Source organism: Aptenodytes patagonicus, chromosome 8 (genome assembly GCF_965638725.1).
Source record: "Aptenodytes patagonicus chromosome 8, bAptPat1.pri.cur, whole genome shotgun sequence".
NCBI classification, from domain to species: domain Eukaryota; kingdom Metazoa; phylum Chordata; class Aves; order Sphenisciformes; family Spheniscidae; genus Aptenodytes; species Aptenodytes patagonicus.
Genome location: NC_134956.1, coordinates 23897253 through 24473968, shown reverse-complemented (window position 1 = coordinate 24473968; position 576716 = coordinate 23897253). Strand labels below are relative to the sequence as shown.

Sequence of the window (576716 nt, the reverse complement as noted above, 5' to 3'; positions counted from 1 at the left end):
GAACAAGCACAGCCACATTCAGATGAGTAATCAACAGTGGGATGATATTTGTTAGACTGCATCAATTTAAGTCCAGAATGACTTTGCTGTCTAGACCACAAATACTAACATTGTCATGGGGAACAGGGCAGTCGATCCCGGTTTCTCTGCTTATGACAGTAAGTAGCAGTACTGAAAAATGTGCTGGCAGGTATGTTCAAAGAGAGTGGTTCCCACACTATTTAGAATGCCCACAGATCTTTTAGCACTGAAGCACAATTTTGCAGGCAGCTCCTAGGATGGGTATGTGAGAATTTAGCTAGGTCTCTGAGTCTATATTTGAGATGAGAATTTCCCTTTTATTTTGTATGGCAGAGGAAACTAAGAAAATCCATCAAGTGCTCAGATGCACCTCCTGATAAGTCTGAGTTCCACTGAAAAGAAACAGAAATTATACTAATCCACAAAATCAGGAAGGCACTCCAGTTGAATGCATGAACTTGGCTTTTTCCTTTTATCTGAAAGGTCTTTGGAAGAACCGAAGTGATCTCCCAAGCCAGCTACAGACGTACTTCCAACATCTCAGTTGTGAACAGATTCATTCCGGAGACGTATGGAAGTAGTACTTCTACTCTACACATACCCAGTTGAGGCAGACGCTGACATATTTGGGCAAAGTTACACAAGACATCTGTAACAGGATTGTGAAGTGAAGCACAATATCCTCAATATTAGACTAATGTTTTCATTCTTTGGTAATCCCTCTCAGTATGATTTCTACAGAAAGAGTAACTGTAAATGGGAGAAAACCTTCTATGAACTGACTTTTCTTGTTGTTGTGTGACCTGGTATTGCACAAAAAAGAATGGAATATATCTGTTTGACGGATGATTTTTCATAGCAAAGCTGAGCGGAACAATATGTCCTGTGAGGCGGGACAAATATATGGAGTTTCCATTATTGAATATGTGACAAAATCATCCTTTCTCCCTCAAAAGCATAGCTGAGAAAATGTAGGCAGTGGGCACTGGCATGCTGCAAATGTACATGTAATGAACCAAGTGTCTTTTGTGATTTACAAGAACAAGCGATGCTATTTGTTTATCATGACACAATACTGGAGTTTGGAAATAGAAAAAGAAGCATTGTTATCTAGATTATTTCTACATTATTAAGTAACGCAGTGCAATAGGGGTTGAACTGCAGATTCAAATGTTGCTGAGGCTGCAACATCCATATTACACATATTTGGGGTTTTTCACTATGGACTACATCTAGTAGATGCTCTATGGACTAACACATTGGCAGCTGGAGCACATAAGGGAAGCTGCTGGAACACATCTTCTGGTTTAGTTTTACTGGAAAGTAATCAACATTGCTTTTCAGAAACCGCTCTGTCATGCAAACTGAAAGGGATTCAGTGAGAATGTCTGGGAGACTCAGTTCAGAGGTGGTCCGATTTGGATGAAACTCCAAACACGGGTGCACTTATTCAGTGGTCAGAAAGGAGAAGCATCCAAGGGCTGAAAACTGAAATCATCGACACCACTGCAGACTTTGCATCCAAACCTCAAGATGAATGAAAGTGAGATTTTGCTCACCTATTACTATTCAGATTTCAGTTGTGCTTTTGAGTTCCAGCTCTGAACCAGGACCAATCCAAACTATTCTCCAGACAGTTTGCAGCCCCATGGGCACTGTATCTGTGGACAGCCTCCTCACACCAAAACCTGAAGGTGGGTACAGAGCATCACAAGTAATAATTTAAACGTGCATGCTTGACTTGTACGTCTGTTAGCACAGTATAAATGTTATGTTTTAAGCACATCTTACTTGAATAGAGATACCATGTTAAGCTGTAGCACTTGCAAATGTTTCTCCATACCTTGTGCATCCTTTCTTTCTCTTTACTTTCCCGTAATTGTTGTACAATATTTTTCCAATATTCCCTGTGCTACCACTGTACTGCTTTCTTTGCAATAATATGTTTACTTTTTCCACATGCTAAGATTGTAGGCAGTATTTAAGAACCAAAATCTCTTCAATTTCTCCATTTCCTCCTCGCCTGGAAGGTAGGGCTTGTATTCCTGTTTTCTCCAAAATGCCTGTTAATGGCCAGCCAGCCCCCCCGTGAAGGGGCTGGCATTTCTAGACACCCACCAGGTGGCACTGTGGTAAAACACTTAATTCAAGCAGGCTGTTAAAATAGTGACCAAGTGGCTGCATAAGCATAAATGCCAAATTTTAAGGGATCTTTAGAGTTAGGAAAATAGGTTGGTTTTATGGGAAGAGTATTGATCTCTAATGGAACCGAGTCTGCTGTAAATGATATTGTAGAGGATTTGCCTGTTACTACAACTCTGAAAAGTGCATTTAGTGCTAACTGACATACATTTTTAAACTATCTGAAGCTTTAGAGCTAATGAAGAAAACCCAAGGTGGCTACAGTATTTATGAATAAAACCTTATTACTCCATGAAAAAGATCGGGACACCACTTTATTTAGAAACACACAGCAGTGCAAGCAATTATCTACAGGCAGGGTTATGTAAACCTTTCATGTTCACAGACACAAGGGAAGGGGTAAATGTGTGAGGATTCGTTCAAAGATTACCCCATGCTGCTTTGTTTCCTGGGACCGACATTTTGGTAGGTCCCCTTTTCAGTTAAGTTATTGTTCTGTACTTCTCAAGACTGAAAGCAAACTGACTTGTTTTTAAATGTAAATCATATTTTAAAAGCCATAATGTTAACATGAGACATCTGAAATTTTAAAACATTGATATGCATTCACAATAGCTGGATAATTAATATCAGTGTTTATATAGTGTCTCTCATTGCACAAGATCCCCAAAGAACTTTTCAGATAATATCCTGCAGAAGCTATTGTAGCTACAACACAAAACATCTGGGCCACGGCAGTTTAAAAATTCCATTTTAATTCCAGCTCTGCTCCCCCCTAAAGTCAACTCTTTTGCCTTCCTGAGTTGAATTAAGCCCTTTGTTTTCTTCTGGTCCTTGAAAATAAAAGAGAAATGAATTACCATAGTTTTGTTTAGCACCTCTTGTGGAGACCACGTTTTAATTGCATATGCCCTGCCCAGAGAGCTGACTGGCACATGCAGTGAATGTGGCTGGGGTTTCCAGATGACATACAACCTGATTAGAAATACGGTTTCAGGGTACTGTGGGACATCTGGAAATTCCAGGTAAGTGCTACAAGGCTTCATAGCCTTGACAAAGATCTGAGCTTCTGAGTAAACCTGAATATATTTGGTAACCTTATGACTGGTAGTAGAAAACAACCCCCAAAACTGTTCACTCTGTATTCACAAATCATGCAAGTCCCCCAGAGTTGATGAGGTTAATGAACTCAAAAAGCAGAATTCTTAAGTACTGCCTCTTGGCCACAAAGGGCACCACCAGTGAAGAACAAGTGCTGGGAATGAACTATGTGTGCATAGAAGGAACATGACTTCTTGGGCTGCTTTTAACCCGTAGGGGATGTACTTTGAACACTGGATCTTGTGCATTTCCAGCTTGCGTTCTGCGCTGGTTTGTGCGGGAGCCAGAGTCCGCGCAGGGCCAGTGCCATCGCTGTGGGCTGGGAGCACTGGGGGGTGCTGGGACCTGCCTCTCCAGGCTCCCCAGAGCTCTTCAGCAGCTGGGCTGCCAGTGAGCAGTGCTCCGGTGCAGCTGGTTTCGGCAGCAGCAGCAGGGGTGGATAACCATCCGAGTCTGGCGGAGGAAGGGTTGGCAGAGCCGGCTGGGCTGTTTCATGTTTCCACCACTTTTCACTCTGTTCAAGGTTCAGAAGACTTCCAGGACGCTTCGTTCCTGACTTGCAGCCTGTGTATGGCTGGGCTGGGGAGGTGGACTTCATCAAGATAAAAAATGCATACGCAGGACCGTGAAAAATTGAAATAGAAAGGTTGCTCTGGCAGCTGCGGTGCAGTTGTTCAAAACCAGAAATACCAGCTGGCTGGAGACCTGCTGATAAAGGTTTTCTTCCTTACGCTGTCTGTGTCATCCCCTCAGACATCCAGCCAGGAGCGTTTTTCAGCAGGAAGATGAGTGGATAGATACTTACGCTATTCCTGCCTTTGCCTGCCTGTTGAATATGGTGGTGTAAATTCAGTCAACAGGAGCTCTGCTTTCAGGCTGCCTGTTCCCTGAAATGCAGAGTGTGGAACTGCAACCCTTGGTAGTCACCCGGGATGCAGAAACAGGAATGTCAATATAAATCGTTTTCTCCCCATCACTACGAGATGTGCAAAGCTTAGGCACTTTATCAGGCGTTTTCTTGGAAGGTGCAAGCCTTCCTACTTCTACAGTCAAAGGATGCAAACAGCTTCTTTGGATAATACAAAGGCAGAAGAAGACAAAATTGTGTCGGAGGCAAAAAATCTCTGAAGTCTTTGAGGAAAACTTCCCTGTTACTCTGTGCTGTAAGTCACTATGTATATGAAAGAAGATGGAGGATAAGGGGGAGAGAGTTGTCTAGGAAGGAATGGGAGCGGGAAGAAAGGAAGCTTGATTGTGAAGAGCAAGATAGAGTACGAATTATGTAAGCAAAACAGGCAGAAAAAGAAAATAATGAACAAAAGCATAGGCTGGCAAACTTTGTCAGAGCTGCAAAGTGTTTCTGTTTAAATCTACTTTTATTTCTGGCGATTCACGAAAGTGAAAGTTAAAATGCACGCTAGATCCCTCCATCTTCCCTGCACGGTTCATGACTACGAAATACAATGTGCAGATCCAGTGGCACCTGACTGCTTTAGCTGAGAATCTGTCCCACGGAAACGAGTGTGACCCCTTCTGCCTTCCAAAGCCGTTTTCAGTCACGCAAACAGACAGGGCTGCTAACTGGGGCAGACAGTGTATGACTTTCAATGATGCCATCTGTATCATCCTCTAGAATTTTTCAGATTGCTGTTAATACCTCAAGCAGTGATGCTATATCCCCACAGACAGTAAACTGAATGAATTTTACTTTTCTGGACATTTTCCTTCACCGTCTTGTTTTTAAAATACTAGAGGCCATTCACAGAATTTGCTGAGGGCAAGTGCTGCTTCAACTGCATTGCCTTTGCTACCAATGATTTTAAGGTAATACAAAAGTCATCTTCCTTGTGTCCTTTTACATCTTGTAGACTGTGAATCTCCACAGAGCACTGATTTGGAGAGCAGAATATTCTTTGTGTTGTCAATGATGAGACGCCTCATTCTGCTTCAGGGGATTTTGCTAGGTGACTCTCGAGGGAGGTATTTCCACTCTTGTTCCTGCAAATCACTCCAGCAACAGCCTGAGAATGTAAGTTAATCAGGGGGAGGACCACTGCAGTAGCAAATTATTAACTTATCCAAATTCCTAGTGAATTATGATCACATAAAGGATCAAACTTCCCTTAATTCTGCTAAAATCTTAGTGGTTACTCAATGACTATCATGAAATTATCTTTAAAATTACTTCAGATTTTATATAAACCATTTTCAACACTTTTCTTGGCAGAGCTGTTCAAATCATGCCGCATATCAGAGGTTGAGTTTAATTCTTTGTGAATTTCTGTGGTATTCATGAAGGGGAGAAAATCTTAGCATGACATTATTTCTAGGAATAAATTAGTCAGCCCCAGTATCTTCAAATGGTTTAAAATGTCTTCCTGTGAATTTCTATCAAATATGTTTCCAGATTTAGATGAACCATGTATCGAAGGAAAACCTTGCAGGAAGCTTTTATGTGAAGATCAGGGATTACAATAGATGCTTGTATTGCAGCAATAATATACAGGAACATATATAGCTACAAAGAGATATTAAAGGCTCGGGAGAAATCCTGCTGCCATTGCAGTGAACGGCAGAACTCACTTCTCCACTTATTTCATTGGTAGCAGCATTTCACCTTGAAGCTGTGGTTCAAGAGCGTTAGAAATACTTGTGTATCCTTCATCACAATTAGCACTGGAAATCCCGGCTGTTGGGAGGAGCTGTGCCTGCAGCGGCAGCCTGCGGATGGGTTCCCGGTGGTTTCCGTGCGGGTGGCAGAGGTCTGCTGTTTAACATAGATAGGGCACAGCTCAGTTAGGGTGCAGGACCAGAGAACTTCTTCCCAAAGATCCTGTTAGATCAGAAATATTAACTCTGCTTTCAGATTCAAGGGATAGAGAATAATAAGATAAGTTTGGTTTTGTTCTGTAATTTTTAATCTTATTTTTTATCTTACACTTGTCAATTCTCTATCAACCTTATATGAACAGGCTCTTAAAATAAGCATGCCATACCCTGAGCTGGTATTCCTGCAAGGAATATGGAAGAGAAACATCTTGGAAAGATTTAAAGAAGACGTCCATGTGATAGCGTTGTACTGCTTCTAATCAAAACACTTCTGTAGCTGCATATTTCAGTTGTGTTCTGAAATCTTCTGTCACTGGACATGTGCCTGCTGAACAGAGCTGAACAGACCTGATTTACAGATATTAAGTAAGTTACATGTATCTCAGCACACTTTGGGGGGGTAGTTATTCCTAAAGCTTTTGAAGGAGTCTAAAGGTTGCAGTCACATAAATCCTGTTGGATTTCACTAGCTGTTGGGTCCTTCTGTGTTTAAATTCAAATACAGTTTGAAATTGCCTTTACGTTTTATCTCCTTTTCCATTTAAAATGTACCTGCTGCATTTGACCTTGTGGATCACAAACCCCCTTGGGTCGATGTGAATTTGTGGCACATCCTTTACTGCCCTCTGAATTTGGTGGTGTTTGCTGGACTCCGGTAGGTTTGTATCCAGGAATGTTTTAATCTCTTCCTCCAAAGCAACTTTTTCATACCCCAGGGGCACCTTTTATTTGGGGCTTTTACGTTATCTGGACTACGTGATGCTACTAGGAGATCTGGAGTGTCAGCACATTGTGAATTTTCTCATGAATGTGCCACTGATACATAGCTATACTTTGCTTTAAAACCTTCTGTCCCCGAGGTGCTGTCTGACTGCCTGTCAGATATCTGCAGCTGGATGAGCGCAATTTTCTGTAGCTAAGTATGGCAAAGATGGAGGGAACTTTGTTTGGCTCCATGGAAGCAATTAGCTGCCACGGCTCTCAGTGCTGGGGGAGGATTTTAGCAACTTGACCTTTTGATGTTTGGACCCAGAAATGATTCAGGTGTATTATGTCATCCAGATGAAATTTAGCTTATCCAGTGCTTTCATCTAGAAGTAGCTGTTCCTGCAGAGGAGGGACAGAAGTCACACTGATCCCGCACCCTTATAATTCACTACTGGTTGAATGTCCTGACTGACATCACGAGGAACTGGCTGCTGTGGAAAAACAACTCAATCCAGATATATGCGGGCTCAGCCAGCCATCTCCCGCTTGCTTACAGGAGATACAAACCTTTTAGTTTCTGCATCAGAAGCAGGACTGAAAATACCCTTTTTATCTTTATTCCACTAAAAAGCAGAGCTTCACTCTGGGATCAGGTGGCCTAGTGCGACTGAAGTAACAAGTTAATTCTAATAGTAAGATATATAGGAGTACTTGTAAGTTCTTGATATATCATTGCCAAAATAAAGCGGATGCACTGATGAGCACATTTCAAGGCCTGGCCCAGAGCCTTTCAGCATCAGTAAGAAAATTTCCATTTATTTCCTTTGGCTTTGGAAAAGGCACCTACAGCAACAAGCCAGAAATTAAAGTGGATGCAATTTGATTTATACCTGAATGACTTAACATCTACAACGGAGAAATCCAATGAAATATCAGCAGCGTGCAGTCCCTAAAAGCATATGATAGCTTTTTAAAGTCATAGCAGGCATACACAGGAGCAGACACCTGAAGCTGCATGGAGGACACTGAAAGTTTGGGTCCTTTCCTGCCTGTTTTTTATCTAAAACAAAGAAATTTGCACAGCTGATTTGTTCACCCAAAATAGGCAAAGGGTGAGAGAAATACCCCAAACTAACAGACAGGAATAACAGGTTGCAGTAATGAACTGTCAGGACGAAATATATAAAAATGATTTTTTTATAACCAGGTCTTTCCACCTTACCAATTCAGGAGGTGAGTACTCATGCAGGTTTTTCTCAACTGTTTTATTTACTTTTGAGATAAAGTTTACTCTGGAGCAAAGAGGCAGGGACAAGGCAGTGTAACCTGAGGAGCACCTGTACATTGTGCTAAGCGTGAGTGGAAGTGGCAAGGAACTGTGACTAGAACTGTCCCATAAACCCCTTGTTCTTCCCTTCCAAGTCTTCTGGACAAAGAACACCATCTCTGGACAAAACCCAACATTGCTTCCTTGTCAGCGCCTAGACAGTGACTGCAGAGCAGTTAGAGATAATGTGAGGTTTTTCGGGCTTCTCCCCCTAATCCAGCTGTGAAAATGCTGCTGTTTAGAACATCTGCCGGGTGGCTGATGCTTTTCACAAAGCTGCTGCTGCAAAGGTGCCGGTCGGCTGGCTCTAACTGAGCTACCATGAAGTTCAGTGACTGGATGAAGAGGAAAGTAGCGTAGCAAAAAAATTAAGATAAGTAAACTGAAAAGGAGTAAGTAACCATATTATAAATGGTTATTAAATAATTTACTTAGCCCCTTTGAGAAAGTGCGTTACTTCTGGGGAGCTGAGCTTAAATGACATCCATTAAAAATGACCTTGTCAAAAAAAAAAACCCGATTAGCTTAATTTCTGTGGTGCTGCTTGTTGATAATAGCGAATTTGTGAGTTTGTTCTCTGTAAGACTCAGAATTTTTTTCACAGTTAATAACTGGTTCACTGTATGGAAGCATTAACATGTTCTCAAGGATGAGGAATAGGTGTATGGAGACATGGTTTGTGACTGCTTTTTTCAAACTGTTTCGTCTTTCTTTTATGCAGCCAACAAAAATATCAGAAACCTTCTGAGCAAAATGTTTAGTCACATAGTTGAATAAAATATGGTAAAAGTACTTCTACTCCATTGTGAAGTATAAATGAATATACTAAAGGAGGGTGTAGATAATTCTAATAATATTGCAAGACTACTGTTTCTTCCCTCATGAAAAACTTATCTCCTCCTCTAGCAGACGGGATTAAAAAAAGGAAGAAGCGTATACTAGTTGTTTTGGAGAACAACAGCTGCATACCATTGGGGGAGTAAGACTTTCAAACCACTGGTTTGGAAAAATAATTTTGCATTTGGCTACATGGGGTTATTTTGCTTCCCTTTAAAATACTATTCCTAGGGGAAAATAGTTTGCCTCTACAATTATTCTGTTGAGTCATTCTATTGTTTTATCTGTGCTTAAGGTGTAAGATTTCAAACACAGGCTTTGGGATGTAGGGATTAATTTATTAGTTTTTTTTAAACTTTAATAGTTGTACTGTGAAGACAAGAACTATTTACCAACTTTAAATTTTCAGTTAGGTTCAGAGCTAAGATACAGCCTCACACCTTTTCCCCGAGGTTAATAGCGCTGGGCTTATGAATTTTGGTTCATTAAGACATTTGCACATTAATATTTTATACCATATAGGTCTACTCTGTGTGAGTCATTGAAGTCTGCACATACACTGGAGATGAGCTGGATTATTAAAATATGCTTGGTACTCAATAATACCTTAGGACCTTTTGAAATTGCAATATTCAGGTGTCTGCATTTTGAGCAATGTTTCAGGGAGAGCCTGCATTATTCCTATCCCTTGCAAACTATGCTGGGTGCCACTTTATTGATGGGAAAAGTTAAGAGTTACTAAATGATTTAGGCGCTCTGCTTTAGAGATGACCTCCCTCCACCTGCCATAGCAGAGAAGTTGTGATTTGGAGTTACCGTGACAAACATCGTTGTCCTGGCATAAAGGGGAAGAAGGGAATGTCAGAGCAGTCAACATCAAACCTACTCTAGAATTCACTTCCCAAAGTGGCCTAATAAAGCACAGATCTGATCACCTGCAAGTCATGCTGCAAGGCCCAGCTGTCCTCCCAGTCTTCTTCTGTGGCACTGAGACCACGGGAAGTGAAGAAATATAAGATCAGGGGCCTGATTATTTGGGGATTTTTTGACATTGATGCAGTGCATTTTGTATATGTTCCTGCAACTTTGCATAGATACTTTTAATGTAAAAATTGACTAAAATAAGTCATTTTTTATCTGTATACACTGCATTTCTTCAGCTTTCAGAAGAAGAAAAGCTAATGAGTAAAATATAATGAACAGGCTTGTCTGGTGAGATTACGTTAGGTGTCATTTGACTCCTAACACCTCTCTCCTTGCAGATACCATTACAGCAGGTACCTCTAAAGTGGACAAAACCATATACTTCTATCCTGCCTCACTAACCTCTTTCCAAACACTATTGTTGTTCTGCCTTCTTCTAGCATACTGGTTCTCCTTTGCCTCTTACAAGTTTAATTAAAGATTAGGATCATAAAGAGATCTCAAAATCAAAGAGATCCCAACTGTCAGGATTCCCAGATAGGAACGTGTTTCCTTTACCATTACAGGACTCATCTGTTTAGACTGCAACTCTGCAAAGTGCAGAGCACGTGAATGTTAAACAGATGTTTGGTGAACACAGGGATGGGCTGTAGATTTGTTTGGAGACTGTCCATAATCTGAAGCATTTATTCACGGAACAAGCATGAAAATGGTCCACATATTAAGTTTTAATACATCTTAATATATGTGAGCTGTGTTGTACAAGTAATTCTGCAGGTGAGAGGGGCAGCCCTTGTAACCTTTCTGCTTAAACTGCCAGTAAATGAGATCATTGGTATGTGATATATCGAGCTGCATGTGAATCTGACTACCAGTAGTTTCATTCAAAGACACATAAAGTAAATGGAAAAGCTCTTACTGACCGTGATGAGATTTGGACAAAGTATTTACTTCCAAAGATCCATCGAATAATCCAGAGATAAAAATAACCTTTAGCTGTTTCTGACTTGAGCCACGTTTCAACCAGAGATGCAGGGAGGGGAGAAGTTCTAAATTCCACCCCGTCCCCTGAGCCATGCTTTTCTTGCCAAGTTTATAGTTTCAGCTCTTGTTTCGTGCAGTATGATTATTGATGTCACAGCTCAGTTTAATTATAGATATTCGGTTATGTAACTCCCCTCTCTGGAAGGACTTACTTTTTTTCTGTTAAGGACTTTATGAGTAGAGACTGTGACCCTGATGGTTGGGAAGTACACATATGTCCAGGGGAAAAAAGTCTGAAAGCTTGTTCTGGAGAAATAAGTCTCCAAGAGACTTGAGTAGAGTAATGGCCTTTATGCATCATGCATGCAGTCATTTCGTACAGAAGCATGAAGCCATTATCCCTTTCCCTTAAGATTTCCTGTTTGCTTCAACTACAACATTGAATTGTAAATTTAATTTTAAAAATCTAAGGTTCTTTTACCTTGATATTAAAAATCAAAACCAAAAAAACCCACTCCATTGCAATTACAGAAGCAATACTGTAGGGGATCCTGCTAGAAAGAGCACATTTGTCTAACTGATAGCCAGGAACCTGTTTTTGCTAATGATGTCCGTGCAGTAAACCTGGTGATTTTATTAAGAGAATTTTCTTTCTCCCTTCTGAAAGGTGAAGAACATGACTGGTTCCTTTATCTACTGGATGTTTCCCTGCCTGCAGCAAAAAAAAACCTTGAAGTTTTTACTGTTTTTAACTGTGAAAAGGCATAACTATTTGATAAAAGATGCATTCATAACTAGAGGGAGGAACTTAGCACAGGGTAGTCTTCATTACTCTACTACACCATTTGCACTACAGCAGTGCTGGGTTAATCTAACCAACAGCAGGACGCTGCTCTGGCAGCCCTGCGCTACGCTCTCCTGCGTGCAAGTGGTGGGACAGCACCTGAAAAATTATGCAACGTCCCTTCACACTCTTGCCATTATCTGCCATCGCGGAGCCTGCACGTCCTGATTCTCAGCCCAGTGAATCATCAGACGATGCTGTCTGTGCTGCTTGTGTCATTTTCTGTTTTATTAATGGCCAATGACTTTCACAGATATATTCCACATAAATAACCAGACTGCAAGAACCAAACTAACACAAGATGTCACAATTCGTTATGCACCAAGTGAGTTTCTAGCTTATCTGAAACCAATGAAAAACCTGCTTTCTTGTTGAAGGCAGTTGATCTGGAATTTTGTCCGAAAGATAATACAACCCAGAACAGTTTCTGCAGTACTGACCTCTATATCCTGTCAAATACTGAGTGCTATTCTGTAACTGCAAGACAAAATAAATCTGGCTTGAACAGCTCTGGTTCTCTCTCTATCCCTGCACAAAGAATTCTCTCCCGATAAAAACTCCAAATACTTCTGGCTTCTAGATTTGCAAAATGCCTTCTGTCATCCCATATGGCTACACACTGTTAGCAGTATGAATTTCTCTAATGACCGACAGGATTTCAAAAGGTATACACAAGAAAAAGCATCCTACCTTTTTCAATGCTTTGATTTATAGAAAACTAAAAAAATTTAGGAAGACCTAGAATACAAATCCTCATCCCTCTACCATAGAAGCAAACCCCATACATCTGAGTTTAGGAAGTACTGCTAGAAATTCTAAACAAATCGCCTATTTTTAATACCTCAGCACTTTACATTATAACCTAGTAGGAACAGCGAACTGTCGTATCCAAATTCTCCTGTCATTTGTATTCTTCAGCACTATTCATGTCTCTTTATGGAATGCCTGGATGGTCTATAGTTCTCTCAGTAACAATGGCTTATTTGTTTCATTTTTGCATGGCAAAGACATGAATAAATACATCTTATACTTCATCACAACCATCCAGAAAACCCTTGTACGAAGGGCATTTTAATTCTCATGATCGGCAGGTTGTGCATGTAGAAAACAATAGGAATGTTCTCCTCTTAATGGTGCAGATGGTGTGTTTTTCTGATGAGGCCTGAGTATGAAAGAAAAAAAACTTTAATTATTAAATTAATTTTAATTTTAATAATCTCAAAAAATTATCCACTTATTTCATTCACAATTTCTATGCTTTGTAATTCAGAACCAGATGGGAAATAACCAGTTTACATTCAATTCAATGCTTATTACAGCTGGTGGCAGATACTTTGCAAAGGTAGAATCAGTTTTTGATGAAAACAGGCTTTTTGCATGCAAATATATTACTTCCACAAAACCCTGGAGTCTAGTAACCGGGTAGGTCCTCAGCACAATCAGCACATGTTGGCAGTGCATTCCGACAAGTTCACAGGTATCAGGCTGTAAAATATGATGAAATTCCTTTATTTGCTGCAGACAACTCGAGATTTGTTTATTTATTTATTTACTGCCTTGCAACTGTGCTGCTTGTGATAATGGCTCATTCTTTTCCAAAGGGAGGTAGATATTTGAAATAAACATTGGAACCAATAACAGTAATATCCTTTCTCCAGAACATATTCTTTATTTGAGTCAATAGGTGATAAAAGATGTAACACTTCACTTGCAGGTCACTGTTTTCAATCTGACCTACGTCAGCAATGACCAAGCGCTATCATCCATCTTCTCCTAGGCAGCCTATGCAATATAAGGAATAGGTGGTGTTTGTGGAGTCCCTGGAAGACATTTTCTACACTAGAGCCGTTACTATCACGGTTGCCACCAATTAACTCTTACTGGCAGTCTCAGAACGGAAGGGAAAAACGGACTGGCATAGCAAATGAAGTGCCTCTTCACCATCGTGACTCAGCTCCTTCGTGTCAGACCTGAGTCATGCTTATAGTACTGCCTTCAAGGATTATATTATGCATGAATTAAAAAGCAAATACTTCTTCCCCAGCAAAAGATGATCTTTGTACTCTTCTACAAATATTTTCATGACTTTTGTACTAATTAAGAGTTCCTAGTCTTTAGATTTCTCAGTGCCATAACAACTTTTGGCTTCACAAAAGTAAACAGAAGAAAGACCCATTATCTAGATGAGTTGCTAAATTATGGAATGATTTTTGGTTTTCTTAGACCAATGATCACTAGTGTGTTGAGGTGTTTGTACTATGTTCAAGATACGCTGCAGTTTGGTTACCATTCCACATACATGTAATGTAGCACATACTGTCATATCCAATATGAAACAGACAAATTCCTGAAGAAAAGATAATCTTTCTGGAGAACTTCCTACGAGTTGTTCAGGGCCCAGAAATGCCACTTGATCACTTGTTATGTGCCGTACTGTAGCTCTCCTCATGCCTGCTTCACATTTTTGTCCTTTTGCAGATTTTTGTGCCAGGCAGGTGTCTAATGATTTCCGTAACAACAGAAGTGATGATACCGAAATGCCTCTCCGTATCACTTTTGAACCCAGAGCTGATTGTCTGGGGTTATTGTTTGTATCAAAAAGTTGCCTGTGCAGTTGTCACTCAGTGGCAAATTTCAAATCTGTCAGATTCTTCTTTTTAAAATTCTTCTCCTTCTCTGAATTCCCTATGTATTGAGAGCAACATATTTCAGAGACACTTCCCTCCTTTACTTACGTACTGAGTATGAAACTTGATTAATTCAAGAGTCAGTCTTTGCATTCAGCCAAAATTCAGTCCCTGTATTTATCAATTCAAATTTTATTTTAATTAGCATGAAGTGTGACACACATGAGCCCTACAGGGAACGGGGAAAGGAACGTTGCCTTTAAAAAGAAGCTTCTTGAACTCCAAATTCCCTGTACTCTTTCTTTCACCTGTGGAAAACCCAGGCTCAGATCCCAAACAACAATCTGAGAACGTTTGCTCTGGTTTACTAAATCCATTCATTTCTTTTTAGTTCTCCAACATTCAAACATATATGCATGAAATATAACGTAGATATACAAATCAAGGAAAACCTGGGTTAATTTGTCTCTGCAGTGTGTGTTGACACTAAAGGGCATATGAACTTCTAAATGTTACTCTGTTCTTTTCATATACCCACAGATTCTTCTCAAATACTCACAACACACCAGCTTCTTGCTCAACATTAGGTCACTAGCCGTGATTATCTCATATTGGAGACTTCCTTGTGTCAGCACAGTAGCTCACTTGCACGCTGGGGTTTAATTTTTTGCTGGCTTAGTGGTGCAGCCTACAAGACCATTTCATAATACATATATGTTAAGATCTGTGTTTACGTGAGGCTTAATGAGCCTCCTTGAGTTCACGATGACAAATCACCCCATGCAGAGAGGCATGCCATAGGAAGAAACTTCCCATCCTGCTAGGGAAGTGCTGGCAGACTTCGGAGATTTCAGGTCTAACTCCCCAGATTACTATTTCATTCCTGTGTTTTCTCTTGCTCATTGTTGATATTTCACTTAAAATGGTAATGTTTGAGGTACAGGCCTTCTGCTTGAAACAGCCACCTAGGAAGAACTGGTGATCTAAAACCCAGAGCCTTAGATTGTCCCATATGGTCATAAATTACTACGCCTCACACCATGAGAAAAATGCTTCATGCTAAGGCTACTATGACATTAGAAGAGTAAAAAAAAAATAAACTTGATCATTTATTGTATTCCTGGATAATCAAATTGTTCTGTGCAGAGCAAGAGCAAAGGAATTAAGCATTATCCATTAGCAAATCAGGTTTCTTGCAGCATTTTTAAAAAATGTTCAGTATTTGCAACAAGAATGGCTTATTTCAATTTTTTTAAAAATTAATTTCAATTTTAATTTTAACTAATTTTTCAGTTAACTCGCTGAACCGTTTCATCAGCCTGCTCTCCAAACGCTCCTCAGGTCCAAGGCGCGGGGAAGGTCGGCGCCCGCCTTTTCTCCAGACAGCACCAAGTTTTCAAGTATAACCACGAGCAGTGATTTTACAGAACCTACCCTGTAAAAAACGGGAGTTTTTACTCTTGCCTGCCAGTGCCTCATGTTTCTAAAAATCAAAAGTACTTTTGTGAAATGTTTAAAGGTAAAATGAGCTTGTGTTAACAGTATAAAGTCCTACATTTGAGAAAGAGAACAGCTAGCTGTGTCTCTGAAAAGTAGCTGAAACGTGAGCTACTATATGACGTAGCAAAATGTGCCTGTTATGGTACGGGTCATTTGCTGAAAATATTAAACACACTTCAGACACTTGTCAGGGCCACCTGCGCCTGCCCAAACCGCTTTCTTTAATATTCAGCACTGTGCTGAGGCGGGGTGTCGTATTTGTTATTTTAAGTGATGCAGTTTCAGGTGACGTCTGCTTACCCCGACAAACCAGCCACAGCCTGGGCAAGGCTTCAGCCTGGAAAATAAATTAATTTTGTGCCTTGTGTTCACCCTCCCCGCTTTCTCCTGCGACGGACACGTGCCCATCCCTCCAAGTGGAACTGCCTTCAACGCCACGGGCAAGGCTGCGGCACAGCTGTGCCGGTAACGCCACGGTGAGATTGTTTTCAGCTGTGCCCAGCAGACCGAGGCGGGGGTGGAGGTTTTCCCCGCCCGGGTCCTGCCGCTTCTCCTCTGAGGGAGCTGCTTGATGGCGGCCGCCTCAGGCGGGGCGCTCCCGCCAGCGGCCGTCGTGCCCCCCCCCCCCGGGGGCAGTGAGGGAGCGCGGCGCCGGGCTCCCCTCAGCGGCACGGCGGGCCTCGCCCTCTCCGCGGCCTGAGGCGGCCACGCCGCCTGAGAGGGCAGCCGGCTGCCCGGGGCGGCCCTGCCCTCCCGGAGAGGACGCGGCCCGCCCCGGTCCGGGCTGAGCGCGGAGGAGCGGAGCGGACCGCCGCCGGCCGGCGGGCGGGCAGCCGGTACGTCTTGCTGTGGTCTTGGGGCGCCCGCGCCGCGGCTGGGGGTCGTGCTGTCCTGGCCCCACGGCCTTTCCTCACCCGGGAACCTCCTCCACCCCGAAAGGGTGTAGAGGGGCCCGTTTATTAACTCATTGGGCCAGTGCGGGGCAACAGCAGCGGCTTTTGAGCAAAAGCATTAACAAACATTTTTCCCGTTGGGATTACTGTGTTCCCGACCAACTAGTTACGGTGATGGTGGAGGGCAGGTAGGGTTTGCTTGCTCTCTGCGCCGGGCACGCTGCCCCTCTTGGGGCGTGCTGATGCGGGGGGTAAAAACCCGGGGTGTAGTGGAGCAGCTACTGCGCTGTGGAGAGGTCGGGTCGTTCCTTATCCCCTTACGGGGTGATAGTAAGAAAATTGCCTCATTCGTATTGTGCCTATTTCCCCATCTGTTGAAATACAGGTTATTATTTTATGCTAATAGGAGAAGAACAAAGTAAATATAAGGCATATTTTTGTTTGTAAAGCTCCATATGCAAATCCCTCAAATCATTTATCCGCTATAAAAATACGAAGAGGCTTTGCCTGGGAAGAGTAAACGGTGAAAGTCTCATCTGTGTGACCTTGCGTGCGTTTTTCAGAGCACCTGAGTGGAAAAGCAGAGCTGTCCCTCCCGCGGTGCCGGTGGTTGGGCAGCCCTGCAGCCGCCATGCCCGTATGCTGCCAGCATGGCCCCAGCCTGCGGCGTCCTCGCTGCAGGGCTCAGCTGGTGGCTGATGGGTTCTGAAAGCTCCCATGCTGGCTAGGTCCCATCGGTTCCCCTCCGTTCCCCTCTCCCACCACGCTGGTTCCTGATGTCCTTCCGTGAAAGCTCGCTGGCGGTGGCAAAATCCTGCGTGGAGTTGTTGGTGTTTTTCTTCTTTCTTTTGGAGGTGGAACAGTCTGATCAGAGTTTTAAAAGGCAGAAGGTATTTCAGAAAGACAGACTGTGAAATCACAAGGCCCGTTTTGCTGATTTGTTAGTTCCGTGTCCCACTGCTTCGCAGGGCAGTTGCTTTTGCTGTCAGATCTACATGACTGACTTATACTTTTATGGCGCAAAATTGATCTCCTCAAAAAAACCCTGTTAAACAGATACAGTTCATAGGAAAAAAAACGTGTTTCAAAGAGGTCAGTGAGTGATGCTTCCTGGTACTTCCATAACCTTTCTTCTCTCTCCTGGCCTTCGGGTATCTGTTCAAGTATTTCGGGATGCTCTTTGAAACATTTTTTTCTCTTTTTCTCACCAGGAAAGTAGCAATGTGATAAGAGAGTGATGCATGCATGGAGATTGATAGCTTTGGGTCACTGTAGTTCTCTAGCCTTCAAAAGATATTGCTACTGTAGAAGGCCTAAATTAGAAGCAAAATACAGATTTCCAGGGCTGATGGTTAAGCAAGTGGTGACAAAGTCTGGCTCATCTCTCTGTAGCATATTTGGTCCTGTATATCCTGACAAGCTTCATTCAATCCGTATTTATTATCTAAGATACAGTGAAATGAGTACCTGAGAGATCTAAAAGATGTGAGTTAGAAGACAAGTAATTTCACCATAGTCTTTTGCGCATCTCATGGTAACCGCTGTTTCTTTTCACAGCAATGCCTAGTAGAGTTCCATAGGAAGGATCTCAATTTTTTTGTCAGCTCCAGAGGCTTTGGATTTGGCTTCACTGAGGTAATTTCAGTAATAGTTTCTGTCTTGTTAGTGTAACTGACAGGGCTAGGTGTGTAACTCTACAGATGCACGGCGTGATAAGGAATGTCATGATATCATTCGTCACTTCTTTTGTCAGATTTGTGGGTGACACTTTGAAGCCACAACAGATTCTGACTTTTAGTAACGGCAGTATGTGCACTTTCACTTTTCTCATCCCAACTCAAGGTTGTAAGATTAAGTTTGAAATGAGTCTTTGTTATCCAGTAAGGAAAGTAGAGCCAAAATCTGCTTATGTTCATCTGGTGAGTTTGGCCTAAGAAATGTGTACTCAAGGAAGGTTGCATCTATGGTTTTCTGGGTGGTACCTGGTCAATGCTTTGCCAACCATCTCTGCAAAGTTCCTACCACTGCCAAGCTTTAGCACTGGCAGACATTGAAGAGTGTATTTCATAGGCATGAGTTTCATCCTAGATGCACACCTTCTCCAAACAACTACATCATGCAGAGTAATAAACTCATATCAGCAAAAGCAAGACCCAAAACAGAGTGCTTTGTATTTTTTGTTCCAACTTAGACTGTATGTCTTCCTTCTTCTGCAGTGCTTAACTGTAGGGCTTCCCTTGAGGTTTATTTGGGCTGCATTTGAAACTAGGGGCAACTTGGGATTTCTTGTAACACACATTTCAGAGGAAGAGGGAAGGTGAATTTCTCAACACTTTAAATTCTATAAGAGGGAATCGATGACTTGGAAGTATAATCTATGCTTCCACCTAGAAAGTCAGAGGACAAAGGCAAGCTACTGTGTGATTTGAATGAAGAACTTGGCAAGCAGCAAAATTTTTCCTGCCACTATCCTGGCCTATAGATGAGCCTTGAAAAAAAATAAAGAAGTGGGAAAAAGTAATAGATATCAGAGTTCTCATTCCCAGTGCTTGAAAGGCCCCAGGCAGAAGTAATTGGAAAATACTTCAGATCTTATTGTTACAAGATAGCCGCATTTTGTTTTAAAATTATAGTGCAATAATCATCTTTACTGATGTGAAGAAGCTTGGTGAATTTAAAAAATACTAATAAAGAGTAGTTAGGGATGGTTCTATTTTCAGTAGAAATAATCACATTACTCTTGCTTGTAATGTAGTATCTAATATTACAGCATGCTGCTGTGGTATTCTTGCCTCTTGGAAAAACAGTGTGGAGCAGTCCCCATCAAGAGTGCAGCGCTTCCATGTTAATAGTCGAGGCGCTGTTATCAGCGGTGAGTCTGAAGGGATTGTAATAAATCCTAGAGACTCACTGCAGGGAAAAAAGCTGCATAACAGCGTGGCTGGGCATGGGAGGAAGGGGTTACAGCACTGTGTCGAGCTGATGTGAACAAACAAACTCTGTAAGGCTGAATTTACTTGAAGAACAAAAAGTAGGCACCGTTCTGACTTCTGCCGTGACTGAGGAACAATGGTACATTGCAGGTGGTAAATGGTATTTAATTCTTCTCTCTTCTTTCATATTGGGGTCTTCTAAATTGGTCCCCAGGAGGAGTTACTTTGGATGTAGTACTCTGAATGGGCTTGCAGTTCCCAGCAGCGTTGTTATATAGGGGAGGAGCACTTGGTTTGATATGCTCCCACGGGGCCCTCCTGGCTTGTTTCAGCATGCTCTCTGCAATGACTTCAGTAGCAGGGTGCTTTTCTAATGGTATTAGGATAGGCTTCCCGTGCCCGCAGAGCCCTCGGCATCTGCCAGAGCTGAACCCCGCAGCTGCAGAGGGATGCTGCAGCACTGCGTGGATCGGGTCTGAGCTGAAAATCCCTGCGGTGCTCTTGGGAGCATCTGAAGCAGTGTTGCCCATGTGATGTCCTGGGGTCCTTTTCAGCTTCGCCTTTCTGTGATTCCACAATGCCACTTGCATGTTTTACCATGTTTCCTTACAAGGGTCTTAAATAGTTCCTTACACTTACCTTTCTATGGCATTTTTTGCTAAGAAGGCGGGAGTTATTCTTTCCTCATGCATCATGATGCATAGTTGGTGTCATGAGATTTTTCATGGAAGGAGACAGAGAAAATTTTTTGTGTAGTTTTTGGCATGTTATTTGATCTCAAACTTCCAAGAGATTCAAAGGAAGGAAGGGGGCTAATTATATACCAAGAGTATGTAGGCTGAGAGCACAAACTTCACGATTTGCACGCTGTTTCATGTGAAAGGGAGGGCAAAATCTGCATCTCCCTACATTGGAGACAGTGATATAACTGTAAAACTTCAGAGACTTTGTGGTGTTCCTTAAAGATATCTTGTGTTCTGATGCAAATTCTTACAGTACTTGAAGCAAATTAGGATCATCTAATTGAATAAATGATGAGAATTTTTACACTTAATTTTTAAATACCTATATCTATGGCTTGGCAAATAACATACATTTCTCAATATTTCCATGAGTGGCATGTTAATGTCAAAGCATATATTGCTTAATTTTCAAAAGTTCTGTCCTTAATCTGTTCATTGCATTTCATTACCACTTCTAGGTCATTAGTGAAGTGACACCCAAGGGGGAAGCAGGAAATCAAATCACAATGTAGGTGATGTCTGACATTAGCCAAATGTCATGCTTTCTGATGGAAGCATCAAAATTAATCTGAAAATGTTATACCAGTTTTAGTCATTTTCCTAAGAGATTGAAAATACAAGAGGCAGGCTGATGACATTTTGATTATAGTCTCAAATTGCAAAGACCTTACAGAACATACCTTCTCCTCTCACATAATTAAAACCTGCTGTCACCTTGATCTTTATTATATTCTTCCATGTCCTGGCAGGTCTTGAGTTTTGCATGCTATTGATCCTCGTTGTTTGAGCAAATTTGGCATGTCAATATCGATCAGATGAGCAAATGGCTCTTTCATTTCGTATTTAAGGGTAAAGATGGGGGAAAAATACATTGTAGAAGCAGCGCTGTAAGATTATCAAGTAACTGGTGAATTCAAGTCATGACTCATCAGAACGCTTAAGCACATGTCTAGCTTTAAGCCCTTGGGTTAATCCCACCAAGTGTGATCCCTGAGGCTATCCCTGAGGCTGTCCTTAGGACCAGATACGCTGTTTGTAAAGACAGAAACCTACAGGTGCAGCCCCAGGTCACCTCCTGGTGTGTGCCAGGCGCTGCAGGGCTTAAGCATGGCTCAGCTGCTCGCTGCATCAGCAGGCAGGTCCAAGAGCCTGCTGCCGGCTGTCTGAGAGCCAGCTGGGTCGGGGAGCAAGTCAGGATCGTAGATGCTTTCAAAACCACTCTCTGAGTGTTATGGATATAGCCATGGGCTACTATGACTGCTCAAGGGTGTCAGTAGACTGCTGAATCCAGACCCAAGAACCATCCGAGCCTGAGAAGTTATTCGTGTTCCTCATACTTGAAATGAGAAAAAAAAACCCTTAACTACCCTATGTAGTTAGTATTTAAGCTACAGTAAATGCATCCTCAGCATCTAAGGAAGTCTATCAAATATATAAGCCTGCTGATCTCAGGACTGGCAATGTCTTAGAACAAAAAAGTAAAATTAATCCTTGCTACAGTGATCCTTGTGTGCTGCTGACTAGTCCAGCTTATGGTTTATTAGCCAGGGAGGGCAGAAGGAAAGCTGGGAGGTGCAGGCTGTTGGGCATCATTGCAGGAACTTGTTGCCTGAGCCCTGCTTCGGAAAGACTGGCTGGTCCTTGTACTGCAAACCTCCCCATTTGGGTGCTTTGTCTGCAGTGGTGTTAGGTCTGCTGCCTTACGAGGACAGCCATGCTGAGCAGCGGCAGCATGTTAAGTTTTGTGAACTGATGTGCAGCACTTCACACTGAAAAGCTTGGCTTTCAACAGATGCCTCATTTTGGAGCTGCTGCTACTGCTTTATCTGCACACTAATCCAAGAAAATGAATTGTGTGATGGCCAGAGAGGAAGATTTTTCCCAATTTAAACCATTTTAAAGCATATTTAGTTCTGCCATCTGTCGTAAACAGTAAAGCATCCTGCCTGCGTGTATTATAAAGTGGCATTTTTATGGTGACAGAGAGTATAATGGGCTCTAATGTAGTTGAAGGATACTGTATACAGCTGTAGTGATAAAATAGCATAGATCTAAATGCAATGCAGTGGAAGGGCTTGGAAACCCAGGTTCAGCAGCTGAACAGGTGAGACGCTTTGCAGAACAACTCTGTGCAGGTCTTTGAGGGAGGGATTCAAAGTATAATTCCAGAAGGCAACTTTCTGGCCCCTGTTGGTGAATGTTTGCCGACCCTTCGGCTCTAGCAAAGTCAGAAGCTAGTCTAGCGGTCCTAAAAATGGGCAGCTGTGGAGGGCAAGAGTTCCTTCTGTGTCACAAAATACCTGACTGCATCTGCTTTTTCTGTACATGCTGCTCTTTGCAATACCTGAGTTTTTAGTTTTTTCCTATCACCCTTTCCGACATACACATATGAGGACTAAAAGGATTAACTTTAAGTTAATCTGACTGCAGGAAGTGCCTAGACCTCTCTCCTGGGGCAGGGTCAGGCCAGCAGACCTGCCTGCAAAAGGTGTGTCCAGGTCGAGGACCTCCTGCAGAGCAGGTGGCTGAGCTGCAGGAGGCGGTGAGAAGGCTGTGTAACATCAGGGAGGCAGAGGAGGAGTTACATAGCTAGCTTCAAGCACAGTCTGCAGTGGACCCACAGCCAAACTGCCAAAATCTCCCCCACCAGCACACACAGAAGGGAGGGGGGCCAACAATGCAGAGGAATGGACAGTTGCAACGGGAAGGACCAGCAGGAGGAAGAGACTTCCCCCGAAGCCTGAGGTGCCCTTGCAGAACTGCTTCACCACTCTGCAGACTGAAGAGGAAAGACCCGTCACACCAGGAGAGACGCTGGAGCTGAGTAATGCAGCCCGATCTGCCCCCCGTATAACAACCAGTGCCACTAAGAAAAGGCGACGGGTGACAGTAGTAGGTGACTCTCCTCTGAGAGGTACGGAGGCACCCGTTTGCCGACCGGACGCACTCTAGAGAGGTGTGCTGCTTACCAGGTGCTCATATCAGGGATGTCACCGAGAGGCTACCAAGCCTCGTACAGTCCACTGACTATTATCTGCTGCTGTTGTTTCACGTGGGCACCAGTGACACAGCCAGGAGCAGCCTGAGGACTATCAAGGACTGCAGAACCCTGGGAGCGGTGGTAAGGGACTCGGGAGCACAGGTAGTTTTTCATCAGTCCTCCCGGTCAAAGGGAATGGGTTTGAAAGGGCCAGTCGAATCTGGAGAATCAAAAATGGTTACAGGACTGGTGCCACAGCCAAGGTTTCAGCTACTTAGGCCACAGGGCTTGCTTTGAGAAACCTGGTCTACTGGGGGCTGATGGGGTCCATCTGTCAGAGAAGGGGAAGAGCATCTTTGGTCATAGGCTTGCCAAGCTGGTGAAGAGGGCTTTAAAACTAGAGATGCCGCGGGAGGGGAACCTCAGTCCATCCCACTCCTACCAGTTTGATACCAGGGCCAGCAATAGATGCCCAGAGCCTGGAGAAGGATCACAGGTCAGCAGGAGAGCGCCTGAAGAGCAGCACAGAGGAACTCCAGCCAGTAAGACAGCTTCATCGGGGGCCCAACTTAAATGCTGCTATGCAAACTCATGTAGTGTGGGGAATAAATAAGAGGAGTTAGAGATGTGCGCACGCCTGCAGGGCTACGACCTTATTGGCATCAGAGATGTAGTGGGATGGCTCCTATGATTGGCATGTTGGAATGGAAGGCTACAGGCTCTTTAGGAAGGACAAGCAGGGGAGATGAGGAGGGGGTGTTGCCCTCTATGTCAATGACCAGCTGGAGTGCATGGAGCTCTGCCTGGGGATGGATGAGGAGCCGACTGAGAGCTTATGGGTCAGGATTAAAGGGAGGGCAGGGACAGGTGACATTACGGTGGGGGTCTGCTACAGGCCACCCGCCCAGGAAGACAGAGTGGATGAGGCCCTCTATAGACAGATAGGAGCAGCCTCACGCTCACAAGCCCTGGTCCTCATGGGGGACTTCAACCACCCAGATACCTGTTGGAGGGACAACATGGCAGGGCATAAGCAATCCGAGAGGTTCCTGGAATGCGTCGACGATAACTTCCTTCTCCAAGTGGTAGAGGAGCCAACGAGGAGGTGCTATGCTGGGCCTTGTTCTCACCAACAAGGAGGGGCTGGTGGGGAATGCAAAGCTCAAGGGCAGCCTTGGTTGCAGCGACCACGAAATGGTGGAGTTCAAGATCCTTAGGGCACCGAGGAGGGTGCACAGCAAGCTCACTCCCCTGGACTTCAGGAGAGCAGACTTTGGCCTCTGCGGGGATCTGCTTGGCAGAGTACCATGGGACAAAGCCCTGGAGGGAAGAAGGGCCCAAGAAAGCTGGGTAATTTTCAAGGATCACCCCGTCCAAGCTCAGGAGCGATGCATCCCAACAAAGAGGACAGACAAAGCTCCTGGACAAACTCCAACACAAAAAGGAAGCCTACAGAGGGTGGAAGCAAGGACAAGTAGCCTGGGAGGAACACAGAGAAATTGTCCGAGCAGCCAGGGATCGGGTTAGGAAAGCTAAAGCCCTGACAGAATTAAATCTGGCCAGGGACATCAAGGGCAAGAAGAAAAGCTTCTATAGGTACGTCAGGGATAAAAGGAACACTAGGGAAAATGTGGTCCCTCTTCGGAAGGAAATGGGAGACCTGGTTACCCGGGACACGGAGAAGGCGGAGGTACTCAATGACTTTTTTGCCTCAGTCTTCACCGGCAAGTGCTCAAGCCTCACCGCCCAAGCTGCAGAAGGCAAAGGCGAGGACTGGGAGAATGAAGAGCTGCCCACTGTGGGAGAAGATCAGGTTCGAGACCATCTGAGGAACCTGAAGGTGCACAAGTCCACGGGACCTGATGAGATGCATCCGTGGGTCCTGAAGGAACTGGCGGATGAAGTTGCTAAGCCACTATCCATCATATTTGAGAAGTCGTGGCAGTCTGGTGAAGTTCCTACTGACTGGAAAAGCGGAAGCATAACCCCCATTTTTAAAAAGGGAAAAAAGGAAGACCCGGGGAACTACAGGCCAGTCAGTCTCACCTCTGTGCCCAGCAAGATCACGGAACAGATCCTCCTGGAAGCTGTGCTAAGGCACATGGAGGACAGGGAGGTGATTCGAGACAGCCAGCATGGCTTCACCAAGGGTGAGTCCTGCCTGACCAACCTAGTGGCCTTCTATGATGGAGTGACAACATCAGTGGACAAGGGAAGGGCTACGGATGTCGTCTATCTGGACCTCTGTAAGGCCTTTGACACAGTCCCCCACAACACCCTTCTCTCTAAACTGGAGAGGTATGGATTTGGTGGGTGGACTGTCCCTGGGTGAGGAATTGGTTAGATGGTCGCAGAGGGTAGTGGTCAACGGCTCAATGTCCAGATGGAGATTGGTGATGAGTGGCGTCCCGCAGGGGTCCGTATTGGGACCGGTACTGTTTAATATCTTCATCAGTGACATAGACAGTGGGATTGAGGGCACCCTCAGCAAGTTTGCAGCTGACACCAAGCTGAGTGGTGTGTTCGACACGCCAGAGGGATGGGATGCCATCCAGAGGGACCTGGACAAGCTGGAGAAGTGGGCCTGTGTGAACCTCATGAGGTTCAACAAGGTCAAGTGCAGGGTCCCGCACCTGGGTCGGGGCAACCCCCGGTCTCGCTACAGGCTGGGGGATGAAGGGATGGAGAGCAGCCCTGCCAAGAAGGACTTGGGGGTACTGGTGGATGAAAAGCTGGACATGAGCCAGCAATGTGCGCTCGCAGCCCAGAAGGCCAATCGTATCCTGGGCTGCATCACAAGAAGCGTGGCCAGCAGGTCGAAGGAGGTGATTCTGCCCCTCTACTCTGCTCTGGTGAGACCCCACCTGGAGTGCTGCGTCCAGCTCTGGAGCCCTCAGCATAAGAAAGACGTGGACCTGTTGGAGCGGGTCCAGAGGAGGGCCATGAAAATGATCAGGGGGATGGAACACCTCTCCTATGGGGAAAGGCTGAGGGAGTTGGGGTTGTTCAGCCTGGAGAGGAAAAGGCTTTGGGGAGACCTTATTGCAGCCTATTAGTACTTAAAGGGGGCTTATAAAAAAGATGGCGGCAAACTTTTTAGCAGGGCCTGTTGCGACAGGACAAGGGGGAATGGCTTTAAACTAAAAGAGGGGAGATTTAGACTAGATATGAGGAAGAAATGTTTTACGCTGAGGGTGGTGAAGCACTGGCCCAGGTTGCCCAGAGAGGTGATGGATGCCCCATCCCTGGACACGTTCCAGGTCAGGTTGGACGGGGCTCTGAGCAACCTGATTTAGTTGAAGATGTCCCTGCCCACGGCAGGGGGGTTGGACTAGATGACCTTTAGAGGTCCCTTCCAACCCAAACTATTCTATCATTCTAAGTTTTGGTTTAAATCTCAGAATCTGGAAGTTGCTGCTTACGTTATTGAGGATGTTTACACCATTTGTATGAAAACAGAAAATGAATTATGTTTGTTGTGTCTAGGTCCTGCACTTAAAATGCTGTATAGGCAGATGCTGTATGGCTGCAAGTGCCAGTAGACTGTTTTAGTTCAACTACTTTCAAGTAAGATCTTTTGCTGTTTCAGATGCGCTTTCCTACTTTATCTGCTGCACAAATACTTCCTCCTTTGGAATTTTTGACACCGAATAAACATTATTGAAGCCTGGCAGGGTTCAGTCCTGCCACTGCATTGCATTTGTGAAGTCTGACATCACCAGCTCTGGCAAGGGACATTCTTGAAAAAGAAATGTTTTATTACTGGATCCTCAGCTGAAACCCCAATTAGTTCTGCCCTTACACTATTTCGTAATACGTCAAATCTTTGTAAGCCTGTGAATGAAAACTTATATAAAATTATTGTGAAGGTTTGGGCTTCTGTTTGAAATCAGCAGTGAATATTTTTCCCCTCTTTCTTCCCTTCTTTTGTAACTACAATCATCTTAGTGAAAACAGCTTCCTTTGCAGGCAATAGCGATCCCATTTCCTACCGTTTTCTCTGCAGTCACACAGCTGAAGCTGCGCGGGCTGCGTTTTACCACAAGGATCGTTCTTGTGAAAGAAGAGATGCCTCTTCCCCTCCAACCTCATCGAAACTGCTGTGCGTGGGTGCTATATAGCTCATCCGATGTTCCTGGAAAGCACTGGATGTATCAGGCGCGGCCAGATCCACTGCACTGTCTTACACATGGGTGTTCTCGTATGAAGAGTAGATACAGTCAGTGCTATTTGTAGCCACGGCATGCTGGGTTTCGGAGCGCTTAGTTCCATCAGTGGGGAACAGAAGTGAATTCTGGCTTGTAGGGCTCAGTCCTTGCCAGCACCGAAGTGACCGCTCGCCATTACAGATGAATTGGATGTCTCTACTTCGGGACCAGTAAAGCACCTCTGTTCCCAGGAGACCTGTCAGATTTCTACCGAGTCATCAGGGTTCCCACACACAGCTCTGGGCAGGTGTGCCCAGGAGAGATGAAGGGAAATCGGGATAGATGCAGTGGAGGACTGTCAGGATGATTGTGGGAATGCAGAGCCTTTTGTCTGTGAAAGAACTAGAAGTTTCATGGAAAATGTCATCCTTCTGACTTTTGGGCGGGGGAACTGGATGATGACACATCCTGATTATTAGGGGCACAGAATTTCTGGCACCACAGATAAGTGGTTTTCTACGCAGCTCTATTTAAAAGGATGAGTAGCTTGATAAAATCAATTAAGATCGATGCCAGTGGAAGTGACTGTAACAGGAGGGCAACTTATACTGCCCAACCAAAGAACTGGAGTACATGCTGAACCTGGTAATAGAACAGGTCGTGGCACCTGCAGGTCCTTACCACTTGTCATCTCTTGAAGTGAATGAAAGTTCTTATTTGGATTGACATGATGGAGAATTTTGTAGCAGGCTTTTCTTGCTTTAAATGAATGGCGGGGCATGTAAAACAAATGTGTGTAATGTAAGATTATTTTAAAAATAGTAGATTGTTTGACCACTGACTGCAAGTATGATTTTTGGTAGTAAATTCTGCTGCAAGGGGAAACAAGGGAGACTGTCCCAAAAGGTTTTTCTGGACTATCTTATCCTAAAGATTTGCACGGGGTTTCCTGTCAATAGCTTTTATTTGCTATTTGTCTCCTAACAAATGCCTTTTGAAAAGTAAGTGGTCTTTAATTCATCTCTGCTCAAATTTGTATTCCCTTAATGCAAAACAGATGCACCGATATCACCAGTGACAATGCGTTAAGCTCAGTTCAGAGTTTTCTCAAGGATATTAAAATGTTGTGGAAGACAAATGCCCAGACAGGAAAAAATCCCACAACAGTCCTAAAGCAATCGTGAAAAAAAATGATGCAGATATTTGGACTTTACATTTTAATGAGATTCTGTGGAAACCTTAAATCCATTTGCTTTTCCTCTTCTAGGCTTACAGAAGGGAGAAGACAATGACTGTAGAGAGAAAATTTGGCAGTAATGTCAGTGAAGAAAAGTGTTATATAAGTATTAAATTCCTTTGCAGATACCCTCTGCATATAGTGAATAAGTAGAAATAGGTTTAAGAAACCCTGTAAAATTAAACTTTATAAGATTACTTTTTTTATGGAATATGCAGTAGCTGCCACATAGAATAAATGTATGTTTTTCATTATATTTTTATTACGCATTTAAAGCACGTTAAGGAGCAAACAACCATCAAAGAAAAAGAAACTTATTAGATTTAGCAAGTAATCATATCAGGTTTATGTATGGTTATATTTCTTGAAAACAGGGAAAGATGCATGTCAGATGTCCTTTCAGGCTATTTAGTAAGCCATTTTTCTTTGGGAGAACAATATTAATGGCTGTTTTGCTATGTTCATGCTGTATTGCATGAGCATTTTGTCTTTTTTATTATAGTTTCTTATAAGTGTGCCATTACAGCTTGAGCAATCCAGTAGAGCATCTGGAAAAATATATTGCTTTGGTTTTTGTCTCTAAATGGGCATTAGTTTGTGTGTGAGCTTCTAAATTGTCTAAACATGTAGGCAAACATTTGAGGTTTTGTGGATGGTGTTGAAGAGTCATTCACATTGGCCTCCAGAAATGAAATTTGTGTGGTTACGTGAGGTATTCAGTGATTGTTTAACACTGTTTCAGGATCTTTAGTGATCTAGGATTGTTTCTGTCTTTCAGTTTCTCTCGTAGATAATGTTATGTCATCTGTTCTTCATCAATATTCAATCTGCCTCAGATTTTGGTCTCTCCCAGGCAAACCTCCGTTGATTTCTTTCCTCCCTGTCCCGCAGCCCCGACTGGGTCTGCCTCCCTCCCATGATCAGTCAGCTCCTTAGCTTCAGGACATCAGCCTGCCTTGGCTGGAATTACTGGTGCTTTGGAAACTGCATGTGGAAGTTGTCCAGGCTATGTGAATTATGCTGTTGGAGGACTGGTGCTTGGTTATCGCTTCTGAATTATTTTATACCTTGAAATTAGGGCGGTTATATTTCTGTTCAGGAGACTCTTGGAGGCGTCTGTGTGTTCAGAAGTCCAGCACATCAGGCTGCCCACGCTTCAGGAAATGTATTGATGAGGGATATTTTATCAGTGCTTGTATATATCTGAGTTTCTCTGATCAGTGTCTCTTTTAAAAGGATAACATTTGCTATTGCTGGTCCAAGATGTTTGAAAATGTCACAAGCAAATTGCCCTTTGGTGATCTTGATTCCAGTCTTGCAGCTCTCGAGTAGGGCTGCCAGATGCACCGGTTTTCTTGTAGAGTCTGTGGTCCCCCCCACCTCCCCAGCCTCCTGGTTCAGATACCCTGACCAGACGGGCAGAGGTGACTTAGGTCATTTTTTGGATGGATAGGTGACCTATCAAGAAGTATGCCCGAGTCTGGGCTTGCTTAATTACTGCTTGTCTAAGGCTTTATGGGCTGGTTACAAGACGGACATTATATTTTGGTGACTTCGTATCAGTGCTAGAAGGAATTAGCATTGTCTAGTAAATTGGATAAAATACCCCTTTGTTGGCCTAAGTAATACCATCATAGTAAAGTTAATGTGGGTATTGAACGGGCACTTTAATGGAAGATGCTGAAGTGCTGAAAGCCAAAAGGGCAATACTTGTTTTCATGCTGAATCACTACGGTAAATTTAGCAATGAGACTGGACATTCTCTGCCTAATAAGAGCAATTTTTATGCTCAGATTGTGACTCTCTTTATATAAAGGAGAAATAATGTTAAGCAGTAGTGTATAGCTTTATCAGCTTCACAGTTTCTACAAAGGTCAAAGTACTTATTTAATTGACAAATGTCACTTCAGAAGTGAATTATTTCTCTTAGTGGCAACCTGATTTATATTTGTGCAATACAATCCATTTTTTGAAAAAGTGATTTCTTTTAAAGAATTACTAATTTAAGATTCATTCCACTGAAAGTAATCTGGGGTTCCATATTTTCATACCACCTATTATTAGAGCAACACGCTTGAATTTCTTCTTCATGGAAGCTCCTTAAGCAACTTTTCCATTGTGTATTAAACGTTATAGGATTATTAATTTCTACATTATTGTAGGAAAATTAATTAAGGATATTCTGCAGTAGTGATCTGGGGAGTCCTATACAAGATGGAGCTCTGTTGCTCTAGGCAATGAGCATAGCTGAAAAGGCCACAGGAATTGCACTTTAAACTGTAACGAGGAGGTGTTTCACCCTTATGCAGAAGGTGGAGGATGAGGTACAGTGATTGACTGCTGTTAGTTTTACTTAGAGCTCTGTGTCGGGTACCTCCGCGAAAGCCAAATCGTTTTTATTAGTTTGATGCAAAAAGCCCTGTGCATCTATCAGTTAAACGATCTCAGAGCTAAACTACATAGTTGGACAGCTTTTTATGACCCACTGTATGCTTTGTGTAGCATTTAATGTGTATGAGCTAAAATTGGTTCACGTCAAAGCATCTTCAGCACTTAAGCAATAAGTTTGTGAATATTTTCAAAACATGAAGGATAGCCCCAAAAGCTGTAAGAAAAACAGTAAAAATTTTGTAATGAATATATCACTTCTTCCTAAAGCACCATTAAGGGTTTTTGGTTTTTTGTATTTGCCTGTATTTTGACTACCATGCTGCTAGAAAAGCATTGCTTCTTTCTCGCTGCTTCCTTCCACGTGACCTTTGTGCTTTTTTTGAAACATTTAATCAAAATCTGTCTAGTGCATTAAGCTGTTTCTAAAAGCGTGCAGAAAAATGACTAGTGCTTTTGCAGCAGGACATCTTTTACTGGGCTCAGTCAGCTGTGGGACTGCATGGCTTGAGTGTTTAAACAAAGATAAAGATACCACATTTCTTCTGATCTTCAGGAACGTACGCTATAAGAGCAAGAAATGCCAGAGAAGGATTTATGAAAATTATGGAAACAGACACACCATTGTTTATAATACTGAATTGTTAACTTGTTTTACAGTTATGTCATTATGAAGCTTAAAGGGATTCCCTGTTTGTTTGAATGAAATGACCAAGAAAGAACAGTAATCACAGGGGAGGAAATTAATTTGCTAATTCAGAGATAAAAGTCTGCTTTGCTTGAATGATAGGAAACACCAGAGTGAATGCAGTAATGTACAGCTGGCTTGTAAAAACAATCATCCAAATGCTGCTTCTCCAGCAGAGTAAGTAATGTTTGCTCGTTACAGTCGCATCCACTTTCAGAATAAGTTATTTATTTTGCTGAAGATTCAGCTGAAGTCTTCTCTGAGACAGGTTAGCCTAGTTTGAGGCAGTGTTATTTCATAGAATTTTGGACTGATGAACAATTGGAAAAGTGTTTTTCTAGATTCTCTCAGCGGTTCATGTAACACAAGCTTTTGCTGTTCTTTGTTTCCAAATTGATATGATCCTCTGATAGGTGCTGTTTATTTGAGCATAATTTCATTTCAAATAGCAGCCACTCCTTGGGAGATCTTGGCCATCAAATAAAGGGATAAAATGTGATCAGCGTTTTTATAAATAATAGCTAGTGTTTATTTTCTGTCCCAAAAGGATGGGATAGTACAGGTATGTGCCTTTGTAGAAATGCTAAAAGATTTATTGAATGATATCTTTAAAATTTAATCTGTGCAGTCAGTTTCATGAAAAAACTTCCTCATACTGTTGAATGGATTCTGTTTCCTTGCCGCTGCTCAGGGATGATCTTTTGCTGTATGTTCAATATGGCTAATGCTAGAGATGTGTGACAAAATGACTCCTGGTCACATTCGTGCCATGCGATGAGTAACTGGCTGCTCCTCCAAAACTGACTGAAGGTGTCATCAGTGAGTCTGGAGTAGTACTTAGTCAATATCTAAATATTGTTTCTTTTATTGTTTTGTTTGGATTCCTATTGTTATTTTCCCATAGTAAGTGTCTGTATTTTTATATATGATATTCTTGAATAATTTAAATTAATTTTTAGACAATTATTATGTTCTTCACGTAGTTAGGGTGCATGTGTAATCATGTCATTAGGACAGTTAATTGCACTGTTTAATGAGGTTATATCAATTTCCTTATTAAGTATAATGAATAAAATGGGATACACATGTGCACAGGCAATTTTGAAGGACCAATTTCTCAGATAATTGCTTTCACACCATTAAGAAAAATGATGGAAATGCATTTGAACTGTATTGCAAGGTGCTTCCAAACTGGCTTTGATCAAAAATGTAAACTGAGTTTTGAAAGAGAAAAGTAAAAGAAAGTCTTCCATTTCAAAATTTTGCATTTTGCCATCTATTTTAAACCTTTAACCCTAAGAGAAGACAGAATAGATTAATTATATAAACAAGATGGTGATAATTCTTGCAGTGAAGCTCCTTCCACAAGTCTTGAGTTCCTGTTCCTCATACAGGGTGATGCTCTTATGTCGGGTGCTGCTGTTGCAGAGGGTGATTGGCTTTTTTGGTTGGTGATCCAGGGTAATGATAACTTTCACAGCAGTGGAAGGCCCTTCTGAACTGGATGAGTGTGAGATTCAGTTGATTGAAGATGTGGCTGCCAGAAAGTTCAACCTAGCATCTGACTTTGATTTTGCCAATGTTGGTGTGTGCTGTTGCCTGGAACTGGGGCAAAAAGTGAGGCTGGCTTCGGCTTAGTGGGTATTGGGTCTTTTTCCTAGGCTAATAGTGGAGCATGTTTAGTGAGTTTAAAGACTCCTGGCAAGTGTGAGCAAGGAGAAGAAACACTGGAGTAATGACTGAAAAGAACTGTAAGCTAAGAAGCTAACTGTCCAGAAGCCAAAGGAAGATGAGATGTTGAGCGGGGAGTGATCAGTAGTGTTGAAAGCAACGGGAAGGTGAGAGGGAGAGACTGGAGGAGTCAGGTGCAGCAGCATTAAGAGGAGGAATGTTTCCTTATTATTCCCTGAAGATTATTAGCTGTAACATTTCCAGAAGGTTAAGTTGAATCCATAGGAATGAAGACTAAGGGTGTTTGCGGTAGGCTTGAAAAGTGAACTGCTCTGATGAAGAATTCAAGTACCATTGTTCTTGATTTGGTGTTTTTATACAGATGATGCACTGTGTAACACTTGCTAATGCTGAAATACTTGATAATTCTGTCATACCCGGTGAGATAACTTCTTTTTTTGGAGGGATGGTAACATTTCATTGTTTTCCAAAATCCTCCCCAGAATGAATTTGTGCTGAATTATAGCAGTTTATGGATGCACATAAAGTAGCCTGGTATGACGCCCGCTTGGAAGCCGGTGGGGATGCATCAGTCGCAGCAAGGAGAGTGCCTCTGAGCAAGGCAAGCGCAGAAGTTACTATTTCCTGTAGCTTGTTTTGTTTCTGATCCTTGTAATCTAGTTTGCTGTTTCTTCAGAGCCAATGCTAATTGAGGGAAGGTGGGCTGTTTTGGGGAATGTTGGGCCTCAGTCCCTTTGGGGTAGTAACTCCTTCCCCACCACGTGGGATGGGTTACTTGCACCTCATTCCAAGAGGGTGGCATGGCCTTCCTCCTGCTGTGTCCCCATCCAGCTCTGCAGGATCTAGTGAATAAAGCTACAAGCCTGTTTCTCAGCTGGTAGGGCAGCTTGGTTGTCTTCAGGTCGCGAGGGGCAAATAGCCCCTTGCATTCTTTGTGTCTGGGAAGTGGCTGTCAGCTCCCACCTCTTGAGTGGTGGCTCCTGGTTAGAGCAGCGTGCTCTGCTGTTGAATCCAATGTGCAAATTCACCTGGGGTGAAATTCTGCCATACACCTCTCTAAAGCCTGTGACCTGAGCAGTGTGCCGCGCTGGTGCTCCAGTAAAGTGCAGGGAAGGGATTTTGTATTGAGCTTGGTGGAGTATGGATTGCTTTTACTCAGCAATTGAGAACAGCTCTGGCCTATATGGGATGGAAAATACTGGTCAAACTCATTCTCATTTGAATGTTGTTTTCTAACTCACTTCTCTAAAGCTGAGTCAAAGGTTTCGTTTTCATTTATTCCTTTTGTCACATAAAATTGGTGGTGTTATTTTAGTGCCTAGCAGCCTCTAATAGCAGGACCTTGGTGTGCCTGGCTGCATGCAGACACAGTAGGAGTAGTCCTTTGCTCCAGACCAAGCCTACAATTTAACGGCAGAGATGGATGTGGGGTAGTGGGAGGAATATAGCACGTAAGCAAGATGAATAATGCGGAGTCAAAATTATCTTACTGTCTTCAAGTACTTAAAGAATCACAGAATTAAACATATGTGCTTCAAAGCTACACGTGTGGGTAAGTGCTGTTCTAAACTGGGCTAAATAATGCACCTGCTTGCTTTCTTGGATTGACACCTCCAGGCATGGACTCACTGGGTATATTTTGAGGTTTCTTATTTTCTTGGCTTTAGTTTGACAGAACGTATTTGAGAAAGTTAACATTGTGTACATGCTGGGCGGGCTTTCTCCCCTTGAAAAGCTACTTTGAATTAATGTCTCCGAAGCGTTAAGAGGGTTATAAAATGTGATGTATGACTAAGATGATGTAGCTAATCCTGTCATCTATGTTAAGCTTCTGTTCCAGACCTAAAAAGGGCATTGTGTGCGCTAAACTGGCCTGATCTCTGGATTTTCAGGGTGGAAAAGGTTTGAAATTACTCATCCAAAGGTTGAGTCTACAGACATCACCCATCCAACTGGTTCTTTATGCATGCAGACTACCAAAGGCATTGGGAACTGTTTCTGTGATTTTTCTAAAGAGAATAACAAAGCAGAAGGAAAAGGAAGTGTTTTGCGTTGCTTTTAGAAGCCAAAATATGAATGAATTTTCTTCTGCCTTAGGATTAATGCACAAACTAGTTACTGGAGACTTCAGTGCAATATTAAAGACACAATCAGATTTGACAAAGTTTTCATTTCCCCATGGAATTTGTAGTAAATAGAGATAAATTATCTCATCTATTTTCTGTTTATTAACCAGGACTGTATCAAATTAAGTTCCTCTAGTATTGCTGCGAGATGGAGATATAATCACTACAGCTCTGCTTAATCATTTCTCTGCCACCATGAGCTAGCAGGCAGTGGGACTTGAAGCATTTACGGGCCCTATGTTTGGCCGTGTGTGTGCATGTGCAGAGACGCTATTTAAAGATTATAGCTTTGAAATATCTGCTAGAACGCTCTTTTATTCTCTCTTGCTTCATTTATTCTTCTTCATCTCTTGATACATCTTGTCTCTCACCTACACCTTTGATGCAACATGATCATTTATGACCAATTGTGTGTTTTCCATAGAGAGAACTGTTTTCTGAAACAAAAATGGATTTTCGTCTAAATGAAACTTTTCAGAGTTGTGGTGTCAGTTGGGTTGGAATGCAGCTCTGGAGGCTGTCTGGATCCATCCCCCCACTCGGAGGTTACACCAGGTTGCTCAGGGTCACATCCAGTTGAGCTTCTCCAGCACTGGAGATCACACAGCTCAGGACAACCTGATATGAAAGCAGCATTTCTTGTTGGAAGTGTCATCCAGAGAATGGAAGAAACCCTGGACAGGTTAAAAATACGCCGCAGCCTCGTGTATTAGTTTAAGTTTGGATAGCATCCCCTCTGCTGTTTTTGCTGAGTCTAAAAACTGTGAATAGTTTTGAATAACCTGTTTCAGAAAACAGTTGGTACTTGGAGAGGTCCATGTCCCAAAACTGGTCAGTTGTTTTTGGCTCGTCTGTAATCACTAACTGTTATTCCAGAGCTGCACACAGGATTCAAATAGTACTTTTGTATTGATGTGGTAGATTTGTTTGATCGAGTTAACTTTTAGTTCTTTGTTAAAAAAAAAAAAAAAACAAACAAAAAAACCAAACCCAAACCACCTCCTTTGTCACTTTTCCCCTATACCCTTTTTGAAGCCTGCATTAGCTTTAAAATACGGCTTTTCATTATTGTGGGCTTTCCATTCATTATCAGCCTTTGCTTGGGAGGCTACCAGGGCAAGGTGTTTGTTATTGCTCAAGAGCAATCTGTTTGGTTACACTTTAATAATATTTCAACAGCTCTCAGTATGCTTGTCAAAACAGTGTAGCAATTCTTAGGTACTTGGGAATATCCGAGGTGTGACAACAGTCCTTTAAACACGGAAGTGCTTTTCTCAAGGTAGATAGAGATCTTTTTCTTTCAGTACCCCATGGTCTTAAATAGAGGACAAAGCATTTCTTGGAGCTGTACTTACAAAAGGTAAGTAGCGTCTGTGTACTGTTATATGCGGAGTTTTGTGTACTTTAACACAGCCATATGGTGGTGACTTGAACGACACTTTCTCATACACGTACTCTTCAGGATTGCTTGCAGTCTGCTGTTCCACTGACAGTCTTTCAAAGATTAGCCAGCTTTCTTCCCTCTTTCGTGGGGGTGAGTGTACAAATCCTGCCCATGATAAACGTTTTGTGATGCCTCTGAATATTTAGGCTGTTCCAACTGCGGAGTAGAAACTGACTTCAGTTTTCCTCTTTTGTTTTAGTTCCCTCTTAAGTGCAGGTAAGTATTCAAGTAGTGGTATCGGTGGGTGACTTTTCAGTGAGGTGTTTTGGGTTTTTTTTGTGGGTTTTTGGGGTTGTTTTTTTTTTTTTCTATTCCCCTATCACTTTGTTCTCTCCTTCTTATAAAACAGCTTTGTAACATTAAATGTAACATACTGGCAGCTTGATGATCCTCATTGTGCTGATTATATTTCCTTTGCTGGAACATCTTTCTCTACCTTCCACAAGCCATATGTTTTTAGTAACTAAACTAGACAACAGTTTCTGAGTCAAGGAATGTAATTTTTTGCAGTATGGGACTCTGACAGTGATCATCTTAGGTATTACTGTGATGATAATGATAGTTCATTGCTAAGTGTCTTCTAGAAACGATTGAAACCAAAGTCTTCATGGAGAGCTTGCAGTCAAAATTAAACCTGATGTTTAGGCGGAGGTCCCATTCAACATGATGTCATCACTGCAAAGGTGATGGCTATATTATACTAATATCATAGAATCATAGAATAGTTTGTGTTGGAAGGGGTCTTAAAGATCATGTAGTTCCAATCCCCCGGCATTGGGCAGGGACATCTTCCACTAGACCAGGTTGCTCAAAGCTCCATCCAACCTGGCCTTGAACACTTCAGGGATGGAGCATCCACAACCTCACTACCCTCATAGTGAAGAATTTCTTCCTTATATCTAATCTAAATCTGCCTTCTTTCAGTTTAAAGCCGTTACCCCTTGTCCTATCGCTACATGCCCTTGTAAAAAATCCCTCTCCAGCTTTCTTGTAGGCCCCCTTCAGGTTCTGGAAGGCTGCTATAAGGTCTCCCCAAAGCCTTCTCTTCTCCAGGCTGAACAACCCCAACTCTCTCAGCCTGTCTTCATAGGAGAGGTGCTCCAGCCCTCTGATCATCTTCGCGGTCCTCCTCTGGACTCGCTCCAACAGGGCCATGTCCTTCTTATGTTGGGGGCCCCAGAACTGGATGCAGTATTCCAGGTAGTGTCTCACGAGAGCGGAGCAGAAGGGGAGAAGCCCCTCCCTTGATGTGCTGGTCACGCTTCTTTTGATGCAGCCCAGGATACGGTTGGCTTTCTGGGCTGCGAGTGCACATTGCCGGGTCATGTAGGGCTTCTCATTGACCAACACCAAACACCACACAGCCCTTTGCTCACTCCCCACTAAAGTGGGATGGGGGAGAGAATCGGGGGGGGGGGAAGTAAAATCTGTGGGTTGAGATAAAGACAGTTTAATAGGACAGAAAAGGAAGGGAAAATAATAATGCTAATGATAAAAGAATATACAAAATAAGTGATGCACAATGCAATTGTGCAGTGGTTGCCACCCCCTGGCCAACTCCCCCCAGTTTATATGCTGAGCATGATGTCACATGGTATGGAATGTCCCTTTGGCCAGTTTGGGTCAGCTGTCCTGGCTGTGCCCCCTCCCAGCTTCTTGCTGGCAGGTGATGAGAAGCTGAAAAGTCCTTGACTAGTGTAAGCACTGCTCAGCAACAGCTAAAACATCGGTGTGTTATCAACGTTCTTCTCGTGCTAAATCCAAAACACAGCACTGTACCAGCTACTAGGAAGAAAATCAACTCTGTCCCAGCTGAAACCAGGACAACCCCCAAGTCCTTCTCCTCAGGGCTGCTCTCAATTCATTCTCCGTCCAGCCTGTATTTGTGCTTGGGATTGCCCTGACCCATGTGCAGGACCTTGCACTTGGCCTTGTTGAACTTCATGAAGTTCACACGGGCCCACCTCTCAAGCCTGTCAAGGTCCCTCTGGATGGCATCCCTTCCTTCCAGTGTGTTGACCGCACCACACAGCTTGGTGTCGTCGGCAAACTTGCTGAGGGTGCACTCAATCCCACTGTCCATGATGCCGACATGTTAAGATGTTAAACAGTGCCAGTCCCAATACCGACCCCTGAGGAACGCCACTTGTCACTGGTCTCCACTTGGACATCGAGCCGTTGACTGCAACTCTTTGACTGTGACCATCCAGCCAATTCCCTATCCACCGAGTGGTCCATCCATCAGATCCATTTGTCTCCAATTCAGAGACAAGGATGTTGTGTGGGACAGTGTCAAATGCCTTGCACAAGTCCAGGTTGATGACATCAGTTGTTCTTCCCTTATCCACCAATGCTGTAACCCCTTTGTAGAAGGCCACCAAATTTGTCAGGCACGATTTGTTCTTAGTGAAGCCCTGTTGGCTGTCACCAATCACCTCCTTATTTTCCATATGCCTTAGCATAGCTTCCAGGAGGATCTGTTCCGTGATCTTGCTGGGCACAGAGGTGAGACTGACTGGCCTGTAGTTCCCCGGGTCTTCCTTTTTTCCCTTTTTAAAAATAGGGGTTATGCTTCCGCTTTTCCAGTCAGTAGGAACTTCACCAGACTGCCACGACTTCTCAAATATGATGGATAGTGGCTTAGCAACTTCATCCGCCAGTTCCTTCAGGACCCACGGATGCATCTCATCAGGTCCCGTGGACTTGTGCACCTTCAGGTTCCTCAGATGGTCTCGAACCTGATCTTCTTCCACAGTGGGCAGCTCTTCATTCTCCCAGCCCTCGCCTTTGCCTTCTGCGGCTTGGGCGGTGAGGCTTGAGCACTTGCCGGTGAAGACTGAGGCAAAAAAGTTAGAGTACCTCTGCCTTCTCCGTGTCCCGGGTAACCAGGTCTCCCATTTCCTTCCGAAGAGGGACCACATTTTCCCTAGTGTTCCTTTTATCCCTGACGTACCTATAGAAGCTTTTCTTCTTGCCCTTGATGTCCCTGGCCAGATTTAATTCTGTCAGGGCTTTAGCTTTCCTAACCCGATCCCTGGCTGCTCGGACAATTTCTCTGTGTTCCTCCCAGGCTACTTGTCCTTGCTTCCACCCTCTGTACGCTTCCTTATCTGTTGTTTTCTGTAATTCACTTTGTTAAGGCAATTTGCAGAACTACAGAAATAAGTGATTTTAAGTGAGATTGAGGCTGTGGTTTGATGGACCAGTGTGGAGAATACATGCTATGTAACGTACATAGTAATCCCCAGGGATCCTATTGACTTGAAAGATTCAAGTAGTTTATATTGCAAGTAAACATTACATAGCCTGGTCCTTTGTAGTTTACAACTTATATTAAATATTGCACATGCAGAATTTAAATCAGCTATTCATTGTTTCTCACGTTTGTGTGCATACTTGTGTGGCAATAAGGATGGTAATTGAGTATTTGTTATGTACCCTGGGAATAGAACAGAACATAAGCATATGTTGCAAGAAGGAATTTTATATCAGCTAATAACCTAAACTTTTTAAGTAGGAGGAGGGTTAAATACTGAAATAGATAGTCACTGAATTTTGTAGAATCCCTATCCCTCCCTATCCCTAATTTTTTGGGGGGTGATGATGGTGTGGTTTTTTTTTTCTTTCATTTTAAGAACAGGTTGTGCTGGCATGCCTTAAGTATAGCTGATTCTGCTTTGTGTCAGTATGATGGACTGATGAAATATTTTAGACCTATTTTTTATGATGATATGACAATTCTATGCATATAAGCCCAATAGGAAGTCTTTATGGGAAGTGACTTAAAATGTTTCCATTTTTTAATACCTATCACGTGATTAATAAGTATCCAGAGTGCTTCTTTCACATATGCTATGTTTAAATAAAATGTTCTTGTGGTGTTGACCCATTTTAAATGGTTCCATTCAATATTTGTATTGTTACTGATATTGGATTTTTTTTGCATATGTTTTTTGTCAGCTACTGGAATGTGATTTAGAAATCCAATAATACTAATGTGCTGAAGAAATATGGCTATATTCACTGAACAGGAATAACCCAGTAAAAGTATTGCTTTAATTTTAAAGCTGACCTTTTCTGTTATTTAGTAGAAAAATCCACGATTCCAAAAGGAAATAGATCTTTTTGCTGGAGAGGATATATAACCTACAGGAATAAAAGCTTGAGGGACCTTAATACTTTCACTGTGCTAATCCAATAATAATAAGGATATTTTTGATTAAATGACTTATGATTATGTTAATACCAACACATAGGTAAAAGTTGCCTCTGCAGTAAATACCTGGTATAGTTTTCTCCCAGCAACTTTTATCGGAAATGTCGATTGCATTTGACACATCACCTGAACAGGACCTCCAAACAATGCAATCTTTCCTATTATATAAATTAGAAGTTGGAGCCCTTGGGACTAAACCTTATGTTTACATTTCTGTGGCAGAGCTGAAGCAACTCAGGATGTCCACAGCTGCTGTTGTCCTTATTTCGGATGATGGCATGTGGTTCTGTACCCCTTAGGGACACTAAGAACATACTGTGAAGAGCAGACCCACCTTGCTGTGATCCATGCAGAGTGGAGCTACCCTGAACCAAGGGTGCAGTGAAGGCCGACTTGTGAAGTGATTGTGGTATTCAAAACATAGTGGGTTTAGGCTGTATAAAAATTACTGGCATCAGCATCACTGCAGTGGATGTAGTAGGGGACAAAGAGCAGTGTAGGTACTGCCCAGGTGAGAAGGGAGCTCTGGAAGCTGTGGCACACGCTGTGCATTATCTGCACTGCCTTGCACTTCGTTCAGCAGCCTTTAGACATTAAAGCTGGATATTGAGACCATAGATTTTTTTCCTGCCAGTACTTCCTTTTTGAACGGGATATCTGGGATTCGATGAACAGTTTTAAACTGTTGTATAAAATTGTAAATGTTTCTGATGAAACTTTATTTATGAGAAAATAAAATAAATCATTTTCTAATAGGTTTATAAGAAGAGATGTGCCCCTGTTCTCTGTTGTGAAAAAGCTCTGTTAATTTTAGTATGATTTTATAACCATTGGGAAGCTTTTTGAAATCATCTAATAAAATTTAATAAAAAACTTAACATGTCAATGAAATTATACAAGGATGCAAAGTACTCCAAAGCAGAGGTTCACTTTTTCTGTTAAATCCAGTATTGAGAATTTCCAAGCTGTCCATAAAAAATATGCTTACTTCCTTTTATAAATATCGTGTACCACTTTATAGATACTTTATGAAAAATATTAACACTTTGCTTCAAGGCAAAGCTTTTGAAGCTTTTCTTAACAGGCATGTAAGAATTGCTTTTTTCAGTCCTTTTACACTGTGTAAATTTTCCCTACTAGTTTTGTCGTTATGTATGTGTATTTGGAGTTCCTGCTGAAACAGAGGTACCTTAAAGTTTCTCAATGAAATCAAGCTAAAGCTGAGGATGTGCTTTACTATATTGCTGTATTAAGGCCTGAAGGACTGTTCTGGAATAATGGAAGATATTATTTGGGAATAGTATGGTCAGACAGCAAACTATGTTCCTAGAAAACAGGAGGTCTTAGTGAGGGCAGGCCATAGTTTCTCCAGGTAGAGCAGTAAGTACGTTCCTCTTCAACTGATCTATTTTAGTTTAAGATTAATCCTCTGCCCCCAACGGCAAAAATAAATAAATAAAAACTTCTTTTAAAGACTTCCAGCCTTAGAGGTGAATCGGGGAGAGGGCTGTATTAGTGGCATCCTATACTGAGTGCAGGTCTCCTGGTCTCTGCCCAGTCCCACTCTGTGCTGTTGCTCCCTGCTTTGAGATGCAGGGAAGGAAAAGAAAACCAGACTCTTCGGCTCTTGTTTTAAAACTTCTTCAAAGAAGAGGAAAAAAGAAAGCCAATTGTATTGAATGTTGTCTTACGTATTTTCACGAAGGAACGTATCTCCTGAGGAGACTTTTCCTTAGCTGTTCACTTACTGATATTCTATTCTATTTCTGATCAGGTGGCTTTAAGGACACTGAATTATGTCTCTGTCACTGATTCTGGAAATGTTTGTTCAACTCTAGCTTAAATCAACACAGACCAAACACTGGTATGTACCCTTTACTGAAAATTCAATTACCTCTGGTCTCTCAAGCACAGCTGTCAATGTAACTTGAGTCTACCGGTATCCTGAGAACACTGCTTTATGTTCATGTTCCTCCAGGTGCACTGTATTGCTGCATACCTACTCACAGGTCTGGAGACAGGATCCAATTTGGTTTAGGGTTTTTAAATTATTCATTGGTTATGCAGTAGTGATGCTTTAGAAGAAGGATGTAAAGTAAGACTTGAGTGTATAGAAAGACATGAACATGAACAAACGTGTAGGGCGCTTTTGTTGCTAAGGCTACTACAAGTTATTAAATGAAGCATTCATTTCCAGACTTTTTTCTTTTTTTCTTTTTTTTTTTTTTTGGAATAAGAGCACTTTCTCTTTTGTAACTGAATTGTTTTAAATCCCTAACCCAAAAACCCCACAGAAATGAAATGCTGTAAATTGGCCAAGGCCAGAAAATACGCCATTGTCAGCAGATCTTCAAAGTATTACTCCGGTGCACCCGATCATTTCATAAATAAGCCATTCATCCCGTTTCACTTGCTTATCCTGTAGCTGTGAAATGGGTAGTTTAAACGCAAAAATCAGTAGAAAACAAACCCTTAGTTGCCTGGTCTCTGTGGCTGTTTCTTCTTTCTATTTTGGGTAAGGATAGCCTGTGGAAGTATTAATCAGTAGAAACTTGTTAATTCAATATAAACACAAATACACCAATCAAACATTTATTTTCTAATCTTTTATATTACTCACACCATTAGCATTAGGCTCCATTATCATTAACTAGTTAGCAATTAACTGCAAATGGCTTGCATGAAATACCATAGGCTATTTTACTATGACTACTTCTCTCTGTGTACTACTTGCCAAGTACCAAGTGGGCAATGAACTAGTTAGGTTAGATTCTTTTTTTTGTAGTTATGTGTAAGATTAAGACAAAAAGGCCTGATCCATCTTCTGGTGATATCAGTGCTGATGAGTACTTCTGCTTGGCCTGTGAATACATACAATAGATAAACACGGTAAATATGAAGCGTGACACGTGCAGGCATGTATGGATGGTGGTAATATGGAGCATCTTGCCTGGAGGGGAGATTTCTTTCTCTGCTGGCTCTGTGCTAAACAAAATCTTTCAGAGGTGAAGGTTTGGAGCTATTTCTCCCTGTTTGCTGAAGATCACACAGTTTGTGCCAGGTAAAGAACTAAACTCAAATCCCTATCTGATACCAATTCCAGCATCTGATAGAAGTAACAACACAATTTTCTTCCACATATTCAGTTGAAGGAAGTCAATTAGATGTGGTAGTTTATACCAGATGGACATCTGTCCCATAGAATGCCACATCATCCTATACTTTTGTGCCTTTACGTACCTCTCAAATACGTGTTAGCAAATATTTGTTTGAAAATAAGTCATTATTCAGAATTTGTCTGCTGAAAACGTAAAGGCTTATGCTTTAAGCTTAAGTGTCAAGCTTATCATAGTGGTAAATACTTCCCCTTTCATGTATATAATAAGGGGAAATGTGCGTGCAGATTCAAACCGCTGCTCCTTTTGGAAGTAGTTGTGCAACCGAGACTTTAAATCTCAAAGGGGCATAATAACCAACAGTGAGATAATTCATTTCATATGGAATATAGTACCCATTTCAAATAAGGGTGTCTCTGATGAATTTAGAGCTGTAAAATTGGCACCTAAAATACAAAATAGGTGCTTACACATGCGTGTTTTCTTTCCAGCTAATGTAGCTCAGTAATTAGATTTGTCAGTAGGTCTTTTTCTGGACAAATGGAAATAAAAAATTGCAACTACAAAGAATAACTTGATGACTTGCCTTTTTTAATCTGTAAAGCTTGAGACCGCTACTAATCTGTGAAAATATTAATGTCCACAGATAATTGCTGTTATAGTGTTGACCTCCGAGGAGACTAGCAGGTCTAGCAGGTTCTTCATGATCTGTATTTATTGCTGTATTTCTAATGCACTTACTGGGACCCGTTTTATTACCTGCTGTTGATGGGGAGGTAAAAGATATATGGTTTTCAAAAGTGGTTGTATTGGTTGACTTCAGGTACTAAACTGGCAGGCAGTGGAGAGCAATAAAGGCTGAAAAACTTTATATTGTTCTGAATCCCCCTGTTGTATTGAATGACAGTGAGACCTTTCCATAGCAAAGTATTTTTTTTATGATGGTGATGATGACCATCATGGGGTAGTAGAAGATCACTGATACTTTGGATCCTGGCCTTCACTGTAATCCCAGTTGGCTTCTCCAACTCTGAATTCGTATTTATTGCAAAGTTGCATTTTGGCAGATTTAAAGGTACAATGGCAGTGATGTAGACTGGGTTGATTTCGTAGAGCTAGATCAGAGGAAGCCATTATGATTGTTACAGTTTTCTCCTATGCAGTGTAAGTTATGTGAATTCACCTGGTGAATTCTGTACCTGGCCCAGCAAATTGTGGATGGTCAAATCTTTTAAAAATCAGTGTGGTTTATTTTTAAATGGTAAAATGGCTGAGAATCTTTCCCTGGTAATTTCTTTAACCTCAAAGACAAGAAACCTCTAAAATCTTGATTTGCGATCATATTTTTAGTGAGATTATCAACTACTGGTACAGAAATTAGGATATGACCCATTGTGTTCTTCTCCCATGCATATAGCTTCCATACACGTACCTTTATGGTATGTGCCTTAGTTTGACGGAGCACAGGATAATTCAGGTTGAAAAGCATGTTGGGATGTCTCTAATCCAATGCCCTGCTCAAATCAAGGTCAGCTATGAGATCAGGCTAGGTTGCTCAGGGCATTATTCAGTCTGGTTTTGAAAATCTGCAAGGATGGAGATAATCCTGTTTTTATATCTATGTATACGTATATGTTAGAGAAGGTATTTGATTGCACTGTGTGTCTGTAATGCACTTCGTTCCACCATATACGAACGTGTTTATGATCTGATGTCATTTCTATCCGTGCATATTAGCAGCAAGTTAAACAGCGCATGTTTTGCTCTCTGTCCCTCTCCCCTCCTTCCATCAGTATGCTAAATTGTTCGACTGTCTGACCCATCATGAAAAGAGTTGCTGTACAGAATCACCTACATTAAAGTGTTGAGGAATCAATACAGCCAGTGACCTTTAGTGAAGCTGACATTTACCGGGGTGGATCAGCTGCACACACAGTACATGACTGCTCGCTTGCTTGATATCTCTCCCCAGAGTTCTGCTATGTGATTTTTCTCCTTTTGATGTCTTGCTCTACCTAACTTTTATCTAGAGGTTTTTTGCCTTTTTTTTTTTTTTTTGGGCGTATGATTGAAGGGAGGACAACTGAGTCTGTCTTTGAACTAACAGACCCTTTAAAGGAGACCATGCAGGCAGAATAAAATGAGCTAGGGTTAGACTTCTAAAACTGAGGAACGTGAAAGAAATCAGATTTCCCAGGTAGGGTTTGTCCTGTGCTGTCATTTCCCCCTCCCTGTGTGTGCCTACTCCTGGTTGTTTTCAATTACACCATTGTCTGTTCCCCCCCGCCATGTTTTTGCCTGGTGTGAAGTCTGTAAGGAGTAAACATCCTTCAGTGTCGTATATTCCTGTTCTCAGCTGGATGCTGGAAATTTTCATTTTCGTCCAGCTCAGCTTACCGTCTGATACTTATGTGAAATTTTGACATGGGTTTGACCTGTGGAGGTTGGAGGATAAGCCACCATGCAGTAAGAGGAAGCATGGTTGTATTTGCTTAAAAATCTTAAGACATAACAGAGGAGTGCAGCACCAGTGAGAAATGTGAGCGTGGCTGTTAACTCCAAGGCTCGGACTGCAGCGCTGGTCATCTGAACTGCCTTCCTGCTGTGAGGAGGAGATTTGAGAGACCCCGGAATCCAGGAACTGCCTCTGGCTCTTACCCTGGGAGCAGCTCCCTCACAGGAGCAAATGCTCCTCTTGGTCCCCAATTAAGGTCCTAGCGATGGGTGAGACTTTGGTGCCGTCTCTCCCAGCAACCAAGCAGTGTTTTGTTTGGGGCATTATGTGAAAGGAGTGTTGCTTATGTTTCCCCCCATAAAATACAGAGACAGGCAAGCAGTCTCCTCTGTCTTTGTTCATCCTGGGGCACAAAGGCAGTCCGAGGAAAGAGGACAATAAAAGTACCAAACAGCATGGCATGATTGCCAGCTTGTGCTCTGGGGAGGCTGGAGGAAATGCACTAGGTCACGGTAGATGTGCTTCAGCAGATAGTACAGGGTAGTTGTCTTGAGTTATAAAAAGACCTGTCTTGAGGTGAGGCAGTGCTATTCAAACAATCATATCAGTAAGTTTCTGCGTTACACACTGATTGCCAGTAAAATAATAGGAGTTCATTTCACTGTTCTTGTGGTGTTAGATATTCTATTTGAGTTTCTATGAGTAGCAGAAGGAATACTCTAAATAGAATATTACTTAGTGTGTATATATATTATCTTAGTGTATATATATACACTAAGATACACTTTGTGTATATATATACACTAAGAAACAGTATTTTCTTAAGAGTTTGACCTTTTTTGTTGTAAAGTTTGACAATGTAACCTTGCTAATTTGAAAATAAATGTTTTGTAATTTTTTACTAAGTAAACTTACAGTTTACTTAATTGGGGGTTCCTGATGCATAGCCTCACTAGACATGAAGTATTGTCTGCTCCTTCTCTCTTGCCTTCCCTCTTTTCTTCCTTCCCACGGCCATACCTCACCCCCCCGCCAAAAGCAAAAGCACAGCCGCCCTTTCTTTGGATAGGAGTTTCTTCGTCTCACTTGCTGCTCTGTAGGAGAACTTGTACCTGACACGTTCCTTCTGCTCATAATGAGCTTTCACTCAAGTTGCTGATCAATAGCAGAAACCAGCAGGTCTGTGTCTATTGCTTGTTTTCTCTATCTTGAATCTGCCAAGATAGATTAGACTATTGCCAAGGTCACTCAATACGTTGCAAGTGAATGAAAAGATCTCTAGTTGACTTTTTTAGGACAGGACTGCAAAAAGGCAAGACTGGAGCTAAACTGAGTGTACAATGACAGATTAAATCTGCATTAGGGTCACAGAGGGTATTTTTAAGTGAACCTTTGACACAGCTGAGCAAGATACACATCCTCTGTCAGTGGAGAGGTTATTACACTGCTTGCTAAGGCGAAGTATCTTAGCAGTACACGTATGGGAAGGAACAAACAAGAAATTCAGGAATTGCAATGAGAGACAAACTCAGGTGTAGCTCTCTCGAAATCAATAGGGTATTTACATTTTTTTTTTCTCGTGGCAGAGACTGAGCTGTGGGGAGTCACAGGAATAAGAGCAGCCTTGTGCTAATCGCTCCACCCTAGAGGCAATGGCATCCTCCCGCTGATGCGGCTGGAGGCAGCAGTGATAATGTGAACAGTGAGTGCTAGCACCAGTGCCAGGCTTAAGTGACTGATGTGCTCCAGAAGCCTCCTGTGTACTGGGGTTCTTCTATAGCTGAGGTGTAACTTCTCCTGTGGTCAACACAAAAAGAAGAAAATTTTTTAAAAAAAAGAAAGCATGAGTCACTTAAAGAAGAAGTTTTTGCATTAACAATGACTAAAATAAGAGAAGGAAGGTTTATAGTAGGAGGTAATATATTTTATTAGACTGACTGCTGTAATGGGGACAACTGTCTTCATGTTGTATGTCTGAGAGCTCGTCTGTTGCGGATTTTTTTCCCCAGTTCCAGCAGTTGATCTAATAAAATATACTGTCTGTATAAATCTTCTAGCCTCAGATCACCATGTCTGCCTCAGAACAGCTAATAAAATTGCAGACATATTTTCCTAATATAGTTGCTTCATTTAATGGATTGTCATGGCCACCCAACACAGAATAGTGCTTGTCCTTAGACTACAGTACCTATGTATGTTAAGAAGTCTTCCAGTAGAAAAGTCTGAGTTTGGGTTTAGCCAGTTTTACAAATAAAACTGAGAGAATTGCTGTTCACTCCTAGATTTGGACTTCAGACTTTTGCAGAGTTCGAAGCTATTTGATCTGTAGGAAATGAAAATCAGTTTCTCTGCACTGAGGTGAAATGCAGCTGTGTACAAGATACGGCTCTGCTTTTATGCTTGCTAGATTACTTGTTTTGTTTAATTTCAGTTGGGTTATTCCTATGCTTTTAAATAGCAGCGTGGACTTAATTGCTGTCTTGGCCTGGAACCAAAGCAGTTAGGAAGACAGTGATGAAAGTAACAGGAGTCTTAGAGATTTTGCAAGGCATTTAAAAGATAATAGGACCCTTCTGATTTCCTCTACTTCTCCATGTCCATGAGGACACCCTTGCAGGGCTGAGACCAGAGTATCAGTGACATTAATGGATGAAGGAGGTTCTGTTAATTAGTTGAACTGTAAAAGCGAATCTCGTATAATTATCTGTAAGAGAAACCCCAACAGACAATTATAAACTGCCAAAACTTTCAGTCTGCTACAGTTGTTCTCTGTGTGACCTGAAGTCTTCAAAGGCCTGCAAGATTTAAAACCTATTTAAGTAGTCTGACTCTAGTGACCAAACTGTTAGCTGAAAAAAAGCAAATAGAAAAGACTGCAGCTTTGAGTATGTCTGTACTTATCTTACAGCTTTATCTTCGTTTCTAATTGAATTTTAAAGATGCTGATCACGAGTCATTGGATGAGGCCAGACTAAAGCTCCAGTCCAGATGAAAATGGAACAGTGGGACTGAACTTGCCTTAGAGCTGCCTTTTGGCTTTGAAACACATGGCGTTCTCCTTACTGAAGCTTATCAAGTCAATGGTTTCAATTTGCCCACCTTCACGTGTGCCGAGGTTTGATTCATCAGAGACTCAACCATCAGAGCCTGACAGCAGTCACCAAGCATGTCCTTGAGCTGGAGAAACTATTCTGCTGAGAGTTCAAGGCAGACTGATGATTTTCCAGTAGTGCAAGTTCTTGCCCGACTGTGTCATCCTTTCTCTTCCTGCTTTTGCTTCCAAGCCACTGAGGAGTTGGATTTTGAATTTCAATCCGAGTTTGGCGTGGAGTGAGGTAAGTGCCAAAAGCTGCTGGTGTGCAAGTCCTGCTCACAGCTGGGGTGGAGAGTGCTTGTCTTTCTCCTCTCTCATCTGAGAGACTAGATTTGCTGTGGGGGGTAACAGCTTCTCATGGGTTTGCCAGAAGGATCTCACTTGAAATAATTTTAATAATTTGAGGAGAATCTTTTCTGTTCTCAAAACACTGTTTGAGATAACAGCCACCCATGGATTTTAAATGCAGCTTCAAGCACTTGTTTTGGCCTTCTGCAGCATGGCGTTCTTCCAGTTTGGGGAGACTGCTTTTCTTTTTAATCTATTTTTTTTCCTCGTTATTGGGCTCTAAGTCTCCCTACCTGGCTTCTAGTGGGAATTATGGTGATTTGCCTTTGTCTCCTTATCCTGCATACTGATTTAACTCCTCTGACTTTCTCCACAGAAAATGGAGATGGAAGCAGTGGATCAGTCTGTCAAAATACTGCTGCACTACCACTCAGCCCTGCATTCTAGGAGTCAAAGGTGAGTCTATGCCACACAGAGGCCTGCGTGTTATTTTCTACCCATAATCAGATTAAGGTACAGCAGCCTTCAGCCTGATTGTAGCAGCGTCTGCCAACTTGGTCCTCTGCTTCACCTCGGAGCCCTGCCAGGTCTGTGTAATACAGAGGCAGGGATGTGAGGATGTTCAAATACAGTGCAAAAACTTGTTTCCGGGAGGGAGCGTATCCCACTCTGGGTTTTCCAGTGAGTTTTCAGAGCATCTCTGCTGTGTTCTTGGAACACTAAGGAAGAGGATTTGGCAGTTATCTGTTTCCTTGTTCGTTACCCCTTTGGGAAAACCTGTGTGCTGGAATGCTTTGAGGGTCACTGTCAGTTGGGATTGAGTTTGGGCTCTTGTGGATATTGAACCGCAGCGTTCTGCTGTGGTCGCACTGCATGTGCCGGCTGAGAGGAGGTCCCTGACACAGATCTGCCAGAGGACCAGGGGCAGTGAGCACCAGTGGTTTATTACCAAGCTTTTAGTGTCTGTTTTACCACCATGAATTTACTGTCACTGTGACACTCATGTTTTACCAAGTATGCCACTGTCTCCACTTCCAAGCATCAGTTATTCCCTGTCGTTAGATTTAATGTTTGTCTTCTGAAGCTCTTTCTCTGGATCTTAGGAATAGCTGTGTTGGATCAAGCCAAAGGTCTGTCTGTTAGTCTGCAGTCCTTTTTCTGTTCTTTTTTTATAGACGGTGTCTAGTACCGTAAATTATAAATAATAAAGAAGGGTATATGTATGGAAGAAGTATATACCGATACCTTCCCTAAATAGTCTCCAGCATCTGGTGGTCTTGGCCCATGTCGCTGGATACCTCGTCTCCTGCGTGCAGCTGCCTGGCTTGGATGGGAAGCGTGAGGTTGGCTGCCCATGAGACCAAGGACACGTGTGCATAACTGGGTGGCATGTGCAATAAGGCAACTATTGCATCCTTGATGCTTTCGTTCTTTTGAGTAAATTTTCCTACTGTAACTTCTGATTTTTGCAATCTTAAGACTTAATACAGGATTGTCCTGTGGTTAAAGGCTTGGCCAGAGGCTGGGAAAACAATATTCACAAAGACTTTTTGTTTGACTTTGGATATATCTTTTAGGCTTTCCTTGTTGCTTAACCTCTTGTCTATGAAATGGGAAATGATTCTACTTGCCTTACAGGGCTGCTATAGGAATATATACTTAGAAGGTCATGAGAGATGCAAATGCTAGGGCAATACCTTGGCCAGGTATACAGAAAAGCACTCTTAAACAGTCAGTAAAGAGGGAAGGTGTTTCCTTCTATATACAATGATCTTAATTTGCAAACTAACTTGACATCAGGTAGACAGGCTTGTTATCCTTTGTTTACTAATTTGTCATGTTGTATTACACAATATTAAATCAGTTTAAGATGCAATGTAATGGAATGACACTATACAACTTCAGATCTGTTAACATAATATGGCAGCATGTTTTAATGCATTTGTTTCACTTCAGGTAATCACAATGAAGTTTGACAATGGTATATCTAGCATAAGGGCTGAGACAGACCAATAACATTTAACATACTGTCAGTGATCTTTGAATGAACCTCCCGTAGTTGTAGGCATCATCTACAACTGATCATGTTTTTAAAAAAAAAATCTAAATTTATCTTTTAGCGTGCTTGAGGTGAAAAATCGTGAAGTCCAACTTGAGTATCATCTTTTTTCCATTTTCTCACCTGTACCAACAAAATCTGGGTTTTACTTTAATATACTTTTCTATCACTACTGTCAAAACTTTGGTACAGGAAGTAGATTGAGATGATTTTGGTACTTCATATGGTGATTTATCTTTGTTTTCTATTGTCTGTGCTTTGTTTGATGTTCTAAGTGTATTTCAAATGGATCTCTCTCTTACAGGAGAATAAACATTGCATTAAATAAGCCTTTATCAGTATTTAGACAGGTGTCGCAACAGTGTTGAAGATTTGTTTGGATAACTACATCCATAATATTGGGGAATCTGCAGAAAATCTACTCCCGTTATATTTTGGAAGAGAAGACTAGGAAATGTGTTAAAGCCTGTTGTTCTGCAAAATTTCTTCAAATATACGATTCAAGGTACTGCTTGTTTCGTAACCTGCATGAGATTACCAGAGCACATCTGCTGGGTAGTGTTTGTGCAAGACTCAGAAGGCTCTATAAATGGGTGAATGGATATTTACTGAAATCAACTATTTTCTGCTATAACCCAACCAGCCAAACAAACACTCTTAATGCACAGTTTCTTTTTCCTTTGTCCAGTCTAGACAAACTCTATATAGGCCTGGTTTCAAAAGGTCAGCAATTAAACCTTAATTTAAAAAATACTTTGCTGATTTTTTGAGCATTAATTTAAACATACAATTTTCATTTTTAAATGATCGCTCACTGTGATGGCTACTCTAATAGTCAAGCCAAGTACCATAGCTGATTTTTGCTTTCAATTGGTTGAAGATGTCACTTCTTTAAAAAAAAAAAAAAAAAAAAAAAAAGTTGTTACTCATGACATTTCTGTGATCGTGACACATGCTGAAATGCAGGGAGAGGATGGCTGCGGGTGAACAGTGCTGCTGTTTCAGCTGTCTGGGCTTATTTCTGCTTACTCAGTGTGACTAAAAAGCCATCAAAATAAGAAACTGCTCTGGAACCATCTCCCAGTCTTTGCAGCAAAGGCTGATGACACAAGTAACTGTGGCTGGTATTGGTCTTTTTTTTTTTTTTTTTCCATTTGCCCAACCGAGATGTTATTAACTCTGTCAGCTGTCTGTAGATTAATTGAATACTGTAAACATTGTATTTACCTCTGAATCACAAAAGTGAGATTATTTAGACCTTGAGAAGGAGTTGGGAGCTGTTTGAATACTTTATTAGCTTGGACACAAAAACCTTTGGATCTTTGCAGATGGAAAAAATGATTTAGGCAAATGGAAAATGTTTACCTTTCCTTTCAGAATGTGTCACCAAGTTGTTGGATTTGGTTTTATTTTAAGGGGAGACAGTAATTCCTTCCTCTTGATGACCTTGTGTTATGGATTTTTTAAAATTTATCTTGTATATCCCATATAATTGAATTTCCAGTATCTTTTCCAGAGCAATTTAATACTAATAAATTAAGAGCGTGTTGCCTTCTTATTAATGTCAGAAGTCTCTTACGCAAATAGATCTGCATAGCTAAAGGTTTCCAAACACATTCAAACAATTCTGAATTCCAATTTCTGTTTTGCAAAGTACAGCTCATGAAGGCTACTGAAAGGAAATAAAACAATCTATGGAAGCCTGATAGGTAGGAGTTAATGTATTTTTATTCATACTTAATTCTTTAATGAGGAAAATGCGACTTGGTTTGCATATTTTGCATAATCACACTAAGGCAGGCTAGAGAGAAAGCTAGCCTAGGGAGACAGATGCTGTGCGAGGTACAGGCTGACTTCTCTGAGAGACGGAAACCTTTGATGAAGGATGGCGCGGGTCGGGAGTTGCACTGCGTCTTGCTGTTCTTGGGAGCAGAGCCTCTTAAGTGGAGTGAGGGAAAAACAGGACGGGCTCAGATAAGAACAAAACCATTTCTGAGTTTCAGGATCAAGTTATTTGGTTTTCCTATTTGTTTCTGTCCCTGATTTTCTGGGTTAATTCTGTTTATCCTGGTTTTCTTGTCTTTCATTGGGTGTTTTTCAGGCTTCTGTGGTACATTGCTGTCTTTTGGGGCAGGGACTGTCTAATATAGCTTGTATCTTTTTAGCCTCTGATCCCAATTCTGACACCTTTATCACTATCACTGTGCAAGAATTTATTAATTGTATGAGTAGATATTAATTATAGTAATTAAGCATAAAGATTACTAAGAGAGAAAGTAACATCAAGCTCCAGAAAAGCTTTTTGTCAGCTTAAAATGGTTGACAAAGCATCGGAGTTTGAGAAAACCTGCTCTCCTGAGTTCTGCAGCCAACACTCCTTATGTCCAGTTAATAATTGAGGGGAAAATAGGTTTTGTCTCATTTCTAATCCAAACGTTGGAGGCTTAAAAATACAAATGTGAGTCTAGGGTTATGTAAACTGTTAAATTCTGATGGAAGAGGGAAGATTCTTGTCTCTAATATGAAAATAAAGTATTAGACATGCAAACTATACCTTTTCAATGTTTCCAGTTTTATCATTGCTCTTACAAATTTTAGTGTTTCTCCTTGTAACCAGATAATATGAAAAGCTTTAAATATGTCCTAAAGGCACTTTAGGAGCTCACAAAGCAATTAAAATGTAATTCAAATGCCATGATCCTCACAGAGAATGACTGATGATTTTTCAGGGTTCAGGGCTGTCAATATTACTATCCATCTGCTGATATTTTTTTTTTTTGCCCCTAGTCTTCTATTTTGCTGTGATAACCAAAGACAAAGCTCTGAAAAGCTTTGTCCGTTGTCAAAACAGAGTAGGGATAATTATATCCAAATACCAGAGATTAAATACTCTTTCACATTATGCGTAGTACACAGTTTTGCTAAAGAGAGTAGGATAAGGCAAGGACAACAGCTTTAAGTTTGAAGAGACGAGAAGTAAGTCTCCATCTACTAAGCAGTCTCAAAATTCGTGATAAGGCAGAATTTGGCCCTGTTTCTCAGAGGGAAGCAGTGCTTCACTGAGGGACATGCTTTGGCACACTTCACAGATCGAGGAGGAGCGCTAAATACATATGCACGGCTGATATTTGTTCCCTTCTTTAATGTGATTAGCTGCTTCTGTCTTCTCTCGCGCATTACGAAGGCTGTGGCTTTGACCTGGCAGGATTTCATATCAGAAATGCAGAAGGAAAGCAAGCAGAGATGCTTCCTCTGATGCAAAGAGGTCAATGGTTTCTCTGCAGTGAGGCACCCTCTCCCTCCTCCCCGCTGCATGCATGCAACGGCAGATGTCTTCTCCTTGGAAATCTCATTTTTCCTTTGGCTTTTTGACTCTGTTGAATTTCCAAGGTGTGTGGTGTCTTCTTTCAAGCTGTTCCTTTTACTGGTAAATGTCTTATTTATTCTTTCTTGAGACCTTCCATTAACCTTTCCTTCATCAGTAGTGAAACAGCTGGTGTTTTGAGATCAGTGCCTCTCATGGTAACTAATCTTCCCTTTGTATAGATCTGTCTCTGTCCGTTTACCCGTATACTGTTTTACCTATCGACCCCAAAGGTACAGAAGTCTGTAAATCTGCTGGGGAAGCCACTACCTTTTGTTTTCTATTTGTATGGCGCTTGCTTACCTCCATCATGAGAATTTACGGGTACAGTAGTAATTTAGAATAATTTATGAAAAAATGATTTCATCGAACATCATTTTCAAGAGTTACTATTAGTTAATTTAAGTAAGTGTTGACATAATTGAAATTTGGGGAAAAATAAAGCACAAAATTACTTTTTATTTTTTAACGTAGCAATAGAAGAGTGGTTACAATGAAGAAGAGATGACTTATGCAATGAATTATCTAAATTGTGAAGAAGAGTATAGCTGAACACATCTTTCACTGCAAAGTTACATAGCTGGGAATGGAAAACAGAGGCCATGCTTGTAGAGAAGAACTTACTGAAGTGGTTGCGAGAGCTCAGCATGAGCTCTCAGTGTGATATTGTGGCTAAAACTGCCTTTAAATTTGAAACAAGTGTATATTGAGTAGAGGCCCGATATACATGAAAACCGTGTATTAAATCCTGGTGAGTCTGGGACAGGAATGCTATATCTGTTTCTCTTTCCTTGAGAAACAATGATGAAAAAGTGTATTTAGAGAATAGTTACACAAATGATTTAAAAAATGGAAAATGTGGTATACTGAGAAACTCAGTAAGTCTAATCCGTACAGTTTGTCAGAGAAGGTATGGGACAACTTGATAACAGTTTGTGCTTACGTAGATGAGAACAGGATTTCTCCAGTCAGTCGGAAACGGTTCGTCAGTCCCCTGTGAAACTCTGGTCAACGGAAGCTGAACTTAGTTGACTTCCGATTCAGAATCTCTTGCAGTTGAAATGTTAGTCATGGTCAATAACCACAGGGGTAGTTCATGAGGACTTTTCTGTAGCTTTATCATTTGCAACTTTAAAATCACATTTAGTTGGAATTTTTCTTTCCTCTCTTCCCTCCTTGTTGCCCCCTCTCTAAAATGCTTGATCTAATTCAATCAGAATTACTGCATTTACAGCAGGAACTGAATTTGTGGGGCCTGCATTATGCATAAGACCCAACCAAGTTCTTACTGCTTAGAACTAGGTGGGATAAATTGTTCCTATGGACATTTCAGACAAAATACTTTTTCTGAATGCTTCACCCCCCACCCCCACCAAGCCAGGATCAGTAACTGTTGTGGATCAAAAATGTTGTTGAAAATTGCTGAAAACTATCTTTTTAAAAAAATAGTTATTTTCTGAGAAATATTGGGGTATTTAATTTCTTTGCCACAGTGCACACAAATGGACAAAACTTTTGAAATAAGAAAAATGATTCAAGGAAAGCAGAGATTTTTCTTCAAAGAGAAAAAAAAAAGATAAATGGATTGTGTAATTTTAAGGACGACTTTCCTGTGACTTGCTTTATTTGTCACAACAGAACCTGTTGAGCATCTCCATAGCAAGTGCTGGGTTGGGCACCAGCTCTGTTACTTAAACCCTGCATTCAGTTTGGATAAAGTCCACCTTTGTGGTAGCAGCAGCAGCTCTGCTGGTCGTCTGGAAAAGAGCCAACGTTGTCGGAGCAATCTACAGACTGCAATTTGAGAATCACCGCATTAATTGTGCACCGTTTCATCATGCAATCAGGAACAGCCAGTTCTGAACTTTGACATGAAACTTCAAATAAAAAAAAAGAAGAAAAAAAGACAAAAATCCCAACGAATGAGCTTTGATTTCAACAGGGGGAGCTGCGTAGCTTTGGCAGAGCCTGTGGCTGGGAAGAAAAAGGCTCTTGTGCTACCGCCTGTGCTCCTGCAGCAGATACGGGGCTTCCTCTGTGCCGGTGCCGTGCTGTTCCACACCAGGGAGGTGCTGGGTGGGCTTGCAGCTGGTGGATCTGTCCCCCGTGGAAGAGCGGCTGTAATCCGCCCGCCCCTGCCAGGAGTCCTGGCCATCCCGGGTCTTCACCCCGAGTCTCTCCAGCCCTTCGGGAGGAACTGTCTGAGCCGCTGCTCGTCTTGAGCGTCGGAGCTGCAGTTCCCACCAGCTCCTTCCCAGGCGGCAGGACGGAGACCTCGCTCCCTCCGGTGTCTCTGTGGGGCCGCCTAAGAGCAGCTCCCCCCTGTAGCTCTTGTTTATGATGGCATGGCGATGTGAGGCACAGGGTTCCTTTTCCCATAAATGTGCCACCTGCAAAAAATGTATTATATGTATAGTGTGAAGGTTTTTAATGCTGTTGCATGCTATTCCCAAACAATAACTCCTGGGCCTTGGACCCTCAAGTTTTAAAGTCACATTGAGTGGCCTAGAGTTCTAGGTGCTTTCAGAAAAGGTCGGTTTTAATATATTTGCTCCTTTGTGTCCCAGGATACCCACTGAGCAAGCTCTCCCCTCTGCTCACAGACTGTGCCGGAAGGGTAATGCTGTTTTTCCAATGATTCACAAATCTTCAGTAATGTGTTTCTTCTGTTCCCAGGAAGAAGGTAATCACCAGACTCATATGGAATTACAGAGACAAATTAATCCTTGGTACAACTTGATTGAAAGGAAACATTTGGGATGAAATTGGCCCTTAGAAATCACAAAGCACGGAAAGATGTATTTGGTCAATCAGTGTGTCTCTATGTCTTAGCCAATTATTTAATTACTGTACATTTGCTAGTGTTTTGACTAGTTGTGTTTTAAATTACAGGTCTTGTCATGATGTCAGCAAACATTTTCTAGCTCTTAATCTCACTAGTCCCTTCTCCTCCTCCATATTATCTGTTAATTTCTTTATATCCTTCTACAGATTTTTCCTCTATTGACTTCTCGGGTGTCGCTGTAGTTCTCTCTCAGGTCTATAATTTCTGTTGCTGGTGTCTGAAATTACTGTGATCTCTTGTCATGTGTAGCAAAGAGCTTTTCCAGTATTTTAGATGTGGACCTGGAAATTAATTTTAGAGACTTGCTAACTCTTCTGTTCAAAGATCAGAATTCTCTATTATACCTCTAAGTTTCCTTAGCCTTTTCACTTCCATGTCATTTCTAAATTAATGCCAGGCTTGTAATCTTCTAACAGATGTATTACATTTCCTCCTGATTTTACATTAACTGTATTTCAGACTGGTTATTCCATAGTATGCTTGCCTACGTTTTCCAGCTCAGTGAACGTGCTGTGAACCCCCTGCCCCAGGGCCTCTGAGCGTGATTGTTGGTGAGTGGTTGGAGCTTGGTGGCGTTGGCGTTCTTGGCTTCGGTTTTGTTTCCAGGTCTCTGGCTTAGCCATGGAGCATGCAGATACCTCGGTAAATGAAAGCAAGTTTCCTAACCATTCCACCTCATTTCTTAAAATGTAAGACTTCTCGCTTCACTTTCAGTTTGACATCTGCAAAGCAGGGATAATTCTTCCTTCCCCTACATCAGTTTAAACAGTAAGGGGTGTGGGAAAGGGGTGGCTCTGTGCAGAGGGTCGTTACTGCTGCATTAAAACTTTCAGATGCCACTGAGTAGAGCTATGAGGGAATAGGTTAGAACAGAAAACTTAAACCTTCTGAGATGCGTGCTGTAAGATAGGCAGTTTCTCAACAGTGAAGCTACAAAATTAAATAAAAACAGAAGAGGAAGCAAAAGGGTCATGTTGTAGCAGTAAAGATCCTGGAGTTTGTTTTGAATTACGCTGGGCATGTGAAGTGCTGAATAGTTGTAAGATTCTCTATAAAGTGTGTTAATTAACTGATTGGAGATGGTTTTTACAGGGCTGTGGTTTTCTACACCAGATTCTGGGAAAGGAGTGAGGCAGTCTCCGAGACTGTGCTCATGTGTCGATGAGCAGCGGTATAGGGTTATAACCTTCACCAAGTGCCCAGGTGGTCTTCACTGATGGGATATGGATCTTGATCTTGTCCATTGCAATGGATTCTGGAATGAATTGCTATAAAACAAGCATGTGCTTAGTTTTATAGGACAGTTTCCTACCCCTGAATTTCTTTTTGCTTGTAACTTACTTCAGCGTGTCTTTGAAAATGTGGTATTTTTCTTCTAAAGAGCTTTGCATGTTTATGGAACTATTGAAAGATTTAAATATAACTGATCGTAGGAGTAATCAGATGATAATACAAATGGAAGCTGAGGCTAGAGGCAAATTGTGAGAACTGGGACCTGTTGCAGACTTTTAATAGCTAATTATTGAACTATTTATTTCATTAGAACAAAACTCAGTGGTGTCTGAATAATAAAGAATTTGCTTTGCTCATGGCATGCTTTCTGTCTCTCAATAGATTTACTCTCTGGAAGGATTTGGGTGCCTTCAGTTCTCTTGGGGAATGGTAGGAAAATCTTCAGCCTGTAGAAGATACTATAACCTGGTTGGCTTTATTGGTGTGATGAAATGTGATGCAAACAGACGATTCAAATTTCCTAGGTTTTGTTAAAGACGACTCTCAGCCTGGGCTTTTTTCTTGTTCCTCTTCAACTTCTGCATGTGGGATTTCAGACCTGTGGCATTAGTGTGAAATAGAGAGAGATTTTATTCCTTTCTTTTTCTTCCCGTTATCATGTTCATGCCCCCTTGCACGTTTTGCTGAGGCTGTTACTTTCAGCCTCCTTAAACAGCAAGGAAGCCTTTTCCAGCTGACAGCAGTGGAGGCGTGGAGATCCTCCATCAGAGCGGAGCAGAGCAGTGCTGCAGAGATGTTTATCACTGAGATGCTCAACCTCTCTCTGACTTCTCATGTCAGAATTTGGTTCTCCCCTGTCTGGCCTTATTTTGAGTTCTGTCTAGACTCTGCCTCGCTGCATAGAAATTGTCATTATTGCTCTGGGAACAAGAAATACACTTTTCCTGAGCAGAGAGTGGAAATCCTGACTGGGATGAGAAAGAGGGAGAAGAATCAATGCTTCTGACACAAAAGTCAATGTGCACTTGGGTGTGTTTGCAGCCTCCATTCCCTAGCAGTTTGCTTTGATAACTGGCAGTAAAACACTTTTCCTCGGCTAAACTGGTGTAAACAGATGCTCTCACAACAGGAAGGACTGTCTCCCCTTTCTTAAGGGAGGTGTTAGAGGTACTGCATGGTTAGATGTTAATAGGTGGCTCATAATATTTGCGCTTGTGTTCTCTGGCATGTGTTTAATTACAGAAATCAGAGGCAGAACATATGACCAATAGGTACAGCGTGATCTAGTGGATTCCCCGCTAGGAACAAAGAATAATGTTCTCGGTTTCACCTTACACGTTTGTTTTCTTTCAGGCAGATCATGTCTTCCTTTTCCTTGTGTGCCCATATGTAACAGATGAGATGAGCAAAAGAGTGCAGTGCCCACATAGCCTGCCCGGGCTTTAATATCCCTAAGAACTTGAAGAATCTTTCCCTTTATGCATTAATATAAAATAATGTCAAATAAAAATGGGGAGGATATTTTTTAAGAATATAAAAGTTTCCAATAATTTAGACACGTGCATTTTTATTGGGTTTCGTAGTGTTATGATAATAGTCATCACTTTCTTTGATGCATTTTCTTGTAGTGAGAAGAAATTGTAACACTGACTCCTCTGATTTTTAGACTGATTACGTATAGCAGACTGTGAATTAACAGGAGTTGCAACAGGAAGATTTATGTGTTTGTAAACGCTGTGGGAAGGTTCCTGAAGTCTGCTCATTTCCTTCTCCTAAAGGATGGGTCTTTCTTGCCCACTGGTGCCTGGGGCTGTATTCCATCATGAGCGCTGTATCCTCATTAATGATCTTATGTTTTCTTGGAATGGAAAGTGAAGTAGTAGTTTGTTTTAGTCAGAGCAAAATGAAGATGATGGGAGGATGAGATTATGTAAAGTTAAACAAACACACACATATATCTGCATATTAAATTTGGAAGTGTCTTAGTTTCTTGTTTTCATGGCAAATGAAAATTGTGAAGTGAGAAAAAAGAATCACAAAAGCTACATCAAAACATTGTAGAATTACATTGTGAAACAGTTTGTGGTTTTTTGGTAGAAAGGAACAATTTGAAAATACTTATCTTTCAAAACTAGTTGCTTGGGAGAACAGAGAGAAGTACAAAGCTGAAACAACACTAAATTGTAACCTTTAAAAAAGATACATTTTTCCTAACAAACCTGGCATCTTTTCGTTATCACAGACACGTTCATTAACTGAAATATTTATTTGTGATTATGGGAAGTTTAAAAATGCAACAGCTGCTTCACTTGTTTTTTCCTTTCTGAAGATGTGATTTATTTAATGTTAGCTTCTGATGCCTGTTACTGCTGCAGTTGATAACAGTTCAACATAAAGATAAGGTAGCAGAGTTCTGCTTACTGGGTAAGGACATGAGCTGCTGAATGCTGGAATGAACATGGTTTCTGAGGGTAGAAATGAAAGATGTGACTTGTGCATTAGGAGCGTGGCCTGTGTGTGTTGCACAGCCACTTCAGATCTGTGCTGTTCAGCAGCAGTCCGCAGACAGCTTTGAGGATATCTGCAGAAAATAGCTAAGAGGAATACACCTATGGGATCTTGTATCCAACTAGAAAAATCTTAAGAACTATGAACTTGTGAGATTAGGGGCATGCTTTTTAGCAGGGCCTGTTGTGACAGGACAAGGGGGAATGGCTTTAAACTAAAGGGGGGTAGATTTAGACTAGATATAAGGAAGAAATTTTTTATGCTGAGGGTGGTGAAGCACTGGCACAGGTTGCCCAGAGAGGTGGTGGATGCCCCATCCCTGGAAACATTCAAGGTCAGGTTGGACGGGGCTGTGAGCAACCTGATCTAGTTGCAGATGTCCCTGCCCATGGCAGGGCGGTTGGACTAGATGACCTTTAGAGGTCCCTTCCAACCCAAACTATTCTATGAGATTAAAACTGTTATTTTACTATTATGATAATTTGGACATGTGTATTTACCAGAGAAATATGCAATCTGCCAGTTATGATAGCATGAAAGTATTTTTTTCTCTAAAGTTGGATGCAACTTGTGTGAACAACTGATGTTGGGCAGAGCAGGTCAGAACAGGATGGATTCTGGAGTCCTCCTGCAGTTCAGAGTAAGGCAACTTTCCTAGGGATCAGGGCACTGTGAAAAGCCTCCTAACAAACTCCCCTTTCTTCCTTTTTTCCAGCAACAGCTCTTTTATTTAAGAGATCCTGGTTTGTTTTGCAGTGCTGCTCCCTTTGCAAACGATTACTGGTATAAGCTCGTGATTGAATGCGGCGCAATAAACAGTTTAGTGTGTTACTGTTTGTCAGCTCATTTGGGGTAACTAGCCAAGTGTGCCCGCTTGGCACAGCTGAAATGCAAAGCAAAGCGCACTTGCTAAGCAGAGAGGGGAAAAGCAATTGAGATGCTGCTGCTTCCAGCTTTGCGCATTGTGCAAACAGCTGTGTTTGAAATGACCTGCCAGTGTGCTCTAGCTGCACACCTGGGCTGCTGCCCCTCCTCCTGCAAAGACAGCATCGAAGTCTGCTTGAATCACAGCCTCACGGCTGGGAAGCAAAAGGAGGATCTGTTTACTTTAACAACATGAGTGTGGTAGGGGAGGTCAGACCTCATCCCTTGCTGGAAAGCCCGGGGCGGCTCTTGGTGATGTAGGATCTTTACAGGGGATGGGAATTGGGTGAGTCATGAGGGGATGCTGTGGAAGATTTTCTTTCAACCCAACCATATGAATTAGTTTTCAGCTCTCTGGGTTCTTCATTTGGTGTGTTGGGCTCCTTGAAAATGCTGCGAGCTGGGAGACTGAGCATTAAATCCTGTTTCTGTAAGGTGCAAGGCAAGATGGCTTGTTACTTCAGTATGGGTAGAGTATTAAGGTCCTCCTTCCTGAGGCCTGCCGTGGGGATATGCATAGGGTCTACACCTCGATGAGGCTGCCATGCACAAGAGAAGCCAGTTCTTTCCGAGTTCATCCAAGTCCTGCTCCTTCACTGGTGTGCTGAGGCTGATACATCTAGAATACTCAATGGTTGCCAGAAAACTGGGATTTCTGCCATAGAAATCTAACAATGTATAGAAAATAAATGTAATTAAGTGAAGTTATGATTAGTGGTCCGTGTTCTCAGGTGGTGTAGCTTCATTTCCATCAGAGAGGCAGAGCTTAGCTGAAATTCAACTCCCTGCATTTTATTTTATTATTTTAAATAGGAGTGGGAACCTGATTTTCTTCCCAAACGGAGAGATGCCTTTTGATCAGAAAGGTAGACGTTCACAGAAAAGCACTGCAATTTTTTGGCATCTTGATAAACACTATCTGAAGCTTTTGAAAGATCCCCTTGAATTAAAAAAAAAAAAAAGCAGCATGCAATTAATTTCAAAGTACTCTGAGCACTTTATGAAATCCAGCTGGTTATATCTTCCTCTTCCATAGACTAAGAGATGACTGTAACCTGTTAAAACTACAGGTCTTGGAAGCTCATACTGAAGAGATGTACTGAACTAGGAAAAAGAAAAATTAATGGGATGTCTCCTTAGATGAGAGAGAAGCAAAAGGCACCTAGTAAAGTGATTGGTGAAGTTCTTGTATAATGGCCAGTAAAAGTCTCTACTTGTTTTGCATACTCCACTTGAAGAGTAACAGGCTTTTTTAGCTCAATACAAAATTTTCCTGTTGGCATGTTTTTATGTTGTACAAGCTTGCAGACTGTAGCTGACAAGCATCAATATTGTCATCGTCGTCATCGTTACCTTCTGCAGCAGCTGAGACCTGGCCATCTCGGGGGTCGTCGTTTGGCTGGCATCTTATTTCTCTTGTCTGCAATAAGCCTCCCACTGGGCCCCATCCATAATATTCAAAGACATCAAAATAGTCTCTTGCTGCCTTAGGGACCTTTTTATGTCTCCGGCATATAGAACACATATAGTGTTTGGAAGAGGGTGGCATAGAAAAATGATAATTTATTAACTCTACAAAAGGAATGTATAGTATGGTTGATGAGTGACAATGCCAAGGAGTAAAAGCAAGAAGATGATCTAAGACATCAGAGCTAGTAATATTTTTTACATGTTTAGTAGCTTTGGAGCTTTGATCTGAAACTAATGTACACTTTTTTTGAGCACTACAGGCATGGTAGGGCAAGTGTTATACCAAAGGGACGTCCATTTATCTTACAGAACACTTCTTTCTTTTCTCTCTAAGCAGTTTCCTCTGTTTAGATTACTACCGGAAATTGCTACTTCAAAACTTACTTGTGATTAATGGGTTAACTGAAATTATACTGTTGTACTTAAAAGCCCCGAATCTGGCTATTTTTGAAGTGTTCTTACTACAGTGCCTGGTCTCAGAGTCTTTGTTGGATGATGCTCGTTTTGCGGTCGGTGGGAGAGCTGCCTGGCGGGACAGCCGCAGCACCGCGGGTTTGGAAGCAGAAGCCTGTTGGTACAGGACCATACCCCGCGCTTCTTCCCATCATCGTGGCTGCAGTCAGTACGTGCCACTGCTATACGCAGTGTTTTTTCTGACAAGCAAGAATTTAGCAACAGAAGAGACGGAGCTATTGTGCAGGTTGTGGAAGGTGGTGGGAGAGGAAGCTTAGCTGAGCAGCAGGGGAATCTATTGTCTCTTCTACTGCCTGATTAAAATAAGGTTTTTACAGCAGAAATACTCCCCGGAGGCTGAGCTGTCAGAAAGGATTTCTGTGTGCTCCACAATATTCTGTAGTCATGTTGTGTACCTATTGGTAAAACTTAGGTTGTGTCTAGCATCGGTGTTGTCTTTGCTGGAAAACCTTTTGCGACCCTTCAGGGTAGCTCCTAAAGGAAGAAAAAAATTGTCAGGACTTATTTAGGCGATAATTTTCAAGCAGGTTTGATGTAGGTAGTTATACAAATCTGAGAGAATGCTGGTAAGAGTTTGATTCTCAGTTTCCAATTTAATTGCAACAATAGTGCACGAAACAAATAATATCATTGCTGTGTACAGAATTAAGTATTACATTAAAAAGCATAGCAGGGGATAACTTGCTTTGTACCTACTATCTGTAATATTATAAAATACTTGCTGAATGCTATTTAAAGTTCTATTGTATTTCTATTAGGATAGAAGAGCGGAAGGATAATCTGGAGACAGGGGAAAATGTAAGGTTTTAAAAAACAAAACAAAAACTGCAAGCTGACTTCTCAGTTTGTATTGACAAAACTTCAGAGAATCAACTAAGGGGAATTTATAAACTGTAAAATGTTTGTGGGGGTATTGTACCAAATAAACTGTAAGAGTTTACAGTAGTCATAATTGTTGACACCAGCAGGTTTGTGTACTTGTCTGTCCTTTATGGAAATAAAGAAAAGAAAATGTAAATGAAGTTTTGATGGTGTTGGAAGAGCTGGAAAAGGCGAAAGATGAACTGCTGTAAACAAACTTCTATCTCAAGCTGAGGAAGCAAGCTAGAAATGCTGAGGTGACCTTGGTGTTGACTACAGAGGGATACATCTAGAAGTAAAATATAATATCTGATGTATGCACAGAGCAGGGAAAAATCAGTTCTTTTCACTAGTGTGTCAGAGCTGCAGAGCTGTTTTGCTGGTAGGCACGGGCATGAGTAAGACTTGAGGAGTGTGTTCACTGCTCACGTGTATATCTGACTCAGATCCCTCTCTGGTGCAGAGGCAGAGTGTTGCCTTTTACATAAATTAGGGTAATTCCCATATCAGCACCGCAGTTGTAACTGGCCAGACAGGAGATGGACTCTGTTCGCTTACCTGTGTAATTTAGTGTGCTGATGCAGGGGCCAGGGATAGGCTGGGGAGGAAAGGAAGGTGCATTCCCAGGTGGGTCAGTCTAGCTTGTGAGAAACCTGAGAAATCAGGGCTCTTGACAAGCTATACATCCATAGCTTTCACATAAGCTGAGCATGAATATTAGCCTGTCAAAAACCACAGAAGAAAGAAATTGACCTCATTTGCAGGTAGCTAAAAAGAAATTTCTTCTCAGACTCACAATATTATAAACATCTATTGTTCACAGAAGCCATCCAGTGTGGCACAAACTTTATATACATAGGAAAAATCACTTCTTTTTCATTTTTCTCACGTAATTCTTGCATTTTCACTATATCAAAACATGAGCGGAACAGACAAATCCTGCCTGCCGGCCTTCATGGTTCGATTCGGGGTATTTTGTAAGTTGAGAGGTCCGGATGGGACTTACTCTGTGTTTGGGGCATTGCATAGGTGGACCCTCAGATACCTAACAGGAAGCCCTTACAGTGTGGCATTTAATTCAGTGAGAGCACTAATTCAGGCTCCTTCTCCCAGCTGGCTGATGTTTATATCAAACCTATCCAAACCTAATAACAGACTGTAATAACGTTACCTCTGCTGTGTTTGACAGAAATTGGCCTGCAAATAGGCAGAAAAGTCGAGAATGCCTGTGGACATATGCGTGTGCAGAGAGGTGGCATCACCTGCATTTCCATAGGAAACAGGCAAAATAGTTCTCTGGTGTCTGGATCGTCAGAGGATCAGTGAAGACTACAGGCAAGGTTTGAATGGGTCACTGAGGTTAACCTGTTTTCTCAATTACAAGAGATTCTTCCCCCAGACCAGGAGTGTATTTGGGATCTAGGGGATGCTGCTGTTTCCAGAGTGCCATAAATAAGCCCAAATAGGTTGGTGCCTGTGGGACCTGTTGCTACGGTGATATAGAAGGTCTTTTGCTTCAGCTGCTGAAGAGGACAATTTAGCAGAAGATGTTCAAATGGAGCTGAATTCAAACCTTTTTACATTCTTTCACCCTGAAAGAGAAGACAAACAATTTTGTGTCATGTTGAATAAAATGTTTCATAAACACTGATGTGTGAGAAAGCAGTAGGCATGAAAGTTCACTTTTCTGTCATTGCACTTTTTATCCATTAGCTTAGCGGATAGGACACCTGGCAGAAGAACCTGGAGGAACAATTCTGAAAATAGTTAAATCCTCTCAAGATTTTTTTGAGGATGGATCACCCTGGGGATCCTTTAGTTTAACCATTTACTGGGAGTTGGGCTCGATGATCCTTAAGGGTCCCTTCCAACTTGAGGTATTCTATGATTTACTTCTTGAAATACTGATACATAACCTAAACTCTCACGTTTCTCCTGATGTTATGCTGATTAACATGAGGCAAACTCAGAGGCAGGAGGGCTACCTTTGGATAGACAGCTCTGGCTATGTGGAATTAACAGAAGGGGAGAAGATGGTCAAGTTGAGATCTATAGCGTAAATTCCCTCTATATTTCCCATATGTCTATAACTTACATAACAGCTAAACTTTTTTCCCCAGATAACTTGTGGGTTATGGTCATTGAAAATATTATAAATAGCAATTGGAACATCTGAAAATCAAGATAACTCTGTAGCCAGTTGGTTAGGACTTTGATGTGATATGCGAAATATGAAGATTAGCAGAATTAAATAATCAAATTTGCCATTAAAATATTGTTTCTAAAAAGCCTATGATATGAACAGGTGCTTAATTGCAGATAAAAAAGCATTTTTTACTTCTTGAATGGAGGTGGCAAGTTTGAATCTTTCTGACTTAGAGGGAGCAAAGTAATTTAAAACAGAAGAGTGAAATTTAGTTGCTATGGGTTAAGTATAAATGGATCTAGTTTCTGTAAATAAGTCAGTATTGAAAGAGCTTAAAAAAATCTCTTGATAGCAAATGTTTCAGAAGCCAACATCAAATCATTTAAAATATTGAAAGTCTTTTGTGATTAGTACTGTAACCTCTAGGCACTGAGCATGTTCGGCCACAACAACCCCATGCTCGGCCACAACAACCCCATGCAGCGCTACAGGCTTGGGGAAGAGTGGCTGGAAAGCTGCCCAGCAGAGAAGGACCTGGGGGTGTTGGTTGACAGCCGGCTGAACATGAGCCAGCAGTGTGCCCAGGCGGCCAAGAAGGCCAATGGCATCCTGGCCTGTATCAGAAATAGTGTGGCCAGCAGGAGTAGGGAAGTGATCGTGCCCCTGTACTCGGCGCTGGTGAGGCCGCACCTCGAATACTGTGTTCAGTTTTGGGCCCCTCACTACAAGAAGGATGTTGAGGTGCTGGAGCGTGTCCAGAGAAGGGCAACGAGGCTGGTGAGGGGTCTGGAGCACAAGTCTTATGAGGAGCGGCTGAGGGAACTGGGACTGTTCAGCCTGGAGAAAAGGAGGCTGAGGGGAGACCTCATCGCTCTCTACAACTCCCTGAAAGGAGGTTGTAGTGAGGTGGGGGTCGGTCTCTTCTCCCAAGTAACAAGCGATAGGACGAGAGGAAATGGCCTCAAGTTGCGGCAGGGGAGGTTTAGATTGGATGTAAGGAAAAATTTCTTTACTGAAAGAGTGGTTAAACATTGGAAGAGGCTGCCCAGGGAAGTGGTGGAGTCCCCATCCCTGGAGGTATTTAAAAGACGTGTAGATGAGGCGCTTAGGGACATGGTTTAGTGGGCATGGTGGTGTTGGGTTGACGGTTGGACTCGATGATCTTAGAGGTCTTTTCCAACCTCAATGATTCTATGATTCTATGATTTGTAAGACTGATCCCAAAATGGCATAGAAGAACAAAAAAAAAAAAAAAGAATTAGACATCATAAGGTGCCAGAACAAAACATTGCAGCCTTGTATCTTGGTCTTGTGCTGCTGTTAATTAAAAGTGTGTAGATGCTTTTAATGTTGGTACCACCCTCATCCTGTGTCCATTGAAGGTAACAGTGAAACTCTCTTTGACTATAAATCTAGAGGAACAGACTAGAAAAATGTGTTTTGATGTGTATAACCCTAGCGAGATTTAAGATAATAAAGTAGAATTAGTCAATTCTGAATCATCCATATAGCAAATGATATATTTCTAAATGTAGAAATAGCAGCTGAAGGCACCCCCTGAGCTGGGGTCCCTTCTAGTTCAAACAAAAGCATGATTCTGTGCATCTGCAAAAACGTCTTTTAAAATAAGGTGGTGCTTGAGAGAGGAAAAGTAAGTCTTACACAGTGTATTTCCTTTGTAATCTGTTCTGTTTTGTGCTTAATGTGCGGTTGCACATGAAAGCGCTGAGATGGAAGATTTCTAATGGTTGAGTTTATCATATATCTCAAGAGTAAATCTTTGATGATTCCTTTGCACTGTGTTACCACTCAGCTCTGTCATGTTTGCCTATTTGAGCTACCCCGCTGGAAATGATTGTTCTTTCAGTACTTGAATGAATAAATAGCTATAAAGGTTTGCCAGTAGATTTACTTTGTTTGTGCCATTGCACTTGACACTAGCTAAGAAATCAGCTTCCTCTTAGCAAATATCTGTTTAGTTTTGCTTATTTTAATGCTAGGCAGAACTGGAGGAAAAGGTAGTATCTTTATCTTTAATTAGGTGGAACCAACATAGTAGGAAAAACAGATGCACTTTCAGGCTGAGGTCTGATGATACTATAAGCCTTAAAGCTTGTCCTTTTTCTCCGACTGTCTCAGCAGTTTTGCTATCATCTCTCATTTCTCCTTCCCAAGCCTTACTGCTCTTTTAGGTTGTTTCAGATGCAGTAACCTGGTTATTACTTTTTATATGCATGCCTAAGTAAGAACCCAGAACTTTTTAAGGGGTTGCAAGGCTCTGGACACATACTGCTGGTTCTGCAGTGCTTGTACACTAAGACTGATGCACCTCGCGTTGAGCCTTCTGCATCCTGGCTGAGAAGCCCCTGGATGCAGATTGTTCGTAGGTTCCAGCGCTCAAGACTTGATGCCGTACCGATATGCACTGTTGTCATTCTGACTCTAATTCTCCAGATAGGATCCAAAACTGGTGTAAATTAGTGCAGCTGCAATGATGCTACCTCAGTTGAAACTCTGATTTTATTTTTTTTTTTAAGATAATTACTGTCATTACTTATCTTTAGATGCCACAGGGCTCCTGTTGTACTGTACTTAGAAATATAAGATACATCCACATAGTGCAGTCAGACACAAGCTCTTTTTCTAAGCTCCAGGTAGGCCAATGTGATCCATGCTGCCATGAAAAAGCAATGCTGGCTTCTTTCTTTGCTGGTAATAATCTCCATTTCTCAGCAGGACCTATTAGGTCAAGCACAGAGCTATGGTAGCATGGCGCTATATTGTTTCAGGATCTACACTGGCTTGCCCAGAGGGTTTGGAGTATGGCCAGAATGAACCCCTTACTTACAGACCTACCCATTTTCACTGATATCTTCATTTTCTGCAGAAGCACCACAGGCTCACATACTGGCTCCATTGTCATGAGATAAAATTTGCTTTTAGTTATATCTTAACTGCATGACCCAGTGAGTCTGTTGGTGTAGTGTCTGTCACACATAATTCAAAGTAAATAAATCTCATGATAGTTAATCATATATTGGACACAAATCGTTTAGAAATTCAAACAGAATGTTCCTTTTTTTGAAGATTTAGCAATGGGGAAATTTAAAACCAGAATATTTGAGCTGAATGTCAGGTTTAATTTTCAGTTACTAAGAATATTAGTTAAGATGATATTTATTTAAGAAATTTGACATTAAGAATTTTTTCATAGCAAATGCAAGTACTATTGAAACCTTTGTTCTCAGTTGAAACAAAATGTTTTGTAGGATTATTAAATGCTACTCTCTGAGCTTTGAATTCAAATAAGAGTTGGGTTCAAAAGCATCCCAATGGATTGAAGAGTAGATGGAAGAGAGCGACTACAGACCTGCTGTCTGACCTTGAACAAGTCGCTTCAGTGCTTAATGCTTCAACTTGCACCTTGATCTGTGCAGTAGAGATAATTACACTTACCCTACTTTGTAAAAATGGAACCATAATGAATTTTTATTCTCGGCAGCATAACTTCAGAATACTTTTTTTTCTTATCAGAAGTAGTATATAAGACCACTTGCAGTTAGTGTTGTGTGTTGAAAACTGGGGAGTCTGGATTTGATCCTTGGTTCTGCCACAATTTTCCTGCGTGACTTTGAAAGATGCCCGATCTTGTCATATCTTGATGCCCATTGGTGTTTTTTTTCCTCTTAATCTTCCCCTTTCTTGTTTCTGGAAATTGTAAGTTCACGACGTCTCTCTGTGGGTGTGAATACCAGTGACACAACCAGGTTCAGAATTAGGAGGGGAAGAAGAGAATTTGGTTTATATCATGGATGAATGGACATTCACCACCAGAAGAGAAAGGCTGTCCACTGCGATCTCTGTTTGCCAAACAGATCCATCCCATCTTGATGTTTTGAGAATAATGAGGCCTTTTTAAAACTAGAAGAGAGTGACATAAAACAAGGCTCACTTGTTTTCCTGAATATATCAAATACAGAAGAAATTACTTTAGCTAAATCAAAACTGAGAATGGGTGACATATTCCCCTTGGTCTTTAAAACTGCAGACATAATTTTACACCTAGATTTACTGATACTAAAAATCAGTGGTTTGTGTACTGAAAATTCACTTGCATGTAGTTAAGCTCTTGTGTGTGTCTTTTTTGTTTTCATTAATTTTAATGAATATATCACCTTGGATGTGGATAGTGGTAGTCATAGTTCTGGGGTGCTTTGGATTAGGTTACAAGTAGGTTTCAAACACTTCCATGTTTCTGTAGGTTTCCTGTAGGAACAGGGTGATTAAAGTGCTCAACGCTGTAGCAGCGTATGGTGCAACTGGATGTGGCAGAGCAGATGGCAGGAAGAGAGTATGCCCTCACATTTTTTGTAATCTCTGTGAAACCTGGGGGAAGGATTTTGTTTTCAATACAGGAATGATGGGCTCGATGCAGTACTGAGGAGAGCAGCTCAGGTGGTCATTCTGGATTAGTGCTATGTCAAACTTGGAAAGGTATTTGGGATAGGTGGATGATTATAAAGGGGTTTAAAATATTTGGGATAGGTGGATGATTATAAAGGGTTTTAAAATATTTTTCTGTTGGGTTGTTTGTTTTCAGCTGCTGCACAGAAACTGATTCCACCTTTATTACAGGGGAAAATCCCAGCACTGAAAGAAGCTCAGAACAAGCAAACCTCTGGGAGGAATCTGGAAGACTATCTCCTAATGCAGTCTCTGAGCTATTGGTCATGTCTGCATTGCAAAACCATGCAAGCCTGAGCCTGCTTTTAGGAGCAAAGTTGCCCTCCATCTATAGTGTAAGCCCTCAGGGTGCGATCTGATGCTGTCGTTCGTTGTACAGCCCATTACTGGTGAGAGGAGGAAAGGGTGCCTGGCAGCGGTGTCAGTGGCCTGTGTGCTCATTCGTGCAATTGCTTTGGACGGGGTTTGTGCAAGGCTGTGTGCACTACAGTCACATTGACGGCTGTTTGTAAGCGCAGTGTGGAATCCCTTTAGCCTACACTGCAGCTGGAAAGCTGGTCCAGCAGGATGCAGGTCGCAGAGTGCACCGCGCTTCACTTGCTTTCCAGTTTCTCCAGCTTACAGGAATAGTGAGCTGGGTTAATCCTGGGATCCAAGGGAGCCGGAGTCCTCTGTACACAAAACCCCTGTCATGCCAGTGTCGCTAACCTCAGCGTGGCTGTGGTTCCTTGTACTGCCCTGAGTATCGCTTCCAAAGCTCCTGTGCAAGTGCAGGCGATAGATCTTATAATTAGCACTTTGGCTGAGAAAAGCTGTGAGCCTCAGCAGCAGAGTTGCAGCTGTCGGGCTGCTGTTAGCTCCACACAGGAGAGGTGCTCTTTGATTGTGAGAAGGTTTCGTTTTCCCCGTTGTTCTTGGAAAAGGGGATAGCTTGCAGAGGCCGTCGGTAGAAATGCCAGACACTGTGAGAGTGGGCCATGGGTATGATGGCGGTAGGCCACGCCAGGCGCTCAGGACTTCAGCCTCTTTTCACGGGCAGACAACCTTTTTTTCCCTGTATTTTTTTTCTTCTTTCTTTTTTTTAAAGTTGGCTTAGTACAAAGAATTAATTCCAAATGACTGTTTCTACAAAATGTAATAGCTTTCATTTCTGGCCAAAATTGCCTCCGTCTGGTAAATATTTTCATTACATGTTGTCAGATCTTTCAGGCACTCAGACGCAGCAGTGCAGGTATCTTCCAAACACCATTTTGCGACATTGGGATTGTCTTGTCGAGAAAGCCAGTCACAGTTTAATTGTTTATTATCACCTAGGCAGAAACAGTAGTTCCCTGTTTAGGCATTGCTGATGGTGTGCTATAGAATATATAGTTCATCTATAATACGAACTATAGATGTGGGAGACTGTGCCTCTGGAGACCTGGCTGTGCTCTTTAGATTATATTCTCTGTGTGCAGAGAAGGCTTTCTCCACGAGCCGTGGCTCTGCAGGGAGGGAACCAGTAATGACTTACCGGCACTGCGGTCAGGGATCGTTACAGCCGGCAGCACCTAAAGTGGTACAGCTCTGCTGGGAGCATGGGGTGGAGGAACAGCTGCCACGAGGGGCACGAGCCGTCCACCCAGCTCACCCTGCCCTCGCGCTTTCTTCCGCAGGGTGTTAGCCGTGTCTCTCCAAAAGCAAAATGCAGACACTGTTTCTCCATCACAGAATTTCTGCCTTCTTCCATCAGTGATGAGTGTCTGCCTTTGACACTGTGATACAAAAGAGTGGGCTTAGTATATAGCTAGAGGGCTTGTCCATTAATTTTCTATTAATTCATTTGCAATACGTCAGTGTTCAGTACAACTTTAGACCCCACATGGGGAATAATTTCCTGGTGAAACACAGGTAGGTTTTTTATATTTTAACTTGCACCTTACCGTCCCTTGCGGTAACAAACCAGACCCCACAACACACACACTTCGGAAATTAAATTGCAGACCAGATCTGGCCTTGAAGCTCCGATTTATTTCTCTTTTCAGTAGGTGGTTGAGCAGGTCTGCCATTGACTCTTTGGATGATGTTGGGCAAGCCCTGAAAACCCTGATCCCACAAGGTGTGCACAAACATTTCCACCTTTAATGCTGTTTTAATATATTTCCTTCCTGTATCTTTTGCCCTGCCCTGGGAAAGGTTTCCTGCTGTGTTGAATGGTGACTGTAAGTAGCCTCTGGGGTCTTCTGCACTAAGCAGCAATCCTTCTAATGCCTTTAAAGGATCCAACCCAGTACTCTCGCAGAGGCATACTGGTATTCTGTCTCGCTGCCAGCTGTGTGGCTTGTCACCAATCTTCAATGTCAGTGACTTTCTCAGAACCCGTGTGCTGAAACCATTATGTGTGAATCTCAGCTTTCATTTGAGGGAGGGGAAAAGTAAGTTTCTAATTCTTATGTTAACAGGGAAAAGCTTTAAGACAGATGCTGAGTATTCCTTACAGACCTTAAAGCTGGAGGGCAAGTGAAGGCAACATTTGTCACCTAAAAGAAGAAATAAGTTGTCAGGAGATGGAGGGCAATCTCATGACTGAGGGTAGAGTAGGGGAGGTGGTTGGACATGATTTGTGAGAGCTAAGTTGATGGTACCATATGTTTTGAGATCCAAGCATGTTATTAGTGTTGAATCCAGTTCACCTTACAGTTTTGCACTTCAGTGACCTCCTTTGTGTTATTACAGTACAATTAAAAATGAATAGAGTTCTCTTCCCTCTTCAGTATTAGTTAAATTCTCCATTTGCTGGTAGGCTAAATGGGTATTGAACTGTTTAACTTTAATTAAACAGCAAAGTCTGGGGAGAAGCCAGGAGCACGCTGTCAAATTAAAGCAGTTGCCTGTGTAAACAGCTGCCCATAAATCAGGTTCTCTTGTATACATAACAATTGTTAATTGAATAATTACCTAAATTTCATCTCTTAATTTTTTCCTCAGGAAATGCATTACATGTACTTGGAAGTATTGGATTTTTTTAGCATGTTTTGATTTAACGAAGCTGAAGGTGCAATATACGTGCTAGCAGGTATGCAGAAACTTTCAGGAGCTTGTGGTTGAGGCTTAGATGGAGAAGTAGACAGGAGGGTGATATATGCATAAAGGAGTGCCAAAACCTCTTGAGAGCTGTTTCATGTGACAGTGGTTAAGGCAGTGTTATGGTTGTGGGTTGTGTTGACCAGAGGCTAGCTTTGGTTTGGCAAGTCAAAAACAGGACCCATTGAAATCTCCGGAAGTCTCCCACTGATTTCAGCAGTGGTTGTGTCCTGCCTGTCATCCTGCAATGGCCTCCACAGCGCAGCCCACATCGTGCTTGGCTCCCTTGGCAATCCTGGCAGGATACCAGTAATAAATCTGTGGGATTCCTTCTCTGTTAGACAGAATGGGTCATTCGGAAAGGTCTGTGCGGTATGGCACCTGATGAAACTCGGAGCCAAATGGAGTCTGACGTTACTTCAAGTGAGGTAAATCATGAAGAAATGCATTGGAAATGGTATTGTCTGTCTGGTAATGGGAAAGGGGCTCGATGCAGCTTTCCAGGTGGAATGAGGAAACGTGCGCTAGTTTGCAGTTCAGAACAGGTTTCTCTTGGGCTGCAGTGTCCCTGCCTTGTGGCAGACTTATGGGTGTTTTCTGTAGTCAAACATACCTTGAGTGCAGAAATGCTCAAAGATATCTTTTCGTAAAAATAGGAACTGCTTAACAATTCCATTTGAAGAGTGGAGTTAGACAACATTCACAAACCAGCGCTAGTATGGGAAACGTTTGCTTTATATTTTCTGCACTAAAAATAAAAGGGAGATGAAAATATTTGCCTTGCTCTATTGGTACCCTTTCATGAACTCTTCCTGGGATGAGTAAGACCATATCTTCCTGCAGACCTGTTTTAAGCAAGTTGCTACTCATGGGAGGCTGTTTCCAACATGGAAATCATCTCGCATCCCTGTATACATCTTCAGATATATACATAGGAAGCAGCAGGCACTTCTGTAGCACAGTTCAGCTCGATCCCAGCCAAAACCAATACAGCAATGAACTCCCATAAAAGGAGTCTGGCTCATCATTAGCGTGACTGCTGGAGAAATGTCTGTCTGGTCAGATGAATCCCATACCCAGTGATTTTTGGGAAGTGATTCAAAGCAATCCATCATGCTGCAGACCATGGCAGCCCAACATGGGCGTCAGGCCTGATGTTTTCCGATCAGTAGCAGGCAATTCTCAGTGTGCACAGAAATATAAAACCTGGTCTTTATTGAGCTGTTCATGTTTGCTGTTTTACCCTGGGCAGGGCAACAAACCTGCTGCTCTCCTTCTGTTCAAGAGGAGAGAATACATGGCTTTGCAAAAGCTCCTTGCCTTCTCCAAGGCTCTGTCTCTATCCTGTGGCTTTATAAATACAAAGTTATTATGAAATATCTCTCTCTGGGGAGATATTCTTTTCTTTGCTTGTGTCTGTATGCGCTGTGTGTCAGTCCTTTGCAGGGATGTAGTTTGGACGTGAAAGCCACAGCCTTGGGGACAAGATTTAGTATATAGCTCTGCCAGTGGTTTCCCCAAGTCCTGCTGGCTCACAGGATGCCATCTGCCCCTCCTGCCTTAGGGAACAGACTGGAGGATCACCACTGGTTTCCTTCCCCGCAAGCCCCACAGGTACATTTCAGGCTAAACCATCTACAAAGCGTCAAGGGGAATTTTGAAGTTAGGAGCGTGTAGCCCAGCACGTTGTGTTTGTGAGAGGTCCTCACTGTGTAGTTGTGAAACCCATGCATGAGGAGCTGCAGCCTGAATACAGCTAGCGTTGCTGCTGAAAGCACGCCTTATGGCTGTGAAGGTGTGTGAGTAAATGAGAGACAGAGATCTGAGTGGCTGTGAGGGAAATCAATAGGGAAGCACTACTCAAAGCATCAGGCACGCAGGGTAGCATGGCCTTGGGAAACTAGCGGAGGAGAGACGCTTGAATCTGCAAGTGAAGTAACACTCTTTTTCCATTGTTTTGGGCACCAAAAGAAAAGCAACAGGAGGGAGTATAAGCTTAGGAAAAATGACCTGTGAAGAAGATTAAACAAACTCAAGTTCTTTATAAAAAGTGAAGACAAGTCTGAGCAAAGTGAGGAGGGTGATCAGATGCCTAAATACTTCAAGAAGGAAAGCAACAACCTATCCACGCCCCTGGTGAGTAGGGCAAGGAGTAATACGCTTCACAGGAGACAGCGGTAAAGAGAGGACTAGGCTGAATGAAGACATTTCTTAGTCTCCAGCCCTAGAGCTCCTTGAGCACAGATTAGGCAGGCGTCTATCAGGAGTGACAAAGGTATGCTCTGACTGGCCTGGGGGTGGAGGAGAGGATTTCCAGCCCCGCTTTGCTACAGCTGTGTAAGTCTCTTGTATTCAGGTTGGCAGAAGTTCCTTCCAGTTTTCAGTTCTGTATGGTCAGTGTGCAGATGAAATCATAAACCTAAATTGGCACATCTTTTGTGGGTGCACAGCAGAAATCTCATTAGCTAACCTAAAAGCAGCTCTCTGAAGCACAAATACCAGAATGCTTTTAACGTATGATGGAAATGGTGCTCTCATGGAGCATAATTGTGCTCCTAGCATGATTCTTTCTTCAGGGACAATGCGGCATCTTTGTAGCATGAAACTGCAGCAATCGATCTCACTGTTGTATTCCTGGTTGCCTCTTCACATAGCCAGCACCTTCTCCTTTTGGGCTGGATTTGTGGTTCAGTACTTACACTTAAGATAGTGTAAGTACTTGCATAGCAACAGAGAATAATAACTCTTATTTCAATATATTCACATGTCTGCCAGTATTAACCTTTCCTTAGCCAACCCAGGTAAGATTTGACATTAAGGAAGTATCTCAGCTCCTGCTATTCAAACGTGTATTTTTTCTCTGTCACTGTTAAAAAATTCTGAGTTCCTTTAAGGTCAGATTCAAAACAAGGACTTACCATGTATTTCCAATCTTTTATGTGATCTGGGAGAAAAGCATCAACTTCTGTTTACTCTTGGTGTGCTGGATATAGCTCCCTTATGCATGTCAGTGAGCCTTTGGCACTGTGTGGAAGAGCACCCCAAGGTTAGTAAAGCTTTTATCTGTCCTATTCATTTTATAATATCAAAGAAAAATCTGAGTCTGCATCTTTAGCTGCTGTAAGTTTGTGGAATTCCTTTGAAGTTTGCTCTCTAGTATGCATATATAAAGAATCATGATAATTTTAGTGAAAATCTGCTAATACTGATGTTTTCTTCTTTATAACAATAATGATGAATTTTGATTACTCCTAAACAAGATCAAAAGACGTCAGACTCTCCTCTTTGTTTTATCGGTATAATGAAAACACAAATATACTTAAAACACTTCAAATGGTTGAGCATGCGGTAGCTGAAAGAAACCTCAACTGTCTGAATTATACATTAGTATCAGACCGTAACAACCCAGATTATCTGTGGTGTATGTATTTTGCTGAAAGGGAAAGTACTAACGGATGAGTACAGTAAATTCAGTAATGTTTTCTGCAGCGCTTGAAATAATTGATGTGCATTGGTGTACACAGCAAGCAAAGGTCTCTTTCTTGAAATCAACCAGCAATGGCAAATAAGAGGGATTTTTCACTTCTAATGGGGGCAGCAAAAATATGCACTACTGGTAATGATGGGCTTAGAGTATTGGGCCGGCATGGCGATGGCATGGATGCCGTTCATGCTCACAGCCCCGGACAGTGATGGTGGGTGGGGAAGAGCCGGGAGGGAACACCTTTGGAGCAGGTTCACTTCTGAGCACGGCTCCTTCCCCAGCAGCAAGCACTGCTCAAAGTAGTCTTGGTGGAGTCTGGCTCGGCTGACTTAACACACAGCCCATTATAAATATTTTGAGCCGGGGGGGCAGCTAAGCTTGATCACTGTGTCTTTTCCATTAGGTGCCCGTGGTGCCTTTGGTGATGGGAGAGGATTCTGGATGGTGAGGTTTGGATCAGGTTCTGAAACATCCCGTGTTGTTTGTCACCTACTGGGAAATCATGGAGTAGAAGAGTGATTAGAAGTAGTAAAGTATGAGAAGAACATACACTCAGGCCTTTTAACACTAATCTTACCACTCTAGAGGAAAGTAGGTATTTATAGATGTAGCCCAGTAGTATGCAGTAAATTTTACTCCGATATTCAGGACAAATTTTGAAAGGATAAGGTGTGTTCTTCTTGTAAAAATTTGGAGCAAAACTGTACACTTTCACTCTTGAACATCAGATTTCCTTTTTCATTTTTGAATAATTATTCTACAGTCAAGAAGAGCTGTGGAAAACAATCTGCACGTGTTTATTTTTTGTGTTAACATTTTTATGAACAGCTGAGAGCAGTGAAAGGTAAGCCATACTTAAACTCATGAACCAAGATTGTAACAATTTTACACAATTTATAGGGTTTGTTTAATGAGCTTGGATAATATGGAATGAAAATTGTTCCTAAAGGTCCCCAATCAACTAGAATATTGAACTGGAAAGCAGTCTGTAAATTGTGTTTTAACTAATGTCACATGGCTATATACTTCTTATGGAAAACAGTTTCTTTCGTGGAGGAGGAGCACAGCAAAGTGCCATTGTGCACATACCTCGAGGGGTATTTTGGTTTGGCTGAATCCGTTCGGGATGGTGTGAGGCCATGACTGCATACACAGTAAGCGATGGGCTTAAAAGAATAATGTGTCTTCTGAGATCTCTTGACTTTACCTTTCCTGGTGTGGTTACACCTGTCTGTTTAGATTTTGCGCAGTGAGACAAGGGGAGGCGGGAGCCTGCCAGGGTGTCGCTGGTCCTTGCAGAGGAGCTGCTACCCTGGCCGCTGCCTGCTCTCCCCATGGACAGCAAAAAAGGCATTTTAGTTACCCAGCTGACACCTCTTCCAGAGCAGACTTCACCTGAAAATTGGACAGAGAGGAGAAAGGAACTGTGAATACAAATCACAAAGCATTTGTCTCAGCAAACACAGAGTGCAGTTGACTTTGGTGGGCTTTTTGAAGTGTGACTTCGTTGTTTTTTTTTTTTTGCTAATGCTGGAAAGACACAGTAGCTGCACTAATGACGTTTTATGCCTGAGAACATGACTAGGACAGTATACAAACAAGGGTAGCTCTCTGGGCTTTTTACTGTGATAAATATGAGTATTTTACTGAGGAAGGCATTTTTTTCAGCAGTGAAACCATAGCCTCTCTTTGTTCTGGTCTTCTCCCAAGTCTCTCACTTCGCAGACTTGTATCAACAGGGAACACTTCACTGTTAAAAAGTGCAGGAACGGTATCAATATTACACATGTTAGTATGTGTTTAATGTTTAAGTGTAAAATCAAATAATCATGAGGGCACAATTTGAGGGATTTACCAATCTAAAACTCTTTTCAGATCAGTTTTCCTCAGTGGTGGTGGTTATTTATTTATTCATTTATTAATTTTTAATCTGACTTTTGAGTTCAGCCATGAGATGTGAATGTGAATCTTTGGGAGATAGTGTAATTCTAGTGATGTTGCTTTGTGCTTGAATTTTTCTGACAACTTACTCTTTGTATTTGTTGCCTTAACTGGTGGCAAATACTGAGTAACAAATTGAGTAAAATGAACTTGTATGAGAATTTGAATGAAAGAAGATTATGCATTATTTAGGTCTGCTGATACTTGGGGACTCATTGTTAACACTTTGAAATGAGTAAACATAATCTAAATAATCAAGTGTGCGATTCGGGTCTATTTGAAATCAAATGAAACTGAAATCCCATTGGCTTCAATGAATAGAAGCAACAGGGCACGTCCATGCAAACGAAAGGAGAAGAGTAAGTGGTTTCCCAAGGGTAAGGTGAGCAATGGGAGTAACTGCGCTACCATTCAAATAGCGGTAGTACAGCAGAAGCATGGCTCTGTCTTATTTTCCCTGGAGAAACTGAAGTCTTCCGAGTACTGCCCTCTCGCCCATTCCAGTCTTGTTCTGTTCCCAGTGGGTCTGCAGCCAAGGGAACAGAGTAGTATCTAGGACTGCAGTATTTTTCACTTTCCTAGCCAGGTCCAGGTGCCTTCGCAGAACAGAGAGGACACCACAGTCCAAAGCTCATGCATTTTGCTACTTGAAGGCTGTCCAGCCCCAAGGGAAAGTGTTGGGAATGAAGCAAACCACCAGCACTGCTTTGCTTTGCCACAGCCCACCTCTGTTTTGAATGTTGATGAATCGATCCGACGCGATCCCAGACAAACCTACGCTGGCTAAATGGAGCTCTGGTTGGTGGCTAGGCGAGATAGCAGCATGATGGGCCTCTGCACTATTTCCTCTGAAATTCCATTAGGAGGGATGTCATGGCATTTATATTTAATATAGACACGCTGGACTATGCTGGCAACAGTGAACTGAATGTGGTGAAGGAAATTAGCACAGTGACAGCTGCATGCCAAGTATCCGCTGCAAATGCATCTCTGTCAGAGAGACAAGGCAACTCTTTCACCCTTTCATCAGATGTAATTGAATGCCTACAGAGGTGGTAATTACAAATACCATCCAGGCTGCACAGACTCATTTGTCTTTGTTTATCATCAGAGCAAGTATATTGATCATTACTAAAGCATTAAATATCTTTGGAGAGGAACAGGAAAATCAGATTAATAAAGCCTGACGTGCATTGTAAAAAGCACTTCTCCATGAAAGTCAGGTTTGGTAAGTACAGAAATGACAAATGAAATTACGCTTTTAGCACTCCGTTGACCTAGTAGTGTTATCCTGGGAGAAATGGCATCTCAGAGAAAGCCACTTTGGATTTTATTACTCAGGTCTTTCTTTATATTTTGGAGCCAACTGAGTCACTTTGTGTTTAACTATGTATGTACAGCTTTGAGATTTAATATACTCTCTGGATTATGAACCTGACTGCAGTGGAGTTAGTGGTATGAAACTAGTGTGTTGTAATTGTAATGAAAATCTGGTGAATAATACTCTACAGTAGAGATTATGGTTCAAAGCTTGTTTAAGGAAAAGGCAAGATAGTACATGCTTGAAGTGTGCCAGTGCCAGTCAGGAATTCAACGGGTGGAATTACTGGAATGATTGCCTATTTGCATTGGTGTAAGCAAACAGAATTTGATCTTTTGCACATTGTTCTGGTATCCGATGTTGTATTTTTGTCTCAGGCAGCAGAACATGGGTATTTTTAGCCCAAACTGGTATTTCCCTTACTGTGCCCTTAGAAACAATTAATTTTGCCAGTAGTTTCGCTAGTCCCTTTTAGCTAACAGCTAGTGGTTACCCATTTTCCTTTTAAGCTCCCTATTATCTAATAACAGTTTTTAAGAGTAATGGCCAGGAATATACCATGCAGGCTCAGTTTATCTCACACTGAATTTTGTGAACTGTTGATGTGCTACAGCAAGGAACAAAGTTTCTCATATACAGTTCCACTGAGCCTTCATCAGTACTATATGTACAGAAGAATTCATTTACAGTATGTCAAAATGCTTTGAACTCTGGCTTAGCTCAAATACTCCTCCTTAAAAAAAAAAAATTGGATGGTTATTAGATGCTTAGCAAGTCCTCCCTCTCCCAAAATTAAGACCTATTCTCACTAACACCTACTGCATCTGGATAAAGTTACTCATGCAGATATTCCCATTTGATAGATCAAATTTCTTTTAAATTATTTGTTTGGCATGCAGATGAATCCAGCAAATGAAAATAAAGATATCCACTTGCTATTAAACTGGCATTTTCATAAGCTTTTTCTTATGTTACAAAGTAGGAAATCTTAAGAGACATGCTCAGCTGGTAGGTAGTTAACATCATCTCTAAATTGTCTTCAGTGGGTCTGTGTTACTTTACGCTTGGCTGAAGATTTGGTACATTAGTTTTCCCCCGTGGGCTGTTTTTTAAGCACAGTATATCCAGTTTGTCTTCCTTCTCAGCTATATTTTAAGAATTTGAGTGTTGATTTAGAAATGGACCCAAGTTAGTGCTCTTTCTTCAAATGAGTAGTGGGATTGCATGATAGGCTTGTATCGCTTCCAAAGACACCCCTTATTAAAGGAAATAAATTCAGATATTAACTCTCATATTTAGCATATTCCAAGCTGATTTATAAATTACTTCTCTGAATTAGTGATATGAAAATGTTACAGGTGTTCAGTTAGCACTCAGCATCTTTTGGAGCCCAGTCGTGCAGTGATGGTGGTTTATCTGGGTGACTATGTGAAGATCAGACGGGTTCCCGCAGCTCTATAACACGTCCCTACCTACCATCGTTGTCAGAGTTGGAGAGACAGCTGACCTGCGCATCCTTTTTTTAGTATGGGTAGCTTCTTTTAAAACTCTGCTAAAATCTCGATTAGTTTGATAGGATATTTCTATCTCTTACCTATGTAAAAATGTGTACAAAGCAAGGGACACCACCAAAGAGCTAATGGGAACTTGACCAGCCGCTGAAGCCATCTTTTTGGTTTTGATTTGAAGCGTGGGCTTTGTTGTCTCAAAAATATGCGGAGCATCTCTAGTGGACTCAAGTATTCCCTAACAGATTGGTAATTATAAGATATTAGAATCATTTAGTCGGGTAAAAACAACACAAAACCCCAGCCCTCCCTGGCCTAAATGCTAATCTTCAGGTGTGGCTGCTGTAAGTGCCCGTGCAGTCAGAGGAATAGTCAGAATTGGCTGTCTCCCAGAATGGGAGACCCAACTTTACAGATGGAGTTGCTTTCAAATATCCGTAATCAGAAAAAGCCTTTAATCACTGAGTTTTAGCCTCAATTTAGATTTTCATGCATGCCAATTAGTAGAACCTTGTTTTCTAAAGATACAATCTTCCCTATTTTGAAAGCTTGACAGTTCTAATGCTTTAAAATTATTGAAGTTGACATGTCTTCTCAAGAACTGTTTAATCTGTCAGATTCTTCATTCTTTTATCGTCTCAATCATTTAATGACTAAAAAAAAAAAGAAAAACCTCCCAATGAGTTATTTTTTACCTTTCTTTAACTCGCCAATAATCATAAAGATTTTTACTTGTGGTAGGAATTTCTCTTTAGAAACAGAGAAGAGCTAATTAAAAATGTCCAATATCCTAAATTATGAATTATGATGGAGTGCAGAGTAGTTTGCAGGTGGTAATGTCAGCGTGGGTTGGAGATACGATTTGCGTGTCATACTGGATGCTGAAAAGATATTAAGCTTCACAGAAACCAGCCGACCTCTCACGACAACACGCTGGCTGCACTGGATTCACTGCTGTGTACCGCAGCAGCCCAGCACTGGCAGGTTTGTTGTCCGTGCCTCCAGCTGCCAGCAGCCCCCTATTTACCGCCTTACTGATTTTACAGCTTCTTACATCGGCCCCTTCTTGGGTACAGGGGACTTGTTCAGACGGACCGCTTGTCTTAGCCAGTCTGGAAATCCTAGAAGTGGTGGATTTTAACTTGTGCCATAAAGTGTTGTCTTTGGAAGCAGGAATATGTTGTTAAAAGGTGGTAGTACACTGAGGGGAAATTAGGCAAAGAAGAAACAGAGCAAAGAAATAATTACGATGAAAAAGAGTTGCTGTAGGCGTGGGCATCATCTGCCTGTTGGGTGCACGTGGAGGGACAGGAGAGTGGCAGTCAGTGCTGAGCCCTTGCTGGCGGGGACCAGCATCTTCCTGGGGAGAGCTGGACTCGGCAGCTTCTGCCTCTGTCCCAGTCCACGCACGCAGGGAGTAAGTGATGGGGAGCAGGGACAGGTCTGCTCCCTTACGCTGTGCCTGTCCTCCGCTGTTAAATGTCCAACCTCAGTGGCACGGCTGCTCTGGTGGGACTGTGGTTGGTGTGCTGTGGGCCCACGAGAGGAGAAAGGCCAGGCGTGGCAGAAAGCTGGGTGGCACCTCCTGGCCTTGCTGTTCTGAGATTGATACTTGTTTTGAAGAAAGCAAAGGGTTTCTATGAGATTCAGTTAAAATTAGTCAGGTGACACTTCTGAAATTGTATTTAACCAGCTGTGTTCAGAAATGTGTGTGTATCACGATGCGTATGCATGCTGCCAGCGTCGGTACCCCACCTGCTGTGCTGCTCCTCATGGGCCATTATCAGGTTGTTGCAGACCTGCACGGACTCTTCTGGAGGAAGAGCATTTCTGGTTAAAACACAGTTGTCTTTTCTTTCCAGAGATATCCAGATCCAATGCACTGAAATTCTGATTTGCATGCTCAAAGACGGCGTTCTGAAGGACGTCTAAAGTACTTTCCAATAATTGTTCATTGATTGAATAAATAAATAAAATCCCTCATACTGACAAAGTTTAATTTATAAACTGGATTTTTTTTATTTTTTATTAGTGTTTTCCTTCATGTTCTTACAGGTAAATCCCATTTTTCCTGGTACGTGAATGCTGGTAATTGTGTTGAATAGGGTTTTTTTGGTTGAGGTCCCGGTCAGTTTGTTTGAATGAATTGGCAGATTTAGCACAAACTGGCAATCTCTTCTCTGGGGAGCACTGAAGCTGGACTAGCAGAAATGTCTTAGATGAGCATCCCTTGGGAACATGTACTGGACAGCTCATGCAGTGTGGGGTGAGAGCAGCACCTTGCCCACCTCCTCACTTTGTGAACGTTGTATTGTCTCCGTCGGAGCTAGACGTTTTCTTTGGTATGGGATGAGTCACATCTTCCTCACGAAGCTATCCCAAGAGCAGTGGGATCTCAGCTGAGCGGGAGCCCGGAGCTCGTTGCGGGGCAGGGGTGATGCGGGTTTGACTTGTTTCCTGCATTGCTCCCTGAGCTGGTGGTGGACGGAGCGACAGCGGGGCATACAGCAGCTGAATTTTGACATCAGCTCTGCAGAGTTTTACTAAAGTCAGTAAACCATGCAGATAATTACCTTAACTTCATCGTAAGTTCAGTTCTTCACCATTCAAAGCAAGGCTAGAATAGTAGCCTTTGAGTTTAATCGTGCTTTGTAGTCAACTTTTGCAGTCCTTCCTGACTGGTGTAAATTGCTACAGGAGCATCAGCACAGTAGTGGGAAGAAAGTAAAATTTAGTGGGATCTGCTGAGATCAAAGAAAATACATGAATGGATGATAGCAGCACTATTAGTTTTCTTTCACTCCTTAAGTGAAACCAATTATTGATTGCAGTGGGAGTTTGAATGAATAATAGATGATGTGATCTGAGTGAGAGTAAGAACATCCGGATTTGATTTTAGCATGCTCAGGTAGCGAACTGTAGTCTATGTGGTGTTTCACATGCTTAGTCATAGCAAGAAGACTGTATTTATTATTCTGTGGAGGGATAGCAACAGGATGTTATGCATTAATGATCTAGATGCCTAATTACAAACAAATGAGAGATGCAAACTCTCACAATGAAAAGCGTTTAATCTGTGGAGGTTTAATCTTTCTGATGCTCTTAATCCTCTACATCTGCATATATAATGGCAGGTAAATATTCCATTGTAAATGATTGATGTGAAAATACAAACAAAAGCAACTTTGATATATGACTTAAAATGCCTTTCGAGTGCTTTTAAAAACAGACTTTCCAGTTGTCTTCTGTCATTGCAAAGGCACCGGTGTAGAGTGCAAGATTTCACTGTAGTTTCTCATTGCTGTTTACAAAAATAAATAATTTGACACTGTTTGCCCTTATTCCATTCATTTAATTTTAGTGTTCTCCACAGAAACAGAGGCTCTTGCAGATCGGGTTGTGAGAGGATGGGCAGTTGTGCCCACCTTCTTTTTAGTCCTCTGAGAAGATGCAGAGGTAGTTGGTAGCTACCTGAAATGCACACTTTTCCAATGGGAAGAATCTGGAGAAACGTCAAATTTTATTATATGCTCCCTGGGAAAGGCACTGGGTGTCTGAGTTGTGTTTGTGTGTCCCTGAGCTAGAACCTGAAGCAGGCAAAACTTGGTGCTATTCAGAGAAGAGAATAAAAGGCGGACATTGGAGGAAAGCATGGCTACCTGGTTCTTCTCTGGTATGAACTGGCAGGAATGAGGCACAGCTGTAGCAGATCAGCGAGTCGCAGAAGTTTAATGCTTTGGTTGGAGAGCACAGCTGTGGGAGTGAGAAACTGGTGTGTTTGAGCTAAATTGCTTGTATACAGGTGCTGGTATCTTTCCATCATAATATTTATGGTATGTCAAGTTAAATAAAGCTTGTCAAGTCTTTTTTTGGTATTGTTTTTAAAATAGAAACAGTATTTAATAGAAACAGCTTAGGGGGCAGGGTGTGCTGGCAGAGGATGGGCGTTACTGAAGAAACAGAAAAGCAGGGTGCAGTGGCTTCAGGAATGAGATGGTCTGTGGCATCTTGTTTTGTTTCAGTGGTGCTGGACAAGGGCAGGGGTCTCTGTCTTGGGGTGTCTTGCCGGCTGCACCACTGCCGTCTGACACAAGCCTACTTTTTCCATCTGAGCTTTCTTTTCTGTGAGAAAATTGGGGGAGGAATCCTTGCTTTTCAATTTCGTTCCATCAAAACCAAAAGAATCAACGTGCTTTTGTTTTCATTAGGCTTTGTCTGAAAAAGATGATGATTTTTACCAGACTGGTGTTTGGTGTGGCAGTGGATTTATTTGCATGTTTAATCAGTGGAGGTTTCCTAGCACTGGCCAACCTCTTGCTGTCACTTGTGTGTGCTTGCTGTCCCTGGTGTTGGTCTCACGAGGCTGCTCAGAGAGGGACTGTGTTCTTACTTGCAGCTGGGCAGCTCTTGCTCCTTTGAGCATGTTTCTCCAGCATTGTGTTTCAGAGGCTGGGGCAGTTGGCAGGTGCCCCCGCGGGTCCGGTACCCATAATGTGCCGGTAGAAACTTCCTCATGTTCCCCTCCAGCCCTTTCCTCCCAGCGGCCGCCTTCCCCACTGCTTATGGCCTTCCCCCCACGGGCGACGAGGAGTTGGCTGCCGGTGCTGCTCACTGGCCTTCCCAATCAATGCGCCTGGCCTCGCAAGTCTGTCACGTTGTCACTGTGCAAGTTTGAAAATTAACATTTTACTTTCAACTCCCAGTTTCAGTCTGAACTGAGCCTCACCGTATAGGGTTACCAGTGTTTTCCAGCTCATCTGTCTTTGCTTAGTAGACCCCAGCGCTTTGGTGGGAATGGGGTTGGGGATGGAGGGGTGCTGGAGATGTGACTGCATGTTTGCAGACTCGTAGCCCACCGGCCCAGCCGTGCTGTGGATTACCTGCCAATTTTATTTTCAATTAAACTTTTCTCTGGATCTTGCGTTGTCTAATACAAAAGATGTTATCAAGCTTTATGCTGTCCCAGGCAGCTCCCCGATTACTTTTCCACTCTCCTGAGCCTTCTACTGGAACCGTAACTAGTAGATAATGCATCCTTTAAATACTCAAGAGACTTTCACCATCAACTCGATGGTTTCCGAATCACCCCCAAGATGAATAAGGCATTGCAGCATTATCTGCTAGATTGTCAGTGGATATAAATGGGTGTAGTCAGTGAATTTAGCCTCACATCACCTGAGGATCAGCCCTTATTTGTTCTACAAGAAGCTGTATTCCATATTTACTCATTAGAAACAACAAGAAATGTGTATTGTGGGACAAAATATAATGGTACAAAAGTTCAGAGCGGAATAAACAACGCAGAGCTGTGTGATGAGCATGTACTCAGCTGGGAAATGCAAAATGATAAAGACATTTATGCTAGGGAAGAATCCTAATTGCTAAGAGGAGCTGAGCCGAGAGCATAAATAACCAGGTCTTGCCATCTCAGAGCTAATAAAATCTTCATCCTCACTCAGGGAAGCCCATGTGCCATGTGCTCACCGCTGCTTAGCGGCTTCTAAATTTTCACCATTGAGAATAAGGGCCAAGAATGTGTTCTTTGAAGTAAGCAAGAAAGTTATGGTCACTTAATGATCCAAGGTGGACGAGGGAAGGTAAGCTTGGTGTTTTTAATCAGCAGTAATAGAACGTGGGCATGGAGATCTCCTTTGCGTGCATGCCTTTTGTTTTCGTGTGGCACCAGCGCAGTGAAAGTGATGTTTAAATATTTTATGAACATGGACATTAGACTATGAAAGTCTATTAAAACAGAAATTCACACTACTCTGTGTATGTCACTTAATTGTGTAATGGGAGTCATTCTAGGTAGTAATATGCCATCACTGTGCAAAGTGTACATACTCATTTTGCATATTGGGGCCCAGGGGTAAGAGGACTGATTCTACTAAAAGTATATAAAAGGGATTTAGGATAGGATCCAGGAGAAGCGTCTTAGAAATAACCTGCAGGACAGAAGCTGTCACAATCCAGCAACTGTGCTGTTTTTGGCTGGGATAGAGTTAATTTTCTTCACAGTAGCTAGTATGGGGCTTTGTTTTGGATTTGTGCTGTTTCCGTTGTTGCTGAGCAGTGTTTACGCAGAGTCAAGGCCTTTTCTGCTTCTCACCCCACCAGTGAGCAGGCTGGGGGGGCACAAGAAGTTGGGAGGGGACACGGCCGGGACAGCTGACCCCAACTGACCACAGGGATATCCCACACCATATGGCGTCATGCTCAGCATATAAAGCTGGGGGAAGAAGGAGGACGGGGGGGACGTTGGGAGTGATGGCGTTTGTCTTCCCAAGTCACTGTTACGCGTGATGGAGCCCTGCTTTCCTGGAGATGGCTGAACACCTGCCTGCCCATGGGAAGCAGTGAATGAATTCCTTGTTCTGCTTTGCTTGTGTGCGCAGCTTTTGCTTTACTATTAAACTGTCTTTATCTCAACCCACGAGTTTTCTCTCTTTTACCCTTCCGATTCTCTCCCCCATCCCACCGGGGGGGAGCGAGCGAGCGGCTGGGTGGGGCTTAGTTGCTGGCTGGGGTTAAACCACAACAGCAACCTAACAGTAGTAGGAATCAAAGATCTGTATTTTCTTCCGAAGTAGATTACCGGTTGCTTATTCTTTACAGTTATTAATCATGCTTACAATAATATGACAAGGCAAAACCAGCACTCTACAACTGTAAGCAAATAGGTTAAGTCCCACTACTCCCAAGGCTGAATATCTCGTTGCAGGGTATAATCTCAAAGTACCAGGAAGCCATTTTTCAGTGGCTACCTCTTTGGTTTTTCACCGACATGTTGTGTGAAGCTCCTACTGGGAGAGCAGCATTATACTTAGGCACATTTAGGCTATCTCTGTACTTCACTGGAAGAGCAAAGATCACAATGTGTTCTCCTGCCTACCTCCTGCTGACCTTATCACCCTGTGGACAGCCTGTGTCTGACCATGCATGCTTGGTTTTGGGAGTGATCTCAGTCCTGTCTTTGTATATGGAAGATCTCTATGGGATATAAAGAAGCTGGTGTGTGACGAAATGTACAATAGTGGGCAAGAAATCGGTCATTAAGTAGCTTGGAAAGCCTGCTTAGTTTTCTGCAGGGAAATTCTGTTTGAGGTTCAACTATAGCATGGAGATGGTCTTCCAAGAACTCTCTTCACCATTTGGCCGCTAGTCTGGAAACAAAAGGGGAGCACAGGAGGGAGCATGTCAAAACCTGATGTTTCCTGGAAGCGTGGCAGTGATAGACCAAGCACTGCTTCAGTCATTGCTCAGGGGCAGCCACATGGACAAGCATGCCTGTGTCCTACCAGATTGTGCTTCAGCTATCATCCAGGACCAGTCTCAGCAGCGATGACCAACCTTTGAATCTGTTTCCTATCTTCACTGTTTCCTTTCCCTAATTTCCTCAGCACCTCCTTCCCCAGGCTGCGGTGCTGGATGGAGTACGTGGCCTGCTTGGCATAACCTAAAGTTTTTTTTCTACTCGACTCATCTTCGTTTCTTGCAAGATGAGAGCACTCATCATATTTCTAAAGCTAGAGGAAGTATATGCTTCTGCTATGGCAATTACTCTTAGAACAATTTAAAAAGGACTGGTTTGTCTTAGGTTGGATAGGCCTTGTGCTTTAAGATAATTCAATGTAAAAAATAATTGGGTTTATGTTTGAAAAACCCAGAGCAATTGTGCTAAAGCTAGTAGAGCATGCTTGGGTTTTTCAGGGGTCAGAGTGCGGGGCCACAACTCGTGTGAATTGGGCAGCTGCCGCCAGCGAAACTCTGCAGTCACGTGGCAGTGGATTATCCGGTCCTGGTGCCTGTTGGTTTTAAGTAGTTATGCAGCACAGCTCTTATTTCCTCTTGTTGTCAGTTGTATTGCAGAACCTCTGAATATCTGGAAGTGTTTATCTTGTACATCTGAGCTTAGCTTTTATCTTGCAAATTTTCTGCGTGCTTGTGGGACCAGCTATGTTTTTCTGCAGCTGCTGATTTTCAAGAAAACTAGTAGAGGTGTGTCCTGTCAGGTATCGGTAAGTTTTGCTTGAGCCTGCTGCACTGAGCAGTGTCAACAGGCGCAGGTAATGATATGTTAGCTCCTCCGCGGTGCATGTCTTCCCTTGCATGCTTCAGCCTTCCTTCCCTAGGCCACCGTGCCTCGGAGAGCCGTTCTCCTTCCTGATCTGCTGGCCACGAACTGCACAGGTGACACGGGCTGCTGCACAGCACTGGTGACAGCATGTAATAACAGGTAGTGACAAGTGTGCGTTTTAATGGATATCTTAGAAAAAATAATTGTTAATAAAAATTAATTTAGTCTGCTTATTACTATTTAACATCAGAAGGGCAATCAGTCTCTGAAAAGCTACAGCTTCCTTGGAAGTCGGGTATAAAAGCAACCTGAAATAAAAAAGGGGAAACTATCAGTTGCTGGGTTCCATTGCATAATTAGGAGAAGAGGGAAGTTGGTGATATTTTAGGGTTTTTTTTTCCCTGCCAATATTCATGCTTAATACGATTGCTGACAAACTCTACTAATATGACATGACTCATGTGACTGAAACCAAAAAAAGATGTGGAGTCCAGGTAGCACCAGAGCGGGAGCATCCAGACAGCATGACTTGGTGCTAGATTCTAGTTTGTAGTGATGGGATCCCTGCAGCATCTTCATATAATATTCCGACTGTCCCCTTTCAGTTACCGTGTTTTATCTCCTCCCGAGTGTGAATCATTATGGTGGTGTGTGATAGCCAACTGCTGAAAATACGATACTTGTGAGGAATTCAGTACAAGCTCAAAAGTAAAAACAATGGAAAGATTTGGAATAATGCAGCTGTGAATCATTTAAGGAAAAAAAGGAAAAGAAAATGATGCCTTGCTTTCCATAACAGTCTGTGACAGGAGGTAGTTTTTACTATTCTTGTATTATGAGGAGAACGTGGTTCAAGGTCTGCTAATGGAGTTTTATTTGTGCTGTCTCTTCCACAGAGGTGCTTTTCAGAATAATTTGCTAGATTTTGCTCCTGTTATTTGCAAGTAGAGAAAAACAAGATTCTGAGGCTTACTTTGAGTCTTATGCTGCAGGGAAAAGGAACACTAATAGCATATGAATAATTAGTGTGTTGTTCTGAGTTCATATTCTAGGTTAATGCAGTCATTGCACGTCTGTGTTATCATAGAGATTATATGGCAGCTCTGATAGCATTACCTCTTGCTAAGGTTGCCTGAGACTGCTCATTAGAAGAATACCTTTTCAGAAATAAAACTTAGTGATATGAGTTGCATGCCAAATGTAGGCATATGTGATATTTTCAAAATGCCACGATCCTCCCAACAAAAATGCATTTCCTGTATAGAGTTTTTTTCCCCACAGTACATCTTTCAGCTTGCACTTCAGTTGTAAGCTGCTTTTGAAGAGTGGTTTGGTCAGCTGTAGAAGGGTTCGTTTGCATAAGTGGATATCACAAATACTCATGTCAGGTGACAACACCAAGGCAGACAGTATAAAAATGTGTTTTAACCAGTTTTTCAACCTGTTGTTATGGATTGCATTAGACTGTACTAGGACTGACAGCTTCTCTGGTGGAAAAACGTGAAGATCAGGTAAACGTTCACCAAAATACATTCCGCTCTCAAGAAAGAATACAGTGCCCACTGGGGCTAAGGGGCTTTGCTGGTTAATGGGTCAGTGAAAGTGAGTGGAACAGAAAAGCTTCAGGAGAAAACAGCAGAAAGAAAGTGAGAAAGGATCCAAAAATGGCCACACGGCCTGAGCGAGTGGCAGGAGCGTGGTCCCAATGGTAGCCTGGAGACCAGGGTCTGCAGAATGTCCATGGGGAAAGAACTTTGTACGCATCTTGTATTCAGACGTTCCGGCCACCTCACCCGTGGGTGTTTTCATAGAATCATAGAATCATTGAGGTTGGAAAAGACCTCTAAGATCATCGAGTCCAACCGTTGAAGTCCAGTTTTGTACTGGACTTCTGCAGAGACAGAGTTTCTCTTCTTGGCCTTTCCCTATAAATGGGTAGTTTAGTTAGATGCACAACTCAAAGCACAGTGAAGGTCCAAAAGGGATGTGATAGAAAGTGTCCTAGTTTAGTTTGATTATATTTCCTTAATTGCCATGGGCCAGATTGTGTCCTGAATCTGTACCTCAGTGCATCTCTACTTGTTCCCTTTCCTGATGCAGCTACAACCCCTCTCCGTGCAGGCTCCTGCTGCTTTGGTCAGGCCTTTTGGCTGTGTTTCCTTGTTCCTAGTGCTGAGCATGTGTGGCCAGGCTACTCGTATCCTCCAGTCATCTCCAGGTACTGTCAGCAGCTGGTGTGAAATTACTCCTTCACCTTTCCTAATTCATCCTCGCCCCAGTGTAATGAAGATCATCTCAAGGCCAGGTTGGTGCAAATGATGGCTCCGAGCAGCTTTGCACCACCTCCTCTGAAGCTGCGCAGTGTTTCTTAGTATGAGCGAAAAGACTGGCTGATGCTATTTGGCATTTTTGCAATGACTGCAGGGTGACATATGGAAGCGACTATACTGAAAGAAGCTTATGTGCTGGACCGTAACGATCAAGCTGACTCTGGTGTTTGGATTCTGTAACCCTACTGAAAATTAATTGTGCAGCAGCTATCATCTTTTAAAGGCAGAAGTTACTTGTCAGGGTCATCGTCTTTTCAGTGACACAGCCTGCCAGTTTTGGGTTATGTCTGTGAAGCCCTCTGAGTCACGGTCAAATGATTGTGTTTGTGACGCTTTACAACACATGTGGTATAAAGGGTTAATAGTCACATTAGAGCAAATCAGTCCAATCTGTCTTAATCGTGCTTGATCAAGCAATTATGAATGCAGATGCCTGGCCCTCATGGTTATGGGACACAGCTGCAAGCTCTGTAGTGAACAAAGCATTTCAAGTTTGACAAAATAGATACCTCAGAAAAGCAGTAGCAGGTAGATGTAAGAAAATAGCTGTACAAGGGACTTAAAGGCTACTTGATTTTTTTTTTTTTACCTTTTTAAAAATTTTAACCTGAAATGTGATGTGTTGCTTAAAATTGGTTCTAGAATCACTGAATTTCAAGCTGTAAGTTATGACCAAATACACCATTGTTGTAGCACCTGCAACCTACGTGCACCAGCCTTCTTAAAAGAGTGACAAGGTTGCAAGCAGAGCTGGATTGGGGTGTCTGTGCAGCATCCACTTAGACCTCTGATGTGCTGTATACATCATACTGTAGTTTTTCATTTCCAGGCTTCTCTGAGCCATTCATCCTTATGATCATCTTCATCTTCTGCAGCTCAGCCTCGTGTCCTATTTTAATCTCAGACACTCATGGCTGCACAATTCAGGAAAGGGGAATGCAGAATGAGGTGAACATCGAATGAACAGACAAGTCTGCTTCTCTGTTGAGAAGGTGTCCTTGGCCACCTGTTCCTCTGGTTGTGTTAGGAGGCAGACAGGCCTTCCTTTCCTTTGAATCACTATCGAGTGATGAAGGTAACTCCTAAGGGTCTTTGGTGTAATGCTACTTTACCACCTCGACATTCAGTAGCTGTACTATTGCTTTAATTCCTATTTGTGCTTTAGTTTCCCAAGACCCCTTACTCATCCTAGCTCCTAAACTCATTTTTCAATTTGCCCTCTTTTCCATCCTCATTTTGTATTTTCATGCTGATGGAAGGCAGGTGGTTCTTTGACAGTCTCCAACTATTTAGCTTTGAGGTCCAGACTGAGAGCAGTTCACCCTGCCACTCCTAGTCGTCCCTCCTTGCCATCTAGCCCCAAGCTTCTGGTTTTGCTCTATGATCCTTATTTTGAAAGGATATCATTGACACAAAGATCATCTGTCAGTCCTTTACTTAGGGAAGAATCCAAGTTTGCACTGGGACACTGAATTGTTTAGTATTTGGTTACACTGATTGTTCTCATCAAATTTATTTATTTATACTGAACAGTGTAGACAAAAGAAAATGAAACTGTTATAATTATGTTGTTATTCTATTTAAATAGGAGTTGTTACACAGTGCAGGCATAGCCAGGGGAAGTCCATGTTATACAATCATTACTTTGCCTTAGGCTGGTTCACTGCCCCAGCCCCATCATATTGTACGCACTCAGTAGCTACATGGCTGTGCGAGCCATGTTTGTGCGAGTGGAACAAATAGTTATGGTTCTGCACACGGAAAGAAACTTTACAGTGGGGAGAAGACAGCAGATATAAAGATCAGCCATTGGGTACTGCCTGTCTTACAAATAACGAGCTATCACTTTCATCGGTTTGAGAAGAAAAACAGCAGCAGTGATTAAATGTACTTGTAAAATCAGAGAAGGTTATGTGTCTAGGTAAAAGAAGCAGGGTGAGCAAGCCCCATCAAAAGGGATAGAGATGAGGAGGTAATGCAACGTGTAAAAGCTGATTTACATTATCTTGCCAGATAAAGAACCAGATCATCTGCAATTTGTTATTTACAGTTCAGCACTGTGAAATCAATTACTGAGATGCAATTTAATTAAGACAGGTTAATGCTTAATCTAAGGCACTAAACCCATAACACGTAATTTCACTTTACTAATCATTGTAATGTTAATGGCTATTTGACATCTGTTTGGTTAAATTGGGCGATACGTTTTGGTGCCAATTTACTCAGTAATTTTTTTTTCCCCCCCAGTTCACTAAGAACAGTGCTCTTAATCAGAGTGAAGGATTGGATACTAGTAATGGAGAGTACGGTCCTTGTTTAATTCTTGCTGCTGCTAATGTTCGGATAAATCTGGTCTGGGATATAGTTAACCTTTTTATATACTTACATTAAGTAATTTTTCTTACCAGAGAGTTGAGTGCTTTTCCCAGTTGTGTCATTGACCTGCTGGGTGACTTTTGGCAAGTTTTTGGCTTGTAAGTTATTCAGTAAAGACTTTCAGCTTTGAACCCAGTTGTGTCTTTGTTCTTTACATAATATTAACTACGTGAAGGACCTCCTGGATCTAGCGGGAGCCTGAGAAAACTGCTCTCCACTTCATTGTTTTTCTGCTTTTGTTTCTCATCATCCTGAGGTAGCTGTGCTTTAATAGAAACAGGACTGAGGAAGAAGGTGGGAAGTCTAAGTATAGCAATGCTATGGTTGGGAGAGCTGAAGAGAGAACAAGCTGTCACCTAAAGGGCACTTTAGTGGAAGGACGTGATGATTGTCTCTGCACTGTTGTGTTCAGTCTCAAGGGCCCACTCTGAGAACGTACATCCGCAGGAAATACCCGAAAAGCTGCTTGAGCGAGGCCAAGGCTCACCCCGGCTGCATGGAGCACTTGGGGCAGAGCATCAGCCCATCTAGCACCAGCTCCACCAATCCCACCAACATAGCACACCCACTCAATCGACCGTACAGCCCATGTCAGTGCCATACCTTGGTCTCACTGTTACTCATTACTACCTCGTAGCAAAAAGGAGGGAGGTATAAACCTTAAATAGGCGGAAGACTGTATATATCGGAAATCTTTATCAGCCAGGTCGAGCACTCTGAAGCAGATGCTTTCAAAGTCTCTAGACACTTAAAAAGATACGGGCTTCTTAAAGCTCAGATAAGCCCAGACAATTCATGCTGGGGTGATTGCAGCTGTCTGCCACATCTCTCTGTCAGCCAGGTATTGTTGTGCAAATAGCACAACTTGAATTGTGCCCACTCCTCCTATTTTGCCACCCCATAGATGAATTTGAACTGGGATGGGCATGTGGGGACTGTGCCCTCTCGGATCACCATGGCACAACTCACTGGCACTCATGAGTCAGAGTCTTTGGATCGTGAGCGATTGTGCCTGCTCCAGCACAGGTTCATATCCAAAATCTGAGTTATATCTCACTTGTGAAAAGAAATGATCTGCGGGTTTTATCTTTTCTGAGCACTTGGTTCTATGGATTTTAAAGGCACTTACTTGCTATTGAAATAGAAGACTCCACAGTGTCTTGAGTTGTTCTCTTCTAAGGGCAAGGAATGTTTATTGAATTTCTTCTTAAGTCTGCTCAAATATTTTGCTGCAAAGAGCAAATTGAGCTTGAGCACTTCCCTAGACTTTCTCCTTTCTTCCCCTTGGGACACTACCGAAAAGACACTCAAACGTGGTCCTCAAGTATTTTTTGTGTGTGTAGGCCAGTTATTTCTGAATCAAGCAGTGTGTAAAACCTTTTGTGTAAAGAAACCCATGAACTATACTTTCCTTTTCATTTTGAAAAAAAATGGGCAAAAGTATTAAGAGAGATTTGAATGTTGAGAGCTGAATTTAAGGCGATGATTTAAGGAAACCACAGAATGACTGCGTTTGTTTCCTAGCATATCAATTCTAAGATGAAAACCTGAATGTGACTGGTGGAGGTAGAGCCCCTGTACCAGGCGGTGAGGCTTTGAGCATCAGCCTGCTGCTCCCCGGGAAGGATGAGCCGTGCTGGAGTTCTGTGGGTGCTCACGCCCAGTGTTGTTACCTTTCACAGGATGGATGGAGACACGTGTGTTTTAACCTTATTCTTAGATTGTGCCGGAACTGTAGAGTTAATGAAGACTATACATGACTTAAAAATTTCTTACATCAAATGGCATTTCAATGAAAAGTTAAATGTTTAACATGCAGTAGCAGAATGTTCACTAGAACATGCTTGCAATTTGTTGGCTCTAGCAGTGATGTGGCACAGTTAGAAATACTGATAAAATATCAATGCACGAGTATCTATTTTTCCAGATACTTAGGGTGGATCTTTCAACAGGGCCGACTAACAAAATCTTACCTCTGTGAGAAAACGGACAAGATCAGCATCATCCAAAGGTGTTTTTATTTTTGTCTTGCTTGTTCAGATAACTTCTTCAAAGCTAGAAAGATCTCATTGTCTTTCCCCACTACTAATATGATTTAATATATGTAAGAGTGGCTGTTCATTCAAATGTAAGAATAATTAAATGTCTTTAAGGTAGAAAGATAACAGAGCTTAGATTTGGGAAGCATTTGCCTGCTTCTGTGTGTAAGGGTTTTGCATAATCCTAATAATGTTTTCTTTGTTCGGTGAAATTTTTCTTCAAAGTCTTCAAAGATGTTCTTGTAGATTTTCTGCAGAGCTGCCTCTCTAGGTGAACCACATAGAAAACTTGGTGTTAGCTAGTTTTTACTCCCATGGAAATCTGATGGGCAGTCAGTACTTTCATAAGTATCTTGTGCTGAACAATGATCCAAACTATTGCTGTTATTTTAGGGTCTCAGATTACAAAAATGAATTCTTCATTTATAAACATGTTATGTGTATGCTTAACTCTAAGTGTGATTTTTACAGTTAAAAATCTAGCTCTATCACTCTGCAGAGCCACAGGAGTCAGGCTGACAAACCTTACTGAGGGTAACCATGTGAATATCTCCCTTTACTAATGCCAGGGTAACTTGTTCATCATCTTAGACCCAACAGAATTATCTTTTATTCATGTTAATGGAACCATCACTGTCGACTGTGATGTTTGTGTGAGGGGGGACTTAGAATTGGATCTCCTCCTAGCTTCAGAAAGTTTTTATACTATAATTTCAGAACTGGCATTTGTAATTGCACCATAAAAGAAGGTAATATGTGAAAAGAGTTCAACTGCTCTTTCCAGGATAGAAAATATATATTGTAATGCATTCAGAAAACATTCCAAGGGTAGAGGATCAAGTTGTATTTGATTTTCTCATTCTCTATAATAATAATTTTTGTTGTCTTGCAAAGCTCCAGCTTTGAAGTGCAATGCATAAAAATTCTGCAATACCAGCAACTGTTTCTCTTTAGTTATTTTCCAAGTGATTTGATTTCCTCAATAGCATTAACTATATGGAGGTCTAACAAGTTGTAATTAATGTATTCAGACATTTTTCTTTTGTGACAGGCTAGAATGTGAGTGACAGCATGAAGGGAAAAAGCAGAACAAAATTGGATGCTTGAGAAGATTATCATAACATAAAAACTGACAACTCTTTGGGTCTTGAATAACATATTGTATTACATTGAAAAGGAAGGAAAAAGCTATTTCATAAAAAAACCTCCGTGGCTTAGAAATTTTTTGAGGAGGGGAAAGATTTTCAAAAGCCTTTTTTAATGTTAGAGAGATTTGAATATTAAAGTTCACGAATAGTTTATCGCATGCCACAGTGTGTGTAAAGTGGAGTACATGTGTACATGATAGAATAAAATCTCCTAGAACCAGTTGTGGTTTCGCTGTGTGCCCTTTGCTGAGCGTGGGAGTGTTTCCTGTGCAGACTGCCGTAGGTGGTGGCAGCCCGCACCTGAAGAAGGGCAGGAGGCATGAAAGCAGGTATGGAGCATCAGTGGAAAACAGACTCCCCAGTTCATATGTCGGCAAGGAGTTTTGACTACAACTTTGCACCCTTGAAACTGGCTTCAGGGGAAGTGAGAGCAGGGAAGAGAGGAAGGAGGTTTATATATAATTATGTATGCATATTTATGAGTGTTCAGACATACTGTGGTACAGTCTTACAGCACCAGTATCCCTCCTGACCCTGTGGGTGAGTGGGGAAAACCAGAGAAGGTGATGATAGCCTGCTTGCCTGGAGTGGTGGTCAGCCTCCGAGCTGCTTTGAGAAGGGCATCTCACAAAGCAACCGAGAAAGGTGCCCTGGGTGTTGTGCATTGATGGCACATTAGTTTGGGGACGTTAGTCCTACTTCTGTCATGTACTTGCATGGTGTTCTTCACAGTAGGATCTTTCACTTGGTCATTCTTGTGTGAATGTTTTCAGTGCAGTAAGAATCAATTGTATAGAATCATAGAATGGTTTAGGTTGGAAAAGACCTTTAAGATCATCAAGTCCAACCGTTAACCCAGCACTGCCAAGTCCAACCCTAAACCATGTCCCTAAGCACCACATCTACACGTCTTTTAAATACCCCCAGGGATGGTGACTCCACCACTTCCCTGGGCAGCCTGTTCCAACCTTTTTGGTGAAGAAATTTTTCCATAATTTCCCTAAGAAATTAGGGAAGGCCTAATTCCTACATGACCATTCTCAGGCGCTTCTGTGGTTTCTAACACATCCATAACCCTTGTGTATTTACTGCCACATGGATCTCCATCCCCTGCCTCCACTGAGATGGCAGTCTGAAGGACCTCGCTAGCACACCATCCCTCAAACATTTGCATGCCGCCCCCAGGCTTATCTCTAGCAAGCCTGGTTTTATCCCTTTTGGGACCTTGTCACAGTTTGTTGAAGGGCAGCAGCAACATCAGAACCACCCTGAATAAATACCGGGTATGCAGTTCCCTGTTTTGCGTTTTGTTCAGGCTGCGTTTCACAAGGTCTGGTTTGAGTGGGCATTGCTTTCGTATGTAAGATGTTTTCTGAAACTTTATGTGGAAGGTCAGACATTCTGGTGATGAACTTGGCCGAACTATCTACGTGGAACGGGGGGGGGGGGGGAAGGAGATTTCTATCCAGGTCACCTGGATCTGAAGATAAAGTTGGAAAGTCAAGAGCAGAATTAGAGAAGAGTTTTATTTCCTTTTCATTTGAAGAACTGTTTTTGTCTGCGTGAGCTGCTAGTCTGAACTCAGAATGGGACATGCATAGGCAAAGTCATGTTCTTTTATGAGGAAAGGGTATGTTAGGAAGGAGGAATGATTGAAGGAAAGCAGCAGGAAGATCTTGCCTCGCAGCTATCCACGAGGTATGTGCTCCACAGGTGAATGGAGGAGGGCTCCTGTCCCTGGGGCTGTCAGCCAGGCAGTGGCCAACACCAACTTCAGAGAAATGGCTCAAGTGTTGTGAATTTTTGAAGGGGTTCTGCTTCCAATTTCAGGGCAAAAGAGTTTGGATTATTTTTATTTAGTTTGAAGTTGCTTGTTTGGCCCTAGAGTAGTAAAATGTTAACAAAACCAAAGCCTCTACTACTTGGCTTTTATTTTTTAGGGGTGTTGGTGGAAGAAACCATCCTAACCCTTATTTGCCTGGGTTTATAGGTAGCTTCTAGGAGAGGAAGATGAGTTGAGCAGTGTGAATCTGAATCTGGTCTGAGTGCTGTGACAGAGCATTATTCCTGTATCACTTACAGGAAAACACAGTGTCAGCAAGCCTTCCTACGCAGGTGGAGAACCACTGCTCCTGTGCTTTCCTCTATGCCCTTCCCAGGCGGTACGTAGTTGTCTCCTGGCAGTGGCCACCAGCTGCTCTTTTCTCGGCAGCCTCAGCCCATCCCCTTGGGTTCAGCACCAGAGGTGGCTGGTTTGTATTTTGGAAGCTGGGATTCCTCCTTGAGAAGATGCACTGGAGAATTAAAGAGCAGCGCCGGCTGCCTGCCTTCCGTCATTGCCATCCATCCCCCGCAAGGTCATCTGTACGCTTGCCCCTTCATGTTTATTTCTGAGCCAATAAAATTCCCATTTGCTCTGGTACATTTCGTAATCCACAGCTTTCAGACCAGAAATTGATTATCTGTATTCCTAGATCAAATCAAAGCGCAGTACTTAAAACAGATTTCCACTCAGTTATTTCCCCCAGACAGCTTAAATGGTGCTTTGAAACCCAAGATTAACTCATTAGCGGCTGAGAGATACATATCGTCATTTTCCTTCTGGCCTTGCTAAATTTCATTTTTAAAGCAATTTTAATGCTGGTTCTTTAATGTGCATGAAATAGTGGACTAATATTTGACATTCAGACTGGAGTCTGTGCGTGATATCTGAACCAGGTGAACTTACGTCAATCAAAAGTAACTCTTGAATTCAGAACCTGGCCCTGTACTTGCAGAAGTCAGTGCAGAGATCCTAGACCGGAGTCTAGGTGGGTGCAAGTTAATAGCTTCGTTTTCCAGGGAGGTCGGCCAGTTCCCAATGAATTTCATAAGCTGTTTAATAACAATTTGCAATTGCTGCAGCGATGGGGATGAACGTGTGTTTTCTGGCACACTAGAGCTGCCTTCTCTCCATTTCACTTAAGCAAGAACCAAATCAAATACATTTTATTTGAGCTTCTCTCAGGTTTGTATTTCCTGCAGTTGTTGGGCACATTTGGGTTTCCTTTTTTCCGAAGTAACCACTTCACTTGGTTTTGTAAACTGAGCATATACTGATCTCTTTGGAAACAACTCGCCAGGAACAAAAGAGGAGTAGACTCCAGCAAGCACAGTGCCCGTCTTCTTGTTCCTGCTGCTGCATGCTCATGCATTTCCCTGGTGTTAAACCAAACAGGGAGAAACACAATGAGTATTATTTTATTGCAGCTTGTCTCTGTGGGATGTCCCAACACAGCCTGGCTAATAACTGTGTTCTTGACTTGCCTTATGTCTGTCTCATTTTCCAAATTTCCTATGCTCTTTCCACAGGCTGCTGTAGACCTAAAGCACAACGCTATCATAGGTTACCTGGCTTTTGTCTTAGTAAGATCCTACCAAGCTATTCATATCCCGCAGGAGATATGCTGGCTAGCAAACCAAATTCTTGATAAACAATCCTAAAATACGTTGGCTGAAAAGTAAAGTAAGAGTTCTTCGTGGGAGCTGTACTTCTTCTGGTACAGCATGACTTTCAGCTTGGATCAAGACCGTATTCAAGGAGCCTCAATTCAGCCATTTAAATGTGTGGAAGTGAAATTCCTAAGGAAATCAGGAAGGAAAAAATGAACTTAAAGGAGGATGTTAGAAACTAGGATTGGAGGAGAACTTCTTGTTAGTATTTGTTCTGATATTTCAAGTTGGGACAGGATAACATTTTTGTGCAAAACTTTTTCAAGAGAAATATAAATTGAATCCCAGCACAATTTGAAAAATACATTCATTTTGAGTTATACAGCAGATGGAAGCTTTAAAAATGTATTACTTTGCTTAGGTTTATTGATGTCTTGTTTAGAAATGTCTTTTAATTGCCATTTTCTTCTGAAAACATTCAGTGTTACATTGATAGGTGTAAGGTTGAACATTGCCAAGATAAAAAAAAAAATATATTTAGCCCAAACCAGATATTTGAACTTTTTGATTCATCAGTATGTTAACATTTATTTTAGTTAGGCTTTTTTTTTTTCTTTTTCTTTTTTTAACACTTCTCGGAATGATCAGTGATTCTAAAATATCTCTTCCTTGCCCAGTTCTACTTGAAACCGGGGCAATATAAGTGAGTTCTTCAGTTCTATGGAGACAGTTTCAAAATCCAGAAAATTGAGATGCTGGTCAGGGAAGAAGACATCCTTGATCTCTTTCTTGCTGATATCGAAGTGTAAATTGAAACTGTGACAACAAAGTCCAGTATATATATATATAACAAACTGCAGTTCTGTGTAGTGTGGGATGAGTTCATGGCTCACGAACAGATCACAGGTAGTAGATTAGACAAATAATCGGAAAAGAAATCTACAGCTGCAATTGGTTAGATACAGTTATACTGTAATTTCAGTGAAGTTATTCTAGCTATTCTGATTTACAAGTACAATTGAGGTTAGAAGACTTGGAAAATGAATATGATGGAATCAAAAGATCTGCTAAAATGTGTGAGTCATCAAGGAGACCAGAATACCCTAAAAGGCATTATACTATAGGATGATGACGTCTCCTTTAGTGATGTTTTCATCTTGAATTTTGGTCCATTTTCTTTTTTCCTTGGAGTGCCATAGTACATGTTAAAGTGCATGTTAAAAAGCAGCATGTGGAATAACTGCATAATTTTGCAATCTCACGTTAAAGCAGCTGCATCTGCAACTCATTTAATGGAAGCTTTACCACTTTTTTTCCTTTTACCATATCATATTTGAAACTCAAAAAAGATAAACTTCAAATAATGTCTGTATATCATGGAAGATTCAAACCCCTGCAACTGAACCCATATTCCCTAAAGTGCTGTTTATGAGCGGTGTTGTGTTAATCGACTGGTAGACGTAAAAACAAACATTTGGCAGTGTTTGTATTTGCACCCTTGGGACAAATGATGAAGGAGTTATTTGCTCCAGTCTTTAATCAATTTTGGGTAAACAGCACTAGTATACCTTGAACATCCACATTTTCTAATTGGCTCTTTTAAATGTGAAGTCTCCCATAATTCACAAAAGAGATTTACAACTGAGGGAGAGAGGGGAGCAACCAGCATTTACCAGTTGTTCCTTTGATGGATCTGATTCAGCAGTGAAAATGGCAGAGCAGAGTCGTGAGCTACAGCTTGTTTGCAGATCAAAATGCAGAACGCAGGCGATTTCCCCGGCTTCATTTGATTCACTGCTCTGCAAATCTGTATCTGCACTAACAGCAGAGATGCACAAGCAATGCTAATACTTGATTTAGCACAACCAAATCTGTTTATTTTATGTGTGGTAAATTCTTTGGGCCGAGTCAGTTTGTGTTACTCATACGGGACTTCTCGTAGGGTTCAAAGAGTTTGATGAATCTATTTTTTGCACTTACTGCAGTTGGTGAAGTGCTGTGTTTGTGCCAGCATCTACAGAGAGCACTCATGGTGAGTTACAAGATGAGTCAAAGGTGGAGATGAATCTTATTGTAGGACTGCATCCAAAATGATACAGGACATGGCAGACAGTACTGAGTAGAGGAAAAGCATGAGAAGAAAAGATTGATGGTAAAAAATGGCTTGTGCTTTTTTAATGCATTTGATCCTGTTTGGCTTCACCTGGAGTCTCCCACAAAGCTCCGTAGACCTCAGACTGGATCGAAGTCCTGTGTTCATGTGCATAAGTAAGGTGTAGTGACAGAGCATTAAGAACAAAGGGCAAGTAACTGATGGAAGTTTGGAGAGTGATACTAGGTACGTAGGATTTGGGGTTGAGACGATAAACTAGGATTTAATTAGACCTTGCCTGTTGACCAAAGGTTTGTCCTGAGAGTTTGACCCATATAAAACTGGTTCAGTCAAACCAAAGCATTTTGAACTATTGTCCCCTGAAAACATACAGGTATTGATTCCAGTGCATAAAACATGGTCAGATGTCTGGAGGGGAATCTGGCAAGGTTCCTGTGGATTGAGTACTGAGGTCATTTGGAAAAAATTAAAACTGAGCATACTGCAATTGCATTTTGCATTTATTTTCAGTGAATCAGTAAGTTTTACTGCGATATCAAATTAACCAGCTGGCTAACCATCAGGGGACATATGACATCTTGTGAAAGACATTATAATATCAGAGAACACTTGAACAGCACCCTTTTGTTTAGATGATGTCCTTACGTTGGACATTTCTGGGTAGTTTATTTTTATTGTAGTAAGCCATTTGATTATTTTTTTTTTACATCTTTCTCATTTTCTGATTTATGACTAGGCTGGATTATTTTTCCCCCCAGTAGGAAACTGTCTAATAATTTGACAGCAAATGCCTCTAACCATTAATCAAAATAATGTATTTGTGCTTATTAATATTGATTAAAAGTCTAGCACTGTCTTGTTTATTATCCAGTGAGGAGGGGGGCTGCCTTTGTCTTTTTTACTCATGGTTTACTTCAAATTAGTGTATGTGCATGCTGTGATTCTGAAAGCTGGATAATGATTCCTTACATATGTGCTTGTGTATTTTTCCATATTTGAAATATGTAAATACAACATTCTGTTTATAAAGTGCACAGTTTAGTGATGTACCTTTTCATTTGGTCTCCAAATGTGCTCAAATTCATTTGCTAATAATAAATAATACAGTTTTATAAGAACAAAGAATTATATGTTGTTATTTGTTCAGATACAGTTCAATTCTGTGTAAAGTAAGCACAGTGTAAAAACTGACACAAGTATGATTTTTAGTTGACTTTGATCTCTCGTATGGTGATAAAATGAGGAATAACTCTTTAAGTGTCATGAGGTCATGGTTGACTGTTGTGCTGGAGTCACTACATGATCCCCTGTCCCCGGCAGGGAAGGAGTTAATATTAGCTGCTGCCAGGGGAATCTGCAGCTGGTAGGTATCTCTAATTGTAGGACCAAAGTCTGGGCTCTGTGCTCATTTTTGACTAGTCACTGGTTGGGGGAGGGAGGTAGCTGAAGGGGACATCAAGTCAACAAACTTGGGAATTTAAATTTTTCCTTAAAAAAACCAGGAGTTTGTTAACAACAGTGTTTTTAAATGATGGGTGTGTTTGCTTGTCCTGGCACTAAATCCAGGAGCTGTCGGATGAGCTGGTAGAGGTGGCAGCTTTGTCCATATTCAGGTCATTTGGAGACAGAGGAGGCCCTGGGCGATTGTTGCCGGTGGGTGAAGAGCACTGTTTGCTGCTGCTAAGTGCGTTTTCTTTCCTGTTCAAATGCTGAAGGGTTGTTCTGTTATCACGGGTTCACGCACTGCCAGTTGCAGCATAAATTACAATGTACAAAGCAACACTTATTATTCCAATGTTATAGGCTCTGTTACTACCAATTACAATTTTTTAAAGGTTTTTCGAGTGCAGTCCCAGCCCATGAGCAGTTTAAATGCTGAGCTATCCAGTCTTCAGAGCCAAGGACCTAAGCATTGGCGAAATTCAACTCCCAGTGCAATGGTAACCACAACCATCTAGTATTACCTCAGTATTCCTTTGCAATCCCTTACCTGTGTGTTGTCTGTATGTGTTACCCGTCATGTCAGGTTTCAGGTTTAAGGGTTTTGGATGGTAGTTATTTCTTTGTGCCTCTTCAGTCCTGGCCACAAGGTGCTACCATGCCATCAATGTGTCTCAGTGTGGTGGAGAGGGGCTTATTGGCCATCTCCATCGCCTTGCAGCAGTTTAGATCGCCTTCTCCGTCCTCACACGGGTGGAATAACACGTTCCTGCAATGGGAACACGTTCATTTTGGGTTATTCTCATCTGGGAGCAGCAGAACAAAATGATTTGTTCTGGAGGAAGATTCTTTTTCTGTCAACAATTAAAAATGATAATGATGATATGAAGAGTTAAACACTCAATGTACATATACTTCTCTGTATCTTTAGTGTAGAAAATAGCACAGTAAATGTTGTAATCTGACAAATGTTAAGTATTTGATGTGCATCCATGTAAATTTAGGTGCAGGATGTGTAAAGTAGCTATCAACTTAATAACTGCAATGAAGCTTAATGATGTTTGAGGCTGAAATAATTGCATTAAGGCAAGTAGTATGAAAGATCTGTGAAGTCAAGTACAATACCTTTGTATAGCTGGAGGAAACAATGTTTAAGTGTAGCTGCTGTATTAGTGTAGTGCCTAGTATTTATTGGTTATTGTGAACGGGGTCTTTATCTTCTCCCTGCTGAAAAATAAATAATCTGGGAGATAAAAAAGTAAAATTTTAATTCTGTTTCTCTTTTAATCTCTGTATTACCTAAATATAATAGGGTCTGGAGTGGGCAACATCTGGAGCCCTAATTCCAGTTGTGATTCCATGTCTTTGCTCTCCCAGCCTTGACCTTACCTCTAGTCTTTTGATGCCAAACAGTGACCACCATGGTCATGGTTCCTGTCTGCACCAGCTGTCAGTTCCGATGCTTCAAAACCAAACACACTTGTATTTTCCTAATTTTATACTTTATGTATTCGTATGGGTCCTGGGAGCCTGGAAAAACTTGATAACTTATAGATGAGCTTTTTTAAGAGTCGGATTTCTGAAGTGCAAGTGAGTCTTATCCAGCTCTTTCACCTGTGACAGCATACACAGATAGCCGTGTTTGAGGCAACCTCTTTAGCACATCTTTCTTCACAATATTCTGCATTTTCAGCAAGCTAGGACACACTTTCTTAAGATTCAAACTTCATGCACTGATTACTTCTTCTCTGCTACGGCTTAACTTCTCTGGCATGGCTTATCTTTGAAACCAAATGAAAGAAAGTCCAACAAAGATAAATGAGATGTCTTTAAAGGATCCAAAAGGAAATACAGTAGAGTCAGCAATGAATTTGAAAATACAGTGTGTTGAGGAACTTGAGGATAATGGTTTCTTTATGAGGTTAGATCTGTTCACAAAGGCTTGGAAGCATTTAGGATAATGAATTGCTTTAGGAGCAACACTTTTTCAAACTATCATGGCTGTGATTCTCTACGTGTTCCTGTCTAGCCACAGAAGTGTTCTGGACTGGATGCATAAAATAGTACTTTGAAAATTATGCCAAGCAGTGTGCAGTAAGCATTGAGAAAGAACAATTCAGCTTCCTGTAGAATTCCTCGTGGAAAACATGTTTAATATGCTCTCTCAACAACTGAATCTGTTTACCTCTTTTAGGTCTTCTGCTGCCAGTGATGACCAGAAGTTTCTACTGCTCCTGAGAGACAGGTAAGTCGTTTGAACTATTTATTCAAAATACGTTGCTAATGGTTGGATCAGCCAGTTGTACATTACCCAGTAGTGGTCATCTTCAGATGTATTCCCTGTGTTTTAAAGGATTTAATTCCTTCCAGAATGTGGGTTGTCAGTGTTGGCTTCAGTTTGACTGCTTAGGGTCTGTTATGGTAAGGGTGTATACAAGTGGAGAACCAAAGAGCTGTTTTTTCTTCCTTACTGGATAATTGAAGCTCTGTAAACAAATGTCTAATGGATCACAAGTACAGAAAACAATACAGAGAAACAGACATTTGAATGAATATTTGTGGTTGAGTGGTGGTTTACCTATGAGTTAAAGCAAACAGGTTTTGTATACTAAGATCATTCATATTCCCATTTGTTGCATTTTTTTTTCCTGCTAGAAACATAGTCATGTTCCATTCACCGGGCGGGGTGAATGACCTGAGCCCCAGCTGCACAGTGGGGTCTGCGGGTGCCTGACTGTGAGCTCCTGCTGATGGTGTGGGACTGTGCTCGTGGGGCTCTGCGTTACGGCAGACAGCCCGGGTGCTTCTCCTGTGCTAGTGCGACTCTGCTGGGTTAATGGCACTCTGCTCGTTTCGCAGCTTTATTGCCCTCAGAGCAGCACATACAGAAAAGGACAATATTTCCTATCATTTGCTTAGGAATCAGAGCTGCAATTTTTAGAGAGCTGCTGCTTCCGTAGAAAAACAAAGCAATAGTTTAAAACAATCTTAAGCGTGGGTGGTCTGTAAAATGTCAGAGGAGTTCAGCTGGTGTTAAGGGGGAGTTAACCTGGGCGGTCAGTTCCCCGAAGCCATGCTGTCGGAATCAGAGCATACCTGATGCGGTCAACGTAAATGACTGACGACCGTCCGCCCTCTGTAAGCACAAAACATCTGTATTCACATCTGAACAAGTCTGGAGGAAGGGGCTGTTTTACAATTACGGCAGGGCAATGGGCACACATGAATTTGCGCAGAATTTTTTTAAATATCCATGTACAACATTGCAGAGTACGCGATCACTTCTTTTACGTTCGGTTCTGCTGAAGTGATGTGAGTGCTGTAGTTTTTGGTGCGGAGTCAGACTTCCAGCTGGAGACGGGTGAGACATTGAGAATCTGTTTCACCCCAACTTCACTAAGTATCAAGCTCTTCTGAGCTGTGTATGCAAGGTCAGATTTTTTTGTTGGGCGTTTTGTGATTGTTTTAAGGAAAAGCAGTCTGTACTTAGATAATGCTTACTCAAAGAGAAATATTTCAGATTTCAAGGTCAACTGCTCTCGGTGCAGCCTGTGTGTGACACTTCAGCAATGAGTCACAACACTTAGGATTTCGACATGTTTACTCTCATACAGCATGTGGCTTGAACAGCTTGCTCCCTGCATGCTATTTTATAATTCTCTGTCCAAACTTCATATAAATATCCCAAATACGTCTTTGTAAGCCTGTTTTACAATATCTGTTTAATAAGATTTGTGCTTGAGCTGTCATTTCTGATTACACGTTACCCTTAGTTTATATTGCTTCCTTCCCAGTGGTCAACAGTACGAATGTCTGTGTGAATCTTAATGCAATTCCTTTTTCTTCTAATGTGTAAATGTCTGAAAACTGATCAAAACAACCATCCTACTTTGATTGTATATTTTATTTCTGCTGAAAGGTTCAAATGTAATGAAAATAAAATGTTCAATGAGCATAACACAGATTTTCCAGAAGAAACGGGCACATTTAACTTGTTTTGAAAGATGGATGAACACTATTAATTTTGATATAGTCTATATGTGTCTTCTGTCTTGACAATTGTTATTTAAAGATTTTGTTCTAGGTTATTGCTGCACTTATGTTGTAGAGTCATTTTACACCAACGCATGGATCAGTAACTTAATTATAAATAAGTGGGTTTAAGACAAATGTAATGGAAATAATGTTTTCTTACCCAGAGTCTGCTTAGTCTCAGATACGGTAATGATCTGGTGGCGTGGTGTGTGCTCCACTTCCATTTGCCACAGTGAAGCAGAATATCCTGAGCTGTTGAACTTGTGAGAGTTTTGCTTTAGGTCGTGTTGCGGAAGCCGTGCGGTTTGGTGCAACACAGTTTGAAAGTCATGACAGGCAGTGCCTCTGCCAGCCGTGACGTTTTCAGAAGCTGTGGCTCTGCCACAGAAGTTATAATGTACATCTGCCTCAATCTGAGCAAAAATTTAGTTCAAAATTAGAGGGAAATTATAAACAAGGCTGTATACGGAACCGTTCACTTATACCGATGAAAACTTTGTTACTCATATCTCTAACCAGTATCAAGAGTATCTGCATTTAATACTCATTTTTGATCGATTATAAGACCATGTTTGTAACTTCTTAGCCACTCATGCCCGTTGAAATTCACCTCTGTGCGAAGGGTTGGCTGTATTTATTAACATTGCAAAAAAGGGGCCCAAACAGCAGTTGAAGAGCCTGAGGCGGTTGTGCTGACTACATCCACAGACCTCGGCTGCACTCCCCGAGTAGATCTGCACCCAGGAAGAACATTCACTGCCTCACTAGGACTGCTTCTGGAGTAATGCTCAATCCAGTGCGAGTAAGGAGTCATAACTTCGGGTTTACAGTCGTAAAGCAGGGCCTCAGGCTTCTTGCTGAAACTCTTCTCCTTTGAAATCCAATGAAAATCCACAATATAAATCCAAACTTCCCTGTGGTCACATGCCAGAGGCAGCACATAAGGTGCTGAGAATGATGCATAGTGCTCGGATTGTCTTTGATCCTTGTGCTTTACCTCCGTCTGTCTTTGGTTCTCTGTCTAATTGCCAGCTTATTAAATCAAAAATGAGTTGGGAGTGCCGTGTTGGGAGGACGCAAAAGACCGATGTCTCTTCTTACATGAAGGTGGGTGGTGCAGAGCTGGTGTCAGGCATGTTCCCAGGAGATGACTACCTGCAGATGCACAGCATCAAAAGGGTTCACCAAAGCCGTCATAAACTGATCGCTTGATATGAATATGGGTGTGTGTGTGGATTTAGACCTGCTGCGCACAGCTATTCAGAGATGTCTGCGTAACCTAGAACAGTGAAAAGGGATGCTGGTATAAAATATTATAGGGTATTATTTTTACGCTTTATTCTTAAGCAGAAAAAGTGATAGGTATTGTTCAGCCTGAGCCCTTTGATGCATACTATTGTTAACATTTTAAAATCCTTCCAAAACCATCTTCAAAATGTCTATTAAAATATTTAATTGTAAGGTGCTTTTTCTTCTTCTCTTGCTTCATCACTCTCACGTATACTGTTCTTTATCTCAGAAAATGAAGCACTTGTGATTTTGACAGGCCATGCAGGGAAGGGAGACGATCAAAGAGTGCAAGAGGGTAACAGCAGCAAATCATTCAGAGCCCTGAGTTTGGGAGGTTAACTTTTGTTTATTAGAGGATTTGGAGGACTTGGAAAAGAAACTGACTCCTTGTAATTCAGAATTAGTACCTGAAAGCTTCAAGTTATCTTTATCGATTGTAGTTGTTGTTCTCAACATACCAGCAGAGGGGGAAGGAGCAGAAATATTTACTGGCGTGTAACCTGAAGGAGATTCTCCAAGCTACGAAGGGTGTTTAAGTACCTGCCTGTCATTGACTTTTAATGGGAAATAAATACTGTGCCACTCTTTGTGGCTTTCAGAATTTTCCCTCATACCTTTATCCTAGTTTTCCCCTTCCCACACTCATTGGATTGATTCTAAAAGCTGTGGGATGCCCTTGCCTGGAGAGTTTAATTATAGGGCTTTATGACCAAAGGGCCTGAGGTTGGTGGCAAGGGGGGGCTTGAGCAGCTCTGGAGAGTCAGGGACACAGTCGTGCCATGGACCTCGTGCAGGAGATGCGTGCCACGGCCACGTAAGCCACCTGGTGACACCTGGTGCATTGCTTACGGCCAGTGCTGAGGCCAGCAGATCCGTGCAGAAAGACCTCCTGCTTTCTGCTACAAAGAGAAGGTCCCAGGAGCAAAAAAAACCCCTGTCATCATTCACGGGATATGAATACCTGTGAATCTGAACACCACCTTCTGTCCCTGCCACCTAAGGCTGCTAAGGGCTTGCATGTGTGGGGAGTAACACCATAACTGCTCCTTCCCTGTGGCTGGCTGAAGGGTTTCTCACCACAGAGAGAAGAGGAAAGGGTCCGTCCTCAGTGTAGTTCTGATTGCTGGGGAAGAATTGGTGGAGAATTGAAGGTAGATGGGAAATTTGGGAGAGACTGACTATGAAATGACAGAGGCTACTCCTGTAGGAAAGGAGGAAGCATGGGCAGCAATTTAAGTGTGATAAGCTCTGGAGAAGGTGACCTCAGCAGACCCAGAGAGCTGGGAGGTAGGATCCCTTGGGATGATGGTCTAAGGGATGAGAAAGGGCAGGTTCTGAGAGAGAACCGATAAACACACAGCAGCTGAGCATCCTCCTGCACAGGGGTGGTAGGAATATAGTAAAAACCGTTAGGGCAGAATCAGGAGCTCCTTTAGGACTTGAAAATCTGAAGAAGTGGTACAAAAGCAGAGGCACTTGACAAGAAATGAAGGTGAAGGCATAGCACAGGCATATAATGGTAAAATGAAAAGCCTAAGGCAAAAAATGTGTTTCATTTAGCAAGTGAGATAAAAAGCAGGAGGAAGTAGTGCTATAAATACATTAGAAATGAGAAGATAGGAGAGGAAATATAGATGTAGTACTTGACAGAGAAGTGGCTGCTTACAGAAGTGTCTAAAATGCCCTGATAACCTGGTTAATTTTGATCAGAGTGTAGAATAAGGGGCCAAAACAGAGGACAAACAGGCAAGAGTTTATTTGGATCTGCTAGATAGGTCAGGACACAGGATCTGAGGAAATTCTCCTTAGAATTAGAAAGAATTAATCAAAACTAGTTTTGAACAAGGAGCAATTATTTTTAACAGTTTGTGGAGCTCAGAGGAGGTCTCAGCACTATCAAAATGCAAATACAGATCCTAAATATAAAAGGAAAAAATACAGTCTAGTGTATTATTGACTAAAAAGCCTAATGAGTTCTTGGAAAGGCTCTGAAATTAATTAATGAAAAAAATCAATCCATAACACTTGGAAGAAGTGACTAAAATTGAAACAAAACAACCGTCATGGATTTGTCAGAAGCATATCAGATAGTCTAATTAACTGACCTGGCAGGTAAAAGGGGAACAGATAGTTATGATATACTTTGACTTTTGTATTTCCAGGTAAGCTAGAGAGACGTGGCTAGGTGTAAGATGCACATGTAGCTGTTTGAGAAATTTGTTTTAAGTAGTAGCTCTCATTATTTGCCTGCAAATCTGGGAGAGCCTTTCAAGTGAGAGTCCCAAAGGGACCTGTTTTGCTCTCAAGTCTGTTCTCTGTTTTAATTAGTGATTTGTATGATGGAGAACTTGTAAAATTTGCAGATGACATGGAGCAGGGAGGGATCACAGGAACTCCGGAGGACAGAGTTGAAATAAAAAATGATTTGAAAAACTGAGGAGATGTTTCTGAAAACCCCAGGCTGAAATGCAATGAAGTAAAGTATGAAGCAGTGCAGAGAGGTGGGGGGGGGAGTAAGTGGGAAAGACAGAAAAGGACTTGGGGGTTTGGAGTGGCCAACAAATTAATCATGAGTAAAAAGTGCAAAGCTCTTGTTAAGGAGGGAAACTTCATCCGGAGTGTATTAACAGAAGGGTCATGGGAGAAGAGACCTGGGAAGTCATCCTGCTCTGCTCTGCTCCGCTGCGGGCGACTCCAGCCTGGCTGCGCTCTCTGGTGTGGGGAATGCAGCTGGCATAGGGAGATGTCTTCTGCTCTTTTGTTATTTGATTGGTTTAGCTTACTAGAAGTCTGGACAAGGAGAGATTTATTTACCATCATTGGAAAGCTTGTGACAAAAATTCATTTTATAAAATGATAACTTAATCGGCTTCAGGAAGATCTGTTGCTGTGTATAATGTGCAGCATCAAAACATGGGTAAGCGCTCACAAACAAAAACAACAAACCACAAGCAAAAACAAGGGATCAAAATAAAGCTAGTTAGTAAAATCTCTTAATTAACTTTAACCTGCTATAACTAAATTAATTACAACTTTAACCTGTCTGTGACTGCAGTTTTGCTCCATTTCAAAGCAAAGCCGGTCTTCATCGCTGGTAACACAAAGTATGATGACTAGCAACAAAAATTAGCATCTTGGCAGGGTGATAAGAATTCATCCAGAAAATAAAAGGGGTGTCATTTGCACCATCTGCTGCACATGAATCAGGAGAGAGGAGAACAGCTGAAACCTGGAGACATCAATATTGAAATGCTACTGGGAGGCGAAATGGTGGCCAAGTAAACAGAGGGACTGCCTGGCCAGTGGGCTGGGACAGCAAGGAGACGTGAGCAGGCATGGCCAGAAACATTTTCCAAACATTTTCTTTCTCACTTGCCTTTCTTCCTTTCCATATTTTAGAACCATTAACTTACAGGTGTGTTGTAGAAGGTGGAGGTGTCTTCCTTCAGTGCGAACTCTTTAGGGCTCAGAGGGATAAATGCTGTGGTGTGGCTGGTTTGTGCCCTCCAGAGCTGGGCATAAAGACAGTATAAGGGGTTTAATTTCTGCCCTCTGGGGCAGGATGAAATTGTTAAGAGGAAAAAGTATCAGACCAGTATGGATATTTAGATTCACTTTTCTGTATTGCATTTATGTGTGTTTGCATATAAAGGAAATACAAAATACATGTCTGTGCGTAACTGAAACGAGGCAGGTACATGCATCCTTCGGGACAGCCCCACTAGTGTGTGCAAAACACAAATGTTTCTGTACAGACAGCCGGGAGAGCATGTGCTTGCTGTACAGGGAGCCTCAGCCGTCGTGTTACTGAGCTGTATTTTCTTAATGAGTGTGAAAAAGGTGATGGCAGATGTGGGCTCAGAAGCATTCATGGGCTGTGTGTGGTACCGTATGTTCCCGGGCTGGGAAGGAGGCAGAGTGTGAGTGGCGTGGCGTGCCGTGCTGTGCCGTGCCGTGCTGTGCCGTGCCGCCCCGCCTGCCACCTGCAGCCAGGCTGCCTAATCACCTTAATAAACTGATCAAGCACACATTTCCATCTTAGCTCCCAAAAGCTTTCCCTAGCCAAGTTGGTTAGAAATCTCTGTGCTTCCAGCCCAAACCTACTGAAGGCCAATTTATATTTACCCGTTCTTAGCCAGTATTGTCGCAGGATTCTTCTCCCGTTCCAGGGCTCATCCCTGGCGTGTTTGCAAAGAACAAACATTTCCCCCTGGAGCCGTCTTTTCGCTGGCTGAACAAGCCAAGTCGTGTTATGCTTCTGTGTTGTCTTTAAGGTACCGGGCTAGATTCTCTCAATCTTACTTACATGAAATAAAACTTTACTGCACAGTTGGCTCTTTTAATGTCAATGGGACATTCCCAGGGAGAAGTAACTAATCAATAGGTCTGCTCCAAAGCCCCTGAAGTCAATAGGAATTTTATTTTTACATCATTGCATTCTGGACTGAACCCAGCCCGGGTGGTGATGGGAGGAGCTGGATTTGAGAATTTATAAATGCAGTTCTCACAGACATTGAATTCATATGGGTGAAATTGCGCTTGGAGGAAAACAGGTGAAGCTCTGGCATTTTAAAATGTGATGCTATTTTCTAATAGTAACTGTCTAGCTGAGTTTTGGGCAGGATCTGGAAAAAGACATGCCTTCATAATCATGCCAGAAGGGGTGAATACCCAGCTACAGATCCCCATGGCCCCAGGAGCAGCTCTTCTCACCAAAAAAAAAAGTTTTTAGGTGTAGCTGATACCCACTTCTTGCTTGAACTTTTGGCGATGCGAGCTATGGTGAGAGGCAGTGGGCTGGTGACCTCTTCTCTTCCTCTGCAAGCGTGAGGAACTATAGAAAACGAGTTGGAAACCGGGGAGATGTTTCTCCGGCTCTGAGACAGAAAACTCAGCTGCAGAGGGGAGGCCTTGAAAGTGAGAAAAACCCCGTGTGAGCACTGCTTCACCAGGGTTAGCATCCGCAGCAGCCGGGGTGCCGTCAGGGGCAGCCCTCGCCTGCCTCACCTTTTGCAGCACGCCGCCCCATCCTGCTCGCCGCAGGAGGCTGGCTTCAACACGTCCTGGCGTCAGAGCAAATTTTTCCTTCCTAGCCTGTTTGACCCTCTGAAGAGCTGTCTTTCCTCCGCCAGCTGTGGGAGAAGGGGTATATGAATCTTGGCAAATCATGAAATCTGTGAAAAATGGAATTTCAGTCAGAAGACTGATGGAAACAACTTTTAAAAAATGTTAAACCCTTGGTGCTGACATTTGCAGCAGGGAACTTCTTGCCTTGATGCTTTGAAGTGGCGCTTTTCTTCCTAAATACTGCCTTATATTTTTATAGTGAGAGCATGTGACAGTTAACTGACCCGAAAATGAAGGAGAAAAAAAGTGATCTCATGTGGAATGAAATGTTTTATTTGATTGAAACACTGAAGCTACAAGATTTCTTTTTGTGTTTGGCATGAACCAAGTGCAGCTTCAGACATTGAACCTGGCAGGACGAGCCCTTCTCGTGTGCCCATCCAAATACTGACATCCAACCCCACACGCGCACGGGGACCTTGTCTTCCTCTGCTCCGGTAATAGTCTTGCCACGTCTTGGACCCTACCACAATAAATTAATAGCAATATTTGGATTTACTTGAGGAACACACGTGTTGACCTCAGTGGGTACTACCTGGCCCTTTGAAGCTGCCCTTGCGCAGTGCGGTGTGCTGTGCTCCTGCGGCCAAGCGTCCCTGGATGCCTGCAGTGTCACGCGCTGCTCCCTGATGGACAGGGGATTGCAGATGGGGAGGAACAGGCAGACTTTGTACCTCTGGATTAAAATGTGAGTTATGCAAACACTCTTGTATTTCATTTTCAAATAATTACCTCTTAGACAGAATCACCTCTGATTGAAAGCTAGCAAGACAAATGGTAACTGGAAGTTGGTGTAATTTTTTTACTGGTTCACTGAACCATTTAAAACAGGTATTGACTGCTACATTATCATAAATTGTTGTATACAGTGAAAGAGCTAGGCTGTGGGGTTGGATGATTAATGGTGAAAGCTGGGACTGCTTCCGATTGAAACTTGGTAGAATATTTCTATAAATAAATATTCAGTGCTGTTGGTATTGATATTATTGTTTCTGTTCATAGCTTCTTCCTGAGGAAACCCGTAGCGTGAGGAGATGCACGCCACGAGGGCTGGCTTTATTTAATGCTGAAGTTGGGAGTGGGGCAGGAGATGTGCTGGAGTTAGCTGCCTCCTTCCCACCTGAGTTCTCCTGAAAGCACTTTAGGACAGTGCGTGGGATTAAAAACGTTTGGTAGATTAGAAGGCTGGGAATCATCTCCCTCGGCTTTTGCATCCAGAAGTTCAGCATTTTGCTTTCAGTAGGGACTTTGCTGTCCCTCTACTCATGGTAGGAGACAGCTGACTCGCCAGATGTTCGTCCCAGAGTAAGGCACAGAGCTAAGAGAGGTGCTCCCATCCTTGGGCTTGCCCTGTTCACAGAGGTATCTTCTCTTGTGCTTAACTGAAGTGACGTGAAAGGGTGACTCTGCAGCTCCCCGGCAGAGGACATGAGCCGCTGTGCTTGAGCAACTGGGACTGTTTTTACAAGCCATCACTGTTATTTTCTCTGGTGGTGCATTGCCACGGGAGAGCCAGGGGTGGGGAGAGCCGAGCCGAGCCCCTGCGTTCCAGCTGAGCTCTCGCTCCGGCCCGGGAGACGAGGCTGTGCCGGACCCGTAGTACCGGGCAGGTCTGGGAAGAGTTTTGGCATCTGCTGGTAGCTTACACCCCAGGAAAGCTCTGTTAAAAATACCGCCCCGCTGCCTGGATTTAAGCTATTCCTCCTGCACCGATTCCAGTTACTTAGGGATTTGAGAAAAGTCAGAACTATGATCCATCCTCCTGTCATTTTAAAATTAGTTAGTTTCGTAGATAATTAAAACATTCATTTACAAATAAGTTTTTTTACATTTTCTTTTAAATCTTTGCTTAAACATACATTTTTTTCCCCAATTTTAGACCTTTACACCTACACTTTGTTGTAAAATTTGGCATGCATTTTGAGAAACTTGTAAAATACAGAAAAGGGGAAGAGAGAAAGGAAGATGCCAATATGACCTCCATCCGTAACTGGCGGTAGGACCATCACTCATTTGTGTCTTTTAAACCATCTTAGGTTAAGCTAAGAAGTGCTTAGATTTATTTTTATGGATCTCATTTTTAAATGCTTTCACTTGGAAAATGTTACTTTTAATTTACGATTATTTTCTGTGAAATTCACTTTCTTCGTATTTCCCATATTTTAAAAGCTGACTGCTTACTCAAGAAAAAAACACTTTGATGTCATGGAAATAATGAACACTATAAACCCCCTAAATAAAGAGACTTTTGAAAACTTTAAATGTTGTTCTCGAAATGGCTGGTATTGTCATTTATTTTTCTTCATTCCTTTTTCACTGCTACTGAAAGTACAAAAAGAAATAAAGGGGAGAGCAAACAATACTCTGCGAATAATAACTAAAATATTTTTATGGGAATGAATGTATCCCTTTTCTAAAAATGAGCGAGAAAACCAGAAATAATTCTGTGAAACCAGGAGGACAAACCCCGCAGGTCTGTCCCTGTCCCAGTCCCTGTCCCCGTCCCCGCCGCTCCTCTGTGCAGCCGCCCGCCCGTGCTCAGGTCTTTGGGGCATCCCGGACCAGAGTGGCAATCCCAGAGTTAGAGGCTGGATGGCGCGTAGCCTCCGTGCAGTCTTCCTCTTCCAGTGGGAAGTCCTGGGCTCCCAGTGAGAGGTTGAATTGTGGTTCTGCGTGTGGGGGTCTCTGGAGATGGGGAAGGATTGGGCAGGGTGGAAAAAAAACCACGTCTCTAAGGGGCGCAGGTGAAGAGAGATGCCTTGCAGCTTGGTCTCCACTCCAGTCCCAACCTCAGCCGTCAGTACTTGTCAAGGGATGAAGATGGCCACACGTAGGATGAAAACGTACAAATGTAATGAAAATCAGTATGGCTCCGTTTTTCCTGTTGTAAGGAGAATTGAATTTCTCAGGCAGGTGGCAAGGCGATGTTGATGAACTATAAAACGACGTGACAAAAGTGACCTTGTTAAAAAAAAAAAAAAAAAAAAGCAGCTGCTTGAAACAAATGCTGGTGAGTTGTGATTGCCCCCATGAGAGTCAGCCCCGCTCCGCCGGGTTTGGGCACCGCTGCGGTAAGGGGCTGAGCTCTGCGCCCCAGCACTGCCAGTGCCGGCCGGGCATCCCGCTCCCCTCCCACCTCCTGTACATGTGGTGCGGGTTTGTTGGCATCATGATGCCTTCGTTTTAAATTTTAGAATAGACTCACCAGTGAAATGTAAAATACAGCAAAGACTATAAATTTGAAAACTTAGAGCTGCAGCTGGTATAAGCGGTCAGGTACGTTGAGTTCAGTGACCATTTATTCCAGAGGAATAAACGTGGTAGTAGGCTTTGAATCGCTTTTTGTAAGTTAGAGAAGTTGGGAGGCGCATGGAGGGAGGGCTACTTCTTTTCCAGGCGCCTCAGTGAGAGCATTTCATATCGTACGGAAGGAGGTCCTGACACTGGCTTAACTGGAAATTATAGCCTATGTTTTGCTGCTCTCTGTCTCTCTATTTCCCTACTCATACTCTCATGGCTTGTTTTGTGCATACCTGTATTGTGTTAATTCTGCAAGTATTCTGATGTAAATCTGGAATTTTACTTTATTAAGAAATGTCACCTTTTGTCCACATCAGGATGTGGCATTTGTGATGTACACCCCTTTCCCAGTAATCAGGGCATCTGGCATACAAAACAAAGCTACTGTTACTGAAAGCAAATAAAAGCCGAGTGCAATACAAATGGTCAGTGAAAGAAGCAGAAGCAGTGTTCACGTTTGCAATGGGTTCCAGTCCTTACGCAGAGCAGCAAAATGCAGATGCTTCCATGGGACTTCAGATGTCGTGTTGCTAAGCTGTGTCTTGTCGCACTGTTCCCGCTGTCTGGATCCAGGGCACGGGGGGTAATCCTGCTTCCCAAACTTCCCAAAACTTTCCTGACGCTGCCGGTTCTCGCGGCTGGTGCTGTCCTCAGGGATGTCAGACCCTCAGCCTCCCGGGCTGCTCATTTCCTCGGGTCTTGTAACTGTCTGTATGCCTTTAGTCCTTAATTATCTTACTGTAAGAGAGTAATGAGTTCATGCAGTTGCTAATAGGGGCACCATAATGTTTACCCTCTTTAGCAATAGATATATTGCAAAGCCCTCAACCGTGCTAATTTTTCACGGGGAGAATATTACATTATGCAGGTTCTGGAATCTGCAATGAATACATTTAAATTCATTACTGACGCACAATCCCCATCAGCCCACCGACTTGATTATTGCTATTATTGTGACGCTAATGTTTCTGTCAAATTTCAGTTTACTCAGTTTCAGAATCCAATTTAGGATTAGCATACACGTTTCCTTGCCTTTGATTGAAAGTTACAACTCGTGCAAAAATTGCTTTCAAAATTCTGGTTTTGTGAATGTTATCTTGCAGCGCTTTTATAAAATATACCACGGTAGGCTTACAGAAATCTGCACATACTAAAATAAAGGCAATGGGTTGATTTTTAAAACAGAAAACAGCTAATCTGAAGTTTTACCTACCTGTCAGGTTAACCTGAGTACTTCACCCAGTTACAATGGGATGGTAGTCAGCCACACTTTAATATTAAATATTGAAGTTATTACAGAAGATTTGATTTGATGTTATTATAGAATATTTGATGTTATTACAGAATATTTGACTTTTTCTTTCATTATTCATTGCGTCCCCATGTTTAGTAGTTTCTCCAGTGATTGCAGCTTCATTACGTGGGCAGGTTTGATGTTGCTGGCAAAGGCCAGATTTGTTGGTCTGAGACGAAGTGATGAAGAATGTGAAAGTTATTCAAAAGGAGGGAATTTCAGGGGCATCGGTGCTGAAGGGACGGTGGGGTGCCCCCACGGCCACTTCTCCAGCTCCGTTTTCCACATCCTTTGCAGTTCGGATCGAGAAGCCCACGGCAGCTGAGGGCACCGGCAGTCCAGCGGTGACCGCCCGGCAGGGCCACGGTGCCGGGCACAGCCGCGGCATCAGTGCAGTGCCAAGCACGGCATGGGGGACCTCCGCTGGGGCGTCCCCACTGCTCCCTTGGCCGCTGCGGGGCCCGGCACGGCTCCTCCACCACCGAGAGCTGCGCTCCTCCTTGCAGGGGTGCACCCGCACCCGGGCACTGTCTTCTGTAGCGGGAGGTTCTGGCAGCGTGCTCCCTTCTTAGTTCAAGTTGGCTACCGTAAATGTCAAGAAGAGGAAGAGGCTTCTGCTGAATTATTTTCATTATTATAATTCTGAATACATTAATATCCACAGAACAATGTGTTTGAGATGATGAATTGGACATTGAGAAATTAATCCTGCACAGAGTTTTCTCCAGCAACAAATTGTAACTGTCATAAGCACAGCCCCCCAAATATTTTCTGTCAGTTCGTGTTGTAATTTATGTTGAAGACATTTAATGCTGATGAAAATGTCATTGTAATAGATCATAGCGCTGCTTATCATCCCGGCTTTTCATATGAAAAACACATCCTATGATAATTTAGATGATGTGAACTCTTGAGCATACACACAGAGTACCCCTCAAAAGGCTGTGTGTTATCTCAAAGAGGAGGTTTCTATGTAAAAATCACATAAAAGCTTAGCAAGTTAAGTTCCAGGTGAAGCAAGTCATTATCAGTGGGGGGGTTATACTTATTTAACGAGGCTTTGAAAACCTGGTAGCTGCCAGAAGTGCAGGACTTCTGCAGGCACAACAGGCACGCAAGTGGTGGGAGGCAGAGGACCTCGTCCTCCTCTGCGCTGGTTCGTCTCAGCAGCCAGGTCTGTCTGCACTGGAGACGAGGAGGTCTGTCTGCCTCACTGATGGCAATTCTCACAATTTCACCGAGCTGGTGTGGACTTCAGTTCCTGCAATGACATATTCTGTAGTTATAAAGTTCAGTACGGTGGTGTTGAGGCTGAAGAGCTTTCTTACAAGCCTCAAGTCTGACCTCTTGCAAATTAAGTTACAAAATTCTCCTGAATTTCCAAATCAAGACTATAATTCTCTTTGGTCAGAAATTTAAAGGGAATCAATAAAAAGATACAAAGCAATCCCATCCTGCAGTGTTCCTGTTAAGTGGTTCCCATGGTACATACCTATCCCTGGTAAAAGTGAGTGCCTATTTCTGTTCTGGTTTTGTTTAGTTTCTGGTCCCCTGTGCCTTGTTACGCTTTTTACTTTGATTTTAAAAGCTACCTATCCTCAGAAATGCCTCTTCTGTGTAGATTTTGGGCTCAGCCGTCTCTTGGATAAAGTAAGTGGAGCGAGATTCTCAAGTCATAAGTCTTGAATAATTTTTTGTAATTAATTTCCTAATTAATTTCATTTCTGTGTTTTTCCTTCAGATTGCATCGGGCAAGAGTCCGCTGCACCCTCCTCTCCCGCCCAGGCTCGGCGGCTGGTGCGCTGGGGAGATGGTGGGCGGGTTCGCCATGGGCGCCGTGCGAGCTGGCGTGCTGCCCTCGGCTGCAGCGGGCTGTCCCGGGCAGAGCTGGGCAGGCTGGGGGGACCGCCTGCCGGTTTCCAGCACGTCCAGGACGGCATGCCTCCCACACACTGCTGGGTGGTGGGCTTGCATTGCGCACGCGGCGTCCTGGTGGTGCAGCATCGCCCCACGTCGCCACGCGGTACCACGCTCTGTAACGCCCCGTAACGCCCCGTGCCATATGCCAAGTACAAATGGCGAGCTGTAAAGGCGACAGAAGTTGTTCCGAGCACATCTATGCTTTTAGCTAATCAGGTGTCCAGAGGGGTTGTTCCAAGTGTAACAGATAATGTAACGTAGCAGACAGGGAAACACAGACGCAGGCAAAAGCATTTTTGCCTTTTTAGAAAATCTTTGAAATGGCAGAAGTCCAATAAGATAAAGGATGGCCAGCATTCATTTTACTTTTTACAGTTTGGGGAAAAAGGAGTAAGATTGCAGAGAGCGACTCACGAGGCTAAGACACCATTATTTTCTTCCTCCATCTGTTTTTTTTTTAAGGGGGAACTCGCTGTCTCCATGTAATTGTGCAGCTCTTCCTGCCGATGTGCCGAGACTCACAATACCCTCTGAATGGATGCTGTCGGTTTTGCAGCATGGACTCGGGAGGTGGTCTGCTGCTTCCCTTTCTCCCTGAGAGGGTCTCCAGTATATTGTTTATCCTCGCTTTGTGACTCGGTCAGCTCTGTGCCAAACCTCTCAGTAGACGGTTCAGTGAACTGTCCTCCTTTGTAGGCCAGCGGCGGAGGCCACTGAAGGCCCTCTGTCAGGGTGTTTGTCTCGGCACCGCTCAATACAGTGGTAGAAAACACTCGGCGTACAGTGCACCCGTTTCCTTTCTGCATAGTTTATGGCAGCGCCAGGAAAAAACTAGTAACGATTATTAATTATAAACACATTTTTCTGTCATTTAAATAATTCATAAGCTTCTTTCTCATAATTAGCTCAAACCTGTGGCAGGACTGGATCTGCCAGACTCACAGCAGTAATAGTTTTTGTACATACCCCAGTGTCCAGAGGGGTCTGTGTCTTACATGGGGCAACCCACTCTAAGTTCTGTGCCTGTATTAGCGTGAGGTGCCTAAATATCTGCTTGGAAGTAGTAGAGAAATGTGTCTGTAGTGACATCTTTTAAGACAATAGCTCAACAGCTTTACAGTTCATCAAAATATTTTCAGTGCTTGTTACAAAAAGAACCAAAACCAGTTTTTTCAAAAGATTTTCACACTTCCCAGCCAGCAGCTGTGAATACTCTCGTCAGGTTCGAAGGAACTTGTCTGAGTGCTTGGCTGAGTGAAATCTTCATCTGAAAGTACACAAGATGCCCAAGGAGAGGTCTGCAGAGATGTGAATAATTATGCTCACAATTAGTTCAAAGTGCTTCCATGTGCTTTCTGTTAAGGACGTTTCCAGCGTAATCTGTGCAGCTCTCACCTCATCTCTGACCATGAAACACAAAACCTTTAGCTATTCTTCTGTGAGCTGATGGGGAAAAATAGCGATGCTTTGGGCTTTGCTTAGTGGTAGATGCAGCTAGAGGTGCGCCAGGGCTCAAAACAGTGTGTCTGTTTGCAACGGCAAGTTTTTTCCATTCTCTGTTGTGTTCACCATACTCTTTTCCTATTAATCTTTTTCCCAGTGTTCCCTGGTTTCTTTGTTTCTTTCTTTCAGACTTGGATTTGTTTTCCTTTCAGTTGTAGATCACTGAAACTTTCTCTGACTGAATTTTAGCAACCTTGAAATTTGGCTGAACCTTTGTTTTACTTTGGCTTTTCATTCTGGATCCCATTTGTAAGGTCAGTTCTTCCCAGCACAGCAAAAATTGCTTTCCTTAATAGATTAAATTGCCCACATTTTTTTCTTCCACTACTTTTTACTCAGGCTGGACTAATTTAAAGTGTTGTAACAGTGTCTCTGCACATATAGATTTGACATACAGAATGACAAAACCCATTAGGAAATTATATCCCCTCTGAAACTGAAACACGTACAGTTCTACCAGTAATTCACAGAAGAGTGTGTTCTCTTACAGCAGACACATAGCAGATGGTCGAAGCTATAAAGCAGACAATGTCCAGCCAAGTCTAGATCCCAGATAACCTTGATGAATCGTCGAGTCCATCTCCAGCTGAGCAGAGGTCAAAGGAATCCCTTCTCCTAAGGGAACAGCTTCCTTCTCAGTTAACCTGTGCTGATGTGGCATAAAAGCAAAACTCCAAAGAAGAGGGTGGGCATGGGCGAGAAGAGCAAAGGATGAATGAGCTGGGAAAGGCATGGAAGTTCTGGTGCAGGTACAGCTTGAAGTTTGCCTTGAATTGCCAAAGACTTGAATTCCTAACCTGCCCCCCCGAAAAATAGGAGATAATTTTGCACAGTGAAGCTTTTTATGAGATGTTAAATTATTCTTCTGGGCCAGAAAACAATGCAGGCCCAGCTTTATTATGATAAATTGTCATTACTATCCCCAGTCACTAATGAAATGGGGTTTATAATTAGGGATTTCTTGAGTTAACTGCTAGAGGTGAAGCTGAATCCTTTGAAATGACTGGCAGAGTTTGTCACTAGAGAGCTTCCCTGCTGGTGAAATGGCACGTGGGGGATGCACACGTATGAATGTTTGCTTCCAGAAGCATGACTGACTGCAGCGATTTAGCAAGTGGTGTGCTAGGCTGGGCTTTTAGGAATACAAGAAGGATATTTCTTTTGTTTTCCATCATGAGTTGCCCTATGTTCTTACCGTCTTTAATGTGCCTCTAATGTGCTTTGATTTTATTGATACAAACCTAATGAATGGTGCATGATTTGTGTAGAAGAATAATCTCCGTCCCTTCCTCTTTGTCTGATTCAGTGCTATGATGCTTTAGTGACAGATCATTAACCCACTTCTGCAGATGCTGCAGAAGCAGAGAACCAAAACACATCAGCTACCCCCGCGCCCCGCTGTCGAACAGCAAGCCACAAATGGGTGTAGGCAGGACTGGAGGAAGAAATCCACGGGCTGTGGACAGTGCAGGCCAGCGTCAGAAACCCTAGTGTCAGCAATAATCTCATGATTGAGGTGTTTTTATATGTACTTTACAAATGCAAATAGTTGACGTTGGTTTCTTTGCCTGTTTTTCAGTGGTTTGCATTCAGGAAGGGCCTTCCACGAAATCGTTGGGTTTTATTTGCACGGTAGGAGCGACAGGGAGAGCGGTTTGATGGTTGTATGTGGAGAAAGGAAAAGCCACTGAGATACCTGAATTTAGAGGTAGAAAGCAGGGCATTAAAACAAAGGTTGCATCTGTTTCCTAAGGTTCAAGTTGGCATTTCCAGCCATTCAAAATCATATGGCGGGCTCAGCAGGCCCCCACCATGGACTGCTTGTGACACATCGGTTACATTTCACAGGATGCCCGAGCCATATTCCTTCAGGCATTGTGCCTGCCGGTCAATTTGGCTTGTCAAAATTGTCAACAAAAAATTCAGGCTGGTGTGAGCAAAGTTAAAATGTTTGTGTTGTCTGAACTGACAAACATCCTGTTTCTTTACCTAACGGATGTTCAGAAGAATAGCAGGTCTTTCAAAACATCCAGAAATGGTGATGCCGGAGGGTCCAGACTGTACAGCTTGCTGCTACCTTGAGGCTGATACTGATAAGTAGTATTTTTTTTTAAAAGAGTAAAAAAAGCATTTTTCATTGGGATGATCTACGAGCACTTGTACTGCCAGAGCTTTTTCCAAGCGGTTTTCGAGAACCGTATGTTCTCAGCATTTCTGCTCTTGATATCACCCGAGGCTGGTGCTTCATTTCCAGCTTCCCTGGCAGGCTGTGTAAAGTTGCCACATCAACAAATATGCAGGCACGTTAAATATTGCTTTTCAAGCCATCTCTCAGAGCACTCTATGATTGTTATAATCATATACAAATAATCTCGTATTTTTTCATGATGGAGCGTCACAGAGGACATGCAAGGAGTACTGGACAGCAAAATTGCTAATTCGGCTACCACACTTTTTAAAGTCCAAATAAGTCAGGCCAAGAGTCCCAGGCTTGGCGCAGGGACCAATGCAATTGCAATTAGCATTTTATCTGGCCTATTGATTCGACTAAAATTCTGGCATCAGTGTTCGGACACTCTTTAATTTGCAAACAGATGCTTCCACCAGCTGCTTTCCCTGTGCAGATGTCTCCACCTCAAACCAGCGACGGAGCGGTCGTACGAGTCATGGGAGTATCGGGCTGCCCAGATGAATTTTAGGGCACTGCCCAGCGCTGGATTGGTGAGAGCACACCTGAGGATACGTTTTTATCGATTCTCCCACTACAGGGGCTCACTCCCACAGGCAGACCCCAGCACACCTTGGCGTCTGCCTGCAGACTGCACCCCTTGCGAGGGACGGATGCTCAGTGGTGAGCCGCGGCGTGTTTCGGCAGCTCGCGAGAGCCCCACAGCCCCCACAGCCGGGGCCCGAAGGCCACTCTTGCTTTCTCGGCCCACAAAATTATTTCTGTTTCCCAGGGAGAATAAGGGCAAACCCAGAAAGTCCGTTTGGAGATGGCTCTCTATGAAGGGATTGATGCCATCGGTTCTGGAGAGTGAGGCGCCCAGAGGAGCGGCTGTGAATCCGGTTACGAGCTGGAGCAAGTACGGGGGGTCTCTGGGAGCATCTGTAGCAGTGAGAGTCAAGGTGGGCATGAAGCTCCCTGCGGGGTCGGGACAGTAACAGGGAGACTTCTAAAAGCTGGGCAGCATCATTATTGACAGCTGGAATCGGGATGGAAAACAGGTCTGTGAGGCCAGCAAAACCTACTTCCATTACCTGCATTAAATTCAAATATCCTGTTTTGCTGATGCACTAGTAGGATGCATTTTTAAGAATTTTCTTGCTCTTCAGTCTTGGTTTTAAGTGAGTTTAGGTGAAATGAAGACTTAAATTAGTTATTCCTTTCTACCTTACGGATACGTTTCCTTTTTAAAATTTACTTACACATAATAAGACATCGTATTTGCATCTGATGAATTTTCTAATTGGTTATTTTTTGTCTTAAATCAAACAGTTATATTTTCATCGTCCAAATACAGCCATAAGCAGGTCTTCACAACCTGAAGTATCACTAGTTAGTGACCTTTCTATTTACAGATTAAAATCTCACTTCAGATATAAATGCATCTGCCTTGTAAAACCATCCCGATGATTTTTGCTAAGCGTCATTTTCAACTTCTGTAACTACAAACATGTTGCATTTAATTCCTTCCAGATCTTTCCAAGTAGACAGCCGTACAATAATAGCGGTGGTGTAGTTTTGCATACTGTGAAATTACTACTATTTTTGCCCATCTCTCTGCAAAGTTTTCTTTTGCAGTCACTATGAATAAACTCTGAAGTCTGTACTTTAAATAAAAGAGGTCATTCTGCTTTCCTGCCAACATAAACAGGAGTATGATTTGCGTGTCTAAATAAACAAATGCGTTATGCATAATAACTGCCGTCAAACAATGCATTGCCTGTTCCGATTTTCAGCTATCAATTGCAGGATAAATTTATTGATAAATTGAGAGCTCAGTCCTGAAATGGTGTTGGGATTTGAAGTCTCCGCTGAGTTTTTCTGGAGATCTGAAGATCTGAAAGCTGAAGAAGAAAAGTGAATTTCTGTATATTCAGTATAGCGGCCGACCTCTGGAAATCCCTAATAGCACCCTCCTGCCTTGGAAAACGTGTAAAGATCAGCAAGCTGAGGAAAGATGGGCAGCCCTGGGTCGTACACAGCCAGCGTTGCGGTGTCTGCCTGGGAGGGAGGAGCGAGCCCGATGCTCTCGGCGCAGGTGATGGGAAGGGGGAGGAAGGAGGCGCGGGTGCAGCGGGACAGGACAGCAGGACGGTTGGGGTGTGAGGGCTCAGCACAGAGAGGATAAGAGGTGGTCATGCTGCCGGAGGTTCCACCTGCATTGAGATGGTGAGGCTGCGCCAGCTCTTCATGCTTCTCCCAGCACTGCCTGCGACAGCGATGGTGGTGGTGACTCCATCAAAAGGGATTGTGAAACCCTGGAGCTCCACGGGAGACAGGCAGAGGACACGAGTGGAAGCGACAGCAGGCTTCAGCACGGCAGGGAATTCGTTTGACTGTAGGGTTTTTTTCCATTGTAACATTTCTTTATTGAAAGGAATATAAGTAAAAATAAAAATCCCTCTAAGTCAAGGGCACATTCAGCCATCGCTTTCACCAGCTGAATATTACCTGAGGCCCGGGTAAGTCTGGTGGAGAAAGCTGTGTACCTTCTCTAGAAATAACCCTGAAGTAGGAAGAAAGTATTTTACATGCCTATTCCCTTGTGCCTTTCCAGATATTCAGGAATATTCACAGTTTTGTTGTTTATCAGCCTAGAAACTGTGTATTCATTTAAAATAAACTAGGAAACCTTTGCTGCAGTGTTTTCATGTCGAGATGGGATTTTTGTAGGCTTCATTGTCATGCAGTGTATGGTACTGCAAAGGAAAAAAGGAGTATGAAGAAATTACCCAGTGAAACAGAAGAAACCCTTTTATTCCCATCAGTTTTGATTGAAGGGGGGAGGTAGTGGAAGCAACACGGTAAAAGATAATTCAAAATATTGCTGCAGATGATAACTCCCGACTTCATTTTTCTGCAGAGGTAATATATCCCCTTAAAATAAATAAATATTTCTAAAATCTTAGCCCAGTTTATGGGCAGACAGCAAAGGAATCAGAGTGGAGGTCTGGCTGAGATGAACAGTCTGGAGAAAACTACAGTGGACGAGAGCGTGCCTTTGCAAATGAGCTGTGGTTGGTTTAAATTTTCATGTTTGAAAAATATCAATCTGATGGGCAAAAATTTGTCAGAAGGCAAAAATTCCCATTTATTCTGCAAGTATTGACTTTGGAAAAGATTGCCCAAATGGCAGGCTTGGCAGAAAGGGCCATGGGTTGGCACGCACCAGCAGCCACGTCTGGACTGACCTCCTTGGGGCAGAACTTCCATTTCCGAGGAGGAAATCAGATATTCTTTCCTAAAGAGACAGTTGGTAACTAATGAAGACACAACGCTTCTTCCATTTTTTCCCTACTGATGTATGGAATTCGGCTGCAGCTCCTGTCTAAGAGAAACATGATTTCTAGACAATGGAGTAACCAATGGACAAATAACATCCCTTTTTGTCTACTGCATCCTTCCTCCAGTCTCCTCTTGATTAAATGGCAGTCTTGTTGCGTCGCCAAATATAACACGTATCTCCTTTATCTTGTCATTTAGCACCCTAGAGAAGGATGACTGACAATCCCTTTGAAGTGCTCAGTTATTTGGAATTAAATGTAATCAGACTGCATGCATGTTTTATACGGAAAAATAGCTTTGGGGAAGTTTCCCTTGACCTTCACGTAACAGGGGAAAGAAAAAGGGGATCATGAAGGGATCCAGGCAGGCTGCTCGGCGGAGTCATCCCGGGGGGTGCGGGGACCCACCGCACCGCCGCTCTGCACCGGAGCAGGGCTGTGCTGCCTGCTCGCTGCTGCTCATTGCTGCAGCGGCAGCCAGAAGCGACGGAGAAGATGAGGACCTCCCGGTGTGCTCTGTGCTCTGCTGGCACCCACTCGCGGCCAGTCAACAAGGCAGAGGAAGGATGGGAGAAAGAGAAATATTGTTTTCATTTCGTAGGTGGGATGCAGGAAATCAGGTACAGAGCTTCAAGTCCAGTAAAGTAAAGCACTTATGCCTCTGCTTAGTATTAGTCAATATGGTGCTCCTGCACCCAGCATTAAGCAGGTAATTAAACCCATTGATTGCTTTACTACAGTCTCATGAATCTTTTACTGGAGGCGAGAAGAAAACCCAGCCCAACTGAATATCCCGCTATACTCATCGACGAGGTTACGCATGTCCCCGGTACTGCTGAAGTCCTTTACCTAGAAAAAGGGGTGAAAGCGTCCCGGGGGTGGTGAAGGCAGGTGACGAGGTGGCTCGCTGCCGGGCGTCTTCCTTTGCCAGGGCTCTGGCCAGCTCCTGTGAATAAGAGTCACGGTGTCTGTACCCTGGAAGGCTTAAACTAATGAGCAGAGGAAAGGTACAGTTATGGGGACAACTCTGCAAGAAAGTGGAGGGAAGAGGGAGAAATGGCTCTTGGAGAATATACTGACACGGACTGCCAAAATCCATCACTATATGCATGACATTATTAATAAGGAACGTAAACAAGATGCTAGGCCATCGTGATTGATAGGACAATAAAAATCCTTCTAACAGCTTCTGAGGTCTTGCTGCTGTTGTTAATTATAGTCAAGCAATTCACTGTAAACTGCTCTCTGTGGATTACGGAGCTTGCCCTCTATTGAAACGCAAAGGTAGTGCGTGTGCTTATTTCTTTACATACTTGGGAGGCAGCAAACAAGCAACCAGCTGAACCGGTTTAATTTAGGGAGGAGGAGAGTACACGAAAAGCGTGTGGGTTTGGGATCATTTTCTGTGCAGTTATCAACTGGAACAGGCTTTGTTTTGAAAACACATGTGTCTCCTGGCCTTGAGATGGGCAAAGCTCTTGTTAAGAGCTCGGTGTTGGTTTATTTGGAGAAGCTTTCCTGCGTGGCTGCAGCCTGAGGACTTGCCCTGCAGAAGCCACTGCGGCTGCTGGTGGGTCCCCAGCCCCAGGAGGAGCAGGATGGCTTTCCTGGCCTTGACGCGCGGTGGGGACTGCTCCCAAGTAGTCCCACTGACTACGTTCAACGCTTTTCTTGCTCGTGGTCTGAATAATTTAAAGGCTAGCGATAATAACAATAATTTAAAGGTCAGTAATAATAATGATACTTAACGTGTGCTGTTACTATTTCAATTGTGTCTACTTGAAACTTCTTTGGTTTTTGCAAAACCTACAAGCATTTGGTTTTGTTATGTTGTTTTTTTAATAAAAGAGTGTGTTAAATGCATACATTGTGAAACATAAAAAGACTGTACTTGCTCTGTGAGCTATTCCTGGGAATGAATACATTTTTCTTTAGATTGATTTTAGATTTTCTTTAGATTTAGATTAAGATTACATTTTAGATTGGACGTAAGGAAAAATTTCTTTACTGAAAGAGTGGTTAAACATTAGAAGAGGCTGCCCAGGGAAGTGGTGGAGTCCCCATCCCTGGAGGTATTTAAAAGACGAGTAGATGAGGCGCTTAGGGACATGGTTTAGTGGGTGGTGGTGTTGGGTCGACGGTTGGACTCGATGATCTTAGAGGTCTTTTCCAACCTTAATGATTCTATGATTCTATGATTCTTAAAATTTATTTTTCTGTAAATACTTTGAGATCTCCAAGAACATTAAACCAAGAAGTGGTCATTAGGTATATCTGCTGGATTTCATTGTTCCAACAGTAATCAAATGGGAAGAGGTTAAAACACATTGTGGACTTTAAGCTCCAGCCACTATTCAGAGCTGGGCTAATGCTAAGGGACAGAGCGGAGCCGGTCCCCGCTCCGGAGCTGCGGTGGCTGGGCTGGCGGGGGCGGCAGCGGGCTTCAGGCAGCTTTGGTGTCAGGGGGTCGGGGTAAGCGGGTGTTGAGCCGAGAGTTGTTCAACTGCGGGGAACCTCCGTTTTGATACCTCTGTTGATGTGACTTGTGAGGATGAGTAGACGTGGGTTTATCTAGTCGGTGTTACAGTTTGAGCACGGGTTCTTAAGACAACCAGAGCTAACAGCCTCGTGTTAGATACTGGGTCTTAGCAGGGCTTTTTCTTAACCTGGAGTAAGTTACCCATTGAGGTTGATTGGGTATGAGAGTGTGCAGTGAGGTGGAGTGCTCAGTGAGGTGGAGGCTGGTGGATGCTGCAGCAATACTGGGACGATTTGCAGGGTCCTTGGTTAAATCTTTCTCCGAACGTTTCAAAACCCATGACAAGCACTGATCACCTGCTGCCACACGAGCCCAAAGCAGCATCCCAGCTCTGTGGCCTGGAAAAAGCATTGCTTTATTAAAAAAAAAAACATACAAAGTATGGTACTAATAAAAATTAGCACCACTCAGTATTTAAGTCAAAAGTCTGAATCAGAATGAGCAAAACATTTGTTCATTTAAATGGGGAAGTAGCAAGAGGTACATTTAGGAAACAAAACAAACCAGATTTATTCTAATGTACTGGTCACTGGCTGTTCAACCAGCTCTGTTCTTCTCTCACCGATGGCTCTGAAATCTCTGCCACTCCTAGCAGAGAATGCAGAACCTGGTAAAAAGTGTTCGCTTTCTCTTGCTAAAGATCTGAACTATTATTTTCCTAACAGCATTTGAGCCTCCCGTGTCCCTAGGAATGTGTTATTCTAGCTAAGCATATGGTTGCTATAACTACCAGCCTAGTTTGCCTCTGGCATACTCTTTAGTATGGCATATATGCCTGATCTAGCAATAAGCTTTGCACTTGAATTCATACCTCCTCCATTATATTTCATCTTTCTGCTTGCTCTTCAAAATTATAATGGCTTATTGGTTACCTGCTGCACAGAATATATATATATTTATATACCTATAAAAAATTTTTTTTTAATTCCAGATTGGATGATATAGGATTAAATCAGGGGATAAATTAATAAATTGGGAAGTAAATCAGGCATTATGAGCTAGAAGTAAATGAACAATAAATTAGAGAATAAATCAGACATTAAGACATCAGCAGTGGTCTATCATCTTTGTATGAAAAAATGTGGAATGAATGTTGTTGGATTCTTTTGTTTGGGTAATAGTCCAAAGAAAAAAGCCGCATTTGCAAATACCAAATCCTGTTGTGCTTTGCACGTAATTTAAAGAGCTGAAAATGAAAGAATCCTTTGATTTTCAGAAAAGAGAAGGAAAATTACTAACAATAGTGAGCCTAATTCGAGTCACAAACTGGGCTCCGGTGAAGCTTTCCTTGGGCTTGCTGTTTTGTCAAATTCAGTGTTTACCTGCCAGTAAAAACACTAGGAACATTTTCAGAAGAAAAAACCCCAAAAACAAATAGCAGTAACTCATCTAATTAGTCACCAAGGGCACCATGCTAGCAATATTTACATGAATTCTTAACATAGAAATAATTTTGAGGTTCTTCCAGACTGTCGTAGAGTTAATTCATCGTCATCTGCATCGTTTGTTCCAGAACTTTGTGTATCGCTGGCTCAGATTTTCCTGGATTTGCACCCATCACTAGGTATTTGTAAAAATATTGACAAATCGCAGACATCTTTCAGATTTGAGGGATTGCACAGCCAAATGCTGATACTTTGGCATTCACTGTTTTACTATTTAAAATTTTTTGTTCTCCAGTCTGTATCATGTGACTCATGCAGCCCATAGTGCACGGTGAGCAGCAAGCAGAGATGGAGAGGGCTGATGGCCCTGCTGGGTGCTGCCCTGTGTGAGCACGGGCATGGACATGGGCATGGGCATGGGCATGGACGTGGGCATGGACGTGGGCATGGATGTGAGCATGGACGTGGGCACGGGCATGGACATGGGCACGGGCGTGGATGCGGGCATGGGCATGGACATTTCAGCAGACGCTGGTGAGGAGTGAGGGCGTGAGTAGGATTCAGGAGACATTTGTACATGTGATGTGAATGTAAAAGGGGGCTAGCTCTGTAGTAAATATTGTCAGTTGGTACCTTACCTGTTGTGGCTCCATCCATGCCAGGTGCTCCTGCCTGCCTGTGAGTGTGGGCAGAATCGTCTCATCTCCAGCTCCTTTCTAGTTGACTTGAAACACTGGCCGCCGTTCCACCTGTAATGGCTGGACCTTGCCAGGGTCAGATATTTGAAGTCTTGGCCAAGCTTTGAAAAGTCTTTAGTAGCATCGAGGAAAACGTTTAGAAAAACTATGCACTCTCCCCAGATGCCAGAAATCATTCCCTGGGGACAGAAGTCCCTTTGTCCTGTAAAAATGAATTTGTGTTGATGAAAAGCCATACTCTAATATGGTGGTGATGATCATTATAGCTCTGCCCTAATACAGCTTTGACCTTTTGCTAAATTAGTGGTGGTCAATATTTCCTAAGTTAGCTGCCTGTACTTTGTGGCTCCATAATTTCCTACCCATTTGTCGGTACAGTTACTGGCAGCATATTTCTGCTCATCTCAAAATAGAAACACATGATACAATCTAAGAATTTAACCTTAAAATCGTGGAGGAAAAAGTCATTAAAAGCAAATCCTCTCTTTCAGACGTTTCAGCTATGTTAATAATATTAGTTTTAGAAATACTAGCTGAATAAATAACATGACATTTACAGTCTTAAGAGGAGATAACATTGGGACAAACATGTGGGTTGCTTTCCTCCTTTTTCTATTTTTCCCCTTAATTAGACATGATTAAATACCATGATTTTCTAAATAGGTTCATTTTTTTTCTCCATCACTCTGTATTGCTAATGGTCTTGTCCACACTCTTTCTCGCAAAGACATGGAAATGCAGACCTCTTTCCTCAAAAAGACTGACGTATCAGGTCAGACCTGAGTACAGGCGTAGCTCCGGGTGTTACCCCTGGGTGACACACTCCCCGTGGTGCTCCGTCGTGCCGGTTCTGTGCTCAGGTGCAGACTCTGGTTTCTCCAAAGTGCTGTTCAGTGACGGCCTGCAAAACTGCTGTTGAAGTTCCTGGCGGATCGAAGTTGGGACAGGCTGGTTCTGTGGTGTTTTTCTCTGTGTGTTTAATGATCAGCTTTGCACCCCACCTTCAGCGGGGTGAAGTGCAGGAGAGCTGACCTGGGAGGGAAGAGGCGCCGGACGCGCCTGCCCAAATTCTGAGCCCCTACATCATATGAACAAACCCTCCCATTACCCACCAGGTGTGTGTGACCTCTCTGTGCTTCTACACGGATCACTTCTAAAAAAAACAAGCTTCAGCCAGCTTGCAAAAAGAATGCTATTTAAGCAGCAGTGTCACAGGCCATCTCGGGATGACACATCGAGAAATGGGAGTTTGTACCTGCAGATAGATACAGTACAAATGAGTGGCTTGTTAATATGTGAAACTCTCAGAAATAAAGATGTCAGTGTGGAATAACACCTATTGAAATGATTATTGTGACAGAAGAGTTGTTTGAAAGCATTCCACACTGTTCAGCACACCTCATGTCTCTACAGTTTTACTTGTTTGTTCGCGCACACATTCAGAGTGAAGCTGTCAAAGTTGTCAAACTGGGGCAGCCGTGCAGCAGTAAACCTTTTTAATGCTCGGTGAAGCATGCAATCAGAATTATACAACGTGAATACTGTCTTTCTTGGGATATGTAAATAAACGCACAAAGAATGCCTTTATGTGTAATTCACTTGTTCCTAATAATATTTGTTTGTGTGGAGGATAATAAAGTGTAATCATTGTTAAATTCATAAATGAAGTTAATCCCTGGTATCTGTCATAAATATGGAAAGATTTTGAAAGCTGCTGAATCCAAGGCTTGCTTTTAAGTGTGTCCTGCTTGAAACTGGAAGGAAATCTTCCATAAAGGCTTAGACCGACCCTGAGGGCTTGGCCCCGAGTTAGGTGAAATGGCAGGAGGCGGTGCTGGGGGTACCTACACGCTTTGCTAAACGGGCCTTGGGGACTTCCTGGGAAGGACAGTGTGAAATGTTTTCCTCTCTGAAGACCAGTCCTAGGACAAGTATTTTGAAAGGAGTGCTTTTATTCATGGTTTAAAAGGGCAGAAGAGAGCCATAAATCATTTATTGTGCTCTCTCTGTATCACAGATAAGAAGGTCTCATCGCTCATCCTGTACCTAGCCCAACGTGTCTTTGATGGCAAGTCACCTTTCAGAAAGGCACCCAGCTTGGTCTGCAGAGAGCCAGCAGCTGGCAAGCTGCTTCCCCAGGCAGTCCTTCCAGCGTTGGGTTGCCTTCGCTGTACTTCTAATCTGTATTAGCTTTCAGCTTCCAGCAATTGCTTCTACTCAGGCCTTTCTTCATGAGATTAAAAACCCTGTTTGTACCCCGTATTGGAGTGATGGGTTTCTTGCATGAGCAACCTCAAGGTCCTGGCCCGTGTCCAGGTGGGGCCGGGGTGGCAGCGGGCGGTGGGTAGGAGCCACCCATCCGCTTCAAAGACCAAGAGAAGTGCATGCGTACGAACCCTGTCCCGTTACATACACCGTTACTCCTCTAACGAGCCTATTGCCTGCGTCACTCCGTGGCAGCCTGGGCACTGTCGTAGGGAAGGAGGCGCAAAGCGGTTCCATTTTGCACAGGCAGTGTACAAAATTGGAAAGAGGTTTCACTCCAGAAGATGGGAAGACAGGTATATTTGTCAGTAGGAACCATTAAAGCAGGCGCCATCCATTTGTAATGGGCTCGCTGGAGCAGGCTATTGCCAGGCTACATGAACCCGAGCTCTGGCGGGACCGCAGAGGCATGTGGATCATCTCCCGAGCTCCTCTGAGCAAGAGACTTCAGCCCTCCCGGAGAGACTAAGTGAGAAGTGAGTATCAGCATGAGTCATGGGGGTGCAAGAAACCCCTGAAATAAGAAAATAAGCTGTTCCTCCTCCGAGGATTGTTGCTGTGTATTTCTCTGAAAGGCAAATCCTTTTCCTTGCTGAAGAGCAATGTGAGTGGTGCAGCCTGTGAGGAGAGAAGGGTTTGGGCCTGGGGAGAAGTTTTAATGAGAAAAATGTCATTCAGAACATAATACACGTACCTTGTATTAACCCTGCTGGGCTAGGAGCCCCCCACCTCCGCTCTCCTTTTTGGTAAGGGCAGGGCCCTTCCCAGTGCTCCCACCTCGTTCCTGAGCATCCGAATCATCTGTCTTCGGACTGAAACGCAGTATTAGTACTCTCCATCAGTTAGATTGCTCCCACTGCATTCATTAAGGAAAACACAACAATTGCCAAAATTAAACTTTAAAAACAAGCATGCAAACAATAGGCACCTCACAGACACTTCAAAATTGCTTGTTGCCAACAGAATATCTGTTTGTATGTGTGTTCGTACATTGCTTGTCCATCCATAGTTTCTTGCCTGCGGGTGTAGGAAACTCATCTCAAGCTGTGGAGATGCCTTTAGAAAAAGCCTACATTGGTATTCACGTGATCAGCAAGAATGCCTGGCCCTTGCACAGACACATATTTACTGCACTGTGTGATGTGCACTGAAGATTTGTCATATGCCTATTCTTAGCCTTTAATAAAAAAAACTTTAGTAAGCTGAACAATAATATTTTCAACTGTTTCGCTTACCGTTTTTAATTGCTAACCCACAAATATCCAGATGGCCACAGATACGAACTGAACCAACTGGAGCAATTAGAAGCCCCCGATACCCTGCAAACTCCTGTTCAGAATAAATACCAGCCCTTCGAGGCTGAAAGCAGGTGGCTCACTTCCTTCTCATCATTTTTCATTTTTGTTTACCTCCGTATTCTCAGATACAGGCCAGGAGTTAAGTGGAAGAGCTAGAAATATCAGGAAATATGGTCTAGTAAAAAAGGATTGTTAAAACTTGTCCTCTCCTTGCATAAACCTCACCGGTGATTTGCGGGTACAAATAATAATGAACACAGTAACATTTAAAAAGCTTACTCTAATAAGTAAGTTACCCATGGAAACGTGTAAATGCTAGCTTGTGCCTGCTCAGAGGCGATGCATTCTTTGGGGTCTAGGTCACGCCACCCAAAATTCGTCCTACTGATTCCATAAAACTTCTTTCATAAAACTTTCCGACCTGAGCGTGCCCTCACCTCTTTAAGCGCTGTACAGGGGCCTGGAGCCGGCACGGGGACGTGTGTTTCACAGCTGCCCACACTAAATGCATGTCTACCCTTCTGGACGTCTTGTGTCAAATCTTGGACTCGGTGTTGTAACTCTCGTTCTTGTAGTAAAAGTCTCTGAATATTAACAGAACTTCTTGCAGCTGTTAAATTTGAGCAAACAGCACTTTGAGTAAATGCTTAATGATTCAGTGAAGTCCGTAAAGGCAAAAATCTGCTAGCAATTTACTGAAATCAATTACCTGTCAGTTGTTTTCTTTTAAATTTACATTTACAGATACTGTATTCTAAAACCGTGATGCAGATGCTGAAGGAATTAAATGACCTGGGATTTTGTATGCTAGTATGCCAGCCAGAGGAGAAGTCTCATATTGTGCAAAATTAGCATAGCAAGGGTGAGGTTTTTCCAAGTTAATTAAATTATCAGTTAAATGCAGATGACTGAATGTATACAGTAGTTTTCGGCTTTCACTAAAAGCTTTTCTTTCCTTTCCCAGATACGGAGGGAGATAATCTCCACATTGCTGTTAAAACAAATCTTGCTATAATGAATACAGGTGTCATTAAATCCCAGCATATACCTGTATGTGTACATATATTTATATGTGTACGTGCATGTCTGTACCGGGGGCCCACTTTAATATTCTCTATGTGAGTAGGTACCCATATATTCATGTAGATGATCAAAGAGAAACATCGTGATTCTACAGTTAAGTGAAAGTACAAATCTTTCCCTGGCTTTTATTTATTATTTATCATTTCGCAGTACTGAAACAATGGACTGTTGCATTCAGGAACAGAAGCAGAAATGTTGCGGGACCTCGAGCAATTTCCTGCTGGTGAAGGCTGCACATGGGGTCCTGATGCCGACGAGCCACGGCTGAAACTGAGCAAAGGCAAATGCATAATCGGGGTCTGCCCCGAATGCCCCTGCGTGCCGGCCAGTACTGCGTCATGGCAACGTAGCTGGGTTGCTGGCATGGTCCGTGGCGTAGGAAATTGATGTCCAGGTGCCTAAAACTCTGGTGCTTTGCCCATAGATCGATCTATCTATCTATCTATCTATGGGCGTTGCAGACCCAGGAAAACCCAAGCAGCAGGTATTGATGGAACAGTAGTATTTGCTGTGGCAATGCAGCCCCTGATCTCAAAAACCCTCGCTTTGACCTTGATCCACTCTGCAATTAGGCAGTTACTCAGCAAGGCAGAAAAGCCTCTGGCTCTCCAGCCTGGTGCTCAGATCACTTACCTGAGCGGGGAGCAGACATGGGTCCCACTCTTTTCCCCAAAGGTTGTTCAGTATTTCAACCATGGCTCTTTGATATAAAATGCTGGAATGGCCAGAAAATCATATTAATTTTCACTCCTTTTTCTGGCCCAGTGACTATCTAATTAATCATGTCAGCAGTACTCCATAGCAACAACTGGTACATAATGTGATCAGCTTGTTTTGGTTTACTGTGTAGACATTGGACCAGTTTTAGGATGAAAAAAAAAAATCAGATTTTGCATTGTTTTGATGAAAAAGATGTTTATGTACCCCTCCTGGGTACATAAAAAGTGTCTTTTTTTTCCTCACTATAGAATAGAATAGAATAGAATAGAATAGAATAGAATAGAATAGAATAGAATAGAATATTTCAGTTGGAAGGGACCTACAATGATCATCTGGTCCAACTGCCCACCCAATTCAGAATTTAACCAAACGTTAAAGCATGTTGTTAAGGGCATTGTCCAAATGGCTCTTAAACAGACAGATTAGATTCCCAACAGGCTGATGGCTGATTTCATGGTTACAGTAGTGAAGACTGAAAATTACATGATCACAAAAGTTTGATTTAACTTTACTAGAAGCACCTGACTGGCTAGTCCGTAAGAAAAAAACACCTTAATTCTCCTACTGGTTGTTTGTCTTTAAATAAGTGCTAAACAGGTAAATAGAGAATCTGGTTTTGCTCTTTAACTAGTTCTCCCCGACAGAAAATGCAAAAATAACACCTGTAATTCAGGAAATCATCCAACTCCTGGAGCCTGGGCAAGCGTACAGGGAAGATGCACTTACAGACTCCCTGACAGCTACTGTCGCCTGCTGGGCAATATTGGGTGACTAGGATTAATTATCTGGCACAGTGTGGACACTCTTTTGTAGGACTTTCTGTGGGACTTTCTGTAGGACTAAAATTTTAAGAGTGGCTGACCTGTTAAGCTTGGGTTTCCAAATTCTCAATTCTCTCATTTTGTATTAGCTTGAAATTTTGCATTTCAGAATTAAAAAAAACAAACAAACACCAAGTAATCAGGGATATGTAAGCAGAAAGAAACCTATCATTAATGGGGAAAGATACTCTGAGCTCTGTCATTAGGCTACCACTTTAACCAGAGTCGCGATGTCAAATATTATTACCCTTTCCTGATACTAACCCGTATTTCTTTTTGAGTTGATATTTCGCATGGAACATGGCTTAGGTGTTTTGTGTGTGTGTACATGTAATACACCAAATGAAAAGACAAATGTACATTATGAAACAAGATTACTAGGAGGCACATGACATTAATAATCTTTACTGTTCAGAAGAAGCAAATTCCTACATACATTTGAAATTCAGTAAAATACTAAGGAAACAAGAAAAAAAATCTGAATCCAGATTATCTGATATTGTGAAAAACATGAACAATCTTAGCTGTGCTTTTTCTGTATGACCACAAAAGATTAACAAAAACCAAGCCCGCTTGGGAACTTCTAGAGAAACCTCAGAAGACCTAGGAGAGTACTTGAAGTTGGAATTTCAACCCGGTTCAGTATCTGCAGCGTCTAAAAGCATATATTGTAGCAATAACAAGAACTATAATAAAACTATATACTTATTTACATGAGTTCATTGTAGAATCCCCATGAATTTTACAAGCATCAAAGAACATATTTACTGCTGGGACACCATTATTATTATTATTATTATTATTATTATTATTATTATTATTATTATCATCATCATCTTCAGTTCAAAAGTATGAGCCATTGCCTTGCTTTCATTGCTGTCCCTGGTTTTCTTCATCCAGCTTTATACCTGACAGTAGATGAGCACTTGCTTTACAGTGTGTGGACATCTCTTTTTTCCTCCAACATGAACTTAGAATCTAACAGAGCACTTTAGGCACACACTTCTCACTGAAATTATATGATCCACTGAAGATTAAGTGAGATGCCTAAATACTGTTATAATGCTTTAGCAATTACTGTTCTTGCAAGACGGCACTGTGTAAGTCCAGAGGGCAACACAAAATTATACTCTAGAGTAGGACAATGAAGAGGAATGGATGCAACAGCAGTTGACAAGCTATTAATGTCCGTATTAATATTTTTATTCCCACTTAATTCTATAAGTAATCTTACTTGCTTGGTTCTACTTCTCAAGGAGTATATTAATAGTTAGTGTAAAAAAGTAACTTCACCCTTAAATAGATAATGTAAAATTAATTTGGTTGGGACCCTGAGATTAACAGCCTGGCTGCAGTGAAACAGTATGAGGAGTAAAGAGCTTGAGGTGCCAATACCTTTCCTTAACATCAACAAACAACACTTTTATTATTATTATTTTCTGTGAGAAACTTTTCTTGTGAATATAGCTATTGTGGACCTTTGGAAGAGAGATTAAGTACAGTTGGCAGAATTGCACATAGAATAATCTTGCACGTCATGTACCGTTGACTCAATATAATGTCGGTTTCTGGAGCCTGTCACCAAAAAACATTTGCAAGAAAAAGAAGCGGCTGGGTTTTCCTGCTGTGGGCAGCAGGCTGGTTGAACTCTGTATCACAGGAGCCTGGGGATACTTACGTGTTTCGGGGCTCCCGGTGCAGCTGGAAGAGAAATCTGAGGATTACTAAATATGGAGAAACCACACTTGTCCCCAAAGATGCAAGCGGTGACTGGGAGGCTGGGGGAGCATCACACCGGCGTGCTCCCCTTGCTCGGCGGCCAGCAGCCTCCCGCAGCCGTCGGGCAGCGGTGCCGGGAGGGATGCTTTGCTCACGCCCTGCACAGCCCCTTGTACTCGTTAGCGTTTGGTTAACCATGGGAGACCTGTAAACGTGAGTAAAATGTGTTGTTTCATACTCTTGCATTGCAGCCTCTGAATAAAATGTCAGGTGCAAATCCCCCTCGTGAACCCAGTAAAGACAACCCGGGAGAGGTGCTGGGTGTCCCACGGGGGTGGTAGGTCGGGCAGCACAGGCACCTGCCTCCGAAAGGCTGGGGCGGGCGGCGAGCCTCCCTCCCTGCCTCCCCAGCGCCTGGCGGGTCCGTCACTCGGAGGAGGCCGGTCCGTTTGTCGGTGAGGAAAGGCCATTCGGTCCCTTTGCTGGAAATGCAGTTGCTTCGAAAGCTGCTGCGGCCGGGGTGCCGTCCCCAGGTCTTCACCCCCCGGTTCTGCAGTGACAAACATCGCTCCCTTCGGTCTGCATGTCTGAACGGAAACTTCCCTTGCTGCTATTTATGTGGACATCGTGGGCCTGTGAAACTGGAGTGTGTAAAACAGCCTCTGTACGATTTATTTCATCTCAGGTCATGAATAACATCTCAGGAAGGGAGTTGGAAACAGGTCATTTTCTAGGCACAAACGGCAGGCTTACCTGGCTAAATATCAATCCTAGCTGCTATGTAACCTTTGGAAATATATTTTACATGTCACAGCTAAGAAGCAGCACAAAGAGGTTTTCCTTGTTTCTCTATCCCCTGTTGCACTGCATTTCTGGCTGTAAAGGAATAAGCCTCGTCTAAGCAAAACTAATACGGACTTCTCAGAGACAGCACATTAATCTCCTGACATTTACACAGACATCTCAAAGGCCTTGGAAAATTGAAGTCCATGGAGAAAAAAAAAGCCGTATTCAATTAGTCTGAATCTGAGTTCTAGTGCCAGCTGAACTGCGATAGCATTGCAGCTGCACCTCCATCCTCCCGAGAGACAACCCCGCTGCCCCGGGCTTGCTCGGCCGGCCGGCGCAGGGGGGTGGCAGAAGCATTCGTCAGCGCCGCTGCAGGGACAGCCCGGAGTCGGCCTCTTTCCTGTGCTTCTCTCACTCAAGGGCATCTGTTTTCTGAATCAGCCTGTGTAATGTCTTCATCCACACTGCCACCACTCAGTTGTATTAACACACTGTGTTGACTTCAGGTATATCTAGTTAGTAATCGAAAGGAAATTGCTGAGCTTTGTGTTTCTTCCCCCCCCGGCATTTCAGTTTTTGGAAGTGTTCTAATGTGAGCTTTGATGCTTGTGCTGCCGCATGGGCAGTACCCTTTTCAGGAAGGCACCTCTGCCTTCAGCAGACAGTCCAGCAGCAGCAGGCTGCTCTGGGCCCTCAATAAAGGCAGCATTAAGTAGCTTTTTTGTCGCCAGCAATTGGTTTTACGCATATATGTGTGCGTGTGTACATGCATATATATATTTTTATCTATATATGCACGCAGGTATGCACGCACGTGGATATATGTGTGTATGTATGTATATATATAAAAAATACATATATATGATATCTACCCGTGTATATACGTATTTCATTTCCCAGCAACAAGTACAAGAGCAGCCCCGCGAGGGTTCAAGCTGAAGGCGCCGGTGCCGAGGAGGAGGGCCCCTGTGAGTGCCCCAGGCTGCAGACTGGCTGGAGGCACGCAGGGGCTGGGGACACGGCAGTCCCACTGCTGGGGTGTCCACAGCTCTGTGCAGCTCCAGCCCACGCTGGCGGGGCAAACCCAGGCTGCATGCTGTGTCAGCGGGTCTCCGGGCTGGCGGCTGGTAGCCGTTGGGGTGAGCTCTGCACCGCGCTGCAGCCTGCAGCGGCAACCCCAGATGTCCTCTGTGCAGCTGCAGTCCTAAAGCCGTGATGTTGAGTACTCTCCTGATAAATGGGTAGAGCCTTGCTAGGGATTTCCACTTCCGACCAGCAGTGCTCTTGATTTGTAACTTCCCTGCAGGGTGAGAATTAATCTGCACCGAGAGAAAGCCCAATGTGCATGTCTGGAGTTGTGATCATGAATTTGCAGCTCTCCGTGGTGCGATACAGAATGAAGTACAGAAGAACAGAAAAGTTCCCATTGGGAGGGACCTACAACCATCATCTAGTCCATGTATTTACACCAGCGGGATGGTGAAAATTAACTCCTCTCCTGCAGAGTGGTGGTGGGACGGGCACCCCGGGCTGGGGAGCACCAGGCTCAGCCCAGGGACTGCTCATCCTGCAAGGGGGTTCTGGGCGAGTGCTGCTGCCGTCCCTGTCCCCAGGGGCCGTGGTGTGCAGCACGACCCAGCTGGCTCCTCGGGAGAAGAGGGAAGTACTAGCATGAAGAAATACAGCCTCAGGTTTCAGGGCTACGTACAGGAATTACAGGGGAAATTATCTAGCCTGTTTTATGCACAGGATTAGATTGTCTCTTAGCAGAGATCCCTTTGGGCCTTAGTAATTCTTAAATTAGCTCCATTTTACTGAATTTGTAGTTCCTATTCAATACGCTCAGCAGCAGTTGATAACATGACTTGTGTGCCTCTGGTTTCCACAGGAGAGGGAGGGACTGCAGGCGGTTCTGCACGGGGTCCTCCCCTGTAATCTGCGTATCCAAATTTCAGGGATCAGTCCCTAAAAACCACTGGCTGTACTCCACACCCTTCACAAGATACTTTTTCACTCTTTCTAGCCTAAATAAAACCATTAGAGCCTGTCAAGTAGGTGGGAAGTGAAGCTGTGGGGGGAATTTGCATGTTATCCCTGCTGAAAGCCTTCTTGAAACTCGCCTGTGGATATTTTTACCTGCAAAATCTTTTGCATTACTTCTGATCCCAGCTTGTTCCAGGTAACATTGCACCTCACTGTGTTCAGCAATAGCCTAATGTGATAAGACGTAACACAATATGATGCTTTCTAAGTGCTTAAATGCACACAAGGTCATAAATTCAAAGCGACACTTCAGAATTACAATTTGTTGTATTCTTTTAAAACACAGACCTGATTATAAGCATCGCTTGAGCCAAGGTGCTGTTGTGCTTGCTATTATCTGTATGTTCCCAGGGCTCTGCAGATCCCTGAGACTTTTGTAGTGCGTGTCCATTTGGCAGGATAGAGCATCCTATTAAAATAAGCCTAAGGCAGAGATACAAGTGTCCTTTGTGTGGCTGAAGCAGCGTCCCCATCACGACACCTTTTGTCCAGTACATTGCTCCAGCTTTTGTAAACAGGCATTGCAGTCTAAATACTCCCTTTCACACGTGTACTCGGTAACTTTGACAGGTCATTAGTATAATTGAAACAAAGTGATTTCTTGGTTTAGTTGCATTTCAAAGAAAAGAAGATGAGAGGTTGGAAAGTCTTCCTTGAAGCTGAGGGTTGTGACTTCTCTCAGTAATACCGTGAGCCTTCTCTCATGTGCAATAGGAATGTGTTATTTTCCCTCTGGCTTATGCCCCTTGCCAAAGATCTTTAACCCACCCTGTTAACCCAGACCATCCTCCTTGGGTGAGGGCTGCTCTGTGCTATCGCATTACGCGGGGCCAGGGCATCCGCAGTGTTTCTTCAGGACCTCAGCTTGCAGTGCCGTGATTGACATACCCGGTCAATGCATCCTGCCTGCGTGAGCCTTGTGGAAGGTTTGAAAGCAAACACACAGGGTTAAAGTGGGATGTTCCCCCAGGGGAGGCTGGGGACGCGGAGACGACCCGGGAGGTGCCCAGCGCGCCTCCCTGGCAAACACTGCAAGCACGAGTTGTGCAAAGGACTGCGGCTGTTGCGCCGCGGTTGGTACATGGGTGCCAGGCAATTACGGCTGCGTGCGGTTAAAGTCAAGCTCTGTAGCTATAGAAATTGGAGGGAGGGTGGTGGGGGAGGGATGTGTCCTGGAGGCCCAATACATTGGGTTGGCTCAGGCGACTTTTCTTGTCTCTCCCAGCCCACCTGTAAAATGGGGTATTTCTGTTCGGCTGCTGGTTGCCTGTCACGTCTATTCAGATTATCACATATTTGGTGAATAACCTGCCTCTCACTAATTCTTTCCTAGACCTCCTTGAAGAAAGGGGCTTTTATTGTAACGTATAGATTCAGTATAAGAAAAAGAATCTGGTTATATAATTGTATGGTGACAAGTTTAGCTCGTAGTTAAAGATCATTAACAAAGGAGGTAATTAACCACGGGAACAACCTGACAGCAGAGTGATGGATTCTCTGCCTCACCCTGTTTGAAGTCAAACCCAAATGTTCCTGGAGGTGAGGAGAGGGGTCTGTCCTGGGGAGGAGCACCGGCACAAGCCGGCCATCCCTGGAGGAGCAGCCTGCTGCGGCGAGCCTGGCACGGCTGCATGCTGCTGCCGGAGGGCTCAGTTTGGCTTGGTGGCCCACCTCGGATCGGGTTGCCTTGTCAGACCATGAGCTGCCTGACTGGATCCAGCAGCCCTGCTGCCTCCTCTTGACGTCAGCTCTGGGTTTTGCGGTGCGGAGGGTTGTGCCCTTTATGTACACACCAATATTTTTGTTCTTGCCACTTAGCACAAAGAAACCGCGCTGCACGCTAGCACCTTGCCACCATGTCCCACAGCATTTCAGTATGAATAAGCCTCAGGGGGACAGCTTCATTTATGTCCAAATATATATCCCAAAGGACATTATAGGACAATACAGAGCAATGCAGGACTAGATCTTCCACGGGTGCAATGTGTAATATCCCCATTAACTTCAGTCAAAGCAGTGGTTACTGGAGAAACCACATAGAAGGACATGTCAGTACCGATCACGCTCATCATGGTGAGCTGAAACACAGGCTGTCTCTTAGAAAAAGAGTAACTAAATTGAATTAGCATTCTCATTTTAGATTAGCTTAAACAGGAGACATGGAAACAGCTGATTTTTTTATTTCAGATAGGCTTTCTCCCAAATAAAAGCCATTTGACGTATTTGCTCCATAGGCATTTAGATTTAAAATAACGTCTGCAGTTTGGATGTATACTGTAAGAACATGGCTTTGCTGTTTTCCTTGGAAGAAAACTTTCTTATTTAGTTCTTCCGTTGCCTGACCCACCCCCAGAAGAACAAATGTCATCCTTTATTCTCTAGTAACTCTTCTGCTCTTCTCACTTGGATGGGTCTGCAGAAAAGATGTGTTACTGTGGTATAGCCACCATCGTGCAAGCCCATTGAAAAAATCTATTTGGAAATAGTGTTGTGGAGGTAAGCGAAGCCAAAAGAGGCAAGGGAACTCAAAATGAAGCCTGTTGCTTTGGTGTTTATCACGCCTCTTGTACCTGAACACCACAGGGAATCCTAGAGCAGTAGCTGGTTTGTAAGTGATCTGATATTCTCTATGTGATTTCAGGTAGCTAAGCCAAGTGGAAATGGCTCATTGTGGATTGCCAGTCTATTAAGGATAAAATTCTCTGCCTTTTAAGGCCAGCTTAGCAAGAAAAAACATTTAAACCCAAATGACATTGGATCAGTTAAAACCGGGTAGGATATGACTATACAGAGCCATTACGATCCTTGAGACGGTATTGTACACCTACCCGGCTGTTAATTGATGCAATTTTGCACTGTGCTATGTCAGCTCAGGTCCCAAGAGGTCAGGAGCAGGCAGATCTCGTAGCCTGGTTTCCAGCCAGGATCTGTTGTTGGCAGCGTGATCTGATAATCTTAATTTATACAGCTAATTCTGGCTGGGAATCTTAACTGTTTGTTGTACATCATTTAGATTTAATATCTAATATCTAAATATTTAATATCTAAATATTTGCAATGCCTCTGCAAAGCAGGCAAAGGGCATTGTCCACTCTGTTTTATATGGGAAGTGCCTTGTTGCAGCTGTAGGTCTGCTCCTGCTCTCACTCAGCCTGGGGAAAAGCAGCAGTGTGTTCAGAATCTCTGCAGTAGATTTACTCCAGCATTTCGCAGTGGTGTCTTGCCTGGGAGAAGGGTAGGGGTGAAGGATACCTCTGTCCAGTCCTGTCCTTCTCTTCCTTTCATTTTAGGCAATGAAGGGCTAGACCTGGGGGTGCTGGTTGACAGCCGCTGAACATGAGCCAGCAGTGTGCCCAGGCGGCCAAGAAGGCCAATGGCATCCTGGCCTGTGTCAGAAATAGTGCGGCCAGCAGGAGCAGGGAAGTGATCGTGCCCCTGTACTCGGCACTGGTGAGGCCGCACCTCGAATACTGTGTTCAGTTTTGGGCCCCTCACTACAAGAAGGACGTCGAGGTGCTGGAGCGTGTCCAGAGAAGGGCAACGAGGCTGGTGAGGGGTCTGGAGAACAAGTCTGATGAGGAGCGGCTGAGGGAACTGGGGTTGTTTAGCCTGGAGAAGAGGAGGCTGAGGGGAGACCTCATCGCTCTCTACAACCACCTGAAAGGTCGGTCTCTTCTCCCAGGTAACAAGCGATAGGACGAGAAGAAACGGCCTCAAGTTGCGCCAGGGGAGGTTTAGATTGGATGTGAGGAAAAATTTCTTTACTGAAAGAGTGGTTAAACATTAGAAGAGGCTGCCCAGGGAAGTGGTTGAGTCCCCATCCCTGGAGGTATTTAAAAGACGTGTAGATGTGGCGCTTAGGGACATGGTTTAGTGGGCATGGTGGTGTTGGGTCGATGGTTGGACTCGATGATCTTAGAGGTCTTTTCCAACCTTAATGATTCTATGATTCTATGATAGACATAGCGATGGAGATGCTTCTCCATGCATTGAAGAAGTGGAGAGAAGGGTCAGGAGGACCAGTCAATGAACTGGGAGTAGGTGAACGGACTCCAAAATGAACACCTTAATTGCAAAGTCTGCAAGTGAGAGGGTGGGGTGGAGAGAGCTGCCTCACCCTGCACTTGTGGTAGTGCTTGAGGGTGTTCTCATCCTGCGTAGCTGAGACAAACGGGCAGATGTCTGCGTCTCCCGTCCACACCAGACCTTACCTCTGCAGGCTGCATGGAGGGAAGGAGATCCTGCCTCAGAGATGCCGGCTCCCGTAAATAATCCAGGGGGGATAATTCAGCTGTAAAACTACCCCCTCCTTCCACTCTCTCACCTGCCTGTTAATTTCATTAACCCAAACGGGGGAAAGTTTAGCTTTTCTCTTGTCCAGCTGTTGCTCTGCACATGCATCTTTGGAGCATCCCTGCCCCTGAGCAAGGCTCTGATGGATCGCCCGTTCAGGAGCTCCGACAGGCAGCTCATGCTGGGCTGTGCTCTGAGCAAAGCTGAATGCAGGGTGAGGCCCGTGCTCCTTCTCACTGGGCTAGAAACTGCTTCAGCACCTGGGTAAAGCTTCTTCACATAAAAATCTCAAATGCTTTCTGTATTCCTGTATATTTCTGTATACCTTGCTATTTTTTTCTGCACAGTCATATAGCCAGGGTTGATGTGTACGTGTTGTCAGTGAGGGCTGGTGGGGAGCAGATTCTGGGTGCAAGGTCCTGCACCCCCTCGCTCTGTCAGTGCCCCATCCGTTGGTCTGCCGATGTGTTGTGCACCACCAGCATCCCGCTGCAGCTGTTCCTCGCCCGCGATTGGTTTCGGAAGACACGGGCACATCTCTCTTTTCTCCAGCAGCAGAATAAATGCAGCACTGATGCAGGGCTTGCAGCCCCCAGTGTGTCTGTGGGGAGGGCCATCAGGAAGCCCCTCAGCCCCCCGGGGGCAGACCCTGCCCCTGGTTACCCGGGTCTGGCTCCGTGTCCTCCCCAGGGCTTTTTCTGTCGTTTCTCCCCATGGGCAGCAGTTGCTCCGTGAGCTCAGGTGGCACAAAGGCACGCTCAGAGATGCTGAACATCTTTTCTACATCCAGCCAGGACCAATATTTTTACTGTTTGGAAAGGAGAAGGTGGGGTTTACCGTTCTGCAGCATTCAGCAACCACAGTCTCGGTGTTGCTGATAAACCCACTTGCTTCACCTTTAAAGAGGCCAGTACCTAAATAAATGCCCAGACTGGAGAGCCGTCCCCCAGGCTGTCAGCACGGGGCTGCCACAGCTGCCGTCTGCGCTGCCAGGCCGGTGGCCGAGCGATGGCGTGGGAGGGCGACCTGGCCCCAGGAACCCACCAGCCGCCCGGTGCGGCTCCGGCAAGAGAATTAGTGGGATTTGTAGTGGCGCCTTAATCTTATTTAGAATGTAGATTACTCCACTTCATTTTAAGTAAGGGGAGGAATGGAGCAATTTACATGTGTTTGTATATTTAGCATGAATTATGCAAAAAGCAGAACATCCCTCTCAACCTTTTGTGCACACGACCTGCATTTTGTGCAGGAATTCACTGCCGTGTTCGCAGGGGGAGGCCCTCCGTAAAATACAAGATCACTCGAAATAGAGTCTCCTTCTTCTCTCAGATATATCAGTTTACCTTTCCAAATACATTTTAGCTCACAATGGGACAAAACCATCCATTTGATTATTTTCAGGTTTCTGCTGGACTTTTTCATCCCCAAAATCTCTTTTTTAAGTCTGGAGCAGCCTGTGCACTAGCCATGCCGAGTTTTTCACACAAAGTCTTGGCAGAATCCCTTTGCTTAAAAATATTTCTATGTGTTTGCATTTATTAAAACAAATAAGTACTGTGAAATCTTTGTTTAGTTAGGTTATGAATTATTTGCTTATTTTGTTCCATATTTGTGCAGCTGCCAATATTACATATTCGTAGCTGCGGCTCAGACCAGCTAGTGTCATTCAAATAAGTGAAGCTGGTAAATTTAATTAAAGTTAATAGTGGTTTTGTCGTGATCTGACATGGTTATTCCACCTACGCTGCAAGGAGGGAGCTGGTACCAGGCTTACAGGGGAGCTGAGGGACCGTGAGACTGAAGGCAGCGGAGGAAGAGCATGGAGAGACGTCCACCGACTGCCGGTGGCTGGGCAAGTCCACTGCAACCATCCAGAGGGAAACACGAATGTGTGGTATGCCCAGCGCTGACAAATGGCAGGACACTTCTATTGCCTTGGCATATGAAAAGAGGGTAAATATTACCCCAGTGTGCATTTATATAATGATTTCTTCGAGCAGTTTGCTGACAAAGTGTGAGAAACAGGCTGTGGTAGTAAGACAAATTACAAAGCAGTCTGATCTCTAATCCCAGTTTGTGGGCTGTTTATAAACTGCAGCCACCTTTAGTATATCGGATGTATTTCAATTTTGAGGGTTGTAATAGCGGTAAATAATTTATTGGATTTATGCAGGTAAACCTGCGTTTGGAGTGTTCAGGGAAAAAAAGGAGAAGGTAGGAAATCCAGCCTGTTCTCGTTGGCTTTGTTTGTTTGGATTGCAAACTCACTGACTCAGGACTGGACTGTCTCTCATTCGGCCTTTTAATGACACGTACCAGACTGGTGGTCAAATGGGACCAAAAAATAGAGGCTAAAGCCTAGAAGCAAGGATTTGTATTGCCTTGGAAGAGTGTTGAATTGGTCCAGGGAGCAGAATCTGGAAATCTCTGTTCACAAAATAAAAATTCAGCACTTTTTATTTCTTCTGTATCTTCTTTGGGTACAGAATGTATAGTTGCATCTTCTCCAGTAATACAACTTGAGGAGTCAGAGGCTTTCTTAGCAAGGTCACTTCTTTGGGCTAATAAAAATCATTACTTTCTAAATGAGGCTGGTTTGCTGGCTTTGATATGGGCTGAGGAAACGCTCGCAGCACACACGTCCTTACCTAGGGGTACCCAAAGGAGGGCTTGAGTCTGTAGTGAAGTATGATGTCATTGGGTATGAAGAAATATCAAGGGTATTGATGCCGCAATTGGGGACATTATATGCTTGATAAATAACCTGTGAGGGTGCATACAGGAAATTCTTCTGCTGTGTAAACAAAGTCAAATTCAGATAGGGAAAAAATGGGTACGTCTCAGGTGAATCGTTTGCGTGGTTGTCTCCAACATTTCCCTTGGACACAGTTTCTTTATCAAAATTGGACAGAGTGGTTTAGCAGGCGCAAGAGTAACCCAAAGCAAAGTTGAATCAAATTCACAAGCAAAAAAACCCCCACCTCAAAGGCTTAAAATATAACCACAAAAGACCTTCTGGCTTTATAGCAGTATAATTGAGAGCATGTAATAATCCAGTGACAGCGTGACCAAATTAATACACCTTTAAAACAAAGGAGAGAGAATGAGCAAAAAGAAAGAAAAAATTATGAGATAAGAGACTTTACAATCATTGCCTGTTGTTTTTGTTGCCGTGGTTGTTTTCCTCCTAGTACCATTAAATTATGTTTATACTGGATTATCATAAGGAAAAAGGTATCATAAAGTTTTATGATGAGAGTCTTTGAGAGAATAAGTATTTGCAGGAGGCTGATGTTGACTGACTGAGCAATTCATTTCGTGGTGGTTGTCTAAGAGGACCTGCTGATAGAATTGCTGCTTGTAGGAGGATGTCAGGGAAATCATTTCGGGGAGGACGGGCAAGGTGATACTGCCAGGAGTGACAACCTCTCATTCTGGGTGAGAACATAATTCGTGTGCACCTTACGACTTGACCTCATCAAAGTGATGTAGCTATAAATTAGTAGGAAGATTGATCTACCTGTGAGCTTTACTGATCACTTGCCCAGGAGATGTAGGCGCTATCACAATGAGGCCCCAAAATGCTTCTGCTAGCTATTGTAAAAACTGTTGTAAAAAATAACTGGCAGTTCTCCATCGGTCATCCACGGCCAAGAACAAGTTTCTTATCACAGGACTCTATTTACTGGTCAGCTCAGGCTTCCCTGTGAATGATCAAAGATCCCTGCAAGGTCGCAGTGGGGTAATTGAGAATTACTGCTCAACAAAGGCCTACCCTCCGCTGTGCCTCAAAGGTGGATATTGCTCTTTAAACCGTGCATCATCATGATCAATCATATGATAAAATACATGACAGTCAGCTTCCTAATACCCTTGAGGTTATCAAGAATTGAAGATTGATTTGGCTGCCCTTGTCCTAATGGCTCTTCTTCCAGTCTTGCCACAGAGATGCACCTTCAAGCATACTTCCAGTGGTGCAGCCTGATGGGGATGTGAAATGCTGATTTTAGGGGCTGGTTCTTTGCACCGCTTGGAAGAGCTGAAAGTTAAAGACTTTAGAAACCATAAGGGTTTTTGTCTTGAACTCAAACACATACCTTTGTTCTGCCCAGGAGCAAATGGGGAGGTTAAGACAGTAGTTCTGCACAGGGACAGTCTGGCAGAGAGCAGCACGCCAGCAAGGATGCTTCACGGGTGGAGGAGCCCCTTCCCGTGGCAAGCTGCACATTAACACCAGCAGCTGTTTTCCTCCCAAGATCCCCCCGTGATCCCAGCAGTTAGCATGTGAGATTGAGAGCGTTGAGTGGGACAATCTCTGTTTCTTTGAAGGGCGAGGGTGCAGCAGGAGATGTTGACTGGGAGATGCATTAACCATCCCAGGTGTTGTACTCGCTGTTTATTCTCTGAGAATCAGTGAGAACTAACCACATTTTTGACACAAAGGTAGATCCCCAAGGTAGGAACAGCTGCTTTTGAGGAGAGAGGAAAGAGTGGCTTCTTCAGTAATAAATACAATCTGAAGGCAATAGTAAGTGCTGAAAGGTTGAACAAATTTGGGAGTATTTTTATAGGCAGCATCTATCTTCCAAAGATGCAGTCAGGCCCAATTATGTGGATCAACATGTTTAGTGGTATTTTTCTGTGATGATTCAGAAAATAAATGCTAAGTCAAGTGACCTTTGAACAATACAACTGTCTGTCACGTACTGGGTTTCATACTTGAAACTAAGCACATCTGTGAGAATAAAAAGTGACATAACCTGGTCATGCCTTTACATTTCATAGATAGCATATATTTTCCTTTCCTTAGGAAATATTCTGCATTTAGATTTTCTACATTTCATAAACAGCAACTAAAAATCTCATGTCTTTAGTTATTTGCCTTGCTCCCGTGTTCTCCATTGGGCTGGGACAATCACACAATGAGTGTTAAGGTTCACAAGTTATTTCCATTAATAACGCAGGGCCAGCAGTTAAATCATGCACCCGGCTCGCAGTGCTGGGCACTGCGCACACACAGGGCAAACCGACAGTCCTCGATTCTGTGAGATTATGGTTAATCCTGACAAAAGATCATGGATAAAAAGAATTAAGGTTGATTGGCGCTGTATGGACTGGGCTTATCCCATCCAAATAGCGTTAGACTTTTGTAGCCTGCGTGATGGGGGAGGATTTGAAGAGGGTGGGAAGGAGGCTGTGCGGGAAGCCTCGCGAGCGCTGCTCTGTGCAGGGTTTCCCCTTCTCCATTCATTAATTCAGCAGTGCCCGTTTGTTACACGCACGAGGCATCTTCAACAGTTCCCAACTAACCAAGAGGATGGTTCGACTTCCTCTAAAGCAGGTCTTTGGGCCCGATCCTTAACCCATAGGAGCTGCACTGACATCGGTGTGTCTTTACTGGTGTCATTGGCAAAAGATCAGGGCCTCCACACTGGAAAGTCATGAAGACAAACCGGGTCTGCTTAAATTTGAGTTTAAAGGATCACAAAGGAAAGAGAATTTTCTAATAACCTGATTGTTAAATTTCACTTTCGGGGTCAGAGGGCAGATAGCGGAGATTGAGAGCAGCATAATGCGTCCCACAGAAAAAGACATCATTTAGAATTGTCCCGTTATTTCCAGTTTTTTCCCGTGAGAACCATTTCCATGGACACAGAACTTCTTCTACTGAGTCCTTTACAGTGATGAGCTCCCCGAAATACTATACTATCACCTTTCAAGAATGATGCCTGTAAAAAAAAATTTAAAAAGTTAAAAATCCCCCTGCAACTGCAAAGGCTGTGAACTTAATTTACCAATGCAAACAAGAGAAGCCTGCCAAGTTGCCAACATAGTTATCTAATTTGTTGACACAGAGATCACAGGCAACGTTTTATTTATTTCTATACATCTGCATTTGTTTGCCATCTGATCAGGTCTATAATCCAGCCACTTCTGCATCAGGGAAAATTGCTCTGTGTCCTTCCCAGTTCTCTTACAGCAAAGTGCAGTTGGGATATTTTAAACTATATTTCTGACTCTTTCCGATGCCTGAATCTGTTGACCTTAAGGGCACGTTGTGAGGGCTGTTTGCTTTCAGGAGCGTTTGGGGAAGGTGACCGCGGGTGGCAGTGAGATGTGGAGACATGACGATCGCGTGGACGTGCCTGCGCTGTCAGTTTGAATAACGGGGTCCTCTGCGCTTTGAACTGGGGATGACTTTGTGATTCTTCCAAAGAAATCTGTGTGTCTGTGAAAATTTAACTGGAGCCAAAGCAGCCAGGTCCAGTGGTCGGGCTCCTGGCTTTGGCTGCCTTGTCACCACCCTGCTCGCACCCTGTGCTGCCCAGTGCAACCTGGGACCCGGGAAACTATCCCAGCCCCTTAATATTTTGCCCAGAAACAGTCAGGGAGGTGCGTTCCCTGCCTGGGAGAACCTCCCTCTCACTTTCGAAGTTAATTGACCTTTTCCTTCTACTCTTCCCCTTCCATCTGCCCGTGCCCGTCCTTCTGTCGCCACTGTCGATCCTTGCATCTCGCCAGGTCCAACACTGCACCACGCAGTGTTAAAATTTTATACTGAAAATCCCCCAAACTGTTCAGTCCAACTGCTGCTAGAACTCTGCGAGTATCTGTACTTCTCTGGTATGGAAATGGGAGATGGAGAAGAGCAGAGAGGTCACTCAGTCTCCTACCTATTGCCAAGGCAAGTTTACCTTCAAGAATCAATTTATCATACTCATTTCGCGTGTGCCCAGATGACATAAGGGACTGGATGTGGTCGTTCTGTCTCAGGAAGGATCTCATTTGGCATTAAAACATTGTGATCTTAAATTTTGTCTCCTGACCTCTGAATAAATGCTGTGTCACAGTGGTATTTTATTCTTTTCCCAATTCTCTCTCATACATATCCTTTTGGTGACCTCTTTAAAATCGTCGCTCACCTACACCGTAACAAATTTACTCCTTTTAATCTTCCTTCACGAGATAATATCCCCAGTCACTTAATCATTTTGTTGCTTGTCTCTGAATTCTGTCCAATTTGTCAAAATGAATGGCTCCTAGCAGTTGGTGATGATGAGAGGATAGAGGGTGTATTTAATGTGACAGTTATTTACTCCGCTGAGAAAACATCTTTGTTTTCCTTTTCAGAGAAATAGGGCTTTACATTTTCATCGCATTAGAGGCACAGCTATCTTGCATGCTTACGAGACGTTACACAGAAATGCTTTCTCTTGCAATAGTTTATTCTTTATTCTTCTGTTGCATCAGCTCTGTGCCTGGTGGCAGGAAATGTTTGAAGTGTGGGTAGAGATTTTAATGGTTTAGAAGGTTTGTTTTTCCATAGCTAAGGTTTGCGATTACTGGTTTGGAACTATTTTCCTAAAAATTATCAATGTATCATCATCACCTTTAACAGCTAGGTAAGTATATATTGAAAGCATTTGCCAAGTTAAATCTCAAATTTAAAAAATGTCTCATTGACTGTCAAAGTCTAAACATAACATAAAAGTGTGTCTGGAGAAGGACTCTCACTGTGTACACACTCAGAAAGGTAAAGAAATATATTTTCGACTAGAAACAGAACTTGAAGGTATTCCAGTGTCAGGTTGCTTTGACCTACACAAAGCTGCGTAGTGTGTGCGCAGGAACAGCCCTGGATCAGAGCTTTCTCACTGAGAAGGGCCTCACTTTTCTATGTAACTTGTAAGAAAAGAGGAGGGAATAAATTTGGGAGACTTACTCCTTCTAACCTGTGCCCCTGGGTTGGTTGGTGCTTCAGACCCCCTGCGAGGAATGGGATCCAGCTCTCTTCTGCTTTAATGAATGTTTCACTCTTTTAAGAAGGCACGTGGGATGGTAAGTGGTTGCTTTAACCACTCTTCGCTCCGTTGACTTTGACTAGGGAGTGAAACCATTTCCCACCACCAGCGCACAAACATCCCTTGGCATCTGCACCTATGCTTATCAACATCGGTTGTTACCTAGATGGAAAGAACTTTGAAAAATTATTAATTTCATTAATAAGATACGATAATTTCTGAAGCAGTGAATTCACTAAGGGCCAGGTTCAATTAAAGCAACGTACGTCTTTCAAAAAATTTCTGGTTTTTTTGATCTTTTCCTAAGGACATTCCACTTTTTTGACCTCAATTTGTTATTTAATCTGTCGGGGCAGAATGAATAATCCGACCGCCATAAAGAGCTTTCTCCCTTTATATTAATAAATTTGAATAACTCTAACTTTTAAAAATGTAGGATGATATTATTTAGAACTCTCTAAAAATTCTTAAATAACACTTCCACCCTAATGACAGTTGGTAAAATTAATCCTTTCAAAAACTACAATATTTTTTTGAAACCCTGCCTCCCACCAGCTCTGCAAATACAACGAACTGCAGCCCAGAAAAACCTTTGTCCTTTATAGCTCTCCTGGCGTAATCCACTCCGTTCAGGGCAGAAGCGTCTCAGGATGAACCACCCCGTCTCCCTGGTTTGATGGCTGCATCCCCCTGCCTGACTTCTGCGCTGGATTAGCACGTCACAGATGTTGCATTTATGTCGCACAGCGTCTCTGCGGGGTCACGCACATGCACGTGGGGGTGTCCCCAGTTTGCTGGGGACCCCGAGGGGTGGGAGGGCAAAGGGGGGGATGCCGCAAATGCGCTCTGCTCTGCAGTGCTGCTGCAGTCATTATCAAGGCTCTGTCTCTCAGCCGTTCTAAACCTGTGACTGTCATGAAGTATTGCAAAAATAAATCAAGACCAAGTAATACTTTCTCAGGATCCCTGCCAGATAGCCCGTGGTTTTATGGAGCCTTGCTCCAGCAGAGACCACAGGGCCCAGAGAAGCTGGCTGTGGAAAGCCCCATCTCTGGCCATGGGGAGTCCTGCGCTGCACCTGGGAACTAGACTCTATGTTACATCTTTGGGCTGTTTTACGGAAAATGTGGTCTGCTGTTCTCCAGGAATAGCAAAATGCACCACTGAAATCTCTTGTTGGGTGACGAAGCTTGCCCAACGTGAATCACGCAGCCTCCGACAGCCAGCAAGGAAAAAGAGCATGGAAGTCTCTGATTTGAAATCTCATGGCAAGTAACCTAAGCTTGCCTAAATATTCATCTGCCTGGGAGCAGTAGGCAGAAAGGATATCATTCAGAGCCGCTTCGTGTGAATGGTGCAGAAGGTGGCACAGAGGAGAGGGGCTCCGGCTCGCCTGCCAGCCGTAGTGCAACCCTGACCCTGTGACCGATCCAACGGAGTTTCAACTTCCCAGTGGGATACGGTGTATTCAACAACTCTTCCTCTTATGGCATGAACCCCAGCAGGGTGCTGTGAAGAGCCTTAGGGCTTCTCGGTGGTCCTTACTCATAAATGACCTCAAATACTTCCTCCTGATACCCAAGTAGTGTAGAAGAGTCCCCAAGTGACCTCTGCCTAGGACATCTCTTCCCTGCCTGGGTTCACCAGAAGTATCCCAGCACTGGGTAGCTGCATGTTATTAGTAGATATTAGTTCAGATTGTGGAGTGATTGTTCATATGAAAAGCTGCAGTAATATCTCAGGTTTTTACACCATGAAAACAGATTTTAACTCTATTTTCCCGTTAAATGTTTGATAAAGGAGTCTTATGTCTGCACAATATTTTGTGTTTGAAAGGCAACATTTGTTTGGACTTCCTAAAGCAGGGAATTTATTTTAACAGCTCATTTCTTAGCACTGAAATATTACTACTACTACTACTACTACTACTACTACTACTACTACTACTACTGCTACTACTACTACAACAACAACAACTACTACTACTACTGACAATATCACTTAATTGTTAAAGTGCCTTTAATCTTCCAGAATATCAAACTGTTACACAGAACTCCTCCACCCTGGAAAGCTTCCAGAGTCCCTCACCACCTCTACGCTATGTTCTGCGGCAGAAAACAAGAACTGTGCTTTCCAAAGAAAATTGCATGGGAGTTTCACATAGGAAAAGTGAAAATACACCTTCACAGCGCCTTTTAGATAATGGTTTAGGAGATGCAGTTTTAGAGTTTTGCTGACACTTGCCTTGTTTCCCTTTGAGTTGTTTATCTGGTAGCTTTAAGGTTTACTATCATTGACCCTCTTCTTGCTGTACTACATCTGATGGTGTTACTCGCCATTTACCTATGGCTCCTGCGATACGTTCAGTCCCCTGTGCTCTGCTGCATGCAAGAACTGGTGAAGCAACTGGGGCAGGTCTTTGGCACGAATATATCACCGTTCTGTTGATTATTTGGCTGAGGAATTTACCCTGGCTGGAGTCCTTCTGGGCTTTCTTTTCCTAGCTCAGTGAAGCAAAATCCATTTGTTTCGTTGATGCTTAGGTTGGACCTAGATGATTTTCCAAACATCTGTTAAAATACAGCCAATGCTTTGCTTTTCCAGAAAACCTCCATTTTGGTCTGTGATTGGAATGATGATGTCAGACCAGAGTATTTAGGATTTCCAAATTCCCTGCCACAAAACAGGAGTGAGCTAATCAGAGGGACAGACAGGCTAATTATAGCAGAGAGCGCACTTCTATTTATTCCCAAGTATCTTGTTAATCAGCAATAAAGGAAAAGGAAATAGCAAGAAATTACATGGCAGTTAAGTGAGTTTTTGGTAAAATATATATTCTTAAATTAACCTAAGTGTCTTTGAATCATGAGAATGTAATTTAATTTAATCCATTAACAACACAAAACTTGAATCCTACTTCCCGTCATATTTTCAAGAGTGGAAGTAATGAAATGTTTAGTGGCGAGTAGGTAGTGTTACTAGAGACCTTATTGCTCAAAGGTGGAATAATATCCACCCAAATATTTTATTTTCGAGAGTATAGTCTTTTTTAATGCCACAGTTGAAAAAGGGGGGAAAGAAGTGCTGGGCAGTTTCTAGTGAAGTCTAATGAAATAGGTCACGGTCTGATGCATGAGCTGCAGTGACGTTTGTTGGGATAGAAATGGGAGCAGAATCTGTCCAGCAGAAATAAATGTATGGAGCTGCTTGTTCCTGTTCTGTGTGGTTGTACCACAAGAACACTTATACAGACATAAACATTAGAAAAAAGCAATTACATTTTAGCCAATATCTGGTCCTTTTACAGAAAAGGATCTAAGAGCAGTAAGAATATTAATATCCAGGATGGGTGGCAGGGGTGGCCCAGGAGCCTCCTGCACTGCCTGCAGGGAGAGGAGGAAGAGGAGGAGGAGGAGGAGGAGGAGGAGGAGGAGGAGGAGGAGGAGGAGGAGGAGGAGGAGGAGAAGGAGGGCTGTCCCATACTGTCATGTTGGCTAAATCGGGCTGGACAAGGAGCTCCGCTTGTGTCCGATGTCCGCTCTCCAGGGAGGGGGGGATCAGCTGGCCTTTACAGACCCTTCTTGCTGGTCGTGCAGGGCTTGAGGAAGAGCACAAACAGAGCCCACAAACCTAGAGCCTGGCTCCTTGCTGCTGGAGTGCCTTCAGCAGGAGTGACGCTGGGCCCGGGATGTGTCTGCCCAAGTGATGCCCTGCAGACGCCTGGGCTGTCCCCTGCGCTGCTCCGGTGGCTCAGACCTCGGAACCGTGCTCTCTGGATCTTCTTCCCACTGTGGTTTTAATCAAAGAAATGTGATCTCTATCCATCTCCAGGAAGGATTTAATAACAGAATAAAAATATTAGTTGCTGCCTTATTGGTTCTGGTGGCAGCTTTTACTGACAGCAGCCAGAGCAGGGAGCTGGTGGCAGGGGTAGCGACAAGGCAGGTTTGTGGGGGCTTGCTCTGTACTGCATGTCTTGAACGCGAGGAGCCACAGATACAGTTTGTCCCGTCCACATTGCTGCCAAGGAATGACCTGACCCCCTCTAACAATTCTGTTACTCTGCCCAGCTCTGCGTATCACCAGGAATAGCAATCACATTATTGCTGTTATTTTGTGAAGCAGCAAATTTTGCAATGCTCAGTCCTGTTCCTCCGAATCAACCCCATCCCTTTGCCTTGCCCTGCTGCTCAGCGATGTCTTTCCGCATCTTGGAGAAGGAAGCAAATAGCCCAGTTTATTAACGCTGCAAACAGCAAACACCTCCTGTTTTTGGATGAATATCTTAACACCCAATTCTGTGATGATCTCCCTATGGGCAAACTCCCTTTCAGGATCAAGACTTCAGTCTTCAACACGGGGCAGAAAGCAATAGGATTTGATCTTCATTTTGAGTCTGTTTAAAGAGGTTTATGTTTATGAGCATATACGGTTTCCTGATTGGGAAAAAAACCAAACACTGTTAAAAATCAAACTTTGATCCCCTGGAGTGACATAGAGACAGGCACTAACAAGCACCTTATGAGCAGAAAATTGAATCTTATAGCACTTCAACCAAGCAGTCTTGGAAAACTAAGATTAGGGCTGGAAATAGGAGAAATCAACATTAAAACTTATGTATATATGCTTTATGTGCTAGCCATGGTGACCAAAAAACCCTGAATTTTTTCACACTGCAGATAAATAAACTTTGGTTGTGTCCTGGTTTCAGAAACCAAACAGCCAAAACCAGGAGAGGTTGCAGCCCAAATTCAAGAGAAGAGCAGAGGGGAGGTCTCAGCATGGCCTCACGCAGGGGCTGGCGGCGATCCGTCAGAGAGAGGGCACACGCCGAGGCGAGGAAAGCAGGGAGCCCTGGGCTTGGGGACAGTGTCAGGGCGGCTGGGCTGGCACGTCATGGGACTGACACCCACCTCTGGGTTTCACCAACTCGGAGTCAAGGAGTCTGGTGTTCACATCACTCTGTTCTTTCCTTTTGGGGGGGAAGGGGGCGGGCTGTTTGAGAACGTCATGGCAAACAGTTATTTTTCTGCAGTTTTCTCGTATTTTTGCTGTCATCCCTCACTCCCTTTGGTGCGTAAAATTTATTTTGCTTAGTTGCATTTTATTTTTAAAAATGCTACAGTTCCCACTTGACCTACTGTGATTTCGGAAGAGCAGTGTGGAACATTAATCATCTGGTTAATGATTGTCTAATACTTACGTGAAGCTTCTTTTGAAGTTGGTATATTACTTTCCAAGGAGAAGGTCCTGTTGATTTTCCCGCTGCAGCCAGAGCCATGGGGTGCATTTGCCTTGACTCTTCGATAGGACGGAAAAGAGTCCGAGTTGCTGTTGATACCTTTTGCAGCTTCCTCTCCCCAGCCACACAGACATCTTCAGAAAATAGTTCTTCAAATATTCATTATTTCATCTTTTCCTTTTCATTTCTGATAGTGTGATGCTATTTGGAATAACATCTTTTATGAGGATAACCTTTAAAATTCAGTAGAAAAAGAAGAAGAAAGAAGAATGATGCTTACAGAGGTCCTGAACAAAAAACTAGCACAGGCTCTTATTTATTTGTATCAGGTTGGACTTTTACGTAACCTACACGTTTTCTAAATATGCACACCTAAATGTCCCGATGATGAAAAACCTGCCTGTTTACCCAGGACGCAGACCGACATGTAACTCTCTGGCATTTAAATCCTTGCATCTGTAGTTCTTTGTTTTGGAAAGGGCAGCAAATTAAACTCCCACCAACAGACATCCAAAGCAGGTCTTCTGGGGGTACGCGGGGCTGTGCAGCTCAGCGTGCTCGAGAGTGACTCACTGAGCTGACGGGTTATTGATTATTAATAGGACAAATGTTCATATTTCAGTGACTGGAATTGCTCATGCACAGAGGAGGAGATGGAGAATTGCCTGAGAAACACAGGGCTGGGCAGGCATGGGTGGGAGAAGAGGCAAGGTCTCTGCCTGGAAGAGGAAAGGGCACATTTTCTGCCCACAGATGGCCACTGTCCTGCCGGGGCTGGTGGCCAGGCTGTGGGCAGCAGAGGCCCCTGCCAGGGCGGCAGAGCTGGTGGCTGGCACGCGGTGCTGGCGGCTGCACCAAACCCCCAGTGCCAGTGGGCAGGCCAGCCCGTCCCCGCTCTGCCAGGTCCTCATTACTAGCTGGACGCGTGGGCAGAGAGCAAACCGCTGTAGGAACGGGCGGAGAAGATTGCTAAAAGGGGTGTCTCCTGGAGAGGACATGCCCCAGAGCATCGGTGCCACAGACCTCACCGCCCCTGTGCTTCTCCCAATTTACTGCACAAAGAGAAGCTTTCTATTTTTGTTGTTTGAACCCTTCAGTTAATTAGGTTCAAGCAGCATAAAATTCCTGGAGTTTCCGTGGGCTTAGATCGGTGGGTCTCATCCTTGTTCCCTGCTCTCTTACCCATCCGTTGTTTATTCAGGAAACCAGACAAACTTTGGTCCCTTTGGGGCTCTTTCATTCAACCTTTTCATTTTGGTTTGGTTTTTTTTCCATTTCTGTTGTAGTCAAGCAATTCAAACCAGTCTCAGCTCGAAGATATGAAAACCGAACTGCTACACTAAAGCTGTTACTCTTTAAAAAGGCTGACAACTTTTTAAGGGTTGTTGACATTTCCTGTCTCAAGAATAATATAAAGCAACAATATTCAGAAATCCTGCAAAGGTGATTCCTCTTGTTTTCCTGATCAGCTCTGGTGTATTCGTACATACTTAAAAGAATAAGTACATTCCTCTATACTAGTCCCACCTGGGGACTGGGGGTCCCCCAAGGGCTGGGTGAAGGCAACACTCGGCGGGTGCTGCAGGGACTGGGACGTCACCGGTGATGCTCTGCTGTGCTGGGACACAGGCAGCACTGTGGTAGTAAAAATAAAGCAAGCAAACTTGGTTTGCATCACTGGTAGTAATGCATGGGTACCGTTCTTACTAAGATAGACCCCCTAATCATTCTGGTGGATCTGGGTTGTAATGTTTTATTTCAGTCAGAAGTGTTTTTTCGTAAGATGGAATGAAACTTATGAAGCTTAATGACCATGTCAAATATAATTTTCCTTTTGACATATTTTATCTCAATGCCACCATGGAAAGTATTGGATGATCCACATCTAGCTGAATATTAATGAAGTAAATTATCTTAGAAAATTTCCTACTGTGTTCAGACTACAGGAACTAACATGCCTCATTAGATGCCTGTTGATTAGAAATGTTAAAGTGGCTTTTCTTTCTTTGAATTGTAATTAAAATTAATTTGATAGACTTAACCCCCGCCCCTGTAACTGGCTATCCACTGAATCTCTTAAGTTGGAAGAAAAGTGTAGCTTTCCTGTCTGTAGTGTGCCTGGGGTTCGGCTTTGCCCTTGTGCTGGAGCCAGCGCAGACCCGTGTGCCGGAGGGCGGTGCGACAGACGTCCCGACACTGCTTCTGCGCAGGTGGTGGGAGCACCGTCAGGATGGAGCTGGGCCAGCCAGGCGGTGGGCGGTGGGCTTGGTCCCCCAGTGCAGGTGTGCCTGCAGGGAGCAGAGTTCCCACTGTGAATCCAGCCCAAACACAGGCAGAGAACTCTCAGAAGTGTGCTCATTTTGTTCATATCTCAATTACAGCAGTTTGCTGGCGCCAGAGCTGCACTTCAAATCGCTTGTGACTCCATATCCTCACTCCGTTCTGCAATTCATACCCTTCTTTTGCCTTTGCAAGCATGTCTAGGATTGTGCTTTCCTTGTAACCCTTCTCCAAGTCATGAAATATTGTTTATATTGTTAATTCAGGTAGAGAGCCAAGAAATGTGCTGAACGCAATCTTGCCTTTGCAGCCCAGTAAGCAGCAGTGAAAGCTTGTTGTAATAACAGCATTGCCCGTTATCGTCACCAGATGTACAACACAGAGTGATTATAACTCTCTGAATCACAGGCACACCAGGGACTGGAGGGTTAGAAAAAGTATTTAATCACTGGTCCCTTTAGGATTAATAGACAAGGCGAGGGATAACATTTGTAATAGAAGATATCCTTCCGAGAGCGGAATCTAGGCAGATTAAGTACTGTATTTCTTACAGTTATTTTTGTTCTCAGGACGTATATTTGGGTCAGAAAGATGCTTAATGCTGTAATGGAAATGCGTTATATGGTAGAGAAAGCTTTAGTCATCGCTGGTAAATGAGAAAGCAAGTCACCTCGCTCTGCTCCCTGTTAAGTACATGAAGTTGAATTCCATCACGGCTCAAAACAAGTCGAAGCAGGTGGGTAATGAAACCGGAGGAAGACGGAGGAATTTCTTGCTTTCTAGGTGTTCAGACCCGTTCAGCTCTGTCTCCCTCTGGACAGCCTTTCCCCATCCCCGGGACCTCCACCCCAGGAGCCAGCCCCCCTCGCAGGGCTCTCGCTGCGGGACGGGGCGCTGCACGGGCACGTAAGCACAGACACAGAGCTCCTGAGCAGTTTTGCACGGTGATAGGGACAATTTGAAGGGCTTCATCCTTTGGGCCTGCTTAAAGTGTCTCGGACCTTTTTTTAATATATGTCTACAGCTGTCCATGTTTCCTGGAAAATTCAGTATGTCTGGGGGAGGGAGGGGAAGGGGCCCAACAGCAAAGGTGTCCAGCAGCAGTCTTGAAAATGGTGTCTTAAGTAAGGTCACAGAGAGGAGCTACATGGCTTGAGACTGTGTTTCAATTACTGAGCTCTAATTTCATTCCTACTACATGTATTGCTTTCATGTTACGTATAACGTAGCACAATCCTTGTACTGAAAACCTCCGGGAGAATCACTAAAAATTAGTCTGGAACGATTGGCCAGTGCTGCTGCTGCTGCTCAGCTCCTCTGGGCACGGCCCCGCTCCTCGGGCAGGGGCTCTCCTCCACTGGAGCCGTCGGCCCTGCGGTCACACTCAGGGGACGCTGTAGTGCAAAGCAGCCATTAAAATGAGGAGAAGGGCTGAACCATGAAACTCCAGGTCATGTTGACACTGATGACAACCCACGCCTGACGGTGGTGAAACTGAAGATGCGCCTGTTCATCTGTTCCCGGGTGCTGGCGGCTGGGGTTTTGCAGGCGATGTTGAGAAATCCCACGGGTTCTGCGCTCCAGAAACTTCCGCTTCCCGCGGGAGCAGTCATTAGCACAGCCCTGATTTCATTCCCTCTGATGGTGCTGTGCAGCTGTTTTTGCTCCAGGCATTCTCTGGAATTAGGGACTCAGACAGAAGACTAGTGTTAGTGCATCCCCCCCAGGCAGTTGCTTACATTAAGGTACACTGGTGTTTTCCTTGAACCTCTCCAGGGTGCCCCAGCTCTGGAGGAGACTCGGGAGGCAGGCAGAGAAAGCAGGCAGCTGGATCTTCAGCGTGTTTGAAGCAGCAAAACAAACTGATCCAGGTGTGGGCCTAAGGGGCAAGTCATGATTTCCCTCCAGGGCCCCTATAGGGACGAGCTCGCAGGGGTTGGAAACTTTGAAAATGGCATATTACAGCCGTAGGAGACATCCACTTCTGTCATCAAAACACGGTGTCAATGTTTGCTCACCACCTTGTTTTCCGTCCCATGTCTGCCACTCCTTTTGTTTCTGTGCTTGCAGGAAGGGCCTGCCAGGGACTGAGAGGTATTTCGGAGCCCTTACCTGGAGCAGGATTAGCCTTCTGGACATCATAGAATCATAGAATCATTAAGGATGGAAAAGACCTCTAAGATCATCGAGTCCAACCATCGACCCAACACCACCATGTCCACTAAAACATGTCCCTAAGCGCCGCATCTACATGTCCTTTAAATACTTCCAGGGATGGTGACTCAACCACTTCCCTGGGCAGCCTGTTCCAATGTTTAACCACTCTTTCAGTAAAGACATTTTTCCTCATGTCCAAACATCAGCTGGGTTTGTTTCACCAGCCTAGTTAACAAAGCAGCATTTCTTACCCAGTAAGTAACTATTCACATGCACCTGGCTGGGATTCAAATGCTTAACAGCGATAACTTAAAGGAAAGCCATGTGGCATGCACTGAACGGGAATGCCAAACTTGCTGTATTTGCAAGCCAAAATACTTATGCAATTAGTGCAGCCTTGGCCAGTGGCCACAGCCAGCAGATGTCTAGCTGTGTCCTGCACACTCCTGGAGGAACAGTGCATAAAGGAAAAAGAACAGATTTTCTTTAAGTAAAATGAAACAGTAGCATTTGTCACTCCTAAATGAGCTGTTTATAAAGGGCTTATATGGTTAACTGGCGCTCGGTGATTTATTCCTCTTTTCCCGCCCCTACACCTCTTCCCTGTACTCCCAGCGTCTACTGAATGTCTAAATTAAATAATTGTCCTGATTTAGACATAAAGAAGTTCTCAGCTGTCTGAGGCCCCAGCTGGACATCAGGATTCCTGGGAAGGGATGAAAACTCCTGCAGCCACAGCATACAAAGCACTGATTTGGGAATAAGCTCTCCCCGGGAGTTTCAATATGCTGATTAACTTTGTACCAGACAGCTCTGTACCAGATCAAGCCTGTCTGCCCTGCTCTCGTTTGGTGCTGTAATTCTGCGACCAAGTAATTTCCTGCTTTGGCTTTTAAATTAATCACTTGTGGCTCCACAAGCGAAGGTGCACATGTGCAGGGCTCCGGCCCTTCCCCGCCACTGCAGTCCCCAGCAGGGACACAGCACCTCCATCTTGTCTTAAGATTTATCAGGACCCATCTTCCTGAGTCCCACCCATGATGTGCTGTCGGTGCTGGGTCAGGATTAGTCCCTCAGACGTAAGCTAACCACTGGGAGAAAGCACTATGGTTCATCGTGCTTTCTCTGAGCTTTCACAGTGGAGAGTGACCGAAGGGAGGCAGGCGTGCTGCAGCTGGAAGCTGTTTAGATTAGAGTGTGCACATGGAAGGATGATGTACAGGAGAGCTGGGAGATAAGGACAAAGCAAAATGGAGTAATTAGCAGGAGAAAAGGGAGAGGTATCAGGCTCTGCTCAGAGCTGAGCTCTACCTTAAGGAGTTGAGAAAGACGGCAGATGAATGTCACAGAGGTGGCCGGAGAGCAGCGTAGACAGACAACCACTGTATGGGCTCTGCACTATGTCCAGACAAACCAGTTTCCATCAGGAGCTGGAGGACTGATTGTGGGATGAGGCTGAAATGCCTGAGATTTTGGAGATTTCCAACCGATGCTTCAGCTTTCTGTTACTCATGGATGAGGACTGTGGCTTCAGTACAAAACCAGGTAGTTTTCATGACACTTGATGTAGGATAGAGTATATTCCTTCAGGTCCTCGTGAACTATATATTAAGCAGCTTCTGGATCCATTGAGCACATGGTCCATCTAGCTGTTTACTGGCAGGATCTCCAAGCTCCTGGGGAAGCGGAGGGATGCCTAGGGCAGGCAGAGAGTAATTCTGCAATAGTGAGATTCACAAGGGTTTGTCCTTCCAGGTATGGCCTAGGTATGACATTTCACCAGGTTGCCGAGTTGAACGTTGATTGCACCACAGGAGAAAAGGGAGTGCCCTGGGCCTCCAGGTCCTTGCTTTACAGAGTGTTGGGGAAAAGCAGAAAGAACGGTTGTGCATCAAAAATCTTTGTGTGAGGTATCTGCTGGAGCTACAGCAGTAACAGGTGGATCTTCACTGCAGCTTTCCTGAAAGCAAGGAAGGTAGAGATCTTTGCACGCAGGGAACAGGTCCCTGGATGGCCCTGTGCAGGACTTCCCATGCGTAGTGCTTGAGATCTTGTACGAGTTGGGACATGAAGAGTACTAGGTGGGACTGACAAATTGCTGGATACAGACATTTGCAGAATCTCACCAAGGACCTAGCAGCAGAGTCCTGATCTCTTATGTTACCGTTTGTCAAGCTGCTCCTCAGGGGCAGGGGAGACCCCCCAAAGTCACACTACTTCTTGCAGATTCAGGCTGGCAGTGGTGCACAGCCTCGCTGCTGTGCTTCCCCACCAGCCCCCTCCACCCTGGCTGCAGCTGGTCGCGATGCTTTCATAAAGGCAGTGTTCTCCACACACATTGTTGACTACTTTCAGAGCTAGAAACTTGCTTGGAAAAAAATAGGAAAATTTCTGAAGGTATTGATGGCTTTGCTCTGGTTCTGCTTACCCAACAAAACTGCAAATGAAGTCTAGAGAGAGAGGCAATGTCTTTTTTAGACTAACTAGTTGACTTGGAAAAAGTGTTTTCAGGGCCTGAAGCCATACCACATGTCTGAATGCTTCTCTGCTTTTTCCAACTCTCTGATTTGGAAAAGCATCTCAGTCTCCAAACCTCGCCTCAGTATTGTCACTTTGCCTTCCCCATACAGGCTGAGCGTGGGGTCCTTTGGGTGTTTGCAAATGCCTGCTTTGAGCATAGCACAAATAGATTGCAGAGAAGTGTTTAATTTCAAATACTTCTTTGGGTGAAGTAAGTATTTTAAAGTATTTAAAGTACTTAAATTTTAAGGTCTTTTTACAACTTCTAACAAAAGAGCTCAGCGATGACTGTGAGCTGCAGGAGCACCACCGCTCACACCTCCAGATGAAGAGCCGTGCGAGCAGTGTCAGCCTGAACAGCAGTGTAACTAGCAAACCGACCACAGTGTGCCCAGGCAGCCGCCTTTGCTATTGGCACCGAGGTTAAATACATGAAAATGTCAGGTCTGCTTTGTGTTTCTGCCAAGCAAACAAGCAGCCGCACTGCGAAAGGGCTGGTACACTTCACTCACGACGTCCTGCTGGTGGCACCACATGCGGGCGATGGCTCTGGCCGGCAGGGCAGGCAGGGAGGGCAGGGCAGCATCCATCCATGGTGCCCACTGCAAGGGAGGGACTGCCTGCGGCGTCCTCTCCACTGTCCATCGTAGGTCAAAGCTCGCAGCACGTGTGGGAGCGTGGGCTGGAGGCTTTCACCCAATCCTGCCTACTCAGATACGCGTCTGTACAACAGTCGCTGAGCCAGGGCCTTGGCTCCTACCCCGACCCTTGTGCCTTTTCATTGCGGAGAGATGATGTTCAGGTGTTTAGGCTCACTGGGTGCTTTTAGGATTTAGTACTCACTTCCCCTAGAAATCCTGTCCTAAATAATCACAGGTTACCTGAAATTCTCTTACCACCCCTCCAAAACAAACTTTGGGAGCTACGTCTTCACCAAGCTGTAAACAACCATCAGGAGAAGCCCAGAGGCGCCGAGCCTGCCTGCGGCACCCGAAGGAGCTTGTGTCACTTTCTGTCCAGCATCGGCAGCCCCTGACCTGGCTCCCTAGCACCTACAGGAACACGCAGGGCCGTGTGGATTCCCAGATGGCAAGTTTGCACTTGAGTGAACAAACCCATTGTGCAAGGCGAGTCACGGAGATCATTAGCCACAACACAAATATGTATAAATCCGTAATTTCTTCAAGTCTTGCTAAGCATCTTCAGTCTTACAGGGTGTTGTCCTGGTCTTCTTTAATAAACAAAAGCAAAAACCCCAATTCAGCTGCTCAGTTGTGGCAGATGAGGGACCTCTCACGGGTTACCAGTAGGTTACTATAGACAAGCTCAGAGCGTCACGTCATTTGTATGTGGCGCTTGGCAGGGACCATCATGAGTGTGGGTGAAGGAGGGAAAACAGGGCAATACCTGTTTTAATATTTGCTGTCTCTACATTTGAAATACCTAGAGGAACGTCAGGCAGCTTCACCCATCCCGCAGCAGCGTGGGCAGGCCTGGGTTGAGGAGAAACGGCAAGGAGTTGGGCTGGAGCACATACCCCGGGGAGAAGAAGTTGATATATTTCCCGGATCAGAACTGGCCCTATTTGTTATTACCGAAGCGGAAAGAACTTGGTTTTGCAGTGATTGCATTAGGAAGGGGTTGGTGAGGGAACGGCTCCTCACCACCATCCCGGTACAAATGCCACTACAACATTTATTGATTCTTTCGCAGTCGCAGCTGTCACCTTACGCACCCACAGCATTTATTACTCTTCCATGGAAAGATTTTGTGCCAGTTCTCACCATTATCAGCTTCCCGTCATTAACAGTAATATCTCCCTGTAATGTCAAGGGGTAGGAGAATTCTGCAGGGCTCCCTTGGGAACCTCTGCAGAGACCTTTCTGCCCCTGTCGGGATGGGCAGAGCCGCGCCGGCTGGGGAGGACGCGGGACGTTTCGGTATTGCTGCAGGGAGAGCCAAGGCTGTGGTCAATGCCCGCTTGCTCTCACTGGATAGATTCAAGGTGTGTCTTGGATGGTGTACGGGAAATGGTTGCTGCAGCGAGCGGGTGTGAATTCGCAGGCTCCAGCCCTGCAGTGGCACCCTCAGTTTTCCCAGCTTTCAGCTCTCTCAGCTGCCCGTATTAACTCTGTTTCTAACCTAGCCCACGCTGCAGAGGCTGTCAGTATGAAAAAGAATTCCCAAAATAAACACAAAAAGGAAATTTCTGTCTCTCCATCGCTGTAATTTGCAGGCAAATAAAAAATAATCCAGGAATTGTGGATGGATCTTATTTAGGCCAAATTGACTCACCCAGCTTGTATACTCTTTCCGCACCATAGTTGCAATCAAAAGTCCATACATAATTAATCAAACGCACATGAAAATCCACAGGGCAATGAAGACTTCTGCAAAATGCCTCCCCCGGTGCTGGCAGAGCGGTTACTCCAGAGGCAGATTCCGAAACTGGCTCTAACAAGGCATCACCTGGGCTCATCTGGCCAGTGTGCCGGCGGGAGCTGTGCCGGCACAACCGGGGTGGTGCACGGGGACCTCCTGCCCGCACACCCTGCCTCTGCCCTGGGGGGTGCCAGCCTTCCTCAGCAGTCTTTCATGGGGCCATTGAGAAACGGAGCCAGGAAAGATGGGGCAAAAATGCATCATTCCAGGTAAGACAACCAAAGCGTATTTTTAGAGCAACAAGTTACATGGGTTTAATAACATGCTTCAGCTGAGTGTGTGGCTCCACCTCGGGAGGAGGAGGAGGAAGCCCACGCTCATCTTGCAGGTTCGTTCCCCTCACGTCCCACGTGCACAAGGATTTCTTATGACTGGGTTTCAGGCCAGCGTCCCCTCTCCTGAGAACATAAACAGTTAAGCACCGTGGTGTAATGGCAACATAAAATTGTTTCTGCAGCCTGTGTAGGCGCAGTGACAACAGATATTATTCACTGTCAGCTGGGTCCCCGAGAGCACTTTATTAAATTGCCTCTAAGACTCAGGAGTGGGGTTAATTATTTAGGTACCTTAATTTTCAATACATCTCTGTCTTTTCCCTGCAGTACCAGAAATCTAAAACTCTGGTTCAAGAGGCAGAAACACAAGAAACCGTAAGCAGCGTTTATTTAAGTGCAATCACTGCCATGTGAAGGAGGTGTGATTTACAATGATTTTCGATGCCTACAATGCAAAAATGAATATTTAAACACCACCGATAAGTTCTCCTGGATGTACAAGACCCCAGATTCTCGCCAGCTGCTTTTGTCTCTGTTAGTTAAATGCTAATACACATCCCAGTTGATGCAATTAATTTAGTTCCGTGCTGTCACGGCTGCGCAGCAGCAGCACGTGCAGGCTGAAAATCCATCCGCTCAGGCTGGTCGGCGCCAAGGCTAACTGAGGCTCTGACGGTGGCGGGGGTAGGGGGCTGGGGGGCTGCGAGGTGCCAGCAGCTGCAGTGGACAGGCGATAGCTGATAAATGGGGATCATTACCAAGAGCCCAGGTCGTGAATGCGGGCCGTGGAACGGATGGTGGGGGTGTGCTGCTCTTTAACCCAGCAGTGACACTGGTTAACGGGGGGCGATTGCCTTGTGCGTGTGGTTATGGAGCCCAGAGGCGCTGTGCTAAACATTCACATGCTCTCCGGGGAGGCTGGGGGTGCCTGGCTCACAAGGAGCATCCCTGGGGGAGAGGCCGGGGCTGGGTCACCGGTGGGTGCCGGCAGGAGGGACGCGCCGCCTGGCAGACGTGGGCTGGCAGGAGTGGGAGGCACAGCAGGTCCGGCCCATGGCACCCAGCCTGCCCAGGGCAGTGTCGGGGGCTCGGCCGCCTGCCCGCCTCCGAGCACCGCCAGCCAGCAGGATCTGTGCCCCTCCTTCGGGGCACCGCTTCCGCCTCCCGCGTCCCTGTGCATCCCCCGGCCCCCCATTAGACTGTGCTTCGTTGTGAAGCAAACGAGCCGCTATTGGGACAGCTGCTGTTGTCCGGAGGATTGGCAGGCACTCGGAAGGTTTTGCGGTGCGTGTGGCGGGAGGTGCGTGCCCCCGCTCGGCACCCGGCACACACGAGTGGGACATCCCTCCCGCCTGCCGCCCTGTCCAGCGGCTCTCCAAACGCGGCCGTGGCTCTCGGACAGTCCCTGGGCGGCACCTTCACTGCCTCGTTGCGGGCTTTCGGCCGGGTATTTAGCTAAAAAAACCCTAAAATAGTCTACACTCACCTGGTGCTTTGCTAAGCAGTTGTAATCTGGGGTTCATGAATGTAGGGAGGAGCATTTTAGTATAAACATACACTCTGGCAAGTGACAAGAATGATTTTCTATTTTCATTTATTTAATAAATAATCGCCGCAGTGGAAGAATTTGCCTGACTCAGTCTACCAGCATGAATTAAAACATTCAATTACACCAGTGGGGGAAGTTTAAATATTTACTTATTCTTTAGGGGATTATAAATTAACCCTAAGGACCTCCATAAACCTTAGTCAAGACATTGACAAAAAACTTGAATTCAGACCTTAATTAGTCTAGGGAAAACAGAGCGGATGCCCCAAGAGACATTGGACAGGGGAGAGACCCAAGGGCCGTGCTTGCTTGTCAGCCGTGTAGAAATAGGCACACCCATCTGCAAATAATTCAGATTTAGTGAAAGTGCATTGTGGGGATAATTAAAACCCACTGTACCTGACACGTTTCATGATGGTCCCTGAAGTGGGAGCCTTGGCTGTTGCCATATAAATCAGGCGCTTTGTGGGCTCATTAACATTTCATGATTCGGAGATAAAGTCCTTCCCCTTGGTGGGACGTGTGCTGTGGATGTGCTCGTGCTGCTGCCGCGGGCAGGGGGATGCTCTAACACCAACCGTTACCTCATTAACTTTCAGCCGGGAAAGTGCGTACTTGTAAACAGATTTGTGATCTCCACAAAGTTGCCTTTTCTCTTCCCAAAGGAAAAATAGGAATTGAAATTTGCTTACCCAATATATTCATTGCTGTTCTCTAAGGAATTAAATCAGTGCCGTCAGAGTGTAATAAATTAACGAGAGAGAGTTTTGATGAGAAAACAGCAGTACGGGGAGGTGCAGTTCCCAGCGAGAAGAATGTGGAAGGGCAGTTTGCATTTTGACCAGACCCCTGAAAGTGCTCATCTTTTGTGGTCTGGAGGAGCGTTATTATCAAAATGATCTGCTTGCTGTGATTTCCCTTCCCAGTAACTCCTTCCAAACAGGCACATTTCTCTGAGGCAGAAAAAAGGGCCATTTGCTGAGATCCCTCCGGAGCACTTTGGGAGGCACTTGACACCCTTCCACCCCGAGCACGCTCTGCTTCGCAGGTAGCAGCTGATGGGTTATTTCAGGAGAAAAGCAAAATTCTGCGTAAGAAAAGGTTGCCACACTTGGCCCTCGTTTTGCTTTGGACTGACGCTGAAGTCCCTCTTTGATTTGGATTTATTTTCTTGAATTATATTAATATATGGCAAGGCTGTTTTGAAAATCACCTCCTCTCTACAGATTATCTTGTTCTGCAGACAGCACTGAGCTCCTGGAATGAAGGCTCCACATCTCTGCAGGGCAGGTGAACCTCTCAAGAGAAAGGACTGTAAATTGGGCCAATCCCGGGGGGAAAGCAGTTCTAGGGATAAAAGCAGATACGGTAACGATACTTCAATGACCTACTTTTTCCCAGCCTTTACTCACTATGCAACACCTTGCATGAGCGAGAAAAGCCATCCGTGTGTCACATAGGCATGAAAGCGCTGTTTAGTCTGAGCCAAAACTGTAACAGAAACAAAGTGAGTGGCAAAATTAGTGGAGCTGGGGATGAGAAGGAGCATATACGACTTTCCGCGGATTTCTATAGGCTTTATTGAGGACCCGCTCACAACGCCTGCGCTGGCCTGGGCTGAGCTGCACCTTCTCCTGCCACCCTGCTGCCACTGGGTCGAGGCATGACTGCAAAAGCAATCTGAGGGGAAATTTACATTTGCAAGCTGTTTTTCTTTTTGTCTTTTTCATTTGTTTGCCTTGGGTTTAGGCACACAGAGCCCTTTTATGTTCCCCATGGGCCACCCTGACAAAAGCCCCCCCACCTCTGCCAGATCCGTAGCGTGAAGCCTAAGTAAGAACTGTTAATTTTATTTGAGACACGTCACTTCAGTGGTGACAAAAATCTCTAATTAAAGCGAGTGTTTGCCCGGCACAGGGCAAGGGCAGTCTTGGCGGGTAAACAGCAGCTTATGTGGCCTGAGCTTCAGGAGGGCTTCTTGTCACTTACGGGTTGGGGAAAATTGTGGTTCTTTCCCCGTTGAGTACTGAAAAGGGTTTATTTCCACACGGGACACGTTTTGGGCCAGGTCCCACCTCCCAGGTGAGCTGTGCCTGCCAGGAGCCCGCGGGCAGCACCTCTGCTCCCAGGAGCATCCCTGCTGCACGGCCACCTCCTCCCACCGGCTGAATTGCCGTGGAAATGTAATGCAGGCAGTAGAGTGAGGCTGGTAGGAGGAGGGAGAGGTATTGATTTTCCTTTACTGGGTAGACCAAATTTCAGCTGAAGAAGAGTATCTGTTCTGTGGTATCTGAGCATAGCCAGTCTTCAGACTCTGAATAAAAATGATGCCAAATATTTTCCTTTAAACTTGCATCCATTCCTCCGGCTCGCTGTAGCTCAAGCCAAGTTCAAAATTGCTTTGCAATATGAGATGATAGTTGCAGCTTCATCCAGGTTCACGCCTTGTCTTCAGAAGGCGCTGGGTCCTCACCTGTCATGGCATCTGGCTCAGCAGTGTGTTTGCTTTGCTTCCAACTCTTGTGAATCAAATATCTGCAGGATTTTCACAGCTCTTCTCTTGTTTAAAGTCACAGGAAATACATTTCCTTTTTCTCTATTTAACAACCTCAATAAATGGAGTTAAAACCAGCTAATGACATACGACTTTAGCAAGTGAAGTATGGTCATGTGCAGTTAGAGTCTTTGCTATGCTGCTGCCGTGGTTCTTCGAAACTCATTTAATGACTTGGCTGGTTGATTCACTCTTCCGCACAGTGTTTTGGTAAGAGACAGTAGAAGTGGATATCTTACCTCCAGTTACCTCTCACTGTGTCTTCCACACTCCTGCTTCAAAGTAGCATTCAAGAGTCACCCATCAAGAAACCCAAAAGCAACTGAACATTGAAAGGAGACAGAAGGCAACAGCTGGAGGCAAGTTAGAGGCAAGAAAACAAAGAGCTTTCCCCTCCTCTTACAAAAGATGGAACAAGTATTTATTTGCACTGTGACTGCTCTCTCCTTTCCTCTAGACTGGCTGTTACAGGCCATTGCTCTACTTCCAGTTATCAAGTGGGCATCACTTACTGATGATCAACTCGTGCTAGAGTGGTTTTATGCCTCATCTCTGCTCACTGCGGAGTAAATTTCATGGCGTAGCGCCGTGGCTTGCGTGTCACCAGTTGCTTCCCCCCAGCAAAGCTCAACCGGTGCCAGGGCCATGCAATGCACCGCCCGGAGCAGCCGGTGCGCTGGCACGGGGCTCAGGTGCCGTATCGTCTGCCTCCCGGGGGCTGCCCTGAGCTGGGCTGTTCGAGGAATGCGTTCTGCTGATGCCCTCGCCGAACAAGCGTCTGTGCTGGGTGAGCTGTTGCCTGGGACGACGACAAGAAAAAAAGGGGTCGGTGCAGAAAACCCTCTACCCAGGGACTCGCCTACTGTCAAGACAGTTGGTTCTGCAGCTGAAATCAAACAGCATTCGGTGGCAAAATTTCTGATGCAAGTGTTATTAGGGAAGGAAGCTCACAGCGTTTCGTTTAACACCTGTCTGTTAAATATAAGTTGCAGTTTGGTGCCTGTTACCCACCCCAGGCTAGGCCCCTGCGACCGTATCCCCCAGCTTTGCTACAGGCAGCCCGAGTGGCAGCCAGGAATTACGATGTCCTTTACAGACTCTCCTTGCAAGTGCTGCAGAAGCTTATCAAGCGGGAAAAGGTGGAATTAAGAGGCTGAGGCGACAGAGGCGTTAGTGCCTCGGCGGCGGAGCGAGGCAGCCGAGCGCGATGCTGGGCGGTGGCTGCAGCAGTGCAGGAGCTGGGCTGCGCTCGCCCCTGAAGCAAAAGGCAAATATAAAGCTAGATCTGCACCCGTGCGTGCTAGCCGTGGCTTAAAGCAGTGCCACGTCCAGGTTGGAAGCTATTCTGGCAGTTAGGACAGCAACCAGGTAAAACCAAGCCTAAGAGTGCAATGAAGACATGTCCTTATCTTCACTGACCATTTCTCCTTTTCAGGTGTTTTCATTCCTGCGCGCTCTATCACGGCATACGTGATGGGGCCTGTGCTGTTTTCTCAACAGACTCATGAAATATGTGTTCTGTGAAAACAGGCAAGATGGTGAGAGAAAAAGAGCTAATAAAAATTATTGTGGGGTCTTCTTGCTGGTAGACCTGTTGCTAGAAGGAGCCTGCAGACTGCTCTGACAGCAGAAGGCAGCGGAAACAAATTCCTGAACCGCTCTAGACTAATAGTTACCCTTCTGTCTCTCCTGAATCCCCATCCTCGTCAGCACCCTTCCTGCTGAACTCAGCAGCAGCAGGGAGAGGCCAGCATTAACTAGCAGCTGAACGGTGAAGAGTGTTGGCATACCTGACCCTGGGGTCCTGATTTCCAAAAAGTGGTCTGCATCTGCAGTTGAGATCCCCAGGACAGCTAGCAGCTTTCAAACTCTGCAAAATCTGGCCCTGCAAGTAATGTGTTTACTGTTCAATCTTGCAAAAAAACCCCCACCCACACCTCACTGTCTGCATCTGAGGTCACAGGCTTTTAGCTCCTTGCACTCTAGGGAGAGTTTTGTTGTTGTCAGGTGCAAGCAGACATTTATTAATTGAGCAATTTCTCCTGACCTTGATGGAAACCATCACTGACAGTCAAATAAATAGATCAGTATCATAATTTTTCAAGGCTAGGCTTAGGAATTAATTGCATTTATCTGATTTTGGCTGGTTTGCCGTGGCAGTGCTTTAAATTTTTTTCATGTTTTCTTTCCGATTTGCACAGATGCGTATGTCATACTGAGGACAATGCTACACCTAATTTACTTCAGCAAATGAGACCAATTAAAAATTACTCAGTAAAAATGATACTGAATCTTCAATTACTTGGGGAAGATGAGGAGCAGGGCATTCTGTAATTGATTTGTTCATCTTCTCGTCCTCTAAAACTCCAGTATGAATGTTAGCCAGGGTAGTTCACTAGCTGGTTGCCATTAGTACTGACTACTATTTCTACTCTATGACCAATATAAATCACATATTACTGTTTTAGTTTTCTGGTTGGATGAAAGCTATTATCTATATCTATGGAAGAGGTGGAGGATGGGGCATTTTTTTTCATCAGAACTGCTGTTTTCTTCCAAGTCTGCTGTATGTGGTGTATTCTGACACCTCCTGCTGACACGAGCATACGTAGCTCTGGTTGGGTTATTAGGATAAAGAAAAAACTAGTCAGTATAAATGAAGCATTGTGCTTTCACTTCAGGATTGGGAATTGCAGATGCACTGCACATTACACCTGTTTTGCATGATTTGTGGGTAATACCGTATTTCAGTAAGTAGCAAAAATAAAATGCCGTGAAAATGATTAAAACTCCTGCCTTTTGCAGATACCTGCTTCTGAAGTAAGATGCTGCTAAACTTGCTGTGGTGCATTCATTTCTACCAGGGAAATTAGCAGCTCTCGTGTCACTAATTACACGAATTGCACATAGAGAATGCACATCTCTAATTAAGGCCGTATTACACATGCTACTCATTCGCAGCTAAACTCATTTTGATGAATAGTGAACAGCTGTTGCTGATCATGCCAAGATACGGATCTTCTTCCTTTTAATTTTGAGAGGCAGCCTCAGTTGGGCTTTTGAAGGGCGTCGATGTTAAGATGGAAAATTCCCATCAGTGCTGTCGAAGTTTCCAGAGAGAGAAGCGACGCGCAGCCCTTGTGTCAGCGCAGTGACGGAGGGGGGAGCTGGGCTGGGCTGGGGTCCCGCTCTGCGGCCGGTGAGCAGGGGCTTTCGGAGTGATGGGTCTCTTCTCGGCTCTGGCGAATTCAGTATGTTTTATCAGTCAAAGCCTGCTGTTGGCTGAGCAGTAGCCTGCATTTTCCCAGGACTAGTGAAAGAGTTGGCTCTTTTTGGGTAGCTCTTGCACGAGGGTGTCGCTGAATCTGTGTCTCAGTCGAGGGGGAAGATTTCTGTCTTGTTGAAGACTGGATCTTCGAAGGTGATCCACTGGAAAACTGCTGGCCAGGTTTGGTTTTGAAAGTCTCCTTTCCTGAAATGGTATGTGGCCAGCTGGTTGGCACCTCTGCTTTTTTTATTCCACCGTTTTTCTTTCATGCTTCACCTGCCCTGTGAGAGATGTAAAGAAGTTTAGTCGGTAAGTGGGTCTGAAGTGCTTTGAAGTCCTTGGATGAAAGGCATTATACGTGCGTGATGTTCTACAGTTGCTTGTTTGGATGAGCGTATTTACATCTTCTTTTTCTGTTGCTAAATTCATGTCCCTTTGTTCACTTCCAAGGCAGTATTTCAAACTTTGCATAAAAATGAAAAAATTCGCTTTCATATTTACTGTGTAATAAGATCATGTAATTAGAAATGAGCCTTCATCATGATAGGTGAACATTGTCAGTACAATCTCCAAGGAGGACTCTTTTCTGTCTTTTCTCATAGCAGCCAATGTAATCTTAAGGCCACTGTATGTATTTGCTTCCTTTGATCAATAATTTAGGGTAATTATTTTGTTCTGTAAAATTTCCAAAGTCCACATATATTGCATAAAATGCAGAATAGCAAATCCCAGATTGGATTTTAAAACTTTTCATGAAAGGTTTGGGTTTTTTTTCACCTCAGGGCGGGGGAAGGAACTGGGTCTAGAGATGTGAATAAATCTGTTTGTTTGGGGACTTTGATGCCTGAAGATTTATTTTCTTAATACTGTTGAGTAGCATTTAGACTGTCTCCAGCTCCTATGAGCTTAGAGAAAAGCTATTTTTCTGTTTTATTTTAGCCTCTAGCCTTCCAGCCTCACTCAGGAGAAGTGGGGCTTGCACATCATGCTCTCTCGCACAATGCCAGGTAGGGAGTATGATGCTGTGAGAAACTGCAGCGTGGGCTCTGCTTCGTGCTAGGACGTTTCTGTGTAGGTACACTGAAAGTTGCTGTGTTGTAAACAGCTGTCAGCACCTTGTGTGGCATTAGGGGCAGAGGGGAGTATTTGACTTAAATAATTGTTTGGTGGCTGAGGATATGTGTATCTAGTAAATAGCAGAGATGGCTAGAACCAGAGTTTTCTTCCGCTTGGAGCAGTGGAGATCTGCTGAAGGACAAAGCTGGTTGGAGGGAGAAAAAAAAAAAATCCATTTAAAGGTGGGCAAAACTGCAATGACCGTCAGGCAGAGATGAACAAGAGAAGGGAGAAGAATTTTACAGGTTTTTCAGTAGGGGAGGGGCGCTGATTTATTTCCAGCGCTGACTAAGGCCAGAGAAAATAGATGGGGAGCTGTATTCGTGCTTTGAGAAGCCTCTGTGACAGAGGCAGTCTTGAGAGCCTGCTTTATTTATTCATTTTAAAAAAGGAAGAACAAAATACCACTAAACAGCAGTGGAGAAAACATTCACGTGTTGTATCCATGACTCTGCAAATTATGAGGCATAGGATTACAATAGGTGGGGAGTGAAATCTTACTTGAGTCTAATATTTGGGGGCTTTCAGGTTTTACTTCCAAGAACAAACATTTAAAAATGGCTCGGGCAGCATGAGCTGATGTGTTATTCCCTCAGGAAATGGAATACAAAATCATATTTATTGCTGCTGGTAGGAAAACTGAGGCTTTCTCCATGCAAACGTTTCCATCTCCAGAGGTAAGAGGGTACCAGGGCACGTTTTAACCTCCGTGCTCGTGTCTGCGTGTGAGACAGGAGATGGAGTGCCACAAAACATCTAGCTGTGGCTCGTTTTTGAGAAGTACCACCAAAGGGATTAATTCGATCTCTTTGGACTATCAAGCAGAAGTTAGGTTTTCATGGATGCTGTTGTCTCGGAGGCTCAGCAGAGTTTGCCACTTGATGGGTGGTGCATGGAGGAAGGACTCTTGTCGTTGGCTGCGTGATGGAGGTCTTCAGCCTCTGCCCCTTCCACCTGCCCGCCCTTAGGTGAAGCAGGGCCGAATGGCGGCTGCTGTTCCCTGGCAGGGTTTAGAGGGGTATGTTAGGACTATGTGACACCAGAAGTGCTGCTTTATGGTGTATAGTACTCTGATCTTATGCAAAGTTTAAGAGTGACTTTCAGCAAGGAAGACAGACCTACTCTGGTCCCAGCAAATATCTTTTGCCGAGTCCTAAAGGGTCGTCCTTGTCTGCCTACCCTTGCTGCTCCTTCAAATCCAAATTTCGGTCTTAATTGTAAATGCTTTTGTAGTTGTTTCATGAGCGAAGGGCAGTGAACAGCTGAAGGGATTTTGCTGGCAGGTGACAAGCATTGCACAAGCTGCCTGCTGCATTGGGGTTGTGCAACTGGTGTTTCTTGCAGGAAGTAACTTTTTATGAGGAATTACTCATATCCAGGGCTTTCCCTTCCCCACTTTTCATTGCCAGCCAGTTCACTCTAACTCACGGTTCTGTAAGTGACAAGAACACCGTAAGAGACTAATTTGTCACCTGGGTGTGAGTCAGCTTCTCATTACCAGGCTGGGTTTCTTCATGTAATTTATAGGTGAGTGCGCATGTCAGCGTGGCTTTTGCCATCTGTATAACGCTCTTATTAAAGTTGAGTATCTCAAACAAGCTAAACAAAACAATGAAAAATTGTTTCCTGAGATAATTTAATGCTGGAAAATATTTATGAGGTGTTATAATTAAAAACAAAACATTTATATGACAGAAAACTTTATATTGCTTTGCTGTTTTAATTAAATTATGTTCAGCAGGCCACGTGTCATCTCTGGGATAAAATTGGTTGCTAACAGAATATTTTCAGCTTGCTGACGAATAAAGCTATTTTACGACTGAAACATTCGGAAACCTGTCTGCGAATTTATCGGATAATGAGTGCTTATTAGGCAGTAGTCAGGTCTGCTAAAGCTGGTGCTCTTATGCAATAGTTTGTGTCCCGCTGGCGTGCTCCATTTAGTGGTATGTTACCCCGGATCTTCCGTGCTCCTGAAGTGAGACAAATATAAACCTCAGAAAGGAGATGATGAAAGGAGCCTTGAGAAACTGGGAGAAGGGGACAGAGGAGAGCAAAGACAGGGCAGGCATTTTCTGTTGCTAACATTAGAGCTTAGTATGCATTGGCCAAAAAGAAATTAGCATAACTGATTTTTTTCAATGTACCACAGCACAGAAGATCATTAGTCATTAGGGATTCCGCAGCCTACACATGCTGAAATTCCTTCCGTGTTCAGCAATAAAGAAAAAAATTAGACGTGGAGCTAAGATCGTGTATGAGGGCAGCTGAGCCTTGCGCCTGGCGATAATCCATATTCTGCGTAATCCGTGTTCACTGGGGGCTGGTGAGTTTTGACAGCACTTATGACAGGCACAAAAACCTCCTCAATTTCTTGAACTTTGAGTAGGTGTTTTCCCTCACCTATGTTTTTGATTCTAGAACCTAGGTGGAAAAATAATTGGATATATGGAGAAAATAAGAGTCTTCAAATGTAATGTTACCATAATGTACTCTGGCAGTTCAGGCAGTGGGTTCCTTTTTTTAATCCTGAAGTGTATGCATAAAGCATAACAATGCATTGCACAGTTCACGTGTACTGGAACTAGAGACAGTCTCTGGGCAAAGAGCAAGGCAAAGGTGGTATCTATAAAGGCTGTCCAAAGTTTTATCTTCTGCAGCATTAGGCTATAACCTTTAATCGCCTCTAAAAACTTCTGGTAGCTTCTGGTGAATGCAATGGTGTTTATTCTTTTTAAAGATTTATTTCAGTGCTAGAGTTGATAAAGATCTCTTATTTCATTGCCTGTTTGCAGGGGCCTGTGCACAGGCAAGCTTTGTGTTAGAGGAAAGGCTGGGGGACGTTTACGGGGAGGTGTTGGCACCTCTCCTCCTGAGCGTGCCCTCCGGAGAGGGAAGGGAAAGTCCATGGCAGGCAGCTCAGCCCAAGCGTCTAGCCTGGTCATTGGGAATTTCTCCTGCAGGAAAACTGTATATATACTATTTTTATATCATATATATGTGTGTGTGTACGTGTGTGTATATATATTTAGTACCATTTGGTCTCTATTGCAGAGTGGACTTATGGGATTTACATTAATTAAATTCAGATGAACATAATTCATTTTGAGTCCTGTTTTTCTGCCACTTCTCTAGTTGCTACACAGAAGTACCAAGATGACAAAAAATGACTTAGCTAATAAGCTGAAGTAAGTAAATGATGTTGTATTGATCTAAGCATTCAGAGCAGTCTAAGCAACCAATATGTTCATTACATTTCTTCCAGGCCACTTCCAAATAACACTTACTATTAAATATGAAATGTGCATCTCCAGTATGGGATCAGCTATTAAATTATGCTCATGGATATTAATAAAAGAGGGCCTAAGGCTTGTCTTTATGCAGGCAGAAAAAGAACACCAGTTAAGTGGCAAATGGGATGAAGAATATATTTTTATGGTACACTTAAAATTTACTCCATTTTTGAGATATGTAGCTGTTTAAGAAGGGAGAATTTTTAAATTCCTACCTTCCCATGCATAGGTAGGCATCTTTGGGTTTACTTTTTTTTCCTTTACCCAAAGAATCACGATTGTTGGCTCTTGTTTCCTCCTAAAAGTATCCAGCAGATTAAGGGCTTGAACTCTCGAAACAGGTATGATGAGATTGCAGGGGGTCAAGGGAACAACCTGATGAGCTCATCTGTTTTAGTCAACCGCGGGCAGAGACGATGCTGCTGAGCTTGGGCTGTGCTGCATGTCCAGCGGTGCTTCCCCTCCATTTCCCTAGCAGGTGATGAATGTGGAAGAAGAGGCCTATAGCTCTTGTGTTTCCACTCTAGATAGATAGCAGAACAAGATAATTCATAACTTAAATTATTGAAAACAGAGCAAGAACATCAGCTCTTGCAGGCTCCGTCTAAATGTCTGTGGCAGCGAGAGAAGTGTCGTGCCAAATGACAAACATGAGAGGTTCTTGCAAATTCGGAGGACTTGTGTGAGATGTTGTATGGATTGGTGAAGGGTGCTGCTGCTTTTTCCTGCCTGTCCGAAAGGACAGGTGATGCAGGCAAAGAAGTTCATTTTTCCTTGGTGCAAAATAAGAAGTTTCATTGCATTGTCTATGCAAGAATGGTAGAATTTCACCTGAAATTGTAAAAGAAACCTATTACAGTATTTGAAAAGAGGCAACATTTGAGGAAATACTGTAAAGTGTTATACCTTTAGGACAATGTATTTTTTCACATTTAGAACAACAATTTTGTTACATTCATGCCCATACCTGATGAGGCTCAGTTGTATTTCCATCGGTTGTGGAGCACCTCAGATGGCGGCCAGTTCCTCTTTCCCGTTGCCGACTGTACTTGAGCTATTGAGTGTGTTGAGGGGGGTCCTTGTTCTCCCCTGCTCTCCTCCTACTGCCGCTATTCAAAAAATAACTTGGTCTTTCTGCAGATTTAGCCCAAGGCTGAGGATTATGTGGGATAATTACAGGATGATGCATTTTAAATACTGTTGAAGTACCGAGCAGCATTTAGGAGTGACCAAAACTGATCAAATGCAGCAGGAACCTGAAGGAACTGAAGGTCACCTTTGAAACATTTTCCAGGCTTTAATTCCAGTGGGAAGGAAATAAGGATTTGACCCTCCGTTCTGGACGCACATCTGAAAAGTTCCACTCAAAATGTGCTCAACTTCAGCTACGTTATTTTAGCAGCCAGTGGGATATAGCTGTGTATGTGAAAGTCAAACTTAATTATAGCCAATTTTCACTGTTTTTAAAGTTCCTAGGAATCTTGTGATAGACTCTAATGTCACCTACAATCAAGAAAATCGTATTTACAGGTAGAAACAAAACTGCTGTTGTTGTTCAGTCTGCAGAAGAACTAATCTTACTTTCTCTCCTCAAGCAATTTCCCTGAAATTGCAGTAGAAACCCACCCAACATACAACTGAAGCTGTAATTGCAATAATAGGCTTTAGGACATAACTTACTGTGCAATAACTCAAGCTCAGGTGTTTTGCAGCCAGTATTTCAGCTTTGTTTAGTACGTCACCCATGGTCATTTCACATGATGACAGTTTGCTTGGGAGAGTGTCATGAGAGAGTGTCAAAAGCCTTCCTAAAACCAGTGCTTTACTCCAAGTCTTGGCTGAGGTTTGCTTCACGATGAAAGACCAGGTACATAATGCCATGGCTGACCTGATCTGATGTTGGTGGTAGTTGTGAAAAATGAAGTTTTTGTACAAACAACATAGAAAAAAAAATCTGTAATATTTCACATACTTATTTCAAACCCCTCGGTGTTTGTTAATGAGAGATGCAAGCACAGGACACTTCTGGTGGAAATCAGTATCTTGTGCTGATGGTAATCAATTAATGGGAGAGTGCAGCTTCACGGAGGCTTTGTGAGGCTCTCTGCCAGAGGAGTAGCTAGCTGGCCAAGATACAAATCTACCTGAAAATAAGCAGAAAAATGGCACTGAGAGATGATCAATACTGAAGCAAGAAACTTTCAAAACTCTTACCTTAGCGTTAAGATTTGTGCAGACAGCAAAGAGAGGGTTAGAGAGAGAGCATGATTGCACCTGATAGGGCTCTCAGAGGGACGAGAAAGCCTTCACCCTGATAAAGGCCACCCAGAGAGACACAGAAGGAGGACAGAAGCAGGTCTGACTGATGGACAATGCGTGGAGGTCTGCTCTGGCTGCTGCTGGTGCAGGGGCTGGGTAAGCTCCGTTGTCGGACCAAGGGAAGAGGCAGCAGCCGTGGCGTGCTGCAGCCAGTGCTGGCTGAGCATGTGCTTGCTCCAGCCACGGGTGCAGGGCAGCGTCGAGCTGCTGTTCTCCTGACCAGCCACAAAATCTGAAGCCTACAGATGTTTCAGCTTTGCATTTTATTTGTGGCTCTGCATTAGGCGAAACTGAGCCAACACTGGGAATCTGGCTCGAAAGCTTTAACATGGCAATGTGTGATCATCCTGAATTTTGGTAAATCAGGAGTCAAGAAAGACGAAGTGTGAATTCAAAGTGAGAACAGTCAGAGCATCCTGACTTTCAGGAATTGATAAGGATCAAGCATTCTCCATTTCACTTAGCTTTCCATTTATGTCTACACCTACTTTTCTTTTAATAGTGCATTAAAACATTGTGTTGAAAATGCACTATTCAGAGTTACTGCCAGGTATTCTGGTATTTCTTATTTTGGATACAATAAAACCAAATCAGATAAAAATAGGGAAAGGGTGAACACTAGTATTTATAGCATTACATGATAGCGTCTGTCTGGTATGAAAATTGCATTTCCATTTCCACTAATATTGAAGGAATATTCTGGTTTTTATTTTAACTCCTTACTACCAAAGACTTGAGCATCAAGCAGATTGAGCTATACTGCCTTGAGCTCTAACCCCAGTATTTTTTCCCCTGTGCAGTACCCTGCCAGTGCTGCTTCATCACAGCAATGTTTTACAGTTCCTGGGCTGCAGTTTCTTAGCACATGAACATTTTCACTGTTGTACCATCTGTATAGTGCACAGCGAAATCTAAATGTGCATGTAAAATCCATTGCTGGGCAGCGCTGCCACTTTAACTCCAATGTTTCTGTGTAACCATCTAGCACCTCTTAAAATGGAATGTTTTTTTTATAACTTGTTACCTCTTTACTTTCTGTTAAAGAAATATGACTAGCAGCTGTGTTTCACCCCACCTTTGTTTTGCTGGGCATGAACATGGCAGAAACATGACAGAAAGACCTCTTACCCATAGACTTTACAGCCATGTGCACTTCAGGGGTCACTCTGCTTTCACTGTGCTGCCTTGCACCTAGATTTACAGGCTCAGCTGCCTAGCAGAGTGAGTGTGTGTTGTCTTTGGGCATTACAGTTATCCGTTGCCGAAGCTTTTGAGTGACCTTCATTGTTCCCAACCTTCATTAAAGATTAAAAGAAAGCAAGCAGCAGGTTTGGACTAGTTCCTGGTGAATCCCTGCTCCCACCGAAATAAATAAGAGTCTTTGCTGGTTTAGTGCATGTTTCATGTTGCACAAAAAAAGACAGCACTTAGCTTGGGTGCACAACGCCGTGGGCACTATTACTTGTATGATTACAAGCTGTGTAATGCCTGTGATGAGTGTGCTTGTGCCTCTTTCCTCCATTCCCATGCCTCTGTCCCGTTCAGCCACGGTGAATAAATCTTCCCCAATGGGGAGAGGCACTCTGGTTAGTGCTGCGCATTTCCCACATGGCTCCTGGAAGTTTGCATTGCTTCAGGCTGCCACAGCCAGCGTGGGGATCCAGAGAGATGATGATCTGCCATAAACATCGGGGAGCGGCAATCAGCAGCCCTTCTCTCTGTGGAGCCCGTCTGAAGTGCAGTGGAGAAACTAGGCTGTTATTAAATAATGCTCTGTGGCTGATTATAATGACAGAAACTGTGCTTGCAATCTCTAGGTGGATTTGATCATCAGTCATCTCCAGTTATTAAGTTGCTAAAAGAGATGAGAGTAAGAGTGCATTTAGTTCTTTCCATTTATAAGCCCAATTACCAAACCATTTCTGCCCAAGCACAATGCTTGTCAAGCTTAAGTGAGAATAAATACTGCAGGAAGAAACAGAAGATGGCTGGTGACAAAAATGCCAGCCCACTAGCAAGGCTGAGTTAAAGAGCGGGTGGAAGCTCATGCAGAGGAGACTTGACCAGGTGCCAGTTGGCAATGGGCACCCGACGGCGTCCTCCTGGTTAGTGGTCCCTGGTGCCTCCTCGGCACTGTGGGGGGCACGGGGCTCTCCCTCCTTTCTGCGCCCTCGCCTTCTCTTAGGGTGTTTGATGAATTAAGTTCAAAGCTTATCACCAGACTTTTGAAGGTATTTAGGTATCTCTTTGTCCCCCTTCAGGAGGTAAAGCGGACCAGGTCCAGTGTACCCAAGACATCCCCTAACGTCCAGATGAACGCTGCAGTTGTCAGTCCTTTTTCTCACTCTTCTTTTTTTTTTTTTTTTTTTTTTTCCTTTTCACCACGGTTTGCCATTTATTTAAATTTTGGAAAAGTATGTTGTGTTTTGACAGTAATACTTTTGAGATTATTTGGGTCATGCAGAGACGAAAAGAAAGAAAGGAGAGAATGAAATGAGTAACATTTTAGTTAATCTCGATTTCTGATTAAGTGATCAAGTAGGTTGGGTAGCAGGGATGGGTAGGTACAGACCTGATCTGTATGGGAAAATGGGATTTAGCAACCACAGCAGGTGATGTAGGTTTATAGGCGGTGCTAGCCATCGCGCTAATGAGAGGGAAGTGCACTTCCACATCCCCTGGTACATCCGTGCTTAGCACAGCAAATGTGATTTTGGTGGCTGCAGTCTTTTATCATTCCAGCTCTGATGTGCTCATCCGAAGGACGATAAATCAGCTAAAATACAGATGTATGACTGCAGAGCGAACCCCGGAACCTGGCATCAGTGGCTGTGGTGTTCCCGCTCCGCATTTTGGTGTGAAACCACACGTGGGTGGGCAGTGGCTCTGGCCATTTCCTCGGCTCACGGCACGTCCCTGGGCTGTCCCCTGTGTTCACTGGCGTTGGACCACTAAGTGTGAGGCTCAGTGTCCTGGTTTTGGCAGGGATAGAGTTAATTTCCTTCCTAGTAGCTGGTGCAGTCTGTGTTTTGGATTTAGTATGAGAATAATGTTGATAACACACCGATGTTTTAGTTGTTGCTGAGCAGTGCTTGCACTAGTCAAGGACTTTTCAGCTTCCCATGCTCTACCGACTGAGAAGGCTGGAGGTGCACAAGAAGCTGGGAGGGGGCACAGCCAGGACAGCTGACCCCAACTGACCCAAGGGATATCCCACACCATATGGCGTCATGCTCAGCATATAAAGCTGGGGGAAGAAGGAGGATGGGGGGGACGTTGGGAGTGATGGCGTTTGTCTTCCCAAGTCACTGTTACGCGTGATGGAGCCCTGCTTTCCTGGAGATGGCTGAACACCTGCCTGCCCATGGGAAGGAGTGCATAAATTCCTTGTTCTGCTTTGCTTGCGTGCGCGGCTTTTGCTTTACTATTAAACTGTCTTTACCTCAACCCACGAGTTTTCTCACTTTTACCCTTCTGATTCTCTCCCCCATCCCACCGGGGGGGAGCGAGCGAGCGGCTGGGTGGGGCCCAGTTGCTGGCTGGGGTTAAACCACAACACACAGTTACGCTTGACACTTGCTAAAGGCGAGAATTCAGCTGCTTGAATGCATTAGGAAAATTGGCCATTAAAAATAGGGCTAATTATTCAGAAAAATATGTCGTGTAATTAGACATGGATTGTTCCACTCTCCTTTTCTAAGTGGGACTTGGGAAGAGGTGAGGCCATTATAATTACAGATGTTTATATCTGCTCTTATTTATCTCCAGAGGTAAGACCACAACCAGATGGACTAGAAAATAATTCCCAATATTCTCCCTCCTTCTTCCAGAAAAATTCCTGTGGAAAAAATCTGAGTTTAAGGTGATTTGTACTTCTCAGCTGTACCCTTTAAAATCAGAATATTGACAGTTAAAATCTATTTAAACAGAGGTTAATCTTTATGTATACCCTTCTCCTGGTGGTGGTTTAGAATTTGAAAGAGAGCTTTAAGTTGCCGCAGACTGATGGGCGAAAACCTTCACCGTTACAAACCTATGCAGCTGCCCCGACGCCGGGGAAGCCGTGGTGACTTAACACCCGCACACCGTCCAGCCTGGGGCGTATTCAGGAGACCTCTGCCTTGGCCTTTCTCTTTATTAGTCGTGTTTCAAGTCAGTAGTGCAACTGATGGTTGCATTTGTCTTTGTTTGTCATGTTCTCTCTCTCTCTTGTGGCTCTGTGTAGGCAATTAACAAATTTCCAGATAAAGATTCCCCCTCCCACCCTTTTGGACAAGGGGCTGGGAATATTTAAAACTTTAAGTTTCCCAATTCCATATATAATTAATGGCACCTTTCCCTTACTCATGTCTAAAGCAACAAATGGGCTTCCTTGCAGGAGCCTATAGCCGAGAGATTTCCGCGGTACGTTTCCCACTGTACACGGTGGATACGGAGGAAGATGCTGGATCTTTGCTTTGGGGTCATCGTTTGAACTTTTCCTGTAAGTCGCGGAGCTTGCATCGACACCACAGGACCAATGCAAAGAACCGGTGCTCAACATAACATCACAGACCACAAATGGCAGAGAGGGAGGGAAGACAACTGAAAGGGAGAGTGAATGTTTCTGCAAAAAATGCTGCAAAACCGTGTCCCCTCCTCCAGCCCACTCGGAACAAAACCCAGCCCCATCTGCTCAGGCAGGCAGCTGCGGTCAGTGCCCTGCCCTCCGATCCGCGGCTGATGTTGGTGAGCCAGGTTCAAGTTGGTCCTTCTGTCTTTAGCTGACGCGTTCAGGCACCATTAGACTTCCTTACTGGTGTTACTTTTAGTAGGTTAATTGTATCTGCAGTGGGAAATGCTGCCTTTATTGTGAGAGGCAAATCTGAATGCTGCACATACCAACGTGGGAAGGTGAACTAACCCTCAGACACAAGACCTGAAACAGTTAATGTACACAGTGTTTGGATTTAAGCTCCCTACATTTCACTGTCTTACGCAAATAAATACAACTGTAACCATCATACCCCTATTTACCCAGGGTAAGTCGTACCTAGAATTAGGATCAGCTTCTGATTGCATAACACCTCAATCAGCATAATTACTCGGTAGAGCGAAGATTAATGGGAATGGCAGCAGAGATTTACTAGGAAAGTAATGCTCGTTCATTTTCGGAGGGCGGCTGGGCTCGCGCTCCGATTGCGTTGTGCCTGCTCCCCAGATTTCCCTGTGCGGGTCTATGGCGCTGCTGGGAAAAGCCTGTCCTCGCCCGCTCCTGGAGTTGCTGCTGGGGTTAGGGAAGCTCGTTGCTTCTCTGTGCTGGTACTCCAGGGCTGTTCGGGGAGTCTCTGTAGGGTTTGAGGCCGGGTTGTCGTTAGGGTGTGAAAATCCAGCAAGCGGAGGTTCAACGTGAGTGTGCTGCTTTGCAGGTGGAGGGCTGGTATATGAGGATTTTAAGGCTTTTTGTAAACTTTTAAAGTACAGTGAGGCTTACGTAAGTGGGCTAGGGCTGCGGTGAGCATGTGAAGGAAGAAGAGGGGGAGCGGTGGATGATGAACCGCCGCAGGGCTCAGTGGGAAGAGGGGAGGCTGGTTGAGCGCAGGCGCCGGCAGAGCCCTTTCCTCACCCTTCTTCTCCGCGAGCTGTGAGCGGTGCGATGCCCCAACTCCTACAGCTCTGCTTGAGGATAGACAGGTTCAGTCATTATAGAAAGACCGGAACCTCTACCGTGAGGAGGTGATTCAACCATGCTTTCATGTATCACTGCTGTGAGGAAGGTTCTCAGCAGCTGCAGCCCCGCACAATGAAGTTGGTGAAGTTCTGAATTGTCAGGGTTTCATTCACATCCCCTCACAGGTCCGTGTCCTGACATGTGTATAGGAGAGGCGACTTCTACGTTCGTTCGGCTTGGCTTGAAAGCATCAAAAGTATTCTGTTACCTTTATTTCTTTTAAAACATGTTTAATATATCATTCAAATAGTGCTTTAACTTCAAATCAATATATTAAAAAAAAGTGAGACTCCATCTCACTTTCAATGCACATTTTAAATATTCATGCTCATATCAAATATCAAAACCTGCTGTTGAGTAAAGTAATACACTAAAATTGTTAAAACAGTTATCAGGATAGAATTTAAGGCCACTTTTTAATTTGCTGTCATATTATATAACTGGATACAATAACTGCCTTTCTAAAATGTTTAAGTATTTTCTTAGATTGAATATAGGTAAGAGTATTTGTAGGGAGTTGTGTTGTTGCTATCTTGGGTAAAACACGTGTTCTTTCTGTGCTGGCTGGGTTCTGGTTGGAAAGGCTTCGGCACGGCATGTTGGCCGTGGTCTGCAGTGAGGGGCAGCAGCGCCAGCCGGGCTCCTGGGGAGGAGGGGAGGCACTGGTGAAGCTGCAGAGGTCTGGGCTTCTCACGTGGATGTGTAGGGTCAGGTGGGACTATTTATGCAGGTAGGTAAAAGTGACTGAAGACAAGTTTGCAGAAATGGCTCTGAATCAGAGTTCACAGATGGAGAAAGAGATAATTACCCGCTTTCTGTGCGCCACAGAGTTCTTACTTCCCCTTCTTCTACAAAGTTGCTAACAAAATAACCTCTTTTTTTTTTTCTCCTACATTTATACAAGAAATACTCAGAATAAAATAGTAAATGGAGCAGAACAGAAAAATACGACAGGATTATTTGTATACTCATAAGAAGCCTAGCAAAGCAAAGTAATAGGCAGGAAAACATCATGAGTGGGAGAGATGGAAGCACAGTAAATATCCAGAATTTCTCTGTGGTTCAGCAGCTGTTTCTGTGTTATTGGTCCCAGCCCTTCTGTATTTTCTCTCTCCCTCTCTCCCCCTGGTGCAGTATGAACAAAAGCAACTGTTATTGCCTTTTTATGAGGGAGTCAAACTCTCTGCAAAGAGTACACAATTTTTCCATCAGTGGTGTTCACGGTTTATGACATACAATGTCAGTAAATAGTTGTTTTGGTAATCTGATGGGTTGTTTCCTGGGGTTAGTGCTTTCCTATACCATTGCTCTCCATTATTCTGATCAGGAGTAATAAATACTGTGTCCTCCTGCAGCACTGCCTGCTGCACCCGGCTGTGTATTACAGTAATGCGTGACACGGCTTGGGTGTGGGTGGTTCTCGGTCTGCTTGGTGGCAGTAGTTCTCATAACCCCGATAACCATCTCCTGTGGAAGTGATAGACCCGAAGCAGAGGTCTGTCGACAGCAATTGTATTACTGCTCGCATAGCTCCAGCGGTCTGGTGGGCACTCCGCAGACGAGTCGCTAAACAAGGCTGCCAAGTTGTAAGAGCTTGCAATCAAAATCTAACACTTCTCTAGCATTTCATGACTCTGTAAATATTGATGATTATAAAAAATACCTATGGGAAGGGAAGCAAGAGGGGAAGCCGCCAGTGTATCAGAGTTGTAATGTCAGGAAAACATCAGCACCTTTGCAGTTTCATTTCTCGAGGTACTTGCCTTCTGCTACCTTCCCATAATTGTAAAAGGATGTCCCTTGAGACTCAGGGATATCAACAGACACATGGCACAGGGTGGGTCAAGATGAAAGTATTTCCTTTGTACTATGAATTACAAAATGTCCTTCTCTATTCATTTTAATTAGCATGCTTCAGACTGCCTGCTACGTTGCTTGGTATCAGGGAAAGAGCCACATTCAGACCGCTAGAGATAGCATTGAATAAGTCATGGATAATACTATAATTCAGTGAAATTCATTGTGTTCCCTTTTACCTAACACTAAGCAGGACTCTCTGCCGCTGCTGGAGATGCCCTCCTCTGGGGGGGGCAGTGTGAAAACAAGGTCTCACCTGCATCTTATAATTAAAAACCACACAGCACTTTTCACACCATGTTAAAGGTGTTAATTGGGGTGTTCTGGTCAAAGTCCAGCTGGCCTGGTAGAAGCTCTGTCTGCTTCAGTGCTCCCTGGAAGGGGTTGCTCTGCCTCTTTTTTGTTTTCTTTTCCCCTAAAGTGCTGTGGAGTTTTGAGAGTGGCTTTGTCACGTAAAGCACCTCTACAAGGTGGAGGTTAATGAAAATACCAGGTATTGCTGTGTTTGCCATCCATCTGCTCTCCTCCTTTCCATGGTGAGTCTGGTGCATACAGCTCTTCCCTTGGTGAGCAACTCAGGTAGCTGCTTGCTCCAAGAGCAACCTAAAATATATTCTGAATGTGGTCAAGGCTCCTTGGGATCCAGTGGGCGAATCTGCTTGCATTTAGCACAGCTACTATTCAGTGCATTTTGCTTCATTAAGGCAGTTGTAATTCATTTACAGTGCAATGAAATTATATTGATGGATGTAAACCAGCAGAAAACATAAGTAATGTAGCAGTGACTCAAATTCAATAAAAGTAAATATTTAGATAGGCTCCATGAATTACAAACAGAACAGATGTGGTACCCTCCACTGAAATCCATAATTGGCTTTGATAGTAATATTAATATTCAATATATTCAGCTCATAATTGTTTTACCTTTCTTACTAATGTGTTTGTCTTCCCTCTGCTGCATCTTTGTCTTTATGTAAATCTGTCCCTTTTTTACGGCGTTGCTTTTCCTGTGCTCTAGCACCAAAGCACCCTGCATGGCACTGCCATTTCATTTGCGTGTGCCCAAAGCCAGCTGCAACCTCTGTAACCTGCTTTTTTCTTTGCACAGCTTGTTACCCAGTAAAGGCATGCAGGCATCACAGCAGCTTGTTTGTCGCTCTCTGCTCCCGTCTTAAAGCCGGTAACAAAGCCCCGTGACACACGCGTGTTACGCACCCGCAGGGACTCCGGTGATTCCCTTCGCAGGCAGGCTTCCCCCCGTGGAAGCTTCCCCCTTACTTTACAGGGCAGCGATGAATCTCTGACAAAGAGCAAAGATTGCGTCTCAGCAGGGGCCCTGTTCTGTGCTCTGTCACTCCCCTGATTACAAATGCATACAAATTACGCAAACAGAAGAAATTATTTTCTTTTATGCTAATTTTGGACTGGCCACCTGCACATTAACTAGTGTTGTACTGAATTGCGGCAGGTTACGCACAGTGGCTTTATTTTACTTTTGCACTCTTCTCCCGTTTTAACACCTTATTTCTGTTTTGCTGGTGTGTGCTTCGAATGTTAATCAAGTATTTAATGAAAGGCCTAAGTGAAAGTTAAATTAGATTTCGTTTACTTCCTAATCTGATTCTGAGGAAACCCAAAAGCCATGGGGTGGAAAGTGCAATACAATTGCAAAGTCATTTGGTTTTTGGTTTTTCTTTTTTTAAAACGTTATTTTGCTGTGCATACCGCTTTATGCTTGCATTTGTTACATTCAGTTGAAGGTTAATTACCCCTAAAACTTGTAGAAAACAGAAATCTCTGAAACCCTGTATGACTTTGTAGGGCTGATTATTTTATTTTTAAACACACGTCTTGGTATTGTAGTGTTTCCATCCACATGAATATCTCCTACTTTTCCTCCCAGCGTTTGCACAGGTACAAAATGACCGCCAAATCCTTTCCCGTACCCGTCTCACAGCCTAGTGTGCAGCGAGCACGTGCTTCCCAGCCTGGCCCTGGCCCTGGCCCTGGCGGGGGGGTGGCAGTGACCCCTCTGCAGGGGTGCAGCCGGAGCCCTGGGGGGCAGCGGGAGCCAGGCGGGAGCCGTGGGTGGTGCAGACCTGGGGATGCTCCGTCGGCTCCAGCGCTCCGGACGGCCACTCCTTGCTCAGGGCTCTGTGAGTGGGACCCGGTGCGTCTCCTCACTCCGCTTACACTTAACAATTGCAAGCGTAGAAAGAGGTAATATTTAATGTACCATCTATACTTTATTTTTCAGTTAGGTTTTTATTCCTAAAGCAATTCTATTCTTCTGCGATTTAAAGTTATTGCGTTGCTTTGGAGATCCTTTAGCCGGTTTTGTTTCAATAAATTTTAATTAATTCTACCTTCTCTTTTGAGTCTATCCTCAGGAGCTAATCTTTCTATGCTTAATGCATGCCAAAATGAGGTGTTTACAAAAATATGCAGAGTGTGTAGTAACTAAAGGTTGTATCGTGCTTACTAAAAGATCTTGCTATGCTGAGAATGAAATGGCTGTTTTTTCCACAGATTTATACTGGTAATATTTCTGTACGGAAAAACTAACATGCAAGCAAACCAAACCTTCTCGCACACTTAGCTTTTTGGGGATGCGGTGTCTAGCCGGTGGGGAAAGCTCCCAGGAGGACCTGGAGGAGCAGTGGGGGGTGGCGGTCCATGGCAGTGGTCCGCGGCGGTGGTCTGCAGCACCGTCGCACCCGCCTGCCTTCGTTCCACGGTTTTTGTACGGAAAACAACTGCACGGCAGCTGTCAGCCTCCACGCCGTGTCTTGACCTGGTACGATCCCTGCAGTTGGGTGGATGTATTGGTGGGGTTCGTTTGCTTTAACAACAGAAAATCTTCCACATTGTCAGGCGTGGTCTCTCTCCCCGATCCCGTTTGCAGCGGAGTGGGGTGGTTGTTGCCGGACGCGGGTGCTGCTCTTTGAACGGTGGCCTTCTGTGCTTCTTTTAGAAATGTATTCCCGCCCCCCCCCCAGGGGACAATATACTTTTATCATCCCTGGTAAAAGTGTAAATATTTCCCTTGCCCCACAAAAAGTAAAGCAACAGCAAAAGCCTTCCTAATTTTCTGTGCGTGGGTACATTTGAGGCACACGTGCAGCTGTGACATCGATCTGACAGGGCAGGGCACTTCTTGTGCTGGAAGAAGTTTTAGCAGGAATCAGTCTGATTTATCAATATTACAGCTTACTGCGTATGCGTGCCTTCCGACTTGCATAGCGCTTCCCTCATCTATCACGCTCGCTAATAGGGGTGCTTCCACTTGGATTGAAGTCTTAACCAGTTGTAGCGTCAAGGGGGGAGGATGGAGATGTGATTTTAAAAACAAACAAACAAAAAAAATCGAACTTAAATCCTGTGGCAAGCAGGTGCCTCAAAGCATTGGCAATATCAAGGGGGGTGTTCCAAAAAAAGTCTCAAATGTTTCATTTGTACAGGAGATATACTGGTCCATAAAGACCGTCATAATCTGATAAAAATCTGGTAGTTCATTTGCAGTTGGCACTGAACATTAACGACATCTAATATACCTAAGATTCATAGAGATATAAAGGGAGGAATATTAACAGAAAATATGGTACTTTTATCCATATCGCAGAGGAAGCCTCACCGTTTAATTTAACGTTTTGGGTCAGTCTGTAAGCAGAAGACGAGCATGTGAAAAAGGTGACCTCATCCTGTGCAGCAGCTGAAGCGGTTTGCGTGATGCCCGTCGAGGCGACCGGCGGAGGAGCGCTGCCCTGAGCATCCCGAGGGGCTGCAGCTGAGCGGGGGCACGAGGGACCCGGTGGGCCGGGGTGCGACCTCGCCCGTGCGGTTCGTTAATTAACGAGCAGGTTGCCCTTGTGGCTGCAGCGCGGGAGCAGGGGCAAGCAGAGCGGGGTGGCTCAGGGGGCTGGTGGCGTCTCACCCGATCGATGCGGGAGGGAGGAGGATCGAACGGTAATAAAGGACGGGAGTGTCCGGCCCAGGTTCCTTCTTCCTCATAAATGGCATTTCCCAGGGGGAGGAGGTGTGAGCGCAGGGACGCTGAGCTCACAGGGATGAGAGGCACTTCCAGCAGAGGTGTCCCTCTGTCTGTCCCCTCTGTCCTCTGCGCCTTTCACTCCCATTCATAGGGGTCTCACCAAATGTGTCAGAGATGCCAAATGATAGAAGTGAAAAATCAGTCATCAGAGAGAATAATTTTTTTTTCTAGTGGATTAAAGAAAAGTTTCAGTTATTTTAGTTTTTATAACAATTTTTCGGGAGCCTTGGAGAAAAAGGAGACTAATTTTCAGGGCACTGCTCAAAATGCAGCATATCCTCCTTTCTCAGTGTGCTAGCAGAAGGAAACATTCAATGGATTATTGCATAATTACTTATTTATTATGGATTCGTCCTACAGAATGAAAAATCTGCCAGTGGCTCAGTTCTTACTGGACGTTTCTCTCTTTGGCAAAAACACAACTTGCAATCACCTAATTGAAACAACCCTTTCAGTACTCAGGGGCTGCTCGCTCCTTATGAAAGCTTTTTCTGTACGTTTTATTTGTGTAGGGGAGTCCATACAAGGAGCTGAGAATTTCTGTTGCGCAATTCTGCTCTCCCCAGTGTGATCATCCAGTGCCACTTCTGAAGCCCGTGGGGGAAATCCTCTGTATGAAATCCCGTGTGTTTCTGAAGGTGCAGAGGCAGCAGGTGGATGTTCAGATTCCAGGCAGAAGACGTGAACATAAAACAGTCCTTTAGCTGTTGCTCTGGCATATTCAAAGAACTTTTCTTCCAATTTAAAACTGAAAAACTTAACTATCCTTACTAGTTTTATAGACCCGATTTTCACTGTACAATCTCACTGTTTTTAACGGAGCTAATCCTGCTGGTGGTGGTGCTGGGCAGAAGACGAGCACCATTCGCAGGGCTGCACGAGCTCTGTGTGCACTTGCTGCCTTCCCGCGCTGCAGCCCGGGGCAGTTTCCCGGCACACGGGGTGGCTGCATGAGCTGTCTCTCTGACTTCTGGAAGAAGGTGTGCAAAACAGCACACGCCTCACGGCACAGAGTAATTATAGAGACTAATGAATGGAGATTTTTAGCCCTTTAGCTCTCTTTTCCTTGGAGGATGATTCACATCCTTCCCGGCGCCCCAGGATCACATCCCTTTCCTCTCTCCGTTGCCATCACCCATCGGTGGTACCACCTTCGTTCTCACCAGGGAGGTCTACAAATAAAGAGGCATTAAAGGACACTGAGCAGCTTCTCTGCTATCCCAGAACTAACCTGTGTGTGTTGCCATCATGATCTAGGCCAGCTCTGGACATTTTGCAAGGGAAATAGTGTTAAAACACCCATTCTTTTATTTTTAGGGAATGCACACGCTAACACTGCACCTTTGTGATACTCAATCCCTTTGGCTTTCAGTCAAACTCTCCAGATCAAGGAGGTCTTTGTTTTAACACGGGCCATTTGTCCAGCGTTGCAGTATTGATTGCCGCCCCGCGGTTACGTGTGAGGAATTTCTTCGGGTTTGGGAATCGACTGTATGTAACTGGACTGCATTTATGAATCCCCCTTCTGCCAGAGAACTTCGTTCCACTTCTGTCCATTCCTAAGTAAAGGGCATCGTTATTTTAAGATCTCTTGGTGTTTCAGGCAAAAGACCAAGTACGGGTCAGGCTTGACCCATTGATTGGTGACCGAAATATTGGGTGATTGTATGTGGTACATCAGTTGTATGAGTGGTGGTGTTTGCATCTCCCGTATTCCTTGAGATGCACACTGGCTTTAATAGGCTGTGTTTGTGCCTGGCTGGGTTAATAACGGAATTAACTTCTCCTCAGTATAAAATCTTTCATCCGAATGATGATGCATGAACCCACAAAAAGGAGACAACTTATCCCTCAGGTTCCCTGTCGTGTTTGTACCTACCACAGGGTGCACCGTCCCATATTTAATCTTAATGAGAAGCAAGGAGTTCCAAAGCAGAGAGTCAAATGTTTAGACCGGGTTAACTTGCTCTTTTTTTTCCCATACTCTTTAATTATTGTGGATCCGTACCCGTTGGCTTACCTGATAACTTCTGCTGGAATGAGTGTTATTCTTTGGGTTTCCTCATATTCAATTGAAAGTGAAAGGTGGAGACAACGTGAGAGAGTTCACTTTCACATTATTACTTACTTTTGAGGTCATGCGGTTATGTTACTACGTCAGCATTACTCCCTGCCACAAGGCACACAACAGAGGATGGCTGTTTGGCTGAATGTGCTTGATCTAACAGATCTACTACATCACGTGTGGGCATCATTCAGTATGCCACCAAAATCCCAGTTACAAATTAACCCATAAACAGCCTCAAAAATGGGCCTCATTAAAATAACAATTATTCTGCAATTTGTGTAACAGTGATAATAACAGAAAATTTCAGCGAGTAAATAACTGATTATAGTTTTTCTGCAAAACCTGGAGTTATACTGAACTGCATTGTAATGCATGGGTTAATAAGAGCAACAGATACGTGCCTCTAAAACATAGTTGGGGATTTGAAGAGGAGGTTAGAAACAGAAGAGGAACTAAAGACGTTTCCATTGAGGTCAGCGAGTGCAGCAGAGCCTTCCCCCTGCGTGCTGGGGACAGGCGTGGGGACAGGCGTGCGCACCGGCACAGCTCCGGGACCCTGGGTAAAACCGACGGGAGCCTGGAATTTACAGTCAAAATGGACTTGGTCTGGGGGTTGTGTTTTGGTGTGGGGTTTTTTTGTTTTTTGGGTTTTTTTTCCTTTGGTTGTTTCTTACGTTTTCAGAAATGTGAGTTTTGGGAAAAGCCCGAGGCGTACAGATCCAGCTCAATTCCTAGGCAACTCATCCTTGCAAAGCCGCCCGCAGGGAGGAGCGGCTCCTCTCCCTGCGTGGGGATGGCAGGATCGGGCCTGGGAATGCCTGACGGCCGCTCCCCTGACTCTATGAAATGAGCATTTCTTGCGGTGGCGGCGGCTGCAGCCTTGCAGCTCACTGATGGGAGCGACCGTGCCTGCCTTTCACGCGGGGATTTGAAGCAGGCGGCAGGCGTCTTTCAAAGAGGACACCTCTGCTGGGTCGGCAGCTGCCTGTTGAGCCCAGCGCTCGCTTTCATTTACGGTTGGGCTCGATGGTCTTAAGAGTCTTTTCCAACCTAAATGATTTCACGATTTGTTTGAGTACCGAACACCATGTCCACAGGTCACCAAGGTAAGGGCCAAGAAGATGGCCAGGCACATTTGGGGTAACCTGGGGACACGGGTAATCCTGTGCCCCGCTCACCCTCAACATGCTTTCCCATAGTCTCCTCCCTTACCAAAAAACAACTAACAGTAAGTAGCTTCAATTTTTATTTCATTTGCCGAAGTACGCTTTCCAGATTTTATTGGAAAATAACAAATTTGCCCCTTTCATTACCATATATGCAGTCTGAGCAACTCAGCTGGGTCTCTTTGGCAGTGATGAAACCTCCCATTTTTCTTGTGAGACTTTTCTTTCTAATTCAATAGTGTCATCTTTGTTTTCTCAGGCAATAACTTTTATGGGAAAACAAACAGAACCACAGCAGCACACTAAAATGGGAGCGGGGGAACACTATTATCTGGGAAGCAGAAGCTGAAACAGGCTATGTTTATCTTTTAGCATGCAAACGTATGTTTCAGCCAAGTGGTCGCCAACCTAACTTACTCTTATTTTGACCTTTGCAAGAAGACCTAGAATTCACTCACCTAATCAAAATTATCATGGTTATCGGTATGATTCCTTAGGATCGTTACAATGGAGTTGACTGGATTCAAAGAGAACAGCAAGGGAATTTTTTCTATGAAGATGTGTACATGGAGGTGAAATCTCAGTATTTCAAACCAGTAAATAATGGCAAAAACTTCATGACAGCAAAAAAAAAATTACGAGTTTTGTCCATCTCTCGTGAAGCCAAGCAAATAACCCGTCTGTGTTATCTAATTCTGTTCAGTTCTTAAATAAGCCATATCCCTTCATCTATAATCAGCGTTCACATCTAATTTCATGCTACAACAGTCTGTTGTGAACTGTTTGTGATCGAGGCCCGTGAATGTCCCATGGCTCTGGCTTGCCTTCCGGTGACATTTACATGCAAGACTTGCCCCGTGCAAAACACAAACCCACGAGCACCTGCCCCAGCCCTCCCGGGAGGGTGTACGTGTCTTCAGCTCTGCTCAGCGTACGGCGGGGAAGGCGTAGGCATGTGCAAAAGTTCATAGACAGCATTGGCAGAATTTATCTGAGAGGAGCGTGCAGAGCCTACACAGGCAAGCCTGAGCCTGTGAGGAAGGCTGAGCGTGCACCAAAGGTGTTAGATGGGTTTATCCAAAAGCGGTAAAGATCCTTCCTCTGTTTAATTACAGAGCTGTCAAGGCAGGAGCAATGGAAATACGCTTCTGCCTTTGGAAGGTGTTTCATGGGAAGAACAGATACTGCGGTAAGAGCTTTTTCATGTAGCGTGTGCAGGCGCTGCAAGAACCGAAAGTGGGAGGCTGAACCAGAGGAGTGTGCATGCTTAACAGTGCAGGAGACTAATTGCTGGAATAAAATACCAAGGAAAAAGTGTGAATTTCTGTGTTTTCTAATGCTCTTTCGGAACATCTGTTTTGCCCAGCTTCAAGTTAGTGGGTTAAACAGAGATAACAGGGTCAAATTCTGTAGCTCATGTTACACAAATGGCCAGCAAGCAGGTTAATTAGAAAATAAGATGATCTGCCCTTGAAAATTTTTCATGTATCACTTTTTTTTTTAGGGTGAATAGATTGATCTGTCTCCAAGCTTTGGCTTCAGCCTGAACAGAAAGAATTGCTGGTTTAGGGTGGCTTGTGTAATATAATCATTGCTTTGAAACGTGGCAAGTTGATGTGAAGAAAATAGTCTCTTGGATTGTCCCTGCCTTTAAGAAAAACCGGCCGGGTGGTGATGGTGAAGAGAAAGCAAGAGAGGTGGCTTCGTTCTTCTTTTTATTTAGGCAACTTTTATTAACACCTTGACATACTAATTCCTTGTGTTTCAGGAAACAGTAATTTTGCATAAACATGTCTCTCTTCTTACCAGGACTCAAAGCTGCTTTTTCTTCCTTGTCCGTGGTTTATATTGAGTCTTGTCCTTTCAGTGACTGGTGGCAACTGTCCCCAGCCCCAGCGGTCAGCCTCCTGGGGAAGAAAAACCCATCAATGAGAGGGAGGTAGAGCATAGTCTCAGTTTAATTCATCAGGGGAGTGATCAAAGAGCGATGCTGCATGACTGCATCACTGGGGAGTCTCAGCCCAAGGCCGAGGACCGGGTTCCCAGGGCCCGGCTCTGCCGCTGGGATGGGCTGCAGTGGCCCGTGGGAGGAGGCGGCCGCCTCCCGCCCTCCCGCATCCTCACCCGCTGAGTACAGAGCTTCTCTCCGAGAGACTGATCGTTTACTCGCTCGCTAAGGGAGAAAACCTAAAAACACTATATCTGGCGAAGATTGCCGTGACAATAGTGTTACAACTATTTTGACAGTGATTTGCAAGGAGAGGGTGATATTTGAGAATGAGTCAGATTTCCCAACACCCTGAACATATTTTTTGACGAAATTCTATCTGGTTTGATAACAGGTGATTATTTTCTTAGCAGGTATCTCTGCTCCAGGAATAAATTAATACTTTTTTTTTTTTTTTGGTAAAATGTATCTACTGAAAATATCTCTTTCCCACAGTACAGCAATAAGAGTACTTTGAAGCAAGGACAGAAAATAAATGCATGAGCAGATCTGGACATACACTTAAGAGATGTATGAGGAAGAGGAGGCAGCCCAGATTTATGATTGGATTACTCCATTTTTTTTCTCATGTAATTCTCCTTAATAAAGTTACACCAAAATAAAACTGGAGTAACATAGTGCTGGCCCTGTACACAGCAGCTAATAGGAAGAGTGTCTACACCAGTGTGTAACTGTGCTTGGATGTGCAGAGGATCCTAACAGGGAGCAAAGAGTTTGCTAAGGCGCTGAACGATTAGCTCCCTGTGAGATGCTAGCGCAGTCCTTGCTGCCTGGGCGGCTCCAGCAAGGCTTAGTGCACACGAGGGACCCCTGTCAGTGAGCGCTTCCTTATGTTTTCCAGCAAGTTTTTCTTCTGTCCCATCCCTCTTTTTCACCATGCCGTAGAGCAGCTTCTCTGGCTCTTCCCAAGCAGTAGAAGCCTGTGAATCAATTTCTTGCCGCGCTCGCTCTCTGCTGGGCCTTCTCCATCCCTTGCACTGCCCTCATCAACTTTTTCATTAAGCTTTCCCTGAGCTCCTTAGCCTTTTCCTTCTCCCCCCCCCCCCCCGCCTCAGTTAAGAATAAACCAACAAACGTGCCTTCTTGTTGGTTTATATTAGGTCTTCCCCATCTCAGTTCTGGAGTCACCCATGTGTCTCACTGGGCGGCGTTGCATCACCGCGTGTGCTTTATCTGGAATGGGGCAGGATAAGGAAAAGCAGCAGCCCTAATCCCCCAGTGAGCGCTTGCGGGGGGTGAGTGCTTTCAGTGCAGCAAGTTCAGTTTTGCAGCTGATTTGCTTCCCCTGCCTCTCTGTGCCCACTGTGTAACGCCGTAGGTTACCAATGCTTCATGCGTGACTTTTTTCTGGGGTCAGCCACCGTCACATTCACAGCCGATACAACGCGTTGGGTTCATACAGTGCCCCAAAGTACCAACGCGTGCCTTATCCCGTTCTTCTGTCATCAGCTCTGAGGAAAGCCTTTAGCATTTTAATATCGCATTAAATTCTTAAATCCCAGCAAAAGTGGTGCCAGCGAATGTCGGAAGTAATGAAACTGCCACAGGAATTGTGGAGTTATTAAAAAAAGCAGCAGTAGTGAATAAATTCAGCCGTCCTTCCATAAAATGCAAAGTAGTGAATAATAAATACAGGAGCTAGTGACGATGCTGGCGTGAGGTGCCTGGTCCTGCCCCTTCCTTCCCGTGCCCGCGTGGCTGGTGGCACCGGTGGCTTGCGTGTCTTTGCTGCCCCTGCTTCCCTGCCTGCTGCTGCCTGTGTGTGCGGGGGCAGAGGGAGGGGGGGCCCGTGCGCCCCTGGGACCTGCAGGTGAGCACTCCAGGGTTGGCTAGTGGTGGAGGTCCTCGCTCACCACGGAGGCGGGAGGGATGCCCAGCCTCCGTTAACAGGTTACTTTGTCGGCATCTCGGCCCTCAATAGCTAAAAAAAAAGAAATTATTAACAGTGTGGAAACCATTTAAGTACTTAGGTAATTAGAAAATATGTTAGTGCTTTCAAATAAGTTAAATTAAATGTGTGTTAAATAAGTACCAAAAGAAAAGCAAGTGCCAAGCATTAAATGAGTTATGAATAAAACATTTTTGCAACGTTACCCAGTAATTTAGATAACTTCACTCAGTGCATAGGTGGGAAGTGGTTTCGACTGAACAAGCCTTTAATGTCTTCCCAAAGTGTAAAGCGGGGGCTGGGTGGCCCTGAGCTGGTTGGGGGGTGTCTGTCGCCTGTCCCTGGGGGCACCAGACCACGGGTGACGGAGCCGGTGGGCTTCCACGAGGAAAACACTCTCGTTGGCTGTGGCTGTGATGCCCGAAGCTGGAGGGGACAGGCAGGGCTGCCTGGCCAGGGCTGCCTGTCCCCGGGGAGCCTCCCTCCCACTCCTGAGCCCAAACAGCTTCTTGAGAGCACATGAGGTGGGGTAGCCAAATCCATGGACATCTACCTGGCCCCGTGCGATGCAACGCTCAGCAATGGGTGCCCATGAGATGGGTACCAGTCCCGGGCCCAGGGATGGAGACAGGGCTGTGGGGTGAGAAAAACCTGGGGGGAATTGCAGACGGAGCCGTGGTTTTCAAACAAGCTCTTGCAAAGCCGTTCAAGTATTTTAATATTATTATAAATATTTAAATGTGTTAAATGAAAGCGTGTGTGGGTGTTGGTTCATTGAGCATCTTTGAAATGAAAATAATGAAACAAATGATCTCTGCTAAATAAAATAGTGGCCCCAAAAGCTTTGCAGTGCACGGTTCAGCTGTGGAGCCTTTTGCTAGTTAACACTAAACGAAGGAGCAAGTGCTGGGGTCAGGGCTAATCCTTGGGAACACAGAGCCCTCGGAGTTTGAAAGTGCGTTTGATTGCTTCAAAGGCAGCTCTTGAAATAAAAAAAAGAGCCCTCCTCTACCCCCTTCCCTGTCTTTAAATGCATTTTTCAGACTTGCTGCCGGAGTTCCTGCCCCCAGCAACTCTGCTGCAGCCCTGGGGGGAGGCACATGGAGGGTGCTCCGAGTGCCCAGCGCCTGGGAGGGATGGAAGGATGCTAGGAGAGAAGGAGGGATGCCCTGTTGTCCCACGGCTCCTCCCAACCCAAAGTGGTGGGACAAATTGCGAGGTTTTCATAGCTCTTAGTAATTTCTTGGGCAAGATCACTAGTTCCACCTGCTCCTGTAACGCACAGTGTGATCTGAATTTGTGCCACCGTAGCCTGGGGTCCGTCCCGGCAGCCCCAGGCCCTGGGCTCCCCTCTTCGCCCGCTGCCCCGGGGCTGGCACCCCCTCGCCTGCCAGCCCGACGGAAGAGGAGTGTAGGGGGGGACACGAGGAGCTGCTTTAACGGCCCTGGCTGTGCTGTCACTGGGGGTTTTTGCCTCTGGTTGTGGGGCTCGTATCGGTTCAAGCTTGCTTCATCTCAGCTGTCTTCCCCTAATCCAATTACATTCAGTATGTAACTTGTACCTCTATGTCCTCCCCAGACTTAACTAACCAGTAATTAATCATAATTTTATTGTACTTTGGGCCATAAAAGTGTATTGCTTCTTGCCATGAAATATCTTTATAAGCCTCAGCAGCTGTTTCACATCCCCTTTTTGCTTTATTTTATTTCATTTCAGCAGCAATCTGTACAGAATGGGCACATCGAGGAGGCAGCACAAAGCTGTATTATCTTTCACCGGTAAATATTTCTTAACTAATAATTTGATTCCTCCTAGAATTGTAAAGCAATACCAGAAATTAAAACAAAAGCCTGATTAATTAGAGGATAAATGGCAGTATGCCCCAGTGCAGAGCCACAAGCAGGCAGCACAGGCAGGAGGAGAGGAGAGGGCTGCTGACAACCTGCATGAAACAGGGCGGTTCAGTCAGTGCCGGCACCATAGCCCGTTCTTTTTTCTTTAAGTGTACCTTAAAACTATTCTTAAGATTTGCCCTTTTCCTAACTTGCTGCAGAGTGTATCTCCTCTGTTACTCATTTAAAGCGATCTTCCCAAACTCAAATTTCTAGATTTATATGTAAATGTGCTGTAGATCAATTAAAAGATAAACTCAACTTTTATGTGGGAATATAGAAGGAATAAGCTCAATAAAATGTAATTCTCATATCCTGATCTTTGTATACAGTGATCAGAAAGCAGTTAATCAGATTATTTTTTTATCCCCCAATAATAGTTTTCCACTTTGTGGTAATTTTTTTGTCTGTAATTTGTAGCTATAAAATATTTTTATGTCAAAAAAGATAAGCTCTGTGTAGAGGATCTGTTTTGATCAAAGAGACAGACTTATGAATAATGCTAGGAAATACAACCCAGGGTGACCCTTGTATGAAAAATACCGTCATCAACACGATGATTTCTATCTGTATTTCATAGAAAAATCCTGCTCTGGGAAGGCGCCAGGTTTGTCGGGCTGAAGAGAGCGGCAGAAGTGAAGTGCTGGCAGAGACGGGGAGGAGGCGGGATGGCTCCTGGCGGGGGTCAGCATCTGCAGGAGCTCCCCCGGCTCCGGGAGGCTCCGGGGCTCTTCAGCCCCGCCAAGGGTCTGGTGAGAGGGAAGGAGTTGCAGACGCATAGGTATTATTTATTAATAGCTATGGTTATTGTCTGTCCAGGCAGCGCCGGATTCATAATGAAGCGGGTTACAGCCGGTGAGGGTGTCAGAAGCTACAGCCACCTGTATCCAGACCCGCCAGTCGGCTGCGTGGAGCCGGGGCTGGGGACTCTCTGCCACTCCCCAAAACCCTGCGACCGACATCGCTGTCTGCGGAGCCACCCGGGCACCCCGTGTGCTCCATTTGGGTGGATGTGATGTGTTTAAAATACGCTGACGAGTCAGTGAGGTGAGGGTTGCTTAGCAGAAGATACGGTGGTCAACGTTAATACGGTAATGCATACTGCTGGATGTGACCCACCGTGTCTCTTACCATAAACCTACTTTTGATTCCATATCTTATCATAATTCTCATATACGATAGGCTCTGAGCACAGGGGTAAGGGACTTAATTTACAGTGATTAAGACGCTTGGCCTGTAGCCAGTAAATTGCCTTTGCTTTTCAGGGATGTTGTTGGTTTGTGCTGTACTGAAATAACATTGGAAATCATCATAAAAAAAAATCCATATCTCATCACAGTATAATCACACAAACTACCTTTTCTTCTGAGGAACAGTCCTACAGGCAGGATAAACTTTTCATTATCCTTGAACTTTACATGAGCTACATGTTTCAGAATTTAACTTTGGCTGAGGTGCATATGCAACCTAATTTTGGCTTTTTGTAAGTGCCGGGGAGATTTAATACCATAGCACAAGGGGTCTGTGCTTAGTCCGTACGTAGCAGCAGCACTTGAATAAAGGTCTCCCAGGTTGACTCCCATTAGGGAAGCCAGCATATTTTAAAAATAATATAGGCATAAGCATCTACTGTACTTGAAAATAAGATGCTGGCTCTCCAGGTAATTAGGAGACCTTAAAAAAACCCGAAGTGCCTAAGTCTACTTCCAGGTGGCTGTATACCCAGCTGCAAGGAACAGGTAAGGAGGGTTGATAGGTGTAGCTTGTAATTCCATTGTCATGTAGGAAGTCAATGGAGAAGAGGAAGACACAAATTAAAAATAAGCAGCAGCAGCAAAGAAAAGGCTGGTAGGGCAGCATTTCCTGGGAGGACAGAGAAGAAAAGAGGAACTCATTTGGCCGCTACTTAATTTAGACATCATGTACGTTTACATTTTTGTGACTGTTTGCTGGAGAATTTTTAAGAGGTTCTTGCGGGGTTGCCATGGCAACGTCTGTATTGCAAACGCTGCATCCGCTGCCCGGACGGTGCAGCCGCCTTCCCGGAGAAACAGAAACACACTCTGTGGATTTTTTTTTATTCTATTTTGTAGCTTTAAGGGTTGAAAACACTTGATAGTTCTACCTCCCAGCCCGGTGTGGTTTCCAGGTGGCATATTGACTCCTCTGCAGCAGTCCCCTTCTGTACAGGGCAACACAGCTGCTGGAGGGGGAGCAGGATTCGCTCCGTACCCCCCGGACCTGAGCCTGGCAAAGGGAGAAGAATAATAGCGACCTGTTAAAGGAAATTTTCAGTGTGAAAGCTGAAATAGCATTCATTTTATAAACCCTAATGACAGGCATTTGGGGGGAATCAAAGGATTATATAGACTTCTTTTTTTTTGCTTCTTTAAAGTGGGGGGCCCAGAGATGCTGTGTAATTTTTCATGTGCTCCCTAAAGGAGCAGATGTGGCCAGCTGGGTGCTTGTGCTCCGCATCCCTTTCCCAGCTATTTTGCTGTGCCAAGCAGGGATGTTCTTGGGCCTGAGCAAAAGGTGGTGCGGACACAAAACGTGAGACTGAAAACCGTGACATCTTGAGACACTGCATTTGCAGGGATGTCCCCGAGAGGAGCAAGGGGCAGGATGCCAGCAGCCGGTACCTGCCGGCACAGAGCCTGAAGGCCGTCAGCTCAGGCCTTTTCTTCTGCACAATCTGGCCATCGGGTCTGGAGCTCCCCTTTGCTAGTCGGGGTCCCGAGGAGAAATGTGGCAGGGTGGGTCTCGGCCCCCCAACTCCAGAGGGAACGGCCAGGGCGAGCTGGTGACTAATGCACGGCCCTGGGGCAACTTCATCTCTTCCACAAGCCATCGTATCCTTTGCAGAACCCCTGGGGCTGCTGGAAGGACATCTCATTAGAGTTTGGGTAAGGCTCTGAATTACTAAATCATCACAGTTTTCCTCCCCTTCCTCTGTAAAATAGCCAAATACACCAGGAGGGGGATGTCCAAGATGTCCAAATTCTCATTTAATAGTAGCTGTGGAAACAACCCCACAAATCCCCCAAACCTGCTGTTGTTTAGATGTTAGACTGAGGGCGAGATGCGCTGTGTCTACTGCAGTGTCCAGTTCTGCAGCCCACTGGAATGACTAGAAATGTTCCTCTTGGCTTCAGAGGTGTTGAATGGAGCTTTTTGATCCCCACTCTTGATTTTTATTTCAATTTTCAGAAAAGTCCACTTCAGCTATTTATTTTAATGCAGAGAAGATTGATAAATGTTCATTTTAAATTTCTTTTTATCTACTTCAAAAGGATTTTTTTAGTACTTTATTTTTAAAATGTGCAATTTGTGGAAGTTGTAAATAATTTTTCATGGTGGTCTTTAAAAATAGGTTTTTGCTTTATTTTTTCGAATCACCACATACATATCTTGTATTGGTGTGCAAAAAACCCTCAAAACCCTATTTTTGAGGAGTTGTTTTGGAACTTAATAAAACCACATACATCAAACAACTACGTACAGATGGTGGTTCATTTGCTTTACTTTTATTCTATATCAATCAAACCCACCAAAGTATCTTGGGTATTAGGAACACAGCATGTTCAACTGCAGAAACACATTTTCAATTATATTATGGCTATTGATCAAAACTCAGTAATCTGTATCTCAGAAGATATTAAGAGTTCAATCTGAAGATCAATCAATTTTCTTAATTGCCTACTGTAGCGAAGCGGTTCACTTTGAGCAAACTACAAACGTTGGACTAAACCCGGCAGAAGTACGGCAGACCGGGGTGTGGAGGGCAGACAAGCTCAGGAGAACGTGTGCACCAAAAAGGTACTGTTTCTTCCAGTTTTGTTGGTTGGACATCTTACAAAATGTAAGCTGTGCGAGGCTTAGCGCAGGCGGCCGAGCTGTCCCTTGAGGTGCGCCCTGTCCTTATCGGTCTGCTGATGGGTTCACTTCTGTTGGGGACTGCAGTAATGCATTTAGCACTGGCATTTTGGCAAGGAGTGTATCTCTCTGAAGACGTTTACAAAAGCAAGTGTAACTCGGGAGCTGCACAAAGTGGATCGCTTAAGACTTGTGCTAATGCATATCAACAGTTGTAGCTTAGTCGTTACTCAGGCATTAGGCAATAACTTATAAACTTGAGTCACAACTTGCATTTTTTGTTTTAACCATGAACCATCTACAAAGGCACCTGAATCATTGTTTCCTCTAGAATTGTGTTCAAAGGGTATTGCATATTCAAAGATTTGAATTTGAAAGATATGTGCTGTGGGATGGGGTTGTTGGCCCCATCCATCACGTGTCTTCGCAAGGCTCACTTGGTCCTGCTGCATGCGTTGAGGTGGATAAAGCCATTAAAACTGAATGTCAGAGACGTCTCTTTGTAGAAGTGAAATTTGCAGTGTTGAGGGAAAGCTTATGTTGTTGGTCCTTTAGGATTCAAGGATTTTGGAAAGGGCCTCTTCGGTCACTGAATAGTTTTTTGAGCAGCCATAGCAGACAGACATAAACTTCTCCAAAATCCTGTTGGTTTTGCTCTGTCTGTAAGACCATTCCAGTCCCACCCAGTAACTTCTGCTCTGAGTTTGTGCTTGGCAGTTTTCTCCATGTCCTTGCCTCTTGCTGCTTTGCTCACAGTAATGGAAGCTGCCAACCAGAGCAAGATAAAGTTGTGCTACGGCAGCTTTTGAGGTCTGGCTCGTCCCGCGTGGTGACCTGGAGGGCAGCCCCAGTCAGCCTCCATAAGGGAACACCTATACAAGTTGCATATAACAGAACTGTCTGTCTGCGGCCGCCAGCCTGTTCCACGTTAACGTTCTGCAGCGGTGCAGGGGCATTGCCTTACTCCCCTTCTCAAGCAGTTTAATTTAGAGCTCATTGGTATTCCCAGTGACAGCGGTAGGAAAACTTTCATTTATCATGAGCTGTGCCTCTAATGAAACATCCATTTCCCAAATCAACTCCTCAAATTTCCTGTCACTTGAATGACTTGATATAGCATTGGAAGTATTGCTTTCGAGTGCTAACAACCGCTGAGCACTAATGCACAGAGGAAGGGTTCTGAGCATCTAAAAGCTGAGTTTTCTTGCCAAAACAAAGTATACGACTGGCAGGAAGAGTTTTTCTAAGATCTCTGCACTCTTAATGGTGTCACATCTATGATTGTGCTTATAGGTTAGTACTCTTCCTGCCATAATTTTTACTTAAAGGAGCTCTAAGTGTGGAAACTGCAACTTTAGTTCATGCTGTTGATGAAAGGAGCCCTTTCCACCTTGCCTCCCGGCTTTTCCACCCCTGGGCTGCCTATCCCTGCCCTTTCCCCTGTGCTGACATTAATCTTCTTTTGCTCTCCTTGTTTGTACTCTCTGGCTTCCCCTCCGCCTGCTGTCTTCTGTGCTACCAAAGCCAGAGCCTTCTAACGAGCGATAAGTAGCATTGGACCGCTCTAATGGTAACGGGCTGATTTCATTGCCTTCGCAGAGCTGTTGTGTTGGCAGTGTTCTCATAAAACCCTATGAAATGATGTGTCATCCTTCTGACTTCTAAAATGTGGTATTTTCAGGATTTTGTTTAAAATGTGGGGTTTTAAGCCAGCACACGTTCTATTTGGCAGTTAGTTTAACTACATTTGAGCTCACTTTAGGCGGCGTTTGCAGATTCTGCCATCGTGGGCAGGGCTGGGCCGGCCGCGCTGGCGATGAGCTGGGAACAGCGTTAGGGCATTGGCTGTGGTCCAGGAAAACCGCCAGCGACAGATATTAAAGAAGATGTTTTGTAAGAGCAATATGGGCTCACGATGAGGATGCGAAGCCTGACAAAGCATGCCGAGCAAGCTACGGAAACCAAAAATCGTGTAAGATGCATTCGCTTTGGAGGCATTGGAGAAAATAGAAGAGATACTCATAAAGGTTGATTTTTAAATGACGGAGTAGGAGAGGAAGAATAGAAAGCTTTACCTTGAAGAGATATGTAAGAGAAACAGGGGAGGAACCGCCATGCAACATGTTTCCTTGTGGTCCCTAGCGGTGATAATATTACTAAGAACATGAAAAAATAATTAATAATTACGGTGTGAAGAAGGGCAAAAATTAAAGACATTTTTTCTATGAGGTTATATTCTGTATTCTGTTTACTCTAAAAATAAATAATTTACTATTTGTGATTTATGTTGTTAATTTAAATTACATTTTTCTTGAGTATGAGACTGCAGTAGATGATCATGTTTGCAGTGCCAAAGGCTGTGTTATGTCTTTTATAGAAGACAAAGTCCTGGCCTATGTGTTTTGTGATTCAAGCTTCAAATTACATTATTCACCTCTGCCTCTGTGGTTTTATACCGTATTCAAGATATGTGCTAGCAGTGCATTCTTGTACTGCCAAGAAGATGTTTCTGGTTTTTATCTTTATGAATGACCACATTATTTATTTGGAATACACCAAATGCCAACAAGTACTCATGCAAGCAAAACCTCACAGCAGACAATGTGACACTAATCTGTTGTTTGTGCTAAAATACAGAAAGGAAATTACTGCTTGGCTGTCATGAAGCTCATAAAGGAAAAAAAGAAAAATGCCACCGAAAAAGAATAAGCTTGAAAAGAAAGTTCTGTTATCAGTTTGTTTCATGCCTTGTAGCTCCAGCTGCAAACAATCCCTTTCATAAATACCACCCTCAAGATAAATGGCAGCACAATTCTGGTGGTATCGGTGAGATAAAACCACAAGTCTCCATTTGGGGGAGAGAAGATCTACTGAGACTACTGCTTTATTTTGTTACATCTCATCACCATCTTGGGGGAGAAAATGAATATGTATCGTCTGTTATCTTGTCACTTTTGAGCCAAACTTCTTAAAATAGATTTTCTGTGAAATAACCCTAGGGATTTCAAGACCAGCATAAATTATTGGAGCAATTTGAGCTTGGAGACCCTGTACTTGCTTTAAACATGGCACAAGCTCTTCCTAGTGTACGAGACTTGCCTTTTTGCTTAGTAACCAAAGAAAAGAAAAAAAAGAGAAAAAGAAAAACCCCAAAGCATACCTAGCCTAGGTGCTTCTGCCAAACCAGGTAACTACTTAAACTTAAAATGCACAAGCTGATGAGCGCGTTTAGTGAAGCTCTCCGAGGGCTTGAACTGCAGATTGAGTCGGTGTGGTGGACAGATCATGTGTTGAATGCCCTTTCAGATTGCAACACTAATCCTCTATTTAATAATTTGTGCTGGAATTTGTTAACTCTTACTCTGGTCTTTGTTTTCCTTAGGCTCAGTAATAACTTTACAAGAACATGTCTCCCTGGGAATGCCCAGGGAGAGGCAGCGGATGCCCTTGCCCAGCCAAAGGATCCCCCGGCCGTCTCCAGCAAGCGCTGCTGGGTGCAGTGCCCGTGCAGCACCACACAGCAGAGCAGCAGTGCCCGTGCAGCACCACGCAGCAGAGCAGCAGTGCCCGTGCAGCACCATGCAGCAGAGCAGCATGGGCTGTGCAGCACCACATAGCAGAGCAGCAGTGCCCGTGCAGCACCACGCAGCAGAGCAGCATGGGCTGTGCAGCACCACGCAGCAGAGCAGCAGTGCCCATGCAGCACCATGCAGCAGAGCAGCATGGGCTGTGCAGCACCACGCAGCAGAGCAGCAGTGCCCATGCAGCACCACACAGCAGAGCAGCATGGGCTGTGCAGCACCACGCAGCAGAGCAGCAGTGCCCGTGCAGCACCACGCAGCAGAGCAGCACGGGCTGTGCAGCCGCCCGTCCCCAGCCTGCCCTGCCCAGGAGAAGTCCAGGCCCCGCTTAATTTGGCTGAGTGTTCTTCCCAGACTAGGGTTCCCAGCAGACAGCTAGGTGTCTTCTCTGATAGCTCTTGTGAATATATAATAATTATCTGACTTCAACAAGATCACCACACTGCCCCTGGAGTTGGTTCTCTATGAAATGGCTTTACAGTATTGAAAGTGAAAGAAAATTGATAGCTTGTCCCGGTGGAGATGCTGCTATAAATTCCATGTAGCGGTATAAATCAACCCCACGACAGTAAGGTCAGTATCCTCAGCAGCCTGCCCCGCTGCTTGCCTGCCTCCTCTACCCAGAGCTGTGTTACAGGCAGCCCGGAGGCACTTGCACACAGCTGGTTGCCCAACCCGGGCAGCCCTGGGCTCCTGCAGCCCCGGGGATGCCACCAGCAGCTCTGCAGGGTTTGCTCGCGCGCAGGCAGCGAGCCCAAGCCTGCCGTCGGCAGTGCCACAGGTCCCAGGGGTCCAGTTCTGGGATGGGCCTGACGTGATCTAAGATCTTCTTAAATCTGATGCATCTCTCATGTCTGTGGTGCAAGGGGTTACGCTGGGAACTGTGTTACCCTGATAATTATAAAACCCCATTTTGAAGAGATCCATTCTTCGCCACCGCATTGTGTCTCATTGCTGAGACACGGTTTCCAATCTGAAAGCACTTAATGAGATAATTTGCAGTGAGCTTTAATGAGTTTCTGTCATTTGTTGGCTCACTCCCACCACCACAGTGCTGACTCCTTGCAGCCACTTTCTCAGGTGGAAATTGGTCCTGAAAATTGGGTGGTTTTTTTAAAAGCACTGCAGTCTAAATTGTGTCATATTCTCAGGGAAACATTCAGAGAGTAAATGTGGAGGCCTGGAGAGAAAAATGTTATTCCTGATTTTCACATAATGGAGCTGCAGCATAAAAATGCCCTGTGCTGAGGAATTCTGGAAGTAGAGCCAAAAATAAAACCCCAAATTTTTTCCCAAAGTGAATTTCAGTCTCCCATATCCACAGCAAGAATAAAAGTTTAATTTCTGTCAATATTACAGAATTTTAATATTACAGTTTAGATTTGGATTAGGTTTACAGTTAGATTTAGATTAGGATTACAGTTTAGATTTGCATGAGTAGTCATACTGCTTGGTTGCACCAGCTGAAGTTTCTGGATCCCGCCTCGGTGCAGGCAGTTAGCCTGTACAGTCAACTGTAACAGCATTAAATGGTAAAATCCAAAACCCCACTTTTTTTCATTTGTTTTGTCCTCACTGATGTGCAAGTTTAGTATCATTTTAGGTGGAAATTACAGCTTTATTAAAGGGTTTATTTCTTTTTCTTCCAGTGGCAGTGAAAGAGCTAAATCTTAGACCAGAGCCACGACCAGGGAACTCCCCGGCCGGTGCAGGAGTCAGCCACGTCCCAGCCGCACAGCCTGGCTGGTGCTGGGAAATGCTTCCTTCTCCGACCCCTCTGCGGCATGGATCAGCATTCATCATTTATGGGTATGTTACTGGCCTCAGGTTTGGGACGACTCCCTCTGTATGTGCAGACTCTTCAAGATGCAGTAATAGAACTGTATAAATTGCATATGATGAGAGCTACTAATGGTGCAAGGTCCTTTGTGTGGAATCTATATGTGGCATTTGAGCACAAATAAAGACTACTTTGAAGGTGCGTTGTCAAGACAAGCGATGCCCTGCACGCTCGGTTAGACTTGAGGAAACCCTGTCACAGGCACTGTCAGAGAAGCTCTCTGAATTGCAAACACAGATCACTCTGATTTTCCTGGTTGCAATACAGGAAATTCCATTTAAATGTAAGAAAAAAGCCCTCTCCTGTGGTGGTGGCTTAACATGGGCATGGGCTACCCAGGGGGGCAGCAGGATCCCCCTCCTGGGGGCGGAGGGTGCTGTGCCCCTGCCCAGGCTAGGATACGACCTGACACCAGCCAAGACAGCTGTAACCACAGTCTAAGAAATTTGAAATGTTTTTCAGACATACCTGAGTGACTGATGTTTACGAATCTCCCCAGTAGCAAATGAAATGTTCTCTTAACAACTATTAAATGTTAGTCATAAACTGTCCTTAGCTGAGATTTGCAGTTCAAAGGTCTTGCAGCAGTGGGTGACGTTCAGATTTATTTGGAAAAAAAAATCCTTGTTTCTAGGAAAGTTCTTGAATTTAGAGGTGGCTGTGATTGCTAGGAAGTAAAGTATCATTTTTGTGTGTGTGTAGGTTACCATATTTTAGCAACAGATAAACAAAATCAGGTCTCAAGGCCAATGATATTTATTCTGGAGGGCATTTTGGATATTTGCTGTGAATGACTGGGGCAGGGACAGGATTGGGGCTGGAGAAGAACTAAAATTCATTTATTCTGAAATTTCTCGCTGCTCAGTCTCTGACTCTCCGCTCCCGCCCACCTCCTCCGCAGCATCCCTCTTTTCCCTCTGGTCGGTCAGCCCTGAGGCACCATGACCCTGCTCCTCCCGGGGATGTTTCTCACCCCTCCATTTAGGAATGACTGTTCTGAATAATTTAGTACATTGGAAATCTTTGTTCTGTACCTCCAGGCTGATGTGGAAATTTGTCTCAAACTTGAAGGCTATCTGAAATCAATAATACCATCAATTTTAGCCGTATTTACAAAGATAATATTTCCATAATATTGCCTGATTTCAAAGGGAAGAAGAAAGGCCGTGCAGTAGAAAAAGTCATAAAAGTATTGCAGTGAAGCAGCATTAAATTTTAGAAAACTTTTCCAAGACCATTAATTGAACTTTGTTACAAGATTTAAATGAGATATTGAAAATCAAACACTGTGGCCTAGTTTTAATTGCCTGTTCTCCGATAGAGCATAATCTTGGAGATGTAGTTTCTATTTTGTATCTGTAAAGAAAGATTCAGCAACCCCCCAGAGAACTGGTGTCATCTGTTTACTGCTTCAGAGATCAACATAGCAGTTAAAATTATTTATCTTGTATGTACGCTGGTTTTTCAGCCAAACTCCCGTGTGCCAGCACACTTCGGGGAGCATTCATTGTCAGTAGTTAAATCCTGTTCCGTGGTGCTGCTAAAAGCAAGTCTTAATATGAATATCATTAGGAGTGTCTTAAAACTATTCCTTATCGCTGCTCTGGTTCAGCACTACCATCTCCCTCCCAGTAGCTTCCAGTCCTCTGTGTGTGTGTGTGTGTGTGTGTACACACACATATACTCATTAAAAAAGGGCTGTACATGTGTGACCGGAGGAAGACTGGGGTTTGTGAAGCTTCAGATTTTTTGGTATGTAAAAGTAGCTTCACCTTCCCGTCTGGTCCCGTCCCAGGCCACTATTTCTTGTCATGAACTTGGTATTTAACGTTCTTGGGTTTTTTATTATTCTTGTGCTATGTGAAAAGCAGATATCAACAACAAATGTATTCTAAAAATGCAGGTATTTAATGGTATTACTTCCACACGCCCTTCAATAAGGCAGCTGTCACTCACTCTGTATGTCCGGAGGGGTGGGTTGCCGAGTGCTGGTACAGCCCCGCGTCCTGCCTGGAAACCAACACCCAGAACCTTGGGCTAAACCGGGGTACGAGGATGCCCGGGCAGAAAGCCAGGTTTTACCCTCTACCTCCATGAGAATGAATTGTCTTTCAGAAAGGAGGTTTGCTATTACTCACTGTCTTTAAAGAAACCTTTAAGGCAGGAGGATAGGAATATTCCAAATGCTTGGGCTGAGCTGGCAGTAACTGGAGTTGCAGCGATTTGTTGGGTATCGAGCCCAGTGAATACCCTGGAATATGCAGACAGGGCTTGTCGAAGGTGGGCAGATGCTGGACCAAGTCAACACAAAATTACAGTGGGGAAACATTTAACCTGGTAGGTTCTGTGTCCATAAACTCTGCTCCTTGCCACCTTTTCCTTCTACGCACACTCTACTGCATTTCAGTGTCAGTCTGCTTATTCAGACAATAACTTCTGAATATTTTATCATCAGAGTTCACTAAACTTGATTTTTTTTCCACATCAAACATGCTAAAAAGGGAGATAAAATGTGCAATGAATGAAAAGCAGTTTTTCAGTTTGTGCAGACTGAAGGGTGCTGCTCTAAACCCAGGTACCACGTGTGTGCCCCTTGCCAAAACCCTTGGCACTGCAGAGTACTTGCTAACCGTTTCTCTGGGCGTAGCTGACGAATAGCCATTCCTCATGGCTGTGCGCTGTACCGGCACAGTGTGGACTTACATGTGAAATTATTTAAAGGTGGACCAAGCAGACTTGCCTAGAAAGGGCAGGAGTACTTACCTTGACCCTTCTGCACAGGTATGCAACACACGGTCACAGCAGTCTCTCCAGCACCCCCCCGACGCCGATGCAGTGTAATTTGTTTGCTGCTCGGCGGTGCTGAGCGGGCTGATGCAGCCAGCCTGCTGACGTGAGATCCGTCACAAAAACCGCCAGTGCTGGAGGTCTGGGTGGTGCGTTTATTTGTAATGATGTGAAAAATGCCGAAGAACAGACGTGCCATGACTGTACATACTGAGCCCCGTGATGTGTTGAGCCCAGTGGGACGTTATGCCATACACCGGTGTTCCTTGGTGCGTGGAGCATGACCGCATGTCAAACACTGAGGTAAGGACCTATTCCCAGCAGCTTAAAGTATCTGCTTGGTCCACCCGCAAATGTAATTAGAAACATTAACATTTGAAATCTTATCTTCGTTATTTTCATGTTTTAAACTGACAGCTTGTAGCAAGGAAGGAAAACATGATGTTCATACTGTAGAAGTAAGTAATGGTAGGAACCATCCTGGCCTGAAGTGTGGCCAGTCCTTTGCACCGCAGGCAGCAATCCCACCCCACGGAGCACTAGGGAATGTGACGAATTGGGGAGGCAACGGACCATTTTGCTGTTTGGTAGTTCTGTGCTCGATGGCTGTACTGACATTTGTTCCCTGTCCTCGCACAAATAATTGTGGCCATGTAGCCAGATTTTTTGAGACAAGGACAATCGAAGTGATAAAAATATACGTTGTATTTTAAACTTCCACCATTTCCACACATATTCAGCAGTTAGTTTGTCAACTTGGTGGCTGACGCTTAAGAGCAGTTGTGTGATAAATGTTCAAAATTGTTTCACCAAAGCAAATAGCTGCAGTTTCCCGCCGTGCCTGCTGCGGCGTCTGCTGGGAGGACGGTCGCTCCCCAGCAAGAGCCTATGTCCTTCCCTTGGCTGCTGCAGCGGAGCTGAACACCCACCCGTATGGGCTGGGGGGGGTGAGGAGGGCACGCTGCCACGCACCAGCCGTGGCACACGAATGCTGCTAGCAAAGGTCAGAAAACATTGGCATTTGCTACAGCGTTAAACTAGCAGTCTGTGGTTAACCCTAATTTCTGCACTCTAGGGGAGGTGGGGTGACTGATTGGTAAGTGCAGCGTAGGCGATACGGTGTCCCTAGGATGTTGTAATGAGAAATGACCAGAGGTAAGAATTTAATTACGTGGCTAGAGGGCTTCTGAGTTAGCCTGACCTAATGCTGTTCAGGCTTTCCTTATTCAGAACAAACCCTTGAAACATACTTAGCGGGAAGCTGGCTGGTAATGCTCATGGGCTTGGGATCAGAAGAGCCCAGAATAAGATACAAAAAGTAAAGCTAAATCTCAGTTGCATGCTGATTTTGCACATCTGCAAGTTAAGAATAGCCAGGTTTTACTGTATAATAGACTTTTTATCAGTAAAACGGTTTTCTTCTGCATATGTTGTCTCCCATTTGTAACAGAAGATAAATCTTTGTAGATCTATTGTAGACAGTATGTTTGAAGCAACTGAAACTGTACTTTTATATTGTGAAATAGTAGCAGGAAAGTGGTAAATATAGCTTTAACTTCTTTTTAATGAGAGTTAGTGGCTGGCAAGAGGTGGGGAAAAGCAACTTTCTGTGTCTGCAGGAACCACCATGCTGTGTTCTCCTGGGCTGCTGGTCTTCCACGTCTGACTGACGGGGAGCTGCTCGTCCCGGCAGTCCAGTAAGGTCTGCACACGGGTGCGTGCACAGTGCAGGATTCAAGGCTTGCCTTTTAATATTGCACTTAGGAAAAGTATTCCCTCAGTCATTTTTCCATTTTAAATTTTCATAAACTGCTGAATATTTGATGAAAACAAACCCAGTCCTTGTTGTGCTTCCTGTGCATATCAGTGAATGGCTTGCTTTGGGGTCTCGGGGTTTCCTTATAGGTCTGCATTTAGTGTTCATTTGGAAATAAATGCACCTGCAGGATGCACTTAATGCTACTTTTTAAGTGTTGTAGAAGAAACTCCCAATATTGGGAACATGTGGTTCATGGTAGAGGAGGTTTAATGCAACTTGGTAGAAGTGAATTTTTGATGCAGCAACAATCCAATAATAGCCGTAATGTCTCACTTAATGGACAAATGAACAACTCTGGAGAAATTAAAATAATTCACTGTGTTAATACTGCAGGTTGAGCAGTAAACAGGACACATTTTCATGAAAAAGAGACCAATTTAAATCCAAAGTGTATTAACCGTGTCCTTTCAAGAAGGTGTACAGCTATTTATCTTTTGCAGCTGGCAGCACCAGTCCGGTGAAAGGGATCCTCATTGCAGGAGTGGCAGAGCAGGCGAATTTCCATCTGCTTTCTATTCCCAGCAGAAGCAGGAGCTGCTTATTTTATTTCCTGGAGTCGGTTACACGCCATGGCAGTATTCATCGCCTTCACTGCACATCGGTGTTAACCATCACTGGAGAATAGGCTGATACATGTCCCAGTTACTGCTGCGTAACTGAACCACCCTGGGGAGACTTGGCTCTCAATTTATGGGGCATATGCACGGGGTTTCGTATTGACTTTTCTAAATCTGTTATCTCTGCATGAATCACATCCGTACAGAGATGGGAACTTCTGACCCAAACTTAAACACATACTTAAAAGCCCCAACCAGATGAGAACAATAAATTGGATAGCTAAATGCTGTGTATGTTGGAAATGGCAGATGCACAGATGGCAGGAGAGGCAAAATATGTATAAATCTGACAGTTTGGAGAACTATGATATTTACACCTGGTGAATGCTTGAAGAGAGTGGCTATAATGAGACATCTCTGTCGCTAGCTGCTGATCACTTCTCTTCTTTTTCTTTTTTTTTTTTTTCTGGTGGGAGAGTGCGTTTACAGAAAAAGGATGAACCTGAATTGCTTCCCATCGATAGTAGAGAGCCGCAGCTCTCAGTTCCAAGGGGACTGCTTAGCCTACCTCACTGGTTTTAAACCGATTCCCAGTCATTCAGACTTCCCACCAGTTTTTTGTCTGGACGTTTTAATTTACCAACAGGCATTAAATACTCCGGTTTCTTTCATCTCTTTCCTGATACACTGGCCAAGCTTTCCATGCAGCAGTGTTGTTTCATCAAAAGTTTTGTGATTACGTAGTATTGGTTTTCCCCTTAACGAGCTAGCTGGGCTAACGCTGGTAACCAGCGGCGAGTACTAGGCAGGGGGAAGAGCTGCAGAAGGGCAGGAGGAGGAGGAGGGCTGGACACCGCGGCGGGGCAGGTGCTGCCGGAGCAGAGCAACCCGCACCGCGGCGTGCCGGACCACGGCGTGCCAGCTCCCCGTCCTGCTGGCTGCTCCTGTGGGTTTCAGCGGGGCCCTTAGCGATGTTTTCAAGGAGATGCTGGCCAAATCATAGCGTTTTCTCTTTCTTTTTAAAAAGTGAGTGTGCCAAAGCTTTTAAATTCAAAATAATGACAGTTTTAAAGCAAAGCTGGAGGATAGAGCAAGCTGCAGCATGTGCAGGCAGCGTAAGAGGGCAGTCACACCGAGACTCCCTGGCTGCCGGCGTGCCCAAACTGCCTGATGGTATTTTCAGTGAGAAGCGACACTCGTGTGTCCGCACTTGAAAACTGAACTCGTAGTCTTGGCGTCGATTGTATCAACATCTTATATTATAAAAAAGCACGACTGACTGAGAAGTGTCAGGCACCTTCTGCTGGAGGTAAAACCGTTGTCCAGTATTCATTGTTTTTAGCTTCACGTTTTGATGGAAAGTGCATGCCTAAAGCAGAGGTCATTTTACCAAATCTGTTACTTCTATTATTACTATACCGGGTATAACTGGAAGTAATGTGGCCGGTGCCACATGTAAAGCCGGGTGAATGTGTGCATGTGCCTAGTTTGTGGTACAATCTGTTGTTCGTATGATTTCACCTTAATTTTGTGCCTTGCCTACGTCTGAGTGCACGTACTTGGATGTACTTGTGCTGAGCTTGCCAACGAACACGCGGTCAGCTGTGTGGGTGGCAGGTACGCCCGCGGGGAGGGCGTTGTGCTGGAAGGGTAAGCCAGCACTGGAGGTGGGACTGCCACCGTCTGCAGCATCTCAGTGCCTCTGAAGAAAGGATAGTGTCGGGAAAATCTGCTGATGCTTGAGTCAGGCCTGTGTACACATTTGCCTTGCAAGTGCCTCTTCATGCACGAGAGACGGGAGATCGATAGAAGATCCTGGGTTTGTTTATAAATTGCAAAAATGCAAACATGAGTACATATATGTCTTCATATACTACATGAGACTTTTTGGATGAAGCATCTGTAGCCTTGCTTACCCTCACGTTTCAGACCTTTCATGCAAACCAGCTCTGATGAGGTCAAGGGCAGTTTTATCACCGACTTCAAAGAAAAAAGGATTGCACCAGCATGCTTTTATTTCCACAGGACAGCACAAACAACAGCAAAGAAATCTGGGTCCCAGGCCCGTTCTGCGTGATTTCCCAGACAGGAGGCAGATCAGATATTGTCCTTTCACTCTCCAGTGCTCTGGTTTGATGAGAGGAGGTCAGAAAACAGCCGTGACGGCGAGCCCTGGTGAGGCACACGCTGCGTGCTCCCCGATACAGCCGCTCTGCCTCGTTGTACGGCAGACACAGCAGCAAACCTTTGAGAAATGGCACGGTGCAATGCGGAAACACGATCAAAACAGTTAACTGCAGTCTCTGCATGGCCAAGAATATACTTGTCTTTTTGGGATGTCTCGGGATTTTTTGAGATGCAGAATTTTATTTTTACTGGCATTGCTGTTATCTCACGCTATTTTTACGTCCAGTTCCTGCAGGTTTGAAATGGTTAGTGCTGCCAGGATCGGGATGCTGATGGAGGGCTGAAGGCTTCTTTTACAAGGGAGAGGGCTTTGCGACAGCCATCGGTGCGCACCGGCAGAGCGGCGTCCGGATGCGGCCCCGCGCTGCGTAGAGGATGCTACTGGGCAGATTTCCTGGGCGTGCTGTTGGAAGGAACAGCGATAGAGTTCCCTTCTGGTGCGTGTTCTCTGGCTCGAAGTCCTTGTTCTAGTTCGATAAAGGGGGAGTGTGCGAGCAGCATACCTGAAGTTTCAAAATGATAACAAAATAATGTTTAGCTTTTTCATAGTATATGTGGTGTGAGCGGGGTAGGACTGTTGAGGCAGGAAACTGGGAACGTCGTAGGAAATGCAGAGTCCCAGCATGGGCAGCCGGGGACGGCAGTCACGGGCGGGCAGTAGCTCACCGGGGTGGCACTGAGGTTGCTTTTCGCAAACCTCAGTGATGGTGATTTTCGTGACTGGTGTCACTGTGAGCAGCAGGAATGAATAAGTGAAAACACAGTTTCAGAGGTTGCATTGCCTGTCATAAAATACTTACTGTTTTACGTTATAGAGGTGAGAGTTGTGACTCCATAGTTAAAACTGAGTTGAATTTCACTTTTTAACGCATTTGTTTTTCTTCTGAGTTTAACCTCGATGCAATTTACCACGTTCTGTCTGAGGATGGATGAGTATTACATGTCTCTACATTGTGTTTCACCCCCGACAGTGTTTTCTCTGTATCTTAACTTCATCGTACTGTAATTTTTGTCTCCTTATATGCACATATTTATTGATGTACCGGAATGTGTGTACTTACAGTTGAAATTTCTTCACTTCATAGAGGGTGGAAAAGAGATGCATAGTCATAAAGGCTGGTGAAAATTCAAACCATGATGGTTACTTGTGCCTGAACGTACGAGCAGAGAAGAGTCTTCTGTGCAGAAGTGCCCAGGCACGTATGCCCACACACTTTATTTGGTACACTTTATGGACGGTTTGGCGTACGCTTTGTCGCCAGAGTGGACGTCCTTGCTGTCACTCAGGCCCCGCTAACACCGAGTGAGCACCAGCTTCTTGAGGTGGTTTGCTAACAGGGCAGGTGCTGAATCACCGTCGTTGAATCCTGCAGATTGCAGTTCAGGGAATCATATAAAGTTATAGCTGGACAGGAAACAATTATATTGCTATCATACGCTGTAGGTAACTCTGTGAATGATTACAGTTATCCAGCCCATTGCTGCACATCAAAGGCTGTCAGATAAGGGTCCATGTCCAGTGTATGCTCTTTTAAAAGCTGTATATGATGTCTCTTTCCCTACACTGAAAGCTGTAGCTCACGTGCAGGATAACTCCTCTGGCATAGCCACAAGCTCCTCATTCAGTCCGTATCCAGTGAATCAGCCTAAAATTTAGCTACCCCGTTAGAAATCTTGGATTGACTAGAATACTCTGGTCTTGGAGAGTGATTTCACCAATGGCAAAATATTTTACTGTGAAATTGCATTAGATGCATGAAGGATCAGGGTCTTTATCGGTGGCTGGATGTTATCTCTTCCGCCGTACACCAAAACCTGAGAAGCCACGAACAGTTCTTTTACAGACTTTTAATGGCCTCTGGGTTTTTACTACATTGAAAACATTGAAAAAAAGCCAATGGGCGTTTTGATGTGTGCTCTCTGAATGGCAGCCCCGTATTCATGGCCCAGCAACTATACACATAAACATGAGGCCAGCACTGTGCGCAGAGCGGGAGCATCCTGAACAATTTTAATACTTAGTTAGCCTTTTCTTCTGATTAATTAAGTGGTTGTTTGAATACTAATCCCTATTCATTGCTTACCAGTATTGCCATAATTTTGTCTCCCGGGTATAGAAGATTAAAATGCCCAGGAAGCAGCCTGAACCATTGAAGATACTAGTGGGAGCTGCATTACTTTGTAGGCATAACATGATAGAAAACATTTGTCGTCCCCCATGATTAATAATAAATCAGGCCTCTCATGACTCCTACTTTAGGTTTTAATTTTAAACAAGCTGTTGAAATACAGACTGTGTGCAAAAAAAAGGTTCATAACAGGCTTTGTTTGGATTGAAAACAGAAGTTTTGTACTGTCTTGGAAATAAAAAAAAAATACAGCTATATACAAATTCAGCCTCATGTAATAACATATGGTCGCTTTCTGGGTTTGTTGAACAAGGAAAATTTATGCCTGCAATCACACTATAAATCTTAACAATTGTACAGAGATGAAAAACATACTGTACGTATATGAGAAATGCCCCAGTCAACAGTGCTTGATCGTATCAGCTCTGGGTTTTCCAATGGGGAAGTCTGGTCCCATCAGACCGGGGAGAGGAAGAGTCCGTCGAGTGTCTGCTGAGACGCAGGGCGTAAAGACCCAATAAACGTGTGTTTGCGATGAAACGTTACTGCCACAAACTGAGGAACCACACGACTATCTTATTTAAAGTGGTGAAGAAAGTATCTCGGGAGGGATGCAGTTTGACTTTGTCTGAAAATTCAGGTTCTGCTTTTCCCTTCCGTGGAGGTGGTCGTGCCACACAGATCGCCCGGAGGAACCCGGGGCTCAGCCACTCCCTCCCCCTGGGGCCCAGGGGATTCATTCCCATGGGCTTCTGTGAAGATCGCAGCCTGAGAGTAAATATTTCACTTCTACTCCCAGAATTAATTTTGATGTGATTTCTTCATTAAAAAATGTGAGTAGAATACCGATATCAAACAAATGTTGAATGAAAATGGAGGGTCCTACACGAATATGTTAGTGTGTGGTTTCAACCAAGGGACATTCATTACTTTTTCTCTGTACAGCTCAGTGTTACTCAGCAGCTTATTCATAAAGAAAAAAAAAAAGGTGCAATAGGAGAAATAACTGGTGCTAACAGTGCACTGGAGGAAAATGGAAGATTTTGCCTTTTGCCGAGTGGGTGAGTGAGCAGAACGTCAGCTTACCCAAAACAGCACTGACGGACTTGCAGATTTTTGCTTGAGTGGAACAATATTTTACTTTCTGTAAAAAATATATTTTCAGGCTATTGGTCAAGATGTTTCTATGGTAACTGATATAATTTCATTTTAGTGATGGATTACAGAGGAAAACTCCAGGGAGGTTTGAGATGACGGAGTTTCATCTGACAGAGCGTGGCAGACTGTTTCTCTGGAGTTATTAGGCAGTTCGGTTATGCTTTATATTTACTGGACACTGCTTGGGACGGCTGTGCACAGCATCTTGGAAAAAATACTAGTAGAGCTACTCTGCTCTGGCAAGGAGAGACACTGAAGTTTGTTCACCACCGGAGTGGTGGTTTTGTAGTGGTCAGCAACCGAATTCAGTCGATCCAACCCAAATGCCCACGTACTTCCCTTCCTCACCCCCCCCCCCCAAGTTCCCGGGGTGTGTGTTGCTGCTTAATTATTCAGTGCTCCTGTATTAACGTGCATGGTGTGAGCCACGAGTGAAAACAGGTTCATGCAACCCGTGTTTTCCTGCCCGCCGCAGTGCGGGAAGGGCAGAGTGAACCTGCCGTGGCACCGGGGGATGCTCAGGGACGTCTGCGGCCGCCCCGGCACCAGGCTGCTCCGGAGGGGTTAGACCTTGCGGTACCCCCGGCTGTAACGACCGGGAGCAGCACTGCTTGCTTGTCTGCAAGCTGGCATTGGGTAAGCACCTAACTAAAGATTTTTAAATTGAAAAACAGCTTATCCATGGGTGTTACATCTTTCTCAACGAAGTCCGAATAACGGAGCTCAAGACTCGATAGAAATCCCGGTTAGCTGGGGTAGATCGGCTGCTGAGGCTGCAGCTCAGTGCGGGTGTGGGCCACCCCCGAAGCTCTCCTCTGGTGGACACGGTGCTGCGGACCCTCCCTCGGGGAGAAGTCGGCAGTCTCCCACTTCGCTTTCTAATGGTTTGTGGTCCAGGCATCGTGGAGTTTAAGGTAATTTCTATGAATATTATATTAATTTATGTATATAATATATAATTTAGAGGGAGAGAGAGTGACAGGCAGACCGAGGGAGAGTTAAAGGTGTTCAAATAGTGGATATAGTCTCATCTAATGTGTCTTTTTTTTTTTTTTCCTTCTTACTTCGAGTTTTCAATGAGGGAGGTAGGAACCTTGATATACTATTTTTTCTGATCTGTCAGATCTTGTTTTTGCTTAGTACTGGGGTCCATGGAGTTACTCCAGGCTCGTGCCAGCGTACTTGGGAGCAGAATTTGTCCATAAAATGTGTATGAGGTAATTTTTGAGTTTTGAGCCATTTTACCGCAGCCATGCAGCGTAGGACTGATTGCATTGGTTTTGTAAAGAATGAGCAAGCGACAAAATTTGAGATCTTTGTTTTTAAAAGTAAGCTAGTTCTACTGCGGGTATAAAAGACAGGTACAGATATAGCAGACAGAAGAAAGCTTTTTTTTGTTTGCTTTTTTTTTTTTTGAGGGGATCAATATTCCACGGTAGGGAAAGATATCTATTCCCAGCTATAGTTTTATAAGCAACATTTCATTATGCTTATTATCATAACAGCCCTTTTTATCTCCTGTGTCAATATTTGGCTCTATCAGGCCATGTCTTATCTTTAAAATGAAAAATCCATCATTGTGGCAAAAGGCAAAAAATACATTAACAGCCTACCTGCTAATTTATACTTGAGACTTGAGGCCCAAAAGTGTTCTAAAGAACTCCTGTCTAAAACAAGCAGGTTTTGTATTAACTGCACATTAGAACTGTTCCAGTGAATTCCCACATCTTTTCACCGTGAGGTTTAGCAGAAGGAGTGCAGGCAAGAGAAGCAACGTCTGCCGCGTGTCTTTGCAGACGACATGTCCTGGAGGACCGCAGCTCCCCACGGCCGACGCATTCTCCTGGGACCCTCTCGTGGGAAGGCAGGAAAGTCAGGAGTCAGCAGGAGTTGGCGACCGCGCAGTGGGGAGAGGCAGCCTGTACCTCTCCAGCTGAGTTAGCAGTTAATCCCCAATTCCTCTGCAATTTTACCTGCCGACTTGCAGGAAGATTACAAATGACCTTGCCTTCAGTAGGGTTCAAAATCCTGTTTTGTTACTTTCTAGGCTAATTCTAGTTTAGACTATACTGCCTTTACTCCAGAGATGATGTGCTGTAAATGGTGAGATGTCTCGGCCGTGATTTTGGAGGTCCCGTGGATTCCTGCAGCCCCACTGAAGTGAAGGAATGAAATGTACACTTGAGAGTCTCTTAATATATTAAACCAGTGCTGAAATTATAATAAAATTTCTGATTGGAAAGATGCTTCTGAAGCCACTGGTGCCAAACGAAAGAGGAGTAGGCTGCACATGGGGCTGGTGTCCCACCTATTTATTCCTGGAGGTTTTGCACCAGAAGGTGATATAGGAGATGTATATGCTTTATTGAAACCCTTGTTCTTGTGTTTTCTTAGCACTGTTAAGACTCAATGGTACTTTATCCTGACACGTCGCTGGTTTTAGTTTTGTGAAATCAGTATCCTTATAAAAACATCATGTATCTACTCAGTGAGGGGAAAAAGCTTTATTGTTCATTTTAACCATTTCTGTTGAGGAAGACGCAGGAGGTATTTCAGATACATAACATTTCCATGCTAATTCATCTAGAGCGCTATGGAAAAAATATGTGGTATATTTTTATTCCATTTTGACATCGTACACACGCATACTGCAGACTGCAGTGGTAACCGAGCCTCCAAAATTGCCTATAATGTGTGTAACACCTGGTGTTAGAAGAGAAATAATTGTAGTGCTTAAACTCTATGGCAGGTGTCAGGAATAAAAATGTTCCTTCTTCCTCATGTAAATATACAGGGGATAGTCTGCAGAGAACAGAGTGAGTACCAGCGTGTCAGCCTGAACTCTCTGCTGCCTTTATTTGACAGAAAATGGACTCGGAACCAGGTTTCTCACTGTACACTGCTGGGGTGTACACCAATAAGCATTTCATCATTTAATAGAATGCTAAAGAAAATATAGAATAAGTAATCTGTATATCATTTTTATTTGCTTGAGAGCAGGGAAGATACCTTTGCGGAGTTAAGATGTTAAACCCAGATCCAGCTGGGGCCTCTTGGGCTGGTGGGATTTCACTGGCAGGAATGTCCGTCTGCTCTTGCCTCCGCTGCCCCGGCTGGTGTACGCCTGCGGCACTGCTCTTCGGGCATCGCCGCACGGGCAGCGGGGAGCGGCCGGTGCCCCGGCACCCGTCTTCCTTTTCCTCTGCGGAAGGGCATCTGGTTTTTAACCACAAGGTTTTGAAAGGCGTTACGTAGTCTCCTGGAAAGAGCTGCTTGAGTAACGCAGCGCATCCCTGCATGGAAGGTGACGAGCTCTCTCCTGGGCCGGTGGCCAGAGATGCTGGCGGGAGCAAGGCTGGGCGGCAGCGGTGCGGGACAGGTCAGGACGATCGTGCAGTAGGCAAGGGCTGCGCCCTGCCCGCCCGAGGCTCAGGCGGAGGCAGCGCCCGTGCCCTGGCGGGGGTTGCTCCTCTTCCTCGCTGGGAAGCCGATAAACTTGCTTTCCATTTCATCCAGCGGCTCTTCGTGCGCTTGCTCTCTCAGCCTGCGGTAGCTGCTCTGTGGTGTAGCAGGGTGGTGTAAATTACTGCCTCCATCGTAGCAGTGAGGAATGGAAGGGGTTAATGTGGCATCTGAAGCAGAATAAGGAAAGGGAAGGGAAAAAATAAATTGAAATCAAGAAAATGTCTTTAAAACAATTAATACATGTCGGTACATAGCTCATCAAATGCAGCGCATGTGCAAATCGCATCATTTTAAAAAGGTTAACACATTGGCAGAGTTAATTGCTGTTCTTCCTCTAGAATTCCAGTGTAATTTCTGATTTCTTATTTTGTTGTTTATCTTTCAGCTAAGTAGATTTTAAATAAAACAAATATTTATGCCAGTAAAGCACTATAGCTTAAATATTTAAGTAAAGCTAAGCAAACAAAACATAATAGCATAAATATTTAAGGAAAACAAAGCAAACAAAACCAGAAACCCACACAGCTGAAGGAAATTGCCTTAAAAATCTGAGGAAGAAAACATCATAACCAAAAAATTGTCAGTTAATCATTTAATCACCAAGTTGAGTGATTTTGTGTATTAAACTTTTTCCCTTCGGATGTTGGGGTTCTTTGTCCTCGCTTTCTGCTGTCGCCTCAGTCTGTATTTTCCTCCTTTGTGTGTAGAGCGGATTCTGAAACTCATGATTTTCCCTAGGGAGTGCAAGATATTTATACATCTTTGCAAAGTATTACGTATCTCTAATATTTATAAGACAAGATCCATTTAATATATGATCTATAAGCAGGTATGTGGTAGTTATTATAATAGTAGTTATATTGTCCTCCTCCATCAGGTGGAAAAATGTGTTTCTGTGACAAGACTCTCCAGGTCAGAAATGTCAGTTTATATACATGGTATAACAAAGGTGTAGATTAAACAGGTGGAAGCAGCCCGGGTGCTGTGCATTTAGCAGTTAAGTACAAAACAATTCTAATGTCGTCGGTGCTCCCGTGGGACAGTACGTAATTGAAAGAGACGTATGGTGATTTACGGATTTCAGTGCTCCTTTCCTCCTGGTTGTGCAGAGGCGGCTGGAAATAGGCTGGGCTCTGTTTCTTGGTGACGAATACACACGTTTTCCCGTATCAGTTCTTTATTCTTATTCCATTTACATTTTCTTTTGCTGGGCAGAACCATGAAGGCAAGCTCAAACACTTTGAAGGAGCATACTTGGGGAAAAATGATCTGCCTTTTCATCTGGCCTCGTTTCTCCATGAGCCTTGACAGGCTTTAAAGTCCTGGACTTCAGGTGTTTTCCTCATGGCACATCTTCCTCCCGGCACATTTTCCCCCTGTGAATGAAACCTGAGGTTTTTCGTTGTAAATAAAAACAACCTCTGTAGAATTCGAAGTGCGTTGGCTTTGAAGTTATAATTGTGTTAAGCAGGGTAATGTGGTGGAAGCAGTCTGTCAAATTACCTTCACAGTGGTGAGAACAAATGCCCGAGTATCTGTTTCTGCGGTTGGAGTGATTCCTAGAGAAACGTAGTGATAATCAGATTGGGAAATGGAAAGGACACTCTGTTAGAGATGCCACTCTAATCAGAGTGAAAACTACTGGAGAGGGTGGGTGTCCCCTGAAACCCCTCGGTACTGTCTTCCCAGCAGCAGGGTGAGGCGCCGGCCGACGCCGCGTCCCTGTGGTTCCCCCATCGTTACCTGGAGAAATAGGATTTACCCAAAATGCCCGAGGTGGTCCTGGTGTGCCCCATCCACCCCCTTGTGCAGACCTCGGCCAGCTGCAGCGCTGCAGCTGCCCGCCGGTCCGCACATCTCCTGGCCTTGATGCTTTCCACAACCTGTTTGTCATCTCGTTCCCCAGTTCAGGTTGATACGACCAGGGCAGACGGCATTTCATTCGCCTCCAATAAAAGGAATGCTCCAGGCATGGATATCAACTGTTTCAGATAGTCGGTGTAGTTACATAGCCTTACACACTTATTACTTAGCATTTTTGTTAACAAAACAAATCCTTGTTTTCTCAAAGCTGATGATTTTAATATTTATAATACTTATTTATAATGCTTATAAATGATAATTATAATTAGTCCTTTTCCGCACTGGAAGTCGGAATTTAATTTATTAAACAAAGGTGATATTTACTTTAAGACTGATGCTGATTTCTGCTATTCAGAAAAGTGCACTATATCCTCAGTTATGATCCTATACAACAAACATAGCAGCATCCATATTCGCATTATTCCCTTCTTATTGTATTAGAAAATGAAGAGGGAGTTTTCTTATTTATCGGATTAATTAACTTTTTTTACTCATGATTTGTCAGACAGCTTTTGGATGGCAATGAAAATTCATTTAAAAAGCAGATCAACAGCATCTTAAAACTCCTTTACTGCTTAAGCAAAACTACTTCAAATATGTTGAATGCATCAGAAAAGTTCCTGACAAAACGTTTTTAATTTTAAAATCTTTTCTGTACTAAATAACAGAAATACAAGCTAAGGTTCACGAATAGAATTGCTGGCTGTTGAATCATTTTAAGACATTACAGCTGATTGCAGTGAGTCTCTTTTGCATAGTTTTATTCTGTTTGGAAGTGGGAAACCAGTTTTCCTGGTTTTCCAACTCCCGCTTGGTTTCTGCGCTTTGAATGAAGGGGCTCTGGAGGAGAAGCCAACTGAGCAAACGGAAATTAAGAAAATATTCTCCCTGCACCTGCAGAAGAGACGACAGCTGATTCGTAATTTTGCTTGTCGGTGTGTAATTGGGAATTTCTCCCAGTTCAGCAGTCTCACTACCTCTGAAACTCCTGGTGCAGTTACTGCTTGGTTATTTATTTGTTTAATGGAAACAACTTGAGAAAATCTCTGTGAAGTTTAACCTGATGTGTTCTGTCATATTTAAGTTTAGTTTTTGGAAAGAAGACTTGGTTATAACTAATTGCAAGGTCTTTCATGGTTTTGCTTTCTTAAATCACCTGTTGGACAGACCTATATGCAGGCGTGGATGGTAATCTGATATAAAGTGTACTCATACAGTTATGAATTGCATCATAAATCCTACATGCAAGGGGGTTACATTTTTAGCATCCTTAATGCATCATAAAATGAGATCTAAAATAAGCATTACGTGGCCGCTGTGTTGAATCTTATTTAGGCAAATAGGAATTTAGCCGCTTTTCCTCCTACCTTCCTTTCCACCTGCAAACCCAGAATACAATGTCAGCAGTTTCTCCGGTCGTGGCGGAGCAAACTGTTGCATCTCTGACCTTAGATTCTGTGGTTCAGTTCCAAGATGACTTTTTTAGAAATTCTCCTTAGGTTTTTTTTTTCCTCATGTACGTAGTATTTATCTTTTTTTGGCCGGATAGAAGCAATTCATCAGCTTCAGTTACTTTATCTTTGTGAGGGGAAGCTTTTTTGGATTTTTTAATGGATTTACTTTATAGCTCTCCTCTGGTCATCTTGTGATTACCGTGGCTTCTTTGATCTCTCCTGTTTCCTTCTCCTGGGCAGGTATGAAAAGGCACCAGCTGTGAAAATTGTTACCTTCAGCTTTGCAGACAACAGATTTCCGTGTGTTGTTCCTGTGTGTCGGGCATACCGATTGCATGTGTCTGCATTTCGGGCAGGGATTTTCTCGGGGGCGGCAAAGGAGAGGAGGACTCCCCAGCAGCCAGCCCTCACCCACGCCAGCAGGTTGGTTCACGTCTCTGAAACTCTTGCCGATCCGACTAGGGCTCCCCAGGAGATGGTAGGAAAAAGAAAAGCAACATTTGTTATCAGGATGCTGTGATGCTGTCTGAGAAGATATCAGAAGAGGCGTAAGATAAAGCTGTCGCAGGATGAAAGACCCAGGGCTCACTCAGCCCCCCCCCACCGGCACGGCTGCACGGGCTTACTGGGAAGGAGCTCCCTTGAGACTGGAGAAGTCTTTCCCTCAGAAGGAGCAATGTGGAGCACAGCACCGCTGTGTTCTCCTCCCCCAGCTGTAACACGTGTGCACATGGGAAAAAAGAGTCTTAACTGTCTACTCCTGTATTACAAGAGGCTTATTTGTCCTGTCGGGGTGATGGGCAGATTTTTCAAGGCAAAGAAGCCTTCCAGTTGCCCTGTGTGGCAACCAGGACCCAGCCCTTGCAGAATAGCCACAGGACAGAAGTGTTCAAATGGATATGGACCTCTCTTCTTCCCTCTTAACCCTCATTTCCAGCTTTGGCTAGCTTCCAGACACTGATCCCTGGGTTTGTAGCTTTACATCAGCTTTTAGAAATAAGAGCTCTTTATTCTTCTTCCTCCGTTCACAATAATGTGGGTGGAAAGTTGTCCCTCCCGGGGGTGTAGTTGGTGGTACCCACCAGAGAAAGTGGAGGCCCCTCCACGTGTCAGAGGACACCTAGTTGGGGAGGCAGAGCAGTGTGGCTGGGGCCCTTGGACTGAGCTTTAGGTGGGCTCTTGTCAAGTACTCCCGAAACTCCTAAAATAAAACGTTTGGTAATTTGGTCTTCAAAGAGCGAGCTCTAATGAAAAGACAAAGGGCTATCATGCAAATATGTTTGCTTTGGTCTGCTTTTCCTAAGTATTATGAGGAGCTCAGTCCGTTCAGGATACGAAGGGTCGGTAATACCACCTGGCATCAGAGGAAACCTCTGGAAAAAGCCTACTGGTGTGTGTAAAACACTCAAACTAGAACAAAGAACATTGAAATGCTTGAAGAGGAAGTTAATAATTTTATATGAGTTAGTAGTATTAGGTAGTATATCATGTTATATGGATAGTTATATTCAGAGAAGGTTTTGTGTAGGTCACAGCAAATAAGGCCTGGGGCTCATGCTGAACGATGTGACTAAAATGAAATGTGGGAAGGTTGCTAATTAAGTAATACTGCCCTGCTAGAGTCTCTTGGGAAAAAGAGTATGCAAACATCTAATTGAAATTAAAGGATATCTAATACTGTATTAAGGGGCCAAATTAAGGTGGTACAACCAATCTTCAGCCACTTCCAAAGCTCAGAGTGATTCCTCCACAATATTAGCACCCTTCAGTGCAGCTTTCTGTGTAAAACATACCGTTTAGTGTGATAGTAAACATACAGCACCCCGTGGGCCAGTGGTTGTACGCACTCACAAACACAGATCTGTGTATAGGTACAGATCAAAGTTGAGGAAACTATTCAGACAGTGAAATATCAAACTGCCCTGGCAGTGGTGAAGTGGGACTTCAGTAAGTGACGGGCATCTTTGAGTGTGCATGTGTCACTCACAGGGGCAAGGACTGATGGATCAGTGCGTAAGGCTGGTGTTTCGCCTTATCCCAGGTGCTATGCCCAATATCTCGTGCCCTCCTCAATAAATTTGTATGCATCCTTGCCCTCTAGTGTCTGCATTTTGTACGTCACCCTTGCTTAGTCTAAGTAAACACTCCCATCTTTGTGTGTATGTCTGTGTAAGGAAACAACAGTTCTGGATTATTTCATTACTCGGTGTGCTTCTTATTTCCAGCTGAGAAGATAAGGACCGCACAATGGCGCAGTGATGAAAAATAATTGAGAATTTTCTGAAAAATTCTCCGTTCTAAATTTATTCCTGTTACACTTTATTTTGCTTTCTCAATCTCTCATAGTCTACCTTTTGGTTTCTCTGTGTCACTGCAGGCAGGTATTGCTGCATAGGTGACTCCATGCACACCTTCTCCAAGAAAGTATGCTTGATACAGTCCTCCTTAGAGGCAAATGGCACTGGTGGTGACCCCTGAACCGTGAAAGACTTAAAGCTTAAAGACTGCAGTCCTTTTCCTTACCAACCGTGCTATAAATATCATCGGTCATACACGGACGTGGAAGACCTTGTCATCTGAATGGTGCCTGTAAATTTAACCCCAGATGTGGTACAGATCCCTGTCCTGGGGATGGCTAACAGTGCTCAGTACTGTCACATTGAGACTGGCCTGTATTTGAGAAGAAGAAAGATACCTTTCAGGTTGTAATTAACCCCTTGAAAAGGCTGCAGAATACTTCTAACATCACAGCTTTGCTGCAGAGAAGAAAAGTAGGTCTTTCCAAAACCAGACGTCCATAGAAGAGGAGCCAGACTGCTGTCCCCGTTAGATTGAACATAGGAGTGGGCTGCAGTACATCACGGTGCTTCATATTTGTTAAAAAACTTGACGAATCTGAAATTTTCATTACCAAAGTACTGCTGATGATCATGTTTTCCTCCCCTTTCCTACATACTTCTAGGTTTTTCTGAAGTTCTTTTGCTCCAGTTTCCTACCAGAAGGTCCCAAAGCACGAAGCTGAGGACCCTTTGTTCATCCCCCAGTTCTTGCTGCGCCTGCTGAGAATGATCGCAGCCTCGAAAGCCAGGGCTGAGCAGCACGTGGCAGCCAGGGAGCTGTAATACTTCTGTGATTTACTGCTTTGTTTCTGAGTAAACTACAGCTATATACAGATGTAGATAATACATGCACACGTAAAGTCATCATACGCCTACAGCTGCCATATCTAGAAAAGACAGAACAGTGTGCCTTATAAAATCCAGTGTCTGAGTAAAAGAGGAAAGGGAAACTGAGTGGAGGAAAACAAAATTTTGCATGCTAAAAATAGGTCTTGGAGGGTTGTAATATCGCCTTTGGAAGAGTCAAAATTTCCCTCCTTGTTGGCTTGTCAGCTATATCTACTTAATTTCATCTTCTCATCTAAAGAGGTAGATATGTTTGTAAAAGAGAAGGGAGTAAAAAAAGATGAGAGAGATGAATCAGTCTAGGTGGAGAAACTGAAAAGCTGTGTGCATAGAAAGTGGGGTTTGTTCCAACTTAGATCTGGCTTTCCCGAAGCAAGTGCTTGCATTGTTAAGAAATCTAGAGTGTTCAAGAATAATGAGAAAAACAAGAGTAAAGGTTAAAAAAAATCTTTGCAGCTGCCCAGTGTGATTTATTGTGTAAACAGATTGAAAACAGCCTGTTTTCCTCCAATGACATAAAACAAGTAAATTTGTTTATCATTTACAGGGCTTCCTGCTGGTTTTACTTCCTCATCTATGAAAGGTCCTAAGAGAAGCAGAAATGTTTTCCGGTGACTTCTAGCATGAGAGGGTACCAGCCCAAGCAAGCCCTTCCTTGGACGTCTCGCCTTTTCTCCGTTTGCTGAGCTGTACTCCGCTGACGTCTGCGGTGTGCCAGACCGTGCTGAACCGAGGGGTGAAGGCAGGGATTCACTGGAAGGTCCATGTGGGTTCTCAGCATTTGCACCCTCCCTCTGCGAGTTTAAGAGCTCACAGGTGCTGACTGGCGCATGTCGTATTTCTTTTGGATTCCCTCTGTAAAAACCCCCCAGGCTTTGCAAATGTAGTGGACGTCATTCATCCTCTGACCAAAGTACGTTTGGTACATGAATTTTGTGGGTGTAGCTCTGTATGAGCCGTACACCCCCCACACATACGTTTCCCTGCCATTCATTTTTTCCTCCTTTACCATGTGAATATTGTAGATCTTTTAATTTTTTTGCTGCAGTTTCAAATCATATTTGCTTGACGGCACATCATCATTTACATACTTAATCAGCAGACATCGTCTTCCAGCCTTCACACAAGAGATGAAACTGAGAAGTATTTTTAGGACAAGGAACGCTTCTGAAGTAGCAATTAGAGTGTTGGGATCAACTTCACAAAATAAACGGGTAAGCAGATGTACATGAAGGCAAATATACTTGTGAGGAAATGTATTTTGTGCTTTACATGCTTCTGGATCTCGGAGTCATTCATTGTCTACAATGAGATTCAACAGGCGAGACAAATCTCCATCATAAGAAGTGATACATGGAAAGGACGTATCAGGAGTACCAATGGCTCAGATAGTCCTCTTGTACCAAGATGAAGCTTTGGCCTCTATGAAATCCAAGTAATTCGGCCTATTGTTTATAGCCATTTCGGTTTTCTTTTTCTTATAGGTATATCATTATGGTTTTCCCAGGTAAATAATGTCTCAAGCTTATGCATGGCTAAGAAGAACTAGCCCGGCTGTGGGTAATTCTGGCCACTCATCCTTGTAGTCATGTGAACCCAAAAACGAGCATGGAAGCACCAACCAAAAGACATGAAGAGGCCAGAAATACTTCCCCTGTTCCTTTGCAGTGCTCTGCTGCCTGGCTTTTAATGTCCAATAGTCTCTACCAATTCACTAACCCTCTTTTCCAGCCACTGGGAAAGGTGGTATAATTTATCTGCTCCAAAGCCACATGTGAAAGAGCTGATACAGGATTATACCAACTGAAAAGTTAGAGCAAGCTTCTCTTATGATTTAATACAGTAGGAGACAGTCTTTTTTATAAGTTAAAAAGCAATAGATTGAGATACGTTCATCACAGATTAACTGAATTTCTTCCTTGAAGGGGCTCATTGAAATGTATGTGATGTTCATTGTTGTGTGAGATGCTGTTTAAAACTTTTAACAACAAGATAAAAGCTTGTGACTAGGAGAAAGAACTGCTGTCATTGCTGGATTTAATAAATCTTTGGCTGGGACAATAAGCCTGTGATAAAACCAGACAAAGGCTATTGCTTAAAAGTTATTTTGGCAGGTGGAAAGGAAAGACATTCTGTCCCTGTGGTTCAGGGCAATGCATATCACTGAGCGTGCTAAAACCTTCCTGGGATCCCCAGGGAGGAGGCGGAAGCATTGTCTTTCCCTGACGATAATCATGGACTCGCAGAACGGCTGGGGCTGGAAAGGACGGCTGGAGTCTGCCTAGTCCCACGCTCAAAGCGGGGTCGGCTAGAGCCAGATGCTCTGTCCAGTCGGGTTTCGAGTATCTCCAAGGATGGGGACTGCAGTCAGCACAGCCAGCCGATCGCCGTCCTCCCGGAGCTCCCTCGTGTGTTGGCACAGGTCCCCAACAAGCGCACACGTCCGGCAGTCGTGGAGCCCATCAGAAAGCCAAAAACATGGACCAAAAAAGTCTTGGAGCTGTGAGCAAGGAAGTAGTCGCCTGTTTTTTTATTCTTCCCATGCCCAGCAAAATTGTGCATTCTTTGAAAGAGAAATTGTATATTTCTTATAAATAGACTGGGTTTCTTTAGACACCATCTTACCAGTTTATCCTCTAATGCTGACAATCTAGCCACATACACCAAAAAGTTGTAACGATATTTATCCACCTAATAAACTAGAAGCTCACGGATGATGTAATTTAAAGGTAACAGAACCTAAAGTTTTTGGAATCTAAGCATTTAGATAGAGCATTTCATGATTAGGTAATATTCTTAAAAAAACTTCTAAGTTCCATCTAAAATCTCCAGTTTGCATTGAGACTATTAGAACAAAGAATTAAGAGTTAAGAGCTGATGTTAAACTGAGATCATGAATTCTTCAGGAACATTTCAGGTTTTTCTTCAGTCCCAAAGCAGCTCTGAGATGGACCTGTGCAAGAGGATGGCTCCATTCCTATCAGTTACGCTCCTGCTTGTGTCACATCCACCAGAAAAGAATTAGCCAGTGCTTAAAAGCGATATTTGTCGTTGCCAAAATGGAAAAATTATGTATATATATACTCTGTGTATATATATAAAAATTATATATATGTTTATGTTCATGTTCATATCTATATGTTAAGACTGAGAGTAAAATCAGGCAGGGTAAAGCAGCTCTGTGGCTTTGGGACGCTGGAAAGCAGTTTCCTCTGGCTACGTGGCTTGATCCCCTGGTGTCTAAGGGGGAATTTGGAAGCTTTTCCTGTAGTTGAGACCTCTTTAGAGCAGCACCTCTCCTCACCCACCTGCTGCCCTCGCATCCTTTCCTCTGCAGAGGTGGTTACAGCCTCTCGATCAGCCACCCGTATTCGTGAACCCCGCACCTGTGTTAAAACCTTTGTCGATGTGGCTTCAACACTGTTTTAACCTTGCAGTCTCCGTTGCTCCGTGAGAAGCTGCAGGTCAGTGTGAAGGCACTGTGGCAGGGGCAGTGTCTCCTGCTGTGGAAACATCTCGCCTGGTACCGCACACCGAGGAGCCGTTATCCTGCAGCGCTGCGTCCCGTTGGCCACGACTGGAATTACACAGAAAACTATCCCAAGTCAATCACGTGGCAGCGAACACAATTATTGCCTAACAAACCTTAAACAAAAGGCTGATTCACGCTTCATAGGCTAATTATCATGCTTTAGCACTAATTGTGCATTGCACCTAACCAGCCACAGGTATCCTTGTTGTACCACTTGGAGTATCGGTGGCTGTGCTAGGAGTTCGGGACACGTTGTTGGGCCTGATTTTAAGACCTTTCCCATGCTGATTAATACTTCACAAATCATCTGTTACCAATTTCATAGGACTTCCTATCAGTCAGATAAGATATCAAGATTTACCCTTTCCAATAGTTAAGAATTAGGGAAGAAAAACGGTGTTTGGCAGAACATACGTACCTGCATGTGAGTGGTAAAGAGGCCACCGAGGGACAGCCTTAATCATTGTCTGTGCATCAAGTGCAAAGGGAATTAAAAATGGTGTAAACTTTTCTTTAGGTGAGGGTTGCAAGTAAGAACTAGGACCTGCTGAAGTCCACGGGGCAGAGTAGGTGACACTTCATGACGGATGGAGTCATAAGATTAGGTTAACTAAAGATTTTCATAGCAGCTAATGGGTTCAGAAAAATAGCTAAAGCTACTCAAATACATTTTGCACAGACCATTAGGCTGCCAAGAAAACCCATTTTCTCGCTAAATAGCATCAACAGTCCACACGTTATTCACATTGTATAAGTACTATCATCAGATGAATTACATATAAAATTAATTTCACTGCTGAAGAAGGAACTGGGACAAGAAGTCACATTTTGTAAGTTATTTCAATAAGTTATTTCTTTTTGTATATTTGTAAATGAAAGACAACAGACAAATATGTTTTCTCCTATAAATGAAATAGTCCTTAAAAGAAGCTCACCTCTTTAATAAAAGCATCTCGGCTAGATGAAAAGTTCTAGCTGATTGGAAAGCAATTAGACAAGACACCAATAAAGTGCTATTTTGGAGGAGTTTTATATTTTGCATCCAAGTATTAAGAGTGGCAAGTTCCTGCTAAAGCTTAGGCATGATGAACAGGGAAGATTATTTAATTTGCCTTCTGTACTTTCTAATGTTCTATTTTATTCTATTAATAGGAATTAGTTGGTAAGCTTCCTCAAGATCCTCCCATCTTAAAATTTCATAAATAGAATAAAAGTAACTCTGAATCACTTATCTATGAGCAAAATGAGTGTTTATGCTTTTCCATATGTTATTGCAGTGCATATATTCGTACTTCATTAAGCACTACCCACATGTACGCCAAAGGGTTCATTTTTGACTCTTTCACTAACAGACGTTCAACAGCTTGAGTCAACATGTAAAAAACTTATAAAAGAAGCTGTGGTCTAAAAAACGCCAGTTTTTAATGATAGACCTTTAATTTATTGTTGATTAATTTGGGGAGAATGTAATATGTTTTATCTCTGCCTCCCAGAGGAGATGTGCCTCGGAGGCACGTTTGGGAACGTGCCTGTCTCCCTGGGATGTACCGCAGCCGCTCCTGGGACTGCTGCCCTGCACGCTCCCTGTGCTCGGGCTGCAGCGAGGTCCCTGCTGCATCTAACATTCAATCAGGGGTTTACATTCAATAAGTAGTTCATGGTTTTGATCTTGATTCTTACACATCTGAGAGTCTTAAGCAAAACGCAGCCACAATCCCAATTGTTTTAATGGCACAAAAACCATAAATACACCCTTTTATTTCCTGCTTTGTCCCTGAGATTAAGGAAGATTTTTACCAACTTTGGAGGCCAGCAGCAGCATCAGGAAAGATGAAAGAAAAGCAAACTCTTTGCTTAACAACGCCCTTGATGCATCTTTGTCAGCAGGGACTGAACTTGGCACTTTGGAGCTGAAACTGTCAACACCTGCCCAAGTTAAAAAATAAAACCTGACAGGACGGTCACAGCAATGTGATCCATCTCCGCAGCCCGCAGCCGAGGGGCCAACGTCACCTGGCGGGAGCAGGACGTGCGTGTGTCCTTGCAGACTTTGGACTGAGGGTAGAAGTGCTGCTAAGCTCAGCTTTCCAAACAGACAGCAAGTGGTCTCCTCTTCCAGTTTTCTCTGAATTACTTTAGCGTGGTGAAACTGGGACCTGGTGTAGACGCTTAGCTCGACATTGCTGTTGCATCACTAGGCCAGTGCAGGGTGGAGCAGCATCGTTTGTCTCTCCACCATCACCTCAGAGAGAAGCAAGGCTTTGGTGTGCAGGGAGTTGGCATGCACCACCTCGCTCGCCTCGTTCCCTGACCCCAAATTCATACGTGACCGAGTCCCACAGTGGCCTGAAGTAAATGATCTGTACTTAGAAGAATTCCTGCTGGCTGTAAGTAAGCATTTGCCATTTTAAATAATGCCAGAGTAAAATCGCAATCATTAATATTCACTATATGATTTTGCTGTCTACAAAATGAATAAAATGAGTGTAATAATCCAGGCAAAAAAGGGCTATGGGTCATTTTTATGAATTACTTTCAGAAGGCAGGCTTTTCTGTCAGCATCCTGTTAAAACAGAGGGGGTTGTGTGTGGAAGCATGTCATCCTTTGTGTTTGTTATACACTTAATGGTGAAGGTATAGGAAAGAGGTTGGCAGAATTTAAGACACATCCTGGCATACAGATAAGAATAGACAGAGCTGTTTAAGTCTTCAGCCTGAAGACCATGGCTCCCACGACAGGGAAATTACTCTCAGACAGATGTTGCACCCTTTTATAGGCCAAGTCTTCCACGGTGTCCCACCTACGCCATGAAGAAGCCCGTTGAGGCCAGAGGCGTCCTCATGTCTGCAGCACTGTCTGACTTCGGTTGGCCGCACTGACTTCGTGTGCCATTTTTACCTGTGGTTCCTACTATGGAGACCCTGAGAGAGGACAGTGTCAAAGACAGGTATTTGTCAGGTTTGCAGACCAGATTTTTTCTCCGTGGGTGGAAGGGAGCAGAACCCGCTGTCTTCCTCAGCCACAGGGTTTTGATGTTCTCCTGCAACTACCACTAGGATTTTGGATCCCCCCTGTGAACTCCTTCCAGAAGGGTATCATCTGACCTGCAGTTGCCAAAGGGGACGAGATACTTTCCTTTCTCTTCTTTCTTTTGCAGCTGGAAGAACTCTTAACAATATAACCAGGGCTCAGATGCACCTTGTAATGCATGCACTTTTTTCCCCCTATTTTTATGGAGCATGCCTGGGGCAATGCCCTCAGCTACCGCACTGGGGAGCCTCCAGGGTCAAAGCAGCTTTGTAAAGCTGCTGTTTCATGATGTAATGGCAGTGGAGCAGTAAGACCCATGCCAAGCAAGGGACTTGGGACTCTGGAAGAGCTGGTACTACCATGATTTCACACTATGTGAGCAGAACAGTCCCACGGTGCTCCGCCTGCACGCTGTTGGCAGGTTTCTGGAATCCGGCAAGATTTTACGGGGAACAGTTGCTTCATCTCAAGAAGACTTTGGCTTAAAACAAAGTACCTGTACCCACGGAATAAAGCTATGATCTACTCAAGATTCAGTCAAAACCAAAAGATATAAAATAAAGGAATAAACAGAATCAGACAAGAGACCATAGAAAACCCTGGGGTTTATGCCACAGTGTTTTAACAGTTTTATGCCACCGTATTGGACAGTCTGCATTGACTTGGCACTGATAGACCGGGGGGCTGGAAAGTTGCTGGGGAGGGAGGGTGGAAGCTGGTTTTCCTAATGTCCAACTCATGCAGCCGATTTATCCACCGAAGCCTCTCAGTGCCCATGTAAAAGCTATTCTTTATCAGAGCCATTGGTACAAGCGCCTTTTCTCCGTGTATGCGAGGGAACTGTTGGCATTTCAGTCAGAAAAACAAACCCTGCGACTGCTACCTCTCTGTGCCTGTATCTTGCTGTTTTGCACCCTCCAGCCAGGCGGCCGCGGGGCAGAGCCAGCCCTGGTGCAGCGTCCCCCTGCCACGCGGGGAGCGCGCCTTGGTGAGCTCAGCCTCCTGCCACGAGAATGGGTGTTTCTGAATGAGCATGCATCTGAACGGTTACTTCCTGAGGGATTTCAAGCACGTTTTTGCATCCTTGCTGAAAATGGCTCGTTTTTAATTTCATTATATTGCTTCATAATATTTAGAGTCTACCAAAATTGATATATGCAGGCAGTATCGTATGTAGATTATTATCCTTTTCAGCCATCTGTCCACAGACATCCAAAACTCTAGTCTTTTCTACCACTTACCTCACTACATCACTTGTGTATGTCCAGACGGCAAAATAATGTCTTTTTAATTACCTACCGCCATTGGTCAAGTTCTTTTACACCCACATTGCATGGTGTGAAAACGATTGCAGGAACACGTACTTACTTTCTCTCCTGATCCCAAGAAGCAGAACGGGGCCTTTTGTTTCATGGATTTCAGGGACTGTGTGAGCGTGGGGCTAATACGATGATGGGGAGGGACACAGAGGAGGCAGAGAGAGATGTAATAGACTGATGACTAAGTATTCATCAACAACGAAGTATTAGTAAATTACCACACATCCCTCTGCTTTCCAGGGACAGGAATAATGCCAGCTCTGTGTCCCCTCTCCCCCGCTGCTCGGCAGCCCCACGGCTCCTTCCCCGCAGTGGCATCGCTTGGTCTGGCAGCCATCAGAACCGCTGCTCCGGCTGCTGCCGCACTCTCACCATGCCTGTGGTTGAGGGGCTTTTGAAGCCTGTTTCCTTACATCACCTAGCATCTTAAATCGGGACTTTTTTTCTTGGTCCTGATGATCCAGACAGGATTAAAGGCATTGGCGCATGCTGCTCATCGGCTCTTCTGCTAAGCAGTGCAAAATGCAGCCTAGCTCTTCTACGTGAGTTCCAGCAGGAGTTGGAAGGGAAAGCCAGTACTGTTCCCTGTAGGTCCATTTTCTGTACAGGGACTATTTTTGGTTTTGTACATTATATGCAGCCAAGTATACTCCAGGCGTCAGAAAAACTGGAGGAAAAAATAAAGTTGAGATCATTCTTAAGGGAAAAAAAGAAAGAGTACTCTTCTTGGGCAGTAAAAAATAAAAGCAGTTACTGAAAATAAAACAGTTACTGAAAATAAAACAAACAGTTACTGAAAATAAATGTGTGATTCAAATACAAAACTTGGTGGCTATGTTGAGACAGCGAACAGCAAATAGACGTCTTGGAAAATAAATGCACTCCTACGCGCTAGTTATTAGCAACAGTAGTTAAGGCAGCACGACCCCTGGCCCGTCTGGAGCTCTTGGATTCACTGACCATGATATAGGGTAAAATAACTCATATAAGCATTATGACGTATTGCTACTGCAGACACCCTTATGAAGGCTAGATTGTAAATACTCGCCAGGCACACAGCAAAAGGGGGACTTTTCAGAAAATTACTGACCTGGGCTTAAAGCAAACAAACCCAAAACGCAGCGTGTGGCTGAAGGAGACCTTGCCGGCGCAGGTGGGGAGGAGAAGTGAGGTAGCAATGTTAACACACACCAAAGCAAGGTCTCTCCGCGTGCTCCGGCAAGGAGAGCTCCAGTCTGCAAGGCGAAGGGTTCACGGCACCGCAGGCTGTGCAGGGCAGTGAGTGCGGCGGATGGGCAGCCCGCCCTGGATCCCGCCATTTTTGCCATGTAATTGTCAACAATTCGGTGACTTGCTCAGTGACTAGGAAGCAATCACACGGAGGGGCTTTCCCAAACTGCTGGCAGGAGCAAGCACGCTCCTCAGAGATTGCCAGCGAGATGCCAGAGAACCAACACGTCCCTCCTAGGAAGCCGAGGGCACCGGTGGGCTCTCACGATGTGCTCTCAAGAGACTAAAATAACAGGTTCAAATGCAGCAACTCTCTCACTTGCCCCCCCATAACCCTTCTTTCTTTTTTCCCTCGGTAAATATTAAATAAAGCTGTGATGATTGGCAAGCTTACAATAAAATAGGGAATTGAAGTTGGCAGCCCCAGATGCGGGAGGTGTGAGGTCAAATCTATTTCCTCCGAAGTGTGGGCTGAAGGTGAATAACTAATAGAAAGAAGCCCATAGGGCACAGCCCAAATCTTATGGGACTCCAGCTTTTGTAGCTTCATGCATACAGCCACCCTCAACATATTCAAAATTGGTCTTTTTGAAGTAGTTTTGGGAAAGGCCAGGGACGCTGACAGCTGGTGGTGTAATGCTGTCTCCATGGGAGTCAAAGGCAAAGCATCCGCCGAGCTGGATGGAAGCAGTGTCACACCCCTCGGCTTTTATTAATTTGTTATAAATAATATTAATTATGCTTGTAGCACAAAAAGCAATTATCAAAATATTTTGCTAAACATCTTATAAAAAAGACTGTTTACCAAAAAAACACTCAACTGTATTAAAGCCTTTACAAAAAGCTCTCTTAGAAATTAATAAATATGTTTGATTAGCACTTTCATGGATGCACAGATTCTGTATATGGAAGCATTATAGTGCATTTAATGATATGTAAAGGCAATTAATGTCACAAACGAAGACTAAGCTCTGACTCAGCCTAAATAATTGTCATTATCTATCATATAGCATGCCCAGAAAGCTTAACTCTGCAATGATATTTATGAACAATAAACTTGGCATTAACATACCAAAACAATTTGGGTATAATTCAGACTAAATAATAAATGGCAACAAAAAAAAATCACTCCCATTCTTCACGATTTTTTCCTAGCATAATCACATAAGCATTTTTCACAGTACGTTCATCACGATGAGAAGTGAAAAAATTTATTCTCTTGAGCGTGTGCTATAGATTGCACGCCAGAGACCGAGCGTGAGTACACGTGTCGGCAGCACCTCGGGGAGGTTAGGAGGTTACTCCCGTGACCTGGGTGGCTGAATCTCTTCCAGCTGAAGGACGGCTTTCCATGGAGGTGCAGAGCCCATGGTCACCTCTTACTCTACGTGCACTTACCTCAGGTAATCATCTCTCTGCTCTATACAGCCTGAGGTCTCTGTGCTAGAGCCAGCTTTAGCTTTACATGTTTTTTGCAGCACCTACTAACATAGGCTCATGGGGTTTTTGGGGGGGAAATCCCACCAGCTTTCCTTGTCCAAACTTAGTCCTTCTTACTCATGAAATGCGCCATCATTGACAGCTACCATTTATGTGACATAAAACTTGTAGTCTTTAATGCAAAGGGCCAGTTACATTTGCATCTGTTCAGTTCACAGGTATAATAACACACGACAGGGACCAAACCCAGCATCGTAATACCAGCGTGTAGTCAATGGGTAATAAGATGAGGATGTTATAAAAACAATGGTAACGCTTCACTGATGCTAAGTACATCCAGTTGTAAAATAAAGGAATCTGAATGGAGCTAAGGGCTCTTTTTTGTTTGTTTGTTTGTTTGAAAATGTGCTGTGTGGGTGTAATAGCATGGTGTAGCTCATGGAATTAAAAAAACAAAGATCAACAGTGCAATGCAACATCTTCACCTTGTATAAACTGTTAGAACAGTGCCTTGCTCAGTGACTCACTTCAGGGTTTTAATACATAGATATAGAGAGGTAGAGGTGATTCAAAAATTTACTATTGCATTTATATTATTAAATATAAAAATTAATCCATAAATATTTTACTACAACAAGCATGATTGTATATTGATTAGAAATTATGTTTATATAAGTATGTAACAGAAAGTCGTTATCCATATATGGAGATACATACATCTATAGAGAGAGCTATTAATGTACTTTATCACACAGTTAGGTACAATACAGACGTATGAGTACAGGTCCGACGTCTTTAATTCTACACTGTGGATGGAGAAGCCGGTCATACGCTGCACTTTCTGTTGTCCCGGTAGGGAACTGTAACCGTATGACCTTGCTCGCACCGGCTTCACCAGTGATCTGGCTGTGGAAGACACCAGTGAATGACACAAATCAAAGCGAGCATACTCCATGTAGTACTTTGATATAGGAAAATATTTTCAGGGTTTTCATGCCTCCTCGATTTACTTACTTTTCCAGGCAGTCATCAAACTAGAAAGCCATTCAGGATGGATAAATCATTTAAGACTGACTCTGTATTAACCTGAAGTAAACGAGTAGAGACCTTTGATGTTGAGTCTGTGCACATTCAGAGGAAATTCAGACCCGACTGCAGTCAGATGTATAAAACATCAGCCAGCTAACCTTTAACGAACAATGCACACCATGAACCAGAGGCTTGTGGTTGCTATACACACCTTGTGTGCATCTGTGTGAGAGCGTGTGTGTGCATGCCCACACACACCTATGAAAATAAAATAAGCAGGAAAATGAAAGGCTCAGGCTTTATTCTCTGTTGGACCTAATGCAACATGAGCTGGGAGAAGAAATTAAAACAACCAAACCCCACATCACTCCCTCCCAGCAGCACCACTTCCTCCTTCCACCTCATTCCCTCCTTCTCCAAAAAAAGTGAAAAACAAACAAACCGACAAACCATTTTTTTTGCCTGTTCAGAAAAAAAAAAATTGGGCCTTTGAGCAAGAATCACTGTTTGATGGTAACGTACTTATTTAGCCCAATGCCGGCTCTGTCATGTTTACGGACAGCGTAGAGAAAAAGGATAATGTTGCAGAGCCTCTGCTTTCATTATTTGTTGGACTGATAATTCGTTTCTTGTTAACAAAGCCTTTACTTGGTTAGAATTTCATCTTTTGGCTGCTGTAATTCATTATTATATCTATGAATATTAAAACAACAACGCGAAGGCCTTGCAAACATCTATCCAGCCCCCATGCTTGCACGCATAAAGAGTCAATCAAGGTCTGACATGGAGGTCTTCATCACTATGCACTGTGGCCCAGGTTGCAGCTGTCAAATTTTCTTTTGATGCTGATTAACTTCATCAGTATAATTGATCAAGTTGTCTAGAGAAAATGGGAGGCTAAATACTTTCCAAAGTAATCGTCACGTTGCACCCAAAATGCTGTTACTATGCCGAAGGCAGCACGCAGGTGCTGTGCTGCAACCGGAATGAGTTTCCTCTCACCTCTTGCCTAAACTTTTCCCTTCCCCCCCCCCAGCTCACTCAGCAGTTGCCTGGCAGATTGACTTTGATTAGTTGTTCATTTAGTTGCGTTCTGGTGTGCTGTTGAACATAATATCCTTCAAAGACAAAAAGAAGACTCAACAGCTGAAGGCAGCTTTGGAGACCCTCAAACAGAGGCAGGAGGGCTTTCTCTGCGTGACTGTAACTTGGCTTTTGGGTGTTGTTATAGAACCAGTGCGTAAAAAGGCACTTTTTTTTTTTTTTTTGCAATTAGTTGCCAGCTCCCCCAAGACCTTTTCCAGACCCACGGTTTGTGCACAAAGCCTGAAGTGCCTCTGCGTCAGGTTTTTGGATGTCCACCCCTGACAACGTCATGAAATAAACTTTAGTCACAAGGGGGAGGGGGAGGGAACAACTGAAAAAATATATTTATTGGAGTAAATAAAAAAAAGTTAACCAAAATCCTTTATTGATACATTCTTGGATAATATCACAGGATCGAGAGAATGGAAAGGAAGGGAGGAGTTTGCGGCAAAGATTGGTTTCACTAAATTGGCACATAAGCAGCAAGATTAACGAAATTACTTATTACAAACAGTATAAAACATACATGCTTTTTTTAAGTCCTTATCACACTGGTCAATCATGGTGGGGCATCAACAAAGAAAAAAACCTCAAGACATGTAAAAGCCATATTCTTTCCTCCAAATATCATAAGAATTATTGAAATTATTGCAAAATAGTCATATACCTTAAATAAAATAACAAAATAGAACACAAATACAAATATCAAACATAAATTATTAACATGTACCATAAAATACATTACTGGCATGCATTCCAAATATCAAGACCTCTACTAAAACTCAGCAAAAATCCTTTCTGCTTCCTCTGCAGCCCATCGGAGTTGTGAAGGGGGGGGGGACTAACTTCGCCAGCACAGTTTTTGGTCTTTAAATTCTTTTTTTGTTTGTTTAGTTAAAAAAAATAATGTATATGGATTGCAGTGATACAATAGTAATCATACAAGTCATGTACATAGGTCTTTTGAATCCTTAGTTGTCGGGGTTTTTTTTTAGATGTGCTAAGTCTGAGAGAATAGGGCCTCAATGAAACTGTGCATTCAAAAAACAAACAGTGAACTCGAAACAACATGGATGGCAATATGCAAAAATCCTCACAAACTGTACAGAAAGTTCAAAAACTTGCAGTCTGGAAGTACATAGAAAGACAGAATTAGCCCCTTAAAGTCCTTGTAGCTGAACGCAGCCCACCCCGGGGAGCCGGTCCTCCCGTGCTGCAGCCGGGCGCGCGGGCACGGCGGCTCCCGCGGCCGGAGCAGGTCGAAGGCCACAGCCGACGGCAGCGCCAGCGACGAACTAAGCCGAGAGCGATGAAGGATATTTCAGGGAGCAGCCGTTGGGAGCGCGGGGCTCCTCTCGCGCTTCCCCGCAGCATCGCCGTGCCCTCGCCCCCCCCGAGGCGGACACCCCACGGCTCGGGAGGAGGTCTGCGCCAGCGGTGGATGAAAATCCTCGCCCGTCCTCCGCCCCACGTGGCAAAACGGACTAGATAACCAGGTTGTTATAACTGACGTACTTCTTTTTTGCAGCAGGGCCTGAAAGAAAACCGGAGAATGGTCAGGAACCCCGCCAGCCGAGACCCCCTCGGGAAGGGCTGGCTGCTGGTCCGAGGGCTGCGGGTGCGGGCAGGGATGCGCCGGCGGCTCCTGCATCCCCGTGAGCACCTTCCCTCTGGGCAGCACCTGCTTACAGGCACAACTCCAGGCAGACGGCTATTAGATCAGCCGAAGCCGTGTCTCCAGCTCTAGCTATTACTATAAATAAAATTACCACTGATTGATTTTGTTATACTCTTGCAGTCTGTATGACTTCACTGCTGAGGCACCGTAACTAGATCCCATTAAGATTTCTTTTTTATAAAAAACGGTGACATTCTCTCCAACTTCTTGAATCTCCTGGGCTAAACTTGTTTTTTCTCATGAATAGTGATTCTTATTCAAGTTTTATGACTTCTGAGAATGTTTCGATGTGGGGATCAAAAGGTACCAGCTTTCCTAATTCCTAATTATGACCTTCAAATTAAATCTGTTTGCAGGCAGAAATAAAGAAAACCAGTCAGTAACTACTTTGTGAGCGATGTCAGTAAAAATTGCAAATATTTGCAGCTGAATACAAAGCAAAATACTCTGCAGTGCTTTGGCAACACCGACGGATTAGGGACATATCAACTGATAACATGTTCTCCATCAGGCACGTTAACAAAAACATTACTATTTATATGCAAATTCTGTAACTAGGTGTAACTACCTGTACTGGGCTTATGAGATTTTACATTGAACTGTGTTCCCGTGAATACAGAAAAGGCCTTTCCCCCCTTATTCATTTAAAAAAAAAAAAAAAGAAAAAGCCAGTGTATGAAGTGCGTATGCTCTTGCAGTAAAGATTAAAATCCAATATTCTAACTGAGTTATCACAAGACCAATTTAAGCTAATGGATGTTCTCAAAAGGTTAAAATTACCAAGCATTGATGTTATTATCAACTATTCTTATTCAGCATTTGGGTTTTTTTGAGTAACTTGGATTCAACAAAATACATTAAGTGAATCATAATCAACCATGCACAGAAAAACTGGCTATATAAACAAACCTGAGCCTCAATGCATCCCCCAATAAGATATACATCTGGAAGATAAGTAAGGGAAAGGGATAAGGCTGATTTTCTGGGATTGCTGAAAACCTTCAGCTCTTTTTGCCTCCGCCACTGCCCTGCCCAGGGCGGGAGAGGAGGTCTGCCAGCCCTCTGGAGCATCCCCCGCCTCGGATACCTAACGCACCTCCCTCTGCTACCCACAGCCAGTGCGTATTTTCCCTCGGCGTGTCCAACAGCCAGGACGCATTATTAATCAGAGACCACTATTAATTTTTCAGGTGGCCTGCTTTTCAGAAATACTTGCTTAAATAAGGACAGGCTCTCCACCAACAATTCAGAATATTTTGAGAGTATAATGCACGAGAGTGCAGTCAAATGTAAATATTTTTCATGGTGTTCAGTATCTTTTTTACTGACAAAGACAAAGAAACAATTTTACTCCTAGGTATTTTCAAGACTGTTATTTAAGAACCTCCTGTGTAACTCCAGCGCTTTGCAGTATTATTCTGAAAACCTAATTCAGCTGTTTCGCCATGTTCCATACAAGAGTCAGAGCTGTCTGTTCCATCAAGCACTGATCCTACAAAATGCCGATCTTCAGTTCCCATTAACTTCTCTTGGACACAGAGGTGTTCAGCACATGGCAGGGTAAAACTCATTATCCTTCAAGGCTAGACTGCAAATATTCAATAAACTGTGGTATGCTGTTAAATGCTGAAGAGAGGTAAAATGCATCTGGTAAAAAAAATATCATCATGAAACAGGTTGCAAAGTAATTACATGTATTATTTTGTGATATACTTCAGCTTTATCCATTACATGCTCCAATTTCAAATAGCAGCAGAGCTCCTATGACAGAGGAGGAGATTTTGATACTCTCCAGGGCTGGTTCATATCATGTCAACCCCTCCAAAGCTTACAGGGGTTTTACCCTAGCTTTCACAGCAAACCTGTTATCTTGCTTGATGAGTTTTCTCACAAATTCAACCACAGTAGCTCATTTCTTATTTTCAATATGACAATGAACCACCAGTGCCAAATGAATTCAGCCAAGAAATATTGTTGATAGCGTGTACTTCTGTAATCTCTCTGTGAAAAGATGGGCTCCACGCATCTGAGCCTGAGACAGTAAAGTTATCTTTGGCAACGCTCTGCTTCACAAGGATAACATAGTTTACAAAAGCATCATCCATAATTTAGATAAAATGATCAATAACAAATATTTTAGGAGAGGGAAAAACAATCTTCCCTGGTTCTAAAGGCTGTCAGGCCAGAGGAGATCATGTCTTTTGTTATGTAGCTGGTGCATTTCACAGCTCTGTTCCTGCACTAACCCCTGGAACCTGGAGCTCAGCTGATGTATAACTCCCAGAAGTGCTCCAGCCTTGATCTGAAGACTTCAGGAGAGAGACAGTCTACCTCGATAACGAATCTCTACTGAGTCTCAGCTCATCATTATCATTGGAATTAGTGCCAGGTATGGATTTGATTTTCCTCAAAGAAGTTAATTTACATGAAAATGGGGAATGCTAACGAAACATCAGCATTACCGGAATTCACCGTGCTTTAATCCAGGATACATGAGCATTCCCTGTTCCTTAAATAAGAGATACAGATCTCATACGCTCTGTTGCTGTTGGTGTTAATGGATGATGGCCTTCCAACAGTGAAGACAGATTGTCCTCTTGCAAATAACATATACATGTTAATTAATATACATATAATTATGTCAACCTCAGCTGGCCATTGACTTAAGACGTATTGGAGGCGAGCCAATAGCTGTGGTATGCAGAATCTGAAATGCTGGACTGTACCTCCTGTACAGAGATAGGCAGACCAACTGCATCCCCCTTTCCTGAGGTCAGCGCAAAGGAACGAGCAAACAAACCGTGGGATAAATGTGGGCTGCTAGCTATTTTTAAATACAGAATACCGCGCAGAAAGGAAGCATCCTGGATGTTGACTGCCTGCATACTGGCAAATAAACGTGCTCTTGAAGCATTTGCATTGTACAACTTCTTTGAAAAAAAGGGGACCTTTCTATTTAAAAAGAGGCTATGTATTGCTATTGGTGACAAGCACCCTTTTCCGCTAATTAGTGGTGAATAGCGACAATGTTAATAGGAGAAGAAATTAGTATGAGGAATACCTGAAGAATACAATTTCATATACACAGACAGGACCACTGTACTGGAAACAACCTCCAGGCTCAAGTCCGGCCATAGGTAACCACACCCTATGCACTTGTCAAGCAGAGCACAGCACATTCTTCAGCTCCCATTATCGTTTTGCCTTAACTTTGCTTGAAATGAAAATTGTTTTGTCCACGTTATGGTGGAACCCGGCCTAGGCTGTCACACTTCAAAAGGTTAGGTAGATCTGCTGCAGGGATGCACAGAGTGACGAAGTGTCATATCACATTCCTGCTAACACACGGTACTGGATAGAAGGAAGGTGCAACTATCACATCTCCGTTGTGCTGCTGACGCTCCTGTGTGTCTTCTGGTTTTACGAGCATTGTACTTGCTCTCAATTTGAAAGTAATGAGGAACTTCTTTGAAAAACCAAGAAGGCAGGAGCAATGCCTTCCAAGATGAGCTGAGACAGGACGGGCGTCTGATTTCCTGGCAGCTGGACTGACAGAGGCACAAAGGAGGCACCTCGGCCATCACAAACCCCAGACACTTCATAGCATGGCGTTAATTCTAAGGATGTGACTGTGTACAAGATACTGACAACCAACACTTCCACATGAGCTATGAGTTGTCCTCAGCTATGTACTGTACTTAATCCCATTCCCCATGAACGGATCCCACCCTCCTCCCTTGCGAGCGTCCATTTCAAGACGCCGGCACACAGCCTACAGCAGCACAGCCCAGCAGGAAGGATGCGCTCATGCTCATTGTAAGTCATGGAAATGAAGACAACCTGTATATCTGCACGTGGAAAATAAACAACAGTTCTTTAAAGCACAACAATTAATTAAAACCCTTTTCAGTTATTATCCGAACTGCCCGACAGGCAGTGGGGGACAGAGATAGACTACACCCATCCCCTGCCAGAAGTGAGTAACAGGATTTGAAATAACTGCATCTCTGTGCCAGCAACATATTAAAAACAAATACGCAGAAGGAAAAATCCTCTTTGGATATATAAGTTTCATCACTTGACTGGTTTTCATTATCTTGAGCACGGGCCACAAAGAATGAAGCTCCCACAGCATCCAAGAGCAAGGCAGATCTGTCAATACTTGCTCAGAGTGAGATTTAATCACTTTCGCTTCAATTTTATGCACATTTGTAACCTCTTCCATGCTTAAAGAGAAAAGATTTAGAGTGCAAAAGATGAATTTTATTACAGCCCACAGGCATCTTGAGCTATCAAATGTATGAAACATGATCTTTAGTATTTCCAGCACTGAGCAAGAACTGACATCGTGATGGCTACGAGTCTGGAACTTCTGCTCTGATTTCCTTTGCAGTCACTGTGGCAGATTATGCTTACCTCCTCTTTTCCATTTCCTTAATTCTTGCTTAGAAACCTGTATCATTCATGCCAGGCAAAGCAGGGGCTGATTATTAAATCCTGCTTCTAGTCCATCTAAAAGGGAAATGGGTGCATGTGGCTCCTCCTCTGGCTCTGTACCTGAAAGACAGAGCTATCCACATGCTCTGTTGCCTTTAAATTGGGGAATATATATGAGAAAGAGATGAAAGCAACAGTCCTAAATGATTCTACATGCTTGCCCAAAACCTGACAAATGGAATGAAGCTTGGAGAAAATAATATAATTTTAAATTTAGTATCTAAATGTAAATAGATTGTTATATCACATTTTCACATCTCTCCTGTTGTGCTCCCTACAGTAGTGTATTGGCAACTTATCTAGTATATAAATGCCTACAATTGTATAAAATTAAAAAAGATTTCATTTTATTGCATGTGTCGGTGGGTAGTTGCTTGTCTCTGAGCTGCAGCCTGAACTGCATGACTTTTATGCAGATTAGCGCACAGAACCTCATGTTTTAATAATAGAATATGAATATATTAAATTACAAATATAACATGAGTAAAACGTGTGTTCCTCCATAATTACTTTACAGCCTTCTCTTCTCATAAATTATATCATCTTTAGCTGTCATATTTCCTTGTCACTCTCAGTAAAGCAGCAACAATTAGCGCCTCAGCGCCGAGGACAACCATAAATAGCAGGAGCGTTCAGTCGCCCGAGAGGTTTGTCAGCAGATCACAAATGACAACAGGGAGGGAGAAGCTGCTAAAGAGATTGTTTCTGTTTCCTGATTACTAATTTATCTAGTACATAAGTGGCCTGATGGCAACCTGGTGACAAGTTCAGAGGGGACGGTCTATTGCTTCCTGCTGCAGGACACGCTGCCGCCCCGCGCCTGAGCACTGCCCTGGCAGGGGCGACAACTCAGTGCCACACGGCGTTGCAGCTCCCTGGCTCTCCAGCTCCTCACGGGGCACACGTCACCCCTCCACACGCTCCGGCTCCGTCGTGTTTGACACGCCAGCCAGAGGACACCGTCCTGCTCAGGTGATAAATGCTGTAGGAATGGTTTCTTTCTCTTTGTGTAGTTTTATCAAAACTGAGTCAACAAAAATACAGCAGTGAGTGTAATTTAACCTCCAAGATGAACAATACTCGTGTTGAAGCACTGACTGAGGAGTGAACAACCCAAACAAACTTATCTGATCATCCCTACATCACTTCTGATGGGCATGGCCCTCTAGATTCTCCACGTGGGGTAACTGGATTGATTGTCCTTACCAATTACTGAAGAACCCGGTGGAAGGAGAGCCGGAAAGAGCACGCTATACAGAACGCCATAACCAGAGGCAAGGGCTGCTTACGAAGAGTAAATACACTTTGGGAATTAATAGAAAAACAATTATGTAATAGAATTGTATAGATTTATACAGTCATCACTCATGACACACTGTGTATTATGGCATGTGTTACTAATATGCTGCTTGTAATCTCCATGAAATGCCAGAAAATCAAAACCAGAATGAAAGTGGGTGGTGTCAGTTATATTTTAAGTTTGTCTTTTCCTTACCTTTTCTTTTATATATGTTTCAAATTCCTTAATAAGGTTTCACCCCTCTGCTTTTCTCTTGTAAAGTACTTTTCTTTCTTATTTTTGTCCAGTATTGAGAGTGATGTCACCATGGCATCCTGATAGGCCTAAGGGCAATAACTATTTCCAGACGAACGCTATACCATGGCAAGGATCTTCTCTGACGGGGCGCCATCCAGAAGAAACTCAAGACACCCGGAAACGCCACCCTGTCACAATCTCTTTGTGAGAGATGCAAACGTTTGTCTTTATAAAAAATAACTTTTCTCTAATTTGGTTGAGTATCGTACATTGTTAATGCTACTGATTTCATATTCCCCCTTTTGCAATTGCCTCACCCCTCCCACCCTGCTCTGCCCCATCAGTAGTTTCACCTAACCAACACTTGGGAAATGTGGGTTCAGATTTTGTAGAAGGATGTTCTGCATGTTACAACAGCAGCAAAAACACGTGGAGTGAGAGAGAGAGGCCTGAGGCTGGTTAATTCTCTAGAAAAGCTGGAATCTGCGAACAGCATAATTAATTCATTAAACACCATCAAAGAGTGCTACAGCAGGATGGAGGGCGCGTGGGGGGAGATAACGGCATTAGGATGGTACAGCATGAGCTTGGGAACGCCTCTCCGGCAGAAAAAAAAACCCCAGGTTTCCATTTCAGTTTCACCAGCTCCAAAACCAAATGTGATTTTCAAGTGTGACGATTGGTACATTTTGTGTGAATTGGTATCCAAGGCACAAGACCCTAAATTGTCACTGCAAATAGGATCAAATTAAGCAGCCCCAGACATGGAACATAAAGCTGAGAAGGAACTAAAATGGCATAAAAAGAGAATGGGGGCCGCGTCGCTTAGCAACCACCACCTTTTTGGGTGGATTATGCGAGTCCGGACACATTTGCACCATTGACAGTCATTGCTTGTAATGTAAAGGAGCTTTTCCGTATCTCTGTGTGACAAGTTGAGTTAGATGCTGCGGTGGTGAGGACCACGAGACCGTGTCAGGCGAGCACCAGCCTGAGCGTGACCAGCATCCCGGTTATGGCAGGGATGACCTGCTCCAGCACAGATCTGCTCCAGAGCTGGGTTTGCAAGAGATCTGAGGTTTCTGATTCATTCTCCTAGAACTAGTGCAGCTCACAGGATTAGGTTATTCTCCTCTGGAGAAAAGTCACAAGAAAAGCTGAACGCTGTGGAAGGCTTAGTCATCCTCTTCATCCGTCACTGATTCTTTCTCCAACAGGTTTAGGTAACACCAAACCAAAATCTCCACGCGCATGGTTATTCCAAAACCTCAGTCTGGGCTTGCAGGGTCATTCCTGCAGGAACCGAATAAGGTTTGTGTATCTCTGTTCTCATCTATTGGTGGAGGAATTAAATTTAAAAGGTCATCAGCTCTTCACAGAGACTGTATTTACTTAATTTACTTTGCTAATGCATAGACACTTTCCTGGATGGAAGTGCCACCGCTGCCTGCAGGGCAGCCAAAGCCATCTTCCAGCCTGTTGGAGTGCCACCAATTCTCCAGGTTCCCCCACCGCTACGCTGCGACCTCTCTCCCATCACAGATACCTGTCAGAAGCCCTCTGCAAGTCTGAGGTATCACCACCTGTGATCAGGGCCAGCTCGATCAGTTTTGCAGGGGCACTAGGGCGTAAGGGAAGTTACACAATCCACAACTGCATTTTGGCCTTCAGTTCAATTAAAGTAACTGCTGGAGTTTAATTACGGCCATGCTTGTCTAAATTGTAGCTTTGTTCCAATGGCCTTTGGTAAAGCAGCCCACATCTGCCGTGTGTCTGTTCCATCCTTGCTCTGTCCCTGTGCACATGATGGCACAGAGATGGCACATCCTACCCTGTATGCTGGAGCTCTTATAGCAAAAAACTTCTCTTGGGGAGGAGGGAGGCATTCACAACTGTGTCGCTTCACTATGGAAAAAAAAAAGATCTGTTGCAAGAAGAAAAAATAATTTTAAAAGCTGCAACTTGCCCGCAGTGCAACTAAGCCAGACCTCACTTCCAGCAGCTCTCCCCCACCACAGCCCCTCCTTTCCTGCTGCTGATGGCCCGCTTCCTTGCATTCATCTACGATCCTTCTGTGGAGACAACTTTAAAATCTGCTTACATGCTGAACTAATGTTTTGCCTTCGCAGCTTGAGTCGACAGCCACGGACTCCAGCCCTGGGGAGAGGACGATGTTCTCCTCTGGCTCAGCTCTGATGGGCAGTCCCTGGAGGAGCTGCTCCGGTTTGGGGTTTTGCCTTTTTTAAGAACGCAGAGATTTTTTTTAGTGCTAACCTCTTCTTGAGTTTTATTCATTTAAACTGCAGTGCTGTAGGTTGCCAGGCGATTACCACCAAAATAATAAAATGCACCAGGTATTAGGAATAGCTGTAAAAATCTTCCAAAGGTAATTTGACTATTTCCTTCAGATGTTCCTTGAAAGATGAGTTTGGTATCAAAGGATTTCCAGTGCCGTTATGATATTTCTTTTGGCTTTGCTGAGATTCATTAGATTGGCTGAAGGATAGCGCTGAAAGATGCTTGCAAACCGCAGCCTGAAAAATTGCCCCCATCAGCCATGTCTGTGCACGTCTCCAGGGAGGAGTCAGGCCTGTCCGCAGCAGGCACTGCGTGCGGATGAGGTGTTCCTGCTATTTCATACAGAATGCGTTATCTGGGAGATTCCTGCTAGCAGGGAGGAAGAAAAACACCGTGTAGTCAGGAAGATGAAAGTCTTGCAAATATATATATAGCAAACAGCTCACAAAAAAAAATCATGAAGGTTTCTGAAGCCAAACGCTTCAGACTAATTAAGGACAGCTGATAGGTGAATATGAATAATAAAAAAGTCCTGCAGATTTTACCTGGAAAAAACCCCAAACAACTAGGTTCATTGGACAAATGTAGAACAAATAATTTGCCTAGCTTTAAAAATTATAAATACATATTCAGGTATTCACATACTCAGATATTTTCTTCACAATTTTCACAATACAACTGTTTCATTTTCTCCTTCTATGCATTTAGAAATTTTGCAACAAAATGCAATTACATTTGCAGAACCTGATTTGCTGCAGAGGCCATACTGATCTATGCAATGCAAAGAGAGAAAAATCAAGCTCATCGTCCCACTGCGACCTGTTGTCACCGTGCAAACAGGCAGGAACAGCATTGCCAGCGTTGGCTTCGGCAGCGCTGTCTCAGCCTAGCAGCTGGGAGGGCAGCTGTTCAGCTGACTCTCTTGGGCTCAGATTGGGTCAACAACGCGACATTTTGGTCAACACCTTAATCCAGAGAAACCGCCGAACCTAAAACCATTCCAACTATTTGCCAAAGATACATTCCTGTATTGCGCTGTATGTCCTTCAAGAGGCTTGTTTCTGTATGCCACCTCCAAAACGCAGGCTGTGCCGACCCTGTGGGCTACGCTGAGCCTACAGGAACGCGACAGAATCTGCTGGCAAGTCCACGCCGAGCACAGCTCCCACTGCAAGCCCAGGAGGACTTGTCTGACTGCATTTGACTATACACTGAGATGCATGGAGAACATGCAGATTGATCCCACCTTTACTTGGAAAGCAAAAGCAAAAGCAACATGGGGGCAGTGGCTTTTTAAAGTATCCCACAATTGTAATTCACCCGTTGCTGCTAGGAAGACCCACATACACGGGATTTAATACTGGAGAGTTTATCTGATGGAATGGGAAGCGGTGAAGAAAACCCCAAAGCTGGCTGAAATCATAACACGTCGGATTGGGCCATACGGACAAATTTTTACCTAGCGTAGACACATAATGTAGTGTTTAAGGTTAGAAGTCTAATGAGCTGTCACAAAAATGTCAAATGCTGCAAAAGAAAAAACCCCAAAACATCCTCCCCCACGTGCGCACACACGCTAATTTAGGAAGACAAGGCCAGATTCCCTATCGGCTCAACTCTACTGACGCGAACAAGATGCTGGAAGCCAGACGTCCAACCAATCTAGCTAGTCACACCACCGACTGCCGCTCAGACGTCTTTGCTTCCAATCTGCAAAGCAGTGATAAAGTTTATAAGCTCTTACCTCAGGGGGAGATCATAAGGTGAACACCAATGCCTAGAGATCTTGAATAAGTGATTAATGCCAAGCGAGAACAATCAGAAAAACAGCCTAAGCAATCTTGCCCTTCAGTGCTACTTTATAAAGACTTGATAACCTGGATTCACCCGGTTCACCTCTGTTGCATTCAGAATGCAATTAATAACGAAATGATTACTTCAAATTATTAGAATAATTATGTTTATGCATATGCATGCAGATGTATTGTTCAGAGCAGGGTTGGGCAAATGCTGCAGGTTCTATCTAAAGAGCATTCACACGTCTGTCACTTTACACAGCTTCCACTTCTAAATTCCTCATATTCTAACCAGGGCTACATTTTACCTTTAGGGCTTTCTTATTATTATCCCTTTTAGAAATGGATATTTACCCTGTCTATCATGCAGCCCCTAAGCAAACTCGGACTGCGTAGCTAGTGAAGTGAGTGATATAACTACGCTTGAAGTGAGCCTTGAACCCAGGGGACTGGCAAAATATTGTACAGAGTAGTGCTAGGGCCATAAGTAACAATTACAAATATACAATATAATGGGTTCTTTTAACGAGGATTGCTTTGAAGTTCCCAGAAGGATTTAATAGGAAGCAAGAGTACGACCTTGCCAGTTCCCCAGGGCACACTAGGACTCGAAGTAGTCCTAGTAGTTCTTTAAACAAAGGTTCATTTTAGCTTATAAGGCTTTCAAGTAGTAGCTGCTGTCAGAGGCGTATGTTTGTAATTCATCAGGTTTTTTACAACACACTTTTTGTGAGAACAGAGAAAGTATCCAATAGGAAGAATAATAAAAGCAGTTCCTGGGTGAGATAATGGCCTAATGATAGAAATCAGTTCAGGTCAAAGTGGGAACGACACAACATTCTTATAGCCTAAGATAGTTTGTTAGGGTTTGAGTACATAAAATAAATATATTTGCTTTGTCATTCTACAGATGTATTAGACTGAAACCAATTGGCTGTTGAACTTTTTTCTCAATAGGAATGAAGAAATTCTAAATTCAGACAACGTAGAGAAAGTGATTGTATTAGACAGATGCTTGCACTACAGTACAAAGCTAGAAAATTCTGACTTCATTTCGAGTAGAATAATACCCATTAATTTCAGTAAAGCAGGCTTTCCCACAATGAATCCCAGAAACAATGGGATGCTTACCATTACCAGCCCACCCTAAAACCCACAAAATGATGTAAGATTATTCTGCAAAGTCAGTATGCACCACTGCACATGGCACTTACCTCTTTAGGAAAAGAAGAGAAGAATGAATTGCTTATTTGAAAGTTGGGCACATTTTCATATCGTGTACTCGATAAACAATGAACTCTAGCTCACGCACTGACTTCAAAGCCACACTTCTCTAGCACGAGAGGAAAGAAATACAGCTGTATGTGGTTGGAAGTTTTGCCTAATGGCACGGGGTGACCATTACGCTTCTCTAACATTGCCCTGTGGACTGCAAATTTAATCTGTCCTTGTAAAGACAAGTAAGGAAAAATCCTATAGAATGTAGCACAAAACATACACTTTCCATTTTTAAGACAGTGTAATGGTGAACTCCACAGTTAAGCTCCAGCTCTACAGGTAAGCGTGGTGTTGGACTCTGCGGCTGAAATCCCACTCCCACTCCAGTCAAGGGTGAAGCACCTACTGATTTCAGCAGAGCCAGTACTGTCTGCCCTAAAAATTTACAGTATAGTATAACGTGGAAAGTTATTGCTTTCTTATGATGCTGCTATAGCATTTTTCCACTTGGACACGGGGAGCGCTTTTGTGTTTCTTGTGATTTTCAAGCACTCTGCTGCAAGCAACCGTGCGTCCCACGGCCCTTCTGCCCCGCCGACAGCCCACCATCGCTGGGATCTCAGGGGCCAGGTGCCATTCCTGGGCAAAACACGTCGCTGAGGAACGTTACCAAAATAAAATGGCCTCTGATGGGAGACATGTATGGTAAGGGTAAAACTGAGCATCAGAGGAAGTTTAATCCTCTGAAGAATATTATAAAGATATGCACCTGTATTAATTCTTATGAGCTCTCAAAATAGGCCACCAATGGGATATGTGATACATGTTCCCCCTTTGCAATGGCGAGGTATGGCATCCATCATTTATGATATTTACCAATGAAAGTGATAGTTCTCTGTAAACAAACAAAAAGCACGTCATTTATTTCTCTGCCTCTGAACTGCTTATGCTGGTAACTCTGTCAGCATCAATTAATTAACTCCTTTTGTTAAGCTGGAAAGATGATCTAAACTACCTGCGGTGACAGACACTGCTTTCAGCCTCCTCAGGACTGGGCTAAAAGGTAATTTTTATCAATCAGCCACACCTTTGACTACTTTGCAAAGTATTATTAAGGTAGGTGCCTTCAGAGACAAATTCAGAGGTTGTTGTTAATATTAATTTTCCCATCTGAGACATTAAAAGAAAATGTGACTTTGAGTCAAAGAACAGAGCCAGACGCATACTGTTTACGGCCTGAAAAATCATCATGTTTTTGCCGGAAAGATAACTGTAAACTTGAGATTTTGAGTCAGGTAATAAGATTGCAATAGAAAAAGATTAGTTTTACCCTCCTAAATAAAAGCTAAAATCAACAAAGTATTGTACCGCTGAAGAACATCAATCTTGAGCATGTTTGGCTGCATCTTTCTCCTATCTCCTACTTGTCTGCTTTGCAGATAAAAACTTCTGGGTCAGGTGAAGTTTGAAAGTACCTGCAACACTGGGATCAAAGAATAAACAGCAGGAAGGCTTATCAACGCTTCCAGCAAATGAAAGATTGCGGAGAGGCTTAAAGAAGACCCGGCACGAGGAACAGCCATACAGCTGCCTGGCGCGTTTGTGCGCTTAGTGGTGAGATGTAGTTAGGGGATCAGGCCAGGGAGCAGAAATCCCCGCTCCGAGCGGAGGAGGCGATGGGGAGCGCGCAGAGGGAGCCGATTCCCAGCGGACAGCAGAGCTGCTGTATGAACTTTCACATCAACTAAATTCACCGTGCTTCACTGCAGGCAGGAGCGTGCAACAGCCCCATCGCATAGCTAGAAAAGTGCACAGGATCTTAGGAAATGTGTTTCCAAACCTTTATCAGATTATGGCAGGGAAGAAACAAAACCAATTCATATTACTCCTTAATTGGAGCCGACAGTAGAGAAAACATACTAATTTAAACTACATTAAAAATGTTCCCATTTGAATGCTGTGGACTGGAAAGATAACAAATAGTAGCAAATTATTTTTACCTGCTTAAAACAAAGTAATTAATAGTACTTTCGTTATCTTACCTGGAAAGCCAGGCTCTGTTGAGAGCTGTTAAAGCCAAGTGTGAAAACAGTTTGCATGAAACATAATTAAAATTATGACCTGAGTGATCTTCCAAAACATCCCAAAAGAGTCCTGAAGTCAGAGCTATAAGAAAACGATTCCTTTCTACCTCTTGACTTTGTTCCTGAACTGGCTCCTAAATGTCCTCCAGCGCCTCGTGCCTCTTCCATTTCTGCCGCCGCCGCCTGCCCCGTGCTCTTCTCTGCTGCCGCCCCTTCCCTGCCCCTCGGCACGGCTGGGGGGCTCTGCAGCTGCCCTCCTCTGCCCAGCACAGGAGTGACGCTTTCCAGCTGGGTGCACATCTCTCCATCGTCTGTCCTGGAATCCTGCGACGTATTGTTCCCTTCTCTCCAGCTACTGAGGACCAATACAAAAAAACCCCACCCAGACCCATTTCTGACACTCTGCCTAACCGGCACTCTTCAGTCAGTCCCTGTCCTAGCAATACCCTGGCACTTCTCCGTGCAAATCCCTGGGTTTTGACCCAAGCAGATAGACAAGTAAATACATGGTTATAAAGTAATCACGCACGTAATAATTTTCTTTCTTATACCCACATCCAGTAAATATAGCTCTACATGTCTAGCTACTTTATCCATTCAATGATCAAAGAATTGAAAATGTTTTTGTAATTAATCATTGTACTTAAAAAAAAAATCAAGAAAATGAAAATTCTGTGTGGCTGCTAAAAAACAGGAATATAGGATTGAACAAGCTTTTTTTTTTCCCAACTGTATTCAGTTATCGGTTTCACACTGAATACAGAGGCACTTTCTGTTTACTCTTTTAATAAATTATAAGCAATTCCATTATTTACTCTGTTTATTTCCAGTTTTTTTCCTACAGACTAGCGCACTACCCTCCAAACAGCCCCTGAATGCAGCAGCTGTATCTCTGTGCAGTGCCAAACCAAAAGACTTGCTAGGACCTGGGCTCAAACAAATCAGCCCGTTTCACCTAAACAACTCGGGCACCTACAGAGTCAGAACCAGATTCGCATTTCTCACAATTTGGAAATACATACTATTTTTCAATAGAAAACTGAAACCAAGATGACACCTGGAGAGAAAACTTCTGCGGAATTTGGATTTTCATCTAAGTCAATCTCCCAGTCAATAAACTGCCCGTTCACGCCATCAGTCACAGTTCTGAGCAAACCACAGCTCTGCTTCTGACGCGCACAACAAGGGAACCAGGCAACGGGGAGAAAAACATCATCTTGCCAAAGGACTGTTAATCTGAAGCTATCATCGGACGTGAATGACAAGGTTACACCGAATACAACCTCCCTGTGTTAGAGAAACACATTCATAGTTTTATTTTAAATAACAATGTGTCATATTTATTGCTCCATTTGTTCTTTCCAGGAAAACATAACAATAGAAAAGACTGAACAAACACTTCTACATCCTCTGGGTAGCTGGTTCTTACTCGGTACATCCTCTCCTCTGAAGAGATGAATTTCCCTTGATAAGCACTAGATACAAAGCTGTATTTTGTACAGTTTTTTATGGAGACTTTTTACATACCCAAGCACATCCCGATTGCTCGGGGCAGTGACTATGTCCTCTGTGAAGCATGTTGTACACTGGGGCCCAACCCATGATAGGACTCATTCTGGCTTGTACTTACACTGCACCAAAACCTCCTTCCTGGGTTGTCTCCATGTCTCTGAGTCAGCGTAATCCCAGAAGAAACTGGTGCCAAACCTTTTGTCAGGTCATTTCCTTAGGAAACCACAGTTCGTCCAGCGGCGACACACGCAGAGCCCGGTGGGGACTTTGGTTGGCTCCTCTACTCTTCAGGTGTCCCGGCATCCCCAGGGGATGCCCCCTTGGCTGCATGGGACCTGGTCCAGCCAGCACGGGGTGGTTTTGCTTGCAAGACCTGGAGTCTGTTACCTCTACCTCCAGAGAGGGGGTCTGTAGAGCTCCAGCCCTGTGACGCTACTGGCAAAACCATATAAATGGGAATGTGTGCAGTACAGGGGCGTTTAGCTACGGGCCATTTCTGGCAAGATCCACCGCTGGGAGGATGACACTGTCTTACTGCCCCAAAGGAGATGAACCTTGTATGAGAAAGTCCAGATGGCAGGAGTGACTGCCCAAGGGTCATCAGAGAGCAGTAAACACACTCTTTCAACATTAGACTCTGCTGCACATGTGAAAAAACATTTTAAACTGCATTCCCCTAATGCTTTATAATTTGGCACACCAGCTTAAAACAGAAGAATAAAACCACATTAAACTGCAGGTCTCTTGGCATTAGAAAGATGCGCAGACTCCTGATTCTTCCACAGAGAATGCATGCATGCGTGCGTGTGTGTGTTAGTCGACATGGATATTCGGGGTATGTTTGCCCTGGAAAGCAAACGAGGACACATGCATGTGCACAGCAATCACAGTCCTCATCCCTCTCAGGTGGGAAGTCTGAATTACTTCAGCATGGAGCAGACGCAATGCCATACCACTGACAGGGTGCAGTTCCTCACCTGAAAGGAACTCCCCTCCTTTTGGCCTGCTCAAACTAGTTGGCAAAGAGTTGCAAGTAACAAACATCTTAACAGAAAAATCAAGAATGTTCATGAAGTGCAAAGAGGTTAAATTCACTGGAAAATTTATTCATGGTATATAATTCTGTAATACAGTGTCTAACAAAATTACACTCTGAGCTGCATGGTTAAACAGTACAATTTTGCTGCAATCCACATTTAATTTTTTTGCAGAAAGTCTTGATTTCAAATATCCTGGAAATGTTTAACAGCTGATATTAATAAGAGTACATATTTAATATAAGGCTCTTTATTCCACGGACATGATAAGCATCATGACAAGTGGTGTAACTATGGCAACTATATTTTTTTTTTCTTTCTTTTTCCACTGAACAGCAAGAACAGACATCTCACTAGATGCAGTGCCAGACTCTTCTCCCAGGTAAGACTCAGTGCTCTGAGTTACAGAGGAGTAACTAAGCCAAACATCAGATCCCGGGAGTGGAATGCCTTTCTTTCCTGTTATGTGTGTCCGTTGTGTTTCATGGGCATTTACATGTATTTAGCCATTAACCCAATTGCCTTCCTTTTTTTTGCACTATGGCTAGAAAATAAAAACATGCCTTTGTTCCTTGCTGTCAGACAGAGTTCAAAACCAACAATCTCACCCCAAAGTCAAAATACCTATTTTCATGAACAAAAGGATGCTCTCCTCTTTAATGTATCACCATACGTCACTGAGAGAGATGCACACGTTTCCTATCCTGAAGCCAATAAAGAGGAAAAAAACCCCTCTGATGTTTTCCAGAGATGCTTGGTGTGAAAGTGGTGCCTATTTGCAATAAGGGAGAAACACCGAGAAAGACTAATTTCTTATGTGCCATTTTTTTGATTTGCTGCTGCTTACTGGCCCCAAAAAAACAAACAAGCCCAGACTCCTGCTGCACAAATATATTCTGTTTGCTATCTGTGTCAACATAAAATAATATCTCATTTTACAGTATTATTTTATGTCAGTGACAAATGAATGTTCAGCTGTGTCTCACGCTCGTTTTACTCACATGCTCCTTCAGTTCATCAGCACTGTCATTTCCGAGCGCTACACTGGAATTTTCTATGAGTTTGTTTTCCACAAGGTGACAAAATATATCAAGGCTTGGGTAAAATCACCAAAGATACACAACCGCACGCAGGGACCAGCTTGTATAACGTTCTGACACCCATGCCTGTGTATTGCAGATGCGAACGAAATACCTTGACCAGAGGCATGACAGCTATCGGGTAAATGTGGCTGTAACCGACGGGCAGTTGCTAGGGTACGTTTGATTTTGTGACAGCCATCATTCTTTTCTAATCCTGTTGACTGTAGCACACCTCAGCACACCGTGATTTTGTACCAACGTGGTTTATTTTCTATTCTTATCTATACAATCTTTGAACAGTTTTCTTTGCGCTTGCAATCACGCACACAGAAAACTGCATGGATTCACGCCTTTGAGAACTTCATTTACCTGTAATATTGCTTATTTTCAGTTTTCCTGGCCTTTTTACTCCATTATTACTATGATTAGCTTTTTGAACTCGCTTACCAAATTTTCAATAGGTTTGTGAACAAACACTCGTTCAGCTAACCTATTGCCACTGGTTCTGCCTACTGGTGGAAACACTTTATACTGCTTGCCTGTGAGCTGTTCCACCAAAGACCGGACTCCAATGACTGGAAATATCATTAATCTCAGAAAAATACACAACAGAGAAAAAGTAAAAAAAAGATCTTTTGTTCTGAGTAAAAACGCAGCAGCAAAGTCACCAGGCCTAACACAGAACCGAAATCCCAACAGACACATTCAAGAGGAATGGGCTCCGCTCGTTCCCAGCGGGCAACGGTTCCCTTTTTCTGCAGGGAAAAAGAGAAAGGGAGCGGTCCCCCATCAGATCTGCTGGTGGGGTTTTTTGTTGACTGAACTTCACTGCCACATATGTTCAATCCTGTTACTGCAGTGGCAGACCTCCTTTATACCTGAGGGGAAAAAAATTTAAGTCACTCATTTAATACAGGTTTTGCACCTAACCTTATCGTCTATATAGATTTCATCACACATGTAAGCTACTCACTTCTAAACCAGATGTTAGATGTCCTTAAAATAATTCATTTCGCTGCCCTTTGCTCCCTGCAGTATCTGACAGCTGTTACGGTGCTGATGGCTGTAAAGCCATTGCACGGGAACTGAAGCAGAGCTTCTTCATAGATGTTGTAACTCAGCACAGAATTTTCTTTTTTTTTAAAATGAAAAAAAGGAAAAATTATACCGTGCTTTGACGAACAGGAAAATAAAATGTGTATCTGAAGGCATGTGTTACTGGCTGCTGTTGGGCAGAGCTGAGCAGGATGATGTGTGTAAGCGAAGAAATCCCTCCCCGCTACCACTGAGCTGAAGGTAACCAGATTACAGCAGGGAACGGCCACCAAGCATCAAATTTAAGCACAACCATTGCACTTCACAGTACATTAGAAATATTTTCTTTCCCAGAATATTGCATCTCAAGCATGCACTGAAGACCCTTCTCTTCTGTCCTGTCTGCATACCAAGCCTGAATATTTAACTGCACTGGGGCTTTTCCATGGAGGCAGTACAGCGACATGGGGAGTACTTGGGGCTCATACCATGTGCGCTGCCTCGGAAATCGAGCTGCAGCGTCAGTTGGTGACGGCTGCTTGTCTATCTAACTGTTAATAACAACAATTTAATAAATTCAATTAACTGATTGTAATAACCACAGGCAAACTAAAATGGCTGCAAAACAATTTTTCTAGCAGTCAAAAATCACCAACTGCGAACAAGACCAAGAAAATCTGCAAAGACTCTAAATTGTAAAACCTCAAATTTAGCTTCCGTGCTAGCTCAGATGCCAAAACACAGTGCAAAGTTTAGCATACCTTCCTTCAGTCTTTGACTGAAAGGCTGTTGTTCTCTCCTAAAATCCCTTTTCTAGCTACTTCCAGTCAAACTGTCCACACTCGCGTCCTCAGTGGCCGGACAACATTGTGCATCTGAGTTTGTAAATCTTTCTTGGGCTTGGAAGATTCCTGATTATGTCGAGTCAGGTTTTGCACCTGAGGTTACAGATCATGGCTGCTCTTGGGGGTACTTTTGTTATAATTATAGTAGCAATAACAATTAAAAGAGTACACATCCCGAAAGCTGCAAAATGCAATCGTAATGCTTCCTATTGCTTGGGCAGGGGAGAAAAGACATATGACTCCAAATATTGCGATGTCCTAGCCTGGGGCGATTCCAGTGATTTCAGTGAAATTACACTGAAAAAGTCAAGGCTGATTTCATAATCCTACAACTCCTTATCTGAGTCACCTCATTAACACAGATGAGGATGTGAGTGCACGTAAGAGACTACAGCAAGCTACCACGTGAGAACAGCATCGAGTGAGTCCTGTCAAGGTGACATTTATCCTGCTTGGGAGAAAGAGAGTTATTATAAATATATGGAAGACAAGAGAGCCAAAAGTCTTTGTCTTTTCCTTGATATTACAATTTATGAATTTGATAAATCCTCCCTGAGAGGATGTAAGGACTGATAAATTAGTCAAAGGGAGAACTCAGCGCTACTCAGAGTTTATTAGGCAAAAAAGCGAGAGAGGGAGTGGTCTATGAGGTATAACAATATATCCAAAATTTACAGCTCACTCTTCTTACAAATTTCCTAGGAAAAAAATCACATAAAAAGACAAAGAGAAACAATGGAGCAAAAGAGGGATACTAATATACTAATTAATACTCATTTGTGTCTCAAAGACATGTATCTAGCTACCTAGCTTTCAATATCCAAAGCACTTATAGCCACAAATAATGTGTTTTACCTAGCATTGTTCAAACATCAAACTATAAGGTGATTGTTTAAGTGCATAAAGAATTTCAGTTTTTAAAAAAGGAAACAGTCTGACACTCTCCTGCATATTTACAAGTCTTGTATCATGTAAGTCATGAAAGGTGTGAGACAGTCTGCAAAATAATTAATATGGGAGCATGCAATTATGTGAACGTATTAAAGTGCATCATCAAAAGTAGTTGTTTTGAGATGTAAAAAGAAAGTAACCCAATCCCCAAACATTCCGACCGGAGGGGACCTGGCACAGGCTCCAGGGGGAACCGTGCTGCACCTGGAGGCTGCAAACCCCCCAGGATCTCATGGCTTCTACTGGCTTGTTACTGGCACACTTAGGAGTTTTTCCAGCAAAATTTCCTGGCCATATAATATTTTTTAAAAAATAATAATAATATCATAAGTAGCTGGAGTCCAACTATGCTTAACAAAGTCAAAAGGATGAAGACTTGGCTTCCCCTGACCTACCTTTAGGTCTCATTCAAGCAACAGTTGCAAAAGACGTATTTCTGAGAGGTTTTAAATGAAACGTTTAAACACATTCTGCTCTCAGCCATACAAAGTGCTGTCATGGTTTAAAAAATATATATCCATTGTGAGGGATACCCTTCACAGTTTGAAATGTCATGAGAAGAGGCTAACCTTGTATTGCCAAGAAGGATAATTGCAACCCCCCTTGTATCACTCAGAAGATGGTTAGGGAGAGAATAATTTCTGGCACTAGTTTGGCTGCCGGGCAACAGGATGCTGTCGTGAATACATAAAAGCTGAAGGACAGCATTGATTCAAATGGATATTGAGACCTTGAGAAACTGGTAAAAATTAAAATGCAAATTGAATGTGAACATGCAAATGGAGGGGTGAAGAATTACGTTCTCGGAACAAAAGTCCTGCTTTTTCCTTTTTTTTAAAGGAGAAATCTGGAGAGAGCAGCTACCATGGCCCCATGCCGGTCGCTGCGGGGATGGGTGCTGCTCAGCTGCCCCACGTGGGACGGGGAGGGCTCTGCTCTGCCCCGGAGCCCCCAGCCACGCTGGCGGTGAAGGGTCTGAGGACAGCATGGGAAAGGGAACTCACCAAAACCAATGGATGTGGCAAACCCATCAAACAGCACATTGAAGTTTCATTTGTCACTCTTCAGAGCATACCAAACTGTATTTTCTTTCCAGCATATTGGTCTTAAGGCACTTTAGGTCTCCATGTCTTCATCTCTTTAGAGGTTGTATCTGTATAAACCTTTTAGTTTAAAAAGTATGTAAGATAATATCAAACCAGCAAAACTGTACCTGTAGAAAACAGGCCTTGTTACAGATACCCCTTGGTGTGTACAAAGTTAAAGGTTGTTCAACTGTTCAACCTCATCAAATGTAGCTGGGCTACAGCTTGGAAAATATGTGCTACTGCATAAGTAATTTCTGGAATAAATACGTACGTGCCAGTTTCCAGCTTAAATTTGCAAAAGTACTGGAGTGCAAGGAGCCTAGCGGTGCGTGGAAGGGATCTGTATGCATCTCTTGATCAGCGTGTGCGCGTTAGAGACGCATCCCTAACAGGGAGTGACCACTGGGAAAGCAGCTCAGGAGAAAAAGTACGTGGTGATGATAAGAAGAGGGAGAAAAAAACCACACCTCTGAACTGTAAAAAATGGAAAATAAAAAATGCACCTATGGTTCATAGTGTGGCACAACAGCAAATTGTGTTTTATCTGCTTTATCAAACTGTTCTGCAAAACTACATAAGAGTTAATGTTCCTGAGGGGGAGCAATTACAATACAGTCTGTTGCAAACACATTTTCGCTAAAGCTTTAATAAGTGCCACCCAATCAATGTTGAGCAGTATTTCTGCAAGTCCCCTACAAGAAACACAGCAAGTCTTGCCCTGGTCCTCCCCTTTAGGTGACAAGGTAAGGGACTCACAGACTGCAGCATCTGGGACTGTGCCACAGGCAGGAGACAAGACATGGTGTACGACGCAGGGAAAGGCACCAGCCCCGATGCTGCAGCGACCTTGTTGCAATAAAATAGACATTCCCTCGATTTCCCATTTATTGCCTGGGTATAGAGTCATAGAGTGGTTTGGGTTGGAAGGGACCTTTAAAGGTCATCTAGTCCAACTCCGTGCCGTGGGCAGGGCATGGTCATAGAATCATAGAATAGTTTGGGTTGGAAGGGACCTCTAAAGGTCATCTAGTCCAACCCCCCTGCCGTGGGCAGGGACATCTTCAACTAGATCAGGTTGCTCAGAGCCCCGTCCAACCTGACCTGGAATGTGTCCAGGGATGGGGTATCCACCACCTCTCTGGGCAACCCGTTCATGGTCCTTTGTACCATGTCCAAAACAACTGTAAAAAGCAGTTTAAGTATCAGTTAAGAACAGGGAAAATGCTCAGGTTTTGCAGTAAAAAGTCGCTGAAAACAAAATGCAAAGCCGAGCTCCTGCAGAGGAACGGGACCAGCCAACTCCTAACCCCGAAATCAAATTTCTGTAGTTCAGAGCACTCATGTTTTCTAACCTAGAGGAAACTGGGGGAAGTGTGTGCTCTTCAAGAACTGAGCCTTCCTCCAGGAGGGTGAGAGAAAACTGATTTTAACTGAAAAACTTGCTAAAAAAGGAAGTGAATTTGTTCATACATTTTATGCTTGAGCGCCTCCACTATTGCTTGAAATCCGTTCTGCAGATGAAGTTTTACAGACCATGGCACAGAGGGTGCCACTGCAGCAGCCGCACTCTGTGGCCGGCGATGCCGTGCCGGGCGGCGGAGGCAGATGCCATCGCTCCTCACTGCTTCTTGCACAGACCGAGGGCGAGATCTGGGGCTCTACACCCCCAGCAGCTCCCAGGGCAGTGCAGGGGTCACCCCCAGCACGACTCGTACCATGATCAGCCAAATAAAGTGGAATCTACCGTGTCGATAAAATAATTTACAACTTGGGAAACAGAAAAATATGTGTTAGGAACTAATTTGGGGCGTTGCACAAACTTATTTGGATGTATCTCTGTGCAATACTTTTAAAATAAGCATATCATTGATAGAAGAAATTTATGATAAATGTTAAGTTTTTCAGTAAGCCATTCTAGAATAAAAATAGATGCAGTGAGACCTGTCAAAGTCTTTTGCTTATCAATTTTGACTGCAAATTCTCATTTCTTAGCAGTCTCCACTGAATAGAAAATCCTTCAAGTGAGGTTAAACACAGAGCACTTTCTCAGGATGAAACTAGCCAGATTTAAAATGAAAATGACGCTTCAATCCAGGAAATAATTATTCTATACCACATACTCTAAGGCGTGACAAGCTACAGAACACCACACAATTTGGACCCAAAGCCTTCAAAGAGTTGCCCAGTCCCCAGAGATGCTGCTGCTGGATGGTGTATGTCCCTGGGGGTGCTCTGGGGTCCCTGGGCCTGCATGCAGGAGGAGGAGAGGCACAGAAAATCCTTGGCACTAGAGGGTAACTCGAACTATTTACCTCTTTCAACATAAGCCCAAGATCAGTTTGAAACCATGTCATGACTGACATCACAACAGCTTCATTATAGCATAATCTAAGTAATTGCATATATATTCTAGGAGAGATATGACCAAGAAACATAATGACTTCACACAACATGGCGCTGCACATACCTTACAAATTACACTTTGCAATCACCATGGAAATTTCTCTGCATACAGATCAAGCAAAAAATGACTTGTAAAGCAACTGAAAACCTTTTGGAAGCAGCACACTGTGCGCAAGCCCTGGGAGGAGAGCCCCTGCCTTGGACTGTGGCTGAGCTACCGTCACTCCTAATACGACTATAATTGTTTAACAGCCTCAGTGGTGTTAATGGCCCGCTCTGTATAAAAGCCAACCCTCCCAGCTCTGCCCTTGCAGAGAGGTACAATGATTGGCATTTTCAGATTAAATCAGTTACTACTGGAGATCTACTCATTGCCCAAAGCAGTGCGCAGGACCAGCTTTGGGGAAACCTAACGTGAATTCAAGAGGAATGCAAAGTTCAAGGATCTGCCAGCCGCAGCACAATGTTCAGAAATCATTTCTGCTGAGCAGGTAGCTGCTCCTCTTTGTGTCCTTAACCCCTCACAGCCGAGCACTGCAGCACATAGTTAAGGTGGAAAGGTTAGCTGCTGTTTGAAAATCTGAGGCCAGAGCCTCAGCTAATATCAACTGACTTTTCTTCTTCAAAGCAGTGGGACCACTGTAGTTTAGAGATGCTCAGCATCTGGCCCAGATCGAGTCGAAGTTCAGCAGAAAAGACAGACAAACGATAAAAGGCTGCTGATGAGTTGCAGTGTTTCACCATCATCCCTGCTAAAACAGTTTTAAGTGCTGAAGGACTACCAGTAGCATCTTGTTGCAAAAAGCAACCGAAATAACAATGCTCAGTAATAATAATCCAACCAAAAAAGCAGGGGGGCACTCTCCATTTAGTTTCTCCTTGACTGCTTTTATAAATGTTCTGACAGACTTCAGAGCACAGCAAGCTCATGGGCACCACTCAGGTCCTTCCCGGAGCAAAAAGGGACCCCGTGTCATGGTTTCCTTTGTACTTCTTACACCAAAGCGAATCCCTGTTAAGCAGTACGTACTATATACATAGCAAAGTGCTCAGTAACTCCAGTGTGCTGAAGAGACACGTCGAAGAAAGCCACAGTCTTTGCACCAGCTTAGAAGAAGAATTCACTGACCTCGGCACGAAGCATCAGACTGCTGCCCTCAAAACATTATGGTCCTTGCTCATTAAGTCCAGAAGGCAGCAGGAGAGAGGAGCTGTCTTTCTGGGACTTACATGATCCCACCTGCAATGCACGAGCATCTCACAATCATCATCCACGGGAGGTAGCGCAAGGGTAAGGGAGCATGGCACCACTTGCCAGCCTTGCATTGGGACGCTCTGAAAGCCCAAGGGATGGATCCAGGTCTTTCAGATATCACAAGCATTTTAGTCACTGGACTGTCTTTTCCTCCTGACCTGTAAGCATATTGCTTGGAGAGGGATCAGGAGAAAAGTGCTGCAGATATTTCCACAGTACCAAATGTGACTCTATAGCTCTACAAAAGCATTTGGTGTTTCTTTGCCTTGTCCAGGTGATGGACAATTTTTTCCCCTGACCCAGATACCACATAGAATTTTTCAAGCCTGGTATTTTCATCAGTCTCAATAGTAAAGAATTCCTATTTGTCACTCACAGGAAACAATTTAAAAGCATTATAAATGCATCTCTCCATGCATCACATAGCAGAAATTGATATAGTCAAGTAACGGCTTAAGCACTGTGTTCATACCTACATACAAATATGTTACTAGCAAAACAAGTGTCAATTTACAACTAAGTTGATGTTTTCCTGATATCATTGCTTTGCTTTTAATACAGTATATTGTTTCTTGCTGTTCTTTGTTTTGTATTCCTGGAAGAACAAATCAAAGCATAGCAACCGGAGCTACAGCAACCAGCCCAGCTGGAACAGAAACACTCACGGGTGAGAAATGGAAAACAATACCTGATGCAGAAGAGCACTGGTGTGGGCAAGACCATCACAAGCCCAAACCATTCCCAACTGTAGCATTTTTCATAGCTTGGCATGGCCCAAATTTTAAAATCTGCTTAAAGAATCTGAATGTCCAATTGCTTTTTATGGGATTTGGATGACAAAATTATTTGTGTGCCTTTGCAGATAGCAATTCCCTACATTATACAATAATGGTACATGGAAAAAATAATTTTTAGAAATCTGTGTGAGCTCCTAATTCTTTAAATTTTAAACCTTTTTAAAATTTTATTTAAAAAAAAAAAGTTATTTCTCCTTAGATTTAAGGTCTCTTCTATCTCCCTCCTATTTGTCTCATCCCCTTCCTTTAGCAACTTCATCTTCACATAGTTGCCCTTTACTCTTTCACATTGGATTTGCAATAATACTTTGAGTGGCCCCTTCTCCTCTCTGACTACTTCGTTATATTTCCCTTGACACCAGCCACCGCCAACCTTTCTGACTCTGGCCCTCCGGTGAGGCAGGTCATTCTGATGTTCATAAAGAGCTTCACACCTTAAATAAGGCTTTCTGCCTGAGCTGTGTAAGTTAGAATAATGGGCATGATTCAAATACAATAAAAAGCAATTTGAACACTTCACAAGAACTCGAGTTGAATTGAAACTGGAGCTGTGGCAATTTACACCAGCTAAAGATATTAGGTTTTTCTTTCCCTATGACTCAGAGACTCAATTCAAGCAACATTCCTACCTTTGCTGATGTAAGTTCTCACCTATTAGAGACCAGCTAAACATTTTGAAGGCTGAATACAGCAATTTCTTCTAGCACCAAATGCACAGTACCGCAGCAACCAGGCCCGTACCTTTCATACCTGGGCAAAGCCCCAAAGGAGTGGGCAAAGCCGTCTGAGCACACACACGGAATTGCAGATATGAGAAATATTTATTAATGGTTGTTAGTTATTTGTCTCCAATATCAAATGCTTTCTCATTCCCCCAATTTCACTAGAAAAGCAGTAATTCCTGGCTGATGAAGTCACAAATACGAAATCAGCTCACAAGATCACCACGTAGGCAGTCACAACACTTAGAAAAAGCCAGCCCTCAAAAATTGTTCACTCGTGGTTATTCAGGAGCGGTCACTGGGATCACCCACGGTGAAAAAAATATTTTGCAAACTTTTTTTGAGCCATTTATCATTTTAGAGTAAAGAAGGTTGCTCACATGTTAGCAAACATTATTTTTATGCTGCCAGGCAACCCTGCTGGTAAAGCTGCTAGAAATGACTCAGAAAACATTTTGTTAGTTGTTAGATCTGATTGCCATAATTAACTTTTGATGATTTGTTTGTTCCTTTTTAAAATTATTATCAAATATCTACATCTTCAAAGGCTTTATTGGGATCCACCTCCACCGGTGGGAAGTAGAAGACCACCAGTCCCTTGTTTTGGTGGGGCACAGCACAGGGATTAAAATCACCCGAGTCCTGGGTCTCCCCTTTTCAAAGCAAGCCCTTCACATGGGAGCTTTTGGTAACAGATACGTGAACAATTTTTAAGTTAGATACTTGTTTTAATATAGCTGCACTAATGCACATTCCTCATTTATTTAGGTATGTAATAATAATCATAATAAATAATTTGAGAATAAAGTAATAAGAAGCTAGATTTTTCCTTACCTTTTTGGAAAGCAGGCAAAAGCTATACAGTAGGTGGAAGAGTGTACCAAGTAACAGATTTTTGAACACTCTTTCTTACTGGTGGTATGCAGTCTACAGGAAAAGTAAATACATTGGTATGTATAATATGTCTGTTCACAATAAACTCTTCAAATTTTGCCCTGTCATGGAGGCCATGACATTAATCCAACTGAAGAGCTCAGATTAGAGCAGTAATAGTGGAAAGCTGAGAGGCGCCACTATATGAAATTAACTCTGGCTTAGAAATAAATGAACCAGTTCACAGAAGTTCAGGTACCTCTGAACATGGGAGCAGCTGCTCAGAAAAGAGCAGGTCTGGTTGATTTTTTTTTTTTTTTTTACTCTGCCCTGAGCGAACTCTGGAACATTTTGGCTTTAGTTTAAGACTCCCCAGTCCTTCCTCACCCAGGCAGTCACCCTCGGGTTCCTCGGCATCATGGACAACCATTTTAGTTTTTTTCCTTGGAAAGATGTAATAAGCAACGTCATGTCAGTGATGTTAAGGATGAACGGGAATGAATACACAAACACACCAGGACACAGCACGGGAGCATTTGCACAGAGGTGTCTGCACATCTGTCCGAGACAGGAGATGCTCGTGTTCCACATACACTATCCACAGCTTACTGATGGGAACCCACAAAGTCAGTGTCCATTCTCAACGCATGGAGAAAAATGAGGATGGACACACAGTGCTCTCGCTGCCATTGCGATAGAGGGGAGCTGACAGCGCACAGGGAAGCACCGTTTTGAAATGGAAACATGCAAATGATGCCCGGTCTGTTTGGAGACAACAGGCAGCGATTGCCCTTCACTACTGAAAACTGAATCAACGGCCAGGTAAGTTCTACTTAGTGCTAAATAAAGGAGAAAGGGAAAAAATCATCTTGAATATGTCTGCACAGGTACTGAGCCCTCAAAGCACCTGCTAACTTAAAAGTCCACAAACTTACAACCCTACTGAAAATTAGACCCTTTTAAGCTTTTAGACCTTAAAGTTTTCTGGCTAGGCCAGGGTGACACACCTTTCCTTTGCCACTTCTCAACAAATCTCAGCTAAACTCCTCAGGGAAAGCGGTCTCCTCCCATGAGCTGCTCTTTCTTTCCAACAGTTGTTTGTCACTTTGATGCACTTGGTCTTTGCCACAGAGATGCTGCATGCCTCCTGTCCGATACTGTATACTACCAGGCTACTCTGCAATACTCATCTTGATTTCAGAGCTTTATCAGTACAGCAGAGAAAAGCCAAAAAAAAAAAAAAGGGGGGGGGGGTAAACTTGACCACAGCCATTCTCATAGACTGTGAGATTTTTCCCATGAGATTGGAAATGGGGATGCTGGAAGACCAACACTCCCTGTGCCGCCAAGTCCCGAAAGACCCTACCCCGATTCCTGCAAGAAAGCATCTTCCCAGAAGAGCCGCTCCCAGGAAGCACTGGGCAGTTCGGTTTCCTTCTCATGGCTGCTTCAAGAGGGAAATGCACGAAAGCAAACGCCCTTCCAGTAAGGTCTGCTCGTCCAGCCTGCGAGAAGCACAACCTCCTCATCACCAAACAACCGAGATGCTGAGTTCCCTGTCGCTGTGTTTGGTAAAGCCATGAATTAAAGCAAGTTGCTAAGGAAAAGGAGCAATTACATGTAAATCTCAATATAAGTTAAGTATGGGTTGGAGGTTCAAATGTTTTTCTCATAGTCTTACACTCTGTTCTTGCAGCAGAAACACAAGCAGACAAGGGAGCAGAGGCACTCACTATCTGTTCAACTTCAGACTTGGTGAGAAGCATCTTCTCAAATAGTATGATATTCGACCAAAGACACATGAGAGCAGAATGAACTCGTTACACAGATGAAAGCTGCTGTGCACCAAATTCTGCTCATCTGAATCTGATGCAAACATGTATTAGCAGGAAAAAGCTGTAGAATGAGTAAAACATGCACATACCATATGGCAAACTGGAATGATTAAGAGAGTTTTTATAAGTAACACAGTTTTAGATTGAAAAGCTTGTCCTTAATATGTCCCATTCAGCACAAAAGCCCTCCCAGGACACGACTGGGGAGCTCAACTTGCGAAATTTCTTGCTTCCCATAGATCCTAAATAAAAAGCTGCAACACAGTGAGTGTCTGTTCCTCCTGATGGGTCAGGAAATAAGGTCACTGCATTTCAAGTGATTTTCCTCCCATGTTAATGCAGTTTCTTCTTTTATACTCACACTAAAACCCCAGTGCTTGAGCCCACCTCTCCTAAGTGCTCTGCACATTTTTTCCAAGCTCAGATTCCCGCAGATCACCCGAGAGTTGTGTGCAGCGTTTCCACACGATGCTCAGCGCTGCTGCTGAGGACCACCTGCTCTTAGGAAGTCACTCAGGTAATTTATAGGCCTTCCAGTTTTACATGCACATCTTCAGTTCATGAGGCGTTCTGTTAAAGTTTACTAAATCATGGACTTTTTTTCAAGGCTATTTTTCTGTAAAACCATCCACATTTTGCTTTTGGTTTTGACTCTGGCATGTAAGTAGGACAGGCCATAAACTTGGGCTTAGTCACCAAATTCCCCAATGTTGGGAGGTACATGAATCCCATGCTGGTGGCTCAGTGTTAATCGGTTCTTAGGAGATATGAAATATTTGTGTATTTTCAATAGAAATGGCAACTCCAGTCTCCAGTACCTGAGCAAGCCATGAAAAGCAGCATCACCAGGAAATACAATAGAAAATCAAACTGGAAAACCCAGCTGTACTTTTGCACTTAGGAGAAAACACTTGGTAGCTAAGCCAGGTCTGCATCTAAGCTAGCTTTGCACAGTGCTGATGAGTCTCAGACTCATCCTTTAATCCCCTTCAATTAATTTACTCTCAGCCTGACATAGTGAGCTCCAGAGGAGCCCGGTACAGAACTCACAAGCAGGACTTCCCACCCTGAGCTCCTCAGAGCAGCAGGTCACAACCAGGAAGGCACCTGCTGCAGCTGACCACCTCCCCTCCGCCTCTGTAGGTAATAGTCAGCCATCGTTAGCGGATCAAACCAATTTAAAAAGAGAGATACTGCCAATACATTGTTTTTGTTTTCTTTTGAAGAAAGATATTTGAGATTGGGAAAAAAATGCACATAGCATTGATGCAAGCATCTGGGGCAATTTTTAATTCACATGTCCTATTTTCCAATTGGTAAAATCCTGAAAATTTCCCCATCCGCTGTATAAAATATTTTTTGAAGTTAAATTGCTATGAAAACATCAAAACCTTATTCATTTATTGAGACCACATCCAAAATTTCACTGAAAATGTGGGGACATTTGCTTGGATGGCATTGCTTTTTTTGAGCTCATTAATACGGTTTTCAATTTTTCCACCTAAAATTGGAAATTTAAACATTTTTTTAAATATTCAAATTTTAAAAAAAGAAACTCAATTCAGGTATTCAGTGAATTACTTGTATAGACACACATGCTGAATGTTGCCTGATTAGGGGGTTGATTGACAACCTATTGAACGCTATAGGAAAGCTCCCACTAACTGCAGTAGTAGCCCACGCTGGGACTAAATGTACCCAAATACTTTAAGTACAGCAGTAGTTTATTTCATTTGATTTTCTAATAGCTTTTATTAACACACATATCCAGGGAATGAAATAGTAGTAGTAGGTGCAGCTGATAATATGAAAAGATGGTACTATATATAAAAATAATTAAAAGATTGAAAAGAAAATTTATTTTCCAAACCATAACAAATTTAAAAGCCCAATACTTGGAGAAAGACATATAAATTAATAGTATTGCACATTTCTTGACTGGCTAGGTTGAACAAACAAATTTATATGCTTTAGAATCCTACATGTAAGCAAATGAGTTCACAGAAAGCATTCGCCCTTCATGCACACTAATTTGGAATTTATGAGGGTTTTAATCCCAGTGGACTTTACCCCAGCTTTAAATCAGTGTTAACAAAACGGGGACTAAAGACTGGATGCTTAAGGCAGAAAGTGGTACATCTCGGCAAGCGGGGGGATTCTGTCCCTCACTTCTCCTGCCTCTTAAAAACTTATTCTAGTATATAGTCCTGGATGAAAAAATGTTGTATTTTACCAGGAATATGGTGGGTTAAGTGAGTGATATTTCTTTTTAATAAACATATCTCCTTCCCAGGGAAAAATCTGACTGATCTTTGGCAGGGGCAGAATATTCTCAGAAGTCTGAAAACAGCAATAAGATGCAGCACATCTCAGAGAATGAGACCAGGAGGGGAAACCCAGAGAAGGAACCCCCCAGCTGTAGTTCCCACAGGGTTCTACCTCTCTTTCTACATTGAACATTTCATCATCGGAACTTTTACATTTTTCTTGTTGTTCAAGTCTTTGAGTAGAAATTTTTAGGTTTTTTTTTTTTTTGGAGGAGAAACTAATTCCAACCCATTTGACCAGAACAGCAATTAGTGAAATGCAGTTCAGCAACACACACTCGCCTGCCCTTTCCCAGCTGCCTTTCAAAGTCCTCCCCTTCCCTCCTGCCCTTCCTCTGCCTCCATCCTCACAGGCCTTTTCCGAGCTGGCCGTCTCAGGTAGCAATGCTGCCCAAACACCTCGAGGAGCAGTCGGAGTTTGCACACCGGAGGGTTCGACCTCAGTAGCAGCAGCGTCACACCGAGGAGTAGATTTAGAGACCAGAGGCAGTGGAAGGGGTTCCTTCACCGTGGCCAATGTTACCTAACAGAAATTTGACTTGGAGAGGACCCTGCAGCTCTCACTCTTGCTGGGTAATACCCTAACGTGGGAAATACATTTATTTGCTCTTGCAGTGAGGGCTTTGTTCAATGTGACTGGAGGGGGCATAATATGGCCCTTAATCTATGAGAAGCATTTCCTTACTGTCTTATGTCAGAATCATAGCTCAGACAGTTCAGCTAGTTCAGTTCCCAGAGACAAATTTTGTTTTTCCAGTTAGAATATATTTTGTATACCTGCATGGTAAGACATCAGAGAAAAATACTCAAGGGGTGAATAAAGGGAGGAAAAGTGCTGTGTCAATAATTTGCTGGCTGTTTCCACTTTGCTTTGACAGCAGAGTTTCTGCTTTGAGGCAGATATTCAGACGGCAGTTAATAGACAAGAAGTGGCAGGGATTTCAGCAGCAAATGGATGAACGGATCATGGGCAAGGAAAGGGCATTTCTCTACATTCAGATCTGTTTTTCATAAAAACTGCAGACATGTCTAAACCTTTCCAATATGCTGCAAAGTTGTGCAGCTGTCTCCTTCCTCAACTCCTTCCAGATTCAAATGCAAATCAAATTTGATGGCCTCAGTATGTAATTTTGTGCTACAATATACCATGCTATGCACATTAAGGAAACTGGAAGCATCTTTTCGATCTATATTCCTTTTAAATCAGTGGCAAGATTTGCATGCACTTTTATAGGACCGGATAAAATCCTTAAATGGGAATCTTCCAGGATTGTGAGATTTTTGTAAAGAAACTTTGCAAGAAACAAAATTATAACTCAGGTTAGCAGAGTTATCAATGAGTTTGGTCCTTGTCCCTCCATTCATCCTGGAAACTGTACCTGCCAGGGTTAGGAAGGTTTGAGTTTGGCACAGGCTGAAGGGTCCGGTACTGAAGGATGCCGGACTGATTTCTCACTCACAGAGGAGGGAAAGGAGGAGGAGTTACTCACAGCTACCAAACATTTTGTGAGGAGTTGCTGCCAGCTGGCACAACTCAAAAAAGTGAGGAGGAAATAGAGAATTTTAAAGAAATTATATTTATGTGAGACGTCAAAAATCTTTAACTGAGAAGGCCAAATAATATGAAGTCCCTACAACTCAAATACTGGTCAACATCTCCAAAACCCCCAGCCAGCAAATGAACAGAAGATCAGCAGTACTCACTGTTTGGGTCTACGTTCTCACACAGCTCCGTTTTGGCTTCGCCGTTGGGCCTGTCGCTGGGTTTGTGCGAGAGCCGTGACGACATGGTTGCTGCTGTGACCACAGCCTTGAAGCTGCGTTTCCGCTTCTGGACATTCAGCTCAGGGTGGAAGATGATGATGTACACCTTCGGCATGTAAAGCATCCCCAGGGCCACTGAAGCACTTAAGTTCATGGATATTGTAAGTGTGGTAGTTTGTATGTAGAGCTAGGAGACACAACACATGAGACACTATTACAAATAAGATGACTGGGAAGCAGGCTGTAGTACTTCAAACATTAAGTAACCATTTAAAAGCATTTTTAAAAGCATTTTTAATGAGTCTGCAAGCAAAGATGCGTGAGCTGAGACCTTTGCACTGCAAAACACCGTGAGGTCCAACACACATCAGCTACCTGCGGTATCAACAGCCTCTTTAGAGGCTCAATGCTAGAAACTTTCAGTGTCCTTAACAATACAATTTCTACTGTATGCTGATGGTATAGCTTCCGTTTGCTTATTTAAAGAGTGAAGATCATATTTGGATTGAAATAATGCTAGTATAAATTTAAATTTAGGTCTACTGTAAGTTATAGAAGAGGAACTATAATAATACAGGTTAGTAAAAAAATCTTACTTTTTTAAAAAATTTGAGGAAAGTGGGATTTTATTTGTTTTTACTATACTTTAATTCTCTACAATTCATTGAAATAACTTTGCAGAGAATACACAATGATTTGTGTGCTCGTGACATTCAGCTATGCTTATTATGAAAAAATAGTATATATGCAAGTCAGAGAACAGGTACTGCCATGAGATGAGTATTCAAAGAAACCACAAGGATTTAAAAACATACTCCACAGTATGTAACTACAACATGCAAATATACAGGGGTGGAAAAGCCTTTTTTTTTCTTTTTTTTTTTAATTATCTTTTCAGAGGATACACTTAATAGATAAACTAGAGCAATTCTTGTGACTTAAGGGGATGAGGCACAGTTAAAACTTAAAAAGCAGAGAGGCAGCACAGTACAGGTGTGAGGGAGCTGAAGAGGGAGCAAAGTCTCTGCGGATCCTCTTCAAAAATTAAATATACGGTAATTCCATGTAAATGGGAAAATCATTACACGTTGAGGGTGATTTCTTCAGAACACTATTTCCTCTTCTCCTCCTATTCAGTGCTAATCAGTCTGAATTTTTGATGGAAAAACTCTATGAATAAATATAATGGCAGGGTAAAATGCTGACTATGCCCAGGTATTTCCAAATTCCCATATTTGTAAAAATATTAATGTCTCCAGACTTGCTAGTTATATCTACATAACAGTTGCTATTATAGTGATTAAGACCACCAGTGGAAGCAATAAAAAGCCTTACAGAAAACATAAAAATCGTGCTGTGCACGGATGTGTCTCCATACAGATGCACACAAGCAAAAACTAAAGTGCTTTCTCAGTTTCTATTTACTCATTATCAGAAGGAAATGACACTGATGTTCCCAGAAATTTTGCCAAAGTCAGGTCATTGGGACATAACCCATCTCATCCTGTGAAAAGATAGGCTGGGACAAGCTACACCATTCGAGGCTGGGAGGGAGCCCAAGGGGTCACCTCGTCTAAAACCCTACCCCAAGAAAAAGCCATTTACACCAGAACTACTTCTGACGGATCACCCTGTCTACCCGTGTCCTAAAACCGTCCTCTGAATGAGGTTGCACAGCCTCCTAACCAAACTCTTGCAGAGTGCTCAGGTCTCCAAAACATTTGGTCTGTACCTGAACGAAGCTGCTAATTGTCCTCTCCTGGTGAAACAAAGCGCAAGTGGCCACCACGCCCTCCGTTACCTTCTTTTATATATCTAAATAGTTACTGTCTTTTGGAGAACTTTCAAAGAGCAGTATGGTACCATGTTGCCCCTTGGTCTTTGACAGGTAACAGGGCAATTTCTCCCAACTTCAGCCACTGGGAAGACCTCAGGTCCTTCTGTCTCCCCCTAACCTGGACACTGCCGTCGATCCTCTGCTTCACCGAGATGCGATGCTCCAAGCCGGTGTGGTGCTCTGCTGAAGCCTCCTTACTGGAGGATTATTTTCTGAATTTATCTTATAGCACTGCTGTGAAACACGATGTTTCTTTTTCTCAGTCTGGTAGTGTTGTTGCCTGCTGCTCTTCACTGCGGAGTTACTACCTGGGTGGTTATTCCTCACCTTATACCTTGCAGCTGAATGTTGTTACACTACAGACATACTCTATAGCTTTACTTCTATGTACGTAAGCACTATGTCTATTTATTTTATAAGAACATTTAAAAGAGAAGACAGTTCGCAATGCATTTGCTTCCTTGGAGCTGATCCTCCTTTCAGTTTTGTTCACATAAATCAGCTGTAACTCAGTTGGGGTCAAGTGTATTGCATTGATATAAATACACAGACTTAAATATTCATTAATTAAATTCAATACATCTTTGAAAATTGGAAATAAAATATATAGAATGTAACATTTAAGGGCTGAAGGATAAACAGGAAGATACCCACCTTATCTTCAAAGTGTTTGTAACTTACTTACTACCAGCTTTTATCCTTGCTAAGTAAGGTAATTATTATTTCTATTTTACAAAGAGCTCCTGCGATTGCTATAGGAGCTGCAGGTACCAACACCTCTAAAGGCCAGGAAGATGCTGTGGACAGCAAACTTCACAAATTACATTACACCTAGGGACTGTCTGGTTCTCAGCTCTGTATTCAGACCAACCTCTCTCTGCTAATACTTGGGAAGAAAACTTGCTTAAATAATGTCTGAAGTCCTCCTGGTTTAGTCTGAAAAGGATGTGGCTCTGTAACACGTGTTCAATAAGAATTACCTCTGTTTCTGTATACAAGATATGTAACTAAACCTGACAGGCACTGAATATCTATTAAGCAGTATTACTGAATGAGATCTACATTTCTACAAGGTTAGAAAAGATCTATGTTGGTGAAGAGCTCTGTCACAAGTACAGAAGATGTATCGGCACTTCAAAGCGGTGTTTTGTTCAGCAGTTATCTCCAATGACTTGAACTCGCAGAAAGTCTGTTCAAGTAGCAATATGGTGAAAAATGCATGGTAACGTTTTGCAACTAACTCTTGATTCACCTTCCTGGAGAACATAAAAACCTTTATACAGAAAGCAGGAATTTGGACCACAGGACAAAAAATAATAAATAAAAAAAAAGGGGGAGAAAAGCTAATGGCACAGCATTGCCAGCATAACACACATAATTAGCTGTTTATGTTCCACAGACAGAAATAGCATATTTATGTTTAAGTACAGATGTTCTCCACCCAAATCCCACTTCTTCTTCAGCATGGAAAACAACAGCTCCCCATAGGAATTCTGACGAACTCGTCAGTTAAGCAAAATAACTTTATATCACCACGCTCAGACACATAGGTCATAGACACACTGTGTGGGACAGCAGCTAAAAATCCTAGAAAAGCAGAAGGGAAGATGCATTTTGAGTAAGAGCTGCTTTTAAAAGCACTATGTAGCACGAAGTTTTCAAATGGATCCTCAGTGCGAGAAGTATTTGTTACCTACGCGTGGCGTTTTCTGAATTTTGGAAGAGCTGACTAGTTTGATATGCGATACTAACGTTTCCTTTCAGAAAGATTCCGAAGGGGACCCTCTTTGCACGGCTCCTTTGGAACAGGACACACAACCCGCACTGAGGCCACCTCTGCCTGCGCAGGTGCCGGATAACTACATTTGATGAGCTTGTGGTTTTGCAGGTACCGGCAAAAATCTACCACCGGAGTAATTCGCCGTCCTCTGAGCCGCTGCTCCCGACACGGGTGTTTCGGGTGGGTGGGCACAGGTTTCCTGAGACATCGCTGGAGATTGCTCCTGAGGGCAGATTTCTGCACCAGTGCTCGAGCACCTGCACAGCCACATGCTACGGCCAGCCGCTTCCCTACGCGGTTTTCCATGGGCTACACCAGTGGGGATCTGGCCTGACTTGGAGGTGACTTACCCTGGGGATGGTTTGACCCAATGTCTTCCCCTTAATCCAGGGCTGCTGCGATTGCAAAAGCCGCAACCAGCAGAGTGCCAGTAATGTTTTTATCTAGGTGCACACAGGTATTAATTTTTATTTCCTCTTGCTATTAAGGGGTTGAAGGTTAAACGATTATTTAGTCAACGGGGTCTTTTGCAGCACCACGCCAGTCAAGTTTCCTACCTTGCAAATGCCGATGGGAGATAAAAGGAAGGGGAGAAAAGAGCTTTTGTAGAACAAGGCAGGATGAGTGACACACAATGCTTCTCATGACAAATGGGAGCTTTATAAAGATAAGGGAAACTAATAGATATGCTTATTATGCAAAGCCTTAGTTTTATGTATTTTATCTCTGCTTTGTGGTTTTACCAGTCAAACATAAAAATGCAGTTTACATGAAACTATTTCATTTCTTATTTCACTTCTTCTGATAAACTCTCTGAAAGCATTTTAGATGAATGCAAATGGGTGACTTAAAATACAAAGGATAAGATTTAACTGACAATGGGATTCTAATAATTCATGCATGCCTTTTACAGCTGGCTGGTGAAACCTGGTAGTTTCCAAACCTGAGATCAAATTAAGATGCAGATTTAGTGAGAGATGCTTGAACTTGACATAATGAGAACTGGGATTGAGCTAGGCATTGCCAGTGGAAATCAAAGCTTTCTAAAGCAGTGTCGTCTTGGTCTCTACAAGCCCACTCCCATGGAGGGTTTGAAGTCACATCTGCTACGACATAAAGGCCAAAGTCATTCTGGAGGGTCATCCCCAGTCACATCTCTCTCTTTCTCTCTCTTAAGCAGACTCCGAATTTTGAAAAATTTTAACTTAATGTTAAACTTAACACACTGCTGTTACAAATGCATCAGACTTTGAAGCAGCGCCCTGGAGAAAACTCAGCCCTAAGGATATCATTCACATGCAAAGGCACCTAGATTTTATCATTTATTTTACATAAAGGATTTCCATTTGAATTTTAGATTTCTATGTTTTCCAGATTCTTGCTTTATTCATGCAAATGGTGAAAATTCAAAACCTTGAGAGAAAATTAGACTGGTCTTGAATACACACATCTAATAACCAGCATTTTTTATAGAGCAGATTATATCAATGGATGATTTTGCATGAGCTAGGATTACTCTCAGAAGTAAAGCACTGCAGGATCAGGCCTTTCGGTCTTGGCTAACCCAGTGGATAGATTTCCAACTGCTGGGACATAATAACTGAAGTTATAGCTGCAGATCTTAGAAAAGTCTCTTTAGGAGTCAGAAATACTTTTTGTAGGCTAATGCTTTGCATTTACAGTCTAATCAGGAGCAACTGCTCCTTTTATCTAATTCAGCTTTCTAATTATGCAGTGAATTGTGTTATTTTGTAATATGGAAATAAAGTGGTAACTTGAGATATTTTTGGACTTGCGTTATCACAAACCAATTTGTCTCACTTTTATATGGGAATTAAAACAAGTGTTCTTACATATGAAGTAGACAGTTTATAAATCTCCCACAAGACTTCCAGGTCATCTGAAGACTTCATCTCATCCTCTACATTATGTTGTGCAAATATAAGAATGAGAAACATTTTTTAATAAAAATTAAAATTAGCTCCCACTGCGTTATATGTTTGCAAAAATATGGAAAGTAAAAAGACTTGAATATAAATGTGTTCTCAGACATTTTAGTGTCTAACGCCCCTACCCACCAAAGTTACCACATCACTTGAAAGGCAAATAAAAAAAGGAAAATATCTGTTTTCCAGTGAAACCTGTGCTTCTTGTACTTTGACTTTAAATCGGCTTCGCTTAGGGAGAACCACTGCCCTTCTCCCTCCAACAAAGGTGTCCACCATTTGTTACTCAAACCGCTGCCAGGGGCTATATCGCCTTTCTCACAGAGCAACACCATATTCCAGTGACCTACGGCCAGGGCCCAGGGCAGATGGCACCGTACAAAAATCTCCAGTCACAAAGCACCCCTAAAACCACGCTCATTCAAGAGAGACTGAAGAATCAGCAGCTGCCTGCACCCTTTTTGGGACCCTTCCTGCCCCTCTGACCGAGGGTCTGCGTGGTATGGAGGACAGGCTGCGGCCACAGCCCTGCATGGGCTATGTGGTGGGTGAAGGTCCTCCAGTGCCACCCCCTCCTTTTGGCAGCACCATACCCTCAACTGAAAAAAACCCCAAACCAAAAAACCCAGCTGTAAAAGCAAACGCCATTCTCATTTCCTTAGACAGCTTGATTTATGGAAGTTTCAGGCAACGGCAACTTTACCCAGGCAACCATGTCTTTCCACAAGGATTGTACACTTCCTGTTGTCTGAGAAATATAAAATATTATGTGTGAAGCAGTCCTGTCAGCTCTCTTTACCGGCCTGGCTCAGTAATCCTCTTTTCATGCCCCACTGCGGCTTTCCAGCAGCCCATGCACATCCCGGGTTCCCGCTGCCAGCTCCCGCGGATACAGACATACACTCGCTTTCTTCACTTGGATGGTACCAGTTCAACTGCACATAATACCACACCGCCCTGAAGCTTATCTACTGACAACTTCCAGGACCCCTGCCTCCATCCCCATCCTTTTAAGCATCATAAGCTGCTCAAGCTGTCATTTAGCAGTGCCCTTTGGAGAATAGAGCAGTTTGAAAAAAAACAAAACTCTTTTCCTAGATTAGAAGGTTTTAGCAGCGCTTAGGGGAAGCGGTTTCCCTTTCTTTTAAGCTAACATTATTTTGGGGGAAAAAAAAAAGATCACAAAAAACCCCCGTGGACACCAGGCTCCAGCATTTTGGACAAAAGAGGCAAACATCTGGCAAACGATCCAGAAGACAGGGATTTCCAGTTGCAGGAGGTCACTTAATAGATGAGAGACAGGGACTACACCACTCACCCGCTGTTCTAACCTACTGCTCCTAATGGTATTAATACAATCCACACTATAGCAGTCGTCCATCATACTTTTATAATATTTGAATATTTTATAGGCAGAAAATACACGCATATGCCAACACACACACTCTCTATACTTACGACAAACACTAAACGTTGCAATGTCAAGCAGTCAAGTGCTGTAATGTCAAACCAGGGTTCCCAGTGCTACTTTAATTTGGTCTCCCGGTACACAGGCACTATGACACAGCCATCAACTCCATGACTACACACGCTTGCTCCTCAGGACTCTCTTTATTCAAGGGTACGAATGGATGATTATTTAATACGCTCTTTTCTCCTTACTTTTCAACCTGTTAATTCCATTGCTCCATAAGTTTACCCGTTGATCCCTGTTGTGAAGATATAATGCCTACCTTCTTTGTAAGATTTTTACCGAATTTTGCCTATTTGTGCTGTGGTACTGTCCGGTGTGTACTTTTCACAGCGTGTGGAAGACAACCGCGTTCCTCTGCAGAGGTGAGCATCAGCGGTGCTTCAGAAACACAACTCAACAGCAACGTGAGACAGGCAATGGTATGTAAATTGTGATGCTCACTAAGTTTTACAAATGACAACGGATGCTACCCAAGGGACGTTTGATAAACAAATCATAGTAGTTATGCTGATTGCAGTTATTACTGTACAAAATAGCAAGGCACGCAAATAAGTTTGTGAAATGTCTATGGGAATGTCACAGAATCAGTCATACCATTTAATTATAAATTCTGTGCTTAGTAATTATAAGAAAGGTGACACTGAAGGAAATGATGGGATTTTAGTTTCAGAAAATTTCCCGTTAATGGTTGGTTGTTTTGCAGGCTGACAGCACTAGGGCAGCTCATCAAACACTCACTGGTCACGAACACCCCGATCTGAGCTGCACCCGGTGCAGAGGCCAGGCTCAGTGGAGGGCTGCACGTCTCCGGCACGCGGGAGTACACGTGCCATGTGGGACACATAGGCTTTGGGGCACGTGTGCAGCCCCATGGTTTGGGGTTTTTTTGTTTTGCAAACCGATTTTTAGGCTAAACCTATGTTTGTTCCACAGCTCAACAAGGAGCTTTGTGTGTCTGAGAGGAATCATTTTACTGGCTGGTTGCAGCAGACCTGAGGTTGGATGGCTTTCATCAGTGAAAATAGTTGGTCTATTAAGTTAGCGTCCTTTGGAAATTCTCACAATATTACATCTGGTAGATCAGAAAAAACTGCAGGTTAACTTTGTGGATATATTTCAGTGTAATGGAAAACCAAAAATAGTTCCATGGGAACAGCAAGTACCTACAGAGTAACATCACAGTTCCTCAGAGATATGAAGGTAAAGAAGATTAAAGTTTGGAAAGTAGCCCCCAAATTACTTTTCTTTTACACCCAGTAATAACAATCACGTCTCACTCTTTCAAGAGGTCATCAGCTATCTGCCAGCCCTCAGTATGCTAGAGCTCATATCAGCATAGCGCTGAAATCCAGCAACAGGAGCAAAAAAATGTATCCTGTGGTGGCAGCTCTGCAGTAACGAGAGGGGATGCAGAACCCGAACCCCCGGCCAGGCACCCTACCACCGCCCCAGTACACCAGAAGCGGGACAGTAGAGAATTCGGTAAGCTCAGAAGACCACCTCACACAGGTGGGGAGAAACATTTTGCCTTTAAATTATTTTTTTTGTCAGTGCAGTTTAAGACAACTCTTTCTTCCAACAGGTTCATATGCCTTTGAAGGCTTTTTTTTCTTTGCTAATAATAAAATGACTAAATTTCACAGACTGTTCTGTGCCTTTTTTTAGATGTGATCTCTATGTTTATCCTTACTAAACAGAAATTTAGAGTTCCAAATAAACTACAGAAGTAATAATTAATAGATCATCACAGAAACATTGAGTTTCTTTCATACATTTAACTGGAAACAATTATTATTCCTACTAAGAGAACAAGGGGGGAGCTGAGAAAAGATTCAGATTTGAAGAATCGCCACGGTTGAAGCAGAAAACAAAACGCCATTAATCTCTTCAGGAAACTAGCCAAGCCTTGCATGTTATATACGCTGCAACATTGACTCATCAGCCAAGTCTCCACAATTTCATCTCCAAAGGTGACCAAAAGCAAAGTGGCCGTTAGCAGGAAGTATTACATTTAATGACAGTATTCACTTGTCCTGGACAAGTAAACACACAGGGGACTCAGTCTAAGAGTTACTGCTGTAAATGTTGGCTTCGAGGACTATAAATAACCATTCGCTATGGCCCAGTTCTGCTCTAGTTCTGGGAGGGATTAAAATTCAGTTTGTCTGCTGCCATGGGCGCAGTAAATGCAACACGTGACGTGGCGTTTGGGCTGGGCAATGGTGGCAGATTGAAGACGTCACTGCCCAGCTCTGCCTGGGGGTACAACGGCTGACACGGACGTGAGCGTGCACACAGCCTCGCTGCTGTATGCATTGCACAACTTACAGCCTCAGACACCCTTTCAACCTGTGGCAAAACACGCACCTCCATTAACCTCAACAATGCAATGCAACCTACTTTACTGGTATGGTCTTCTCTCTGACATGCACCAGCTTCAAAAAATACCTGCAGAGAGGCAAAGAAGATCTTTCTACTTTACCCAAAGAGCCCTTAGAAACTAAAAGACCGACTTGCTGAGGGCAAAATCAAAGTCAAATCAAGGAGCTGGATGCTCCTGGAGATGTCACCATCGTGGCTCCAAGACCACCTCACCTCAGGACCCATATCAAGTTGCTATGAACAGCATTTCTAAACAGAAATGTAAACCCCTCAGTTACCTTAATTATTCAGTTGTGAAACATCGGTGTTCACGTCCAGCACTCTGCACGCCTGTGCCCCCAGGGACCCTGGCCCTGTGCACCCCACCGCCTCCCCTCAGCCCGTCTCCACCTCCGTCCCCTCTCCAGCACGTGTTGTTGCGGAGGAGGGATGGCTCTCGCCCCAGCTCACAGCGGCGAGGACGGCCACTTCTCAGGTGCACACAAGAAGCACCACCATCGCTCGCAGAATGCCACACGCTGCAAACAGCAAAGGCGACCTGCAGAATAACCACGGCTGCTTTAGAAACAGGGGTTCTCCCCTGCCCAGAGAAACCGCTGACGGTTAGTAAACACTAAAGAAAGCTTTGATGTCGGGTCTGATATTTCTGGCTGCCTGACGACAGCCTGTGATGTTCTGAAAAGTTGCTCTAAGTCACATCATGAAGTACAGAGGTTTGAGGGAAGAACATGCCCAGAGCTGTGAAATTCCCCGTGTCACAAACATGCCAGATGGGATCTCGTTCCCTCCTTACGATATGGCAAAACATGACAGACACCATTGCACAGGTATCATGCTGGGGGAAAGAGCGAGAGTGTGATAATGCCGATGAACCCTTAGAGGTGCTTACAAATGCCGTCACGTTCGCTGGTCCTGGTGGTTACTAGCTTGGCAATGACAATGTTGTACACCAGAGTTATGCAGGTAATGAGTGTGATGAATTATGTTTCAATATGTTTCTAGCAGCAGGAGGTTTAGCATACCAACAGGAAAATTGGGGTCATATTCTGAAAGATTACCACCTGCAGAGGCCAAATACAAAGGTAGACAGTACAGCAGTAAACAGGTCTAAAAGGACTAATTTCCAATTCCCTCTGCCTGCACTATAAAACTGTTCCTTCTAATGTCACACTGCCAAAGCCAACTTAAATTTTCATGTCCTAGGAGTACCCGACACATCTTGTTTTTCAGCTTGCATTTCATAGGCAAACGTGCAGAGTCAAGATCAAGTAAATGTATGTATTTTAAATATACTTTAGCTATTAAAGCTGAATATTTTATACAGCTTGTTCCCTTATAATAGGAACTTCCTTGTGCAAGAAATTTGCATACATCAGAAAAAAGAAATATTTCTGGATTATATCTGTAACTTGTATGATAATTCAAGATACCAAATGTTAAAGCACTTTGCTCTGAGGGTTATGATGCAGATGCAGAAGGAGGAGGAATTTTGTCTCTCCAGCCTTTGAGATAAATTCTAGCAGCTTATCTAGAAGGAAATTAAATTATTCAGATAATTGGATAGAGCAGCAATGGAAAAGCGTGTTGCTGCTTTCAAAGGGCATCAAATGGCTAAAAGAGAAATGGAAGCAGTATCAAAGATGACCCCACAAGTCAAATAGTTTATACAGACTATATTCAGCAGAGATTCCACATCTGCTGGAAAAAAGAGACATCATTACTTTCTGTATCAGTTACAGAGACAATAAAGATGCCCGTGAACTACTTAGAATCATTTGGGAGTTGCTCAGCCAAGAAATGAACAGTGATGGCCCTGGCTTAAGTCAACAAAAATTGTTTCAAGATTTGATGACTCCCTGGAACTGATTTTATGAGGATTTCTGAATTTTGTTGTCTCTCTGAAGTAGAAATTTGGCACAGAAGGATGTGCCAGCAAAACAATCTTGCAAGGACAGTAATGTTTGAAGCGCGATCCACCACTAAAATAAGATGAAGTTCTGTCTCCTTTTGGATTCATCTGCTCCTGTTTTTTGCTTCTGGATGTACAGCACATGCCGCCGTTCCCGGCATGGTGACGAGAAATGTGTGCCCTGCTGCAGATCCGAGGGTGGTGGGCGGGCAGCCAGAGGCGTGGGCAAAGCTGCGACCCACGTTCAGGTTACAGTGAGGATGGGCCCTCCCGGTCCTGTACCTGTTAACACAGGTAACGGCGATGGAGAGCCGGGAAACAGCTGCACGTACCTCTCCTTTCATTTTTCTTCTGTACTAATTACACGTCCATAAGCTGACGGAATAATTTATGAAACGGATGAAGTTTTCCCACAGGGACCTCAGCTGTGATGTGCTGTTATCCAGTGCGGATGTCTGTCCACAGGAGGAGTGTCTTGAGACCCACCAAATCATTTCGCCTGGGTCACTAAAGGGCCTTCAGGTGATAAGAAATTGCAGTCACAGCTGAGTGTGGCTGTATTTCAAGCACAGACAGAAGCGAATAGCTCAAGAAATCCCATTATCAATCCTCAGAACTGTCTAATATCTCTTGCTTGACACTCATGTTTGTTATAATAACTATAAGTTACACATCACTAAGAGAGACAAACACAAAGTGCAACAGAAGTAATGTACATCCCCAACTTCTATTATTAAAATAATGGCTTTTCCCTCTCTCGCTGGCTGAGCACTTAGCTTTTTTGAGCTAGAAATAATTCTTCATCTGTCATTTTTTCCAAAGATTACATCATCAGAGAAAGCCTTCATTTCATTCTTCACCTTCACCGCTGCACTGCTAAATTGACTGACATACAATCTTGGTATTTTAGGGTATTCAGTGCCAGACTTCAGCTGCTGTTATAAATCATATTTCTCCACACTTATTGCATTTTATTCATTTTATACATGACCAGAGATTAGAGTTCAAATGAAATAGATTTTGCTATCCTTCTTATATTCCAAATGCCACTAGTCTAGAAATCTTTAATTTTACTCATTTCAACTACTGAATAATTCAATCTAAAAGGAGAACACCCCCCCCCGCAATACTCAGTTTGAAATTTTGAGCAAAATAAAGCGAGGATCCTCTGACTGCTGCGGCTGTGTCTCTGTAGCCTGATGTGCAGAGCACTGGGTACCACCTCAGCAGCACCGGTATCTCACGGCGGGTATGGCACCGGAGCCGCAGGAAGAGCGGCCACCTCAGGAGGGCTCCTGGGTGGAGGACACACAGGCTGACGCCAAGAGCCAGGCACACTCAAACTCTCACCCTGAATTTTGGGATTTGAGAAGGTGTGATCATGCACTGACTCTTTTCAGGCAATATAATACCTGCAATTACCAAAATCACTATCTTCTATCCTCAGTTTTCAAGAGAAAATTTGTGGAAGTGTTAAAAAGCACTCCATTAGAGAAACGCTGGCAATCTCATTTTCATTTCTTATTAAATGTTACTTTTCTCTGGTGAATCAAAAATGTTTATGTCCATATAACACTGGCTTGGGCTAAGGTTGTATAGATGTCGTATCAGTAGAGCAATAAGTAAAATATGCCTATTTTAGCATTGCTGTAATAGTACGGCCCTTAGGAACAACACACAAACTGTTGTTTACGTATGATCGGAATAGAGATGCAAAGTGCTGCAGGTCTCTCCTACCTACAGTCAGAGAAGACAGCAATCAGAGCATCAACATGCCCAATTTCTCCCCTATAGTAGATAAGCTAGCTAACTTGATTTGCCTCCTTAGAGCATCTTCCTGCACCATTTCTTTCTCTATGCAGAAAGCACAAATAAATGTAAAAAAGTAACTGAATGACCTTTCTATTTATCCAGAAGCAGTTCTTCTCAATTGGGAGTAAACTTCTATCAGTGCTGAAGTATGCATTTATTCAGCAAAACTTCTGCTGACCTTCTCTTCAGCCAATTTAAATACACAGCTTACAGCATCAAAAAAGCGATTAGCGATCGTGTATTCTTGGGCATACAGCTTAACCTCCCCTCCCCACAGGCCATCTGACTTCCAGACACAGCCTTAGGGCTTTCGGAAAGTCACGGCCCTTCAGCAGTGCTGCATGTTGGGCACTCAGAAGCACAGGAGGACTAAAAAGCTCCAGGCACACCACAGTGTGCACCTTCCCATGGATCTTGTGTGCTAAGGGTGAAACCAGACCTGCCAAGGTAAACATATTCCGACCTCATTGCAATAACTTATTGGGATATACATGCCAGAAGGATCAACCATTTGCATCCTTTGCATGGAGCTACACGGAGCCTTTTGGAAGCTGCGTGAGAAAGGCAAGATATGAAGCGTCTCAAAACGTAAAGAATTGTCCTCTGAGGAAAAGCAGGATGGAAATCCAGAGACAGCAGGAGCTTCTGAAACTCCCTTTAGTTCACAGGTTGGCTCTTTACACTTAGTATACTTTTATCTGTGTGGGCAAATGAGATAACATGGGATGTATTATGCAGGTAGGCTCCTTTGTCAAGCTGCAGGTCACAACTGACGACAGGCTTGACAATCGACAGCAGCACATGTATCTGGTACGAGGTTGTCATGGCAATGAAACGTCTGCGAATGCAGCTGATACGAACTGCTGCTTTGCCTTGACAGTGCTGAAAAATATTGCCAAAATTATTCATAGCCTAGAAATGAGAGAGGCACAAATGCCCTAATGGTTTTCTCCCCACTATATGCTGTTAACAATTTTGGGTTTTGCAATTTTCTTTATTTTTATTGCACAGTAAATCAGTCAGACGGCAAGCAGCCCTTTCATTTAATGTATTCAGGTCTTGCAAAATTAAATTTATAATCCAAAATAAATATAAGCATTTTTATAGTTTCATAATCACACACAGTAGCCTGGTAAGCTAATACTGCGGGGGGGGGAGGCAAAAAAAAATCAAGCCCCAAACCACCCTTACAAGAGGGGCCAGTCCCTGCCAGCACTGCAGAGCAGCTCTCCATGAGGGTTTTTCTCCAGGTTTGACTGGGGGTTCAGATGGAGCTGGAAAGGACAATGTGCACACACGGTGCCCATGCCAGACTTGCCCCGAGGAGGCTAGGTTTTCCTAAGCTGTCAATTCAGAGTCTTAAAAAGGAAAAAAAAAAAAAAAAAAAAGAAGATATTTCAGCCCATGCTATGCTCCTAATGAAAAGCAGGGCTCCATGCAGAAGATTCATTTTACGGAGCAAGATTCAAAACTTTTTTCTGTCCTTTCACCTTCAATTTTGTCTCCCCCGATCCAGCCATACGAATGTTTTATTTATATCCCGTCACTTTCACCCAGTTGGAAGGCATTCTCTGAAATAAAACTGCTCTTTTTCTGAGACAGTCCAGTTAATAGATTCCCTTCGCATCCACTCTCTTCAGCAACTGAACCTCCTTATCTACTGACATACCAGGCTTGCAGAAAAAAACCACCCCAAACCATCCCTCCTCCAAACAAAAATCCTCTGGCCCTCCCAGAAGAGCAAGACTTACTCTCCTCCACAGCTGGATGTAGGATGTTTAATAATCACATAATTCTGAACATACACGTTGGTGATATTCTCTTGTGATTTCTCAAAGAGATTTCTATGAGGTTGCACCCAAATAAAATTGAAGTAACATGCTGCCTCTCGTTTCCTTCACCACTGTGGCTCTGCTATAAACCCCAGAAAAGTCAATGGGAATCTATCAATGTCAGTGAAGTTTGACCCAGGCCTGCGCTGAGAATATATTTCATATATTTGCATACAAAGTAAGATCTAATTCTGCTTGGAAACCTCCAGGGGAATTCAAAGTGCAAGCTGGTGTCAGCGGAGGAGTAGGGAAGAAAAAGGCTAATCCTACTCACATTACTTCTCTTTAAAGACCTTTAGAGTAGAACACTGGTTCTACTCTAAGCACTAAAAAACACTGACAAATATAGATCTATAAAGCAAGCCAGCTTTTCATTGACTTTTTAAATTATAATGTAACTATTATTTAAAACGGAGCATTTACGTATTGCTTTTGCTACTTAGAAACAAACTTGTTATGGCTGAAAGTGCCTGTCCTTTCTATTTACCAACGCTACCACAGTGCTGCAGAGAGAGTGCACGTGACCACACAGTTTGAATGTGTTTTGGGATCTAAAGGCTGCATTCGAGTACAAAGATCAGTCTGCAATTCTAGCTAATCAGTTACTTTAACTGGGTTCTGATTTATTTATTAGCATGAAAATTGTTTTATGTTTTAAAGTGTAAAAGCAAACAGAGTGAGTTAGAGCTGCATACAAGAATGGTTGGATTCATGCGAGGATAAGCCATGGCAGCAAAACCTTCATTCCTGACCAGCCATCATTAGGAATTTAAACCCTGGCAAAATAAAGAAAAATAATTCCTTATATTAAAGAAAAAAAAAGTCAAAAATTTTCCTTTTTTGTGAGTTACCTGAGGATACATCACTATTTTGATGGAGCCTAATTTCTCAAAAGCATCTACAGGCAAAGAAAAACACTGCAGGACGAGACTGCTCCAGAAAGCAGCCTGAAAAGCTGTGCCTGGGCTGTTGTCTTTGCAAGACTCATGAAGCAGCCCAAAACTAACGGGCTTCTTCACATAATCTCCATTTCCACAGTCCCTGAGGAGAAAAGTTTCTGTTGTGCCCGAGGACACGAGCCCCCGTCCTGCAGCGTAACCCCACCAGAGTTACTAGGGGCAGAAAATTGCACAGGGAGACCGAAATATTTTTGCCTTCATTCTGTTTTGATATGTTGATTCTCAAAGAACTATATTCCTCCATAACTGCAGAATGGTTAAAGTGTATTGTTTTAACAGTGGCAGCTGTGTACTGAAACCTTCTCATTCACAAAAAATAACCCACCAAAACCCCCAAAATCAATGAAAAACAAAACCCCAACATCTGTCCCCCCAAAAAAAACCCCCAAAACAACCAAAACCAAACAAAAAAGGATTTCAGGTACAGGATGTGGGCAGCAGACAAAGCCCCACACAGGTTTTGTCCATGCGTGGTTGCTGACGACAGCTCAAGCCAACCGTGCCTGCAAGAACCATGAACCCAAATAGTTTACCCTCAGGTGTAACCCTTAAATTCTGCCAGCAAACCCCAGCATCTTCCTTTCTGAAAACGAGACTGGGCTTTCTCTGATGCTCGAACGTACTCGTGCGAATACAGAAAGGTTTGTGTCAGCCCTTTCCGTTACAAACCCGTCCCCTCGCCCGGCGCAGTCGCTCCGAGCCGCGCTCCCCAGCCAACGTCCAACACTGCCCTGATCCACCCAACAGGCTTCCCTGGCCCCTCGCCCCGCGCCTCGGCAAGCACTTCAGAATAAATCATACCGCATCCCGCAGGCAAACACGCAGGGCCAGGAAAGACACGTCAAGAATACAGAAACGCTTTGTGATTTTTTTCGGACAAATTGTTCACGTTTTACAGGTGTGCACTAGTAGGTGTTAATTTTTTCTACCATTCCTTCAGAGCTGTCCAAGTTTGCATTTAATTAACTAAATTACTTGAGCCATCCAATTCTTGTTGCTACTAATGTATCACAATTAGAACAAACTGTTGCCACAGCAACTGCTCAATCTATCATAATTCATAAACTGGAGAGAGCTTGCCTTGTGGCTTATGCGATCCTTGGATGACTCGCAGATGGGCGTTTATTGTTATACTAAACCGGGAATGGGTAATCCCAGAATACAAGATGATTTAGGTGCTCATTTAAATGAGATTTAATTACAAAAAGTCTATCATTTGAGGACCTGCCAAATTCCAGTCATTCCACGATCTCCTGTACTGTTAGGAGGTATCCATGCATATCAACGCTAATCCAGAGCATCAGGAAAGAGCTTCCTCTCTTAATTATCAAACATTGCACTTATTTTATTGTAAGAATAAACTGAATCTCCGTCTCAAGTTTGATGCTGCAATGACAGTTTACAGCAATATCCAAACCATTTTCTGATATGGTCTAACGAGGTAATATTGTGTCCTGTATCACTGTAGGACAGCTCACAATCCCTCGTTACCAGCTCCAAGTTAACCCTGAAATTAACTCCTACATGTCATACCTCGGCGATAACATTACAAATCACTATGAATTATTTAGAGCTTGTCATCAGCAGTTTCATTTGGGATACTTATACAGAAAGCAATCTGAAATATTACAGGATGAGAAAAACCTGAGTTTTAAGCGAAATCAGCTCACACGTTTAACTAATCCATGACCTGACAAGAGTTAATGGCCCACAGACCCTATTCTGCATCTATACCTTATTAAATATATTTTTGATAGGATAAAAAACCAAATGCTGTTTATTGCTGTCTTCATAGTTGCACAGCATACCTGCTTTTATACTTGAGACTTTTTTACTGTCTCCTATCCCTTACTATGTATCAAGAAATAAATTTTGAGTACCTAGTAGTTCCCTTATCTCTGCATGAGGAAGCCACAAGGAAGCTTGTAACTACAAGGCTGAATTTGTGAAAAACTGTATCTTCTGTCAGTGGATGCAAGCCCCGGGCCTCAGGGGAGAAAAAGCATCCAAAGGAGGATTTTTTCTGTGTGTATGATTGCAATCAAATCAAGCCAGTCCTGCTCCCACAGTGAAGTTTACTTTAATAAAGGTTGTCTTACGCATCACCTTCCCAAGCCCCGTCACACAGCAGTGGGCACTGAACAACCCCCCCGCGCTCCCCAGACGCTGCCTGGGCACACATCCAGAAGATGTGTTTATTTTTTCCCAAGCAAGTCCTCGCTCAGGTCCAAGTTAGGCTAAATCTGGTGCTGGCGCTGGGCTGGAGCGCAGGGCTCTGCCCAATGCTCGCGAGGCGGCCGCAAGTGCTCAGCACACGGAGCAATTATCAACAGGGATATTTAGAGGCCCTGACCTTTCTTTCTTATCTTCAGTCATTAACAGATTTCATCTTCCAGTCAATAAAATACTCTAAAACTACATTGATTTTGAAGTTCTGGGGAATCAAATCACTTGATCTTTCTGCTTAAACTTCCCTGGTCCTCCAATTAAGGTACCAGAATAAATCTTAACTACTACCTAATATCAGTTTTCACAAGACTTTCTCTCCAGGCGTAATCATGTTTTAAGCACCTTGGCTAAGCTAATTGATTTTCATTCCTTTCTGTTAGCATCACCTAACACAATCTAGTGCTAAGCTTTTAAATGCATTTTATTCTTCAACTTACTGGTGAATTATTGTTGCTAGTTAAGTTCGTTAGCAGGATCTGTTCCACTACTAAAAAAAGCTATTTTGTCTTCAAAATATATTTAATTATCTCCATTAAACATTAATAATGGAGGTTGCTCTGATGTTGAAAACGTAAATCACAGGGAACAAGAGGAAGATGATAGCATAGTGTTCATCACATATTTTGTCCTCCTACTCCCTCTGCATTCTTTTAAATAAATGTCTCTTCTCTAACCCGAGTCCGAGGAAGACCTTGTGAACGCTCGAGATACTCAATTTACAATACATACATTATTTTTTAGTTGTTATAAACACATCATGAACATTACTTAATCGGTGAAACCATGTGACTCAGGGGCATGGGCAGGGTTAAACCTCAGGTTTCCCTACTCTGGCAGAGGCAGTTCATGGCTGAATGGATGGCGTTTAACGGGCAATCAGCAGCGTAAGAAAAGTGGTTATTGCTGAGTGAGTAACATTTTCTTTGCAAATAGGAGTTTCACCTCATTCCCCCACTCCGGGTTTTGTCACCACAGATACTTCAGCCATTTAAAGGCGAAATGCCACCACAGATTGAAGAATCTCTTGGGTGAAGCCCCTGGCATTATTAGCTGAAAAGTGCTAAACCTGAAAAACCCGCCATAAAGCCTTGACAATTAAAGAGGTCAACAAGGCCCTCCTGCCCACTGCAGCTGACCCCATCAACAGAGATTTGGCTGGGAAACGTCTGCCAGGTAAGGGAGCTTGTCTTGTAAAATAGTGTTTCGTACCACTAGAGCTCGTTGGGTACACTTCCAGTTGCTGCCTACCCCTTTCCCACCCACACTGCTCAGTTTGGGAAAGAAAACACATGGATCTCTGCTGAGAGAATACAGAGATAGGCAATAGTGAAGGCAGAGTTTAAGATGGAAACGGTGTCAAACCACCAAATTGCAGAACAAAAAGGTCTTCCTCGTTTTTCTTTTCCCCTATCCCGACAGGGCATCATGCTCACCTGGTAACGACCGCAGTGGGTGGCTATGCCACAGCTATGGGCAAAGGCGAGACCTGGCTCCTGCACCCACAAACCCTCCACGGTGGGGTTACGGATGTAGGCTTCAGGACAGCTCCAGCTCCAGCTCTGCTTTGTTACTGCGCCTCCCACCTCCCGAAGCTTCGCTCAGACATGTTGAGCGGAGTACTTCCCCAGCAACACCCCTGCTTTAACAGGAGGGAAAAACAGTAAAAAAAAAAAAAAAAAAAAAAAAAAATCCCTCTCTAATCTCTTCCCCTAAGTTCCCTTTTCTCTTCCAATTTGTCTCCTCGCCCATGCATCAGAGCAGCTCCTCTTGTATATGCTTGTGGGCATCTTTGTTTTGGCAGTCACAGACTAACCTCTTTCTCTTTGAGAGGCTTTTCATTTGTCATAAGGTATCGATCCTCTGACAACACTTCTCAGCTGCTTTCTGCCATATAAACAACATTACAGATTTCTAAAGCTGCCTGGGAAGTAAGGGCAGAGCGGGAACTGGCGACATCTCTGTACCAGGCACTGGAGGGGGCTCCGTTTGTGCTTGCTGTTGAACGGGGATTCCTCGGTCCCTCCACAACCAGGTTAAACGCTGTCGGGGCAGCTCAGCCACTGTGGGGTGAGCTGACCGGGGACCATGGGATGTGTCCCGCTGGTGGCTGTGACCTGCTCGTGGCTGTGGTCCTTCCCCAGTGCCCGACACCCCCACACCCCACGGAGCGGCAGATGTATTCTGCACCGGCACAGCACAACCGGGTCTGCAGGAGCCCCCCAGCTCTGCTGCGTGGTAAGGAAGGATGCTCGCCGGCTTTTTTTGCTGAATTGTTTTTGATGAATACGAACACGGATTTTAAAAAAAGCCATTATTTCAAAATGCAGAAGTATAAACATGCCCCAAATCACTTTTGACGGGGTACACTTGGGACACAAAATTTTTGCTTCAGTCTACGAGAATTCATTGTTGTTTCTTTTTAGCCTTCTGCTAAGCTTATGCCTCAAAGACAAAATACAAGGCAATTTGTTTGACTGAGTATGATGGTTTCTACTTTTATTATTATTACATGCCTGTTTAAACCATTTAAAACAACAAATAAATCCTTCAGGTCAATATTTTTGCATTCATCTCTTACGTGTAGTGAAACCTATTTTTTGCTTTGCATTAAATTGGCCTTGGTAGACTGAAAATGCACTTTCAAGAATAGCTGTTTTCTTCCTCTGCAAATCCAGCTATATTTAGCTCAATGGTATGCACAGAGGACCTGACATTTTTGTGTTAGAGGGTCTTATTCAGAGCAAACTGCAACCATCTCCATGATGAAAGGAGGTTTTGCTTTGCGCTGGGGGAGATTTCCCTACCAGTCCCTGCAACTTTGGATTTTTTTACTGATTTTGTAAAAAAGTCATTTCGGCCTTACTCTCTTGTGTAAAATATCATCTGAATTGCTAGCTCCAAAGTTGCGCATTCTCTCTTCTTTCCACACCGGTTTGTTGCAGGGTAATACAATTGTATTACACGTAGGAAGTCACTGCTCTGGGATGCCCGTCCCGCAAGCTCACTCCGCCCGAGTCAATGGCAAAACTTCAGTTGACTGACTCTCCTAGCAGGCTTGTTTTCTGCTTCCGTTTTGTTTCTGTTTATTTTAAAATGAACAGAAGAAAAATTCAGCTCTGAATGCGTGACCCAAGTATGGGCAATAAAGGATGCGTCTTCTGTGTGGGACTGACAAGGATACTTGATTTTGTGCCCTTCCGCAGGCTGCTTTCATAAGCCATTCATACGCAATGACAAAAGTGCTTAAGGACCCATTCTTTCTGCTGAAATGGTTTGATCAAATGAAACCCTGACTCCGGCATACAAGTTCAGCAAGAAAATTGAGAAACATCTGCATAACTTACATTGTATTGAATAAGCCCTTCATGGTTCTCTTTTTGTTCCTGGATGAGCTTAGAATCAGCAGCCATTATTTCTTACTCAAAATAACATTATTATGTTTCTACAGTACCCATGGGGTTCAGAAACTGGTTGTGATCTGCTCGCACAAAACGCTACTTCAGTTCCTAGCATTTGGCTTACCACGTTAGCCATGATCTACAGGATTTTTCTGAAAAGATGATTAACTCTTGTTCAAACAAAGGAGCATTAATGGGAACTGAGGTTTTCTGCAGCAAAAAAAAAAAAAATCAAACTGCACTATACATCACACAGACCTAGCAGAGCACACCATCCTCTGGCCACCCGTTGTGGAAAAATCCTGGAGAGTTTAGCACAGGGAATGACCTTTCAGTACAGCCCCAAATGATCCCACCTGAATCCCTGAATCAGGACTCTCCCAAAAAATGCACGTTGGAAGAGAATCAGGGTTGCAGGAATGTATCAATACCTCTGGGAAACCACATCATCTCTGCAATGTACTTATCTCAAGCCTCACATACACAGGAAATTCAAAATAACCATTAAAATAGATTATCACAAATTGAAACTATCTGCAAAGACATTCAAATAAACTTACCCTCCCCTGTTCTGAGCAAATGAGATAATTTTATGATTACTTCCTTGTAAACTAACTGAAGAGCTATTTTATAATTATACAGTTACCCCTTACTCATATATGTAGCTACCTTGAGGTACATGTGATATTTGCACTATTCAGAAGCGCAATTCACGAAACAGGGTTTTGCCAGACTGAGTTTTTACTGTGGCTAGCACTGAAATACAGCAAGCTTGAAAAAATCCCCACTAACGCCCAGCAGCAGTTGCATGGTCGATACAACAGCTCTGCTGTAGAAATTATGTTGTCAGCTCAAGTGAGTTTGACATTGCAGAGATATCAAAACGCAAGCAAAGAGAAAAGTTTCATCAACAAAGTAATTACTCTTCTGGACTCAATGGAATCGTAATTATTTCACGGTGAGGTGTTGTCAGTTTATGCTGCAGATAAAAACTGTTAGGTAACACTGACAGGGGCCTATGCAGAGATTGCTTTTCATATGTAAAACTCTCCTGGCAGTTCTACATTTTCTAAAAAAAATAAGGAACCAAAAAAGTACATGTCAACACTATGCATTAAACACCCACGCATTTTTCCCTTTAAAAAAATTACATCGCTTTTTAGCCAGAGGCAGTTAAGTATGCACTAGAAATCACAGAGCAAAACGATACCCTTCTTCCACACTTTCCCTTGGCATCTTTTTGAAATAAGTTCAGTGCTCGCGTGTCTTCACAGGACAGCGACAGTTGTGCACCAAACAAAGCTGGGCAGAGGCGGTGTGCCCGGGGAGTTACCGGCAAATGCCTCTGCCACTTCTGGGGCTCAGAACAGGCAATGTGAAAAGGCACGAAAAATATTCCTAAGTCTGCTGTCCCAGGTAATCTGAGATTGTTCATACCTTGTGGCTCTTGGTTAACTGGGCAAAATCGAAATACAGAAGGCTGAGGAGGAGGAGGAGGAGCTGGTTTTGACTCCCTGCTTCGATGACTGGGTGCAGCAGTCCCACTGCTCTAGGTTGCACTGCAACCAGAACCACGGTTCTCCTCAAATGCCAATGACAAATCATTAATTTATGGTTTTGCCCCAGAACATCCCCTTCCTCCCCCCAAGACGGTATCTGCAGCAGCATGCCCTGCTGTGACACGTTCTCAGAGACCTGCAGTTTCTCTTCAAGGACAGGGTATTTTCAGCTATACGGTTTTGGTCTGCTTAAGCGGTCCAGAGAGGGACACCACAGAACACAGCAGGGAATCTGGCAGCCCTGTTGCATCGTGCCCTTGGTCACAGAACTGGTGACTCTCTCCAGATTTGCGCGGGCGTATTTTCCCCCTCTATAATGCACACTCCTTTCTGGGTTCCATTTATTTTTCCATCTTCTGAATCAGATTTTTTCTCTCTCCTCAACACAGAAGGGAACGGAAAAGGCTAGAATTATCACAGTGAAGAGATCCCTCACTTTCTACATCAGACATCAAAGCAGCATGCTCGCAGGCTTCAAAGAGTCCCTCGGAGACTGGAGAACTACCCCGGGGTTGCTAACTTAAAGTAATTTCTGCTTAAATGAATACATCTCTGTTATGAGACAGCCACACACAAATTTAAATGTAGTATTATTACTCCATTATGAAGATACCTGCTTCAATAATTGAAAACTTCACAAAACGAATTGATTGTTAATTATCTTTTAGCTTTCACCTATATATTCCTGTAAGGCTATTACTGTGTAAGCATGAACACAATGACTGCACTGCTTATACCTGGCTAACGGTTGGTGGCATCCCTTCATTGGAAATGTGCACCCTCCTCCTTAGGTAATTATGTGGAACATGATTGTGGCCTTGGGCTCTGCCTGCTCGGTGTTTTCAATTAGATTTTACTACAAAAGTACATATTAACATTAAAGGAGCATTACAATGCAGCAAATGTGATAAAACAGATCAATGTTAGATGTACCTTATGCTTCTGTTGTTTCAAGAATCATAATCACCATTAATTTATGGTCTTCTGAGGAGGAGCTAATTACTCTAATCATCTCTTATTTCACCCAGAGTATGCACTTTTTCCTGTTACCTAGCTTTAAATACCTGCCTTGACAATAGAAACAACATAGACCTGCAATTTTAGCAGTCCTACAGCCTTTTACTGGCTTGGCTGATCTTAGGAGGTGCCGAACACAGTGAGATGCTTGGGTGGGACATCTCCCAGACAGGATCAAGTGCAGGTAGAAATCCCTCTTCCAGAGGAGTCCTGACTTGGGAATACGATGCAGCACTGTAGGTAATATATTTGTCACCAAAATTTCTTCATTCTTCCAGTCATTAAGGATACCTCTCTGAGGTATCAACTCCCACATCCTGGCCAAATCCTGGGTGATTATTTTCTGCCCAGTTTGAATTGCCCGATCTTCCCCACTGGATGCCATTATTAATGTGTTAATGCAATCCTGGAGGGCACCCAGCATACCCCAGTGATGAACACAGCCTGAGAACATATACAGAACTACAGACACCTGCCTGCCTTAAACTATATTTCTGAGTGCTGCTAAAATTGCTACATACCAGCTGATACAATGCTTCTAACTTGCAGTTTTTAAATCCACCTGTAAAATGCTTTAGGTTTCTTCTGCATGCAAGGAACTGTTATTACTGTATTCATTTCTGAAACACTCCAATCTTTGTCTGGCTGAACATAATACAAATTAGTGGTGGATAAAAATCCAGAATCATTATATGTTCCAGAAATAAGTGAAAATTAAAGCTTTTAAAACACATTTAAATATACAGAGATATTTTCCCACCACTCATTGTTTTCTACCTAGCATAGAAATGCAATTACAAGAAATTTCATGGCAACACATATTAATATACCATTTTAGTCTCACTTCAGAGAGTAGCAAAACTTCAGGAAGTATTTAATACTTTACAAAAGTGACTCAAGGTGCTTTTGCAATACCGAGTGTCAAAGCCGGTGTATAGAAATGCAGCTCCATCAGTGTAAATGAGATTGCATTTGGATGTCCCAGAGTCAGGTTCCGTTTCTTTTTTTGTGTTGCTTTCCGCAAAGACCCCAGCTACCCAGCTTCACTCGTGCAATGCCTCATGGGCACCGCAGAGCTTGTGTCTAAGCGGAAAGAGCGACTGTTCCACCTGCCCACCGGAGTTTCCTGGTCCGAGCTCTCCAGCAGAGGAGCTCTCTGTGCTCCCACCTCTGACGGACGCGAGTGCCCTGGGACGGCAGCGAGCCAAGCGCTTGCAGCAAGTCCCGTGTACGGCACCTCTAGCCCACTGCCTAGGAGACATCTGCACCGCAGGCAGTGATTTCTCGGTATACATGAGATATTTTTACATCCGCCTCTGAATGTTGGGGAAAGCAGAATGGAAGTGCAGCTCGCAGTTGCAGCAGAAGGACTGCACTCGGTGCAATGCAAAGCTGCCGACTGTTTTGCGCAAAAGCACTCAGGAGTTTGCACAACTGAGGAATTAGTGTCCCCCGTCTGCCCCCCCGAATCCTGACCCAGCCAGAGACAGGCAGGGCAAACACGCACCAGGCTGTGCTCTACACCCCGGAGTACCCGCACGGACAGCCAGCCAGTGGCTGGCCCCGCAGGGACCAGCACGTTCTCCTGCAGCGCGGGACACAGGCTGACACACCGGGGCACTGGCAGCTCTGCAGAAAGACAAACCCACGCTCTTCACTTTCCATGCACAACTCTCCCGTGGCAAGCGGGAAGGTACGTTTAAAGCTTGAGGCAAGGCAATGAAATTATAACACGGCCTGTCTTTTCTAGAGATGTTGCCTCAGGCACATCCTGCATAGCCATGAAGTAAAATAGCTTCAAGTTTTCTTAAAAATACAACCACCACCCAGAAGTAAATCTATCTTCCATCACGCATCTCCTCATGAATCTCTGAGCTGAACAGCCTTCACCCGATCCATCTCCTGCTAATGAGAGTCACGCTTGTCCTCCACGGGAGCAGGTACAACATCATGTCACAGCAGCCTCTGGATCACCAACCTGAGCAGGGAACACTCAATCATCCCCCAGCCTCGACCCGCAGAGGGGAGAGCAGGGCAGCGGCAGCATCAATCTCCCATCCTTTTTGGCACCAACCAGTCTAAGAAGTTTTTCTATCTAAGCTTTAATTTGGCTTTCCCTTTGTGAGCCCTAAGACATTTCCCGTCACATCAAATAGAAGTGACAAATAACCACGCTTTTCTCTGCTATACCAAAGTGTTAGAGTATGGCATATCCAGAAATCCCAGGTGCCTGAGTTTAGGCCGTTATAATTTTGCTTCACTTCTGGTGTTTGGTTTTTTTTTTTTTTTTTTTTTTTTTTTTTTTTTAATTTTTTTACAGCAGCCTACTAAGCTGAGGGAGACGGGGGCAGGTATTCCTGACGAGGCCATCTAATCCCTGAAGTGATTAGTAAACACTGTGAAGCAATCCAGTCAGTAACTTCACATTTTTCCTGAGCTGTACTCTCCCACAGGAGTTCTTAAAAGCAGCTGTTAAAGGCCATAAGCCAGCTGTCTTCAGTAAGTGGTGGGTCTATGAATGTCGGTTTGTTTAGGGAAGAAACCTCCCACCAAAACACTGGGGAGAGACAAACAAGTGTGTGGCAAAAGATCGACGACTCCAGAACTCAAAATCCCTGTAGCACTTACTGCTTCAATGATGTGTATGTAAATACTGATTTTTTTTTTTTTTTTTTTAGGGTTAAATAATTAGTAGCAGTGACACGTTACAAGCCTTTTGTGCTATTTTTTGACTAGTAACAGCATCCTTTTCCACTTGGAAGACAAAATGAATGCAGAAGGTAATAAAATAAATCTTATCGAGAACTTTACCGAGAAGTTATATGTCTAAGATTTTTTATTAGTTCTACAAAAATTAACTTTGAAACTCTACAGACACTTAAAGGTATTCACAAGATGAATATACTTTTAGAGTAATGCTCTTATATATCTTGATAAAAATATAGGCCACCAGGATCATTTTTGTAATACGACAAGAAAAATCTACCAATTACTTAATTTCTAGATTTCAAAGAACATTTAATTTTCTCTCAATTAAACTGAAACACTATGTACTCACTGTCAATCGATCGCCCAATACTCCACAAAAGTGGACTTCATTGTATACTCTTTTCTTGGAGGATCTCCAGACCTTACAGCTCCAGCCTGGAGGGCCTTAACTGAAATTAAGTGAAGCTGCTTTTCAGTCTCCGGACAACGCTAATGTCAGATCATTATATTCCATGGTTTCCTCAGGGATACAATCTTGAGGCTGGATAAAATGAAGAACTTCAGCATCTGAACATGCAGACCCCCAAGATAATGAAGCGATAGGTGAACTGAGAGCATATCAATGAGAGAAATTAATATTTGTGGCTAATGAGTTTTATGCAGGTACTGTTACTAGAATGCTGCTTTAAACGAAAGCTACAATTCATGACTGTCCTTGTATCAGCCCCAGATTATGGTAGATTCAAAGTCACGCTCCCTGTGAGCCTGAAAGCCTGATTTTCTCAGCCATCCAACAGTATAAAACTCCAGCAAATGTTGTATTAAAATCCTCATAACTCCAAAATCCACGTATGTACAGTTGCTATAGCAACTGTCATCTCAAGCCTTCCCAGGGGAGAAAATAAATGTGTGTCCTACCTGGTTAATCGGTATTTGTGTTACAGAGAATTGAAGGGTAACTTAGTTTCACCAAAAAATAGAACATATACTGAAGTGCTACCATATTAATGTGACATTATTTAATCTGAATAAGAATCCACTTTGCATGGGCCTTCAAATTATAGTATTTGTGTAACATTCAACACAATAAGTAAAAATGTTGCTGCCAAATAAACCTGATTTACCCTGTTTATTGATTTGAATAAAATGGGCATTATAAAAATAGAGAAACAAGAAGGAAGGTGGAAGGGTAGATGGTATTAAGGACTTCAAATTTCATAGTGGGTGTTTTACAATGAAAAATCCCTACAACCAAGGGTTTGTGCAATCTGGATGCAAAAATAAGCTGATGGAAAATGATGACTGTATGGTCAGCTTTTCCCCATTTCTCTTCATTCCAGGATGAATAAAGCTCCCAAGCAGGAAGACCACTCCGGCTAAGAAACCATCATCACTCACTCAGAGTCATGATTATAACTTTTTTAACTTGAAAAAAGTCCTGAAGAGAAAAAAAATCCCACTTGGAGAATATATTCAGGAGCATGTTGACAGTTATTACTAGCTTGTAGATATATCCAGAAACATACTATTTTAATCTTAGCAATTACTAAATAAAAGTAATCACAGCTACAAGGCAATAAAATCCCTGTGAAACATAAAAATATAATGATGACATATCCCTCTATACTAGTTCAATGACAACTTGAGAAAATAAGATCTGAGGGGAATATTCAACATACACAACTACATCTGTACATAGTTAAAGAGTACAGAAACGGACTTCAAACCTGCGGAGACAATGATTTCTTTTAATCTAACAGTTATAGCTCTGGCAAGTTTCCAAATTGCATTCCTCCTTCAAAATCTGAAGAGCACGCTCCCAGGAAGCCATACATCTGTACATACTAATAAGGGATGCCATCAGTCTGAATAAAATGCCAAATGCACTTGTACAGTAACGCAAAGCAGCGTTAGGTTTTGGGCAAGCGAAGTGCCCAAGGGGATTCTGGCATGCCTGCTGCATAAAGCAGATTGATGTTCAGGTTTGCCATTAAAGGGATCTAATTTTTCAGTGTTACATTCTAGGGATTCAGGAAATTTAATTTAAGCAACAGTATATATACATATATATATATGGTAATACTAAATAACCGTAGGAGAAGAATATAGTTTGTGATCTCATAGACCTTCATAATCAGAGCTGAACATTGTTAGAAGAAAGGGAGGACACAGTGGCAAGAAAAAACCCCCACCCCAACCAAGGCTATTTAACACAAACCCACAGGCAATTCCTCCTGCCCTATTAATCTCTGTACAACACCAACAATATACCCAAATTCAACATTTCCAGAGCCTCCTATTGCATCCTTCCTGTGCAGACTTTTTTTAACAAAGAGATTATATCCAAAAACTTACTTTAAATTTGGGATCTGCTTTTTATCTCAGCTACCTTCCTAGGAGATTGTCCTGCAAACAAGGAGGAGGAGAGGGATGAAGCACCTCCGGGAAGGCTGCTGCTTCTTTAGGCTTTGCCGCCAATCTGTGAAGAGGCTCCGCTGCCTGTCTTCGCCACTTGCCACCAAGTGCCAGTGAGCAGTGACCCTGGGGCCAGGGACGTGCTGCCGGACAGACAGCCTTATGGACAGAGCCGCTTCATGCCAGCTCCGTCAGAGGATGGCGAAGGAGAGTTTCTGTCCGTATTGCTGCTGAAGGCACTGACTGAGGATGCCATGCACGGGTCTGGGAGGCGTACTTCGATCCGCCTGTCTCAGCCGTCTTTTAATATTCACTTAATCATAAATACAACTACGTTACACGACAACGGTTAAAAAAATGGTAATAACAAGTGTTGAAAAGTATTGTTTTTCCTAACAATAAATTGACTTTTTTTATACAGAAAAAGCAAACCAGTATTTTAAGAACTCTACATATCACATTGATTTACCTACAGATGCTTTTTTCCCTTCACTTTGCTTTCACCATGAAAGTATTGCCTCCGGAAATCCGCAACGGTGTAAGTTTTGAAAATATTTACGTTATGAGAGAGACTAATAATAAGAAAGCAAAATATTACTGCCACCTATGAAGTGATGTTTCCAAGATGTTTTAGAGCATATCACATGCTCTGCCATGCTGTTGCTCTTTACAGTATCTGTAAAAGGAAAACAATGAAAATAAAAAATCCCAAGAAATGAAAACTTCATGAAACCAGGTTAATCTCAAATGCATCTCCTGAAACATGACTCAAGCAGGAGCCCACTGCCAGGGAACAGCCTTCCTGTGGAAGAAGCAAACACGGCATCCCTGCAGCAGCGAGCCGCAGCATCCCCCGGCAGCGGTGCAAGCCTGGGGTCCCGAGGCATTGCCCAAGGTGGAGCACGGCAGAGCTCCCCGTGCTGCACGCAGGGACAGGGCAGGGGGACTTGGCCCCAAACCACTGGCCCCGATCAGCCCTGGCAATCCCCTGCTGCAGTGCCCTGCCTCTGGAAATGAGTTAAAATCAGAAACAGATAATCAAAGTAAAGTGGATGAACAACCAACCAAGAGGCTGCAGGGACTAATTAATCCGGTGCAGGGCTGTGCGGGGCAGGCTGCGAGGTGCAGCTTCCCGCGGGACGCGTTCCCACACCACCTGCCTCCCTTCCCATCCTTTCACTTTCGTACTCTAAAATTTTGACTCAATTTGGCTTATTGATTTAGCCGTGCTTCGCCTGACCTTACAGAGCAATCTGTGCTCTTTTCAAGTGTCACTTTGTATTGACTCTGCTGTGGAGCTATGACTCCTATAATTGGCTTAACAGCTCTTCGAGGCCACTTTGTTTCTGATAAGATACCCACACATCCACGGAGAATTTAAAATAGTTTTGTTGTCAAAAACAATTACACCAGGAGTGTAAAAAGCAGCATTTCATCCCTACAGTCCCCCTCCAAACGTGTGGGTTAACAAGCTGAGCAACACCAAGGCAGGGATGGACACCGTCCCCTGTCCTCCACCCCCAAAACCCACTGACCCTTCAGCTGATGATGGTTTTGATTGTTAGGAGCTGCTCAGAGTTGAGCAGTAAGTGACCCCCCTCTTCTCTGTAGACTCCTCTCTATATTTAGTGGCTTTCTATCAAATACATACTAAAGGAAGGATCTTTCTGAGCAAAGACGTGGCACGATTCCAGTTCCCAGTACTGTGTGCTGGTCCTCAAAGGTTACATCAGCATTTCAGAATATATACTAATAGTTATAGGAAAACACACAAAAAACCCCAACCCCGAAACACAACCCGCAAAACCTAGACAAGAGCAGCGATTCCCCGGTATGGGCCACATGGCCGTTGCTCATTGCATCAAAGCTGAAGAAACTCAAAGAATGGTGAAACGTGGTAAGGACAACCATATTTCATGCCCACTAGGAAATGACATGCTGCGTTACCAAACTAAGCCTATAAATTATAACTGACCACGTGTTTTCTGAATTTTTAGATAGTGGACAAAGAAACTGGCTGAGTAAATGCAAGCTGTAAAAAGGTCAGGAATTTGCTTTTTCCACGAGCCACCTCCCATACACTGAATGTTTTATCTCCATACTGTAGTGCGAACTCTGATATCTGGCCTTCCTCAAACCACACCGCCTCCCTCCAGTCTGCTGCAAATGCTACTGCTTGAATTATTCGCCTTTTATGAATTACTTGCAGCATACATCTAGTTCTTTTTGCTGCTGCTGTTGTTATTTTCTACACTGAACAAGGTAGATATTTTCAATATGCTTTCTACCAAACAACATTATGCTTGTATTTATTGATAAAATAAAATAAATCCATACAATGAAAATCACAACATTATATATAACACCATTTCTCAGTTTAAAAGATTGTGTTGCATGAGATTTTCAGCAGGTGCAATTTCCATTTCAGCAAAGACCTGTGTGGCTAAGCTTGAACACAATATTTTCCAGAGAAAATATCTGACAGGAAATCACTAGCAATTGCAAAAAAATACAACCCCCTGACCCCCACTCAAAAAAAGAGAGACAGAAAAGAAAGCAAAGCAGCAAAGCTACTACAGCTTGATCTCTGTGTAGAGCAGAAGGGGGAAAAGCCCCAACAGCAAAGCCATAGGTATAGCACTCAGATTTGGCTCAGCGTACTGGTCAAACGCGCTCCAGCCAATGTCTGCCAGTGCCTAAAGGCTCGGGGAGCCAGATGGACCATCTATAGGGACTGTACGTAAGTGCATTCATGCATCTTGCACGCATGCCCATTGCACAGGTATGATCACACTGGACGGTTTGTTGGACAAAACGTAGCAGCTTTCAGTCCAAGGAATTGCAATAAGCCCAGCAGGACATGAGGAGTTTGGGCTGTGACAGCCAGCAGATACTGAAGTCCCCCGTCCCGAATGCCCCCCTGCCGCGGCTGCCCAGGGGCTGCAGCGACCAGAAGCAGCCGGTGCCACTGGCTCTGTGCAGCGGCATGGGATGTTCCCCTTGGCTGGACCACAGCAAAGTGAAGGGCTGTTTACTTTGCCCGGTACCCTCTTCTGTGCTCTGTGTGAAATCAAGTTAATCATGATCTCTTTTGCTGTCCTACTCCAATTTGTACAAGAATCTTATGCTTTCAAAGCAGTACAGGGTAATTCAGCTCTGTGACTACATGGAAACCTAAAGCTTTTGCTACTAAATGATTTTTCAATGCTGGCAGCAGCCTTTGAAATTTTTTGGGTCTTTCTATCGCCTGGTTAAATCTTTGCAGACAACAATTTAAAGCACTTCATCTTGGTCACCTGCAGGCCTAAAGCATTCCCAGGCAGGAGCACAAAAGCAGCACTGTGCTCCCTGCATCAGACCAAAGTTACAAACGGGCCCAACTGCGTTTAAAGCCGCTTACGCTGTTTCTTATCTCTCCCTCGACAGGGAGAGCAGAGGTGTTTGAAGCATTCGTAAGACTTGGCAGACCTCCTTTCCAGTTGAAATTAATTCCCTTTAGGGATGCAATGGCTGCCTGTAAAGCCTATTGCAGAGCTGAGATGATACATGAAAAACCTCCATAACCTCTGCTTCCTCTGGGGTGATCCCCTCTTCCACCAGTGAACTGAGGCCAAAACAATTGCAAATCTCTGTACAACCAACCTCCTGAATTGCAAAGGACAAAGCTGTGGTGCAGGCGCCTTCCTACGGAAGAGACTTGTAGCCAAAACACGGACCTGCCTGAACAACACCACCGCTGTCTTCCTGCAATTTTATTTCAATAACCCATAAGTTTAACAGCTGCAAATTTGGAAGCGATAGCCTTGCCACAAAATGAGATGTGTTAGCTGGGATCTGAAATTTGCTCACTCATTTAAAAGGTGCAATAATTTTATCCACAGCAGCGAGCTCGCCCAAGTCTTGTTAAAGAACAAACGTTAAATGAAGATAGAGGGGGAAAAAAAAAGTTGCAAGAAGCCAAAGCTCTTTCCTGCACAGGGAAGTTTGGGTTCAGTAAGTGGGAAAAACTGACAGTATGCTACCAAATCCATGCAAGATCTCTGGGAGAGCATTTGAGGTGAGGTCAATGATGCCTAGATTCAGCTGGAGTACGCCGCATGTAAGGAGACACGGCAGTGGTTTCCTCTGGGCTGGGGAAGTAGATGGGGTCAGGGCTGGGGAAAATAAAACAGCCTGACAGCAGTTCAGGACAGCCTAATAGTTTCATTTCTCCCTAAAGACTAGGCTTGCAGGTATTTGCCAAATCACTCTGAAATTACAGCTCTCCTCCAAACAAGATTCAGAGAGAAGTAAAACCAGATCTCTATCACCAAGCATCAGCTGGAGCCAGTTGGGCAGCAACAGGAACATGCAGAAGGGGCCCAAGACCCGGGAGGTAACTGAAGTTGCAATGCTCAGTCACTACCAGTTTGATTTAGCCCTGCACATTGTAATAGTAGGTTGATTTTTCACCTCTTGAATATGGTTTACTCAAAATGCACAGACCAACTAAGGTTCTCCCTTTTTAAATACTTAAGTGCAAATCTGAAAAGGTTTCTTCTTGCCAATAGACCTTCTGACAATGCTTTGGAAAATGAATCATATTGTCCTCTGGCTGTTTATTGCCTTCCTTCTCCAAGGCCACCATCCTCACCAATAAATATAATGGGAAGAAGGGAGTGACTTTCTCCTTGTTACTTTGTGTGAGACAAAAGAGAGGCTGTTAATGTTTGTACCTAAACCATCACAGCATCACCTGCAACACGCTGGGTTGGGATCCCAGCTAGCTGCTGGTCCCAGCAGAGCTGATCTGATGTATGTACAAAGAGCACCTTAAACCTGATTTCTGGTGGCAGCAAAGCCCAAAGTTGGCCGAGTTTTGCATCTCTTCACATGCACGTCTGCTCTGGTTGCCGGGGCGTATTTCCCTAAGCTGCCCAGCTCCTTTCCTCAGCCGCCAGTGCCTGAGCAGCTGTGAGCAAGGGATGGAAGTGACGTGCACTTGAGCTCTGTGACAGACACGCTGCAGACTCCTCTGCAGCATTTGAAGCCTCTCAAAGCCAATGGGAATCTTTTAATCGAGTCTGACGGTGCTTTGCAATAATTTTCGTAACAATCCAACTAATGGATTAGATCTTAACAGTTGGATGCTTTTTCTTAAGTCGCCTAAGTGTAACATTTTGGACTAGCTTTTGGTGAATGAGCTCCATGGGCTTAAGTGGACCTCACTTATGAAGAGAAGCAACCTGGCATTCACTCCAGGACTCTGGCTATACCCTTGCCATAAGCTATAGGGTAAGTCTGCCTGGGCTAGTTTAAAAATAACCAATACAGATAGCAGTGTCAGTCTAGTCGCAGCAGCTGGAGCTCAGGACAGACTATTTACCCTGCAGTGTAAATGTGCCTTGAGGCTGCTATTTGTGAAGCACAGCACTCGTCAGACTAAGCACTGCCCTCAGTGCTGAACTCCAGAAGCGCAGGAGTCTGCTTGACTATTTTTTGACAGTTTTTTTGCTTACATCTTGTATTCAAAATGATTTAGTTAAGAGATGTCTCTTTCTGGACAATATGGGAGCTAATTCCCACTTATCCTACTGAAAAGATACAATTGAACTGGATGCAACAATAAAACTAATGGCTAATATGATTTCTATTGATCATTTGCCAGTTTATCAAATGAATAGCCCACCAGCTAAATGGAGAAGGAAAATAGTGCTATATATAGCACATGTCTCAGTAATGAGATAACTGGATAGCTCATTTTAAAATCTATGTAAAGCTGAACATCAGTACGTAATTTATAATTGCAATGAATCCTGATACATCAGATGCGCGTTCGTTCATTTTCACCTACCTTTTCGGCTGACTGGGCAGTGCCAAAAAATATTGGAATGAAGGCAAGCCATACTATACAGGTAGTGTACATAGTGAATCCAATGGGTTTAGCTTCATTAAAATTCTCTGGGACACCCCGAGTCTTGATGGCATACACAGTACACGTAACCATTAGAAGAATGCTATAACCCAAGGAGCAAATGATTTGTAGATCCGTAATGTCACATTTGAGAACTCCTCTGGCTTGATCAGGGTTCATAGTTTTCTGTTCATCATAATCTATGATGATGTTGGGTGGGTCAACTGCAAACCAAATAAAGACACCTAGAAGCTGAACAGATATCAAACTCGACGTGATCGCCAGCTGCGATGTGGGGCTTATAAGCCTAGGTGCTGTCACTGACTTTTTGCCCTGTTCAAATATGCGGTAGATGCGGTTTGTTTTAGTTAAAAGGGCTGCATAGCTGATGCACATCCCCAAGCCCAAGAAGATACGCCGGAAGGAGCACACGGCAACGTTTGGTTTGGCGATCATCAGAAACGTGATTATGTAGCACAGAAATATCCCTGTTAACAGGACGTAGCTGAGTTCCCTCCCAGAAGCCCGGACAATGGGAGTGTCGTTATATCTGATGAACGTTGCCATGACAAAAATGGTGGCAATAATTCCCAGCATAGCCAAGAAGACAGGTATCACAGCCCAGGGTGAGTGCCACTCCAGCTTGACGATAGGTATCGAGCGGCATCCCGTTCGGTTCTCGTTGGGCCGCTCGTTGTATGAGCAGAGCAGACAAGTCACCTCGTCAGCCTGGTACTGATAGCCATCACAGAGCTCACAGTGCCAGCAGCACGGCATCCCCTTCACCATCTTCTTCCTCTCTCCCGGCTTGCAAGGCAGGCTGCAGACCGAGGACGGGACTTCACGCACTCCTTTGCCCCACTGCATTTCATCAATCTACAAGACACGTGAAATAGAAAGAGGCTGGTTATTTAGACATTACTGCCAGACAACTGGGGTGGGAATGGAAGGGGGGAGGACCAAGGGGGAACCTACAACAGAGAAAAACCAAATGGATAAACTTTATACATGGTAGACTCCTGGAAAAGCACCAGGGACTACACACGCTAGTGTCTTCACGTGGGACTAATGCATGACTGTACTTACTAACTTCATTTTTCATTTTTATTAGTAGTTAAATTCTGGTGGAATGGCACACAACATCAGATAAAACAGTAGAGTGTAAACATCTTCCTTGTTTCATGAAAATTAGTAAGAACATTGCAATGGCTTGAGGGAAGGCAGGAGTTATGTTCACAAAACTGCTTTCCATGCATCTAGAGCTTGGGGCTTCTTACCGAGACCACAAGAAGAGATCTCCCTTCTTGGAACTACTACTGACTGGGTTAATATTTTAAATGAGGTGGAAATGTGTCTTATATAGGGCATGGAATCAGTGAGAACGTGGCAAGATCTGCAATATGAGCCATGTAAGAAATATGTAGGACAAAGAAAGTAGTCATCAATGAAAAAATGCAATAATTAGATAGTATTTCATTTCACAGTCACATTCCGCTTTTGAAATACCATACATGCTTCTGGGAATGCAAATTATAGATGATTATATTAAATAAATGGAAAGTCTCACTTGTTCTGCAGTCTTAAGAAACCTAAACTCCAAAGTATGTGCACAAAGGCTTCTAAGTACTGCAGAAAATTAGTCTCACAAATCATTTCAAAATAGTCCAGACTAAAGCCACTAACCAGTTTCCAAGAACAAGAGAGGTTTAGCATTGGAGCCCCCCTGAAACAGTCCAGACTGGAACCACTGGGAAGGTCCTGACGTTCCCAGCACCAATTCATTGCACCAATTACCAACTCATCTGCGCAGCAAAATTTCAGTGGCTCCAATAGCTGCTCTGTGTGTGTGTGTGTGCACATGTGTGCGTGTGGCTTTTCCAAATATAAAACCCGGTCTCCTAGAATAGATGTAAATAATTGTTATTAAAAACAACATTTCAGCTATTTTTTTAGGTTATTTAAATGCTTACAAGCTCCACTATTTTCCCTACAAGTAAAAAAATTCTAAGATGAGTTTCTTGAGTCAGCTGCCTTGGTTATTAACGTATACAGGAAGACTGGGGTTTGCAAGTCTTAAATTGAAGGATTAAGTTGCACTTTCGTAATTTAATTCAGAATAGATCCTGTATCATCTTCATTTCATATATTTGGAACAAAGAAAAACCAAACCCACCCTAAAGTCACACACTGCTCAAATACTATACTACCAAGAGTCTTTACTGTGAATGTTATAAAAATAATCCCTCAATTACAGATATTCTAGAGGTCTGCCACTGCTCGAGAAACTTCATTAACCTTCAATATTCACAACTTATTCTGAAAAAAAAAAAAAAAGATCCATGAACTCTTCTTTCAAACTGCACTGAGCTGAATGTATGTAGCTTACAGAAGCCGAAGGCATACTGATGATAAAGGAGAATACAAAGACTCATTTAATTGCACTGGTAAATGGTAGTTTGGTCTTACGGAAGCTCTTACAAGGAGCCAGGAAATCCATTTCTATGCCCAACTCTGTCTCTGCTCCAACAAGCCCTTTACAAACCTGGAGCTGAATTCCTAGGTTGTGCGTATGCCTCGCAAGAGAGCTGGAGTAAGCTGGCACGTGTGAGCGTAACTTGCTGCAGAGGCATGACAAAAGACATCAGCAGGAAAGAGAACCAAAGAGACGGTGAGAAAAGAGAACCAGGGCCAAGATTTCTGACCCATAAAACAGGTGTGAAAAATTTCATGGCGATTCCTTAAGAAACCAACTGACCGACAGTTTGCATCTTCTTTTACTCTTCCTAATCGCTGATTTGTATCTTGCCCTTTTAAAAAGTAGACTGAGACAGGGTAACTATAACTTACCTGTACAGCTAGAAAGTGAGACACATAGATCCAGTCTGGAGCCTCCATTTTCTACCATAACTATTAAACATAGAAGTTACTTGACGCTCTTTTTACAGCACACATTGATATGAAATGAGAAAGGCATCCTAATCGCATGGATTTTGACCCAGTGATAAAAGGACTCTCACCAATTTTCTGCCTGCTAATATCTCACAGAACCACAGAATTATTAATGTTTTATCATACCCCCACCCCCCCTTATGGCTATAAAAGGATGAATTTCCATATTCTCAAAGGTATTCCATGGCATTGCTGGGTAGTTGGGACAGCCTAAAGGTACTTTATTCTGCACAGATACTGTGTGTAAAGAGATAAACAAAAGATCAGGCAAAATTCCGGAAAGTCCTTTTTCTGGTCTCCTGGGACGCCACCGTGATAACTCTGTTTCACTGGCCTCAAAGATTTGCAGCGTTTTGCTGCTTCTGATGAGAAAATTAATGATGAAAACTGCCTGTCAGATTAAACACCTGGCACCAGAGCCCGGCCTTGGGAGATGAGAATCTGAGTCAAGCTAGAGACACTTTTCCCACTCAGCAGAGAATATTTTTGAAACATTTTTTGTCTTTGAAATAAATTATTGTTTCATAACTCCTTTCAGAAATGCAAACAAATGCAATAAAATGTTCATCTGTGTATTTGGCTGCTTTAGGATCTAATAATTGTGCCTGATGTACTTTTTTTCTGTCCCCCTTTTCCCCTCCCTCCTTCTTCCAGCTTTTACTGCAGTTTCCTTGAAATAATTTAGCTTTTGAAAACCTGAACCTAAAAAAAATTTCTATTGTGGCAAGCAATTGTTATATTCAGCCATTTCTTGCATTTACTTAAATCTAAACCTGCTTCTATTCAGTGACTTTTTCCCAATACTTTTAGTCACTATGAACTGGAAACTGCTTGCTTAAAGATTTTGAGTTCAGAGTTGCAGGATCAGGATCATAAAATCCTGATAAAACAGCAAGGATAACTTTTGTCCACAACTACTGTAAGAGGACCTTCAACAAAAACAAAACAGCAGAGCACTTCATTCAGGGGCAGGAACCGCAGCGCTGGTTTGGTCGCTTTTCTTAACGTGTCCACGGGACACTGCTGCGCCCTGCCCAAGCTCTCGCTGACGGCAAACCAGCGACAGGAACATCCGAGCAGCGTTCGGAGATACAAACCACAGAAAACGGAGCAGCAGGCTGCCATGACAAGTTTAAACTTCTTGCACATTACATTTTATTTTTAAAGGAGAGATGTGACAGAAACAAAAATGCTTTTAAGGATGATGATTTCCAAGACTGTTGTTTCAACATGCAACCAACCTTACTTGCCAAGATTCAAAACTAAACCACATCTATTAAAAACACAGATGACAAGATTAACTAGAGAAATGGCAGATACAGGACTCAGGAGGTTCATGCTCTTTTGCTGACCACGCCCCAGGCCAGTTTGATCAAATTGGGCAAGGCATTTCACGTATTTTTTTCTTCCATTTCCCCACCTGTAAGCTGGAGGTGCTGTCAATTATATTTATAACGAAGACCTACAAAATCTTTGATATCCATGGAGGAAGAGTGCTATATACTTACAAATCCTACATTTCTATAAGCAAATATAGTAAACTCTTATTCTATAATCAAAAAGTGATTATCTGAAAATGCTAATCATAATCTAGAAAGCAGTAAGTAAACAATTTCATAAATCATGAGAAAGTACTTTTACAATTAACACAAATCTTACACAGAGGATTAGGGTATTTATTTTTTCCAAACCAACACCACTTACAGATGTAGCCAGACACACTGTACTCACAGCTATCCAACAGTTTTGCATCTTGAACTTAGCACTTGACCAAGTCAGTACTGAGGGACACAATGGACTCCTCCATTACAATTCTGCCAAATTTGGGAAGGATGCGAAACCTAGACTGCACTAGATGCTGTAGACCTGTGTCTCACATCTTGAAAAATCACATATCTACCCATCATCCACTTATCATCACGTTAATTAGCACATCTTCAACAGTACAATGTGCAGACCGATGCTATTACAGGTCATCCACTGATGATTTGATCTGATAAATGGGGAGAAAAACCCCACAACTGGTTCATTGTAGGACATTCAAAACAACTGATGAAAAAAGAACTTCAAAGCAGGTGGTGCTCTATGGTACTTGGATCCAGTAGAGCCACTATGTTACAGTGGGGCACTATGTTTTGCCCTACCACCACAGTACAGAGGGAAAAAAACCAAAACCCAAAAGCAAACAAACAAACACAAACCACAAAAGAGAAAAGAAAAAGCTCTCTCCAAGATCCAGTGCCTTCCCCACAACCACAGAGCGATGCAGCATCCGTCTTGGTTAGAGGTTCACTCTGACTCTTTTTTTCCCCAAGCTCTCCCAACTCCTACGTATTGCCTAGTTCATAAATGCCTCGAGCTAGAGGGATGGGATCCATTTCCAATATAAATTCTCATTATGTTCACTACAGAACAAACATTAACAAGAAATGCTTAGTCTGTCTCATAAGGCCTAACATAATTGTTCATTTTAATGAATAAAGTAACTCAATATATGTGTATAATTTAAAGATCGCTGTTTTTTTTCTCACTACCACAAACATTTCTATAATAAGCTACTTGTTCTGAACTAAATTGTTTCATGCAATGTTTGATTAAAATAAAAATCAGTACAAAAATAATTACATTAGTGATAATTAACCTCGGAAAAAAAATAGCCACATTCCCTGATATGACTTTCATAACAACTCTGCCATTAATTTCACGGACACATTAGAAAACAATTGCGGAGGATTGTGCTCAGATTTATTGCCACATTTACAGATTGCTTTTAGACTCCAGTTACTAAGTCAGCAGTTCAAACAGTTTTTGTATATTCAACTTTACAGATCACAATATTTGCATGACTTAGCTCTTAGGGCTTAGCTATTAATGTCTTGTCATTAGTTTCTAAATCCAGGGCTTTAACATGGTAGTGGTTTTAAGCTAAGAATATGTCAATAACACATAGTCAACAGAGCCTTCTGTAAAATATCAACTAAAATCCCTTCCATAGATAACAACAACGATAAGCCAAACTACCAGAGAAAGATGCAAAGCTACTCCAATGACTTGCCCAGACACTGCAAATAAGGTGTTTCACCTCACTGTAATTTATTTTAATTTCACTGCCTGCAAGGGATTGACAGAAAAGCCTTAAGACGAGTGCGAAGCCTGCAAGGTGATGGTGGCAAAAAAACCCAATGGTTTTTGCTTGTGACGAACAAATAACTACATTCTGAGCAGTGCAGGCTTAATGCATTTTCAGGATAGCGCAAGAAATCCCTAGAAACTACAAAACCTCTATTTAAACAGAATGATTGTTTTCGCAGCGACAGCGTACCAGCTCCACGAAGCCGCCAGTCCCTTTTCCTCCCCGCAGGGACCGAAGCCGTGGTCCCACCCCAGCCCCTCCGCAGGACCTGGCTCCGCTCACCCTCGCACCCCCTGGCTCGGGAGTCATCCTCTTAACCTGGGTGCCCTCAGCACGGGTTTGAGCCCAGTTACACCCCGGCACCCTGAAATGAGGTAAAGACTGAGCTCACTCCTGCCTCTTCATTTTCCTTCTGTTTTCTTGTTTTAAATCAAAGGCAAAATCCAGCTACTTCAAAGCAGCTTCTAAAATCTGTGCAGGGCAGACGTAGGACACGTTAACCAGCAGACCCCAAAACCCAGAGATAACGGTGTCTAAACCCGATCCACAGCTGCTGTAAGAACATCTCTGCTGGGATGGGGGTGCTGTGGCCCTGGCAGAGCCCGGGCACCTCTGCTCCCCACAGAGCATCCGAAATCTGGTCCTGAGCTCTGCAGCTCACTCCCGCCTCGTGACAGCTATTTTTTCTCCCTACTTTCAGTGCCGTTCCACAGGAACACTTCATCAGCGAGACAGAGCATCAACCCGGCGCTGCCTTCCTCCCGACACCAGGGACCACACGGTTTGTGCTAGCGAGTGTTTTTAGGTGTCTTGGGACACTTCAAAAGAAAGCTACTTTAGAGGAAAAGCAAAATTTCCTAAGTTTTCCTGCTCTGCTGTACTAATTATCTTATATCCCTTCAATCTATCTTCTTTATAAACAGAAGCTAAACTTCCTTATAGTTTTTGCTGTGGTTTCTCCTACTGCTACCCTTCTTGTTCCTGCCCTAATGCAACAGTGACTGCTGCGGGAACAGACGGTGTCCTGTCCATAAACACGCACAGGACAAGCAAATCGCAACTTTCTAATGGAAGGTGATGGAAACTCATTGCTTCTCAAAGTCTTCCAGCCAAACAACTTGCAATTTTTCATTGTCAGCACAAATCAGAAACATTGTCAAGAAATCGTGACAACATTCCCATAACGCCAGACCCTCATCTTCACACCTGCTGATTCAGACACCTATTAATGAGCAAAATGCCCCCAGGATCAGTCTCACCCAGGAACCACACAGCTCCAATTTCTTCCTCTCATTAATGTTGTGCCAGCTCCCGGGAAGCTCTGGCGTGGGCAGGGATCGCACAGTGCAAAGTGCTGTATGAACATGTGCAGAAAATAACTTTCCTTAAAGCTTTTGGAAGACGCGGGACTGGCTCACTCGGTTACTCCCATGCGAGGATGACGGGGCTGCTCCGTGGGCGAGAAGCCTGGCACCCTGCGTGGCGCTGGGAGATGCGGGGATGCTGTTGGACCGGCCCCAGGGCTGCTGCCTGGGTTTGCACCCCCAGCGCCTTCGGGGCTGGCGGACCAGTGTTTCACGGGTAGCTGGGGGAGGCTTAAACTAAAATACTGGAGGTCAGTTGTCTATCTGTATTTTTCTCTAGTAAGAAAACTCTCATTTCATTTTACTACCTTTAATACCTCCAGGCGCATCTGGGAGAGGCTCCCTCCCGCTCCGCTCTTCCCGCACTGAACGTTCAGCTGTGTGTTACCTGTCATGGGTAAAAATTCCCCTGGCACTGGTTCTTGCCACCTAGAGTAAAGGACAGTTGGTATTTGGGTACAGGTATGAAAATCTGCAATTGCATCTGCATCACTTTTTATTTAACACATTAAATTAATTATGATTTAAACTTCAACTAAAAACATCACTTTTGTTCCTACACTGTAACTCCTTTTTGGTGATCTCATAATAAGTAGTTCTTAACCTACATATAAACGTCATTTATTTTTCTCTTTCCTAATCTTACTTTTTCTTTCATTTAATATTTGTCATCATTTTCTACCAATCTTACCTGCTTTAAGGACACCAGAAGCAAGTTACACTAAGGACTTGTAATAACATCTTTAATGAGATCCAAAGGTTATTTGTTCTACATTAAACCAGGGACATTTTTAGCACAACACCAATGTAGAGAAAAATGCTTGACCTACAATTTTTGCAAAAATATTTATTATCGCACATTTCTGTTGACACAAAATAAAACTGAAAATTAATTATTTTAATGCTTTTATATCTAACTATAGCTTTGTGTTGTCTTCTCACTAACGGAAGGGGATGGACCATGCATCTTCAGTATTCATCCTGCATCCCCTGCATAGTTGTTTTTTTAATTAAAAAAAGAGCATGTACTTCCAAATGTGCATTTCTAATACACAATTCTTATCTATTTAAGTTGATAGGCTAGAGCAAATCTATCTTCTGAAAGCAGAGGTAATCTAAGACAATTTTTCATCCTTAAGTGGCTTAGAATGAGAGTATCTGTAGTCAGCCCCAAGCCAAGGACTGAATGACAGGGCGTTTGGGGGTTTATGCTGCTGCCCTTTGTGGTATGCCCAGCCATTCCTTCCCAGCACATCTCATTGTCAAACTGGTCAAAAGAGAATCCAGTCTAATACTCATCTTCCATATTTCACAAAACAGGCTAAGCTTATGGTGCCCCTAATATTTTACATACAGAAAATAACATCTCCCACAAGGGGAGCAACACTGCCATTCTTGCACGCTGGGCTTAATTTCAGAATATCAAAATTAACAAAGCCAGCCCTTGTCTATCGCTGTTCATTCTGCTGCAGTCATTTTTTTCCTCTCAACCAACAACAGAAATTTTTAGGGGAAGTTTGGTCTCCAAGTGCTTTCCTTCAATTCCTGCTACAACCTAGCGCAGTGCAAACCTGTGTAGCATAAATGATCTGATTTTTTGCTTTTTTTGAAGGTGCTCTAAAGGCATCTGGTGTTGGTGGAGGTGGGGGAAAGGAAAACCTACTGCATGGCATTAAGGGGATATTTACACATCAGATCTCAGCTTCATATGGGAAAAACGACAGCTCACTGTGGGGCCAGCCCAGAATGCCTTAATCAAGTGACACTCCCACTGATTTCAGTTGGAGCGTTCCTTCAGTGAGGAATAACAGATCAGTGTTTAATTATACTATAGATTACCTTGAAATCAGCAGCAGGTTACTCAAGAGAGAGCTACGAGGGAGGGTTTACCTGAAAAAGTGCTAACACTCTTAAAACTTTTTTTTGGGGGAAGATCTAACTAATGTGGTGCAGGGATTATGAAAAATAATAACCTCTTTTCAGTTCAGCTACTGGTTCATGCTGTATGGACCACAGACAAGTAATCTGCCAGTGCTTAAGTTTGCCAGTGTCAGAAGTCCTGCAAATCCCGTTTATCAGGTGCCTTACCCCACTCCCAGGAAGCTTCAGCTCTTTCCTGGATCAATACCCGCATTTCTGGCATCGCCCTGAGCAAGGACCGTGCTCGCTAGGATGCTCCGTGAGACTTGCAAAAGGAACTCTCTGCTGAGTACATGGAAAGTGTGATTTTTCAAAGTCCTCTAGCTTGGCCCAATGAAGATGGATTTTAATGACCATCACCAAAGGCAGCTCCTTGCCATGAAGGTCTGTGCCCATCCTTGATTCAGACCAGCACTTTAGCATTACTCAGAAAAACTGTAATTTTTTCTAGATCGAATCTCAGAAGCAGTTAGGTATTTTTGACAACATTTTTTGCAAATGTTTCAAAAAATATTCCTCTCAGAGACACCTGTAAGGAGGAAAGTTCAATGATTTAAGATTGACAGTGACAGAACTGAAAGCATCAGACATTTTTTACTAGTAAGAGATACAATAGCCTTCACTCACAGCAGTGTCCGAAAGCTGGTTATACAAGGATGATGATAAGCACTGTGCCTCAGCAGCCGTAAGGCATAAAGGACATGCAGCACTCCAAATAAGAGCTATGCAGAAACACCTTTTACACATACTGTTTCGGTTCACCTTTATAAACAAACTTGCTAAGCCAGGACTCTTTCTTTGATCCAGTCTATAGACCTAGATATTCTAGGAGAAGATCACCCTCCTCCATCATTTGATATTTGTATTAGTTTAGATATATCGTTTAACTAATGGGCCAAATGAGAATCCCCGAACAAAACCAAAATGAAGTTAACCATGTTGTGCAGAGAGCAAGATATGCATGTGTTTTACTCAGGAGGACAGAAAAAACCTGCAATCTCAAGGCTGAGAAAATTCTTGCCATTCCCGTCTTACGTGACATTTTATCCAAAGAATGCCCCTTAGTCCAGTGTGACTCCAACCCTTAGCATCTGCATCTTCAGAAAAGACATCAGAACTGTGCCATAGGTGCACATTTCCTAGCTTACACCCCAGCACGCTGTCCTCACTGTAAGCCACGCTCCAAGAAACCTCAAGCCATTACGCTAGAAAAGGCGACACACCACAAAATGCTGAGACTTAGTCAAACTTCTGCAAAGGGACACTTGGGGATCGTCACATTTCTGGCTATGAATCCAGTCCCAGTGGCTGAACCAAGCTCAGTAATTCACCAAAATGGTTTGAACTTCATTACTGTTAGCCTTGTTACAGAGCTGCATTGAGCTCTCTAATGAGGCTACTGTGTGTGAAGTTCATGTCATACGGCATTCACAGTACAAAGGAGATGTGAGCAATACCCACTGCACACTAGTGGCCAGAGCTCATTTTACTTCTTTAAAATGATTGATCTGCCAGCTACACATTTCTTGAAAAAACACTAATTGTAGGATGTGGGTCAAAAATAGTGAAGTCTTGACATAGATTATATTCCTGAAGAGAAGTGGTATGTTTCTTCCTCATTAATGACTGCATGAACTCTGAGTAGGAATTAGGATTTCGACTCAGAAGTATTTAGAGCAGACATGTCTACACATATATTCATAGGAATTTACGTAAAGTAGTCCATTAAACAATATCAAGCCCTTTTAAAGTGCTGTATGTTTTCAGCAGACGGGACCAGGAGCAAGGCGTTTGTGCCACTTGGCAAAGCTCGGAGGAGGTGTCACTGGCAGAACTCATACACCACAATTTCAGACTGAAAAAAACGTCCGCTCATCCCACTCATAACCTGCACTTTTGCCAACTCCTGATGTTTCTCTTGTCATATATCAGGAGATAAAATTATGCTTAATTAAAGGAGCATTTTACAGCTTGTCTGGCTACTAAATGGGACAATGAAAGCAGACCTATGGAAATAGTAGCTTGGACACCCCTCTCAAGCATTTAATGCTTTTTGGCATAAGCTGGCTTGTCCTTTAGTGTCACGATCTTCAGTGAAACACAGCTGAAAGTGAAGCCTGGCCCCTCTGATGAACAAGAACAGCCTGCAGTGAGGAACATGCTCCTTCACACCAACAACAGGTCACTGTGCCCAAATGACCGTGGCACTGCCATTTAACCCGCCTCTGGGTCTGCCCAGCACTCAGCATCTGCTATTAGAGAGGTGAAGCACCGGACTGCGTTGTGTCCCCAACCATCCCGCACACAGCAAACACCAGGATCTCAATAGGAGTGGTCTGATTGCAACAGGATTCACATACGCTGCAATGCAAAACAAGACGGGAAAAGATGAAAGATTTCATTTCAAAGTGAGGTGGCCCAGTTACACACTTGTATAAGAAAAACTGTTCAATATTTTACTATTCTAGTGGAATGAGCCTTAACAAAGTTCCCTTCAATCAAAGGTATTTCAGATCTTCAGTTTCTTCTGCTTTTTAGGATGGTTGGACATGTTTGCGTGTATCTTATTTCAAATATACCCATATTGCAGCTAGAATATAAGTAAGAAACTTAAATGTCATGAGGCATACGGTAAATAATTAGACAAGGCTATCTTTTGTATGACTCCTAACAGAGAACTCTAAAACGGTCCAGCTGACTCCCATGCTGTTTTCCATCCAAAGATCTCAGAGTGGTACACAAATGCAGAAGTACATGATAAATAGGATGAAGGAAACCATCGGGTATAATAGAGCCATGGTACAGCGAGATGAGAGGCCAAAGCCATCAGCGTGCAGTTGTTAGCATGTGCTCGCTGACTCTACCAGAACTTCCCACATATCTGTAGTTCTGTACTCGCTCAGTGCCTGTCCTACAGCATCGAGACGGAAAGGTTTCGTTGTGCAGGATGACAAGAAACCCGCAATCCACAGTACCAAAGCACCTAAAATATAGCTCAACATTAGGGCAAAGCAATTGCTCACGCATTGAAGCAGTCAAAACCAAATGTTCAAATGCTTGTTTCTAACACGTTCATAATACTCAACAATTGGCAAGTTTAAGTCCTAAATAACAAGCCTGGATGACAATGGCATATCTAGAAGCAAATCCAGGAATTCTGATTTTTCTCCTGAAAACTCCTTTTCTGAGTTATTTTTCATGGTATAGCCATGAGTTGACCTTACCCAAGTTTTTAGAAAAGGATTAGCCCTTTATGTTTGTTTATCTCTGCTTATGAGCTAATAACTTCTTTTTTTCTGTTATTTACGATTGTGAAAAAGGAATACATCTGCCAAATCTGATATACTACTTTCAAAACAGAAAGGGTAATAACTAGAGATGTACCAAATGGCATGGGTGTAATTTGGATAGCATTTATCTTGAAGTGCCTGCCAACTCAAAATGCTTTAGTTTATTTATCCTACTAATTCCCAAGCTGATTCAAAGACCAGTATTTGCTAGTCAAATTATTTGGTCCCGGTTTTCCCTTTTTAAAGAATCAGCATAAATGGTACTGTAATTTTCTCATCATGTCTAGCGTGCATGGCATAATGACACACAGGCCGGGGAAGCAAGATGAAAGAAATACAAAATTCTGAGTGAAACTCAGTACCTAACTCATTTAGGCCCTAATTGGATTGCTGCAGCGTTATTAATACTATTAAATTATCTTGTTCAGGTTTTACTCAGTCGATCGGTCCCTAAAAGAACTGTAGATGGTACACAGAAAATTAGGGGTGGCTGATGGGACTTTAATTATACTGCACTTGGGGCCAGTCTTCCATCAACGCCGCAGTCTCGTCTCGCTGAAACCGAGCAGAGAGAGGAAGAGGAAAGTGATGTGGTTGTGACGGGCGGTTGCTGCAGGGGAAGGTGGCCAAGGGCTGATGCTGGCAGCTGCTTCTGCTCCGAAAGTGGCACAGGACACTGGTTTGGTCGGCACAGAACTGGCATGTCGCAGCAGGTAGACAGACAAAAATGGAAAAACCCATCAGCGTAGGTTGAAATTGAAGACCATTCCATGGATTTAATATCTAAATTAATACTGGCGCTCCAATCACACCCTGCCTAAAACAATAGTGATATTGGTCTAGTCGAAATTCCACTAAAATTCTGCAGAAAAATTCAGAGCTTTTTTTTTTAAATTAACCTTGCAAAGCTAAGGAATTTTGTGCCTCATCACATTTTTGCATACTAAAGCAATAACACCACACAACACTTTGCCTCCCTCCCAGCCCCCCACTACCCCTTTCCATCTCTTTGAAAAACAAAAGAAGGACTGGAACTGGTATCTTATTCCCTCCAGTTGAGCACCCTAAATATGTAACTGTAAGACATACTCCCAGTTGTGCACCTTCCTTCCAGGGCAGTGAATTTTCCTCCCCACGAACAGGGTAATGCGCTCAGTAAAATCGTGGAGAGCCTCCTGGCGCGCTCCCCTCTCGCAGGGAACCTCTGGCAGCGGGGAGATGGGATTTGCCCCCGGGTGAGGGGGGACCATGTGTAAAGCTCCCACGTCCTGAATGAACTCAAACCTCATGTAACGGTGATCGAGGAGAAAAGCCTGTACCACCTTTGCCAGTTGTATTTTTGAGAGGAAAAGAGACCCAAGATCTGCTTTTGCAAAGGGAGGTTTAAGTCTGCACTATCCTTCACCAGCCAGTCCAAAGGACAGGCATTGCAAAATATCTCATTATAGTTACCATTGGGAGCCAGATGATTGGATGCTACTTCTAATGGTCAAATACATATCCTCCACACCGTTAGAAGGTGCAATTAACAAGTAAACAAGGTTGTTTCATGGGAATCATTTAACACAGCGTTTTCATATAAAATGTACATTTTCAGATTAGTGGAAGAAGAAACAAATAAAAAAGGAAAACAAAGCAAATAAAGGCTTCCCCTCAAGTTTTAAAAGCAGGCTAAAGACCCTTTGCAGCTGTTTATTTGGGGCCATTATTGCCTATCATGTGAACGATTAACTTGAGACACATTAACATGCACGCTATATATCTGATATTATAGTCTTGCTGCAAACCACATCAATTTTCTACAGAAATCAGTATTCAAGGACATTTAAAAAGTGATTATTTTTGACCCATTCAATACATGTTCTCTGTCAGGAACCTTTATGCTTTGCTTAAATGTTGGAAACGCTAAGGACTGTTCACATGGTCCTGACGTGTGCAGAGCTTTTTAAATACCCTTTATGGGATTTCTTTCTCCCCTCTAAAGCAAACAGGCGCAATATTATGCAGTCATCCTCATTTCTACTCTACTATCCTTGGCACTTGCATCTGTATGGTAGCAAAATTTCATCTTGCAAAACACAGCTGGATTGTGTTTTGGACCTACAAAAATAGCTTTAAGCCAATAGTTCCCACATCTGTTAATACAATACATTAAAATATTTTACATGCAAATCTGATAAATAAAAATGGAGACAAACAAGCAAGCCTTTGGCTGCTGTTAATAGTTACAGGCCTACTGGCGTGACTGGAGGATGCCAGCCCACACCTGCTGAGGATCTGCCAAACTCAAATCTCAGGCAGGTAAAGTCCAAAAGCCTGTAATCCTGCTCACTACTCTAACTTCCAGGTTTTGCACATGGAAAGCGTGCCTCAATTCTCTAAACATGAACATCTCAACAGAAACCACTGTGTATTTCAGTCGTCCTCTGCATACAAGCCCAATAATAAAACTTTTTTTGCTCTTTGTGTCAGGATGCATCGTCAATTTGCACCTCCCTGGAAGATTTTGCTAGAACAACCAGCCTTCCGTGTGCCTCGCAGTGCAAAGTGCATGCTCTGTCTGCGGTCCGTCCCCATGGGTCCCCACCAGCCCCCAGCTGCATCCCGACCTCTGGAAGGGGAACGCCTGGCACTCACAACTCGCAGAGACAAGGATATTGAACAAACACCTTCTACCACACCAGACAAACTGCAGGAGGAAATATAAAGCGGATAAGAAAGGAGACATCAAAGAAAGAAACACGACAAGTGTCTCGGTGGCTGCCCCGCTGGGCTCGCTAGACATGAACCTCCATACCACCTACCACTACCCTCCAGGACAAAAGATTATGCTTATTTTGAAAAGGAAAAGACAAAACTTAAATGCATTTGATCTAGAAGCAGAAATTAAATCACTATTTTGCTGATACTTCTTAGATTCTCCCTCTTTTCCATGCACAGCCTTGGCTTGCTGTTGCCTACCATCTAATCACACATCTCCGTGTACTTTCAGCCTGCAATTCATGGACTTAAACAGAAACAATATTTTCCATCAAACTTCCTTTTGCAGGGCAAGGATGAGATGCAAACATAAAAGCTGGTACAGCGTCTCTATGCCACTGGAGATTACCCACAACAGAAAGCAGCCCTCCTTCACCTGTGACTGAGGGTGACGAAGCAGCTGCAACGCACGGTCAGAGCTAACCGATGCTGCAGCTCTCCAGCAGGAGTTATGGGGGGTCCTGCTGGACTGACACAAGGGGGGAGAAGGATGGAAAAGTTTGGCAAAACCACAGCTAAGGACCACAGTGGATCTAACTAGAAACCTGAGTTTTCTACTGGATTGCCTGACAGGTAATTGCAAAATGCTGAGCGTTCACGTGCTGTTGGACAAGTTGTCATATCCTGCTTTCTAGTCTGAGCGGTGGAAGAGTAGCCGCTTGGTGAGCGGAACAGCTTTGTTGCACAAATGTAGTGTTTTTCTCTGCATAGCTGGGTGAACTTCTCCAAACACAACAAAGCACGTCTGTCATTGAAAAGCATCTTTCCGTTTTCAGGTATTAAAAGAAGAATATTACACCCTCAATAACACACAAACTGACATTATTACTCCTACCAAAAGCAACCAAACCTGTTACTTCGCTGGGATATTTTATGGATAATTATTTGCTCTTGAATATATTTGCTGACAAAAATACATTAGCCTTACAAAAAAGGATTTAAGAAGTGATCATAGAATCATAGAATCATTAAGGTTGGAAAAGACCTCAAAGATCATTGAGTCCAACCATCGACCCAACACCACCAGGCCCACTAAACCATGTCCCTCAGCGCCTCATCTACACGTCTTTTAAATACCTCCAGGGATGGGGACTCCACCACTTCCCTGGGCAGCCTGTTCCAATGTTTAACCACTCTTTCAGTAAAGAAATTTTTCCTCACGTCCAATCTAAACCTCCCCTGGCACAACTTGAGGCCGTTTCCTCTCGTCCTATCGCTTGTTCCTTGGGAGAAGAGACCGACCCCCACCTCGCTACAACCTCCTTTCAGGGAGTTGTAGAGAGCGATGAGGTCTCCCCTCAGCCTCCTCTTCTCCAGGCTGAACAACCCCAGTTCCCTCAGCCGCTCCTCATCAGACTTGTTCTCCAGAGCCTTCACCAGCCTCGTTGCCCTTCTCTGGACACGCTCCAGCACCTCAACGTCCTTCTTGTAGTGAGGGGCCCAAAACTGAACACAGTATTCGAGGTGCGGCCTCACCAGCGCCGAGTACAGGGGCACCATCACTTCCCTACTCCTGCTGGCCACACCATTTCTGATACAGGCCAGGATGCCATTGGCCTTCTTGGCCGCCTGGGCACACTGCCGGCTCATGTTCAGCCAGCTGTCAACCAGCACCCCCAGGTCCTTTTCCAACAGGCAGCTTTCCAGCCACTCTTCCCCAAGCCTGTAGCGCTGCATGGGGTTGTTGTGGCCGAAATGCAGGACCCGGCACTTGTCCTTGTTGAACCTCATACAGTTGGCCTGGGCCCATCGATCCAGCCTGTCCAGGTCCCTCTGCAGAGCCTTCCTACCCTCGAGCAGATCAACACTCCCGCCCAACTTGGTGTCGTCTGCAAACTGACTGAGGGTGCACTCGATCCCCTCATCCAGATCATCGATAAAGATATTGAACAAGACCAGCCCCAAAACTGAGCCCTGGGGAACACCGCTCGTGACCGGCCGCCAACTGGATTGAACTCCATTCACCACAACTCTCTGGGCCCGGCCGTCCAGCCAGTTTTTGACCCAGCGCAGAGTCCACCTGTCTAAGCCGTGAGCCGCCAGCTTCTCGAGGAGAATGCTGTGGGAGACAGTGTCAAAGGCCTTGCTGAAGTCCAGGTAGACCACATCCACAGCCTTTCCCTCATCCACTAGGCGGGTCACCTGGTCATAGAAGGAGATCAGGTTGGTCAAGCAGGACCTGCCTCTCACGAACCCGTGCTGGCTGGGCCTGATCCCCTGGTTGTCCTGCTCATGCCTTGTGAGCGCCCTCAAGATGAGCCGCTCCATAATCTTCCCCGGCACCGAGGTCAGGCTGACAGGCCTGTAGTTCCCCGGATCCTCCTTCCGGCCCTTCTTGTAGATGGGCGTCACATTGGCAAGCCTCCAGTCATCCGGGACCTCCCCCGTTAACCAGGACTGCTGATAAATGATGGAGAGCGGCTTGGCGAGCACCTCCGCCAGCTCCCTCAGCACTCTCGGGTGGATCCCATCCGGCCCCATAGACTTGTGAGCGTCCAGGTGGCGTAGCAGGTCATTGACTGCTTCCTCCTGGATTACGGGGGGTTCATCCTGCTCGCCGTCCCTGTCTTCCAGCTCGGGGGGGCCGAGTACCCTGAGGATAACTGGTCTGCCTGTTAAAGACTGAGGCAAGATATGCAGGAGCAAAAACATTACCTATTTTAAAAACAGTGATTTATTTTTTGACCTTCTATTTCTTATGTTACTTATTCTCAGAGCACAAGTCTGCCTGCCTACAGGCTCGTGGCCATTTAAGAGAACAACACAGGATGAAGCAAATGCTGAAGTCACCAAGTCTTCTGCTACGTAATTTGTTTTTCATTATAGCTTTTATGAGCTCCTTACATTTCTGTTTTTCTCCTACCTTTGAAAAGATATGTAATACATCTTAGATATTCTCTCAGCCTGGTTTCTCCTAGCATTTATATCCCTACAAACGTTTTACCTTGTGACATTCTCAGACCTGGAGGAAAATTATACCGATGCTCAGAGTTGCCAAAAGCTGATATAGCTTAATTCACTTTGCTTTGCCTAAGGTAGCACAGCTCACGTGGTATACATTACCACCCAGGCAAAATGGGTCAGTAACAAAGAGGAAATGACATTTCACATCTTTAATTCCAAGTCTGAGCTAGTTTACAGAGTGAGGTGTAAGATTTAACTATTGCCTTCCTCTTTTGATATAGTGAAAATCTATATAGAAAGTTCAACTCACTGAATAACATTTCTTTTTTTTTAAAAAATACAGTTTTCATGATTTTCAAGTGTGGCAAGTAACAGACAGGAAAGGGGTCCACACTGGTCTGGCTCTTCTCTTTGTGGATTATTTTTTAATTCTGCGGAGGTCGGTGACTGACAGCTGTGGGTACTTGCTCTACTGATGGTTCTGTTATGCTGTTCACACCCAGCCTTACCAAAGCTGCCTAACGTTTGAATTCTCTAAGTTACTTTCCCCATAGCAAAAAATGCCACCCTGGCAGGATTTCCGATTCACTTCATACAAGACCTTGCTGCAGGACGACTGCACAGGACTACCACCCAGGTACCAGCTGCCACAGCACACATGCCAACTATTTGCCAGTGTTACGTGCCCCTCAGCTTCCTATTACATATATGCAGATGTTAATGCAGTCAACATCATGCTGCTCCCAAGATTTTTTGGTTTAATTTGGCATTACATGCTAAGTGTCTGGCACAAGTGTATTGAAGGACACTTTGAGACACACTCTGAGATTCTCTGGATTACAATATGCACTACCTGAGACTTTTTTCAAAGAAAGCACAGGTACAAATGAGATTATCTGCATTTATTGATGATTCGCAATGACTGGTTTAGCTCTCTTCTGTGGTACAGAAGAAGTGCTGCTCGATTCACATGGTTACTATCATGTATTTTGAGGTTGTGCCCTTATCTGAATAGAAATTATATACAGCAGCCGTTTCTAAACCTAATGCGTCAAAACCATCTGCGGCACTACAAACCACATCAGTTTTATTCCAAGAGCACTTACCAAGTCAGGCTGTAATCACAGCTTGTGAGCAGGACCTACGTGATTTCAGTCCTGCTGCCTGTTAGCACACATTTTGGAGACCTGATGGAGGACTAAGGAATTAGCATATGGTCATTCAGCGGGCCAGTGGTTTGAAAAATTCCCTTCCAGTTGGCTGAAAGTTAATTCTGCAAGTTAAGATAATGAAAGGTGTTCATGCCGGTCATGGCTGACATGAGCAATGAAAGATTACAGAATCTAATGACAGAACAAAATAAACAAATGCCTGTTATTATAATATACGTTATAGCTATTGACATGTTGGGCATGGTAACTCACTAGCCAAAACATGTAATCGGGATGTATTTTAGTAACACACTGATGTAGTTATTTACCTTTAAGTTTCTAATTTGGCTGATGGCATAGTGGAGACTGAGCTCAGAAACGCCCATCTATGGCAAAGAGCTTGGCAAACAGGCTGTAGACCTTTCTGGAAGGACTTTGCATTTAGCGGTGTTTGTGCTGTGAGATAATTCCCAAAGAGCCAGGCACCCACGGCCCCAGGAGTGAGCCTGTCGCCGCGTGTCACCCGGTGACCACTTGATGTGACACTAAAAAGGGGGTGGAGGGACAGGACCAGGGTCAGGGGGAGCAGAAGATGCAGTGTCAGTAACAGTGCCACAGGGGAGAGGGGCTTCAGGTAAGTTTAATTCATCTCAGTGGGGTGTAAATGCCTGAAGAAGCAGCCCAGAACTTTTTTCACGTACCATAAAACTAGTTATTTTGGGGCAGAATAACATTTCCAAAGAGTGCCTTGAGAAGAGGAATGCCATTGCACTTGGACATAGCCCCAGTTGAGGACCAGAGGCAGCAGCAGTTGCAGTTCACCAGGAGCAGCATTTCCATGGGAAAGAAATAGCCCGGATTAAGTTACTTTCCGAAAATGTCAACGAGGCAACAGTGGCTAAAATAATTCATATTTTTTCAGCTATCAGCAACCCAGTTACTTCTGGATACAACTACATCTCCATGTATGCAAATATGCTGTAATGTACAGCTAATCAAATCTAAGGGTTTAGCCAATTTAATTAAAAATGTAAACTGTGGTAATTTTCAACAAGTGGCTGCATCAGCTGAAAGCTCAAGGTTCTGCACTGACATATGAAAACAAAACATCCTAATCACGCTTAATACTTAAAATCTTAATTTTAAATTAACACCTTAACCTCATTTGCTGAATTTGTTTAATGAGACTGTCTAACACCTGAATAATGCATACCTCCTGTCAACCCATCAGCTCACAAGATTTCAGGGTCCAGGTTGTAATATAGATGTATTATCTTTGAAACAGCTACTCATTACAGTCTGTAACAGGAATAAGAAATGACACTAGAAGGGCCACTTTATGTGACAATAACTGAAATGAGAAAGGAAATTGATACCAATTTTTATCTATCTTGATGTAGTCTTTGAACTGTGATTTTGAGCTTACTCAGAGGTTGCAAACCAATAGAAATCTTAAGGGTTATATATTGCAAAGGTCTGTGCATGTATATACATCCATCCATACACACACATATAAAGGCATGTAAACACACATATTTTTTTATACATATTTGCAAATAGGGGTTTTGTGATTATACATCACATGCATATAGGAGCTAGAACTGATAATGCTATCAATAATTGTGCTTTCAGTTACACACAACTTCACTAAGGTGAAATTGTTTAAGCTGAAATTTTCTAAGTTGGGAAAGGTAAAATTTCTATTTTTAAATTTCAGATAAAATACTTCCGAATACTAGGTCAAATATGTTCTTTTAAAAGAAGTGTCTAAAAAACCCCAAAACAACCCTATGGTCATTGTGGTGAAATTCTCTCATCCCTTGCTATTTGAAGCAAAAACTTCTAATTGGCCAGATACGTGCCCTTTCGCTCTCCTTCCACCAGAAACTGGGGAAATCCCAGGCTTTCAAATAAACTGAAGTTTACATATGCTCCAGAAAGATTTACCTTTTGCTGCAAAATATTCTGAAAAAAAAAAAAAAAAAATCCATCTGCTCTGAACATGCTCTACCCCCAAGAAAAAAAAACACAACCAAAACCCAACAACAAAACCAAAAAACAATGAACAGAAATAAATTTGAGCACATTATTTTAGAAAAATACCATCTGTTGGCAGAATATTCCTGAGCATCAAACTGCGCTGAATAGTTGCTTGGATCTAATTGCTGTTCTGAATATTTTACCAAAAGAAGTCAGGTACGTATAAGGTCTCTTGCCAGAAGGTTAGACATTTAATTACTCTTTTCCTTAGCTTGCTATTCATAAAGTTTATTTCCAAATTCTATAACAGAGATGTTTATGGCATGTAAATAGATTAGTCTGAGCCCGGATTCAGTAGGTGTTGAAGTGTGCAGAATCTGCATAAATTGCAGAGTGATTATGAAGTCATTTAATATATTTCTATTTTTGGGCAAAAAGGAATTGCAGCATGGAAGCTGCATCATTCTCTCTGTCAAGGACTTGCATTGAAAGTGTCCCTGCCTGCCGTCAGGGTCAGCGATGGCTCCTCATCCTCTAGGGTGAAAGCTGACCCTCAAGCTATACGCGCTCTGTTTGCTCCAAGACCAGAGACTCTGAGGTACAGGAATGTTACTTTTTTAAAGCAAGACTTTTTTTTCCATTTTTCACATTCCTCTAAAATACTGGCCTGAACCTACAGTGAAGAAAACAACATAATATAGCTATTTCCCCAAGGAGAAGGGAGTTATTAATAAGTACACAGATATTTCCTTCGCACCGCATAACACGAGCCAGGAATTATAAGGGGCGTTAGAGCTATGTAACATACGTTTTTATGGAACCATATTGATAATTATCAATACTATTAATCTTCTAAGCACTTGTTTAGAAAGATTGCAGAAATATATCACTTATTGCCGGAGGAAATTAATAAAAGCGTACGGAATTGCTAAGCAGCCAGCCTTCCCGACTCTGCATGCAAAAGGCTCCATTTAAGCGGCAGTCATGTTTCAAGCTGTACACTGCTTCATGCAACTAAACAATTTACAATTCAAGGGCGCATCTATGAAACAATACAGATTTTTTGTTTATCTCTGCACACAGTATGTTTAGGCATCTTGAATATGTATTTGTTTCTGTTTGCAAACAAATTAATTAGAGAAATGTTTTAATTTTATCTGGAGCTTACAGTTAACCCTGTCTGATGCTTTGGAAATGAAACATGTTTCAAGTAAGAGCTACTTGAAATCTCTACAGTGTAATAACGGACAGGACATCTTGTTTTCCACCCACAGTCGAGGACACACCTTCTTCAGCCATCCTGAAAATGTGCTGCAACGTCTGATCAGCACCCGAGTGCCTGGTGGCACCTTTATGAGCCGTAACACTGAGCTGGAAGAGCGCATTTGACAAGTTGGAGATGCTAATGCAATTAAAACAACATGATGCACCCTATGCGGACACTAATAGGCTAGAAGTACAGCATTAATTAGACAATCAAACTGGGAAAAAAAAACCAACAAACACATTAGCTTGCTCTAGGAAGATATCCCTCTCTAATGGCAAATAAATAGGTCTCCTGTAACCACTTCACTACTCACCAAGATGAAGGTGAAGGTGAAACAGGGCGTCATGTCTGCCATCACATTGCAAGTTGCAGAGGGACAGTGCAAGATGAACACCACACCTCAGCTGGGGGCTCCACCACACAACGGAGGCGAGAGCACTTCCCCCATGGAGAGCTGCCGCCTTGGTATTCAGTCAAGACCTCCGGTCCATCGCGGGGTCTCAACACCCCAACAACAGAAAGCAGCTAGTGTCCGTACGCAGGAGCATGGACAGGTCTCCTGCCTGCTCACGGCTCAGCCTCGGCAGTGCCGACACATCCAAACCAGGACTAAGCTACTCAAACTGAAAACTTGAAACGAGCTCAGCCTTTTAATGACCCCTAAAAGCTTGTCAGTATGAAACAGGAAAACAGGGTAGAGATGGAAGAAAAGGCCAAAACTCTGGCTTTTCAGTCAAATGCAAGTCTGCTGCTCACTTCAGCGATACAAGAGATTGAACTGGTATGCCTACTTGTCCAAATCCAATAGCAGTCTACTTGCTGGGCAACACTTTTGCATAATTCACAATTTTAACAAAAATTATTAACAGCAAGACTAGCTTTACTTTACTTTTCATTCTGCATAACTGTTGGAAACTTCTAAATTTTGCTATCATTTTAGAAGAAAACTTGAAGGAAGTGGAACATATGCATGTTCTGTCTGCCCATCCATCTGTCTGTACCAACTTTCTTCCTAATAGCTTTTGAACTTGCTGGCCAATTTGAAGCACATTTGCTACAAGCAGAGATTTCTGAAGGATGTGTCTGCAGGATTGGTAAAACTCAGTGGATAGTCAGAAGAAAGATCCACCAGCACTGAGCATCTCTCTCACCCTTTTGGTTCGGCCGGCCAGCCAACCAGTTGGCATATGTGTAGTTCAAAGACAGCCACAATACAGGCTGATGCTTGGACAGCAAATGACATAGGGGTGTGGGAGGGAGTTCAGGCACTGCAGGGAAGTTGTGGAGACAACTATGGGAACGAGTCACAGGGAACGTGATGGAGAACGCTGCTGCGATAGGGTATGCAGAAGACAAATCCCTGGAAAAATAAGATTCAACAATTTCACAGGGATTGTTTTCTTTATTTTTGGATTTTGACAGTTCAGGGATGCTTGTAGATGTTTGGATGTGAAAACATAATAAACCTGGGACCTGCTGAGTTAACTCTATATAGAGAAAGAGAAGCAATATCACCAAATTTCCCATGAGAACCTGCAGTTCCTCTAGGAGTGATCCATTTCTTTCTCCTTCAGGCACAGCAGTTCCTCCAGGAGAGAAGCGTTTCTGTTTTTTTCAGGCACTTCAAAGCATTGGAAATTGCATTCATAGAAGCCAGCCACGTGTCAGAGCTGGTCAGCCAGTTCCTTGCATTCCTATAGTGCCTCCTATTGAGCAACCTCAAAGTGCTTTGCAGAGACTAACAAATAAAGGCACACATGTCAAGACGACATCTATTGTTACTGGACCTATGGTATACACAGGGTAAAACAGAGCATGGAGAATTAATTATCGTTCTAAAATTCAAAGTGAAACATAAGGCATGAAAGCAAAACCTGTGTCTCCTGGCCACTCTGCCTTCATTCTTAACCCACAGTCATCCTCACTATTTCCTGTTGCTTGAACAGCACAAGCATTAGAGATTAGTTATTGCTAAAGTAAAAAAAAAAGTTATCTATTTGAAAAGCAAAACAACCAAAAACCAGCTGGTACATCACACACCTCCTTTTCCCCGTGGTAGATTTCCTCCTTTTCACCACTAGCACTTTTTGCTTTTGAAACACATCATTAAGGCTGAATGCAGTCAAAATAGCTCTCCTCATAATGATGCAACTGCCTTGTAATACGTGAGTGTACCCTCAACACTAGCATAGTAAAATACAATCCTGGTTTCAGACGCTAATATTACTGTTGTCAACAGTTTTATTGCCTAATTGCATTAGCTGTATCTTTGCTATTCAACAGGCTGTGGGGGTCATGATACTGGATTTCAATAGGGATGCAGCTGGCCAAATTTCTGATCCTAAAATTCAGGGCAAAGCATTTCAAACTGCAGGAAGACGAGAACTATAAATATTGCATACTAAATCTGCATGCAGGGGGCTGAAAAGGGGCTGACGGAGCTTGACATAATCTTCATAAAAGAGAGAAAGGCAGGAGGTGCTCTTCCATGACCTCTTATGGGAGGTGGGTGGGCATCTCGTAATCACAACTTCACTGCAGGGAGAACAAAGCACTGCAACAGTTTTTCATGGAATACTGGCCAAGCCATTTAAAATTAGACATCTGCTCATTTTATCCTTGCGTAGATATCTGTGAAATACAGCCAAAATTGTTACTAAATCATGCATTGGGTACTAGGCAAAGCTGTGCTGGGTTGCGTGACATCAAGCAAGCAAAAGAAAGTCTGGTGATTATACTGTCCTTACGCAAAAACTACATTACGTCCCAAGTTTGCTGCAGTGGAAAGTCATAAAATATTTTCTTGGTTATTGACCAAACTCTGACCTCAGATACAGAAATGTAAATCCAGGGTGAGTCAACTGCACTCAGAGGAGACACTTCACATACAAACTTGCTAAAGGGAGAGCAGAGTCTGGCTCCTGTGCGTGTAAGGAGCAGACATCTGCCTTTACTGAACATTTCTGCCAGACATAAAAAAGCAAAGGTGATACAAAAATGTGGAGAAGCAATCAGGATTGAAAGAAATATACAAACAGTCTCAGACATTTTGTAAGCCCAGGTTTATAAACTCATGACAACAAAAAAAAAAAAACCTGATACAGCATATTTTAAGACTTGCAAATAGGTTGTTAAAAATCTCTTCAGTCTATCTATTGCCTTATGCAATAGAAAGAGAAATGTAAAAAGAAGTTATTCTGTAATTTTACATGAAAAAATATGGTACAGCTATCAAGTTTAACGAGCCCTGTGCTCCCCTACTTCTGCCTCTCACTCCAAAATACCATGAATGGGAAGGTGACATATACCATTGTAGATTAGACTGACGACAGACTGAACGGTAGCACTGCATCCGGGGAAATAAAATGGCAAAATGTTCTTGCTCCTTCTTTGAATGAGGACAATGATAAAGAAGAAAAATATTTACTCACCTATGATGGTCTTTGGCACTTATTTACCTATCGCCTTTGAGATCTGGAGTGTCCTTACTGTTACGGCCTGCATAATAGGGCAGAACAACTTTTCTCTTTTGTAACTGAGGAAGTTCAGACATACAGAGCTAAACGAGCCTGCCCAAGATGACAAGCCTCTTAGAAAACAAAGCATCACTTCAGCATTTTCTAAATTAAAATTAGCACTCTCGGCAAACATCCTTTCTTTTGTTTCCCCTCTTGTGTTGGTACTAAAGAAATAAGAATTGGGAAAATATATCCTGAAGTGTTAACTCCACAATAATTACTGAAAACAAATTGTAGCCTTTGGCAGTTTTTCCTGGGATGAATTTAATAGTAGCTATTATTTCGGTTATTTTAGGGTATCCTTGACTTCTCTAAAATCCACAATTTTCTCTATTACCGTAAGAAAATACAAACAGGAACTATCACAGCAATGCTAATCCTGTGTGAGAAACTAGGACCCATAAGTGAGAAGGGAAGTTACTGAGAGAATCTCAACCACTGATATAACCCTGTAGCTGTGAGGATATGAGGGTGAGGAAAGTGTGCTTTTTATGGAAACATTTAACACAACAACAGGAGTACAAATCAAGCTCCATTAATTTAAAGTTAAATTTTAATGAATCAGGATGTGTAGTTTATATAAAGAAGGATTTACTTAATAAAATATTAATATTTTTGCTAAAAGAACTGCAAATTGCAAGTTAATATAGTTTTCCTTAAATAGAACATCAAAAGTTGAAAACACACTGAAATAGCATACAGCATATCTAAATGAGCCAAAATTCAAGAAGAGCAAAATATTGTGGTCAGTCTCGAAGACTGGACCCTTGGTAATCCACGTGAATTACTTCATTTAACAAGAGACATGAAAACATTAAAATAAAAAGAGAGAGAGAGTCCTGCATTCAGTTACACTCCAAATGATGGTGGTGTGCTCTACCTAGGTAGCCCACAGCTTGCAGCCCAGCTGAAGCGCTGCATAGGTGGAATGGTAGCTCAGATCTCCCCACAATTAATGGGTCTCATCCCTCGAGTGCAGCAAGCGTTATGCCAGGTCCACGCACAGAGACCTGAGGCACAAGCCACAGTCGCTGTGACCACACGCTGCGTGCCAGGTATGCCCTGGCCACCTCTCGAGCGTGTGTCAGGACTGGACCATGCTCACACAGCCTTCCCTTTCACCCTGCACACTATTTTCAAAGGAAAGCCAGCAGCAGAGGCAGGGAAGGAGCCGTAACACAGCAAGGATGGACGACGCCAGGAGAGGGAGCTGGTATAACCTCATGTGGGGACTTTGACTGAGAGAGGAAAACCCTTTTGTAAGCAACTGGCATTTCACTTCAGGAATACCTTGATTTTATTCAGGCTCCATTGCTGAAGAGCAGTCAAACTGAACTGAAAACACTGTCTTTGTGCTTTAATAACGATCTACAAGGAGTCAAATAACTAAGGTTAAACCAGCACTATTTCTCCATGTATTTGAGGCTCAAGCAACTTGCAGAAAGTCAAGCAGGAAGCCTGAACCCAGATCTCCAGAGACCTGTCACAGCCCATCCTTGTACAGATGAAGTTGACAAAAAAGTCTCCAGCTTTCTCAGCCACCAGTTGTGGTTTTTTCATCTGGGAAACATCAAATTAACTTGGGGGTCTTTGATCACCTGCTCTTAAGTGCTTGTTTTTCTTTAGGCGTCATTACAAAAAGGCCATCTCATTCATATGGATTTCTTTGCTATGTGCTTAAAAGTAACACCGGAAAAGTGAGTCACTCAAAAAACACTTAGTTTCAGCTTTCCTGAAACTAGAAAAACTGAAGAATATAACTAGAAAAACTGAAGAGCATCTGCAAATGAAAGCCCATAGGTTTCAAACTAAAATACGTTACTGCTTCATTTTCCAAGTTGGCAACTAGGGACTTCAGACACACAAAAGTAATAAAATTTGCATGATCACCTAATGTCTCTATTAGTCTGAGGAGCTTTGGTACTCAGGGTACAGAGAAAAGGTTGCAGGACAGAGTGAAAGAAGATAACATAAAAAAAAAAAGCATTATGTAGCTGCGAAGAAATAGTAAAGATCCCTATTAATTTTTGCAGGATGAAAAAAAAAACCAAAAACCAAAACATTTAGTGACTGTACCTGACAAAAAAGTGCAAGTAAAGAATAAAATAGACTCACGTTGAGCTGGAGGTCATCTGTCCACTGGCCGATGAGGCGGTAGCCTGGGGTGCTGGTGTTGGTGGTGTGGTACTGGAAGATGTCGTAGCGCCCCGGCGCATCGCCATTTTTGTTGAACATCACTGGAGTGCCAGCACTGCCTGAGGGAAGAAAACAAGACAAAATCCAACCAAACAACCAACAAGAGCCAAATCTTTACAGTATCTATTTTATTTAGTCACGGTTGAGAGCTTTTGGTCTGGCAATGCATTTCAGGCAAAGGTCATCTATCACCCCAGCCATCTAAAACGGATGCTTCAGGACACAGTGGCATCATCCGAGACCTCTTCCAGAGATTAATTATCACTGCCCAAACCTACTGACTAAAAATAAAACAAAGCAAAACTAGATCAGCCTTACTTCACTCTAGCTTTGCACAAAGCAAGAAATATCAGAAAGGCTTTTCTTCCTGCCCTCCAGCCTCCCTCCCATGTCTCTTTCCTCAGGGAGTTCTTTAGTGAAAAACACTCCTGTGAATGGAGCTTCTAAATGATTCCCCCCCCCCCCAAAAAAAATGTTCCATCTGCTTCTGAGAGATACTGCTGTCAGAAGTCAGCCCAGGTCTAGTGAATCTTGACTAGCATCCAGAAATAGCTTCCTCCTCCACAATATGTTCTTATTCCTGTAATCAGCATGCAGTTGGGATGGAAAAGAACAGACTAAGCTATAGGAAGACTGTTCCTTGTGTACTCCCTTATTTAGGTTCTATGACACTGACACAGGCTGAAAAGTATCTCAGTCAGGAACAGTTCAGGATCAGGATCCTGAGTTAACTTTATTTGCCATATACTAAGCTGACTAACGCGGGTAAAGAAGTGCAGGGCAAGCAACAAGGCAAAGATACCCCCACAACCCTTCCTTTGCGCCTGCTGCTGAGCAAAGCCAGCTGGCAGCCTGGAGGTGCACCAATAGCTGAGCGATGGGACAGACGATTCCTGATCCTCGGGCAAGTTCTTACTGGAACATCTGCATTTTAATTACCATGTCATTAGACGTGAACCCTTTCTCAGATAAGAATTCAAAGCAGCATTGCATTTCCTCAGATATCTAGGTGAAAACTTCAAGGGTGACATTTATTTCAAGACATATTAAAACAGGTTTCAGTAGGGTAGAGTAATATTGTGTCAAGATTGAAGATTATGACAATACTCCAGCTTATCTATATTCAAAGCTTCCTCCTCCTGCGTAACTTTTTTTTCCCTAAAGCAATGAAAAATCTCTACTGTTGTAGCACTGAACTTTAAGATTATAGTTTCTTCATGATGCCCATTCTTCATTGAATTCCAGCGAGTGAAAAAAAGATTTGAAGGAGTGAATTAACATAGTTTCCATTCTAGCCCTGGTAAATTGTTTCCTGTCTATCCTACAGCCCTCCGAGATCAGATAGAGATTCAGTACAAAGGCTGGTACAGAAAATCTTCCACTGAAATCTCCCCTCATTGCTTACTTATGAGCACTAGGCAGATATTTAATTGTCATTACAGATTAATGTAGCCAGAATACATTTACAGTGAAAACACTTGAAGTGAATAAGAAGAAATGGCTGTAATTCCTACGCTCCTTCAGAAAGTTAGCACAAATGGTAAATGGGATTTAGCTAATCATGACTTTTAGAAGGCTGTATATTTTGCTCGGTTTTATCAGAGCTGACAAAAAAGTACAATTCAAAGGGTAGGAGCTCAAGTGAGGCTCCCAAAATGCAACATAAACATTTGTGGATTCTCCACATCCTGACAAAACTCCAGCACAGACATGAAGAAGTGTCCATGTCTGCATGTCAAGAGGCAGGCTGAGCAGACACCATCATCACGGCCATGCCAAAGTCAACAGTGCTGTGGCAAACTCTGCTGCCTCAAAGTCTTCTGTAGGCTGAGGGGAATCAGCCAAGAGCATATCTACGGTCACCTTCATGGGCCATTGGGAATGTTGCCCAGAACCCTGCTGGCTAAGCCACGGCCACCCCACTGCAGTGCATGGGGTAAAGCCAAGCCTCTCCATCCCCTGGCTGGGCACCCAGAGCAAGTTACCTGCAGACGGTGCTGGCCCAAGCGGTGGGCAGTGGACAACAGGGTCAATAAGCAGAAGGCCAAGGTGAAGGATAGGTGCTGTTATGGACCTAAGAGGTCCTAAAGTGAGACTGTATCAGGAACTATCACTCAAAAATGTTTGTGTTTTACAGAAGCAAGAAAACTTTTTGTAGGTTACTGCTAATTGTTGCTTTGCGTAGCTGCATGCAGACAGCTTTTTAACACTGACATTTAAAATAATCCTTAAGATCAGTGGATGCTCTTGGATGCTACAGGGCTGCAGACTCCACAGCAACACTGCACGATACAGCATTGTCTGCTGGGTCACCTCCAGAGGCCCCTAAAGGCACAGTCCCTTGGGACATCGACCTCGTGTGTGGATACGGATACTTGATAGTCAGCTGTAAACACCTGTTGCTATTTTCAGGTACATCACCGTTTATGCATTAAAACTATACAGAAAAAAAGCTGTGAAAAGTCTGGGATCTGTAGGGAAGACGAACATCTATAGAAACACAAAGAACTGACATCCCAGGTCATATGTCAAGCAGAAGCATCCCGTTTCCTGACTTTGGAGTTGGAGTAATTGGACTCCCGGCCAAGGACCTGCTTAGTAAGTGCAAGCCTTCTTTAACCTTTGTGTGGGCTCTGGTGCATGCTTTGGGTGCTCTTTTTGTACAATCTGTCTGTAGGGACCTGTCAGTCCTGTTTTAAATTGCTACAGCATTTCAGTCTCCACTTGCAATTCAAGTTCCTTTGTGCACTTATGAAAATAATAAAAAGTAATGTATGAAAACCTCATTACAGAGAAGAAACAGTATTTTCAAAAATGATCCTATTTGTTATTTGACTTCTTGATCTTCTAATTACTAAAACATACAGATTTTAGTTATTTTTTGATAATTTAGGATTTTTTTTCCTTCTATTAAGATTTGCAAGAATTTTGCTCAGCCCCAGCAAGCACTTCAGAAACTGATATTAGTCTCTAGACTGCAGTTTCTTGCTCATTCAAAGGCTATGACAATTTAATTCATCTTCAGTTCCCAACAAATAAGCTGCCTTCTCACTACACAGACACAGAGTACGTGACACCGTCTCACCTGCAGGATGCACTCAAAAAAGACAGGATCTGACTGAATTTGTAGGATTTTGATCTCTTAATCACCACAAGATGAGGAATGAATTAACAGCAGAAGGACAGGGTGCTAGACAGGTGTAACTAGCTAAGGTGTTTATTATTCAGCTCATGTTTACTGCAGTTTGAGGACCTGAAGGGCTGATAGGAACAGAATCTTTAGCTTTTTCACTGGCAAAAATACAACCACTTTGCACTTTGAGATTTTCAGAATCTCACTGCATGAACACTTGGGGTTTTAAGTTTTCCATATTTTGAGCCTTTGTGTTCTCAAGGTAGTGTGACGATACCAAAAGTCATACTGAGCTCCTAGTACAAATCCAGTCTCTCTTCATTGAAGTGTTGCTTGAGCTCTTTCTGCATGAATGTCATTACCTTTGCAAGGAAGAAAAGACTCCAAAAGCAGGTACAGACAGGATGATTTTAACTGCACGGTGACAAGATGATCTATTACATGCAAAGAAGATCTCAAGCTTATGGGCTCAGGATGCTTGAAAATGGGCTACAGTTTTTCCTCTCTGGCACACAGTTTGGACAAAGCACTCCCACTGCTCTACTTTGTTTTTACTACAAATTTAGGTAGGAAACTGGGAGAACAGGATTTTAAGCATAGACTAAATATTGTTTTCCAAGTCCTAACCTTCATGAGATGGACTTGCATGGCCGCACCGGTGACTCAGGGAAGGGCAGGTTAAGATCAAGGCTAAAACCAAGACAGCTGACAAGCCCAGCAGCGCACTCCTCTGTCCCTGCCCTCCCAGCCGTGACATGATGGCTGAGGAACACATAGGCACCAGCACCCATGTCCCAGGGGCTCCCAGGCTTTGTCAACAAGAATACACCACCCAAACCAGCCAAAGCCTCTCTCATTGCTTCTTCCATTCCCTCACCCCTCTGCATTTTTCAGGCTGGCCTCCTCCATTTGGTGAGTTATACAATGGGTTGCTTATCCTGCGCCACTGGGAAGACTGAACCAATCCACAGCAGTTCTGGGAATTTACTTTTATATAATACCGAGAAGAAACTGACTTCAGAGCATCTTTCCATAGCTCGAGGAACGAGCCCCAGGAGGGTCGCAGCTGAACATGGAGCCTGGGCACACCAACACATGCGCAGTTATGCACTATGAATACTATAAGAAAGAGCTAAACTCTGCCCCTGGATAATGAACCTTAAAAGGAATTGGTTCTTTTCCCACGGAAAATGCCTACACCCAGATAGCTTTAAACCTTTTTAATTTCTCTTGGCTATCTCAGTTTTGCCACCATTCTCCTTCCCATGCTAAAAAGCAAACCACTACTTCAGTCCCTGTGCTGGACATGAGTTCTATGTATATAAGGAAAGAAAAACACCATATGGCCATGTAAATCAATCACAAATGGAGGGGAAAAAGGTCATCTTTTAAAAGCCTGACCAAGGAAATACAAATAAGGAAACCAAAGTTGGTGCAAACCAATTCTTGGAGCTGGACAGTAGGCAACACTAGCTGGACACCAGGCAACACTAGCTGGACACCCAATTTCTCATAAGTTATTTCTCAGCTCTATTAAAATTATTAGATGACCGTTCACCTTCTTTATATACAAGAACTGTCAGGAGATCATAGATGACCATGTATGAGCTGCTTTCTAGGACTAAAATGGCCCAAGTGCAATACTGTACATGAATGCTGTACTACTTCTACAGGAGCTTTGTCCTTTGTAATTAACCTTCCAAAATGAGGAAGGTAGAACTCTCCAGACCCCCTCAGATCATTCATCTCAAAATTTGCTCTTGGCTGTAGTTAACACCACTTACTTCAAGGAAAGAAATTAAAATTTCCTCATACTCACCTTGCTGTTTATAAGATGATTTATATAGGAAGGAAAAATATCCTTGGCACAAGTGACCACGTTTGACCATGAAATACCGTCTGTGTTCCTACCTTTAAATCTCTCAGGTCCTATTGGCTATGTGTGGGTTTTGTTAAGTTTATTAATAAAAATGTTTATTAGTAGATTGCAGCAGGGAACGCCTCCCTGGGCTGCCCAACGAGAACGTGAAGCTTACGCAAACCCCTCTTCCCAGGCAGCGACAGCCCTGGCTGCCTTGCACATTTCAAAAGGATCTTTTTTCAGTACTTCCCTACATTTGTTCTAAATATGGATTTGGAGGTCTAACTTTTGGCTCCTGGTTAAATCTCAGATCTCTCTCTTATACACAGCTAGGGCAAGAGCAGTAAGACCTTCTGGTAAGTACATTAGCAAGGTTTATGAAGGGGAAATAACATTAGGTTGCTGTAATGTTACCTGCTGTAAGCGATCTGCTCTGGTGCCTTCTGGGCTGGCTGCAGGTGAATGTTTGTTAATGAAACTAATAAAATTAGAGTAAAACATATAGAGGCAAGGAAATTTTGCTGATATTCATACACTGCAATGAAGAGAAAAATACATGAAAGCCCGTTGTACTGTATGAAATGGAGGGCTAGTATTACAACCGTCACTGCCACGCTTGGGAAGCGTAGGTGGATAAATGATAAGCAGACAAAGAGAAAATTCTCCAACCCACATTCTCAGGATGTTCCGTCTCCTCTGAAGTCCCACTAGAGGAATGAAGATTGGAGTAGCTACTCTGTCTAAACCACTTAGTTCTGGCTCTGCAAGTGGACCTGGCCCTTTAGCTGTCCTCTCCCTTCTCTTGAGTGTGCAGCTAAGCTGGGTTCAAGGTACCAGAATTTCCATCCAGTTAGTTTTTGCCAAGTACAGGAAACAGTATAAATAAAGAAGAAAAATGATGCGTTATGCTAACAAACTTCTGGGGTTTCAACAGGCATATTTAGTCAGAGACAAGCTCAGGCTTTTATCCAGCTATTTCTCCCACAGGAAATCAGTCTTCTGGAAGGTATCCTAAAATAGCAGCAGCGATTTCTGTCTTTGGACAGTAGTAGCCTGTTTGCCTTGGCTAAAAAAAGGCAAGTTAATAAATAACATGCTCATCTGCCACAAACTCTAGAGAAACAATAATTAAAAAAAAAAAAAAGGTCTTGTTCTGCATTGAATGAAAAAAATTCGAAATTAAATGGAAAAAAGCCACAGGAGTAAATATGCTACTGAAGAAGCAGTCTCAGCTCACCGTTGAAGTTAACGCTGCGTATGTACTTGAGCAGCTTTTTGCCTCCCGCGTGCTCCATCTCGGGGCAGACCCCCGGGTAGTCGGCACAGAGGTCCTTGTTCATGTGGTGGAGCGCGTGTGCCATGGCGTACACAGCATCGATCACGAACTGGACCTTCCCCTCCTGCTCATAGTGGGAGTCTTTGCCAATTCTCTCCTGTCCTGCACATCAAAAACAAACACACACACACACACAGAAGGACAGTAAGGAGCAGTATTTTCCTGAGATCAAATACAAATGAATCCTCTCAGAGCACATTTAAAAAACTGCACGTTTTAGTCAATACAATAAAATATTTTGAGTTATGGTTTTACTAACTAAACCAAAACAAACCTTCTTTCTTGATAGTAGAATCATCAACACTTCTTGCACGTTATTCTACCATAATCCAGAGAAACAAATTTACCATAATCACAAACTTGAAACTCTGATCTACAGGGACCATGCTAGAGAGAGAAAACACCAGACTCCATATGCTCCCAAACTATGTCTTTGAAAGAAGAAAGCATTTAAAATAAAGCACAGCTGGTATTTTAAAGTCTGATGGTTTCTTCTGTTGCAAATCCCAGTCTCTAACTGAAAGACAGAGCCAGGTTGAGGGAAGAAAGAATCACTTCAGATGCAACCGAAGGGGCACTCCAGAGAATTGAGCGAACATGCCTGCTATTAACACCACCTCGGGAAGCTCAGTATGTTTGCATTAACTACGCACCCCCCTTTTCTCCAACCTGCAGAGACTGAAATGTCCTTCAGAATCTACTGATTGCCTTTAAAATATTTTAGCAGGCGAGAACTTAAGGAATCCAAACACTTAATGTCATCCTAACTGCAATGGGGGGAAAGCAGTGTTTTGAAAGTCATTCCTTGATCGCTGCAGCGCCCAGCGTGTTAGAAACTACAAACCCTCTGCCTCAGAGATCCTCTCATCCAACAGACCAAGGCATAAAAAGTCTGAGAGAAGGGAGGCACTCTGCAGATGGAAAATTGGAACACAGAAATTAAACCACAAAGAGCCAAAAGAACTCAATAGCAGTGACAAAGAAGGTGAATCTAAATATTTTATGTGGCAGGTTCGTGCCTTAACTATTCCCTCCCTCTCAGACTTGAGATGAATATGTAACCTGGCAACGTGACTGTAAAACCAGGCAATAAGGTGGCCTTCTTGCTTTTATGGTTGTGTGAACCGGTAACTGGGTGCCTCTGCAATTAAGCAGCAAACCAAACAGTACTTTCAGAGCTTAAAGCAAGGCACAACAGGTTAAGAATCAGGAATCTTTGGTTTATTTTTTTTTTTCTGAAATTGTCCACTAACTTGTTGTTTCACCTTGGCCAAGTAACACCTGCATGATTCAATCTGTCCAGCTGCAAAATGTGTGATTATACTTACCTATCTCAGAAGGGTTTCATGAAACGTAATTACTGCTTGTGAAGTGTTCTGAGCTGCATTAATGAAAGCAGCAGAAGTGCAATCTATTATTTTCCAAGGGTGGCAACACCACATCCCACTTGTTCCACCTGCAGCATCACACTTCTTTCTAACCTCACATCGGTCTTGATCACCTTTCTGCAGTACCTGCAGGTCTGGGTACTGCCAGGAGCTCCAAGAAACCAGCCCTCAGAGTCATCTCTTGTAAATATTTGAGAGACCTCCAACCAAAGTAAATGCTTGGTTGGAGGATACAAGCAGGGAAAATTCCATTGTTAACATCCTTAATTAGAAATAGGGATGAGTGAATTTAAATTAGCTGGTTGATACCAATAAGGAAAGGAAGTCAAGTTGTTAATGACTGTGAGAACTAATGATTTTTAAGAGAGGCAAGAAGCCCGTTCTCCTGTTGCTGCTCAGCTAACATGTTTGTATCTCTCCCTCCTGCACTAATGAACGGCAGCTTTACCGGCACCAGACCCTGTTGTCCAGAGCCAGCCCGAGCCTCCTCCCTCCACGGCAGCACTGGGCTTGCAGAAAGCCGTCATCAGGGAGCAGCCCTGGTCTCCTCCAGCCTGACTTCCCTTGGGGCACTGTCTATCAAGCTGAATCATTTTCTAGCCAGCCTATGAGCAAAGTTTTTCAAGTTTTTTTTCGGCTCGTAAAAGAAAGGCACAGTGGAGCTGCAGTCCCCTCCCGCAAGTCACACTTGGCAAAGTGATCCAGACAGTTTGCAATCAATTCTGCTCATACGTCTCACCCCTTCTCCTACCCTCAAGGTGGCTTCATCTAGAAAGTTCACACAGTTCTGGTGCTGGCAGCTCTTTCTAGAAATACACATACATCATGCTCTCTCTCTCAATAAATGTATATATTACATACAAATATTTAAATATTAAATGTATCTTTAAAGTATAAATATTAAATATTTTATAATAAATATATTTCTATAAATATAGGATTTATTTCTAAATATAGATAAAATATATACACACTTTTGCATACATAAGCAGTGTATATATATATATACACACTGTATACAGTCCAACAATATGGCTCCCAATCCAACAGTGAGGGTGTAGTTAACACCCAATGACTTCAATTAACTTGTTACCAGTCAACAAGGTTTAAGACAAGAAAAACTTTCTATGATTTCTGCACTATAGCAGCATATTTTCTATATTTGATTCATTGAAAGATTAGACACCCAGAAGAGGAACTGACCTACATCACCAAATACCCGTCAGTCCCAAACAATCCTTTTTCTTCGAGTGGAGAGGTGGTGGACCAGAATTATGAATAAGGACAGAGAGATCACCACCTTCTTACAGAAGTTCTACAAGCACAAAGAATGTCTAAATATGTCCACAAGTGATTTGCTTGAAGATAAGCAAAGATATAATCCCCTATATGAGCATATTTAATTATCTACACTTTTTCCCCCCTCTTTTGTTTCTCTCCCTAATTACCAAACTGTACCATTGACATCTGATCCACTCAACCTATGAATTATATTTGGCTATCTACGAAAGCCCCTCGATTTTAAATCTCAGCTACACTGGAAGCACTGAAATCCTGCAAATAATTCAGCAGGGTAAGAGAGCTTCCAGACTGTGAAGATCCACGTACTGTCCTTTTCATTATTTCACTCCCCTCTCATTGATTACAGACCTTATTACATTTCCAGGCCCTGACAAGGAAAATGCTTTTAAGTGGTTTCAGCTCAGCTACATAACCAAATTAGCAATGCAACAGAAATGCATGCCAAGGGATGCGAATCTGGGATTGAAATGCTGCACACAAACAATATTGATTAGGCATATTAAATTCCAGAAGCACGGCTGGCCAAATGCACAGCAGAAAGAAAATCTTTAGCAGCGAAGATATCTGTGAAAGGAACCTGAGCAAAATCCACTTAAAAAAACCAAAAGCAATGTTAACAGTGTCCAAGTATGAAAATAATAAAGATTTGAAAAACTTAATGGAATTTCCAGTGACAAGAATGCTTTTCTCTATGGAAAACAGCTATTTAGTTGAGTATTAAACATCGAGAATTTGTTTACAGTAAAGTCAAGGCATGGAGTCAAATGTAACTTCCCACCCAGAAAACATGCATGAATTTATACAATTAGAGCAAGAGTGTGCTATCCTTCATATAAACATAGCTTGAGTTACCTTTTAAAGAGACTACTGCAATTAGAAGTTTAGCCCAAATTTGAACTAGCAAAGAATCTGCAAAGCAATTGCCATATTTTACATATGTCAAATAGTCTTCAGACTTCAACACTAAAAATAAAATAAAAAATATCCAAATTCATGGGCCTGACTGAACAGAGCGTGGGCCTGACTGAAGAGAGCATTCCCTCTAGTTTACATCAAACTACCGTCGGAAGTAACCTAGTAAGCAGCAAATCAGGCCCAAAGTCCATTTTCAGACAGGGGTAAACCTAAGTGATGGGCACAATTTTAATTCCAACTTCAACATTAGTGTGGCAAATATTTTCCCTCTTCGGTTTAGCTGAAGAAGCTAAGCAGAAAGTTCTACCATGTGCTTCAGGAGTAGCTCCTGTATATATGGGTGTATACAAATTCAATTATTAATTATTCCTGGAAGAGAAAGAAACCCACAGACGTCATTAGCTTCTTACAGATAAAAGCAGCAATACCGGTGCTGTGTGCACCTCCTGGCAAAGGGGCAGTCTTCAGCCCCCAGCTCAGCCATGTTAGGACATCGTGGGGGTCTCAGGGGAGCGAAGCTTGGTGCAAAAGAACCAACAGGTGAACTCAGGTGTTGGGTGCAGCAAGAAACCATGCAACCCTCCATGCTGTCAGAAGACACCAAAAAGCACAGAAGGTAAACATAAACCCCATTTGCACTGTGATGTGCAAATCTTCTGCTCTTCTCACACGCCCCTGTTCTTTAAAGGTTGCTTTTTTTTTTTTTAACTTGGTGATCTTCAGGAGCCATGTGCTAACATGATTTTCTTCAGCAATGAAGTAGCTGACACCTGAGACACATGCACACAAAGTGATTTCAAGAGAATGCACTTTTGTACCATGGATTTGAAATGGAGTACCTTGGGATGTCAGGAGAAGGATGAAACACAAAGGCAATTTATTGACATGAGCATTTTTTGCTTCCAAAAGATCTATTAGAAGGTGATGACAAATAATTTAACCTCACTTCCTACTAGACTCTCAAGTGCCCATCATCATGATTCCTAAGAGACTGAGCAGCTAGGTCTCTTGCTTCAGGCAAATCTTCACAAGAGAAAAATACTACAACAAAGAGAGGGAAAAAAGCCCCAAACCCAGAGCAGTGAGAATACAGAGAAAGAAGTCCTCTTGTACAGTCTCCTTCAGATGACATAGAAATGAAATGCAAGTTTAAGAGCTCCTGGTCACACTTTTTGCATCTCCTTAAAGGCGATGCTTAGCACCTCCTTGTATGGAAAAGGAGCTGACAACATCGGTTTTCACATTATATTTTCTCAACATCTCTCCTTCAGTTGATTTTTCTGGACTCGTCGTTGATCATCACATAATGTAGGGGAGATGTTATGATGTATAAATAGTGTTGCAAGGACAATTTTTATGGCATATAATTCAGACAGACAGACATCAAAATCTCACTTCATTGGTGCTTACATTAGATGAATTCAGACATTGGTTCAGTTCCTTTGAAAATGTGTTTAATCCTTCAGAAACTTACATAATAGTACTGCTGAGAACCCGTTGATAGTCATCATTAACAAGAGATTTAATTTAAAGATTGCAGAATGCTCACAGTATCAAACAAGCAGCTATTATTTGTACAAGTTAGAATTCAGCAGCTGGTTAAGTGCTGACAGAAAAATATATACTCTTCATCCATCTCCAGCATATTTAGCATCATTAGAAACCTGATGCCTGTGAGCAGAGAGACATCCATGATGCAACAGCTACAATTATTAGTCTATAACTGTAAGTGCCCATATATGCTATTTCATAACGACACTGAAGCTTCCTCCAGCTACACACAGTGCAGAGAGCTCAGCCTGTGCAGCTGCAACGGCTGTACTCATGGCGCTCCAGAAACATGCACAATAGCACAAATGGATCCATCTTTAACAGACAAGTACATACGTCCAGGGCTCTCCAAAATAAGATCAGAGCTATTACTCCTTGGATATTCACTCATGGTATAGACTACTGTACACACAGGAGGTGTAAAGTCTGAAGGCTTCTCCAAATAAACTCTTTACTTGAAAGTAGCTGAGTACTAGAGCTTGAGAAAAACCAACAATATGCTAGAGTAAATATTGTAATTTGAACAAGCAGAGTATGACAATCAGGCCTCCTTGCAATATAATCCATGTATTGTCATTTTACAAAGAAATACAAGATCCAATAATACAGCTATGTTGTTACAGCCATCTATCCAGCCCATCCTAATTCAGAAGATCTCATTATAGACAAAAGCCTCTATCTCAAGGCCATCAATCCAATCCCCACGGATTTTCTTGGGGAAAGCAGATGAACTTTCAAGTCCCTACTGCTAACCACACAAAAACATCCGTCTGTGCTAGGGTAAAACTTCAGCCTAAACAGCATCTCCTTCAGGCTACAGCGAGCTGGCAGAGTCAGGGCAGCAGCACAGCCCAGGAAGGGCAGAGCACCCACCTCCCTAATTTCTAATGGCTAAAGAAACCTCTCCCTAATCTTCTCTGCAACTTTCAGCGTCAGCATAGCTCTGCAGCCTCCTGCAACTCTGATGAGAGATAACTTCATTTTGCACAACAAATTTGGAAATCAGACCAATTGTTCTATGTCAGTAACAAGCAGAAAAGCCTTTTTTAAATAGAAATGCTTTTTTTCTTAAGTTGGTATACGCTTGACCCAGTCAGACATCTGCCACAATACATATACAGAGACAGAGACACAGCTGTGCTGAGTGACTCTAGTAACACCACCAAAACCCACAGAAAGCAGATGTAGTCAGCTTTAACTATGCCTAATCAGCTAATACTCTCTGATCAAACCTTGGAAACCAGGCTCTCACAATGCCTTACAACGTATTCCTCATCTAGGAGAGCAAAAAAATTTCCTGTACTGTAACTGGTCTTCACTCATAAGTATTAAAGTAAAAACCAAAAGGAGCATAGTGCAGCAGAAAGTCCTACTGAAAATTTGTTATTCCAATACCAGAAATAACAATATTACATAGTAAGGATCATAATAATAATAATAATTCAGCAGTTTACAGAAAGCCTTGATGCAATGAGTTTTGTGATGCCACATCCACTTCCATCTGTCAGGCAATGATTTTTTTTTTTTTTCTCAATTACGCTGATTCAACCCACCATAACATTTTCTGTTTTCAGGTGTGTATGTGTATCTAAGGGAATGGATTTTAGATTAGAAAACTGACCTAATTTTCTTACCTGAGATGTTTTCTGTGCATTCAACATTCCTATTAAAACACATGTAATAGGTCTCATTTGTATTCCAGTGTTGAAGTACTACAGTCAAAAAAAAAAAAAAAAAAAAAAGGTGGCACCAGGCTAGCCGACACTGATGTAAATCACGGACACTTTACAGCTTTATATTGCTAACACGCAAATGAAGAAAGCTTCCTGTAGCAATAATTGCCAGTGAAGCCAGTGATCAAACAAATGTATAGAAGAAGCACTTTTTAAAGACTAGAAGGCCTAAACTGGAGCTATCTTTATATTTGAACTCTTGGGTGAAAATGCAGTTTGCAAATAGAAGAATATGTACATAAATAGCAAGAAGACAGTCATTGAATCACGAGGCTTTGTTGGCAAATCACCTTGGCAATCTAGAAATATAAGCGATTCTAAGAAATGTACTTCTGAAAGATAATAGAGTTTAGAAATCCATAAAACTAGTTTACCTTAAGAATAAACTCTTCAAGGTTGGTTTAATGTTGGTTGAACCAACCATTGCAGGGTTCTTTTAAGCATTTCAGGTATATATATTTTGAAGTACTATGACACTAAATGAGATTAACTTTCTGAAATGAAAGCATAGAGTTCATTAAGCTACAATGCATACTTGGACAATTTGATATTATATGGAAAATATTTTGTTTAGAAAGAGTTGCACGTAGCCACTCAACTTGCAAGCTAGTGCATAACATGGCTCGTTTGCTCCTAAACTTGTGCACATCCCGTTTTTCAGAAAAAAAAAAGTCGACCTTTCTTTCTCATGGGTGTCAGCGTTGATATGTTTAGGCAGTTTGAAGATCATTGAAGCATTTACAAAATAAGATGCAATGCAATCTAGTAAGAGAACAGAGAACTGAAATCCTGGGTTTCAAATTTAAGTCCAACATTGGCTAACCATGCATCCTCACATAAGTCTTAGTGTCTCCGAGCTACGGCTATAGCTGTATTGGCCCAGAGAAGTTAGAGGAGTTGCAAAGATGAGCTGGACTTGGTAAAAAGCAGTTTATTGGAGAGCATATTGTTTCATTCATGAGATGCGTCTTGGATTTTTTTCCCCCCTTTGAACATTGCAATTTGAGAAGGAGCCTATAACCAAGATCACAGGCAACTTGAAAGACAATCACCATCAGAAAGGAAAGAAAAAGCAGAAGTTGTCAACAGAAACATGTTACAAAAATACAGATCAGCCACTCACTAGCAAGGAAACATTATGTAGGTGTCCTGAGAAAGAAGGGAGGAAGAGGCAGGCCATACTAGCAAAGCAGGAAAACAACTACCTAGACCACTTATTTACCTGCATCAGAGCACAGGATGTAATTGAGAAGATAAATTTCCCATCCTGGTCTGCCCTTTAACCTTATTTGTAGCTTGCAGGGCAAGCAAAAGAAGATAAATTTTAGTCTTTACCCTTTCTGCACTGAAATATTATATACTTTCACACACATGCATTAACACACATTTCGTACCTCAGAGCCTGGAGGAGAAAATGCACAGAGCAATCTCTGTAACAAGAGCTAACCAAAAGCTTTTTTGTTCCTGCCTATGTCATCAATCTCACACCACAAAATCCTGGGCGAAAATCCACCCTGAGTCACAGGCATGTAAATCCTGCTGTGTCCAGTGGCAGCTGACAAAGGGTATCCGAGCCCAGTATTTGACCTAAAGCAAATTATTTTACAATTTGTGTACAGAATTAATGACAGCCAGCCTTATGTTAAGTATTTCTGTATGTCAGCACCTTTGACTAACCACTGCTTAGGACTAGACTACAGTTTAGGACTAGTGACTAGGCAGGACTTCTTATAGATGACAAGAGTGGGCATTAACAAAAGGACTTGGTCGGGTAGAGAGATCTAATATCATTGGCCAAGATTTGGGGAAAAAAAAACCCAAACAAAAAAAAACCTGCTTTTTTTTTTTTTTAAACTTGTTCTGTAAAAAAAAAAAAGGAAAAATAGTAAGAGGGATAGCAACAAAGCCTGGACCTCCACAGTCTTAGCTGCTCAATCACAGAGCTTACAAGTCAGTCAACTTGTCTTTGTGTTATACACGGAGATAACAAGGTTCCCCCACCTTCATGAAGCACAGCTGCAGAAAAAATTCATCTTGATGCACAAGAAATTGACGGCTAACTAAACAGACCTGACCGCGCCACTCAGCCCCCGTGTAGCTTTGGAAAGGCATTTCAAGGTAACGCTCATGTTGAGCACACCTGCACAAGAGAGCAGGTTTTTCAAGCTGCAGATTCTTGGACAAAAGAAAAATGTACTGTGGATGGTTTGGACCCTCCTAAACCTGCTTCTTCTGAGGAATTCTTGATATTTGCTGTAGGACAGATGCAGTGATATCCACAAGCCTTATCACAAATAGGAAGAGGGTGCTGAGAAGAGCCGGGAGCAGCAGACGGTGCAGCCCTGCTGCTGCTGCCTGCGAACACCGGGCAGCTTTCTGATGGAGCTTCGGTTTCGCCCTTACATCGTTTGTATAAACCTGCCATCCCGAACCTTGAGCAGTGCTGGAGATGGAGCACCTTCTGCACTCACAGCCCTCAACACCAGCAGTGGGAATCAGTCTAAATTTAGCCCCTCTTCCTGACATGATTTATATGGCACTGTGAACAGTTAAGGTCTTCTGACACCCTCAAGTCCAATAGATGTTCATCTTAATGAATACCGTAAAGCTGTTCTCATAAAAAGTGAATCACGCACACCATGGCTCCTGGCATTTGTTTAAAAAAATGCTTTAGATATTGGCCATCTGCTATTAAGTTGCTTGAAACATCTCAGACAATTTATTTTTTCCTGAGATGAAGAATTTTGATAGCATTTTGAAAATTATTTTTCTTTCCATAGTAAATTGCACTTTGCTAATCTATTAATGCACTAGATCACTTTTTGTAGTCAAATTATAAATAATATACTGATATCCTCAGGCTCTGCTATTCGCTACATCTTCTGTTTCTCATTTTTTTTTTTCCCCTAACATATGGCTTCATAGTACAAGCCATCTTGACTGCTGGTGAAAAAAAAAAGCCAGGATATAGCTATTAGCTTCTTTATCCCCCCGCCCCCCAAAGAAATCCCAGCTACCGGTATCATTTTAAACCAAACCACAGATAATTAAATGGTGTACGAAAATTATCCGGGCTGTCTTCCCTCCCTTTCCATGGTCATGAAACAGTGCAGTGCCACATTTGGGGTGACATGCCAAATCCTGGGTATCCAGACTTGGGCTTCCAGCATTTTGGATACACGATACATTTCTCCGAACCACCATTTGTTTTGAGACAACCCAGACCGAGCGTAGCTCTCAGCACTCTGTATTGCATCTTCCCCTTCAAAGGGTAAATCCCCTCATACAAAAAGCAGCTACAGGAAATTCTGAAGGTGTGGCACACACGGCACAGCTTTATTATCCTAGATGTTTATATTTTACAACTATTCCTTTGCTACTTTAACCTTCTCCAGATTTCTCCTGGAAATCTGACCTTTTCTCCCCTCCCTGAGCAACAGTTGTAACCAAAGCACACCGAGATGCAAGGCAGGACGTTCACCAATCTGGTATCAAGTCTCTGATGCACATCAGAGCACGAGGTATTCTCCCCCCAGCTTTAGAAGCAAGTATGTGTATATATACACATACTCAAATTACTGACTTTTTTTATTATTTTTACCAAAGACACTTCTGTCCTTCACTGACTTTTAATCCTACCTCATAACATTTCCAGATGAGATAAACTCAGTCCTTAGAATAGCCTTTCCTGATTGATGCTTCTTACATTTTAAAAGGGATTTGGCCTCTCTGAGCCACCAAATCTTCGCCCAGTAAAATCCTGCTGATGGGGCAAGCCCCCTCACAGCATCATCCCTCCACCATGCCCCCTCCTCTTCCTCCAGCCTTCCATAGGGACCTGACAAAGGCCACGGCTCAGAGATGCCCCAGGACGGGAGGGTTTAGGAGTTCACTCGACACGGCACGTGAATTTGCTCACAACAACGCTGCACGAGATGCTCCTCAGTGCGCTATGCACAGAGAGGATTCAGGGGAGTCCTGACACTACTCCTGCCTGCTCCCCTCTAAAGCCTCCACACCACCCAGGAAGGTGAATCTGGGTCCCTTTGAGGCATTTTTCTCTTGTTGCAATTTAAATTCTAAGCACAACAGTCCCTCTTTTACAAACCCTTTCGCTAAGTTTCTGTTACTTCAGCTTGCAGGGAGCTTTCTCCCAGCATTTTCTTTAGAGCAAGTCATTGCCTGAGCCATCATCTGGGCTGTACCTTCAGACTGATTACACTTGCAGATAATTAGAAAAGCTCTCCGAGTAATCTACATTCTGATAAATGACATCCAAGGTGACATCACCCTTATATCACTTCATTAAGTCTCCTTGAGTGTAAGGCTATCTGAATTAAAAGCTATGTTTAATAAGTGAAAACAGTCAAGTGTTGCAATTTCCCTTTCAGGCAGTGTTACACGCCAAGGAGGCAGGTCATTAAAAACGCAGGCGCTCTTGGTATAGCGAATGCCTCTGTGTATTCAAAGTACTTGCATTTCTCTTTGGCGTACACCTCTTTCTGCCACAGGTGAGTGCAGGAGCTTCTGATGGAGCAGGAAATATTCCATACCCACAGGTGGAGATGTTACTGTTGGAACCGGGAGCACCCACGGGGCGACCAGGCTGATGCTTGCTGTTAGCAGAGCAACCTGCAGGCGCACTGCGGCTGTCTGCACGGAGGTGGTACAGTGCAATACCATTAAAGATTCAGCACCGTATATGGGATCTCAGTAATCACTCTGAAACTTATGAACAACCCGGTTCATGACATACATACACAAAAACCTTGTTTTATCATCTGTTAATTCTAACTCCCTAAATCTCACGGCACTGGCAATATTAGTACAATGTGGTTTTGTACAGGAAAACATCTTCAGCTGAGCTCACAACCAAAGCCCAGACCCCATCTCTGCACGTAACGTGATGTGGCCAGAGCATTCGGCATGGCTCCCTTTGCAGAATCACAGCCATGAACTACAGTACTACTCTCTTCTACAACGACAGTTGTTTTCTTCTGTTAATCCTTTCCTATTTTTACAGGAAATTTTTACCATAATGCATGGTACTGCAAACTACTTTTTTTAAAAAAATATTCCTACATTAATCTGACATGGTCTGTTACGACTGAAGTGAATCTCTCTAATATTCTTAAGTGTAAGCAGCAAGAAGTAAAACAATGAACTGTCTAAACCCAATGCTCATTACTGTCACGCTGTTTCAGTGATTACATTAGATTCCCCATACAGTTTCATGAAGTGTCCTCAAAAGCAAACCGCAGCATCCCTCAAGCGTAGAGGCAGCAACTCCAGGGCCTGGGCAAGCACAGAAGGCAGCACCTGAATGAAGTTACACCACTCTTGCACAAGGAACCAATCCCTCTCTCCTCTGGGGAAAAGCAAGGCGCTCGGCTGTTTCTGCCGTATGGCTACATACCGCTTTGAAGTGGCCTGCATCCCAGCAGAAGTTATCTGCACAACAACATAGGTGTCCTTGGCAGCAGTACAACTTAGCAGCACTGGATCATGCCCTGAACCGTGCCAAAATAAGTCAATCGCTAGAAACAGCATTATTAATTACAGTAATGTCTTGTGTTTAATCTTATCTAGAAATAAGGTGGGGTGGGCTAAATGTATTTTCATTTTCTCATTCTGTAGCTTAACCATCCCAATCAGGGAAAATTTTTCATGCTTAACTAAATATAAATGACATTAATGTAGAAGTTCTGCATATAGAAACGTTTCAGAAAGTTGTGATATGAAAAGGTAAGTTGCCCAGAGGGTGCCACCTTGGAGAAGTTTTTCTTCTCGATCGCAGTCTGTGGCCACGAGCACTGAGCTGCTCCCTGCTACGTGAAGCATCTCGATTGGGAGCATGAGCCTCCCACACCTCATGCTGGTGCTCAGGAGCACTATTGCTGTCAGAAACCGACGGCCTGTAGCCTAGTACCTCGCTGCATTACAAATTACCAATCAAATTTTAAAATAATGATGATCATTCATAATATTATTACATCAGTGGGACATTAAGACTCTCATACTAGCAATATAATTCAAAGCTAATGCTTTTTCTGATGCACAATTTACTTCAGTTTGTAGAAGAAGGAAGGAAGATGTCGGGGCACGTCATTTGGTACAATATCGAGCTATAATGTGGTATTTCAGTTCGATAGGGTAAGTTAGCCATCGAAAATAAATGTTTCTGCTGAATCTATGCCGAGGGAAGGCAGAACACCATTTTTACGTTCACATCAGAAAGCACAGGCTGTGAGCAATTGTAATAAAGTAATGGCATAAACAATAAGGGTGATGAGACACTTTTAGAAATTATCCTAAAGATCTTTTAGCAATTTTTAGTTAAATTCCAGCCTTTGGGGGACATTCCAAATGCCAAATTTAACAGCAGTGTATTCCCAGCAGTAACTGCACTGTTTCTACGCACAACACTCCTACTCCTATCCATGGATTGAAACCAAAAGCAGATGATATGAAATACGGAAAGTTTTCATCAATTTTCAATCAAAGTAAAACATAACCTCCTATGAGCTAATTCCCTTTGATCAAAATTCAAGGCAATTATTCAACATAACACATTTAAACTGCTGCTGTGAAAAATTAAGAGGAGAGGGAAGGAAAGGCAAAGGGAGGCGAGGGCAAGGTGGACATCAGACAGCGTTGTTAGCTTTACCGGCTGTATCACAGGAGATACGTTCTGGCTGAGGCTGATCCACTGCATTTTAAGCCCCGAGCAAATGCCCCAACCCCACACTACAGACGTTCACACCGCAAACACAGGCTCACTAGGGACCCGGCAGTTTGAGGGCAGACTCCCTACATTTTTGAGTTTTAGAAATATTTTTTCTAGACAGGTACCCTCAATCTAATACCTTAATTCATCAGAAGATCGTTAAACTGGCAATGCTCCTACTGTCCCTATGGATCATCTGGTAGCACTTGGTCAGGCCCACGTCTGAATGACTCCAAGAACACACGACTCACCCATGTTTTCCTTTCAAAATAAAATCTTCAAGATTAATGAACTGTATCACCCCGCGTTATGACGGTGGTTCTGCTGAGAAGTGCATAACTCAGCTAAAAGTGAAATTACCCCCACCGCTACCTGGGCATCTCTGTAACTAAAAATAATTCCTTGAACCATGTGATCAGAAACAGGAATTCTTGGAAAATATGATATTTCAAATGGTGGGCAGTACCTCATAAAAGGAAGAGAGGAGCGAATCGGTCAGCCACCAGGAAATAGCAGAGGTCAAACAAGACGCTACTAAAGCTCAGGAACCTCAGTCAAACTCAGTGTGTTTTCTGTCTTACTGACTTGAGGCTGCAAAAATTTATTTAACCCCAATTTCTGAAATAACATTCGTGAGAACAAAAATCTGATCCACAATTTTGCGCTACCTAAAATGAAAACATTTCATTCTGTGCTAATACTTTCCTACAGGTGCATTTCCCTCAAAAGTTAAATTCAAATGCACACGGTTACTGTACGACCGTGGGCAGATGGTGCTTTGACATAGTAGGTGGCCAGTTTGTGATTTGCAGACGGGTGACAAGGCACAGGTTGTGGAAATATTCTCCATCTAAAACAAACTCACAAGAGACCCCCAAGCCACCCTGCACTCAAACAAAAATACTTCTGGGTCCCAGGGAAAATATTGATTTTCCTCCTGGATGGACAGCCAGAAAAAGGAAGAAATAGAAGAACGTATTTTTTGACTCTTTCCATCTACTTCTCTTGTCCTGCAAGGCTGATGCTGCTGTTCCATTTTCTCTACAACCTACAAAAATTCAATTTATTTTTTTCAATCTGTCCCCAGCCAAGCGTCCTTACATCAGCTGTGCAGTCATTCCACCGCAGCCCACATCCAGCAGCACGAGGAAGGTGAAGTGACTGAAGTTACCTGTGCATTTACGGTCCGTGTCCTCCTTCTTTGACCCACTGATGGTTAACTTGCAGTTGAAGTTCTCCTCCCAGTACTCTGCAAACCACACGTTCCTTCTGTTGTTCTCCAGGGTGCGGGAGGTAAAATAGGCATCGAACCCTGGAGAAGGAGACAGGTAGAAAGCTGAAGTCTAGCTCACACCACACGGGAGGTACTGCAGCCTGAAAAACAAATACTCTGTTTATATCTTCTTCAATATCCAGCACACGTTCACATCTCTATCCACGCAAGGTGACCGTGGAAAGAAACGAAGTCCGTTGCATGTTTTATCTAATCAGCTGCATCTTGCAAGTGAATTACTCTGCTGCTAACTGCAAGGTATAAAGCTAGGTAAGATACATGTAAAACAGAGATTAATATAAGAAAAAAGGTATAAGCAAAAAGCACGGATTAGATATATACCAGTAAGGAATGAAAATAAGTTATATGGTGCAGCTGATATTAGGCTGAGCTCAATACGACTAAATTTTGTAATTAACCTCTCCAGACCTCCAGAGAAGGCACTTCCATCTGACTAAACTGGCCATTATCAGTGCACCTTATTGTTTTTGTAGCATGTATTTTTCCCTTAATTTCCTTTCACAAAGGTACAGATAAACTCAGAGAGCAAAACTTCTAAGAGGTAACTGTGAATCACCACGATTTACCAGACACTTGGATTAGACATCCTGAAGTCAGAGGGGGGGGAAGGTTTCCTTCCTTAGACCTGTGAGATTCAGTTTGTTACTGAAGCCACGTAGCCACAAACAGCTTGCAGCGCTGCAGGAGCAAAAATGACGTAATACAACTCCAGTATTAAAACAATGGGGAAAAAAAGGTAATTTTTTAACAGCTGAGTTGAAGTTCAGTAAAGATATCCGAAGCCCCGAGCCTTCTTTTTTTCAATGCACAGTCCTTTCTATTCACTGAAAGCAGCCACATAACAACTATTGAATAGTTGTGTAGCAGTGACTAGTTCATAGTTTTCCATGTCTCTCAACCATATTGTGTCTCTCTGTAGCACCTCACCAACTTGCCAGAAAAGAAACATATCTTGCTTTGGCCTTCTTTATTTTTCTGCAGAAACGTATATCACTGTATATATACGTGTGTGTACATACATATATGTGTATATACATATATACATATAGCAATTAAAGGTATATCTAAAGCCTTACAAATCAGGAGGGCAAATAAAAAGAACTTAAACTGTGCTACAAAATTATACAGTTTATTAAATTCTGATAACAAATTAGACCTGCCACAGCGTAGGGATTTTCTCTATCAAGTTTTCAAATTCTATAGTTTAAAACCGAGCCAAATATCCTTTGACAGCTGAGGCAATCTCTCTTCAAAGATCACGCTCATTTTAATGGATTTTTCTCACAATACAACACAGAACTCTGAAACAAATACTTACTTTCCCAATAAGCGATGGTAACTTTAGACCAAAAGGAACATCGCGTTACTAACGGCCCTGCGCACTACTGCTTCACTTTGCTGTATTTAAGCACTCTTCTCTCTGTTACTCTCTTTCAAAGTTGAGATAACTCCTTAGAGTCTAAGGAAACCTTTGTGCACACGAATTATTGCAAATCAATAGACAGATATCCTCAGCACTAGTACGATGGCAGAAATCCAGCCTTTGTTACTGCAGTGACCAAAGCTCCCACGAGAGCACGGTGTGACAACAGACTCGAGTCAGCACCCGTCCCAGCCGGGGTAAAGCTGCTCCCGACAGACACCGGTGCGTCCTCAGGAGCACGAGAGCAGGGACGAGCGGAGATCACCACCCTCCCACAACAACATTTTTATTTTATTACTATCCCAGGGTACTTTTGGTTTTGCTTGGCAAACAGAAGACTTGCATGAGGACAAATATATTAGTGCACGTCTACGCGCTCATACACAAAGTCTTTTGTCTTTTTTTCTTTCTGTAGCTGACAGAAGCTGTATTCTCTCATCTGTTCAGAAGGAAGAGTACATGGAGTGACACAGGCAAGTATTCGTGGCATCGAACATGGAAAAGCTTTATCACCTCCGCATCAGAGGTGCCACAAAACAGGCAATCGTTGTTCCCCGCCTTCAGCCAGGTTATAGACTCCTGGCAGCTGAAATCCCTGCTTAGTTTTACAGGCTTTCTCAAATCTGACAGTTCCTCTGAAGTAAGGGGGCTGTGCCCATTCTCTTCAGAGTTATATCAGTCTTATAACACGCATATTCGAATAGCAGGACGTTCATCACTGTTACTGGTGCCGAGCAGTTTTCCTAAGTCTTTCTAGTTATCTGTCTTTAGCCTGTAATGAGCAACATCAGAGCTTTTCCTTACGGAGACAGTGAAGATTCAGTATTTTTCATGTAACCTTCCAGAATTGCAATCCCAGTTCAAGTTCAGGTTACAAAAGAGTTTTTCCTTTTACTAAGAAGGTTGTTGAGGTATTCAAACTATGCAAATCTGAAACCTGGATAAAGCAGATCAATCGTAAAGAGGGCTTGAAAAATGCTGGTTGCACACTGAGAGGCTCAGAAGTAAATTACCTGGCATCCGAAAAGTGCAAGTCCATTGAAGATGCAAGTCTCAGAATATCTATTTTGTCCCTTTACTTGGCTTTACAGCCTGTACTAGCATTGCAAAGGAGGGTGGAAACACAGAAGCAGCAAGCTCTTATAGATGCTAAACCAGCTCTCTATATTGCATGATCACACGGTTCCTTTTGATTTTGCAGTTAGAAATGACAGTAAATACATATTCCATTGAAAGAGAGAAAAAGTTCCTTGCACCATAGCCAACAATTTCTCTCACTGAAATAGGTTTGACTCAGTCTGGCACTCCACACAATGAAATTGAGTCAGAGGAAAAACATATGGCATCGTTAAATTAGCATAGCAATCCATCCACTATGGGATAAAAATAGACAGCATGTAAACAGATGTTTTCAGATAAGAAAGAAGATTAGGAGCGGGGTCAGTCTGTCTCCTTGGATTAGCTTTGTGTACTATTGGCCCAACTATAATATATATTTTCCTAATTCTGAGTCTACTGTTCATGACTTGCATCCAAAGCCCACTGCTCATAAGACACAATGTACATCACCTCCAAAAAATCAAACTAAAAAAAAAATAAGTACCAGCATCTCCAGAAACAGCCTGAAAGCGAATTAAAATTTTACCTGCAGCCTCACTAGAAAATACGTGTAGGTCTGTGCTGGTTTTGGCTGGCGTGTTAAACCACGACAAGGCCTTTCCTGCAACAAATACACCAGGATGCTTCGGAATGATGACAAACCCTAAGCAACAAGCCGTACCAACTTAATGCCGTGCTGTCTAGTCGGAAGCCAGCACCTGAAGGACCGCAGTCAAATCATGGAAACCTGCAAGCAAACCACCAAGATGGGATAGGAGAAAACCTCAGTGGCGTATTTAAGTGCTACTGAATATTTGAGTCAACTCCATATACTCAGCATGGCTTGTCCAGCCTTCAGCGTGGTTTTTGCAGCTTGAAGTGAAAACTTTCCAGAATAAGACTGCACGAAGCTGTAGGAAAAGAGCCGAGCTGTGATGGCAGAGACCCCTGATCCCCTCCTGCTGTATTTATGCTAAGGCAGGGACTTAACCTGGGTTTCCCATGTTTTAGGGAAATCATTAATAAAACTCTCCTGCCACAGCTGTTCTGCTTAATTAACGACAAATTAGTGACTTATGAATGTTTCTGTGCACAGTCTCTAGGAAAGGACAGCACAGCGTCTGAACTTCTGAGCTGAAATTTCCTAAGGAAACTATTCATGTGGATGCGTCAGAAGAAAACTTAGAAGATACTCTTAGATTTTTTAGGTACATACAAGCTAAACCTGTTTTCCTGTAAACCCACGTGTATTAGTTTTACTCATAATTAAAAGAGCATTTCAAAGAGGATATTGAGTCATAAGATCTGCATTATATATATGGCTCAGAAAGAGAAACAGTATACCTTACCAATGTGCCAAACTAACTGACCTCTGGGAAAAGTGCTCTATAACTTAATAAGATAAAAATCAATAAGTCTTGATAAAACCGTAATAGAATTCCGTAAGAATTACTCTAAACCTTCACAGATTTAATAACAAATAATAACATTCTCATTGATTTTTTTAATGATCCCTCTGCATTCTCAAGAAGGAATATAGATCCCTATTAAAAAGTGTACATTTTTAATCATTCTTTTCTAATGATCAAGACAAGCAGGCAACTGACTGACTGACAGAGGGATGGAGTTAAGTAGCAGGCCAAATTTCTATTAATTCCTTACCGGGTGGAAATACTGTGCACCCACTGCCTGTTTCTAGCTGCATTGCAGATCACAGCACTACTGCTCCCACATAGCCAAAATCCTGGAGAAGACCTCCAGAAGGCATCGCCTTTGCGAATTGCCCTCCTTCCCTACATACTTAGGGCCAAGAAAAGTCCCCCATAGCCAGGACCGAGTAAGTGGAAAAAGAGTCCGACATTGCTCCACAGGAGCAAGGCCAGGAGCGTGCTCACAGGCACCGTTTTTTATCTGGTAGATATTCACAACTTTTACACAAAGTGGTGGCACACGGGCACAGCCGGAGTATGATACACCAGAGGAGCAAGCCTAGGCTGTTTCATATCGTCTGGCGGAAACCTGTGCACCTTCACTGAATTAATGGAGCTGTGCCAGTTGACAGTAGATGGGATTTTCATCCAATTTAAAGATTAGTAAAGAATGCTCAGTGGAATCTCACTGCTCCTAGAATGGGGTTTTTTTTCCCTATATCATTCCTGAGAACACTGTCAGAGAAGTTATTATGATTGTCTGAAATACGCTGGCTGAACTGAATACACACCACACTTGTTGCTCTGTGATTTGAGCCAACAAATCGCCACCATTTCATTTTTTTTTCCACCATTATTTTCAGAAGGGTAATTGTGCTAGATGTACTTTAAAGCAACTTTAAAAAAAAAAAACCTAGAGGAAAAAAATGTATTTTTCAATTAAGAGAAAATAGGATCAATTTAAAGATCTTACTATTTTTCAACTTCACATTAGATGCATGGCTAAGTAGTAAAGCAAAACCCAAATATTCAATTCTCAGCAAATGCTGATCATTTGCTAGTGTTGCGATACTGCTACCATGCAACCAGCCTCCTCAGCGGACTTCAGGAAATCCCACAATGAGTTTCATGATTTAAATTCCTATTAAAGAACAGTTTGTACAGTAAAGTAGTTACATATCTTCAGTATTATTGTATTTTGAACACAAATCATAAGGTTGTGATGGATCTATGCAAAGATTAGTGCCATGCACATACTGTGAGATAACGCATAAGGATTTATGTCACGTGGGTTTATTTAATAGCCACGACTATAGCAGTTCTTCGTCTCTGCCGAGGCACGAGCACAAGCACCTGCTTAGGAGCACAGTGGTGCAAAGCGCCACAAAGCAGAGTCGGGCCAAAGGTTTACAAGCCCCCGGGCAGTGGTGTGTGGTAATGGGCAGCTCCTTTTCCAAAGGGGCAAATGAAAAATGGTCCATGAGCAGGAGCTTCTGCACCACTTCTTTCGCTGTTGATCACACGTGACAAAAACTCGTGGTTACACACTGCAAAATACAGTGCGTCACCTTTGCAGGCTGGTGTAGAGTGAAGGAACTCCTGGAATCACAGCAGGAGTAACGTTAGCAACATTAGGTAACTTTTCACTATATTCAGACTGACCAGTGATTTGTTAATTCTTGGAAAAACCAATGCTTGCACTTGCCTCAAAAAAACACCCCAACAAAATATACGTTGTCTTAAATCCCTTGTCAGTTATGACTATTTCTATGCTTCCCATGTGTACCACAAAGCTGTCCTGCAAACACAATCCATCTTATCAAAGTCAGTGGGTTTGAGTCAGAGGGACATCTAAAATGCTCATCTAATTTTTGATATTTTTGAATTAATATGATTCAAAAACATGAAAGTTGAAATACAGGTGAATGTGTTCTCTATAATAACGACAGGCTTAAGCCTGTGCTTAAGCTTGATCTTTTTGAACTGAAGACATTAAGACATGCATAGTACTAAACATAAGAATAAGAGTTTTGGGTTCAGGGGCTCAAGGAATTAGATGACCCAACCAAAAAAGCTGGATGCTTAAATGTAAGAGTAGGAATTATCACTTCTTACTCTTGTACGTGGCCAAGTATTACACTTCTGTGACAAGATTTAGTGATTTCCCAGTGTTCGCCATGTATCATACTTAAGAAAATTATTTTTCAGCAAATATCTCTAAGAGATATAGAGAGTTATTTTATGAGATTTTACAAATTAAAATAAATGTCTTATTACTTTAAATCACTGTGATTTCATTAAATCATTATTCTTACACATAGAGAGATGATACTACCTAATGGGTTCATTTATTTTCCACACCATGATTAATATATAAATTAACTACATAGTGATGAAACAGACTTTAAAAAAAAGGAGTGGGAGGAAGGGACCCGATCCCAAGCACTACGGAGGGCTGGTGAAGTCCAGTTGAGGGGAGGGACAAGTGTCACTTGGCATGTTGCCACCAAAACCCGAGCACTTTTGGTTGTTTCCCTGCTTCACACAGTGGGTTACTCACAGCGCCAGCCTAAGCACCCCTTTGATGAGGATAGGGGTTATCAACAGCACTTAAGTGATTGAAATTAGAAATTACTGGGGGAAGATGGGAGTGTCTCATCCCCAGCTGGCTGGAGTCAGGCTCTGCATGTCAAATTTTATCAGGGCATTTTATTCTGCACCATTTACAGTCAGTCATCTGGATGAAGAGTGCCAGCACAGCATCCAGCCCTGCCCCAGCAAACACTCGCAGCCCTCCAGCCTCCCCATCCACTCTCAGAACCCCCTCTCGGGTCCTCCCGGACCAGGGCCTCACTAATGAAGAAGGATGCCACAGCGCCACGGAGCCAAGAACACTTAGAAGAGCAGCTTGATTCTCAACCAGAAAATGAGGCTTGCTGACTTGTGGTTGCTTTTTACACCCCAAAAAAAGCCCGAATGATTTATTTCTAACATTAATCTTGCATCTCTCCTTCCATTTGATGTTACATGTTGCTCATTTTCTGCCTGAAAGCATAATGCTCAGCTTCCCTGGCAGAGATGGCCAAGGGAATTATACGTGCTTTGGAGGATAAACTAGGCTCCAAGACTAACGATGTGGTTTGCCATGGTCAGCTGCATTACGGAGCGAAAAAGAAAAGAGGCAGGTTCACAGAGGAGGCATTTATCACAGGGAAGGTGTCAGGCACGCATTGACGGGGAAAGGACAGGCTGCAGACGACAAAGACGGCTGCACAGGAGGGCAGAGAGGTACCCAAAAAAAGAACAATCCCTAGGAAAAGAAAGATTAAAATAGGGAGTCCAACGCTGAACTAGCACCAGTGAAATCATCATCAGCCCAGTGAAGTTTCCAGTATCTCAGGAGGTGAACTGCAGGCAGGTGGCTCACGAAGATCCACGATGACAACGTGCTGTTGGCCTGAATGAACCAGGTTTGGTTTTTTTTTTTTTTTTTTTTTTTTTTTTTGAGAGAGACTTCTGTCACTTCTTGTTTACCAAATCACTAGCACACACTGTGAAGCATCTATTTCATGTGTCAGCAATGACTTTGAGGGCTCTGGGGTTATTTAATAAGGAAAATAATTAATCCTAATTAGAAACACAAAGTTGTTGACCTACTGCATTTCTCATGTGCCTCAAGTGTTTTCATTCTCAGCCCATGTGGCTTGTGAGCAAATACAACATATTGACCCTATTTCATACAAGTAGTGATTTTATCGGTTTATGATATTTTTATTCTTCTCTGTTTTGTCCAAAGTATGTCCACACTAATGATTGCTAGTTGTACAAATTTTATTTACACAGCTAGTAAATCATCCCTTACTATGATTACTGGTGCCAAGTGAGTTGAAAGCAGCTACTCAAATAACTTTCTGATTTTCCTAGCATTCAAGCCAAAAGTTTAATTTACTGACATTAAATCTGGGATAAAAGCATTAGGTGTGGAATGATAAGATCAATTTTAAGACAGCTAGTCTTTCAGTTCTTATTATGTTGCCCAAGCCACACACTACATAGTATTATGGAGCCGTTAAGATAGTCTACAGATATTTTCTTGACCTTCTTACTCAATAAAAAGGCCATAATATTAAGTGATTTTATTAACTGCCTTCATGCCATAAAAATGCTTTGCAGTTGTTTTCTTTTTTAATAGTTGCCAATTATAACGGTGAAAAAGGGTATTTTAGCTGATGCCACATTTGACTTCTTATATACATGACAAAGCACATACAAAGGAAATTCAGCTTGCCATACTTAGGGCAAATCCGGGATTTTAAGCTATAAAGCTTCTATTATGGAAATAGATATATATTGGCTAAGTATCATCGTTATCACTTTTATAAAATTATACAGCTGCCACGGCAATGAGATCACGACCTAGGTGGTGTCTAGCCAGTGCTGTAATAGAAAGGTTAATATAGAAGTATATTATTATTCATTATTCCACATTTTATTGTCCTCAGGCACTTCTTACCTTCACAGAGCTCCCATTTATATCAATATAAACAGTAGAAAACCCTAAATTTATTTCTCCTATTTGTTATTTTTATTGCCATACCAGCTAGAGGCCTCAGCTGAGGACGAGATTTTTTTTTCCTGTTGCAGCAGCACTGGACACACACAGAGGAGCTCATCCCCATCCCTGGTTTCTCTTGCTGCCACGGTCTCCCGGATGGCATCAGGACCATCCTCTTACCCGAGCAGGATGCTGTTGTTCTAACCCAGAGGGACCCACCGCTTTCTTTATGAACAACAAAAAGACCAAATCCATGCCTCAGAGAATCAAGAGAGTTGTTACGGGGCAGAAGATGAAGGCTTGTGCTCCTCTTCCCCCGAAGAACTGCAGATTTTATAATGCATAAAGTTTTTGCATTTTCAGCCACACAGGGACTTTCTAGGTTGACACCGGTATAAGTCACCCGGGTTGCTTAACGCATATGGTGCTCTCCTTTCAGCTGAATACTCCACTTCTTATTCAAACGACTCCTGCTGCTAGAATGAATAATTTTTTTAGGAATTGCAATACGCAGAGTCCCAGCCAAGGGAGAAATGCTGCTCACATAAGCCTACTCATGCGAGTGAGGATCTGTATCTGCTGTAAAGATTATTACCCGAACCAGGCCAAACAGAACAGATTTAAAAATACATCCAGAAGCAGAATCTCTCTCCCAGTAACTCATCCTTTCCTGCTGTCCTGCTGCATTGGAAATAGGCTATTGATCTTGCCAGGACCTTATCCATGAAGTACACTTTTTTCCTCATACCTGAAGATGAGCGAAAAGCTTTTTTTTTTTTTTTTAAAATACATATCACAAGGCAACTTAGTTAATAGCTTGCTTCCCCTCTCACTTCCATACCCAGTCTCCTTGAAATTATCTGTTGCTTTCTGCTTTACTGAAAAATAGATCAGCTTCTGCGTTAATCTCATCTGGCAGCAGTAGAACTCAAGCAGAGTTAAACAGTGTCACCCAGGGACATGGAGCAAAGCGGTGGCAAGTCAGGCCCACGGGTCAGGATGCAGATCACTTTCCTATTAATAATACTCATGCCCAAAGTCTGAGCTGTTGTTTCAGTTTTTCATTTGCGATTGACTATTTAACTAAATCCCTTTGTATGCATCGATGTCCCACCGGTTTTCCGAGTTCTTCCTTCCCACCCTTTTTGACAGAATGGGAGAAGCTGCTCCACAGATGGCCTGTTTCTTTTTAATAATGCAGAGCAGTAAAGTCAGAGAGATAAAGAAGGTCTAAATGCAGAACATGAGAGTGGTTTTCTTCCCTTTGATAGCAGCAGCAGGCAAAATGCACATTGCATATCCTTAAAAGCGTTTAAACTCAAGTCATCTGCTTGCATAATTTAAAACGAGGATAGAAATACAGACGTCCCTCTACATTGTAACGCAGCAACCGGAGTAACCCTTCAGTACGTTCAACAGGTTATAACTAACAATAATCAAAAATAAAAATCAATCAGCACACATAATGAACATGCCAAAATAAACCAAACGGAAGGTCAGAGCTGCCCACGGAGGAGAGGCTGCGGCCACTGCCTGGCACTGCTGCAGAGGACGGATGAGGTTAAGCACCGCAGCCTCCCCAGAGCACCCCGACTGCTCAGACGATGGCACCCCACACCACCGCTGTACACACGCGGCAGACGAGCCAAGAACAGGACCCACAGCGATGCTACGTAAAAGGTAACTTTCCATCATCCTGTGATACACGACCTAAATTCTCAGCTGTAAAGTCATAAATAACCCCGGCAGTGGTCAATGCACACCCCCTGGCAGCGCCATTCTGACACACGTACTTAAAAATCAACTTGCGAAAACCAAATCAATGCTCAGCCTCATTGTTATACCTTCCCAGCAAACAAAACATGAAAGGAAATCAAAGCCTGTCCTCCTCCTGCCTGCGGCGGGAGTGGGAGAATAAGGCGAGACACGTACCGACGGAGGCTGAGACGTACCTGGCTTCTGCCACGTGGGAGGGGAGCACGAGGGGCTGCTCCTTCCCCCGCCACGCACAGGGGCAGCCACAGCCCGAGCCCCAGGCTGCAGAATTCACCGAGTTTCAAATATTATTTCCTTGTACTGCATTCAATTCCTTCAATCCACAGAGTTAATTTTCATTCTTTCTTTCTCTGTATATATTTGCCTGTGCCTCGCTGAAGTGTTACCATGTCAACAGGAATAATTACAGCATGTGTAAATATATTTGTGTATCCTAAAATTTATATGCATGCTCACAGACCCACACTTATATACACACACAGCCCCCCCAAACCAGACATTGAGAGTTGCCACACTTTTTTTTTTTTTACTGTTGACATGGTAACACTGGCTAGATGAAAGTAAAAATGCTCTTTCAAAATGCTATTTAACCTGATGCCTCTTTTCTGCAGAGCCATCATTTAAACAGTACACATGGCAGACACTTGCAAGCCTGCGCTGCGGTCAGGTGGAGCCAATACATAAACTGGCACAACAGAGGCCATCCATGCACGGCGCCGGGGGATTTGATATAATTGGCTGTGCACAGCAAAGTCATGTCTCAGTTTAAACTACTATATATGCTACCAGTCTTATTTTCAAATTCCCCTTGAGATGACACCCCTAAGAAAATATTACCTGCAAACTCCATTGCATTCTTCCCTTCCTTTTTTTCTTGTTAAAGTCTTTAAAAAAAACAAAATTACTTCCTTGATTTTTGGCAACTGACTTCTTGATTATAAGGCGGCTTTAATAACACCATCCAGCCAGAGCATGCTAGGATGCGAGACAGGGCAATACAATTACTGTTCTCTCCGTCCCTCTCTACAGCCTTCTCAGCTGAGGCTGCTAACACAAAGTCACAGCTTCCACTCCAACTGTGCACATTAATCACATCAAACCACAAGGTACTACCCAGAACAAGTGCTCAGACTTGTATGCGAAAAGACAAAGATAAAGATAACAGGATGATTTCTGAGGCCAGGGGATACGGTACAATCACTCGGGCTGGCCTCAAGGCCATGGAGTCCTGCTCAGCAACACCTGCATCGCCCCAAGTTCTTGTCATCGGAATACCCTGCATCTTCCAGGGAAAGCAAAAAAGCTTTCCAATTTGAATTAAATATTTCAGGAGCAGAATATCCTTTAGGCACCCATTCTTCATCACCTCTTTTTTTTTCCTCTCCCCATTTCCCAGGTCTACCCCACCCCCTGTTCAGCATCCCCTTTGGGATCCTGGCCAGCCTTAAGGACCACCAGGCAAGTGCCCTTTGCCAGTTCCTGGCTCAAATCCTCTCCTCATTTTTCTGCGTTTCCAGTGTGCACCCAAGAAGCCAGGAGGCTGCAATGGTGGCACTTGGAGAGACCTGAGCCTCATCCCCAGCGAGCAGCACACGGATCTTCCGAGAAGATGAATACCCAACGGTAACTCCCCAGCTGCTGCGGTGAGAGCGAATCCCACGCATCTCTCTGCCCCGACGCCGAGCACCAGCCAGAGCAGAGCTGCTAGAAACGGGGCAGCAGGGCCTTGGCCAGAGCAGGAGATGGGCAGAGACACTTCCAAACCTGGCAAATTCAGGGGACCTCTCTCAGAGATGCCTTAGTGAAGATGAATAAGACAGTCTAAACGTAAGGAAACTTTTAAATGGCTCTCAAGTTGCAAGATGATTTGTATTCCCCTCTCTTCATACCAACACATTAACCAAATACATTATTTCCATAATGAGGAGATGAACATCTGTGTGGCTTCCCAAAATTTCAAGTGGCAATACTCGAGACAAGTATTCTCTCTTTGGGGATTGACACATCAGCATTTTAAATAATTGCCAAAGCTAAAAACATAATTCAAATTCTAAGAAGACATTAAAGAAAGAGTTCAGGTGTGATTTAGGTGATTTTTTTTTTTTTTTTAAATAAAGCACACACCAATTTAACTCCACAAATTAAAATTGCTGCAGTATTGTATTGAACTTTGTATAGGCCCCATGTAAGTGAACTGCTTAATGCAAACTTTAACAGAGGATGAGAAATATAAATATGTGAAATAGTATTATGTTACTGAAAATTACTGTAAGACAGAGTTGGGTCTCCGAAGTGCTCTGGTTCACATACCCCCGCGGCGCAGCAGAGTGGTCCACAGCCCCTGTGAGCTGGATGCCATCTCGCTGGGCAGAAAACCCACGCCACCAGCCAGGTGCAGAGATGCGCTCCCAGCTAACCTGGCTGCATTCTTCCTAGCTTTTGTCTAATAAATACACTAGATCTCCAGGGGCAGGGGGGAGAAGCCACAAAATTTTGCAAAGAGACTATTTCACGACTTAGTTTCTGACTTAAATAATCGCTTATGGCAGCTGGAAAGTCTCAGAAGGCATTTCCAGCCACAAACAATGTACATTCACGAGTGCCCATCACCACCCGTGTGTGGGAAGGGGCCAGCAGTCACTCAAACCTCCTGCTCAGAAGCAGCCACCCCACGGATTTCGTTTCCCTTTAAGCCAATGCCTCAGCTGTGCGTTACTACCAATACTAACACACAAAAATATCCTCAACATCTTTCCACAAAAAAACCCCAAAACCCCACAATCATTTTCCTGTTGTCCTTGACTCCTTTACGCAGCAGCAGGCTGTAACCATCACAGAACCATAAACTTTACAAACCAAGGGATGAAGCCAGAGAACAAACAGGCTTTTTCCATGCACGTCTTTAGCAACAGAGCCTATCTGGCAGCCTCAGCACACCTACGTGGAAGAACAGAAGGGATGTCAATAACTTCCAGATGTCATTAGCAACTCCGTCCATTAGTTCCTAAAATATTTTTCTTTGGAAGTTTATGCTATGTGAAGTGGTAATTAAACAGAAACACAGAAACTTGAAAACAAAGATTAAAAGTATTTCCACTACAAGTACCCCAGGAAAGAAATTAGAGAGAGAAAGACAAATAAAAGTTTAGTTTCACTTCATAAATATCTCTGAGAGCTTACTGCTTCACAGGCACTCGTGTACATACCATACTGGAAGAAAGCCAAGAACCTCATCCACTCTACTCAGCATAAAGAAGCAAAGATGCTGGTACTGCACCTATTCACAGAGAATATATTGAAGCCTAGGCACTACAGGTGCCTATTATCAGTGTAACAGCAAAACTCTGACTCTAATTAGGCTTAATCATTATTCACAAGTGATTGCACCATTCTCTTATCAGTAGTAATAAACAATTTGAGGCCACTCACTTGCTTCGTATTTCATTCTTACAAATTCTAACAGTTACTTTTTGGAAGATGACATACATCAGCACCGTGCACAACGAGCTATTGCTGAACCACCAGCAGAGCTGAGAAAGCAGTATGAGAGGGGGGTTTGGGGTTTTTTTTCCTCTTTTTTCCCTGCATTTTTATATATTGGATTAGTAGAAAACTTTAGTTTCCCTGGTCCTTCTTTATTAAATAGCTTGCATGATTAATCACATTATTAATTGTGTCCTAACTTAGTTAAGAGGGAGGAAAGACTGCGGGTGTAAAAGGCTTTGGCTGACTGTAGCTTGATGCCAGGTGTGTATGGGAGCTCTTGGCCCACCTAACCTGTGCATACGCATGAATTGTAACTAGAGAATAACGGCTTTTGACTCAAAAAGCAGTTGCTGCTGCAGGAGAACAGCAGCACAGGGGTGGCTCAGCCAGCAACGGGAGTGGACACACAGCCCCTGCTCCCCGAATCCCCCCCACCCAACAGAAAATGGAGGTTTTCTAGCAGAGAGGATGACAACTAATTTGCCCCATCTCCCAGCACACGCAGCGCTCAGCGTGCCAGGCGAGCCTTCCTCCCTGAGGGCAGCAGTGCAACGCTGTGCTGCTGGGGAGAGGCGCTCCGAAATGCACTGTACACCTCCCGGTAAAGCAGACGGTAATTCACCAGCACTACCAAAGGAGTCGACAGAGCTGCTCCTTTCTGGAGGCAGCATCAGACAGAAGACTGGTAGGGAGCTGCAGAAACAGAGGGCGAATAGAAATCAGCTGAAAGCTCCTTGAAAGGGATTAGTGATCACTGAAGTCTCAGACACTGAGCCTGTGCTTTCTCTTTCTAGATCTTTTTCTTTCTTTCCCCTAATTTTAATATTAGTTTGAGAGTGGTCAGAGGCAGTGTGACAACTTAACCAGAAGCTCTCCATCTTACATCATCTCATAGTAAGCAGGTGTTTCCCACGAACACATCCTTCATCGTCTTTCAGCCCCAGACTCAGAAGTGGAGCAGCGGGCTCAGAGGCAAACTGGAGTATGTTGGTTGCATTACAGCTGTGTTAACATGAATAAGTGAATTAATTAAAAATGTCTTTACTGAAAGAGTGGTTAAACATTGGAACAGGCTGCCCAGGGAAGTGGTGGAGTCCCCATCCCTGGAGGTATTTAAAAGACGAGTAGATGAGGCGCTGAGGGACATGGTTTAGTGGGCCTGGTGGTGTTGGGTCGATGGTTGGACTCGATGATCTTAGAGGTCTTTTCCAACCTTAATGATTCTATGATTCTATAATTTCCAGATGGACCATGTCATGTAATCGAAACAAAGACTGAACTATGCTTTAAAGACATATTACCTTAAACTGCACAGAGGGACATCTTGACTTGCAAACACATAGTTCTTCACCATCTTACAATTATATTTTAACTATGAGACAAAAGGTTTGTGTTTATTTATCCTTACCAGGAGATCAAGATCATTGATCCATTGACTCCTGCTTCACTTTACTAAAGAGCTAGCATATGTGATTACATTGAGGATTTTTTTTCTAAATTATTTTCCATTTCCTTTGGTCATTAGAGTGTTGTCATGCAGTCAGTCAACAAAATGAAAACACATTCCCAAAGCAGATCTGCAAACCCAGCATGAGTGAAGAGGGCACTTTAGCATTCATTGTATCATCTTTAAGGAAATTATGTGTATTATTATGTGTATTATTTCCTAAACTATTACTTTCAAAAGACTATAATCATTCAAGCATTAACAACACAAACTAAAAGGAAAAAAAATCAAACAAACAAAAAAACCCTTTCAAATCTCTGTTCACTTCCTAAAATGAGCACATTTATTTTTGTGTCTGAACCTATCTTACCCAGTGGAGCTCAGCCTGTTTCAGACACACACAATTCACGTGTGTTGGTGTGCACGAAGCCCCAGCGGCAGCGAAGCCGGAGCCTGCAGAGATCTTTCCAAGGATGCTCCAGAGCTCCACGGAGAGAACTGGGATGGTAATCAATATCTACTTATGCAGGAAAACACAAAAACTAATAAACACATACTACTTACACTGAATACATTTTTAATGTATAATATAGGCATATTAATTTGCTACTTGCAAACAGGGATGCCATACTTGCATTTTACTCTAATAAAAGCCTCAAACTTTTTTTCATTTTTGCTTTGCTTGAGAGATTATGAAGTAGTATTTCTTTTCTGGCTTGCTAATAAAGAGAAAGAATAAGTAAGTCATAGAGGATTTCAGAGACTAATTTTAAATGGCCTAGAGAGAGAATCTTTTAAGGTTGTAGTGACAGAGTCAGAAATACCATAAGAAAAAAAAATCTTCTGAGAATTTAGGAACTTTTGCTTTCCATTTCTTTCAAAGACAGAGAAAAACTGACCCCAAAGAGGAAGAGTAATATTAAACAAGTTAATACTTATTAGCATTTGCAAAGAGTAATGGAAAAGCTGGTAAGATAAAGAATGTTGAGACGTATGAATTTAAACAAAGCAGAGTGGAAATGTGTTACTGTAAATATATTAGACTCAAAGTTATCTTGGTAGAAGATTTAATATACATGAACGAATTACACATGAGATTTAATAGACATTTCTGATAAAACACATGCAGTTTCTTAGAGGAGCAGAAGTGATGCGTGCTGAACATACATACCTGCCCTCTCATCCTCCAGGCAGCTGGGTGGGGAAGGGCATGAACAGCACAGACTGACTTAATGAAATGAGACCCAACAAATAACAAAGCAAGCCTCCGGGGTGCCGCGAGGTTCAGCTGCCAGTGCAGGTTCAATGCATCTCCGCTCCTCTTTGCTACCACACAGGAACCTGCCTTGTTTCATGACCGACACGAACCCCGTACGAAGGCGCAGGCAGGGCGGCTGCTGACGGCGCGATGCTACGGGAGGTGCTCCCCAGCACCGGGAGGAGCAGGAGCTGCTTTTCATCTTGGCTTCTGCCTCCCCCTGCACAGATGCTCCTCCAATGGGCTACACTGGTATTTACTCAGCAGATGGCAGGGGGATCTTGTTTCTTTCATTTAAATTTCTAATATATTAATGTTGTTTTAATTTTTTGTTGCAAAAAATAACCCTTGTAGAAAAGACTGATGACTGAACCTTTTATTTCTTCCATCACCTTATGGCACAAGCAGATTGTATTTGTATTCTGTGTTTCACTGCCCCCAGTTTCAGTGTTTGAAGCTTCCCAAGTTAAAACACTGTAATAATTGTAAAGGAAAATAAATGGTCACCTAGTATCCATGGACCTAATCCCAAAGTCCTTACTCAGAGCTCGCTCTTGAGCCCAAATTTGTCACAAACGTGAACAAACACCGAGACCATCAGTCCTTCTGCTCAAAAAAGTGTCATTCTTCATTGCCTATTTTGCAATATCCATGGGCAGTCCACCAGGCACTGGACTGGAAATGCTACATACTGTATTAAACTCTTTCTGTTTTGCCAAAGCTGTATATCAGAGATGAAAACTTATCTGTTCCATTAGGAACAATCTGTGGTTCTCAGCCTTCCTGCAGAATGGCATTTATAAAACAAGATATTTGGGACCATTCATGGCTATTTTTACCTAAAACAGGAACAGTTTATTTCAGAAAGCTCCTGAAATTTCTTTTTTACATGAAAAATACAAGAAATATGTATGGCATATTTCCATATATTCCATTTTCCATATATTGCCATATAAACGGCAAAACAAATACTCTGCCAATATACTTCCTGTGAATTAGAAAAATGCGTTAACCTCTTAAATTATAGTGTAAGATATATCAGGAGAGATGCAACTCTCATGCAAAGAGAAGAGGAGAGCTCTTCCCTCTTCCTCTCCATCCCCACAGAAGCAGCCCCAGATCTGGACCCTGCCATGCTGGCAGACGTAGGGCATGATGCTTCAGATGGGCTATGGGAACACCTCACCACCCACCCTCCCTAATTCCCTCCTCCTGCTCCTTTCTTTCAGCAGTGAAACTGCTCATGCTCTCAGCTCGGTACTGTAACATCCTCTCAGCTCCCTGCATCGGCTGGGTTGAGTCAAGGAGGCAAACAACACGAGTGCTGTGCTCGGTGCCAGTACTGCTCTAAGGGAGTGGGAGAAGGTGGTAAAATCTTTTCTTGACTTCTGTTTCTATGCCTAAACAGAATGCCAAACTAAAACATTATTTTTTTATAATTCTCCACGAGCCAGCTCTGTTTCAGTGGCCCAGGAGGGGCTCACTCATGCAGGGTCCAGTGAGGTCCCCTGAGCTTCATCACTCCCCAGATCCTGGAAATCCTGCCAATTTTACTAACAAACAGAAAATTAATTCCTATCAACAAATGAGGCTTGAAACTCTGCGCAGAAGCAAAGACTAACAGCACTAGAAAACACTAGGATTTCCTGATCTTGGGGGGTTGTATAGGAAACAGTCATTTACCTTCTTCATGTGCTTGCTGTGTGCTACCCACGTGTTGCTGAACACCCCTTGCAAGGATGGAAAGTTTGGTTGCCAGCCTAAGCTGCCCTTGGCTCTGCTGCCTTGCAAAGATGCTGGAAAGCAGCATATGGCTGTCTGCTGTGTGGAGGAAGAAACGCTCCCCCGTGAAGCTGCTCTAATCACGGATACCCATTAACGCCTTCTGCGCAGAGCAAACCCGCAGAGGAAGGCTTGGAGGTGCCTACCAGATCACATGCAGATCAGGAGCTGGCACACAAAGATAGCAGGCTTTCTAAAAATAAAATTCTTCCTTTCTGGATGGAAATACTCTGCCCAAATGTGTCCAACAGACAACTCAGACAACTTCAGTGTTAGATCATGGAGAGGAAAATCGTCCTTCAGAAGATGCAATTCAGGGTATTTCAAAACAAAGACCACTGATGATATATCTGAACAGTGATCAATAGCTAAATAATGTTCTGTGAATTACCTCTTCTTACTGCATCAACCATTCTAGTTTGTGTGTGTGTGTACACATCTCTCTCTCTCAGAACAACCACCCACACAATCTCCAGTGTCCTGAAATAATAGTTAAATATGAACATCAAAGAGAAAATGCCAACTTAAGCCCTGGGAGCGACACACAAAATGCAGAAATACAGACACACGCATACACCCACAGAATGAATAACAGCTGGCTCGGATCAGAGAAGTACCTCAATTTTGAGCAAGCCAGGTCTGTTGCAGGTTGGGTGAACAGTTTATTTCATTTCAAGGGGCCAAAGAGAAAGCTCCCTAAATCTTTATTTTACAATGGTTCTTTATGGTCCAGTTAGAGCTTTCTAGCTAATTTCTTTGCTATGAAGCAGCAATGCCATTTGAAAAGGTACTGGTTCAAACCCCATTTGAGATAAAATTTCTTGCTAATGCTGTTGCGGTTATGAGCTGTGTCTTGCACTGAGCAGTGGCAGATAACTCTCTTTAATACTCTAAAAAGATCAAGCCTTCGAACTGTCTAAGAAACCCCAAAAGAACTCCAATAACTGAACATCACAAAACAGCCAGATGTGTAACTTCAGCAAAACACTACACTGAAATGATGTAGAAGTTTACCTTTTGAGTTGCAGAAGTATGTGGGGTTTTTTTGAATGCGTTGCCTCACGGGAGCTCAGGTTTGGAGTGCTATGGGGCATTTCCTTTGAGTCTGCGGCAGCACAGAGATTACAGCTGAGACTGTATTTCTCAGTGACTAACACTTACAGGGAATCTTAAACAAAAGAAAAAAACCCCCGAAAGCTTCAATGCCTTAATTTAAAAGGAAACTACAAAAGTAACATTAATTTGAAACTTTGCAAAAATTGTGTTTCTTAACTTCTCTGTATCTGCATATTAAAAGATAATGCTGCCCTTAAGCTACTGCCTCTTTGAACTTACTAAACCTCTCCCCAAAGCCTTCGCTTCAACCCTTTAAAGTCAAGCACTGCATTGCTACTGCAACACCGCAGTGAATGTACAATTTCTGCCTACAGTCAGGGAATAGACCCTGTTTGCCTGAATCTCTAGCATTACCATATCCATCGATCTCAGGAGACTGGGCATCACCGTGCAGCGGTATTTAAGCCAACATTTAATTACCCACACTTTCCATGATGAAGCTCCGAACCGGCAGCCCATGAAAAAGCGTGTAAGACGAGGGAGGCGTGATGCCTGGCTCACTAAGCAGCCCAGCTAAAGCACACTCACTTTGGCAGCGCTCAGCCTAGCCCACCGCCCGGCCCGTTGCACACGTCTGTCCGTCCGTCTGTCCTTGCATGCTGCAATCCTGTAGCATGAGCCTGTACTTACACAGGCAAGCGGCAATGAGATTCAGCACTAAGCCAGGAGGAATCAAAGCTAATCTTAACTCCCAGAGTGACTTTTCAACAGGCTGGAATCAATATGCAATAAAAGTTTCACGGCTGCGAGTGTGTCTTGGATTCTCAGGTAACCGCGGTATTAATTTAAATTCAATTAATGGCTTCATCAGCATTGGGAAAGATACATTCCCAACAAGTTTACGGGTAGAATGACTTTAAACACTGCGTGATTGATACAAAAAGGTAAATTCTTCCTTCACCTGCACTTGGCCAGCTAACCGGTTTTCTATAAGGAGTATGAAGTGCCATTTGAAAGCATCTTTTTGACAAAATGTACGGGATGAAATAACAAACCTATCTTAACAGATGATACATTTCTGTATTTACTTACTTAATAATATGAGCACACAACACCCTTAGCATTTTAATTCCAAAGCTGATAAAGACAATTTACTCATTGGGGAAAAAAATTCAAATAAACCTTTATATATATTGTCCTTCATGCAAACTACTTGTAAGAGATAGGGCCCAAACCAGAGTCGCTCTGTCAAACTACTGACACAAAACGGCTTTGAAGTATATTTCCTGATTGTTGTTGCTTGTAATTACACTATTTAAAACCCAGAAACCAGGGGTGTGCCCCCTCCCAGGCGCTGGAGCCCGCTGCTGGCAGTGCAGGGAAGGGAAGATCGCTGAGCTCTCCCACTGCTCTCAAACAGCCAACCTGGAGGTGCCAAGGAAGAACAAATCCACCGATGCTGGAGCCTTTCCAGCAGTGCAGAAAGTAAAACAGGTCAGATGGGCGGTGGCAAGGAGATGAGAGGAAAATTCAGGGGAGGTAATGGGAAGAATGAGTAAATGAGTGATGGTCCATGCTACTTCTCTTATGTCTTTTCCCTTATGATTGGTGTCCCTCCTGGCTTTTGGTGTCCATGGGCTCTGCTGTAGCGAGGCTGCAGCGATCCCCTGGTCCCGGCAGCCCCGCAGCCCGGGATGAACCAAACCCCCCAAGCAAGATCTTTCCATCTCACTTACTTACTCTCTTAAAAGCACACACTCGCGCCCTGGGGACAGAGAAAAAGCTTGAGAACAATAGAGCACTGTAAAAGACTCTGAACCAGGCTGTAAACAAAAAAAATCTAAACCGGACTATTTTACAAATATTATTATGAGATATAAGACAGCCTTCTGTTCTGTTCAGGGAGGTGGTGGGTAAGTGCCGCACAAAGCACATCTTTCCCAGAGGAACATCCTGGGGTAAATGCAGCCATAGCTAGACGCAGAACAGCACGCCCACATTTATTAATGTTGGATAAAATTCAATACTGTCTCTAACACAGAGGAAAATGAACCCTGAGCTCCTTTGCTTTGCTAGACTGGGGATGTGAAGGTAAAATATTTGAGAGCCACTAAATAGTGAGATATAATTTAATTCTAATTTTTTTCTTAAATCACTACTCTCTCATTGTTTTTTCCCAGGTTTAATACCGCCTGAACAAAAAAGAAGCAAATCAGCTCCTGTTGGAAATAAAAACAAAACATTAAAAACATGATTCACCATCTCTTTGGAAGACAAACAACTGAAAAATTCAAGGACAGTTATGTTGGTCTACAGCACTTGCAACACTTCTATTTTTTTTAAATAGCTATGCACTTCCTTGTGCTGAATTTGAGCCATCTTTTAACCTCATAGCTGAGAGCTTCACGAGATTGCAAACCTCGGCCACATCCATAGCTTGCTGGAATTGAATAATTAATCTTAAATCTAGTTGAATCCCATTGTTTAGTTGCATCAAATTCTGAACTCAGACCATAAAGAATATTTTTTTTCATCATTGGCAAAGCATTTTGCCAGACGTTCAAAATAATTAACATCATATATATGTATGTATTAGAACAGCCTTCTCTTAACAGCTGTTCCTGTCCTTGGTTTCACTTCATTGTGAGCTGGCGTCCATGAAAACAGATCACATATAAGTAAGAAAGATAAGGAAGACTATTTTAAAAGAAAAAAAGTTAGAGGAAGAACCAGATATCTGAAAGTGCCAAGTCAGTAGCATGGATGCTAACAACATGAACCACAGTATAACAGCCCAATTCAAAAATTTTCGCACAGAAAGAGGCATAGGAACAACAGAAAGCAAGAGGTAAGTAGATAGTTGTTCATCTTCTTTACAGTTGAGGTTAAGAGGAAAACAATTTCTAAGATACCCCTGAATAGAGAGACATTTTCAATTCATGGAAATTATATATATTTATTTTTGAAACTTTGTAAGAGCTACTGGAGGCATTTGGACTCCTTAAAAATATGGCTGTGATTTTCAGAAATTACTTAACTCTTTTCTAGTTCTATCTCTAGGACTTTATGATCCATGTTTCCTAAAAAGGTGTTCAATGCTTTCTACAGATCCTGCGGACCCCAATGTATCAGAGTGGGTAGATTACAAAAGAGCATCCAAAGTTACTACTGTCTCTTGAAAATACTAGTTTTCACTACTTCATATGTGGGGCTTAACAAGATACTAACAGGTATTAACAAGGGCTTACCAGGTATTAGTTCTTCCTGTGCTAAGCCTTGAGTGAGAGGTTTGAGGTTGGAGAGGAAGCCCAGGGATGCCACCCCGCCTGCGATGCCTGGGCAAGCTCTGAGCACCTCACCCAGGTCTGCACAGGACCAACGGCGAAAGGATAAATCTTGGAGTTGCACGATAGGAATATTCTTGCAGGAATAAAGCTGCTTATTTTCTCATTTCAGCTGTGAAACTGCATTTGATAAAAATATATTTGCTGGCCTGCCATGCAGCACGTTGTAGCCACTTTTCGAAGGTCCAACTGACATCCTGAATGTTACTGTTCTACCTACTAGGCATGCTCTCTACTGCCACACTCCTGAAGGAGTTTAGTGAGCCATTTTTAATCTGAATAGATACTACAGTTGGATATAAGCAAATTTAAAATCTGAAGTGTGGATATTGCTTAGACTAGAAGAAAAAATGGGAAAGAAAAGAACAAAAATGGGAAAGACCATCATTCTGAAACCCAAGGCCATCTGCCTGACTCCATTCCTCGGACTTGAGTATCTTCTGGACATGCATTGTCCAACAGCTTTCCATATTGAATTCAGCAAGTACTGCACAAACCTGCTCCAAAAGGATCAGGCTTTTCCATCCCTCATGCCACAGATATTTTCTGATCACTGGCAGGAAGATCTGCTCGTCCTCCAGGGAAAGAATTTAGGAACTCCTGACTTTGAATCTGCCTGCTAGGGAGAACTTTAATTGATGTCTGGACCAGTAGTAGTATCATCTTTAATCAGAGGGTCATCCAGCTAACTCTTATATACATCTATATGGTGTAATAAAGAGAGCTACCCTAGGCAGCTAAAACATGTAATTAGCTTTGGGTATAGTAGTGATAACAAGAGGAGGAAATGCTCTGAAGTTTATTAAATCTACTGAAATGTGAAGAGGTAAAGTGGCAGTGGAATACTTAAAGGTCAGTTTGTGATTAAAAAGATTAGTGTGGAAGAAGTTCATTTCCATCCACAAAGAAATAGGGTTGCAGTTCATCGCAGCCATCATCCGGGGAAGTCCGCAGCTGGAATGATGGTCCATCCCACGAGAATCCAGGGAGTGTTTCCATATTTTGTTTCTTGCTGGTTTGGATGGTCTACAAAACTTCTGGGACTTCAAATGAAAAATGCAGCAAATGAACAACTTTCTCTTAGACTATCACTGCCTAAGGAAAAGACAACCACGAACAGTAATTTGCTAGTCTGAAGGCGAGTAGCTCAGCTGAACTGCAAGAACAAAACACTGTTTTTTTGAAGTCTCAACTTTTCATTTTCCACTGTGCTTCCATTTTCCTTCTGGCACTTGAAATTTTGGGGACTTGTTATACTTGTCTCAACATCTCCCATTTTTACTGTGATCCTGATAGCATCAGTACTCCATAACAGCCTGCTTTCGCTTGACCGAAATCCTCCTGTAGCTCACACTTGCTCCTCTTCACGGCATTTCACCCTTCCCGTGATTAGCAGGGCACTCTTTCTGTTCTTCAACACCAAACTGACACGGGAATCTCCCCCACGTGCAACATTTATCTTTCTATTCAGGTGAATGAAGAAGAACAAGGGTTTCCGGGGAACAAAGCAGCAGTAGGTAAAATCCCATCAAATGCATTTTGGGGAAGAAAGACTTTTTGTGGATTTTTTTCTGCTGTGTTGTTGTTTTAATGAATGTCAAATGGATGCAGAGCCACAGTTCATCATTTCTATATTATTGTAAAATGAATATTATTATAATAATAATAATAATAATAATACATCCCATTCAAACTTTAATTAGAAAATACAGCTTTTGTCTGTTGTTTAAACTGTCTGATTTTTCTCATCTTGCAGCACTAACACTCGCTCTGTGGTTACATTACACCTCTTCACAAAAATGTTACAAGGATATACTCCGAGTAAAAGACTATTCAAAATAAGGCATATGACTGCAAACTCTTACACACATAAGCACAGATACTTGCAGTTCTGCAATGCAACACACTGGGCTTGTTCCTCTGAGCATACGCTGAGTTTCAGGACTGGGCTGATGTTTTAGTAATCTTCTCTACGTGTGAGGACACGCCGTCACAACCTTTTTTTGGAAGAGTTCAAAGCAACAATAACCAGAACACAATATTCTGCTGCCATAGTTGTTCTGAAAATAAATGCAGTCTGCTTTTTTTCCCTGAAAACCTGGCAAAGCCTTTCAACTTAGTTGATACTTGGTTAAGTTGGCTATGGAGCTTGTCCCAAACTCAACTTTTCATGAAGTGATTACTATTTAAGTGTGCGCTTCCTCTGGCTCACTGTCTACTGCAGTTATGCAAATAAGATGCAGCTTCATCCTTTCAGCATAATTACATCAAAGACAATCGGGCTATATTAAGACTGACTTAAGATGAATGAATTCAGTTCATGTAATGATTTCTTGAATCACCCCATGGGACTATGGCAAAGAAAATTTTGTCCCAAGAGCGACATCAAGTATCAAGACAAATAACTGCATATCTGGGGCCTGATTCTACAAGAAAGCGAGTGCTTTAGACTCTCTCTGGAGTTGGAGGCTGCCGGGATATTCCCACTGTTACCAAAAATAGGAGCTTCAAATGGTATTTATTTAGATAGGTGTAAACACAGCAACACACCTGCATTTCACATCTGTATTTTGAATTGAAGAGTCATGGCTGGGGGAGAAGAGTTATTTGAAAAATGCCTTTTTCTATATAATGACTGTTTCAGTTTATGACTTGTATGACCAATAGCTTTACAGACATAAAAAAATCTGATAATCCAAAGTGTACCATATACACTTGAACATGCAGGCACATTAATTTTCAATGCAATTTAACATTCTTTGGCTTATTAGCCTAACGTTTTTCCCTGAAGAGTGAGAAAAGGCTAGCAGTATCACATATTTCAGGTGAAGGTATCGGAGCTGCAGTGCTCTCTGTTTCCACTGAAGTTTGTTAGGAATCTTTTTCTAACATATTGCAAATACTATTTAACACAGTGATAAAAGGAAAGGGGAAAAAAAAAAAGAAGATGCTCCTGAGGAGTAAAATAAGGGTAACCCCCTCATTCATGACTAATAAAGAAGTTCCCACCAAATCCAGTGGGAATTAAGCTGGTGCTTAACTGTTGCCTTGACCTGGAGCCTGTGAGCCGCAGGGGCAGGCGGCAGCACTGCTGCACACCACCACACAAAAAGGAGACTGCTAGGCTGGGATACTGCTCAAGACACGGTCCTTCGGGGCAAACTGAGTTCCATCCTGCTAATTTAGTTTGTTTCCATCAATTTATAGGGAAAATCAAGGCTTCTTATTTCATTTATTTTATGTCTTCATCCAAAGAAATGCATTACTAAATTTTAGGAAGCAGATGTTCATTGCTGGATGATAAAAGAATAACATTAAAATGTCTGTTTCCAGTTCTCTTGGATTCATAGCCAAATGAAATTACTACAACAACAGAAAGAAAAACAAAACAACATACAGCAGTCTAAATGCAAGAAAGGCAGACAATCCATACGGATAACAGCCTCACTAAGCAAAGAAATGCTAATACCTAAGGATTACTTACTTCTGTAAGTAACAGTTTTCACTGGATGTTTCTCTTAGTGGACGAAACAGAAACGGAATCAGTCTGAAAAGAGAAATGTTGAGTTCTGGAAAACTGCTTCAGGAGAATGGGAATTTGCTCTGCGCTCTTAACCATCCCCTTACTCTTCCTCCTAACAGGACTAAGCAGATGGCAGATACAGATGGCAATTAGGCATGGATGAACGGGATTGAAAAAGGTAAGAACCAGCCTGAACCTTTCTGAGCGGTCACAGAGCAGCCAGGAGACATTTGCTATTGACAGTGCAACTGCTATTCTGGGACACTTTGCTCTGCCTCTCCTTTCATACCAAGTGCAGTACCTACTTCTGGCTGAGTGTTTTTCCCTTTACGGAAAGTAACATGCAACTCACGGACCTCAAAATATGTGTCTGCTGAATGGCAGCCGCTCCTGAAGAATGAACACAGTTATATATATAGGGAAAATGTAACTTAAGCATCACAAACAAGTAATCATGCAATCTACGTGACTACAAGTGCAAAATGCAACTAGCCAACTTTTAGGCAATAGAATATAGAATATATATATATATATAATATATTCACTGAATAAGAAGATATTTGCAGGCTCAATGGACATTTTTTTTTTTGCAGATACACTAAATACGCTGATATTTGTAACTGTTATTTAACCAACTTTCTATATCTGAATGCTTCCACTCTGTTATCGTCACCTATTGTGTCCAAAAGCAAACCTCATGTTTCCCATTATGTCCAATGTGTTTAATGAGTAATATAGAAGGAAAATATTTTTAAACAAACTTGGAAAGCTTTTATTTCTGTGTACTGTTGGCAGACTTTTCACTTCCGTCCCAGAAACCCTCAGGGATGAATACAGACAGTATGAAAAGATTATTAAAACATCCTGGTTTTCAGAAACAAAACACTTCATTGTCTATCAACTTTATGTATTTATGGAGAAATAACATGCAAAAATGCCTCCAGGGTTTAAAAAATGTAAAAGGATGAAGCATATTATATACCTGAGAAGAATAACTAATGAGGTGGTAGTGCAGACACAATAAAAATGAATGCAAATATTTGGTTTTCCAGTGAGTGAAGACACCAGAACCTGTTTTAATGTGGGCAACACGTTCAGGGACTCTGTGGAGACCCTGCCTGACACAAAGCCATGTGCCAGCCGAGGAGTTTGTTTTCTTTACTCAGTGTCTCCCTTGTAAAGAACTTTTCTTTTCATATTATAGAGAACATGGACTCTAATCAGCAAGTTTGGTTTGCCCAGAGGAAGCCATTTGGATAGTTAAGCATCTATACAGACAAAAGGGATAACAAGTTGAGGAAAGATCAGACAACAAACACTTCAGAACACAAGGAAATGTTGAGAAACAAAGGGATTATGTAAAAAAAGTTAACCATAATTTTTATATACACATGCGTATATGTACAAGTACATATATATGTGAAGCACGTAAGCAACATGTATAAATCAATATAGTGCTTGATCTGAATGAAATGAAAGTTAAGCTAAGTTTAAATGGAAACTGCTGGTTTAAAAATGAATTTTTACTTCTTCAGTAGAAAACTTATCCACTGAGATATCAGAGATGATACATAAATTGCAAGATTTTCTCTTCCTATGTATATACAGGATATGTTAAGATCATTTTGGTTTACTTTCTTTTAAGTGATAAAGGCCCTGTCATATCACCACAGCTTAATATAAGCTCTGAAATCATGCCTTTATTAAATAACTGCTGGTAGCTTCTCAACTGTGGAAATAACGTATAGTTTTCAGATGAGGAACACAGACATTTAGGAAAATTCAGGAGATGAAGACTTACTCAGTGTACTTTATACTCTTTGTAGCATACCATGTCTGTACACATTTATTCACAAAACACATACGAGAAAAAAATATGGGCGATGACTTTTGTACCACCAGCGTTTCAGGAAGCAGGAGAGGGAGTCAAGCAGAAGGGAGCTCTTACCCTCTATGGTCGCTCGCTTGGGCAGGATGGTGATGGCTCCCTCAGCGACATCCTCTTGCTGAAGTAACGGGCTCACCTTGGAGCCCCACGTGTCCGAGCCCACCCATAGGAAATGACCAACTTGATCTGCCCTCTTAGCGGCCGCAAGGATTTGCCTGCGGAAAAGAACATTTTGTTCACAAATTACTTTCATTTAAACATAGAATTGCTTGGGAAAAATGCGGTGTTACAACTGCAGAATGAACAGAAATAGCATATTCCTGTAACCAACAGAGCTCAGGAATTTTGCAACACACCATATCACGATCCATGCAGCACAGATTGGACCCCTCTTTTAATTCACCCTATATCCTAAGACTGAAATCTTGATTCCACTAAAACTTACAGTTTTGCCGTTGACTTTACTGAAACTTTATCCTAACTTCTTTGTGTCTCATTTTGTTTAACTGATCCTCTCAGCAATTGACAATGCCATCAGAATTTTAAGCTAATTTAAAATTCTGGAGAGAGAATATGGAATATTTTAAAATACTCTTTATATTATTTTATGAGCAAGTCATACGTGGTTAAACCTTGAGCACCGTATGTGCTTTAACCTTGAGCATCCAAGCCGTTTTATCACTAGTAACCATCACTTGCCATAAAATAGACTCTGAATTAATGAATAATACATAGAAGCATGAGCTTGGAGAGAGGGGCATCTTCTTAACGCCTCTTTGAGAGGTAAGGTCAGGTCTGCCTTCCAACGCATGAGTAACCCTATGACAGGGAAAGCTTCCAGACCTTGATCAACATTCCCGTCTCCCCACTACAGCAATGCACAGTCTGGGGCACCACGTGAGCCAGGGCAGCAATAGCAGCACCGCCGTGCCTGGTGTTACCCTCCACGACGGAAAATCCACATTGCTCTTAACAACAGACATTTCCACTTCACTATTCATATTCTTACTTGCTTCCTCTTTTCTGCATAGCTATGAAGCACAAGTGAATTAATTCCCTCAGTCATCCTTACTTTATGTCCTCATCACTGGCAAAAATAACGATGGCCCTGGCATTGGGAGTTTCTAGGAGCTGCTTGATAATTTTATCAAAGTCGATGGTCTTGTCCTTGCGATCCTGGGGGATTTTCAGGGACTGAGCAATGCAGAGCCCACCTGTTTAAGAAAGAAGAAAGAAGAAAAGGACTCTGTCACTGGAGAGCACAGGAAAGGCAGTGGGAAATACACATGGCTGGAAGAGGAGCCTGGGAGGAAGAGGAACTCTCCGATCGGATCGCTGCCCTTATGAAGCACTCAATCTTCATGTCGAGCTTCCTGAGGGATTCGTACAATTATTTTTTTGCACAGACCACTCATTGGGATACACACAGTCTGCATGCCTGGGGTAGGGTCATGGATTAAACAGATGGGTAAAAACAGTATCATAGAAAAGCAAAATAAACAAATAAACCAGTCAGTAGAGGGATTAAAAAAAAACCCAAAACCAAAACCAAACCACCTGAACAAGCTTAAACTGATTTAAAAAAACCTAACCAGTTGAAAGGCAAGTGATGTTGGCAATGTATTAGACAAATTTTATCTTGGTGAAGAGCTGAGATTCTTTTTAATTTTGCAAGTTGAAGGATATTGAGGGAAAACACTTCCACTGAAACAACTTATCTAGAATAGGAACAGCAAAGGAGCTGAAATATTGGCAAAGCAAAGATTGTTCAAGAAAATCATTACTCATTCAAATGCCCATCACCAAGTGAGATGGAGCTGACCCAGCAATTGAAGCCTCAAGATAAAGTACATGTCTGTGAACTGGACTTCTCATAAATACACAGGTAACACTGCAAAACAGTATCAACACAGTAATAGTGATAAACACATTGGTACCAAAGAAATACTCACTTTTAGCACTTTTTAGTTATAGAGCTTGTTTTGGGGGGGGGGGGGGGATCACATCTCCAGTGACATTCTGCTTGTCATTGTTGGCGGATGAAAACACAACTTTTGCCTTCATTATTTTGTTTCTTAGTGATAAACACTTTCATCTTTTATAGCATCTTAGATACCAACTTCCTCAGTATCTGCACAGTGTTAATTAATAAAGTATCAGAGATGCATAATAAGAAACAGCAGCCGGGATGAGTTAATTAAAACACAGCAGGACAAAGGAGATATTCACAGATATGCTTTAAAATACAGATTTAAAAGTACTGTTAAATGAAGTAATAGAGAAGGTGTTCTCAGGGAAAGAACATAGAGGAGGAGGCTTATCCACCACCAGCACATGCTGTCTGCCTGCAGTCTGCCATAATCCTCCTAAACCATGGCAAAGCAGACATGCAAACACCTGGAGGAAAACCACTGAACATCCGTAAAGCATCCAGTAAAACATCCGTTTTAAAACATATGGTTTTAAAATTGCAAAATGTGGCTCTTCTGCAGATCTCCGAGCACTGTGCAAAGTAGGTCAGGATCATTTTTCCTTATGTTAGACGTAGAGAAGCTGAGACACAGAGGTTGCCTGAAGTCAAGCCAGGTCTGTTGGTACTAGCTGATCCAAAAACTCTGGAGAAAAAAAGATTGGTTTGCTGGGAAGAAGTAAAAATGGTGAGAAGGAAAGGCTGAGAAAGAATGAAACAATTATAAACACCAAGTTTTTCTCTGACTTACATAGAATGTTTCACTTTGGTTTATAATTATTGCAGCCTGAAATTATTGCAACGTGATTTTTTTCTTCAAAAGAAAACAATACTGATTTTCAAAAGAAAACTTCATTTTTAAATGAGGAAAGAAAGTCTCATTGCTAGTAAGTTCAAAAAGTTTAAACATTTTTTAAATGCTCTTTTTATTTTCCCCAGTCAAAATTAGACGGAATCAACTCAAATCCATGAGCAGAGTTATCCAGCTTTCCTGAAATGCCCCACTTGGCATGGATTACATGCTGGTTAAAAACACACACCCCCAGCCAGCTCTGGGTTTGAGCCTGAGACTCCTGCTCCACAAGCAGGGCCAAGGCATCTCCCAAGTGTGGGGAGCCTGCAGACAGCTGGAAATCGAGGAGAAGCCATCCGTGTGTCTCTGTTGATGAAAAATCTCTCCGTCCTGGCATCGCACCTAAGGAGAATTTAAAGTTATTAGCTGCTCCTGGAAAGTGCCCGTGCCCTCCCTGGTACTCCATCACGCCAAGCCAAGCTACTTCGAATCTCCCACGAGAGACCCCGATTTCTCTTGTTAAATAAGGATGTGGGAACTTTGAAGAATTCATGGAGAGAAAAGAAAAAAAAAAAAACCCAAACCAACCCACAGACTGTTACAAAGCTCTGAGATTTGTCACTTGAAAATTTATGCATTCCTTCCACGGTGTCCTTTCAAGAGGCTCCCATTTGGACACAGCAGAACAGGAGAGGATATATTTTATAGTGTCGGGATCAAAGGGCTTTCGCATGCTGGATGGAGCCGTTATTTAGACACATCTGAAGCTGCTGCGAAGAACCTTTGCAACCCCTCATAGCTCTCCATCGCTTTCATTCAGAAAAAGTGGGCTCTCTCACGACAGGATCGGAAATGCAGCCCCAAAGAACAGACACGAGCAGACAGGCACGCAGGGCAATATTCCCCCAAACCTTCTGATTTCTAATTACTGTGCCAGTGAGTAACTTTAAGAGCCTTTTAAATCAGGACAGAAGAATGCTAACAGGTGCTCATCCCCAGGTACCACGGCTCCACCACAGAGAAACGACCACACCACCAGGCGCGCAGAGAGAAACAGAAGCAAAAGGGTCTCAGACCTGGCACCCATGACAGTAGTATTTCTGTAGTTAAGAGTCTACCTACATTAAAGAATCTCTGTATCCAGGGGAAAAAAGAAAAAAAAAACCCCTAGATCAAGTGATACACTGTTGTTGTAAAACTATTATTAAAAAAAATCAGTATTTAATATTAAGTGATTCTGACCTACATGATTTAGGTCCTTGAAAAAAGGCTAAAATCGTTGGGAAGGCTGCTAGCTCAGCAACCCACCCTGACAATAATTACACCTATTGTGTGGGTCATGCAATCTCTATTGCCTGGATGGAGAAGCCAAAAATCTTATTATAGTTGATAATGATTACAGCTGAACTGAGCATCTTTGGACAGAGACAGCTGTGGCCAGACTCTCAATAGCGAGGAAAAAAGCCTCTAATGCAACGTACAGCTTCAAAGTATGTAATTTCCACGGGTTTTTTAAAGAAAAGAGGACCCAGAGTGGAGAAAGGAAACAGTGTGGAATTTGGGAAGGCAGATTTCAGGTCCTTTTGGTGATAGATAGTTTTCTACTACCTTTGGGAAGTCAGCTCTTAGTTCCTCTGCTGTCCACTGGTGAAGGCAGGTAACAGAGCTCCTTTATGAACATGCCAGTTATGGGAGGGGTGCAGTGGTCAGGCACTATGGGTTTAGCCCGAGCTAATGGAGAGCTGCTCTTGCAGCCAGGATGGTAGAAGAGCTTTCCCAAATGGAGTGGCTGATGTGATACCTTGTTAACCTCTGTGCCATCTCTGGAATGGCACAGAGGAATTATAGATAAATGGTAAGCAGGAATTATGGATAAATGGCAAATATCAATGAATAAACCCAAAATATTTTATTTACAGCATGGTAGCTGCAACACTTTCAATATAACAGCAGCAGGAGAGGCGAGCATGAGAAAGCACTCTCGGAAGCAACATTAGGAACAGAAACAGCCAGAGCCATACAAGGCAGATCAAGGGCAAATAAAAAAGGCAGAGAAGTAAGATGCAAGACCCAGATAATACAATTCAGACACGTTGATGGATATCCTGATTTTAAACTGGTAGTGTCTCTTCCAGGGAAGTGGCACTATTACAAATTGACTAATATGTGCTCCCAGTCACCGAAATGGGTCAACGTGTATTATTTTCTTATTTGCTTTGTTTTGCTCAAGTCCACACCGGGCAGCATTTGACATCAGAGTACAAGCTCTTATTGTAGCAGCAGAGTGATCTATCCCAGCCACCTGACTATGCTAGTCACGTTAGCGTCTGTTTACATCCAAGCTTATGAGCTTGAATAAAAGTGTTTTGATCTCGGCGGAGGACCTCATGGCAGGCAGAGGGACATGTCATTTTTCATTCCCTAGCAATAATAGATGCCCAAGGAATTGGGTGTATATTGTCCAAATGGCACATATAGAATAAGTTTAACTTTCATATTCTCATCTTGCATTCTTCTTACAATAGGAAACACATGTGCACAGTTATTTAAACTGTCAAGCTAATTCACAGTGCTCCCAAGGTAAAAACCTCCAAGGGAATTAAGCAGTAAAAATGTGAAAGTTGCAAATGAAGGATTTTGTCATAGGATTTCTGCAGTAATATATTACCCTTGATGGACTGGGGAAGTGGCAAATGCTCTAACTAGCTACAAACTGCTATCGCAATTAATGACAGTCTGGGAGTCGAGCCCACGCTGCACCCTGCGACCGAGACGGGGCTGCTCCGCACAGGTCCAGCAGCCGCAGCCTGCAGGCTGCGCGGCACCGGGAGCCTCCCAGTCATCCGGGACTGGTCCCACCAGCAGCACCACGCCAGTACCAGCTGGCGACAAAGAGGGTTCCTGTCGTTTGCTACGGTTATTTCTGTCTAGTGAGTGAAGAGAGCAGGTATCTGGGATTCTGCAACCAAATGCGAAGACCATTATGAAGATAATGGATATTGGAGATGCATAAAAGAGCAGTGAACTGTAGGATATATAAGAGACATCATTCAAGCAATTCTGCAAGCAAATGTTCAACTCCTTTAACAATGGAGTTTTAGAAATTCACAGGAATCAGTATATGAAAGGTGGTCACAACAACAACGATGAGGCAATCAGTTCTATACCACTCTACTCTTGAAACAATACCCGTTCTCTTCCAGGCTATGTATAGAAGTTTAACATTGGCATCTTTTTCATCCTTCTCTGCTGCCAGCAAATGTTTTTGTAATAACATCAGATCCGGGACGAGAACACCAGGAGCAGACCTGGTAGGTTCAGCCTTTCCAGATGCGCCTTTGTCCAACAAGTAAGCCGTGAAAATGCACAATAATCTATGAAAAGGATAAGACAACAAGGCAAACCATTTCCTCAAACAATAACTTGAAAATTAGTTGGTTTTACAGCTTCTAGTTTTCCCAGTGGTTTGTGCCACTTTGGCAAACTGACCCGATTGTTTGGGATTGTTCCTGGCATTAAAATTCCCCACACTGCGAGCCACTGGCACCACTCTGAGAAAACACAGAAATGCTAACATTTCAACCGAAATCAACAGCACCTCCAGATTTTTTTTGGCAAACAAACAAAATGCAGAGTGAAGTTGGGTTCTTTCTCCCTGGCTGGTGAAAAACAATTTTTCCCCCAAATTTTATTTCTAGTAGAAAAGCCCTCTGAACTTCATTAAGTCACTGTCAAGACTCACTGTAGCAGAGTTTCTGTCTCAAGAAACGCCATTTCTAGTTAATCTTTGCACAAAAAAAACCTTCTTCAGTTTCCCTTTGATCCTTATAATGGCCCCTGCTTTCACACATGCTTCTGGAGAAGTTTTAATTAAGGGATGCTGGAGACAGAGGAAATTTATCTTAAGGTATTTCTCAGGATGCTGACAATTACAGATGTACAAATACCTGATTTTTTTGCCTTGGCTGCCAGACTGAAAAAGAAAATTTACAGATCAAACTTTTTTTTTTTTTTTGTTGCTAGGTCTTAGGTTTTTCTCATTAAAATAAAAAGCCATGCAATTAATTTTACCTAAAACAAAAATCTCCATTTAATCCAAATTGGAAACAGTCATTATTAGGGACCTGTAGGAGGAAACAAATGAGGAGCTACACAGGAGATTCTGGTGTCTCCCTCGTACCCAATGATTAAAACAGTCATCCAGAAATGTGAGTTTCCGCCTTTCCCAGAGAGGTGTTGCACTTGTACCTCAGACTTCCCAGTGTCCTGACCCTGCCATCACCTATCGATACCCAGGGCACAGTCCCTGCACCCGGCTGCAGAGCTGCACCATCCCCAACTGGAACAGAAGATGATACTGATTTTCAGTCAAAGAACAGCATCAAAAATGAGATCAAAGCCACCGCGCACAGAAGGGAAACTGCTCTCAGGTACAACGGGGGACCCCAGCTCTCCCGCATGAGCACGGCAGTCCCCAGGCTGTTGAGGGCAGTGGGTCGAGACGGCAACGCACAGCCCTCCTCATGTTCCTCCCCTACCCTCTCCAACCAAAGCTGCAGACTGAATTTAGTCTCAGTTTACAAACAGATTTAGGAAGCATGAAATCACATTTCCCCCCAAAACTAGTATTCACCAGAATTCTTTTGTCCTTTTTTGCAGACAATTACTATTAAATTAGGAACAGATAAAAGCAGTACTGAAACCCGGTGAAGGAAAGAGCAGTAAGGGTGATCAGAAAAAAATCAAGATGAGCAGGTTAGCAAAGGTAGACTGAAAAGGACTAGTTGTGCAACAAGTGGAATGAGACGACATCTGTTTCTTGGTTTCCTGCTTTTACTTTTAGCAAAACGGCTTACAGGAAAGATTCAGTTTGTTCAATTACTGTCAGGAACAAGCGACTAAACCCATTCTTTCCCCGCCTGCATAGGACGCCAGCTTCCTTCTTTTCCCCCTTTCCAACAGAATACATATGTAAGATTCTGCTTCACAAGTATCCTCAAAAAAATGTTTTGCTATGAAAACTTTTATGGAGACATTCAAGGAAGTTGGTTTTGAACTCTGATAATATAAAAGACATTTTGTGAGTACAAAAAAGCAGAAAAAAGAAGAAAATAAAATAAAATAACAAAAATGGTAATCTTTACAAAAGATGAAAAAAATGAAAAGTTTCTGCTCACACTTTTCCTGTCTTTGACCTCTTGAATCGTATGGCATTTTCACATTACAAAAGCACCCAGTGTTGCATGGATGGTCAAGTGCAGGCACCAAGCCCGGCCCCACCATGCTCCAGGAGCAGAAGCAGACACCGAAATACCCACGTTGTGCTGCCTGCTCAGATCCCCTGCCCGAAAAGGTGCTGGAGCCACCACTATAAAATCATGGTTAAACAATCATACTTCCAAGGCTCATTATCAAAGCGCTTTTAAAGTGCCCATTTCACTTCTTCCCTTTTGCATTTTATTTTCTCACTATCAACACTAGCAAAGAGGACTGGATCCTTTCATGCAATGGAAAGGAAAAAGCCAAGCTGGTGGCAGGGGACCCTGCTCATACCACACGAGTAAGAGCCCCACGTGCCCCTCTCCTGGGCTGCCTTCAGGACCCACAACAGCTTCTGTGCAGAGGAGGCTTTTTCCCAGGGTTCCCACTCCTGCCCTGCAAAACAAACGGAGAAGTCAAAACTCTGGTGGAGAAATTGTGGCTTCAACCTCATGATGGATCCTATGCCTTGAAATAACCAACGTGCTCATCTTGCCGTGACGAAAGGTCTGGTGCTGTAGAGACACAACATCGAGCCCATCCATTCGCTGAGGAGCGAGTCCCAACAGCGCAAGCACTGTAAAAGATTATCGTATGACTTTTTTCACGGGAATCCCACTCATGTCATAGACGTGGGATAGAGATCGGGCCACATCACATAATGCTCCAGTTCACAGACAGCTCGAGGACAGGCGGGCAAATTGAGCCATCTGGGTGGCAGCAGTTGCAAAGCACACAGGAACTTGGAAGAAGACAGAGAGTCTTAAAAATATCATAGCTGCCTTCCTTTCGCCTGCTGACAGATTCTGTGCTGTGCCTCTGAAAGGCAAAACCTCAGGAGAATTCTCTGTGCGAGTTCAAGTAGTCATGCATTAAATTGTTCAGGGCATTAAACACCTAACTCTGGTATTTAAGGGTAATGGATGTATCTAGTAATCAAAGTGTTGCTTCGGTATCCATGGATACCCATGATTATGTGGTATTTTGATTCTGGTACAACAGTAAGTACATTATTCTGCTTCCCTGAAATTCTCCAAGAGCTATTTTTCTGATCACCACTTAATTGGATTATCAGGTAGCAAAAGAGACAATTTAACACTTTTTCAGATGATTTATCTACAGAGATACTCTTTTTGGGGGAATCACTTTTAGCAATACTGAAAACATCGCTTCAGAAAGTTCTATTTGCTGTTGCTAATTATTAAAAGGAACTCTCAATTAATTTGATTAATACGTTACTTCAAAATTAGCAGCTGCCGAAAGCTGCCTCCTGGATGTTTATTACAATTACGGGAACAACACACAAAGCAATGGGCTCGCACAGCTTCCTTCTGAAAGAAAGCAGCTGATTGCTTTTAAAGACTTTTCTCCCCCCCATGGATTTATCACGCTCACAGGGCTGCTTTCAGGGTAATTACAAGGTCTGACATTTGTTCGGTTTTGTACCGAAGAAAAGCTGACCCTGCAGCTACTGTGACCCCCCCCTTTCCTCGGTTTGGCCGGGGGAGGCTCCTGGATTCTCCTCCACTCTTCTTCCCTTCTTCTTGGCCCGTTGGAGGACAGCCCGTCCCCGATACCCTGCTGCAGAGAGGCGGCATGGCATGGCACGGCATGGCACGGCATGGCATGGCACGGCATGGCACGGCACGGCACGGCACGGCTCAACGCGGCACGGCTCGGCACAGCTACTCCTCTACTGGGATTTGAAGAGCTTTCTCACTTCGCACCAGAACAGAAAACACCCTAAAACTGGGATTTTAAGGAAGGTGAATTGGAAAGGGCAGGAAAAGGTCAGTTTAAGTACAGATTATTCCTGGATTTTTTAATCTAAGCAACAGAAATATCAAGTTCTCAAGCACTGAGGAGTTCTGATCCTGCCTGAAAGAAACCCGCCAGGGAGCCGATGCGGTCCCATGGTGCCTCTGCCAGGGGACACAGGATGCTCAGCCAAGCCCCGCACTGAAAGCTCTGTGAAACGAATCCAGTGAGCAGGAAACCCCACATTGCACAAGGGGAAATAAATCACATGGTTTGACATAAGTTTGGGATAGCCCAAAGGAGAGGAATTAATTGGGGAAGAAACAAAATAAACATCAAAGGCATATAGTATTTTTTTCATTTTGTTGTACTTTTTACTATATATGTCACTGCTGGGTTTTGGCATATATTTATATATCCTGCATATACAATTTATTAGCTGCAATGAATTTTACTTCTAAACCTCATATATTCTGTAGAAGAAAAAGAAACCAGTGGCAGTAACACTGAAGACTGAGTTTAAAGAAGTCAGTATTCTCCCCATGTGAAAACTTTGATACCACAATTGAGGATATTTCCCTGATAAAGCAGAATTACATCCTAAAGGAACTGGAACGGTAAAGATTATTCCATATTCTTGAAATACAGCCGGGCCTGCCAGCTTGCTTGCTGTCAAACTCCTCAGCAGTAAAAAAGAGTTATTCAAACAACTGACACAAAAGCCACAAAAAGGTTGTTCAAAGAACAATCACTGGAAAGTCAATACGTGACTCGCACGTTGGCTTCAGAGAAGAGTAGATGTTATGCAGCAGGAGCCTGTGCGTCAGGTAGGGGTTTTAAGGTGATTCTTTGTTATATGTGGGAATTCACATTTATTGTTTTAAATAAAAAACAGAATAACCCCCCCCAATGTCCACTTTACAGGACTTGTCATCAGCCTCATGCAAGAAACAGTAAGATTTTCAGTAAGTTAATCTAGTGTAGGAAAATTTCCAGTCCCATTCCCAAACCTGTAAATTCACAGTAAACCAAGCTAGCAAAATAAATCCTGACCACGTTACTGAACCTCTGGTATTCCCCTGTCCCGCCAAGGGACAAGGCGACGGGAGCGTGAAAGTTCTCCAGGAACTGGCCTGAGGCCATCAGTACACTTCATATATAAGCTCTCGAGCACTCATCCGACAGCAAAGGTTGGCCTTCAGTGCCGATCCATCTCCCCTTTAAAGCAGCGACGCATGGGCCAAAGGAGATGCCCCTGGGCGATCCGTTCCAGCGCCAGCTCTGGCAGATGCCGTACAAAGAAACTTTAATCTATGGAAATTAGCTCACTGTTAGAAAAGTTCCTGCCATTCTGTCCAGCCAGAAATGGAAAGAAACTAATTTATTCTGACCCCAAAAATTAAAATAGACCCAGGCATATTCAGAGAAAACTGTTTGGACTTCATTCTGCCTGCATTTGCTGGGCTAACATAGTCACAGCTCCACCCAGAGCAAATACAGATCTAGAAAATGGAAAATTCAGGAGCATGGAGTTATCACATTTCAAGGAAAAAAATAAAAATGGGGGGGCTAAATCAGCATAGAGTATGCAGAATCCTCAAGAAAAAAGAACTTCAAGAAAAATACCCTGACTTATAGAGAGATCCAGAAATGACAGTTGGGTCCTTATGTCCAAAATCAACGTTCTAATGAGGCTCTGGTTCAGACTTTTGTTTCTTTACTAGAAATAGTTAATATCCTACTTACCAAGAGTTACGAAGTTCTTGCGTATGCCAGTAAAAAAAGTTTACAACTGCACTGGTGTGCAGATGGGCTAGAAATTAAATTACGTCTCCATAGTATCATAATTCAATTGTAAAAATAAAATGTGCACCAATAATAAAATGACATTAAAACATGAAACTGCAACAATTTATCCAAGGGAAAGCATCCTTGTGGATACGCAGCAGCTTTAACTTAGAAACTTTCTATACATTAAGATTCTACTGAATAATTTTAAAATTTGATTTTTGCTAAGCTTGTTTAGTGTCTCATTTTTTCATGTTAGACCTCATCATAACCAAAGGACAGAAGACCTAAACTGATACAGAAGACTAATATTTCTAGTACGTTATTCATTAATGCTTAATTCTATCGTGTCGTAGCTTTGCTAAATATTTAATGACATTCCTAGTGCATTTTATCACCTCAAAAATTGTCCTTTATTATGGCAGTTAAACTCCAGCAATATACAAAAAATTAAGACTCTCTCTGGAACACTAAATTCAATTATAAGAATGGTATAAGATCATCATTTTCAAAATTTAGAAAAGCTCTGTTTGCTAGACAGAAAATAAAGAAAATGAGGATATCCTGTTAGATCAACAGCCAGCCATGCTCAAGAACTCACGTTTGCTCACACTGCAATGCTCCAAAGAGTTTGAGAACAGACTCAGCCTAGGTATTTGCAATAGAAGGGACTTGAGATTTATTGGCTTCCTAAAATCTGTACTGCAAACAGTACATTTGAGCCATACAGTGTAACCATGTAGAAAAAAGGCAGTATAAAATAAAAGTTCTACTTCTGCTTCAATCATTTAGAACACTTTTGTTGTTACAACTTCATGCCAGTAGTGCTTAAATGACCCAGTCCGGATCAGGACTGCCCTGTAAAGCCTCCAAAAGCTGGTAAGTGCTGCTCTGAAGAACTCCTAGATGAAGACCCAGGGCTGGAGTCTGAACAAGCAGATTCCCAGCTAAGTAATGTTATTTATGTTTTGAATTTTGCCATACACCTATTTCTAACAAGAAGTGCCTGCTATCAAATAGAAAAGAGAGGCTCCAAAATTCAGACACCAGAATGCAGTTGAAAGGAATATAATTAAAGGTCTGTAAGGAAGTCCTGGGCGCATCTGCCGATCTGCGGGATGAACGACCACAGGGGTGCAAAACGCTTTGTATGATCTCGTACGGCGCAAATCCAAAAATAATGCAATCCTCCCTCTGTCTTTTAAGAGTCTGATTTAGTCGGACTAAGACCGGCTCTACTGCGTTGTGCATAAAAATAGCAAAGGCAAAGTTCTCAGAAATAGTGTCAGAACACTTTATAAAACACAGTTTCTTTAGGAACAACTGTAGGCGGTAAAATCTCTGGCTGCGGGTAGAGACAAAAACAAAGCACCAAAAATACCATGTTTAAAAGCATAACGTACAGCCAAGCAATGATACAAATTAGAACTCTGCTCAACACAAAACACCAGCTAAGTATCCTAGTCTTGCAGCTGGTTCATAAATCCTCAAAACTGGCAAATTCGAAGTCCTAAACTGAAATTTGCAAGGAGAACCAAACGAAGCAGTCCCCAACGATAGCCTTTCTAACGCTCCGGGGGAAGCCCCTGGCCCCACAGGGTGCCACGGTGGTACAAAGGTTTTCTTGAGCATAGCCAGCGGCACACGATGCCAGAACCCCAAGAGAGGGTAACCTGGCAAGGCTACCTCCTGAAAACAAGAAGTGACCAATTTGAAAGGAGATTGGATTCCAGGGAATCAAGAAAGAAATAAACGAACTGATAAAACATTCCCTGTTTTCCTGTAAATAACTGCTACGATTAAGATACATACAGTCACACCTGAGTTTCTCCAGCTGATGCTCTGAGCCATTAAGGCAATTGAAAAACAGACCTGTTACCTGCCGTGGAGACTTTCCGGCTGGCTGCGTCTCACCTCCCAGCACACAGTCAATGTGGGCAGTGGGCAGCTAGGCTCACCCCCTTTCTAATCTCCAGTTATTTGTTTGCTTCCCAAAATGCCTGAATGCAAGGCTGCTCACAAACAATACCTTCCGAGGCTGGTTTGGCTCCCTTGCAAAAAGCAATTTCCTGCAACCTTCACACACACTAAAGAATCCTGTGCTCCATGACATGGTTTTATTTGTCTGAACTGCCTCTTGGAGCTCCACACTGTAATTTAGGAGACTGCTTAGTGCTGTGCTGTTCTTGCAGGGATATTTCCCCCCTAGTAATAATGATGCCACCTCTGGATAGTGAATCATTATAAACTGCAAGCACAAAATGATCTCTAATGATGAAGCTTTTCTAACTACTATTCGGAGTGTTCCCATGTTCCTAATTCATTTTTTCTTGGAGAGGTAACATAGCATTTTAGCCTTCTCTCAGTTAATGGTATTTTCTTGGTTGTTATATATCTGTTACGGCAAGTAAAGACTTGTCAGTTCTCCAAAGAACGAGAAATCCGGAGAACAGCAATGACACAATGACAAATCTCGGTGGGAAGGGAGGGAGGATTAGAAATCTTTTAAGTATACTTTTGGAAGGAAACCTGTTTCCTAATTTTTCCACCCAAGAAGAGACCAGCATTTACAAGATGAAAAATTTCCTTCATGAAGCCAGTGTCAGGCTTGCAAAGGCTCCGCAATAGGTAAGGTACATGAAAAGAGACTGATAGGAACTCCTGGGCTTTGAGTTAGTGAGGACAAAAAGTGAGACATGGGGCCAGAGCACAGAACTACTACGGTAAGCACCCAAAAGCAAACAGGATTTGGCCTTCACTTTTCTTAGCTAGAAAGATCAACTAATGTTTTGGTAGGAAAACAAGAGAAAACAGGATATCGGGCTGGGGGACACAGAGGGTTAAAGGAAAAGAAGGTGGCTTCCGTAACATTTTGTTTCACCTCCAGTTCCTTGTGTCTCATCCAAAGGAAGGCAGAAGAGATCTGCTTATTACTCCTATATACTTCTAGCAGGGTGGTCGTCTCCTCTCTGTATGCTTCAGCAACCATTCCCAACCCTCTTCTGGGGAACTGCTCTCTAATTAGCACACACTATTCTGCTTGCTGCTTCCCAAGTTTAACTGAAGCTCTAAGTGATGCTTCTCATACAGTACTAACCCTCAGCTCTGCAGAATCCCAGGTTCCTTTCGTATGGAGATCGTAAGAGAAGCAAACTACATGTGGTCTAATTTTAACTGAGAGAAAATTTCATTAAGTATCATTAGCAAACTGGCATTATATATGTTCATATTTCATAGCATTTTGGTGAAAGCTGAATAAAGCTCTGATTCACATACACGTTTGTTAAAAGCATATATAAGCACAGCATTCTGCAGTCTCGAAACCAAATCATCTCTAGATCGGATTTGTAGATGACAGTTGGGATAACTGAGATATCAAAAGATAGTTTTCCTGTTAGGTCCTACCTGGGTTTTTGATTAGTCCTCAGTCTTGCCGCAGCATATTTTCTCTCAAAAGATTTACACACAAGGTCATTAGTGCAAGCTTGTACACTGACCACTGCCTTCTGGGACTCAAAACATGTAAATTCAGCAAAGCTAAGAATTATTTAAATAGGTTATGTTTAAAAAATAGAAACAAAACTCTTTAAATTCCTTGGTCTTTTCTTGTCTTTCTCGCAATCCTCATCTCCTTCACATTGGAGTAATGTTCTTAATGTACAATACTGTGCTTTAATAACCCTCCCTCAAATGAGTACTAAAAATGCAATATAGGTCAATAAAATCACTATCGCAGCATTGCAAAAACCAACCCCCATACACTGCCTGTGGATAATCAGTTCAATTTAATGGAGTTCTGAACAAAACGTTGTAAAAGGCACAAAAGTTAGGAGCAAGCTCTTGGAAGGCAGTCCAGGTTTCATCCTAGCAGCGCCTTATCTCATGTAAGACAACTGCTGTTATATCATAGTTACAGACCAAAACTCAGCCAGGTGCTCTGGGGACTCTGACTGAGAGAGGGACCTCAAACAAGGTAAGCGTGAGGTCAAAGTCAGCTCTACGGTCGGGGATACTCTGGGGTCACATACGCTGCCTGCAGCTTGGAATATGTACCCAGCGGCAAAACGTCAAGGGCAGGAGGTACCCGGGGAAGGAGACTGCTGGCAGAGGGGCGGTCCTCGTCCCCAGGAGCAGTCCTGCCTGGAAATGAGATGGCTGAAGAGATGAGGAGGTGACAGCTGGCTGTTAAGTCATGGTTGGCATGCAGAGGTGAATGGGGAATGCTTGCTCGCTTTCTTTCTAAAACACAAAGTTGAGTAACAGACTCCAAAAGCGGTTCCACCGACTAATGTGGGGTAGGGGCCGGGATGCTGCACAAGTACATCCTTGCACCTTTACATTCAGTTTGGGCTTTCTTTACTGGCCCTGACTGGTGGGGTGTAGGGTGCTCAGCTACACACACATGGCTCTGAGCTGCTGCGGCAGCTCCTATGGACGCCGTGAACTGAAGAGGTGTGAGTGCTGCTGTGAAGTAAACGTAAAGGACATGGCGCAAAGACCACCCTCTATCTTGGAAAGCAGAGCTTTGCTCTGCAGGCTTTGAACCGCAGTCGTGGTCTAGTTCCTGAAATGTCTGAATACATGCGCTCTCAGATGAAAGTTTGCCACATCTCAAATAGTGACCTTACTACAGTTTGTAACAGACTCAAGACCTGGACTCCACCCAGCAAGTGCATTTCATCTCTGCAATTCGCCTGTAATCCCATCTAGGCAAGCCACAAATACGGGCGTGCAGGTTTAGGAGCACGAAAAACTTAATAAGCAAAAATGTGCTTGACCCAGCAACTGGGAACCACCGCTGGTCTACGGCCATTTGCATTCGCTTCACACGGGAACCTCGGAAGATGGATTCAATATGGTTATACCTGAGTTATTCCAGCACAAAGCTCTTCATTGATTGTTTTCTAAAGAGGCTTTTCAATGAACAGCCCATTAAAGACAATGTGATTCTCTTAATTTGATGCTGAATTCAAGAGGTGTATGACATATTTGTCAATATTTGGACTACTTAATGTGTTTAACTGAAAGAAAAGGGATTGCTGCAGAAATCCCATACTGCCCTACAAAGCATCCAAAAACATTAAGAATCTTTGAAGTCTTCATTTTATTTTCAACAAATGGAGTTACGGCAATAGTATGCCTGTATCTTTGGCAAGCCAATTTTTAAGAAAACATCCTTTTCCTTCACAGAAGGAAGAACAAAGGAAAAATAGACTTTTGTCTTCCCTTTTGCTGCATACAATAAAAAGCCCAAAGCCAAGTGTTAGGACTTATGGGAATCAAACACACAAATCAAAATCTTTCAGGCTGCGGTGGAGGGATCCTGAGAGGTATTGGAAGTACCTAGCTGAAAGGGTCACAGGGGAAAAGGGCAGAGAGGACTTTACAGTGCATGTTCTTATAACTTAACTTGTTACTTGCCAACTCAAAGATGTGACTTATTAAAATGAGTGAAACCAAGAGAAAATGTACACAAAAATAGCAGCAAACACATAGGCCAAAGTTTTCAGGGTTTTGGGGTAACACTTCATTTCCAGAGAACATTTCTTAAGCACCAGTGGCAAGCAATGGAAAAAAGCTCGTACTTTCCTAACTTGAATGCGTAGGGGAGAATACCCACCGCCAACAGTTTGTCAAGATTCACTCTTCATCCTGTACGTTTTAAAGTCCCCATAAAGCTTGCGCTAATATAGTGAATATCCCACAGAAGGAGGGCAGGAGCAGTGCAATAGGCACTTAATGTTATTAACACTAAGAACTCGTATGCTCTTACAGTGATTGTCTTTGCACTGATGCAAACCTCCAGACTCCAACAGGTATTTTTTCGCTGTGTGAGCAGGAGAAGGATTGAGTGTCAAGTTTGTCTGAGATCTGTCTCCTGCAGTCCCGATTCAATGAACTGTGCATCCAGGCTTGTTACAGTGTGGGACACGCTGTAGCAGTTTACTGTGCTACCCTAAGAAAGAATAAAAGCGAGGAAGTCTACTTTACAGCAAGAACTTTGGAGTCAAAATATTTTTATCTTCTGATCTTTGGTACGTAAGGTAGCAAGAAATGAGGTCACACCCTCAAATCAATATATAAATGATTATTTCAACAATCTTTATGCTGCAAAAAAGTTTTATCACTAGACCTTTTGTGGAAACTTGATATGGCAAGGAAACACTAGCAAATCTGGAATTCAGAAGGCCAAAGAGACACACAAAAAAAGGGATAAGAAAAAATTAATATGCTGTATATGCCCCTTTCCCTTACTGTCGGGGCACTCATCATATTAGTCTAAATTTAATTAAATTTTCTTATTTGCAGATCAAATTTCACACTCTTCCACCTACACCTCATGACATGCACCTACAGCTACACTGCTTAGCAGCCCATTATTTCAATTGTCATTTATTATATCTCGTGGGAATTTAAGAGAGAAAAAGCTCAACTTGATAGCTGAAAACGTACAAGTGTAACTAATTAGGAGTTTTTGCTTGTATTGTAAATCCTTGTGCTTCAGGATGTAACTACACCACTGAATTCTTCCACGCAAAACCATACCAACTCTACCACTCTGTGCTGTCTCACCCAGCTGGAGGACTAGCTGGCACCGGCTAAAAGTTTCAACACTTTCAATCTGGAATTAGCGATAAGGGGCAATATATTTTCACTTGAAATTGTTGGGCCTACTACTTGCATGAAGGAATTTAAATGATGTTCTGGGTACTACATAAATTAAAAATCAGTAAATCAGTGCAACTTCTAAGAAAAGAAATGTTAACTTTTGCTTCACATAAAACATCCACTTCCTTTATTTTTAATTCATTTTGGGACCAGAATGGTGACCAAAGTTATCTTTATTTATTATTTATTTATTTATTATATTCTGTAATAATATATATTATATTTATTAAACTACCGCCACATGTGTAGGAGAAATTAACACTGAAAATTAATTTCAAATATTCCTCTCAGTTTCAAAGGTTTTAAATTAATCATTCTTCCCAGTATTTTGGCATATTGGAAGAACTTGATTAGATTGATTCCAAAACAATGACTGAAGAGACAGCTCACCAATCGTACTAGATTCCTCTCTGGCATTTCATGCCTACCTACTCAAACCTTGCGCTAACACCACAGAAAAGCTGCTTTACTATCAAATCTATTTGAATAGAGATCACTGAATTTTCTATTTAAAAATTCTATTTCTTGAAGCTGACACACACATCAGTTCATTTCATGGCTCGCTCATATCTCTGTGTATAACATTTACAGATATTTTTCAAACTTTGTACACCAAAATCGAGGTAAGCCATCGTAGCCATTTGCTAACCGTATCAAATCTCCCCGTCACTCATGCAGGAATGTATCACCCTATATAAACTTGGATAAAGGGCTCTTATTTTAACAGTAAGGCAGCTCCTCAGCATACCCAGTCGTTGAACGTTGTGGCTGCCCAGCTCGCGTATTTAAGGAGCAGCCATAAGCAGGAGCCAGGAGGCTGGCTGCCGTCCGGAAAGCCGCCGTGTCCTGCCTTGCGGAGCATGGGTGACCTACGCCAGAGTGCTGCTGTCGGTCCCAACGCAGGGTCTTCCAGGGCAAGCCTGGGGCTACCGAAAGGGATAAATTCAAGACAAAAGGTGCTACCTCAGTGAAGCACAGGTCACTGCTGGATAAATTACATCGGATTGCTTTACAGATAATTTTATCCATTTCTTGGATAACATGTAAAAGTAAGGCATTAGCACCTGGAATGATTAGAGATGCCATGGCCCCGAAGGCCTCGGGGCTGGGAACTCAACCGTTCATCAGCAGCACTCCACTGTCTTTCATGCCCATTTATTTTCTGTTTCTTTTAAAAACTTCCAGAAGAAGTTTATTTAGCTACTCTGACCCCAGCAAGGACACAATGTGTGCACCAGCAGTGGGGCCGTAGTAACTTCTCTGTCTGTGCAAGACCGTACACAAACAGACAGACAGAGGCATCCAATCCTGCCAGCATACTCTTCTTTTTGCAAGTCTCATTGAGCAATGTTCGACTACTGACAGGTTTTAAACATATTTGTACAAAAGCATCAGGTTTTGACGTACACAGCGCGGCAGTGATCAGGACTGCAAGGCACTGTCCTTGAAGCAACTTTGCTACCTGCCTGTGACCAACGCAAAGTAATTTTGCTCTTTCTGCTGCTCGTTGGACGCTGCGCCGGGCCAGGAACGGACCCTGCGTCCAGACGGGGAGTTTCCCAAAAAAGTAGCTCCTTTTTAAAAGTCAATAAGCTTACTTCTGTATGCCTTTCTCAGAACATGGTAATGTTCTCTGCATAAAAAAAGGATAAAAAGAATAATATATACACAGTTTCAGTGAGTCTTGTCAATCTGCTTGGTTTCATTTGTTCTACAGACTTCTTATTTTGGGGAAATAAATGTTTTTAATTAAGTTGACTGCATAGTTACTTAGGTAACATCTGACTGTCAAATATTTTGAACAGTTCCACTTTACTGAAGCTGCATATCCGCACCAATAGCTTTAGTTTATTGTGATAAAGCAATTTGTTGAGTCATGCTCTTTTTCCCTCTACATCCAGTCTTGATTCCCCAGATAGTGTCAGTTCTCCATTTGTTAATCCATATTTAATTTTTAAATCACAAAACACCATGGTTTTAAAGATAAGCTTTTAAAATGCCTTCCTACACAGTCTTTCTTGCTGTCTCCTGGGATATTGCTGATAACAAGCAAAAATCACATGCTTCAAATATTAATGAAGAAGCTGTTACTGAAAACTGGGAACTTAGAGGTCAGGTGATTATCGCGTGGAGATGTAATGTAAAATCAAACCTGGAGAGAAACGAGGCTACGGAAAAAAGAGTACTAAAGGCAAGATGGCAGTTTGCAAGTGTCAGATAAGGATCTATAAAAATACCACTTCTCTTCAAACCCAGGGAGCAGGGGAAGGAGCTCTGCTCTCACGGGTGGGGATGGGGGGTCCCCAAATTCCTCCTTTTTGGGAACACAGAAAATGCAAAAATAACCACCAAGCTGTTGTTTTTTCTTGCTTGGAGAGTCCTTGGGACACACAAGCAATTTACAACATGAGACAAAACCTTTCATCTGCAAGCTGCCTCACCAAAATCCAGGCACTTACTAAAACACCCTTGAAAAATATTTACCACAGAGCTTTGTCTGCCTTTGTTTTCAGTGAAATATCATTTGTATGGTGATTTCCCGACCACCTCAAATCAAGCCTGGAAGCTGCTGCCACCTGGAATGAGAGCTGCTCCAGGTCTGTGCTGGCAGCTCCGGGTCCCAACTTCTGGCTGGGGATGCTGGTGTGGGCGATGTACCGGGATCTGGCGACACTGGGGCTGTCCAGTGCCTGCAACAGCACCTTATCACTATTTTCAACACCCCTTAAATTCCTAGAGAATAATACAATCCTTACTGTATGGAAGAAGACTCTCATTCTATACCTTTTCAAAGAGGCCAGAGGTGAGATGGCCACAAGCACTCCATGGAAGGTCTCATCTCTGCATAAAGTGATGGGAAGCGATTGCCGGGGCGTTGCTGGAAATCTGCCCTCTTTGCTTGTGTGACCACCTTAAACCCCTCTTTCTGCAGGCTGTGGGAAAGGAACTCTTTAAGAGCTCTGAATTCACCCGAAAACACCTGGCTGAGAGGTATGAAGGCGCTCCACTCATGCATTTTCCAGAGGAGTGCCATGGGCTGTAGTAACGAGTGATTTCTTCAGGCTTGCTCAGATTGATAAAGGCATAGAGGAGCGGTCTTCTCCCCGAGTACCTCAGTAAAGCTTTTAAACACAAACTTGACTTCTCTTACACCGGAAAAAGATTTCTGTTAAAACTAAAATGACTTCAATGACAAATTTTAATTAGCAGTAGTATTCACAAAATACTAAAATAATCTGATGGATAAGGAGAATTCCAGCTGAAACAGCAGAACATGTAAATCCTCTGCCTGATTTACAGATCTTGGAAGCAAATCTAGAGTAGTTCTTTCAGTTCAATATTTTTTATTTTTCTTAAAAAAGTTACGCTGCCTAGGAGGCCTTTTTTTTTTTGTAGATCCTTTTTAATTACTAGTGCTGGCTGATTTGCGTATGCCTTTTATTAGGGTTAAGGTCACTGTCACTAGACACCTTTGTCTTTCAAATACCAAAACAGTAATATCCAATTCTGAGCTCCTTTATTAAAAATTCTATATTAATTTTCTACGAGAAAAAAGTATTCCAGTTTTTCAGCTGGTTATTTATATGTCTGCTAGGACATTTGCATTTGCCTGTACTCATCCTTCAGTCATTTCTGGAAAATGGGGATGCATTTATATCCCTCTACTTACAATAATAAGGCAGCGACCTGCAGAAGATCTGTAAGGCAGTTTGGCACAGTCACACTTTGCAACTGGATGGCTGGAACCACCATTACACAAATACTTTTATCCAGAGTAAGCCTCCGCTGCTACTGCCACCCGCCTACCCCGGCCAGCCGGGCTGGGCATCTCTGTTGCACGAGTGCGCCTGCGTCACCGGTCAGGCCGGGGAGATGGTCTGGAAGTAACTGCTCCTTTCTTAGAGGTAGGGGATAAAAATTCAGGTTACTGAAACTCCCTGGATGGGTCCCCTGTGGATGTCCAACTGCTGCTGCTTTAGCATCTGAAAAATAATGACTCTGATCTCCCTTTAACAGCCACGTTCATGGTCACAAATGAGGTCCAGGAGCCAAAGCTAAATTCAGACCTTGAGTCCAAGGTGACTCATTAATTACTGTATACATTACATACATTAACTGCTGTACCTATCTTCCCCGTATACTGGCCAGACAAACCCCAAAGCCATAGGCTGTTCAGGTAACCATTCCTTCTGCCTGACACCCTTCAGGTATGTGTCCCTGAAGACGTTCTCCATAAGGATGGTTGGATAGCAGGAAAATTGACTGATAAGACGATGGTCAAATGAAAGGCGGATCATCCCGCCCCACCCCACCGCAGAGCTTGGCGGCACTGTCAGATGGCGGTCATCACCCACTCCCAACGCAAGACCATCTCCTTGACAAAGTCAAGGAAATAATTCCCAAATACACAATTTTTAAAAATACCTTACAATCTCTCAAGATCATTGACATTCTAGCCTTTCCCTCCCCACAGACTCTTAGGAAAAAAGGCTCTTTCATTCTATTATCATTATTTTAACTTTATTCAGTAGTTTAGAAACATGATGTACTGTTTGCTTTATCCAGCAAATGCAGAGTTCAAAGATCTTCATGTCCTCTGACTGGGTTTAGAGAATACTAATGTAATCTCTATTTCAAGGCACGGAGCTTGTGTAGCAAGGGGATGGTGTAGAAAAAGATTTTTTTTTTCCACATTTCAACTATATAATTAACGTTCCCACAGGTTTTTAAATACGTATAAGGGCTTTCTTTTAAGACAACTCTTGTGAGCTCAGGGCACAGTATGAAATATTTTCAAAACACGTTTTCATTCCTAAAAAAGCACACGGATGCTGCTGAAAACAGGAGAAGAAAAACTAACATTTAGAATCCCATTTCTGAACCCGCACATCATTATCTCCCTATCACACTGTAAGGTATAAGATACTCTCATGAATTTGATGTAGTGTCGTGTCAGGACAAGGAAAGGACATGAGAGGTTTAATCCTCTACACTGGTTTATGTCCCATTCTGCTTCGTCATCAGAGAGATAACTTCTACTAAAGTACGAGTTCCCATCCATCCTGCAGAAGGAATGTGCTTCAAAAGTTTGCTTCTTTTTAAATAAATAAATGGAATTCTTAAATTGATGGTTCAAATGACTCCCTTTAAGTCAGTAAAATGGAGCATCAGAAAAAGGATATTATGTTGCAACACTCAGTCTCATATTTCTTAATATCCCCTGACAAACATATGTTTTAATGCTTCATCAAATCTCGCTTATCGGATGTCCTCAATAATTTCATTCAAGTTCATTAAAAATATTGCAGTTCACGACAGTATTTGAATTCAAAACACAAGCTACTTAAACCCACTTACATGTACACTGACAGAATTGGAAATGCACTTTGAGAAGATAAACAAGTGTATATTCATACACTATTTATAACGCTTTTGCTATTGGCACCACTATGGCTACGGCGTGTCAGCATTTAAACCATAACAACCTTTAAATCTCAGCTACTAACATTCTGCTGCAGATAAAATGTTTCAGACGCTTCTTGTTTTTTCTTATAATTGAAGGACAAAAAAGCAAAGTACTGGGAGGGCTTTCTGGTTTTAATAGAAGGCATGTTGGTGTGTGAACACACAACTCTTGCATGCAGCCTGAATGGAAGGGATTCAAAATGAATCATTTCTATATGTGTGCCTTTTAGACCAATAAATAAAGTGATTTTGCACAAAAGTCATGAGCATGTGTGTCTAGCAATATATCAGACAAGGATATTGAATTTAGTGAGGTCATATTTAGTAAGCCTTTTTTTTTTTAAATTCAGATGAAAATAAAAACTGGATTCTCTATGTTGTTATAAACTTCACAAAACTGCCTATAAAATCCCATGGTAACAATGAGAGACATGCAAAACGTAGCGTGGTGCAGAGCTTCATGACAAAGTGCCTACACAGAATTTACAGAAGAATGGGAAGGATTTAATGTCAGACATTGTGTGACTAGCTGAGAACACATTTCATGGTACTTTCCTTCTGTCCCTCTCCACAGCAGAGAACAAGAACACAACGGGGAAAAGCAGGAACGCACATGTAGCTCAGATGATATCACATTTCACAGTACAACCTCATTGCTCAAGATTTCACATGAGCTGCGACTCCCTTTTCTATCTGATAGACTACAAATGATGTACGAAAGAGGATAAGCATGATATACCATCTGATCTTGCCTCAAAATCTCTAATCCAAGTTTTACTTAGCAAATGGTTTCATCAGGGTGAAAAGATGATTTTTAAAAATTAATTTTCCTAAGAAAACTTTTCAAATGTAAGCCATTTAAAGGGATAATTTCGTCTTCGTCCTCCAGGAATATTATTTACTAGGATTATCTTTATCAGAGAAATTATCACCGGCAGCTGAACATTTTTATCTCGCGCTGCCTCATTAGGGAGCCGCTCCGACTGGGCTTCCTGGCTTCCTCCCCTGAATTCCCCCACCATCGCCTCCCCGCTATTAGCTTGGCATCTTCAACCTAGTATCCTCAAGCCTGCTTTCCCTTAAAAAATATCTACTAGAATAAAAATATCAGGATAACATGAGGCTAAAGCCACTAGGCAATGCTTTTGTCCAGAGGATATGCTAAAAGGTGAACACAAAAGTGAGGGAGGGATGAATTAAAGGAAGAGTTGCAGGAAAATATTTTCAATTATGGAGCAAAATTATTTGAACATATTTTTCCTTCTTTGCATACCTGTTTTTTTCTGCAGTTTTTCCCTCCTCTGCTTGTTTACCAGGAAGGGAACTCAAATGGCTTGAAAAGAGATAAATTAGAAAGAATAATTGAAACTGAAAGGGAGGGTGAGATGGGTACGGGAATGTAACCATGAAAGACTGATGTAATTAAAAAACCCACACCACTTCAGTGCCATGCCAGGAAAGGTGCAATTCAATCATGCTGTGAGTGTCACAGAACTCACAGCTCTGCGGGGTGGAAAGACCTCGGTGGTCCGATGGCTTTGGGAATTAAAACCTTTTCTGATACGTGGCATCAGGAACAGGGTCCTTCCCCCGAGCATCACTTCGAGTCAGCACAGTCGCTGTTTCGTTGTTGGGTGGGGTTTTTTGTTTGGGTTTTTTTTCCTGAAGAAGACATAATGCCTTCTGCACACTCTTTAAAAAATAATGATTTTAAATATGCAGTAATAACTTCCTGGTAACAGAGCTACTCTCTCTGAATAAAACCAGCCCTCTTTCACAGGAAACCTTCACATAAAACAGAGCGGGAGAGCCAATAAAACACTTTCATCAAGACCTCTGTGAGATAACTAGAAGACAGTTTTTGGACTAATGCTGTGTTTTCCTTTTTTCTTATCTTTATTAATACCCCACTTTACCTCTGACGTGTGACAGCTCTTATCCTTCAGGAGAATTAAATTTTTATGTTAACTAGGCTGAAATGCGTAAGGACTGTAAATCTTTGTGCTTCATGGTCTAAGAGGAGCCTTGGCTCGGGGTAGACGTCTCACCATGGGGCAGTTCTGAATAGCCAAGATGCTACTGCGGGATAAGAGCTATTTCTCCTTCCCTCGAAACACTTGGTACCCAGCGCTGGGGCAAATTTGTTCCCAGTTACTCTAGAATAAGTCAACACATTTAATTCTAATTTCCAGCTGTGTAATTTAGAAATTATAACTGCCCATTGCATTAACAGATTAGAATTAGATCTTGTGATGCGACCTCGTGTGGCATGATTTCCTCTGCCCATGCAGAAAAATCACAGGCTGCCCTTCAGCAGCTTCAGGAGAGCCTCTGGGCCACGCCAGCGGGCATCCAGACCCGCAGGATCCGGCCAGGCTCTCCTGCTCCGTCCCTCTTTCTCTTTCGACATTTAGAGATGTGAAGTACCCATTTGCATCACAAGCTGGATTGCTGTTTCGGTCTTTCTCCCTGACTCTAACCTAGCGCACCCACTTCCCTTAATAGCAACACTCCTGATCTATTTTTATTGCTAAAAGTCCTGGTGAGGTACCTGCCCCCCTGGTGCCAAGGCATACATCACGTGCATCCTCACAACCACTGCCACAAAAGCTCCTCCCCTGCAGATGAGCTGCGTGCACAGCTGACATGAGATAAAATCAATCAATAGCAAACAGCAACAAGAAAATTTCCATAACGGTGCACGTCAGACAGACTGGCACTGGCAACATCAGAAAGTCCAGAGACCTCTGGATGATTTCATCAAGCAGTCAAGTCATCCGCCCAAAAACAGAAGGTTTTTTTTTAAAAAAATCATAGTTTCTAATTGAGAGGGAAGGGAAAATGTTATTTTACCTATCGGAGATCTTTTTTGTCTTTCCCCTGTTCCTTTTTTCTTTCAGTTCACAATGGCCACACAGACCCGATCTACATCCTATACATAGATAAACTTCGGTTATATGATTTCAGCATCTCTTATCCAAAACCCAAGTAGCTTTAGGGTAGAAACCGAATCCTATCCCCAGTCCAGAGCCATGTTCAAGACAACGGTGCAAATACGTGCCACTTGCTGCCTGTGTCCTGCCCAGTTGTGGCAACACTGCTAAACTGCGCTAAACCCCGGGGAGAGGCTGAGGTTACTGAAATGGTTTAGGAGCGCATCCGCACGCCCTAGATGAGTTTTCCCACTTGCCCTCTTAGCACACGCTCTGGGTCTCTTCACACTGCTACAGAGCAACCAGTCAACATACAAATTCATAGACAGAAATGCACAGTATGCTGCGATCTTATTTGAGTTGCATCATATGAATATTCATCATAGGAATATGATGGGATTTTTTTTTTAATCTTAACAATAGCATTTCACCAATGGTTGAACGAGAAATGGAAACACTTTCTACCTACCAAAATATGGCGTTCACTGTTCTGTGTTTCCCCTGCCACAGCTGAAGACATCACTAACACCTAAAACAGAGCAAAGAGCTGCACTTGCATATTAAATGTCTAATGACAAGATGCAGAAGTAAGTGCCGTTTAGATCATCTCTCTCTCATGGTATGTATTCTAAAGCAAATATAAAATTTAAACCCAAGGAAAATATCTCTTTTCCATACCCACTAAGTAAGTGTGGGGCAAAGATTGTTTTCTAATATGCATTTATTGGGGAGAAGTGAAACAAAATCCTCATGGGCAGCTGGGGCAGCGGGGTGCTCGGTGCCGAGCGTGCAGGGGGTGCACAGCCGGGGCTTCGCCTGCTCGGCCTCAGCAGCCAGAGCACACCCGTGCAGCAAAGCTGCCAGAGCCAGGGGCTCCCAAGTGGCTTTAAAAGCATGCTCTGAGCTTAGCTAGCATCCTCCTGGGGACTCGTCATCCCAGTGCTCCAGTTCAAGCACTTTAATGGACAGTCCATCAAAACCTCTGGTGACTGTGCCACAGAAGATGCTGAGATCCTGCAGGCACTCTCTTCTGTGCCAGAAACTCACATTTCCCCACCATTTTTACCCAAAGACCAGACAAAATTAAAGCTGTTCAACAATAGTTGAACTATGACTACATATAAAATCACTGGGTCAGCCTGTGACTTCAGAAGTTAGCTCTCTCCAGACCCAGGTGGAGAAGGAGGCTACATCGCAGCCTCACCCACTCCATACCCAGCTCCTGGGTGATGCACGGTGAAACAGGTAAGCCGCCTGTTTCAGAAGAAGCCATCAGCCCACAGAAACTGCTGTCACTGATCATCCGTGCTGCAGGGGGGCTGCAGGAGCGCAGAGGGCTCCAGCGGGGCGAGGAACCCAGGCACTTCATAGTCTACATCATGCATAGCTCACAGTTAAGTCTACAGGACTTCATAACTTCAGTTAAGTCTTCATATGTTTCAGGGAATATGTTGGCACAAGCCAAAAGAAAGACAGGGGAACAAAAACAAACAAGGAGAAATGCAGAAGTGGAAGGAACAAAACAACAAAGCATTTCTGTTAGTGCAGATTAGCTGCAAATACTGGCTGCTGCTGGTAACCAGTAAACAACAGTCGTCGCTGTTGAAGTGTATGCTGTTTGCAACTTCACTGAGCAAATGGATCACAGCTTTTATGCATCTTTGATAATTTTTCTTTATCAGTTCTACCTTCTGAGTGGGTTTGATATTTGCTAATATAATCAGATTTCAAAAGCAGATGATACAGTATCTGCTTTAAAACAACGGATTGTTTGATGCATTTTTTTCAACCAGTCACTCAGAATAGCTTGAAATTTCTATCAAAACTAGATAGGAAAACAAATTAAGAGAGAGAGCAACGTTCAGGTGAAAAAAAGTACAAAGAAGACTTGTTTGCGGCTATAGCTTTGCTCTGAAGTTGGCCAGGCAAAAACATGTACCAATCGATACTTTTTGAGATCTCATTAGTATCTCCTGGTTCATTTGCTGCCTTTTATCCCGTTCCTCCCAACAACTCGTAATACTTTGCACATTAAAGCTACCTTTGATAAGAAAAACACACAGAGAATTTTCCTAGTACTGAGGTAGAAGCCAGATGCAATGAAGTGCTGCTGCAGACTGCAGCAAAATGCTGTTTTCTCCATCACCTTCACAGTTTAAGGAGCCCTGGGGCAGCCCCCATGGATTGTCAACTTCTACCCATGGCATTGCTCTAATGCTGCCACGTGTCAGCTGGAAAACAGCAATGCATGAAACGCAATGCTAAAGAAATTTGAAAATAATAATAAACAGAGCCATTCCCCTTTGTGGTTGATTTTCATTTAGCTGCACCTGCACATAAAAGAGCTATCAAAGCAAGCTATCTGTTACTTGCCAATTCAAAATGACTTCAGAAAGCAGTCCCCAAGCTTCCAGTGATAGATGTCCGACAAACCAACCTCCTAATCTCTGCAAATTGTTAGTAAGAGCTACATTAAACCAGCCTGTCGTCAACCTTCGTTCTCTTTGCTGTAGCTCAACTAGATGTACTACCTGTAAGTACTTGGAAGAAACAACTGCGGTAAGCTGCTATGGTAAAAGTAAAGCTAGCAACGCAAATGACAGCTTTACTTTCAGAAATTCAGCACCCGCGTTCTACTGCTACTATACCAAGGAGAAATGTAAGGAAGGAAAGCCAATTAATACTGAGAGTGGTTTCTTCTTGTCATCATTTCAAAATTCCCTGCTACGCAATGTTTTCCCCATTCTTACATCCAGCAAAAATAATCTCCTTGCATAAAATTGTAAAAGCACTTTTTTTTAAATGAGAAATTAATTAAAATAAGTAAAAAACAAAGCCCCACCTACTGTAGCTCTCTGGCTCCAGGCTAGCTCGGTGCCTGAATGATTAGTGTTGAATCACGTTCAATTTATCATGAGTTCATCAAAGGTGAAAAGGTTAAAGAAGTCAGTGGCACTGACCATAACTTCCAAATTCTAGTGAGTGTATTTGGATTTTTGCCTGCCAGCTGGAATATGAGCTAAAGTGAATTTATAGCCCTCCTGTTAACAGCTAAAAATGACTCCCAGGAGTCAGTCCAGTGCTATTGGAATGGTTTGATGGGTTAACTTCACTTAGTTTTCACTGTGAATGGCCACTTATGCCTATTTATTTCATGGGAGGATTTCATCTTTGCTGCACTGTATTTTCTACAGACAAATTTTCTGTTTGGCCTTTTCTTCCTTTGTTTGGCAGAAATAGAATTCAAAATTAAATCGCAAAATACCCATGATTTTGCATCAAGCTTCTCCAATCATCTGAAAAGTGGTGACTGATCTGGCCAGTTCAAACTCTGTCAGCCAGTTTGGTCAGAAGATGTACTAGAGAGATAATCCAGGGACCTCCTGTTTCCATGGTAAACCAGGACGAACAACACTGAAGTCAAGAGAGTTAAATCTATAGAAAAAAAACATTATGGAGAAAGGAACAGGAACTGCACAGACTTAGGCTCATTAAGCTATGAATGTGTATAAAAATAATCAAACCTATCTAGCTGTGACTGAATGCCCGGGGGGCACGGGGAAGGGTGGGCTGGCTGGCCTCATCCCTTCGGTGTTACCTGGAAGAGATGCTGATTTTGAGCAGATGCATGTGCTCCCCGGGGAGCACTGCGAGCAGGTATGTGCATACGAACGATGCTCCTCGTTATCTTCTTATAAATTGCTGAATTGTTGCAACTCTAAACTTCCTGATCCCTCAAACTCATCCTCAAAACCAGCGTTCTGACAAGAAGACTCACCTAGGGACTGAAATTAACTGAGACCACAGTAAGGTATAGTATGTAAGAGTTTTGCTGTCCAAGCTCAATTTTCAAGTAGAAGACAACTCACGGAGAAGTCTGTCAGACATGGAGAGCAAGAGAAGAAAACTTTCATAATCGAGGCCATGATTAATTCCTTCACCCAAGTTCATTCTGCTTTTTTAGACAGTTATTCAGCTGCCTTGACAGAAACCGTCTTCACTTAGAGATCATTTTGTGAAGATTGTAGTCTGGCTCTGGTCAGTACATCTGTTCCACAATTAAGTATTTAGAGATGTGGTCAGTGGAGCCAAACCAATCTGCACACGGGTGAAGGTTACAGGCTGTTCACTGAGGGAATGATGCCGAGAGCATCTTTCAGACAACGAAGGCTCTTTAACACGTTATCCTGTTAAAACTCAAGAGGGGACATTTTAAGTAGGATACTGCAAACATTTAGGCTGTCATTACATTTGTTATAAATTTTATAATTACCAGTCATCCTAAAAAGTTAGTTAGCTGGGCTTTCCAGCCAGGCGAGTGCAGCTTCATGAGTCACCATACGCTGGAGCTAACAGCACCTGGAGGACCGCATGCCGCGGCAGTGCTGAGGCCAGCTGCAGCTGATACGCGAGCGGCGTAATCACTTCAGCTTTACAACACTGGCACCAGCAGACCCCACAAAAGACAAATAAAAGGTTTACACTACTCCACAGGAACTTGGTGCTCATTAGAAACCTTTCCCTTAAGTCTTACCGCATAATGATGACACATAGTAAAACTTTTTGAAGTTAAAAATTAGGAGCCTTTAAAGGAATGTTCTAGTCCTTGAAAGAGAGTTTAAAAGAAGAATAGGATCATGCACAACAGAAACAAGAAAACAGACATTTCTGTTGCTTCATTAGACGCCTGCCTTCTTGAAATGGTGGCTGATTGCACCTGGAGCATCTGGCATGTTGAAAAAGCCCTAGAAAATCATTCAGAAATGGTCTGAAATGACAAATATCAAGGAGGTTCTACCTGTCTTTGAAGAAGCCAAGACCTGGCATTAGCGGGAAATGGAGACCAACAGAAACAGTTTGTTTCCCAGTAAGGTCAAAACTTATTCTGACTGTGTTAAATACTCTTGGTATTTGCATCTGAAATCTAATTCTGGAAACATGTTATTCCTGTCTTTAACTCTATCCGAGGCCTGGTGCACCACCAGCTGAGCAAATCCCTGTTGTGGTTTAACCCCAGCCGGCAACTAAGCCCCACCCAGCCGCTCGCTCCCTCCCTCCCAGTGGGATGGGGGAGAGAATGGGAAGGGTAAAAGTGAGAAAACTCATGGGTTGAGATAAAGACAATTTAACAGGTAAAGCAAAAGCCGCGCACACAAGCAAAGCAAAACAAGGAATTCATTCACTCCTTCCCATGGGCAGGCAGGTGTTCAGCCATCCCCAGGAAAGCAGGGCTCCATCACGCGTAACGGTGACTTGGGAAGACAAACACCATCACTCCGAATGTCCCCTCCTTCAGCTTCCCCCAGCTTTATATGCTGAGCATGACGCCATATGGTGTGGGATATCCCTTTGGTCAGTTGGGGTCAGCTGTCCCAGCTGTGTCCCCTCCCGACCTCTTGTGCCCCCCCAGCCTGCTCGCTGGTGGGGTGGGGTGAGGAGCAGAAAAGGCCTTGACTGTGTGTCAGCACTGCTCAGCAGTAACGAAAACATCCCTGTGTTACCAACACTGTTTTCAGCACAAATCCAAAACATCGCCCCATACCAGCTACTGGGAAGAAAATTAACTCTATCCCAGCCAAAACCAGCACACTCCCCAAATGCCCAAATCCCAACATACAAAGGACAGGACAAGACAGACCATTTTTTCCTGTCTCAGGAACAGGTTATGCAGACAACGCACAGTGGCAGTAAAGCACGCAAGCACTCACTAGATTCTAAAACATGATAGGTTGAAAGATCTAAGAATTTTTGACAATTCCTTTAATGTTTCAATCATTTTCTTAGTTACTTTTTCTTCAAATAACTCATTTTATCAGATGTTAGCATATCTTATATGGCAAACTAGCTGCTTCATCTTTTCCAGGTGAACCCCTAAGAACCCTCCTATTGTCCTCACAGCGTCTCCCAAGATTGTGTATTATCAGCTTTGTCCCCTGATTCAAAGAGGAGCAGGTACCACGTCCTTTCAGAGCTCAATCATGTCTCCAATTTCTTGATCGGTTTCAGGAAAGGCAGATTGCTTTCTAAAGGCTTCAAAGGACTTCCAAGCCCAACCACTCAGGCAAAATGAGAGATAATCTAAAAAAAAATCACACTGAATTTCCCGTAAATTATCAGCTTTATAGCAGTCATCTATTTTTATACTACTTTAACACATCTATTTGTTTCAGGTGAATGACAATTGATATTTTTACCACCATTATTTGGTAGAGAGTCTGGAGGTGAGGTGAGGAAAATATAGTGCTGAACGAACAGTGCCTAAAGAATCATTTCTGGATTAAACACAGAGTTGGTACCTATGATATTCTTATTCAAAGCTTCTTTTATTTTCTGTTGATTTTTCTTTGGCAATGTCACTTGTGATAACAGAACCAGATCCTAGTTGACCTACATAATAATACTTCTGGTACAGAAAGCACACACTGCCTTTCACTGTTTCTGTAGAACGTAAATGTAAATGTATGTAGTTTGCTTGGTTATCGTGCTACTGTTGAGCTATCAAAATAAAATTTGAATATATGTTCCAGACTTGTCCAATTTATAAGCCAAATTCACAGATCTATTCGTTTTTCAACAGAAGGACACAACAATGAAAAATAGTCTTATTATTTCATACTGAGGCATAAATCTTACTGGTTTTACACTCATATGACATCAAAGAACTTCAGTCTACAGGGCCAGCCATCGCTGACCTACGGGAAGGAGACAACAGAACTTCTCCTTCACTCCCTGTCAATGTTTATCAATTTAGCACAAGAAGCAGACATGGTAAGATAGGAAGACAGATGCATCAAAATAATTTCAAGCCTTTTTCCTATTATTCTGTTACCCTCTAATTATCATAAATTAATCCTGCAAAATGACAGACCTCTTGTTTTTCTTTCTGGCTGTCTCACTGCCTCTTATCCTAAAATTCAACAGCAGCCTCTCCTGCCTGCCATTTCCCAAACAGCACACAGCCATTGCTTTCAGGTCCATGCTTTAAATCAGTGTGTAATAAGTAGAAGAGAAACTTTGGTTATTTGGTTGAATAATCATATCTGATTTAAAAAAAAGGTACAAAAGATGTACACACAACTCAGCTGGCAATCCTAGAACACGCTATTTGCAAAACAGTCATTTTCACAGCTTTATCTTGCAACATCCTTCCCACAGACCCCCATTTCCATAGTGATACGTAATGTGTGTTGCATCATGTTGAGAAGGACACGAACAAGGTGAAGGCTCCTCTTCGGCCAGAGAGGGCCAGATAAAGGGGGCACGTCCCTGAAGTGCTGGATGCACACACAGAGGCGCTGGCTGAGCAAAGCCAGGGCAAATGGGATTCTGCAGCCCCGGTAGGAGAGCAATGTACTACTGAGAAATTATTCCAAATTGCAGGCATAAGACTAGCGAGAGCCTGGCAATGAGCCTATTCTGTGCAGCTCGCTGCCCACGCTCATTATTTGTACCCATTTTAAGCCCTGCAACTGTGACCCTAACTATATTATTTCTCAAGCACTGGGCATCATCTCCTCACATTAGCTAAGTGCAGCTTTGTCTCAACAAGCCATCCTCTAACGACCTGCAGATCTGAAGGTGAGCCGTGCTCATGGACCAGCCTCAAAATGGTGTCTCTATTATAAAAGTGGAAAAAAGTGGAGAGCTGCAGGAGGACCATGGCAGAGGGGCAGTCTGGGGCTACAAGACTCTCCTGGTAGAGCAGGAGCTGTTTGAAACAAGAAGACGACACATCATAAAGAAGGTCGCCTCCCCATGGATGAGCCACGGGGATGTCCCTCAAAGCCTGCTCCGGTCATTTGTATCCCTTTCGCTGTCCACACTCCAAGAGCAGAAAAGAGGTTAAAATGTCACAGAAGATAAAGCTACAGACTTACAAACATGAGATCTGAATGACGAGCCTGGAGCTCATTCCTGGCTTCCAGCACTTTATCTGTATCCAAGTGTTCTATATTCAGCTCATGATTCAGTGGACATTTTGTAAGTTCAGAAGCTTACATGTTTATAGGCATTAAGGAAAAGGCTTTTCTCAAACAAAGCAAGAACTAAAAACTGGCCATGCAACTAATGACCAGAGAGGTAAGACACAACAGCAAAACAATTCTTGAAAAATAAATTATTGAAGAGCTTAAAAACTGGTATTCTGCATATATTCTGATTTGTTACAAATCTTGAGGCTGTAGCCAATAATGTATTTCATCACTGGGGGAGCAAGCAATGGCACCAGATACCAAACTACGGTTGAGCAGAGTCAAAGAATTAAGAGAACAGGAGAAAACTATTACCTGCCATCACCCAACCGCTCTGCTGTTTGGGAGGAGAGAAGCCAAAGGGGATAAAACAATTTAGAAACAAACATTGCAAAAGGTTACGCTTGCCAAAATAACATGTATACCTATTACAGTGCAGAAACTTTAATCCACCTCTGCTCATCTCCGTTTCCTTACCTTGGCATTTCCCATCCTTCCTTTTAATACTTACAGAGACAACATTTCTCCCTGACAGTAATCTTGTTTATTTTAATAAAGAAGTCACTAACTAAAACAAAATCCTGTAAATCGACTGTTGACTTAAAACTGAAGAGAAATTCCCATAGGCAAATCTTTTTAGTATTCTGTAAGCATGACTAATTCAATTAACACCAGCCAGAAGAAGATTATGTAAAGCTACAAAGTTATATGTATATATATGTATACAATAAAAAAAAATAATTACATGTTAAGGAACACTCTTTGTTCCAGGTAAGAGTTGTACGTTTTGTATTTTGTATTTCAATTACTGGTATAAAAGTCTTGACTACACCCAGAGATCTTTTCCAAATACGTCAAAGTCTCACGAACCCCAAGATACGCACACTCCTCAGGTACAGTTTACCTAAAAAAAAGTTAATGTTTTTACCCAAGTTCCAGTTGCCGACTGGAACACAGCCATTTCCATCAGCAACACGACCCATTGCAGCTGCACCAGCGCTGAGCACAGCGATGCCCCGCGTGTGGCACCGCAGGGACGGCAGCTTCGGGGAAGGAGCGTGCAGCCAGAAAGAAAAGACTTTTGCTCCAGTTTCGGAAGAAAATAACCACTTGTGACGTGAAACATTATGAGAGCTCAAGATAATGATGAAGGTAATTACCTCTTAATTTTTGCATTTCATCTGCAGATCTGATTGGGTCAGAAATTTCACAGCCTGTAAGTATCTAGCATGTAGTGCACGGAGCACGGCTACGGAAAATGAAGCGTGTGAGAGCGGCGCGCTCTGATTGATTTCTCCCAGGAATATAGGCAGTACTATATAGAGAAAGGTGTCGGTAATAAGGCCCAAGAGGGCAAAACCCCAAAGCCTGCACATTACACTAAATAGGCTAGCAGGCCCACCAAAGTTAATAGCACTATTTGGTGCTTAAATCCTTTATGAGTTTGGGTTAATGAGTTCAATGTCTCATAGGACCACTCCTTAGATTCCCCTGCACTGTCATTTTTATTGCCACTTTGACTCCAGAACGTGTTTATAAATGTTAAGACACATGTGAAAACAAATTATTAGAATCCTGTGCTTTTAATTACTTTTTCTTTATTTAAATGATTATTAGAAATTGTTACGGCAGAGTTATCTTTGTCTGTTAATTAGTAATTGTACACATGCAAAAAACATAGTGTGAAATGAAAATAAAATTCAGGTCTAATTTTTAAAAGTAAAACAATAATACCCCTTACCCTTCTTTTTCCTCTGTACTAATTCAAACTCTTCATAAAGCACATGAAAAGAAAACTACTAGAAAATCAAGGAAGTGGAAAGAAGTTTGTCTTGTGGATCACCCATGCAAGCAGAGAATTTAGGATTGCCCTTGAAAGACTTTTCTGAAGACTTCACAAACCCAGAGCAAAATTAAGCTAACTATGGAGTCTGAAAATTCTTGTACCAGAAAACACCTTCTTGTACTTTTTCTTTGGCTCAAAAAATGGAGGTTAAAAAACACAACCAACCAACCAACCAGAGAAAACCCTTGGCCATTTGGACATGAATTAGAAGTTGAAAATGTGAATTGAAATGAAGTTAATGTGAATTCTTGGATTAGCAAATCCAGCTAATCTGGCTGGTTTTGTTTCAGAACCTGAACACATTGTGGCAACCTGGGTACTGGAGACAGCATGACTTTACCTAACTGGATAGGTCTAAGAATATGGAAAGTTTTCAGAACAAGTCTCATCTTTTCCTTCCTGTAAAAAGCATAAAAATTTCCTGCCTTGAGTCTTCCTTCAGGCTAATTTAAAATTCAAGATCAGCCAGAGCACAGCTAAACTTTTTCATCAACATGCATTGAGATATGATGAAGTTCCACATCACGTCATTTTTGCCTGAAAAATGAACTTACAGTAAAAATGATATCCTTTTTATAAATGTGTGAATTAAGGCTAAGTGAAACTTAAAACTCAAAATGAAATGCTAGTTAAACAGCCATATGGACAGATCCTGAAATACAAGGCAGGGCAAGGACCAGCGCATCTTACAGCGCAGTGATTTTGCACAGACCCGCTATATTTGACCACATCTTGTGTCCAATAGTCTCATCTAACAACAACAGCCCTACTGCCCTGCAGCCTCTTCCAGGAGGATATGAAAGCCATTATCTGAAAACATTTAGAAGCCTAAACATGAAGTAAACTTACATCACTCTGATATTACCCTCAGCGAAGCTGAAACAGCGTGGTGAAAAATTTCATCGACCTCTTCTGACCTCAACCAGTCTCGGAATATTCCACGAAACCCTTGGCCAAAGCCCTGGGTCTAACCCATGGCAGAGCTGCAGATTCAGCCTCCAGCTCTCCCCAGTGCTGGATGTTTGACTGCACGCTGTCGCTGGTGGACTGGAGCAAGCCCAAGGATGTTCTGAACAACACGCAGCACGTCATTTTACAAATAATGAAGTAGAAGTTGGGGGAGTTGTCTTTTTTTTTTTTTTATGTTTTTAATTATTATTTTAAACATAAGGGTAACATCTGTTCCAAGCAGCCTGCCAGGCAGCAGACTGAACCGACTGGGTGGTCTGCACATGAGCTAGGCCAATGGGTATATAATTTTGATAGAGTAACGGCATATTCTTACCACTCATGTACATCCTTACTCAGCAGCTCGTTTCTAAAGATCTCATATACCAAACAAATTGGTTACGGCAGCACAGTAACAAGCATCTACTCAACTTGCTCCCTTTCATGTCCCCAGGCACGCGGCTGCTCGGCATCTCTCGTCCTATCTCATCGGGTTTGTTTCAAAGCCCCGCCGGTGACACCTTCCCTCGCCTTGGCGGTGCCTCCGCCGCGACAACCTGCGCTCGGTGAGGGGATGAACCAGCTGAGCTCGGCACCACTTTCACTTCATGTATTATTCACACAGAAAAATACCGGTTTGGGGGCGTTTGCATGTGCAACTGCAGGAACGCGACAGCGGCCGCCCCTTGCCTCTGCCATCCTCCTTCCAAAAGAGAAATGCAACAAGGGCCAGACAGTGGCACTGGATTTCACAGCGTGGTGCAGCTGACTTGGCTCCCCGGGCGTTCCTGGCTGGCTCTCCCTCCCTGCCACGCCGCCCCATGCGCAGGAATAATAACCCCCGTCCTCACACTCCCTTCTGGGGCCAGGCAGAAGTCTGGTGCTATAACGCCATTAATTTATGAGGTTTGAGAAACACGGATGACCAGCGATCAAGCTGAAGATGCTGATCTTCAAGATACATCATATAACTCTCTCTCTCTCTAAATATATACAGAGATACACCCCTATGTATACACACAAACACACACATACACACACACTTTGAGGCAAAGCAGAAGACGGGAAGTCTCTGTGCATCACCGTGCAGACCGTCTCTGCGGCGTTTTTACCTCAGCCTGTTGAGGAACACCTCCACCCCGATGATGTTGTTTATGTCTGGGTTCAGCTAGAGCAAAGGTGAATTTCTAGAGGGTTTTTTTAATCACATCCTTGAAGGAATAACAAATACATAAATCTGCAGAGGGGAACAGCAATCTGTACAGCCTAACGTAAGTGTTAGAGTGTCTTATGTAACAGTCACTAATAAAAGAGCTTACAAAAAAAATAGCATTCTCAGTTCCTTGAGATAAACATTGCGTTCCTCGCTACCGTGTGACTGACTTGCACAATATTCAAAGCAACACAAGGATTCGCTGCCATAGAGTTACTGTGCAAAGCTGCAAGCTGTTCCAGAGAAAGCTGAAGACCTTACAGCAGGTCTGGGTTTTATCTGGTTCTTTTTCAATCGTTGCTTCCTTCCACCAAGATGCAATCTGCATGGCCACTCTGCCCTTTGTCTTTCCAATGCCTATTTGATTTGTTTTAGAGTAAATTATTTATGGTAGATTTAATTTCTTGGAACTGATAATGAGTGTAGCTAGATATGGATCCTTTCATTTAAAAGTCTGCTTTGCAATTTAATCAGCCTTCTCAGCCTCACCACCAGCTTTAAAGTAATGTGGGATGGTTGTAACGGCAAATAAAGAATAAAAAAAATTAGACAAAAATTAGATTAATGATTTTATCAGAAATACTGAGCTGCTCTCTATAATCAAGTTTAACCGTAATGCGCTCTCTCAACACACTTGTACTTCTCTGGGGAGGATTACATCTCTGTAAGCAACCTTGGGGTTTGTCCCGCGCTGAATAATTACATCCCTTCCCTCCCCTGACCAGGCTTGTTTCCATCCCACAGCACAGGGGCTCCTATCCATATGCATGAAGTCAGGAGAGAAACACCACTACTATTTGCATGGATTTTCCCGTTCCTAAGTGTCTTAAGAAACATTTTTATGAATGATGTGACATGACATTCACAGCTACTCCGACGATCGTCAGGCAGCCCGGCAGGATTCGTCCTCCCTGCCACCTCGCACCTGCCTCCGTGCCGCACAGCTCTGCCGGCCGCGGTGGGGTCCGACCGGTGGCCGGGCTGCACAGCCCATCGACGGAGCCCGTGTCCTCTCCCCGTCCCCGCTGCTCTGCAGCTCCCCCCGGGCAGAAGCTGCCTGGTGACCGACAGGCAGAAAACGCGCATCCCCGCTCTGCCGCCATGCCTGCTCACCGAAGGAACCTGAGCCGCGGGGCCGTTGCCTCCAGAGACGGGCAAACCCTGGGAACGTGAACTGCCTCTGCCCCTTCTGTTCTGAGCAGTGCTGCAGTTAAACTGGCCGTCTCCTGCTTCCCCTCCCTCGGTGCTGGCGTGCATCCACCCACCACACGCAGCCCAGCTCTCAGGGCAATGCCGTAGCCCGAACTGTAACACAAATGTCCTGTTTAGGCAGTTTGGGCTTATACCTAGTGTCCCTGCGACAGCCAAACACTAAAATGTTCGCATGTAGAACAAGTAAAAAACCATTATACATCAAAGGCAATCACACGGCTATCCTTTCATCAGCAGCATGTTATTCCCAGTGTTAGAATCCTTCTCCCAGTGACTGGGGCTTTTTGATGGACACAGAAGATTTGGATCAATGGAGATGGATGATCTAGTTATAACAGAAGAGAGGCTACCTATAGGAACTTTGGAGGAATACCCAAGGGGACATGAAAAACCCAAACATCGGATTTTAATCTTGTCCCTTTTCCTGTTAACATATTACCACATTTGACCAAGTTCCATTTTGCTGCCAATGTATTTCCTTGTTTTATCTTTGTAGAAAACATGGCTCCTTGACTATTTACATAAAAATTATTGAAAAGAATGCATCAATGCAAAGGAGAATGATATAATAATATTTTATTTGAATAATATAGACAAGAATAATGTACAGTATCTTAACTGATGACCGAACAGCTTCCCCTTAAATGTATTTGATTTGGGGCTGGAAGCTCAGAAAATGAACTGACAGAATCAAATGGCTTATCTCACTGAAAGTATGTCATTTTTATAGAAGAGTTAATTTTTCAAGAAAAACATCAGCTGCCAAAGAAATGAGACATTTACACTTGATAAGGATGTTTAAAGACTCGCAAAGAAAACTTTCCCCATTCCACTATAATAGGATTAGAAATCTCTCTTGCAGCTCCAAGAGCTGGAATTTTGCCCTGAACAAAAAAAGATATGCCCCCGGACCAAGTGGAAGAGAAACTGGGTTGAATTCCCACAGCTAAGTTACTTAGGTGTGTAAAAGCCATTTAAAAAATAACTTACTGTAAGTCACTAGGACTCGGCAGCCCGGCGCTGCAGCATGCAGCTCCCTGTGCTCCCTGCTCCTGGGGATGCAGGGCACGCCAGCCCGCAGGGCATCGTCTGGCGCCGGGACGGCACGCGCCTAGGCTGTCTCGGCCTCACCCGAGTCTTGGAACTGCAACACAAACACTCGGGGTCTGTCTGTGCCATGTGGTGCTGCTCAGAAATACCCAAACTTCAACCCGAGCATCTTTAGGTACTATCCAGCAGCAAGGCATCCGATGCCGCTGGCTCAGCCCAGGCACTGCCACTGCCCCTGCTCCAACACCTGCATGAGGCCGACTCCTGCCGCTGCAACTCAAAACCAGCCCCCTGTGCTCTTTAACCTGTCGTAAGATCTTGCATTTTCTTTTTTACAATAAATTTCATCAGTAAGAGATTCTTGTCGTAAACTCACAAGCCGTAAGCTTTTCCAGCTTATGCTACTGCAGTTTAGAAAAAATTTGGGGATAGCTGTATTCAAATTCTTTATCAGCCAAATGCTCTTAGTGACATCCTGAGAAAATCATTTCACTCCTCTATGTCTTACTTCTCCATCTCTAATGCGGATATACTAGTAGCCATTCACATCGCAGGGGAAGTGATGCATTAAGTCATAAATGAGGTCATATATATATGCATATACGTATGTGCATAGACACCCACACAGTTTTAGGCTGTGTGATGCTGGAGCCCGAGAAGCAAGACGAGAAACCCCTAGTCTGACATTGCAAACTGAAGACATTGCAAATGGTGCACTGATGACTTAAATGGTGCAGGGGGGACAAGAACCACTTTGACTGAAATGGTATTAATTCTTTTCTCCTTACAATTAAAAGGATATTAAAAAAATACATGTGTGACTGGAAGGGAAGAAAATGCTTTCTTTCACGTGGGTATGTTTATATAAAAAATAGTAAGAGCTTTCTAAAATAGAGATCCGAGTTCAGATGTTGGTTTCTATCTGCCATAATTCCTCACAAATGTGCAAATAAAATTACTATTCCTGAATGTCACTAATGAGGCCTTAAGAATTGTTATCTAAAATCTCAGCAGACTTCTTTATTTGAATAAATTCTGAGAAGCATTTGGTCTTCCTTAAGGATAGTCAGCACACAAATATAAGAATATATGTTTCCGTTGCCTGAAGAAGAGCTAACGCTACAATGGTATGAATTATATTCACAGCAAACAATCCAAATTAAAATGATCACGAGATCAATGACTCTGCTGTAGGTTGTAGTTTAAGCAGGAATAAGAAGAGAAGGAAAACCACGGAGTGGCACACGCCTGTTATTGATGATCTGGAAATGATGCAGAAAAGGGACCGTTACCACTGGCATCAGCATTACTCCTCACTCAAGCCCCCTCCAGTTAAACTGAAAGGCCATCGTTAAATAACCTACCTCACTGACTAAATCAACCCTTTCAGTTGTTTCATTTCCAATTTGCTGTAGCTTCAGGCTCTCTTTCTCTTCTAAGGATCTGCCCCCATCACTTCTCTGATGAAGAAGGGAAGCCCCAGATCACACCTACCTTTCTTCCTCAAGCATCGCTGTATTATCCCGGGTTTTGGCAAGAAGGATCCTTTCTGATGATGCTTCCTCTCTTCCTAAAACTCTCTTTAAACTATTTTAAGAAACTCTGGCAAGAGTGATGGGAGGTAATACCATGCACTGCTCTGCGTAAAATCCAATCGGACTCAAGAGCTTTGTACATCGCCGTCTATCATCTCCTTCATCCCCCTAACTAACGTATCTCCTTTTTGTCTGTTTTGCTACAATCAGTTGATGTTCTGGAGTGCTGATGGTATGCCAAATTACATGCCTATGGGACACAGGATTATTAACAAGGCAGGACAGATTTATTCCTGGTGATCTCCAGAGCAGACTCTGGCCTTGCTCTGCTGCATGCAAGCGCTCCCGCGTACCTCTCTACACACAAGCAGGAAGATCGTCCCAGGAATAGGCAACTTGCAGCATGAACAGCTACGAGCTGGCCTGGAACACAGCCAGTCTCCCCTCTTGCTCCTAGCCCCCCAAAATACCCTTAACCCCAACAAACAGGGTAACAAAATATTTGGCTTTTTCTTCCCTTCAACTGCACATACGAAACTAGTGGCAACAGGTAGGTCTGGTGACATCTGGATTCCTGCTGTGAAGACTGTTCGCATTGTATGAAGGTGTATCAGGGATACACCTGTAACCACAGCACAGACAGTTTGCAGAGTTTGCTCTTCCTTTTACATTTTGTATGCTTCTTGGTGAAGTGCTGGGGTTGCAGGTGTAGCTGGGCAGCGTCATGCCCACCCTCTTTCCATGGAAGATGCTAAATTTTACAATCTAATTAATTTGCCTCTTAAAGGAACAGATAGACTAAAAGCTTACACATTTGTAAGAGATGTGCAAGCTACTTTTCTGGTTTTTGTTAATCTTTGAGACACCATAACAAACTACCTTTATTGACTTGGTGTCAGCTCCTGCAATTTGCAGACGGAAATATATTATTTCAAAGACCCACGGTATCCTTTATTCATAAAGCTATCTTTAATAAAATTCAAAGGTTATTCACAGAACTGAAAGATGTTTTTCCCAAGTATGATATATGCTTTGAGAATTGCAGACCTCCTTACATGCTAGAATGCCAGTGACCACATCTATGAGCACTTACTGCCAATTACTCTTCATGCTTGTCCTCTAATTAATTTAGCCTGGCAACTGTTCCGACTCCAGCCACAGTGCCCAACACTTTACAGTTAGTCATATTGATGTAATGACAGTGCTGATCTTTGTTCTAAAACCATGTCCCCAAGTCCGTACATTGGATCATGAACGGCAGAAGTTGAGAGGGTAATACATTTTTCTTACTTAGGCGGACTTAGCTACCCAGAAAATGTTCTCCCAGGCTGTTCTAAATATGGCTCTTAGTTAAAATAATGTGGCTCTTTGTCTGATCATGTCATTGTCATATACTTTGCCTTTGAATATTTAAGATTTTGCAGTTTTCTGATCCTGTCTCCAAAGCTTTGGTTTCCTTTATATGACTTTATTTGCATATTTGGAGCTGTCAACCAGACTTTTGCTAGATTAATTCCCCAGTAACGCTCTTCCTTGTAATTCATCACATAATGAAATTCTGTACCACTGTAAACAAACCTACAGATGAAGCATACCTGTTAACCTTGAAAAAGAAATCAGTAACCGTCTGTGTTCTAGTAATAAAACACACCTAGGCAAAAGTGTGATTTTTTTTTTTTCCTTTTTCCATCTATTCCACACCACCCATTTTACAAACAAGGCTGAGACATGCATCATTTGTGAATCACAGCTGTCCTCTCTGTCCCACACAAGCAGCACATTTAGGGGTCTCCTGCAGGAACACCAAGCCATACCTAATACACACTACATTGCAGAGATGCTTTTGAAGTACAGGATAACATAATTCATTTCAGCAGACATCTTTACTTCTGGAGCAGAGAGGAAGGGAAGCTTTAAATCTACATAATTGTATGCTTTCTACTTAAAATTGAAAGCTAAATTGGAGGCAAATCCCTTAAAGACACTCTGAAGACCAAGGCCAATATCACTCAGCCAGTCCCTGACCTATTGGAGCAGCAGAAGTGGAGACCAGTGATTTACACCCGCTGGTGCCTGAGCAGTCCCATGTCCACATCGGGGGTCCCCCGCCAGCCCCCCGTGCCCTCGGCTGGTTCAGTCACCACCGTGCAGCTGACAGCCCGTGGATGCAGCCCTCTGTCTGCGCGCTGTCAATAGCGGGATCAAGACCTTAGCTAGGAAAGGATTTTCTTATATGGATTTGCCATCGCAAGCAATGCTATATAGGGAGATTGGCTGGTTAAAAAAGAGAGAAAGAGTGCTCCTCTTGGATGGAGATCAATTCATGCCACAATCGCTTAGATGAGCAAAGGACATATCTGCAAATAAGCTTTCAATACCAGACATTTTCATCCATTTTTGATATAGGATGGGGCAGGAAAAATCCTATATTCAAACCCAGCTGCTAATACACCTGTGCACATTCATGTACTAAAGAGAAAAGCAGCTTAAGTACTAATGACATCCAAATTACATCTTTCCTATCTATAATGTTTATGATTCTTGGCTCCTTTTTAAGAAAAAGATGCTATTAGAGCTTAATCAATAGCATTCTGCTTTAAGAAAGGCTTTCTGAAGCTGACAAAACAGCATAGGTTTTGCTTTGAAACCTGCTTGAATTTGAAAAACGATAAAAAGAACGTGTTTTATTTTTCATGCTAGGGAGGTCGTTGAAATTTCTCAGTAAAATCAAACAGCAACTACGAAACACGATGTTATCTTGCTTTGTTTACATGCAATGCAGGCATGAAACCAAGGAGAAGAGTTGCACATGCCGACCATGGATGCAGCTCTCCACTCGTTGCAGGGCGTGCTGCCGAGCAGGAGCGCTCGCTGAGCTCAGAAATGCTCAGAAGCCAAAGATTAATAAAAATATAATAAAATATATTCCAACAAAAATCAGGAAGATGATTCCTTTTGGATTCAGTCATTGCTTTACTCAGGGCCACGCTCTGCTCCCTCTCACCGACATGGAGCAGACATCCTTAGCACCGAACACCGCCCTGCTCAGCATTAATACAGTGGCAAAATCCGGGTCTGAAGCTCTGCTAGGAAGCGTGAGCGGCTGCCTGGGGCTGCCAGGGCCACGTCAGCTGCTGCCTCCATGCAGACAGGCAGGCAGGAGGCCTTCGGTGGCCAACAGGTTATTTGTGCAAGCCATAAATATTAATAAAGCGATTCATAACCTGGCTGAGTGCTGCACGTGCACTCCAAAGCGTTCATTTTGCTCCTTGTCAGCTCGTGTGACCCTCAGCTCTGGGCATTTCAGCTCGGCATCACCAAGGGCCTTGCACAAATAATAAGGCCCTTTAGTGGATAATTAGCCCTTGGAATTAAAAAATAAATAAATAAATAAATAAATTGCACTTCTCCAAAGCAGAATTTCTATAAAAGAGGGGTTTGGCACAGCCCCAAGCTACAGCGATTGCACAGTCTCTCCCACTGCAAGCAACTGGGTTTTGTTTGTTTTTTAAATCCTAGAGTGCCAATGATTTTTTCCATTTCCCAGTGAAATCTGAGGAAATGGCTAAGATGGCCTAGAAGATGTATTTGTTCTCAAGTCACATGAATGACTTTCTTGGACACCAGAGTTCCTGCTGTCCTTGATCCAGACACTCAGAGGCAGTAACACAAATGCAAGGATGGGAAGAAGAGTGAAGCAGAGAATGGAAGTGAAGCAGAGAAAGAACATAGCGTGGCTTTAAAAAGAGGCGGTGCTTTTAATGACTCTTGAAGTTCTCAAGAAGTGGGACTGTAAATTGCTGGACTGACTGTACTAACTCCAGCTCTTGTATTTGTTCTTGGAAAAGACTGAGAAAAAAAAAACGCATCAAAGAAACCTCGAGTGAAACAGCATTATTTGCCAGAGCCTCAAGAGGCAGAAGACTAATAAAATTGTGCAAAGCACTCAAAAGTGCTAATTGCTTTTTTAGTGCATCTTAGAGAGTGGTGGCATTATAGGGCATCTAAGTGTGAAGAACCTAGAGAGGGGCTATACTTTCTGAGAGCTTCTGTAGAGATTTTTCAAAAGACGTTTATTTCAAGGAACAGCTTGTGTACTATACACTTTGGCTGGAATATCGTGATGCTGCTTCTCTGTCTTCCCTCCTGATGTTAATAAATAAAAGTTACTTGATTACAGCAATTGGAGGTTTGAGAGGAGTTCTGGCTGTAGTGAATATTCTGTGCTTTCCTAAGAATGAAGATCACAAGAAATGAATTGGTTCATGGAATTACTAAGAGGTAAAAACTCAAACCTGGCAATATCCAAGCTCAAATCCATCCTGGCTTGGGGTAAACGGGAAACTGTTCTTATCACTCAGTTTGAGCTGGCAAAGTAAGACCAATTTTAATACACAAGTGTCCAAAGAAAATATGCCTCATCCCAACCTCCAAATAAATGCTCCTCTATGATAAACCAGCCAGCTCAGACCAGAGATGAGTTATGTACCAAAGTGAACAGTATTACTTTGGGAGCACGACTCCTCCTGGGATTTTGTCTCTGATAAGGCACGTCACCAGGTTACTGCATGACGGCAACAGAGCTGCATTTTTCAGGGTTGTCAGTCTCCCACCTTACATGAATGCTGAGGCCACAACGTTGAGACACACCTATTTAAGGCTGGATTGATTTCTGTACGTACAGAGCAATTGCATCTCCAATCAATTTGAATGGAAACCACAAATGCTCGGTTCCTTGGAAAAAAACCCAAGGCACTCATGTTCCTTTATATAGATTCAGATGTCCCAACGTAAGACTTCAAGTGGCGTTTGGTTTTGACATTGAAATAGGCAGATACTAAAAAAGCCCTCCCAAGGAATAATAAAAGAAAGCTTGGCAAAAGACACATGCTGCAAAAATGAAGGTCATTTCTTAACCGGAGTCCACATGTTATCCAGCGGTGATATACCAGCAGTATAATATTAACTCACCAGGAAAAGTTTTTAGACAATCTGTCTAGACTTTCTTTAGCTTGAGTATAAAATTGGCTTTAAAAGAAATATATAAACAGCAATGAAAATTCAATGAACAGCTGTCAAAAAAAGCTTCCTGCTGTTTCACATCTGCACCCTGCACTCTTCTTAAAACATGACCATTTAAGTGAAATCTTTCATTTTTTAAGCAGAAAAGCTGCTATATTTGGGATTACTGTATTGCAAGCTCACAGTCAGCTTCCCAACTTGCCAATGTAGAACTTAACCAGAGAACATCTCTCCTAGAAAGCTCTGATCTACACAGCTCAACATGGGCCTTCGTCTTGAGGAAGCAGAGTCACTAGAAATAATCATAACTGAGTATAGTCACACCTTGAGAGTACACTGGGCTTGGTCCCGCTTGCTTTGAAGTGGTCTTTTCACCGGTGCAGTAATACCACCGATGCCACGATGCAGGGGTTTAGGTAGAGAAGACACCATTTTACAGCAGAGCCAGAATTTCACCAGCTGAAGGAAACTACTTTTGACTCGCCCCAGATGGGCAGAGACAGCAAGAGAAGACCCACTTCTCCTCAGGGTTGATGCAGCAGCAGGTACAGTAGAGCTCCGCAGAAGCTGGCAGAGCAGACGGGCAGGAGCACAGCTGCCTCCTCTCTGCTCTGCTCAGCTTGAACGTCAGTCCTGTCTTGGGGGGCTCCTGGACAAGCAGAACAGGCGGGGTTCCAAAGGACAGCGCTGGGGACACTTGTGAAGAAAGAGAACAAAGTGATTTTAGGAAAAAAAAAACCCTATGAGGCTGGAAAAGGAACAAAATATAGATATAAGATAAACTGAGAGTTAATTAAAGGGTTGATTAGACATGTGGATTAGTGAAATTAAGGGGAGAAACAAAATGCATTCAGGGAATTAAATTATAATTTATCTTCAACCAATGCTTAAAGAGAGTATTTTCTTGATCGTAGCCTGAGATAGCCACTTCCAGACTTTCCGCATCTGGATAAAATCTTCCATCGTAAAGCAGCTACCTGAAACACTTCTACTTTTTATTTTTCATAGGAAGCCACTTTCCCTTATCCCAGAGCCGGGCCATCGGCAGGAATGTGCTGGTACCCAGAGAACCGGCTCACCTAGCACCGTCACCGTAAGAACGTGGCACTCGCTCTTGTGAAGCAGCACCAGGACGTACGGACACACCAGAGCTCAAGCTCAGAAACGGGGGAACGGTCGATCAGAATTGCTCCCTGCCTTAGGCGGGTGAGCAGAGCAGCGCGACAAGCTCCCAGCCGTTCTTCATCGGCTCTTTTAAATCCTACATCAGGCGGCATTTGCCTAAAGGAAGGCAGCAAGCTCGCTGGGGAGAGGAGCTGGAGCCCCCGAGGGACCCACGCTGCAGCCGCGTTTCCTGCAAGTGATACGCGTTTCACAGGCTGCAAAGACAATCTGTGTCTAACCTTAAGCAGAACATCTTAGTTTAAAAACAAATCTAGACTACAGATGCCTACTCTCTTTGTCATACTGGGGCTCTCCCAAACAAACAGCAACCCAGGGAAGTGTTGCCATTTATCATGAGTAAGGAGACAGCTTCAGTGTGTATTGCAGCATCCAGTGTCAGCATAAAATCCAATTCAAATTTCAAATTAACATCTGTATGAGTTGCCTTTCTAGTACCCAAAGTTTAATCTGTTTCTTCTCTGTGTTTACACAATGAAATACATGTTAAGCCTTTTTTTGATAATAAAATAATGGAATAATTTGCTTTTTTACCAACTTTTCATTATTAACAGGCCAAAAATGATGTGAACAGGGAATACTGAAAGCCCCGTGATTCGCACAGGGCGATTTGCTGCTAGCACGTCAGGTTACGTGTGCTGCTGTAAACACCTGCAGCATCGCATGATACAGGACCAGCCGAGGCACCTGCCTGGAAAGAGGGAGGGGTATTGTCAGCATGAGGTTTTTGTTTAAATAATGAACATTGGTAAAGTGTTAAAATAATGCCAATAGTCTCCATTATGAGAACAAGCTAGATGGCCTTCTGATTCCTTACAGATTAAAAATATATGAATATTGAAACACCAAAGAGAAAGGAAACAGAACAGCCTGAAATATAAACTGTGTATGTATATCTTCCCATCATCCTGGCTATATGTGTAAACCACTTAAAATGCCATATTGCAGTTCATATTTTCAGCTCAGATATCTTGTTGAATATACTAGAGCAAATAGTCTGGGTATTTCAAACACTGCCTTGATAAATAACTTTCCTAAGAACGTGTAAGAAAAGAGTATAAACTCCATTGATCATAATTTACTACCTGCTATGATTTTGCAAAGCGGGGTGCATATACCCGGTTAGAGTGACTCTCTCATTGATCTTTTTTTTCTACACAAGGAAGCTGGTCTGAGGAAGGCTTAGATCGCTTTGGAGACAGACCGGGGAATATTTTTGGCATGCCTGAAGATCACTAGCAATGCATGAAAGTCATCTTCCAAGAGTGTGAAGGGTTCAGGACGTTTGTCATCCTCTGTTGTCTGAGGAAGGATAAGGAATGAAGAAGGCAGGGGAGGGCGCATGATGGAAGAGGCATCTTAGAATTATTTATGTGCTGCTACTCCCCCACGGCTATGAAAGCTGTTCTTTGCATTAGCACAAAGTGAAAAGGGACTGTGAAGTATGGAAGGTACAAGATGAGGCAATATTTTGTATTTCCTCCTGGGATGCAGGATTTCAGTGACAGAAACTGGAATAACTTACTGCGTTCGATTATATATTACCCTTCAGATTCAGAAATGCATTTAGAGCTGGTCCCAAATGACGTTCCAACAAATTCATCCTACTTTGCAAAACAGACGTATCCCATGGGAAAATCTCAGTGTAATCACAATATTTCTGTTTTCCGTGGGGAAAGTCAAAATGACAGCAGGGGCTTCCTCTGCAGAAGGTTTTCATGAAATTCATTTTATTCCTTCAGGAAAACTGACAAGACGCTTTGCACCACACACTGGAATAGGCACTGTAGGCGGAGGTGAAATGGGAGCCAGGATTCACAGGCTCCACTTCTCCCCCCGGGCAGGCTGGGAGGCAGGAAAAAAGTGTAGCGAGGAGCGAAGGCACTCAGATGCAATCATCTAGGAAGTCTGGTTTCACTGCCCCCTGGCAGAAAAAATGGACTTGGGAAAGAATTTTTAAGTTTTCACAATCAAAGTCAATTCTGTTTCTGAAATCATTAATTTTTTTGGTGAAACAAATATGATTTTCTAGCCCACTCTCTATGGCAAGTCTTCCTTACCTATAGCGGTTTTTTTTCCCCTGCTGTGACTCAATGTTTCCCACCCCAGCCACTTCTATCAACCTTCATTTTATGGCCTTTCATCTCTCCTTCTCCTAATCCTCATACCTGTCTTGCTGTTTCCACAGACTTGTTCCTTCCTTTTATTGTTCAGTAAATCTGAACTCCCTCCTTTCCCCCAACTCCTCCCCAAAACAACGTCAGCTTTTGCACTTCACTAGGACCTTCTCCTCAAGCTTCCTAATGCACATTAACATACTTTTTGTCCCTTCCCCTAACATTCCCACCACCATTTTTTAGCAAATGTCTATTCTTCCCAGCAGAAGATGGATGCAGAACAAACACGAATGCTCTTGCTTTGATTCTGGTCCATACTGCTATCTTTACCAAGAGGAAAGTATTACCCTTGAGATGCAGAAAACCTTTCAAAGAACAAATGAGAAAAACTGGATCGGGATGACTAACTTCCTGAATCTGTATCAAACCAACTTCTTCGCTTCTGCATCATGGGGCATGCACATTGCAAAATGCAGGAGCATTCCCCGGGGGTGTCCAACTTTCCTGGTAAAAATAAAGGCTCAACAATACACGTCTCTGCTTTGAAATAACGAGGACTTAACCAATCAATTGTTTTCAGCTGATCCACGTGATACTTATTCACATAACCCAAAAGCAATGTTTTATTAAATTTGGGGTAACATTTTTAAAGATGCTGGCAGTTATTTGTTTAGTAACAAGAATTGCCTATTTCAATTTTATTCTGTCCTTGAAATGCAATCTCCAAATGTTCAATAAATGCCATAAAAAGGCAGATATTTATGATTAAAGCGACTTACGCTGTAACTGTGACAGCAGCCTGTTACAGCTATCCAGTAATACTTCGCCAAGAAACCAGCTGTGTGAGATCATTCAGGAGGACGGAGTGCAAGTTTCTGCACGTATCAGCATGGAACTGGTCTCAGATTTCACATAAGCAGATGCAAAGGTAATCATAATGTCATATCTTTACCGCTTTCCTTCTCCCCAAACTCTACGTTATTGATTTTTCATTCGTCTGTTTGAGAAGGAGGAATTACTCAGACCCCTGCTAGTTCCATCACAGAATTATAACGCTATTCGGGCAGATGGGCTTCTGATGCTGCAGTGCTACCAGGTACGTACCCAAACCACGTGTTCCGAACGCCCATCAGCTTCACTGCTTTCCTGAATAAGATCGTAAGAACTCTATAAATCCACACCAGCTATTTATCTTCAAATGATGACAAAAGATAGGAAGATACATATATCACATACATACCAATGTTTGGATGTATTTGGTTTTAAATTCAAATTCTTTAATGACATGTTTATATTTGGTGCCTGCACCCCCTGTGTAGTCAAGAGAGAGAAATAGATGTCCAACTAACTTAGGACATCTGTTATGTCTTAGGTAGGGAGATGCCTCGCTAAAGAGATGACGATTGCATTCACAATGTTTTGATAACCTAAAAATACAGGCAGGTGCCTAGAGGGTTTCTCAACATCTAAGCCGGGCACCTAATGAGTTTTACCCAATATCACAGGGAAGTCAGAAGTCCAATCATCACCTTGAGGACATCACCCATTCACTCCTCTAAACAACATCACTTCTCACAAGCTATTAAAGAAAGCCGCAGCAGCATAGACCATGCACACAGAATAACAGATTTGCTTTGCAGAGATACACTTTGCTTTTTCTTTTCCACTGTCAGAAGTATACTATTTAACTCTAAATGCAATCCAAAACACCCTTGAGGATCAAGTCCAGTGCATCTTCTCCTAGATCAGTTAGAATTAAAAGAAAATCCTATTAAACCTATTAAACCTGACAGACTGCAGCACACAACACAGGTTGGTACAACTTTAGAAGGCAATTTTTCTTGACTTTTTTCCGAAATGACAAAACATTTGTTATTTGACAAAACATAGGAAGGAAAATAATAGATTTCATAACATTGTTATTTAACATAACATCACTGAATACCAAAAGGGACAGCTGCATAAATATTTGAGAAAAATAGAAAGAAAAATGGAAACCACTTGAAGTGCTTCGATATAAATGACTTTATTTCATTAGTGGTTTATATATTTATTTTTGCTATATATGACCCAGACAACAGGCCCTCAAGTAAATGAATAAAGGCCGTTCCCATCAGAAAGTATAATCATTTAACACAATCAAAGACAAAGGAGCAGCCCTGCACTGCTGCCTCTCCATCCCCCCAAAGACCTCCACCCCTTCCTGCGGACACCAAGCCGCCCACCAGGCAGAAAAGCACCAAAGGGAGCGTGGTCTGCAGGACCAGTAATTCACTGGGAATCATAGAATCATAGAATCATTAAGGTTGGAAAAGACCTCTAAGATCATCGAGTCCAACTGTCGACCCAACACCACCACCCACTAAGCCATGTCCCTAAGTGCCTCAGCTACTCATCTTTTAAATACCTCCAGGGATGGGGACTCCACCACTTCCCTGGGCAGCCTGGTCCAATGTTTCACCACTCTTTCAGTCAAGACATTTTTCCTCACGTCCAATCTAAACCTCCCCTGGCGCAACTTGAGGCCATTTCCTCTCGTCCTATCGCTTGTTACTTGGGAGAAGAGACCGACCCCCACCTGGCTACAACCTCCTTTCAGGTAGTTGTAGAGAGCGATGAGGTCTCCCCTCAGCCTCCTTTTCTCCAGGCTAAACAACCCCAGTTCCCATCAGTTCCCCAATTTCAGTAGAAAACTCCATAAACCTCGGACTGTGCTCTATACCCTCGAATTCCATAAAAGCACGGGGGTCTGTGACCCTCCCGAGAGCTGCTGTTCCCTGAAGTGGCAGCACCTGAGGTACATGCTAAACACCACTTTGACAATGTCTGGTTTTCTTAGGATGGTTTTTGGACGGCACTTCAAAAACATATTTGTAGACCAATGTGTCGACACGTAAGCTCAGCTGATTGCTCTAACTGAAATGCTATAGAGGGTTTCTGCCCCTTGGGTTATGGCAGAGGGAGATCCAATGAACGCAGTTTGCAAAACGTTATTCCTTCAGCTAAACAAATAAATAGGCATCACGGTGGACAGTACAACATCTTAGCCCATCTTCTTCCAAAACAATGACTCATTCAAATGAATATTCGAACAGTGACTCTGTTAAAAGTTGGGTTCTGTTGGCTGCCACAAAGAACAGAAATCATAGATCATAAATTTTGGGCATCGTTGGATGATGTGTGGTATCACCCATTGACAGAATGCTGTGCAAAGCTTCACTAATAAATCGTAAGTATTTGTTAATTATTAACACAGCCAATGCAATCGTTGCCCACCACAGCACATCACAGTGACGTCACTAACTTTTTTCACCTTCCTTTCTCATTTTTGGGCTACTTTTAACCTTGGGTTATGCTGTAAAGTGACTGCTCCTTGTAATGAATATTCTAAACCCATTCAGTAGGGCTTTAATGGATCAAGAAAAAAAGAGAGATGTTTCATTAACATCAGAATGTAAGACAAAAAAAAAAAATCAGGATTTTCTACTTGGCAATAGGAATCAGTACTCTATTTGAGATATACAGACAGAATAGTCTCCTCTCCCTTCTTAAAACAGTTGTACAACTCCCTCATAGCAATGATTTAACTCTCTCATGTTATCCAGCAGTAATTTGTGCTAACGGAATTCCCAACAGACAGCACAAAAAATAAGTTCTGTTACAAAAATGCAGATTCAGGATCATAGCAGGCAGTTGAACAGACCTACAGGAGCCTACAAAAATGCTGTGTGAATCACTGAGGGATGATACAGCAGCTCTTGGCTTTTAACAGTGTCAGCTTCCATAGACAGTAAGTACCAAATTAGAGCACCATATGATGATATACCACATTGAGGATTTCACAGAGAGTGTCATGAGATGATTCAGATCACCAAAAACCCGAATCAAAAGATTCAGATCTTTATAGAAACACAAGTCAGGGTAGAAAACAAATACCAAGGCTTTAGGAAAAGCTGTCATATTTTCAAATTTATGTGGCTAAAGAGGTTTGAAACAGTCTTTGCTACCAATAACAGACCCATAGAAAGTATTTTCTGTAGGAGGTATTTAATTGTATGTAGGTAATTTGTAAAGAAACCAATGCATTAGGAGATTATACTAGTTAATGCACAGATTATAACAGCATGCAAAAAAAGTGGTTCATCTGATTTAGGTGGAGCGACACTTATTAGACGTAAAGGCAATGTGTCTCATATAGGTATGTACATGTGTGTATACATACGGTTTTTACTAGCAAATATAAAGTTGAGAAAAACAAGATAAAAGGGAAAGTCAAGTGTAAATGGGGGGATAGAAAAGAAATACTGTTCAGTATCACTGCCGAAAAAAAAAAGGAGAAGGATTCATAATTTCAGGCGTCTCTTCTTTGCCCTGACAATGAATGTTTTTTGATGTTTCTTCTGTTTCTAAGGAAATTCAGCTCCTGCAGCTTGTGCATCTAGGCCATCCCTGCTGCATGCAGATGTTCTCAACCTTACATTACAGACGTCTGCGCTGCACTCAAGGATCATGCAGACAGAAGAATTAAAGAAATTAATATTTCAAAAAGTCTTCAGCAAAAAAAAGAGAAAAAAGATAAAGAGACTGTTGCAAGTGTTGTGCTTCCTATGTTAAAGTGGATTAAAGTTTATTCTGCTTTTTTGTTCTGTCAAGGTGATGATAGCCTTTTAACAAATACGACACCGCAACTAAAAGTCTTCAGAAGAAACTTCAGTATATATAATCATATCAGCACACTGGTACAAGAGCTTTAATCCTTTTTTTTTCATGTCTTTAGTACACAGAGAAAAAAGACATGATTTTCCAGAATTTTTCTTGTCCAGTCCTTCCAAACGGCTGAGAACATCATCATCTAAACTAATTAATTCTTAGTTTGTAGGTTAAGATGCTCTGTTACTGACACGCTGCTCTGTACAATACAACAGGTCTAGTTTGTGCAAACAAGCAGAACTGTGCTCAAAATCAGCCTTGCTGAGCGGACATACTTATTTCTGAGATGGCGTTGGACAAGGGCGCTGTGGAAAGGCAGAAGAAAGAGGTGAAGGTAGCAGACGTACGGGTTTGCAGAGCTGGGCATCCCCTTCCTTACACCATTTGGGCTGCAGCCTGTGGAGTGAGCACCAAAGTCTCCACAAGCAAAGCAGCCAGTGTACTCGTCTGTGAAAATGGGTGATTTTTGGAGAGAAAAAGATGAATAAATGCATACTAAATCTTTCATTTACCTGTTAAGAGGCATTCAAGTGGTCTTTTGCGAACAACTTCAATATATATATTTCTTACAGATAGCAATTAACCTTCTGGTACAGATTAATCTTTAAAAAAAATCAAAGATTAATTAATATTTGAAATTCAAGTATTCAGTAGTTTAATTAATAATCTGAAATTGTCCTTTAGATTTTCCATAATTAGACCATTCCCCTAATTTATTAATCCCACAGACTGCAAAGCATGTTTCAAATCTTCATCTCCTGCCACAATGACATATTCAAACTCGCTTGAAGTACTCATAATAAAAGTCACTTTGTGAAGAATTATTAACTCAAAGGATCAAGCAAAGTCTTTATATACTAAAGCATATTTGAAAACTAAGCAAGGAAAGCACTGTCTACTCATCCTCACAATTCCTAAGATCTTGGTTGAATCAGAAACAGGTTTGGATAAAACACTGAATTTAGGATAATTAGCTGCTACAGATTCGAGGCCAAAGATAATAAATGTGCTGGTACCTATGGATTAAATCTTCTTTTCTGCCAAAATACACTGATTATGAGATACAAGGCCATTGTCTGAGAGCTAATAATGACTGCTTATTGCCGGTGTGTCTCAAACTTCGACCGATTACCTCTGCTCCGGGGCTGTTCCTGCTCCTGGCAGATGCGCATGGTCCTGAGGGACCACGTAGGGGAGAACCGACACGAGGACCCCTGCTCTGACACCTCTCCCAACGCCATTCTTCTGCTCATTAAAAGGGGGTCACGGGGGGCAGGATTCACACTGGCTCTGAAATCCCTACAGCCAGGAAAGCTCTCAAACAGCAAACTGCGGCCAACGCTGCATCATCTTGTCACAGCCTAGGCAGCATGAAGAAGCCAGGACTAAAACCACCTGGAGCTATATATGCACCTATTGCATTCCCTCATTTGCACCAGGTTACAGAGCTTATTGTGCCACTACTTCGTTTGCTTATTTACTTGCATGCTGGGCTGCTGGGTTTGAGAGCAGAGGATTAGCAAGTCCACCTGCACACAGACGTGGTGTTTTTGCAAGTCTCGCTGCAGCCTTGCTGGGTTCTGATACCTGCTTTGAGCAGGCAACTGTGGCAATACACACAGCATCCAAACCCTGAGCGAGAACAAAGCCTAAACACAGAAATTAAATGGACAATGCTTTAAGTATAGCACAACTCCTCCTGATGAACATCACATGTTTTAGCTAAGTGGAAAATGAGATAAACCGTGCCTTACCACTTAAACCCCTCTCCTGTCCTCCATCCTCCCCACGTCCCTGCAGGGTATGCTGAGTATGCCCTCCGAGTTGGGAAGAACAGGTAATCCACAGCCTCCTTGATTTCCAGAAGAATTGGATCTTTTGACTAAGGAAAAAACTTCCTCCCACTGCTGTTGCATTTCTGTTGCTTCTGGCATGAGTTTTCTAATTAGTGTGAGTTTTGATTGGCGCCCCAAGCACCACATTAATCTACTCGCATGGCAGCAGCAGGATCGTCACGAGTGTGCTCTCCCATCCCTTCCTCCGCGTCCCTGCAGTGTTACAATGGCACAGCACACATCGCCGTGCTTGACTGCTTTTGCAAAGATACTGCATAATTACACACCTCAGTCAGGCCACGTATATTTGGACCCATTTAAATATATTTAATACTTGAAGTACACTGATCTTGGCAATACTTCTCTATCTTGTGAAACCTCCTGTCCCTTCTGTTCCTCATTAGAGAGGACTGTTCACTTCATGCATTCAGACACGACCCTTGACCACTCAAATGTTTTTAAATAGATAGATCAAGAGCTACTAACGACACCACAGCCATGAGTCAGTAAAACCACTGCTGCTTATCGCTTCTTCAGGAGGCTCTTTCCAAACCCTGATATTACAGCAATCACCTGACAGCCTGGTTAATCATTTCTTTTGCATAAAATGTCCCCAAGGAGGCACAGCCACATCAAGCACCAGGAAAGCAACCCCAAAATCACTGCACCCTCAACACCATCTCCGTGCACGGGCAAATCCCATTGCAACGTGACCCCCCAAAAACAGCACCTGGGAGATGGTGACAACAGATCCCCGAAGTCGGGGGACAAGGTGCCATTTCCCTGTAGGGGATCAAGGTCAGGGACCTATATCTCCAGGCAGCACTGCTCCATTAAATAACTAGACAACACGATCTTCTTACACTTCCCAGGGTTTTAAAAACTCAGGGAACTTGTTGACAGGTATTAAATGCCCTCAGAACTTCACCTAAGCCTTATCTGTGTAACACAAAAAAGTTCAGGACAGCCCTAAGAAGAAAAAGCGGCTGTACTGAATCAGAGGCAGCACCAGGGATTGGATTATTCCAGTTTCCAGATAAGGCAGGCTGTGTGTACGAAGGAAAGTTTATGCGCTATCCCTGTTAGTGTCTTAATCTTGTAGGCGTGACCTATATCACCCTGCATGCAAAGCTGTTTTACGCAGGGTATTCTTTTGGTTTTATGCTTTATTTTTTATGAAGGATGTTGAATTACATGTTGACCATATGAACAGCTTCTATCATTAATTTAATTCTACAGAAGGTCTGTAAAATAATGCAGTATTATTCAGCTAGAGTTTGTCCTTGACATAGAGAACATATTTCTGGTATGATTTTGCAACAGCGGATATTTGTAAATAAAGTATGAACACTGGCATTTGTCACTTCCTGCAGTATTAAATCCAAAACCATTTTCTTTAATACCACATAAATATGCATTTGAACGAACAGACAAATTATGTAAATATAGCTTCCTTCTGTGATATCAACATAATGAAACAATTCCGGATCCCCCCTCTAAAGCCCCTTTTTTCTAAGCGCCGCTGTCTTCTCCACTCAGTCCTTGGATGACGCTGCCAAGAGCGATCCGTCAGCTGCACCGTGGCAGCTTGGGAGCGAGCTGATGTTCCACCTTACAGATAACGCAGGCAATCTGCAAAAGCAGAGCGTATGCTGTGGAACCAGCTTTGCAACAACCGAGGAGATGGAAACCTCCGATGGCTGCCTCAGAGCAATGCCTGTCCCGTCCTAGTCCTTTCCTTTCATGCACTTACTAATCTGGCTGGTGATTTATGTAATTAAGTGAACTGTGGATTGCATTATGCTGTTTTTATTTAACGCAATGCCAGGGCAGTTACAGGGTGGGAGATCTGTGAGTTCATTTTGGGAATACAATAGAGCTTATTCTTGTGCAGTGACGATGGGTTCCCAGTCAGGATATATCATTGTACGCTTCTGGAGATGGGCCTTGCATATATCACCAATAACGAATTACGTCTTCCGCTTATTTTTCCTTACCGGTACAGGAACCAACTTCAAATATTTCAGTTTTCAAACCTTTATGATTCTGGATTGCAAATCAGCTTGCCATGGATTTATACCTGTATTCCCTGAAGTGCCATCTAAAGTCCTCCTATGTTCTGGTGTCTCTGGGGAAATTTAGAGCTATTTACCCTGAAGAGTAAGTTACCCGGATAAGGGTATGAGCACACTGACGCAGCAGTCACACCTTCAAGACAGCTCTGCTCTATGTTTTGTACCAGAACAGGAAAGCAAGCTGTAAAATTAGTGACTTCTGTCAACAAAATTATCATGGTTCAACTCGAGACCATAAGCCTGACCCAGCGCAAGACACAGGATTTCCCTGTCCTCTTGGAACGTCTCTCACTGACAATGACATTGTCCAACACAGTTTGGCCTTCTTGGGACACCACTGAATGAAACCAGTAACACGAAAAACGTGATGCATCACACCAAAGGTGTGATGTGCCTCGCACCATACTGCTGAGTTTGTTGCCTCCATATCCCAGACCAGTAATCTTTGAGCCTTCAGGTAAAAGATTATGAATTTTCTCAACTGAATTGGTCAAGAGAAACGCTAAAGAAAAGCAATACAAATCAGGCAGCGATCTGAAAGGTGAACAGCAATAGTATGACACAAGTCAATGTCTGGTAACAAGCAGTCTTCACAGAATTTCTAGCTGTGGAGAGATAAAAGCTCAGCATTTTAAAATCTGTCTTCTACCCATGTCAACATAATATAATGCCGTCCAGTGGAATAGTAGGAGCTTGATAAAACTCAGAGTTTTCTATTTTCTCCAGAAATGACTGAAAAACCACTAAGGTTTCAAACTCTCTGAAACTCCTTAAGCAATTTAGGAATGAGAGTATCTAGGAGCCATTACAGAGGCATTGCAAAGAACCGGAGCAGCTTTAGAATCAAATATATGTTCTAGAAAAATAATGTAACATTTGGTACAAAATAACATTCATTACTTCTATAGCGTTTGCTGGAGGGAGGATGGGCGTTGCCTACCTGCCTCTCTGGAAATTTGCATGAAGGACTCGACTCCTTTTTCTCCATAATTCCCTTCAGATGCCAAAGTGGACACATAATTCCATCCCAAAGCTTTCACAATGTCCACCATTGCTTGTGCTTGGAAGGAATCTGGTGGAACCACACGTGAGAAGAAATCATAGCGCCTGTCATCACTCAACTCTGGTGCAGTTGAGGCATAACTGATTTGTGGGATCTGTAGAAAAAAATAATTTCTGATAAATATACATATTCATATACTCATTGCACTTCTTGCAGCAGTTAGCTAAAGCAGTTATCTTCAGCTGAGCCTCGGTTCGTCTTTGTTGTATCCATCTGTATTTCTCCACCATGTTCCTTTACAACATACAGGTCAAAGAAACAATCTTTTCATTGACTTCAAGTTACACAAAAAAATCATTAATCAATGGAAAACAACTGTATATGTGCACATTCATAATTGCTTCCTTTCAGGCAATCTTAATCAAATACAGCACACACAAACAATTTTTCTCACTATGTCCTTTTTATTGGTGTTCTGGTTTTACTAGCATCAGGTTATTTGGGATCCTGAATGCAACCAAGATTAAATCTATACCTGTCATCGCTGGCTGAAAGCCAGAAGGACCCTTCATCAGTTTTTGGAGGATGAAGAAGCTCTTAAACATTAAACTGCGACTCCAGATTTAAACAAAAAGATGTTTATTTTTGATTCTTTCTGATGAAGAACAATCATGAAGATTGCTGAGCATGGACATCTCTGTCCCACAAAGACAACCTGGTCACGATTCAGCTCTGTCCTAAAACTCTGCCTGCCTATGACAAACCAGCCCTTGCTTTTCCTTCTCACGGCAGAGTGCGAAGGAGGCTGACGATTACTTTTTACAACAGAGAGACTAGAATATTGTTCAGGGCTATTTTCTCCTTGACAACAAAGGTCCCTAAGCAGTTATCAAGCTGACAGCATGTTAATCCCAAAACACATTATGCAATTGTTTGAGTAACAGTCTGGGACTGTTCCTTAAATTAAGGAACCTGCCATAATTCTCACTTGAGATGCCAAGGAGGGAAAAAAAAGATTCGCAATATACACAAACATGATCATATATAATGATTTGAGAGTTCTAGACTGTGGAAAGGTCAGTATTTCATGCCTCAGTACAAGCATCTTCTGCATTCTCATATTCTGTCTCTGCACAGCATTCCTACAAGTATTTATTAGCTCTCCCGCCTTCTCAGAAGAATAAACATCGTATTTCCCCAGGCTCAATACTGCAAAGGGCTCGGCGCCTTCGTTTCCCACAGAGGTCAATAGCAGCTGAGAGCAAACGCAGCGTTTCCACAGAATACACACTATATCTGTATATCTGTATGTACATTAACAACTACTACAGCAGAGTAAAAGCAGACCTGTAAAGCAAAACTGCTGCTGAAGACCCAGCAGATAAGTGAATTTATCCAAACCATCCATAATTATTAAATACCCCAACATTTGTTGAGACATGTTCCTGTTTGTGAAGGTAATATCTACTGATTTATTATAAACCATAACGAATCGTAACACATGACTTATTTAAGATCCGTTTAGCTTCATCCAGCATCAGCCTAGAGTGAAACATGGCTCGTGGCCCTTGCTCAAAGCCCTGCACCGGCGGGACCCCTGTGCAGGGAGCGTGCTGAATCGGGGCCCAGACGTAGTACCACTCTTACTTGGTATGAATTATTAAACCTAAACAAACACTTAAACTTTCAGTGGCTGCTCAGGCTGTCACTGTGGATGTTGGAGAACTGAATCCCCCGTCACTTGGCATGGTCTTTCCTTCGGACGTGTCATGTCACTCCTTTGCATGTCCGCTGGTTTTACAACCAGAGAGGTGGCTAATCAAGCTGAAAGCTGGGATGCTTTAGGTTTTTAATGCAAGACAGCAGTTGTCTACAAAGCCTTGCCAGATTTATTTTAGATCTGTGGCTTGTGTACAGCACGTTGGCAGCAAGACCTTCCAGTGCTCCAGTCACAGAAAATTTAAAAAGTTAAATTTGAGGCTGCCGGGAAGAACACAGCATGGTGTTGACCACTAGTACATGATTTACTTGCTCAGTATTTCACCTAGGGGCCAGAAAGGCTTGGGGACCACTCTCAGAGACAAATAGATCGATTAGACCAATTTATCAGGGTTCTTTATTTTTAATCTACCTTAGGGATGACTTTCAGCTAACACCAACTACTGCGGTTGCACAGCAAATGCTGGGCACCCTGGCCATCAAAAATAATTGAAATTCCTAATTTGTCTGTGCCTGTAATTGCTGTTGCAATAAATGATTGGTGACATTTTAGGATCGTTCTCTTCTCATTTGCACAAAGCAGTTAACGGAGCTTGCTCAGCTGCTTATCAGCTTAATTCATCTATTCATTGGATGGTATTATATTAAGTGGAACAGTTAACCAGGCTGACTTTATGGGTGCTGTATACCCATTATTAATTAGACAAGCATCTAGTACACAACATACAGTCCCACACACAGAGCCGTACTGAGATAGCCAAGTGCTGGTTTTTTTAATTATAAATAAAGGAAAGGATGAAATATGAATTTTTGACTGTGGCAAGTGTTTGTATTCCAATTTGCCAACAACTGCTTTTTCAACTAAAAATCAAAAGGAGCATATTCTACACTTTTACAAAAAGCAAAGCGTCTACAGATTTTGCTCTATTGCTTATATCACTAAGAAGACTTCTTGTTTTTTTAGTCTTTTTCCTCGGTCCATAAAATATTAACCACTTCTGGCTGTTTCAATCACTTGCAGTATAAAAAACATATGGGGGTTTTTTTACCAATGTTTCTTGCAGGATATCTAAAAACAACATAAAGTTATAGGTCTGAGTAGAATTTTCATAAGATTTTGTCTGAATACGGGGAGAAAAGTACTTAAATGGATACAATATAGACTGCAGCCCTTAGAGTTCAACTTTGCCCAGTATGTCAGAGCATGTTACACCTAGGAAAGACGTTTTCCCTTCCTGCATGTCTTCCCATGCATGCAGGCAGCATCCCAAATGTCCGAACTGAACATCTGTTTGCATCAGCTGAAATCTAGAGATTCAGCATTTCTTCTTCTCTTCCTTTTTTAACATTCACATCCAATTGGATGTGGACAAACCTCTCACAGACTCAGCTGGAAACCTTTCTCCCGTGTTTCACACCAGATGTTCCTCCGCGTTACTGCTTTGTTTTTAGTGAGAGTGACTTTAGTTTGAAAAACACAACATCGTGCTAACTCCAGCCAAATCTCAATGGCCAGGCACCCTCTCCTCGCTGAGATCTCTTCACGGGGCTTATGCTAAGCAGACCAACATCCAAACAACAACATACAGTGCTGCTACGTGCTGACGGCTGCTCACCAGGTAAGCTCACAGAAATGCACCTTTAGCTCCTGTGAACGTTGAAGTGCGCTTGAAAATAACAATAGATTGACCCAATTCATCAAGACCCAACCGCAAGCTGGCCAAACTTCACAGCTCTCTGTTCCCAAAGATTATGAAGATGGTCTCACCGTGCAAGGGGAGGTGGGGCGGGGGGGGGGGGGGGCAAAGGAGAACAAGAAGGGGGGCTATAATTTGATTACTCTCTCTGATCATTAAATTCATCCCCTTGGTCCACCTCTCTCTCAAACACGCTGGTGCTTCTCGAGACTGGCACCGGCCTCTTCCTCAGGGCAGGAGGCTGGAGCCTCCCCAGCCTCCTGGCTCACATCACGCAAGCAAACCTCCTCCTGCTCCAGGGGCCAGGAGTGCAGTGGCTGGATGCACACAGGCTGGATTTCAGTTTTGAAGGTGCAGAAAAAGCCTTAGTAAAGCTATCCACGTAAAACCACAGTTAAATAGCTGGATGTTTAATAACCTTCTCTGACCAGTTTGTAAAACCTGCATTTAGCACTGCAGAAAGGTGCTGAAGGATCAGCCCTATAATGGGAAGTTTCCCGTTCATGCACAGACACAAGATGAAGGAGTGAAATGCAGAACAAGCTGCAGTATGATGCCAGGGATGCCTGAGCCGTAAAGATAATCTTAAATGTAGTCCTACTGCTACCTAGCGTGTCCCCTAAATGTCCTCTCGGATGTACCAATCATTGCCAGTCTTCCTTCTGTTTTGGTTTTGAAAGCTGCTGATATGGTTCAGGCTTGCAAACAAAAGCCATCTGACAGTACTGGCTAGCCTGTGCCATGCTCTAACCACACGAAAAATTGGGAGTTTGCCCACTTCACCCAACTTACACACTAAATAGATAGCACCTCAATAAAAAGGTTTGCACTCCTCCTTCCCTATAGATTTCCCCATTCTTACAAGTTTTGAAACACATCACTCTTCACTTAAGCCATACTCATTCTCCTTTTGGTCCCTGCAAGGGTCCAGTTTGAGACATCACGTCCCGCTGCCATGGGAACAACTGGGCTGTCAACAAACCCAGCAAGCATTACAATGACTGCATGTCAGGATCACAGCACAGAGTATTTTAAATGAGGTGGTTGGGGTTTTTTTTTTTAACTAACCAGATAAATATCTTCTGTCTCTTAACTGATTTATTTTTCTTTCATTTTGGCAAAATCTGCTATTTGTCGTCGATATCTCACATTCAAAATTTTAAAGAAGCAAGCTTTCTCTTCCATCACATTTTTCTATTTTCTGTTCTGAAACATATTTGAAACATAAAAAAGCTCTAGGGAATTACAGTCTGCTTTCCAAATGGCTCTAACATCTTGGCAGAAGAGTTGTGATCCATAAAGCACAGGGGATAAAAATCCCCTGGGCCCTTACACAGCAAGACTGTGAGTAAGAAAAGCCTGTGGTCCTCCTTCATGTACTGCATAGCAGCCAGCGTTTGCAGAAGAGGCATCCTGCCTGGGCCTTCACCACCATGACAAGACACGGTTGTAGCTGGAGCTTTCTGCAGGACACTGAGGTGTCAGCAGATGAGTAAGCAGATCACTGATGTGGGAGGCAGATTTTCCTGAAGGCAGTCTTCATGTTTACAGGACTATGGCAAACATCACGCTCAGGAGTTTTACATGTCGTTTGCCTGGCTCATGTTCTGATTACAGTAAGAGTGAATGATTAACGCTGGGAACATTGCATTAGTCAGTGATTAATTAATGTTAATTTATTTTTTAACATTGAACATTATTCTTCATTTATTTCATTTTCTTCTGTTAATGAAAAGCTCTCTCTGGATCACACTTGGTTGTCTTGCTTGAAAAGCAGGGCCTGTTTGTGAGCAGCTGCACCAAAAGCCACAGCAGAAAACACACCAAGGATCAACACATCTCTCTGACGGTCTCCTAAGTCACTCTTTGCAACACCAAACATCTTCCAACATCAGGTTTGGAACTGCATATTTCAGAGTAAAAAGCAACTGAAATACAAACTTGTTGTTCCAGTTCTTCATTTCAAACTTATTTTGTATTATCGCCTCATCCCGTGCCCTCCTCCTCCTCTCACTGTTCAATAGACCCTTCTTGTCAAGCAAAATGACAGCAAGTGGCGAGCTCCTTGCTAATAGCCAAGTGTCTCAACTGGAAACACCCAAGAGACCCAGCGCTAGGAAACAAACCGGCTCTCTCCGAAGCTGCGGTAACTGCCAGAAGCATTGGGCTTACTGCCCACACCCTCATCACCTCTGCCTAACTCTGCCTGCAAATTCACTTGCATGGCCAAGAACCTCATAAATCAGTGGAACCATAAAAATAATTATTGCTACTATGCTGCTTCAAATGTGATTGAGTTAGGCTACGTCTCCTCAGTAACTTATTAAAAGATTAATAAAATGGTGCACCTGAACCCAACTCACCAATTGACAGTAGTCAGAGAACTTCAGAAAAGGCAATTTCCCTCAGGACCGTGTGCAATTAAGATAATGCATGAGTATACCTGTTGAGATATTAATGAGCTCCCACCAGGATAATATTAAGTTCACAGTTTGCTGCATTTTTACTTTCAACTTCCTATTAAGTTTTATTGATATGATTTCCTGACAATAGAAAAAAAATACCCTACTTTGATAAAGCCTCTTGAACTCATCTTATCTGGCAGCGCAGCGTCAGTCTACACAAACTGCAAAACCCTGCCAATAACTTAACTTTATAAAAATAAGATGCCTGAAGACTTTTCACTTGGCTGCAAAACTCTTTGGTGTGAACTGATGGATGACTAACAATCTCGAATCTGTTTAGGTCTCAGATTTTATTCATGTAGAAATTTATCATGTCAGGATTTAATCATCAGTTAGTACAACTACTCTTTGTTCACCATTTACATCTCAAATTGCATAACAAACAGCTTCAGCATCCTGTGAACTGCATATAATTGTTTTCATTGCCTTGAATTAAAATTAGTTGAAGTTTCTAACTAGCTGTTTTCTCTGGGCAAAACTCCTCTACACTTTATTCATTTTCACTTTGTTCCAAACAGGAAGAAAATTTTACTGGAGATACAAAATAAGATCAGATTATGACTCAAAGCTTGCAAAGATAATAGGAATGAATCTTCCTGCTGATTTCCACTAGGCTGGAGGGGGAATTTGAGCTCACTCCATTTCGTCAGGAGCTGACATCCGTGGGGTGGTGCAATGGCCTTGGGTCTCACCTGCCCTGCAGCAGTCAGTGGCCTCGCGGCACGCCGGCCAGCTAATCGACATGGGGGCACGTATAACAAATAATATCTCTGCCTTTTGTTCTCCTTCTCGCCAGCCCTTCCAAAAACTAAACCCTGCTACATCGGTAGCTTTGGGTAGATTTTCTCGAGGCATCAATCTAGCAGCATGTGCCCTATTTCTGTCCTGAAAGGTGCATATGAAAACAAATATTACTGCAATTCTTGCTCTAGGGCTCTTAAAAGACTAGGGAATAATATTCCCAACAGTCTTAGGTAATGATAACAAATCCTTCTGAAGTGCTTTGATAATCCCTCCTTATTATGTTTTTTGATGAAATTTTATAAGTAGTGCATTTCAAGCTGGTTTTTATACTCAAGAATCAAATGTTGACAATGAGAAAATGAGGCAAAACAAGTAACAAAAAAAGTTTTCATGTAAATCAATTTTAAGAGCAATAGAAAGTATTTCTGTACAGCTCTGCCATAGTCTATAAGGTGTTTACATATGGCAAACCTGTTGCTGCATGCAAAAGTTACACCACAAGAGCAAATTCTTCTGAGCCGTGAACAAAAGCAGCGCATCTAAAGAAGGCATTTGTATAACAGAAAATTTTCAAAACCATTAATCTATTTACAGTTCACCTCTCACTCTGTTTAGCAATTACTAAAGCTACCGGTGTTCAAACAAGGTCCTGTTTGCTCACATCACCACCTCCCTTATTCTATCCCACAGTGAATTCTTAATGATGTATTAGAGATCAACACAATCACCTGCAAGGGAATTGGATAGATATTTCATAAGGTACAGAAATACAAACATAAACAACATTAAATACAAATGAGAAGCTGAGCCTGGAGGAGAAGTGCATTTAATAAAACAGAAATATCTTCAAGAGCAACAAAAGAAACACTAAGAAAATAAACCCAATAAATGATTCACATACACGAATTTTGCCTATATCCAAGTTGGCTCATTCCACCAAACCTCACCACGCCGTGAGCTCCATCTCACGCTACTTGTCCAGTATTATAACTTCAGCTAACAGGTGAATGGCTCTTCTCTCAACTTGACCTTATAGACCACAAGGACTATTAACATGTCAATCAAACAGAGTAAATCCCACTTTCCAAAGCATTTTAAAGGAGAGATTTTCAAAGTGCTCAGCATCTGCAGTTGAGGACCTATGTCAGAGCTCCCAAGCCTCATGTAAGTTCTTTTTTTTTGTGGGAGTTTTCAAATGGGATGGCAAAATTCCATACTTACGGAGAACTATAGGTGTTCTTGAGAAACTGTCAATGAAAAACTGGATGAGGTCACTGCTTTGTGAGGTCACCTCTCAGTATCAGATAATTCAAGAGTGACAGTGATAGGAGAATAAAGTAGTGTCAGGAAGGGTGATGGACTGACTGACAAAACACGGGCAGCTACAGGGAGAAGTTAGCTGTAATTTCATTTCACGGAATTGTCTTGCTGTGCAGCATAGACTTCAGTTTCAATACATAATGAATAAACATTAGAAGCTCCATGCAGATTGTTGGGTGGAAATTAAGAGGGAAGGCCAGTCCTATTAAAGGACTTACTGTAATTGAACAGTGCAGTAATAGACCTTAACAGAGCTGTTATGAGAGCGATGCACCACTGGTCTGACGTCCCAACAATATGGAGCAATGCAGTGTACCGTCGTGCTTCCAGAGCGACGGTTCTGCTTAATAAGACCTTTTAAAATGCACAACTCCTTCATTACCAATATTATAATGGATGCAATCCATTACTGAAACAAACACCTCCAATGCTACTTTGGTTTTCTCAAATAACTGGCCTTCTAATTGAATGCTTTTATTTATTTTTTTTTTAAATTCATTTCAAACCTGAAAAGAGCATATGAAAGAGCCCATTTCCAGGCACATAAATCAACCTTCATCCCTAGCATAACTGTCATAGCACTAAAGTGGTAAGACATCCTGAATAATATTGGCAAGCTGGGAGTACGTTCCATATCTACAAGGTCTCTCCTGCTTCCTTTCCTAGAATAAGAAAGTACTTGTATTAATTACTCCAGAAAGGAGAATTGTAGCAATTAAGGGAACAATAATTACAGCAATTAGTACTGTCCGCATGGCTCATGGGAGCACTTTATCAACTCAGGCAGAAAGCAGGAAGAAAAAAAAATTATAACACATAGTAAAATGAGAGGTGTCCATAAATATGAAATATTCCTATATTTCATCTTGATGACCTGTGCCTAGAACTAGGTCTACTTGTGACAACTATGAGCTTATGGCATAGCTTGGGCTTTTATAGCTGCAAAATAGGAAGTGATCTCTCAGCTTTTAAATGCTAAAAGATCCTTGGATAGATGACTTGAAACCAGGATCCACAATTTTAATGAAAATTAGTCTTAGCATGAAAATACGCATCTTATCTCCTTATAAGGCTGTAAATAATACTGTCCTTCTAATAAATAAGGACATAACACCTGTCTCAACAAGTTTACATGTTGTGTATTAAGAACTGTCCATTTATACTTTCATCATTAATACTTTTGTGTAATCTGTGCATTAGGGTGCTCAGGCACACGAAGACAGATACTTGTGTCTCACTGAACGTATTCCAAGTAGCTAAGATCTACAAATTCTTGTGCTGAGTCAATTTATAATGAACCTACAGGCTCACTTCAGCTCAATTCTCTTCCTACATAGGCATAAGTGAAATATTTTAAAAAATCTCTTCCATGACACTGCCTTCCTCTCAGAGCAAGGTTCTCCCATTCCTTGCGCCTGCAGGCACTTTAACCGGCTCCCACCTGACCAGAGAGCTAGTCCTGGCTCTTCCACACCACCACAAGACAGTAAAAACACTGGAATCAATAAACTAGAGAAACAAAAAGTCGTATCAGTCATGCTTATCTATTATCCAGTAGGAGGAGGTACAAGAGTGAAGTGGGTAGTATAAAGCGTGGGTTGCAATTCCAGGTTTTGTCCCTAAGGCAAGGCCACCTACCTTACCTTCATGTGAAACACATAGCCACCAAAGACCTGCTCAAAGACCGACTGCAAGTGGAGAAGCGAACAAAGTCGTGAAGCAGCAATATAGATATAACCTACTTTGCTGAATGGTTTGAGATTTACAGCTCCAGGAAGTGCCTTTTTTGCAGTTAACAGTCTAATAACCTGTTCCATGGGCAAAGAGCATTCTTCATAATCAAGCTCCTTTGAGCAGGGTCCATGAACCAATTCAAAAAGTTTCTGATTCTTAAACATAATTCATTCAAACCTTTGGACCAAGCTGTGCCAAAAAGGACAGTTCCCACTGTACTGCTACTACAAAAATAGAATACCTTTGAGGAAGGCAGACTAGGATTTCAACACCATTGTCAATGTTGCACATTGTTTTAGAAATAGGTGAGGCCCAAGTGGAATTCAACTGTTCTTTCACTTTGTGTCCTTTAGAGAATTACTTAAATAAAAATCTCAGTCTATGCTGTAGCTTGGACGTAAAAGCTTCATACATATTGAAGACTACTCCTTTAAGAGGCAAAAATATGTTCCTCTGTGTATCAAAAGACGTCATGTTCTTTAACATTTCTTAACTGTTGTGTTACAGCACACCCTCAACAACATAAAAAATAGGTTCTTTTTGTTTGCAGGTATTATTTGTGTTTGCAAGACCAACCATTATCATCTGAATTTTTAATTTTTCCAGTAAATTTTCATACCTTGGGGCTTTTTTTGTTTCAAAACATTCCTTGAAAAAAAATTGCAAAAAATGACCGAAAAACAGTATTTGAATTTACACTGAAATGGAAAAAGCTTTTTAGATACACACTTGCCTGATTTGTGTGTACAAATTCCTCTTTGGGCATAAAGTTGTGTTTATGTGATCATGAAGAAGATCACTTCTAAGTGATCACTTCTCAGAAGTAAAATTAGTTTTTATTTATATTACTTACATTTTAATTTCTCTTGTTTTATCTGTATTTTGATATAATAATATCAAATTCAAAATTCAATTTGTATTTTTTTATTATTATTATTTCTAGCCCTAGATATGTAAAGATCCTTCTTTATTTTGAGGAAAGGCTGCCTAGAAGCCAACAGTCCCTCCAGCAGCTGATGAGCTGTGCAGCCCGGGCCATGCACCCGGTCCCTCCCAGCATCGCACACTGGCGGAGATGCCGCCTGCGACGGCGATGCGCGTGGGCAAGGACTGGCAGACTTCAAACTCTCCCACCCCTTTGCGTATCGCAGAGATGCATTTGCACCCCCCCTGATACAGGCAGGCAGAGGCTCAAGCTCCTTCTCCCATGCAGGCTGGGTCTGTCCTCCCTGACATACAGACGTGTGCAGACAGACAGAAGCCAAAATTTCCCCCTGCTGACACAACACACATCCAGGTATTGGGAACCTCTTACAGCTCCCATCTGCAAACAGAAATATTTATCTACTGCACCAGAGAGGTTATTGATAGTAAAGACAAAGGAACATGTAATATTATGAAGCTTCAGCACTTAATGTTTTTAAGTGAAATATTTAACTTGTTAAGAATTTTAGCTGGCTTGCTCATAAACTAGCGAGGTGATAAAGCTTTACTGGTTTGCAGATCTTGTGGAGGAGATATGACCAGCACAGCACATTTATATATACTAGTGCATATTCATTGATTTTATAATACTAACTAGAATATTCCTCCTAGGATACATCAGTTAAAATATCAGTGGTGATTGCCCATCCATTGCAATGCAAGAATGCACAGCTCTTCATATTTTAACTCCAGCCCTGATAGAATGAAAGCTTGAGAGCAGCATTAAAATAATAGATGGTACTCTGCTAGAGGTAATTTGAAATCTTAACAAAGCATCAAAGGATCTTGTCTATTATGAGCTAATACTTCAAGCCAATTTTTAGCTGTACTCACGTAAGGTGATGGGAGTAGGGGGACCCTATAACCTTTCTAATGGCCACATTTTTGTAATCGTATGGTACAACAAAGCTGCTTATGCAGCAATAGTCTTTTCAACCTCATGCTGCGATTCAAATTCAGCCTACAAATAACATACATGGATATTCTGTCACACTTTTACCCCGTGACACACCACAATGTTGAAAACATAATTACAAAGATATTGTATGAAAGAGAGAGAACGAACAAGTTTAACAGAGGCATATTCCGTATTCTTTGAGTTTGTGCTAAGATTGACTCTACTTTTGAGGTTGTTTACTTCTATCACAGCCTAAGAAAGCATAAGCGATATCTCCAGCAGATAAAACAGGCAATGGTATTTCAAAGGGAAGAAACCAAGGTCTGTCCATTAAACGCTACAGATAACAAAATAACTTGTGTCAAAAACGCAACTGTATTCGTACCACATTGCTAAGAATAAGATTAATCGTTGTCGAACCCATCAGGCGCTTGGGAATGGGAAAGGATGCTGTCTTAGGTAGGTTCACTCTTTGGAGAGGCTGACATCAAGACTTTCCAAGTCTTGCACAATGAAGCAGAGGGAGACAGAGGGCATGGCTGCCTCTTACACGGTCTGAACACACACTTCAACATCTTCTAGATGCCAAAAAATAATCCCTTGAGGACTGGAGCCTGTTTCCTACAGCATGCAGATTTACATCCAGCAAGGCATTCTCAGAAGGGCCATTTCAACCATTCAAAGAAGCACTGAGCAGAGAACCAGAGTCCGTATGTGCCCTACGCTCACTTATGGGACATGATAGCAGTAGGTAGATTTGTTGTCTTCTCCTTTTACGTATACCATTCCCATACACTGTCTGCATTTCCAAAAACTGAGAAGTCAGTCACTGTGAACAGATAGAGGTGATGTATGTATACCAAGTATATATATATAAGCATAAATATGCTTGCAGCGATTGGAGCTCACACATCCAAATACGGACTCACAAATTCTAATTATTTTGAAAATAAATCAGAACCAGAAGATAAACACAGCAAAGCAGCTTGTATGTTTTATTTATGTGTATACATTGCTCCATTCATTGTAAACATATAATTGAAACTTATATTGTCTATGCATATTTTAAAAGGTTTTTAATCTGCAAGTATAAATCTCATTGATTTTGAAAATAGCCGATAAAGACTTATTCAGCAAACAGGCTGAAATATAGAAAAGCTCAATAGCATAACATAGTTTTCTGAAGGTAATATGCAAACACAGACACACACAAACCCACTACAGTGGAAACAAATTGCAATGTTGTATAATGTGAAACAATCATCCTTCAAAGCTTAGTTATTAGACTAAATGAAAGCTGTCGAGTTAGTATTTGAGCATATCTCATAACTGCATTTCTAGATGAGCATCCATGTTTATGTTGTGGGAAACAAAGCTGTGATTTGAATATTTATTGCTAGATTTAATAAATTTAAGACATGGCAAAGTGTCTTATAGTCAAGGAGAATAAAGCCTATGGCCTTCTCGTCTTTACAGAGTAACACATCTAAAATCTGTCAATACAAATTTATCTATATTGTGTTTATTTAGAATTTCACTGTAAAGTTAAACTTTTGGCAAGCAGCTGGATATCATTATGAGCAAAACTGAGTTCCTGTGAATGACTTTCACTGATCAGATATTGCAAAATTAAGAATCTATACTTATAAAAATGTCTCCAAGCTCCCCTCCCCTAGATCCTCCACAAAAAACCCACAAGGGTATCAGCTGCATTTCAAGCAGTAAAATGGTGTTTTAAACGGGGTTTCTGGAGCTCACTTCTTTCCTTCTTTCCTTCTACCTAATATTGGAAGTATTTTTGCATTTAAAAATGTGTCAAATAATACAGAAAACTACATTTTTAACATGCTCACATACTGTGGTTGCCTGAATGGTTTTGTTTAAGCTGAAACTATTTTGTTTTGGATTGGCACATTATTAAAAGGTTGAGGCAAGAGCAAAACTGTGGGCTAAAAAGAATATGCGTAAGCTCCTATTTGAATCTCTCGCTTCAGTTCTGGTCATTCATACCTACGTGCTTCAACAGGTTTTTTCACTTTCTCCTTCTGTCCTGGAAATAGCTCTCTCTGCACGGACTACAGATGATGCCCAGGGTGAAACCATGGTTAAGTAACTACAACTGGAAATGATGAATACAGAGCTATAAAACTAATCCTCATTTATGAACAAAGCGATATATCTCCCCGTACGAAAACATCAGCCTGTACTGATGGGAACAGCATCGCTTCTGCGAGCGTCTCCGGCGACGTCAAGTAGCATAAATTCCCTTTAAGCCAAAGGGTCTCCTAACGAGCCTGCGATGCTCCAACGTGCTGCTGGGGGAGCACGGGAGCGCTAGTGCCCGCAGCCAGCACCGTGCGTGGGGATAAGAGGAATAAGGAAACATGTCACAGCTACTGATTAACGTTCTGAATATTATACAAATGTCTAATACTCAGTGGTAGCAATCAGGATGAGACTGAATACATAGAGCAGATTATCCCATGTCTGCATGCACAGTGTTAGTTTTCCTTCCTGTCATAAATTGACACCTACAACTGCTAAAGGCAAGTTATGGCCTAAATGAACTCTGGGATAAAATCTAACTTGTCGGTTCTTTTATTTTCTTTTTCTTTTTTTTTTTTTTTACCGACACAAATTGCCTCCTTTTACATTATGAAATCCAGAAGAGCATTTCAGAACATCTAAGATGCACTGAGTTTCGGTGGCAGCCAGTACATACAGCAAAGAACTGTTTCCTACACTAAGTGGAAAATGCTGTGTGTGTGTAAGAACACAACTACGTATTTTTGTCTCATATCCCTTACAAATAGCGTGGTGAACAGGAAATTCCTATATGCAGTTTTAGTAAAGATATGATACAAATGGGTTCTCAGTTTCAGCTATCTGGAGCAAAGTGCCCATTTAAGAATAGCACTTACAAGCCTTTTCTTCAGATGCGTTCATTAGTGCTAAAGCAGTAGTCTAGGATGCTAGAGTTTGTGTAACAAAATCCTTGATAAATTATTTGTATCTCTCTATTAAAAGTTATCGAGCTCTCTGTTAAACGTTATCACCGGCTGCAGCAATGACAACTCTACCAGAGGAAAAATCTTGCTGTTAACCCATAGCAAGAGAAATTTAATGTAAAAAGGTTTACTGCAGACAAATGAGCTACATAAACTACAGCCAGGACTAACCTTGAACTACGAACTACAAATTGCATGAGAATGATGCAAGTATGATCCCGGTCCCCAGACCTTCCACTGAAATGCAACATTTATTTCAGAGCTCTGAAATGTAACCAGGTGAAAGATGCTGGTTTCAAGCAAGCTTGCACTTGTTTTCAGTTTTCAGCTTTCACAGTTTAGGGTTTTTCAAACAAAATAGCTGGAGCAGGATCTGACCGGTGGGGCTGGAAGCGGCCGGCGGATCAGAAGCAGAGAGAAGGTCCTGGCCCCAGCAGACCCGGGATGCCCACACCGTGCTCCTGGCCAGCCTCGGGGTGGGCTGCAGCCACACATGTGCTCTGCGATGCCCTGCTTTGATCCCCACCTCCCTCCTGGTTCATAACACAGCTGCATCCCCGCTGCTCCATAACCCGAAAAGTGAAGACAGGAAAACCCCAGCCACTGAAAAACTCCAGCCTTTGACAAGAAGCTACCCATCACCTGAAATCACTCCAGCTAGGCTGGGTGTCTTCCTAAAGGATATTTTCCTGGTGAATTACAGCTTTCCAGCACCAGCTGACACAGGCTGTATCGTGTAGGAAACCAGAACTGACGATGAGGACCATAATCCTTTCCTTAGGAATCGGTCATCTCTCAGCATCTGTGGTCATATCCCCACCTGGTTTTCCTCCTCCCTGGCCCCGAGAGCCTCGCTCTTAGCCTCCTTGGAAATGCTCGCAGGACTGCTCTCTGGATTCTTTTTCCATAAACTTGTCATCTTCAAACTCATCCCCAAACACTTTGGGTCCCATCCCCCTGCCGATGACCCCCAGCAGAGCTGTCTGCCCCGTGGTCCCTGAGCGCGCCAGCCTTTTCTCCCACGGCATCCTCCCCGGCAAGGCGCAACTGACACATTGGCCTTCGCAGTCACTCTGCCTTCTCCTGAGAGCTTCTCCTTGGTGCGAGACCCTTGTGTTCCCACACAGCCGGTGATGCCCGCTTCCACCGCCTGACCGGTGTCTGCAACTGTTTTTCCTTGGCTCTCCACCGAAGACATTGCCTGCTTATCCCCCAAGGACGAGCACTGTGTCGGAGGCAGAGGGAGAGGCATGGACTGCCGAGACAAGCGCTCAGACAGTACGAAATGCTCCGCTTCTTCCACTTCGTCGCCCACAAGGTCAAAAATTCACTCCTTTGAGATAAGACAGTCATGGGCAGCATTTAATATTCCTTTGGAAAGTTTAAGAGGCACTTCTGTAGGGACACTGTGCTGACCCTGGGTGTGGGGATGAGTTTCACCAGTGAGACCGTGTGATTATATTTAGACTGCCTTTGATTTCATGTTTTCTTTAATCCAAAATAAACATTATCATGAGTAAAAGGCCTGTTGTGTCCTCTGAGCATAAGAAACTGAACAAAGTCCTTCAGGACACAGTCTTTAGTCATAAAGGAGAGTGAGGAAATGCGGCAAGAAGAGATGTAAGTGAGAATGGATTATAATTATAGGAGAAATCTGCATTTGACATTTCTTTGACTACAAATGTGACAATTGTGATGCCCATCTACAAGAGGATCTGGGAAACTACAGGCCTGTCACTCTGACCTTGGTGCTGGGGAAGGTTATGAAGCAGATCATCTTGAGGGCCATCAGACGGCACGTACAGGACAACCAGGCGATCAGGCCCAGTCAGCATGGGTTTATGAAAGGCAGGTCCTGCTTGGCCAACCTTACCTCTTTCTATGACAAGGTGACCCGCTTAGTGGATGAGGGAAAGGCTGTGGATGTCGTCTACCTAGACTTTAGTAAAGCCTTTGACACCATTTCCCACGGTATTCTCCTGGAACACTGGCTGCTCGTGGCTTGGACAGGCGTACTCTTTGCTGCATAAAAAACTGGCTGGACGGCCGGGCCCAGAGAGTTGTGGTGAATGGAGTTCAATCCAGTTGGCGGCCGGTCACGAGCGGTGTTCCCCAGGGCTCAGTTTTGGGGCCGGTCTTGTTCAATATCTTTATCAATGATCTGGATGAGGGGATCGAGTGCACCCTCAGTAAGTTTGCAGACGACACCAAGTTGGGTGGGAGCGTTGATCTGCTCAAGGGTAGGAAGGCTCTGCAGAGGGACCTGGACAGGCTGGATCGATGGGCCCAGGCCAACTGTATGAGGTTCAACAAGGACAAGTGCCGGGTCCTGCACTTCGGTCACAACAACCCCATGCAGCGCTACAGGCTTGGGGAAGAGTGGCTGGAAAGCTGCCTGTTGGAAAAGGACCTGGGGGTGCTGGTCGACAGCCGGCTGAACATGAGCCGGCAGTGTGCCCAGGCGGCCAAGAAGGCCAATGGCATCCTGGCCTGTATCAGAAATAGTGTGGCCAGCAGGAGTAGGGAAGTGATCGTGCCCCTGTACTCAGCCCTGGTGAGGCCGCACCTCGAATACTGTCTCTTTTCCCAAGTAACAAGCGATAGGACGAGAGGAAATGGCCTCAGGTTGCGCCAGGGGATGTTTAGATTGAGTATTAGGAAAAATTTCTTCACCGAAAGGGTTGTCAAGCATTGGAACAGGCTGCCCAGGGAAGTGGTTGAGTCACCATCCCTGGGGGTATTTAAAAGACATGTAGATGTGGTGCCTAGGGACATGGTTTAGTGGTGGTCTTGGCAGTGCTAGGTTAATGGTTGGACTTCACGATCTTAAAGGTCTTTTCTAACCTAAATGATTCTATGTTTCTATATACAGGAATTATAAGACATACTGAAGTGACAATGAATATCTATACCTTTTATTTCCTTATATTTCATCTCTGGCCTTTTACAAAGTGCATCATCACCATGTAATTCTACATATATATAAATATTTATGTATTATTACAGGAAAAACACAAGGCAATCACACTTTTACCTTCACTGGTTTTCTTCACCTCAACATTAAGCTTGCCAGCTAAATAATTACATTTCTTCTTATCTAACTTGTGGGAAAACAAATTTAATAACAGAAATACAGCTAGAAAGACAAATACTTAGGGGAGAATAATTTTCAGACTTAAACTTCACAAGCTCGATAGATTATTCTGGACACTGGATAATTACTCGGCATGTCTTTATCGCAAAAGTGCCTGGACATTCTAATTAATCCAAATTGCTTTCTAAGGGCCATGTTATTAGACACATGCAGAAGCAACCAGATATAGAAATATATTATTTTTTTTTAAAGGTCTCTAACAGCTTTTGGCACCCTGATGAAAACCACACCACAGGGGCCACCAACTCCTTCCCTCGCATTGCAGCAAGCCCAGAGCAAAGGAAAGGAAAGGAAAGGAACCTACAGAGAACTCTCTGCAACAAGGAACAGTCAGAAGAAGCTGCACGGCTTGGATCATAGAGCCTATTTTAAAAACAATAAATGATATTGCCAAAACAGAGAGAGGGGAGGATCAGTGTTATCCCACTCCCTGAACTCGGCTCCCTGACGTGGCGAAGCTGCTGGCAGCAGAGCCAGGCGGCTGCCAGCCCCAGCAGCCTGGGCGCGAGGTGCCGATTTCACTGACACCGTGGCCCCCAATCCACAGAGACACCAAAACTTCCCCCAGGTCACCAGGACCAGCCGGGCTGCGGGGCAGCAGGAAAAGCCTCTTGCCATTAGGGCAGTTCCTTGCAGCAGCCATGCTACAATTTTACTGTCGTAACCCAGCAGAATTCTGTTCTTCTTCAATGACCTCTTATTTATTTCTCTTTTTATCTATCTATGCAATGCCACAGCCCACACAGGGCTCCTTTCTGAACCATTGCTGGTGCTTCAGCCTGTATCTCAGCAGGATGCCCTAGCTACAACTGCCGTGAACCAGAACTGGTGTGGCTGGTGAAGTGCTGGGTGATGGAATAGATGTAATTCTCTTCCTCATCTCTCATATGGCAATACATCACAGAGAGGAACTAATCCCTCGAGTTAAAGGAGTGCTGGTAAACTGAGTCGCTTAAAGGATTACAGAAAACTGCAGAAATGTCCTATGTTCTTCATGCGATTATTTTTATCATCATTCATCCTCTTTAACAGCCTTGTTAAGTATGATTTTCCTTGAACCAAATACAAACTTTCAGTTACACAAAGCTTCTGTTTAAAAGAAGGCAATACATACAATTTGGGGCAGCAATTTGCCCGAACAGAAACATTTCTCCCCCAAGCAATTTTAGGCATTCCTATAAAATCACATAGGTGACAAACATTTATAGGTGCATGGACCAACAAAATGGTACAGAAAATTTCCCATCCTTCAAGAAAATGCTTATCCATGCCTATGATGAAACTAATCCTAAGTAAAACGCACCCATAGCCATTTTCAATGAATAAGACAACCTTTCCTAGTCCTCATCTGCCTTTCTCTTACCTTTGCTCAACTGGCCAATGTTAGTCCATCATCAACATAATTTTCAGTCATTAAAAAAGGATCGCAATTCTCTACCAAGTGTCCTTTTGAAGTTTCATGTGTGCAAATTTGGTGTGAATTGCTGTCAGTATTCAATATATGGGATATTACATGCAATTGTTAATCAAAGAAAATGTCTATGCAGAGTGCACGCCTGAAGTAAATTAGGTCTAGTTTGTTTTCTCTCCTGGTAGCAGAATTGTTACAACAGACTTGACCTGTTACACGCTGCCACAGTTGCATATGGCTGGGTTCGTTTATACTTTGAAATGAAAGGAGAAGAAAACCAAGTGCAAATAAAGCCACTTTTACCCAGATACTAAAATAGTTTCAAAACCAACTTGATAGTTTTCTTCTTGCAATTCCTTTATCAGGAAAGACACGGGTACTCTGGAAATTTGAATGGTACCTGGAGGACCCACATGTCAAAATTTGGAACACCTTTTTCTTCAACCTGGGCTCCCTCTGGCACTGGATGGGCTTCTTGGCTGGTTCATCGCTGTGCCTACAAGTTGGCTTTAAGCTCTCAGAGATCAATGGGCTCCCTGGGCAGTCTTGTATTTTTGTAACCTTTCTTTCCATGTTTGACTCTCTTTCAGTTGTGGGGGTTTTGCTGGCAGTTTTGTCTTGAAGTTTTGCATAAGATTTTTTTAGCTGATCCATGCACTGGGCAAGCGAGCTTCATCAAGATGAAAGAGATCGCTCTGACCCTGAAAAGCTCCGAAGATAAAAGGTACAGAACACATTTCTGGAAAGCAATAAATATTTCAAGATCCCTGCTCTATGTAACAGGCTGCTAATGCTGGAAGTCCTTGTGCTCATCATTATTTAGGGTTTGATCCTGCAAGGTGCTAATGCACCAAGCCAACAGAGCAGACAAACCTGTTTACTTTCAGGAACTACATGAAATAAGTGAGGCAGAGCAGAGGAAAAGCTGCAGGCAAGAAGGAATGATATGATACCATATATTTTCCCTTTTATGAAATAAAAATTGTATGCAGAGCATCACATCCTCAGCTGGTGAAAATTGCCATTGGCTTCAATGGAGCTCTACCACATTACACAGCTTGAAGAACTGATGCACAAAATTAACACTGCAATGAATGGTGCTCTGCAAATAATTGTGCATCTGTATTTATCATATTAAAATGAGCATCATGACTTTGGAGATCACCTCATGTTTATGCATGTGCAGATTATACCCTAAATCACTGTATTTTTTTACTTCTCATTGAATAGATATTTCTAAAAGAAAGTTTATGCAAAATGTCGGGTTTCAGATCATTTTGAACAACTGAATATAACAGGTCTTCAGCAGCTATCACCAGAACAAATTAAGCAGTGCCGTAAGGTCCGTGGGAAGAGCAGCTCGTTTTGATGGCGGTGATGGGATGTGGTTTTCCCTATTAGTCCCAGACCAGCAGGGCAACGCTCAACACATCATCCTCGCTGACCGAAATTAGACAAGCTCCATGACCCATGTTTACAGAAGCCTAAAGCCATCGCAGTGGTTGAGCTCACTGCAGGAACAGATTGGCCCTTCCAGCCCCAATTCCACAAAATGAGGAGAGGGGAGAGAAGGGGCGGGGACGGGGGTGGGACAAGGAGGGGAAGGGGAGAGGCTGGGGAAGGGAAAGAGGTCTTTACTCTCCACTTGAAAATATTTTGAGAATTTTGAACAAAAAAAGTATCTACATGAATGCTGAATGTCAGTGTTCACAATGTGAGCTTTCCCAGACAAGAAGCAAACTGGGACTGTCTTATTTCTGTGTGATAAGCCATAATAAAACATGAATGACAAATAAAAATCCAGATATTTTTTCAAACACTCAGCACATGACTCCTGTTCCTTTGTTGCACCTCCTGCTCTCACTCCATGGCACAACAGCATTTTTATCAGGACGCTGGTAGCTTTTTAAATGCCGCCTCTCTACACTTCGATCTTGTAAGTGTCTATCAGATTCCTGGGTGTCAGCTTTTGAAATAAGCATAGGGGTTTTATTTCCTCCTTCTTCATTACTTTTTTTTTCCCAATTCCCTTCCCTCCAGTTATTTATTCCTCTGGAGGGTAAAAGAACAGCGCAAAGGAACAAGCCCCTTGTGCATATTTCATGAAGATCTGTAGACTTGCTACTAATTACTGCAGTCACAGTTATCAACCTTACAAGCAGTTCAAAAGGATCAAGCCAGCGTTTCGTCGCCGAAGCTCAGCAGGTTATGCTAACCCTGCAGTTTACTGAGGCACTGCATCACGCCACATTTTCGGAGCACGGAAAAAAGAAGCATGGGAATTTTTGAAATGCTGTGTTCTGGTATCACAAGCAACCAACAGGAAAATTAGCATTGTAAAATGGCAACCTAATTTAGATAAGCACTATGTGAATCCATCTAATTTGTATACAGAGTCATTATATGGTCACAACTGAGTGACTCAAGCCTCTTTCTTTTCTCCTTTTTTTTTTTTTCCCTCCTAAATAACAGTGCTCTGGGAGTATCCTTAGTTATGCATTGCTGCTAGCTGACAGTTCACTGGCAGGCATTAAATGGCAGGAACATTATCGTTAATAGCTCGGGAATGACAGCTGTCAGTCGGGGAAGGAGGGAGGCAGCAGCAGCAGCTCTGCCCTGTGCCCAGGGACCCCCCCCCAGCAGCCGGCCCCGCTCCCCTTGCCAAGGATGCTGGCCACCTCCCCATGCTGGGAAACATCAGTGATCCCCAGAAACTCCCCTCTGCACCTTCTTACCCAGCTGCTTACTGGGGTTTTCTGTGATTTTCTGGAGCTGCTGAGGAGCTAGTCAAAATGGTTGGCAGCCACTCTCCACTAATACAATATCTACTACTTGGATGCTCTCGTTATTACGCATTTGGGCACGGGGCAGGACCTCGCCGTAGGTGGCATGGGTGCCACACAAAACCCTCGGCTGCACGGTTTGCATCGGGGGGGTTCCCCCCTGCACCGCTCCCCAGTGCCCCCCACTCACTGGGGTTGCTGGGCAAGTGCTCAGCACTCACTGCACTTGGAAATAACGCACGTGGAGCTGCTTTATTTGTGGGCTTTGTTTTCCTTAGGACTTTTCATAGCCAGAAATGGCAGAAGATTTTAACATCCATGCTGACAGCTTGGAAATCACCATGTTTAATAACAGAAAGCTGAAGGAAAACTAGATAAATAGAAATACTTTCCACTTGCATACTGTCCTGTCCATTTACATTATTCCAGACATGCAGGAGATTCATATCTATCTAGGTGCTTACACTGATTCCATCACCATGGTATCCAAGCAGCTTGCAAGTCTTTAAAAATAGAACTAATAACATTTTCTCCTTATTTCTTACTTTCAAGCTTTCAAGAGCAATGCTGGATTCATTTATGGCTTTATTTTATTTATTCATTTGTTTGTGAAAGAGGCTGAGTGAAGCACATAGCTTCCCCTTCGTGTCAAAAAAAAAAAAGAAAGAAAAAAGAAAAAGAGAATTGTCTCTGTAGTTGTACGAGTCCCAGTGCCTGTGGGTCCTCGTCCATCCCTGGGGACTCTGCTTCCCCCAGCCCACTCCAGTGGAAGCCCTGACTGCTGTGCCTTACCCTGGGTGGGATGGGAAAGTGGGGAGAGAGAGGAAGGAGCACTGCATAATTGAGAGCAATCCTATACAGAGCTCAAATTAATTAGCACAGAGATCCAGACTCAAGGCAACAGTCACTGCAGCCTTGGTACTGCATTTTTTTAATCACCTGCAAACTCAGGACAGCATGTCTGACACAGCGCACACCAGGTACAGATGAGAGGGCTTTCTGCCTCTCAAAGTATCCAAACCACAGGGAAATGGCAAATCAATTTAACACTCTGAAGAAAGGTGCCTGGCACAGCACGGTGTATCACAGAAAAGACAAATGGTCTTTGCATCACTTCCTTCCCCCACTCCACTGCTACCTTCTATTTTTTCCCAGGTTGGAGAAACAGATTGGGGTACTAGCTATATTTGCTCTTTTACCATCCCTCTCAACAATTTTTTTTCTTAATAAGATGGCAAGAGCCTTGCAGATCTCTTGACGAGTTTCTCTTCATCCCTACAGCCTCCTGAAGGTACCCCAGATACAACCCCAACCATCAGGAACGTGGATGTGGCAGACGGGAGCGTGTTCCGACCTGTGCCGAGGACACAGCGGGGCTGTCCTGGCCTCGCGGGAGCAGCACTCCCGCCTGCCTGGAGGGAATACGGCACGGGCGCTTTGGGACTCAGTACTGGGAGATGAGATGCTCACTATTGCCATGGGTTCCTCAAGAGGGGGGGCCATTTGAACCTCCCCTAGGGACCTATAGGTTTTGTGCACAGCATGCCACTCTTCCCCAGCAGTGTGTCCCCAAACCCTCTGCTTCGGAGCTCCTCACCTACAGATACATTACAAAACACAGCAGAACAAAGCAACAAAATACTAAGTAATGCGGTAAGTGAAACAACGATGACTCTGTCCCCGTTCTGTTGTCCCCTGAAAGAAGGAAGCAACTTCGCTACGTTCATTTTACAGCTCTCAATGAGAAGAAAAAAAAAAAAAATACAGTAAAACTCATTAAACCAGGCAGGAAAATTTCAGTTCTTTCATTGGTATCTTCCAGGACTATGGAAATTAGAGATGGGGAAAAAAAAAAAATCTTTCAGACCACCTATTCCATATCTAGGCCAATGCGGAGGAGTATTCCCCACAGATTCCTGGCCGCTCTCTTCTGCTTACTGCAGAATAATTACAGCGAACAACGTGACTTCATGTTTCCCCAGAAGCAAACTTCCACATCCTCATATCCACGAACTTGAAGGGCTCCCACAGACAACCTTACTTGGCCTCGAATGCATCAGCAATTCTCGTTTGCAGTAACGATGTGGCTTCAGCACACGCCGCCAGAAACATTTTGCATCTCAGAGTTGTGACCACGTTCAACACAGAAGTTAACCTTTGAGATTTATTCTGTCCCATTTTGCCACCATAACAGAGAAGGAAGAGATACTAATTAGCTCAGTGCTGTTGCAGGAATGCATGAATATTAATGCAACCATCCAAACTAATTTCACCAATTACTACTGTTACAGCAGCTCTATTACAATTCATAAACAATATGAAGATCACTCTTATTAAGGGAGCAAGAACAACTGTTAGTAGAGCTCTATCATGCCTTAGATGACACTAACAAAGTTAGAAACTTTTTTTTCCCTATATAAAATAATAATAAAAATCTGTAAATGTTTTAAGAATAAAAAAAAGCCTTCATCATTCACTAGGAAAAAATATCCCATCCAGTTTTCAGACATGCTTTTATAGCCATTAATCAGAATGGTACGATCTATGACCTGATATTTTATTCCAGCTTAGACAGCAAGGGTCATTGCCTTTCTGCTTGTGTCAATCAGTTATGCTGGCTCTTTACCTAAAACATAACGTAGACTGCCTTTCTGTTACCAAATATACACAGAGCTTCCTTCACCACAGATCGAACGCAGGGAAGTTTGTCATCTCCTGTTCCTAAATTCTCAAGCACGGAGCATTTAACACTGAGAAAGACAGAAAGACCCATTAAACCAACGAACTGATTCCTGATTCAGGATCTTTATTCTCTTTCTAGATTTCACATTGATGCTCCCCTTTAAAGTGTTTGATCTCAGAAAGGCATCAGTATATGAAATGGCTGATTGATTATATGACATGTTAAAGCTTAAATGCACTTTTATTATGCACATAGCATTAATTTTTGTATTTATTTCCTTTTGTAATTTTTTTCACCCCCTCTCTGCAAACACTGCCAATACTTGGAAATTATAAAGCTAAAGTCTACTGAAATTACAAAGGAATTAAGCCATTCCATGGGGAAAAGAATCATGATATACATTTAGATTGCATTATCAAGTTATACTGATTCAGAACAACGGTAAATTATCACTTCTATTTCCAAAGCGAAGACTACCATTGCTTTACAACTGTCCACCATGATTTAAATAACTAGTACCTATATATATGCACAATTTATGAGATTCACAGCACTATGAGACATCACCAAGTATCTGACATACAAATCAGAGTGTCAAAAATTTAACTCTCAACAAAGAAAACAAGCTTATGTGAAGGCAATACGGGCTACAGAGATGAATTTCCAGTTCTGACTGACCACGCGCCACAACCATGACTCAAAGTCCACGTCAGCCCCAGCGACCACAACCAGGTATCCCAGCCCTCCGGGGAGCCTCGCCACGAGCAGGGCTCTGCTGTGCAAAGCACCGTGCACATCCCCGAAAGCCCGGGCCGCTCTCGAGCCCGAGCAGCCGTCCGCGGCGCCTGCATCCCTGCTAGTGGGGACCCCCGAGCCCACCGCCCGTGCTGGCTCTAAACCTGGAGGCTCGTGCAGTTCCCTCTGCAAACCCTCGCACTACACCATGCCCTGAGCCATGCACCAGTGCAAGTATTCATCCTTTTTTATTTATTTCCAGGGGGAGATGGGGAGCAGTGGACAGGACAAGGCAACAGCACTTTCTAGTAGAGAAGTATCCATTTACTAAAAAAATAGCTTTAAGAGAGATACCACAGGATCCTAAACAACTAAATCTGGTCTTGATACTCCCAGCTTTTTTACCACAGTAGACTTGACTAAATGTTGAACCTATGTATCTAATGTTGTGCCAGATGCTTAACAAAGATCTTTTATATTTCAGGGAAACGGCAACTCAACTTAATAAATAGCAATGCAAAACATAGGGTCTAAGCACAAATTTGCTTTCCTGTTGCTTATGATGCATAAAAGTAAGGAAAAATGAAACAAAAAAAAACCCACTGGTAACGATCAACGACAGAGGAAGCTGCTTTAAAAATCACAGAGATCAGGCTGTTATGGACCAGATGCAAGACTCACCAAAATTATACAGTATTTTATATCCCCTAATGGTTTGCAATTTTAGAAGAAAACAGCTTCTCTGTGGACAGCATGGAAACATGCAAGAGTCTTTGAGAGGTTTTTTTTCTCTGCTTCCACCTGCTGGTCAGACCACAATAATTTTCGATCAAGATGAGCACTGCAGATGGAGTTAAAAACACTCATGAACTGATTACGGATGGGTCATGTCTGTGGCCAAAGCCCAGTTGCTGCGTTGAAGCTTTGCTGACATTCCTAGAGCAGCACGACGGGGCATTGAGTTGCTCTTTACTCTCTGTAAATGCAGCCACAATATCAAGTTTTACAATTATTGTCTGAATCACAATACCTTTATTCCCTTGGCAGTATTGACAAATTCATGTGCAAATACCGGACACGGTATTACATACAATATAAAAAGAAAGTAAAAATGAAAATGTAGTCTCTATGACAGCGCCGTGATTTCTATGGCAATACCAACAAAGAAGAATTTAGCAAATAATAATTATTTGGGTGAAAAATGGGTGAAAACATTCCAGAAGGAGTTTTTTTTCCAGAAGGGACACTCACTGAAAATTGGAATAGTCTCATGAAAATTGTTCCTAGAGGTAATTACGATTAATGACTTTCACCCAGGATGAATATTGAATTAGAGGCAAATTCTGTTGTGATGTGCACGCAAGTACATAATTTGGGATTTTAATGTAAATCTACCGCACTTGCTAAAAATCAGATTTATCTATTACAGTAACTATCATAGTAAACATTTCTATGCAGTATTCTTCTACTCTTGGATAACAACCCCTGTGGATGCTGCCCAAAATGTACGTATGGAAGCAATGCTGATGAGATGAGACCATCATCTCGTTCATCTCAAATAAATGCAAACCTTTTTTTCAGAGTATACAGTACTACTTCAAATGACATTTGCTCTATCACATTGAACTTAGATAAACATAAAGTATACCCTAAAATAGATCTGAAGTTCGGTATTCGACAAGGATGAGGAAACAAACCTCTGTAACATTGGAAACCCAAGAAACAAGCACCTAGGCACACGGCAGCTCTCTGCTGGGGCATCTGCCTGGTGGCCACACAGTCACTTTTTGACCCCCCTCTGCCCAGCAGAGAGAAGTTGAAAATTGCTGAAAATCTGAACGTCCCTTCACTTTCTGAAATACGTGCTGTAGGTGGTCACCAACCCATGCTGAGGTCCTAACATTTCCATGTAGACCTCAGCCCTTCCCGCTCCAGTGGTTGCTCAGAGGGCAGATCCCTCCTCGAGCTCTCATGTCCAGCACAGACTCAGACCCAACGAGGTTTAGCACCATGACCTGAACATCCCACCACAAGAGAGCTGCTCGTGGCCAGGCGATGCCCAGGTCAAAAAACCCTCTTCTGTGCACGGAGAAAGGAGACCTGTCCCAGCTGGACCCAGCAAGGCTCCCTCCAGCACCACGGGTGTTCAGCTCTGCCTCGAGATAACCGTCAGAGAAAAACACTCACAATGCCTTGACACCAAATGACTGACTTCACCGAGAGTTACGAACTATTCATACAGGTCCTTTGCAGATGTGTTTCCATGCAAGATTGGAAAGCATCAAAAACAAGTAAGCGACGTACTTCAGCTATTCACACGGGCCTTTCTCATCCTCTGCATTAATAATTTAATGAAATTGTGGCATGCCACATACATATACAGTCAAAAAGGAGCAAAAAATAATGTAAAGGGTTATTTCAAAACAAAGTAAGTGTGGTAATGTGAAAAGACCACTTCAGAATGAGCCTTGTTGTACCCTTCAAGCAGCAGCTTTTGTTTGCTTCCTGCTTTTTATTTTTCTTTTTTTAAATAAAGTGCCTCTCTCAAATATTGTTTATCCCACCCCAAATACAAAGGACATCAGTTCCAGCAGAAATGGCATTATGCAGAAGCATCGTAGAAGGTGGCGTTAGTGGTAGCCAAGGATAAGGATGAGATGGAGCTTGAGTTTCTCTCATTTTTGTGAACCCGACCAAACAAGCAGATCTCCAAGAAGCTGCTATTTATAAATACAATATTATCAGTTGTGCTCATCTCAGGGTGGCAGTGCACATACCCCCAGCTATGACGTGCATTCGCAGGTCCAATTTACAATAGCTAATGTAAAGAACAATGACGGTCTTTCACAGACATTGCAATTTTCTTGTCATCCAACAAGACAAAATCATTTGCATCTTCTCATAAGGAGTTATATCCAAATACCAGTTTTCAAATGCAAATTGCCAGCCCAGCGGTTAGAGCATTAGGTGAAATACTGGAGAGATGCTCAAGTCCCTAAGCTGTCTGGTTTGGAACAAGCCGGGAGGAGCAGCTCACAGTGCATGAAGGGGAGAGGATGAGGAGCAGAGCTTCCCAGGCCAGAGCCATGGCTGAGGCAGAAAAATGCATTTATTTCTCACTCTTCTTATTTATCAAAGCTGCAGCAGTACTAATAGGATAAAACAGAACAAACGTGTTCAACAACAGTAAACCAGCCATATTTAGACCAAAAAAAGGGTACTGAAAGTGTTCCGACCTTCTCTATAGCTAACTGTATCATTTGTCACGGCTCCTTTTATGTCCCTCTCTCCCACCGAGGACAAGGTCTTTGGTTTCTTCCCCTCAAGGCCTGTTAAGCTTTTCTTTTTCTGGGTTTATCTTTAAAGGTATTGCCTATATTTCCAAGCCTTTCATATTTCTCCGCTACATATCCCTGCTCCATCTGGCACTTGCAACACCTTCCAATTTAGATTCATCTGGAATGAATCCAGCAACAGCTTCAGAAATACTGAAACAGATGCTTTAAACAATGTCTCTTCCACCTTTTGCGCTGATGGAGAAGGAGGGAGCTGTCAGACCTTCCTACCCTCTCCTCCGCAAAGGAGCGCTTCGGACTCCTGAGTCCGTAGCGTCCACCAAGATTGCTGGAGGAAAGAGCACTTGATTTTCAGGCTGTCATGGCTATTGGGTGGCGCAGGCACCAAGTGAGCCCCACAGGTCCTGGACAGTGCCTGGTTTCCTCCATGCATCCTCACTCCGAGTCCACGCCACATCCTCACTCCCACGCAAACAAAATCCCATCCGCTCTCCAATTATCTGCTGCCACCATCTCTCTCTCCATCTCTGCCAGCTGCCTGTAGCTATATTGTCTTCTCCTTCGCCACATCCATTGCCAAACGGCCTAAGTGCCACCAGGCAGGTGGGTCCCCCATCCCTGAGCTACCTCTCGGTGCTCTGCTGCCTCAGGCGCTGCAGCCGGGGCTGGGGACAGCAGCGAGGTGTCACAGGGACCCTTCTTGATTTTCAAGTATCCCTGAAGTGCAAGGGGTGAGGCAGCGGCTTCCCTCCGGAGTCCCGTACCTGTACCCAGAGCCGTGGGCAGGAGGAGCAGCTTGGGGCTGTGCCGGGGTGCGGTGCTGCCTCGGCAGATGCTCAGCCCAAACCCAGAGCGAGCCCTGCAGCGTGCTGGCACTTGCAGTTCGTTTCTACATCCTCAGCAGCACCCGTCTGCCTCCAGTCCTGTCCTGGCTCTTCCCAGTGAGGCTGCTTTACTCCTGAGGAGCTCTTGGATTTACAGATCTTTAACCACCTCTGAAGCTGCTGGCACGTTGTGTATATATATACACCCATGAATATTTAATTATCAGAGGCATCGGTCACATAGACTTCCAGCTCCAACTGGAACTGGATATACAACTGGATATACAACTACCTACTTAGTATATATGCCACATTTATTTAACTGAGTCCATTTTCTTCTTTGTTTTCTTTTCATCTTCATGATTATTGCCTATCATTCAGTAGGAAGTTACATCTATAATTCAAAACAGAGCTTCAGAACTGGCTCCTGTTTACAATGAGGGTGTAGTGTAGCATTGATCTAGCTTCTTGTATGCTGTAATAAATATAAATCAAACTCAATGTTTCCCATTTTTAAATGCAAACCTATCATCAAATAGCTAACCTTATTTTAAGATTTTTCAAGTGTTGCTAATTTTTCATGTACCTATATAAACTAATTCTTTATCCCCCCCTACAGCTTAAACACAAGCTGAACTTAATCTGTAACTGGTTTCAGACTGCACCTCTGATTCTGAAGAGGATGAAATTATCCACCTTCACACAGAGCATCTTCAGGGGCGGGACTGCTTCGACTTGGAGTGGTTTGGTGCAAATTAGGACATACAGGCTGTGCAAGGGCCTGGCTGGATGAGATTTCACATGCAATCAGGAACCCCTGCAAGTTTCTCTATAAATATGCCACTCTGTGAGGACTTTTATAGCAACCAGCCCTTGCAGGGAGCTCGTCCAGCAGACACGCCACCTGAGAATATGAAACGTCTGTGACCTCTTTCTCTTCAGATAATAGAGTGATTTTAATTGCTGAAACTATTAAAAAGCATTTGCTCTTTTTTTAAAGGATCACAAAGAAAGCTAGAGCATAAAATAAGCAGGAAAATGAACAATAGTCAGAAAACACAGGAAGATTTGCTTCCTCCACAGGGGCTGCATTCCTGTGCCGCTGCGCCCGGTCGCCTTGCTGCCTGGACAGATGCAGGAGCTGGGTCTCCCCAGTGGGATGCTCTGGAGCACCAGGAGGTCAAACCCTCATTCCCTTCAGCATCCACCCAGACCTGAAAAATCACCCTCACACCTGATTGCAAGCCCACTGCAGCCACTGGAGTAATTCTCATTAAGTAAATTATTATTTATCATCATTTTTTTAGTGGTTACAGGACCGCTGAGCATTCGTAAGCTGCGGGAGCCGTGCCACCCTGGCCCTAGCCAGCCTCAGGGGCTGATGCTGGCGCCGACCCCCTGTCCTCAAAAGAGCTCGGTGACGACTGACGAGTTGCACCGGGCAGATCCCAGCCCCACTCCTGACCCCGTGCCGGCACACTCGGCAGGGAGGCCGGGGGCTGACCCTCCCTTGCAGGGCAGCGTCAAACCTCCTGTCCAAGAACACTTCGGAAATTTATTCCATCTCTCGCACGGTCTTACCAGAACCATCAATTTGCCATCTTTCCTAGTCACTAACACTGGTTTGTTCAGCAAACAAAGTGAAATGTGGCATCTGTAACATTCAGAGTGTGAAGAGGGAGGCACGGCTAATCTGTCTCGCGGACACCTGCACCCAGCGCTGCGAGGAGAAAGCCAGGAATGGAAAACGACGTCCCTTATCCGAGCAGCATCAACGTGCCCGAAGGTACGCGGATGCCTATCTTATAAAATCAGAGGCTGTATGCAGCAGCTAATTGTGCAAGAAGTGCAAACGAGGCATTGTGCATTTAAATGCTGAATTAAGCTTCGAGAAGAGAAAATCATATTTTGTTTACAGTACAAGACAAAGCTGCTGTAAAAACACTCCTTCACAAAAGTTCTATCGGGAAAAGCCTTACACGTAATTAAATGATACAGTTAATAAAAACCAAGTATCAAAGGGAAGGAAAAATAAAGGTTTGAAGGCAAGGAAAAGGATGTTTTCAGATCTGATTTCAAAATGATGTTGCGTAAATGAGAAAGCAAATTTAACAATATTATTGTACTCTATCATTAGGAGAAAATGAGAACAATCTACTTATCACTAAACTGCATTTTTTAAACAAAAAAACCACTTAAAATGAAATACATAGTTAATATAAAGACCATAAAAGCTGGGTTATTCACAACAAACCAGACTGAAAGAAGGTTTTAGCCAAGATGTTCTGTTTTACACGCTGCGTTCCAAACTGCCGGTGTCCTGAGTGAAGGCAGGTGCCCCGGCTGGCGTGGGGAACAGGCGCAGGGAGCACGGGGCATTCCCACCACGGGAAAGGGGAGGCAGCACCTGCACCTCTGAACCAAGCAAAAGGGCACCCACAGAGGCCACTTCAGGCAGAGATTTATTCACAGCAAATCCCTTGGTCAAAGGTGTAAGATCCCAGCAGGAGCTTACCGAGCAGTGGCATCGCTGCTGTTCTGTTGCAGCCCCAGGTTAAACCCAGTCACAGGTTCTGGGACATCCCAGAAGGGGCTCAGGTCTCGCCTGGTATCTCAAGTGCTTCAGGAAATGGCAATGGAAGTGAGCTGATGCTCATCATAAAATGTTATGGTTTCAATGTAAAGAACATGCAGGTCAGCTTTTGCTGTCCACGAACTTGCATCATGACTGTGATCTGTACCATGTTCTACCTTAATATAATGTACTGTCTCAGGGGAAATAAACAAATTGCCTAAGTTAAACAGCGTTCTTCTCCTCAGGCTCTGAATGCATGGTTCCCTAATCAGACCTGTGGATCAAGGTCAGTCTGTCCCTAAATTCTCATTGCAGGATAAGAAATTAGATGCATTTGCAAACACGTACTTTGCTGTTGTACAAACAAAGGAATGGAAAAAAGTCAGCAAGGTGAGTTGCCAAAAACCTCCATGTGGTACCAATTCTCTCTGCTCAGTAAATTTAATAATCCAATAAACCTCTTTTATTACAATCTCACACTACAATCTCCCTCAAAACTCAGCGAGGTATGAGGTTCCACTTGCCCCCATAAGCACCACTAGACGCCAGCTTCAGATTCAGTCATTTCCAGCCCAGATTTAGATTAAGTAGAAATTTAAAAATAATTCAAATATATAAAAATTATCAGAGTGATTCTGTTCATATGGTGACTGAATTATTCTTTCAAAAATTACCGTTACCACTGAAGTACCAGAAACACAACTAATACCCAAACTACTTAGACACACCTGAAGCACCTTGAGAAGTCAGGGTTTAAACACATAAGAATCACGCTGAAGTTCACTGCAACGAATCACACAAAATTGAACATGGGCTCAGCTACTTGGCTGAACCAAACCCATAGCTACGATTATATCAAGTATTTGGTTACTCTACCCTATGTGATTTAAGGAAAACCAGCGGCTGTCCCTGGCTGAGATTCTGTTGTAGGTAGGGGAAAATTAAGTAAAAATAGAAACGCAATTTGAAAAATTAACAGCACACACAGCCCGGGACACTACTATCCCGTTATTCCGGGGGGGAAATGGGAGACCAACGAGCAGTCGGTTGGTCTGGGAATAGATACGGAGCTCCCTGGGCTGGCAGTGGCCAGGACCAGCAGCCGGTCTCTCTGCCCTGTCCATCCATCACCTGCTTCATTCCAGGGAGAGGTCCCACGCATCCCACAGGAGCAGGGCTGTGGCTGTTATGTTTAAGTCACTATCCACCCTCCTCATCCCTTACGCCTGTGTGCAGAGCTGGGCACTGATGCTGAAAAATGCAGAAGACAGATACATTATAAATGTTCTGCAGCAGGGAGAGTAACACATGCAAAGCCAACAACTGTTCGGTTTACAAAACCAGTGGCTTAACTCCGCCAGCTACACCAGGGGAAGCAGGAGTGCTTGAACGCCCAAGCTTTAAGATACGTCAGAATAGGAAGAGGCTTTTGATATATATTTAATTGCAAAACTCAAAGAAAATCCAAACGCAACCTGAGGTGAATAATCGAGATGAGAGATTCAGCTAGGAGAGCTCAGAGAAATGCAAAGAATTGCACATTTTCCCCCAGCTGAATCCTTTAGACAACACTTCAAACAAGGAACAGAAATCTACAAGTGGAAGTGGCTGCTCATCACTCTGACAGTCCCAGGCAAGGTGTGCAGCCTGAAAAATTCAAAGCCTTAACAACTGGGAGAAGGGTATTATGTATTATCACGTATGTTTTCAAAGCAGACCAAGATTTAAAAAAAAAAAAAAGAAAAAAAAAAAGAGAGAAGTGCAGCAAAGCCTTAAGAAGATAATGCTTTTCCCAGGTTTAATTGTGGGAATGCTGAAAATTTATGCTACCTCACTTTTAGCATCCAACAGACAGGTAGTCTCTAGCAGCCACAGCCAGCAGTAGATTAAGCGGTAAAACTGGTAAAAAAGAATATGTGCTACAGATTTCTGGCACTGGTGAATGGACTGGATGGATTCACAAATCTGGGAGGCCTTTCTCATCGACTTTTCCCTGAAAATTGTGGCAATGCTATTTTTTTCTCCTTCCGAGCATTTTCTTTTTTTTTTTTTAACTATAACTCAGTTTTCTGCACCCGGGAAAGAAGGAGTGATTTTTTTCCTCCAACAATCAAACTTGATACAGGTCATCTCTATCTGCATTAAACCTACTAGAAAAATACCATCATGGGTTAGCCACTCTGAAATGGCCAGCTGAAAGCAGGAACGCCACCTCCACGGTGCACCTGCTCACTGCAGAGCTCTACAGCGTTCAGTAATTATTTTCCTCCCTTGGAGCAGCAACCCCATCGTGACCTCTAGTTTGTCAACAAGGATGCTGTGCAATGGAAAAACGAAGGCACTAGTTACGCAAGCGCTTTGGCGATTTTACATTCGTGTGATGTGTTTTCCACTGACGTTTACTGGGACAGGCACCGTCTTACTCATTCGTGCTCAAGAAGTCACCCCACAGAGCGGCTCATTCCAGTCCTGCTGCAGTTCTTAGTAAATAATGCCTTATCCCTCTACCACGTACAGGAGGAAATGTGAAAGGCGCTGAAGTTGAATAGCTGGTGAGGTAAATGGAAAACTGGGAAAGGTTTTGTCTGGTTTGTCTTAAAACAGGGCAGATGTGCCAGCCGGCGGCGGTTCCCGCAGCCCAGCCCCTGGCTGGCGCGGGGGAAGGAGCCAGGGCCATGCCGGCAGCCGGGCAGATGGCTGGCTCTTGCCAGGTCACTTCTTAAAGCCAAGCTGCTCTCTGGGACCTACGCATTCCCTTTGGTCTGAAAGTTTTGATAAAGTACATTGCCACTGTTTGACCGGCCAATGTTCATACTGAAGTCAAACCGCTTCTGATGGGAACCTCAGCGGATCCCGGATCACTGACTGTGTCTGCATTGGAGCCAATCCACAGCCCCCCGACGTGAGATACCCCTCAACAGAGTGAGGTCGGTGCCAAAATAGAAGATTGGTATTAAAAGATGGGCACAATCATGTGTCTTGTCCTTTAGCACATTATACCCAAGTTGTTGGCTTTTTTTAATCACCTTGAAAGACACCTTGTGTATATAGCAATTACCTGTGCACAGACTTTCTCTTGGGCACTGTTACTTGCAAGGTTCCCATCATCATGGCATCACTGCATTTATCCCATATTTCTACCAACTGGATAGGAAACGGAGAACCAAAGCAAAGGCACGATGAGCCACTTGCCACGAGAACAGGGAACTGCAGCTGAACAGCATCACTTGCCCCCGCTCCATTTTTCACTTCACCTCCAGATTCCAGGAGCAGCTGGTCTCCGTACTGAGTCAAAATCCAAAAATGCTTCTCCTCCACTGTTAAGCAGAGACTCGTGCCACCCCTCCCAGCCCAGCCCTGGCTCTCCAAAGGCGCCTGCCGGTGGAAATACAGCCCGAGAGGTGCGAACTGCTGAGTGCAGCTGCCCAGTGCCGGGACCCGGCGCGGCTGAAGACTGCTCTTAATTAAGAAAACTGATCCAACTGTTTTCAAAGCAAAAGCAACGCACTGAGTGATCTCCTGCTAAGGGGCTGCCCTGTGGTGACAAATGGAAACAGGGGGAGTTTCTACAGCACGTGCAGGTGTGTCTCACCTAACTGTGGAACAACGCGCATTTAGGAAAAGAAAACAGAAATAAATAAAGAATAAGAAACCATTTAGAAAGAGGCTCCCACACTGTGTTTTCAAGACATTACATGAAATGTAATTTCATTTGTAAAGGCAGCAAGACAGGACTGCAGCTGGTGTCAGGCGGATATAACAAATAGCAGACTTCGGCGCCCGTGAGAGCAGAGCTGCTGTGCTGGGTTTTACATAGGCTGCTGCGCTCCCCGAAGGTAAAATGTAGAAAATACGTTGGCACATAATGTGACCGAGACCTTGGCTATCTGCCCACTGACTCAGGACAAACCCACCCAAATCTCCATCAAAGGATAAATTATGTCATGGTTGAGAACAGATTCTTGACTGTACAGTGACAAAAACTATAAATACACTATATCTGCATGTTATATAAACATACGTACTCGCGAGCATTATGCACCGCAAGACACAGGTCAGCCTGAAGCCACGAAACACAGAGAAAGTAAGAGCCTAATGACTCCAAGGGCTCAGAAGAAGAGCCCAGCTCAGAAAGCACGGCTGCATCGCGTCTACCCCTTCCCTTTCAACACCTCGTCTGCACACAGCCGATCGGAGGCTGTCAGAACAGCATCTCTCACAGTATTTTATGCTCCCTCCTTCAATTTACCTTGCGGTAGTCAGGGATTAGCTGGTCAGCTGCAATTTTCTGAAAGCTCTCAGGCTTTAGGAAGGAGGGACTAAGCAACTCAATGCTCGATAAGAGAGGAAAACCCATGGCTCTTCCCAGAAAGACCCTACCTGCTGATGCTTTCCACTTCCCCTCGTGGCTCTCCTTAGTGTCACCGCTCCACCGCTTGTGAGGACAAACCGGAGAGCTGCCAGGTGAGCCACACGCTGTCCTTGCACCGCACCCCCGTCCTTGCACCGCACGCACTCCCGTCCTTATTGATCTGCAGTGTGTACGCCCAAAAGGAAAAGCTCATTCTGAAACGTTGGGATCTTTGCTTGACAAACCCTGTATTTTACAGTAAAAATGTAACTACATCAATTCATGTAGTCTTTTTTTTTGGCTAACAAAGCTTTTCCTCTGAAACTTAGACAATAAAATAATTGTGTTGTTGAGCAATGTTTCTCATTTATGGATCTCGAAGCACTGAAGGAATTCGTTAGAGTATTTTCCAACAACAAAAAAGTGTTTTGAATAAACTTCCACACACCCAAACCAGGCAGGATCAAACAACAACAGGAATCCATGCATGAGAGCAAACGACAAAGGAGGAAAAATTAACAGATTTGAGGGGATCATCATCTCCCTCTAGTCTCGACCAGGCGTTACACAGGCGGCAGAGCCTGCCCCGCTGCTGTACAACGACTGTCTAATAGCTACAGCCCTGGCCGAGGCTTAACGCAGGGGGCTGGTGGGACCATGCCGGGGGCGCCTAAGGCCAGCCGCGGGGAGATGGGACGGAAGATGCCCAGGGTGCGGCCGGGGTCCCCTGGTTGGTAAGTGTTATCCCACGCTCACCAGCTGGTTCAGGTTTGAAAGGCTCAGAAGGAGAAAGCTGAGAACAGGTAAGGGAACCCCTTTTTCTGCGGCTGAGCCTGATCCTGCACGTCTGCTCTGAGCACCTGAAACGCCGGTGTGTGCCAAGCCCTGCAGCGGGAGAGCAGAGCTCTTGTGCAACAGGTCACTGAGATATATAAGGAAATACTCTAAAAATCTGCCCTTTGGACTTTTGGTGCTTCAGCTCCCCGTCTTCCGCAAAACCAGGCGGAACAGCAGACCCTGCGCAGTGCCGCTGAAGGGAGGAGCTCACTGAAAGACACGGAGTTGCTCTGATACTACAGAGACAGGCAAAACTGGGAGGAAGCGGCTACAGGTGCATGTAAGAAAGAAGATGCACACATTTAAATAGGTTTTCCTGAAAAGTCAGGATCTCTAATTCAGAAGAGAAATAGCATAAACCGTCCTCCTGAGAACTACGTAACACTACGGTGGAGAGGAACACTGGAATCGGAGAAAGTCTCCTAACGAAAGCTGCCTCCGCTCTGGTCTTCCTTCCCCCTAAAAAATTATTTTTGAGTCAGGGGGCAAACAAAAAGGAGGTGCAATCTTTGTTTAAGAGAGAAGCAACTTTATCTTGCCTTCAGGGATACATATTAAAATTTAATTCTCGTAAATATCTCTTACAGCTTACAGAGTTAGTTAGATTGAATCCATTTAGTTTTCAAACCATTAAATAAAGTTTTTCATTGATTTACAGATTATAGGTTGATATATGACAGCAAAGCTCCTTCCCTGTTTTATTACCCCCCTTGAATCCTTTTTAAAAATATTATTCAAATTGAGATATGAAAAGGCTTCCAAATGCAAGTTTTAAACCTGTGGGTGAATCTTACCCAAAACACTAAGAAAACATTTTGATACCGTCCAAGTGCGAGGAAGTGCCGTGCTGCCTTTCCCGAGCCCCTGCGGGCTGTCAGCACGACGGAGACCCTCGCGGGAGGGAATGGGAGGTGGAGGAGCAGAGGGCTTCGACACGTCAGCAGCATCTCAGCAGAATGAATGCCCACAGCTACAGTCATGAAAATGGGACATTTTGATTTCAGAAATGTTTGACCAAAACATCTCTTTAATTTGCCCTCTCTCCTAATTTCATTTCCCACAATAACTTTTTTTCAATATAAAAAAGATGATAAATAGCTGCAAGGCATTTTCATTTACAAAACAGAACACACCTAAGATTTTTGGTCACTGGTTTTTGTATCCATTTTGATGATATTTTTATATGGCTTTCAAATAAGATTGGATTAGTTTAGAAAGGCATGACATTTTCCACAGAAAGTAGAAGATATATCAAACATGAAAATTATGTTGTAAAGAATGCATTTTAAAAATCATTCCTCAACAAGTGCATTTTTTTCCAAAAGCTTTAACCAGTTCAACAGCTGATGAGTCATCACTCTACTTGAAGATGTTCAAGAATGACTAATTTCAATTTTAAAAGTAAAAATATGAGGGTTACATACTTTGAGACGCAAGCCACGTTAATCTCTAACGAGATCTCTTGGATGAGAGTGAAGTAAGACAATAATTTCTGCTACAGATTAGACGGAAGGTGTTTTTCCTCGCTGCTGGGAAGGTCCCTGGGCTGTACATCCCTGCCCCTCCTGCCCTCAGGCCCTCTCTTCCAGTGTGCTCACTGTCGTGGTTTAACCTCAGTCAGCAACTGGGCCCCACCCAGCCGCTCGCTCGCTCCCCCCCGGTGGGATGGGGGAAAGAATCAGAAGGGTAAAAGTGAGAAAACTCGTGGGTTGAGATAAAGACAGTTTAATAGGTAAAGCAAAAGCCGCGCACGCAAGCAAAGCAGAACAAGGAATTCATTCACTCCTTCCCATGGGCAGGCAGGTGTTCAGCCATCTCCAGGAAAGCAGGGCCCCATCACGCCTAACGGTGACTTGGGAAGACAAACGCCATCACTCCCAACGTCCCCCCCGTCCTCCTTCTTCCCCCAGTTTATATACTGAGCATGACGTCCCATGGTATGGAATGTCCCTTTGGCCAGTTTGGGTCAGCTGTCCTGGCTGTGCCCCCTCCCAGCTTCTTGTGCACCTCCAGCCTTCTCAGTCAGTAGAGCATGGGAAGCTGAAAAGTCCTTGACTAGTGTAAACACTACCTAGCAACAACTAAAACATCGGTGTGTTATCAACATTGTTCTCACCCTAAATCCAAAACACAGCACTGTACCAGCTACTAGAAAGGAAATTAACTCTATCCCTGCCGAAACCATGACACTCACCCATGCGCGCTTTAATCCTGTTGCAACACACAGCAATCGATAAGCAGATTGGTGAGAAAATTATAGCATTTTGCATTGGTGCTTTTACGGATTCATCCATGAAGACAGGCAGTACTGCCAGCGTTTGCAGATGAACAGCATCTGAACATCGCCTTAGCAGAGGACTAGCCCTCTTCAACAAGTGGTAAGCGCATCCCACAGTCCGTATGTGATGCTGGAAGTCCGGGGGCACAAGGAGGAGGCAAAGACACGATCATGGGTTTAGCACATAAAACTCTGTCAGTTAAGAATCACACATTTTTCTCCATCATCAACGAAAAAGTTAGTTAATAAAATCAGCGGATCCGTTATTAGATTCAGTTCCAGCCACTTTGACTGTGTTCAGGCAGTGATACTCCTACTGGGAGTATGCAGGATGGAGGGAATAAATAAATAGCTAATTTTTTACCCACTTAGCTCCCATTCCTGGCAATGTCTGCCTAGCGAGTCAGAGAAGATTGAAATATATGAACCTGTGGCAGAGCTTTTTTAATATTCCCAGAGCTGAGCTCAGGAGATCTGCTCCTCCTGGGGTGACAGATTCATCACAGGCAACAAAATGCAATTTAAATACTTCCATCGCAGAAAAGTTATACAGTATAAAACTTCAGTATTTCTGATCTACCCTTTCTGAATCACATTTTTATAGCTGTGAAGAAAGAACATTTGTGTTATTATTTTAAATCTGAAAGACTGAGACAAGCCATTGGCATAACTGAAGATCCGCGTTAGAGGAGGATAGCTCTGCTGGAGCCTCGTGGGTGCTTCCCTCCCCCCCAGCAGGGTCCTGTGCCCTCGCCTGTCCCCTAAGAAATCACTTTCCTCCAGCTGTTTTATGCTATTTTTAATATCAACTGCCTCCAACCTTTGCTATAGTAATGTGAGACCGGCTGGAATTGCCTAACACCATAGGAAGACATCAGTGATGAGGGACCTGATCAATGAAAAAACCTACATATAAATATACATTTTAAGATTAAATTGGAAAAAATCTCCCCCCGGTGAGCTAGCTGTACACTGCCAGTTACCAGAAGTATTTATTTATGGTGTCAGCATGTTGTTCCTTATAACTTGCCACGATATGGCATTTCATCACCTTATGCAACAGCACCAGGATTAAAATAATTATTACTGGTTTATCCAGGTTTTACACCTCTTGCTCATGTGTAAAACTGTGATTTCACTTTCCTTGGCCAGACTGGGTGCTCAGTGCACCTGCAGAAACGTGTTATTATGATGCAGTATATGCTGCATTGACAGATACTCTCCTAAACCAGAGAAACTCCACCGACTGCGGAGCTGTCCCTGGCTGGCCCGGAAGGTCCCGTTTATTCACAAATTCTTGTCCTTTAGGAGATGAACTCGTCTCCACGGTTTTTGTCTGTCTTCTCCATGTGTTACACTTGTCCATTGATGCTGACCCTCAGCAGCTCAGCTGCACCTACCATGTCATGATCTTGCTCATTTACTGTTTGCAGTTAATCATTATTTTTTTCCTATATTCTACATGAATATTTGCAGGGTTTGCATACTGCTTTTATGTGCCTGCTTTTATTTAAACAAGTCTAAAATTATCCGTCCTGCTTTTCCCCAAAATGTACGCCAGTGAGCCCTTTCTTTTCCCCATAGTAGCTGCCTGTTTCATCTTTCCATTTACCTCAGTGCCTTTGCTTTGCTGGTTTCATCCAACTTCAGAGCCCTTCATCGCTCCTTTTCACACGGCGCCTAATACATTTAATCTCCCATTTTACTTTCATTGTCTTCTCACAGACACACTTTGATCATAAGTTTCTTCTGGCTGATTCTGTTTCGACAAATGGATGCACTTCAGAGAAAGCGTCTCCGAAAGACCTTTTTTCTCCTACATTTATCTTCCAGGATGGTTTTCTGTCCTGCTTTGCCTCATCAGTGTCAGCACTTAAAACGCTGCCTCCCAGGCAGCCGTCTCTCTACAGCAGCCGCTGTTGCCTCAGGTAAACAAGTAACTTGTGCATCACATCTGGATTTCTGATCATGACCGTAAAAGTCCCATCATTACAATTAAAGGGAAAGGAGATTCTCTAATAAGAAAAAACAACTTTAATTTTTCCAATTGGGTGTTCGGCATTGCTGTGGTTGGGATGGGAAACGCACAACCAGCGACAGCCTATGAGAAAAGGTACGCTATGGGGTGAAGGATGGAGGGAAGGCTGTGGTTACTACCCCTCTAGCAGATATAATAATAATAATTATTATTAATAATAATAGTTGTTATTATTATTAACCTCAGAGCTTTGCTGCATGCAGCAGCCAGTGATAAAGCCAAGACTTCAGTTCTTCCCTTTCACCTGCCCATGAGCCCCCCAGGTAGTGCTGGTGGGAAGTGGCCCTGATTCAGTGGTGTTCATTACCCATTTCCAGCATAAAGCAGCCCAATGCAGGGGAGACTGCGGTCTTTCTTCCTTACTCATTGCACCAGCACATAAAACAGGGCAGAGTATTCTCACTCAGTAACGAGCTCACCTGGAATTACAGACACCTTATTGCACTTTGTAGCTTGCACATAACAAAATGATATAAATAGGAAAATATCTTATTTTCCCTACCTAGGGAAAATCATTCGCATGTAGCAGTATTATTATACACTTCAGATCAGCCCAACTTAAAGAGGAAAAGCTATTACTAACTCACATGATAATGAAGGTTTTTCTTTACCTGAATCCACTTCAGAAAGAATAGAATCAGAAATGGCACTATTCATCTAAACAGTGTTCTGCCAGAAAATGTATACCTAAAAACCCTATAAAAAACAGCTCACTTAAAATGAAATCAATTCGCTTTCTACTGTACTCCTTGCCTGAGGCATTAATTTGTTTAAAAAATGACAGAGAACATGATATCCCTGCCATGGGTACCACGGGACACACCACCTCACAAGGTCTGTGTTCTCATGACACTCCCAGTTGGGTCCTTTTAAAATTTCTACTGCAGAGGCCCCCGTCGACCCCCCTGTAATTACCCACGGCAGTTTTCAGGTATGCAACGCATGCGTCTAAATATGGGATACAATCTTGTGAAGCCCCTCAAAACAAGCTTTTGAGCTATAAACTGCGCTCCAAGGTTTCCTCGAGCGAAGAGAAAGCACTGAGAGCTCCTCCACTCCAGTTAGGATAAAGGGAGAAGAGCCATCTTCTGCACAAGGGACTGGTAATACTTTACACGACCGCTATAGGGACCGTGTCAGCTGATACTTGCAAAGCTCCAAGAACAACTGTGTTTGAGTTACTTCCATTTGCTTCTGCAGATTATTTAATTCTACTCAACGAAGCAGTTACATGGTGGGGGCGGGGGGAAGAAGAGGAGCTGCCTTATTTCATTGCAGTGGGTTGGATCCTGTCTCTCTGGTTATTGTTTCTACCACTGAGAAATATGTTTTTAAGAGACTAATAAATCCCGGTTCCTTGCCTGCATGAACTGCTAGTGGAAGAGACGACCCAAGACAAAAGGCAGTGCAGAAATGTGTGGTTTTAGAAACCATCTTCAATGTTCATAAATATGTAATGTGAATATGTAATATGTAAGGATTAGGAGACACATCCAAGATACGTTGCATTGCCCACACTTGCTACAGAAAATACTAGTGTGGGTGCAAAGACCTGAAAATATTAGTGTGGGTGCAAAGACTTGTGTGCAACTGTATACAGTTATAGCGCACAACAGAGGAAATAATAAGGGATGATATAATCCACAGCTACCTCAACAGCATCCTAGAGGGAAAAAAAGTTTATAACTTTACCATCTAATAGAGTCTTTGAAGCTTTCTACTGAATCATTTCCCTCTGAAGTTTCTACAGCTACTCTTCCTTTTACTGTGGTGAATATTTCAAAGCAGACACTATGCTTTTATTTCAATTATTCTCTTTTTTCCCCCCATGTTTTTCAGGGAATGTCAGTTTTCTACTCAGAATCGTTTATTTTATATTTTCAGATAAGCATTGAAAGAGATTATATGGATGCTAGTCTGTAGCAAGCTCGTCACACTCCCTCCAGTGTTTGATGCTGTCCTACTTTAAGGATCCTCCACACGATGCTGTGTTACGCAGAGACTATATTAAGCACACACATGCATAAATGCTCTCTATAATGTCTGGGTGCCTTTGAATTAAACAAGTGGTAAAACAATGCAAAACAGGGCACACATTTCAGACTGACAAAATTATCCACATCAGCTGGGGCAAGAAACCTCAAATTATCTCATTGATTAAAATCATATCCTTCTTCATGCCGATCAAACAGATAATGCACCTTATTTATTTAAAAACAACTAACTATGCTAAGAAGTACCTGCTGAAATTGAGGTTTCATGATGAAATTAATGCCATTTGCTGTTTGAAACAGGGGAAGGTGCGTGTGAAATATCTGCCTGGGGATGCAGAAGAAATATTTGTTGGAATTCGTAAATAATTCCCTGGTAACCAGCAAGCTCAATAGCAAGCTCTTGTTAAATTCCAGGCGAAGTTCTTTAAAAAAAACAAAACAAAACTTCAGTGGTATTTAGGTACCAACATCTAAGACTGCATGCCTGAAAACCCTCTTTCAGCTACCGCTTAATCCTGGAGGCACCTTTGTGGGTTTCAATTGTGAAGTTCCCCAAGCTGCTCGAGCCAGGGAAAGCCAGAGCCCTCCCAAGCGATGGAGCAGTGGCTGGAGCACCCAGTTTGGAAGCAAGAGCCCTGCACCCACTCCCAGGCTGCGGGGGCATCCAGCACGCCAGCATCCTCCACGCCTGCTTTAAACTTGTGCCACCCGCACAAAATAACTGCAGATGCGCCGGTAACAGAGAACGGAAAAGGAAGCGAGACATTAAGACTGGAAAACGGTATGCTCACCTCGCTGGAGAAATATGAGGTCCTGTTTTCTGCCCGCAAGCCGCTTTTGTATTAAGCAGTCATCGGATACAAAGAGCAGCCCTGGGTGGGGGCATGCCGGCAGCGGGAGACCCCTGCTTGGCACACAAGTGTGCCCCATTCTGCCCCGCAGTCCAAACTCCCCATGGGAGCACCACGGGGACCCTAGCCCCTGAGGATTTCACCCCCGAGTCTAAGCATTAGTTGTGGGACACTGATCTCTTAAACGCCCGAGTCCTTTCTTGGATCCGGTACTCAGAGCAAAGCAGCTCTCACGTTGAGTGCCCTGATGGACTGCAGCCAAAGCAACCTCCCTGTTGAGCCAGAGCCCACTAGAAAGAGTGATGATAGTTTTATACACTTCAGTCAGTTGTGAACCAGGTTATTTTTTTTCTCATGAAGAAGTTAGAATTCACTAAGTAAAACTATAAACATCATTAGCTTTTTTCATCATTTATAAACTTTAATACCTGCTACCACCATTGGAAAACACAGGTTATCCAGGAACAGATCCCTGTCTCCTGAGAGCCAGGATCACTATTTCTTCCCTTGAGTAGAGCAGCCTAAATGACATAAACCAACTTCATCTTTAGAAGAATGAAGAGTTACCTAGACTTAGCTGCTAAAGTAGACCTACACATGATATTTAAGTTTCCCCTCAAGCTCAAGTGTAAAAGCAGAAAGATTTTGCTCTATAGCCATTCTAAGTGTCAAGAACACCAAAAGTTTCTGAGAGAGAAGCAATTCAGTATATCAGTTTAATGGCGGGAACACAAGGAAAAAAAGAAAAAAATTGACTGGTAACCATAAAATTCTGTGGATCAAATGTCAAAGAGTAATTAAAAAGAAAGGAAGATTTCTATGGACCTGAATGTATAATTAGGAACAAGCTACTGTTGAAGTGACACTGCTTAATAATCTCATTGTAAAAACTGACAAAAGTTGCATTCAGGGAAATTCTTTTTGAATTATTTAGAATTGGTAGTTTGAAAATTAAATGGAAAATGGATGCTTGTACTATTAACTGCTGCTAACGTACAAGTCTCCTGAACGAAAAAGCTTCTCAGTTAAAATACTTACAATATAGTGCCATTACTTATCAGCTGAAATGCATTTTGTACCGCCATTCTCTTCGGGAACACAATTGTTCACTGAATTGGGAAATTAACAGCCAAATCCAGTGAAGTGCTGTGCTCTCTCCTCCTACAAAGCAAACTCCCAGGGCTTCACTGGGCTTTGCGTGATGCTCCAAACAGAGCTATATTTTTAATCTGGACCATGATATACATCCTCTCCCCCACCCATATTATCTGAAAAGAATAAACAGTTGGTGGGAAGTTGAAGAATTATGTTATTTTTATAATATACAGTTTTCAGAATAGGAATCAAGTGCAACAGTGGACCTCAGCACGCAGCCAGAAAGGCCTTTTCCCCTAGCAAGTGTACAAGGCAACCATATTGCAAGTAAAGGTCGCCCTTCTAATAAATTCCCACGGACTGCAGAGGTGGTGGAGACTGCACTGCTGTCTTGTCTATTGACAGGCAGAGAGAAAGGCTTGCGGCGCATGTTGCCACTTCCACATCTCTAGAGAAAGCAAATTGCTTTAAACACTTAAAAACAGCTGCTAGGAGATGCAGAAATACAGATAGGGAATGGGACAGGCTTTACCTTGACTAGTGTTAGATATGGCTAGTGTAGACACCTGTGGGTGAGCAAGACTCTCTCAACAGTCAATGGAAAAAAATGAGGTGGGTCAGGGGCATGTCTCTTTTAAACGTCTAGTTGAGGATGAAACGCCTGCGCCCTACAAGGGCCTGGAGAAATCCACCTACTATAGATGATGAACATCATCCTTTTAAACTCAGATAAATGAAATAACAGGAAGAACAAGCCCTCGTTCTTTCCTGATCCTCGGTGCTAAAGCATTGGGAAGGTGATGGGCTATCACCTTGGCTCGCCCAATGTCCTGGTTTCGGCTGGGATAGAGTAAATTTTCTTCCTAGTAGCTGGTACAGTGCTGTGTTTTGGATTTAGCATTAGAATAATGTTGATAACACACTGATGTTTTAGTTGTTGCTGAGCAGTGCTTATACTAAGTCAAGGACTTTTCAGCTTCTCATGCCCTGCCAGCGAGAAGCTGGGAGGGGGCACAGCCAGGACAGCTGACCCAAACTGGCCAAAGGGATATTCCATACCATATGACATCATGCTCAGTATAGAAACTGGGGGGAGTTGGCCGGGGGGTGGTGACCGCTGCTCGGGGACTGGCTGGGCATCGGTCGGTGGGTGGTGAGCAATTGCATTGTGCTTCACTTATTTTGTATATTCTTTTATCTTTTTTCTTTTTTTTTTTTCCCTTATGTTTTTCCCTTCCTTTTTTCCACTGGGGGGGAGTGAGTGAACAGCTGTGTGGTGTTTAGCTGCCCGCCAGGTTAAACCACAGCACCCTGCCACCCTCAGCAGGAGCCTGGGTCCTCAATCCACCTGAGAAAGATTAAATGGAGAAGGATAGAGCTGGACGCAAGACGCAGCAAGAGTCTGCCCGATGGCAGTGCTGGGATTTTTGCAGAGTAAGGGGGGGAAGAGGTACCTTAACCTATGCTTCATTTTAAATCCACATTTAATTCAGTTCATGCAACCTGTGTTCAAATTCCGCTGGCATTGAGCACTGAGGTAGCGCAGCTCTGACTGGGTTTTTCCTGATCTGGCACCTAAATGCACATCGCATGCAAACGCACTCTATTTTATTTAACATTGTAGGGCAAAAGGTCAGATGCGACTCCATGAGTAACAGGGAAAATCTCTCAAAGAGTCTGCGACTACATGATGGAGCCCAGTCACTTCAGTTCAAATCCAGGGAGTTGCTTGCTCCCAGCCCTGGGAAGAACAGCTCAGCTCCATATTTCTGAGCAGACTGCACACCTGAAATCCAGAACGGAGCCTCACCTCACTGTCAGATGTACTTCTTCCCCTTGCACTAAATTATAGATGTTAGATGATTCCGAGATAGGAGTGTTAATTATTAATAGGAATTATCTGAATTGATTTTCAGTTACAGAATATTATTTTCTATTACATTGCAATAAGACTGCAGGAATTCCATTAAATGCAAAATGAGGATCATCAATTTCCATTAAGACACATGTAAACTAAATACATTATATCTCTGTTGAAGCCAATGATTTCCATTATCCCTTTCCATTAATTTCCATTCATTGGAAGTGACTCCATTTGAAATGGGCTTAAATGACTTGATGGCTTATCAGTATTCTGGGCTCTCTGATTTGACAGGGACATAACCTAGCTGCCGTCACCTGCTCCTGCACATTCACGAGTTGAAAACCTCTACTGAACTTTGTGATTGACTGCAGCAGGCAGCCAACTCCTTCAGACAGTTGTCCAAAGACAACCGCCACTTCTGCCCCTGCATCGAGCCTGTCTTCCGAAACCTGACACATTAAAGTTGACAAGTTGGGTTTCTTTCTCCTGATTAAAAAGGAGGGGGGGGGGAAAATGCCCTTTTTTTCCCAAAGCTGAGTTGTATTTTGACCATTTCTGGGGTTGAGCTAAACTCAGTGATACCAGCACTATTGCACTGCTCGAGACAATTCAAGCAAGGAGACGATTTTCCCTGAAATTTGCATAACATAATGTACGTTTGTAATACTGCTGAAAGGGAGGTACAACACAGTGAAGCAGTTTGCTGACCAAGTGCCAGCCAAATGATTCTTTACTTTCTAGATAATATGATGTGGAAAGTTAAAAACAGAGTCTGCCTTTAAAGAGGAGGAAATACCTTCTATGCATACAATTTTGTAAATGAGGTTATTTCTCTACAAACCTGACGTCACTTGTATCCTTAGAAGAGCATGGGTACAAGCGTAACGCTGTTCTAACATAAGTATCATTTTAATTTTGAAGTATTTCTCATAAGTACCCACCAGTAAACACATAAGACATCTCCCTTGTGAAGGATTCCTGCAATGACAAGGTTTCTGGTAAATCTTAATCACGCTTCATTAATACTAGAGAAAATCACAGGCTGGACTCCTTGCTGGTGCCAAGTCCCATCACGGTGGATATACATTCTTGCCAGTTTAAATTAAAATGCTTTTGGAATAGGTCAGATAGAGAAGGATATCAAAGTCTTAGAACATGAAAATGTGTTTTTTTTCTTTTTTTGTAACTTCACTTCAATTATATGCTTTTAAATGTAGTGTATATGGCCTGACTCCTGGCCCGTCCCCAGGTCAGAGTACAAATACTGAAACCTGACATGGGATGCTTTAAATCTCAGCTTCCCCCTTCCTTCCTAGCTCATGAAGAAATGCATGATTTTTATTTTTATTTTATTTTTATCTTATTTTTATTCCATACTTTGTTCACCCTCAAGCTGCAAGACTGAGGACAAGTCATTTGGCCACATTTGTCTCAAAAAGCACGAGAGGTCTGCTGAGCTCCCGGCTCCTGCTGCAGCAAGCCCAGGGCCGTGTCCCCGGCAGGCAGGGTTTGCCCAGCCTCCGTCCCGGCACCGAGGACTCCTGGCGCACTGCAACTCATGCACCCAAAAGCACCAGGTTATGTCAGCTTGCATCACGTAGTGGACCATGCCGGGATGACCTGTTTACTCCTTTCTACTCAGGGGTGAGATGAGTTATGAAATGAGGAAAGCTGGGAGTGCAACAGGGAGATCTGGAGGTGCTGATTGCTCTCGGTGCTCGCAGGATCCCTGAGACACAGACCGACAGCCGGAGAGACCAACGAGAAGAAAAGCACACCGATGGAGGAACAGATATGTTATGCCCACGCATCACCGCCGGGTAGCGAACAGGTAACTGCTTCACGGGGCTGCACGCTTTGGGATGTGCTTTCATATCCACTCTGGAGAACAAAGAAATACTTTCTAAAGACCTAAAGCTGCTAGTTACTACAGTGGTCAAAACACTAGGAAGCCACCTTCATAGTATAAAACCACAGCAAGAACAGGAGCGAAAAAAACCCGCAGCCAGTCCCCTCGATGGGGTGACACTGCTCCCCAAGCCCACAGCATCCACCCCTCCCTCCATCCCCCTGCTTGTGCTGCTCTTCGAAACTGCTCTAGACGCCGCGCTGCTCTGACCTCAGCTCTCGATCTTCCCAATTTGCTGGGCTCACCTCCTCTCTCACAGCAGGACACTGTGCTTTTCCATATTTTCCACTTTCTGCCGCTCCAGTATTCCTCCTTCACTACCTCAAACCCAGCCTAGCGTTGCCTTTTCAGCCCTTCTCCCATATTGCTTTCTCTTGCTCTTCACCATGCAATCGAAGAGCAAAAATATGCATTGAGAATTTTTTTTTAAATGGAAAACATGACCTATCCGGTGCATTTCCATATGCTTTTCACATCAGAGACACTCTAACAGATGCTCAGTACAACTCAGTCATTCCCCTACATGGATATTTCCTTCTTTGAGATTATAAGATATAGAGCATTTCACGCATGAACACTAAAATAGTAATTTATTTCTAAGCTTTGTGCAGTAAAATAAGCATTGGATTTAAACAGTTTTTTACCATCATCTTGAAGTGAGGAAAGCCAGAAGCAGGGTCTTTCTTTAATGAATAGGCCATATAAACTGTACACAGGTGGTAGAGCAGAAACATCCAGATGGCTATTGCTTTTTGGTAACATTCATTCTTTTTTCTACTGCTTCTGCTACTCCTTTTTTAAACATTATTTTCATTTTTAAAGGTCTCTCTCAACATAAAATGAATGGAATATACAGGCCAGCATTCTACTAAAGACAAAGTCAATAGATTAAAGCCCAAATAAAGTAAAAATTCTCCCCCAAAAATGTAGTGGAAGTAATCTCTAGTTTGGCTACAGAAGGCAACTTTTCAATAAAGAAACAACATTATTATTGCTGATAAAAATATAGAATCATAGAATCATTAAGGTTGGAAAAGACCTCTAAGATCATCGAGTCCAGCCGTCAACCCAACACCACCATGTCCACTAAAACATGTCCCTAAGCGCCTCATCTACACGTCTTTTAAATACCTCCAGGGATGGGGACTCCACCACTTCCCTGGGCAGCCTCTTCCAATGTTTAACCACTCTTTGAGTAAAGACATTTTTCCTCACATCCAATCTAAACCTCCCCTGGCACAACTTGAGGCCATTTCCTCTCGTCCTATCGCTTGTTACTTGGGAGAAGAGACCGACCCCCACCTCGCTACAACCTCCTTTCAGGTGGTTGTAGAGAGCGATGAGGTCTCCCCTCAGCCTCCTTTTCTCCAGGCTGAACAACCCCAGTTCCCTCAGTTGCTCCTCATCAGACTTGTTCTCCAGACCCCTCACCAGCCTCGTTGCCCTTCTCTGGACACGCTCCAGCACCTCGACATCCTTCTTGTAGTGAGGGGCCCAAAACTGAACATGACGCTATCTACAGCTCAGTGAGTCCCCACTACATTAGATACTCTGAAGACATCAATAAAAGTCACAATTCATACATCAGGGGATTTACTAGCTTAAAAAAAATTCCCAGGCTGATGAGGTAGAAAGATCACTAGAATTAATTATGTTTGCACGGGGTGGGGGGTGGGGGATCTAAGAGACATTTGCTTACATGCCACGTTAGGTACAGTGTTTGGAAGACTACGGTATCGGTACGCAAAGCACAAAGTCTACTAAGTGGCCAGCCTTCGCCATCATTAAATTACTGGACCCTGCATGCCTGATTGCACTACCTGTTCAGTTATCTTCAGCCATCCTTTCGACAGCGATTTTGAAAACCCCATGAGAGGAAAGGGTGCGATGAGCGCCTAGCACCAGCGCTGCTCCTGCGGGTTATCATATGTTTTGTGTCCCTGCTTTCATCTGCTGCAGGGAAGTGACAGAGGCGTTGCCTTGCCTCACTGCAAGCTGTGGGGGAACTATTTCGTAATTTTGCTGCCAGTTTCTAAACCGCTCAATTACTCCTTCTCTTCGTAGAGGCTCAACATATGACCAACGTGAGAACTTCTCCTGGTGCTGTGTCCATAGGTGAGACGAGCACCAAGTCACTGGCCTGCCTGCAGAGCGCTCACGCTCAGGGGTTTTCTTCCTTCATGAGTTCTTCATCATTTTTTTTTTCTTCTGCATGTGTAGGAGGAAGAGTTTTATAATGACTTGGAGCAGATGGATAGGATCTGCGTGTCCTATTCCGAGCTCCAGTCCCTGGTATTTGTGCAGACGGGTAGAAAACAGGCAGATATTATAAGAAACAGAAAGCTTTATGCTGACCTGATTGTTATTCTCACGCTCTCATTACTGCCTCTTTTTCTCTTCTTATCACGCTGTTGTCTCACAGGACAGAGCAGTTCCTTGTAAATGCATGTAAATCTGTGATTTAAATACTTTTTGTGACTTTTAATAATTACTAATAATTTTGAATTGTGATTTGCTGAACTTCAGAATCTTGACTTGCAGATCCTTCGATTTGACATTGCTTGGCACGATCATAACAAGGGTGGGAGGAGGAGAAAACCGGAGGGAACAGATACACACTCTTAAATGGGGCACTGGAGGGAAGGGAGGGAAATGGAAAACTGAAAGGGGCCAAGAATAGGCCACAGTTAAATTGAGAAGTACCTTGAAGGCAAAACCCAATGTAAAGATAATACAGGAAATAAGGAAAGGTCATTGAATGGCTTTGGGCCGGGGACAGACAGTCAGATTTGTTTGAGCAACTGTTTTTGGATGTTTAGTTCTTGTTCTGTTAAATCTGGCAGATTATTCATGAACAATTGAATACGCATGGAGAGGTCAAGGCTGAACACTCAAAGTCAAGCCTCTTCCCCCAGGAGAAGGTACTAACACTAAAACTTAATTAAATTGCCCAATGATATCAAGAAGCAATAAACCAGGAGTGGCCAAAGAACAAAGCTTTAGTGACAGATGCAGGGACTGGAAGGGAAGGAGGAAGACACCAGGAGAGCTGGTCCCAAGAGGAGGATCATCAGTATTAAGTGCAAAACCTGAAAAATTTAAAGGGATGTTGTTGATAAAAAACCCACCTATTCTATGTATTATTCTAAAAACCTACAGACTTAGAATTCTTTAGAGAGAGCGGGTACTACGCCCAAGTTAGAAGATTCACTTACAGACTTAAGAACTCTGTTCAATTTTACAGAAATTCATCATATTTCGCTACAATGCATTAAATACAGTAAGTTTTAAAATCCCTTAGAAAAAGATCATTTTCTGCTACAAGAAGTTTAAGTCAAATCAGGCCTTAATGATCACCTAACCTTGAGAAATTGCACCTTTTTTTGGATGGACTGTAATAACTTCTGAATGACATATCTGATCCACTCAGAAGCGTCTGGGAATTAAGCAGGCATTAGTAGGCAGAGTCCAATTGATTTTGGAGAGAGCCAGGACAAGAGAAGAGTAAATGAGCCACATATTACTTTCTACCTGGTTAGCAGATTAATTTCCTCCAGCATCTATAGAATCATTTATAAATAGTTGATGGCAGCTTTACAAAAAAAAGAAAACAAAAAGACCCCAGTTCAAATTGACATCTCGAATGCCTTACTTCCCATGCCCAAGAAAAATATAATGGGATCAGAACAAGGGCTAAGAGGATGAGGGGAGGCAGGCTGGAGGTGCAGGGCTGGGGCGGCCAGGGGGGACACGATGGCGGCACGCTGGCTGTTTCGGGGGAGCTGGGCTCGCTGGGACACACAGGGGCAGCTTCCTGGGAAACCCACGAGCTGTTGCACCAGTGTTGCAACATAGAAACCCCGAGTCAACTATATTATTTTAAAACTGCTATTTGGAAGAACTGCAAGTACAATCGTAAAGAAATATATCGTGTCCACTATCTCTATTTTACTCATAAAATCAGCATTGCCCAGTGTATTTTTACAGTTTGCCTTTCTTTGCTTCGGCATATTTGGTTTTTTGGGGAATTTTTATTCCTTGCCAAAAGAAATAATTATGAAATCCTCTTCTTTGACTGTTTGATGTGAATTAACCCCTGAGATAAGGCATTTTTTTATGTAAAATTAAAGCTATGTTGAACATAAAATGCTTCTTTCCTTCGAGTGAATAAGTATAAGAAGCCTTCACACTCCACACTGTCGAAAAACATTAAGTATGCAACACTCGTATCATTTAGGTTGACCCAAAGACATTCTTCCGCCAAAAGAATATGTTATTCTGAAGGGGCACTAACTTGCAAGAAAATTTACTACATTACAGCAATATCGTAATGGACGCCACAGTATCACATAAGCATGCTGTATTTCACTTGGAGATTTCTGGCCATGACTACACCTTTCAAGAACAACCTTCCTACCTAATGCTGATCATTAACACATTATTTACTTTGTTACTTACTATTTGCCCAGATGAAGCCACCATTTTTAAGCAACCTGAAGCTAATCCTGCTGGCTTCTACTGGCAAAAGTATCTCTCCTAGAACCCAGATGTCTCTTAAATACTAAGAATGATCTACTAATGGTTTTATGGGGTTAATTAACTGTTTCTTTTTAGAGATAATAGAATTTGCAATGAGGAACATCGGCATTATCTTTAGTGCTACCTCTGCAAATGGAGAACACAGGATAATTGGTACTGCCATGTATTGTCCATTATGCACAAAATTAAGGCAGGGAATTTACACGTAGCGATTACCATTGGTATTTTATTACCCTCAATTCTTACAATAGATTGCAATTCACACAATAGATGTGCAAACCCCTTGTTTCTGTCTTTTACTAAAACCTATATATTCTGCTAGAATGCCCCCATCTTTATTCCTCTAGGGGTTTTTTTCCCACCCAATAAGGAGCCCACATCTCTCCCAAACTCAGTGAAAGCATTTAAATGCATTCTGCATCACATCCTAAATACTAAAGGAACATTCATTAGGATACAAGGCAATTCTCTATCAATTTAGGAAATTAAAAAAGTTTTGAAATTTCTTACACTACAGTTAAGATTAAACCCTTGTAAGGGACTATAACAGTCCAGTCCTAAGATGTTCACAAGCAAGTCAGATCACAATGAAGAAAACACGGCTGATAAGAAACTAGGAATGAAGTCGTTTTCTCGCTAAGTGCAGGTAGTAAGTGCACGGGCACCTGTATTTTACTGGTGGGAATCTGGCGCTGGGAGCGCAGTATCTGGTGTCCCTCTGAAGTCCTGTGCCTGCAGTCCTGCGCTTCCGTACAAATCTTCCTTACAAAAAACATAAACTTAGTTTTTGCTCAGCAAATCCTGAAAATCGAAACCTTCACTAAAAAGAAAAAAAAATCATGGCACTACTCTAACAAAAGAAAGAAAATCTCTAATTTTACAATGGGCAGAGCAGGTTTGTGAAAGAATGAGTCAGAGGCAGAAACTTCACTGCTTTCCAGGAAAAAAACCTCAGCGACAAGCACGCTCTGTTGTAAAATGTCCCTATACAAAAATCTCCCTGCCTCGTGCTCAGCCCTTTCACCCCTGTAAGAAACCCCGGGGTCTCCCCGGGATGATCCCAGCACAGGCATCCCTGCGATCCCCGGCCATGACCCCGCCGAAGTGCCCCAAGGGCCCCTTGGGCTGTCCCCAGCACGGGGCGGGGGGGGGGGGGGGGAGATGCGGGGCTGGTTGCGATGTCCCCCCGGGGTTGTACTCCCCTCCGCCGTGGGGCTGGGCGCGGGCTCTGCCAGCGCTGCCTTTGCCCGTGGCCCCTGGGGGAGCAGAGCCTCAGCCGGTGACCGCGGGAAAGCGGCTTCGTTTCCACAAGGCTCGACTCTTCTCCTGCCAAATGGCATCACTTTGTCTGCATCAAACCACATAAAAAGTAGCCTAAAGATGCTGCTTGCTCCAGGAATACATCTAGGTTTATGGACTTCTTTTTCCATAAAAAGCAATAACATGAAGCCTGAATGTGATTTTTTTCCTCCAGAAAGCTGATTTTTCACACTTGGTCTAATACAATGGAGTTTTACATCAATATCCATTACTGCAGCAGAAGCCTTGCCATGGGTATGGCAATCTGCAGCCATTAATTCATGGAGTAATTACAGGTACTGCACAGTTAATGCTGCTTCCGAGTTTTACATTGCCAGTCTGATTGCGACACTGGAGCATCTTAAATCCAAACATCGTCCTGGTTCACGAAAGGCTATTTGGGTAACAAGCGAAGTAAACTGCGTATGAGCTTCCTCCATTCGGACGCTACACGAGAGCAGAGGAACACAGTCCAAACCCCTGGAGCAGGCAGCTGTCCTGAACCGAGCACAGGGAGGCGAGATCACAGGGAGGCAGCGACGCACCATGTTCCCTGTTGGCCTCTCCCTGCTCTGTTTTAGCTGAGCGAATTTCTCTCCCCCACCTATAAAGCATTTTATTCTGTGCGTGCAAGGCTATTATCATTCCAGTGTTGTCAAACTCAGCTGTAGTTTGGAAAAGGCTTTCTTTTTAACCAAAGTGGCTGCAGCTTTTCAAACTACTCAGACAATGCAGGTATCTTCTCTCCTTCTCCCTTCCCTCAATTAAATGTGAATACACTTAGATGATGTCAGCAAACATCATATTCACCAGAGAAATCTGTGAAAGAGGACCTCCTATTTTCAGTGTTACCTGGAATTTAAGGAACAAACATTTCCAGTGTGATGGTGCAAACCAACCTAAACCGCAACTGCCCAATTCCAGCAGTTATCACGGACCCCGCAGGAGCTGCACCTCCCAGGTGACTTCTTGGCCTCAGCTCTCCACCCTTTTAATCAGCAGGAGCGTTCCCAGTAATTTCAGGGGCATGGCCCATGTCGACACTGAGACTTTTTAGCTAACGGTTTTCACCACACACGTGCAGTGTCGAAGAGCCTGGGTTTGCACAGCTATTTGTCACTGCCTCGTAAAACAACACAACACAATAAAGCACACAACATCTGCTTTGCCTCACACCGACCTTTCCCTTGCAACAAGACGAGGTTCTTTATGGCACAAAGACACTTATTTCATGTGCAGTGGTGGTTACAGTGCAGATTTTCAAAATGCCCTGGAAGTCTTCAACTTCTGAACATCCAGAACAGGAGCAGAATAATTGCTCCTCATTGAACCAGACATTCACAGAAAGGGCATTAATAAAACAGAGCAGACAAATGCCTTCCTCTGTATTTAAAACCCCTGAGCAGATGCTACCACCTCCTCCCGTTATCCTCACAAAGAGAGTGAATGAGAGAAGGCGAACATGCGTGCGTGTGCATGCGTGAGACAGACAGACACAAGGTTTCTTTGGAGTAAATTCTGTTCACAATCGCAACATTCTGGAAAATTATTATAAACAGTTTCCAAGCAAAATTGAGTCAAATATATGCAATTTGTTGTACTCCTCCCTTCATTTAAAGCCGTATATATTCTTCTCATCTTTGTCCCCTGATGCCAAAGATGGCAATGAAGCTACAAAATAACATTGAGTGCACTGTAACTACAACTAAAGGGTCCCAAATTAAATATTAGTGGTGTACAATTTAATCTGGTTTTTTTTCCTACAACTCGCAAAAACTCTTAAATTGTGCTTCTGCAGCTTAGGACATCAGCAAATTCTCTAATTGCTTTACAGCACCATTGTTATTTTATGAAGAGACTCTCCATCCTATATGTTCTACAGCTGGCTAATTAAATTACTCCTTTATACAAGCAAGGTACGCAGGAACCATGGCCACATTTCCAGCACAACCAGCCGTGACTGCTACCGCAGGAACAGAGATTCTAAAGGAATCAGGAGGTCCAGCCGTATCAAATCCCCTCTGGGCCATTGCACCAGGATAAAGGACTCTCACAGTGCGTGTGGATGGAGAGATCCTGCCTTTGCACGGATCTCTCCGGCTGCTGTAAGGCTGGTACACGGGACCTGCATCATCGCTGATCCCAGCTTACAGCACAGGTTGTGTCTGTGTCAGGGCAGGGATGAGGAGGGTGCTGTCAGGAGCAGGTATGAGGCTGCTATCCAGCCCTCGGGGCTCATCCTTGGTCCTTGGACCGTGCCAAAACTCAAAATGCAGGTCTTGAGACGTAAGCAAAAGCCTCATTTCTGACCGTGGTGCAGGAACGAGGCCGATTTCACAGTGTTTCAGATCAGTTTAAGCTTCCAGAAGTCTACATTATAAACTCAAACTATACTTCACGCATATCTCTGGATAGTGGCAAGTGTCCGTGGATGCTTTCACTGATCCAATTCTGACAGCCGATCACTTCAAGAAGAGAACCCATTTCAATCCATTTTAAAGGTTTTCAGATCATCCACTTTTGCCTTGCTCCAGACAAACCAAATTAACAAGACTGCTGGGAAATTGTTGGGACTATTAGGAGTATATTTCCTTACTGGCAAATACAGGTCATTTGCACATAGATCTATTCATTCGACTTTTTGCTTTTTCAAACTAATAATTTATCACCATTTTCCCTGCTCTCTCACTACAAATTGTTGATTTTTAGAAGACTGCCCCATGCTTTTCGCACTCTGCCCCTCTTGTTTGCCCCGGTAAGGCTGTTACTGCACAGTCTCCGTCCAGCCTTCATTTGGTTCCCTCAAGAACTTTTTTCTGCCTCTTAGTTGTTTTTGCCCATTTCGGGGACAGGCAATACGTCAAGTCTGTGGACTTTCCTAGAGCTGTCTGGTTTTGCTAGCCTCTACTTTTTGATCATTGTTTATTTCCCTTCTTCGGCATCTGCTAATTTTCTCACACTCTTATGTTTTTAATCATCTATCAAAGTCTCCCTTGATGATCCGTTATTCTTGAAAGATGCGCTCCTTTTGCCATCATGCATAATTAACTCGCTGGTGACAACTGCCTATTGGACAAATTTCTGTATCCTCCTTTGAGTTTGCCTAACAAATAACTACAGTTACAGTTGGCCTTAATTAATACAGTTGGCCTCATTAATTTACTAAAAGGTGTTGCACCATTCTTAAGTTTGAATTCCATAGTATTAGTATTACTACATCCTTCACATGGTTATGATGCAATAACTGTCAATTAATTTATATAATCTTTATTTTTAAACAGAAGCTTAGGGAAATATGCACAAACTTAAGTGTGTCATTGCAAATCTTTCCAGAAAATTCCTTATAAACCCTCATCTGTGCTGCCACTTGCAGTAGATTCATTTGGGGTTTGTGCAAATTCACTGGAGAGACCTGTAATCCCTTGTCATAAATATGAAGGATTTCACCCAGCCTATTAACAAGTAGAATTATAGATTGTCAGGGAGTAAATCATCCACCCTTTTCTAGTCATATCAACAATGGACTGAGAAAAATTACTCATTCATTTTTATAATCCTTTAATTCTTGCAGATGTTCCTTTGAAAATTGATTTAAATCGATGAATCATAGGGCAAGATTGGTGTAAATTTTTCAAGCTGAAGACATTGCCCTCGATAGAGCAATCACAGTATACACCCCTATACCCGCCATAACTCATCGCTTTTGAGTGAAATTCCGGAGTCAGGTCCTGAGGCTGTGAGGGCAAATGGGTTTTAATTAGATGAAGTCCAGCCTGTTTTGATGCCCTTTTTTTTTTCCTCTTTCTCAGACGGAAGAGAAGAGCAAGATAGAGTCAGAAATTCACCTTCCGATGTTAGTGACTGACTCGTTTAGTGATCTGCTCTCAGACAACACAAACGAGACCAGAGCCCTCGCCTCGTGTCCTGTGCTCCCGGCAATGCCTCATTTATGGAAAAATGGGGTAAAATGTGATCCACGGCCACATCTTGGAGCTTGGCAGGTGGAGTTTGCCCCTGTGCCGGCCTCAGCAGGCGCTCTGCGCCTGTTAAATATCTCAGGGACAACATGCAGCCACGAGCACCTACAACAAAATTCCCCCACCGGGGAAGTGGCGGGATAGCAGGTAATCATACACAGCATGATATCACCTAACCGTGCACAACATCATGTCAGCGGGAAGAGCCGCAGAGCTCAGATCCACCTTACGCCAGAATTAACCATCCGAAAGGATTCGGCATTAGCCACAGAAGTAAAGCGCTTTCCAACTCTTTACATAGCCTATTCTGTAAAAATAATCACAAGATAGTTTAACCTACTTTGGGTTATTGCTGGTCAGCTGCTTCAGAAGAGAGATTTGCCTGATATAATTTGCACAAGGATAAACTAAACTAAACCCCTGACTTGATCATAATTACTCTTTTCCTTGTTTTGTGAATACAGAGGCACTAAATTTCAGAAAAGATGATGCAAAGCTACCAGCTAAGCCTGGAAAATCTTTCTCTTACAGAACTAGAAGAATGCTAAAAATAATTTCATTGTCAGTACAACATGAAGTTACTACCATCTACTGATGAGACTGGACTTACAGTCCATGCAATAGTGAAAGCCAACAGGAAAAAACATGAGCATTTACATTTATCTATAAAAATGTTTTAAAAGCGCCTCAAATCTAATTTGGCCAAGTTTTAAAATTTAGCTTGCTTATATACATGCGGCACCACGAGAGCATACGATTTCCATGTAGTGGCAAGGATGCCCTTTGTGTCCCTGAGGAGAGACTGACCGGTAGCAAAAGAAGATAAATACAGCTCCCTACAAGCATATAAGCCAAATAAAGTGTGGGTTTTGATGCCGTTGGATGCAGGACACTTATCTCCCGCAAGTTTTATTGTTACTTTTGACCACTGCACATGAAGGATTCGGAATGGAACTTGCACCTCCGAGGATGCCTGACATTGTAACCCTGCACCGTGCAAGTGCCTGAATGCCTTTGGGTTGAATATCCAGCCAGTCCTGGACCTGCAATCAAGATAATTAAATAAAATCAGCCGAAGTTCTGCCCTCTTCTGAGCTGACCAGAGGATGCCGTTGCTCTTGGTGTGCGTGGCACCTGCGAGGGACATGGTTCCTTCCATTACTGGCAACAGCATGATACCAAGTAATTATTTTGCAATGCAATTTGAACAGAGAAAATAGGAGCTTGTATCTGGGTAAACAGCAGCCACTGGTTGTAAACAATTATTTAGAAATGGAATTTGAGGATCCTTTCAGAGTAACAATTTAAATTGGTCAGAACAGTGCGGGACAGACTGTGTTGCTCCCCTGGAAGTATTGTGATCACATTCAGAAAACTTTTCCTGCGTAACCCCGTAAGTGCATTAGCTTTCCACCAGAGTGCTAGGGCTGAGAAAGGAGATCAGGAGGAAGCGGTTGGTGCTTTGCCTGTATGATATAATTACCACTGAATTATATTCCAGAATAAGGCAGCTTTCATACATTTAATTTAATTCAGGGCTGGAAACCATTCCTGTTATTGTTTCAAATATATGTTCACCTTGCATTCATTAATAATACGCAGAAAATTACTTGGGAGGAAAAAAAAAAGGAGAGAGTTTTTTTAATTAATTGTAGAGGAAGAATGCATGTGTTACCATCCCCACCTTCCTGCATGCTTTAGTCTTCTTCAGGTCCTGGGACCTCGACCAAAAAAACTTGACAGGAACAACTTGTAATATGAGAGGGAAAAAACATAGGCAAGGTCAGGGATTTATGTTTTTTAAGTAATCTCTGTGTTTGAACACAAATCAGTGCTAAAAAGCAAGGCAACAGATTGGGGGCGTGGGGGGGTGTCCAAGTGTTTTGACTTTCATGATGGGAGAGCAGAGTGGTCAACTGCCTGCACAGTAACAGCAATTCATTGCGCCCTCAGCACTAAGTCGCTTTTGGATACGGACTAAGGCCATATCAGAGCGTCAGAGCATTTCTTTCTTGAAAGAGAAGTTTAGGCTGCGGCTGCAGTGGCAGCAGGTCTTTGGTAGCAGCAATGCACATTTAGCTAGTGCCTGCCCCGCACAGCCCTTGCAATTCGTCTGACATGAGTGTTTTCAGGAATAATTTATGAACCTCATCACCAGACTGACCTAGCCTGGAAAACAAGCCCCAGCTCCTTGAAATCAAAGGGAAACAAAGAGGTTGGAAAAGATTTTAAGCCCAAAGAGAAAGCCAGAGTGGCTCTTCAGAAGCGGGGAGGCACCAGTTTTGGGGCGGCTCCATCTACCCCATTACCACAGATCCCCTCCGCCTCTGCCTACGGACACACACGCGTACATCCCGCCGTGTCCTCGCAGCCCCGCGCCCCCGAGCAGGCTGCCTGCCCAGCCTGGCTCATTCCTGCCCCAGAGGCTGCCACGAGGGGAAGGCGTCCGACTTTCTGCTTCTATAGAAGCTGAATTTTAGCTGTGCTTATTTTGCCAAGAAAGGCCTTCTGGGCTGCTTAAGTGTGTGTATAATATCTGTTCTGCAGTAATTGTTTCTTTTCTGGGGGTTAGAAAAACCACATTATTCTTGCAGATGACAATGCCTTTAGTGTAAGGATGTACTGCAGTTCCCAAACAAGGGGAGTTCTGTCAAAGCAATGAATGATTACTGTTTTCAGTGGTTCTCTTTCCCTGCAATTGTTTTTTTAATAAGTAAAAAGTTCCTAGGGGACTATTTTTTTCTTCTCCCTGCAGGGCTATTGTGTTGGAGTATCAGTAACAGAAAAGCTTCTCATCCATCTGAGAAGGACAACATGACATCAAGGGCTCATTCAACAATGTGATTTTTAACAAACAGATAGAGGGAGATTGAATCTGGACCAACACCAAACTCAAGTGAAAGATGGTCGTTCCTGAGGGAGAAGAAAGGACAGGGATTTGAATCAAAATCCAGTTGCTTTCCTCAGGCTCCTTGCTTTTCCCTTCCACAGCTGTGCATAGGACAGCAAGAACAAGCCGCACCTTCATCTTCCCAAAGAACACATGAATTACAAGATTTATTAGATCCCAGGCAGTCCCTGCAGTTTTACCTCTCTATTCTTTTTCTCATCAACATGCCCACTGCTGAGTTGGGAGGCAGATAGGGCATCATCCAGACACCACTAGGAAAATCTAGTCTCTCCAAACACACTGGGTTAAATTTTTTTACGCATGGAAAGCAAGAAAGAGGTTTTCTGGAAAAATCAGGTCATTTCAAACAAAAGAGACAAGTTGAAACTGGCATACAAGGGGATTGATAATTCACATTACTATTACCAACATTTTTATTCCAGCTGTTGCTTGAATATTCTAAGCACTGGCATTAAGTCCTTTGTAAACAGCAGCTGACTGTGCTTAAGGTTCATGTTATGTCAGTCGTCTTCAGCACAGATTCCTGTGGCTGCATCTGCTTCAAAACTTACAGGACCAAGACCCAAGCAAAGACCTTCTCCACCACCCGCCTGGCTGCAAATAGGGCAGCCATTCCTTCCAAACCCCAGAATGTCCCCCTGTCCCTCTGCAGTGTCCGTGGGGGACAGTGACATGCTGTTGTGGTTTAACCTCAGTTGGCAACTGAGCACCACACAGCCGCTCGCTCACTCCTCCCCCCCCGCCCTTGGGATGGGGGGGAGAATTGGAAGAGCACAAGTGAGAAAAACTCGTGGGTTGAGATAAAAACAGTTTAATAATTGAAATAAAATAATAATAACAATAATAATAATGTAGTAGTAATAATAATAATACACAAAGCAAGTGATGCACAGTGCAATTGCTCACCACCCTCTGACCGATGCCCAGCCAGTCCCCGAGCAGTGCACCCCCCAGCCAGCTTTCCCCAGTTTATGTACTGAGCATGACGTCCCATGGTATGGAATGTCCCTTTGGCCAGTTTGGGTCAGCTGTCCTGGCTGTGCCCCCTCCCAGCTTCTTGTGCACCTCCAGCCTGCTCAGTCAGTAGAGCATGGGAAGCTGTAAAGTCCTTGACTAGTGTAAGCACTGCTCAGCAACAACTAAAACATCGGTGTGTTATCAACATTGTTCTGGTCCTAAATCCAAAACACAGCACTGTACCAGCTACTAAGAAATTAACTCCATCCCTGCTGAAACCAGGACACACGCTCTCCCAGCACCTCCAGGTGCTGACCACGGTGACTTTCTAGTCAAAACCCTGCAAAACCCTGGGAACCCTTGAGGTCCAGAAATTAACTCAGGGCTCTTTCCCTGAGTGTACAAAACACTTATCAAGCTATGCACTTGGAAACACGGTTCAAACTCCTATTAGCTGAATATACGGCCTATAATTACCATCAGCAATAACTGGGTTCTGCAAGAGAATCTTCTCTGTTTTTTTTTTTTTCTTGTGCTGAAGACCAATTCAGTATCAGATGGACAAAAGCAATGAAATTCCAATTAAATATGCAATAAATTTCATTTTATTCTTTCAGCATAATTTTAGTAAAGGGAGCTGCCACAAGTCTTGACAGCCAGAGCAAGCTGTGTTTCAGGTTGGAAGGTCTCCACCAGTCTTAGGAAATTACATTACTAAATCAAATATATGTGAAAGCCTGGTCTATTCTCACTGAAGACAATAAACAAGTAAAAATCCCACCATCTTCAAGGGTGTGCATTAAAGTCCTGAAGGCTGAGAACTAGCTAGGCAAGTCCTCCTCCATCCCTGTCTGTTCCTGTTTCTCTGCTCACACAGCAAGCCCTACAGTAAGATTTTTTTACATCACAGCCTCAGACACATCGAAGGATGAGCTTGCTAGAGAAGGCTTGCATAAGGCACATCCTCTGATACGCAGTTAGACACCCCGCCTTGCCTAGCCTTCTTTCTGGTTGTGGGCTTCTTAACCTGAGGCTGAGTGCGAAGACTGGGAATGGAGGAATGACGAGGAAAAAGAAATTAAGTAGCACATGAATAGTTTACAAAGCCAAGTATGTACCTGAACAAACACGTAACACGCTGTTGTTGCGGTCATTCATATCCTTTCACAGCCTGGCGCTCTGGGTACCCAGCACAGGCTCCCTGTCAGTCTGCACCAGCAGACTTTGGATACCTCGAGAAGTAAACTCATTATAGTCTTGAAGAGTACATAGTTCATGGTGATGAGGAGTTTATTGTGAGACAAAGCACATATATGAAAAATATAGAACACCAACCCAAGTGGAACATTAGAGTACCTGACGTGAAAGCCACCGACAGCTTTAGCAGAAGTAGGTTTTAATGCATATCCCAGAATATATTCTTCCCTCCTCCTTCTCCCCTTAACAGTGTGGTTTGGAGAGCAATTCTTCCAGTTTCTCATTAGGTTTCCTAATACAGTTGGAGTCCCAGCAGACCTGCCTCTCTGCTGCTCATCAGTGCACACGGTCGTCACGCCGGGTCACCAGGCTGGCCTCCATCACCTCTCCACGCCAGTCCATGGGCTGCAGAGAGCCAGGTCTGCCTCTGAAACAAATTGCAGCAGCCTCACCACACATTTAGCTGAAGCTATTTGGTGAAAGACTCCGGAAAGCTATCAGAGGAAGAAACACTAGCTGTACATCAGCCAGATAGCAGCAAACTTGTTTCCAGCAGAGTACTCCAGCGCAACCCACCCCGGGCAGGAGTGAGGAGGGGCTGATGGAGCACCAGATACACAGCCTGCCCTGCCTTGGGGCAGCTTTGCAGCCCTACAACGCGTTGACATAGGTAAAAGCTGCCGAGAACACGTCCATTTGTCAGTAACTTTGTACAAAATGCAGCCACTGATCCAGATTATCTTTTTTCCCCTGGATGCCTTGCTCACAAGGCACGCTCTGACATTTTGAAAGAAACAAATGAGAGCTTTCAAACCCCAAGTACAACGTATAGCTGGCTTAGCAAACACTTTCATTAAAGAGTTCAAAGGAGTGGGGAGAAATATTTCATGAAATCTAAAGCACTCTGCATATTAATTCACCGTGGAAACAACAAGCACTGAAAATAAATGGAAGTGACACATGGACTTGTGACACGCGTGAGATGAGGACACATTACATAACAGCTACTGTCAGCTCTCCTGAAGAATCAATGCTCGTGCCTTGCAATCTTCATTCTCCCACGCAACCGCTGGCTGCGGTGGACGCGCGATTGCCTGACAGCCAGGGGAAGAATCAACCCAACCGTTAGTCCTTTCTGTTACTTAGGAAACCAGCCAGTCCTCCTCCTAAATTTTCTAACAATTAACAATAGCTGAATTAGTAAAGTGCCCTCATATTTTAATAGCTTCTAACCAACTTCTAGGGGAAAAAGCCAGCCAACACCTTGCACCACTCTTTACTTTCTAGTCTTTGATTTAATGTAGAAATAAGAGATATTCCAGAGTATACAATGTCGGAGACGATTAGAGTATACTGCCTCCAACAGTGTAAATAAATCATTCTGGAAAGAGAGAAGTCACTTTTTTGTAACATTATTCTAAATCAATATAGTTATTTTCAAAAATTATTTTTTAAACTGGTCTAAATTCCATCTAATCTGAAATCCTATGAACACAATATAGAAGGAGTATTTTGTGTGTTTGATATTATGACTCTTAGATGTAGCACCAGCACACTATGGAAATAGTTAGAAAGTTCCTGACTAAAATTAAAATTGCTTGCCTAAAATCCTTCTCACAAAGACTACCTGACAGCGTTACAGCTGAAAGCTGATTTTGAAATTGCTCCACGTGGTACAAATGTTCCCAGGATCCGAAACCAGCTAATAAGACCCAACCACCAATGGCTGCCCACTATGAACAGAGACAATAATTCTCCTTTTGAAGAATAAGACTGTTTAACGAGGCTGATTTGAGACAGAGCGAGCAGACAAAAGACAGAAAAAGGAGGATGAACAAAAGAAGAGGCTCTAGTGCTGGACTGAGTCCCTCTTGCTGGAGTGTCGATCCTCAGGTGAAACTCTCCCATCCTGCAGTAGCTTCATCAACACGTTAAACTTCCAATCGTTTGGAAAGTGAACAGAGCTTACCAAGAGCAGAGCGACGCCTTACGAATGCCCATGTTTGGATCAATTTGATTCGTATCTTCAACACCAACAAAACCTTTCTTAACTTAAGAGAGCTGTTCACAACTCTAGACAGCAGAGGACCTACAGTTAATCTGAGCCACCAGGAGATTGCTTTTACAGGCAACGCAGATCTATTTAGCGCTCAGCCTGCGGTAATGATAATACAGATATTTGCCCTATGGACTTCATTGCTAGAATTGACTTACTAGTAGGACACACAACAATTTTCAATAAATCTAATATTTCAGAATGCTCTTTCTGCCAAAGTAGCACTTTATATTTCTGTCATTTACAAAAGTGAGCAATACTGCATTTTAGATCTAATAGTCTCTTCAGCAGAGGAATCTCAAAGTGCTTTGCCAATACTAAATAACTACAATGCAAGGTATAAGGAAATTCAGATGTAAAGATCATTTCCCCCAAAATTAAAAAAAATGTAGCTACCTCCATACTGAAGTTCAGGAGAGAAGAATTCACAACACCCACCTTACACACACACACAGAAAAATATATGATTCAGAGGGAAAGTTCTGCAGAAGATAACTTTAACTCCTTTGAGCTGAGATTTAGCAGGAGACACTCCAGTAAATACATCTGTTCTTCAGAGAGCAGCCAAGGAGCCTTGAATAACTACTGTGATCGTATGAAAGATAACAGCAAAAACCTGGAGTCTAAAATACTTTCTTGCTATATTGGTTTGCTATTGATTGAAATGTGAAGTCACTAAAACTACAACTGTTAGCATTTAAATACTCCATCCAAAGCTGAAGCGGCTTGGCTCAGAGATGACAAAAATAACAAAAGCCGCATCACTTTAGAGCCGCCCTTTTCTTCCACAGAGCATGTAAATGTTATTGGATTTGAACTATCTAAAACATGCATCGTTAGCTGTTAACAGAGACAGGCCTCTAGCATATTAAAATACATAATTATTTGGTTTGTACTTTGTTAATTTCAAGTACACAGAATTACTTTTCTTAAATCAAGGAGTTTTAGAGCGAGGAGCACTAAAGCTGGTTGAGCTGCCAGCCAGGCTTGCAAAATGCAGAAACCCTACACGTGCACGGAGGGTATCTGACAATTGATGGAATGAAAACCTGATCCACTAAATGTGAGTTGGAAGCGACTATTCAGCCTCTTATGTGCTGGCTATCTGTCTGTGCAACTTTCTGGACTTCCAGATTACAAAAAATGATGTATTGGATGAATCTATGACTGTTGCCTCAAGCACTTGACAACTGGGAAAAAATTATGTGACAGTCTACCATCAGTATGGATATCTACAGTGCAAGAAATTCAGGATGGCCAAAAAATAATCTCCAATTCATCAGCAAGCATTTCAAGAACCAGAGCAGCCAGGAAGAATATAATGTTTTTTGATGTTCATGGACTCTCATGCAGCTTTTCAGTTAGAAGGAAGAATGGATTCTTATTCTTTTTGATTTCTGGATCAGAAACATCCTTACTTACAAACTTTTCCTTTAAGAGCTGCATCTTTTGCTTTGTCTTCTGCTTCCCCTGACTTTCCCCTGATTTTATTTTCCTCCATCTGTAAAAAAATATTGGCAACAATATTTGACCAGAGAGCTTGTCTGCTTTCCCTCACAGAAGTCGCTGTGAGCATCTACCTGACTTAAGGGTACTTGTGCTGAACCGGCTTGTGCCACTGCTACCTCCTGCCAGAGGAGAGTCTCACCAGCTCTTTGGCTGCAGGACCGACACTGCAAATGCCGACGTGAAAGACTGTCGCAACTTTATTTTTGGCACATCAGAGAGTATATTTCTATTGCTGTCTGCAAAATTTTAAGGGGGTATATATTCAACATAGTAATGATAACCTAAATGAATGATGTGATTCATAACAATAACTCTCTTACAATGCTAGCTAATGGTTCCCACTTAAAAATTTCTTAAGTGACTTCCTCTCTGGTACAGAACACAAAAACTGATCAAGCAAAATACCAAATAAAAGAGTCACTAAGTTAGTAATGACTTCATTGATCAACAGTTGCATGTAACTGAAACCCAGCTGCTGATAAGGACCAGTAACAAGGGATGAAGTGATAACATATATGTACTGTATGCTCAGAAGCATATGGGCTGCTAAAGTCCTTCCTCGCGATGTACTAAGATCTGAACAAACAAGATACTGTAGATGTAAAAAAAAAAAAAACCAACCATGAGTCACAATGTTGGAGCCTGTCAACTCAAAGACCAATGGTGACAGAACGTCCACGACATGGCCGTATTTACGTGCCTGTGGAGGTGGCACTGCTTGCTTAACAGTCATGGGTTAAGACAGGGAAAATGATTTACCTTTGTTCATTTGTAACTCTTGACAAAAAATGTGTCTCAGTCCAGAACTTTTTAATGTCCTTGAAGTCAGCCAATAGGCTATAAAAACCTATATTAAATAAATTTTGAAAATTATAAATTGTACATTCCCACCTTTATTGAAAAAAAAAAAGTCTGGAAGTTCAGAATTAGCACAACCTTAGGGTTGAGTCCAAAGAGGAGATGGGCATTGAAACCAAATTTTCTATGAACTGTATCTAAAATAATAAAAGTGTCTCATACAGGGAGGACACCTGCACTGTTACTTGGTCTCCTGTGTGCTGGTTTAAGGATTACATGAAAAGCATCAGTCCTTATTTTTCCCAATCTCTTTAAAGTGTTCCTATAAGTTTCTTGCTTCTGATTGCCCTCAGACATAAGAAGAACCTGAGATTTTTCAACAACACTGAAAACATGGGATGGAAATTACCTTGGTTAGGAAGGGAAATCTTCAAAGAGAGAAGCCCAGTAAAATGGGCTTTGATGAATTTCTGTCAAAAAAGATAATTTAACTACTCCTTTATTCCCCACTGATCTCACATAGATAATTTACATTAGACTTCATCATTTTCTCGATACAACAGTAAAACATTCTTTCCACAGTGTGTCTTTTTTGCTAATCACCACAGAATAATGATATCTTTTCCAAGAAGTGAGGCTATACATCATTATACGATGCATGACAGACTGTTTTAGCACTATCTGTTTGGGGTTTTACGTCCTAGGCTAGCAGGCTATAGATCTGCAACATATGTGATTGCGCGAAGTTTTACAAGGCTGGGACTGACAAATGTCAGCGACCAGATAACTCATCTTTCCCTTCTCTCACAGGCTCACCTGGCTCCATACCACTAAAAGAGCTCAATATAAATACCAAGGCAGTGGAAAGCCTCCATTAGTATGAAGTTCTGCTTAACCCGTAGTACACACAAGTATTTGGCCACGCTGATGCCAAGATGTAATTCAGCAAGAAGAGAATGAGGCCATTGATGGATCTTGTTGCCCACAAACATTCAAACTGGACCAAAATGGAAGTATTTTAACTAAAACTCAATGATCTATATACATCAGTGAAGTTTTCTTAATGAAAGATATTACAGGCTATATAGATAAAAGATGCAAAAATAAAAAGTGTGCTCATACCACAAGTTTCCATAATAATTAAATTTATTTCTTTTCCTTCACAGTTAACCTTGGAAATGTACTACTGCAAGTGGCTGATGACTGCAAAAGAGAAGGTCACAGTTTAAATCTGAATGATTATGCTTGAAAATAATTATTTTCTTGCACTATTAAGGTATCGAGATTCCGAATTGCTTAAAGGAAAGGGTAAGTGACAATTTTCATTAGTAGTCCAACACAGAAAGGTTGCAGTTACTGCAGACGGCCTTGATGACTGGAATAGATGTCATGCCCACCTTGAAGAAGGTCAAGGAGAAGGATCTAGGGATCTACAGGCTGGCCGGTCTCACCTAAGTCCTGGTAAGATTATAGAGCAAACCCTCCTGAAGAACATTTCCTGAAGCCTGAAGGACAAGAAGCAGAGTGGGAACACCTAGCATGGATTTACCAAAGGGAAATCGGGTTCCCTCCACATTGTCTTCTCATTAACTGAATGGGCTGCTGAAGGATTGCTGTCAATTACGGAGCCCTGCAACACAAGTTTAAAGAAATGTCCCTAAAAACGCCAAATACAGGATGGATCTTCACATCAAGCACAAGAGAAGTTATCTGGGTTGGGTGCGTGTTTTCAGCCCCTTAGCGCATTTCTGGTTTTTTTAGTTTAAATTTCCTACCATTTGGGGAAATCAGGTGCTTACCACCAATTAAACTTTCCTGTATCGCCTCAAGAAATGGCTTTACGACGTTTACTATAATTTCTGGATTGTTTGCATCGGCTCCAAGTCAGCTGAGTGTTGGGAGCCCTCCTTTTCATTCCTTGTGAGTGTACATGACGGACACCACCAGACAGCTGCTGTAACTGCATTAAATGTCAGGAAAAAACTCTTCTGCTTGGAGCATTTGCTTTTCAGGACAAGAAAAACATCCTTACAAAATTTCAAGTTCAATTGATGGGTGCAGGGACATTAATTAAAACATCATATTTAAAATGCATATCCCGCTATTTGTAATTCCACAGAAATATAATATACATGGGAAACTCTGCAACTGGTGTGAGGGGAGATTGGTAAATACAGCCCTGAAAGACTGGTAGCAGCTTTGATCACTGGTTACTGTTACCATCTTTCCATCAAGTATTAAAGGTTAAGCTACTTACGGGGAGCTTTTTCACTGCCCTGTATTCTGGAAGAGCTGCCTCAGGTCTTAAAGAAAGGTTTAATCTTTAGACCCATGAAAAAGGCAATACCACTTTCCCTCTTCCTTGCTTCAGAAGTTGGAATCCCAGAGAAGAAAATGACTGCACTTTTCTGAGCTGCACAGGCATTATCCTGTGCTCGTCAGGAAAAGCATTCTGCTCTGGAAGCAGTGCAAGTAATTTATTTCCACTGCTACTGTCATAACGGCAGATCTTCCTGTTATTAATTTAAACCAACTAGAGTAATTAGTTGCTGAAATCCGCAAACTCTCTCCCCTCAGAAATTAAATACTTGCATAAAAGCATTTTCCAATCTTCAAATCCGATAGCATGGCTGACAAAGCACAGTTAAAACTAAGAAATGCAGAGACTTATGCTCCATATCCCAAATAAATGGGTGAGTCACACATACAGACTTCAAGAGAGTCCCTGGTATATTTATATTAAATAAGTTTACTGCTGAGATAAACACTGATTTGGGGCTCATTTGAGAGCAGTGCATTTGAGACACTTGAAGTTTGCAGCGAGTTACACTAATTAGATAATACATTACAACAGGGTTAATATTTCATTCCTGACACCTTATTTTCAGCTATCAACAGCCACATTTCCCTCACTACAGAATATCACTCACCATTTTGAAGGGCAATTTGATGCCAAGGAAATCAGAAATGTGAGAGAGGCATATAAAGCACAAGGAGGTGCATTAGGAGAAGGGAGAGACTATTTCTTGGAATTCACTCCCTCCTTATCTTGCTAATGACATTAGATTGGACAGGCAGAGGCATAAAACATTTAATAAACAATCCGGAGCACCGAAGACTTTCTCAGCCATATGTGCAGAGTCTGGTCCTAGATGGCTACAGCAATGTATACCGAGAACTGCCAGTAGCTCTTTTCAGTTACGGCTCAGCTGCCTCAGGAGGAGCACGGCCATTCAAGCACATAATCAGGTGTTTGCCCATTTTCCCAAGCACCCAAGACTCACCAACCTCTGCTGCTGTTAGCCGAAACTGATATTTCCTTCCACGGCATTTTTGAGCGTCCAGCAGGTGCCTGTCCGTGCAAATGGAATGGGATGCACCTAAATGTCCTACCAATATAGGTCCCATGCACATTTTGGAGAAATTCTGATGACTTAGAAATCCTCTGTTAAGCTGAACAGTGATCTCCATTTTTTTTAATTTTTTTTTTTTTTTTAAAACTGCAATCTTCAGGGTCCATGTATACAGGACTCCTTAGAATGAACAATTACATAGTGAAAATAAAACCAGCGATAAACTGCCCACACATGGCAAAGAAACTCTTGAAATTACATGGGAAGAGCCTTAACTGCATTAGTACTTGAAAAATACTTTTAAAGACACAATTCACATATAATAATGGTATTTTTCTTCACTACCAGTGTCCCACTCCAGTGTTTCTCAACAGGTAAGAATAACACCTCTACACGCCACAATGGATGAACAAAAAAAATGAGGTTTAGCTGAGCAGTCCAGAGGATGTGCACATCCTCAGCACCTGGAGACCAGCACGCCCTGGATCAGGCAAACTCCATGACTAGTAAACATTTAAAGGTATCACGATGGCAAAGCCACGTGACAAAGCAGCAAGCTTTCGAACAAGGATGCTGACACAAACTTGAAGAAAGGGCAAAACAATTGCACCCTAGCAATTTAATTACACTGCAAGAGAATTTAGCATATTCAGAAGGCACAGAAATAGCTGGTAGTTTCATTAAGTTTGTGTTATGTGTAGAAATGTTGAGTGCTAGGTCAGACTTTTCTCATTATCTTAATGGGGATACCACTCACACAGAGAGAGATGATGCCTGTCTAACTGTCACAGCGGCTCTAACGAATTGTGCTAGAACTACAGAGATGAGGGGGAGGAGATACATACTTAGACTGCCTAAGCTGAAAGTTGTTACAAACAAGATGACGACAGGAAATCAAATGTCCCTGCAAAGCAAGATTTTATATCAATAAGTAAGTGTAAATTCCATCAAACCTTAGTGTGTCGCCCTGGTGAGCTGCTTGAAGCGGTGGCCCTTCTTACACCCCGGACTGACCAGCTCGAAACACAAGCTGCTAGCTTTATCTTAAGCCAGCTGAGCTCGGTGTGACTTTCTGCAGGGTATCTGAATGACTAAGTACACAAAAGCAGCTGAAATCAAATTATTATCCACCTGGATTCCTGCCAACCTCCAGATTAAGTTGCCAAATTACTTTCCATTAACTTTTATTTTTCCCCACAGCCATTCAGTTTTCCTTTATACTTTAGCCCTTTGCCAGTAAGTATTTTATTTGCCAGCTCTTTTTCTTCCAGCTATCTCAGGGTGGTCTAGTGGCCCTGCAACCCTGTTTGTCCTCTGTATGTTGGCATACAGTCATGCATAGTAAAGAAACTGCCTAATTGCTTATGGGCTTGACGCAAAATCCACCTAAGTCTCAAAATAACTCTTCCATCAGCTCTCACAATCTTGAGGGGAAAAGCTATATATCAGACTACACCATAGAAACGCTGTATGTATGTACACACATGTATAAAGCTATATAAAGCCTATATATAGCCATTAAGGAAAACCTTTTCTCCATGAGGAGAGCCAAGCTGTGGAAGAGGCTGCTCAGAGCCGTTGTGCAGGCTCCATCCTCGGAGGTTTTCAGGACCGGGCTGGATAAAGCCCTGAGCAACGTGGCCTGGCCCAGAGCTCCGCTGGGAGCAGAGGCTGGACCAGAGACCTCCTGAATTCCCACCTGAGTTACTCTGGGATTACAGCTACTCCTATTTGCAATTTCACTCTCTCCTCTTGCTTCCCCAAACACACATCATATTTACCAAGCATTAGTACATATTCTATCTCATGTGGCGTCCAGTGTGATGTATTTTTATACACTACAGTGAGATTCAATATCAGTCTAATTGAGAAAGAGTGAGGAAGATGAAGGGAGAGATGAAAAATGCTAGAGGTTTCCAACCCGGCCACTAAGTAAATTTAAGTGGTCTGATGTCAAACCATCACAATTTCCATAAGCAAGAAGCTGTCAGCTGATGGATGAGGACATACAAGCATCTCTATTTTGCAGGCCGAAGTGGGACTACGGGTAGAAATATTACCGCGTTCGGTGTGACATTCTCACTTAAAGTCACTGGGTTTTCAAATATTTTACTTTAGGAGGCTTGTTCCACAGAAACCATTTCAGTTATTCAGCCTGGAAAACTGCCTTTCAGTCATTCTGCTGGGACTGATTAATTATGCTTCTTCTAGTGAAAACATCTGAGAAACAAAGATCTAACATCTGACTTACTTGCTCTGGGTAGAGTGACCTACCCCCTTGTTGGCACTTGTGCTTCGGTTAAGAGCTCTCCATATGAGAAAGAGGACAGCAGTGCAAGCAACACTGAAATAAGTGAAATCCTGCTGCTGGGCCCTGCAGAAACATGGCAAGAAACAAAGGTTTCACCGTGTAATTTCAATCCCATTAAAGTCAGCTTTTTTTTTCCTGGGGGACATTTCAATCACAGCATTAGTAGCACGTTTCCCACATACAAAAAGACCTATTGAAAAAAATCACACTTCTATTAATGAATCTTCATTTACCTGCAAATTTTCTGCTTGGTACTTTGTCTGCCTTGTGTTTATCACTGCAGTGGCAAAGGCTTGCGGTGCGAGTGGGATGCAGACCGACAGGTTCATTCAGATAATACTTGTGAATCTATAAATACGACTTTGAAATACCCTCTTTGATAACGTCAGGACAGATTTCATAACTTATTTACTCTGAACAGCACCTAACTCCACAAATAATCCTGCCGACTGCAGAAGGATTACTTCCACAATAAACCCAGGCGTATGACGGGTGGCAGAGTCAGGCCCGGGAGATGTCTTAGGTTCAGTACCACGGTACAATTTAGCCGGCTCACCGAAGGTTTTTCACAGCATCTTGGGTGAATTTCATACCCGTAGTGTGGGCGCTTCGGGATGAACTAACCTGACAAAGGCTTTCAGGACCGAGCGGAGGAGCCTGCCCGCGTCCCCCACCGCGCCCTTTGCTGGAGCGTCACTGGTTTGATGCTTGCCCAAATCCAACCCGTGACCCTTGCACAGAAGAGCTGGAGAAATGGGAGGTATGCATTACCATACACCTCTGAAAACAGCTTAAAACCACCACGGGGTGAGTGACTGCTCTTGTGGCTGACACCCGTGCCGCTGGGCAGTGGTCATGTCCCACCGTCCCCCACCAGCATCCCCTTTTTAAGCTAAAGTCCACCATTTCAGCTAGCCTGGCACACAGGCTGGGGGGTTCGTAACGTTGCCTCCCCACCGGCGGGTATCCAAGTGCTTATGCCATTATTGAGCTACCAAGAAACTGGCATTAAACCCAAAGGTTGTTCTAGCACAGTGGATGCCAAATCCCTTTCCTACTGTCAGTCCTTATTAACGGAGGGTTAGGGTGTGCGGAAGAGGCAGACGCTGCTCCTGCGCTCCAGAGTCCCCAGCGCTGAGCCCATCCTCAGCTGAACGCGAGGCACCCTCCTGGTTACACCAGGGCCAAAGATGTAGCCCACAAGAAGTAATCCAGAAAAGACACGTCACCTATTCCGGTTTCATAAAATTGGTGATCTGCTACTAAATAGCACAGGCTCCATCCTCAAACAGCGTGCTAATAACCCAGAAGAGGTCCCCTGATGTAGCACCATAGCAATCAAAAAATTTCCAATCCAATAAAAAAAAAAAATAACATTGAAACATACAGTAACCCAGATTCTGATACTCAGGAGCTCTGTAATTTGCAACGTTCACTTTGATTTCATTTACAGCGCGCTCTGCTCTGCCCAAAATAACAGCTCATCTCCGTTTGTTGGTCATGGAGGACACCCGCCTGGCAAGAGCTTCAGGTCAGGTACAGCGCGGCCCTTCAAGTAACAACAGGGCTAATCCTTGCTGCGAATACCACCACTTCTATTCGTAAACTCATCTCATGGACTCGGCAGTTAAAAACGCGTGAGCTGCTCCAGGGAGCGGCAAGAGCCGCTGGTACAGGCACAGACACACGCACACACAAGCCTCAACGGGGGACCGTGCTCTAAAATGCAAAATTCATAAAACTCCTCTAGGAGAAGAATGTCACTGCTTTCTGTAATGTCACTGCTTTCTGTAATTACGTTGACAATTTCTCCTCTTCTTTGATGTTGCTTTTCTTGTAAAAAGAGGAGAGGGTGGAGTTTTATTTCTGTTGTTTGCACTTGAGAAAGACTCATTAAAATGTGCTTTGGGATGTAGATGTTTTGGGGGTTTTTTCAAGTATTTTTCATTATTTTTCAGATTAATTTACTTGAAGGATCATCAGGGGACCAACCCACGTGTACGTTTTATGCTATATCACTTGTTTTTCAACCATAAGCAAGATTTTAAACAGAGTGATTTATACTATGCTGAGACATGTTAATAGATGCGGCAGGCAAGGGTTGGATCCCAAGTCAACTACAGACCTTCTTCAAGCCAAAGCCCGCACCAATTACTCTTGCAGACAGAGGCATGATTAAATTCTTTTATCAGAAAAACAGCTTGGGACTTGGGTCTACTCTCTGAAACGCCAAGTTGTAGGGAAGATCAGAGTTAAATTGCAAAGCCCGATGTGTTTCCCTCAGCACAGATGCACGGGGGCATGGCTGGTGGCTGCAATCTGCATGTGCTGGAGATAAGAGAAACCCGTGTATTTGCAAGCCTGAAGTGGCAGGAAGAAGGACTGTTTAGCAACTGATACACTGGAGCAGCAGCTGCACAAAGAAATTGCTTCCTTTAGTCCGTGTTTGTTTCTACTAGCTGAGAAGGCCTTTCAAGACACTTTGGATAAATAAGCATTACATTAAGGACGTAACTGACCTATACACCATCTTAATGGAGCTGTCTCTGGAAGCTGCCAAGTTTTTGCTCAGTGCCCGAGCAAAGGAAAAACCACAGGGTAACGCTCAGCCCCTCCGTAAGTCACAACTGTCTCTGGGACCAGGCAGGCTGCTCGCTCCTGGTGGAAAGCAGGAGGCGGCTGCTTGCAGGCTTGGGTAGCTGATTTGCAAGTATTCACATGTAGGTTTAACGGCTCTTTTATCTTTTGCTCCCTTCTGGTGTTATTGCAACGTTGATTTGCATAGTCAATATAAAACTCTTTACATATAAACTGCCTGCAAGGATGACACCATCAATCCTCAGCTCTATTCACAAAATTTATTATTTGTTTCAATTTAAGAGAGATCATTGCCGGATTACACAGTTGCTGATGAGGATTTATATTTACATTTACAGCAAGCAAAATACATGTCCTAATTTTTTTAAGTCATCTACACAAATGTGAAAGAGGGAACAAAAAATAAAATCAGAGCGTATACACTCATGAATGCTTGCAGATCATGTTCTGCAACTTATCTTTCCTTCAGACAATATTGTAAATTATTCAGCATCTGTATAACATCAGTAGCATGAGCTTGATCATAAGAAAGAATTAAAGGATATTATCGAGACAGTTCTTAATGTTATGTGGCTGTGAAACCACTCATATATGTTAGTTTAAATGATATTCGAAAGGCATCCAGTTGTGTTTCCGTGACATCGTATCAGACATCAGAAATCCGCACCCCTATGTATTAAACAAGCGTATTAACTTCCAGAAATGGATTCACCCATATAGAAATGTCAGGTTTCATGAAAAACAGGACTGTAAAGATTAAGGGAAGAAGAAACAGAGTTTCAGGAGATATTACGCTTATCTAGTCTGACCTGTTGAGCAGCATAAAGCTTGTAATGCAGCAGATTTCCCCAAATAAGTCTTTTGACATAAATCTCACAGGATGTGGGGAAAAAAAAACAGGGATGAATCACAAAACCAGCTGAACTCTGGTTTTCCACGTAACTAGGGAAAGAAGTTAACTTAGCTGTGATACTCTACATCACCGACAGAAGAAGTTCATAAAAGTTAATGGCTTCTCTGAAAAGAAAGGATGCCTGAGTGTGAAACGATCCAAACAGAAGCTGAATGCTAAGTCCTGCCTTGGAAAAACTAAAGCGAAATTGTTTTCCAGGACAACGGCGGGAGAGATGCTACATCTATATTGCCCCCTGTTAGCAGATGGATGTTCCTCGGAGGGTTGGTGTGATCGCACCAGGAGTCTCCTGCCTGCCTGGACCTGCCAACACCTGCACCACCACCTTCCACAGCAAGTACAGGCAATTTCCATCGATCTCCAAAAGCCCCAGAGTGAGAGCTGATAAAGATATTTAAATTCATGTGCAAAGCGGAAAAAGTGTTAACACACATCACAGATCATTAAAGCAGAACGGCGATCTGTTCACAAACCTCCCAGCTCTGGTTTGGATATATCTGAGCCTGAAATGGTGCCATCTTGGGATCAAGGATTCATTTTATTTTCCTGAATTATCACCTCCAGAAGATAACAGATACTGGAATGATTGATCACTGAATTGAACAATCACTACATGATGGGTAGAGATGCAAGAAGCTTCCTCACCTCAAACTTGCGCTAACCAGCATGAACACTGGCCTCTCATTAAAGGTCTTAGATCTAAGTGAAACACATGCAGATGTGTCCTCCTTTCATTCAGCTGGTTTGTCTATAATATTTTCCACCGTATTTTCTTTTCCAGTTACCTGTAGTTATTAAAGGGTGTTATAATTTGCACACAGAACACACCAGACAGCTGAACGGTCACCCAAGAGAATGGGTGTTTATCACACAAAGTGCAACTCTGCTATTCAAACAGTATCGGCTCCTGCTGTCCCTATTTTGTTGTTGTAACAGACGATGAGAGCGCGAATCAAAGCCCAGCGGAGGAGTCTGGCATTTACGGGTTTCACTAGCATCTGGATCAGACCCTTCAGCCTGATACAAACTCACTGGCTTCAGTCAAGTATAAATACAACCCTAGACTTAATTCACCAGCCATTCACCCCTTCCTACCCATTTTAAAGATTGCTTGAATCGCAGGCCGTGATACAGATGCAAACTGAGGAACATCTGACCTCTTACTTATGCTATAAGACAGATTTGCCCTAGGCAGCTATGGTGCAGAATAACAGTAAGCTACTAATGCAAAATAAAGACCATAATACTCAGGCAGGCAGAGTAAAATTCAAGCCGAGGAGGCCCAATCCCCTTCTTTTTGTAGCTCAGTTTGAAGTCTGAATCTGCACCCCGCTGAGTGCCAAGACAGTGCTACTGCCTATCACTGAAGTCTGTTGAACATTACAGCTATGTCTTACGAATAACATGTGGTACTGCATTATTAATGCATTAATAAAAGAAACCCACACATTCTTTTTTATTATATATATCGGGTTTTATATATATATAATTATATATTTTTGTTGTTGCTTTTTAATCACTGAGTAACATTTGTCTTAGAAATTACTTTTAATCGGATGTACATCTCTAATCAAGGAACTGCAAAAATTTCTGTTGCAGGGCGTGAACAGCACACATATTTCTTAGATCGATGCCCTGTTTCGCTACAAGCACAGATTTGTTTATATGGACTGTACAAGGGTTTACAATCAATTCAGACTGGCACAAAGTTATTCAAAGATGAGTCAGAAAGAAAAATAGTGCCCAATAGATTAAATCAGCCATTGTGAAACCCAATCTGTTCAGAAACCATTGACACAACTGTCTGAGGAGGCTGCCAAAGTGGCAGATGTTGCTAAAGCTTCCACAACATAGCATCTGGATCGGGCACTTGTTATTTAAACAAAAAGCAAAACAAGAAAGCGGAGTGCTTTAAGTGACCAGGGAAGCCACTGCTCACTGCAGGCCTCACCTGCTAACCCAGAGCTGTGCCACAAGCCTGGTCGCCCCATGATGATCTTAGAGGTCTTTTCCAACCTCAATGATTCTATGATTCTATGGCATGGTCGTTCAGTAGCGCACAGTCGGGGGAATGAGAGACCAGGTAATTCCATGTTCTCCAAGCAGGTACCGGTACAGCTCGGGTGCAAACTCTGTAGTTTGCCACTAAGTGCCTACATCATCTTAGTTATTAAGATGCATTACATTTTGCACCACTTCCTATTGAAAAATAGCTGTACTTGAACGGAACTGCTGACTTTGAACTTGGTCTACAAGCATCATCTTCTACACTACAGGTGTATGCAAATGATACTAAAAAAATAGTCTCCCTGATCCAAAGTACATCTTTTCATCACGAGATTTCCGAGCACCTGGGATGGGGTGGGGAAGCCAGTCACCATTTTTCCCATTTCACAGTAAAAGAAGCTAAAGAATAAATAAAGGAGGAATCATCTGATGTATCCCACTTCCCTAGTGACAACATTTGATGGGAAAAGAATGGACTGTGGCAGTAAGTTTTGTCAAGATTATGAACAAGACCTGAACTAGTAGACAACACTCCTGTAAAGAGGCGCCTATAGATTACAGCACAGCTGCTGTGCGTCCCAGAGCTCCCAAGGTAACGCTCCCCGGGCAGTGCACCCGAGCATCCAACAGCGCACTACTGCTGCGGGCACTGGGGCTTCAGCGGTTAGCACAAGTTGAAGAGTCCAGCAACCCGGGATCCGTGCCCAACCTTCCTTCAGGGAAAGCATAATTTCTGATTTGTGTATCTGTAAAAACAGATTAAATACTGATTAGTCATTTTGAAAATGTCCTGGTTTCGGCTGGGATAAAGTTAATTTTCTTCCTACTGGCTGGTACAGTGCTGTGCTGTGTTTTGGATTTAGCATGAGAATAATGTGATAAGACTGGGGTTAAACCACAACACAAAAGCAATCGGAGAAATGACCCAGAAATTAGTTGGAAAACATTACACGTATTCATCATCGCTTCTACTACTAGACATGGGTGAAACAGTCACCAGTAAAGAAAAAAAAAAGATTGTCTCCCTCCTTTGCTCTCCTTTACCTCTTAACGTGAATTTCTTTCACATTTTAAGATATTAGCACTGTTTTGCAAAGCTTAAACACACACACACACACCTCTGCAATTCTTCTGCTGTGATCTGGCAGTCAGTAAAAAGATCTAGGACCTACCCACGTGGCAGCAATTCAAATACTAATGCTGTCAATTCAGAAACGACATCACCTCAATTCAGCCTTTCGTATAAACACTTACTCAGAATAAGGCTGAAGTAGGCTTAATCCATGTCCAGTGTGAATTAAACTAAACCAAACTACAGTTAGTTCTGCAGGAGACTTCCACACAAGGGGCTAATGCAGCTTTAATAATCTGAGCCAGAATTAATTGATTCCCTTTAGTCCGTGTGTGCCTTTAGTCTGAGCCCATCCCCGCTGGAACAGGCCACCTCTGTGCCAAAGGGGGCACGTGCCTGAGAACATGCAACAGTAAGTTTAGATAAGAACGTTTCACCCAGTAAAATTTACAAAATTTTTTTAAAAATGTAAACAGTTACAAGAAACTCAGCCAAGACACCAAGTTAACACTAAAAAAAAAACCAACCCACAAACAAACAAAAACCCAAAACCATGGAATATCCAACTAATTTCATTTTAACAGTTCTTCACTTGGTTATATTTCCAGACAGAAAGACCCAGTAGGAGCATATTTAATCTGAGGAGCATCTTGTGATGATTTATGATAATTGATATTTAATGGCATAATTTTAGACTGGTGTAGTTAGCTTTGAAACCGAAGAGATTTGAAAAATCTTGCAGTGGAGGTTCTCTGTATATGAAGAAATCTGCCTTCTTGTGAAGCCAGAAAAGCCTGGAATCTCTAGAAAACATTTAGCCACAGTCGTCTTCAAAGTGGATAAACAGATACCCTTAAGAGACCACATTTTAGTAATCTTTCCTCGTTGCAATGGACTGATGGGGAGAAAGAGTGGGGAAAAAAAGAACAAAAAAGTGGCAGACGTACGGCTGTGGGATCTGGAAAGCCCTGGGCACCAGGGCTGGAGAGGAGACCCGGGGAAGGGAGTGAGCACATCTGAGCACAGAAAGGGGGAGGGCATAAGAAATCTAAGTTGTGTAAGGGGTGAAGATTAGGGGTGAGCTCATACGCACATCCCAGCATGGGAACCGTAATGCTGAGTAAGTCTCACCATCACAGAAACCTGAGAAGTAAATGAAGCTGGGAACGCTGAAATTGCATTTTTAACTTTTTTCTCCCTTACAGCAAGAGAAATCAGTAAATCAGACGCTACAGGTACTGCAAGCCTGGGAGGCCATTCCACTTAGCAGAAAAACACCTCCTGAGCAGGAGCTTCTCTGTGCTCTATGGCACTTGGTGAGACCCTCTCGCCGCTGCCTTTCTTGTTCGAGGTCCACCCTGGACTCATTAGCTTAATTATGTGTAAGATTTTGTCCTACCGTTACCTGCAAGTCATGACATTTCTGATCCATTTCTTTTACTTAATATATTCCTTTCATTAAAACTCTTTATTCCTGTATTCAGCTGCTTGTTTCTCAAACCCCAGCATCCTAGGCAGGTAACAACATCCAAAAAGCATCATTAACCCCTCCTGCCTTTGGTTCTCCAAAATTCAGTTACATAACAACATCCTCAGACACACTGTGGCTGTGCCTTTTTAGCAATCATTTCCTTGCTCTCTCCAAGAATTACAGTTTTAATTTTACAAAAAAAAACCCCCAACACCCAAACCCAAGCCAGCCTAGCAGCTGAGTCCTCACAGGTTTCGTTGTTTCAGTGGAGACAGCTGAATCTGAGTCATTTGGCTCATTTTCCCTCTCTTCACTCCCATCTAGGCAAGGAAGACCAAGCATTTCTCCTCTTCTCCTCTCACACGTCTGCACGCAAGCAGAGCCTGGTACGCATGCCGGCGCGTGGCTGGGGACATCCCAGATGACCACGCAGCATCCAGGCTGACTTTGCCCCTGAATACATTCCCTCTCTCCCACTTCGACTGATGAGAGTGTGTTCCTCCCTAAGCACGCGGTGCATGCACGCACGATAGTGCAAGATAGCACACAGCTGATTTAATTTGCCTTTGTTTCCCTGAATTTTCCACATTCATACCTAAATCCAGCAAAGCGGTGTCTAGCGTTGTCAGCACCCGTCTCCTGCCCCAGCATCTCCCCTGGAGCCGCCTGCCCGCAGTGCTGCCCGCGGACCGCCCCGGGGGGACCCGCGGGCCAACCTGCCAACCCCCCGAGGCAGGAGGTGACGTTCCCTAGCTCACTGCCTTCCCCTCGAGGAGCGTGAACTCCCCACCACATACGGAAAGAAATAACGAATGCTACGCCTACAAATACATACCCAACCGCACTTCAAATTATCTTGGGTTTTTAAGAATCCCCTGCTACCTTGATAATTATTTCTCTTTCACACTGTTTTAAAATATAGCTTAGAGTTCAGTAACCACATCTTTCAGTGCTGACTAAAAGCCAGCTTGAGGCATATTTTTCTGCTGTGCAGATCTGTAACTGCTCCGGGTCTGGAATAGCTGCCAGAAGGGTTTGCTCCTTTCTTCAGGAAAGAGGAGTTTACTGTATTCTTTTGCTCCTTATTTTCCCCTACTGCATGTAAAGATCACCTCGATCTTTTGTATTGCATAACGACAAGCCTTTCCCTTCTCACCAGCCTCTAATAAGGATGGTTATTTAAAACACTTTTAAGTATATCCCTTTGATTTGTACATTACTATTCACTAGGCAGAAAAAAAATAGGACAAAAAAAAGAGGATTTGCTCTAATGCGGCCTCATCTTCTTGTTTATTTCTTATTATTTCCACCCTGTGTAACTATGTAGGTCAAACAGATCAAATTAATTTCAGTGCATCTGTCCTAACACCAGTAACATGTAGGTTAAAAGGCACTGATGCTGGTCTCTCTGAATGGGAATATGACTGCATTAGCTCCCTGAACTGGAGAAAGTTTGACCCGTTTATTAAACTTCAGTTTTACTGGCAACATTTCATAATCTACTTATAACTGCATACCTGATCTCATCAAAATTCTCTTGATGCTCCTAATTCCAGGCCTCCTGCACCCTCAGACGATGCAGAAGACAGATGACAACAGCAGGTTGTGAAAAACAGTCGACATAGACAAGGAGGTGGCAACACGCACTGGTTTGGCATCACTGTGGCTGCAGCTATTACAGTCCAGACTGGAAATCTGTCCTTTCTGTGTGGAACTGATTTGCAACAATATTTAGATAATTTACTGCTAAAGGCAACATAATTGCTTTCTTGTAGAATCATAGAATCATTTAGGTTGGAAAAGACCTTTAAGATCATTGAGTCCAACCGTACATCTAACACTGCCAACTCCACCACTAAATCATGTCCCTAAATGCCCCATCTACATGTCTTCTAAATACCTCCAGGGTATTTCTTAGGGTAGTCGAGCCAAAAATTTGGCTTGCAGAAATGCATAGAAGCCAGGGCATTCCACAGTCGCCTGCCGTCTTTGAAAGTTGCCAACTCAACACAAACCCAACCCATGTTGGCTGACACAGGCAATCCCAAGCCCATTCCCTACACATCTTGCTAAAATTAAAAAAAAAAATAAAAAAAATAGAAAAGAACAGTCTGGGAAACAATAACCTCATACTCTTTCTTAAGCAAACATAAGTGGTTTTCAACAAAATTTGAATCAAACTCACTTTGAAGACAGAAATCCCCCAAACTTGCAAGGATGCAAGACTCTTCCTTCCCCTGCTGCTGCTTGGATGTGCTTGTGCAAGAAACTGTCTTATTTCCAGCCCGTACAAGCAGCCTCAGAACCTCGAGAAGGAGAGCAAGCTGTGCCGGAGCCAGCACCCCCGTCCCCATGCAGCAGAGCTGCTGCAGCCCAGCACCTTCTCCCTGGGAACGTGGGGAGCAGCTCAGCCCCAGCACCTTCTCCCGAGAGCTCCCACCATGGGGAGAGAGCCCAGCCATGGCCTGGGATCCTCACCTGCAGCATGCATGATCCTAACCCTCTGGGTGGTTGAAAGAAAAAAGCCAGCACAAAGGACAAGGGCATCCCAGATGTTCCTCCCCGGGATCACCTCAGTTCATTTTTAATGCACTTGGAAAGATTTCTCATCTGCCCTGCCCAGCACCCACCAGACAGACCCTTATTCATCAGGGAGAAACCACGAGCCAGCTATCAGACCTGTTTACCTCTTCCCTCTGAATAGGCTGGAAATTCATTACAGGTCACACACAATTCATTTCTATTTTTCCTCAATGAGCGCAGATTTATCTGAATTATTGCATCATTCGCAGAAAACAAAGATATTATTATGAAATGCAGTTTTGAAGGAGAAAGGCTTTCTGTGGATGAGTGAGAAATTCATGACCTGACAGAACTCCAAATTCAATGGCCTCCTTGTAGGGAAAAACTCAATGCATCATTTTTGATCAATTGTACTTTCAAGTCGTTTTCTTATTTATGGGTGACTGAGAAGACACTTGAGCTAGCAAAATAATTCATGTTTGTTTGCACAGACAAAACCAAATTTAATAATGCATCCTTTTTTAAAATAAATAAAGTCATGCATTACGAAAAGTGCATTTAAAGTCATTTTTTGTAGAAAATTCACAGCATGAGCTCCAAAGTGCTCCTTTTCCTCCTCTCAAGTGAAAACCTTCTCTAAGGTGTACGTGATACACTTCATACTCCACTAAAAAAAAAAACCCAGTACCTGAATTTCTGTTGCTCCTACTAACTTAGACTCCTTAATGCCAAAACTTCCATTCAGCTCCCAAGGCCCAGAACAAGGTCCTAGCAGAGGTGCACATCAGTGTGCAGGATGACAGCTACTGCATTGAATAGAAGTTTCTTCTGCCCATCCAAGGGGCTGTTTAACATACAGATTTGTGGGGTCTTAAGAGCCAGAAGATGACAGACGGGAATTACTGGGGAGAAATTCAGGTCTCGGATACTTCATGGCAAGAGAGGAACTTTCTTTGGGAACTTTCAAACTCTTGTTTTAAGAGCACTGGAGAGGAAAGCTGAAGGGCCTTTTTCACTGAGATTATCTTCTGATATTCCTTTAGAAAAACATATCCTATAAATACAGTACATTACAGTATCTGAATATTCATCTTGCAACAACAGCAATTACCCCAAGTCAGTTTGGACTATCGCTTACCTGATAAGAACGTGCTCTTTCCCCCATGCTGCTCTTCATCTCCCTTCTGCTGATCTTCTCCTACCACTCTCCCTTCCCCACAGCCAGCTCCCCTCTCATTTATCATCTTCCTCATTCACCTCCTGATTGATCCCATCTGTGTCACTGTCTCCTTAATTCATCTCCATCTCCCATCTGCTTTAGCCTTGCTCCCTCCTTGGATAGGCTGTATTGTGACTCCACGCCATTACTTTTTTTACGCCTTCCTTTTTTTCTTTTCTAAAGGGAATGGCATTAACTTCTTCCTATATTGATATTTTGATCCTTTCAGTTTTATACCCAATTTTATCAGTAAACAGCAACAGGTGCTTAAGAACTACCCTTTTCACCCACTGTTAATCTTTATTACCTGGCTTACTGTCAACACGTTCACCTGACAATAAGGAACACGCTGGGAAAACAAACCAGAGTTGTCACAACCCACTATTCCTCCAAAGGGAAGACTTTTGCCTTGGAGATACTAGGAGCGGTGTGGAGGATGCCAAGGAAATCAGTGCGTGAATATCAAGCCCTAGAAGCAAGGAAGAAGGAAAAGAAATTGTACCCCATCAGAGAACGCTCCCTTCTCCCCCATCATCCGGATGGGGAAGGATGATTTTGTGGCCGTGGCTCTCACGGGGGCTTACGTTATCGAAGTTCACTGCACAGCGCTCACAGATTGTCTTAAACGATCAGAGGCAATTCACTTAATCTGTTACGCCTCTCAGTTTTCCATCTGCAAGAGGGAGATAATACATCTTTCCTCCAATCCCTTTGTTTTTTTTTTTTTCTGCTTAGATGGTAAATTCTTTAGAGCAGGGACTGTCTCATTGTGTCTTTAAACAAAGCCTTGAAGAATGGTTTTGGTTAGGGTCTTTCAAGTTGATGATACCCTCCCCCCAAACAACCCCACCCACAGAAAAATAAACAAACTGGCACCAAACCAGAATTCTGCCTGTTCTTCTCAAGGGTAAACAGCACTCAGATGCTTTTGTTTACCTTCCCTACGGTCTTAGAAATTGATTTAAGAATTATTTTTATGCTTTCTTATGACTTTAAATAAAAAACAAACAATGACAATGTTGAAATTGTGTGCGTGCGCGTGCATGTGTGTATATAGTTTTTTATATTCTATGTGTGTCCTGAATTTAATTTTGCCCCAAAATGCTCTTAGGGCATTTGTGTTTTAACAGCCCTAATTTTAAATCCATTTAAATGTATTTATGCACCTTTAGACCAAACTCATTCAGGCATTTATACCACAGTAATGAATTGTATGACAGCAATGTATACACAGAAAGAAATCCTTTCCTTTTGTAGAGCATATATTAGCAACGATTTATAAATTCAATAGTTAAGTTCATTGGCATGCATAGAGTCAAGGGACCTTTGTTAAACTAGGACATTTGACGATAACTATGTGAGAAGATGCACTTTGAGAAAGTCTTTCCTATTTTAATGTCAGGAAATTAGAAATATTATAATGAATTCCGATTTTTCACATCTTTCATCAAAGCCTTTGAAAAAGGTTAGTATCTAAACTTGTTATTTTAAAATGCCTACTGCAGTTTGCCTTACTGTGGTAATTACAAGGAAAGTTCCCATAGCGTAACACCAAAACAATCCTGGGGGACTCTTCTTATTCCTGACTGTCAACAAATTTCAGCATCCAAAGGAAAAAATGATGCATTTCATAGGCATAATGAGTATGATGGTCACAGTAAGCATTATATAAAGTATTTACATTTCATGCTTTCTCTGAACTGGAAGCTCCCTAAAGTCTGGGGTAGCCTGAATATGCTGAAATGAATTTTTTTTTTTTTTTTACATTTTCAGAATATTCCTCTACTTTCTTTTTTTAGACAAAACTATTTCAAAACTATTTGCTGAATTTGGCCCACATTTCAAAAAGGTCACACTCCGCTGCCTCTCCTTTTCTTGCTGCCGTGACTCCCAGCTGCAAGAGCTCGCTCAGATCCAAGCTTTTAATCTCTTTATTGCTTATTCAGATTCCATCCCAGCCCGAAGAAATCGGGAGCTGTTGCCGTCCCAGGGATGTTTGATGGCTATGAATAATACTGAGATCCTGCAGAATAATAATTAGCATCCCGTCTCCAGTATAGCGATTTTTCCAGCTTCATGGTACTCCAGCTGAGCTGCTGGTGCAGAGCACGCTTCTGTAGAGGTGATGCTAACTGGCGACAGCATCAGTGAGCCGCGGGTGAGGACGCTCCGGCGCTGGCGCTGGCACTGGCACGGCCTGTATTAACCAGGTAAAGCCAGAAAAGCGGTCCACAGTTAGTTGGCTCAAATCACCGAGCTACTGCAGTTCAGGAGAATGAGCAGCGCCAGCAACATCTGCTCAGCCTGTCCTTGTAAAGGACCATGAACACGGTGACATGTCCGACCTGCTCCGCCTGGGGAGCATCTCACTCCCCACCCAAAAGGAAGCATTTTGTACTTACTACAAAGAAAATCCACCTCCAGATCTTTTTGAAGCATCTTTTTCCCTGCCACTACCAAAAGACTTTATCCCTGCTAGGGTCCTGTAGCAGCCCTGAGAGGTTAAGGAAGGGTTTCTTCTGATTACCAAGAAGTAACAGTCCCTGAAAAATAACTACCAGATATTCAACCGACATTTAAAAGTCGGGTTCAATCTTCCCTTATTACAGTTGCAAAAGCCCTTGCTATCTAACTCACATGAAGTAACAAAGCTGCACTTCCAATGATTGTAACTAAATGCAGTTAACCTTAAAAAGTCACTTTTGCAAACAGAGCAGATTTATCTAGATTTAAATTTTAGTTCTTGTACAAAGACTTAAGAACAGGTTCCTCCCCATTATTCAATTTAACAATAATAATAAAAACCTCCATGACAACTATAACAAAAAGACTCTGATAAGGCCTGAAACCTTTCTGATAATGAAACATACAATTTCCCTGTTTGAAGCATAATTCCCCAGAGAACATTTTAAAAAAGATATAGAAGAACTGTCATTTTAAAACTGTTAATGTAAAGAACTGCGTATGAGAACAGCCCATGTAAAAAATAGACTTTCAGAAAATCTAGAGAAAAAATAGCGGGTGGGAGAGACTAGACAACTTAAATGCAGTGTCTCATTAGGACAATTACAGGAGTCAATAAAAGCTGGCAAAATTGAAAAAGATTCACTAGGCTGCTCGGTTCAATTTCCATTTGATTCAGTGACAGAGAGGTCAACTACAGCCAGCAGTCGCCTCATTTGATTCCTGGGGTGCAGATGACTTAGCCATACTGGTAACTACCTTTTTTCTCTTGCCATCTAAGTATACCTTTTGTTGGATCATGACAGCTACTCACCATCGCTTTTTTAAATAAGTCTATAATCACATATCTATAACGTACTTTGAACAACATTAATTAAGAGCAGATAAACTGTCATCTAAGAAACAGTAACATGCATTAATTAAGGTTAGTCCTACTCTTACTCAATTCAAGTCTTAATCTTCCAAGTTTTCTCATCAATACCTTATCATCATAATGCCAGAGAGGAATTAATGCACTGAGAGGATGTCAACTATTGGAAGAGGATCAAGCACTCGGGATGCCAAAATAACCAGCCGAAGCGCTGGATTAGTGAACTAAATACGAGTGGAAAAGTGCAAAGCCATCAATGCGATAGGTCCACATGGCCCCACAGTTGAGGTCACTGATGGGACTCCAGCACACGTGAATTATCTTTGCGCACTGTTTCACACACCACACGAGTACAATTTTTTTACCACTTAAGATTTTAATCAAATTTCAACATCTTTTTGTACTAGTGAGTATTTTTAAATTGGAGAGCATGAGACCTCTTTATTTGCAACATGTCTACCTTCACTTGTCAAAGCGCTGAAATCTACCAAATGAAAATTTTAAAATTGCCTATAAACATACATTTTTTCAAATTTAGGTTCTTTCCTGTACTGGAGAAAGTCCTGAGAAGTGTCCTGAGCATCGTACGGCATATTTAGAGCTTTGTAATTTTACTGCTGTTGCAATTGTATTTGCATGACTTTTTAATAATCCTAGCTCCTGTGGCCATGAGTTACTGTGAGAATCTACACTTCCATTAAAATAATCGTGTTAGATGTTTTTGAGCTTTGAGCCTTTTGGGCAGGCTTATGTCTGCAAGTTTTTAAAAAAATCTGAAGTTTTAAGTGTTTAAGGGGGCTTTTTTACAAAAAATGCCAGTCCCCAAAATCTGAAGAGTGTGGTGACATCTGAAATACAGCATATGATCACATTTCTCCTTTTATCTAGATAGCTCCATTTGTTGCTTTTTCCAGTGCAGTGCTCCTGTCTCACCAGGACCTCATAGATGCTGTTGGTTGGACACATTACCAGCAAAGCTGTGATCACTACTCCCCAGAATAATTTTCTTGTCAACAAGGTGTGAATTTACAAACTCTGTTGGAGATACATAATGATAAAGTGCAAAGTGGGGGAAAAAAAATCAACTAATTAACCTGAAAAGGTCATTTTAACACAAAGAAAAAAAAAATAATACCAGAACACATTCCCCTCCTCTTAGGATCCATCCCAGCAATACCCAAAATCTTGGTGGGCTGGATTTTCACAGTGCTTTGCGCTCAGCAGTTCAAACTGACATCAGTGAGCTGGTCCTAACAGAGCTCCAGTAACAACCACCTGCATTTTTGAAGCTGCAAAAGCAAGGTTTTACTTCTGACACTTCAGCGATAAGGTTTCTTACACAAAAGTTAAAGATGTCATTGATTCCCTTTGTACTGCCAAGAAAAAGGCACTAATCCTCATGCAGGCTGGGGTTGAGACAACTCTGTGTTCATCCATGCCACCTTCGGTTCATACCCAAAGCTACTTTAGGCACAAATATTAGCCAAGGCAGAAACCAGATTTCACCACAACTCCTTCCATCTACCATTACGTCAAAACTGTTGACAATACCAGCACATCCATCTGACCAAAACCAATAAAGGTAATAATACTTAATTGCCAAAATAACGTGCATAGTTCTCCTGATCAACTGGGATTCTCTGGTGGGTTGACCCTGGCTGGGCGCTGGTGCCCACCAAAGCCGCTCCATCACTGCCCTCCTCAGCTGGAGAGGGGAGAGAAAATGTAACGAAAGGCTCGTGGGTCGAGATAAGGACAGGGAGAGATCACTCACCGATGACCGTCACGGGCAAAACAGACTCGACTTGGGGAAATTAATTTAATTTATTACCAATCAACTCAGAGTAGGGTAATGAGAAAACAAAACCAAATCTTAAAACACCTTCCCCCCACCCCTCCCTTCTTCCCGGCCTTATCTTCACTCCTGATTTTCTCTACCTCCTCCCCCCCAGTGGCGCAGGGGGACGGGGAATGGGGGTTGTGGTCAGTTCATCACACGTTGTCCCTGCCGCTCCTTCCTCCTCAGGGGGAGACTCCTCACACTCTTCCCCTGCTCCAGCGTGGGGTCCCTCCCACGGGAGACAGTCCTCCACGAACTGCTCCAGCGTGGGTCCCTTCCATGGGGTGCAGTCCTTCAGGAACAAACTGCTCCAGCGTGGGTCCTTTCCACGGGGTGCAGTCCTTCAGGAACAGACTGCTCCAGCGTGGGTCCCCCACAGGGTCACCAGTCCTGCCAGCAAACCTGCTCCAGCGTGGGCTCCCCTCTCCACGGGTCCACAGGTCCTGCCAGGAGCCTGCTCCAGCACGGGCTTCCCACAGGGTCACAGCCTCCTTCGGGCATCCACCTGCTCCGGCGTGGGGTCCTCCACGGGCTGCAGGTGGATATCTGCTCCACCGTGGACCTCCATGGGCTGCAGGTGGATATCTGCTCCACCATGGACCTCCATGGGCTGCAGGGGGACAGCCTGCCTCACCATGGTCTTCACCACGGGCTGCAGGGGAATCTCTGCTCCGGTGCCTGGAGCACCTCCTCCCCCTCCTTCTTCACTGACCTCGGTGTCTGCAGGGCTGTTGCTCTCACATATTCTCACTCCTCTCTTCGGCTGCAGTTGCGCAGGTTTTTTTTTCCTCTTCTTAAATATGTTATCCCAGAGGCGCTACCACCATCGCTGATGGGCTCGACCTTGGCCAGCCGTGAGTCCATCTTGGGGCCGGTGGCATTGGCGCTATTGGATATAGGGGAAGCTTCTAGCAGCTTCTCACAGAAGCCACCCTTGTAGCCCCTCCGCTACCAAAACCTGGCCACGCAAACCCAAAACAGATTCTTAAGCCAAGAAACGGTTTCTTGAAAAGTCAGCAATCCTGGCAGTCAGAGATTAATCCGTGTTAAAAGTGGACAGGATTTTCTTTTGCATGAGAAGACACTTCACTTTATTAGTCTGTTAGACTATTGGCAGGGTTTCGCTCTTTTCAAAGCTGTGGAAGAAAATGTTGAGTTGGTTATTTATGGGTAGATTTTGTGTTCATCTCTGAAAGACAATGAGCAAAATCCTAAGGTAAGGGAAATCTCTGCAATTCTGCTGACAAATTCACTCCAGCCAAAAAACCAGCTCTTTATGCACTGTCATTACAATAATTTGTATATTTTTAGTATTGTACTGGCAGTTAGAAGCCCCAGTTGAGGTCAAAACCTTGCTGGACAGCTTTCCAGACACATGTACTTAGGATAGTCCTCATGGTGAAGGATTTATACACTACACATGAATTCTGCTGAGTTACACCTTGATTTCTATGACAGAGTATATTTTACAGGTCAAAAAAGCCAAAACAATGTCTTCCAAATATTTTTCTTACATCTGTGATGCTTGAAATTAAGATGAGCAGTATGCCTTTAAAAGAAAAGGTGAAGTGCTTTGTGGGTTTTCATCTGCCAATGGATTCAGGTTTAATAGCACATACTACACTTTGCCAACTGTTAAGGAAAACAGATTGCAGTTGTACCACGTTTTGCTTAATTTATGTGAGCACTGGGAGAGAGGTAAGGGGGAAAAAAAACACCTGGAGAGCAAAATTTTTTTCTTCCTTTTTTTGCTGTTCTGACAATAAACTTGCCAAGTTTGTGAGGCTCCAGAGAGCTCCTCCACACCCGAGCACAAGGAATAGACAGACCCTGCTCACCCCGGCCGGCCGTGCTATGGATCTGCCGCGCATCCCTCGGCTGCAGAAAGCAGCGGTGAGACCGGTCTGAGCGCCCACAGGGGATTCCCAGGCGATGGGGGAGTTACTTGATGCAGGGTCCCTGGGGCTGCGGGGGGGCTCACTTGGAAAGCTCGCAGGACTGAGAGCAAGGAGCGTGCGGGAGTAGATAAAAATCACATCTCCATCTTTCCTAGGCTTACACCAAGTACTCATCTGCTAGACTCGGGAGCCAGGTCATGTATTACTTTTTGAAATCAGATATTATCTTATCTAGGCCCAGCAGATTTCATATGATGCAAGTTCTTACAAAGTAAAGCACGTACTGCAGAGCAGCCATGTTTTGCAGTTGATTCCCCCATCACACCCAGCCTGGATGCCAGGAGCCCCTTGCAGCAGCCAAAAAAGGAAAAGTTCAAGTCTGAGGGAGTTCTTTGTCCAAATTAGGAATAAAAATAAATTTGATAAGGGGAGACATAGGAGAGCAGTAACTTTTCTCCCACCTGCAGCCAGGTGCCCTGGCTGAGCTCACAGCCCTCCATCCCTAGCACAGCTCAAGGCCCATTAGGACCAATTCCTGTCTGTCGGAGTGCTATGTACCTTCAAGTCCATTTTCTCCCTGGTTTCCATTTTTAAAATTGCTGTAGCTTAAAAGTATTTTGTTCTGTGCAGTGGCAGGCTGTCATTTAGCCTGAATATGCCCCTTCCCTGCGATAAGTATCCCAGGTAATTCACTAAGCACATAGACACTTTCCCTGAAGGCTCGCTATAAGGCATGCTGTAGGTTTTCAATGGAGTCAGTAGGTCCCATGCCATCTACTGTCCCAGTGTCTCCAGGGGAACACCATGGACCAGGAGAAAACGTTCCCAATACAGGACAGCCAAAGCATCCCTGCGTTGCCCACTGGTCGAAGTCAACATGGATTTAGCCATCCCAAAGCAAACTGAGGAATTGACCCTGCAAACATAGACCATGGGAAAATTATCACTCAAAGAGCACAGGTGTGGTAAGAAGGATGACCGCAAACAAAGGGTCTGAGTAATTCATTGTAACTTTAATTTTCTCCATCGAAACACTCTCTAGAAGACCATCACCAGTTAAAAACCAAATGGCTTATTAAGTTTTATAGTAACAATCAATATAATGATTTGGTTTTCATACATAGGCTGAAATAGTGGAAATGGGAGGAACTGGAAATGTACTTTATTTCCACTTACTGGCTTTGACAATCCCCAACCTCTCCAAACCCCAGGGTGCATTTCCACCCTCCCCAGGTAACGCCGCAGCAAACCAGCGCTACAGCCCAGACTCCATCTCGCCTCTTAGCACACCACAGTACCACTGGGAAACTTTCAGGATACCAGGTATAACGCAAAGCACAAAACCGAGAGGCAAAGCAGCACAAACCTCAGTGCAATGTTATTTCATTAAATAACTGGCATTTTTAATTAGTCTTCGTGAAGCACATTTAAAAAAAAAAAATCTCAGTCAACAAATATGACAAAAAGATTCATGAACAGTACAAACACAGTTCAATTGAGAAAGATCGTGTTTTCTCCTAGCTGTGTGTTTAAACTATACCTCATTATTTTTGTTATTTTTAATGTGTACCATATTTATTATAATTTAAGTGATAAGATTTAACATGCCCTACAAAATCAGTAGGAAAGACAAAAAGAATGGTTTGTTAGTTTTGCTAGCTCATGATACCTTCATAATGGCACAAGAAAAAACTTCATTTCATGAACCCAATAGTATCTTATCTAAAATTCACCCTGGAGATTAGGGTCAACTGTCAGACCAGTTTTCCAGACTGCTTAGGAGCTGAGTGAGAAACAGCAGCGGGAGGGAAGAGGGAGAAGCACACACATTTATCGCTAAAAATTGCAATTTGAAAAAGTAGCAAAAGGAAAAACAAAGCACTATGTATAAATAAACCATTGCATAGAAATGTATATAATAATTTGCCACATAGAGGTATCACAAATCAGCTAGTTCGCCCCATGGAACAGTTCATATTTTTGATAAACTGTTACAACTTTTCTCATAGTTCAGAGCATGAATGATGTACCTCAGCTACCTCGCCGCTGCAGCATTTACTTGCTTGCTAACATGCAAACGCGCCCTATGACCCGTAAGAGGAGTCCCAGGTCTGCTCCAGAGCCAGGCTGCAGCGCCATGGCTGACGGCCCTGCTCTAACTCTGCATGTGGCATTTTCACTGGGGCTGATAAGAGTTTTCAGCCAGGATCAACTGCTGGGTTATGACAATCAGGAAAGCGTCATTACACATTTAACTATTAAGTGCAGGGTTACAGCGCAGCATAGATGCATGCTCAGAAACAAACATGGGCTTTATTTCACGGACGTGCATTCATCATAAATGTCGCCATATAATGCACATTTGAATAAACAATTATTATTTCACTAACAGATGGATTTCTTAGACAGAACAGCAGAAGCTTTGCTTGTCTCAAACAGGACATTTTATAGAAGAGTTATCAGCCTCATTCCTCAGTGCTTTTGTGTTTAGAGGTATTTATTTTCTTCTGAAATGTAAGACGAATCTTCCTGAGAAAATAAGCACAGGGCTTGGGGGCTTTTTTAATAACAATTTGATTCTCTAGCAAAATACATTTATCACAGGTGGGAAAAAAATGTTTGTGATTTCTTTCATTTCTTCGTGGATTTAATGCCCTTCACAGTTCACCATATCGCAAAAAAATTCTTAAAGATGGAGAGCTGCCTTTCAATGGACTTCAGCACCTCTGCTCTGCAGCACCATCCACCCGGTCTCACACTGAGATGTGCTACAGACCTCAATGTGTTGTAGACTTACTTCTGCAGCTGTCCTGGACATCCTCCGTAAAGCTTGAAGAAGTCAAGTCATTTCTCCATTTCCACATATCCAATTTAGCTAACAAAGTGAAAACAAGCTGTAACTCCCTAAGGGCTGATGCCATCATGGTTGCTGCAGGCAGATGGAAAATTAGGTTTTTTGTGTCAACTTCCAGAATCCCGTACAGGACACAAATCGCTTTACCTAGGACACTAACGTTCTACTACAGGAAATGTTTTCAAGCACTGGAACAGGCAGGGAGCTCCCAGTTGCCACAGACTTGCTGGGGAATCAAGGCATCAAAATAGCCTCTCCTATTTTTGAAAATCTTAAAAGGATAATTTCCTTTACATCGCTAATACTCTGATGATTTCTGTACTGCTGTCAGATAGAAAAACTACAAAACCACAAGAACTCATTTAATTAATTTTTATTGTCAATATAATTTCTGTGCATTCAAGTACTACCGCAAAATTACCTTCTTTAAAAATCACTAAAACATCTCTATTAGTGCTGGATTTTATTTCTGTAGAAATAACAACTTCCAGCCAAATTTGCGTTGACAGTTTACCTTTAACTTTTGATTTATTCCTGCCATTTTTTTATTAAATGGGATTTGGCCTTGATCCTGTTAGAACTCCATCTTGATGGGATCAGCACGGGAAACAACTCTGGGCACTTAGTCTTGTCTCTATAGTGGCAAGGCACTAGCACAATTAAAACTGGTGGTGATGCTGTCTAGGCTTTTATGAGCTGTCATTAAATTCAAGACAACAGGAGAATTTATTAGCTTTCAGCCATCCATTAGATTAACCTGTATCCTATTGTTTCAGATTCATCTCTTCATTATGCATCGCCCTGAGAAATGACCACGCACTAAGGGCATCTCAGCATACCTGATGCCCCAAAGTTCACAGAACTGGGGAACGTACCCATTTCCAAAGGCAATAAATATACAGAAAAGGAAGGCAGAGGCTCAGCTGGTGTAAGCTGTCAGAGCTCCACTTCCATCCATCAGCAGGGAACTTGACCCCAACCATACAGAATCACTTTTTTAAATTGAATAAACCCAGCTATGCCATCAGCCCTCGTTAATCAGGAATAGGTGGGTGGTCCTCTGGGAAGCCGCGGTCCCAATGCATCCTCATGTGAAGGCAGGCCGGGGGGGGAGGGTTAGCCCTGCGGGTAGGGATAGAAAATGCAAGAGAAACAGCAAGTGGAAAAGACACGATAATGAAGGTAACATTAATAATAATTCCGAGAGGCCTTTATCAACCCCATTTTATACGCGACAGGAAGGTGAGGAGGCAACACAGGTTGTTCTGGCTGCATCACCCAAGATCCAAGATCTGAACTTTGAAGTTTTACGGAGAGAGCAGCAGCAAGCGTTGGACACGGACAGATAATGTGTTACAGCACAAGAGAAGTGGTTATGGACCTGAGCGTCAACGAAAATTCGGATGCCGAAGGCTGGGGAATCAATGGAGAATGTAACACAATGAATACTAAACTCTGTGTTGTCCTTGAGATACACAGGATACCGGCTGATATGTGGGATTCAGTCAAGTTGCCTTTGATTTTTTTTTTTTTTTTTAACATGGAAATTAAGTACTGAGATACACGGGATACACTGTCACAACTCAAGATGAGCATTAGAGATCTATCAAATATCTACGGCCAGTTGAGCTCATCCTGCAAAAAAGATGATCTTTGTTTCACTTTTAAATTAGAGAGTATACGCTTATACCTACCCTCAGTGTTTAAAGTAGGTATGTTACATGGGGTCTTGTAGTACTGGGGCTAAACATTAGCGATCTCTGATACCACGACTGAAAACAAAAATGTTGATTAAGCTTACCAAGTTGCATTTATCAAGCAGAGGTACTTAGAAACCAGCGGATGCATGGCTCTCCCAGGATAAAGGGCCATATTCACAGTGAAAAGGGACTTTGCTGTCAGACTTGTAGTCGGTCTAGTCAAGCTTTCTTTGGCAACAGAACTTCTAATACTAACTTACCTGTGTTTACCTCAAGATGTCTAAAAAAATCAATTTGTGTTTAAAAAAAAAAGAGTACAGATTTATCACAAAAATAATTTATAAATTTATTTCAAAAGTAAATTTGTGTCAATCTTAGCAGCATTTTGATAGCCCAGTAAGCAGTGGTGGCTGTCGCGGTGTGTGCAAACAGGGGTCCCAGAGCGCCCCCCCCCAAAGTCTGTGCAGTTTTGGCACGATCACATCAGCTGTGGCACAAGTGGCACCTCTGCATTTCACAATTAGCATTTTATCTCTGATCACGTATTAAGGAGCTCAGCGGTTGTTGCTACTGGAAGTAGAAGCCTGCTGCACTTCTTCAGGCCCAAATCCTTCGTTCTCATAGAAGAAAATTTCCTGCTGTCCCACTCTTCTTGGTATATTGAAGATGCCAATAGCTGGAGACGACAATCCTGCAAAGATGTAAATTCCTCCCGTGTCGCCAAGTGCTGCAATACGTTTACAAAGCAATTGCATTCAGTTTGTACTCTGTGCAAAAATACCATGCATATAATTATGAGGCTGAATTTAATGACATTGAAACAAATCTCCATTCTGATGAATGCATAATTACTGTTATTAAAATATTTATGAAAAAATAAATTTATTAGAAAATCTTCTGCATATGAGCTTGCAGAATGCTTTACTCTACACATATTCTAAAATGGCAGCAGAGGAAACAAACTCGCAAGGCACCGAACCTGAGCGTCTCCATCTGAGACAATGTAGGCACAAAGGTCTCCTGAGATCCTGAACCCTCTGTCCTCTCCATCAAAGATACGGAATAGAGAGAATTGGGATTTTATGATTTTCTTTGTTTGGAAAATTTTCAGTTCTTTAAACAAGGGCTATTGTGGAAGCAAACTTCTTGCGGGATTTTTGTTTGGTTGTTTTTTAACACAGGTAGTCTAGACTGGAAATGCATCACTGGGACAAGACAGAATTTAAAATAACCGCTATACCCATCCAGACCATTGGAAATTTAGGCTAACATCTCGAGCCTGAATCAGAGAAAGATGGAGTTCCACGAGTCCCAGCTGAGTGTATGTTAATCTTGCGGATAAATCTCTCCCACTAAAGCATTCAAAGCCTCTAGTTTTTTTTCCCTAACTTCCAGCATAGAAGGGAGAGCAAAAGTCTTGCTTTAGGAAGATACCTATTGCATCTTGTGTTGCACTTAAGCCTCATAGCCTGCTGTGAAAGTACAGTCAGAACAAAACCAGGAAAATTTCCAGCGAAGAGGATAAAAGCTGACTATTAGGAGGGAAAAAATAGTCTTTCATTGAGGTTGTAGAATATTCTTCAGAAAAGTTTATAAAAGAACAAGCATCTGCTAGGACCAGCCTGGCTATATGGGTCCCGTCTCAGATCAGGGACTCACCACGAGTACAGAGAACCACCGCTGAAGGAGTGGGCGGCAGCCCACGCCGATAACCTCTGCCCCCAGAAAACTGGGGGGGAGCACACGAGGGGCCGGAGCGGGAGGGCGAGGGGACGGTACCAGGACAAAGGGATGCCTGAAACTGTCCCAGCAAATCAGCCAGATCCTCGTCCAGCTTGCTGCCTTCCCACCGACATCAGCCAGTGCTGGAGCATCCAAAGAAAATGCTGGAAAATCATGCTAAGATAAGCGTGTGTTTCTGTCCTCTACAATCTTTAGATTTATCGTCCTATTTATGTACGGGCACTCTAAGAAAAGTTTGGATTAGGGCCTTTGTGTAGGCTACTAATAAATGGCTGCTATAAAAATCACGTGCAAGGTTCTATATTCACTTTTACACCGTCATTTCTATAACTGAAATTTGGTTTATGAACAAAAAGGACGACTTTTGCAGCTAGTCCTGGAAAGCCCCTATAACCACGCTACAATCAACTTTTTTACATTTCCATGACAAGGGGCGTTTAAAGGCAGCGCAGAGCTCGGCTCGCCCTTCAGCTCCCATTAAGGCTGCAGCACTGACAGAGGCGATGCTCGCTCATTCCGCAGGGCTTGTATCGCTGAACCCCACCGGCTGCAGGCACCCCGAGCAGCGCTGGGCTGTTTGCTACATCCCGCTATCAGCCACAGAAACGTGAAGTCTCTAACGAAGGAAGTGGAGATACGGGTTTGTATCAACCCACCTGAGGAGAACCTGGATCAGAGTCATTTTTCAGGACAACGACAGCTTAAGGTTTTGGCTTTGTCAGCAGTTGTTATACCCACAAGTGAAAAGCCAAAAACAGCTGTAAAACTGTAAGAGCAAGATCTAAGGGCATATCTACAGCAGGCAGGGGAGCACAGGGACCACACCAAAGCCAGGTCCAGATTATCCAGCTTTTGAACTGGAAGCAGTAAAGCAGCTCCAGCAAAGCATTGCCCTTGGGCTAAGGCGAGCGGCTTCGTGCCAGTTACCTGCCATGTGACACGCCGACGGGGCTGCGTCCTCCCTGGGACTCCTGTGTCACCACCTGGCACTGATCTCAACCGTGCAGATACCGGACTCGACCTTGGCTGCTTCCTCTACCAGGGCAATGTGCTGCACAGCGACCACTCTCAGCTCCTCCACCCCGACCTTGACTCTCCCTTTGATCTGTCAGAGCAGCCTCTAGGCAGAGACCAAGGTGGCAGGCACATGGCCAGTAGCCTGCCACAAAGGGAAGAGCCACCACAGCCCTGTTGTCCATCCCCTCTGCCCATGCCGAGGTCCAGAAAGCCACCCCAGCTGCTGTTGGGGGAAGACCTGAGGCTCCTGCTGGTGGGAGGAGAGGGAGAGCTGGTCCCGCAGAGCATCCTCCTTCCAGCACCCTCTCACATTGCACTGGCCGCACACCAACCTCTCCACACTCTTCCCCCCCCGTTTTCCATCACGGTTTCTGCTCATCCTCCCTTCACTCACTTCCCGCGTAGGAACAGCCAAGCCTGAACACAACCCGTTGACTGTATGCTGAACACCTTTGAGGTGGCTCTGTATTACTAAAACACCTCTTTTCTCTATTAATCACATGTCATTGATTCTTCTGAGTCCTAACATCATAATAATGTGAGACAGACAGAATCAAAAAGCCAAACAAGCAGGTGACACGGCTGTTGGCACACTGACAGCAGTGGTAGTCAATGAAAGCGGAGGCGTGCTCCATCCCGTCCTCGCCCACCATGGCCTGGCACTGGTGCCTGCTCTCTCCTTCCCAGCCTTACCCCTGAGCAAGATATTAAAAGACAAGTCACTTATGTTTACAGTATAAATACCTAAAAAAAAATTTTTATATATACGCAAGTATATATATATAAAACACCTACATACACAAACATATTCATAGACATTAAGCAGAACCATCATCAGAATGAAATTTTGCAACCTAAGACTGCTCCTAACTGTCCCCCCCACCCACACAGGTCAGTCTATCCTTTTAACAAAAATAGAGCTATTTGATGTGCCCTACATGTGAAAAGATTTTATCTGTGTCATGGTTTAACCGCAGTCAGCAACCAAGCACCACCCAACCAAGCACCACCCAGCCGCTTGCTCACCTGCCCCCCCCCCCCCGGTGGGGTGGAGGAAAGAATCGGAAGAGTAAAAGTAAGAAAACTCGTGGGTTGAGATAACAGTTTAATGATTGAAATAAAATAATAATAATAATAATAATAATAATAATAATAATAATAATAATAATAATAATAAATTGTAATGAAAAGGAAAACAACAACAGAGAGAGAAGAACAAAACCCAGGAAAAACAAGTGATGCAACCGCTCACCGCCCGCCGACCGATGCCCAGCCAGTCCCCGAGCAGTGGTCGCTGCCCCCCAGCCAACTCCCCCCAGTTTATGTACTGAGCATGACATCCCATGGTATGGAATGTCCCTTTGGCCAGTTTGGGTCAGCTGTCCTGGCTGGGCCCCCTCCCAGCTTCTTGTGCACCTTCTCGCTGGCGGAGCATGGGAAACTGAGAAGTCCTTGACTTAGTATAAGCACTGCTCAGCAACAACTAAAACATCGGTGTGTTATCACATTGTTCCCATGCTAAATCCAAAACACAGCACTGTACCAGCTACTAGGACAAAAATTAACTCTATCCCATCCGAAATCAGGGTGCTGTGCCACACCAGGCAGCGCACGGCATTCAGAAGGGAAGGTCTCCCAAGTCTGCCTTCTCTTCCCATTTAAATCAGAGGCCAGGTAGTTGGAGTGCTTCACATGATCTCAGCGCAAGGAGAAAGGCGATCTCTAATTAGGAGCACTTCACAGGGGTTTGGCCATGCTTGCCAAGTTCATTTAAAAGTACTTGGAAGCGAGGCATTGGCCTGCATTACCCCGTCAGCCAAGGAATAAGAGGATATATATACTTTGCAACACACTCGCATTCATACAGCATGCTAATGCCTCTCCCGAACATCCCAAATGACACAGCAAAAACATCACTTATCACAATATAGACTAAATTAGAGGGAAGTTGGGCAATACTGCTGGAGTTACAGTTTCTCTGGAAATATAACACCACTTGTCAAATTTTGTCAAATGGAGGCACTTGCCCCCTGGAGAAGGAGCGAGACCCCGCTGTGAAGGTCTCAGCAGCCGCCCCGCTGTAGGAGTGCTTGGGGTGCACCATCCTGCACCCTGCCACTGAGTCCGCGTGTGCACGGCGCCGACGAAGGGCTTTGTTACAAAATACAGCACACGGGAGCCCGGACACTGCACCTCAGCACCATTTCCATCACGCTCAGCAGCCCCCGAGCTGCAAAAAAAAAAAAAAAAAAAAATAGTGCCATTGCAACCTCCGCTGTGCTGTCTGCAGGGGTAGCGGGATGGCCCTGTGACCTGGGGACACAGAAATTAAAGAGCTTTTAGACATATTAATTGCTGCCATTTGAAGTCTCTCTTCCTGATGTAGTACAATTGCATGGAAGAACTATGCTAGCTCTGCAGGTATGAGAGTTACTCCAGCGAGGTAAAATGCATGGTGGCTGCGCACGAGTGACCGGTGGCCTGCGGCAGGGCAGGGCTACCATATTTTAGTGGCCCGTAATAGGACCATGCTTTATTCTCAGCTAAATTGGTGATGATTCAGAATACCTCTACTGCCTTCAGCAGAAGGGCTTTATAGGACCTTGTGAATAATCAGTAACAAGGAAGGCTTTAGAAATACTTGTTTTTCTTCAGATTTCTCTCTGCCTGGATACCCACTCCACCACACTAATGACCTGACTATATTGGATTCCATGCTCTCCAAACAGCCTTAATTACATGCTTCGTATCTTCCAATATTATGATAAAATTCATCATAGTCTTATGTCTGGGACAGTCAGCATTGTCACTCATTGAGATTAATCTGAATATCACTATAAATAGAAATAACAACATTTGATATTACAATGCAGAGTATTGTGTTGGATGGTTTTCATGCCTCCAAGCAAAACTCATTTAATAGAATAAAATACATAATATAGTACATGTAGTTTTACAGTATTAGTGTTATGAGATTGAAAACCAGATCAATATTTCTTTCATAAACATTAATGCCTTGAAGTGATCCCTCCATTTGTCATTCCAAAGAGGTCACCTTATTTCATTTCAAAGAGTAAATTGGGAATTGCACAAATGTACTTGCTGAATATATGCTTCCACTGTACAAGCTGACACGTTCCAGTATCTCCCTGTGCTGCTCCCCACACCAGCCCCAATTATCTGCTAATCCTTTGCTCACATAAGCACCATCATCTCTCTCTCTCTCTCCATGGGCAAGCATCCCTCTCCTGGCAGAGCCAGTCTTCTTCCACATGACTCTTTGCAGTCCCTTCTACCTAACGTCTACAGAGAGACGCTCGAAAATAGATTAAGAGCTGAGATTACTGCTAATATTGAATTTTGCCTTGTCAAGAAAATGAATTTTACCTCCAAAACACCATGTTCCAGAAAAATATATTCATAGCACCGCCAGCCTCCCATTAGTAACTCCACATGGAAACATGTGAATTCTTGAAGCAAGGATTTTTCCTTTACTTTTGATTCATACAGCGGAAATAAGAATCCACATCTATTAACTACAGCCCCTTATTTCAACAACAATACAGTAAAACAGCATGGCTCAGCTTGTTGACATGTATTAGGTGCATCAGTAACAACAAGGACAAATATTTAGAGGCTGATGAAAATGAAAGCTTGCTGAGAAACACAAAAGCCATTTTTTGAAAAGAGGCAAAGAATTGAAGTTTACTGTTTCCTATTTTTAGCTTTTTGTTAAATTCTCTATGTGAGTCTAACTGAAGAATGTATAGTTTTCCTGAAATATCTTTTAAAAAATTAATCATTACTCCACTTCCTAAAACCAATATTGTCTTATTAAAAGTTAGAAGATGAAAATGCAATAAACTGGTAACAAGTTCAAAAATATATAAGCATCTAGAGAAAAATAGTGCTAAAACATCCCAAATGCCAGTGATAACCCAAGAGTCCCGCCATGGCAGGTACATCGCAGTAAATTAAATTGGCCATTTACTACCATCTCATTAAGTCAAGTTTGGCAGGAGGGCTCTCAGAATGAATCTTTGGCTTTGCACCCAGAACCTATACAAACAGAAACCTTTGGGCCTATATCCCATATTCCTGTGGGAAACTTAAATAAACGAGAGGGACAGAGGGAGGAACAATCAGTGTGCAAACACTTTTGCTGCAGAGTGAAGTAGTTTATAGAAACTGATCAGATGAGCAGCACAAAATTAATTAAAAAACAAACACTTCAGAAGCATCTCTTGAAATCACGGGATCACGCGTTCTGTAAAGCGATTCTCACGCAGCCCTCATCCTTCCTCCCTGTGACCATGCTGCAAATCCAGCAGAAACAGGCACCGATGACTGCCGAGAGCCAAATTTAATTCCCTCAAGCCAGAAGGTGAGACAGAACCACAGTCTCCATCGATACCAGTCGCAACACCTCGAACGTTGCAGCTCGGCCAGCCGCAGCCTGTTGGTGCAGGCGGCTACCACCGCTTTGGCAAAGAGGCTATCTTTACTCAGAGAGCCCTGGAAAATGCACACCCTTTTCTAAGAAAAAAGAAGCATCCAACTCGGAGCTGCGCTTTTAAGCTGTATTCCTTTCCAAATAATCACATTTCTACTGGCTTCATTGTGTCTAGAGCAGAAGGCAGGATTGCAGCTTTCATCCTTCCCATTTAGCACGAAGGTGCCCGCAGAAGGAAATCCAGCCAAAAGCCCCCAAGGGATATAAGGGACCTTTCAATTTACACTCCCAATCTCATTGTACTCCTTTATCCCACGCTGGTTTCTAAAAAGTTCCCTGAAGGGGCTTGGTAACGCGCCCCTATGGGCCACAAGAACCATCACTGATAAAAGAAAAAAGGTATTTAGTCAAGAAAGAACGATTGTTGATTGACTATTTAAAATTACATTCACCGAGGACAGAAACCTGAAGCGGTAATTAGTTCATTATTAAAGCTTGTAATGAGATGTCTGTACTTCTAAGGGAGTCCAAAAATTAGTTTTCCAATATAAAAAAAGAAATCAGTGTGCTGATATTCCCCATATTGCATGGTTCTACTCCCAGAAAATATGAAACAGAAGAAACATTTAGCAATTTTTTTCAGCATAGTTATTGAATTTCATGGAGTTAAATTTGTGAGGAAAGCTATGACACTGTGAAGTAACAATATTTTTTACAATGCAAAACTAGCAGCCTAAAAACATATTGCCTTGAACTCCCTGATGCATTTGGAAACAGCTTTCCAAATTGTTTCTGTTTTATTTTTAGAACAGATATTTAATTTACAGTCGGCATACTATTTATTGGCATGCTCTGATAGAATTGTATTTTGAAAAAGTGACTGTAATTGACATTCTTGAATATTTATGCATTTTTATCTCCACAGTCCACGACACATTATATCATCCCTTCTGTTGCATTAATCCGAGGCCCCGCAGCAAAGACAGAGGCCCTTGGTGCTGGGCAGCACACCGGCCCCAGGCAGCCCCGCTCCCAAAGTTCAGGGCTTAACAATCCCTCCCCGTCCAGGACAGGGATGGGGCACAACCCCTAGGAGAAGAGGAGGTCTTGTCTACGGAGGGACGTAGTCAGAAAGGGCTATCTCACATTAACTCCTGCCAGGGCACTCACATCCCTGCTTCTGAAGAGGACGAAATTAAATAGCAGAGAGAGGTGAAAATAAAGCATCCAGCCAGAGGCACCCCCCAGCTCGACGCCTTCCAAGGTGAGCCTTTGGCAAACTGGGGAGAGCTCGTCTGCGTTGTCTTCAAAAGCGAGTCAAACATCCAGCTGGGCTTCAGCACATCTCAGGCGTGGGGTCTAACTTGCTGCTGCAGATGGGACCTTGATGCGCAGCTGGGATGCTCTCGAACGTTTTAACTGAAGTAACTCGCGGAAGGTCCCACACAAAGTTCATGGCGATGACAGATACTGAACGTGGGTGTGAAGCCTCCCCCTTCCTCTAAACCCCGCGCTTGTGCAGGGCAGTTGCGTCTCTCATTAGTTGTAATTTTGGAAGAGAAATCCTCATGTACTTGGCCTTAGGAGACATACTGCCCTCATTGGCAATTCCTGTGCCCACCTCCAAGGCATCGACACATCCTGTGTGACTCAGAGAGAGCAATGACCCACTCTGACTATGCCCGAGTCTCAGCAGCCCCGACAGCTTCACTCCATCAGCGTGAGCACGTCAGTCAAAGGCAGGCAGAGTCGGGGTTACGGCTTCCCTTTGCTCCAGCAGCAGCTGTGCGCAGCTGGGAGTCAGTGCCATCCCCCCGGCTCCAGGGAAAATCCCCTCGCCCCAGCTATTCCCATCACCTTTTATCGAAGGTGCAATTCAGGGATAAGTGGGGAGAGAGACACAGAGGCAGGGGGAGAGGCTTTTGCTTCCGTCACAGGGGAAAAAGCCCAAGTCTAATGTAGATCCTTCACATCATTTTTTACAAAAGGAAAGCTTCTACAAAACTCCAAACAGCAATTACACGGATGAATTCAAACCAGAGGGCCTCAGTACTGTTTCCTCCTGTTGATCCACCTGTTGGCATTAGCTGAAGATGCTCCCAAACCTCTGTGCTAGATTGGGAACAGGCAGGTGAGCTGCATGGCGAGATACCGTAACTTCGTATGCAGGGAGGAAGATGAATAGCCTAAATCTTACCCATCCTGGAGAGAAAGCCCCTTAAGCATCAGTAGCTGGCTGAGGAAACCCCACTGTGCTCTGTACGGGTTATATATATATATTTTCTCCCTGCGTTAAGGTAGAGTACAAATACTTCTCTTCCAAGATACTGTCAGAGAAATGTAAACACTAGTGAGTAAGATTTCTTTGCAGAGGCCTCCACAGATGGAAAGAGTTTTCATCTACGAGATGTTAGAGAAAAGCCAGTTTGGGCACAAAAGTAAGTGTTCGAGAGCCGTTCACCCACCCTTCACCACTGCCACCGTCAGTAAAACCTACAGTGACCCACGAGAAGCAAGCTGGCTGCAACAGCTCATGCATTTGACAAAGTATTTAGGTTAACAAGTTTTTTTGTGGTTGGGTAGTTGGTTGTTTTTTTCTTTCCAGTAACAGCTTCTCACCCGCCCGCACACAACGGTACTTAGCTGCTTAATAGGTCCAGTTCTCCTCCTCTCTCTTAAAATAGTTCTTTCTTATTTCTCTCTGGCTGGGACATGTTCTGAACTGTGTTTTGAAGGAAGAGAGGACAACAGGGAACAGTTTTATTGCATGAAAAAATCTTCTTAAAGAAGGCAGAACCAAGCTGTAAAACACATATTCAGTAAAGTCTCTCCCAATATGTACCAGTTCCTGCTTTCTGGATGATTTGGTTTAAAAGCAATTTTGAACAGATGCTTAGTCACAATACATTAAAGTGTTTAGATTTATATAAATATCTTTACATGAAGAAACTCCCTGAATGTCTTATTTTCTTCAAACTCCATTATGTAACATACCACCAAAGATTTTGCAGGTATTGTGGCATTATACAAAAGGCTCCTGGTGCCCAGGATTTCCTCCTGAGTGAGATCTCAGTACAGCGTGCCCCGGATTTGCTCTTGAATGAGATTCATTAGAAAACAGCTGGCTAATTTCAACCTACTGACTGGTGGAAGTCTACAGCAGATCAGTGTCTGCTGAACCAGTACTTCAGCAGAACTTCACCACCACTCGCATCCCTCCAAGCTTCTCGGCTCCAGCTCAAGCAGAACATGAGATCATCTGTTTTGCAGCCCAGGAAGGGGTGTTTGTAATGCAAGAAGTCTCAAACAGAAATAAGTACAGTGTACCTAGCGATGCCAAGCTTGCTCACACACACAAGCGGGGCTGCTTTCTCGGAGGTAGCATTTCAATACGAAGACCTGCATGTTAAAGCCGCACAAATTGTTAGAGATTCAGTACACCGCTGAATCCAGCAGCAGTACAAGTCGCATTTTAATTTGCCAAGAGGGGGAGGCGAGCAAGAAAAACAAAACCGGATCCTTAATGTTCTTTCAGGAAAATGGACAGGACCGAGTCTGGCTGGGCAGTGCAAAGGGCAGTGATGGGAGAAGGCACATCGCTCCGTTCATCTTGCATGTGACAGCCGTACCTGGCACCGACAGCCAGATGGGAATAAGGGGTAACGACGACTGCTCGCAGCACAGAGTGGATTTGCCGTGAAAACCTCACAAGTTTCCAGCTGGGAAAAGCGGGGGATCTCTCCGCCCGCTGCACAAAAATAAAAATAAACCCCACCACCACCTTCCGCATGCGAAGGCGTAGGATAGGAAGCGAGAAACTCCGCTGCTCACGATGCATCTGGTGGCGGTTCTGCCACTGCACCCGCGATCGCTGCCGAGGAGCAGCCGGTGCTCGCTGCCGGGCCCCGGCGGCTTCACCCAGCGCCCCGGGGGGGCACCCCCACCCCCGGCGAACCAGACCCCGGCTCAGCCCCGGACAAATGCCCTCTCCCGGACTTGGGGTGCCGCAGAAGGACAGGAGGATGCAGTGGGGGCGGGGGGAACAGGTCTCCGTGCCCCGACAGCCAGCGAGGCTAAGCCCCGGCGCCGAGAGGGGCAGCGCGCCCCGGGCGGGGGGGGAGCGGAACGGGCAGGCGCTGCAGCGCATCTCCCCCGCACCCGCGCCCGCACCCGCACACACACACACGGTTCTTTGATCCGCCGGCTCTGCTCATCCCTCGGCGCTTGCGAGAGCCGCCTGAGCCTCGGCCGGCGGCGCGGAGCGGAGCGGCGCTCCCGGGCTGCAGCCGGAGCCCGGCCAGCCGCCCCCAGCCCCCGGGACGGCCGCGCTCGCCATCCCCGCCGCCGCCTCCGTCCAACCGGGGGTCTGGGCCGGCTCCGTACCCTCCGGGAGGGCAGAGGGAGCCCGGCCCCAGCCGGCCCCGGAAAGCGGTCGGGTGCCCGGAGTTGCCCAGCGCAGCCCCGTCTCCGCCAAGTGCCGCCGGGGAAAGACCCCCCCCCCGACCCCCGGGACGGGGGCGGCTGCGGCGCTGCCAGCACCCTGCCCTCGCACAGCGTGGAAATTTCATGCGCGAAGCCCGTCCCGGCCGTGCCCCCGCTGCCGTGCGCCCGCATCTCTGCCGAGCCATATTTCTCTCTAACGCAAACCCATCTCAATCACCGCCTTTTCTTTTTTTTTTTTCCCTCCTCCTTTCCCTTCACGGATTGCTTCCTGCAAATGGGGCGATAAATCCAGAAAGTGCCACGCACCGTGGGGAAGGGAGACGGGGGAGGATGCTGAAACAGAGAGGGTGGCTGGGAGGGAAACAAGATGCTCCGGAGGGGAGGCGAATGAAGCACCTGAAGGGGCACGAACGGAGTTCAAGGCGGCGGGCAGCCGCGGGCACCTCCACCGCCCGTCCCCGGCGGGCAGAGCCCCGCGGCACGGCCCGGCACGGCCGGGAAGGAGCTCCGCGACCCGCCCGGCCCGGCGCCGCGCAGCCCTACCTGGAAGAGCCGGAGGATGTTGGCCACCATAATGGACACCGAACTTCCCGACGCCCCGATCACTCCAACTACTTTTTCCGGCTTGACGAACACGGGCGGCTCCCCGTTGGTGCACCTCACGTCGGAGGTGTCCTTCTGGATGAGAGCCTGGACGAAGGTGAGGGACTGCTCCAGCGCGTAGGTGTCTCGGGAGCAGGTGTCCAGGATGCGTGCGCCCAGCGTGACATTGGGCAGCAGGTCCGGGTCGCTGTTGATCTGGTCCAGGGCGTAAAGCATCGCCTCCAGCCTGTGGATGCCGTTCTCCTTCTTGATGTCCCCGCAGGGCACGCCCGGGGGGCCCTTGGCGTGGACGGGGAAGAGGCCGCCCAGGGTGATGTCCCCCTCCAGACGGATGGAGTGGGGCGCGTACATCTCCTGCCCCTGGGCCGCCTCCGAGAGCAGGAACTCCAGCAGGCAGCAGGGCAACTTCATCAGAGTCAGGAGCCGCAGGAGCCTGCCCAGGCGGACCATGGTGCCGCCGCCGCCGCCCGGGCGATGCCCCGGGCGATGCCCCGCGCTCCCGCCCGCGCTCCCCCGCGCCTTCATGCAGCCCCGAGGGGCCGGGCCGGCGGGATGGGCGGGGGGGGGGGTCGGCTGCTCCCGCCCGCCCTGGCCGCGGCTGCCTCCGCCGCGCTCCGCGGCAGCACGGCACTGGGGAGCCGCGCCGCGCCGCTACCGCTTTAAATGGTGGCCGGTCCTCTCCGCCTCCCGCCCCCTCCGCCGCCCCGCCCGCCGCCGCTGCGCAGGATGCGGCCGCGCCGCCCGAGCACGGGCCGGGGTGGGGATGGAGCCGGGCGGCGGCCCCGGCCCCTCCACCAGCCCTGCCCCGGGGGGAGCGGGGGGGGGGGGGCTACAGGTGGCGCGGGGGCTGGCCGGACCCCGACGGCGCCGGGGAAGGGGGGAGCCGGGGCAGCCCCGCTTCCCGGGGCCGGATCCGGAGCGCAGCGGCAGCGGCCGGGTGTCGCCGCCGGCAGCCGGAGCCGGGCGCGGGGGTGCGCGGCTGCCCGCGGCTCGGAAGCACCCGCGAAAGGCGCCTCCGTGGGGGTACGCCCGCTCAGCCCCACTGAAGCATCCTTCTCCACCTCCTCCTCCTCCTCCTCCTCCTCCTCCTCCTCCTCCCTCCTCCTCCTCCCGGCGGGGAAGCGGAGCGGAGCCGGCGCCTCGGGCAGCGGGCGCCCCTAGCTAGCGGGGACCGGCAGTGCCACCGCGGGGAGCGGGGCGGGCTGGGGATCACAGCGCGGTCCGGCGGGCGCGTCAGGCCAGCGCCCCGAAGCCTGCCGCCCGAGCGCAGCAGCATTCTAGCAAGCCTATTGCATCAAAACCAGTAATCCGGATTTTGAGATAGAAAAGACATCCTCCTCCCCGCTAAGGTGGATACCAGTGGAGCCAGTGAGGAGGAGGAGGAGTTTGGATGTAACCCCATACTCCCAAAACCAAAGTAATGCAGCTGATCTTGTTCTATTTTAAGATCTCCAGACCCATTTTTGTTCGGCACACCGAGATCTCGAGGATGCGGGAACATCCTGCTTTTGTTCCCTTCATCCCAAAACTGTAACATCCAAGGAGATGACACCTGTTGCCACTCCCCGCCGACCAGCAAATCTCTGCCCTGCCACATTCCCAAGTCAAGAGTAATGCGAAATACATCTCTGACACCTGGTTCCCGCCAGACCAAGCATATTTTTTGGAGACAACCTTTAATTCCTTCTTCACAAACAGCAGGTCAAATAGAGCTGCCGTTCATCCCTTGGCCCCTAACACACGCTGGACCAGCAGCACTCCGTGTGTAGTAGTTCAGACTGCCTAGTCCAGCTACAACTCTGAAGCGTTACTCTCTAATAGACAGCTACAGTGATTGCTTAATTTCCAACACATTATATTTCAGTGAAGTCAGAGTAACACAACTATTACTGTTGTAACAGAAAAAAACATCAGTAAAAACTGATGTTTTTTATCTGTTTCGACCTAGCCAAATTTTATGCCACAACACTGAAACGTTGCAGCGCGACTAGTCTGGCAGACACAAGTGAGTGGCTTTGCTGGTCAGGTCTTGACTGAGATGGAGCTGGCTAGGGGTTAGCGACACATCTTCCAATAATTATTAAGGCATTTTAACACCTTAAAATCTCTGTATTTTTAAAATTGTGTCCTTACCATGTTTTTCAGCTTTTTTTCCTTTCCCTTGTACGTTGGTTCTCTGTGTCCACTTGCATCTGGCAGAAGTTACTACAACCAAAGTTTCCCAACTGGTGCTATTCAAATGCCACCACGACCAGAGAAGGCATATGCCTGTTCCTTGGCGAAAGGGGACGTTTGGAGAGCGGCAGCAGAACTGGACAGGCGTAGCAGGTTGGAGGATTTTGCAGTAGGGCCAGGATATAACAAGCATAAACAACAATAAAAGCAGCTGGAGTTCTCCACTAGAAATTACAATTTTTGGGCTTGGGACCAAAATTTAGTTTTTCCATGGGCTGAAAACATCATAAGGGATTATTTCATTGTAATTTGGGTATCGTGGTCCAGCTTGTGCTGTCACCCAGGCCTCGCTGTTTATCATTTTTGTTCATCACTGGATGAAAGCACAGCCATGCTTTCCTGACAAACCCGCACTTGTCCACCACCATCATCCTGAGAGTGGAAAGTTCACCTGCAGGACAGGGCACACACGTGCTGGGGGGGGTTCACAGATGCTGGTGACTTGGCTGCTGCCTCCCCGCAGCCCCAGGGTCGGACACCCATTCCTCTTCCAACCTCTGGCAGCCTAACCAGTGCCCATTTACCATCCCTTGATGCCCACACGCGTCTTAACTCTTTACGTCTGTTCATCTGCTGCACAGTGTAAGTGATTTCCTTCTCAGCTATTCCCTGGTAACATCAGCTCCATCCCCCTTTTACACCTGAACGTGCGCGGTTAAAGCGTAAGCTCTTCAGCGTTTATTTACCTCTTGCCCACTTCAAGCTCCTCTTTGAGAATCTTAGCTGTATTTATTATTATTAAAAAATCTGATTCTAGTGGTTGTAGAGAAGAGTTTGCAAGCGTGACTCAAGTTTGCCTTAAGTGCTCAAGATTCAGAAAGGATGCAAGTATAAGTCATCTTTTCTAATAAATCTAATAAAGTTTTGAAGGAAGCTACCTCATGATTTTTGAAAGCTTCCTCTCTTTTTTGTTTTTTCCTTTGGGCAAATATGCAGTTACATTCAACATGTTTGTCCTCTCAAAATTACAGAAAACCCACCTGCTGTCCACTTCATCTTCCTTTTCCTCACACCCTGGTTTACCTAAAAAATTAGTCTACATATTCCACACCAGATTCCCTAAGGGAACATAGAAAATTACACAGCTGATCAAGGCGGACCCAGGGTCCATCCTAGCCCAACATGTTATCTTGGAATAGCAGCAGATGTGTCAGAAGAAAAGTCAGGAGCTCTGCAGTATGCAGATGTCTGTAATCTGTTCCTACCATAAGTTTCATCCTGGTCTCTCATATATAGAAATTGGTTTAAGCCCTGAAGCATGAAAAATTATTCTAATTACATTACACAAATTGATATAGTTAATCATTACTCTGGATATTCTTGATACCCATGAAAGTGCCCAGTCCCTCTTCCACTCTTGCTAAGTACTTGGCTTCAGTGGCCTCCCGTGGTAATGAGTACCACCGTTTAATTGGACATCGCCTGAAAAAAACCTGTTTATCAGTTTTCAATTTCCTGCTTTTTAAGTTTAACTCTTAAAATAGCCAGTAATCTCCCTTTCATCGTACCTGATCCCCATCCACTATGTGCAGTCAGCTACCTACATTCAATCTGGCCCTCTCAGACAAGAAACTAAATATAGTAGCCTGTGCATCTGTCACTGCCATATTTTACTTTGAAGAAGCATTTCATTTTGGTTTGGATTACTGAATACCTGGAGGTGAGACAACGCTGACTAACTAGCACCATGAGCGTATCATACCTGCGCTGCGTAACAGCCCGTATCCCACTGAACCTAAAAAAAGTCCTCTCCTCACTTATGGCCCACCAGAACAGCTACACTAAGTGGATTCAACAAGCAGTTCCTAAGCAAAGATTAGGTTATGTCCACTCAAAACTGAACTCACCCACTCCTCTTAAAGCCGCCAGTGAGAATTTTGAGTTACGACATGCTAAATCATGTTAAAGTTGTAGCCCTAATCTGAAATGACTCTCAGAAAGCAATGTTATTACAGCAAAACAGCGTTTTATGTATTTAATGGGAATATTGACATATGGGAATGGTGGGAAAGTCATTTCAACGTGACGTTTTGTGTTTCACTTCACAATTAGTCGTTCTTACGTTATATCAAATTCCCGGCACAAGTCACTCGCTATGTTCCCAGAGCCCGGCGGACGCTTTCTTTAGATGTCCTGGCTCAGCCGCGGGAGCACTGCGCTCACACCAGCACAGGCTGTAGACCGCCTAGGATAAGAACCAAGCTATTCTATTTTCCTCGCCCAAAGAATGATGTGCAGGGGAGGTCAGCATTGGGTTTTGATGCTCGTGAGCGCTATTACTCCTCCCTGTAGGACCAGGCACCCAGAAGCCCACCCGTGCCCCTACCGACCATGGGCACGCTTCCCCTGTCTGCACGCTTCACACACTCCGTCTCCCCCAGTGATGGTTTGCTTCATAAAAAAAACCCAACAAAACAAAACTTCACAAAAAAAAAACCAAAACGAAAAGAAAAACCCAAAACCCAAAACCAAGCCTGATCTTTTTAGCAAGAGAATTTGTTTAGAAGTAAACAGTGGTTAAACACATCCAAAAGCATATTCAAAAACATTTCTTAACTTGTCTGTCAAATAAGATCGTGGATTCAGCCAAATTGCGACTGGATAAGCAAAGATTTTGCCAGAAAGAAATCAGCATCATAGCTGGCATCCTTCAGGGGAGCTACGCAGCTTCCATCACAGGAGGATCTTACCCGCATCTACTTTCAAAGATGCTGTATAATTAAACATTGCTTTTTTGTGGGCAATTGGCAGGGTGAACACAAAATCGTGTTACAACCGACCAGTGGAAGCAAAACAAAGAGCAGTGGACTAGCAGAAAGGAGAAATAAAACAATATTTCAAATTTTGGTAATGTAGCATGATGCTGCCATGCACAGTTGGAGGTCATTTTGAACAACTGTAATGGACATGGTACAAGCAATTAATTTGTTGGGTGAAGTCAGTGTTGGGATAGCAGCCAGAGCTCCTGCTTATCTGGCGTTCAGAAAATAATGAATTTTTGGAGCAGAGGCCAGTGAAAAACTCTGATCCTTAACTCGGTGCTCTGCTGTTGCTGTTTACAAAGAGAAGGTGTCAGTGTGGCTCTGGTTTCCAGGGAGGACAGGGGACAGCAAATTCTCTTCAAGGATATAGTAGGTTGGAAATCTTGCTAGATCTTACTTTATGTAAGATAAAAATTATTTTTATATTTATATTTTATTATAAATTATTAAATGATACCTTATTAAAACATAGTCTAAATGCTATATAAATTATAATTTGTAATATATATTAAGCTAGTAAATATAAAATATGTGTTATGGATTGTTCGTAAGTCTGTGAAAAAAATAATGCAATGAACACTTTGTGCTAAAACACGAAGTATCTGGGCCTAATTCTCTGTTGCAACACGCTAGTGTGATCCCATATAAAACCAAAGCAGTGCAGCTCTGGAGGGAAACATTTATCTATTTTTGATGCTTGAAAAGATCCACAAATCTACACATACACAGTTATTTTCCATTTTCAGTCGCCTCCTGGGTCCTGCCTCCTGTGCACAGGCTGCTACTCCTTAAAAAAGGAAAAGGCTCTGGGAGGAGGAGAAAACCCTTGGCCTAAGTTGAAGCCAATCTGTTAGGTGTGGTGATCAGTCCAAGTCCTTGACAGGGAGCTTTCCTTCCTCGCCGCCTGGCCGCGTTGGAGGAAGGTCACCGCGGCGCCGGCAGATGCCACGAACGGGAGGGACCCCGCGGCTGACGTGGTGCAAGGGTCCCCGCGGCGCAGCGTCACGGGGAGACCTCCCCGGCACCCGGCGCAGGGTGGCAGATGCTCCGTGACCCACCAGAGCAAGCCCAGCGCAGGGCCGGAGCCGTCACCTGCTGCTCTGCGCACGAGATGTGACGGGGTCCATCCCTGCGTCACTTCCCAGCCGCTACATTCTCCCGTGGGGCAGGGATGTGCCTCGGCATGGGGACAGAGGAGCGCTCACCCAGCCTGCAAGAGAGCTCCAAGCCCTTATTACCAAGGTACAAACCTTTCAGAAGTTATCTACGTTACGAAAGCAGGCTCATTGCTAAAAGAGCAGCTATAACAGAAGGTGCCAGCGTGCAGTAACAGCGACTGCTCTTATTTTTATCGTAGCTTACGCTATGGTATATCACATCCTGCGTATTGGGAGCTCGACATACTTGGAAAGATAATTTTTGATAATAGCATTAAAAAAATAATCACACTGTAAGCTTTTACAAGTGCAGAGATGGTGAATTTTGTCATTTTCATCAATATAGGTTATTTATGTAAAATACCACCAGACTAATATATAGAACCTGCAGGAAAACCAGGGGGAAATATTTTCAACAAGTCTTGGGATCTTTATTTGAATTTGTTTGGTTTTTCAAACTGTAATTCTCTCCATCAGGAAGACAGTTTCAGAAATAACCAAAACTGAAATAAAAATTTTTCTGAATACCAGCACTCAGTTTTAAAGCCAAACTTGCTATATTTTGGAAAACAAAAAGTTATGAAATGATCCCATCTATGTAGCATATGTTAGAAAAAGGAGTCCCAGTGCAGGGGTCGGGTACCACCTTCCCCACTGCCAGGGAAAGACGAAGACGGCGGGGGAGGAAAGCCCTTACTCCTCCCGAGAACGAGTTCTGGGTCAGTTCTGAGCAATTCCCACTTTCTAAATGGGAACTCCCGTTAGTTCAGTCACCTCTGCCTCTGCCTTCGGTACAGGAGACTTGAGGCATTTTTCCCACCAGACCATGTAAAACACACGTCCCCCTCGGAGCCCCATCAATACCTGTCCCCTGGCTTTGAAAGCCATCCAAGCATTTGAGAGGAATGGATCAATCAATTACGCAGGAGACACTTTAAAACTGTTCCTTTGAGATCACAAATATTTCAAATAGGCAGCTCTATTAGATGGGCACTTCAGCCAAATCATTAAAATCACTGCAATCCACAGAGAACAATAACTTTTTTTTTTCAAACACTTATTATTCTCTTGGTTTCTGATTTACTAAGAATATTTTGATTCACTTAATGCTTGGAACATCTCCAATGCTGAATTAAAAAATGAAGGAATTGCACATTCACGATAATTAAATAAGACGGCTTTCTCGAAATAATAATAGTTTTGCAATGTCAGACAATAAACTGATCCAGCCAGCGCAGGCAGGTCCCCTCCTCCTCGGCTGTCTGCGGTGCCTGGAATTTTCTAAGGGACAAAGTGGCATTAAAGCTACGAGCTGGGCTGACAGAATCGCTCAGGATGCTCTTGAGAGGCTTTTTCCTCCCAGTCATGAGCGCCCCGTCTCTGCTCTTGACAGCTTTGCCAAATTGTAAGCAAAAATACTTTAAAATTATTTTACCTTTTTTTTTTTCCCAAAATAATTCAGACAGAAAAGGGTTCATCTATTTCTGAGAAGAATATTTCTGAAAAATACCTTTAACTGGTAACATTTGTACCAGAGCCCCCTGATTAGGTCACGACATTTGGTCCCCTTCAGAGGAGACCAACCGTAACACACCCGTGCACAGCGAACGTGCTCCTAGCGCCGAGCAGAGCCGGGCGTGCAGCACCCATCCGTGAACAAAACCAGCCTCGCCATCCCCCAGACATCCCGACAGAGCCGGGAAGAACACTGTGACGTGGCCCTCCGTGCCTCCAGCGGCCTGAGAACAGGCTGCTGAGATGCTCCAGGGCAGCCGAGACATAACGAGAGGAGAGAAGAGGGAATTTTTCTCGCACTGAAGTTGCAGGCATCCTCTTCCTTTCAGCCTTCTGTTTGAGTATTTCCCTGAAAAAGCCACGACGCCTACTTAAAAAGCAACATTAAGTATGCAGAATCCACCATTGAAAATGCCAGAACCATGATTGCTTCCTCAGCCTGTTCTGCACATGTTATGACGTAGCCTTTAATTAAATGATCAAACACCACTTTATTTTCTGCCGAGCCCCTACCTCATTCAGCTCACAGAATAGGCAGCGCTCACTTAATCAACAGTTATTCAATACATTGCTTTATCCTCAGCCTTCAGCGTGTGTCCCCAGGACTCCTACTGCAGAGCACTCGCCGTGTACTGAGTCAGAATTAATAACTTTTTCCTGGGTTTCTCTATCTTGATCATCACTATAGTGTCTGAGTGTTTCAAAAGCAGTAATTTATTTTCACGAGATAAGTGGTATCATTATCCCTGTTTACAGAAGGGCTAC

At 43.3% G+C, this 576716-nt stretch overlaps 1 protein-coding gene and 1 long non-coding RNA gene across 4 annotated transcripts; one reads left to right on the top strand and one right to left on the bottom strand.

The window, feature by feature from the left end:
• The first annotated feature begins 50199 nt into the window (after nucleotides 1-50199).
• Nucleotides 50200-109149, top strand: LOC143164302 (uncharacterized). The gene is made up of 3 exons (XR_012996049.1): nucleotides 50200-50238; nucleotides 50662-50741; nucleotides 109100-109149. It is a non-coding gene; the product is annotated as an uncharacterized LOC143164302 (long non-coding RNA).
• Nucleotides 109150-250927: 141778 nt separating this feature from the next.
• On the bottom strand, nucleotides 250928-568778 carry GRM7 (glutamate metabotropic receptor 7). Of its 3 annotated transcripts, XM_076346707.1 has the most exons (11): nucleotides 568223-568778; nucleotides 458378-458594; nucleotides 399160-399301; nucleotides 398148-398302; nucleotides 369899-370039; nucleotides 355013-355213; nucleotides 348701-348840; nucleotides 320290-321225; nucleotides 285139-285385; nucleotides 279234-279326; nucleotides 252033-252098 (listed from the first exon to the last, which is right to left on the bottom strand). In XM_076346707.1, exons 1-10 carry the CDS (start codon nucleotides 568730-568732, stop codon nucleotides 279256-279258), a joined length of 2760 nt encoding a protein of 919 aa, XP_076202822.1. In that variant the 5' UTR covers nucleotides 568733-568778; the 3' UTR covers nucleotides 252033-252098; nucleotides 279234-279255. The 3 variants fall into 3 exon arrangements, with proteins under 3 accessions (XP_076202823.1, XP_076202822.1, XP_076202824.1); XM_076346708.1 differs by lacking the exon at nucleotides 279234-279326 and having other exon boundaries at nucleotides 250928-252098; nucleotides 568223-568764; XM_076346709.1 differs by lacking the exons at nucleotides 398148-398302; nucleotides 399160-399301 and having other exon boundaries at nucleotides 568223-568764.
• Between the last annotated feature and the right edge of the window lie 7938 nt (nucleotides 568779-576716).

Excerpts from the sequence above, each read along its gene's own strand:
- GRM7 (XM_076346707.1), bottom strand. The coding sequence starts at position 568,732 with ATGGTCCGCCTGGGCAGGCTCCTGCGGCTCCTGACTCTGATGAAGTTG. Across the intron at positions 399,302-458,377 it reads GCAAATTTCCAGAGAGGCAG|GTGGGCTCTGCATTGCTCAG; the intron begins GTAGGCAACGCC and ends TTTCTTAAACAG. Across the intron at positions 321,226-348,700 it reads CAGATGACCTCCAGCTCAAC|ATTGATGAAATGCAGTGGGG; the intron begins GTGAGTCTATTT and ends CGTGTCTTGTAG.